Raw genomic sequence first — 423,038 nt, forward strand, 5'->3', positions numbered from 1 at the left:
CTTGAGCAGATTAGGCTGGCCTTGGCAACACATAGATACTAAAATCTGATTGGACGAAACACCAATAATCCATACAGATATATACGGGAAGCAGCAAAGAGAAACATTAGAAAAAAAAAAGAGAATAGACTTATTGGAAGTAAATAAATAACATTTAACTGAATATTATTTATCAATTCGGTTGCAGCTAAATGTCAGTGATTCTGCTAGTGTTTAGGACTGGCTGATACTGATACTGATACTGAGCCAATTTGATATTAGCACAAATCATAAATACTTTTGTTACTTATTTCTGGTAGACAGAAATGCTGGAATGGAATGTTTCCATCAGCATGCTAATATTCTAGATTTTAGATATATACTAGATATCTCAGTATATATCTAGAATATATATTCTAAACTTTAGATACAGGAATATATATTCTAGATTTTAGATACAGGAATATATATTCTAGATTTTAGATACAGGAATATATATTCTAGACTTTAGATACAGGAATATATATTCTAGACTTTAGATACAGAAATATATATTCTAGACTTTAGATACAGGAATATATATTCTAGACTTTAGATACAGGAATATATATTCTAGACTTTAGATACAGAAATATATATTCTAGACTTTAGATACAGGAATATATATTCTAGATTTTAGATACAGGAATATATATTCTAGACTTTAGATACAGGAATATATATTCTAGACTTTAGATACAGGAATATATATTCTAGACTTTAGATACAGGAATATATATTCTAGATTTTAGATACAGGAATATATATTCTAGACTTTAGATACAGAAATATATATTCTAGACTTTAGATACAGAAATATATATTCTAGACTTTAGATACAGAAATATATATTCTAGACTTTAGATACAGAAATATATATTCTAGACTTTAGATACAGAAATATATATTCTAGACTTTAGATACAGAAATATATATTCTAGACTTTAGATACAGGAATATATATTCTAGACTTTAGATACAGAAATATATATTCTAGACTTTAGATACAGGAATATATATTCTAGATTTTAGATACAGGAATATATATTCTAGACTTTAGATACAGGAATATATATTCTAGACTTTAGATACAGGAATATATATTCTAGACTTTAGATACAGAAATATATATTCTAGACTTTAGATACAGAAATATATATTCTAGACTTTAGATACAGAAATATATATTCTAGACTTTAGATACAGAAATATATATTCTAGACTTTAGATACAGAAATATATATTCTAGACTTTAGATACAGAAATATATATTCTAGACTTTAGATACAGAAATATATATTCTAGACTTTAGATACAGGAATATATATTCTAGACTTTAGATACAGGAATATATATTCTAGACTTTAGATACAGGAATATATATTCTAGACTTTAGATACAGGAATATATATTCTAGACTTTAGATACAGAAATATATATTCTAGACTTTAGATACAGGAATATATATTCTAGACTTTAGATACAGATGTAACAGATGGATTTTTCATTGAGTAATCAAGTTACTTTTTCAAAGTAACTATGCCATTCCTGGTAATAAATTATCTAAACTATACATTAAACGTATGTATATGTTTTATGATCTCAAGGAGGCAAACTGTCCCAAAAAACATCTTCTTTCAATTCCTCTTGAACAAAATGGCTTCAGTCTTTAATCAAGCATCATTGCAGGACTGAACTTTATCATTTGCCTCACAGCTAGCAAGAGAAATACACACAAGCTTACTACTAGATTTTGACATATTGTATTTATCAAAATATGTTTTATTATTGATCAAAAATACTTTTACATATGTTTGGCACTTGAACTGGTTCTGTGCTTTCAAAAACTGTAAGTAAAATACAGCTAGTCAAATAGTTTTAAAGTGAGTACAGAAGTTTGACCAACAAAAATAAAGTCTAAAAAAATCTTTTTCATTCTTGAACAACTCTTTACATTAGTGCAAGTTTTTCCACAAAAATAAATAAAAACGATACTTTTCACATCTAACAGACATCTTAGCTGATAATAGCTTCATAATAAAATTTAGTTTATTTAAAAAGTAATAACAGGTTAATACATATTTCAATACATTAATAACTGAGCTTCCTCAGTCACTTCACTTTTCTTCAACAGCATCACTATTCTAGCACTGCCATTCTCTTGAGACATTACATAATATTTAATACAGTCTAATGCGTGTTGATAAATAGTCAAGTATGATCAGGTGTTGTGTAGTCATTGCTAAAACTGTCATTAAACTTTAAACAAAAGGCTAATTTTGCTGTTTCAGTCTCTTGTGATGAATTAAAACATTGTGGCTAGAGTAGCTAACCTTTAGACAAAAGTTAGCAGTAAAATATTGGACATGTGATTATTCCAGAATTAAAACGACTTAACCCTGCAGTTCTGGAGAGTTCTGAGATAGCAGTCAGTCTTCCGCTTCAGTCAGCGCTAACCAATAGGAACAGGTCTTTCATCGCTCTCTTCAGGCTCCGCCCAGGAGGTTCATGTGAGATTCGCAAGCAAAACCTCAACCAAAAACAGAGAGCATCAAAAAAAAACTTGAGAGAATGCAACCATTCTTCGCTGTCAACCAAAAAATTCTGACATGCGCAAATAAACGTTTGCTATGCAAATAACTTTTTGCCTTCAAACAAAAATGAGTGATTTTGCTGGAAAAAAATTAAAACTTTAAGCATTTGTTTTTGCTTTTAAAAAAATAATTCTTACAATTCAAATGTTTTGACCACAGTTTCAGTTTTTTGATCAAGACGTTTTTTTTGTTTGAAACAATTTTTTTTTTTTTTTGCAAATCCAAAAGTTTTTACCACAATTCTTTTTTATTGGACATGATTAGTTCTTTTTTTTTGATTGAGTAATTGTGAAACAAATTTTACTCCACACCAGGGAAGCAGGAAAAATAAACCATCTGTCAACATAAAGTCCTTTTATTTGACATTTTTTAAAAGATGAACATATAAAGCACCAAGGTGGCCACTTTGTAATAACAGACACATTAAAGAAAACTGTCATTCATGAAAAACATTACATCAGAAAGGAAAGAATTTCTTCCAAAACAAACAAACAAAAAAAACTAACAAGAAAAACGAGTCCTGTAAAATGTACTTTAAAGAGCAGCCATGGCGCTTCAGCAGGTTAAACTGAGTCGGTCCTTTTGTAAGCCACCATGCTGTTCACCTTGTGGATGGAGGTGGTGAAGGAGCGCAGGCGCACCTCCTCTGATTGGTTGATTATCTGTGGGCCGGACTCCTCCCACTTGTCTGGAACCACCAGGTCTTTATCAGTGTAGACCAGGAGATCAAAGGCACCTGCAGTGGAAGGTCAGAGGTCATTGGAACAAAGGGAGATAATAAAGAGAAAGAAGAGGAACTTACACGGCGTCTCCAGCAGAGGGAGGAAGGTAACCGTGGCTGTTATCTGCCTGATGACAGAGCGGATCTCATCTTGAATGATCTTGATGGATTTCTCCCTGGGAGCACTGGGAACACACAACTAACAGCTAAAACTCATCCTTACTGAAATCTCAGAGCTTATTTTAGGTTTATACTGCCCCCTGCTGGAGGAGATCATTTTGTACCCTATAGTTTCAAACAAATATTCTGTCTAATTTGAATTCCAAAAAAACATCAAATAAAATACTTTTGTGTGAAATCAGATTTTTTCTTTGAGGAAAGCAACACGGCGCTGACCTGCTCTCCTTAGACGATTTGTCACACTCGATGTCAAACTGCCATCTCTCCAGCACCTCGTTGGTTTCCAGACATGTAATGACCAACACCAGCTTCTGCACAGTGCACTCAAACAGCCACTCTGAAACAAGGACAAACACTGCAACTCCACCTTCTGAATGATTTCAGGTTATTTACTATTGCTGAAAAAACAGAAGAACATTTGGAGAGCACTGATTCCAGCTCTCCTGGTCTGATCGATCAAGAGTCATTTTCTTCCTAAAAACATCAGTTATGGTAATTAGTTTCTGCAAACTTTGGTTCACTTCTACAACTAAAAACATAAACTTTTGTGCACTGATTTCAGTTTTCTAGCCAATCAACTTAATTGATCTGAAAGTTGCTAGATATAGCAACAAAGTTCCTTTCACATGCAAGTATCGAAGGATCACCCAAAGTTAAGAAAATTGTGTCTGCTATATTGGTGCACTCTTGCATAAAGAACCAAAAATGAACCAAGAACCAAAAACCAAAAAAACTCTTGCAACCAAAAATGAAAGAATTGAAAATGATTCTCATATATTAACTGATTTTTACTAAACTTCAAACAAAATGATTTAAGAAATGCAAAACTATTTAACCAGGATAACTTTATTGTCATCTGCATATCTTATTGAAGGCAGTATTTTTAGATCGTCTATCAATTGCTGCCACCTACTGGCCAATGGTATTACATACTCTTACTTTACTGTGTCTGAATTACTGATTTTAACAGGGATATTTCACTCTGAACCGGCTATCGAGATCAACTTTCAATCTTTTAGTTTCCATGGTGACCTGTAGCTGAAGCCAAGCAGAAAAATCAAGTTGTCATTAGAACGTCAGGAATCTATGGAATAAAATCTGAAAACTATTTCAGTTCAGGTGACTCGTCTCTCAAGCCGTTCCCCTGAGCACCGGTACCTTTGAGTTGAGACACCACATTGGTCAGGTAGTTCTTCAGCTTGGGGTCAGTGGTAAGCTGCAGGGTCATGTCATAGTGTGTGACTCTGGTGAAGGTCTCAGGAGGGTAGATGCCCCGCTGGTATAGGATACTGTTGATGCCAAATGCTGTGGAGAGACACTGGGTCAGCTAAGGTTCAGCTAAAGATGCTTAGAAACCATGTTGAAGTGGAACTGGAGATGCATGGATCAGACATTACTGGCTCACATTGATTTCTTGCTTTCTTTGAGGGAGACCGGCTCAATATATCCAACTGCAATGATCACTACAATCGCAGAGTTTCAGATATCAACACAAACTGCTTGAATGCAATATTTGGTAGTCTCTAACATATAAAGAATATATTTGGCCTTTTGGATTTCTTTCTATAGACTATAAACACACACACTTATGCACTTAAGCTTTCACAATAACAGAAGCCCCTGTTACAAAAATGTCACTTTCAACTATGGGTGCACAGATGGCAGTTTTCCAGCTGATCACTGATCTTTAAAAAATCTTAACCTGCTGTTTCTGAATATGGCCAATACTGACTTTTATTCTGGGGAAAAGATGAGACAAAAGACTGAGCCGTTTGAACGCAATGACAGATGAGTCGGTCAGCAGCAACTCTAACCCACGTCCCTCCTGACCTGTCCTCTTCTAAGTGAAATCAAAGATGCATTATGTAACTTTTATTAAAAAAATATATATATATATATATTTTTTTTTAACATATTTGTTAAAACTCTCATTATGTTGTGAAAGTATGGCATGAGAGATAATCTGTGAAAAATGTATTTCCTCTGCCTTCTCCCAGTGCTAGAGACAACTAATCAGTAGCAGGAGGCGGGTTTTAGTGCTGTTAATCATAATCTCATGTAGCTGCTCATCCTTTCTCTTGCTGTGCTAACTGCTATCTGTTGTAAATGCTCCATCTAGCTAGCATAGTTACCAATGATGACAGATAAACAGTTTTTCTGTAATGATAAGTTGTTTCTCCACCATTAGCACAGCAGTGAATGAGGTTGATTGACAGCACTAAGACCCTCCTCCTAGTTCTGATTGGTTGTTTTGGTTGAAACGTTGCATTACTTTCGCTAGCAATAGTAGTTCAGGGAGACTGTGAAGGAGGTTGATTGTTTTCACAGATTATCCGTCTCATAACAAACTGTCACGACATGGTGCCAGCTTTAACAAATATAGAGAAACATTTTTTTTTACAGTTATATACTGCAGTTAGAATAAAATGCAACAAGCAATTTTTGAGAAGTCTGGATTGCTTAATTCATAGTTTGCATGTTGCCTATGACTGTTGCTCGTGGGGAGAGACATTTCAGTAATCTAAAACTAATAAAAACAAAATGTAAGCAACCTATTTTCATAATGAAGCCTAGGCGCAAATTCAACCTGGAAGACTCTTTTATCCTGTTAATTGAAGCGACCCGCTTACAGACGTCGACCTATCAACGCCGGACCAAGCCACGTCACGTCCAATCATCGACCAAGTCCCAGCTGATATGTCCTTCGCTCTCCAGCCGAGCTCAACCCACCACCACCCCCCCTCCTCCATTCGCCCGGTCTTGAGGCCCACTCCCTTCTTCAGCCGCCACCACCAGTGCCGGTCCCGGAGGGATGACGTTCCTATCGGCATCGGGATGCTCATCTGAAGCTTATCGCTAACGCTGCGATAACCGTTATCCCCAGCCGGGGCCTGAGCGCCAAAGACTGTAAATCCTGTATGTCAATAAAGTCTTCTAATTGTCGTCTTTTCTCCGTCTGAGTCTCTCCAGATTGAACTGTATTTGGAGTGTTGCATGTAAAATTCACAAGCAGTAAATATTGTGACGCTTTTTATGGGTCAAATAGACTCAAGAAATTGTAACAAAAGCTGTGGATGGGGGTGGGGGAGGAGCAATTAAATTTTTTGTCACGTGGCCCAAAATTCCTGGCGGCGCCCCTGCAGGAGACTAATAAATGATCTTATTCTATCTCAGAGGAGCAGCTTCGTCATCAAAGTTTATGTCTGTTAAGGCTAAGATGGAGCGGCACTGAAAGCAGCTCTTTAAACCATTCAGACTAGAACAACAGAGACACAATCAAAACTGTCAGATGACTTATTACCCGCTATAATAACTCAGAAATAGTCCAAATTATAATCTATTTTTATTTCTTTCCTACTTACGGAAAGTTTCTGTTTATATCGTAGGTTTGTGGTGCCTTTCTATCCTAAAGAAAAATATAAAACTTCAGATATTTCACAAAAAGATACTAACATTCATGGAAAAACCTCAGCCCTGCGACAGACTGGCGACCTGTCCAGGGTGAACCCCGCCTCCCGCCTGGAACGTAGCTGGAGATGGGCACCAGCAACCCTCCCGACCCCATTAGGGACAAGGGTGCACAGAAAATGGATGGATGGATGGATGGAAAAACCTCACATAACCTTATATTAAAGCATAAAGTACGGCGCCCATCGTAAGAAAGGCTTGCAGTGTTCAATTATGCTGCATAACTGACCAGTACAGTATTGCGAGGGAACGCAAAAGAAAAATAATTCCCCATGTCCCCTGGGGGGCTCCGTAACTTCGGTATGTATATTATGAAAAATATCATTAAACTCCATTTGATTTGCTTTTGTAGCGCTCGACTTTAACGTCAGCGATAAAAAATAAATCGTTATCTGCAACGACAATAAGTTGCATTTACAGCTCTGAGAGGAAACACGCTGGCTTCCGGTGTTTATTCCAGTTTCATGTTGAGTTCATGAGTTTTACAAAGACTCAGCTCAGGCCCAACAGTTGCACTTTAGCACAACGTGCTGTGTGGAAGCTAAGGAAAGAAACGAGCTGCTAAGCTATGGATTGAAGCTCAATACTTACAGAAGAACTCAGCCACCAACTCTGCGCTTCCTTTCAGAGTGATTCCCTTAAGAGTACTGGTCATTGTTAAAACGATCACCAACAGGTTCTCCTCTAAAAGATTTTTGTGCCGCTTCTCTGTTGTCTTCTACTACCCGCCGTCCAGTTTGAAAATGTCATATGCGCTTACACGCATGCGTAAAGCCTCCCTTCTCAAGTTGCGTTTACATTTTCTTGACGCGAGGGGGCAGTGCATAACAATCCAACTGTGATCTCAGTCTTTGGGAACCACTGGGGAGGCCCAGAAGAAAATCTTTGAGAATCACTGTCATAGTGGAAGTTATTTATCCTTCTATATAAAAGAAAGTGCTGCTACTTTCAGTAGTTTTAAGAAGAAATTACATTTTATTAGTGTTTTAGAGATTCCCTTGTAGTCAGATTCTCCATCTGTTTAAGTTTTGTTTGTCTAGTCACAGAATTTGCTTAATCCTTTCTTGCATCTTGACAGAAACCAAACTGTTTATAAATTTATATCAAGGGAGAATAGATATTTCAAATATCAAAACATCCGCAATTTCCATAGGTTTAATTTAATCCACATTTATGGAAATCTGTAATGCTCATTCCGCATTGGAACAGTCTGGTTTTGTGGACAGACTCACTGCGTAGTAATGGCGCATGCAGGAGCGTAGCTAGCGTTAGCAGCTAACAGGCGATGTCCAAACTAGTAATGTATATCAATAGAGAAATCCTACAACTGCTAAAATCTAACAACGTTCCGTTTTTGTTTACAATTTGTGAAGGAAGAAATTGCTCTTATTCATCTTCTTCTTCTTGGTTTTATTGGCGGTTGGCAACAAATTTTTAGTAGCATTACGGCCACTTTCTGGTATGGAGTGTGGTTCATGATGGTCTAATTCATACTATTTATTTATACACTGAACAAAAATATAAACGCCCTATGTCAAATATAAGAGTTTTATGAACATTTGGGTTATGCAACATTATAGAAAAACTCAAAATATATTTTCATTAATTACTGATCTTCATATCGGCATTGATAACATCGTGGTATGACCATTTGTAGCGGATTGACAGTCCTTTGAACATGATAGGGGTCAGGCTGAGGAATTTGCCGAGCATGCAAGTTGGCTTCTCGTAGCCAGTTACGGGCAGTCTACTGCAGAGCAATAGTCTCATCAGCTGTGTGTGTCGCTGGTCTTAGCCGATCCCACAGATGGACGAGCCGTGTAGCTGCTGTCAAGGCAACTGCATCATCTGGATTATTGTTTTTTGTTGTTGTTTAAGGTGACAGTAGTTACATTTTATTTAATATTAAACATTAAGTTTAAATGTTTGGTAGTTTTAGTAAATTTGTGTTGATGCTCATTAAGTTCGGTTAAGTGTACATTCAGATGAGGGGGGACCTTTTATTTCGTTCCGCCGACCATGTGTTGCCCGGGGAAACATTAGCTGGCACACTTAGAGCCACATGGGGCATTCAAGCTGAAGAAGCTGATCATTAGTATTTAAGCTTTATTCCTCTGGAGTCAATGTGGCTAATGAGGTACGGTTTTGTTTATTTGTATCTTTTATTTATGTAAATACTCCATTTATTGTGAACTGATTTGGGTTTGTGTTACCTTTTGTTTTTAGTTCTGACAGCATTTTTGGGGACTTTGTAAGACGTGTCCACAATAAATGGCTGTTGAAACCAAGAACTGCGTTAAGCCTTGATTAAACTCAAGAGGAGTAACAAGCCGGATGTGGCGATCTTGTGCTGGAGTGGTCACATGTGGCCGACGAGGATGAGGTCGATTTGAAGTAGTGCCAGTCTGTTGGAAACCAAGTCTTGCCAGAAACGGCCTATGGTCCGATAAACATTGAGCTGTGCAGCTGCTCTGGTGGAAGTCCCTGCATCCAACATGCCAATGGCACGCTCTCTCATAACTAGTGACATCTGAGGCATTATGACTTGTGACAAAACTGACATTTTGGGGCGGCCTTTTATTGTCCAGTCCTAGGATTGTCCAGCTGTTGCTCATTTTCTCTGATCACCCAGTAGACATCCCCCATCCATGCTCTGAGTAAAAAAATAACTCACTGAGTAATGCTCACTCACAGCAGGTTGGATTAAAAATGATACACAAATATTAAAGATAAAGATATAAAGATAAATATTACTTTTATACAATAAAATGTCAGCAAATGCTCATTTACAGTTGTTAACTACACATGGCAACAATATTTGACATTGGGCGTTTATATTTTTGTTCAGTATATAAACTGCTGTTCACAAGCGTTCTCCATCCAACCTCACTGAGCTCCAGCTGGTTTGCAAGGAAGAATGGACAAGAATTTCAGTCTCTTGATGTGCAAAACTGATAGAGACAAAACCAAGCGACTTGCAGCTGTAATCGCAGCAAAAGGTGGCGCTACAAAGTATTAACACAAGGGGGCCGAATAATATTACACGCTTTACTTTGCAGTTTTGTATTTGTGGAAAAAGTTTAAAATATCCAGTAAATTTAGTTGGCACTGTATATATACACACATTGAAATATACATATTTGTATATAAATTTGCACACCTTTGCCATTTAGGACAAAAACTATGTTTTGTCTCACACACTGCTAAAGACTCATACACACACAAAATATTAAAATTCCACATATATACTATTAAAATATCACACACGCATACAATTTTTCTCTCACACTCATACACAAATTGCTCATATTCTTACTATAGGTGCTTCTGTCCTTGCTGGTCCTCAGGTGTTGTTCCTAAAGCTCTGAAACATGAAGTTCTGCAGCCTCTACTGAAGAAACCAATTTTGGATCCTACTGTTCTGGCGAATTATAGACCTATCTCTAAACTGCCTTTTATTTCAAAAATTCTTGAGAAGGTAGTCTATAATCAGCTAATGGCTTATCTTAATGAACATAACATTTTAGAGGTTTCTCAGTCTGGTTTTAAACCATTTCATAGCACAGAGTCAGCTCTTTTAAAAGTTTTTAATGATATATTTTTGGCAACTGATTCTGGTGACTGTGTTGTTTTGGTGCTGTTGGATTTATCAGCTGCTTTTGATACGCTTGATCATGGCATCTTACTTTCACGTTTGGAACAGTGGGTGGGCATCGGTCACATTGCGCTGGATTGGTTCAAATCTTATTTGGCCAAGTGTACTTTCTGTGTCTGTCTTGATGCCCATAGGTGCCCCTCTGCTCCACTGTCATGTCCCACAGGGCTCAGTTCTAGGCCCTCTTCTTTTCTTTTTGTACCTCCTTCCTCTTGGCTCTATTTTTAGAAAATATGGAATTGATTTTCATCGTATTGCAGATGACACACAGATATACAGTATTTACCACTTAAGAATGCAGACTCCACCTCTCTTCGCTCTCTGTTTTTATGTCTGGAAGATTTGAAGGCCTGGTTGGGCCTAAATTTCTTGAAATTTAATGAGGATAAGAAAAAGGTAGTGATTTTTGGCAGATCCACTTTAGATTCCCTGACCAATCTTGGCTCTTTGGCCCAGTATGTCAAGCCGGTTATTACAAATTTAGGGGTCAAGATGGATGCTGGTCTTAAGCTGGAAGCACAAATTAAAGCCGTTGTAAAATCCAGCTTTTTCCACTTAAGGCAGCTAGCCAAAGTAAAACCTATTATTTCCAAACAGCACTTTGAAACAGTGATCCATGCATTTGTGACCACACGGCTGGATTACTGTAATGCACTTTACATAGGAGTCAGTGATTTATATATTTCCCAGCTTTAGAGGATACAAAATGCTGCTGCACGTCTTTTAACAGGTACACGAAACTTTGACCATATTTCCCCTATTTTAGCTTCCTTACACTTGGTTACTAGTACATTTTAGGATTCATTTTAAATCCTGTTATTTGTTTTTGAAGCTCTTAATGGCCTCACCCCTCCCTATCTCTATGAGCTGTTACATTCTTACACACCCTCCCGTTCCCTCAGGTCAGCTGATCAGCTGCTTCTGAAGGTACCAAAGACAAAGTCCAAGCTCAGAGGGAACCGGGTTTTTTCTGTGGCAGCTCCCACGCTATGGAATGATCTTCCTTTGATAAGATAAGATAAGATAAGATAAGATAAATCTTTATTGTCATTGTCACAAGAACAACGAAATTCAAAAGGTGCCATCAGTGGGTGCACATGCCCAAAAACAAAAAATAACTGTCTCACAATTCACACACAATGTAAGAATCAACAAAGAACTGGCAAAAAAAATAATAAATAAGAACAGCCACATTCTCACATACATCATTTATGATGATTAATGGTTGTTTTTGATTGCATTTAGTTTTGTTATTGCTATCGGGTAGAAACTGTCTCTGAGACGGTTGGTTCTGGTTCTGGTTGCTCTGTATCTTCTGCCTGAAGGCAGCAGTGTGAACAGAGAAGGTCCGGGGTGAGAAGTGTCCTTTGTGATGTGTTGTGCTTTTCTTAGACAGCGGTCGCTGTGCAGGTTCTCCAGTGAGGGGAGAGGGCAGCCAATGATTTTTTGGGTTGTATTCACAACCCTTTGGAGAGCTTTCCTTTGAGCCGTAGTGCTGCTGTTATACCATACGCAGATACAGTAGGTCAGTATGCTCTCTATGGAGCACTTGTAGAAGGACACCAGCAGCTTCTCCTTGATGTTGTTCCTCCTGAGAACCCTCAGGAAGTACAGTCTTTGCTGGGCCTTTTTTATCAGCTCGAAGGTGTTCATGTTCCATGTGAGGCCCTGCTCAATGTGGACCCCAGGAAACGGAAATCAGCTACCCTCTCCACACATTTTCCCCCAATGGTTAGTGGTGTAATGTCCATTTTATTCCTCCTGTAATCTATTATGAGTTCTTTTGTCTTTGAGTTGTTGAGGAGCAGATTGTTCTCCCTGGACCACTGCAACAGCCGCTCCACCTCACCCCTGTAGGCGGACTCGTCGCCTCCTGAGATGAGCCTCACCACTGTGGTGTCATCAGCAAACTTGATGATGGTGTTGCTGTGGTGGGCAGAGGTGCAGTCGTATGTGTACAGACAATAGAGCAGGGGGCTCAGCACACAGCCCTGTGGAGAGCCAGTACTAAGGCTGAGGGCAGTGGATGTATGTTTTCCCACCCTAACTCTCTGCTGTCGGTTGGTCAGTAAGCTCAGAATCCACATGCAGGTGGAGTGAGGGAGGCCCAGGTCCCCCAATTTGTCCACCAGTCTGTGAGGGAGGATGGTATTAAAAGCAGAGCTGTAGTCTACAAAGAGCATCTGCACATAGCTCCCCTGCTGCTCCAGATGTGACAGAGCAGCATGGAGGGCCGTGATCACAGCGTCCTCTGTGGATCTGTTGGCTTTGTAGGCGAACTGGTGGTGGTCAAAGCCAGGAGGGAGAAGTGCTGTGATGTGACCCCGGACCAGTTTTTCAAAACACTTCGTCACCACAGGGGTTAGTGCCACAGGCCGGTAGTCGTTGAGGCAGGAGATGTGAGGTTTCTTGGGTATGGGGACTATGGTGGAAGATTTCAGGCAGGATGGGACTGTAGACAGGGCTAGGGACTGGTTGAAGATCCTGGTGAAGACTCCAGCCAGCTGATCGGCGCAGTCTTTCAGGTCCAGGGACGCCATCAGGTCCAGCAGCCTTCCTTGGGTTGACAGCCCGCAGTGTGCGCCTCACCTCGTGCTCCTCTACAACGAGGAGTGTGGTGTTGTGGGTCGCTTGGTGTAGTGTGGCTGCCTCTGTTGGCTTCACCTCAAAGCGGGCAAAGAAGAGGTTCAGCTCCTCTGCCAGCGTGGCGTCGCCTTCCGCAGCTGCGAGGTTGGTCCTGTAGTTGGTGAGATGCTGGATTCCCTGCCACACCTGCCTGCTGTTGTTGCTGTCAAGGTAGCCCTCTATCCTCCTCCTGTAGTCAGACTTAGCCATACTGATGCCGCTCTTCAAGTTAACTCGGGCTGTACTGTAGACGGTCCTGTCCCCAGACCTGAAGGCGGCATTCCTGGTCTTTAGCAGTCGCTGGACCTCCTGAGTCGTCCAGGGCTTCTGGTTTGGGAAGACCCGGATGTGTTTATCCACAGCTACAGTGTCAATACAGTACTTGATGTAGCACACTACACTGTCTGTAAAAAACTCCAGGTCCTGATGTTCAAAAACATCTCAGTTTGTCCTGTCGAAACAGTCCTGCAGCTGCTGTGTCGCATCCTGGGGCCAGGATTTGATGGTTTTGGTGATGGTTGGAGCAGTTTTCCTGAGGGGGGCATAACCAGGAATTAAATGCAGGGACAGGTGATCGGACTGACCCAGGTGAGGAAGTGGTCTAGCCCTGTAGCCTAGCTTGATGTTGGAGTAGACTTTGTCCAGAGTGTTAGCCTCTCTTGTAGCACACTTTACATGCTGGTGGAATTTGGGGAGCGCTGTCTTCAAGTCTGCATGGTTGAAGTCCCCCGCTATGATGTGCACAGCATCTGGATAGATGCGCTGCAGATGGCTAATGCTGCCATGCAAAAGTCCAATAGCTGTTTTAGCATTAGCATCAGGTGGGATGTAAACAGCGGTTACCATGACTACGGTGAACTCTCTGGGGAGGTATATTGGTCTGCATCTAACAGTCACATACTCCAGGTCTGGGGAGCAATGGCTGATGACAGTTGCTGTGTTAGTAACCAGGTGTTGTTCACATACACACAGAGCCTCCTCCTCTGCTCTTACCGGAGTCTTTCGTTCTGTCGTGGCGCTGTACTGTGTAGCCTGCTAGCTCGATGGCAGAGTCCGCTACGTCTGGATGCAGCCAGGTCTCCGTGATCAGAAGAATACAGCTGTCCTTCACTGCGCTGTGAGATGCAGCCTATAGTCTCAGTTCATCCATCTTGTTTGCAAGGAATCTGGCGTTGGAGAGAAACAGGCTGGGGAGTGGTGGTTTGTGTGGTTGCCTCCGTAGCCTAGCTAGCACGCCGGCCCTGCAGCCCCGCTTCTGCCGTCTCTCTCTACGCCGCCGTCGCTTCCTCCCTGTTGCGATGGTAATCCACGGCGCCCCGGGGCTCCTCGCTATGTCCCCCGGAATATTGAACAAGCATTGAAAATCAGCTGTAACATCTAGTTCGTAGCAGGCACCGATCGTCAGGAGATCGTCCCGACTGTATATTTTGTTTGTCCGACATGACGGAACACAAATCAACACGTACACAAGCAGCCAAACATAGCACCGACCGAGAGAGCAATGAGCCGCTGTAACTACGTGCGCCACCATCTTGAAAAAAAAAACCCCTCTGCACTCGCTGCTTTTAAGTCCTTCTTAAGACCCATCTTTTTTCTTTGGCTTTTGGAACAATCTGAGAGGTTTCACTTTATTTTATTGGGTTTGTATATTAATATGTATTTTATATTCGATCTTTTCTATTTTATAATTGCATTGTATTTTATGATTGTGGATAGCACGTTGGTCCTGTCGGTGTATAAAGTGCTTCATAAATAAAGTTGGTATGTATGGTATATTCACTATTAAAATATCACGCACGCATACATTTTTTTTCTCACACACAACATAAAAGATTAAGATTGCAAATATGAACTAATAAAATATTGCACGAGCATGCTTTTTTTTCTCTTTTGCACACACACAAGACTACATTTGCACATATACACTACTAAAATATCACACACACACACAAAGCATACAGACATACTATTCTGAATGCCATCCATCCATCCATCTTCTTCCGCTTATCCGGGGTCGGGTCGCGGGGGTAGCAGCTTCAGAAGGGAGGCCCAGAATTCCCTCTCCCCGGCCACTTCTAGCTCTTCCGGGGGAATCCCGAGGCGTTCCCAGGCCAGCCGAGAAACATAGTCCCTCCAGCGTGTCCTAGGTCTTCCCCGGGGCCTCTTTCCGGTGGGACATGCCCGGAACACCTCACCAGGGAGGCGTCCAGGAGGCATCCTGACCAGATGCCCGAGCCACCTCAACTGGCTCCTCTCGATGTGAAGGAGCAGCTGCTCTACTCTGAGTCCCTCCCGGATGACTGAGCTTCTCACCCTACCTCTAAGGGAGAGCCCAGCCACCCTACGGAGAAAACCCATTTCGGCTGCTTGTATCCGCGATCTTGTCATTTCGGTCATGACCCAAAGCTCATGACCAGCGATGAGGGTGGGAACGTAGATCGACCGGTAAATCGAGAGCTTCGCTTTTTGGCTCAGCTCTCTCTTCACCACGACGGACCGGTACAGCGCCCGCTTGACAGTAGACGCTGCGCCAATCCGCTTGTCGATCTCCCGCTCCCTTCTTCCCCCATTCGTGAACAAGATCCCAAGATACTTGAACTCCTCCACTTGGGGCAGGACCCCCCCCCCTCCCCGACCCGGAGAAGGCACTCTACCCTTTTCCGGCTCAAGACCATGGCCTCGGATTTGGAGGCACTGATTCCTATCCTGGCCGCTTCACACTCGGCTGCAAACTGCTCCAGCGAGAGCTGCAGATCACGACCCAATGAAGCCAAAAGGACCCATCGTCTGCAGAAAGCAGAGATGAGATCCTAAGGCCACAAAATCGGATCCCCTCAACACCTTGGCTGAGCCTAGAAATTCTGTCCATGAAAGTGATGAACAGAATCGGTGACAAAGGGCAGCCCTGGCGGAGTCCAACTCTCACCGGAAACGAGCCCGACTTACTGCCGGCAATGCGGACCAGACTCTGACACGCAGGACTGACCCTTATCAAAGGGCCCGGTACCCCATACTCCCGGAGAACCCCCCACAGGGCTCCCCGAGGGACACGGTCAAACGCCTTCTCCAAGTCCACAAAACACATGTAGATTGGTTGAGCGAACTCCCATGCAACCTGCCGACGGTGTAGAGCTGGTCCAGTGTTCCACGACCAGGACGAAAACCACACTGCTCTTCCTGAATCCGAGGTTCGACTATCCGGCGGACCCTCCTCTCCAGGACCCCTGAATAGACCTTGCCAGGTCTCTTCACACTCTTAAGCCTGTGTGAGGCTTAAGAGTGTGACCCCTCTATAATTGGAGCACACCCTCGGGTCCCCTTTTTGAGCAGGGGGACCACCACCCCAGTCTGCCAGTCCAGGGGAACTGCCCCCGATGTCCATGCAATATTGCAGAGTCGCGTCAGCCAACACAACCCTACAACATCCAGAGCCTTAAGGAACTCCGGGCGGATCTCATCCACCCCCGGAGCCTTGCCACCGAGGAGCTTCTTAACCACCTCGGCGACCTCGTCCCCAGAGATTGGAGAGCCCAACCCAGAGTCCCCAGGCTCAGCTTCCCCAATGGAAGGCATGTTGGTGGAATTGAGGAGGTCTTCGAAGTACTCTGCCCACCGGCCCACAACGTCCCGAGTACAGGTCAGCAGCACATCATCCCCACTATAAACAGTGTTGATGCTGTACTGCTCCCCCCCCCCGAGACGCCGGATGGCGGACCAGAATTGCCTCGAAGCCGTACGGAAGTCTTTCTCCATGGCCTCTCCAAACTCCTCCCACGCCCGAGTTTTTGCCTCAGCAACCACCCGAGCCGCATGCCGCTTTGCCTGCCGGTACCCATCAGCTGCTTCCAGAGTCCCACAGGCCAAAAAGGCCCGGTAGGACTCCTTCTTCAGCCTGACGGCATCCCTCACCGAGGGTGTCCACCAACGGGTTCGAGGGTTGCTGCCGCGACAGGCACCGACAACCTTGCAGCCACAGCTCCGATCGGCCGCCTCGACAATGGAGGCACGGAACACGGTCCACTCAGACTCCATGTCCCCCACATCCCCCTCGACGTGTTCGAAGTTTTGCCGGAGATGGGAGTTAAAGCTCCGTCTCACAGGGGATTCCGCCAGACGTTCCCAGCAGACCCTCACAACACGTTTGGGCCTGCCAGGCCTGACCGGATACCTCCCCCACCACCGGACCCAACTCACCACCAGGTAGTGGTCAGTGGACAGCTCTGCACCTCTCTTCACCCGAGTGTCCAAGACATACGGCCGCAGATCCGATGAAACGATGACAAAGTCAATCATCGAACTCCGGCCTAGGGTGTCCTGGTGCCAAGTGCACATATGGACACCCTTATGCTTGAACATGGTGTTCGTTATGGACAATCCATGACGAGCACAGAAGTCCAACAACAGAACACCGCTCGAGTTCAGATCGGGGGGGCCGTTCCTCCCAACCATGCCCCTCCAGGTCTCACTGTCATTGCCCACGTGAGCATTGAAGTCCCCCAGCAGAACAAGGGAGTACCCCCTCTAAGGACTCCAAAAAGGGTGGGTAATCTGAACTGTCATTCTGCACAAACTGTCGTAAGCACAAACTACAGTCAGGACCCGTCCCCCCACCCGTAGGCGGAGGGAGGCTACCCTCTCGTTCACTGGAGTAAACCCCAACGTACAGGTGCCGAGATGGGGAGCAACAAGTATGCCCACTCCTGCCCGACGCCTCTCATCTTGGGTAACTCCAGAGTGGAAGTATGTCCAGCCCCTCTCAAGGAGACTGGTTCCAGAACCAGAGCCATGCGTCGAGGTGAGACCGACTATTTCTAGCCGGAACCTCTCGACCTCACACACTAGCTCTGGCTCCTTCCCCACCAGAGAGATGACATTCCACGTCCCAAGAGCCAGCTTCTGCAACCGAGGATCGGACCGCCAGGGTCCCCTCCCTCGGCCGCCACCCATCACACAATGCACCCGACCCCTTTGGCCCCTCTCACGGGTGGTGGGCCCATGGGAGGGGGGGACCCATGTTTCCTCTTCGGGCTGAGCCCGGCCGGGCTCCATGGGTAAAAGCCCGGCCACCAGGCGCTCGCCATTATGCCCCCCCTCCAGGCCTGGCTCCAGAGTGGGGCCCCGGTGACCCGCGTCCGGGCGAGGGAATGCCAAGTCCAATGTTTTTGCTCATCATTGGGGTCTTCGGGCTGCGCTTTGTCTGGTCCCTCACCTAGGACCTGTCTGCCTTGGGTGACCCTACCAGGGGCATGAAGCCCCAGACAGCATAGCTCCTAGGATCATTGGGACACTCAAACCCCTCCACCACGATAAGGTGGCAGCCCAAGGAGAATGATATTTCGAAAATGTATGTGTGTGTGTGTGTGTGAACTAACACTAGGCTGAATGAATGAATGAACGAATGAGACTTGTATTTTTCTGTGTGAGAGATTGGTGTTTGTGTGAGAGTTGTCACGGACGAGGCGGGGCATAATTTGGAGCTCAGATCGCGCATGCGTTGATACCACAGTGAAGTTAGCTTCAAGTTGGCTATAGGTGCTTCACAGTGTAAGCGGCGTTTAGCTCAAGGTTGATCCGATTTATGAACGCTAATTTTGGCCAGCCGTTCTCTACCCTTTCCTCCTTAGTGAACCTCAGAGCGCTTGAGGGGGAGCGGAGCTAACGCTGGCTCTACAGCTGGAGTAAGGCTATAGAGCCGGCTGCTCAGGGAGCGGAGCAAAGCTGGAGTAGCGTGTTGGCTACACATCGGTGGCTTTAGATTTAGTCTCCGAGTTGACAGATCAGAAATATTCCAGAAAGAATACAGGCATTTCAAAACGAGCTCAAGTCGGTCTCTGGATATTATTGGCTCAGAAAAAGCCATTTTATAACATTGGTGGAATGCGGGGTCAATCAAAGGGGGGGTTCTAGGCTGCCCCATAAAAGTATCATAATGGACACCGGCAGTTTAAACCCTTAAATCTCAACCCCAGAAAATAGAATGGAAAAACGGCACGCGGGCATTCCGGTGAGGGTTAAGGAATCTTGAATCTTTAATAAACATTGTTCTTTTAGAACCAGTAAGGAAGCACATAGTGAAAATAGAGTATTCAGTAGTCACGTGGGTACAGCAAACAAGACGGCAGCTGGCTAGGTATGTAATTGTAGGGTTAGACCGGGTCAGGGTTAAAGTAAGGCAAAAAAAAAAAAAGAAAGAAAAAAGGTTAGAGTAAGGCTGTAGAAACGAATGGAAGTCAAGGGAAAGTCATACACTTTGTTACACATAGCGTAACAAACGTGTTTGTGCATGTGCATGTGTGTTTGTTAAATTATCCTAATTAGGACAATGTTTAGCATATTTACTAACCCTCTGAAAATCGATGGGCCTTATGGGGACCAAAGTCCAGTCCTATTACTGTTAAGTTTAGAGGTAAAGGGGCGTGCTGTGGTGGCGCAGGGGGTTAGCACGCCCCACGTTTGGAGGCCCTAGTCCTCGTTGCGGACGTCGCGGGTTCGACTCCCGGTCCCGACGACCTTTACCGCATGTCTTCCCCCTCTCCTCACCCTCCTTCCTGTCTGCCTACTGTCAAAAAAATACGAGCCACTAGCGCCACAAAAACTCTTCGGAGAAAAAAAAAAAGTTTAGAGGTAAGGTGTAAATTAGGTTTTGGTTAAGATTAGTGTTTGGAAAAAATGTCTGAGTTAAGCATAAATACAGTCTCTAAAATGAGTGGAAGTCATTACAAAGTTTGTATAGAAGTACATAGTGTGTGTGTTTGATGTAATCCAGCACTCTGTAAGTTTTTGAGTAATATGTCAGAATAATATGCGAGTAGCATCTTGACCACATCCCCTCAGTCACCATAATGTAACACAGAGCCATGTCATGGATGCCTCTGTGTGTACCAGGAGAGAACTAGCAGCAGTTCTTTTCAGCACAGGTTATGTATGGAGAAAGAAGCTCAGTGTGCTTCACAGAAACACTGCTCATTTATTTGTGTGAGAGCAGCCAGGCTGACACACATACTCACTCTTGTCGGTTTGCCTTCTTCAACATCTCCAGTCTAGAGAGGCATGCACTGCAGAGGCTTAAAATAGCCCAGCGGGTCTTCTGTGGACCTCCTTTGTGTGGTGTCAGTTGGACGTTATTAAACATGGAGGGAAGGCTGAACTACTTTCACTGTTATGCGGATGACACCCAGCTTTATGTTTCCAGTAAGCCCGCCTCCAACCTTTCACCATCCTCGCTTACTGACTGTTTGACTGAAATTAAATCCTGGTTCTCCTCTAATCTACTCAAGCTTAATAGTGATAAAACGGAGGTCCTTCTCATTGGTACTAAATCTAATCTGGCCAAAATCAAAAACTTTAGTCTTGAAATTGATAACTGTTCTGTTTTCCCCTCCCCTCAGGTAAAGAGTCTGGGTGTTATTCTTGACAGCACCCTCTCTTTCCAGTCTCATATTAACAATATTACCCGCTCAGCTTATTTTCAACATCAACCGTCTTCGCCCCTCCCTTACTTCCCATTCCGCTGCCATTCTTGTTCACTGTCTTGTGATATCACGCCTGGACTATTGCAACTCCCTTCTGTTTGGTCTCACCCAGAAATCTCTTCATAAGCTTCAACTGGTCCAGAACTCAGCTGCCCGTATCATTACTAAAACCCCATCCATGCACCACATCACTCCTATCTTGCAAAGACTTCATTGGCTGCCTACCAAGTTCCGCATAGAATACAAAATTCTTCTGTATACTTTTAAGGCTCTTCACAATTTTTCCCCACTATATCTTTCCAATCTTATTCATATTGCCACTCCCTCTCGTTCCCTCAGATCATCCTCCTCCATCCATTTGTCTGTCCCCTCTGTCCGTCTTACTACCATGGGGAGCAGAGCTTTCAGTCGCTCTGCTCCCCAACTCTGGAACTCATTACCACCTCACCTTAGAAACATAAAGTCATTCCCTAAATTTAAAACCAAACTTAAAACACACCTTTTTAGATCTGCCTTTTCAATATGACACAATTGGTTTGCTTGATTTTTTATATAGATTTTTTACATAGATTTATATATAGATTTCATATAGATACATTGTTGTGTATTTATTCTATCTATTTTTAATTGCTACATTTTATTGTTTCTGTTACTTTTTGCTCTTTGTACGGTGTCATTGAGTGCCAGAAAGGCGCCTTTGAAATAAAATGTATTATTATTATTATTATTATTATTATTACCATAGCGCCCCAAACTTGACCCCTCACCAGCAGATTATCAGTCATATTTCAGTCAGGCACCAAGCAGTGAGCTTTCTCGAACCCAGATCCATTATACGCAGAACCAACCTGAAAATAACACTAATGTGTTCACAAATCTTTTTTTCCCCCAGTTTATTCAGTTTATTTACTCAATTTAACAAATTCCATGATAAATTTACAACACACACAGATTATTACTGTAAAATAATAGAGAGCAAATCGGGCAGAAACAGGTCCTACAAGTGATCAGGTATATAAATAAAGCAATTTAATCTTTAATTGTTTTTTAAAAGTGGAGATGAGTTTCAACCTTTTTAATCTCTCATTGAGCTTGTTCCAAACCTTTGGGCCCCTCCAAGCAAAAGTTTGTCTGGCAATATTAAGTCCTCTAGTTTGCCAGAGATGAGATGTTTGTTTCTGGCTTTGTAAGTATGCTGAGGACCACTGGTTGGAATGAGCTCAGTCAATCTATGATTAGTTTTATTTACAACTTGGAACATTATGCAGGAGTTTTGATACATATTTATCTCTGTTAGCCAAAGGAGACCAAAATCAAGGAATAGATGGGAGGTGGGAATATTATAAGAGTTTTATACATAGTTAAAAGTGTGGATAAAGGTAGATAAAACCTTCATTGTAAAAACAGGCCAACATACTTGGACAACTTTGTTAGTAGATATTCTATGTGTAGTTTAAAATTTAAGGACTCATCTATGAAGACCCTCAGGAACTTTATAGAACTTTCTCACATTATTTCCTCATTTTCAATTTTAAGATTTATATGATCAGTTAATGATAATTTATTTGGTCTAAACAAAATATAAAATTTGTGTTGCTGATATTAAGAAATTATTTGTTACACTTAAACTGGGTATTTATTTTCTGTAATTCTACATTTACTATTTTCTGTAGTTCATTTAGATTTCCATGTGAAAAAAACAAGTTTGTATCATCAGCAAAAATAACCATCCATCCATCCATCCATCCATCTTCTTCCGCTTATCCGAGGTCGGGTCGCGGGGGTAGCAGCTTCAGAAGGGAGGCCCAGACTTCCCTCTCCCCAGCCACTTCTTCCAGCTCCTCCGGGGGAATCCCGAGGCGTTCCCAGGCCAGCCGAGAGACATAGTCCCTCCAGCGTGTCCTGGGTCTTCCCCGGGGCCTCCTCCCGGTGGGACGTGCCCGGAACACCTCACCAGGGAGGCGTCCAGGAGGCATCCTGACCAGATGCGCAAGCCACCTCAACTGGCTCCTCTCGATGTGAAGGAGCAGCGGCTCTACTCTGAGTCCCTCCCGGATGACTGAGCTTCTCACCCTATCTCTAAGGGAGAGCCCAGCCACCCTACGGAGAAAACCCATTTCGGCCGCTTGTATCCGCAATCTCGTTTTTTCGGTCATGACCCAAAGCTCATGACCATAGATGAGGGTGGGAACGTAGATCGACCGGTAAATCGAGAGCTTCGCTTTTTGGCTCAGCTCTCTCTTCACCACGACGGACCGGTACAGCGCCCGCTTGACAGCAGACGCTGCGCCAATCCGCCTGTCGATCTCCCGCTCCCTTCTTCCCCCATTCGTGAACAAGATCCCGAGATACTTAAACTCCTCCACTTGGGGCAGGACACCCCCCCTGACCCGGAGAAGGCACTCTACCCTTTTCCGGCTCAAGACCATGGCCTCGGATTTGGAGGCACTGATCCCCATCCCGGCCGCTTCACACTCGGCTGCGAACCGATCCAGCGAGAGCTGCAGATCACGATCTGATGAAGCCAAAAGGACCACATCGTCTGCGAAAAGCAGAGATGAGATCCTGAGGCCACCAAATCGGATCCCCTCAACACCTTGGCTGCGCCTAGAAATTCTGTCCATGAAAGTGATGAACAGAATCGGTGACAAAGGGCAGCCCTGGCGGAGTCCAACTCTCACCGGAAACGAGCCCGACTTACTGCCGGCAATGCGGACCAGACTCTGACACCGGTCATACAGGGACCTGACAGCCCGTATCAAAGGGCCCGGTACCCCATACTCCCGGAGAACCCCCCACAGGGCTCCCCGAGGGACACGGTCGAACGCCTTCTCCAAGTCCACAAAACACATGTAGACTGGTTGGGCGAACTCCCATGCACCCTCCAGGACCCTGCTGAGGGTGTAGAGCTGGTCCAGTGTTCCACGACCAGGACGAAAACCACACTGCTCTTCCTGAATCCGAGGTTCGACTATCCGACGGACCCTCCTCTCCAGGACCCCTGAATAGACCTTGCCAGGGAGGCTTAAGAGTGTGACCCCTCTATAATTGGAGCACACCCTCCGGTCCCCCTTTTTGAACAGGGGGACCACCACCCCAGTCTGCCAATCCAGGGGAACTGCCCCCGATGTCCATGCGATATTGCAGAGTCGCGTCAACCAACACAACCCTACAACATCCAGAGCCTTAAGGAACTCCGGGCGGATCTCATCCACCCCCGGGTCTTTGCCACCGAGGAGCTTTTTAACCACCTCGGCGACCTCGCCCCCAGAGATTGGAGAGCCCAACCCAGAGTCCCCAGGCTCCGCTTCCTCAGTGGAAGGCATGTTGGTGGGATTGAGGAGGTCTTCGAAGTACTCTGCCCACCGGCCCACAACGTCCCGAGTAGAGGTCAGCAGCACACCATCCCCACTATAAACAGTGTTGGTGCTGCACCGCTTCCCCCCCCTGAGACGCCGGATGGTGGACCAGAATCGCCTCGAAGCCGTGCGGAAGTCTTTCTCCATGGCCTCTCCAAACTCCTCCCACACCCGAGTTTTTGCCTCAGCAACCGCCCGAGCCGCATGCCGCTTCGCCCGCCGGTACCCATCAGCTGCTTCCGGAGTCCCACAGGCCAAAAAGGCCCGATAGGACTCCTTCTTCAGCCTGACGGCATCCCTCACCGAAGGTGTCCACCAACGGGTTCGAGGGTTGCCGCCGCGACAGGCACCGACAACCTTGCGGCCACAGCTCCGATCGGCCGCCTCGACAATGGAGGCACGGAACACGGTCCACTCAGACTCCATGTCCCCCACCTCCCCCGGGACGTGTTCGAAGTTTTGCCGGAGATGGGAGTTAAAGCTCCGTCTCACAGGGGATTCCGCCAGACGTTCCCAGCAGACCCTCACAACACGTTTGGGCCTGCCAGGTCTGACCGGCTTTCGCCCCCGCCACCGGAGCCAACTCACCACCAGGTAGTGGTCAGTGGACAGCTCCGCACCTCTCTTCACCCGAGTGTCCAAGACATATGGCCGCAGATCCGATGAAACGATGACAAAGTCGATCATCGAACTGCGGCCTAGGGTGTCCTGGTGCCAAGTGCACATATGGACACCCTTATGCTTGAACATGGTGTTCGTTATGGACAATCCATGGCGAGCACAGAAGTCCAGCAACAGAACACCGCTCGAGTTCAGGTCGGGTGGGCCGTTCCTCCCAACCACGCCCCTCCAGGTCTCACTGTCGTTGCCCACGTGAGCGTTGAAGTCCCCCAGCAGAACAAGGGAGTCCCCAGGAGGAGCACTCTCCAGTACCCCCTCTAAGGACTCCAAAAAGGGTGGGTAATCTGAACTGTCGTTCGGCCCGTAAGCACAAACGACAGTCAGAACCCGTCCCCCCACCCGTAGGCGGAGGGATCCTACCCTCTCGTTCACCGGGGTAAACCCCAACGTACAGGCGCCGAGATGGGGAGCAACAAGTATGCCCACTCCTGCCCGACGTCTCTCTCCCTGGGCAACTCCAGAGTGGAAGTATGTCCAGCCCCTCTCAAGGAGACTGGTTCCAGAACCAGAACCAGAGACCGACTATTTCTAGCCGGAACCTCTCGACCTCACGCACTAGCTCCGGCTCCTTCCCCACCAGAGAGGTGACATTCCACGTCCCAAGAGCCAGTTTCTGCAACCGAGGATCGGACCGCCAGGGTCCCCTCCCTTGGCCGCCACCCATCACACAGTGCACCCGACCCCTTTGGCCCCTCCCACGGGTGGTGGGCCCATGGGAGGGGGGGCCCATGTTTCCTCTTCGGGCTGAGTCCGGCCGGGCTCCATGGGTAAAAGCCCGGCCACCAGACGCTCGCCATCGTGCCCCCCCTCCAGGCCTGGCTCCAGAGTGGGGCCCCGGTGACCCGCGTCCGGGCGAGGGAACACCAAGTCCAAGGTTTTCCTTCATCATTGGGGTCTTCGGGCTGCACTTTGTCTGGTCCCTCACCTAGGACCTGTCTGCCTTGGGTGACCCTACCAGGGGCATGAAGCCCCAGACAGCATAGCTCCTAGGATCATTGGGGCACTCAAACCCCTCCACCACGATAAGGTGGCAGCCCATGGAGGAGGCAAAAATAACCTTGTGAAATATTTTAGAAGAGTTTACAAAGTTATTAATATAAATCATGAAGAGTAATTGTCCCAAGATTGAACCCTGGAGGACTCCATGTTTGATGTCTCCAAATTGAGATTTCTGATGATTAAAGGTTACACAATGTTGTCTATGAAAAGATAACTTTTAAACCAAATATTCCGTTTGCAAGGATTTGGTTTTCTGTGTATCCATTTAGTTCCCGTGTTGTCTGGTCTCCCAGCTGTGTCTCTTGGTCCCTGATAACCTTAACCCTATTACCCATGGATTTCTCTACATCTTCTTCATCATTAAATCGTCTGTTTTCTCACTACAACCTGGGTCCACCACGTCTACCTCACCATCTCAAAACCACACATCATGATACCATTCCTCCAATCCCATAATGATTCAGCTTACCCAGTGATATATTCAAATCTACTGTGTCAAAAGCCTTAGGCAGATCCAAGAAAAATGCCAATGCCATAATTAACTCGTTCTTGTGAATCATTAATTTTTTCAATAAGGTCCAAAATAGCCAAGCAGGTGAAGTGAGTTTGAGGGTTGCCAGCTTGGTTGTTACTCTTAGAGTATTTTGCACAAAAATCCTCAAAATAAGCTTTTTGATTGCGATTAAAGGATTTCTCAAAATGCATGAGAGTCAAGGCAACACATCATAGACTGGTATGTCTATGATGAGAGAATAACATCATAACGTGATGTAAATCTAAAAGAGTCGTTTTTACATAATACTGTCCCTTTAATACTTGGTAAAAGCTTTTTTTCAAGAGCTACATTTGTTGGTTTGTCCAAGTTTTAAACTCAGGAAGCTGATTGCATTTTCATAAATATGGTACTAAGACTTGAGCACACTGCTTCCAACAGGGATTTCTTTTTCTTTTTTTACCCCTCCAGGGGCTCTTTTTGTGGGCTCTAGTGTCCCTTTTACGAAAGTAGGCTGACAGGAATGGGGAAGGAGAGGAGGGAAGACATGCGGCAAATGTCGCCGGGTCCGGGAGTCGAACCCGCGACGGCCGCGTCGAGGACTCAAGGCCTCCAAATATGGGTCGTGCTAACCCCTACGCCACCACGGCACGCCCCATCCAACAGGGATTTCTGATTGGTAAACAGTGGGTTGTGATAGCTTCATGTTTCGTAGGCCTTCATTTAGAATGGTGATTTATCATTTAAATTTACTAACATATTTTTATTTAACTAAACTTCATGGTGTCATGGTTTGAGCCTGATTTCTGTTTTTCTAACTGCTTTGTATGCATTCCTCTCCACACTCCACCAACCATGTTTACTGCTTCCTCACATTACTCACTGCTTTGGTCAGATGACAGTAGGTCTGTTGAAGTAGGTGCATGAGGGCGTCTTCAGCTCCAACTCCTAATTTGTGCTTGTTTGTTAACTCAGGTGGTCCAACAGGATGCGGGATATCAGGACAACAGGTTTACAGTCAGAGTGTGACTGTTCTTGGATCAGAACCAGGCAGGATGTCTTGCACACCACTGCAACTGTCTCCTGGGTCAAACTAGAGTTGAAGAGATGTTGCAGAATCCCAACATACACAAGCCTTAAGGACTGTAAGTGCAGGCTGTAGTTAAACAGAGAGCCAGAGGGAGTGTGGGTGGGGGAGACCTCCTGTTAGGTGGGCTTGTTGTAGTATTCAGGCTAAGTCCACAGTTTTCTCTGAACTTCATGCTAGAGCTTTAGCCTTGCTGTGAGTTTTTGCTTTTTTGCAATAGGTTTCCCTGACATTGTTATCCTATACTGGTCTCCACTGGTTGAAGACAACCTTTGCTATAAACCTGGACAACACTGATAAGTGAGGTGAATGACATAGTTGTGAGCTGAACTGCATATACACTGCCTGGCCGAAAAAAAAGTTGCCACCTGGATTTAACTAAGCAAATAGGTACAAGCCTCCTATTGGATAAGTACTGCATAGGCGATTATCTTTCAGCTGGCAACAAGTTATTTAACCCCAGCTGATGCAATGAGTAACTCCTCATTTCTTAAACAACCATGGCAAAAGACACATCCTGTGGTCGTGGAAAAGACGTTAGTCTGTTTAAGAAGGGTCAAATCATTGGCATGCATCAAGCAGAGAAAACATCTAAGGAGATTGCAGAAACTACTAGAATTGGGTTAAGAACTGTCCAACGCATCATTAAAAACTGGAAGGATGGTGGGGAACCATCGTCTTCCAGGAAGAAATGTGGTCGGAAAAAAATCCTGAATGATCGTGATCGGCGATTACTTAAACGTTTGGTCAAATCAAATCGAAGAAAAACAACAGCAGAACTCAGGAGTATGTTTAATTGTGAACGCAAAAGCATTTCAATGCAAAGGGAACTCAAGGGGTTGGGATTGAACAGCTGTGTAGCCGTAAGAAAACCTCTAATCAGTAAGGCTAACCAGAAAAAAAGGCTTCAGTTTGCTAGGGAGCATAAAGATTGGACTCTGGAGGAATGGAAGAGGGTCATGTGGTCTGATGAGTCCAGATTTACCCTGTTCCAGAGTGATGGGCGCATCAGGGTAAGAAGAGAGGCAGGTGAAGTGATGCACCCATCATGCCTAGTGCCTACTGTACAAGCCTGTGGGGGCAGTGCTATGATCTGGGGTTGCTGCAGTTGGTCAGGTCTGGGTTCAGCAACATTGTGTGCCCAAAGAATGAGGTCAGCTGACTACCTGAATATACTGAATGACCAGGTTATTCCATCAATGGATTTTGTCTTCCCAAATGGAACGGGCATATTCCAAGATGACAATGCCAGGATTCATCGGGCTCACATTGTGACAGAGTGGTTCAGGGAGCATGAGACATCTTTTTCACACATGGATTGGCCACCACAGAGTCCAGACCTTAACCCCATTGAGAATCTTTAGGATGTGCTGGAGAAGGCTTTGCGCAGTGGTCAGACTCTCCCATCATCAATACAAGATCTTGGTGAAAGATTAATTCAACACTGGATGGAAATAAATCTTGTGACACTGCAGAAGCTTATTGGAACAATGCCACAGCGAATGCAGGCTGTAATCAAAGCTAAAGGCGGTCCAACAAAATATTAGAGAGTGTGACCATTTTTTGGTGGCGACTTTTTTTTTGTCCAGGCAGTGTATGATGTGAAATCAGACACCAGTTTCACTACCTCTTAGCATCTTATAGTGAAACTGTTTTCTATCAGGCTTCATGTACCTGGAGGTTGGTCTTTGTGCTTGGCCTCAGTGACCAGACTAAAGCTGTGGTGTGTCTGCAGAAACAAGGGATTGCACTTAACACACATAGCTTCAACACTTCTACTTGAGTGGACAAGCAGTTTGTCTCAACATATTAAGTTAGCAAATGTCAAGGTAACATTTGGTAAGAGAGGAAAAAACAGAGAACCATAGCGACAACAATGTATGCATACAGTTGAGACCAGGGGCCTCATGCATAAAGCCTGCGTGTGCAAAAAAAATGTGCGGCACCATATTTTACGCACAAGACGGGATGTATAAAAATGAACTTTGCATCAAAGTTTGCTTAAATATATGCACACTTTTTCCCTGGCATGAAAATGTGCAGCAGCCACGCAAACTTTTTCTGTGGACAATATCAAACTACAAACCATCAAAACTCACCTAAATACCCCGAAATCTGACTACATTCAGTTATTTAGACCAAGAAGCTTCAAACCGGATGTTTTTTTCATAATTTTAATGTTTTATTGTTTAAACGTAAACGATGAAACTGAACTGCATTTATCCTCAAACAATAATATAACACACACACACAATAAAGAAAACAAAAATAAAAGGATGTGAAAACCTCACTCCAAAGTAAATAATACATATCCTCAGTTTTTGTCTCATAAAGATGTAACTCATTGGTCTGTGCACCGAAGCGCATGAAATGCATCTATGGGGTCATTTCATTCTCACTGAAAAAAAAAGCAGGGTTGGATCAGCAGATTAACTCCAGTCAGGTTTGATTATTTAGAAGGTGATCAAGGTGTGTATACAATCACACGTATTATAAGTAGCTACGCAAAGGTGAGCCGCGTAATTGTGGAGCGTTTTGGCTCTGATGGAAAACATCGCCAATGGAAGGATTCAGAGGGAGAGTGTGTTCAGAGATCATATTGATCTAAGGGTAAATGGTGATGATGGTTTATTAGTGTTTAGATTTATCCAGACTGATCATCCTGGAGCTCTGAGCAAAACTTAAAGAAGAAGCCGTGTGGTGCCGGTACCGGTCCAGCTGCCGTCATCCTTCAGTCGAGCCATGCCCGCTTTGTGAATGCACCTTTATGGACAGAAAGCATCTTTATTCTGTAAATGTATAACTTATACACAGGATTCTACTATTTAGAGTAAACTTCCACTGTCCCCACTCAAAAGACTCTCTGACATGATGTCTGTCTTTAAATCCCGGCTCAACGCTCTGCTGTTCAGGAATTTGCACTTGGATCTCTTTATTTTCTTTTTTTATATTTGGATTTCTTTAAATGTATTATTTTTATTTTTGTGAGGTGACCTTATGTGCCCTGAAAGCACCTTTAAAAAAAAGTTATTCATACTGCTTCCAAATAAGGACGTTGCCATGGTTATTGGTTCACGTGGTGGCAGACTTCCGGGTATTTATACTAATTTACATACTGTATGTATTTATGGGTGGCAACAGGGCTAACCAGTAGCTGCGCTCTATTTTCCGCAAATTGGGATTTATAAAGGAAAGGTGCGCAGCCATTTGCGTGCGCACGGCTTTATACATCTGTTTTTTTTTGTGCGCCACACTTTTCTAAATTTGTCCGTACGCCAAGTTTTAGTGTAAAAACTGCACACTCTTTTATGCACGAGGCCCCTGGTCAGTATCCAGGATAACTGTCTTTTAAACTGTCTGACAAGGGTCAAACTTAACTTTATATAATAACAACTACAACGTCACTGACAAGTACGCAATAACTTGCCAGTGAAATATGTTTTAAAAATATATTTTTAAGAAAATGTGTTTTTTTTTCTGTTTTTACATTTTTACCAAATTCAACAAAAGTAAAATAATTTTTTGCCATTTCTTTTACAATACAAGTGATGCACTTCTTCCATGTGCTAATATAGGTAATATCCTTAAATAATCCAACCCAACCAAGAATCTTACAGTTCATGAGCATCATCAAAGTCTGAGTTTCTGCATGTCTATCTTTTTGGTAAAAATGTTTCAATGATTTAACTTTGAAACAAAAAAGAATAATTTTCTAAAAGATCCAAGACTGGAGTATTCAAGGGCAAATCCAATAAAGTCTTTACTTTAACTACACATACTGCAGCAGTTTAAAGGCTTAGCAGTTTTATGAGTTTACGCATAAACAGGTGGGAATGTTTGTTCCCATTATCCCCTGCTTCAGAATGAAAGCCTGATCAACCACGATTCTATCTGAACAGTACTGCATGTTTAAAGTCAGCCAAGCAAGAACAAACTAGGATTTGACTCGCAGAAGTTATTAGCTGGAGTGATTTCAGGCTCATGTCACAGCCGTCAGTATCAGGCTCCAACTTGCCGATGAGATTGTACCCATGTAACAGGAATAGAATCCTTCCTGAATGTGCTGAAAAGGCAATTTTATCAATGTTCTTTTTCTTGGTCTAGAATATAACATTTTATTGGCGTAGAATAGCCGGTAGGCATGAAATCTTAATAAAACTGCAGATATTTGTCCAGTCAGACCTATAAAACCAAGCAGCCAGAGCTGGAAAATCATTTGCTGCTTTTGGTGTTGCTAATTGCTGTTTGTTAGGACTGCCTGCTGCTGGTTCGACTTTTCAGCACCCTCTAGACAATTCCTTTGGAGGGTAAATCCACTGAAAGGTCAAAAGACTAAAGAGCCATCAGTTATGGGCATCCTGTGACTCACAGACTTGGATTGAAAGTAAAAACAAGTTGTTTCCAGATGCTAGCTAATTATGCTTAGCTAATGGCTAATAATGCTTTAGCCTTCAAACTTTGGTTAAGGCTATATATATATATATATATATATATATATATATATATATACAGTGCATTGCGAAAGTCTTGGGCCCCTTGAACTTTTCAACCTTTTGCTGATTTTCAGGCTTCTAACATAAGGATCTAAAATTTTTATTATTTTGTGAAGAATCAACAACAAGTGGGACACAACCGTGAGGTGGAACCAAATTTATTGGATATTTTAAACTTTCAATTAGTGATACACTGTTCAAATCTGACCTTTATGAAAGAGTGGCAAGAAGAAAGACGTTTCTCAAAGATATCCATAAAAGTCTGGTTTAAAGTTTGCCACAAGCCACCTGGGAGACACAGCAAACATGGAAGAAGGAGCTCTGGTCAGATGAAACCAAAATCAAACATTTTGGCTACAAGGCAAAACGATATGTTTGGCATAAAAGCAACACAGCTCATCACCCTGAACACACCATCCCCACTGTCAAACATGGTGGTGGCAGCATCATGGTTTGGGCCTGCTTTTCTTCAGCAGAGACAGGGAAGATGTTTAAATTGATGGGAAGATGGATGGAGCCAAATACAGAAGCATTCTGGAAGAAAACCTGTTGGAGTCTGCAAAAGACCTGAGACTGGGACGGAGATTTACCTTCCAACAAGACAATAATCGCAAACATAAAGCAAAATCTACAATGGAATGGTTCCCAAATAAACGTATCCAGGTGTTAGAATGGCCAAGTCAAAGTCCAGACCTGAATCCAATTGAGAATCTGTGGGAAGAGCTGAAAACTGCTGTTCACAAGCGTTCTCCATCCAACCTCACTGAGCTCCAGCTGGTTTGCAAGGAAGAATGGACAAGAATTTCAGTCTCTTGATGTGCAAAACTGATAGAGACAAAACCAAGCGACTTGCAGCTGTAATCGCAGCAAAAGGTGGCGCTACAAAGTATTAACACAAGGGGGCCGAATAATATTACACGCTTTACTTTGCAGTTTTGTATTTGTGGAAAAAGTTTAAAATATCCAATAAATTTGGTTCCACCTCACAGTTGTGTCCCACTACTTTAGTAGTGGAAACAAAAGAATTCTTCACAAAAATTATTTTGTGAAGAATTTTGTGATTCTTCACAAAATAATAAAAATTTTAGATCTTTATGTTTGAAACCTGAAAAGCAGCGAAAGGTTGAAAAATTCAAGGGGCCAAATACTTTCGTAAGGTACTGTGTGTCTCCTGAGGTTTTTGGGTTGTTTCCTTCAGCACTTATTGGTGCAGTGCCACTAGAGGCGAAGGGGAGAAACAGATTTTTCAACTAGTTTGGATCATTTGATACAGTACAAACCACACCAGCTAGAAATGTAACAAATGTTGCCATTTTGGTCCGCTCAAACCGAAATCGGCGCTGTCAGACATGTGTTGAGCGGCACCCCTTTCCCTTCCATACAACACAATTACCAGTTCTATGATCTGACCAAAACCACTCAGTCATTACCTTGAGAAATAAGTAAAAAGCAGGCTTTAATGCAGAAAATGATCAAATGTTGCAAGTTATACAAATGAAACAGATACAGAGTGACATTCACCGTCCAGCGTGGGCTCCACTCAGATCAGCTTAACGGTGACACCAAGTGAAGCAAAGATTGTTACCTTGACAAGTTCTGTTATCTTCTCCATATTCTGCACTCTCTAAGGCAGGGGTGGGTAATCCTGGTCCTCCAGGGCCGGTGTCCTGCAACTCTTAGATGTCTCCCTGGTCCAACACACTTGAATTAAGTAGTTGAATCACCTTCTAAGTCCCTGTCCCAATACTCACACTCCCGCCCTCATTCTGCCCTTGTGTCCTTCAAATGTTCATGTTGAAGGGTTTGAGTGAATAGTCTGTCCCACATTCTCCACATCCGCCCTTCGCCCCGCCCATTTTTGGTCCTATTTCCACCCTTACGCAAAGTTCGCATTTTTACGAACTTGGCGTATTACCCACAATTCATTGCTGCATGTGATGTTTTGAGTTAAAAGGAGGATTTATGGCAATATTTGTTTTTTTTCCAGAAAAACAATTTTGAATTTTCTAGAAAATTCAAAGAAAATAGCATGACAAGGCACACAGTAGTAAAAAAAAGTTTGATATGATAAACTGAGCAGAAAAAAGAAGAAATAAAAAAGAATAGTCACAAACTAACTGTGAGGACAGTAAAACAAAATGTGACAAATTCAAGACAAATTTCAAATCTTAAATTAAGATATTAACATATTGATATAAGGATTGGGCTTTTGTGAAGTTGCAACGTTTCATAGAATAGAATAGAATAGACTAGAATTACTTTATTGATCCCAGCAGGGAAATTATTTCGCAGTTACAGCAGCATAGAGACAAGACACACAACATCCACCACTGAGTAGCAATTGTAGACAAAATAAAATAAGAATAAAATATAACATGCTGTCAATATAAAAAGCAGCTTAGAGCAGTCCTTGCAAGGATTCAAAATGCAGATACAGTATGTATATGTAAATATATGTACAGCAAGTGTGCCACAGTGCAGTTGTGCAAAATTGGACTGATTAGTGCAGAACAGTGATTTAGTTTTTATTGTACAGTGAGATGGCATGTGGCAGGAAGGATTTCCTGTATCTGTCCCTACGACAGCGGAGCTGGAGCAGCCTATGTGAGAAGGAGCTCCGCTGTCTGTCCACTATGTGGTGGAGAGGCTGCTGTTTATTGTCCATAATAGACAGAACCTTCTTCAGTGTCCTCCTCTCCACCACAGTTTCCAGGGACTCCAGCCTTAGTCCCAATACAGAGCCAGCTTTCCTGATGATTTTGTCTAGTCTATTAGAGTCGCTGGCTCTGATGCTGCTTCCCCAACACACAGCAGCAAAGAAGATGGCACCGGCAACAACACTGTGATAGAAGGTCTCCAACATCTTGCTGCACACATTGAAGGATCTCAGCTTCCTTAAAAAATAGAGTCTGCTCATCCCCTTCCTGCACACAGCGTCAGTGTTAGATGCCCAGTCCAGTCTGTTGCCGATTACAACTCCCAGGTATTTGTAATCCTCCACCTCCTCCACCACTTCCCCTTTGATCTTTAGTGGCCGTGAAGGTATCTTCTTCCTTCTGAAGTCAGTCACCATCTCTCTGGTCTTACTAATGTTGAGCCTCAGGTGATTCTGCTCAGATCACTCCACAAAGCTGTCCACCAGTGTCCTGTACTCCCCCTTCCCTCCATCCCTTATACACCCGACAACCGCTGAGTCATCAGAAAACTTCTGTAGGTGACATGACTCACCTACTGGAAATCAGTGGTTTACAGGGTGAAGAGAAAGGGAGAAAGCACAGTTCCCTGTGGAGCTCCTACGTCACTGACCACCACATCAGACAGGACACTGCCCAGACAGGACAAACTGTGGCCTGCCTGTCAAGTAGTCAGTAACCCAGGAGATCACTGAGTCGTTGACACCCATCCTCCGCAGCTTCTCACCCAGCAGCAGAGGCTGGATGGTGTTGAAGGCACTGGAGAAATCAAAGAATGTGATTCTCACAGTGTCTCCGCCACCATCCAGGTGCGACAGCGCTCGTTGCAGCAGGAAGATGACGGCATTGTCAACTCTTAAGTGGGGCTGGTAGGCAAATTGCAGGGGGTCTAGAAACGTCCTCACCGGAGGCCTCAGCTGGGCCAGGACCAGTCTCTCCATGACCTTCATCACATGAGATGTGAGAGCGACTGGTCTGTAGTCATCTGGGTCAGATGGCCTTGGCTTCTTGGGAACAGGAACCACATGTGATGTCTTCCACCGCAGCGGGACTCTCTCCAGCCTCAAGCTCAGGTTGTACATGTGTGTCAGTACAGGGGCCAGCTGGATGGAGCAGGTCTTCAAGATCCGTGGTGTAATGCCATCAGGTCCTGCAGCCTTCCCCTGGTGTAATCGCTCCAACTATTTATTTATTTATTATTTATTTATTTAAGCACTCTTAAATAAAATTATTGTACTTTAAAAATGGAGGTGATTTTTAGAAAGCAGTATTTGTGAATAAACCTTAGCCAGAGGATTGATTACATTACTAATATCATAATTGAACTCTTCATCCCCTGTTAGAAGACCAAATTTTATAGTCGCGTAGAGACAATTTGAGGATACTTAGGATCCCCGAAAATCCTGAAAGGGTAATAAATCTTACCTATCTCCTCGATGCCATTCCGGAGTGGTTCCCAGAGCTGGGATCAGTACAAACCATGCATGCTCACCGAGTGGGTCCAGCAAAGAAAGATGCCGACCATAAGCCCATTCCGCATCCCTTCTGCTGAAGCTGCTGAGATTCACAGACAGAGGTAAGATCCTGGGTGATGCTCAAAACACTGTGGTTCAACTGGACGGCTCTCCGGTTCGCTTCGCTCCGGATTACAGCACATGCACCTTCAGACGCAGACTGGCTTTTTCTAAAGTGATCGGCGCCTTGCAGAAGCTGAGTTTCCGCACCTTCTTGCTTTATCCAGCCAGACTGAAAGTGATGTGTGGTGGAACCACTCGCATCTTCGACACCCCAGAGATGGCTGAGAAGTTCTTAATTCCATGAAGGAATGAGTTCCGTCTCATTTGAGGTAATGGACACATTTTACGTTGTTGAACCGCTAGTGTCGTTGGCATGGCAACCCCCGCCCCCATTGCCATGCTAAATGCGGCTCGGACTGATGTCTCCTCACCCGTAATTGCATTATATATTGAATTATTTTACATTAGCTGACAGAGTGTTTTGTTTTGTTGATTATAATATTTGCATGTCCTACTGGACTTATTACTAGATTTCAACTAAAATTAGACCTACATTACTTGATTAATAATTACATAAGTGGTAAACTCTTGATTTAATTGAAGAAGGGAGGTTTGTGGGTTTTGGGGGAAATTACTCTAGGATCACGGGTCCAATGTTTTGGGTTATTCTATGCTCGTTAAGAGCTGTTTGTTATGTTATATGTTATAATATGGATATAACGTTTTTTGGAGGGCTTTGGGGCCATGGCAACAAGCTTAAATGGGTGGGTATGGATCTCTAATATGGTTGTCACTGTCTATATGTTGCTTCTTTGAATTGTTGCATTATTTTCCATTTGTGTATCTTGCAAATTATAAAATGTTTTCTGTAATATGAGGAAGTTCCAGGTTATAAGCTGGAACATTAATGGACTAAATGGGCAAATCAAACATGCAGCCATGCAGACTTTCTTCGTAGGCTCTCAGTGGATATAGCTTTCAACCAGGAATCACACTTAAGATCTGTAGACTCACAGCGCTTTGAAAATAAATTTTACTACACAGCTGCTTCTGCTTCATTGAGCTCTAAAAATGGAGGATCATTAATTGTGCTAAAACGTAATCTCTCTTTGAACATGCTAGGGAAATATGGAAGTGAGGACGGCAGGGTTTCATATGTTAAAACCGTTACGCAGGTCACACATTTGCCTTTATTTCGTTCTATGCCTCATCTTTATATGAACCAGATTTCTTTTCTAAATTGACTTCAGTTCTGACATAAATACATGACTATTAATTTATTATTGGTGCTGACATGAACGCCTGTGTCAATTTAACGCTGGACAAATCTGGGCGTCTTTATACTTCCAAACAAGTATGATCATCTAAAGAACTGCAAGATTTCCTTTCAGCTTTCAGTCTGGTAGACTTATACCGTGTAGTTAATCCCACCTGTAAACAATATGGCTTTTACTCAGCCAGACATCAGTCTTTCTCCAGGTTAGATTACTTATTAGTATCTACTAATTCATTCTCTGAAATTCATAATGTAGTAATTCTACCCTGTTCACTATCGGATCACAGCATTGTATCAGTTGACCTTACGCTTAGAAACACCCCTTCCAAAGCTTCACATTGGCAATTCAATATATCACTTCTTAGAAATGAAAAGTTCTGCAATTTCTTTCATAGCAGTCTAATAACTTTTATAGAAATCAATGCTGGTTCGGTAGAGTATCCAAGATTTATGTGGGATGCAATTAAAGGCTTAATTAGACACACAACAATTTCCTTCTCATCTCATCTTAAGAAAAATCGTCTTCAGAAAATAGGTGAACTAGAGGAAACTCTTAATCAACTTGAATTAGAAAGACAGAAGAAACAGAATGATGAACTATTGGGGAAAATATCTGAGACTAGGACAGAGTTAAACTCATTGTTAAGACAAAGAGATTAATTTCTAATTCATAAAACCAGAAGGAATTATTATTTTAATGTCTCTAGACCGAGTCATCTACTAGCCTTAAGACTGGAGCAGAATGAGAAATACTCCAACATTATGGTCATTCAATCACCTACCAGTATCCTAACTGAACCCTGTGAAATTAACTCAGCATTCAAAACTTATTACTCTTCCCTTTACTCCTCTGAATTAGTGTTGAATGCGGGGAAATGTGAGCAGTTTTTTCGGAATCTTCAGCTCCCTACTCTTGCTGATCAGGATTCAGAAAAACTTAGTGCCTCCATTACGTTACAAGAGTTGAAAAAAGCCCTTGCCTCTATGAAGAAAGGTAAATCTGAGGATTTACCCACTCTGGTGGGACGAGGTCCCACCAGAGTTGTACCTCGCCTTCTGGGATATACTCGGCCCACCTTTGTTGGACATGATTAATGAGGCAGTTGAAAAAAGGTTCATTTAATGCAAGTATCAATACCGCAATAATCACATTGCTTCTGTTGTTGCGCAACACCCCCCCCCCTCCTTTCTGTCTCTACTCTCTCACTCTCGTACTTCCTCTTCTGAGAGGGGAGATGTGCTACCAGCTCTCCGTCTAACGGGTCCGTTGAGTTTCCTAAATCTGCTGGGATTTACCCTGTCCAGAACTGAAGTAAACTCTGTTTAAGCTGGTTTCGAGAAACGATTCGCCTGGTTATCTGACGGCCTACATCCAGGTGTCCCACCCTTCTTCCCCCTGTGAATTAGCCAGACTGAGCAGCCTACAGCCAACTAGTTTCACAGAGCACACCTGTTAACGGTCGCTCCTTCTCTATTTTACAACTTGCATTTGTTATTGAACCAGGTAGGTTTTAGTCACTCAGTGAGTCCCAAGGATGAGGTTTTAAATATGGGCTACCAGCAACCTAAAAACATTTTCCACTTTTTTCTCTCCAGAATCAAACATCACAGCTATTTTACAACCATCAAAGAACTTTAAGGTGACTCATTAACTGAATGTCCACAACATCTTTAGATTTTCTTTATGCTAAATATTTTATTAGTAAGGCATTTTTGCAAGGGTCAGTACAGCTTAATTCAGTAGCAGAAATAATCAAATAAGTAAAATCAATCATCTAGTCTATCTTTCCCTACTGCTGATACTGAGAACTAAAAAAGGGAACCTTTGAGAGAGACGGACGGAGTTTGGCGTTTCGAACCCCAGACCTGGCTTGATGATGAAGAAGGTGTGGCAGCAGGAGGAAGATGTTGATCGGCGAAGGCCAGGATCTCCGCAGGTCCGATGAGCTTCTTCTCCGCATGGATGCTGAGGTCACACAGGACTTGGTGCTGGCAGGAAAAAAGGCACCAGTTCTTCTTCCTTGTCTTTGTCTTCATCTTTGTCTTTGGGGTCAGAACCCAGCCGATGAGAGAAGTGCGATTCGAAGCCACAGATTGTGGGCCAGACGGGTTGGTCTCCATGTGCAGGACAGTCTCCGGCTCCGTGGCCCCGGCTCTTCTTCAGCTGCAGAGTTCTTTGTCCATCTCGATCTTGGCTCGAAGCTGCCCGGAGGATCCAACAAAAGGTTCCTCTTTTGCACCCACCTTATATAGGGTTCATCTGTCTGCTTAGACAGATGATCTCATATCCGTCACTGTCTTAAGAGACATCATGTCATGATGTCTGTGCCAATGTCTCAGGGCTGCTCAACCTCCTGTTTCCATATAAGGTGCTGATCATCTCTGCTCTCCTGTTAGTTCCCCTTTTTCCCTTCCTGTCACCTTTCACCTACCATCTACCTCCAACATATCAGTGATGTTTAATTGCAGTTTTATAACCTTTTACACCATTTCAAGTTCAATGTCAAAATCACATTTATATCACATTTATTTTCTTTAGCTTCTCTGATTTAGCATTCATTTATAATTTTATAACTATAACTTATTAATTATATTTATTATAATCTTAATGTGAGTTATTACAGATGTTTTTCTGAAAAGAAACCAAGAATAATCTATTATTCTAATTATTTGATACCAAAGTTACAGTTACTTGTTTTTCTTGTAAGTGTTCTCACAAATATAAGTGTAAGTATTATTACAAGTAAATCAATATTAATATAAGTATTTTACTTTGAATCTTATCCAATTACTAATAATGTTTAGATTTAATTTTTTAAAACTTTCATGCTTTAAAATAGTCTCAGCTATTTTTATAAATCTGCAGGCTGGAAACTTCCTCTTTTTCCAGGAAACCTGCTTTTCCTGTTTAATGACTCTCTCTGACTGACTATGATTTCTTATGATTAGATAGAAAAAAGTAGAATTAAAGCAAAGTTTGCATGAGACAAAAACAACACACACAACTAGATTTATTTTATTGACACTTAAGTCTAATGTTGGGCCTTGATGTCACTTGAGTGATTCATTTTAAAGATAACTTTATTTATTATTACTGTTAAACTAAAATCTCCAGCATGGGGAAGTGGGATGAGCTCGGATTTTCTTGACACCCCCTCCACGAGGTCAGACCTTTCACATGCTGGGAGTCCATCACCCTCCTGCAGTTCGCCGTCCTCATCCACTAGAAAGAGAAGATGTTCGTCTGGGATGTGAAGATGCAGATTCTTCATCCTCAGTTGTCACAGAGGGCTCAGTGTAGTCATCAAAACTCCACTTCTCTTGACACTTCTCAAACCTAATAAAGACCCAGCACAATGCATTAACTACAGACTCTTGTCCCTCTTAAATAGGGATGTCAAACTCTAAGCGAAAGTACTTGCAATGCGACTTGAAAGCTATTTATCTAGATAGATACATAATGATCAGACCGGATTTATAAAAGGCAGATTGGCATCTGACAATCTACAGAGCTTGCTACAGATTATTCACGCAGCAAAGATAACTGATTCCCCATGCTCTGTCTTGTCTCTTCATGCTGAAAAAGCATTTGATAGACTGGAGTGGCCTTATCTCTGGGCCACAATTTTAAACTAGGTCCGCAATTTATCCAAATGGTAAAGGTTCTTTATGCTAACCCTTCTGCAATGGTATATTCTGGTAATACGTGTTCCTCTCCATTCCCCATACTAAGGGGCACACGCCAGGGCTGCCCCCTTCTCCCATTACTTTTTGCCCTCTCCCTTGAACCACTGGCTCAGAAAATTAGACAACACCCCTCACTTCTGCATATCTCAGTCAAGGGCACTGAGCATGGCATATCTTTATATGCGGACGATATTTTACTCTATATTGGTGACACAGAGTCCTCTTTAACACATTTACTAACTCCCAAATTCTCTTCAAGCCTGCGTGTCGGTAATTAAAATGGATGTTCTTCTGCGTGTTAACTTTTACTCTTCAATAATTCCTCTTGCACCGCCAAGGGGTTACTGGGACAAGCTGCACTCTCTCATATCTGAATTCATTTGGAATGGGAAGAAACCTCGTTTGAAATTAAGAACACTTCAACAAGATAAAACACTTGGGGGCTTAGGTCTACCAAATTTCAAGATGTATTTTTGGTCCTTTGTGCTCCGACCTTTGCTTGTATGGTTGAATCCTTAGGCCTCTGTTTCTTGGAAACCAATTGAAGAAAATCTATCCAAACCATATAGGCTGGAGGACTTAGAGCAGGCGTGTCCAAAGTCGGTCCTCAAGGGCCGGCATCCTGCATGTTTTTGTTCTCTCCCTGGTTGTAGTAACAACCTTCTCAGCTTGTCAATGTTCTCCTAAGGCCTCTAATGAGCCATCATTGGATCCAGGTGCGTTAAACCAGGGAGAGAACTAAAACACACAGGATGGCGGCCCTCCAGGACCGACTTTGGACACCCCTGACTTAGAGTATTCTAATATACCTCCTAATGAGTCTAAAGGTCCTCAAAGACCGTATGAATGATGATGGCCTGCGTTCTTTAAGTGACCTACAAACTGTGTACAATTTACCAAGTTCCACATTCTTCTTTTATTTACAACTCAGATCGGCCATGAATGCGTACGGTGTGCCATGGGGTGTGCCTCTCCCAACCCATCCCTTACAAAAACTTCTTGCCTCGCAGGGTCAGGCACGTGGCATTGTTTCTAAATTATATACATTTATTTTGGATCCTCGTGCCAGAAAATATATGGGGGAGAGACCTTTCCTTTATGGGAGATGTAGAAATCTGCTGGGATACAGTTTGGGAGAATCTCCACAACACATCCAAAATCATGGTAAAGTTCACAGAGCAAGCTGTCACAAAAAAGAGAATAAAATCAGTTTTCAAAAGCAAAGTATTGAAATAAACTTTGTTTCACTGAACATGTGTGATTACATAGAATTTTCTGTATTCAACAAGTCACAACAAAACACTTATCTCCAACAAATATCTTCAACAATGACTTAGGAAAGCAAAAATACTGTAACTGTACATCTAAAATAATTTGTTTTGTTGTACTTTTTAGTAGCACAAATGCCTAAACAGTACCGCCATTTTGAATGTCAAAGTTACGACACAGAGGCGTACTGTCCCAATTCTCACATTTCTGCTGCTTATAAACCTGCGTACTTATGAGCACTTGACTGAATCCATACTTCACAGAGGGGTGTAGGGCGCACACTGAGCTTTGGGACTGGGCCTAAGTGATAATGACCTCATTATTTGACTCAGGTGTGTTGAAGTGGAGACACACCTAAAGTTGCAGGAAAACGGCCCTTGAGGCATGGAGTTGCCCACCCTTGCTCTAAGGGGTGTTAGCCTGCCTTCACAAGTTTTGTTTGTGAAACTGTCACCAGTTATAATTATGCAAGAGTGTAGCAGTGTGTGTAAGTAGATAAAAGGGACAGAGGAAATCTATATTTTTATAACATATGTGACCATTGTTATTGTTTGGCACCTCTCTGATTACTGCTATCAGAGAGGTGCTGATTTTTACATTTGTTCAGACATCTTTTACGTGTTTTTTTATAAGCTCAACTGCTTTAATGTGTTGATTTGCAAAGGAGAGAGCGCTTGGAGTTCAGCCGTTTCGCACCAGCTATCCCTCCCAATACGGAGCCTACACTGCCCCCTATGGGTTTGACATATTTAGAACAACACACAATAGTGTAATTCAGCGGGTTTATATGGACGACCACTATTTTTAAAACTGATCAGCTGTGGACGAGATTATTTTATAAAAACTAATATCTCTGCTACGTCGTTTTAAAAAGACCCAAGGTCTAAAATTCAAACTACCTTGTAAGCGTCAAAAACACGGATAAATTACAGAATAAATATACAACCCGCTTGCCATACAATTAGTTCTCTCAGCAGTTGTGCAGTTTGTGCTCTGTGGTGCTTTTAGCAGTGGATCCGCAGCAAGAAGACAAATGGGAGGATTGTGGAAAGTTTCTGAACGCGTCATGACAGTGAGGGGATTGGACTGATTCGGACCTGCGTCCTTCTGCGGATCAGGCCCCGCTGTGTGAGTCGGGGGACAGGACTGCTTCTCTGAGCGGAACTCCGCCGGAGTTCTGCTTAAGTTCCCGGGCGGAGCAGCTGCCGCCTGCCTGCAAGCCACATGGACCCTTCCCGCTGCAGAGCATGCTGCTAGCGCCTGGCGGTCGGAAGGAGAACCGTGAGGCTGTGCAGACCACCGAACCCGAGCTCCACACGCCGCTGTCTGCCTCCTAGTCATGCGCACAGACCACCTCCGTTGAGGATCCTAGTCGGGCTGAAGCATGTTCCTGACCTTCCTCTTCAGCTTCATCGTTCCTCCGGTATGGAGCGTTCACATGTCGTGGGAAAATTGGAGGTCAGCGCTGCGCAACGGAGGGGATGAGTTCGAGCCGCCGACCTCCCAGCCGCACATCGTCTTCATCCTGGTGGATGATCAGGGCTTCCGGGATGTTGGATACCACGGCTCCGAGATCAAAACTCCGAACTTGGACCGGCTGGCCGCACAGGGGGTGAAGCTGGAGAATTACTACGTGCAGCCGCTCTGCAGCCCGTCCAGGAGTCAGCTGATGACCGGCAGGTAAAGAACCTACCGGTACCTTGCAGATGAAAACTGATCCAATCTTAAGGAAAAGTGTAAAACCTTCATTTTTAATTCATTGCTGAAGTAAAACTATGAAGGTATAACATGAAATTGATCCAAGGGACCAATTAGTTACTGTTTCTGTCGATGCATATCACATAAACCAATTATCTAGTATTTGGTTTTTTTATCAAATCAAGCCTCAAACATACAGAAAATCTAACAGATTCTAATCTTCATTTATTTACTTTATTATACCAAGGAAACTTTTTAAATGCCAAATAGAAAAAGTAAGAAGAAAAATCCCTCCAACTTTGATACTTCAATGTGATTTAAGAGAGAAAATAGCAGCCACGTGCTGCTGAACCAAAGCAACTGATTATCATCAGTTATCTGCTCAGTTTTGGTGATTTGCTTGACTGGTGTTTACAGGTGTCTATTCACTCCATGCCAAACCAGAAAGACATCAGCAATGAGTGGAAAGAAGTAACCGTATAAGGCTGTTTTCAAACCATGAGGTCCATCACAATGTCTGCAGTCATCCCAGAACTGAATGTCTCAGGAAATGATTCACCCCATGCAGTGAACAAGAAATTGCTAGAAAAAAAGAAAAGTTGCTTGATCTACAAGCCTCAGTTGGAATGTTATAAATGTTAGAGTTGTCAACGTCTTCAAATAAAATGACTTGTTTAAAATATTTAGCAGCAAAAAGCTTATTATTCCTGATCATTTGTTGTTGACATATGTAGCAGGTCTCTTGTGAATGAGACAATAGCTGCATTTCCATCACTAAGCTGAGCAAAGCTTTATCAATACTACACTAACGCAGTGTTTTCAAGTATTTCATTTTTTAAGGTTTTGTTGGCTCTAGTGGCCTTTATTTGAAAGTAGTTCGACAGGAAACAGGGTAACGAGAGAGGGGGAAGACATGCGGCAAATGTCGCTGGGCCGGGAATCGAACCTGCGACCACAGCCACGGGAACTGAGGCCTCAATACGTGGGTCGTGCTTTGCCCCTGCACCCCCACAGCACCCCTTCTCAAGTATTTTCTGTCAGGCCCCCCTGGGAATCATAAATCTTTGAGAAGGTATTAAATGTTCTAAGAGACGTAAAGATGTTGAAACATCAGTCATCTAATTAATCTCTATTATGTCTTTCACTTGGTGATGGAATTGCTAAAATATTGAACTTTATTGTCATATTCTAATTTATGCTTTCCTATAGTTGAAAACAATTACAAAATTCAACTCATGTGCCCCTCCCCCCACAAAATGCCACTCTGGGCAGTTGCCCATATCAGAAACCGCCACTGCAAGACACATCTGTTTCTCTGCTCATCATTTTCAGTGGGACTTTTTTGGGCCTGTTTGGGGCAGTTGGGTTATAGAGGGACCATTGATATATTCAATTCAAATTTAAATTCAAAAATACTTTGTTAATCCCAATGGGAAATTATATTATATTTTCTATATATTACTGGATTGAACATCGACTATTAGCCCCTAAAGCCAGTGATTTGTTAACGGCAGATGCCATTAGTCATGTCCACAAAACCACTTACTGTTCCAATGCAGGATGAGCAGGAATCTGTTACAAAAAGGTCATAGCCCCCATATTGCTGAACCAATTTTCTTAAAATGTTGCTTAAATTAAAGAAGCAAAAAAAGTGTCGATGTTTGGACATGTAAATTATGTATTCTCTCTGGATGTAGATATATAAACAACTTTGTTTCTGTCAGTTCTGTCAAGATGCAATAGAGGATTAAATAAATGTCTCTTTTATAATGGCCAATAATTTAATTTGATCTAATTGCTGCTGTAGGAGCCATGGTTTAAAATGTAATAAATTTTGACGTCTATGCTTTACATCAGGGTTTCTCCCAGAAAATTTGCTCATCCCGGTGGTCGGGGCACCGAGGTGTTTCACCAGTGGTCCACTGTGTTTTTCTATTAAAAGATTTTAAGTAGACAGGAAATGTAAAAATATTACTGAGTAGTTATTTGCTACCGAAAAACATCACCAGTGAAATGCTATTTAAATCCAAAACTAGTCTTAAAAACAATACAAAAATACAATTAAAATTAATATCAATTATTTGCTCTTCTGTTTAATCCAAATTAAGTCAGCGGCTCCATCAGGCCCCCCAGGCCTTCAGGGGCCCCATAAATGCTAATATTTTAACACAGACCACAGATACATAAAAGTAACATTTATTTATTGAGATTATCAATGCTGCTAAATTTGATTTAATGGTGTCAGAATACATTAATTAAAAGATTTTAAATTGTTTAACATTTAAATGTAAGATTTTAAGGAGCTGGCAAGTTTACTTTGTACAACTTCAAGGAACAATATTCATAGTTAGACTGTTTTGTTACCATAGCAACAATCTGATGCTGTGAGTTTAATCTTTGAATTTGTTTGAGCTCTGTTTGTTCACAAATACAAATTAGTAAACTGCAATTATAACTTATTGCTTTTTAGGTTGGCTAATTAAACTACTCCCCCTGCCCCAGATTTCACTAAGTCTAACACAGAAGCTGTTAGAGGTGCTGATGTTTTTAGCAGGAAGAGGGACCAAAATCCAAAGTTAAGTAGAACTTTAAATCCCTTCAAGACATGAACTGATAAGCATTCAGATACAAAGACTGAGGCAGTTATGTAGAGCAGCTGCTGCATGCTGCCACGTAACATGAGCCTGGGAACAGATTTCATGCTAGCTGCTTGAAGCCCCTTGAATTTCCTTACATTTAGTCACATTCCAACCAGATTTGTAATAGTTTTTGGTTTTTCATTATAGTTTACTTTTATTTTGTTGTGAATTTTATTGTCTAATTCAGTTACTTTTAATTAGTTGCTAGTTTTTTAGTAATTATTCATTAAATATTGTTTTATTTTAGTTTAGTTTTTATTAGTTGTAATTTTAGTTTTTTTGTACTTTGATATTTGGGTGCAAAATTTAAAAAGGTCAACTGTATTGTGTTTATGTGTACATGTGTTACAGCCCCTCCCCAAGACCACTAAGGGTAAATTCTGGCACTGGGTGTAACAAAAAAATCAGTAATTAAACAGTTGACGTCAGTAGCGGTATGGATGAAAAACAAAACAAAACCCAAACAGTTACACAAAAGTGTTTCACTGTAAAGATGGTTTGTAGTGTGTTTTGTTGCAACCTGAAGTGTGAAATAAACTTCAGTGGAGTTTGAAAACAAAATATGTGTATAGGTTTATGTCTGGTTGAACGATGTGTGTGCCAAGTTGATTTTTTTTTTTTCTTTTTTGGGGGGGATTTTATTGTAATCCATAGGGGGGGCCCAGAAAATCTTTGGGAACCACTGGTATAGACGTTCCCGACATTGTGTGACAAATTCAAGGACATTAGATTGTGGCTGCGTGTCAGGTCAGTTGACAGGAGTTGTTCCTTCAGAACCTTCAGTGGTCTTCTTACACCATGCCCAAAAACCAGTTCAGCAGGGCTAAAACCAACAGACTCCTGTTTAGCTTCTCGGGCTGCAAACAGCAGAAAATGAAGTCCTTCATCCCAGTTTTTGTCTGTCTCATGGCAATATTTGTGCATCATGGCCTTGATAGTCTGATGCCATCTTTCTAGAGCGCCTTGTGACTGGGGATGGTAAGGACCGGAGGGAATGTGTTCAATTGTGCTATGAGCGAATGTGCTATGATTGTCCTTAGTGGAATGGCTTCAGGGAAACGAGTGGCAGCACACATGACAGTCAAGAGAAACTGATTACCAGCTTTTGTTCTGGGCAGAGGACCCACACAGTCCACCAGGTCACACTCAAAAGGCTCACCACCTGCAGGAATGGGCTTAAAGGGGACAGGTGGTACCCTCTGATTAGGTTTACCCACTAATTGGCAAACTCTACATGTTCTACAGAACCTGACAACATCCTTTTTCAGGCCTGGCCAAAAACAATGCTGTAGAATACAGTTGTGGGTTTTAGTGATTCCCAAATGACCTGACCATGAGTGGTCATGTGCCAGCTGCAGTATTTGTTCACGATAACCTTGAGGAATGACAATTTGATGTACTACTCCCCAATCCTCCTCAATGCCTTTCTCTTGCAAAGCAAGCCTTGAGATCGATTTTCTCATGAGTAATCCATTCTCAACATAAAACTTATGGGTCTTGTCACCATTTATTGAATCACTCACACCTTCAAAGCATTTAGTGAGTGTCTCATCACTTTTCTGAGCTTGGCTCAAACTCTCACTTGATATTGATAGCGGGGGAAAAACCTGGACTTCACTCCAACCTCAGACTTTGGAGTGAAGTCCTCCTTGAGGGGTGCTGATTCTGAAAGGTCCTCTGCTGTCAGCTTGTCCTCTATCAAAGCAGAGCCAAGTTCACCTCCTTCAGCTTACGAGCTTGAGAGCTGGTAAGAGCACTGACAGCAAACACATCAGGATGGGATTCCAACATCTCATCTTCACCCATCATGCAACTGGGATTATCCACCATCTCAGGAATAAGAAGTACCTTGTCTCCAGCAAGATCATTCCCCATTATAAATTCAAACCCCTGAACAGGGAATGAGTTTCTCTCCACAACTTTGAAGAATCCAGAGGCCAACTTGGACTTTATGTGAACATGATGTAAAGGTGCCAGTACATAGGCCTTTGCAATTCCTTGTACTATTGTACTTGCATTACAGGAGGTATCAGCATTGAATGGCAGAAAGCTGGACAGGATGAATGATTGGGAACCACCAGTGTCCCTCAGTATCCTCACTGGTTTCTCATCCTCAGGACTTCCTGTTAGGGAGACAAGACCATCAAAAATGAAGGGCTTAAAACTGTTCTGGCAATCTCTATTCAGGGGTCCTGGAGAGCAGGGTCCGTCAGATAGTCGAACCTCGGATTCAGGAAGAGCAGTGTGGTTTTTGTCCTGGTCGTGGAACACTGGACCAGCTCTACACCCTCGGCAGGTTGCATGGGAGTTCGCTCAACCAGTCTACATGTGTTTTGTGGACTTGGAGAAGGTGTTCGACCGTGTCCCTTGGGGAGCCCGGTGGGGGGTTCTCCGGGGGTATGGGGTACTGGGCCCTTTGATACGGACTATACAGTCCTGCTCACCATTATTGGCACCCATGAAGTTTAAGTACATATAATGGAATATTTCCTGAAGGAAATTCATCAAGTGAAACAACATTTTACTGCTGATAGCTTGTGCTCGATGCAAAACAGCAAATAATAAAAAACATTTTAAAAGATAAACATTATGAGGAAAACAAAGAAAAACATAATATTTACCATGTCAATGGTATTGGCACCCTTTCCAGCAAATCAGTATGAAAACCCAATTTGGCTCACCTGTTGCAAATCACAAATAAAGATCACTTGTGATGAACTGCCTCCACACATGTGACATGAATTAACCAATGAATGATCATGTTGGTACTTTAAAAGCCACCTGTTATTCCATCTTCACATGTGACAATGGTAAAGACAAAGGAGCTGTCTGAGGACACCAGAAATGCTATTATTTGTAAGCACAAGACCTCCAAAGGGTATAAGGCCATCTCCAAAGACCTCGGTATCCCTGTTTCAACGGTGCGTAATGTTATTAAGAAGTTTTCCAGGCATGGAACGGTCAAGAACCTCCCTGGGCGTGAGGGGAAGAGAAAAATTGATGACAGAAGTCTTCGATGGTTGGTGCGAATGGTGGAAAAAACATCTAAAGACCAACCTGGAGCAGTCTGGTGTGATTGTTTCAACAAGTACCATACGGCGCACACTAAACAAAGTGGGGCTTTATGGGCGGAGGCCAAGGAAGACCCCATTGCTGAAGAAAAGACATAAAAAAGAACGCTTGATCTTCGCAAAAGAGAACCTGGACAAACCTCAAGCCTTCTGGGACAACGTTTTGTGGACAGATGAAACAAAAGTGGAGCTTTTCGGTAATTCACACAAACAATATGTTTACAGACGGCGCAATGAAGCCTTTAAAGAAAAGAACACCATACCAACAGTCAAGCATGGTGGAGGATCCATAATGCTGTGGGGCTGCTTTGCGGCATCTGGTACTGGAGGCCTTGACCGTATCACAGGCATCATGAAATCAGAAGACTATCAAGCAATTCTAGAGCGAAATGTCTTACCCAGCGTAAGAAAACTTGGTTTGAGGCGAAGATCCTGGGTCCTCCAGCAAGATAATGACCCAAAGCACACCTCCAAAAGCACGCAGGCATGGTTGAAAGGGAACAAATGGACTGTTTTAAAATGGCCAGCAATGAGTCCTGATCTCAATCCAATTGAAAATCTTTGGAGGGTGCTGAAATCTGCCATTGGAGAAAGGAACCCTGCAAATATACAAGAGCTTGAGCATATTGCAAAAGAAGTCTGGGAGAAAATGCCACCCGAGAAGTGCAAGAAGCTTATAGATGAATATAAGAAACGTTTGGAGGCCGTCATTGCTGCCAAAGGCTGTGCAACCAAATATTAAGGAGGGGTGTCAATATTAGTGCACATGCTGGTTTTCTGTTTTGTCCTTTGCAATTAAAATATTTATGTTGAAATGGTAATTGTCTTTGTTAAATTACTTTGGACCTCAAATTGAAAGATACTGCTGATTTAAGTTTTGAATATTTCCATTTATTTCTGAAGATATTCACTCAGCTATGCAAAACATGAAGGGGTGCCAATAATGATGAGCAGGACTGTAAGGTCCCTGTATGTCAGAGTCTGGTCCACATTGCTGACAGTAAGTCGGGCTCGTTTCCGGTGAGAGTTGGACTCTGCCAGGGCTGCCCTTTGTCACCGATTCTGTTCATTACTTTCGTGGACAGAATTCCTAGGCGCAGCCAAGGTGTTAAGAGGATCTGTTTTGGTGGCCTTAGGATCTCATCTCTGCTTTTTGCGGATGATGTGGTCCTATTGGCTTTATCAGGTCATGATCTGCAGCTCTCGCTGGAGCGGTTCGCAGCCAAGTGTGAAGCGGCCGGGATGAGGATCAGTGCCTCCAAATCCGAGGCCATGGTCTTGAGCCGGAAAAGGGTAGAGTGTCTTCTCTGGGTCGGGGTGTTGTAACGCTTGGGTTGTATTTAAGGGAGGAGAGGAGGCGGCAGACTCGTCAGGGCGATCAAAAACGCACAACCACACTGGTACTGGGAATTCCACAGAGTTGTCTTTTAATAAACACACTCTTCACCAACCTTATAAGCCCGGTTGAACGGCTCCTATATTATCAGGCATGAAAGTGAGCAGAGTCCAAACAACCCGTAACATTACTAAAGAAAGCTAACATGTCCGTCTAGCACGTTTCTCCCACGCTCTCTACAGAGAAGCCGTGGCGCATACTTGTGACGTCGTTAGCAATACTAAAGTATCTTAAAGAGACACTACACAATTACGGCTGTTACAGTGTCCTGCCCCAAGTGGAGGAGTTCAAGTATCTCGGGATCTTGTTCACGAATGAGGGGCAGAAGGGAGCGGGGGATTGACAGGCGGATTGGCGCAGCGTCTGCCGTCAAGCGGGCGCTGTACCGGTCTGTTGTGGTGAAGAGAGAGCTGAGTCAAAAAGTGAAGTTCTCGATTTACCGGTCGATCTACGTTCCCACCCTCATCTATGGTCATGAGGTTTGAGTCATGACCGAAAGAACGAGATCATGGATACAAGCGGCCAAAATGGGTTTTCTCCATAGGGTGTCTGGGCTCTCCCTTAGAGATAGGGTGAGAAGCTCAGTCATCCGGGAGGAACTCAGAGTAGAGCCGCTGCTCCTTCACATCGAGAGGAGCCAGTTGAGGTGGCTCGGGCAACTGGTCAGGATGCCGCCTGGACGCCTCCCTGGTGAGGTGTTCCGGGCACGTCCCACCGGAAAGAGGCCCCGGGGAAGACCCAGGACACGCTGGAGGGATGATGTTTCCCTTTCCCTGTCGATTGTCATAATAAAAATGACATCAAAAATCTGATTTTTTTTATTGCATTTCTTTAATTTTATCAATGCAACAAAACATAATACATTAATACTGTAACGGAAGGTAAACTTAAAGCACCATCGTACAACAGAGTCACGTTATGCGCTGATCCGTCCAGGACGCACTGCAGGGAAAATAAACATTTAATCATGAATACTAATAATCTATACACTTAGTCGTTTTGATAATAGGCTAATATAAACACTTATAACCTGTTTTGCCTTCATTATAAACCTTATATAAGGCTTTTAATTTTTTGCGGCTCCAGACAGATTTGTTTTTTGTTTTTTTTCTCCAGAATGGCTCTTTTAGGGGCGTGCTGTGGTGGCGCAGGGGGTTAGCACGCCCCACGTTTGGAGGCCTTAGTCCTCGACGCGGACGTCGCGGGTTCGACTCCCGGTCCCGACGACCTTTACCGCATGTCTTCCCCCCTCTCCTCACCCTCTTTCCTGTCTGCCTACTGTCACAAAAAATACGAGCCACTAGCGCCGCAAAAACTCTTCGGAGAAAAAAAAAAAAAGAATGGCTCTTTTAACATGTTGGGTTGCCGACCCCTAATTTAGACACTTGATTCTTCACAATATGCTCACAGCAAAATCATTTACGCCCCCACAAACAGTCACCAGACAGACAAGATCACTTCAGATCAAGGACCAGGGGAAAAAAACGGATCTGACATCTCTGGCATGAAGCTCTTTATGAAGGAGGCTGACGAGCTCCAACACGTTGCACTGTGGCAGCCAGGTAGAACTGAAAGACACTCTTCATGAGAGAGCCCCTAGAGGTCAGTGATCGTAACAACATGAACTGGTAGTGAATACACAACAGAAGACACCATTTTCAAAGAGTGTATTCAATTATTATCAACAACCGACTTACTGGCATTTTCTCCCAGCTTTTACTGTCACCATTTTGTGGTCTAATGTTAGAGCCACCAGGAGGATTAAAAGACATAAACTACTTTTTTTGGCCGAAAAAATCTTTCACATCAGTTTGAAAGGCTAATAATTATGTTCATAAACACAAAAACAAAGGATATTATATATAATTTCAGTATGTTTTAATTTTATAAGCACACTATATATTTCCAGTTAATTGTAGATTTTTCCCATTAATTACCGTTTTTATTTATTTCAGTTAATGCAATTTCAGTGTTTTTTGGGTTGGTTAGTTTTAGTTAACTATAATAACCTTGATTTCAACCACAACCTTCTGTTGTTTAACCTTCTTATGTTCTAGAAAGGCACAGAGAGTACCTTGTATTGTTCTGTCATATAAATAAAAAATGCATGGCATTGTGAGGTAGCTTAAATGCTTTTGTGAGACTGTATTTTTATCTGCTCTCAGGAAGTTCATGGTGCAAATCTTTAACCTACCTGTTTTTCTTTTGGCTGTGCTGATGAGATTAGAGACTTAAAAGCAAAGCTTTTTTTCAATCTAGAGCTGTGCTGTACAACTCTTTGTCTCAAAAACAAAAAAGCAAAGTAAGCTTAAGATTAGTAAGAAAACCTTGTTCATTTTAAGTAAGCAGTACTAAATCATGCAGTGAAACTAACAAAATAAAATATGTTCATGTAACTTATTTTCCATGCACTGTTGTTGACGTATTTTTTAATTTGTGTGGACTGCTTGATAAAAATTTAATCCCACCTAGAATTACTAAATACTTGCAACTTACTACTTATTTATTTTTCAAGTTCACTTGGACAAACCAATTTTCTTGAATGAGTAATTTTCCCCTCCCCATCCCACTTATTTTTCCTTTTTTTATTAAGGTTTTATTGGCTCCTGGGTAATGAGTAACGAGAGAGGGGGAAGACATGCAGCAAAGGTAATTAAGTCAGGACCAGAACCTGTGACAGCTGCATCAAGGACTGAGGCCTCCAGGCATCAGTTGTTCTTTACCCCTGAAGTTCAGAAACAAAAGGTTCAAAATTTTATTGAACATAAATGAAAATGCAACAAGGACAAGGCACACTGGATTCCACATGTTTGGAATGAGAGCAATGAAATTCCTAAAGCACAAAACTCGGAGTGTGATTTAATGAACAGAGAGGAGAGTTGAAGAGTTTATTTTCTTAAACTTGTTTATGTCTGCTCACAATGAGTCTAGATTTTAAAACGGAGACCTTGGTAAGTAATGTATTATCTGGCAGGCATGCTTTCTTATAGGGGATGTATTATGTAAAATTCACATTTAGCACATTTTTGTACTTCCATTTGGTTTTTACTGCGTCTAAAAAGAAGTGCTTGAAAAACCCAGCCAGCCATTTATTTGACAATAAGTTGTTTTTTTTTGGTGTCTAGAAAATGAACCATTTCAAAAATCTCCCAACAATCAATTGTCACTTGTTACCTAGCAACCCCAACTGAGCCCAGCCCGTCACCTATCGACCCACCCTAAGCTTCAGTACATTTACTCATCTGGTTTTACTCCTGTGTGTACAACTTAGACTTAGACTTAGACTGACTTTATTGTCATTTTGCATGCACAGGGTGAATACAGAACGAAATTTCGTTGCATACGGCTCAGGACAATGTTTTGAGGTTCCAATGTTGTGAGGTTACTCCAGAATAAAATAAAATACAGTATAAAATATGAATATAAATATGAATATAAAATATAAAGTGCAGGACTGACAGTAAAATGGAAGTTACTTAGCTCTGTACATGTGCAAGGTATGAAGTGGAGACCAGTTTTTGAGTGCAGTCCAGTTAAGAGTTCAGCAGTCTGATGGCAAGTGGGAAAAAACTGTTTCGGAACCTGGTGGACCTGCACCGGATGCTGCAGAACCTCTTTCCAGAGGGCAGCTGGGAGAACAGTCCATGGTGGGGGTGTGAGGGGTCACTGATGATGTTTCGGCCTCGGGACACGCAGCGCTGGGATGAAATGTTCTGAATGGAGGGAAGGGGGGCCCCGATGATCCTTTCTGCTGTCCGCACCACTCTCCTCACGTTCTTCTAGTCGGAGGCGCTGCAGCCTCCACACCACACAGAGAGGCAGCTGGTCAGAATGCTCTCTATGGTGCTTCTGTAGAACGTCTTGAGGATGGGCGGGGGCAGGTGTGCTCTTCTCATCCTCCGCAGGAAATACAAGCATTTCTGTACCCTCTTGACCAGAGACGTAGTGTTCACAGTCCAGGTGAGGTCGTTAGTGATGTGCACCCCCAGGAATTTGGTGCTGCTGACCACCTCCACAGCCGAGCTGTTGATGAGCAGTGGAGCGTGGCTGGGCCGGTTCTTCCTGAAGTTGACGATCATCTCCTTCGTCTTGTCAACGTTCAGGATCAGGCTGTTGTCTCTGCACCAGTCCACCAACTGCTCCACCTCCTCTCTGTAGTCCAGGTCGTTGTCGTCTCTGATGAGGCCCACCACCGTTGTGTCGTCCACGAACTTCACGATGTGATTGGTGGCGAACCTGGGGACGCAGTTGTGTGTCATCAGAGTGAACAGCAGAGGGCTCAGGACGCAGCCCTGAGGGGAGCCTGTGCTGAGGGTGATGACATCGGAGGTGTGTTGTCCGATCCGGACTGACTGAGGTCTGTCGGTGAGGAAGTCTAGCAGCCAGTTGCGCAGGGGGTTGCTGAAGCCCAGGTGTCCCAGTTTTCCTGCCAGATGCTGTGGGATGATTGTGTTGAACGCTGAGCTGAAGTCCAGGAACAACATCCGCACATGAGTGTTCTTCTCCTCCAGGTGAGCCAGGCTCAGGTGTAGGGCGGAGGAGATAGCGTCCTCAGTGGAGCGGTTTCGGCGGTAGGCAAACTGGAACGGGTCGAATGTGGGGGGGAGTCTGGAGACGATGTGTTCTTTTACCAGCCTTTCAAAGCACTTCATCATGATGGGAGTCAGTGCCACAGGCCGGTAATCGTTGAAAGAGGTGACTTGAGGTTTCTTTGGCACCGGAATGATGGAGGCAGTTTTGAGACAGGCTGGCACTGTGGCTTGGTCCAGTGAGGTGTTAAAAATGTCTGTTAGGACACCAGCCAGCTGACCTGCGCATTCCCTGAACACCCGCCCAGGTATGTTGTCGGGGCCTGGGGCCTTCCGTGGGTTGACTCTTTTCAGAGTCTTCAACACATCGGCTGTGTCCAGGCAGAGTTCTTCCTGGTGGGGAACAGTTTTCTTTGCCGGAGTACTGTTCAGTGCCTCGAACCTGTTTTTGACAATATTGAGTCCATTTAGAAAGTCAGCATCAACTTCACCCACTGGGGGGGAGGATGGATTGTAATCTGTGATCGCCTTTATGCCTTGCCACATACTCCTGGTGTTGCTGGTGTCGTGGAAGAACTCCTGTATTTTCCGACTGTGGGTTCGCTTTGCTAACCTGATAGCACGGTTCAAGTTGGCTCTCGCTGTCCTCAGTGCCTCCTTGTCGCCAGACTTGAAGGCTGAGTTCCGTGCTTTTAGCATTTCCCGTACCTCCTTAGTCATCCAGGGTTTTTGGTTGGCCCAGTGATAATGCTCTTGTGATGCTGATGCTGACGTCCTCTGTGCACTTGTTGATGTAGGCTGACACAGTCATGGCGTACTCATCGATGTTGATCTGGTCGTTGTAAGTGGCTGCTGCCTTGAACATCTCCCAGTCAGAGCACTCAAAACAGTCCTGAAGTGCCTCCATGGCCCCCTCCGTCCACGCTCTCACCTGCCTCACTGTAGGTTTTGTTCTGATCAGCAGGGGCTTGTATGCAGGAATTAGCATAACAGATAGGTGGTCTGAAGAGCCAAGGTGGGGGCGGGGGGCTGCTCTGAATGCTTCTTTGATGTTGGTGTAGGCCAAGTCTAGAGTATTTTCTCCCCTGGTTGGAAAATCCACATACTGGTTGAAGTGAGGGAGAACAGTCTTCATGTTGGCCTGGTTAAAATCCCCAGCAATGATGAAAATGCCTTCTGTGTGTGAGGATTGCAACTCACTGATGGTCCGGTAGAGAACACTCATAGCCTCTGTAGTGTTAGCACTGGGGGGCACATACACGGCAGTGATGCTAACCACAGTAAACCCCCTGGGCAGGTAGAATGGTCTGCAGTTAACAGTCAGAAGCTCAATGTCCGGGGAGCAGTAACTGGCGACACTCATGGCATTTTTACACCAGTTGTTGTTGATGTAAATACACAGCCCCCCCTCCTCGGGTTTTACCGCTGAGAGCGCTGCTCCCGTCTGCACGGAATGTAGCGAGCCCCTCCAGGCTAACAACATTGTCCGGTATGGACGAGTTGAGCCATGTCTCCATCAGAATGAGAGCGCAGCAGTTCCTCAACTCTCTCTTTGAAGACAGTTCTAGTTGCAGATGGTCTATTTTGTTGTCCAGAGAGCGGACGTTGGAGAGGAAGATGGATGGAAGCGGCGATCTGTGGGGGTTAGCGTTTAGCTTAGCTGTTAGTCCACTTCGACAGCCGCGCTTCCGCTGCCGGTCACACCGCCTTAGCTTTCTCCTCCTCCGGCTAGTGCTGCTAGGCGAGTCTGCTGCGCTGCGGGCTGCTGAGTCTTGCTTCCGTAGCACTCCGAGATCACGTAAACACTCCAGAGTAGTCGTATTTATGAGTCTGAAATCACTTGATGATCGTAATTCCAGCAGACGCTGGCGATCATATGCTAACTTACTGAATGGATGCAAAGTTTGTAGCGTTTTAGGTGGCGTATTTTGCTCAAATACTCGCAAGTTGTCGAGAGCCCATGCAGCCGCAGCCATTTCGGGCGCTGCCATCTTGATTTACAAGGGCTGCTGAAAGAGAAATGTTTTGTTGTTGACTTAGCATCCAGAAACCACTTGCTGCATTTTTGTTGGTTAAGCATGAGGCTCCACTTTAGCTTTTCAAAGATTTAAGGTGTATAATTGTGCATCTGTTTGCAGTAATTTTCACATGGAAATATAAATGTTGAGTTGGGGGTGTGGCCAGCAGTCACTCATTTGGATTTAAAGTGACACAAGGTCCTAAAACAGCTCATTTTGAAAGAAGCTCAAAATAGGCACAACTGATCAGACACAAAATGTGATGGACAGGTTTTGTAGAGCCCATAGAACACCCTAAGCTGTTCGAGGAAGCATAATAGTTCACCTTTAACAGAAGGTAATGTTCATTTCACTGAAGGAGCTGCTGAATGGAGTGCAGAACAATAAGTATGTCAAAGAAAGAGTCAGACCTTAGAGATAGCAAGGAAATAAACAGCTTTGCCCAAAAGAGGATACAATCTGCTCTGGGGCTGACTGATGAAATCTGAACCACATGTAAAGAGGCTGTGGAGCAGAGGGCCAGGCTGGAGGTTTGTTTAGGAGCTTTTATAAACAAAGAGGTTGGAGGAGTAGAAAGTGAACTTGACTTGTGGGATTTGAGCATACAACTAACGTGAGTGATTTGAAGATAATGATGCGATTTATTGGCAATGTAGAATAGTGCTTGTGTAAAGAAACTGGTGAGATGAGCGTGATTCCAGCTGCATGGAGAGCGGAATCTCTCTGACATGTGATAAGGCACAGAAGTGAGCCGCCAGCTGTTTCTCTGCCTCATAGTCTCCATGGGTTGACTACAAGATAAAGAAATGATGTAACAATGCTCAGCACTGGGCTGCAGCTACCCTCCCCTGCCATGGATACTTTTAAAAGAGCCATCCAAAATAGTCAAGTGAACATGTGGGGCTACTGCAGTAAAGGAAAAACGATGTCTGAGGGCAGTTACTCAGACTGCATACACTAGTTTACAATCCTGGAAGTAAACAGTTGGACCAGTTACCAGTATCAAGATGGACACAATTCAAACAGCACAAAAAATGTCCTTCATACTATCCTATGACTCAGGCTGGACATAGACTAACACAGTGACCCTTTGCTGGCTGAAATAAGCATCATCCAACTTACTTTTGCTAAAGGAAAGATCATTTCCATTGTTTGGCAACGTTTTCCATTAGAAACAACTTGGGGTATTTTCACACCTGATAGTCTGATGGACTTGGCTTGATTGGTGACCAATGACTTCAATGAAACCCCATGACTGATCCTCTTCCTCATTCTCCCATCCACTTTATTGTTCTCTACATTCATATTTCAATGCCTAATTATGAACTCATAAAACATTCTCTTTCCTCCACTGGCCCTGATTGGCTGAGGACCACCAACTTTCAAAACATTATTCCCATGATCATATAAAACTTCTCCCTTTCCCCTGCTCTCCATCCAGCAAGGTCTCCTGATGAGCCATGAAAGGGGGAATCACGTTCTGATCTGTTTTGTGAATTAACTTGTCAATAGTTGGTGGTAATAAGGAGATGTAGAGGTTGGAACTATCACATCTCAGAATGGAGAAATTCCTTACCACAGATGGAAGGTTCCTCTTGCTGATCACAACAGACTGACAGTCTTCCCCTCTGTGCTATTTGGACTTTGATATTTTTCAGTTTTTTGCTTCTGATAAGGCCAAGAGGATAGAGGCATTTACTACGTTAGCACTTAGGCAAATGTGTCCATCTTCTTTTTAGCCCATTAACTTTTTGGGGGGCGGCGGAGGGGGGGAATCCAGGAAATCCAAAAACCATCTCAGTCGTAAAAACCTTTGTAGCAAAACTGAGGACATTTTTGTTTAATTTTGCCATTTCTATCAACCTTTCAAATACAATAAAAATGCAGATAAAATAGCGTTGATGGAAGTTTATGTGACTGTCAAGACTCTGGCCCTAGGTTGGGATTTTGTTTTTGTGCTTTTCTGTTTAATAAGTTGTGGTCCAGTTCACTTTAGTTTAGCCCTTCATGTTCATTGTAGTTTCATTATCTGATGCTACTTATTTTGGTTCAATTAGTCTTGTTGTTTTCCTTCTTTCAGTCCCTTATGGCGTGACATATCCCTTGGGGCGTGCTGTGGTGGTGCAGGGGGTTAGCACGCCCCACATTCGGAGGCCTTAGACCCGCAGACGTCGCGGGTTCGACTCCCGGTCCCGACGACCTTTGCCGCATGTCCTCCTTCAAAAATGGCGCCGGCTCAGCTGGCTGCCTGCAGACGCAGCTCCTGTCGTGTGTGTGTTAATCTGTGTATAAAAAATTCTTGCTGTAACTGCGAAATAATTTCCCTGCTGGGATGAATAAAGTAATTCTTCTTCTTCTTATAGTGTTTCTAGTTATGTTTTATGTCGTTACTCTAGGTCTAGTTGTTATTGACTGTTGGAGTTTACTTCTGTTCTTCCTTAGTGATTCTAGTTAAGTTTATCTCTCTGTCTAGTCCTTTTGGTAATTCTAGTTTGTGCGTTTCTCAGTTCTTATTAGATTAGTCTTGTTCCTGTTCTCTGTTTTCTCCTTATGTCTTTGTTCATCATGTTTCTTCTTACTTATTCTTAGTGTTAGAATTATTTCATTGCCCCCCTGTGTAATCTTTCCAGCTTCCCAGTGTTTCTCTCTTTTTCTCGCTCCTCAGCCTGACTCCTGCTTCAACTACTCACACCTGCAATCCGTTAGCTCATCAGGCCAGGTCTGTTGTTTCCACTCTCAACCGCACAGTATTTAAGCTTCTCATTCCCTGTTGCTAATCACCAGTCTGTCTTGCCACATCACTCTGGATTACCTGTATCCCCTCATGTCTCCAGTTTTGCTTGGTTCTTCTCATTCTATGGACTTTTGTAAGTTTATTTGTTCATCTTTTCTTCATTAAACACTGCACTTCGTCTCCAGCCTGTCCACTTAGACCAGGGGTGGGCAATCCTGGTCCTCGAGGGCCGGTGTCCTGCAGCTCTTAGATGACTCCCTGATTCAACACGCTTGAATCCAATAGCTGAATCACCTCCTAAGTGCAGTCAAGTTCTCCAGAGTCCTGCTAATGACCTCATTATTTGACTCAGGTGTGTTGAAGTAGAGATACATCTAAAATTTGCAGGAGACCGGCCCTCGAGGCCTGGAGTTGCCCACCCCTGACTTAGACACATACATCATGGCAGTGATGTATGTGTCTTTGCATGAAACAAATGCAGAAAGTTGTGATGTATCTTTAATTCTCTTCCAAATTTAATTTAGTGCTCTGCTCAATCCTGGTACCATTGTGAAGGATGTAAATTTCTCCATTTAAGACACTCTGAAATAAATCTGTAAAATATTCAAAGAAGCTGATAAGATGTGTCACTTTACACAACACGGACTGATTTTTAATAGAATCCATCTGGTGGTTAGTCTCCCAGTCAGGCCCAAATTCTAGGAATGAGTTGTAAATCATTGTCTCCTTATTGATGTGTTTGGAACATTTACACAATGCTTATTTGCTGTAAATACTTGCAAGCTTTTGTCTCGTCTGTGGGGAATAGGAGCCTGTTTGATTTTCTTCTAAATTTAACTTTCTGACAACTAAACTAGATCTTTGTTTTACCTTTTTCACACACCACAAACCTCAAGAGAAGGCAAAAGATATTTATAATAAGGTCAAAGGGTGAGGAGGCAAGCAGTACTTTGTCTCCAGGGTGTCTTGTTTTTATTTAAAGCAGATGTAGGGAGTCAGACAGAATTTAATGTTTGCTTCTAAAAGCTGCCTCAAGAGTTCCTGTTTGTATCAATGAACTCTCATGCTAAATGCTTTTGATTAATTGCAAAGGGAATTAAAGTAAGAACAGAGAACTGGCACTCATCTGAACCAGAGTCTATGCCAGACCTCCTCTTTGCTTTTCACTATGAAAGGAAAGTTTATCTGTGTTATCCATAATTAGGGTTCTGAGCCAGAGCCTGCAAAAGTGAGCAGATGGCTAATACAAAGCATGGTCATTCACCTGCTCCCAGCGGGACAGGAAGTCTTATTGTTTTTACTCAATTTATCCCGTTATTATTCTTGTTTCTTCGCTGAAACTCATACTGCAGCCCAGCCCCTAAACTTATTACAACTTTTATTTGGTATCTAAGTTCAGTAGCCACACCACTACTCAAATTAGGGCTGTTGTAAACAAATATTTTAGTAAATAATCGAGTATTAATCGAGTAATTGGATAAAAAAAAGGAAAATGTTTGTCAATCTACCCTAACAGCAGTATTACTATCGCATATCAACATCGGTCCAATTTTTCACAGTTGAGCTTCCCTAACAATAACTTTTCTGTAGTTTAGAAAATTAACTTGTAACAATAATAGCTCACTTTCCAAGTTAACCTGAAGATACGTTATACAAAAATCTGAAATTGTATTCAATAATAAAGAGGCAGGCTCACAAATATGCTTATAAAAAACGTTTTTTTATAAGCATATCGTTTATGTATTCATCTTCAGTCAATGTAATAGATGAATGCTCACCTTGCTCAGACATTCATAGTTTTTGTGTCCATGTTAGTGATGGGATTTAACACTCATCACTCACAGAAACTCATCTACCAGCTACGTGCCGCCACGATGAGCTCCACCACACATTTGTTGAGACCAGGATGATATGAAATACATTTTTGTCCGTAAAGCTACACTTACATTAATTATCTAATGCGCAGCCGGCCGCAGTGTTCAGTCTATCCGCTCACCTGTATAAAAACACCTTCAGCGCTCTTCCCGCTGTTCTCTCTGAACCGGTGTTCTGACTATTGGTGCTACCTCATCAGATTTTCCTACCGAAGCTCAGATAGATAGCAAGTCTATCTGTCAGGGCAACACTTCCAAAACTCCTACCGTCATGTTTACAAACAGAAGACTATAGCGGGTTAATATTAAATATATTGGATATCATTATTTGAGTGACGGGACTGAAGTGGAAGCTTAGGACTTATGGTTAGCTTAGCATTGGAACAATTTATATCCATGACAAAACCACAAGATCACTTTTATCTGAATATTCTACCCATTTAAAATGAAAAGCTGTAGATGTATGCAGTAATCCTTTTACTAGAATATCCTACCTGTTAAAAAATATTTTAAATACAAATCTGCCATACGCCAGGCATCATGCCAGTCATTTTAAGGTTGCTTATTGGTCCCCCAAAAAACGACAAAGACCCGGACATCATCATCAATCAATAAAATCCTCCCAGGCCGAACTTGAAAACTGGACGTTATGCTGCTAACACTTAGCTGTCATCAACAACTCGGGCGGAAGTGAGAGCTCCGCAATGCAAGTAATAACCCGGCCGGAACACGGTGCATTAAATAATAAAATATAACTTAACAAAGCTTCGAGGCAGATGAATTTTAATAATCGAGGTACTCGAATCACTCGAGGAATCGTTTCAGCCTTAACTCGTATTCAAATATTCAGGCATGTTCACCTGTAGGTAGCACTATGGTAGAAAATATGCCTTCCAGGTTATAACTTGAAAACTGCAAACAAAATTGAGGTGGGCAATGTTTTCTAGAAAGATTGTCCAACAAATGAACCACTGTGCAAAAGTTGTTGATCAGGAATTTTTCCCAGCATTAAAATTGCATTGGAAAAACCAGTCTCTCCCCCAGGATACAGTCTGAGTCAACTAAAACCTAGTAAAATACACACTACCTTTTCCAATTACAACATAATAGCTACACATGAAGTTACAAATTAAATTGCCCATATTTGACATTATGAAACCATAAAAAATTCTACAATTTCTGTCATTCAACTACAAACACAAAACTGATCATCTCTAGCTTGTTGTTTTTTTTCAATGTACACCACGAGTCGACTTATTATATTAATAATTAAATTTTCTGGCTAATGTTTTTTTTTATTATTCATAAATGCTGCTTACTAAAAATCACCCCATTTAAATTTTACAATCTTACTTTTGTATATTAATCAAACCTTATATTTTTGACAAAAACAAATGAACTAAAGTAAGGTAACTTTTGTACATGCCACTTTTTGAAATGCAACATTTAAACAATCTTTGTTCAATTATATGTTGTTTTTTTGACAGTGAAAAGTTCTAGGTATAAGGATAGTTTTACAAGGTTCTGTAAAACTGATCAAACTGACAGAATCACTGCTTGAGGTCAATATGAGCCAACAGATGGGTCCTTTTCTTCCTGCTGTGTTAGGAAATACTTCAACGTATTTATGTCTTCATCTTCTAATGCCTTTTATCCTTTTTCTTTTTTCAAAGGTATCAGATCCACACAGGCCTACAACATTCTATCATTCGTGCCACCCAGCCCAACTGCCTGCCTTTGGAGAATATCACTCTCCCCCAGAAGCTCAAAGAAGCAGGCTACTCCACCCACATGGTGGGGAAGTGGCACCTCGGCTTTTACAAACGTGGCTGCCTTCCCACCCAACGAGGTTTCGACACTTTCTTCGGATCTCTGCTTGGAAGTGGCGATTACTACAGTCACTACAAATGCGAAGGCCCCGGCATGTGCGGCTATGATCTGTACGAAGGGGAAGAGGCCGCTTGGGAACAGGACCGCGGTTTGTACTCTACCGTGATGTTCACTCGAAAGGCTGTCAGCATCTTGGCCAATCATGATCCCCACAAGCAACCCTTATTTCTTTACTTGGCCTACCAGGCAGTTCATTCCCCGTTGCAAGTTCCTGCTCGCTATCTCGAGCGCTACAAGGGAATTCCAAACCCACATCGCCGAAAATATGCTGCCATGGTTTCCTGTCTTGATGAAGCCATTCACAACCTGACCTTGGCCCTGAAACACTTTGGTTACTATGACAACACAGTTATAGTGTACTCCACAGACAATGGGGGCCAGCCATTAGCCGGTGGAAGTAACTGGCCCTTGAGGGGGAGTAAAGCCACCTACTGGGAGGGGGGCATCAGGGCAGTAGGTTTTGTTCACAGTCCCCTGTTAGTCAAAAAAGGGTCAAAATGTCAAACTTTGGTCCACATAACTGACTGGTTTCCTACTCTAGTGACTCTGGGGGGAGGCACCTTAGATGAAGATCAAAACCTAGATGGATATGACGTTTGGGAGGCTATTAGTGAAGGTCGTCCATCACCTCGCCTAGACATTTTACATAACATCGACCCAATTTACATTAAAGCCAAGAATGGCTCTTGGAAGGCGGGATATGGATTGTGGAACACCGCTGTCCAAGCTGCGCTCCGAGTTGGCCACTGGAAGCTACTGACAGGTGTGCCAGGCTACAGTGACTGGGTGCCACCACAGACGTTCTCCAACCAACGACTAACCACTCGCCACCATAATGAACGTGTGCGTTGGGGCGGGGGTAAATCCATCTGGCTGTTCAACATCACAGCTGATCCTTATGAGCGAGTAGACTTGTCTCAGCAATACCCACACATAGTAAAGAAGATGCTGATGCGGCTGGTACAGTACAACAAGACCGCTGTGCCAGTGCGCTACCCTGCAAAGGACCTGCGCTCCAACCCGCAGTACAACGGAGGAGTATGGGGACCTTGGTACAAGGATGAGAAGCAGGAGCAGGATGAGGAGGAGAGATATAATAACTTGTTTACAAACCATTTTGGTAAAAGAAGGTGGAAAAATAAATCAAGGAATATAAAGTTAAAACGCAAAGCAGAATATTAGCTTAAAGGATTCATGAAGAAACCTCAGACTGCCTTTACTCAGGTATTAACACTTCTTGTTTTAGGACATTTTAACTCCAGGAAGTCTAAATTGGACTCGACTAAACACTACAGTGAGAAAGTGTTTACAGATTTCTTCTGTTTTTGCTTTTTTTCTGACTTAAAAATTTCAGATTTTAATTTTAATACCACACAGAAGTAACTTGATTAAATAGAATAGGCAATTTTCAAGTGATTATTTAATTTAAGAGAAAAAGCTAGCCAAACCTGGCTAAAACTATATTCTCATAAAGGTTTTTTTATGCAATTTGAAGTATTGCATTAGAAAAGATTGATGGAAATGGCAAAATTTTTAATAATTTCCTCACTTTCAGAAAAAAGTTTTTTTTTTTTTTTATGTTTGCCTGAGATGGTTTTTGGCTTTTCCAAAAATAGAGTTGATGTGTAAAAGACAGAAACACTTTTGCTTGATGAGTTCTGAAGTAGTAAACATCACCATCCACTGAAGGGTCTGTGCCTTACCAGAGGCATGAAACAAGTCAAAATCCAAACCTCTGGCTCAGAGGGATGGACTCTCCATTTTTCTGAGATGTGTGATTCATGCTAGTTAGCAACTTCTACATCTAGTTTATTACAGCCATGTGTAGCGTCAACATCATGCTTTGCGGTTGAGTCACTCCAAACCACTAGATGGAAACACACAGAATAGTTTTTTGACTTTTTTGCAGCATTTTAAAAGTTTGCATGACATCTTTATGGATGTGACAAAAACTAATTACCCTCTAAACTTAATGGCTGGTTGTGATGGTAACAACTGCCACTTTATGCTTTTTCTCCATAGGATCATGTTACTTTGGACAGTTTTTCCTTTTATAAAAAAAATTATAATTTATTCACATAGGTTATATTTGCCTCATGTGTTCAATGACACAAAATATACAATTGCAACAAAAGAAATAAAAAACAGAAGACCTCTGTAAGGGAGTAGATTCTTTTTCACAACACTACATAGTGTGTAAGATGTGCTGCTGGATGCCTGACGGTGATTTGTTCAGGCACTGATGCCATGTTTAGACGGTGAAGACCTCAGTTCAGTGTTTGGACTATTTTTTCTTTACTTTTTTTTTATAAGAATCTATTGTATGACTGAACTGTTGTCACTTTTACATTCATGTTTCACTTATAGTTGAAAATGCAACTTTTTTTTTTGACTCTTGCCATAATTTTGATGGTAATGAAGTAAGACCCATTCTTATCATGTTTTCTTTGTGGTGCTATACTGTCGTGCTAGCAGATTTAGGATTTATGTCATGTTTGTGTTCAAATATGCTGCTTGTTATAAGCATACTTTGTACTTTAGAACAATAACTGGTAGTTTGTTCTACCAGTTAGAAGTCTGCTCAGGCACCGGGCCAACCTGAATCTAACTCGAGCAACAAAATAAAGTCTTGGACATTTAGCTTTTTGTCTCTACTATCTTTCAACCTATGTTTGATTAGTTTATTGCAGAAAATTTTCTTCATTCCATTTAAAAATAAATACTTTTGTGGAAAATATGTAACAAAAGTTACCACAAAGCTATTGAGAACATAGATGTCAAATTCAGTATCCTTGGGGCTTAACCGTGATAAAGCGTTTGTTTTCTTCCACAAAGTCCTTAATACTGCCTTTTATTTTCCATTATGACTTGCTTAGATCTTGCAGTTCATGTAAAAGGAGGAATGGAGCTAATTATATGGAACTGACAGCTGTCCCTACTATCACACAGAGACAGAATTGGTAATGGTTTTCTGTTCTTTAATATTACTTTAAACATTAATTAGTGATTAGTTTAGATTTTTATCTTTAAAATTGTTTCTCATTAGTCTGAGTCTTTAGTTAACTATTTGCTGTGCACACATTTAGTTAACTTTATGTGTCAATTCTTTGTATTTTTTGTTAAATGTAACAAATTAATTTCTTCTTTTTGAGTTACCAGTTTTCTCTGGACCTGCTGCTGAAAATCACATAGATGATCTCCAGCTGATGTCCATACATGGCTGTCAAACCTCCTCAGCAGGCCGTTCCATTTGTTCGCCAGGGGAAGTTGAAATTTGGTTTATAGTTTAATTTGACCATTTCTTTAATGTTTCTTCTTTTTGAAAGTTAGTTCAATTCTGATATTTAATTTACAGATTTAGTAATATTCTGACCAGTGTTTAAGTTCTTGTATGTTTAATTACCCCCTTGTGTGTGTTAATGGTCTGATCAGCCACTATTTAAGTTTCCCTCATGTCTTGTTTGTTAGGTCAGTTTGTGCTTGAGTTTGTTGTGTTACCACCTGAGTTATACTTTATGTTGACCTCAGTTTGGGCCCAATTTATCATTTTTGAATTATTTTTGGACTTTTTTTGTAATAAATTAAGATTATATTTTGGAATTCTTCAACGTCTCTCTGGCTGGTCTATGCAAAACCTTCACAGGAACGATGACAAGTTTCAAACTGAAAAGCGTTTTACTTGGCATCCATGTCAACAAAGGCCAATCCTTTGCACCTAAGATATGCTTTTTGCTAGAGAATAATTAACAGGTCAACTATCTGGTCTAATGACCAACCCATGGTGGCTTCGGCATACTTGACTTAGAACATTTGTGTGTCACCTGCTGTAGGGTTCTGGTTATGTCTGAAGGATTACAGTACTTGGGAACATGCTGAACAGCTGTGGGGCTTCCCCTTGGTCTGAGAGCCAAACTGCATACCACATCTTTTCCATCAACTCAAACTGGGATCCCCCAGATGCTGATTTTTCCTTTGTGCCAAGTAATGACTTCAGACAACTCAGACTCTGGCTAAGCATTTAGTCAGAACATGTTTAATAATGTTACTGTACATTAATACAGTAATGGTTCAGTTTTAGTTGAAAAGTTAAAGGAAAACTTAGGCTCTAACTTAGTTCTAACTTAGGCTCTCTGGAGAGGTTTGCAGCACTTTGTGTCTTTCATTCAGTAGCTACACCTATTCTCAAGCAAGACATCACTTAAACAGGACCTGCATGACAAAGTGAAGGGAACCGAAAGATCAAAAGCGAGACATTGTCTTGAGACGTAGAGAAATTCAGGAACAAATGAGAAAGAAAGTAACTGAGCTTTATCAGTTAGGAAAGGGTTACCAAGCGATTTTGAAGTCTTTGGCTCACTGAGAGCCACACATGGTTAAAACATAGAAGAGTGGTGGAGGTTCCCAGGAGCCACCAGCCAGCTAAAATGATCCCAAGAGGTCAGTAAAGACCCCACAACAGCAGCCAAAAACGTGCAGGCCTCTCTTGCTTTGATTAAGGCCAAAGGTCATGTCTCCACCATTAGTGGAAGCATGATTTCTGCTGTCGAATACATCCTGTTGGTGACCTAAAGCTGAAACCAACTTGTTTTCTGCAACATGATAATGATCCAAAACACACCAGCAAGTCAGTTTAATTCACTCAATTTAACAAATTCCATAATCAACTTACAAACACATTGTCTTACCACACAGATCGTAACTGTGTGGATCCGTTAGTGAATCAGGTCTCCAAAGAAGCTATGAAGAGCTTATGGAGAGCCTGAGAACATGTAATTTCATACATTTTTAGTATACAGTACTACTAATAAAAACACAGCAAAAGCACGTCATGCATTCATCATCCTATCCAAATACAGCAGAAATTATATTACCTCTGAAAATCTGTTGCAGGTCCTACAAGTGATCTCGAGTGTAAAAACAAAACAATTTAATCTTTAACTGTTTTTTAAAAATGGAGATGAGTTTCAACCCTTTTAATCTCTCATCAGTTCCAAACTGTGGGCCCTCCAACCAAACGTTTGTCTTGTGTTAATAAGTCTTCTATTTTTGCCAGAGATAAGATATTTATTTCTGGCTTTGTAAGTATGCTGAGGACCACTGGTTGGAATGAGCTCAGTCAATCTATGATTAGTTTTATTTACAACTTGGAACTTGGAGGAGGACAACTTGGAGGACCCTCGTCAAGATGGCGCCGGTGTTATGCCCAGAAATGCATGCCTGCCGAGAATTGCATCCCCTGTCGCGGGAGCGCGCATCTTTCTAAACTCTCGCATTTTAATGAGGAAACGGACTGAAATATGACCGAAGACGAAACTTTTAAAGATATTCGTAACAATATCACGTTTCTTAAACATGCATTTTTTGGCAATATGGATGTCGAGCCTGCCAAAATATGCATGCCCTACCTATTTTCCTCAAATTTTATCCTATTGCTATGAAATTCATACCAGCAGTTCATACAACTACTCTGATTATGTAGAAAAAGTTATTTCACTCTAAACTCTTTATTTATCCAAGTTAGCAGGGGATGCATTTTTTGGCAAAGCCTATTATTAGCCTGCCAATATCTGCATGCCCCTTCTATTTTCCTCAAATGTCATCCTATTGATATGAAACTTATACCAGCAGTTCATAGAACATGTGTGATTATGTAGAAAAAGTTATTCCACTCTTAACTCTTTATTTCTCCATTTTAGCAGGGGATGCATTTTACGGCAAGGCCTATCATTAGCCTGCCAAAATATGCATGCCCCCTCTATTTTTCTCAAATATTGTCCTATTAATATAAAACTTATACCAGCAGTTCATAGACCAAGTGTGATTATGTAGAAAAAGTTATTCCACTCTTAACTCTTTATTTCTCTATTTTAGCAGGGGATGCATTTTACGGCAAGGCCTATCATTAGCATGCCAAAATATGCATGCCCCCTCTATTTTCCTCAAATGTCATCCTATTGATATGACATTCATACCAGTAGCTAAGAGGATAAGTGTAATTATGTAGAAAAGGTAAAATCCCTCTTGACTCTTTATTTTTTCAAGCTAGGAGGGGGATGCATTTTTTGGCAATATCGAATTTGAGCCTGCCGATATTTGCATGCCATACCTATTTTTCCCAAATATCATCCTATTGATATAAAACTCATACCAGCAGTTAAGGGAACAAATGTGATTATGTAGAAAATGTTATTTCTTTATTATTGCTATTGCAAGGATACTGAAGGAAATAAATCTGACAATGCATCTTTGCTAAATGTAAAGCATACACAAACCATTTTTATTTTGGTTTAACATAAAAATTAAATCACTTTTTTTCATTAATTTCAACAAAAGAATATTCATAACAAAAATTTTTGGAAAACCAATTAAGTCAACAAAAATTATGTCACATGTTTAAACTGAAAATCCACTGAACTGCAGTCATTAAAGAATTAGATTGGTACAAACATAAAATCTATAAACACATTGCACAGCAGCAGTCTGTGTCGGTTTGTGGGACCTTAATGCAGCCTTGGTGGTTCCACCAGTTACATCTGTCACATGTGATCTGTAAATAAATAATACAAAATGGTCAAATAACAACATAAAGAATGTTTTTTTTAGTTCCTTATCTGTTTACTGAAGGTGATTTTGGGTTTTGCCAACATAAAGCTTCTTCTTAATTATCAATATATGATTGGTAGAACTTTATTTGAGGAGATGACAGCATGTTCCTGACATGTATGGAGGTAAAAAAAATTCTAGGACCACAAGCAACTGTGTTTAATGTTTTACGACTGTACTTAAAAAAAAAAAAAACTTAAGCTACTTCCCACTTACCTGCCTTGGGTGTTTATTTATTTTATTATGATTTATTTTTGTATATCTACATACTTTGCAACTATTTTAAGGATGGTATATGGTTTGCTTGAATTGATTTTTCACTGCATTACATTGTTGTCTTACCCACATGTGATCTTCTGTGTCCTCACTGCCACAGTGTCTGCAGAGTCTCCACTGACTCTACAGAAAAACAAACCGCATCTTTAAATCAATGTTATAAAATAAACTTAATGGTATTTTTTTGCGTTTTTTTTTCTTTTAAATAATTCCATTTGTTAGTGTTCTTTTGAAAGTGGAACAATAATCCTCTGTGTAGATCTCAGTCGTCTAATCATCCCTTTTTGATAATGTCTGGTCTCATAAACAAATACAAGTAATAGAAACTGTACATCATATTGGCATATTAGGCAGGCGCACATGGTGTCTGTCTATTCATGAATTGAAACACACATGTATTTAAGGTATTTCTGGGATTTATGGTAAAAGAAAGCATCACTTAGTGTTTACATTTTTATAATTTTCTCCAACTTAAGCCACTGAAAGTATAAAAATGGCATTCAGAAAATTTTAATATGTCTACATATATATGTGTATACATCTTGTGAAATTTGTCATTTTGTAAATGTTAATTTTATGAAAATACAGTAATGAATATAATGGTTCACATAATACATCTCATTCCAGTTTTGTACTTTCACAAACTGCAAGTCCTTTTTGCTTATTAAGTTACATTAAAGCTACTCAAGAAAAGTGTAATTGTATCCTAGAACAATTTTAAGTTTGTTGATTATGTTTTTTGCCTCAACAGTTATTGGGCTGTGTTATGTGTAATTTATTTATTAGAGATCAAGGCCAGGTGTATTGAAATGTTCTTCACTAATTGAATTTGACATAAACACTGACATGATTGTACTTCACACATCTGCAAAGTTCAATATTTTAATATTTCTAATTAGATAAAATAGCTGACCTAACACAATTTTTTTGTGCGTGCATGATTTTACACACAACATAGTATCCCACCCACATAGGAACTGAATAAAAAATATGTCAAAAGACACCTGATTCTGAGAGAAGTGTGGAAGACATGTTGAGTCTCATGGTATTAACAGCTTCTGCTGCTGATGGAAAGTTCAGGTCCTTGTTTTCCAGTATGCACTCTGCAAACTGTAAAGGCAAATATATTTTTTTCAAAAAAGAAAGAAGAGTAACAGCGGACTCATTACAAATACAAAATATTTGTCAAAGTATTAGATTGTCATATAGAGGTCATGACATTTATGAATAATTAGACATTTTTGCTATACTTATTTCAGACTCTTTCCATTGTCATTAAAATAAATCAACCATGTAATAAAGCAATAGAATTCATAAACTACATTATATTTCAGGTAGAAATGCACAGTTTAAGTTGTTAAGCCAAAGCTGTTCATCATCTTAAAAGTTCTACTCCTACAAAATAGCATTAGATTAATGGCAATGTGATTATTAGACCACCACTTTCATATTAATCTTTTTTTCACAACATCAAAAACGTAAACAAGCATGTATACCAATATATTGATATATAATTCTATCTATCTTCAGACATAGATAGATATACATGTATATGGAAAGAGACAGAACAGTACACATAAAGGTTATATAAATTGATTTGTAAACAGACAATGTTCTACATTACTTAAGAAATATAAGTAATCATAGTCAAGTATATACAGTACAAACCAAAGGTTTGGACACACAGTTGTGTCCAAACTTTTGGTCTGTACTGTATATATATATATATATATATATATATATATACTGTATATAAAAACATAAAACCACGGCTGCCCAAATCACAGCAGAATTAAATGTGCACCTCAACTCTCCTGTTTCCACCAAAACTGTCCGTCGGGAGCACCACAGGGTCAATATACACGGCCGGGCTGCTATAGCCAAACCTTTGGTCACTCGTGCCAATGCCAAACGTCGGTTTCAATGGTGCAAGAAGCGCAAATCTTGGGCTGTGGACAATATGAAACATGTATTGTTCTCTGATGAGTCCACCTTTACTGTTTTCCCCACATCCGGGAGAGTTACAGTGTGGAGAAGCCCCAAAGAAGCGTACCACCCAGACTGTTGCATGCCCAGAGTGAAGCATGGGGGTGGATCAGTGATGGTTTGGGCTGCCATATCATGGCATTCCCTTGGCCCCATACTTGTGCTAGATGGGCGCGTCACTGCCAAGGACTACCGAACCATTCTGGAGGACCATGTGCATCCATGTATATATATACACTGCTCAAAGAAATAAAGGGAACACTCAAATAACACATCCTAGATCTGAATGAAAGAAATATTCTCATTGAATACTTTGTTCTGTACAAAGTTCCATTTGCACAACAGCAGGTGAAATTGATTGTCAATCAGTGTTGCTTCCTAAGTGGACAGTTTGATTTCACAGAAGTTTGATTTACTTGGAGTTATATTGTGTTGTTTAAGTGTTCCCTTTATTTTTGAGCAGTATATATATACTGGTATATATATATATATATATATATATATATATATATATATATATATATATATATATATATATATATATATATTTAAACAGCACTTACTTTAAGCGCAAACACACCACATGAAACCACATCTTGCTGGATGGCATGTTATACTGTTTCACATTTCCACATTGACACTTTCATCCCTTTGCTTCTCATAAATGTCCTTGTTGAGAGGATAAAATGTTAAATTAACATTCTAGTTATCCAATTATGACATTTTTTATTATAATAAACAATAATTGTTCTTGTTTTTCTCACCTTGTTGCTTCCAAGCACCTCTTCACATCTTTTTGGGACTCTCCAAGTGAGTTAAGGAAACCTATTGTTATGAATATTCTTTTGTTGAAATTAATGAAAAAAAGTGATTTAATTTTTATGTTAAACCAAAATAAAAATGGTTTGTGTATGCTTTACATTTAGCAAAGATGCATTGTCAGATTTATTTCCTTCAGTATCCTTGCAATAGCGATAATAAAGAAATAACATTTTCTACATAATCACATTTGTTCCCTTAACTGCTGGTATGAGTTTTATATCAATAGGATGATATTTGGGGAAAATAGGTATGGCATGCAAATATCGGCAGGCTCAAATTCGATATTGCCAAAAAATGCATCCCCCTTCTAGCTTGAAAAAATAAAGAGTCAAGAGGGATTTTACCTTTTCTACATAATTACACTTATCCTCTTAGCTACTGGTATGAATGTCATATCAATAGGATGACATTTGAGGAAAATAGAGGGGGCATGCATATTTTGGCAGGCTAATAATAGGCCTTGCCGTAAAATGCATCCCCTGCTAAAATAGAGAAATAAAGAGTTAAGAGTGGAATAACTTTTTCTACATAATCACACTTGGTCTATGAACTGCTGGTATAAGTTTTATATCAATAGGACAATATTTGAGAAAAATAGAGGGGGCATGCATATTTTGGCAGGCTAATGATAGGCCTTGCCGTAAAATGCATCCCCTGCTAAAATGGAGAAATACAGAGTTATGAGTGGAATAACTTTTTCTACATAATCACACGTGTTCTATGAACTGCTGGTATAAGTTTCATATCAATAGGATGACATTTGAGGAAAATAGAGGGGGCATGCATATTTTGGCAGGCTAATAATAGGCCTTGCCGTAAAATGCATCCCCTGCTAAAATGGAGAAATACAGAGTTATGAGTGGAATAACTTTTTCTACATAATCACACGTGTTCTATGAACTGCTGGTATAAGTTTTATATCAGTAGGACAATATTTGAGGAAAATAGAGGGGGCATGCATATTTTGGCAGGCTAATGATAGGCCTTGCCGTAAAATGCATCCCCTGCTAAAATGGAGAAATAAAGAGTTAAGAGGGATTTTACCTTTTCTACGTAATGACACTTGTTCTCTGAGCTACTTCTGTAAAGTTTCATATCAACAGGACAATAGACAGGGGATACAAATATTGGCAGGCTCAGAAATTAAAATCATCCCCCCTACATTAATAGACTAGACAGTAAAGGATGATATAAAATATTCTACACAACGGGCTTCTGTTTTGTAATGCTTTAAGCCATTGTGTCAAAAGAAAATTCGGGGAATTTCAAGCTATCTGCGGAGAACATTTTCATCAGACACTGACTGAAAAACGTTCGACTCAGATGTTTCAATAAAGCTATAAAAACCGTATTTACTTCAATTAATCTGCGAAATAAAACCCACCGTTTTATGTCTTACATGATTAAGAAACGTGATAATGTTACGAATATCTTCAAAAATGTCGTCTTCGGTCATATTTCAGTCCGTTTTCTCATCAATATACGAGAGTTTAGAGCGATGCGCGCTCCCGCGACAGGGGATGCAATTCTCGGCAGGCATGCATTTCTGGGCATAACACCGGCCCAGCTGGCTGCCTGCAGACGCAGCTCCCGTCGTGTGTGTTTGTCTGTGTATATTTGCTGTAACCGATTAATGATCCGTGCTTGAAGAACCCATGGATCATCAGTTGGGCTTTCCACAATAGCTGGATGTGGTTCTGTCGATGTTCTCCGTGTTCATCTCCTACTTTTTATACTCTTGGTTGCGGAGAACCTCGGGCATTGTTTGCTCGCATGAACGGCTGATTGCGCTGTGTGGGCCTCTGCTGCTGCCCGGAGACGGGCCTGTGGTCCCGGAGGAGTTACGGAGGAGACGACGGGGCTGTGGGTCTGGAGTTAAACGGAGGTAGAAGAGGAGACGGCGCAGGCCAGCGATACCGGCGATTATTGTGGGGAACGTGAGGTCTTTGGGAAATAGGACAGACGAACTCACGGCGCTGGTTAGGACCCAGAAGAAGTACTGGGAGTGCAGTATCTTCTGCTTCATGGAAACCTGGCTACACTCACTTATTCCGGAATACAGCGTGGAGGTTCCTGGATTTTCCTTGGTTCAGGGGACAGGGACTTTTCCAAGAGTCGGAAGAAGAAGGGCGGCAGGATTGCACTTATGTGAGTGAGAGGTGGTGTAATCCCGGCCATGTTAACGTGAAGGAACAGATTTGTAGCCCGGACATTGAACTTCTGGCTGTGGGAATGCGGCCGTGTTATTTACTGAGGGAGTTTACGTCCGCCATTTTGATCGCTGTTTACATTCCTCCATCAGCTGATGCAGCGGTGGCCTGTGACGTCATCAGCGCTACTACAGCCAAACTCCAGACTAAACACCCGGACATTGTTATTGTGTCTTGTCTCTTGTCTTGTCTTGTCTCTATGCTGTAACTGCGAAGTAATTTCCCTGCTGGGATGAATAAAGTACTGCTATTCTATTCTATTCTATTCTATTCTATTCTATTATGCAGGAGTTGATGCATATTTATCTCTGTTAGCCAAAGGAGACCAAAATCAAGGAATAGATGGGAGGTGAGAGCATTATCCTCACACTAAGACACAACTCTTCTTATCTTCTTTTGAACCCTTTCAAGTTTCCTGAAATAACATAAGTGTTGCACCATATAATATTACAGTATTTAATGTGTGGCTAAATTAGAGTTTTCTACATATTTAAGAATGTGGGTAAAGGCAGATAAAACTTTAATTAAAAAAAGTATTCTTCCTAAAGTTTAACATTTAAGGACTCGTCTTTCTAAAACAGGGGTGGGCAATCCTGGTCCTCGAGGGCCGGTGTCCTGCAACTCTTAGATGTCTCCCTGGTCCAACACACTTGAATCCAATAGCTGAATCACCTCCTAAGTGCAGTCAAGTTCTCCAGAGTCCTGCTAATGACCTCATTATTTGACTCAGGTGTGTTGAAGTAGAGATACATCTAAAAGTTGCAGGAGACCGGCCTTCCAGGCCTGGAGTTGCCCACCCGTTCTAGAACTTGCACTCATTATTTCCTCAATTTCAATTTTAAGATTTATATGATCAGTTAATGACTTAATAGGTCTGAACAGAATAAAATTAGTTTTGCTGGTCATAAGAGTTAACTTGTTACACTGAAGAAATTCCGAATACAAAATAAAAGAACACACACACAATTACAATTTCTACAAACGTTAAATTTCTTCACACAAATTTTTTAATTTATAGTCACAGATTTGTGACTTCAATGTCACAAATCTAATAATTATGAATTCAAATTTTCTCCTACGCCTACAAAAGTGAAAAAACTTGCAAATTTGCCCATTGGGAATAGTGATGTGTAATATTGCAGAATAGAAGCCCAAACTTGATTCCAGGGCAAGAGTGGAGTTCCTTCTTCACTTTCGTAAATGATGCACATTTTTTAGCAACTGAGGTTGAATAATCGGGGAAAATGAACACACGTTTTCCTTTATAGAGTAAGGGAGATGACTCACGAGCCCTCTGTAGAATCTCATTCCGTTCTTGAAACAGGTTGACATGGACAACGAATGGGCGCGGTGGGTCCCCCTCTGCTGGCTTGGTCCGCAATGTGCGGTGAGCCCGGTCAAGGGCAGGCTTAGCGTCAAGGCCGAGCAGATCCTGAAGCAACGTTGATACAAACTTCATTGGCTGTTGACCTTCGGATCCCTCCGGTACACCCACAAGGGGGATGTTATTTAGTCTGGAGCGACCCCCCAAGTCTTCACATTTCTTGGACAGCGTGTTCATTCAGAGCAGCCCCCCGCCCCCACCTAGGCTCTTCAGACCACCTATCTGTTATGCTAATTCCTGCATACAAGCCCCTGCTGATCAAAACAAAACCTACAGTGAAGCAGGTGAGAGTGTGGACTGAGGGGGCCATGGAGGCACTTCAGGACTGTTTTGAGTGCTCTGACTGGGAGATGTTCAAGGCAGCAGCCACTTACAACGACCAGATCAACATCGATGAGTACGCCATGACTGTGTCAGCCTACATCAACAAGTGCACAGAGGACGTCAGCATCAGCATCACAAGAGCATTATCACTGGGCCAACCAAAAACCCTGGATGACTAAGGAGGTACGGGAAATGCTAAAAGCACGGAACTCAACCTTCAAGTCTGGCGACAAGGAGGCACTGAGGACAGCGAGAGCCAACTTGAACCGTGCTATCAGGTTAGCAAAGCGAACCCACAGTCGGAAAATACAGGAGTTCTTCCACGACACCAGCAACACCAGAAGTATGTGGCAAGGCATAAAGGCGATCACAGATTACAATCCATCCTCCCCCCCAGTGGGTGAAGTTGATGCCGACTTTCTAAATGGACTCAATAACTTCTTTGGGAGGTTCGAGGCACTGAACAGTACTCCGGCAAAGAAAACTGTTCCCCACCAGGAAGAGGAGGCACTCTGCCTGGACACAGCCGATGTGTTGAAGACCCTGAAAAGAGTCAACCCACGGAAGGCCCCAGGCCCCGACAACATACCTGGGCGGGGGTTCAGGGAATGAGCAGGTCAGCTGGCTGGTGTTCTAACAGACATTTTTAACACCTCACTGGACCAAGCCACAGTGCCAGCCTGTCTCAAAACAGCCTCCATCATTCCGGTGCCAAAGAAACCTCAAGTCACCTCTTTCAACGATTACCGGCCTGTGGCACTGACTCCCATCATGATGAAGTGCTTTGAAAGGCTGGTAAAAGAACACATCGTCTCCAGACTCCCCTCCACATTCGACCCGTTCCAGTTTGCCTACCGCCGAAACCGCTCCACTAAGGACGCTATCTCCTCCGCCCTACACCTGAGCCTGGCTCACCTGGAGGAGAAGAACACTCATGTGCGGATGTTGTTCCTGGACTTCAGCTCAGCGTTCAACACAATCATCCCACAGCATCTGGCAGGAAAACTGGGACACCTGGGCTTCAGCACCCCCCTGCGCAACTGGCTGCTAGACTTCCTCACCGACAGACCTCAGTCAGTCCGGATCGGACAACACACCTCCGATGTCATCACCCTCAGCACAGGCTCCCCTCAGGGCTGCGTCCTGAGCCCTCTGCTGTTCACTCTGATGACACACGACTGCGTCCCCAGGTTCGCCACCAACCACATCGTGAAGTTCGCGGGCGACACAACGGTGGTGGGCCTCATCAGAGATGACAACGACCTGGACTACAGAGAGGAGGAGGTGGAGCAGCTGGTGGACTGGTGCAGAGACAACAGCCTGATCCTGAACGTTGACAAGACGAAGGAGATGATCGTCGACTTCAGGAAGAACCGGCCCAGCCACGCTCCACTGCTCATCAACAGCTCGGCTGTGGAGGTGGTCAGCAGCACCAAATTCCTGGGGGTGCACATCACTAACGACCTCACCTGGACTGTGAACACCACGTCTCTGGCCAAGAGGGCACAGAAACGTTTGTATTTCCTGCGGAGGATGAGAAGAGCACACCTGCCCCCGCCCATCCTCAAGACGTTCTACAGAAGCACCATAGAGAGCATTCTGACCAGCTGCCTCTCTGTGTGGTGTGGAGGCTGCAGCGCCTCCGACTGGAAGAACGTGAGGAGAGTGGTGCGGACAGCAGAAAGGATCATCGGGGCCCCCCTTCCCTCCATTCAGGACATTTCATCCCAGCGCTGCGTGTCCCGAGGCCGAAACATCGTCAGTGACCCCTCACACCCCCACCATGGACTGTTCTCCCTGCTGCCCTCTGGAAAGAGGTTCCGCAGCATCCGGTGCAGGTCCACCAGGTTCCGAAACAGCTTTTTCCCACTTGCCATCAGACTGCTGAACTCTTAACTGGACTGCACTTAAAATCTGGTCTCCACTTTATACCTTGCACATGTACAGAGCTAAATAACTTATATTTTACTGTCATTACTGCACTTTATATTCTATATTTATATTTATATTCATATTTTATACTGTATTTTATTTTATTCTGGAGTAACCTCACAACATTGAAAGCTCAAAACATTGTCCTGAGCCATATGCAACGAAATTTCGTTCTGTATTCACCCTGTGCATGCAAAATGACAATAACGTCAGTCTAAGTCTAAGTCTAAGTCACTAATACATTTAACGAGTTAACCGAGGCCTCCAGGGTCGCTGCCTCCCATCCTGATCGTTAGCAGCCCGCTCCAAATCGTTAATAGCGGTCCCAAACGTGGCAATTTTAACTTCTAGCGGTGTCGCAGTCGCTGAGATCTCCCTCTTAACGACATTCGAAACAATGTTCTCAAACCTGTTGATGAGATCAGTGCCTGAGTCGTTCAGCATCTCCTGTATCTTGCAGCCAGTGTTGTCCTGTGATGGACTGGCGGTCTGTCCAGGGTATACCCCACCTCTCACCCAGTGACTGCCTTCATTTACCACTTAAGTTTGTGGTTGTAATATGATGGAATGGGAAAAGACTAAAGGGTGTAAGTACTTAGCTCCTTGACATTGATCATTCCTTGACTGTACACATGGAAACAGAATTTCTGTCTGCTATAATTCCTAACCACAATGTACACATGCCTCACTGCCAGAGCTGACAGTTAAAGAATATAACACTTTCATTTGGTTAGTGTTGAAATTTGAAAAACTCAGAATTCTCTGTCAATGCACATTTGCTTTCACTTATGGGTATTACAGTCCTATGTATGAAAGAAACCTGAGATATTCCTCCTATTCACATATGATGTGAATTCGTCACATCATGTGATGAATTCTCAGCAGTTCTCAATAAAAACAAGATAAACTGAAACCTCATGGACGCCAGATCAAGAGGCATTTGTGAGTCTTGCATTACTGCTGCCCTGACTGAGCCCCTCCTTCTGCAGCCCATCCTTACCAAGTAACCAAACACACACCCTCTCCTGCAATGAAACAATCTTTCAATTTGGTACCATCTGTGGATTAGACACCAACGTCAGAGTCTTTCTTACAGTGCAAAACACTGAAGGGTGCTGCTTTCCATTAGCTGGACATACAGTTCAGCAGTAAGGAAGAAACATTTGTTTGGGTTCAACCAACATAAATAATGACATATTGTTACACTTTGCATGGCCCTGGGTGGACATTCATTTTTTTATCTATTAAAAAATATCAATGGCAAGACGATTTTGGTTAGACTATGCATAAAACTACAAGTTGGGTTAATTGTTATTCTTCTTTTAGCTAAGGCATTATGCTAGCTCTCTAATATACAAGTGCCTCTAAAGAAAAATGACTATTGAAAATGAAATTTATATATTGTATACATTCAATTAATAAAGAATGAAATATTTAACATTTTATTTCTTGTAATTTTGATGATTAAGGATTACAGACAATGAAAACTAAATTCAGTGTCTCAGAAAATTTGCTTTTATTGTTGTTCCTGGTGTCTCATCTTCCTCCTGACAATACCCCATAGATTCTTTATGGGGTTCAGGTCAGGTTTGTTTGGTGGCTATTCAAGCATAGCAACACCACAGTCATTCAAGCAGTTCTGGGTACCTTAGGCCAGTGTTTCTAAACCCTGGTGCTCAAGACACACTGCATGCTGTAGATGTTTCCCTGCTTTAATAAGCTTTGGCTGATTGTAGTTCAGAAAACACCTGTCAATTGAAATCACCTGAGCTAAAGCAAGGAAACACCCAAAACATGCTGGACAATGTTCCTTGAGGACCAGGGCTGGGGAAACTAGGTACCAAGTACTACTGGGAATTGAAACCAGCCCAGGTAAGACACTTCTGGTGTAGTCATTGACTGTCTCACACCAACGGAGCAACAGGTGGCCGCCTTCTTGGAATCCAAAGGCATCACATTGGAAGCTTAGCAATTTGCTTAGCAAGGAAAAGGAAGAATCCTGGAGATAAACAAGCCATCATTCTGAGGTTTGTGAACCGTAAACATAAGAATGCAAGGCTAACAAGGATGGAAGCTGAAAGGCTCAAATGTCTTCCAGAATGATCATCTCACCAGAAAAGCTAGAAAAGATATTGCCAGAAAAGCTAGACAGTAGAGGAAGCAAAAGAAAATTCAGAGCACTTGGACAGCAAACTGCAAAGTATTTATAAAATTATCAGGAACACCCGAAGTATCAAAAGTGTTGATGATCAGATCCCTGGAGGAATTGGACAAACATGTTTGAACGGCGTGACGTAGCAAAGGAGGTAACGCATCACACGGGAACACAACATCATGAATATAGCTGACAGAACTGAATTACGTTGCAACAACAATTTTATACAAAGAACTTATGAACACAGTCAATTAGAGTGATCACCCTTTGAGTATAAAGAATACAGTTCTATGGATTTTGGCAGTGATTTGTTCTGGCCATTAACTTCTTTTCCACCATGGATACCACCTGCTGTTGCCATACCGTAACAGTCATTAAAAAGCTTTGTTCCTAGACTTGAGTAGATAACACCACAAGGGGGCGCCTATTCCCTTTTCTTTTGTTGTAATCCTGTACCAGGTAAGAACTCTAAGAACTTTCCATGTTGTAGCAGAGAGGAGAAACCTTGGTGATGATGAGGTGCAGAGTGCAACTTTTGTTACTTTTCTCATGTATGAGAAGTTTAGTACCGTGGAGATCTGGCTTTACATGGATGAAGTGAAATAAAGTGAAAGTGTGGAATACTTCAACTGTGCATTCTGCTGATTTGGGTCAGCATAGCTGACCACTGCTGCTAACTCCTTCTCCAGCCTCTCACTGCACCGTCACAATACATCGAACAATTCAACTGCAGATTTATGACAAAGGAAAGTTTTTAATTATACACTTTAACTCTGCAGTTATCCCTGTTACTGCTTCACCTTTTTCTACCACACTTTGTCCTTCCACTCAACTTTCAGTGAATATGCTTCTGTACATTAGTCTGTGAACAACCATCCTCTTTAGCAAAGATCTTTTGTGGCTTCTCCTCCTCATGAAAGGCGTCATTAGCTGCGTTTTCTTTACAAATGTGTGTAAACCTTGTCAAAAGAACACAATTTCATAATTGCTACATTAAATATGAAATGTAATTAAAATTGCATGTGAATAAGTTTGTTCATGCGATAAGTCATTAAAAGACATGCGCCTTGATTCTCCAATCACTTCCCGTCATCTTCTTGTGGACAATGGACACTCAGCGAGTGACTGTCTTGTGGACGTCTGTTCAGTCAGTGGTGTCCTAATGACCCAGACTAAGAGGTTCAGGAAACAGAAAACAGAAAAGTTATTTTGAGTTGTTTAGCTGATTACAGTGTAACAACATGAGTTTTTGACATTTTACTTTTTACAATAGTCTAATTTTTGTCAGGTCCTGTGTTTGGGGGTTTGACTATTTAATTCTAGCCTCGACTACTTTTCTTTGTTTGCCGTCTTTTATTAGATCAGCCTTGTTTCTGTTTTACTTTACTTCAGTTCTTTTTAATTATGTTTATTTATTCCCTTTGTCTGGTTATTCTTTGTTACTCTGATTCATTTTCCTAGTTCCCATGTTCACTCTAGCTGACTCGCCCCCTGTGCCATTCTCTCTCTCTCTCCCTCTCTCTCAGCCTGCCTTCTGCTCTCTTCCCTCACACCTGCAACCTGTAAGGTAATCAGCCCTGGTCTTTTGTTCCAGCATTCACCCTCTTAGTCAGTGGTGTCCAAAGTCAGTTCTCGAGGGCCGGCATCCTGCATGTTTTACTTCTGTCGGCTCGTTAGAAGGCCTGAGAAGAACATTAACATGCTGAAAAGATTACTAACACCAGGGAGAGAATAAAACATGTAGGATGCCGGCCCTCAAGGAGGAACTTTAGACACCACTGTTCTTAATACACATACCCATCATCTGCTTTCTCTCCTTGCTGGTTCCTGCCGTTAATACTCAGATACTTTTCTGTTTTAGCCCACTGTTTCCTCACACCTGGTTCATGAGGCTTTGCTCTGCTCTGGCTCTGTCTCTCCTGTTGGTTTTTGTATGTTTCTGTTTATCATTTTTAATTAAACACTCATCATCTACTTGCCATTTCTGCCTCTCTGCACTTGGGTCTTACTTAACCACAAGTCACCATGACAATTTTCTCTGACATGGAATCTTGGGTTTTCATTCTTTGTAAGCCATAATCATCAAATTAACAAGAAAAAAGGCATGAAATGTTCCAGTCTGTTATGCTTCTTTAGGAGTTTCACTTTCTAAAATGAATGACTTGAAATATTGAACTTTTTCACAGTATTCTAATGTTTTGAATACTGAGGTGGCTGCCTTCTTGGAATCCAAAGGCATCACATTGGAAGCTAAGCATTGTGAAACCTTATGTTCACAATGAAAACCTAAACAGAGCAAAGTGTTTGTAGCTAGCTAGCATGTCCCAGCCAAGGGTCAAATGCAGAACACTGTAATTGGAGCTCAAATCCGAGAGCTGAAAACCAGGCATTGTTGTTAAAAAGGTCAGAATTACTTGAGGAGCAGTGAAATATATTGTGAACACCACCCATAATGTTTGTAATTCAGCCACTAAAAGCATTACTCAACCCAGAACTACACGCTCCAGCTACTTGGCAAAAGAAGGACATTCTTTCATGGAGAAGTAGTTCATGCTTTTTTCCAAGCTGTTATACAAGTACACGAATTGACTGATGTCATGTTTGCTGGTGACGTCACAGGAATTCCTCACTGTGAAGTGGCATGCAAGTCAGCATGAACAGTGCCAAAAAGACAGATAAAACTGTCAATTTTCCTTTTCTGTGACACCCACAGAGACCAATGAGGAGTGTCAAAGTGTGAGAAAAGACTGAACAGAGAGCACAGCTGATCCTAGATGTTTCTTGGCTAGTAGTCTCTTCAGCCATGGGGATTTCCATGCACAACTGGAATGATTCTTGATCTTCAAGAGGTCCAGATTTCACACTTTGTCCAGTTCATGACACATGGTCCCGCTTGGTGTTCCCCACCAGGCCACTCCCTGCAATATAACAGTATTCCTGCTTTTTTCTTTCATCAATCTTTTCATGGCTCCTCTCACACGCACTCTATCATGCTTCTTTTCCTTTTGCTCAATGCCTCATTCAGTGGAACTCCCTTAACGGTTTTGCTCACATCAAGAACTCTCTGGTTCTGATGGAGAACTTGCTGTTTTGTGGTGTAGAATCTTACACACAATGTAAAACAACTCAGCTTTTGAAAATACTTAGCCAATGATACAATGTCCTAAACATTTCTTCACATCCTTGAACTTGTCCACATTTTGTCTCACACACAAGGCCAGACTTCAGACAGCACTTACAGGGGCAGTAGCCTAAGGCCCCTAGATTTGGGTGGGGGCCCCAAAACATTGTTTTTTGTTGTATACTGTGCATGTTTTTATAAAGACTGTTTCAGTCTTGTCAATGAGTCAAGAGCTCATTTGGCATGTGGTGATTTATCAAAATATTGTTGGATATTTACCAATTTAAACTATACTCAAATGTTTGAAAATTATTTTTTGGGATCAGCATGAAGTCATCTGCCAGAGGTTTTAAACCAACCATCCATCAATTTGGAAACTGATGTTTGCCTTTTTCTGATTTCTTTGTATGTCTTCAGACCTGCAGACCACTCATTCTTTGCCTATGCATGGTCTGCAGCACAACTTTTACGTTTTTCCAGCTGCTAATATTAGCATCTGTTGTTTTTTTTTGTTTTTTTACCTCAACACACTCTTAGATATCACTCCATTAGCTATGCTTTTTCCCTCCCTTAGTGTCTGAACAACTTGCAGTGCTTACATATCGTTGTGTCTTGTTTGTCACTCTGTTCCCTTTCATAGTTGCTACTGGAAACCCAAAATGCTGCTGTGATTTAAGAGTAGTTGGGGTAAATTCTATTATAACTTCTTCAGGTAATGCATGACCTTACTGCCTAAGACAAACAACCCAAAAAACTGATTGGAAAACCAAAACCAAAGCACCCATTAGTCAGGGCAGGCACCCCACCCTCCCATCCCTTCAGGGTAGATTGCTGGCACCCTCGAGTAAAAAAAATAAAAATCTAAACACTGTCTGATTCACTCTTCAATCTGTGTGCAGAAGAGTGAATTAGACCCACAAGCCTTTATTCCCCTCATTTGTACCTAATAAAATTGGTAGGTTAGATGGGAAAAAAGCCAATGTCCCTCCAGCTGTGCACTGATGCAATCCTTTGTCTTCTCCTGATATTTACGACTCATACAGTCACATCCTTGTTTGGGCATCTTTTCTCCAATAAGCTTGGGAGCAGAAACATGAGCACATGCAGCATATGTTGAGCAGTCCAGGCTCCGCTCCCTGGTTGAACAAGCTGAGCTGCTGCATTACTGTGATTTAGTTCTGCTTTAAAGGGCTTTCCAGCACACCTGGTACTGATTTTCCTACCCACAAGATAGAGATTTCTTAAATCATCTCATTTTATAAACATGTAATGTTTAAGGTATGGAGTTCAGAGGTCTTTCTCAAACATAGTGGACTTTTCTTCTGCATTATTGCATAAGCAGTCATATTTAAAAGAATGACTTCATATGGAAGCATAAAACTCTGGCTTTCTAACTTTATTACAGTACACGATGAGGATTCTATGACTCAAGCAGAAACACAGACACAAATAGACTCTTATTTTTGCAAACAGAACATTTGGCAGCAGTAATTGTTCATCTTCCAACCCCTTCACACTGCATGAAAACACCTGTTGTAAGTGCGCTATAGAAATAACTTTGACTTTTAGATGTAAAATTACCTTAAAACCTGGGTTCCTGGGATGTTCTGAGTATGCAGTTGGTTCCTGGTGGTGACGGTGGTAGGACTTTGCCCTGCAATCGGTGGGTTGCTGGTTTGATCCTGGCTCCACCCTCTCCTTGGGCAAGATACTTCACCTGCCTTGCTTCTGTCAGACTGTGGCTAGTATCCAGTAATTTGCCAACCTAACCAGATATGCTGAGAATTTTAATGCATAATAAATCAATAATAATATGGGGTAAACGCAATACAACACTGATTTGAAACCACTGAATTGAACTTGTAACTAATGCCTTACCTTTTCACACCATTGTCTTTAGAAACATCATGATAATAGGGGGAACCCTAAAGGGGTCCATTATTAGTTGTAATGATATACTTTATTTCAGACATATTTATTTTAGATGTAAAAACAATATAGTGAAAATACTGCAAGCTGTTGGATTTTTATAAATTTAAATAAAATTATAGCACAATTATTCTCACCCTAACCCACCATGCTGTTTGCACTGCAATGCATTCTGGGTAAATGATCTACGCTAGGTCCAATTTTGCTAGCGCCATCCAGCCAAAACAGCAACAAGTAACATTGTTAAGTCTTTTCAATTTGAACCAGAGCGCATTGAAATTGATGGGAATGTAGAAATCACAATGAAGATGAAGAGGAAAGAGTTATCCAGAAAACTGGTGTTAGTGATGCTGCTGCCACCTTCAGCTTCATAAATGAAACAATGAATGGCATGCAGGTTTGGTGGGACTGTGTGATCCAGTAAGTGGTCTGTGTTGGATCCAGTCCTCAGTCCAGTAACACCTATTTAGGCTCTGGTCTTTGGTTCGGTGTTGGGTCTGTGATTTCATATTCGGTACTGGTGGCAGTGGCAATAGCTTCTTTATTGTTTAAAGTAGGGTGACCAAACGTCCGTATTAAGACCAGCGGCACTGAAAGCAGCTCTTTAAACCATTCAGACTACGAACACAACAGAGACACAATCAAAACTGTCAGATGACTTATTACCCGCTATAATAACTCAGAAATAGTCCAAATTATAATCTATTTTTATTTCCTTCCTACTTACGGAAAGTTTCTGTTTATATCGTAGGTTTGTGGTGCCTTTCTATCCTAAAGAAAAATATAAAACTTCAGATATTTCACAAAAAGATATTAACATTCATGGAAAAACGTCACATAACCTTATATTAAAGCATAAATACGGCGCCCATCGTAAGAAAGGCTTGCAGTATTCAATTATGCTGCATAACTGACCAGTACAGTATTGCGAGGTAACGCAAAAGAAAAATAATTCCCCATGTCCCCTAGGGGGCTCCGTACAAGACGACTGGTTATTATCGAACGCAAATAACAACCTTTAATATTTACAGGCAGTTTTTCCCCAAACCTAGATTTGATCATTTTAGATTGTTTTGTTAGTTGTTGTAGTTCATGCTGGTGCAGCAATTAAGTCTGCTACCAAAGATAATTCTGTTTGTAGCTACATTGATCAATCAAATTGGTAAGTTTGATTAATTTGATTTATTTGTTGTTGTTTGCAATGACTGCCAATTCCTTTCTTGAACAAATTTGAGCTGGAATTATGAAGTGCACATTTGGAAAGAAATTTTTGTTTTCTTTTCCATCTTTATATAATGAAGTTAGAATTATCTACTAGTCATAGAAAGTATGTATTTAACTGCATTTTTTTCTATTTAGCATATCCTTTTAGGTCAGGTTTTTTTTCCCCCTCTTGTTTCACCTGATGACTGAAGATGGCGAGCTACCCACACACCGGCTGGTGGTAGGAAACTGAAACACACTCTGAATCAAACTCTGAGCTCAGGAAATCAAGCCAAACTCTCAGGAACACTAATGGAAAAAAACAATTATTTCCCCCCTTGTTCTTGGACTTTCTTTGGACTCTATGAAACGTAATTGACTTGTATTGGGTTTTGAAGTGTCACTGACATATATATTTTTGTCTTTCTCTATCTCTTGAGCCAAATTATTTATTATTATTATTATTATTATTACTGCCATTAATAATAAATAGCAGTATTAGTCTAAATCATTCATCCCAATCATGATTACATGCCATTCCTATTTCTTATCAAATTAAAGTACAATCTGATTACTAAAACAAAACATTGCAGTCAGACCTGCGCACCCAAGAACAGCGTTACACCTGTTTTTGATGTTTCTCCCGATGTCTTTTGCTTGCTAGCTGGCACCAGGCTTTAGGCACTTTGTGGTTAAAAGCTGTCTGTACAGTATTTGGTTTTAGCTTGCCAGGGTAACGACCACCTGTTAGATCCAGTTTGCTCGTACAAATGACTCAAAGTCTTCTGGAGAGAAATGTTGAGAGAACAAATTTGAGTCCTTCAGAAAGTGTGCTTGGCTTATTCCCACTGTGTTCTTCTTTTTTTCATGTAGAATCAATGCAGACTCACCTCACTATGTTTTTAGTGAAAGCCAACAGTGATGTAGTGTGGCATTGTCTAATTTTACACCAGTGAAATGCTATATGATAAACAACAACTTGGGTAAAGTTAGCCTTCCTATGTTTACTCTGTAGATTCCAGTACATAATTCATTTCAATTCAATTAAAAAATGATTTAATAATTCCAAGACAGTCTTGGGAAGAGGATGGTCAAGGTTAATTTTCTTGATTCTGTGGTGGTTCTGATGCTGCTGCCCCAACAGATGACAGCAGAAGAGATGACGCTCTCAACAATTGACTTGTACAAGATCTGTAGCATTTTGCTGCAAACCTTGAAGGACCTCGAGAAGTCTACTCTGCTCTGTGTCTTCATATAGAAGCCTCACTGTTGTGTTTCCACTCCAGTCTGTTGTCCAGATGAACACTGGGGTATTTATATTCCTCAAACGATTCCGCTTTTTCTGTCATGATGGAAATAGAGTTTGATCTAATCCTTTTTTCCTGAAATCAACAATCATCTCCTTTGTTTTGTTTACATTCAAGATGAGATGATTATTCCCACACCATGACACAAAGCACTCCACCAGCTCTCTGTACTCAGCTTGTCCATCTCTGATACACCCGACAGCTGCAGAGTCATCTGAGGATTTCTGGAGATGACAGAAGTCAGACTTGTGGTGGAAGTCTGAAGTGGACAGTGAAAATGAATTCTAAGAGGCCTCCCTCTGTGTCTTCTGGAGTTTCTGAAAGAGCAGATCAGACTGAATTGTGTTAAATGCTTTAGAGAAATCAAAGAACACAATCCTCACAGTGCTGCCTGCTTTGTCCTGATGACAGTGGGTTTGTTGAAGGAGGTGTATGATGGCATCATCAACTCCAAATCCATGGCAATGAGTAAACTGCAGGAGGCCTTTATATGTACGTGTCTGCTTATTCAGATGGGCCAACACAAGTCTCTCCTGGACCTTCATAATGTGGGTTGTCAGGACAACAGTCTATAGTTGATGAGAGCTTCAGGACTCTGGGGTTGACACCGTCCAGACCTGCAGCCTTGTTCCGGTTCAGTCTCTCCAGCTGCTTCTTCATCTGACTTCTAGATACAGAAAAGTGGGATGGGGAGGTAAAGGGAGCAGCAGCATGTTCTGATTTGGTTGAAGTCAAACTTGTGGAAGCAGAAGAGTCCATGACTGAGGTGGCAGATGAAACATCTGAGGTTTGACAGGAAGCTGTGGTTCATAGGAGGGTGGGATGTCTGTATGGATGGGGACAGGAGAGGATGATGATGAGCTACCATTGATTCAACAGACCTTATAGGTTTATTCTGCCTCTATAGCTGGAAGGTCTGTTTCTACCTAGAGCTAGAAAAAACTATATAAATAGAAATACATATTTAATCATTCTTAAACTTTTAGCATAATATTTACCCCAATTATTTTATTTCCTTTAGCTACAAATTCAGTCTATCTGGTTTCACAACCCGTCTGCCAAACCTGGTTCTAGGAGTAGCTGAAAGTTCAGGAAGGCTCTGCTGTGGAGGTTCTTCAGAACTCGGTTGAACTTGTTCTGTAGCAACATCACCTTCTAGTGGTTCTGGCTCTGTCAAAGGCTCCATGACAACCAAATGACAACAATTTTGTCTAATTGATTCATGGGGTCCTTCCACAATGTATGAGAGTGGAGTAGAATGACTGGTAATCACTGCTCCACTTGTGCCTTGGTCTTTAATCCACACAGCTTGTCCTGGAGTAAGTTTGCTGAGAACTCTTGCTCTGTGGCGTGAATCATATCTCTCTGCATCTTTGACCCCTCTCTCCTTTTCTTTTTATTTATTTATTTATTTTTATTTTTTTATTTTTTATCGCCCCACAAGGGGTCTTTTTGTGGGCTCTAGTGTCCCTTTTTTCAAAGTAGGCTGACAGGAAAGGGGGAAGGAGAGGAGGGAAGACATGCGGTAAACGTCGTCTGGTCCGGGAGTCGAACCCGCAACAGCCGCGTCGAGGCTACGTTTGCCTGAATGTGGGTCGCGCTAACCCCTCCGCCACCACGGCACGCCCCTCTCCTTTTATTTTTGAGCAACAATCTTACTGTTTGGAAGAATTGGCCTTAACAAAGATGGAAGTATTGGCACCGTTGTGCAAAGTCTTCTTCCCATAAGGAGCTCTGCTGGACTGTATCCTTTCCAAAGTGGTGTTGCTCTGTAGGCGAGTAAGGCAAGATATGGATCAGCTGTTGGGTTCTGCAGGGGAGTGGTTTCTCTACATTTACAGGGTGGCAGGCTGACGGGATCCAGCTGGTGCTCATCAAGACCAATCAGCGAAGGCCTTTAATAGGAGCGGCTTCCCTGAGGCAGACGCCAGATGATTTTGCTTCTATAGTGGTACACTCTGGCTCTCTGTGCTGCCGTTACTGTGTTTAGCTTGTTCTGATTCCTCTCTCATCTATTCCCTCCTCAGAGAACCAGCCCTGATCACCCCCTGGTGCTCAGACTACCTAATTACCTGGTCCTCGCTGCTCTGCTAAAACTAGCTCCTGGATACCTCCACGACCACCAGCCAGCTGCTGCCTTTCCACCCTCAGTCTCATGCTGGAACTCCTTCCCCCTGGAAATCCCACACTGCACCGACTGCTGGAAAACCCATGTACCCACCTCTGCTCATCCTAACCCTCAGACAGTAAGCCATCACCAGGTTACACCATCATTCCCTTCAATTGCTTCCCTGTTTAACCACTCACCTTTCCTCAGTTCCTCCTCTGGCCCGGTTCCTCCCTGCTGCTGCAGATCAATGCCTCTCTATTCTCTCCCCATTTGCACTCATTATTCAATAAATCTGTTAAACTGCGCTTGGTGTCCGTAGTTGTTGCTTGCCTTCGAGTCCTGGTAACCTCTCATCATGACATCAGCTGCTTTCTTCAACAAGTTCTTTATTGTTTTAACAGCACGTTCAGCTTCCCCGTTACTTTGTGGTAGTGATGGTGAGATGAAGCCTCATGAGGCATTGAACCACTTGAGCCAACTGGTTCGAGAAAGGGTTCATTTCTTGAAGCTTCATGTGCACACGAAACCACCTACTGGCCAGGTGTATAATCACAGCCAGCTGTATCTTAACACGTGTGATGCATTGAATTTTTGTCTATTATGGCTCTTGGGAATGACTTCACAAAAGGTGTAGGACGAAATCATTTGTCTACATAAATTATGTATACACATATGTGTATAATAAAATATTGTTTGAATGTATTCTCTGTGTGTAATTATTCCCAAAATAGTAGTGTCATGTGATATGGCATGTTGTGTAATAATGTTTTTCTATAACTCTAGAAAAATGGCCTGGGCTTAATCAGGCAGAGGACAGTGAAAGTGTCTCTCTCTCTCTCTCTCTCTCTCTCTCTCAACACCAAACTAACTGTCTCAAACTAAATAACCACTATCCAAACTCTGCTATCCAAACTATCAAAACTCTTTCCACTCTCTCAACTGACCGCAACTCGCCTACAACAACCCACATTTTGAATGGAGCCTGTGGGGTTTCTAAAGCTGTCAAACCCCGCACCAACATCTGAGCCACTTCCCGAAGCAGTCACGTGGTGCAGCGAGGCTTCGGACGTCATCGTTTTCGGCTCCTCCCCTAAATGAAGCAAGCCTCGATACGCGCTTTACGGAAACGCCCCCTCCATTACTCGACACACGCCTCGAAGCCTCGGCACATCACGTAACATCACTACTTTGTGGATATCTTTGGCTACTTGTAATATGGCGAAATCAATATAACTTTGCAAATGTAACAAAAGCAGCACAGGAAAACTGAAGACCATTATCTGTGATCATTACTTCTGGAATGCCGTGACGTGCAAACACAGATTTCAGGTGAGGAATCATATCTGCTGATCTTGTGGGACTTAGTTGAGCAATTTCCACAAATCTTGATGTATAATCCACAACCAGAATATAATTTTTCCCTTGCAAAGTAAATAGATCGGCCCCAAGTTTTTGCCATGGTCTGTCTGGATGCTGTGATGGCTTCAGTGGCTCAGTGGGATTTTCTTTCTCTCTGTTGCAGGTGTGGCATTTTAGAACCAGTTCTTTTAGCTGCTGGCTCAGTCCAGGCCACCACACTGACTGTTCTCAACATTTCACCACTCCCTGATGTCCTTCATGTAAACTCATGAGCACACCATTTCTCATAGTTGAAGGAATAACAAGTCTTTCTCCTTTTAACAAAAGACCATCATTCACTGTAAGAAATGCCTTTTCAGCCCAATACAGTCTGAGTGCTGGTTCACTGTTGTAGTGTGTGCTTACACACTACTCTGTACAACATCCTTCCTCACACAGCTGCATCACACGTTCAACTCCTCTCTCAGCTCTTCAAGGTAGCCAGTGCTTGCAGGTAAGTTTTGTATCACACTATCCACATAAATATTTGAGTCTTCAACCAACTTTGTTTCAGTTTCTGTTACGTTTTCTGTCATGAGGGTACGTGACAGTGTGTCAGCTGTCCACAGATGTTTTCCTGGCACAAATGAGATGGAATAGGAATATCTCATGAGATGCATTCTAAAGTGCTGAATACATGGTGGAAGACCATCTAACATCTGGGAACTTAACAGACTCAGAAGAGGTTTATGATCAGTCTCCATTTGGAAATGTTTGACAATGAGATAATTACTGAACCTTTCACTCACCCAGGTAAGACTCAAAGCTCCTTTTTCCACTTGTGCGTATCTCTGCTCAGTCTGTGTTAGAGATCGTGGCACATATGCAACAGGTCTCCATTCCTGACCCCATTTTTGAAGCAGCACACTCCACAGACCATAAGCTGACACATCTGCTGAAACTTTACATTCCCGGTTAGTATCATACACGGCTAACACTGCCGGGGATGAAAGCATCTCTTTCAGTTCTTTAAATGCTCTAGCTTGATCAACTCCCCATATCCAACAGTTTTTCTTTGACAATAGATCACTCAAAGGCTTGTCTCACTCTGCTAACTGTGGAATAAACTTTCCCAGCTGGTTAACTATTCCAAGGAAGCTTCTTAGTTCACTCACATTTCTTGGTTCCTTCATCTTTCTCACAGCTTCTGTCTTATTTGGATCAGGACTAACTCCATTAACGGAGATAATGTGGCCCAAAAATGTTACACTCTGCTTTGAAAGATCACCTTTATCAATGTTCAGTGTAATACCGCCTCCTTGAATCTTTCCAAGAACGGTATACAGACGAGCATCATGCTCCTCATGTGTTCTCCCCCACACTAACACATCATCCATGTGCCAAACTACACCATCTAGTCCCTCTGTAACCTCTGTTACCATTCTGTTCTGGAAATGGTCAGGGGCAGAAGCTATACCAAAGGGTAGCTGTCTAAAATAATAATGACCAAAAGGTGTAATGAAAGTTGTTTATTTTGCAGTATCTTCAATTAAAGGGATCTGCCAGAACCTCATATTAGCATCTAATTGCAGCTGCCTGGTGGCTTTTTTCAGAAGGGGGGGACTGTTGTCTCTGTAGATGTCTTTGTACATGGCGTATGGCAGAACCGTAACATCAGCACCAATGTCAATCTTGAATGAGATATTTCTGTTGTTTATTTCAACATCCACCCTCCAAGGTTCATCTCCATTTGTAATGCTGCCTAAGAACAAAGAATCATATTTTTCAACAGCATGTACAGTCTTGAGCATCCTACATACCCTCTTATAATGTCCCTTTTTCCCACATAAATGACATTTTTCCCATTGGCTGGACAGTCACGTTTGGGATGGGATGGAGAGCTGCCACATTATAACACTGAGAAATCTCCCTTTTATTATTTGTAACAGTGTGCACCTTAGATTGATATTTAGTCTTGGTATGCTTAACACTGCTTTTGTACACCCTGTTGACAGATTTTCCATTTTCTGTCTCTGATCTGGTATCACTACAGACAGGATTGCTGCCGTTTCACCTCTTCGCTTTGTCTTGCCGAATTAATGGCCTTTTCCAGTGTCAAATCTGGGTTGAGCTGCATACGTTCAGATAATCTTTTATCCTGCAGTTCCAGCACCAGTCTGTCATGAATCAGTTCATCATGTAGCGCTCCATAACTGCAATGTTAGCGCATACAGTGAAGTTACAACGAAGTTACTCCTCTTGTTTGAGCATGTTGAACCTGGCTCGCTCATAAATTACATTTTTCTTGACAACAAAGAAAGCTCGGAAACCATCACAAAGTCCTTGATACGAGTTTCTTTGCTTATCTGGTAATGCTAGTCCTCTTAGAACATCATCTGCCTTGTCTCGCATGCAGTTAATGAGCGCCCTGGTGAAAAATGTATATATTAAATATGTTAAATTTTAACATACTTGAGCATACTTTAAGTCAGACTAATCATGAGTATACTCCAAGTTCACTTAGGATTAGTTAACTTAAAGTGTGACATTTTGGAACAACTAATTTGTGCCCAAGTGCTCCACAGTGACAGACCTAAATGACTACCAGCCTATAGCCTTAACATCGGTAGTCATGAAGAGCTTCAAGAGGCTAGTCATGACAAACATCAAGGACTCCATCACATCATTGTGGACCCCCATCAGTACGCCTACAAGAAGAAGCTCCACTGCTGATGCCATCTCATCGGTGAGCCACACAGCCCTCATCCACCTGGAGAGCAGGAACTCCTACATCCGTCTGCTCTTCCTGGATATCTCCTCGAACTTCAACACCATCATCCCACAGACCCTGGTGCAGAAGCTCTCCTCTCTTGGACTGAGTTCCACACTGGGGAACTGGATTCTGGACTTCCTGACCAACAGACCTCAGACTGTCAGGATCCACAACACCATCTCCTCCTCCATCACCCTCAGCACTGGCTCACCGCAGGGCTGCGTGCTGAGCCTTCTCCTCTTCACCCTGTGGACATATGACTGCTTGGCAAGACACTCCAGCTGTCATATAGTGAAGTTTGCCAATGACACATCGGTGGTGGGATGCATCACAAACAGTGATGAGACCGTTTACAGCGAGGAGGTGGAACACTTGGTGCAGTAGTGCAGAGAAAATAATCTCTGCATCAACGTGAAGAAGACCAAGAAGATGGTGGGGGATTTCAGAAGGGACAAGGCTCCTCTTCAGCGCCTGTACATTGGAGTTGGTCTCCAGCTACAGGTACCTGGGTGTGCATATATCCAGTGACCTCACCTGGAGTACCAACACCTCGCATTTGGTCAGGAAGGCCCACCAGCATCTCTACTTCCTCAGGAAGATGCGGAGAGCTGGACTTGGGAACTCAGTCCTGTGGAGCTTCTGTCGCTGTGTGGTGGAGAGCATTCTCTGTACCTGCATCACTTGTAGCACAGCAGCTGCACTGCTGCTGAGAGGACGGCTCTGCAGAGAGTGGATAAGGCTGCACAGAGGACTATGGGGAGCAGGCTTTCCTCCACGATAGACCTCTACACATCATGATGCAGGAGGAATCTGCTCTGCATCATGAAGGACTCCACCCATCCTCCACACACACTGATCCAGCCCTTTTCCTCAGGCAGGAGGCTGAGGAGCATCCAGAGCAAGACCAGCAGGCTGAGGAACAGTTTCTTCTCTTCAGCCATCAGACTGCTGAACTCAAGCTGCACCAAATGCAGCTTCACCTCATAGTTTATTTATACACAGACACATAACTACACATATCTCTTAAATTTCTTTATTGTTCATCTGTTTATTTTATTCATTTATCTACCTATTTTTTTAGTGTAGTAGATTTCTTGATCTGAGACCTGAGTACAAATTTTGTACCACTAACTATCAAGGTGGTATGACAGTAAAAAGTCCTTGAATCCTAATTTATTGATATGGATCTGTATATATATATATATATATATATACACTGCTCAAAAAAATAAAGGGAACACTTAAACAACACAATATAACTCCAAGTAAATCAAACTTCTGTGAAATCAAACTGTCCACTTAGGAAGCAACACTGATTGACAATCAATTTCACCTGCTGTTGTGCAAATGGACTAGACAACAGGTGGAAATTATTGGCTATTAGCAAGACACACTCAATAAAGGAGTGGTTCTGCAGTTGGGACCACAGACCACTTCTCAGTACCTATGCTGTCTGGCTGATGTTTTGGTCAGTTTTGAATGTTGGTGGTGCTTTCACACTCGTGGTAGCATGAGACGGACTCCACAACCCACACAAGTGGCTCAGGTAGTGCAGCTCATCCAGGATGGCACATCAATGCGAGCTGTGGCTAGAAGGTTTGATGTGTCTGTCAGCGTAGTGTCCAGAGGCTGGAGGCGCTACCAGGAGACAGGCCAGTACACCAGGAGACGTGGAGGAGGCCGTAGGAGGGCAACAACCCAGCAGCAGGACCGCTACCTCCGCCTTTGTGCAAGAAGGAACAGGAGGAGCACTGCCAGAGCCCTGCAAAATGACCTCCAGCAGGCCACAAATGTGCACGTGTCTGCACAAATGGTTAGAAACCGACTCCATGAGGATGGTATGAGGGCCCGATGTCCACAGATGGGGGTTGTGCTCACAGCCCAACACCGTGCAGGACGCTTGGCATTTGCCAGAGAACACCAAGATTGGCAAATTCGCCACTGGCGCCTTGTGCTCTTCACAGATGAAAGCAGGTTCACACTGAGCACATGTGACAGACGTGACAGAGTCTGGAGACGCTGTGGAGAGCGGTCTGCTGCCTGCAACATCCTTCAGCATGACCGGTTTGGCAGTGGGTCAGTAATGGTGTGGGGTGGCATTTCTTTGGAGGGCCGCACAGCCCTCCATGTGCTCACCAGAGGTAGCCTGACTGCCATTAGGTACCGAGATGAGATCCTCAGACCCCTTGTGAGGCCATATGCTGGTGCGGTTGGCCCTGGGTTCCTCCTAATGCAGGACAATGCTAGACCTCATGTGGCTGGAGTGTGTCAGCAGTTCCTGCAAGATGAAGGCATTGAAGCTATGGACTGGCCAGCCCGTTCCCCAGACCTGAATCCGATTGAGCACATCTGGGACATCATGTCTCGCTCCATCCACCAACGTCACATTGCACCACAGACTGTCCAGGAGTTGGCGGATGCTTTAGTCCAGGTCTGGGAGGAGATCCCTCAGGAGACCATCCGCCACCTCATCAGGAGCATGCCCAGGCGTTGTAGGGAGGTCATGGAGGCACGTGGAGGCCACACACAATACTGAGCCTCATTTTGACTTGTTTTAAGGACATTACATTAAAGTTGGATCAGCGTGTAGTGTTATTTCACTTTAATTTGGTGTGTGGCTCCAAATCCAGGCCTCCATTGGTTAATAAATTTGATTTCCATTGATGATTTTTGTGTGATTTTGTTGTCAGCACATGCAACTTTGTACAGAACAAAGTATTCAATGAGAATATTTCTTTCATTCAGATCTAGGATGTGTTATTTGAGTGTTCCCTTTATTTTTTTGAGCAGTGTATATATATATATATATATGTCTGAACAAGTGAACACAGCCACTCTGTCTAATGACTGTTTTCAAACCAAAGCACCGTTCTCTTTAGTTGAAACCATTTTCCACATCCAAGGAAATCTACTGGCTTGCGTTGATGCTCATCAAATGCTGTCTAACTAAAAGTGGTTGGAGAGCGCCATCTTTCTGTTTTTAGTGTAAAAAAAAAAAAGTCAGCAAGTTTCATGCAGCCTTTACCTATCCAAACACAGGCTGTTTTGTAGAGATTAGCTTTGCTATTAGTCCCAGGTTACCCTTTTGTCTACCAAGCCAGTCACACCAACAGGGAACTTGCAAAGACAATGGAGACATTTTTTAATGGGGAACCTGAAAAAGAGAAAGGATGGGATTATTCCTTTGAACTTTAGGGCTGGAGCTGTGACAATAGAGGCTGAGATCTTAAAAGAACAATAATGAAACAGAAACTACCAGCCTGGAACTGATCATATTCTACAAATTCACTAACTGCACTCATTTAAATTATTGGTATGTTGACTCCATGGTTACAAGGTAGAGGTACCGTTGAACTTGAACGGGGCGTCCCCCGACTGACTGTTGTTTACTTTTCTACCAGATGTGAGTGGTCCTTAGTGATAAACAATACTTTAGTATATTTCAAACATACAGTACTTGGATTTGCGTAAGTACATTAAGTATACTAAGTATTAAGTGTACTTCCTATAAATATATGTGAAGTACACTAAAAGCATGCTTGTAGCAATTTTGACATAACTTTAAACACTTAAATATAATTGTACTAAAATACACTTTAAAGAAATATATTAAATAAAAGTATACTTTAAGTGAACAGAATATGTTGTATTTGCTCATGAAACAATATGCATTTACAGATATTTTGTGTATATTTTAAAATACAGTACCTTACGAAAGTCTTGTTCCCCTTGAACTTTTCAACCTTTTGCTGCTTTTCAGGTTTCAAACAAAAAGATCTAAAATTTTTATTATTTTGTGAAGAATCAACAACAAGTGGGACACAACCGTGAGGTGGAACCAAATTTATTGGATATTTTAAACTTTTTCCACAAATACAAAACTGCAAAGTAAAGCGTGTAATATTATTCGGCCCCCTTGTGTTAATACTTTGTAGCGCCACCTTTTGCTGCGATTACAGCTGCAAGTCTGTAATTGATATACTAATCAAGCACATTTATTTTACATAAAAAGCAATATACTTAAAGTATACTAAGAATAACTTTAGTTGTTCCAAAAAAGTATGATAGTACACTTAGTACACTTTAAATTGTGATTTTCTACAATTTAATTACTATTAAAATACACCAAATACAAAATTAGTTGTTCCAAAACAAAACACTTCAAGTACTGTGATGATTAGTCTGGCTTTAAGTAGGCTCAAATTTAACATGCTTAGTATATTTATTTTTCACTTGGGAAGCTAAGTTATACCTATTTAGATTATTGATGTCTTCATGAGCAATTTGATTCTTTTGAACCACTTTATGCCGCAAAAGGTAGGACTGAAATCTCAGTTAGTGAGAACTGTTCTTTATTCTTTACGACTTTCTCGCTTATGATTCTCTGCTCACACCTCAACAGCTATTGTTATTTTTCTATTAAATGAGATTCATTTAAATTAATTGAATACATGTTTCTAATATACACCCAATTAGAAACATAAATGGGTGTATATTTTTTATATTTAAAGGTGCTTTTTGTGTTTCTACCAAAGCAGCTCAAGTGTATTTTCTTTAATTGTGCTTCTAAATGACAAATATCAGGCCTAGATGCTATTAATGCTCACAGCACTTGGTAGAAAAGAACAATTTTGTTTTTGTTGTTCATGTGTCTGACACAATTGGAATGCTTAATCCACATTTTCACAATATGCAAATAACTCAAAATGCCCCGAGTAGAATTGATGGATCATGATCATAAGTGGGTTAAGAGACTTTTATTTTCATTTTAGGTTGCATATATTAAGATGTTGCGCCATCGTGGGGCAATTTCAAGTTAAGTGAATGTTAAAGGAGTTAAATGGTCCTCAGCCTGAAAAAGTTTGAGAAACACTGATCTAGAGTCAACGCACAACCACATACAGCTGGAAACGACTGACCAGACATGAAATCTGTGTGTGGTGATGGACTGAACCTTCAGAGCCACATAAAAACAGTTACAAAGTCAGCTTCTTTCATCTGAAGAACATTTCCAGGTTTGAAGGACTAATGCAATGCGAGATCTAAAGAAACTCATCCATCCATTTATCTTTGGTGGATAAGACTGGTTGAAAAGACTGGTTTCTTGTGTAAATATTGGCCGATTGCTGACCATCCAAAATTAGGGAAACTGGGGCCAATTTATCTACCACCCAATTTATCGATGCACTCCAAGTCGCAATGAGTGAGGAGTTTGTTCAATATTTGCATTAGATGAGTGTAATTACATTTGTGTTCTCGATACGTGGGTGGAGACTTCTGGATGACAGGCTTGTGACAAAAATCATTCCAAAGCATGTCGATGCAATCTGTTTGTGGGAAAGCTTCCCACCTGAAGAGGTTGGCTCATTTACAATATTGTCTTCGGAAGACTGAAGGTATCTATTCAGAACTTTTAAAAATGAAATGCAGCCTCTTGTCAAAGAGACACACCCCACATGAATAACTGTTAGGCAATGGAATGAAAACTGCATAGGGATACAGGCAGTAAAAAATAGGTTCAAACATATTTTTGCCTTCCATGTGGAGGCCAGTAGAAGTTTTAAGCAAATGTTACCAAAGTCAAATGAATGCACTGAAAAAAACAGTACTGTACACCAAATACAATATGAGTATCTGCCCAGGTGTAGCTCGGGTTGGGTCAGTTATTTAACAAGAACTTGGTCATTTAGTTTTAAAACATGGTGTACAGAACACTTTTACATAAAAAAGAGTTCTGTACACTCTAAATGTGGAAAAATCATATTTAGTGCCTTGGATGTTGAGTCTTCAATAAGAAGAGACCTTAGTAATATTAGTTGATAGCTATGTTAAAGCCTTGCCACTAGATGGCGGCAAAGAAAAAGACTATATCTACTATGGAGCAAATTTATCTATTAAAAATAGTACCTCATGTCATGGTGATGGTGCTAATTTAGACAGAAAAAAAGTGTCTCTAACTCACAGACAGGCAATACTTTCTGAAAAATATAACTTAATGAGAGAAGATTACTGGCCTGATAGCTCCCATGTGAACTAAAGACATATTATTTCAGAGGAGTCCACGAAGCTGCCTGTGCTTTGTTTTACAACACTACTTCCTCACTAGTAGATTAGCACAGATTAGACTAAATGGGGATTAACAGAGATCCATTTAATAGGAGGCCTGCAAAGTGAACCTGATGAGGCCTCTGAAGCATTTCTGAGCTGGGAGGGTTGAGGAGGCAGGGGGTTTGAAATCAGTTCATTGTAAGAGGTGCATTTGATTAATTAGTGTTTGCCCAAAGACATTTTAATTATTAGCACTTTTAGCACTATAGTGACCTACTTACTTTGATTAGCCAGTAATCTACTGGCCTACTACTGATGACCCAGTATGCTGAAAGTAGTAATGATCCATCATTCTCAACTGTGTTATGGTTCTATGTTCTGTTTTTGAGGCAGTTTTCCACAAAGTTGTTAGATCAAGCTTTATGTACTCTTGGCATCAAACTGAACTATTGGTTTACTCATGGCGATACTGGTTGCTGTAAAAGAGGAGAAAATGTGCTGAAACCACTGTATTCAAATTGGTATTGGCCAAAATGAAATCAGCAGGTCAGGTTTTTAAAGATCGATAACCAGTGATCGGCCAGAAAACTGCAGTCGGTGCAGCCAAACTTAAGATGGAATACATACAAACATATTCATGACAATCTTTGATTAAATAAATTTCTCTTAAGCGTTACTCCAATAGCTAAAAATGTACTTTATACCACGTGAGTCTTTCTTCCCTGAGAATGTGGACTGGTACCGGTTCCGGACTGATTCTGAGCCTAAATGATTTCTGTTAAATAATTTTAACAGAAGTTTCTCATAACTTAGAAGTTGATGTAAAAATATTGTTTGTTTTAGATGCATAAATTATCAGCAGCAAACAACATATCACCAACCACAGCAGAGAGCAGCTCATCGATGAAGCAGCTATGTAGTCTGACGTAAAAACATTATCCATCCATCCATCCATTGTCTGTTCACCCTTGTCCCCAATGGGGTCGGGAGGGTTGCTGGTGCCCATCTCCAGCTACGTTCCAGGCGGGAGGCGGGGTACGCCCTGGACAGGTCGCCAGTCTGTCGCAGGGCAGTAAAAACATTATGAAATACATATTATTGTAAAACAAATCACTTCATATTGTTATAATGACATAGATATCGTTACAAGAAAACCCCCCACCTCCACTGAGGGTGCCCCTTATTGGCCCTGCGGCCCTAAGTGGCTGCTTAGTTTGCTTATGCCTGCCTTGGACTGGCCCTGGCAGGGATGCATCTGAAAGTTGCAGGATGATAGTTCTGGAGGACTGGACTTGAACACCCCTGATATACAGTCAACGCACAGCTTCAGTTATTACATCTAGAAACTAGAGATCAGGCCTGAAGTCTGGGTGGAGTGATGAACTCTGACCTGAACCTACAGAGCCACATGAAGACGGTTACAAAGTCGGCCTTCTATCACCTGAAGAACATTTCCAGGATTAGAGGACTAATGTCTCAGCCAGATCTAGAGAAACTCATCCATGCATTTACCTTTAGTCATATTAATTACTGAAACAGCGTATTTACAGGTCTGTCCCACAGTACGCTGCTGCTGGCGTTCTCACTAAAACCAGGAAGATCACATCACCCAGGTCTAAAGTCCTTCCATTGACTCCTTGTGGCTCAGAGAATAAACTTTAAAATACTGTTACTAATTTATAAATCACTGAACTGCTTAGCACCACAATACATTAAAGATCTGCTGTTGTTGTATCAACCTTCCAGACCTCTCAGGTTCTGCTTTTGGTTCTGCTCTGCATCCCCAGAACCAGAACCAAACATGGAGAAGCAGCATTCAGCTTCTATGAACCACAAATCTGGAGCAAATGTCCAGAAAACTGCAAAACAGCTGAAACACTGAACACCTTTAAATCTAGACTAAAACCCTCCTGTTTAGAGTTGCTTTTGAAACATAATCAATTAAACATTGATCAACATTCTCATGTGTAACGGTGGAACTTGATAAAATATAATGTTTAAATTGCTGACTATGCGTTCTATGACTTTCTACTTTTGTATTTTTATGATGTAAAGCACTTTGAACTGCCTTGTTGCTGAAATATGCTACAAAAATAAACTTGATTGATTGATAAGATCAAAGTGACGTTAGGACCATAACATGTTAAAACTGAGGTCAGGACACTTTCTGACCTGGTCACCCCTTTCTGGGGGGCCAATGCTTAGTGAAGATATGATTTTTGATAAACTCCCTTAAGACCAGAATTATATAAAGGTCACATGGAATAGTTTTGATATTTATTTCAAAACAATGTGTAATCAGTAACTGTTTTTCTGAAATATACCTCAATAGTTATATTGAGGTATAACTATTGAGTAGTTATACCTTTTTCTCTGTTTAAAAAAACCATATCTTGGCCTGTTGTTCCTCTGTGAAACACTTTACAGTCAACTGAATCTACAGTCAAATTCACTCAAAATGATTCCAATGCTGGTCCTACTGCAGCTCTGATTATCAATGTGCTTTCTTGGGTGCTTTTATTTTGCTGGGTCAGTACCGGATATGGGGAAGTGTGTGTGTGAGTCTTGACTGTGTTGAACGGATCCAAAGTATCAGCGCAGAAACAGCAGGTCGCTTCGTCCCTGTGAGAGCCGGCGGGATCCACGAACCTGGAACTGAGAGTAGAAATTACCCCGCAATTCATTCAGTCTAATTGTATTTCTTGTCTTTTCTTTTTCTTTTTTTTGCCGGCGGCGGTTCCGACATAGGACCAGGTGACATATAGGACGCGGAGGGGAAAGACTCCCAGAGTATTAGGACAGCTTTCAGTTTCCCCGCTCACTTGAACATGGCTTCAACCACCTGCACCAGGTTCACTGATGAGTACCAACTGTACGAGGAGCTGGGAAAGTAAGTTCTGTTCATTATCTTGGGTGGTACGGAACCGTGTTCTACCGGACTCCACCTATGGTAGCAGGACGCCCCGCTAAATCTCGGTTTAGAGTCTCTTCAGGTGTTGGGGACACTCCTAACTCGGCTTTATTCTAGTTCACGTAATCAGAGAAGGACTTTTGAATCTGACGTTTCTGTTCCGATTCTGGAACGTGAACGGGTTGAGCTGAGAACACGAGCCTCCTGACCTGTGTTCGGCCACTCAGGTGTTTGAATCAGGACAGAACTGGAGCTGCAGTTTGCTCCAGGAGGGCGTGGTTCTCCAATCTTTGCCCTTTGCATCAGAAGCTCCTTTTGTCTGGGGTCAGAGGTCACTTTCTAAGGAACTGTTTATTGTTTCGCTTTGTCTTCAGGATTGCGGTTCAGTAGGTTTGGAATTCACGATGAAAATTAATATATGAACAGCATGCATGGATGGAAGTTTGGAAGTTTAACTCACAAAGTGCACCTAAAAAACATTTTAGTATGTTATTTTATCCCGCTGTCGCACTAAGCTTCCCAGAACTGCCTCCCAAACTACTGCAGGCTCGCGAAGCTAGAGACTTAATTCAGTTTAGAGAGATCCAGAAATTCTTATATGAAATTCTTATATTATTATTCTGGGCTGCACAGTGGAGCAGTTGGTAGCACTGTTGTCTTGCAGCAAGAATGTCCTGGTTCGATTCCCGGCTCAGGAATCGAACCAGGACAGGGAAAACATGCCTGTCCATGCTGGGCTCTCTCCGGGTACTCCAGCTTCCTCCCACAGTCCAAAAACATGACTGTCAGGTCAATTGGTCTCTCCAAGTTATCCCTAGGTGTGAGGGCGTGTGTGTGTGTGTAGGGGTGTGTATGTGTATGGTTGTTTGTTCTGTCTGTCTCTGTGTTGCCCTGCGATGGACTGGCGTCCTGCCCAGGATGACTCCGCCTCTCGCCTGAAACATTCAGTGGAGATAGGCACCCTGCTAGGGACAAGGGTGTACAGAAGATGGATGGATATTATTATACTGTAAAATTTATGGGAAAATAGTAATAATGGAACTGAACAAGACACTGAACACAACTTCCATCTTCACGAAATGTAAACAAAAATGGAGGGCATCAGATTTTAGTGGTTGTAGCACGACGCAGTGGTGGTCCTGGTTTGTGTGGCGCCTTTCGAACCACCCTTCCGGCCCCTTAACACCTAAGGCACTCCCCAACAAAGTTGTTGATGGGGGTTGGAGGGCGGGGGGCCCTGGGCGCTTACCCATGTCACCCAATCTCCACTGCCACAGAGCATTTCTCCTGCTAGTGCTAGAACCACATGTTTGTTTTTGGTTATATTTGCCCAAAATGCCCTGAGCTACAGAACACTTGGTCTCTCTGATAGGAGAACTAGAGTGGCCTGTGGTGGGCTTGGAATTCACAGCTCCAAAGTGGACCAGAGTTCACTTTAGGTTTGTAAGCGGACCAGAATTCGCTTTTTTGGTCAGAGTTGCAGATTTCTGCTCAGGTTCCTCTTGAAAATGAGATCTGAATCTCATTGGTTAAATAAAAGGAAAAAGGAGAGTTTGACTGTGTATTCACACCTCCTCAAACAAAGATGGTGTTTGTCTCATTTTAGGCAAACAAGCTAGAGTTGGATTAAAGCAGATTAAACACAGCTGGTGTGAATGCACCCCAATATTCTGGTGATTATATGTTGTGCAGCCCTAAACAGATATGCTGCTTGCAACTTTCTGAAAGCTTATTTTCTGATACATTGAACCCTGGTATTCACGGTGGTTAGAGACCATAGTTGCCCTCAAATAGCTAAAATCTATGGATACTTGAGACGCCCTTTGAAAACAATTATTTCTACCTATTTTAATAAAATCCCAAATATACTGTAATATAGTATATGTGTAGTATAGTATATAACAGTGTTTTGGCTCTACTACAGAATCCAATTTCCATGTTTTTTTTAATGAACTCTTTGGGGTTCAGTCAATTGGCCAAACATGTATTGGCTGCTATACAAATACCAGCCAATAGTGTTTCAGGTAACATTGCAACTTTGTGTTTTATTTATCTGACATAAGCTACATGAAAAAAATTGTCGAAAAATCCACAAATACTAAACCACAAACAGACACAAGTCCACTGTATAACAGTAACTGCCCAAAGTCTACTTCACATTATTATTCAGTTATTTGTTTAATTTCTTTGGGAATAATAAAGTATTATTCTTAATAAATATATTTTGAAATTGATTGGAATAAAACTTGGCATCTCTGAATGCTGTATAAGTAGATCTGATTGTTTCTGTTTTAACCTGTTTTCTAGCTTTTGGTTATTCCCTTTTTTGCTCAAAGTTCTTGAATTTGTCATGTGGTTGCTACTTTATTGTACTGATGTAATCAGTGATGGGTTAATATGATACAGTATTAACCCATCAGCCATTCACCAGCGCTAAATGCGATCTTTCAGGAACGTGTTTCCATAGAATTCCTGAAAAACAAGGAAGCACCTGTCCATGTGAGTTTAGTCATGCAGGAAATGTTTGATCACACAACCTCTGACCAGCAACTCTTTTTGTCCTGTAGGGGAGCTTTCTCTGTTGTGAAGAGGTGCATGAAGATTTCCACGGGACATGAGTATGCTGCCAAAATCATCAACACCAAGAAGCTGTCTGCCCGGGGTAAGAAACTAGCATCTGAGGAGAAGTCCTCAGATGCTGCGTCTCAGCGGGAAGATGTTTTAGCAGCGTCACCCCTCAGAACTACTTCCTCTTTCAGCCACAGGCTTTCTCACGCCTCTGCAGCCTCATTGTGTCTGTAGCAGCAGAAAGTCAATGCCGCTGCAGTCTAACCACAGCTCACTGAGCTGTAAATTCACTTTTCTTTTCCTTTTTTAAACTTCCCCGGCCTTCATCCACAGCAACAGGTCGAGCTTTGTGTGACTCATTCTTCAAATAGTGTCTGACTCACGCAGATGCCAGCGGTAGCGGCTGGTAGAACAGTGGAGTGGTTTATTTCTCTTGCAGTGAGCGTCTCTTCACACCGTTTCCCTTTTTTTATTTTGATAATTAGGTGTGCAGTGTGGGCCAGCGCTCCCTGCTGTCTGAGCGTTGCACTGCTGACTGATCCCTGCTGCAGACCCTCACACAGAGAGGAACAGACTCCGTAGGCACATGTTGGCCTTGGTGTGCAGAGAGTCACTAAGGAGCAGGGGATTTCCTCCCACCATTAGCAGCTGCATGACGAAGAGCAAAATATGTGATTCATGCGGTTGGGCTGAGAAGGCCTGAACCATCTTGTAGTAAACTTGGAGGGGAAATCTGATCTGTGCTGGTTGCCATGGCCGTTTCCATCCGTCTTGTGCTCTAATGGTTGGCTCGCTGAGCTGATGGTAGCTTATGGGGACAAGTTAGAGCAACTAAGCAAGACCACCAGATCTGCTTTTGCACAGATGAGCAATGTTGGATGTCAGAGCAAAAAGTGTGCAGGAACTTGTGGCTTTTTAGGGTGCATTCACACCAACCATGTTCGGTCCGTTTTAATCCAACTCCAGTTTGTTGGCCTGGTGTGAGGTGTGAATGCATAATCGAAGTATCAAGTGGACCACAGGGTTTCCCCCAGAAAACTTGTTCAGTCCGGTGGTCGGCGCCGAGGCGGTCCAATGGCAGTCCACCGTGTTTTTGTATTAAAAGATGTTAAGTAGACAGGAAAAGTAACAGGAAAACATTGCCAGTGAGATACTATTTAAACCCACAACTAGTCTTAAAAACAACAAATAAAAAAAATGAATATCAATTATTTGCTCTTCTGTTTAATCCAAATTAAGTCAGCAGCTCCATCAGGTCCCCCAGGCCTTCAGGGGCCCCATAAATGCTAATATTTTAACACAAACCACAGATACATAAAAGTAACATTTATTTATTGAGATTATCAATGCTGCTAAATTTGATTTAATGGTGTCAGAATACATTAATTAAAAGATTTTAAATTGTTTAACATTTAAATGTAAGATTTTAAGGAGCTGGCAAGTTTACTTTGTACAACTTCAAGGAACAATATTCATAGTTAGACTGTTTTGTTACCATAGCAACAATCTGATGCTGTGAGTTTAATCTTTGAGTTTGAGCTCTGTTTGTTCACCAATACAAATTAGTAAACTGCAATTAAAATTTATTGGTTTTTAGGTTTTCTAATTAAACTACTCCCCCTCTCCCAGATTTCACTAAATCTAACACAGAAGCTGTTAGAGGTGCTGATGTTTTTAGCAGCAAGAGGGGCCCCTAAGTCAAATTCTGCTCCAGGCCTGATTCAGCCTTGGACTTGCCCTGCATGATGAGTTAAATCTCTCCCGGCTTTAAATGCCTAAACTTATCTTTTAGGAATAAATTTGCTCCGTCAGTGAAACACTCAGAGCAACAGAGACCCTTGCAATCTGGTTGAAATTAATAAAAAAAAATAATAATTTTTTGGGGGATTATTAATTTTTCTAATAACAAAAACAAGCAACACTTGGCCTGGTGGGGGGCCAGCAAAGCATGGCGGGCCGCCAGGCTTATAACACACTGGGCTTGTAGTGTGTTAAGCCCAGTGTGATGGAAGATACAGCCCTGGTTGTATCTTCCATCACGTCTGTGTTGCAGCGAGTTTGAAACGTTCCAGTTGTCCCATCTCTTAAGAGGATGAACAAAAGCTAAAAACTGGAGATGTTGCACTGCTTACTCAAATGGTGGACTAAAGCAGAACCATCGTAATTAAAGTAATATGTTGGATTTAATTCAGCCTCGGGGTTCTGATGTACTAGTTCTGATTCCTGCTCCAGATGCGAACCAGGAGGACGTTGTGAGGCGCTATGCCTTCAGACCCCAGCAGGTGAAGTGCCCATAACTTATGTGGAGTTGTTTAATTTATTATAAGTTATTGGGGCCACAGTTAGTGGTGTTTGTCACCACGGAGAAAAAGTTGTATGTGTTCATCTGCTTTATGTGTGATGGGATCTGGATTTGTGTGCAACTAATGTTAATTAATGTTAATTAAACCGCATAAAAATTAAATGCAACTGAAGAGCCTATGTCAATATCAATTTTAATTTGATGGGTAAAAATGGAATGTGACGGGTTTTTTTGTCCTTTCAGTCAAAATGATGGACAACTAAAAGTCAAGCACCATCTCTGAATATGATATGTAATTTTTTTTTCTTCCATATTGCCCAGCACTACATGGTGAAGTCAATAACCCATGTGGATCATTTGTCCTGTAAAAAAAATCCCTGAAGTCATTGGCAGTTTAAGTGAAACGCCATCCAGATGTTGTGACCATGGATCTTGTGTTCAGCGGCAAGACAGGCCGGCAGGAAGGAAAAACTAGGCCAGTGGTTAACAGACAGTGAGTCTTGGACTCAGTGGAGTGGAAATGATCACTTCACAAACCCACACGGATGTGGAAAAGCTTGCTCAGGTTTTAGGGGCAGCCATTCTGTCGTTTCAACTTCTGGAAAATACCCGGGGCTCCAGCTGTACACGGTGCAATGCTCATTACCATGGAAACAAACAAAAAATGGAGAGCCAAATATAGTCTATGGTGAAAGAATGAAGCTGAACTGTATTTTATTACTGCAGTTTTTTGTATATGTGGGGAGATCATTCATCTAAAGGATGACCAGATTACATTTGCAGTGTTGAATGGGCCTTTTTGGTCAAAGTTTCTCCTGGGTAATGTCCAGTATGGTCACTGTACTACACTGTCCACTCACAGAAAGCAGCCACCCTCGCAATCAAAGGCTTGAAATAAGTTGTGTGTTGGAAGTCAGCCTGGCTGCTGTTGTCAGCAGCTCAATAAGCCACTTACACATTACACTGCTAGGACCAGACATGAAGCAGGAGTCAAGATGGGAGATCTGGTATCATACGAGCTTGGATGTAAAACATAGCAGGGTCATGAGCATGAGCAGACAACAGAATTTGTCTTTAGACTGTATCTAAATCTCCTCCCTGCTCCTGCTGACACATATGGCCTATCATTTGATTCCTACTGAGCTAGACCTTGTATGTTGCCTCCATGATAAAGCAGAAGCCTTGGCTTTCTTTCCATCCAACTGTCATGGAAATGTTGAGGAAACTTTTGAAATATTGCTGAAAAAAGAACTCGAATTAGGCACGTTTCCATCAACTGGCTTGGACTGGCGAGTCAACCAGGTTACGCAACTAAAATGTTGCATCTGGATGTTTTAGGAGACTATTTCAATATTCAAAAGAATATTCACTGAACTCCAATCCAGAATCGCACAGCATTCTGGGAGATGTAGGCATAGGAAAGGCTTTTGCTGCTCACTTAAGCAAGGTTGGTGGTATCAACTAATTCACTCACTCTTTGGTTGCCTGGCAACAACCACAGTTGGAGTGCAGCAGCAGTTTGAGTTTTCACCACTGTGCCTCATAGCTGCTTAAAAATGACAAATGTGGAGTGAAAACTGTGGATAAAACGGGAAAAGTCACACCACAACTTTGACACCATTTCAAATATTCAAAAGAAAAAACAAATCAATAATAATCAATATAACAATTATCAATATAAGCAATTATCGATATTGACTGATATGAAATGCTTATATTGTGATAAGTTCTTCAGCCAAAACTAGCATTCCAACAGGCTCACAATGAACTGACGATGGGTTTTAGTCAACTGAATTGCTCTGGTTCTTGGTGTTCTACTTGAATTTGACATGGAGTTTAAGTATTAAAAGACATACCAAGTGAAGATGAAGTGCATGTATTTGTGCAAAAAATTCATGCTGAACTTCCCTTTTTAGAATTGATGCACACCTGCTTAGAGCTTGCTGAAAATATGTCGTTGGACCAATGCAAAGCAGCATGAAAACTAGAAATTAGGCAGCTGTGTAAAAGAACAAGTGTCTGCCTAATTCATCTGCCTGCCTAATTTCCCATCAGTCAGATGGTGAGAGTTATTATTCTTTCCCTTTAAAGAGTGCTTTGTGCTATTTGTATCTGATACAAAACTGTTGAGCCAGCAGAACAGTGGAGAACACAATGGGAGAGGTGGGTAATCCAAAACCTGTTCAAATCAGGAGTGCTGACATTCTGGAGAACTTGAAACAAAACTCAAGACTGCTTTTTTTCTATCTATGGAGCTTGGACAGAGTACAGATTACATGGTGTTCAATTTGGGAGGGAACAATTGCTGCAAACTGGGACTTGTAAAACAAACTTTGCAGCTTTATATTACAAACAAATACCCACAATTTTCCATTAGGGCAGGAGAGCGGGATTTGGGTTTGTGCATGTGTGCATTCATATTTGCATTTGGTCGTTGCATGTAAGGATCTATTGTTGATAGTGTTTATGACTTCTTCCTTATCTAAACTGATGGCTCACAGCCTTTAGATTATGTTGAGGTCTCTGCCTTCCATTTATGGAATGTGAATGTTTGCCTGGAAAGCAGAGAGGCAGTTTAAGTTTAGACACTGGTGAACTTAAACCCATTTACTTGTTTATATTTTGTGAAGAAGGAAGTTACGCTCAGTGTCTTCAGAGGTTTTTGTCGTTTCCATCAGTAGTTCTTGGTGCAAAGGGGGAGCAGGCTGGGTTGGATCATTGGACTGGGTTCAGTGTGAAAGAGAACCATCTTGTTCCTCAATCAAACACAGTCTACTGGACTATCAGTTCTGAAAACTCTATAAAGAAGTAGCTCTTGTTTTTTTCCTTCTTTTGTAACTTCTTTGATCATTCATGATCTGACATGGGTGAGAATTAGAATTTAGATCTTGATGCTAAAATGTAAGAACTTTGTTTCCACCATATCTATATCTGATGATTAAAAGAGAAGCATTTGCTCCTCAGGGTTGAATTTGCTCTGCTGGCATCATTACAGTGGACACTCCTAGAACCAGATATCTGTGAAACAGCAGATTTAGCACTTGACTTTCTTTGTACTTTTCGGTCACTTGGTACTTGTTTAATGTCGTCCACCTTACGGTAATAAGCTGTTTCTTGCTTTTTGCATTGCAGCCGTTTTAGAGCTCAGAAATAGAGAACTTGAGATGTCGCCTTCTCCCAGTGTCTGAATTCGATGTAAAGTGGAGTATTCTCTTTGGGCTTTCATCAAGTAAAATAGGCCAGCCACTTGAGGGACAGACTTCTTGCTTTAATTAGGGCCTCTCTGTCTAGCTACTGTAGTCTACTGACAGCATCTATCAGACATGTTTTCTTCTGCTTTTAATAAAAGCTCTTTTGGAACGAAGATACAGGGTTGGTTCTATCCCTCAGAGACTTTGGGATTCTTCACAAATGTCATTTTCCTCTCATTAATTTTGTTTTTCATGAAGTTGATTTTCACAGAAAAGTAGACTGTAAATGCATTGACATGTACAATAAAAAACAAGTGTATTGTTGTATGTTTTAGACACCTTTCTTAATTTGAATAATGTACTCTTGCTTTGCTGTTCCAGGGTGAAAAGTGGGGAGATTTTTGTTATCTCAATGTTTGCCCTTGAAGAGGGGGAATGACAATGAAAAGTGGGTATTGATTCATTATCTTCTCACCTTGTTGAAACCACACAGATTGCTTTGCCTTTTCCTCGTTTTGTGTTGCTTTTTTATGTTGTTTTTAAGGTTCGGTATGGAGCACAGGGACATTTTATTCACTATTTCAAATCATTTACCACATTTTATTAAGGTTTTAGAACTCCAGTGCTGCACATTCCATCCCATATTTCTCACCTTTGAACCTCTAATATGAAGCAGCTTTATAGATTGTATATTGCTTCCTTTAAGAAAAATGGTGAGCAAATTCTAGTCACAGTTCTGTTCAGAAATTCCTCCTGGTTAACTTCAAGTGTAGATGGAGCTGACAGAGCATGTGTGACTAATAGAGGAAGTGAATTTCTACTGCACACAAGTGTACAGTTGAAAAATATTTGAATAGTGGGGGAGAAGGGTAGGAGGGATCGGATGTTTTAATACATAAACGGATAGTGGTAGGCGTCTTCTTAAACAGACATCTCACTCAAAACCTTGACATTTCTTCTCTACTGCAGTCCCCCTACTTCTGATATTATCAGGACGAATCAGGCTATGTTTACACAAGGTTGCTGTCTTGAAGCTGACGGTATTTTTGGATGTTGATTGGAGAAAAGGTTCTACACTTAGACAGCACTGGCAAGATATCTTAAATCCGCTGTATTTGTCTGGTCAGGCCACTAGGCCACTAAATTAAACTCAAATTCTATGTTTAGAAACTGATAAAAAAAAATTCTCTACTTATGTCAGTTTGACATAGTTTAAAAAGGTTTATTTTTCAATCTGATTTAACAAATGTATGGTTTTTATCTTTAAAAAAATACACTTTTTGAAATCTTTTTAAAAATTTTGTCTGTAGTTGAGTCTTATTTGTTTTAACTGGGAGTGTATCTACTCCCAGTTATCTAATACTTTGAAAATGCACAACAGCAAAACTAATTCAACACTATAATATGCCCCTCAGCCACAGTCTAGTGTGAGTCAGCATGAATTAGGTTTCAACACCATCAATTTGTCGCAAAACATTTCTGCAAAGAAAAACAATAGTGAATATGAAGCCATAAAAGGAGGTAAATGATTTCATTACTGTGTCTGAACGCCTGTACACTTTCACTGTACTGCAGATACCACAGTTCTAACTTGTATTAAAAAAAAAAATAATACAATAATAAGTCAAACAGAAAATTTGTATTGGCCAGTGATAAACAAAATGGATTATCCTATTTATAACTAATCCAAAAATAAGAGACTTTAACAGTTCCTCCTAACTGCTTAAAAACTGTAAAAACTAACGCCACCATGCTGTTGAAAATTATATAAAAAATTGATCAGATGGAATATTTATCCCATTTACTATAGAAATAGGCATTAGTGCTGCAAGAAAATAGAAAAGTCTGTTGATGAATTTCAGCTTCAACATTAACAGCCTCACATATTACTGTCTTCGTCTCATGAGATAGAATTTGTTACAGAGACTCGAGACTTTGATGTTTGACTCGAGTCAGAGTCTCACACTCAAGTCACAGTTTCCTGTTAGTAGTGATAGTCTTATAGGTTGTAACCACATTTTGGCTTCATTTTGGTGACTACTTGGGCTATTAAGGGCACCTGGTACTGGCCTCAATCACATTCATTTCAACATTTGGATTGCTGTCATTTGGAGGTCCAAACATGTCCCTAACAATTCCAAATGAGTTGTTTTTGCTGCATGTCCCAAGCTGTGAATTTGTTGTTATAAAACCGCTTGGGGGGCTGGGTCAGGGTTACAGAGTTGGAAAGATGCGACCTGAAGCCTCTGTTTACTTTTGGTGTTTCATTCTGCCCTGCGTGTTTTAGATCAGTGGTCCTCAATCTTTTTATCACAGCGGACCGGTCAAGGCTCGGTAATTTTACTGCGGCCCGGAGGGGGAGGGGTCACATGGCATAATTTTCAATTTTTGGCGACAATTTTCCCCTTATGACTCTCGTAGAGCATTCCAAATTCTAAGATTGTCGCTTGCGATAATCGTAACCGATCGTCTTAGCGTGATGTGTGTCACGACTGATCTGGTCCAGTCGGTAGAACGTCGGAACGGCTCGGGCATTTTCAAGCTGTTGGATTGTGTTGGCCCAACTATCACAACCTGTTCAAGTAGCCAATCAGAAAGCACGGTGACGTAAGCACCGAGGGGAGTTCCAAACAGCTGACATGGCGCAACATAGATCCCAGTTTAGTGCATAGTGCAGTAAATGGAGCGGCTGCTCCCGCCGTCATTTATCCAACGCCTTTTCTTTTTGTTACGTCTTTAATCGCTTAAAATGAGTCCACAGACTATCACTGTTTCTACATCTTCATTCATCCGTGTTTATTCTAAATCCATGTATGGAAGGTGGGGGTTTACGAGATTTTCTTCTGGAACTGGGAGGTTCGTAAGCGGAATCGGTTCGTGTGGTGTGTTGCTCCTGCCGTGTGGCTGGACACACGAACCGATGGAACCTGTTGTACTTTTAAGACTCATAAGCTCTACTCCTCTCCTCTCATCTGGACCATTGCCCTAACGCTCTCTGACTTTGGTCGCTATGGTAACGTTTATGCATCCCTTCAACATAAGATACAGATGCGCAACAAAAACAAACCTTTTATTTTCATGAACATTTTAACTCTCGATAACAACACATCAGTGGGAGCCCTGAGCTTGTTTCTCTGCATCGGTTCCATCTGGGAGTGATGAGAGACAATAACACCAGGGTGCTTGGTCTCTATGTGGCGAAGCAGTTTGAAGCTTCATTGCCTCATTAACGAGCCGGTCACCATATCATGCAGAGCTTGGAATGTGGGAATCACCTACCGGGATAAATCCATTCTCCTGTCTCTTCTCTGGGCCTTTTCACCTTTGCAAATAAACTTTCCAAAGAATCTGATCTTTCTTACTCATTTTGCTGCTTGTGGCTCAATGTTGGCGCGCAAGATGTAACTTAGAGAATCTGGTTAAAGGATTTTCAAAATAAAAGATCCTCTAGACTCATAATACATAAAACGAAAATATTTCATTATTTCTTGTGCGGACCGGGGTTTGGAGATGACTGTTTTAAATGTTCCCCTGCTTCAACACACCCCATTCAGATGATTGTATTTCAGCAAAACCCTTTTAATCAGCCATCAATTGAAATCATGTCTGCTGAATTAGGGGAATGCCCAAAACTTCCAGGGCAGTGTGACTTGAGGGCCAGGATTGAAAACGCTGGATTAGACATTGGCATTTCAATCATTAGAATTGCATAATATGTTTGCAGTCCAACCTGTTTGCCAACAGGTTGGACTGCTCAACTCCTTGTAGTTTTTTTTTGTCAACATATTGCACACAAGCAGTCAGCAATAATATTTACAGACAAGAAAATGTACAAAAAGGAACCACAACCCACTATCCTCAGCATACAGTACCTTACAAAAGTATTTGGCCCCTTGAACTTTTCAACTTTTTGCTGCTTTTCAGGCTTCAAACATAAAGATCTAAAATTTTTATTATTTTGTGAAGAATCAACAACAAGTGGGACACAACCGTGAGGTGGAACCAAATTTATTGGATATTTTAAACTTTTTTAACAAATACAAAACTGCAAAGTAAAGTGTGTAATATTATTCTTTACCTTCAGTGCAGCAAACTCACTAAAGAAGATCAGGTTGGATCTCTGAATGATCCAATGTTGTCCTAAATGACTGAAGATGATAAATAGAATCCACCTGTGTGTAATCAAGTCCCCGTATAAATGCAGCTGCTCTGTGATCGTCTCAGGTTGTGTTTAAAGCGCAGAGAGCATCATGAAGACCAAGGAACACCAGGCAGGTCCCAGTTACTGTTGTGGAGAAATTTAAAGCAGGATTTGGATGCAAAAAAGGTTTCCGAAGCTTTAAACATTTCAAGGAGCACTGAGCAAGCGATCATATTGAAATGGAAGGAGTATCAGACCGCTGCAAATCCACCAAGACCTGGCCGTCCCTCTAAACTTTCATCTGGAACAGGAAGAAGAAAGATCAGAGATGCAGCCAAGAGGCTCCTGGTCACTTTGGATGAACTGCAGAGATCTACAGCTGAGGGGGGAGAGTTTGTCCATAGGACAACAATTAGTGGTACACTGCTCAAATCTGACCTTTATGAAAGAGTGGCAAGAAGAAAGACGTTTCTCAAAGATATCCATAAAAGTCTGGTTTAAAGTTTGCCACAAGCCACCTGGGAGACGCAGCAAACATGGAAGAAGGAGCTCTGGTCAGATGAAACCAAAATCAAACTTTATGACAAACGGCATACATTGATTCAACATTGATCAGACGTTGGCATTTCAATTATTAGAATTCAACCATAAAACACTGATTCAGTTATGTCTTTTTTACATTAATTGGCTAAAATTGGATGATATTTTGATGGTTGATTCACCGTAAATCGTCGACCTTAACCAAAATTCAGCCTTGTTGACAATAATTCAACACTAAATTACCATCGCTTGCTTGAAAGTCAACTTCAGAGTCATTACCCAAATGGGTAATGACTCTGAAGTTGACTTTCTAATTATAGTTCATAGTTCATATTTTGTTAAATTGTGGTGTCATGAATTGCCAAACAGATCAAATCTTTTCTGATTTTATTGTTAGAAAAGATGTAAAAACTAACAAGTCTATATTTTTTCATATTAAAAAATGAATGGGCTCATGCCATGTTGTTGGTCAGTAGCTCATATCTCCAAAGATGACAATGAATTTGTATATGCCATTTAAAGCTGCATTGATCTCTACAGGAATATTAACCCTCTCTTGGTTATTTCTTAATGTACAATACAGTTTGCTCACAAAACAAACAGCTTCAAAACTTAGCAAAATATCTGTTTAGTCTTGGAATATAACAGCAGTAATGCAGTATGGAGCTTTGACCTCACGTTTGTCTCTGCATAATACTTTTGGGTCCTAAACTCCTAGGAAATTTCTTAAATACCACAAATAAAAGATGGAAAGCTGAATTAAGTGCAATGCAATGGTAAGAAAGAGTAACCAGTAATAAATTCAGAACAAGCGCTTGTAAAATAGCATTGCCTGGAAAAAAAAAAGAAAAATGAAATCAAGTGCATACTCAACAGATTTCACATTGACAAGTCGTTTCATATCCAGTTTCCATGTGTTTTATCAAAGAACATAATCTGTTAGAATAGTTTCAGGTCAGATTTGGTTTCCAGATAAGATGAGCAGAGTTACGTCTGGTTCTACTGAATATGGTTTTGTTTCCCAGGCTGGAACTTATCCAGATTTTTAGAAGCACCTGCATTGTTCTTAATGTTTCTCCTGTGATCCCTATCAATCCAGACCCTTACTTTATCCTTAGTGTTATAATTCAGAAAGCATTTATAGAACATGTTTTGTAGTTTTACTATTGGTCATGGCCCTTGTCCAAAGTTAATTCGCCCCTGAGATGTAAAGATGTGTGTTCATAATAAGCAAGAAAGACATCAGCATTGAGCATCAACCTGTAAGGTGATTTCCACATAGTTTCAACTTCCAGCATTCTCCAGGCAGAACAAATGCTCATTATTCTACCATGGACCTGTATTCATAAGGGTAAAGGACCATAACTAGCTCAAATTCATGAATACTTTAGACACCCTTTAAAAATGGTTATACTTGTTTATTTTATTAGTGCATCAATGTGCACAGTGGAAACAATTTTGGCATTACCATATAAGCTATGGTCTTCCTTATCTCTGTTCTTGGGAGGTTCAGCCAATCGGCACCAAGGAAAATGAACATCAGTCCATGTTTGGCTGCTTGACAGAAACCGGCCAGTCTGTCAAGTAGCAGCTTCCTGGTATTTCAGGCTCCCAAGATGCATCTTCTTTCAAATATTTTAGATATGCTCTTTTCCGTGAATAATTTGTAGTTGTGTTTGCTGTTCCACAGAAAAATCTAGGCATTTCTGTCGACCTCCATTATCTGTATTATAACAAGGCTGTTTAAAATGACAGCTCTCACATATTTAAATACCTTATAACCTGCTTGACAGAAAATCATTTGTGTACAGTGTTCCCTCTTTCTAACCTAATGTAGTTTAGATGTATCTTTTTTTTTTTTACAGATAAAATGTAAACTTAATTAGATATTATGATGTTATTCCCTTGTTAAAAACTAGAGTGTTGCTTTAATTCTTTCATGCATGTTTGAGAAATCTGTTCAACTTCATGGCAACCATTCAACTGTTGAAAACACCGGTTGGATCTAGTGCTGCCTTAGAGATGCAGCTCCTCCTCAGGTCTGCCAAGCTTCCACCCCTCTGATTCTTCCCCCACTCATTTCCTTCAGACTAGCCAGCAGCAATTAGCAAACACCTGGTAAAACTGCACATCTGCTGGGCTTATTATATAAGCAACTTCTCATTAGGTCTGTCACAATAACAAATGTTGTCCCAGAAGTTATTGTGATAAATGATAATGTTGTTTTAAGACCATTTTCAAGTAACATAATGGTAATGGTATGATACAAGAACTCATTCTCAAAGATCAATAAACTTTAAATTCTAATGAATATTTAGAGGCATTTTGATTTTGGTTAATGAACATTTAACACTCAAAAGGGAAGAAATATCCAAAATAAATTAAACAAACAACAAATAAAATGAATTATGAAGTATCTGTAAACAGAAGTGTTCTTTTCAAAAAGGCCTATTTGAGACCAAGGCAGTCTGAAGATTTTTGTCATCCAGTTTTTGGTAGAAAGAGAGAGAAGAGAAAAACACTAAATCATGCAAATGTAAATTATTGAGCTGGTTTTAATTTGTCATGTGATTCATTGATTTATTGGTTGCAACAGGCTTACTTCTCAGTGCAATGCTGGTAAAAACTCTTTTAAAGGGTTAGAGGAGCTAAAACTCTGCGTCTTCCTGAAGGCAGAGTGTGAAAAGGGGCAGAAGTTTTTAAAGAGACAGGGGCTCAATTTAGGTGTTAAAATTCTTTTAAGTCATATTTGATACAGCATTTTTATAACAACTGAAGATAATAGTTACTTCATCATGCTGTAAAATGGCACTCTGCACCTGGAAAACACAGAATACTGCTGCTCCTTTTAATGTAAGAAGCATTTAAACAACTAGAATCCCATCAGAAAAAAATGTTTATTTCTCATATGTAGGAAACACTTACAGTACATTATTGTAAAAGAAGAAAGGTAATATCACCTATCTTTTTTTTCTTTGATTTCTTATTTTTTAGAATCATCCAACCCCATTGATTAGTTCTATGTTCATAATAGTCAATACCAAAGCTTCAAAGTCCCCATTTAGAAATCTATGCAAGACTTCCTCAGTGCTTTCATTGGAAAAACAGAGCTTCTATTCTGTCTTGAATTTATCTGAGCTAGTGTTCATGGCACCTTCAGCACTGGATAATTAAGGTTGTGTCACATCACTGAGATTTAACGCCTCCACTTGAGGGTGACTGACTCTGAGATACAGACTCAATGAGCTTCAGGAGAGGGAAAAATTTTGATGTTAGTCTTTGTTCTCTTGTCTTTGGTTGTTCAGGGTTACACTTCATCAAAAGCAAATTACTTAGACTTACACTGACTTTATTGTCATTTTGCATGCACAGGGTGTATACAGAACGAAATTTCGTTGCATATGGCTCAGGACAATGTTTTGAGCTTCCAATGTTGTGAGGTTACTCCAGAATAAAATAAAATACAGTATAAAATATGAATATAAATCTAAATATAAAATATAAAGTGCAGGACTGACAGTAAAATAGAAGTTACTTAGTTATGTATATGTGCAAGGTATAAAGTGGAGACCAGTTTTTGAGTGCAGTCCAGTTAAGAGTTCAGCAGTCTGATGGCAAGTGGGAAAAAGCTGTTTCGGAACCTGGTGGACCTGCACCGGATGCTGCGGAACCTCTTTCCAGAGGGCAGCAGGGAGAACAGTCCATGGTGGGGGTGTGAGGGGTCACTGACGATGTTTCGGCCTCGGGACACGCAGCGCTGGGATGAAATGTTCTGAATGGAGGGAAGGGGGGCCCCGATGATCCTCTCTGCTGTCCGCACCACTCTCCTCACGTTCTTCCAGTCGGAGGCGCTGCAGCCTCCACACCACACAGAGAGGCAGCTGGTCAGAATGCTCTCTATGGTGCTTCTGTAGAACGTCTTGAGGATGGGCGGGGGCAGGTGTGCTCTTCTCATCCTCCTCAGGAAATACAAGCATTTCTGTGCCCTCTGGACCAGAGACGTGGTGTTCACAGTCCAGGTCAGGTCGTTAGTGATGTGCACCCCCAGGAATTTGGTGCTGCTGACCACCTCCACAGCCGAGCTGTTGATGAGCAGTGGAGCGTGGCTGGGCCGGTTCTTCCTGAAGTCGACGATCATCTCCTTCGTCTTGTCAACGTTCAGGATCAGGCTGTTGTCTCTGCACCAGTCCACCAGCTGCTCCACCTCCTCCTCTCTGTAGTCCAGGTCGTTGTCATCTCTGATGAGGCCCACCACCGTTGTGTCGTCCGCGAACTTCACGATGTGATTGGTGGCGAACCTGGGGGCGCAGTCGTGTGTCATCAGAGTGAACAGCAGAGGGCTCAGGACGCAGCCCTGAGGGTAGCCTGTGCTGAGGGTGATGACATCGGAGGTGTGTTGTCCGATCCGGACTGACTGAGGTCTGTCGGTGAGGAAGTCTAGCAGCCAGTTGCGCAGGGGTTGCTGAAGCCCAGGTGTCCCAGTTTTCCTGCCAGATGCTGTGGGATGATTGTGTTGAACGCTGAGCTGAAGTCCAGGAACAACATCCGCACATGAGTGTTCTTCTCCTCCAGGTGAGCCAGGCTCAGGTGTAGGGTGGAGGAGATAGCGTCCTCAGTGGAGCGGTTTCGGCGGTAGGCAAACAGGAACGGGTCGAATGTGGAGGGGAGTCTGGAGACGATGTGTTCTTTTACCAGCCTTTCAAAGCACTTCATCATGATGGGAGTCAGTGCCACAGGCCGGTAATCGTTGAAAGAGGTGACTTGAGGTTTCTTTGGCACCGGAATGATGGAGGCAGTTTTGAGACAGGCTGGCACTGTGGCTTGGTCCAGTGAGGTGTTAAAAATGTCTGTTAGAACACCAGCCAGCTGACCTGCTCATTCCCTGAACACCCGCCCAGGTATGTTGTCGGGGCCTGGGGCCTTCCGTGGGTTGACTCTTTTCAGAGTCTTCAACACATCGGCTGTGTCCAGGCAGAGTGCCTCCTCTTCCTGGTGGGGAACAGTTTTCTTTGCCGGAGTACTGTTCAGTGCCTCGAACCTCCCAAAGAAGTTATTGAGTCCATTGAGAAAGTCAGCATCAACTTCACCCACTGGGGGGGAGGATGGATTGTAATCTGTGATCGCCTTTATGCCTTGCCACATACTCCTGGTGTTGCTGGTGTCGTGGAAGAACTCCTGTATTTTCTGACTGTGGGTTCGCTTTGCTAACCTGATAGCACGGTTCAAGTTGGCTCTTGCTGTCCTCAGTGCCTCCTTGTCGCCAGACTTGAAGGCTGAGTTCCGTGCTTTTAGCATTTCCCGTACCTCTATACTCTTGTTTTAGGATCTGTCCTTCAAAGTAATTGAACAATATCAATAGCCAATACTTGCACTTTTTGATAGTGTCTCAGAAAGTGGTGAATGTGGCAGGTTCATAAAAGACCACAGATATGTGTGAATGCAGCATTATTCAGGGTAAAGTGAGTGCAAGTGAAATGTGGAGCATGTCCAGAGGTGGATTTGTGTTTTTCTGTGCTTGCATGTGTAATCCAGGGTTTATAATCCCAGTCTCGTGCCACTGTCACTGCACCATATCAAGGAAACCTCCTCCACCCACCTAACCACTGTGGATTATGGCTGCTTTGAGCTGTGGCGAGAGGAGCTGAGGGAAATATTGTCATATTTGAAACCCTGCTCTGTCAGGAAAAGGTGGATTGTGGTTTTACTAGATGAGCGTTAGGACTTTATCAGCAAGTGATGAGCATTAAGTCTGATGATCAAGAACAGACAAAAAAAGATTCTGGTATGAGGTTACCCACGAAAAAGGCCCCAAGTCCCTTTTGGCTTGGGAACACCTTCGAGTTCTCAAAATAAACTGTGAGTGTCACTGCGATTCCCTCCCAGACTTGTTACCAGCATGACACAATCACAAGTGGAGAACAATAGTTGTAGTAGTCTGTTGGGAATGTCTGATACATTCTTGCTGCCTCGTTAATCCCTACGAATGGATCAGTTTAGAGTGCTGCTCCAGTGTTAGTTCAACAGAAACTATGTGAATGTCTGTATGTTTTCTAGCCTTTCACCAAGTACATGCTTGGAGAGCGGCAGAAGGTGAAATGTTCAATCAAATCAGAGATCATGTGTCTGCTTTAATCCCATCATGGTCTTTGATAATTAGGACACATTGGACAGATGTGAGGCTTCATAACATTTCTAAATTACGTTTGAAACAAAATGACTTATTTTAAACTGTCCTGAATATAAAAACCTGGAAACAGAGTGTAACCCAGAAGAGAAAACGACCCTTTTCTCTCCTTTCAGTTACTTTAATACACTTGTGCTCTTTTATCTTGGGAAAAAAACCTGTTATCAAAGAACTTCCATCTTCTCTCTAGTGTGAACATTGTAGTGGTAACAAACCAGGACGACAAAAGGAGCTGAACTCAAATACACAATTTGACTTGACCAACAACTAAAAGGCAAAATGAAACATTACGCTCAATAGGACTGGGCTTTAATTTTTGATATGTTGGTCTATTATTTTTGTATAGTTTTTTTATTATTGTTATTGCTAAATGTGATTTTATTTTATCTTCATCTAAACAAAAATAACAAATATTAACTAATTTCCTGCTTCCAGCCAATTCATTTCACACTCACCTTAATTCCTGTTGTAATCCTGCCTAACCTAGCAACTGGTCCATTACATCTAAATGATTTCAAATTATTTCCTGAGACCAGTGTTACAAGAGGGATTAAAATAATGATTTTGTTTCAAACATAATTAAGAAATGATGACTATAAACTGGTTGTGCTTTGGTAGAAAGATGATTCATCATTGTCAACGCTGTGTTATTAAAGTCAAATTGCTGTTGAGCAATTTGACCTGTCTGACTCTCTTTGCTCATCTTTTCATTCACGTTTGCGACTCTGCATTGCCGATGGCAGTACAAGACTGTGCTGCTGGTAACTAGGTGACCCTCTCTGGACATTTTTGAACCTGACTTTTTTTTTTTTTTTTTTTGCGAATACAGTCCCCTTTATTGGAACAAAACAGGAAATTCCTGGAATACATTGGTTTTTCTTTCTTTTCTTTTTTTTATTAGAGCCAAAAAAGGAATATATATATATACTGTATGTTTACCAGAAAAACCTTTTTCTGTATTAATATTCCAGCAACTATCACATATCGGCCATATTTATCAGCTATAACGTCAGTGGGCGAGAATTGTACTGTTCTACTAATCAAAATGGCTACTCCTCTGGATTTGGAATTAAAATCTGAATGAAAAATTTGATTCATCCAAGAGCAACGTAACCTGTTGTGATCCTTAATGCGAAGATGAGTCTCTTGTAAAAACACTACAGAAGGTTTTAACCGCTTCAGGTGGGAAAAAACTTTTGATCTTTTAACAGGGTGACCCATGCCCTTGATATTCCAGCTAATGAAACGAAGAGATGTGCCTGGTCCTGCCATACCGGGGTCTACAGTGGTATTAACCATTTAAGAAAACAAAAATAAAAACAACCATCAAGAGCTGAAATGGTCCTCCCCACAACCCATACCCAAAAATAAACCCATAACAAAGCAACACCCAAAGTCTCCATAAAAACAGAACAATGGAGACAGCAGTGTTATACACGGCAGTAGTTCACAATAAAATGTGAACTCGGAGATGAAGCAGAGCGAACAAATACAGAAGTGTGTTTAACAAGAACTGGCTAATAACACCCACCAACCTCCAAATTAGAATACTAGTATGTGCATTATTATGCTACTTTAAGATTATTTCTATTATCTTGCAACAAGATTGAGAACCTTAAAATCCCTATATAATGGAGAAAAATACTACATAACAATAAACATCAGTGTAGATGCTCACAAGCGTTATTAATTTCTAAACTGAACGGGATGTAACCATATCTTTAATATCCAAGTGATGTAAATAAGCCTGAATTCTGACTAAAAGTTAAGAACTATATATTCACCCTAACAGTCTATGACCAGGGCTCATTAAGAGCAAATAGGAATCACTCAGAAATCAAAGTTTGAACGTATTGCTTTGCGTCCTCGGATGCAGTAAACTCCTTTACTACTCCACTGTAAGTAATGCGCAGCTGCGCTGGGTAGAAAAGTCCGTACCTGATCCCTTCCATGCCACGAAGTAGCCGCTTTACCTCATTGCAGGCTGCTGCAGCCCGGGCAACCTTAGCAGTGTGATCCGGAAAAATCGATATAGTTCCAGCTCCGACTTTAATCCGCTGGCGCTCCCTCGCTCCAGACAATCACTGTAGTAATGAAGCCTGCACATAATTATTCGAGGTCGTTCGCCTGGTTTGGGTTTGGGTTGGAGAGAGCGATCAGACCGGTCCACCAGCGGTTCCTTTTCCAGCCCGAGCACTTCCTTCAGTAGCGCAGCCACGGCGGTAGGTGAGCAGGAGTCAGCGCCCTCCTCCACGCCGATGATCCTGATATTGTTGCGGCTTGATCTTGACTCCAAGTTCTCACACTTGTCTTCCAACATGGTGACCTTAGCCGTAAGCTGCTCTAGAGTAGTTTTCATACCGGTAATGTCATCAGTGCAACCCGTGAGCGCCTCCTCCACGTCCCCCACCGTGGCCGTTAGCTTAACCAGCTTAGCATCAGTAGCAGCATAGTCACTTGCTAGATGCGTCTTCACGGCTTGTACCTCAGCTTTAATGGATGACAACGCATCTCCAAGTACCTCTTGAAGTTCCTTCTTAATAATGCCGGCGATGTCTTCTTTCAAAGAGAACAGTAGTTCGAGCTTTAGGGTATCGGCGTCTGGGTTCATCTGAGTCGGAGAGGTTACAACACATGGCTCTAGCGGCAAAGAAGCCGAGGCCTGTGAGCATGACTTTAGCTGCGTCTGAATAGTACGAGATTTTCTCCTTCCTGACATTGCCACCTGGTGCAAAAATATATACACAGGACCAGAGTGCAAAAAAGTAGATAACAAAGATTTGGTTTACAATGAAAAGCACAGTTACATCATCAACAAGCATTACTGCTCGTAGACTACAGATCTCTATCATTGACCAAATTTCCATTTGTGTAACTTATACATCGTGCTAGTACAGAGTTGGCTGCTGCAGTCTCTCATCGTCTCCTACTGTGTTCCATCTTTACTCCACCCTAATGACTTCTTTGCACACTAGAAACATATAGGACCGAAAGAAACCATGAACCATGATTATGTATGTATCTCTGTGTGTGTGTGTATATATATAGTATATGCTGTATATATACAGTATATATATACTTTTACGATGTTTTTTTTTTTTTTTTTTGCGTGGTTTCGCTTCCCCGAAATGGACAGGTGTTACGTCTGCCGCGTTCCTCCTGAGCGCCGCTCTCCTTCTGGGCATGGGAGGGTAACGTCTTCCAGCTCCATTTGTTGAAACTGATGAGTTCAGTTTAATTCTTCGCAGTGGCGGAGTCGCGTCCGCATTAGCTGTGCAGCTCAGTGTGCATGTTATGGTCTAAATAACTTCTGCACCTTTCTTTATTTCCCCAAGATAAACTGTCGGCTCCTCTGTTTAGACTATAAATAGATTAGCACAATATTGTATTCTCTTTAGTTTTCTCAGGTCTGTAATGCGCTCCTGAACCAGACGCTCCAAAGCGTCCTGTCCATAACTCTTCAACACCCTGTCAGCTCCCAGTCCGAAAGACTCATGAGATGAGTCCATTAACCAGTAGAGTTATTGAGACAATATTCAGAAAGGATTTTTTTATTAATTGATTTTAGTTGCCTCTGCAATGAAATCTTTGAGTCTACAATGTCTGCCAATGCGCACCAGACAGGGGTGTTAATTATAACCTGTCAAATGACAGAAGACCTTTAAATTTTCTGGTCTTTTAAAAAAATAATCTGTCAAATACAGAAAATATTCCGTTAACGCGACCTCATGTGTGGCACACACACCACCTTACGAAAGTCTTGTTCCCCTTGAACTTTTCAACCTTTTGCTGCTTTTCAGGCTTCAAACATAAAGATCTAAAATTTTTATTATTTTGTGAAGAATCAACAACAAGTGGGACACAACCGTGAGGTGGAACCAAATTTATTGGATATTTTAAACTTTTTCCACAAATACAAAACTGCAAAGTAAAGCGTGTAATATTATTCGGCCCCCTTGTGTTAATACTTTGTAGCGCCACCTTTTGCTGCGATTACAGCTGCAAGTCGCTTGGTTTTGTCTCTATCAGTTTTGCACATCAAGAGACTGAAATTCTTGTCCATTCTTCCTTGCAAACCAGCTGGAGCTCAGTGAGGTTGGATGGAGAACGCTTGTGAACAGCAGTTTTCAGCTCTTCCCACTGATTCTCAATTGGATTCAGGTCTGGACTTTGACTTGGCCATTCTAACACCTGGATACGTTTATTTGGGAACCATTCCATTGTAGATTTTGCTTTATGTTTGCGATTATTGTCTTGTTGGAAGGTAAATCTCCGTCCCAGTCTCAGGTCTTTTGCAGACTCCAACAGGTTTTACAGGTTTGCAGTATGTAACTTTATAAATAATATTTTTTTTTACATATTTGTTAAAACTGTCATTATGTTGTGACAGTATGGTATATAAATAATCTGTGAAAAATGTATTTCCTCAGCCTTCTCCCAGTGCTATCTAGAAACAACCAATCAGTGACAGGAGAGTTTTAGTGCTGTCAATCACTATCTCATGTGGCTGCTCCCTCCCTCCCCTTGCTCTGTACTGTGCTGTAGCTAGCAATAACGATAAGTTGTTTCTCAACCATTAGCACCATTAGTGAGTGAATGAGGTTGATTGACAGCACTAAGATCCTCCTCCAGGTTCTGATTTTTTTGTTTTGGTCAGAACGTTGCATTACTTTAACCAGCAATAGTAGTTCAGGGAGCAGGTGGAGGAGATTGATCTTTTCACAGATTATCTGTCTCATAACAAACTGTCACGACGTAGTGACAGCTTTAACAAATATGGAGAAAACGTATTTTTTAATTAAAGTTGTATACTGCAGCTTGAATTAACTTATATGTAGATCCCCTTTTCAATTAGAGTGCAGACTCCAGTTTTATCTCAGCTTTAATCTCTTAAACCCTGGATGATTGCAGTAGTTTTCCTCAGCTCTTATTACATTGTGTGCATGTGTGCATCTCCAAACACCCATGTATTTTCCAGTGAATTTGTGTTCCTGGAGTTGAACTGGAATGTTGTCACACTGGGTTGTTGGTAATTTTGCAAGTGCAGGCTTGCATAGACTAAAAGACAACAGAGGAAGAGGTTATTGCTGCCTCTAGGGAGGTTCAGTCTGCTTTCAACCTGGACTTGCTTTGTATTTGTATAGCACATTTCAGCAGCAAGGCATTTCAAAGTGCTTTACATCATATCAAACACAGAAACACAATGCAACATAGAATCAACAATCAAAACACAGCATTAAGTAAAGTTCCATCAATAAATTTGTAATTGATTACATTTCAAATACAATCCTAAACAGGTGGGTTTTCAGTCGAGATTTAAAGGAAGTCAGTGTTTCAGCTGTTTTACAGTTTTCTGGAAGTTTGTTCAACATTTGTGGTTCATAGATGCTGAAAGCTGCTTCACCTCGTTTGGTTCTGGTTCTGGGGATGCAGAGCAGACCAGAACCAGAACCTGAGAGGTCTGGAAGGTTGATACAACAACAGCAGATCTTTAATGTATTGTGGTGCTAAGCAGTTCGGTGATTTGTAAACTAACAACAGTATTTTAAAGTCTATTCTTTGAGCTAGAGGGAGCCAGTGGAGGGACTTTAAAACTGGTGTTATGTGCTCTATCTTCCTGGTTTTAGTGAGAACGCCAGCAGCAGCATTCTGGATCAGCTGCAGCTGTTTAATTGATTTGTTGGACAGACCTGTGAAGACGCTGTTGCAATAATCAATGAGACTGAAGATAAACGCATGGATGAGTTTCTCTAGATCTGGCTGAGACATTAGTCCTTTAATCCTGGAAATGTTCTTCAGATGATAGAAGGCCGACTTTGTAACTGTCTTTATGTGGCTCTGGAGGTTCAGGTCAGAGTCCATCACTACTCCCAGGTTTCGGGCCTGATCGCTGGTTTTCAGTTGTAATACTACTCCACAGTTTGTAAGTAATAATAAAAAAATAAATGTTCCTGTTCTGGACAAATTTTTTCTGGATTCTAAGTTCGTTCTAAATCCTTTTCTGGGTTGCAATAATAGGAGTCTCTCTGCATCCAGGGTTTCCCCCAGTGTATTATAAGCCTGGTGGCCCGCCATGCCTTTTTTTTTTTTTTTCTTTTTAAACTGGATTGCAAGCATCTTTGTTGCTCTAACGCAGGGGTGGGCAACTCCGGGGATCGAGGGCCGGTCTCCTGCAACTTTTAGATGTATCTCTACTTCAACACACCTGAGTCAGATAATGAGGTCATTAGCAGGACTCTGGAGAACTTGACTGCACTTAGGAGGTGATTCAGCTATTGGATTCAAGTGTGTTGGACCAGGGAGACAGTCAAGAGTTACAGGACACCGGCCCTCGAGGACCAGGATTGCCCACCCCTGCTCTAACGTTTCAATGGTGGAGCAGATTTATTTCTAGAAAGTTAAATTTATAGAAGATAGGTTTATAGTTCATGCATTTAATGCCGGCAGCGCTCGGACCAATCACACAGCTGGCGCCTCTGCACGTTCCCTCGTGCTGCCACTGCTTGAGATCTTAGTTTATTTCAGCGCGGATCCTTTCACTCAATCTGGACACATGCTGACCTGTATGGATATTTACATCAATCCCCTGTGATGAATTATGTTTCTTTGGAGAACTCTATATTATCAAGGTAACAGTTTAAACCCACTGCGTTAGCTCTGGTTGAGCAGCTATATGTGAACCACTTCATAGGCGCCGGAACAGGGGGGCCCAAGGGCCATTGCCCCCCCCCCCCCACTTTGCGGCTCTGCCCATTTGTTGGTCCCGCCAGAAATTTACACAGGCTGCACACAACTCTGACAATCTATGACTGACATCTCTGTGTTTCTATGCAGGCAGAGGTACAGATAAAACCTCCAGCACTGAGATCTGGACCAAATCGAAGGCTCTAGATCATAACAGTCAACCAAAGGTTTTCAGCAGCTTCGGTCTGGTTGGGGTCATGAACTGGTCTGACATCTGAAACTGACGTCTGGACTCTGATCCGGTCCAGGTCCTAACCAATTCTGCCTAAAAATGAAATGAGATTTCTGTATTTGTCACCATTTATAGAACTGTGACGATGTTTTCTTTCTAATGGCATTGGGATGAAATTTAAAAAAAGGAACATCGGGCCCATTTCCGTTAACGGTCCGGACCAAATGCTCACCCACACTTTGCCCAGAGCAGATCATTTTGGCTCAGGTCGAAAAATAATTGCGTGATTATTATTATTTTTTCCTCTTTCCTCTTCCAAAAGCCAATCAGCCATCAGTAGCCACAAATATCAATGGCTGCTGATGGTTTTCAGGTCTCTGTTGCTGTTGAAATTCATTTCTGTTTGCTAAATAACACGCACATTAAAGTTCATCCATGGTATTTTTCATTTAGTTTTTAATGCAAAAATATTGACATCTTTTTCCTGCACAATTTGTGGAACATGCTGTTTAACCCGATACTGGTGCGTTCACACCAATAATGTAATGATGATAAAACCTTCATACAGACACCTTGTTTTAATACCGTCGATCTGTATTCAGCTGTTCTTAGTGCTGCAGGCATTTATCCTCTTTTACATTTTTCCAGACTCCATTTTGGAAAATGGAATAAAGTCCATTCTGCCATCTAAATGCTCTTGTGTAAAGCTGCCTTCTGCTTGTTCCCTACTGACAACTTTAACATATTTTCTCTATGATCGCAGCACATTTAATAACGAACAGTCATCAAATCTAGCCAGACCGCAGTGCATGGTAGACCCAAAAACATCGTCCTCCAGGTAAGGGATGTTTACTGTTTACTTCGGGACAAATTGCGACAAACCCACTGAACTGATTGACAGGTGCCATCATATCAAATGAACAAGTCTGGCATTCAAAGTGCGTAACAGAGGTGACCAAACATCTCATGGCCCCCCACCTCAAAAATGAATCCGGCGCTGCTGAACCACAGGAATAACTTGTAGTCGCGCTTTCAGACGTGTGCGTTGACAGAGCGGTGAGAATGGTTTATATTTGTGAACAAAGAATTATGAGGGGCGTTTACATTTCAACACGCTGCCCAGGTGTGGCTCTATCTTCCTGGTAAAGTTCATGTCTGTGTTCCTGGTTGGTCGGTTAACCAGCCAGTGCTAACCTCATTATGCAGGTTCAGCCCGGTGAGGAGATTTTGCGCTCGATTCGTAGTCATTCATCACACTGGTTTTGTATTTTTTTATTATTATTATTCCGGTTACAGGAAGCATCAAACCATATGAAATGCTTCCTCCACTTAGTCAGCCAGAGTTAATTCGCGCCGCCTCGCGGAAATCTGAAAAACTCGTCCCACAAACTTGAGGAACCACAACAGTTTCTGTGACTCTTATTAAAATCTCAGCAGACACAAAATGGAAGAGCTACTAAAGCCTCCTTAGCAGCATTAAATTAAATGTCCCGTTTGTTCCACATCTCTGCGCAGTGCAACGGATTTAACTCATCATGCAGGGCTGGTCGAAGGCTGTATGAGGCCTTGAGCAGAATTTGACTCAAGGGCCCCTCTTGCTGCTAAAATCATCAGCACAGCACCTCTAACAACTTCTCTATTAGGGTTAGTTAGTGAAATCTGGGAGAGGGGGAGTAGTTTAATTAGCCAACCTAAAAAGCAATAAATTATAATTGTAATTTATTAATTTGTATTTGTGAGCAAACAGAGCCCAAACTCAAAGATTAAACTCACAGCATCAGATCAACAGGGCTCTCCTGTGCCCAGTCTTCTCGTTGAGAAAATTTAATCAATTGCATTGAGAGACCAGTAGACCAGATCCATAATTTGTAGATTTGGAGGATGTACAAAGAAAGGTTTCAGAAATATAGAAAAGACGGCACAAAAACAGAGCAAGCAGGGCAGGGAGGGAGCAGAGGAAAAAAGCGTCTGTCTTCACTGAGAGCCAGAAAGAGACAGCTGAAGTGTGTTTACAGTGTGTTCCAGTGTGTCTGAGTTCCCAAAGGAACCTTTCATGGTGACAACATTCAGCCAGCACATACACAGCATAATTTTAGGACTGAAAATGCCTAAAACCCTTAACCACCAGGAGTTGAAACTGGTAAAACCTGGCTTACCCTGTGCCACTGGTCACATCCCAAATAGGGTCTAACTAAAAGTGAGCAGCTCTCATGGTGCTGCAGCTCTTTTATTAGTGTGCAGTGGTGTCCCAGTCAGCTGCAGAGCACATCTTGTTTGGGTGAATATGATGTTGCTGCCTGGTTTCATGCTTCCTTCCTCAGAGTATGAGGTTCATTTGTGTTGCAGCATTGTGTAAATCAGTGATGCATGAGGTTTGAATATGTGAAGCAGGTGCAGACCTCTTTATGCACTGGGGAGAAAAATGCTCTTTGTGCACAAATTAGCAGTTTGACCTACCCAGAATCAGATGTAACCCAGTTATCTGCCAAGCTTCTGCTAAACAGGCCAGTATTATCACCACAGCACAGTCTTCAGTTATTAGTTCCTTGCTAATGTGTTTCTCTTACTTCTTTTTCCTCTGTCCTGTTGGTGAGAAAGAGAAAAGATTTTCCCTCTTATCTTTTATCTCAGAGAAGTTGTCATTCTGATCTTTAGCAGATTAGAGGGAGGAGATCGGATTTAAGGATTGGCCCTCTTCTGTAGGCAATAGCCTGGCAGGAAAGACTGGGATTTTCTGGCTTCCTTCACTTTTATTTGCTGCCGTCACATCTTAAGTTGCCAAAAGCTTACAGCTGTCAGTGGATTCACTTTCTAGTGCGGATATGCTGCACTTTCAAAAATGTTTCAGTAGGTGATGCAGTACAAAGTTTTGTGTTTAAAAGATGAAAATATAGAGATGATCCTTAAAGGCTTCACAGTGCATTCAGAAAAAAGTGCATCCATTTTGGTTTTTGAGGTATGTTTCAGGACATAACGTCATCTAGTTGTTATGGAAGATTAAAAGGAGGTATATAGCTCACAGAATAGACTTTAAAATACTACTGATGGTTTATAAATCAATTAATGCGCTACAAGACATTAAAGAACAGCTATTGTTGTATCCAAAGGTGTAACTTCGTGTTGCAAGTTGGTGGGGATGAGGAGGAGCCGGGGGCGCTGACGCACCCACAGTCACTGGAAGGCCTTTTCTTTTCTAGAATAATGCCAAAACTTACATGTGAATGCCAGACAGTCTTATTCAATAAATTAGGATATACATTCTGATCAGACTTGTCAGATTAATAGTATCTTTCGAAAATAACTTTTTAGCAGGTATTAAACATACTACGAAATATAAATATGTTAAAATGGTAGTAATCTAATCTATATCATGTCTTTCACTTGCTGATGGAACTGCTGACAAAGGAACTTTTCAGTTGTATTCTAATTTATGGAATCAGCCTGTATTTGCTGAATGTTTACCTACAGTTTCACAATTCAGCAATATTTTTTGTGTAGAATTATCACATATTTGCCTTTTATTGTCTGATTTTATCAAGTGCTTATAACAAACAACATGAGATTCTGTAGCAATCAAAATGTTATTAAACATTTCCAAAACAGAATAAGTAACTTCTGTATAAACCAAATGAATCCTTGTCAGTGCAAACTTTGTATTTTTCAATTATGTGATTCTGACTCCACAGCTGTCCCTGAGTTGGTTGGCAAAACCTTTTTGTCCTGCTAACTTACACATAGCAGATGAGATATGATGTGTCTTTAATATAGCAAATATTAAAGACGCAAAAACTTTTTGGCTCTGGTTGGAGCTGAATGGTGAGTAGAGTGACCATTAATATTACTGATTCTATAAAATGTGGCTTAAAGCTGAGATGCTGATGTTTGGATATGTAAAATATAATGTATATTCTCTCTGCATATAAATCTATAAATAGTTTGGTTTCTGTCAGTTCTGTAAAGATACAAGAGAGAACTAAGCGAATTTCTCTTTTATATTGACCAATAATTTAATTTTGTTTATCTGTCTCTGTCGGAGTCATGGTTTAAAATTGAACAAACTTTGACTCCTATATGCTTTATGAAATATTTCCTCCTATTTGATGATTGCTCTAAATATTGCCACTTTCTACGAACAAATGAAGCAATTAGTCCAGGGGAAAAATTTAGAAAAATGGGTGACTGTATTATTTTTTTCTCAATCTATCAGCTTAACGTCACACGCAGACTCGTTGCTATGGCAACCAATAAACAACAGCCCCGGGAGCTCATAGCAAAGATTATTTTCAAGTGCATCAGGTATTAACATTAAAAAACCCACACAAACTATTCCCACACAAAAGTACGCAAAAACACCAAACAGAACGTTCTGTCCGTTGTAGATTTATGTTTTTGTTTGAATTTTCATTTTGCGATCATTAGTGATCGCCAGAACACTAGCGGAGGTTGATTAGTTAGTTTAAACACCTCTCTCCTGATTATCTGTCAGAAAATCTATGTGAGTCGCCTTATTTTTGGGTTAATTGAACTGAAATACTCCGAACTGTGCAGCTAGACATTCAGGTGATGAAAGTTAAGCTAGCATATCTAGCCAACTGTCCACTTTCTTTATTTTTAATTCAAGTTTTTTACTGACCTGTGAAATGTGATCCCCTTGGACCGTAACTTGTTGTTGTAGTGTTGGCAATATCAAAACATTGCGTCCCTTTTTCAGATTCTTTGTTTGATTGTGTCATTTTCCCAACCACTGATATTCCTGACTCAATGTAAAGCAATAGCAAAAGCCGAAAAAGGTGGAGAAAGTACTCACGAAATATACTTAAGTAAAAGTACAAATACAGACAAAAATGTATTCTAGTAAAAGTACCACATTAACATTTTTACTTGAGTAAAGGCAAAAAAATACTGGCTTTTAAAAATACTTAAGTATTAAAAGTACTTGCTGAATGCAAGAATATGTTATATCTAGACTAAGGTTTAGATATACAGGATTAAATAGTACTCTTAAAATAATTAATAAACATAATACAGGTTGTTGTAATGTGGAAATTTAGAAGCAGTACAACATATTTTTTTTAGAATGTAATAAGTATGTTCAGGAAAGAGAGGTGTTAGAGATTTAAGTAGGAATAAAAATAAATTATATATTAGGTAATTGTTTCAGAGATCATCTGAGGATGTAGTTTTTAGCAGTATTTTTAGTTTTCTAAGAAGAACAGGTATCATGGGGAGATTATAATGGTTAAACGTCTGTTCCATACTCCAATGTGGAAGGTGGTGGTAATGCACCTAGAAGTTGTTTGCCAACTGCCATAAACCAAGGAAAGAAGAAGAAGAAAGAAGGCCTGCTGAATGCATTACCTAATCACTAATACAATATCATTAAGAGTACCTATCGTATTTAATTTTAATATATCAGAAATGTGCCATTTTAATGAACAATGCCATAGATAAAGCATGTAGTTATTGTGTTTACTCTCTGTAACATAGCTTAAACTTAGATATGTGATTCTATGCATCATAATTTCAGGGATGGACACATCTTTCCTCCTGTCCTAACATAGCATGAACTTCACTTTTTTGCCACTAGTGGCATTTATTTTGAAAGAAATTCAATAGAAAGGGGATGGAAAGAAGGTGGGTGGGGGAGGACATGCAACCAAGGAGCCATGTAGCAGAGTTGTAGTCAAGACCACCAAACCCGAAACCAAGTCAAGATCAAGACCAGCGCTATATGACACAATAAAATTAAGTGCACCTATCAAAATTGCTTCTCAAATTGATCTGAAAGATCTACATTCCCATAAAACACCTAGATATTAAACACTTAGAGCTGAAATACATTTTATCATTATCAATTCAAACTCTTCTTCATTCTGCTTTGCATCCATCTCTGTGCCACAAGTCTCCTGCCATCCCTGAAACATAACGCCCTGGGCGGTTGCCCATATTGCCCGTGTCAGAAACCACAACTGTCTACTATTAAACTATTAAACAGAGCAATCAAGGCAATGCATTAACGGTAAACAACGCTCAACTATGAACACTGTCCAAGGCGCAACAAGCAAGAAGTAACCAAGCAGAAGGAGCACCATGACTGTTCTCACCGTCTGCCACCATGACAGGAGACGAAAACAATTCAAGAGCAAAGAGCATGCTCTGCATTCTTGTTTTATTTATTTGCCAATTAAATAAATCAATATTTTTTCAATTAAATAAAAATAATAATAGCTACTGCAGTGTACGCAGTAGCTATTATTAGGAATAATAAAAGGAATTAGTAAAAATCAGTTCAGAAGTATCGGATTGTTTGTGATCGTCACATCTCTATACAGCAGACCAGTGACGTGCGGTGAGGTTCGTAGCTGGTGAGGCATTGACTTAATCATAATCAGATTTAGAATAAATCTGATTTATTCAAACAATTTATTCAACTCAATCAAAGTTGGACATGTAGATATTATTAATTTTGTGTTGTGCTCCACAGCAAAGGGAAAAACCGTTAAAGTACAACTCAAAACCACGTCTTTCTCACTCTCTGTATCAGCACAGCTATGCGTAGACTCGTTGCCATAGCAACTGGCAACAACGCCACAAAAAACCCCAAAAACGTTCAAACATTTCCCACACAAAGAGCAGAACATTCAGTCTGTTGCAGTAGTATGGTTTTAGGCTTAATGTTTATTTTGCGATTATTAATAAGTGATTGCTGTGGTAACAGAAGATGACTATAAATATATTGCTGCACTTTACTGTATGGCTAGTTCGCTGTTACCATCTCTTACTCTGTGGAGTCACAATGTGTGGGATCATGAGCGCCCCCTGCCATGAGGCCAGAGAACTGCCTGCCTCGCCTCGAATCTGTTCTCTGCCGTTTCTGATCGCTCCTCAGCACACGAAACATGTTACACACACAGTTGGTGACAAAAAACACTTTACATTATATACATAAACTAATTTATGAAAAATCATTTCATACATTAAATGTTTTTTAGCCATTTTATTGGCGACGTTTAGACAAGAGGATCATGGTCCCATAGAATGGCAGCCAGTGCAGTTAGTGAGAGGTTGATCAATCTCAGGTGAGGCTCAACTCGCTGCTGAATCACCTGCTTTGCTTCCGAGCATTTGAATGGGAAAATGCGAAAATTCAGCGATTTTGAAGAAAAAATAATCAGAATTGGTTAAGCTAAATGAAAAATAGGTACTTTATAGTACAAAGCACAGGGTGAAAATAGCAATATAAATTTGTCATTATACATTATTTTTCAAAGGTAACCCTCACCTGCCTCCCCTGACTGTACGTCACTCCAGCAGACTTTGGTCACAGCGTTATTCCCATATATACGACACCTAGGTCAACACTTCTGACAATAATTCAGCGCATGAGTGACAACTTTTTTTCATCGCAAATGAAACATATGAGTCTCTGTACAGCTAGCTTTGCTAACATCACATCCACATAGCTTACCTTTCTTTAAGCTTCCTTTCCAAGTGGCACTCAAAGTTTCACAAAGCGCTGCTGATTTCACATGTTGCCAGATCTTACGAATTATGTAGCGGAATTCTATTACTGACGATTTTATTGCTTGGATTTTACAGCGCCACGTTAAGTCCCTGAACTTCACATTCTAAAGGGCGGGGGGGGGGGAGCGCAATGCCACTTGGATGTAACGAGTAACGCGACGGTTTTGTAGAAATGTAGTGAAGTAGAAAGTACAGATACTTACTGTAAAATGTAGTGGAGTAAAAGTCCATTATTAAATCTACTTAAGTAAAGTACAGATACACAAAAATTGTACCTAACCCTAACCCACCACTGAGCAAAAGCAAATGTGGCGCTCTAGTAGATTGGTCACGTGATGTCCAATCCACTAGGTCACTGAGCAGACTTGCCATTTACGTTTTACTGTCTGCAAATAGATGCAGGCAACTAAAGAAAAAAAGGTCCAGGAAATATTGGTGGGGACTGTCCCCTTCAGACCAAAGTTGATGGGGACATGTCCACACCAATCCTTCAGGAAGTTACGCCTGTGGTTGTATCAACCGTCCAGATCTCTCAGATCTTCTGGTTCTGGTTCTGCTCTGCATCCCCAGAACCAGAACCAAAGATGGAGAAGCAGCATTCAGCTTCTATGCACCACAAATCTGGAAAAAAAATTCCAGAAAACTGCAAAACAGCTGAAACACTGAATGCCTTTAAATACACAATGTGCCTGTTTAGAGTTGCTTTTGAAATATCATCAATGAAACATTAATCAACAACCTGATGTTTAACATCAATGTAATGTTTCAATTGTTGACTGTGTGTTCTATGATTTTGTATTTTTGTGTTTTTATGATATAAAGCACTTTGAACTGCTTTGTTGCTGAATATGCTATATAAATAACATTTGATTTGATATGTCACAGAGGAACCACACCAAGCCTGATGCACTCTGACTTTTACTTCATACCAGTGGTAGGCACTGCCTACTAAAAGGTTAGGAATGTTAACTTTTATTAAGCTGCTAAAGCACTAATTGTAAACATTAGTTCTGCTAATGCTAAAGTGCTACATTACAGTATTTAGTTGAAGTTGATACTACAGCACCAAAGTGTTAAGTTCAGCTATGTTAATACCATGTGCACCATGGCATGTTACCATGCCATGGTGCACATGAAGGTCCAGGCAAATTCTAAAGTTTGTCTGGATATTTGTGTTTTAGGAGAAGCTAAGTGCGTTAGCTTTTAAAGTAAGAAAAAAATTATAAATTAATCAACAAAAAATTTGCCATGCTGTTAGCCCATTAGTAGATTAGCGGATGTGTGGTGACCACAGGGTTAGCCCTACCCCTTCACATTAATTAAACACAATTTAAGCAGAGTGTGTCCACAGAGGCAAACAGTTCAAGAGGGAAAGGAGGAGTAAATTCTCCTACCCACCAGCGGACTGGACCCTGTAAGGTTCTGCCTAGAGGGGTATTCTTCCAGTGGGACATATCAGAAACCTTCAAAAGAAGTGTTCTGAGAGTTGGAGTCTACATTGAGCAATAAAATGAAAACTTTGCCTTTTGACTGAACTTGTTCAGCTGGACAGACTGCAGCAAATGCCTTAATAACTGCAGACGATTGTCTCCTTTCTCCCATTATTGTTGTTGAAGATGCATGGGAGACACATGGAGTCCATTTCGCTCCCTCTCCATTCATATCCTATGGAACTTGCGTGATGAGGCAACAATTGGTTGCCCTCCTCTTGCCTACTGACCAGAGAAATTTGTACATGTGAAATTTCAAGCATTTAGGAATGTATACCTTGACTTGTGACGCTCACATGAACACTGGAATATGTTTAGATTTTGTCACTGCTATTGTGCCTGTATGTTAGGTGTCATCCAGAGTGGCAATGACTTTGTCCTGTTGCTGTCTTTTACTGCTCCCAGTATGTTGAGCCATTACAACTGCTGCTCTTGAGCTGCATAGTGCATTCCACTGTTGTTTAGAATCCACACTTTCTTGTTGACCACTCTGGTGTGTACTGTGGAACAAGGTTTGAAGATGCCCTTGATGCCTGAGAAACCTTCTCCTGGTTGACAAAACACATGGAGAATACGTTAAGGGGTATTGGGAAAAACACTGAGTAGACCAAAAAGTTTTCATTCCAACTAAACCCTGACAATAAGGCTTTAGATGCTGATGCATAAAGTGAAATTCATTGAAAGTGGCTGGGAGGTCACAAATCTGATCCGTGCGGTCCCCTCTCTGTCCTCCTAGATCTCTCTTCACATGTGTTTCTACAGCGTTGGAGAATATTTCATGAACTGTTGTACTATTTAGTGCCTCTCTTTGTTTTTAACGCTGCATGCTGACTCCCATTTGCATGAGCCTGGCATTGGCTTAACTAATTTGAATAACCAGGTGAGGGGAGTGAGAGGGCTAAAATTAGATTTCCCAGAAACCAAAGCCATGTGGTCGGCAGGACATGTCCGAAGTGTGATTAAAGAAAGAAAAAAAAAAAGAACATCATGCAGAATGACATTTAGTGTTTTTAAAGCTGTTGGTTTCTGTTTCTTAATAATGAACATCAGCAGAATTTTTGTACATTCTGTGAGGTCCTGTGTTCTGATGATTTCAGCCCATTCCAAGTGAATTTGTATCTGAAGAACTGCGGACAGCACAGATGAGCAGCTGAGATATAATAAAGACATTGATTTATTGATTGTGGTTGTGATTCTGGCATTTCCATGCATTATCAGTCTGATGGCCTACTGCAAGTCAGTAACTTGAAGCAATCTGCTGGGTTTCATTGGAAGCAGTTTCAATAATAAACTAAACTTGAGTGTAGAGGTTCACCGATTACAGTTTTCTGACTAATCACCAATTACCGCTCTTTAAAGGACTTTTGCTGTGGCAGCTGAAGGAGGAACAGCTTATCCTGCTCTCTCTCGTCCTTACTGATAACTTTGCCTGTGAGCTATTTTTAAAATGACAGTTTTTATAGTTATATTTACATTTTCGACATCATAACTGGATTACTTCAAACCTAAGGACTGGGGAATTTTGTTATTTTTATTTTTACCTTATATTTCTTCATCTCCAAGTTGAACCAGGAGAAAATGCCTCCGGCCGACCCCAAGGAGATTAGCAGTATTATACAACGACTTCAGTCTATAGAGATGAAGATCAAACAGCTGGAGGTGAACTTTGAGATCAACGCTACCTGTGGAAATCAGACAACTCTTCCTCTAATCAACAGAGAAGTCGTACGCCTCGCATCAAGCAGCTCACCCTGGAACACTCTGGGTGCCAAGCCGAAGCAAAAGTCTCACACCGCAGATCCGATGAGGCGACTGACAGGGAGAACCCCTCACCTGGATCAATCAGCGTGGCCGGCTCTGAGCCAAAACCCACCTTCAACCTCAACACCTGCTCCACCACCAAAGAGAAATAAACAAGCAGCTGCAACCAAAACGGTTCCACTGACCCCACTCCCAAGGACAAAGCGACCAGCTCGGGCCTCAAAACATTCGGACTCAATGGGAATCCCACTGAAAAACAGATTTTCTGTACTCCAGCCTGAGCCTCTGAGTGAAACCTCACCTTCAAACATCAACAATGAGGCAAGACCAACACATCCACCCCCCAAAGCTCCAAAGGACAAAGCGACCACCAGGAAAATGAAAGGTATCCCAAAAGTGCTTATTGTTGGAGACGAGGCAGTAAATGGAATCAGTCAAGTTTGCAATCCCATGAAAACGAGAGTGATTTCTTTTCCTGGTGACACTGTATCTGATTTAACTTGCAAAGTTCTCTCTCTAACCACTGATCAGCCAGATATTGAGTCTTTAGTTGTGCATGTTGGAGCCAACGATCTGGCAAAGCAGAAATCTGAGATTCTGAAAAAGGACTTTAATATTCTTCTGAACACTATGGGAAAATTAAAAATGAAATTATTTCTCAGCGGTCCAATTCCATCACCTCCATGGGGAGACGAAAAACACTCCAGGCTGGACATGATAAACAAATGGCTGATTAAAACCTGCTCTGCCACCTCAGTGACATTCATCGATAACCTCTGGATTTATTGGCAGAGCTTTCACCTTTTTGGAAGAGGCGGACGCAATCTTAATAAACATTGGATAAAGCTGCTCACTGCAAATCTTTTTCATTTTATCAACAAGGACAGCAACGTGATCATCGCTTCAGAAGAACAGGCTCAAGGATGTCTGACTAGGATGGAACCCTCTGCATATCAGGAGCAAATCGTTCCAAAACAAGCTGATACATCGGCTGGAGACGGAGCGACTGGTTCCCTTCCTCCTTCCCCCCTCCCTCTCTGCTCACCCACTCATTTACAGGAGTCACAAGATATACATGAATAAAAGTCTTCTGGACCGGAGTTTCTTAAATTTACAGATGGAATGAATCAACAGGTTCGCTTCGGCACGTCTCTCCTTAGCGCTCACATAGCAGACCTCACTTCATTTAAGCCACCTGACTCTAACTTCCCAGAGGATCCATCACTCTGCGTTTCTGAGGACTGAGGCCGGGGTCCAGATTTTATCTTTACACCCGTCTTACTCCAGAATGTGTCTGGCCCCCCGGCACTGCAAAACAGGACATTACTTGTCCGGATCACTACAAGAAAATTTACAAAAAACAGAAATATAAAATACAGCGGAAGTACTTCAAACGTTAAACTGTTTCCCTGCCTAAAGGAACCTCAGACTGAAGAACTTTTGGCCTCCAAGTCACTTAAACTAGCTCTTTTAAATACCAGATCTCTCTGTGCTAAAGCTCTATTAATTAATGATTTTATCACTGAGCATAATATCGATGTTATGTTTCTGACAGAAACATGGTTGAATGACAATAATGAATCGATCGTACTAATTGAATCTGCGCCTCCTAACTACAATTTCTTCAGTGAGAATAGAAAACATAAAAAAGGAGGCGGCGTGGCTTCAATATTTAAGAATACCATAAATTGTAATAAAATTTCTTTGGGTCACTTCACCTCTTTTGAGTATCTTGGAATTGAGGTTAAAGGCCACAAACGAACTTTGACGCTAACTTTATACAAAACTCCAACATATGTGGAAAATTTCTTTACTGACTTGAATGAGCTTCTATCTCTCATATGTATTGATTATGGTTGTTTAATAATTGTCGGTGATTTCAACATTCATGTTGACGACCCCCAAGACAGAGGGGCAAAAAAGCTCGCTAATATTTTAGAGACTTTTGGTCTAACACAACATGTCAAACAAGCAACACACACTCAAGGACACACACTGGACCTGGTTATCAGTAAGGGTGTGAATATTTCCAATCTCTCTGTAACTGATGTCGCCCTGTCAGATCACTTCGCTGTTATCTTTGAAAGTTTTTTATCTTTTAACCCACTTGGACAAACAGCAACCATCACAAAACGTTCTCTCACAGAAAACACAGCAGAAACATTTAATCAAATCTACTCTTCTTCCTCACCCTTAAGCTGTAATGACATAGATAAGTTGGTAAATGATTTTCAGTCTAAAGTTTCAGATATCATTGATTCCATTGCCCCAATTGAAATGAAGGTTGTGTCTGGTAGGAAGAAATCTCCATGGAGAAATGCACAAACAGTTAGATCTGCAAGACAACTCTAACTATCATTTAACACTAAAACATGCAAGAGAGGCTTTCTTTGCAGACGTCATAAACAAAAACATTAGCAATGCTTGAGCTTTATTTGCAACAGTTGACAGAATCACAAACCCTCCTATTATGCTACCACCTGAATTTCAAACAAATGCCGCTTGCAACCAGTTTTCCAGCTTCTTTTCAGAGAAGATAAAAAAAAATCAGAGGATTAATCTGCACATCCACTATAAAGCCAGTACCAATGCTGTGCCCAAACAAAACAAATACAGGAAAAATGACCCAATTTCAACTACTTAATTATAAAACCCTACAGGAAATTATAAGTCAATAAGCTCCAGTTCCTGCTGTCTGGATGTTTTACCCACACATTTCTTTAAGAAAGTCCTGCCTGTTATTGCTACTGACCTGATCCAAATAGTAACTCATTGCTCTCATCAGGTGTTTTCCCCCAGGCTCTGAAAACCGCAGTAATCAAACCACTGATAAAAAAGAACAATCTGGACAAATCACTTCTGTAGAATTACAGGCTGATCTCCAACCTCCCATTCATCAGCAAAGTTATTGAAAAAGCTGTGTGTAAACAATTAACTAGCTTCCTAACTATAACCAACCGCTTTGACTCCTTCCAGTCTGGTTTTCGTGCTCACGACAGCACAGAGACCGCCCTCGTAAAAGTGTTCAATGACATCCATATAAATACGGACTGTGGGAGAACCACAGTGCTGGTTCTGTTGGACCTCAGTGCAGCTTTTGACACTGTTGACCATGACATATTACTGAATCGACTGGAGAGTTGGGTCAGACTCTCCGGTCCAGTGCTTAACTGGTTTGAATCCTACATAAAGAACAGGGATTTCTTTGTTTCAATTGGAAACTTCTCATCAAAGAGGTCAAAGGTCACATGTGGGGTACCCCAAGGTTCAATCCTAGGACGCCTCTTATTCAATATTTATATGCTCCCATTAGCTCAGGTTATAACAGAAAATAATATTAGCTACCATAACTATGCAGATGACACACAGCTCTACATTATGATGTCACCAGGTGACTCAGAGCCTATCCAATCACTGAACAGATGCTTAGAACAGATAAATGTGTGGATGTGCCAAAACTTTCTCCAGCTGAGCAGAAACAAAACTGAAGTTATTATTTTTGGACCTAAAGAGGAACAATCTAGAGTTATAGATCTAGAGTCAATGCACAGCTTCAGTTATTACAACTAAAAACCAGCGATCAGGCCCAAAACCTGGGAGTAGTGATGGACTCTGACCTGAACCTCCAGGAACATCTGCTTATATCTGCAGCATGTAACTTAAACAAACATCTGCTTACAGCTGCAGCATGTAAGTTAAACAAACAATAAAATATTTTAGATTTGTATTAAAATATGTCTATTATGTCTAAATTAGGTGATTTTATTGCCTGATCATTTTTCCATTTTGCCAGATCACAGTAGCATTTATACCTAAAGCGAAAAATTACCTGCCAATCCAGGTGATGGGCAGAGATCAGCCTGATGGATGATCGGTATCGGAATCAGCAGCAAAAAACCTGATAGGAGTCTCCCTACTATAAACCCTTCTTTTGACATATATTTTTCTTTTACCTAGAAAGAGCTGGCAACTTTTGCTTGTCTGACCTTCAACAATTTAGATTACTTGTGAATTTGTGTGAATTTGCCATCTGGAGGTCTAGAGTAGTCAGAATGGTATGACAAGGGAAGGAATATATGAAAGAGCGAGAACTCACTGACCCAGCAAGACTGCCACGTCCCCAGTGTAGACACAACACTTTTAGACATCTGTGGCTATAGATATTAGCTTAAACAGTCTATGGGAGGTGCTGTTTGCTCCTCCCATAGAATTGATCTTTCTTTTTCTCTCTTTCTATTCATAGCTTAATTTTCCTTTTTTTGGGAAACATCCAATTTTATCCCTGCTGCCCACTCTTCTCCCCAAGAGTGATGTCATATGCTGAAGAGTGTAATCATCTAGATAAATGTTTACTTACTCATTTTTAGCTGCTAGGCTAAGGAACTTTAGGACCAAAATGAAGACTATTGCACACCCAGCAGTGGCTACTTCCATTCTATGTCCATCCTGAAGCTGGCTACTGATTTGTTATGTTGGTACCTGAAACTGAGCAGCTGGTGCTGGTAAATGAAAACAAGGCAATTCACTTACCTTGGCTTTGGAGAAGATGGTGACTATGATGCCGAAGCTAGTCTTCTGCTGGATTGCCTTTTTCCTATCCTGTCCATTAGCATGGATAGGCTGGTATTAGCATTGGGGATTCTAATGATTCCATTTATGCTACATTAGTTTCCAACAACTAAAGTAGCACAAAACAAATGCTTTATAGGTGATTATATACAGACCAAACCCACAAAACTGTGAACTAGCTCTCGACTTTAGCTGTGAATTGTTTGGACAGCTCCAGCTTTCAGATCTTGTTTTGTCCACCATTCTCAGTGTTTGTTTCCATCAAACAGGGTTAGGGTTATGCCATTCCTACTTCATGTGGGCTATTAGAATCATTTGTGCTGACAGCAGTTGGGTTGCTCAAGGCTAATTGTTAATGCCAGAATAAAATTGGTTGCTGTAAGATCTCATTAAACCCCTACCAAGAAGAGAACATTGTGAAATATTTTTGGTAGATAATGGCAAAAAGTAGAATACTTTTTGCCATTTAGGCATCATACCTCCTTCTGATCTGCCATGAATACTTAAGAGTTATTAATTAAATAGTTGACTGTCTTTTAGAAACGTTGGTCTCCAATAACTCAGCATTGTCTATTTTTTGACTTGGAAAGCAAATGTCCTCAGTGACTCCTCATAAACATCTGAGCCAGCAGTTATGTCCTCCACAGTGGGGGTGGAAGATGATCCTGTGGTTTACTGTTATCTGGACAATTTTCTATCATAACTATAATTAACTGTAATAATACAATAGGGTTTGTTATTTTTACCATCTTCTTCCACTGATGGTGACATGAGAGCATGAATACATATCGATCTGTTCAAAAATCAGCTTAAATGCAGGTATTTTTTCCATTTAACTGTACAGCTGCACTACTTGATGTAACTGGTTAAATTTAACACTCTTAAAAGTCTAATGTATATTACTGTCATGTAAACATCTGGAGTCAATGCTAAAACTAACAGAAATGATCATTGGTAACTAGGCCTGTCGCGATAAACGGTAAATCAATTAATCGTAAGATAAATTAAAACTATCGACGTCATTTTAATTATCGGCTTTATCGTCTCTTCCGGCCTTTTTCTCTTTCTGTTGATGACACCGAATGAAAAAAGGCTCAACTCCGGTGCTCTCCACTGACCTCTGACCTCATTTCCTTAGTGTAAAGCCCAGCGCACACGAGATGTCGGCCGATTGTCGGCCCATTTTCAAAACCTGACAGACCACACATTAGCCGACAGAAATCCTAGGTATAACGGTTCGATCCTGCCGTGTGGTGTCCAACAATGGGCACAAAATAATGGCTACAAGTTCAGTTAACTAATTTTAAAACCAGGCATTAATCAATGCTTTAGTACAATCTACCTGCAATGCATGTGGCTAGTGTCAGCGTAAAGTCCTGACTGAATGAAAATCATTAGAACCTATTTACGTCACGTAACGAAGAACAGCTGAAAAGTTACCGGGTTTATCAACTGCGGTAGCAATTTGGCTCCAACTCCTCCTCTTGTCATTTCTATATTCTTTGCATGTTGAATAAACATTAATGTTGTTTCCACGTCGGCTGGACTTCGGGTTGCTCCGTGTCAGCTGTTTGGGATTCCCCGACGTAATTTCCCCTCAGAAAACACTGAGGAGAATCCATGCTTTCTGATTGGCTACCTGTCACATTCAACAGGCTGCGTTAAGCTCCCAGTCGGTGAAAAACCCTGATTTGGATCGGAGCAGCAACGACGATCTACCGTAACACACCACACAATCTTAGAAAGACCAACGATCTAAGATTGTTGTACGGGGAAAAATAGGAGCAAAAAATCATGTAGTGTGAACTATTGCATCAGGTAGTCGATGTGCCCATCTTCTCTATTTAAATCTAATTATTACTGAAGGGCAACATAATATACAGACTTCATAATCTGCACTCTTTTGGTTGAATGCAGTATTTATTTCCACTTTGGCTTTATGTTGTTTAGTTTTTTTTTCAAGTGAGTTTATTGTTAATGGAGACTGAGAATCCATTTTATTTTTGTTTTTGGTTGTTTTGTTTATTTTGTTTATCAGCTCCAGTGTTAAATATTCTTTTGAAAATAAAGTGTATCTATCTTTGGCAGGAAATCGCAGGCATTATTACGTCATTTCCATTAAATCAGTGTAAAAAGGTCTTCAAACAATATTATTGTTTATTGCAATAATTTTTGAGACAGTTAATCGTTGAGCAAAATTTGCTATCGTGACAGGCCTAATGGTAACACGTTATTTGAGGGGATGGTCATAAGACTGACATGACACTGACTGACACCAAATTTCAGGGGGACTTGGGTAACGCTTTTTTTCTGTCCCCACAGATCACCAGAAGCTGGAGCGTGAAGCCAGGATCTGTCGCCTACTCAAACACGCCAACATTGGTAACTGATTTATTTTCCAGCTTTCTGCATCTCTCTGTCTTCCCTTACTGTGTGTTGTACAGTAAGGGTAAATGTAACATTTACATTTTACCAATGTAAATGTAAATGTTGATATGGACAGCCTTGTAGTCATTAGTTTCTGATCTGTATAGCTGAATGTTTGATTTGATGCTTGTAGAATGAAAAAGTTTGTCTTTTTTAACTCTGCTTAATTGACAGCTGATAAACTTAACATACTGGAGCTACAACGGTATGCATCTTAGCATCAACAGAACAATCTAACACAGTGGTTTTCAACAATTGCAAGAATGCCCTCAGTGTATCATAAGCCTGGCGGCCCGTCATGCGTTATTAGACTCCCGTCAGGCTAAGCGTAGCTTATTTATGTTTTTAGGAAAATATTAATAGAAAAAAAAAAGCTCGATTGCAAGCGTCTCTGTTGCTCTAACGTTTCAATGGTGGAGCAGATTTATTTCTAAAAAGTTAAATTTATAGAAGATAGGTTTATAGTTCATGCTTTTAATGCCGGCAGCGCTCGGACCAATCACACAGCTGGCGCCTCTGCACGTTCCCTCGTGCTGCCACTGCTTGAGATCTTAGTTTATTTCAGCGCGGATCCTTTCACTCAATCATGCTAACCTGTATGGATATTTATATCAACCCCCTGTGATGAATTATGTTTCTTTGGAGAACTCTATATTATCAAGGTAACAGTTTAAACCCACCGCGTTAGCTCTGGTTGAGCAGCTCTATGTGAACCACAGGAATAACTTGTGGTTTCAGACGTGTGCGTTGACAGAGCGGTGAGAATGGTTTATATTTGTGAACAAAGAATTATGAGGGGCGTTTACATTTCAACACGCTGCCCAGGTGTGGCTCTATCTTCCTGGTAAAGTTCATGTCTGTGTTCCTGGTTGGTCGGTTAACCAACCAGCGCTAACCTCATCATGCAGGTTCAGCCCGGTGAGGAGATTTCGCGCTCTCCTTGTTAGTCACGCATCACTCTGGTTTTATATTATTTTATCATTATATTATTATTATTATTCAAACCATATCAAATGTTTTGTCCACTTAGTCAGCCAGAGTTAAGCTTACAAGTTTCACCACCACAGAGAGTGACTATGTCATTCTGAAATTCATCAAACCAACATGAAGTACAGCAAACCAAGAGAACAACAGAAACATCAGGCCACTGGTCACTAATGATGAAACGACACAAATTCAAAGCAGTTCAGAACCACGGAGAGCGATCGGATCATATTGACACTTTATCAATTTTAACTTAGAGCCTGGAGCAGCTAGCAACTGCTGAAGCTAGGTTTATTGTTGACTCGTTGAACCGAGCACGCAGCAGCGCACGTTGAAGCGGACATGCAGTGGCATGCGCCGCATGCACAGCGTGTCGCAGCACCTCGTGCACCTCTGGATGTGTGTTACTCGGCGCAGATTGCGCGGGCCGAGTTACGTTCACACAGACTGGAAGATGCTCTCCTTCGCTGGGCTGCAAGTTTTGGCGTGTCTGAATTGCTGCCAACAAAAAACTCCTGTTCATCTCCAAGACAAAATATGCGTCCAGTCTTTGGCTTTTCCTTGCTCTCTTTTTTCCATCATTTTCACTTTGCCTCTCCTTGGAGCTCCACTCATGTTAACTTAGTCCGTAAAAATGCTCTAGCTAGTTCCTAAGTGACTGATGATGACGTTGGCAGACGGCTGGTGGCAAGCTTTATCCAGAATACACTTGGAGACAATGTTGGCGATCCTCTTGTAATTTTGCGTGTCCTAAAGTTAAATGTAAGAGTGAAAATAAAGCTAGTCAGGTAGCACAACATTTTATTCAATATTTTACACCTACTATGATGTCACTAAAATCAGTAGGTCTTGTAAAGTTTTTAGCAACCATGAGTCAACAATTACTGGGGCAACCTACCATATAATCTACTGGGGAACTATTCCACATATTCTTATATACACTGTACTCAGCAGTCGTGGTTGGTTTTTTCCAGCTCCCGTGAAAAAAAGACTTGGATAACTGGAGTCATATTCTGCCTCCCATCCAGCCCCTCCTGAAGGCCTGGCCCTGTCTGTGACTCTTATTAAAAACTCAGCAGACACAAAATGAAAGAGCTACTAAAGCCTCATTAGCAGCATTAAATTAAATCTGCCGTTTGTTCCACATCTCTGCGCAGTGCAGCAGATTTAACTCATCATGCAGGGCTGGTCCAAGGCTGTATGAGGCCTTGAGCAGAATTTGACTTAAGGGCCCCTCTTGGTTGCCCCTCTTGCTCATCAGCACCTCTAACAGCTTCTGTGTTAGACTTAGTGAAATCTGGGACAGGGGGAGTAGTTTAATTAGCCAACCTAAAAAGCAATACATTTTAATTGCAGTTTACTAATTTGTATTGGTGAACAAACAGAGCTCAAACTCAAAGATTAAACTCACAGCATCAGATTGTTGCTATGGTAACAAAACAGTCTAACTATGAATATTGTTCCTTGAAGTTGTACAAAGTAAACTTGCCAGCTCCTTAAAATCTTACATTTAAATGTTAAACAATTTAAAATCTTTTAATTAATGTATTCTGACACCATTAAATCAAATTTAGCAGCATTGATAATCTCAATAAATAAATGTTACTTTTATGTATCTGTTGTCTGTGTTAAAATATTAGCATTTATGGGGCCCCTGAAGCCCTGGGGGACCTGATGGAGCCGCTGACTTAATTTGGATTAAACAGAAGAGCAAATAATTGATATTCATTTTAATTGTATTTTTTTATTTGTTGTTTTTAAGACTAGTTGTGGGTTTAAATAGTATCTCACTGGCAATGTTTTCCCGTGACATATAATTACTCAGTAATATTTTTACATTTCCTGTCTACTTAACATCTTTTAATACAAAAACATGGTGGACTGCCATTGGACCGCCTCGGTGCTCCGACCAAAGAACTTGGCAAGTTTTCTGGGGCAAACCCTGTAACTTGATTAAACATTTTAATCAAGCCCCACCTCTATTTATTACAGATATGATAAGGCTGTCTATGACATGCATTTATGTTTTTTATTGAGAACATGTCTAGGAATGTTGATACTTTAGATCATTATAATAGATTTCGTGAACACGTCACATGTTTTTTTTTTCCCAAGATGGTGGCGCACGCAGTTACAGCGGCTCATTGCTCTCTCGGTCAGTGCTATGTTTGGCTGCTTGTGTACGTGTTGATTTGTGTTCCGTACTCGTCATGTCGGACAAACAAAATATACAGTCGGGACGATCTCCTGACGATCGGTGCCCGCTACGAACTAGATGTTACAGCTGATTTTCAATGCTTGTTCAATATTCCGGGGGACATAGCGAGGAGCCCCGGGGCGCCGTGGATTACCATCGCAACAGGGAGGAAGCGACGGCGGCGTAGAGAGAGACGGCAGAAGTGGGGCTGCAGGGCCGGCGTGCTAGCTAGGCTACGGAGGCAACCACACAAACCACCACTCCCCAGCCTGTTTCTCTCCAACGCCAGATCCCTTGCAAACAAGATGGATGAACTGAGACTATAGGCTGCATCTCACAGCGCAGTGAAGGACAGCTGTATTCTTCTGATCACGGAGACCTGGCTGCATCCAGACGTAGCGGACTCTGCCATCGAGCTAGCAGGCTACACAGTACAGCGCCACGACAGAACGAAAGACTCCGGTAAGAGCAGAGGAGGAGGCTCTGTGTGTATGTGAACAACACCTGGTTACTAACACAGCGACTGTCATCAGCCATTGCTCCCCAGACCTGGAGTATGTGACTGTTAGATGCAGACCAATATACCTCCCCAGAGAGTTCACCGTAGTCATGGTAACCGCTGTTTACATCCCACCTGATGCCAATGCTAAAACAGCTATTGGACTTTTGCATGGCAGCATTAGCCATCTGCAGAGCATCTATCCAGATGCTGTGCACATCATAGCGGGGGACTTCAGCCATGCAGACTTGAAGACAGCGCTCCCCAAATTCCACCAGCATGTAAAGTGTGCTACAAGAGAGGCTAACACTCTGGACAAAGTCTACTCCAACATCAAGCTAGGCTACAGGGCTAGACCACTTCCTCACCTGGGTCAGTCCGATCACCTGTCCCTGCATTTAATTCCTGCTTATGCCCCCCTCAGGAAAACTGCTCCAACCATCACCAAAACCATCAAATCCTGACCCAAGGATGCGACACAGCAGCTGCAGGACTGTTTCAACAGGACAAACTGGGATGTTTTTGAACATCAGGACCTGGAGGTTTTTACAGACAGTGTAGTGTGCTACATCAAGTACTGTATTGACACTGTAGCTGTGGATAAACGCATCCGGGTCTTCCCAAACCAGAAGCCCTGGATGACTCAGGAGGTCCAGCGACTGCTAAAGACCAGGAATACCGCCTTCAGGTCTGGGGACAGGACCGACTACAGTACAGCCCGAGTTAACTTGAAGAGCGGCATCAGAATGGCTAAGTCTGACTACAGGAGGAGGATAGAGGGCTACCTTGACAGCAACAACAGCAGGCAGGTGTGGCAGGGAATCCAGCATCTCACCAACTACAGGACCAACCTCGCAGCTGCGGAAGGCGACGCCACGCTGGCAGAGGAGCTGAACCTCTTATTTGCCCGCTTTGAGGTGAAGCCAACAGAGGCAGCCACACTACACCAAGCGACCCACAACACCACACTCCTCGTTGTAGAGGAGCACGAGGTGAGGCGCACACTGCGGGCTGTCAACCCAAGGAAGGCTGCTGGACCTGATGGCGTCCCTGGACGTGTCCTGAAAGACTGCGCCGATCAGCTGGCTGGAGTCTTCACCAGGATCTTCAACCAGTCCCTAGCCCTGTCTACAGTCCCATCCTGCCTGAAATCTTCCACCATAGTCCCCATACCCAAGAAACCTCACATGTCCTGCCTCAACGACTACCGGCCTGTGGCACTAACCCCTGTGGTGACGAAGTGTTTTGAAAAACTGGTCCGGGGTCACATCACAGCACTTCTCCCTCCTGGCTTTGACCACCACCAGTTCGCCTACAGAGCCAACAGATCCACAGAGGACGCTGTGATCACGGCCCTCCATGCTGCTCTGTCACATCTGGAGCAGCAGGGGAGCTATGTGCAGATGCTCTTTGTAGACTACAGCTCTGCTTTTAATACCATCCTCCCTCACAGACTGGTGGACAAATTGGGGGACCTGGGCCTCCCTCACTCTACCTGCATGTGGATTCTGAGCTTACTGACCAACCGACAACAGAGAGTTAGGGTGGGAAAACATACATCCACTGCCCTCAGCCTTAGTACTGGCTCTCCACAGGGCTGTGTGCTGAGCCCCCTGCTCTATTGTCTGTACACATACGACTGCACCTCTGCCCACCACAGCAACACCATCATCAAGTTTGCTGATGACACCACAGTGGTGAGGCTCATCTCAGGAGGCGACGAGTCCGCCTACAGGGGTGAGGTGGAGCGGCTGTTGCAGTGGTGCAGGGAGAACAATCTGCTCCTCAACAACTCAAAGACAAAAAAACTCATAATAGATTACAGGAGGAATAAAACGGACATTACACCACTAACCATTGGGGGAAAATGTGTGGAGAGGGTAGCTGATTTCCGTTTCCTGGGGTCCACATTGAGCAGGGCCTCACATGGAACATGAACACCTTCGAGCTGATAAAAAAGGCCCAGCAAAGACTGTACTTCCTGAGGGTTCTCAGGAGGAACAACATCAAGGAGAAGCTGCTGGTGTCCTTCTACAAGTGCTCCATAGAGAGCATACTGACCTACTGTATCTGCGTATGGTATAACAGCAGCACTACGACTCAAAGGAAAGCTCTCCAAAGGGTTGTGAAAAGAGACAGTTTCTACCCGATAGCAATAACAAAACTAAATGCAATCAAAAACAACCATTAATCATCATGAATGATGTATGTGAGAATGTGGCTGTTCTTATTTATTTGTTTTTTTTTGTTTTTTTGACCAGTTATTTGTTAATTCTTACATTGTGTGTGAATTGTGAGACAGTTAATTTTTGTTTTTAAGCATATGCACTGACTGATGGCACCTTTTAAATTTCATTGTCCTTGTTTATTTGATTTATCTTATCTTATCCAGTGTGGTGTCAGACTGAAGCAAATCATACAATAAACATCTGCTGTATTTAGTTGAGGTTTGCAGTGGTAGGATGACAAAGTATGAAAGACTATGGAGGTTGAATACTTCAACAAGGCATTGTGAATCCTCCTCACCTGTTTCTGTGTAAATCTGTCAAAGTGAACCTGTTCTGAGGGCAGACCGTAGAGAACGTCAGTAGTCCTGAGCCGATGCTACAGGATCTCATTGGCCGCCATTGATGTGACAAACTTCACACCTCATTGCTTCATGTCAGCTGTTCAGCTAATTGGCTTTGCACCACTAGCACAGTTTCTTCCTTCATTATCTTATTCAATGAAGTGCAAGAGACAGCCTGACATCCAGGCCTCCCAGCCCCAGAACAGTCAGCACATCATTCCCATTGTTCTATTTTTAGCAGTGTGACATCTGGCAGCTTACTCCAAGGCAGAGTACTACTCTCTGCATGTTTTCTGTCATAATCAAATTATACTTTCAACATGTGGAGGTTCAATTGGCAGATGCTTCATGTTCAGGGGATCACCAATTAAAAAACATAGTCTGTGTCTATTCAGTAAAGGTTTATAGCTATTTGTGACTAAAGTTTGACATATACATTTTAAAATGTACATTCTCTGATCTCTTTAAAACGATTTAAAGAGATCAGAGAGATGGAATGACATGAAAAGTTTTATATAAAGGACCTTGTGAAAATCCAAATTATTTGTTCAAAATTACTCTATTCAGAGACTTTTTTCATAGAGCATACCTAAAATAGTCTAAAGAAAATGCAGCTTGCAATGATAAAATCCCTAGACACATTGCTACTGGTGTTTACAAAGCAGCCAATCCAGAAGCGGCATTCATTTCCTTGCTGTTGATTGGCTGTTCCCAAATTGCGTACCCAGATAGCAAAATATGAGTGAAACAATGTTGAAACAACGTTGAAGCCTGATATTGAAATTATATTGAAAGTGGTCAGTGACTTACACGTTGAATCAGTAACTGCCGCTATATCAGTGTTGATCAACCACCATCTACATTTGAATCTACATGCACATTTGTGTTGATTTTATATTGAATCAAAGTTAAATAATCAATATTGATTAATGTACGTTTTTTGGTCTGATAGGTCTACACATCATAACATTAAAAGTTTCTTCACTGATGTTAAACACATAATTTTGTTAGCAGACAATAGTTGCTGTTCACAATGATCTTACAAAATGATCCATATTTCCTAAAATGTGTGCACACGAAGTTAAAAATGACAACATTGTATTAATATTACATTTTATTTTAGAAAAACAGGCATAGATCTGAAAACATATCTGACTCCTTATTGGCTGTCAGAACAACAGTCTCTTGTTCATGGAAGAACAGCATCCATGAGGTTAAGCCTGGTTCTGTATGAACCAAGGAAACAGTATGTGTTGGGGTAACCCAAGTTTGACTCTGGTTGGCGTCACTCTGGTTCCTCCCACTGTGATGCATAACGAAGAAACTTCTTGACAGTTTCACTGTAGTCCTCATCAGTCAGCTTTGGATCAAACTGCCGAGCAGCAGCTGAAAAACACAAAAATAAGAGTGAGCAAGGAACTGGTTAGAAAGACAATAAAAACATTTGAAAAGTTTTGAAACACTTTGAAATTTTAAATAATGTAATAATTATAGCCCTGAAAACAAACACACAAGCCCCTGGGAGTGATGTGCTGACGGTTCCTCTTGTACACCGTTAATTTGATAAGGACACTATAATGAATATTCATGAATATGTATCTTAATATTAGTTGACGTATATAATCATATTTACTCATCACCTCATGTTAAAATGATGAATATTTAAAATACAGGCCTTCTTATTGTAAGACCTAAAGGTATAAGTCAGGGAGGGTCAGGGTTGTATTTAACACACCGGAGACAAATAGTGCAAAAGGTGATTTGTATTGTAGTTGGAAAAAATTCCAATATATACAGGATAAACTTCCATCAAATAACCGGTTCAATCTTCCATTGACCTCAAACATTTCCAGATAAGTTGATGATTACATTTATTCACAAATGTTCATATTCTGATAAAGATTCCACACAACTAGTAATAGTCCGGTTCTGTTTAACCAATCTGTTACCAATCCAAAAATCAAAAGACTGAATCAGCCTTTAGCAGGTTTAGATCAGTGTTTGTTGGTACAAAAATCTGAGAACAGCCAGGCAGAGCCGCTGGATCTGCAGATGTAAAATGAATCTGGATGAGGTGGACTGTGACCAAACCGGTTAGAGGCACTTGTGGAAAAGTGCCTAAAGTGTAGCTAGTGTCACTTCTAGGTAGTTAAGTGTATCACGAAGAAGTCTGTGTTAGTTAGCTTCTTGCTCTGACATGTCTGTATTTGTCTTTCTTCACAGTCCGACTCCACGACAGCATATCAGAAGAAGGATTCCACTATCTGGTCTTTGATCTGTAAGTGCTGCTTCTTTTTTTCAAGTCATATTAATGTCCTAGTCAGACAGTTAACCCTTAGCTGTCACACCCAAAACTCTGACATGTTTTGGGTGTGACAAAAACATGTTGCATCCATATCCTCATGAGAGTTGAGGGGGTTTACATTAGTCCATCCTTGTTGTTCCTACAGGATTTTAGTGAATTATTGACTTTTGCTTGGAAATAGAATGGTAGAAAGCAGCCTCTTGTTTTACGCCATCTGCTTTGTCCAGAGGCTCTAGGCTCTCAGCTGTTGAGAAATGATTGCTTCCTGGAAGTTTGGACTGTGCTGAGATCTTAAATTTTAACCTTAACTGCTAACCTTTATCCGTGATGGTATGTAATGCGCCACTTTGATGCTAAGAAGCTTACTGGAAGTTGCCTGTGCTGTGAACAACCGTCCTCCACCCTGAAGAGAGAAGAGCCGATCCGAGCGAGCTTTAATGTCAATTTGGTATTTGGAAGCGCAGCCAACACAGACTGAACGGCTTCGTTCACTTCCTCTGCTGCCATTGCTAAAACTACAGACAGACTACAATTCTAAAACAGAACAGAAAATCATCATTGTTCACTACTTCTTCTGTTCGCCTGATAAAAAATCTACCACAGACAATCTGAGTCAAAGGAAGAAAAAACAGTCTGAGCTGGAAGCAAGAATTTTTTTCAAGTGGAATTGCACAGGAAGGCAATGACCAGGCTAGTTTGGAGATGAACTCCCATAATAAATAGCCAGGGGATTTAGGTGGATATTCAGTTGTCTGGTTACAATTCAACATATAAAAAAACCCATACAGATCAAACTTTGTGGAGATTTTGTCTCTTCTTTTGACAGCAATACAAGTATGAACACTTTTTATTCAGGTTATTTTAATGGTAATAAGTTTGTGTGGCTTCATTACGGGGTGCTAATAACGCTGACCTTAACTGTACACATTCCTACCTGTATTTCCAGGAATATCTTGTTAGAAGGCAAATATGGAATTTCTGCTAGTGGTGTACCAACTGCAGATTCCTCACCAATCACAACCAATACCTGTTTTTCAAACCTCTTTTATATTAGGAGAGTGGCTCATTTTCAGACCTTTAGCAGCCCGGCTCCAGAGGAGTTTAGCTGAGGGGGGCATTGGTTTATGTGGAGGGGGGCGCAGCTTTTACTTCAATATAAATACATAAACACCCCTTGTGTAACCTTTCAAATAAAATAATCATGTTTATTAATACAAAATAAGCAAATAAGGATGTAAACAGTGACATGTATAAAATGTTGAGTTATTATGCTCAAATTTACATAGACATTAGCTTATATGTTACACAAATCTAAGAATCTAATGTTTCTAATTTCTGAAGTCATTTTTAAAATCAATCTACTCAAGTAAGAGCAGCAATAATAATATTATTCAATTAAAAGAAAAAAGTACAGTACTGTAAAACTACTCATATAAGTACAGTTTTTCCCAAAAAGTTACTCATGTGAATGTAACCAGCCCTACTCACTTTTGAACATAGATAGCAACTATGCTAGTAGCCTATTCTTATTAAGAAACTTAACGTGATATATTGGCATCAGCTAGTCATCATTTAAATAACATTACCTGCATCCAACAGCATTACTCAACTCACTCTGTTAGCTTAGGGGGGAAAACTGTACAAATTTATTTGCCTTTTGTTGTTTTTGTTGGTTTGCTGCCATGATTCTAACACACACCTGAACAGCTCTGCACAGCAGCAGCATGTTTTGTCGCTGCTGCACAGGTGCAAAACCAGACCGAGCGTCTTGGCGCTCATGTTACATTTAAAAGCGGCTTGAAAAAACATGACATGACATGTTAAAAATGGATTAAACTGTAACGGCTGAATGTATATATACTATATATATATATATATATATATATATATATATATAAAGGTGGTGTGGGAACCCCTATTGTATGAAATTGAGATAGGAATAACAGAAAGTTGGACAGCTAGACACTCTGAGGAAAAAAAAAAGAAAAAACAACTTCCAGTGCATGGCTGACTCTATGGGTGGGCGATGCCCCCCAGTGCTCGCCCATGCTGCCGGGCCTGCCTTTGAGAGAGATGAGATTGGTAGGCCATTTGTCAATCTTTCAAAATGAAGGAAATCTGGGCCAATGTATTTGTGCACTCCTAATTTCAGCACAGAATCAGTTTGGATGTAGAATTTGATAAAATGTGTTTTTTTTCTTCTGCAGATATTGGAAAAACCATCTAATTTTACTCTTTATCAAACTATGTCACATGTTTTCTTGCCACCAGAGTCACTGGTGGAGAGCTGTTTGAGGACATTGTTGCCAGGGAGTACTACAGCGAAGCTGATGCCAGGTCAGTGTTGAGTTTGATCATATGATATTTGGATAACTTGTTGGTGAGACATGTTATGCTTTGGACCTTGAAAGCATATGGAAGCACAAACTTTAGAGATGGAACAATCCGATGTATCAGTATGAATTATTAAAAACTGTACACATCACAAGAATTTTTGTTCCTATGTGTTTCATATACTTTTAATGCCAAAAGTAATCTCTTCTTTCGTTACGGTCAGTCCTCTTTTATTCTCCTTCTCGGTGTGATTTTTGGATTATGGTCTGATGATCTAACACAGCGGTCCCCAACCTTTTTAGTCGCGCGGACCGGTCAGCCCTTCGCAATTTTGCTGCGGGCCTGGGGGTGCGCGCGTCGTAAGTATCGAGTCGGGGGGTTACGTTCCAAAAAGAACCTGCGATAGGCGAAATCCGCGAAGTAGGAACCTTTATTTTTTTTTTTACAATTATTATACAATAAAATACTCCACAATACATTGAAACCAAAGAACAAAACCTTTTTACAGGCCCAAACATTTGTTTAACAAATAAAAAGTACTGTATAAACTATTTTTTTTTTTTTTACAAATAACTACTGTACTGTAAAATAATAATTTTAATATGAACTGAAGGCGGATTCCCGTGCCCGAATTGCGGAGATCAGCGCCGCCCCACCGCGACCTGAGTTATTGGATTAGAACGGGAGAAAATAAAAAATGATTATGAAAAAAAATAAAGTACAGTAGGAAAAAATAGTGACTCACATGTATTTCACTGCTCTTCTGACTGAGCCGCTGCATCCTGACTCCGCTCTGTAGCGTTTTTTTTTTTTTCTTCTAAAGCCTGCGGTGCAGGTGTGTTTTTTCGAGAGAAGAACATAGTTATTGGTAGTTGTTGTCGCTCTTTTTTCTTCTGGGAAAAAGATTCTTATAAACCGACATGCCACCATCGATTATGTTAAATATGACAAGCTGTTTTACGTATGTCTACATATTAAACCGCAACGTTGTTGACACACAGGTAGAAAAGAAGCGGAGAGACTGTTTAGCCAATCAGCATGCAGAACACAATGCACGATGCAAATCCGCGAAGCAGCGAGACCGTGAAAGATGAACCGCGATATAGCGAGGGTTCACAGTACTCCGATGTTGTTTTGTTACTCATTCTGCTGCAAGTTGGCTCAATTTTGACGCGCAAGACGTAACCGGTAAAATCCGGTTTAGGATTTTCATAATAAAAGATCCAGAAGTAGTTCATTATTTCTCGCGCAGCCCGGTACCGGTCCGCGGCCCGGTGGTTGGGGACCACTAATCTAACAGATTCAGCTTAGTAGATTAGTCATTTCAGTCATTTCAGATGCTTTCTGGAGTTTATCACTATCAATAGATGATGGCCCTTTACTGACCTTAGTAACTGTGATCTGATAAGATTCTGTTTTGGTGTGGATTCAGTTGATTTAAAAGGTTTTAAAAATGACAGCTGCCAGTTTGTTTTGTGTCATGACATGCATGTCATGACAACATGCATGTCATGTTGTAAGTTCATGTATTACCTGTAAAGCAGGCAGCTAGTGGCCTGGCTCCAGAAAACCGCTACATCTACAAATTCACCTAAATATTCAAATTTTTTGGCCTTATTTTCTTGCAGTTATTTTGCAGTTTTTTCTGAGCGCTGTCTTGATGTAATACTTTTTACATGGAGAGAGAGAAAGAGAGAGATCACATTTTCTTTTCATAAAATCTTTACACTCACAAATAATCATCCCACCGATCTTGCTGCTAACTCCTTGTGTTCTCACTTCTTAACCTGGTTGTTGCTTACCTCAAAGCCACCTGTATTGAGTAACCCTGGGAAAAAGTGTTTCTTAAAGTGTTTTTAAAAAACAATTCTCTTCACAAAGCTCACTCATCTCATCTCTTGTGCAAATGATGAATTCCCACCCAAATCTTTTAATGTGGAGCAAATAAATGGCCACACAGCCATTTTTATAATATTCATATTACAAAGTTCTTTTCTACCAGGAAAATCTTTTTTTTGTTTATAATTATAGTTTTTTGTTCTGTACAGTTCAAGATGGCATGTTGTCCTCAATAGACAATAGTGACTTTCTGCCTGAGAGAAAATGCTTAAAATATTTATCTGCTTTGAAAATCAATGGAAAGGCCAGTTTTGATTATTTATTTATATAAAATATATTTGCACTTGTAAGTGAACTATATTTAACATAAACGTCACACATTTTTCTTATTTAAGCCCCACAATAAGCATGTTGGGGCCACAGTCCCAACAGTTCCACTGAAAGCTGCACTGTTCACTGTCTGTGCTGGTTTCTGTGCTTCTTTATTCTGTCAGCCTGATGTCACCTAAACTCTCCCTTTTATTCTCCTTTTTGCTTCTGGGCTGGTGTCTTTGTCTCCTCTGCAGTCACTGCATACAGCAGATTCTAGAAAGTATAAATCATTGCCACATAAATGGCATCGTACACAGGGACCTGAAGGTCAGTGAGTGACCACTCTGCCCACCTGTGGCACCTTGCCTTGCTTCTAAAGTGCCTGATCAGTTGACCAATTACTGTTCCTCTGAGGGTCGCCTGTGGCACACCCTGAACCTGGCCGCTTGCTCATCTGCCCTGCCAGATTGCCTCACTGTCCACCTGTGGCAGGAAGATGGAGACAGGTGATGGATGGAGTAGTGCTTTAAGCCCGCTAGACATCATCATTGCTTGCTTCAATTTTATACAGAGCACATAATGCATGTATCCCAATGTTAAAGCCACGCTCTGACACAGGCAGGGACCAACCAGGTGATGAGGCAGAGGAGGAGGGACAGCTTGCTGTTTTAACATCCTAATAGTATCAAACAGTAATGAGGGGTTATTGTGACATAGCTGTATAAATTAAAAATATAATGTTTCTGTAATAAAAAGCTTTTTTTCACATTTTAAGTTGTATTGAAGCACACTGAAAAAAATTCCATACATTTTAAAGACCTTTACACACATGTATGCATCACATTTATGCCATCAATTACGATTTTGAATTTTTTTTCAATGTCTGGACTGATACAGATATTAATACGGGATCAGTGCATCTCAAGTGTATAGAGGGATGGTTATTGTGGTTGCACGGCATGCTGCTGTTGATGTTAAATGTGATAAGGAGAGAATGATGATAATGAGCAGAAAACCTGAGGAACAAAAGCATCACTTTATATAAATAGCACCAATCCACAACAAATGCCATTAAAAGGGACATTGCAAACAAAAAAAGTCAAATCATATATATTTTCCAAATTTATACTAGTTATCAGTCAAGCTCTGTTTAGGATTAAAATTAGTTTAAAAAGTTTTCCTTCTTGGGAAACCCTGCTGGTTGCATCGAGTCATTAACTTGCAGGATTCACTCCTCCTGGACCAGCATGTAGCAACATGACCAAACCCCAGCAGAACCAGAAATTGGCTAGCATTAGCTTCCACTAAACACCATTTCGTAGCACTTAAGCATTAGTGAAACTAATGTTGATAATGAGTTCTGTAGGTTTAGCACAGCTAGCTTTTTAGTTAGCAGCACCCACCACTGGTTAACGTAATACTTTTTAAGTGTTTTCATTAGCACCAGAGGAAATAATTTTCAGTGTTAATAAAATTGTGGCTCAAACTAACATCTTTGTAAGGAGAGAGAGATTTATGGGGGAACAGAAGGGAAGCAGGAATAGGTGTACCACTGTCTCCCTCCTCTCTTCCATGGTCCTTCCTCCAGGTGGTCAGGGTTGAAACTCACTTTTGTTTTGACACCTGAGCAGAAAATCAGCTGTGTTAGTTCAGCTATTACAGCCACAGAGAAACGTCTCCAGAATCCTGCTTAGTATGTAGATCACTTTTATGAATGGCTCTTGTTTGTGGTCAGTCAGACTTAACCTTCCTGCACAGGCTCACCACTAACACGGCCAGCAGCTGCCCATGTGTCAAAGCAAGCACAGGCATGTATAGTATGTAAGGGCTTGTCACTAACCCGAGGCCCCCTGGTGTTTGCATGCAGTCATTGCATCCAGCAGATCCTAGAGGCTGTGCTCCACTGCCACCAGATGGGTGTGGTTCACCGTGACCTCAAGGTAAGTGGACATATGTTTACATCCCTATTCTGTGACCTTACTCTGCCTTTTGTTCTACTTTTGGCTGATTCTTCCCTTCTACATCCAAACCATCTTTTTCTAACTTAATCGCCAAACTATTTGGTTTTGAAATTAAGCTGATGTATATTTAGAATACATTTCTTGTGAACAATCTGAATTAAAATTATGTTACATTCAACTTTTTTTCTTCTAAATTTCTAAAGTGGATGTTTCTGAATGTGGTTTGGTCAGAAAGATCTAATTTGGCAACCAAATGCAGCAGGTGTGTGTACAAGGTTTTGTTTACTTTCAGCAATAATAAGCTTGCATTTTGCATTGCATGACTGCTGCCTCTTAGTGACCTGATTGGCTGTTGCCAGGCAGCTGCAATGGCTTGTTGGCAAAACTCTAAGACAGACAACTACAGCGAAACAAATCAGCCCATCAACAAATAAGGGGGAAAACACACACGCGCGCACCCCCACACATGTTTGTATTTCTACCCATATTAACACCTTACACCTTAAATGTAACACCTTACATTTACCCAAGAAATAGGGCCCAAGACATTAGGACCGACCTTTGACCCCCATAATTCCCTTTGGCATTTAAAGAATAAATGGATATACCAGAGAAGTTCCTAAATAGAATATGAACCATGATGGGAGTGACTTAGAACGGAACCTTTCAATCTGTTTTTCAGCATCTATCACCTGGACACATTGAGACACTTAGTTTCCATTTTATCACATTAAATTCTTGTCAGTAATGGATATTAGAGATCCAAAGATATACCTAAAGGAATGAAGAAAGAGCTTCAACTCAGACAGTTAAAATCTTAACTGCTGTCTGTATTGTTAAGGGCAGAAAATGTTTCAATAGGTTTCATTAATATGTATTTGTCTGTCCTTGTGTTATTAGGAACCAAGTACAGAGCTCCAAATACTGTGAATGTGCTGAATATGACAAAAACCAAAAGTAGCCTATCAGCACAAGCACTTAATAGCTGAGAAGTACTATGGTGTAGGGCTGATGATGGTTTGTTTTAAAGCCTCAAAGGATTAGTGATATTATATTATTCATGGATGTGAATAATATAGTCACATCCATGAGCTCCTCTGCATAGCAAAATGTGCTAAAGCCAAATTGGTTGCCTTATTTTGATGTCGATTGTGAGGCAGCTGTGGCTACCATCTAGTAGCGTGAATTGCTTTGGGATCCTCTGGACTTGCTAAAGCGTGTCAAGAAAATCCGAGCTCATCCCACTTCCCCATGCTGGAGATTTTAGTTTAACAGTAATAATAAATAAAGTTATCTTTAAAATGAATCACTCAAGTGACATCAAGGCCCAACAGTAGACTTAAGTGTCAATAAAATAAATCTGGTTGTGTGTGTTGTTTTTGTCTCATGCAAACTTTGCTTTAATTCTACTTTTCTCTATCTAATCATAAGAAATCATAGTCAGTCAGAGAGAGTCATTAAACAGGAAAAGCAGGTTTCCTGGAAAAAGAGGAAGTAAGTTTCCAGCCTGCAGATTTATAAAAATAGCTGAGACTATTCCTTGTTTTAAAGAATGAAATCTAAACATTTTGAGTAATTTGATAAGATTCATAGTAAAATACTTATATTAATATTGGTTTACTTGTAATAATACTTACACATACATTTGTGAGAACACTTACAAGAAAAACAAGTAACTGTAACTTTGGTATTAAATAATTAGAATCATGGATTATTCTTGGTTTCTTTTCAGAAAAACATCTGTAATAACTCACATTAAGATTATAATAAATATAATTAATAAGTTATAGTTATAAAATTATAAATGAATGCTAAATCAGAGAAGCTAAAGAAAATAAATGTGATATAAATGTGATTTTGACATTGAACTTGAAATGGTGTAAAAAGGTGTAACTGCAATTAAACATCACTGATATGTTGGAGGTAGATGGTAGGTGAAAGGTGAAAGGATAAGGGAAAAAGGGGAACTAACAGGAGAGCAGAGATGATCAACGCCTTATTTAGAAACAGATTGAACAACGTAAACGTTTCAGGCAAGGGACACAGGAGGTTGAGCAACCCTGAGACATTAGCACAGACATCAGGACATAATGTCTGTAAGACAGTGATGGATATGAGATCATCTGTCTAAGCAGACAGCCAATGAAAACGCACCAAAAGGGTGGATAAACCCTATAAAAGGTGGGTGCAAAAGAGGAACCGTTCGTTGGATCCTCCGGGCAGCTTCGAGCCAAGATCGAGATGGACAAAGAACTCTGCAGCTGAAGAAGAGCCGGGGCCACAGAGCTGAAGACTGTCCTGCTCATGGGGACCAACCCGTCTGGCCCACAACCTGTGGCTTCGAATCACACTTCTCTCATCGGCTGGGTTCAGACCCCAAAGACAAAGAAGAAGAACTGGTGCCTTTTTTCCTGCCAGCACCAAGTCCTGTGTGACCTCAGCATCCATGCGGAGAAGAAGCTCATCAGACCTACAGAGATCCCGGCCTTCGCTGATCAACTTCCTCCTCCTGCTGCAGCACCTTCTTCATCATCAGGCCAGGTCTGGGGTTCGAAACGCCAAACTCCGTCCGTCTCTCTCAAAGGTTCCCTTTTTTAGTTCTCAGTGTCAGCAGTAGGGAAAGATAGACTAGATGACTGATTTTACTTATTTTATTATTTCTGCTACTGAATTAAGCTGTACTGACCCTTGCAAAAATGCCTTACTATTTAGCAATATTTAGCATAAAGAAAATCTAAAAGATGTTGTGGACATTCAGTTAATGAGTCACCTTAAAGTTCTTTGATGGTTGTAAAATAGCTGTGATGTTTGATTCTGGAGAGGAAAAAGTGGAAAATGTTTTTAGGTTGCTGGTAGCCCATATTTAAAACAACATCCTTGGGACTCGTCCGAGTCACTAAAACCTACCTGGTTCAATAACAAATGCAAGTTGTAAAATAGAGAAGGAGCGACCGTTAACAGGTGTGCTCTGTGAAACTAGTTGGCTGTAGGCTGCTCAGTCTGGCTAATTCACAGGGGGAAGAAGGGTGGGACACCTGGATGTAGGCCGTCAAAAATCAGGTGAATCGTTTCTCGAAACCAGCTTAAACAGAGTTTACTTCAGTTCTGGACAGGGTAAATCCCAGCAGATTTAGGAAACTCAACGGACCCGTTAGACGGAGAGCTGGTAGCACATCTCCCCTCTCAGAAGAGGAAGTACGAGAGTGAGAGAGTAGAGACAGAAAGGAGGGGGGGGGGTGTTGCGCAACAACAAGCGCTATACAAGTACAAAGCCCTTTACCACCATTTACCATATTTCATCGACGGTGGTAGGAGTTCGCCCTGCTATCGACAGGTTTCTGGTTCGACACCTGCCTCTGTCGTTGTGTCCTTGGGCAAGACACTTCACCCACCTCGCTTGCTTGTGGAAGCCAGAGGACCCAGTGGCGACTGTGCTTGGCAGTCTCACGTCTGTCAGACTGCAGGCTTGTAGCTTATCATCATCAGTGTGTGCATGAATGAGTGAATGACTAAAATGTAGTGTGAAGCACTTTGAGGGGTGGGGTGACTATTGTTAACCACATATACAGACGTAATTTGGTGGGTCAACCCACTCTTACAAGGGGACATTAACTGATTTTCAGTCCCTTATGGAAGTAGAGTAGATTGGTGGATAAGATAAAATTTTCATGCAAGTTTAGGCCGATAACCCAAAACTAAGGAAATTGGGACCAATTTATTGGCCGGCTGCTTCATCAGTGCACCCCTACTATGGAGCAGGTCATTCCAGAGAGCATCATCTTATGTTTTCACCTTAATCCAACTCCAACCTTCAAAGAACGCAGTGTGTGCTGGGCATTCAGCTCTTCATTCAGTATGCCTGGTATGGTTTTTCGTATTTTAGTATAGGGTGAGAAGCTCAGCCATTCGGGAGGGACTCAGAGTAGAGCCGCTGCTCCTTCACATCGAGAGGAGCCAGTTGAGGTGGCTCGGGCATCTGGTCAGAATGCCTCCTGGACGCCTCCCTGGTGAGGTGTTCCGGGCACGTCCCACCGGGAGGAGGCCCCGGGGAAGACCCAGGACACGCTGGAGGGACTATGTCTCTCGGCTGGCCTGGGAACGCCTCGGGATTCCCCCGGAAGAGCTGGAAGAAGTGGCCGGGGAGAGGGAAGTCTGGGCCTCCCTTCTGAAGCTGCTACCCCCGCGACCCGACCCCGGTTAAGCGGAAGTGGATGGATGGATGGGTTTTTCGTATTGGACCCAACTCCATTTCAGCAGCTAGCAGGAAGAGTGATATGAGCTGAAACCATATCCTGCATATCATTGAAATGTTTTCTTAGTTTTGGGACCAGCGTCCTGCTGGTTTAACAGTGATTGCTGCTGTAGATGAAAAACAAGTCATGTTATCAACTTTCTCTCAGATTCACCATCCATACCTACTCGTCCTCCATATAACTCATTTATGTGAAGAACTTAATGTCAAACCTTCATTTCTGAACATTTATTGAATAAATGAATGGGAGTAGATGATCACTTTCTTCCTTTGTTGTTACTGTCTGTAAACATACCAGAAATTGCACTTTTTTTTTTGTAAATGTCAAAGTGTGTGATTCACCTTCTCTGAAGCATTTTCCATCTCAGCATTAGTCACATTCTTCCAAGTATCTGCTTCTGTTTGTTTAAGCAGGATCCATCAGCATCTCCCCACCCAGCTGTTTGGGTCCAACACTCACGTCCCCTTACTGAAGTCAACTTATGACTCTGAGGCATGAGTTGGTTGTTTAGCAGTTTGGATTCTAGTTCAGTTGAGCTCTAACTTTAGTGTTTCATGAAACGATAGCAGGGTTTCCCCCAGAAAACTTACTAAACCTAGTGGTCGTGGCACCAACGCCTGGCTTATAATACACTGGGGGAAACCCTTCACAACTTTTCCACCTTTACCTTTGGTTTCAACTTTTGAACTTATTGTTACATGACTGTGCTGCTGTGAAATACTAAAGGTATATTATTTTTTCTCCAATCCAAGCCAGAGAACCTGCTGCTAGCCAGCAAGCTGAAGGGAGCAGCGGTTAAGCTGGCTGATTTTGGCCTGGCTATAGAAGTGCAGGGAGACCAGCAGGCATGGTTTGGTAAGTACAAGCTTTTTTTTTTTATTTGAGTGAGATCGGTAGTACTTATTTTTTTCCTGCTTCTTCCACATATCTATGCAGTTAAATTAATCATACCTCTCAGTCCAAGAAAACCATCAGGAAATTTAGATGAAATCCACTTTGAATTAAATAGTTGCTAACCACATTTACAAACTTAGTTCCTGAGGGACAGTAAGCACCAAAAGTAGAGAAGACTGTACATCTCTCAGTGAAAACCGTTTGTTAGAAAGATCCATCTTATTCATATTATTAACTTTGCTGAAGTTATGTGTATGACTTCTTGCACGTACAAACAAGGTCTCTTGCAGAAAATGTACAGATGGAACCTTTTATATCTTAAACAGAATAATATAGTCACATCCAAGCTTTCTTCTTCTATACATTGGGAGGACGGCCTGAAAAATTACCTAGGTTTCTCATTGAAAGCCTGAGTAGCAGCACGACAAAGACATTGGTTGAGGATTTTTCAGTATTATATAAAATCAACTCTTTTGAGCTTTACATCATGCTATAATGTTATCCCTTCATCATAAACATAACTGAAGTGTTGCCTTAATTCTTTCATGCATGTTTGAGAAATCCTTTAATCTTCATGACAATCATTCAACTCCCAAAATATTCCCACATGTTTTTGCATGTGGGAATGCAAAACACCAATTGGACCTAGCTCCACCTTCAAGGAGCAGCTCCTCCTCAAAGCTACAGTTTCCGAGCTTCCGCCTCTCAGAGCAGCCCTCCGCTGCAACTCCTTCAGTTCCACCAGGTGTTTGCCAAATGCTGCTGGCAAACACCTGCTGAGCTCCATATACGAGCTACTTTTCAATGCAACGCTGGTAAAAAGACATTAAAAGGTTAATAGAGGAGCCATGTTGTGATGATTTCCTGAAGGCAGGGTTTCAAAAAGAGCAGGAGTTTTTAAAGAGACAGAAGCCCAATTTCAAGGTGTTCAAGTTTGAAGTCAATTTTTTTTAAGTCATATTTGTTATATATAGCAGTTTTATAACAACTGAAGGTAACAGTTACTTGATGTAATGCTATAAAACGACATTATGTGCCTGGGAAATGCATAATGTTGACTATTTAAAGGACGTTGGTAGATTATTGAAACCAGGTAAAAATGAAGAAACTTGATGTAACAGAAATCAGTTATTGAAAAAAGAGAACTTGCTACATAAGAGTAGTTATAAAAATAACCTCAGATTGATCACAGGAAGTTGCAAAAAAAATAAAAAATCAATCCAACAGCATCACCACCAGGAATTAGGTGGATTTGAATATGTGGGAATGATCAGCATCGTCATGGGCACATGGACATGGCATTGTACATCAACACTGCACATATGAGAAAGTATCTGGTTTTCCTCCATCAGATGCTTTTGATAGCAATCTATGCCAGTTCTTGGCTTATTCCTATACCACTGTATTAGTTTATTAAGCTTTCTGAAGGGCTTAGGTGTGCCACAGCTCCTGACTCTCATCTCAGATTCCTCTTGGCTTCATTTCAGACTGATTTCTCTCTCCCCATTCCCTGTAGACCAGAGAAATAATTAGTCCAATCCCTGAGCACCAGTTTCTAACTGGAACCATTTCGTGTTGTGTTCTGACTTTACTGTAAGTTGTGTTTTTTCTCTTTGAGTGACGGTACGCTGAGTCCAGTTTAAAATTAGACTGCATGGTACTGATGCTGAGCCAAGGGCTCTACATTGTGCTAAGTGTTTTCCTTTCTTCCAGCTTGTTGACTTCCACTTACAAACCTGGCTTTACAAGTTTGTAAAGCCAGGTTAACCCTAACCCTAATCCCTGGGTACTGTGAACTACTTGTTACTGAGAAGTTTTTAATGTACTTTCTCACATAGCAGATGGCCCAGTTTAATGTTAATGTGTGTGTGTGTTTGTCTATTTCAGGTTTTGCTGGTACACCAGGGTATTTGTCTCCAGAGGTCCTGAGGAAAGATCCATATAGCAAGCCTGTGGATATGTGGGCCTGTGGTAAGGTTTTCTGCACATTTCACTACTGTATTTAGGAAAACACACCCACACACACGCATGCACATCCCGACATATATACAACTTTATAGTAAAATTGTGTGTAATAGAATCATATCATTACTAAAAAAAAGTAATAATAAAAAAATCAATTCCACTTGGCTCCCTAGTGGCCCCTGGAGCCCTAAGCTACTGCTTAGTTTACTTATGCTTTGGGCCGGTCCTGCTTCTGTATGTCTGTTATGTCTGTTCTTCTGACCACGTGAATCGCTTTGGGGGTGTAAGCTGTTCTCACAAAAGTTTAATTGCAGTCCCATCATTCAAGTATAAACAACCAAACAGAAAATAATATTTCAGCAAATATGTGGAATTGAACATCAAGAGCAGCTGGTGTGTGAAAGTAGCCATTGACAGTAAATGGCTTTTACCACCAGCACATTAAATACAACTGAGATTTTCTGCACTGTAATGATAAAATGCAGCTGTATCCGGATTAGAAGGTGGTCGTGCATTATCACTGCAATAATTTCCATGATTTACAGTTTCAAAGATACAACACAGTTAATGTATTGCAGTGGAACAGCAGATGACTGGGTTGGCCATTGAATGTGTTGGACAGCTGAATGCAAATATCACAATAAATATGTTCATAAATTAGGTTGAATGAGCATTACATTTAGAGTAGTTGCTCATATCCACAGTTTCTTTCTGCTCTGTAGGTTTGCGTGTGTGCATGCGCGGGTGGGAGTGTGTATGTGTGTGTATGCCCAATAAGCTCTTGAATTAATGGGTGTTGACAGCTGCTTCACACAAGTCTGATGGGTCAGCCTTCCTGGGCCTGAGATCTACCTCTCACTCACTCACTCACTCACTCACTCACTCACTCACTCACTCACTCACTCACACCCTTGGACACACTTGTGCTGACCAACTGAATCCACAGCATCAATAGCCTTTCATCTTTTCCCGACAATCAGCTGACCAATCAGAAACATCACTCCAGGTAGCACCAGCAAACACAATCATTGAGCGCCTTTGCCCTTTGATTATACACCGTTCAGCTGTTTCCTGCTTGGTTCCTTTCACTATGGCTACTCAATAATTAGCACTTTGTGTGCAAACATCAAGGGATCAAATAATAAGCAAAAATATGAACAATTCTGCAATAAAATACACTTTTGAACATGAATTATGTATGATTTGTTTTTTTCTTGTTACCTTCTAATTTTGCATGCAGTGAAGTCTCCTTTACTGCATCCTGACATACTTTTAATTTATGCTTTCATGTGCAGATTATCATGGTTCTAAAGCTCTGTTTCCACTATCTTGTTTATTTTTGTGTTTTTAGGAGTGATCCTCTATATTCTGCTGGTAGGATACCCTCCATTCTGGGATGAGGACCAGCATAGACTGTACCAGCAGATTAAAGCTGGAGCTTATGATGTGAGTTTTACTCTGAGGAGTGTGTGTGCTTGTGTGTATTGTAATAGCCAAGTCGAGGTCCAGAGCCCAGACTGCATCATGTTCTTCCTCTCAGCCTAAATATTTCAGGGCCAGCTGCCAGTCAGTGATGTTGAGTCACGGCCTGAAAGGAAGTTGATCTAAAGGAGGATTTTTTTTCCAACATTAGTTATTTCTTTATTTTAATACAGACAAACAAGCAACCATACAGTAACATCAACATTAACATTACCCCGGCTAGGACAAAAAAAAAGGAAAGAAATGAAGACACATTATTGCAATATACACTGCTCAAAAAAATAAAGGAAACACTCAAATAACACATCCTAGATCTGAATGAAAGAAATATTCTCATTGAATACTTTGTTCTGTACAAAGTTGCATGTGCTGACAACAAAATCACACAAAAATCATCAATGGAAATCAAATTTAATAACCAATGGAGGCCTGAATTTGGAGCCACACACAAAATTAAAGTGAAATAACACTACACGCTGATCCAACTTTAATGTAATGTCCTTAAAACAAGTCAAAATGAGGCTCAGTATTGTGTGTGGCCTCCACGTGCCTGTATGACCTCCCTACAACGCCTGGGCATGCTCCTGATGAGGTGGCGGATGGTCTCCTGAGGGATCTCCTCCCAGACCTGGACTAAAGCATCCGCCAACTCCTGGACAGTCTGTGGTGCAACGTGACGTTGGTGGATGGAGCGAGACATGATGTCCCAGATGTGCTCAATCTGATTCAGGTCTGGGGAACGGGCTGGCCAGTCCATAGCTTCAATGCCTTCATCTTGCAGGAACTGCTGACACACTCCAGCCACATGAGGTCCAGCATTGTCCTGCATTAGGAGGAACCCAGGGCCAACCGCACCAGCATATGGCCTCACAAGGGGTCTGAGGATCTCATCTCGGTACCTAATGGCAGTCAGGCTACCTCTGGTGAGCACATGGAGGGCTGTGCGGCCCTCCAAAGAAATGCCACCCCACACCATTACTGACCCACTGCCAAACCGGTCATGCTGAAGGATGTTGCAGGCAGCAGACCGCTCTCCACAGCGTCTCCAGACTCTGTCACGTCTGTCACATGTGCTCAGTGTGAACCTGCTTTCATCTGTGAAGAGCACAAGGCGCCAGTGGCGAATTTGCCAATCCTGGTGTTCTCTGGCAAATGCCAAGCGTCCTGCACGGTGTTGGGCTGTGAGCACAACCCCCATCTGTGGACATCGGGCCCTCATACCAACCTCATGGAGTCGGTTTCTAACCATTTGTGCAGACACATGCACATTTGTGGCCTGCTGGAGGTCATTTTGCAGGGCTCTGGCAGTGCTCCTCCTGTTCCTTCTTGCACAAAGGCGGAGGTAGCGGTCCTGCTGCTGGGTTGTTGCCCTCCTACGGCCTCCTCCACGTCTCCTGGTGTACTGGCCTGTCTCCTGGTAGCGCCTCCAGCCTCTGGACACTACGCTGACAGACACAGCAAACCTTGCCACAGCTCGCATTGATGTGCCATCCTGGATGAGCTGCACTACCTGAGCCACTTGTGTGGGTTGTGGAGTCCGTCTCATGCTACCACGAGTGTGAAAGCACCACCAACATTCAAAACTGACCAAAACATCAGCCAGACAGCATAGGTACTGAGAAGTGGTCTGTGGTCCCAACTGCAGAACCACTCCTTTATTGAGTGTGTCTTGCTAATAGCCAATAATTTCCACCTGTTGTCTAGTCCATTTGCACAACAGCAGGTGAAATTGATTGTCAATCAGTGTTGCTTCCTAAGTGGACAGTTTGATTTCACAGAAGTTTGATTTACTTGGAGTTATATTGTGTTGTTTAAGTGTTCCCTTTATTTTTTTGAGCAGTGTATTATGTAAGGCTACATGAAAAAATAGCAGAAATATCTAGACCAGTGTAGTATAAAGGGGTCCCAAATATTATGAAACATATTTTCTCTATTGTGCAATTTACTAGTTAGAAAGTCCAATGACACATATTCAAGGGCAGTCCTTTGCCATTGTGTTTTGGGTGGAACCTTATTTCTTATCCAGTTCAAGAGGAAACATTTCCTAGCACAGAATGTAAGTCAATGTCAAACTTATTTATATAGCACTTTAAAAGCAGGTATAAAACTGCACCAAAGGGCTGTACAAGAACGACAATAACACAAATTGATAAAAACAGAGTATCAAAACACTACTTCAAATAAATGCCAAAGAATAAAAATGAGTTTTAAGAAGCGATTTAAAATGATCCAGGCTGTGGGCAGATCTAATTTGGAAAGGTAAATTGTTCCATAGAAGAGGAGCAACAACAGAAAAAGCCCGATTTCCTTTCCTCTTAAGTCGGGTCCGAGGAACTGTCAGTAATAGCTGATTATTTGAACGTAGGATTCTGGACACAGACGGAAATTTTAAAAGGTCCCGAAGATAATGGGGAGCTAATCCATTTAAAACTTTATAAGTTTATAAAAGAATCTTAAAATCTATTCGATAAAAGACGGGTAGCCAGTGTAAAGAGGCCAGTATGGGCCTTATATGGTCATGCTTCCTGGTTCCTGTAAGAAGTTGTGCTGCTCCGTTCTGGATGATTTGAAGTCGCTGTATCTGTAATTTATCCAGGCCTCTATATAATGAATTGCAATAATCCAAACGAGATGTAATGAAGGCATGGATAAGTCCTTCAAAGTCCTTAAAATAAAAATAAGATTTAACTTTTGCTAAAATCCACAGGTGATAAAAAATGGGCCTAAAATTTGCTAGTACGCTTGAGTCTAGATTAGGTTTTTTAAGAAGGGGTTTAACCACAGCATGTTTAAGTATTGATGGGACACAACCTGACTGCAATGAGGCATTTATCACCATTAAGATACATAGGCCAGAAGTGAGAAAAATGTATTTTATCAGATGAGTAGGAAGACAATTCAAAGGATAATTTGATGGCCGCAGATGCTTAATTATTGAGGTCAGTTCATCTAAAGAAACTATCTGAAAATACTCCAGAACAGCTGTGCATTGTGGCATTTCTTGGGAATCTAAATCTAATAGGGTATTTGAGCCTCTAAGAGCTACAATTTGTTTCTTTGAAAAACTTAGAAAAAGCCTCACAAAGTTCAGTAGAGGCTAAAGGGCCAGATGTCATCGAGGGATTAACAATCCTATCCAGGACATTACAAAGGACTTGAGGCCTGTGCCTATTTGAAGCTACAAGATTAATAAAATATTTAGATTTAGCTAATTTGACATTATTCTGATAATTAAATAAACTGTCTTTCAAAATGTCAAACGAAACCTGCAATTTATCTCTTTTCCCCCTCCTCTCAGCTCGCCTACATTCCTGCCTGAGTCCACCAGTGGTTTCATTAAGCCACGGCTCTAAAAGTTTCTTTTTTGTAGTTTTTATAGTTTTCAAGGGAGCTATACTATTTAGAGCATTTGAACATGTGTTAAAATTTAGAATAAGAGCTTCTATGTAGTATTAGCAAGGACTGCATTTAGTTGAAGAGCAGCATAAGACTTTATAGTACGAGAAAGTATGGGTTTAGTGTCATTTGTATCCACAGAAGATGAAATATTAATAGAAAATAAAATGGGCAAATGATCAGAAATGCATATCTGAAGGATTTCAATGATATCCAAACAAAGACCATGTGATAGCACCAGATCCAAAGTATGTCCGTTTAAATGCGTTGGCCCAACCACAGATTGTGTGAAATGGAATGAATCAATCAAGTCCAAAAAGTCCTTCACCAGATGTTTATCTGGGCAGCATACATGTATATTAAAATCACCTGTAATTAAAATATGATCATACTCTAATGTAATCCATGCCATAAGTTCTGAGAATTCATGAATAAAATCCTTGTTGAACTTTGGAGGACGGTAGACCACCACACACAGAACTGGTTCAGTTAATTTCACTTCAAAGACTTTGAGCTCAAAACTGGAAAATGAGTTTATAGATGATTGTTGACAGTGGAAACTGGATTTAAAAATTGCAGCCAGACCTCCACCTTTGCCAGTCAACCGGGGAGCATTTATAAAAGCACAGTTCAGAGGTAGAAGTTCAGAAAACGGGAACAACTGACCTTCTTGTAGCCAAGTTTCTGTGATGAATAAAAAATCCAAATCCCGAGAAGTAAACAGGTCATGTAGCACGAAGGTCTTATTAGCTAAAGACCTACCATTAAGCAAAGCCAGGCAGATGGTTGATGGTGCAGCAGCACAAGTTGAAGGCATAACATAGTTCAACCGCTTTAGGTTTCCATAATCCACATTCCTCTTTTGATCCCGAAACCGTCAATGACAGAAAAACTCCACCACGTCCATCCGATAGCAGCACAGCCCGGGAACAACAAGGCGAATACAGCGGCGTCCTACATTCAGGAAACGAGGACACCATCCCAGTCGAGGAGAGCCGCCTCGACGGCGAAGAAATGCCAAATAGGCTTTAATCCTCACCGCCAGTCCTCCACGTTTACCACGTCTTCGACGGAAATGCCTTTCCGGAATCAGATGTGGAAAACTCAGCAGCTCATTAGGGATGTCAGTGAGGAACTGGAAACCTCGGTTTCTTGGACCCAGACCATATCCAAGTTGTAGATCTACCGAAGTTTTAATGTCCAGAAGTGCTTGACGGTCATAAACAATTAAGCCACTAGAACCTTAACAGCATACATGTACAAATAGAGCAAAAAGAGTAAAAATAAAGTAGAGAGAGCGAGTCGGACGGCGTGCCGAATACATTGGCGCCATCTTGGCCATTCCTGTAATGCATCCTGTAATGTAAAGTGTTTTTCACAGTTCTTCTTAAGGCTGTTCGTCACTCCCACTAATATATACTGTATAGCACGAATGCACTTTGGAGAAAAATGTGAATTCTTTCTCTACCAAATGTTGTGTAGAGAACATCTAATACATCCACATAGTTCAGCTCCTCACATAAAGTGATGAGAGTTTTAGCCTGGGGAATAAGACCTAACTTGCCTTGAGGAGATTTATCCATAATCGGGTTTAGGTGGCACTTGCAGGAGGTGAAACAACGATGTTTGCGCGATTTCTACTCTTTTGGCTAAGTTTAAGTGTTTAAACTGGAGTCTTAGCGCAACGTTCAGGAAAAGTGTGGAAGATGTCATGGTCGGCCAAACGGGTGACCCATCAGCTCTTCAGTTTGCAAAACCACGTAAAAAAAGCTGCTAAACCCGCGACCCCGCCAGAACCACGCACACGTGACCCCACTTAGAACTACAGGAGTGTTAAAACTCAGCTTGTTTGTTTTTAGCTAGCTTCACTACATAGTCATATTTAGCTTACTGGAAGAGCACCACACCACCAAATTAACAAAAGTAAACTGACCAATAACATTTAGGTTTAGGACGGACATGTACTAACCCCCACAGACTCACACAGATGTGGGCTACATAAGATGTTTTGACACAAAATGCCTTATTTTAGTAGTAGTAAAGACGGTAAAAAAATGAATCCATCAACTTTTTTTTTTTTCTAATTTAAAGACAAATCTTAAGGTACTCCACAGTGCGTAGATCTGCAGGCGCTACTGGATTTATAAAAGTTATTGAATAGTGAAAGTGCAGTTGATTTATTGCACAATTTCATTGGATCTCTGTGAACTACTCATCAATTTGTTTGGTCTATTGTTATGTATATAAAGTTTTTGGCAGCATTAAAAAAACACACATTAGCCGCACCTTAGTATAGACCAGAGTGTCCAAAATGTGGGGAAAAAAGTAGGAGTAGTTCAGTATTGTATTTTAAAGGATACATAGGGGCCGTCGAGATGGCTGAGAAATGTATCATGTCATGCATTTCATATCAGTTGATTGATAATTATTGATTAGTATTTTTGTTGTAAATATCCAAAATACTGCCAAAGTAGTGATGTGACCTTCCCTCTTTTATCCACAATTTCCTCTTTTTCTTTTTGAATACCTTACCTCCACCCCAATCTGTTTTATTTTTAGGCAGTCCCACATACTCAGGCATACTGTGTGTGTTCTGTGAACTGGGCTCTGTCTGCTGTCTGTGGACAGTTGAGATTTTATTGTCAAGCCTACCAACTGCCAAAATTTCTCATGACTAATTTCTTCATTTCCCACAATCACAATGGATACCAGCAATTTTGATGAGCCAGTTGGGTGCCTATCGCCATTTTTTTCTCAATCAGGGCAGCTACTGCACAACTGCCAGAGCTGCAGTGAGATTGGCAGTCACGCCAAGTATTCCTGCAACTGTGCACTGACTCAACCTTACCAGCTTGGTGTGAACACTGCTTCCTGCCAATCAGTTCCCTGTAAAAGTCAGCCTGTGATTTTTGGAAAAAGGCACAAACCTACGTGCAAACGTATCCAGCAGATATCCACTTTGATTCCACATTGAAAACACGTGGGCCTTTGAGGAGTGAAGGACACCTGAGTATGTTGAGGCAACAGGAATCTACTGCTGTGCATGTTACATAACAAGTTGTTGCTAACAAACCGAAAAGTGAACTGGGACTTGCCCTTGCTTGACCTGTACAACCTGCCTTGAATGTTCATGATAAAAGTCCAGAGAGGAATCAGCCGACTTGTGTGTTCTCATTCGACACAGGCGCATAAAACTTTGAAGCTAACACCCGTTGGGCAATGGTCTCAAGCTGCAGTCCTTGAGGGCCAGAGTTGTGAAACTTTTAGATGTGTCTCTTGCCCTACACACTTGAATTAAATGGCTACAGTGCCTCACTAGCTTGCAGTCCAGTTCTACATAGCTCTGCTAATGAGCTAATATTGGAGCAGAGACATTTAGTTGTTTGTATTTCCTTTTAATTCATGTAATGCACTTTGTACTGCCTTGCTGCTGAAAATGTGCTATATAAATAAAATTACCTTACCTCACCTTACCACCTCACCTCTGGCTTAGGGGCTCCATAATGTTAATTTGTTCTGATTAGTTTTTTAAGTGTGCAACCTAAGGAATTAACTGAAGACAGGGATTAAGTGTGCATAGCTGACCTTTATGTCTTCTTCCTAACAGTTCCCCTCTCCAGAGTGGGACACAGTGACCGCTGAGGCCAAAGACCTGATCAATAAGATGCTAACCATCAATCCAGCTAAGAGAGTAACTGCTGCAGACGCTCTCAAACACCCCTGGATCTGTGTAAGTATAGACATATAGCACTTCCTTGGTCCTCAACCTCCATGATTCAAGTGGAGCGTGTTGATTTTCCAAGAGCCATTTTTGATGGCGTGCTGTCTCTGTATTCACAGCAACGCTCCACTGTGGCCTCCATGGTGCACAGACAGGAAACAGTGGAGTGCCTCAAGAAATTCAATGCCAGAAGGAAACTGAAGGTAAAAGTCTGCTCTGAACTTCTGAACAGGCACTGTTCACTTTGCTGCTTCAAATCAAAAGTGTTTTTTTTCCTGAAATAGATGTTTAGATATTTTCCAGATCTTGTCCAACTAAGTTTTTTCTCACCCATTGTTTTCTGAAGGGTGCCATCCTGACAACTATGATTGCCACTCGCAACTTCTCAGGTAGGACTGAAAGACTTCAGAGTAAATTCTGGGTAAAACCACAATTCTTCTCTGCCCTACCTGTAATATTGATTCCCCTGAAATGCTAAAAGAGCTGGTTTTCCCATCTGTCCTCCATTCAATTGCTACAAACTCTGAGCAAATCATTACAATCTAATTTATAGATCCCTTTCAAAGGGCAACCCAGCAAGACCCATTGGGTGTAGAGGTGTGCCGATCGATCGGCCACCGATCATAATCAGCCGATTTCCGTGAAAAAGTCTATGATGGGTGATAGGTATTTTCCTTTCGAACCTAAATAAAAGAAAGAACCACAGACAACGTATATGAACTTTACGTGGAGCTTTTGTAAAAGGAGAACGCTCTGCCAACTCTTCCTCCGAACAATTTGCAGAGCATTCTGATCGGCTCTCACATGAGCTCCTGTTTTTATTGTCAAAGAAGAACAGGCAAGGGGGCAGTCAGGAAAAACAACAGAGGTCGTAAAGCTTCTAACCCAAACATCTAACAACCCAGTTCCAGATGTGATATCTGGTCAAAGGTCTGAGCCCGGTTCAAATCTCGGTCAGTACTGTCAATAAAACAAAATACGACTGTTCACAGGTGGTTACTAAATTAGGAGGTGTTCTTGCAAAAGGATTTAAGGTCTGAGAAACTTAGTTTTATCTATTTCTCGTAAAGTTAAACAGACAGTAGTGACCTCCATACACACATACGAAAGAGAACACTTTAAACAGAAAATCACAATGATCTATAGGCTGAATGTGAACTAAAGTAAGAACAAAATGATAATACCAAAAAATCTCTAACAATGGGAGATCACCGATCACCAAAACCGATCACGTTTATCTCACTTCACAGCCTGCGTGTGCAGCTCATCTCCTCTTTCTTTCACACTGCACAAGCACACAGCAACAATTCCTAAGCGATGTCGTGTGGAACTTCAACGGTCTGAGAGAGAATGGGGACGTTTGCATGTTGTGGTAGAAATCTACCTCGGGAGTGAAGCACGTCACAATTCGTCAACACAACGAATCTAATATGGCATTTCAAAAACAAATACTTGACGGAGTTTGGCTACATCGAGGCTCACTGCAGGGAAAAAAGACCTCCTGATCAGCCAGGCAGCAGGTAAAGCAGAGCACAACTACCAACAGTGACCTGGATTAGCATCACAGTCAGAAAGCTAAACAAATAACCCGAAAAATAATTCAAGTCAACGAGCTGGCGGTGGAAGACGCTGGTTCTGCTCCCGCTGTTGAACCGCAGCTACTGGTGGTAATATTTCACAGACGTAGCGCCGCTCAACCTCCACCCAGCAGTGAACTCTCACTCAGAACGTCTGCTCAAAGCTGCAGCATGTAACTTCAAAAAACAACAAAAAGATTTTAGATGTGTATTAAAATATGTCTCTTATGTCTAAATTAGGTGAATTTGAATTAAATATTTGTGATCTGTAGCCAAAATAACTGTGTTCAATGTTCTCAGCAGTGACTTTTGCTTCCCCCCCCTTCTCTTGTCTGGTAACATTTCTCTGGAAGGTAAGAGTCTTTATTGCAACTAGCACTGCTGTGGTTCTGAGGCATGTCTGTTAGAGGAACTCCATAGGGCTTTCATGTGGCACAGTCATTCTGTTGTTGGTCATATCAAGAGGGGGAAAAAAAGTAAAAATATACCACTAAAATCTACATTTCTGTGTTTTAATTAATTGGATAGAAATGTTTGTAGTAATATTTGATTCATACATATAAATTCCAATATATTTATATGTATATCAGTATGTACGTATAAATATTGCATAATATTCATACATATAAATATAAGTTAGACAAAAGTCTTTTTTCTAACAAAACCTCCAGTTAACATCAAAAATATTGTTGATTTAAATCATTTACTGAAGTGATGTAGCTGACCTTTGAGGACCTCTGCAAACTCATTAGAAATGAAATAGATGGAGGGCCCATTTCCTCTTAGATCTGCAACATTCCCAAAGTTTTGCAACCATGCTCACTGACAGCAACAGTAAAACTTCCATCTAGAAAAAAGTTAGATTATTAGCAGAAGAAGGAAATTGACTCTTAATGCCTCCTTATTTTGACCTTTTTCTGGGGTAAATTTCTAGTCTGGTAAATACAGGGGAAATGAAGTGGGTATAATATTTGTCCTAAAAATTTTAATGCTTCCAGGGAAAAGTTCCTACTGTGGAAATATTCCACTTATTCAGGGAAAAAGAATTTTAAAAAGATAGTGATTTCTCACAGCAGCAGTTTTAATCTCTCTATTGTGTAGATTAAAAACTCTTTTCTCTCTGTTTCTGTTCTTATATTTTACTCATGAATTTGGTGCCATCTTTTTCATGATGGTTTTTGTTGCTGTGGGTGTTCACAGTCTGCTCCATTCCAACCACAGTTCACCAAAAACAGTCAATTGTCCTGCTGTAATGTTCTGTTTTAAACTAATCCTGATGTTTTACAGTTGTTTTCCTCTTTCATTGTTCTATGTCACCAGTGGTATACTAATGCGCTAATAAGAGTTAACCTATTGTTTAGTGCTTTAGCGTTTTTGCTAACTTGAAAGCGCATAGTGCACTTAGCTCCCCCTAAATACATTTCTCTGGATAAATTCTAAAGCGGTAATTTACTTGGCTGTTTTGTAAACTTTCAGTTGAATGAAGATTGAAATGAAAGCTGTGTTGAAGTTTTGTTTTGCTTATCGACTCTTTAGGACATTTATGTTCATGCTCTTATTTTCAAGTGGATGAAGTCTCTTATTTTCCCTAATAAATTTATTTCAAACAAGAAATAATAAATGGGCAAAATAAAAATACAGACATTAGAGAGCAAGACACAAACATGAACGCAGTATCTCTAAGGGCATTATAGAACATGTAAATTGTAATGTCAAAATTAAATTGTACCTGGAGGGTTATAGTCCTTCAAGACCAGATATAATTTAAATTAAAGTTGGTACTTTAGCCTTAACTTCTGCTAAAGACACTGTTGGTGTAACACTTTTTTTTAGTACAACTAATACTTCTGATTGGGGTTGAACCAACTATGTTATCTAACACATTTTTACACTGTGATCGAAAAGAATTGTCCATATTCAATTCTTAAAATGGACAAGTCTATGGTCACCTCCTGTCTTTTGTAAAGGATGCACAGATGACCTTTGCCCCTACTCTGCCCTCACTGCGACTTCTAATCACCTGCTCCATGTCTCCGTCTGTCCATGCATGTTAACTAAAGAATAGGTGGTAATTGATTGTCAACATAAACTAGAAATTGGCTTTCATGATTCCAGTCCTTAATAAATGCACGTACTTTTCCTTGTATGATTGGGACGAGATATCAGTAGATTACTGAAAGCTGGGATAAAAATAGAAGAGCTGAATACAGCAGATTCTAACAGTCTCATCGGATGAATCCTTGCATGTTCCAGACTGATGATTCTGTAAGTTTGCTTTGAATTTCAGGGTTTCCCCCAGAAAACCTGTTTGGGGAACCAGGGCTCCACCAGTGGGCCACCATGTTTTTGTATTAAAAAATGTTACATTGACAGGAAAGATAAAAATATTACTGGGTAATTATATATTACTGGAAGACGTTGTTGACAATGTGTAAGCACACAACTAGAGTCTTAAGAACGACAAACAAAAAACATACTTAATATACTTAAACATACTTAAAAAACACACATCTGCCTAACAGGAAGCAGAAAAAACATTTGACATGGTGCTGTTAGAGGAATTGTGATGCCATAAAAAAAGATCAACATTAAAAACAGCATGCTGCGTGACTACGACACACTGACACACATTCCACCGAGGAACACACACAAACTTTGAGTGCAGACACAGAGCCAGACGACGGGCCGGGGTGTTGAGATGTAAACACACACCCATACATAATGTTGTTCACAAATATTTATCATTCTCACAGCATGCTCAATGCACACCTCTAAAATGCGACTATAGGATATACCTGCAGCTCATATTGTGCTGCGCAAGAAGAGCAAACTTTGTAACGTTTAAACTTGACTCATAGCTGGAAAAATGATTCTTCACAGGGGGTTAAATATGAATAGTGACACAGGTGAAGATTTTCTCCAAGAACACCTTTTCAGTTTGAGTGAGAAGTCAGGTGTAAACTGCACTGAGGTAAAGTTTGAGAGATTCAGCCGTGGCCAATGCGCAGAGGCTCCAGCGTTGTGATATCTGTGCGCTGCCAGCCTCATGCCTTGTTCAATGCATCAGCTATATAAACCCTTCTTCAGGAATGATTCTGTTCTGATTCTGCTGGTGAAATGCTCAATGCAGCAAAGAGCCTACAGTTCAGGGTTACTGGTGTATAAAAAAATAAAAAATTTTAAACAGATTTTTTTTTTACAAAACAAGCAAAACTTAGCAGCTCGCCAGACTTATAGTACACTGGGGGAAATCTTGAACTCAATCTGCCTTTTTTCCCCCTCTTTTTCCAAATGTAGCAGGGTGCACACCCTGATGCAGACCGTAAGGGACCTTACCAAGCTCCACCCACAACCGACCCACATGACCGCAAGTCTCACAAACAAAGCCTCGCGGCGCATTGTTTCTATGTAAACATGACTCGATTAGTGCATCATTTCTACCGGATTTTCACAATATATCAGCTACTACAATGGACAGAGGAATTAACAAGTTCATGTCATCATCTGGGAGGAGGTTACTGGTTTCTCAGTCACAAGCTGGTTGCAAACCTGAGGCCAGCAGGTGTCAGTCAGTTATGGTAGATCTGAAATTTGGTTTGATGACCGAAATATGAGAAGCTACAGACTAATAGGAGGAACCAAAGAGCTTTGTAAAGGTAAAGGCAAATCTTCTGAAGTTGGGATATAATTCATTTAATTTCACATAATTACTGCAGTAGAAGCCATTTGTTTGTTAAAATTTAATGAAATATACTTGTTCTATTTGATGTTTGTTGTGAATGACGTAAACTCACAAACGAACAAGGTAATTAGTCCAACGTTTAGAAACTACAGCGGCTGTAATGAGCCACAGCAAAGTTAAACAAAGGTAAAATAACCTGAACAGGTGATCAACTCAAAACCACTCCTACCTTTTTACTCTCTCTCTCTCTCCCTTTGTAGTTTAAGCACACCTGTTACCGTGGCAACCTCCTGCGCCCCGCAAGACGAGCAAAGATTACGTTAAAAACATAACATTCAGTTCGTTACGATATCAAGTCTCCAGGCTTGATATTTATTTCTCGATTATTAATCAGCTGATTATTCAGGGATTATTAATTATTAATTCAGGGATTATTAATCCCTGAACACAGCAATGATTGATTGACTAGCTGTACTTGGTGCTAGAGTGGCTAACATGAGTAACAGTTTAGTCCAAAGACTTTTCTGCTCAAATAAAATCTTTAGTGAATGTCAGATACAGACACATTGCATATTGATCTGTTTAGCTAACGTAAGACTGTGTAGCAGACAGGCTTCAGGGTGTACAAGTTGTATCAGTTCTGCCATTATGCTGTACTTGGCTAACGGGAAGCTAAGTGTGTTTGTGAGACGGCCACGCACGTGACCACGTAGAATGGGCATCAGCCAATGACAAGCGGCCCCTGTGGTAAGGTCCATTGGCCAATGTTGAACAGACTTTGCATGAATGTGTGTGTGTGTATGTTGATGTGTGATTATTCATTCCAGCTGGTCGCTGATTTTATCATATTGTTATTTTTGTCTTCACAGCAGCCAAGAGCCTGCCGAACAAAAAAACAGATGGCGTCAAAGTAAGTGCCCTCCCTCTCAATCTTCATCACTTCTTGTATATTCTCACACTTAACTCTTAGCACTCATTCACTATTGTTTGGCTCTGATATTTTTATGATGTGTTAATGAAATTGACATTCTGGTTTCCTTGGTTAAATGTGTCTGAATGGCTGTGAAACCTTTTCCCACTAAAGATTTGCCTCCACATGGTCACTGTGTGTCAGCAAAGGAAAAGCATCTACAGTGAACACTGAGGAAGACAGCTGGGAATGAAGAACTGATCATTGACGTCTTCTTTTCTGTCACTGTTCTCTCTGCTGTCCTGACAGCAAAGGAAAATCCTTCACTCATGCTGAGATAGTGTGTTTTACTCACATGGCTGCTTCTAAACCAGACTTGATTTCACCCATTTAGGATTGTGATGAGTCAGCGGAGCTTCTCTTTGTCCAATCAGAATTGCAACCTTATTATTTTTCATTGTGCAATGAGCTCAATTTAAAAAAATCCTGGTGTAGATGGTCTGCTTTAAATTGATCCCAATAGTGGAGCTCATTTCTTGTTTACTGCTTTTGATCACTTTTAGACATTGAGCACACCAGGCTTCTCCTAAATAAATCTTCCCAGATAAATTCTAAAGCACTCATTTTCTTTGCTGTTTTGAAACTTTTCAGTTGAATAAAGTTCCACATCTGTGTTGAAGTTTTTTTTGTTATTGGCTGCTAAGAATTCTTCAAGTAGTTAGACACCCATGCTCTTATTTTGAAGAAAGTGAAGACAGTTCACGAGGGTTGCCTGATCTGTCAGTTTCCAGTCCAAACACAATATCCCACTCTTTCCTTCCTTCTTTCCTTCCTTCTACAGCAGTGAATGTTTGGACACTAAGCCTTGTCACCTTTGCCCTGTCCTGCCTGTCTTTCTGTCCACTGTCCTCCAGATCAACAACAAGGCTAATGTGATCACCAGCACCAAAGAGCCTGTCCCCTCTCCTGCTCTGGTACACTGTCTGCTTGCCTTTCTGCCTTGGTTGCTGCATGGCTGTTGACTGTTGCAGTCCACCATAACACCAGTCCTCTGTGTTCTGATTACTTTTCATTCATGTTCGTCTCTTCATTTTAGCAGCTTCATTATGTGCGACATGGGCCACAAATATACTCTGCTGTACTTTGTTACATTGCTGTACATTGGCTCCATTGTTGTTGATGCTGAGTTAAGGTTTTTAGGGTTTGGGGAATCTGATATGACTTGCGATAAATAAATGACTTGCGATAATTTACAAAACTTAATGTTTTTGTGTTCACACTAAACTCATAACCAAGGTTGTAAATCCACCTGCTGGAAATAATAACATTCAATGTCAATTTATTTATAAGGCACTTTAAAAACAGATATTAACTACACTAAAGTGCTGGACAGTATTGATTAAACTACAGATAAAAACACATAAGAGTAAAAGCACAAATTAAAATGCAGGACAAGTAAATTACAAAGTCAGGCCTTGTGGAAATGCCAAAGATCATGACGAAGGTCTTGGAGATGAGCTGGAGCTAAACTATTTAGAGCTTTAAAAATCAATCCAACGAGAAACTGGCAACCAATGCAGAGAAACCAGTACAGTAAACCCTCGTTTTTCGCGGGGGTTACGTTCCAAAAAGAACCCGCGATAGGCGAAATCCGCGAAGTAGAAACCTTTATTTTTTTACAATTATTATACAATAAATACTCCATAATATATTGAAACCAAATAACAAAACCTTTTTACAGGCCCAAACATTTGTTCAACAGCTAAAAAGTACTGTATAAACATTTATTTATTTATTTTTTTTACAAATAACTACTGTACTGTAAAATAATAATTTTAATATGAACTGAAGGCGGATTCCCGTGCTCGAATTGCAGAGATCAGCAATCCCCCCGCGATCCGAGTCATTGGATTAGAACGGGAGAAAATAAAAAATCATTATGAAAAACAAAACAAAGTACAGTAGGACAAATAGTGACTCGCATGTATTTCGCTGCTCTTCTGACTGAGCCGCTGCATCCTGACTCCGCTCTGTGGTGTTTTTTTTCTTCTAAAGCCTGCGGTGCAGGTGTGTTTTTTCGAGAGAAGAACATAGTTATTGGTAGTTGTTGTCGCTCTTTTTTTCTACTGGGCAAAAAGATTCTTATAAACCGACATGCCACCATCGATTATGTTAAATATGACAAGCTGTTTTACGTATGTCTACATATTAAACCGCAACGTTATTGACACACAGGTAGAGAAGAAGCGGAGAGATTGTTTAGCCAATCAGAATGCAGAACACAATGCACGATGCAAATCCGCGAAGCAGCGAGACCGTGAAAGATGAACCGCGATATAGCGAGGGTTCACAGTAATGCGGTTACAAGCTCTCGTTTCCGGGTTCCAGTTAGGAATCTAGCTGCGGCATTTTGAATCATTTAGAGATGCTGTAAAAAAGATTTAATGAGTTGTTGTAGTCTAAACATGTAGTAATGACGGCATGCATACATTTCTCAAAGTCTTTGATACAGAAGATTAATTTAATTTTTGATAGAAGGCACAGATAAAAAAAAAAAAGGTTTGATTTCACGACAAAGCTCACCTGTTTCTCCAAATTACAAATGTCAAAAATGACACCAAGATTCCTAACAGAAGACTGATAAAAAGGAGCAAGGGAACGAAGAATTTTATCAGGTTTACTAATAAGGCTCTTTTGTAAAATCATTATAACTTGAGTTTTATATGGATTTAAGTGAAGAAAATTTTGGTCCATCCATTGGCTAACTCATAGACTTACAGTCTTTCCACTTCTTTGTCTTCTAAAGCTTTTTTATTTGTCACCAAATAAAAAGCCATCTTGAATGCATGCTACTTCAATAACTAGCTAACACTTAAATCAGTCTAGGCTCTTCTTAATAACAGGCATATTCCATTCAGTGATGTCACAGTAATAGTACATTTGTAATATATTCTGCAGCCCTAGTGGTCATTTGATTTTTGTCTAAGTCAGGGGTCTCTAACCCTTGTCTTCAACATATTTTGTCCCGCAAGTTTTAGATGCAGCCCTGCTTCAGCATAGCCAAATCAGATGAATGAGTCGTTAAGAGGCCTTTGCCAAACTTGATTGCATGTTCAAGAGGTAATTCAATAATTTGATTGAGGTGTTGAAGCAGGGATACAGCTAAAACTTGGAGGTCAGTAGATCTAGCATTGGAGACCACTTATCTAAATATAGTATATGCACATTATTCTGCTTTGCAAAGAATGAGTGATTCTAACCCTTACCGAGTTCCCATGTACCATTCTTACCACAGCCAGTCAGATTACTCTGACCACCAATATCTGAAGTGTAAAATCTTGAGTATCTTTAGGTGTTGTCACTTAACAATTTATGGGATACTTAACATTCTGTACTGGAAAAACAAGAAAAAAGTAAAGATCAAGCCATGAATTTGGGCATTTTTGACCAACATGTCAACCTTAAAGCTGCAAAGGTGAACCCTTGTCTAAGCTCCCTTTGCTTGTTCATAAATGGGTGGCTAAAGAACAGTCCTCAAGTGTCCTTTAGCAAATATCCAGCTGGTCTACTGCTATAAAGGTCGAAACACATTGGTTTCAACCAATGGTAAAGTGTATGACACAAAAATGTCGGACACAGAGTCTGACATTTGTAGAGGTGAAGGTCCTGTTGGATGGTCCCAGTCCACAGTGGTCAGGAACTACTACTAAAAGCATCCCACGGAAAGATGCTTTCTTTCAGATTGATCTGGCAACAGGCTCATGGTTGGTCATTGTTGTGCTTGAGGATAGGAGACTTGTAATTTGTTGGAATCTTGGAAAAGGTCTTCTGTCAGTCAGAGACAGTACATACATTCAGAACACCTGCAGTCCAGGTTGCTGTTGATGATTGATGCATTCATCTACAATTATTTGTTTAGCCTTAGAACTATAGCATAGAACAGTATGGTGGCTTAGTCTGAATCTGTTACTTTTCTACCCCTAAGAACACTCAGAGTTGGCTCGTGGCACTTTACCTGGAGAAATAATGAGGTCCAATTGAGACATCTGAGAATACTCTCTGCAGTAATCTGCTGAAAAAATCTGCATGTTTCAAGTCGCATACAGTATATATGATCATGGGTCTGAACATCTTTTGGAACAGAAAGTTTAGATGCTGATCTGGCTGACAAACTGTCCAGGCATAGTGAAACTGAATTCATGGTACTCCGATGCATCTAAAAGTGGTCAGCTGGTGATGTCTTAAACTAGGCCAACAACGTTCAACAAAGCACATAATGAAGACCCTCCAGCTTTGCAAGAGATTATTTTGTCTCAGGTGTGGTATGAAAATGCAGCCACAGTGAACAGGAAGTAGTTCAGCAGTACCACAGACTGGACTGCCATCAGGTTCTCCTTTTGTTATCTGTATGACCTTTCTAAGTTTCTAGCGACATGTTTGTAAAGTTGTGTGTGGTGGACTGTTAGTTTGCTGTTGAATGCCTCATGTGATGTGTGTTAACAGATTTTCTACTGTGATTTCCTTGTTTCAAATCATGTTTAGTAGTACAAGCTAATTAAACGTGAGGTGAAAATGATGGATGTTCTCCAGTTTCTGCTCTCACATGGTTCCATCTATCAGTTCTGCTGCTGTTGTAAATCTCCATTTTCTTTGCATTATTTTCTGTTTCATATCTATCTCTTTGCCTGCCATCACATCTGTATATTAATATTGCCTCCTAATACTGTCACTTTGCACCAACCTGCTGTTTTTGTCCTGCTGTGGGTCCTTTCAAAATAGGAGCCTCAAACCACTGTTATCCACAATCCAGCTGATGGAAACAAGGTATCCAGCTGATCTGAAGCTGTAGTTTACTACTGCCCTGCTGCTTAGAGCCAAGCTTTACTGTTGCTTCTGAACATTTTTGTGTTCTGTTGGTTGTGAAAAGTTCATGTTATGTGAGAAAATAATGTCTGCACGCAAAATTGTTGCATGTTTTTTTTTTTCAATTATAAAATGGATTGTATTTCCAAAATAATTCATTCATTCATTTTATTATCTAAATCACAGAATGATTCTCGCCTCCCATTTCAGTGTGTTTAAACTATACAAAGCTCTATCATCATGACATCAGTCTTACAGTTTTGAGACAAAAGGATTTTGCATGCTTGGAACAACATGGGAACCATGCAACAGCATGAATACCAAACTGTTCCTGTTCAAATCCCTTTCAGGTCAGCACAAGCACATCTACCATGTGTTGATCGTGAGCTTGTGCAGACATTTGGATCAATGTTATCACGTATAATTCATAAACTCATAAACTGACATTGTGGGAACACATGCATGCTTGTTTTCAAGCTTTGTGCTACGCTGTTACCTGATGGTGTGCTAGGTCATAGTGTAGTATACATTAAATGTTGCTGTGCATAGTATGAGTGTTATTTGTCTATACCAAATAAAAACTCGACACATATCACATCTCTCACTAGATTAATAAAATCATCTTTAATTTTTACTTTATTAAAACCACCTAATGTATATGCTTGAACAGGTGGTACAATTTTCTTTTCATGTTTTTGAAGTAACTTTATTATATTTATTCAAACATTCAACTAATATGAACTCTTCAGTAGACCTTGTTTTAAGAAAACTGGTTGAAAACACCCATTACTTACTGTTTGATTCACATTTCTCTATTTACACGTTAATGTCTTGCATGAAAAAATGTTATGAAACTAATCTATAGATGTCAATGTCAATCTATTCACAAAGCACTTTAAAAATGACTATTAACTACCAAAGTGATGTATAGTATTATTATGATGTCCTGATCAGGATTTGTTTTCTGATATAGGTCAGACATTGAGGAAAAGGCAGTTCCAGTCCGATGCTTCACATACTCATGAACATCAGTCCCATGTCTGTAAGGGACAGGAATAGGCTAGGCTAACATTAGCAGATATGACTCATTAATAAATAGGAATTTTTGCATTCCCTCGCAATATGCTTACTCTAATATTTGCTCATCTACTTTGTATACAGTCACAAATGTTAATTTAAATTTTCAAATATATACATTTTAAGAGCCTCAGTGAAAACGTGTTTATTCTTAACTCTTTGGTGCAAAAAACAATTGAAAATCGATTTCTTCACTAACTTTTTGTGTAAGGTTGAGATGGAACTGTACATGAAAACGGCCCTTTAAACCATTCAGACCAATAAGAGACACAATCAAAACTGTCTGATGACTCATTACCCCATTATAATAACTCAGAAATAGTCCAAATGGTTTGGGTGTATTTTTATTTCTTTCCTACTGGCAGAAAGTTTCTGTTTATATCATAGGTTTGTGGCGCCTTTCTATCCTAAAGAAAGATATATAAAGCTTCAGATATTTCACAAAGAGATATTAACAAACATGGAAAAACCTTACAAAAGCCCTATATAGCAGAAAATACGATGGGCACCGTAAGAAAGGCTTACAGTATTCAATTATCCCGCATGAACTGATCAGTACATTATTGCGAGGGAACGCAATACTTTTGCGTTACCTCAAAAGTATTGCGTTCCCTCACAAAAAAAAAAAATCCTCCATGTCCCCTAGGGGGCTCCGTAGATCGCAGTTCTTTAATAGTGATAACATTTAAAAAGTAAAGTTTAGCTTCTTTCTGGGCAGCTTTTTCTGCTACTTCATCAACTGTTTGTACGGTGCAGAGCAGATCACATGAAACAGATAGAAAGCTGAAACAGTCAATACGATTTCACTGTGAACGTTGCTGTGAAGGGTAAAAAATCATAAACATTATCCTAAAATATTGTTATGAAAGTCACACACATACATAGACAATAATTTATTCTGAGGTTGGGGTTGTCTGTGCAGCACGGTACGTTGGTAGCAGACCATAAAGGGGTATCGGAAGTTCAGTTTCGTCATTGATTCCAATGCTGATTCTTTGGATTCACCATGTTTCTGTTCTGGAAACGTCACACAAACTCAACCCAAAGCAGACTTTTTTGGAAGAGAAAACTGAACTTGATGATAAAAATGAGAAATGTCAAGTGTAGGTTAAATTTAAACTGTCCTATCATTTATTGTGTCTCAAATTTAAACAATATTTCTCAATGCTGGTGAAATTAGTAAGATTTGGATACCACAGAACTCTGACCGTCAGACTTATTCTTTCATCACTTAAAGCTAAGCCATCATCATACAATACCATTTCTTTGCATCCTCTTTGTTTAGTACTCCACTAGATAACTTTAAGATGACCAATCTCATATCTATCTAAGCCTGGTGCCTGTTCTTACCTTTTCTTTGTGATGGCTACAGTTTACTGTATATATGAAGAACATATGTTCATATTTGTGCTTTGTACAGGAGTCCAGCGAGAGTGCTAACACTACCATAGAGGATGAGGATGTAAGAGGTAAGAGGCTATGGACATTTCTCCTGCTTAAACCTTGGTTTGGTTTTTCTCTAACTCTTACTTGTGTGTTCAATCATTGTGTATTCTCAAATGTTATCTTTTTGTAAATAAGTTTTAGTCAGTTTATATGTATTAGCTGACACATACAGGAACATGGAGTAACTGATCTAGATCAGGGGTGTCAAACTCCAGTCCTCAAGGGCTACTGTCCTGCAACTTTTTGATGTGCCTCTGTTGCACCACCTGAATAGAATAATTAGGTCATTGCAAGGGTCTGGAGAACTGATCTACACAAGGAGGAGGTAATTAAGCCATTTCATTCCAGTGTTTTGTACCTGTAACACATCTAAAAACTGCAGGACACTGACCTAAGAAACAGACCTACCTAAATGAGACAAAGGAGAAACTTAAATACTGGCTGATCAGGCCACATAGAAGACACAAAGGGGAGAACACACAAAACCTAACTGAAGCTAACGTAGGAATATGTCATTCCCTCCTCTTGATGATGAGTAGTGTTATGAACCAATTTGCAGTCTCAGGCTTGCTGCACCCCTTCTCCACCTCTTTGTTCTCCTGAAGGACTGGAGCAGCCGACACTGAGGTTACTCAAACAACAAACAAAGGTTAAATCAAGCAAAACATAACAGTGAAAACTAAAATTTGCGCACTTATTCCAGAATACAGTGTTATGATGTTTCCTTCTAAACAAAACTAGTTATTCTGTAAATTAAATCCTAGACTTAAAGAAACCCAAATATAAATGTTGTGAGACTGACTGAACTATTAATTGAGAAGGGTGGAGAAAGAACTATCAGTGTGATGGCTGTAACAGCAGCCATCACACTGACCTTATTATTTGGATGTTCCAGAAAGAGAAAGTGTTTCACTAAATGTTTGGTCCCTCTGGGGCAAGCAAAACAGAAATAGAAGAAAGAGAATTTAGCTTATTAAAAGGACAGTTTTGAATGAGTTTGGCCATTGTAGATAATCATACAGCAGTTCACCTGCCAAGTATAAGTATTGAACGCATCATACATAGCTCTTCTCTCGCCCATCCCTGGTTCCCCCATGTTGGGTGGGTAGCTGTTCATCTTCAGCTTGGGTCTTCTACCAGAGTCCTGGAAGCTTCTGGGCTCTTTGTAGTATGTTTTGTGTTTCTAGGACTACACTCTTCTGGACTGAGATCTCTGTTTCTTCAGGCATATTTTAGAAAAAAAAATCTATATTGTGAGGGTCACTGCCCCTAGTTCTCCAATGATCATGGGCACTACAGTTGCTTTCAGGTGCCAGACTTTCTTTAGGGGTGAGCCCTTGGTATTTCTCTGCTCTCATTTTCCTAATATGTGTTTTGCTTGTGATGGCCACATGAATCACATCGGCTGTTCTCTTCTGCTTTTCAGTAATCCCAATGCCTGATTAATTTGCCATTACCATTTTGTTATTTTGTATCTGGAAGGTTTTTTTGGGGGGTCCTCTTTCCACAACAGTGATTCTCGTAACTTTCCATCAGGTTGTTTATTGTGGGCATTTGAAAGTACTTAAATCTTTTTGTTTGCATAGAAAATGGCAATTCTGATAATGAGGTGTTGTATTGGTTTTGCTCTGTTTAACCATGAGTTATTTTGACTGTCAAATTAAATCAATTTTACTATATATTGCAATTGATTTGCTAGAAAGTAAAATTGAAAGTTGACTGCCTCTAATCCTCCAAGAATTTTTTTTTTTTTGCAAAGTTGTTAGTGATATTTTAGGTTTTTCATTTTTCCAATAGAACTTAGAGATACATGTGTCAGTTGATTTAAACCAGTTTTGTGTGGGGGTAATTGAGAGGACTGAGAATAGATAACTAAGTTGTGGAAGTATCTTTGTTTTAATTGTGGATATATGGCCGATGGTGACAATGGAAGGTTTGTCCAGCATTTAAGGTCATCTTCAATCTGTTTAGCTAGCGAGGTTGCCACCAGGCTTTACTTGTGCCCCCACCAGGCTAAGCATTGCTTATTTTTTTTAAGTCTTTACAAATATTTGCATTTTTAAGATTTTATAGCTGGTGTTCAGGTATTAATCTTCCAATCTTTTAATAACATACAGTCATGGCCAAATGTTTTGAGAATGATTCAAATGTTAATATTTACAAAGTCTACTGCTTCAGTTTTTATAACGGCAATTTGCATATACTCCAGAATGTTATAAAGAGTGATCAGCGTAACAGCAAAAAATTGCAAAGTCAATATTTGAACTTTATCCCCCAAAACACATTTCAACTTCATTGCAGCCCTGCCTTAAAAGGACCAGCTAACATTGTTTCAGTGATTGCTCCATTAACACAGGTGTGGGTGGTGATGAGGACAGGGCTGGAGATCAATCTGTCATGATTAAGTAAGAATGACACCACTGGACACTTTAAAAAGAGGCTGGTGCTTGGCATCATTGTTTCTCTTCTGTGAACCATGGTTACCTCTAAAGAAACACGTGCAGTCATCATTGCACTGCACAAAAATGGCCTAACAGGAAAGAAAATCCCAGCTAGAAAGATTGCACCTCAGTCAACAATCTATCGCATCATCAAGAACTTCAAGGAGAGAGGTTCCATTGTTGCCAAAAAGGCTCCAGGGCGCCCAAGAAAGACCAGCAAGCGCCAGGACCGTCTCTTAAAAGTGTTTCAGCTGCGGGATCGGGCTACCAGCAGTGCAGAGCTTGCTCAGGAATGGCAGCAGGCAGGTGTGAGTGCATCTGCACGCACTGTGAGGCGGAGACTCTTGGAGCAAGGCCTGGTCTCAAGGAGGGCAGCAAAGAAGCCACTTCTCTCCAGGAAAAACATCAGGGACAGACCGATATTCTGCAAAAGGTACAGGGAGTGGACTGCTGAGGACTGGGGTAAAGTCATTTTCTCTGATGAATCCCCTTTCCGATTGTTTGGGACATCTGGAAAACAGCTTGTTCGGAGAAGACGAGTTGAGCGCTACCACCAGTCTTGTCTCATGCCAACTGTAAAGCATCCTGAAACCATTCATGTGTGGGGTTGCTTCTCAGCCAAGGGAGTCGGCTCTCTCACAGTCTTACCTAAAAACACAGCCATGAATAAAGAATGGTACCAGAATGTCCTCCGAGAGCAACTTCTTCCAACCGTCCAAGAGCAGTTTGGTGATGAACAATGCCTTTTCCAGCATGATGGAACACCTTGCCATAAAGCAAAGGTGATATCTAACTGGCTCAGGGAACAAAACGTAGAGATTTTGGGTCCATGGCCTGGAAACTCCCCTGATCTTAATCCTATTGAAAACTTGTGGTCAATCATCAAGAGATGGGTGGACAAACGAAAACCTAGGAATTCTGACAAAATGCAAACATTGATTGTGCAAGAATGGACTGCTATCAGTCAGGATTTGGTCCAGAAATTGATTGAGAGCATGCCAGGGAGAATTGCAGAGGTCCTGAAGAAGAGGGGTCAACACTGCAAATATTGACTTGCTGCATTAACTCATTCTAACTGTCATTAAAAGCGTTTGTTACTCATAATATGATTGCAATTGTATTTCTGTATGTGATGACAACATCTGACATACACACATGAAAACCAGAGGGCAGAAGATCATGTGAAAATATAATATTTGTGTCATTCTCAATACTTTTGGCCATGACTGTATAATTATCAAGTAAAATATCAAGTGATATTTTCAAATTTCTTGTCAACTTTAAAAAAATTTTAACTCAAAAACACGACAGACCACTGGAGGAATGACTGCCCTAGTGCCCAGCCACCAGGCTTAGCAAGTTTTCTGAGGGACACTTTGGGGTACGAACAAATAATTCTGACAGCCTGAGGAAAGTATTTATTCCTAGATATTTGACATTCAGTCTGTTACAATATCAAGTTTCCAGGCTTGATATTTATTTCTCGATTATTAATCAGCCTATTCTTGTTTTTGTTAATGGAACTGAAAGGCACTGAATTGTGCAACACCTTGTTGAAACAATAATTACTGAGAATATTAATTTTAATACGTTTTGTTGATTTAAAAAAAATATATTATTCTTTAACGAAGCTATAAACGTTTAGGATCTTGTGAATATCTAGTGAATATTTTGCTAAGCCGTCAGAAGAGGAAGTTCTGGTCTCATCGTCCTGGCGGCGTTCAGTTTGTCACCTTACTGTCGAGATCTACTCAAAACCTTCCCGCGATCGACCAGTTGAGCACCCTGATCTACATGTACTATCAGTTGGGTTTTTGTTTTCGGTAAAGTTGGCCACTGGCTAGGAGGGAGTTTGTGGATCTGGCCTGCAATTAAGTGGAAATCTATTGAATATCTGATATACAACTCAGCATCCAAGCAAATGTTGAAGTTTTGCACTTTGATATTCAACTAATGTTTGGACTTGTAGGACCATTTCTGCCATTTTTTTCAATGTTAAGCACTTTTACTAAATGTGCTTGAACAGCCAGCAAAGGCCTCGTTAACTATCAGGATTCTCAGCAGCTGACAAGTAGCAAAATATCTTTAAGTTTAACAAAAGATATGGAAGAACTCAAGCTGTCATTGAATGTTATGTCAGAAGAACTGAGTCAGGTGGTGAAGCAACAAACATGTCTGATGCGTTTGATTGGAGAAATTCAACAACTGAAAGCAATTATCAAATAAAAGGATGAGAAGACAGAAGAGTTGGAAAAAGAGTGGAGGACCTGGAACAGTTTGCAAGGAAGGAGGACGTGGTGAAATCTGGACTCAAGACGACGCACCGCACATACGTAGGACAACAGCAGAAGACAAGAAAGGGGAAGATGCACCACAAGATGAACTAGTTTCTCTTGAGCAGGAAGTTATCAAGTTCTTCGGCAGCAAAGGGATTCTGCTGGACAGTAAAAAAAAAGACTAAATATCATCCTTTGATTTGTGAGTACAAAACACAAAACTGAACTACTAAAAGTTGTAGAAAAACTAAAGGGAACAGATGTGTTTGTGAATGAAAACCTCACAAAGAAGAATGCAGAGATTGCTTACCAAGCCAGGATATTGAAAAAAGAGAAAAAAATACAGGCAACATGGACCAGGAATTGTAAGACACTGATAAAACTTAATGGTTTTCCTGACCTAGCTGAGGTTCTAACCATGAGAAATGTTGTTGAGCTGGAGAAATATAGATGAACATTGACTAGATTCTTCTGGAGTTACAATTTCTATGCTTTGATTTTTTGCATTTCTGTTTTGTTTAGTTCTGAACATACTGATGGAAGTGAAGAATATGTCATTTAGTCATGAGTCAAAGAATGAAATTTAAGTGTTTTGATCTTACAGATCATAAATTATATGATCCAACTGATATAGACCCAGAGACCAATTCCAGTTATAATACTAAACAGCACTGTGAATATTATTCTGAAGACATTATTGATGTCAGGTCATTAATTCACTTTAATAGTAGGAGTATGCACAGCAACTTTTCTCAGATAAAAAGCTACCTTGAAAAATTTGATGATAAATTTAGTGTGGTAACAATCTGAGGGAAACAATCTGCTGGACGGTCTGGATATCAAATGTTCAGTCTTTATAGGTTCAACCAAAGAAGAGGTCAATCAATCAATCAAATTTTATCTGTATATTTCAGCAGCAAGGCATTTCAAAGTGCTTTACATCATTACAAACACAGAAACACAATGCAACATAGAATCAACAATCAAAACACGACATTAAGTCAAGTTCCATCAATAAATTCGTAATTGATTACGTTTCAAACGTTCCCTAACAGTGTGTCAGCATAGAAAAGAGGTCCTGCGTCGCTAGATATAAACCCCCCCCTAATCCAAGGTTTAGCGCGTTAAAAGTTACTCTCTCTCAAGAAGAATGAGTGGGGATAAAAACAAGAAGGGACGAGTCCAGTCTCGGAACTCGGAAATGCGACACGAAAGCAAAGCCTGCGGAGCACACGCGGTCGAGGAAGGAGATAAGATGGCGGATGAGGCCTTGCCTGCTACAATTAGCTCACTAAGAAAGGTGGTGAGTGAAGTAATGGCGGAGGGCATGCGGGACCTCAAATCAGAAATGAAGAAGGAGTTAGCGCAAGTGAGAATGAGCTTAAAGGAGGAAATTAAAGTCCTATTGACTTTGGACCTGTTTGACTGCAAACAGGTCCAAAGTCATCACAGCGGAGGCGATCAACAATCTTCTGTCAACGGATATAGTGGGACCACGACGCGTTGGGAGCGCGCCTGGCCTGCGACAGAGCACACGGGAAAAGCTGAAGGTGTTTCAGCGGCCAGGTGGAGAGGACGTTGCTATGGTGGAATAATCTTCCTTATCCCCACCGAAGAAACAATTGATCATCTTGCAGCGAGAGAAGCAGACCATCTGATTAGTACCAGTGTGTCACGGGGTGGCTGTCTCTGCACAGGAGTATGGTGAGGACTGTGACCCCCCCTTCTTAATTGGAGTAATGAAGAACCGATGCAGGTGACTCTTAAATTAGTTTTTTCAGTTTCCTTCCTTTAAGTAGGCAACTAGGCAGGGGCCCCACTTAGTGGCACTTCCCCCTACATTAAGAGGAATACGGGATCCTCCTATTTGGAAGACCTGTTCATTGTTATGACAAGTTCTGTTTTTATGTATTTCTGTTCTTTGTGTGTTCTGAGGGCTAGGAGTGTTGTTATGCAGGTGGAAAAAACATATTGGTGTCTAGAGGATATGCAGTGTTATAATATACAGACGCTGAATGTGAATGGTATAAAAAATCCCATTAAAAGAAGCAAGATCATTTCAAAGTTTAAACGAGAGCAGGTTGACATTGGTTTCTTACAGGAAACACATTTGTCAAATGAAGAACATGAGAAAATAAAGAAAATGGGTTATAGAAAAACATATTTTACTTCTCACAGATCGGGTAAAAAAAGAGGGGTAGCCATTCTTATATCAAACAACATCAGATTTGATTTTATTTCAGAACATAAAGATAAAGAAGGCAGATTTGTGTTGTTAAAGGGGAAGTTGGAACAGGAAAAGATCACCCTATGTAATATATATGCTCCCCCCGGTAGTAGTATAGATTTCTTTAAGGAGGTATTTAGTCTTGTGGCCGCAGAAGCAGACGGCACATGTATATGTGCAGGCGATTTTAATTTACTCCTAAACCCAAAAATGGATACAACTAGCAGAGAGAGAAGAAAGACTCACTTAGAAAAGCAATTCAATAAAATCCTTCAGGAATTGGGACTCACAGATATATGGAGATACTTCCATAAACATGATCGTAGATTTACTTTTTACTCTACTAGGCATAACATACAGTACATACTAGAATTGATTATTTTTTTATGTTCAATAGGGACTTCACAGAGTGAAAGATTGTATAATAGGCCAAAGAGACATTTCTGATCATTCTGGGTTAAATATGAAAATTAATTTAACTAGAAATCCTAAAAACACTTTATGGAGGCTCAACACAAGTTTATTAAATAGTACTGCATTCAAAACAGAAATGAAAGAGGAGCTTAAACGTTACTTAGAATTTAATGATAATGGGAAAGTTAGCCCTACAATTCTGTGGGATGCGGCTAAAGCATATATTAGGGGTAAAATAATTGCAAAATGTGCTAATTTGAAGAAGATTAGAGAGAAAAAACTAACAGGCTTGCAGGAAAATTTAAAAAGACTGGAGCAACTGCATTCAATTAACAAATGCCCCTCCTTATTAGAACAAATGAGGCATACTAAGCAGGAGATTCACAAAATTTTAAGTGAGGAAATTGAATAAAAACTTAAATGTATGAGGCAGAGGTACTATGAGGCAGGGCCTAAAGCTGCGAAGGTGCTCTCGTGGAGGCTTAGGAAACAACAGGCGGAAAACACAATTTATAAAGTTCGGAACCCAAAAACTAACAAAATAACTAATAAACTTGACAAAATTCAGAGATCATTCGAAGGGTATTATGCAGCTCTGTACAGACAGCCGGACAAAATGGATAATCAAACAATTCAAAAATTTCTTAACTCCTTGGATCTTCCATCTCTGGGAAAAAACCAGAATGACAAGTTAATGGCAGAAATATCAGCTGAGGAAGTTGACCGTGGGATATCAAATCTTAAGACCAGCAAATCACCGGGCTGTGATTGGTTCCCTCCTGAGTGGTATAAGGCCATGAAGGAATCTGTTCTCCCACTATTAAAGGCTTCCTTCAATTACACCCTGGCAGGGGGCGCTCTCCCGCCATCATGGCGAGAAGCGTTTATATTGGTCATACCAAAGGTGGGGAAAGACAAAACGGATCCTAAAGGGTATAGACCAATTAGTGTTTTAAATATAGACTACAAACTATATGCTGCAATATTAGCTAAGAGATTAAGTACCCTGATGCCTTTCCTGATAGATGAGGATCAGACGGGCTTCATTGGTAATAGACAAACGCATGACAGTATAAGAAGGGCCGTTCATGTTATTGATCATATAGTTAAAGAAAAATCAAGTGAATTCCTTCTCAGCTTAGATGCCGAGAAGGCATATGATACTGTAGGGTGGGAGTTTTTGTTTGTAGTTGTTGTTGCGCAACACCCCCCCCCCCCTCCTTTCTGTCTCTACTCTCTCACTCTCGTACTTCCTCTTCTGAGAGGGGAGATGTGCTACCAGCTCTCCGTCTAACGGGTACGTTGAGTTTCCTAAATCTGCTGGGATTTACCCTGTCCAGAACTGAAGTAAACTCTGTTTAAGCTGGTTTCGAGAAACGATTCGCCTGGTTATCTGACGGCCTACATCCAGGTGTCCCACCCTTCTTCCCCCTGTGAATTAGCCAGACTGAGCAGCCTACAGCCAACTAGTTTCACAGAGCACACCTGTTAACGGTCGCTCCTTCTCTATTTTACAACTTGCATTTGTTATTGAACCAGGTAGGTTTTAGTGACTCGGGCGAGTCCCAAGGATGAGGTTTTAAATATGGGCTACCAGCAACCTAAAAACATTTTCCACCTCTTCCTCTCCAGAATCAAACATCACAGCTATTTTACAACCATCAAAGAACTTTAAGGTGACTCATTAACTGAATGTCCACAACATCTTTAGATTTTCTTTATGCTAAATATTTTATTAGTAAGGCATTTTTGCAAGGGTCAGTACAGCTTAATTCAGTAGCAGAAATAATCAAATAAGTAAAATCAATCATCTAGTCTATCTTTCCCTACTGCTGATACTGAGTACTAAAGAAGGAACCTTAGAGCGAGACGGACGGAGTTTGGTGTTTCGAACCCCAGACCTGGCTTGATGATGAAGAAGGTGTGGCAGCAGGAGGAAGATGTTGATCGGCGAAGGCCAGGATCTCCGCAGGTCCGATGAGCTTCTTCTCCGCATGGATGCTGAGGTCACACAGGACTTGGTGCTGGCAGGAAAAAAGGCACCAGTTCTTCTTCCTTGTCTTTGTCTTCATCTTTGTCTTTGGGGTCTGAACCCAGCCGATGAGAGAAGTGCGATTCGAAGCCACAGATTGTGGGCCAGACGGGTTGGTCTCCATGTGCAGGACAGTCTCCGGCTCCGTGGCCCCGGCTCTTCTTCAGCTGCAGAGTTCTTTGTCCATCTCGATCTTGGCTCGAAGCTGCCCGGAGGATCCAACGAACGGTTCCTCTTTTGCACTCACCTTATATAGGGTTCATCCACCCCCCTGGTGCGCCTGCTGTCTGCTTAGACAGATGATCTCATATCCATCACTGTCTTACAGACATTTCCTGATGTCTGTGCCAATGTCTCAGGGTTGCTCAACCTCCTGTGTCCCTTGCCTGCACAACCTTTTACCTACCATCTACCTCCAACATATCAGTGATGTTTAATTGCAGTTTTATAACCTTTTACACCATTTCAAGTTCAATGTCAAAATCACATTTATATCACATTTATTTTCTTTAGCTTCTCTGATTTAGCATTCATTTATAATTTTATAACCATAACTTATATCACATTTATTTTCTTCAGCTTCTCTGATCTATCATTCATTTATGATTTTATAACCATAACTTATTAATTATTCTTATTATAATCTTAATGTGAGTTATTACAGATGTTTTTCTGAAAAGAAACCAAGAATAATACATGATTCTAATTATTTACTACTAAAGTTACAGTTACTTGTTTTTCTTGTAGTTCCCACAAATATAAGTGTATTATTACAAGTAAACCAATATTCATATAAGTATTTTACTTTGAATCTTATCCAATTACTAATAATGTTTAGATTTCATTCTTTAAAACTTTCATGCTTTAAAATAGTCTCAGCTATTTTTATAAATCTGCAGGCTGGAAACTTCCTCTTTTTCCAGGAAACCTGCTTTTCCTGTTTAATGACTCTCTCTGACTGACTATGATTTCTTATGATTAGATAGAAAAAAGTAGAATTAAAGCAAAGTTTGCATGAGACAAAAACAACACACACAACCAGATTTATTTTATTGACACTTAAGTCTAATGTTGGGCCTTGATGTCACTTGAGTGATTCATTTTAAAGATAACTTTATTTATTATTACTGTTAAACTAACTTTATTGACACTTAAGTCTACTGCTGGGCCTTGATGTCACTTGAGTGATTCATTTTAAAGATAACTTTATTTATTATTACTGTTAAACTAACTTTATTGACACTTAAGTCTACTGTTGGGCCCTGATGTCACTTGAGTGATTAATTTTAAAGATAACTTTATTTATTATTACTGTTAAACTAAAATCTCCAGCATGGGGAAGTGGGATGAGCTCGGATTTTCTTGACACCCCCTCCACGAGGTCAGACCTTTCACATGCTGGGAGTCCATCACCCTCCTGCAGTTCGCCGTCCTCATCCCCTAGAAAGAGAAGAAGTTCGTCTGGGATGTGAAGATGCAGATTCTTCATCCTCAGTTTTCACAGAGGGCTCAGTGTAGTCATCAAAACTCCACTTCTCTTGACACCCCCTCTTTGGAGTTTTGATTTCCCCCATGAGGTGATGAATGTCGAAGAAAACTTGGATCGCTCTGATTCTTCTACAGGAACCTTCGCTGGATGAACTGTCGGTTCTTCAGGATGTGGAATGGTTCTTTAGGGAAGATGGGCTGAGACAGAAGGCCTCAAAAAAAAAACTTTTCTGGCTGTTCAGCAGAGCAAAGCAAAAAGCATAAGCATCATGACGCTTTATCCGTAATCATGATCCTATTCCATAGCTGGGGTCGTTAAGGGGTACTGGAGTTGTCAGAGGCATCAGGAATTGTCCAATTAAAAAACTGCAGTCTTTGGACCCGTTCATCAAAACTTACAGCCAGGTTGAAGTGTGATGAAGGTGGAAAAAACACAAAAACAAAACAGTTCCTTCTGTGGATGCAATCCATCGTGTGGGACACAATTAAGTCCTCCGGTTGCTTGTAGGCTTGTAAAATAAGCTTCTGATGCCATGCATTGAGGGGTGAATTCAGCTTGCGTTTGGTTTGATAACACACATAGACTGTAAAACATTTGAGCCGTCTTCAATTGTTTCTACTATCTTCTATTTGTTAAGTCAAATAGATTCAGCAAGTTTTAGATTTTAAATCTAAATGTGTGAGTCCATTAAAGATAAATTTAATCGTAAGTTGTTTTAAGCATTTATTCATTCTGCAATCCTCTAAGAGTCGAATAAACTAGAGTTCCTAGGTCATCAAAAAAAAAAAAAAACCCTGTTCATACTAGATGTTTCTGAGCAGAATTCATTGTGATGTACAAAAAATTTTATCAGATCAGAAATTTTATTAATGCAATTTGAAACAAAAATCTAAATAATTCTAAAGTAAAATAGGCATTTACTTTAACTCAATATTGTGAATGAAACTAACAGAGAAATGTCTGCTCCTTTACTAGGTGACAATAGTTTTCTCCCTCCTATTGTGAAATAACTATTTTGTTTAAATTTAAGGCATTAAGTAAAACGCAGAATTCAAGACAAAAAAATTCTAGATAACTTGTCTCTTGTTGTTAAATCAACTTCATAAACTAACTTCTGAGATAAAACCAAAACAATTTTGTGGACTTGAACTACATTTTCAAGGCAGCAGGTGGACTCTCATTTTCAAATTAAACCACCTTCAAATGTTTCACAGTGTACAAGTGGCATCTTCTTTTCTTTAAAAAACAGATTTCCATCCATACCTTCCAGGTGTTGGGTCTGACTTCAATGCCTTGTTACAGAATTGATCTTGGTGATTTTCTATGACGCCGCTTCTTCCTCACGACTTCAGCCCCTTTTCCAGTTTAATCCATCAGGTTGTGACAGGAGTTCTTCTTTAGCATAGTCCAATTTCTTCACGGCCCTCCCAGTCCAAAGCCTTGAAGTTGTTCTTTGAACGGCAACCTTCCTGTAATAGTGGCCAGTCTAATATAGGATGGCATGGTGCTTGATTCTCTGGCCATCTTCTTGTAATGTTCTGGTTCGCTGTAGCTAAGAACTGGCTTGAGCACTGCTTCCTCATGGACCCCTTTCTTCATCAGTAGTACTGTGTTGAAGTTCAGTACTTACTTTACAAAATCTTGGGCGTTGAATCTCAGCTTGATCCCCGTAGCTGCAGGCCGATCTTGAGCTTTAATCCAAACTCTCTGCCCTGTTTTCAGTGACACTTCAAGCTGCAACTTCCCTTTTCCTTCTCTAAGCAAAAAGGAGAAGTGTCTTCGCCTCCCTGCTTTCTGTGACGTGAACGGAGTTCCTCTGCAGGGGAAGACCTGCTCTTCTAGCAGTTGTCACTGTGTCCATCAGCACCAAGAGGTACTTCTCACCTCTCTTTCCTGTTGTCCCCATTGGCTCTGCTACATCCATGCAGACTGAACCCCATGGGACTGTGCTCTTGATGAACAAACCTTCCATCCGCTGCCCTCGGCGACCTGCGTTGTATTGACCACACACTTCACAGTCCCTCAGCACGCGTTGGACTTGTTTCACTGGGATCCAAAGATCTTGCTCCTCCAGCTCCTTACGGGTAGGTCGCACGCCTGCATGTCCAAGGGCCTCATGCACGCTCCGCACGACCTCGACCACGTACTCTTCTGGGACCTCCCGTCCTCTGGGAGTACTGTCCCACTTCTCGGTACCGACAAAGACGATCTTCCTTTGTTGGACATAACAGTCCACTTCATCATTCCCACGCCAATGAGCTCCCTCATGCGTGTGTGCTCTTTGATGCTCAACTTCTATCTCCAACTGCATTTTTAGCTCAGCAATCTTTTTCCACAAATCTTTGTGTGCCACGGGCTTGCCCTTTGCAGTCTCGAAACCATTTTCTTCCCAAATGGCCAAGTCCTCTCTAAGGGCCTGAGCACAGTAGTAACTGTCAGTTACTAACCTGGCACTCTTGATTTTCCTTTTCACCAGCTCCAGCAATCCTTCCAGTACTGCCGTTACTTCTCCGGCTTGAGCACTACCGGGAGCTTTTCCTTTCTGACGGCATCTCTCTTTGCCGTCTTGCTTCAGAATAAATCCCCAGTATGCCGACTGGTCGGACCCCTTTCTGGATCCATCGGTGTAGATTGTCCATTCCGGTTGTTCTGGCTTCTCAGATGTCTCTTACGGTCGTTTCTTACTGGTGGGTTGTGCTGGCCCAATTTCAAGCTCCAGGTCCAGCAGGATGTCTTTAACCATGTCTGCGTCTGTGTGATGATGTCAGCTGCTGGTGTTTGTTCCTCTGTTGCCGGATGTCTTCTCGATGGCTGCAGTGGAGGACGCGGTGTGCTTCCTCATCCATCGTCGGCTGATGATACTTTTCTCTCCAGCAAGACTGAGCCAACTTTCCTTTGTCTCGGGTTGATGTTTCAGTTCCTCATTCTTGGAACCAACTTCCCCACTTGCTTCAGGTCTGAGTCACAGTAGCTGTGCAGAAAGCTGATGCAGTTCTGTTGAGGTCTCCTCATTTTCCAAACGATCTGGACGGCCGGCTTCCTCCGGTTTCTTCCCCAGATTTTCCTCCTCGAAGTGATCATCCATCACTCCGTCTCTCTGTCGGTTCGAGTTGTCTATCCCCCAAAGCCTCTCTTTAGCCTTCGAGCAGGGATGGGTCTAGACTATGTTGGCTACTAGCTTCACTGTCTGGATCCGGTCATTTATCCTCAGTAGAAGCTTTCCCTCACCTGTATGCTATACAGTTACTGCAAGGGTTGTGACTGACGGCCTTATCAGTCACCATTAACTCTATTCCTTAAGAGTTAACAAGCCAAGTGAGCTATTCAGATCCTCACATCTGTTTTTACTAACTTGGCCATAGGGCCCTCCTACTCCGTTGGACTGGGCCCCACGTTGGGCGCCACTTGTTGTTGCGCAACACCCCCCCCCCCCTCCTTTCTGTCTCTACTCTCTCACTCTCGTACTTCCTCTTCTGAGAGGGGAGATGTGCTACCAGCTCTCCGTCTAACGGGTACGTTGAGTTTCCTAAATCTGCTGGGATTTACCCTGTCCAGAACTGAAGTAAACTCTGTTTAAGCTGGTTTCGAGAAACGATTCGCCTGGTTATCTGACGGCCTACATCCAGGTGTCCCACCCTTCTTCCCCCTGTGAATTAGCCAGACTGAGCAGCCTACAGCCAACTAGTTTCACAGAGCACACCTGTTAACGGTCGCTCGTTCTCTATTTTGCAACTTGCATTTGTTATTGAACCAGGTAGGTTTTAGTGACTCGGGCGAGTCCCAAGGATGAGGTTTTAAATATGGGCTACCAGCAACCTAAAAACATTTTCCACCTCTTCCTCTCCAGAATCAAACATCACAGCTATTTTACAACCATCAAAGAACTTTAAGGTGACTCATTAACTGAATGTCCACAACATCTTTAGATTTTCTTTATGCTAAATATTTTATTAGTAAGGCATTTTTGCAAGGGTCAGTACAGCTTAATTCAGTAGCAGAAATAATCAAATAAGTAAAATCAATCATCTAGTCTATCTTTCCCTACTGCTGATACTGAGTACTAAAGAAGGAACCTTAGAGCGAGACGGACGGAGTTTGGTGTTTCGAACCCCAGACCTGGCTTGATGATGAAGAAGGTGTGGCAGCAGGAGGAAGATGTTGATCGGCGAAGGCCAGGATCTCCGCAGGTCCGATGAGCTTCTTCTCCGCATGGATGCTGAGGTCACACAGGACTTGGTGCTGGCAGGAAAAAAGGCACCAGTTCTTCTTCCTTGTCTTTGTCTTCATCTTTGTCTTTGGGGTCTGAACCCAGCCGATGAGAGAAGTGCGATTCGAAGCCACAGATTGTGGGCCAGACGGGTTGGTCTCCATGTGCAGGACAGTCTCCGGCTCCGTGGCCCCGGCTCTTCTTCAGCTGCAGAGTTCTTTGTCCATCTCGATCTTGGCTCGAAGCTGCCCGGAGGATCCAACGAACGGTTCCTCTTTTGCACTCACCTTATATAGGGTTCATCCACCCCCCTGGTGCGCCTGCTGTCTGCTTAGACAGATGATCTCATATCCATCACTGTCTTACAGACATTTCCTGATGTCTGTGCCAATGTCTCAGGGTTGCTCAACCTCCTGTGTCCCTTGCCTGCACAACCTTTTACCTACCATCTACCTCCAACATATCAGTGATGTTTAATTGCAGTTTTATAACCTTTTACACCATTTCAAGTTCAATGTCAAAATCACATTTATATCACATTTATTTTCTTTAGCTTCTCTGATTTAGCATTCATTTATAATTTTATAACCATAACTTATATCACATTTATTTTCTTCAGCTTCTCTGATCTATCATTCATTTATGATTTTATAACCATAACTTATTAATTATTCTTATTATAATCTTAATGTGAGTTATTACAGATGTTTTTCTGAAAAGAAACCAAGAATAATACATGATTCTAATTATTTACTACTAAAGTTACAGTTACTTGTTTTTCTTGTAGTTCCCACAAATATAAGTGTATTATTACAAGTAAACCAATATTCATATAAGTATTTTACTTTGAATCTTATCCAATTACTAATAATGTTTAGATTTCATTCTTTAAAACTTTCATGCTTTAAAATAGTCTCAGCTATTTTTATAAATCTGCAGGCTGGAAACTTCCTCTTTTTCCAGGAAACCTGCTTTTCCTGTTTAATGACTCTCTCTGACTGACTATGATTTCTTATGATTAGATAGAAAAAAGTAGAATTAAAGCAAAGTTTGCATGAGACAAAAACAACACACACAACCAGATTTATTTTATTGACACTTAAGTCTAATGTTGGGCCTTGATGTCACTTGAGTGATTCATTTTAAAGATAACTTTATTTATTATTACTGTTAAACTAACTTTATTGACACTTAAGTCTACTGCTGGGCCTTGATGTCACTTGAGTGATTCATTTTAAAGATAACTTTATTTATTATTACTGTTAAACTAACTTTATTGACACTTAAGTCTACTGTTGGGCCCTGATGTCACTTGAGTGATTAATTTTAAAGATAACTTTATTTATTATTACTGTTAAACTAAAATCTCCAGCATGGGGAAGTGGGATGAGCTCGGATTTTCTTGACATAGTAATGAAAAGATTTGGGTTTTGTGATCAATTTATTAAATGTATAAAAAATATGTATACTTCGCCAAAAGCAAGAATTAAAATTAATGGAAGCCTTTCGAATCAAATAACATTACAATGAGGATGTAGGCAGGGCTGCCCATTAAGCCCACTACTCTTTAATGTTTTTATTGAACCATTGGCTCAGGTTATTAGAGAGGAATCTGGGTTGGAGGGGGTGACAATAGGGAATGTGGAAAACAAAATATGCTTGTATGCGGATGATGTTCTAGTAGTAATTAAAAACCCTGAATCTGGTATTCCATCACTTATGAACATTGTGGAAACATATGGCAGACTCTCAGGTTATAAACTCAACATACAAAAGACTCAAATTTTGACCTTCCATTTTGTCCCATCAAAACAGTAATACATAGTTATCAATTCAATTGGCATCAACTACAAATAGAGTATTTGGGTGTTATACTAACAAAAAATTTGGCTCAGTTATATGAAATTAAATATAAACGAATAAATAAGAAAATATACGAGGACCTGGACAGGTGGAGCCTGCTTCCCCTTGACTTCGGCAGCAGAATCCGAACAATAAAGATAAATGTTCTTCCAAGACTATTGTACATATTTGCAGCACTTCCAGTAGAGGTTCCAGCAAAACAATTTAGGGAGTGGGATAAGCATTTTTCAAGCAATAAAAGGCCAAGAGTAAGATGCTGCGCTCTCATTCTGACGGAGACATGGCTTAACTCGACCATACCGGACAACGTTGTTAGCCTGGAGGGGCTCGCTACATTCCGTGCAGACGGGAGCAGCGCTCTCAGCGGTAAAACCCGAGGAGGGGGGCTGTGTATTTACATCAACAACTGGTGTAAAAATGCCATTACTGTCGCCAGTTACTGCTCCCCGGACTTTGAGCTTCTGACTGTTAACTGCAGACCATTCTACCTGCCCAGGGAGTTTACTGTTGTTAGCATCACTGCCGTATATGTGCCCCCCAGTGCTAACACTAAAGAGGCTATGAGTGTTCTCTACCGGACCATCAGTGAGTTGTAATCCTCACACACAGAAGGCGTTTTAATCATTGCTGGGGATTTTAACCAGGCCAACATGAAGACTGTTCTCCCTCACTTCAACCAATATGTGGATTTTCCAACCAGGGGAGGAAATACTCTAGACTTGGCCTACACCAAAATCAAAGAAGCATTCAGAGCAGCCCCCCGCCCCCACCTTGGCTCTTCAGACCACCTATCTGTTATGCTAATTCCTGCATACAAGCCCCTGCTGATCAAAACAAAACCTACAGTGAAGCAGGTGAGAGTGTGGACGGAGGGGGCCATGGAGGCACTTCAGGACTGTTTTGAGTGCTCTGACTGGGAGATGTTCAAGGCAGCAGCCACTTACAACGACCAGATCAACATCGATGAGTACGCCATGACTGTGTCAGCCTACATCAACAAGTGCACAGAGGACGTCAGCATCACTAAGAACATTATCACCCGGGCCAACCAACAACCCTGGATGACTAAGGAGGTACGTGGAATGCTAAAAGCATGGAACTCAGCCTTCAAGTCTGGCGACAAGGAGGCACTGAGGACAGCGAGAGCCAACTTGAACCGTGCTATCAGGTTAGCAAAGCGAACCCACAGTCGAAAAATACAGGAGTTCTTCCACGACACCAGCAACACCAGGAGTATGTGGCAAGGCATAAAGGCGATCACAGATTACAATCCATCCTCCCCCCCAGTGGGTGAAGTTGATGCCGACTTTCTAAATGGACTCAATAACTTCTTTGGGAGGTTCGAGGCACTGAACAGTACTCCGGCAAAGAAAACTGTTCCCCACCAGGAAGAGGAGGCACTCTGCCTGGACACAGCCGATGTGTTGAAGACCCTGAAAAGAGTCAACCCACGGAAGGCCCCAGGCCCCGACAACATACCTGGGCGGGTGTTCAGGGAATGCGCAGGTCAGCTGGCTGGTGTCCTAACAGACATTTTTAACACCTCACTGGACCAAGCCACAGTGCCAGCCTGTCTCAAAACTGCCTCCATCATTCCGGTGCCAAAGAAACCTCAAGTCACCTCTTTCAACGATTACCGGCCTGTGGCACTGACTCCCATCATGATGAAGTGCTTTGAAAGGCTGGTAAAAGAACACATCGTCTCCAGACTCCCCTCCACATTCGACCCGTTCCAGTTTGCCTACCGCCGAAACCGCTCCACTGAGGACGCTATCTCCTCCACCCTACACCTGAGCCTGGCTCACCTGGAGGAGAAGAACTCTCATGTGCGGATGTTGTTCCTGGACTTCAGCTCAGCGTTCAACACAATCATCCCACAGCATCTGGCAGGAAAACTGGGACACCTGGGCTTCAGCACCCCCCTGTGCAACTGGCTGCTAGACTTCCTCACCGACAGACCTCAGTCAGTCCGGATCGGACAACACACCTCCGATGTCATCACCCTCAGCACAGGCTCCCCTCAGGGCTGCGTCCTGAGCCCTCTGCTGTTCACTCTGATGACACACGGCTGCGTCCCCAGGTTCGCCACCAACCACATCGTGAAGTTCGCGGACGACACAACGGTGGTGGGCCTCATCAGAGACGACAACGACCTGGACTACAGAGAGGAGGTGGAGCAGCTGGTGGACTGGTGCAGAGACAACAGCCTGATCCTGAACGTTGACAAGACGAAGGAGATGATCGTCGACTTCAGGAAGAACCGGCCCAGCTACGCTCCACTGCTCATCAACAGCTCGGCTGTGGAGGTGGTCAGCAGCACCAAATTCCTGGGGGTGCACATCACTAACGACCTCACCTGGACTGTGAACACCACGTCTCTGGCCAAGAGGGCACAGAAACGCTTGTATTTCCTGCGGAGGATGAGAAGAGCACACCTGTCCCCGCCCATCCTCAAGACGTTCTACAGAAGCACCATAGAGAGCATTCTGACCAGCTGCCTCTCTGTGTGGTGTGGAGGCTGCAGCGCCTCCGACTGGAAGAACGTGAGGAGAGTGGTGCGGACAGCAGAAAGGATCATCGGGGCCCCCCTTCCCTCCATTCAGAACATTTCATCCCAGCGCTGCGTGTCCCGAGGCCGAAACATCGTCAGTGACCCCTCACACCCCCACCATGGACTGTTCTCCCTGCTGCCCTCTGGAAAGAGGTTCCGCAGCATCCGGTGCAGGTCCACCAGGTTCCGAAACAGCTTTTTCCCACTTGCCATCAGACTGCTGAACTCTTAACTGGACTGCACTTAAAATCTGGTCTCCACTTTATACCTTGCACATGTACAGAGCTAAATAACTTATATTTTACTGTCATTACTGCACTTTATATTCTATATTTATATTTATATTCATATTTTATACTGTATTTTATTTTATTCTGGAGTAACCTCACAACATTGGAAGCTCAAAACATTGTCCTGAGCCATATGCAACGAAATTTCGTTCTGTATACACCCTGTGCATGCAAAATGACAATAAAGTCAGTCTAAGTCTAAGTCTACTCGACCCTGCAGCTGCCTGGGGATCAGGGCGGGATGGGCCTGCCTTGCCTGGTGGATTATTACTTGTCTGCCCAGATTAAACCTCTGGTGTACTGGTGTAATCCAGCCTATGAGGCTAAATGGAAAGACATTGAGCTTTCTTTGTTGGACTTTCCCATACAGTCTGTTCTGGGATGCCTGGATGGGCTGCCCCAGGTATACCAACTACAAAATTTATGTTTGAATGTCTCTTTGAAAAAGTGGGCAGAGGTGGTTAAAAAGTTTAATCTCCACAAACAGATAGCAGTATTGAGTTGGCCTGCGTACCACCCGTACCACCGCGTTTCCTCCCAGCATTGATAGACCACAAATATAGAAGATGGGCGAAACAGGGAATCACTGCATATAATATACAGAATATTATATTCTGTAATATAATTAAAAATGGGGAGTTTGCAAAATTTGAGGATTTGTGCCGGACTTATGAGATGGGCAGAGAAGATTTCTACCGTTATTTGCAGGTCCGAAGTTTCTTTAGGAAGGAAATCAAAACCCCTGACCTGGATACAGAGCCAGGAATATTACAAAGATTTATGGATTCATATGCTGACAAAAATACAAAAGGCACCATCGGCAAATGTTACAGAAACTTAACATCTATGAATAAGAACTCGACTAATTATATTAGACAACGATGGGAAAAGGAAGCAGAAGTAATAATTTTACCTGAGGCTTGGATGCATATTTGGAGGAACACTCTGTCTACCACAAATTCCTTAACATGGTGCAATTTCGGCTGGAAGAACCTAGTCAGATTTTTTATTACACCGAAGCAGAGATCGAAGCTGGGTGGTTCACAGCTCTGTTGCTGGAGGGAGTGCGGTGTGGTTTCTGCGGGCTGCTTTCATATTTTTTTGGATTGTCCTGTGTTGAAGACTTTCTGGAAGGATGTTAATCAAGTAATCTATGAAATCCTGGGTATAACTTTAGCCTTTTCATTTTCCGTTATGTACCTCTGAATACTCCCTGAGGGACTCAGTAATGGGGAAGCATACTCGCTGAAGATACTTTTGATTGCAAGCAAGAAAGCGATTACTAAATGTTGGCTCCAACCTAGACCTCCAACTCTGAAGCTTCTTGTGAATATTATAAACCTGATCCACGATATGGAAATATTGACTTTTACAATACGGCTCAAGAAGGAGAAAGGAGAGAAACTCTGGGAAAAATGGGATCATTTTATTGCCAAAGGTGTGTAACAGATGATGTTGTGACTCCACATCACTCGGACAGACACCTGGGAGTTTTCCTTGTTGCTTACCATTAGTGATTTTAAACAGTGATTTCACTGTTTAAAACATTGTAACATTGTAATGTCCATCAGTGTGAATACATACCACCTGCCCTAGCCCTCATGTTCGAATGTATGTAATTGTATGTTTAAAAATTTAATAAAAATAAAGTTTAAAAAAAAACAATGTAGACAGCATTTTAATGGGCTGCTGGCACAAGGCTCCGTACACCTCTCACAGAATTTCAAGCAGGGACTCCGCCGTCCCTCATGGATTTTTGTGCAATTCTATGGTACCTGTTAGTGTCTAGAATTTACAGGGTTTGTGTTACGCACAGTGACCCTCAGTCACTCGCCGTTTTTCTTCCGGCACCAGGCTCCATACACCTCTCACGGAATTTCTCTCTGGGACTCCGCCGTCCCTCATGGATTTTTGTGCAATTTCAACATAGAATCAACAATCAAAACATGACATTAAGTCAGGTTCCATCATAAAATTTTTGTTTGATTACGTTTCAAATACAATCCTAAACAGGTGGGATTTTGGTTGAGATTTAAACAAAGTCAGTGTTTCAGCTGTTTTACAGTTTTCTGGAAGTTTGTTCCAAATTTATAGTGCATAGATGCTGAAAGCTGCTTCTCCTCAGGTGATGATGAAACTGTTTGTTAGGTCTGGATTGAGATGTACGGTTATTGCTAAAATGACACTTTCAGTTGATAACTTGATGGAATGTTTATCTGTTAAAACTGAGGGAGCAAATGTTCACTAGTTGTGTTTATCGAACTCCTGGCTCTTCCATAGATGAGATAGTAAGAAAATATTAGAGATGTATGAAAGGCACAATGAAGAGTTTACTTTTACTTGTGGAGATTTTAATATTGATTTGTTGAAATATAAAGAGAATACTAAAACAACAGAATGTATAAATACAATGTTTCTATCCGTTAATCCTAAGACCTACTGTACATGAATAACTAAAGACAGTGATTGATAATGTTTTTATAAATAAGTTCAATGTGAAAACAAAAAGTGGATTGTTGGTCACTGATATAACTGATCATTTGCCATGTTTAGTATGTTGGATATTAGTAATCAATTTAACTTAAATATGACAAAGTAAATGACTAATTTAGTTAGAATAAAATCACCTGAAGCTCTGGAAGAAATGAAAGTAGAATTATTGAAATATAATTAGCTAAATGTTTATGTTGATGATGTTAATAAGTCATATAATATGTTTTGGAAATATTTGTCAGAATTTACAATTATTATTGTCCCCTTAAAGAATATAAACAAACATTTAAAAATAGATCAACTCCCTGGATGACAGAGAGTTTGGAGAAGGCATTTCAAAAGAAAAACAAGTTATGTAAGGATTTTATTAAGAATTTCAGGAAAACTATAAAATGTATAAAAATAACATCAGTACTGAGAAAGGAAAGCAGGATTATTATGATAGGTTGCTGCAAAAATACTGCAATGATATTAAGGGTACATGGAATATACAGTAAATAATAGTATTATTAAAAGTAACAAAGATAGGAATTTCCCAATATGTATTAAACACAACAACACTATACTGGAAAAAAGAGGATATTGTTGAAGTTTTTAATAAGTACTTTGTTAATATCGGTCCTAATATAGTAAACGGATTGGAAAAGTTAGAGATGGAAAACATAATTAGTGTTGTGTTTTTTTCCTGCGAATAGAGAGTGAAAGTGAGGTATAGTTAAAAAATTTAAAAATAAGAAATCCAAAGATTGTAATGATATTGATATGGCTTTTGTGAAATAGGTAATTTATAGTATTATTAAATCTCTCACCTGTATTTGTAACAGATTATTAACTGGAACCTTTCCTGACAAAATGAAGATTGCAAAGGTTTTTCCAGTCCATAAAAGTGGAGACAATCTAATATGAACAAATTAAAGGCCGATATCATTTCTATCACAATTTAAAAAAAATGTTGGAAAAATTATTCATAAAAAGGTTGGACTCCTTTCTTAATAAACATAATATACTGAATGAGCAGCAGGAACAACTGCTCCACAACTTTATGGAGTTTGTGGAGCTCATTGCTGCAGCAGTTGACCAGAAGCTTAGTACCGTAGGTGTGTTTATTAACCTATGTAAGACATTTGATACTATTGACCATTCATGACTATTAGGTAAATGTGAACTGTATGGCCTATGGGGGGTTACTTATTAGTGGTTAAAGAGTTACTTGAGTAATAGATTACAATATGTACAAATTAACAACACAAAGTCACAAACAGACATAGTGAAATCTGGTCTTCCTCAAGGCTCAGTCCTAGGACCTAAATTATTTATACACTCTTTAAACGATAATTTTGCAGTATCCAGTATATTAAAGTTTATAATGTTTGCTGATGATACAAATGTCTTTTTTTATGGAAAAAATATGGATGAAATAATAAAAACAGTAGAAAAGAGTTAGCTGAGTAGAAAACATGGTTTAATTACAATAAGTTGTCGTTTAATGAAGGAAAAACTAAATTCATGGTATTCTCTGGTAATCAGATCTATAATAATGTAAAGTTATTCATAAATGGAGTTAAAATCGAAAGAGTTTATGAGACAAAATTTTTAGGGATTATTATAGACAATAAACTCAGTTGGAAGCCTCACATAGAATATATTAGGAATAAAGTTGCAAAAACTATTGGAATATTGGTTAAAATAAAAGATTTAATAGATGCTAAAGGCTTGCGTATTATATATTCCTCTTTGGTTATACCTTATTTGTCTTATTGCTCAGAAATGTGGGGAAATGCAAGTAAAACAACCATTGATATATTAGTTAAGTTGCAAAAACAGCTATAAGGCTTATTAATAAGGTGGAATACCGTGAACCAACTCATAAACTCTTTATTCAAAGTAATACATTAAAATTTAAAGATATTGTTTATATAAAAATACTGGAAATAATGTATAAAGCATTGAATAAAAGTCTTCCTTCTGGTATTCAGAAATGATTTAAGCTAAGAGAAAATAAATATAATTTGCGAGGTTTGGATAAAGTCTAGATATGTTTCAGTTATTGGTGTGAAATTGTAGAATGAATTGAATGATGATTTTAAGTTCTGTCCTTTCTTGGTGAGCTTTAAAAGAGATTTATAAAATGTAAAATGATCAAATCTTATGCTGTTATATATGTATTGTGAAGATGTCCTGGTGGGTTTAATAGGGTATAATAAAGGGTAGGCAAGAATAAGCTTGGCTTCAGCCTACTCCTTTTTTTGGTAAATTATGGGTTTGTTTATTGTTGTTTTTTTTTCTTTTATTTTCTTTGTTAATGTGAACAATTTACCAAAATAAAGTGATTGATGATGATGAAAGCCAATTTGCTCTGAGTGAATTAATGTAGGAATGTTTGTTTATTCTTGCTGTGAGTGCTTTAGTAATAATTTGTAGATTTATGTTCATTAAGTTCAGTGGATGGTAGCATTGGGTCCTTATTGGGTTTCAAGAGTAATGTTATGAAAGCTGTGTTCATCTGTGGTGGTACCATAAAATTAGATTTGATTTCATTTATTACCTTACAGAAAAGTGGTGATAAAATGAGCCAGAATAGTTTGCTGAACTCGGTAGTTAATCCATCAGGCCCAGGCAATTTGTTGTTTTTAAGAAGTGAGTTATGAAGTTCAACTGTTGTGAGTGGAACATCTAACATATTAACTTTTTCAGTGGATAAGCAAGACATTTTTTTGAGAGGAATTGTATTTCATTTTGTTTTGGATAATGATCTGGTGTATATAACCGACATAGAAAGATTTAAAAACATTGCTAGTTTCTTGGGGGTTTTCAACTGTTTCTCTCTTTTTTTTATTGCCTTTATTTAACCAGGTAAACCCCATTGAGATCTGGATCTCAATTTCAAGAGGGACCTGGACAAATTGAATTTAAAATAGCTTGAATGAATAGAATGTTCTTTTATATGTTTAAGCTGATTTGCCAAATAATGACCAACCATATTATTTTATTGGAAGTTGTTATATTTTAGTTTTTTTATGGATAATTTTTCCCCATTGATGTTTTGAGTTAGTTAGTTCTTTCTTAATTTGTTAATCTGGATTAGTATTGTAAGAATGAGTTAAATAACTTATTTGTTTTTCTACAGTTTATTCTATTTGTTGTTTTTTCTCGTGTGATGAATATGCTATTATTTTACCTATCAATATTGATTTTCCTGTTTCCCATAATAACAATGGCGCTGTATTTGGAGAGTCGTTCATCTCCAGAATAAATGCTCAGTCTTTTTTGAATGAAGGTGTTGAATATGGAGTAAAATTTGTTTCACAAATATTCAATCAAAAAAAAAATCATGTCAAACAAAAAAAATATTTGTTGTGATCAAAAAATTTGGATTTTCAAAAAAAAAGTTTTAAACAAAAGAAATTTATCTCAATCTAATTGTAAGAATTATTTTTTTAAACAAACCAAATTCCTTTAAAAGCTTTTTTTAATTGAAATCACACATTTTTGTTTGAATTTTTTATTTTTGCATATCAGAATTTTTTTGGTTGACAGCCTAAATTTTTGCTTGAGTCTAAGTTTTTTTTTATGCTCCCTTTTTTTGGTTGAACTCAACGTTTTTTTCTTGCGCTTCTCAATCTTTTGCTTGCGATTCTGACATGAACATCCTGGGTCCTGGGTTCTGTTACATTATCTAATGAGTAAAGTAAGAAATATTCAAGCATGGTTGCTAAGTATACTTGCTTAGTGACCATGCTTGAAGTACTGAAGTTTCAATTATGCACTGAGTAATTTTGTTGTTGACAAGAAAAACATAAATTCTTGAAAACAACTTATGGGTGACAGAGTAAAATGTGTCTGGCCAGGGTTTTAAAGCTTCACACATTCCAAGACGCCAGTTTAAGTTCCTACGTATTATTTGGATGTTTGTGTTTGAATGTATGAAGTGACATTCTACTGATATACATGTGCATTTTGTAGTGACTGAAAGAGAAATCAAAGATAAAAAACACACTTGAAACAAACGAAAAATAATAAGCAAAAAGACAAAATAAATTAATTATGTGGTAAGTGACTGTGATTAAATTGATTAAAAATTACTGCGGGGGAAATACAAATCAAAGTTGGAGAATATGATGCATAGTAAATGACATGTAGAAAAGGTTTTAACAGTTTAGAAAAGCCAGGGTGTCATTTCAGAGATGTGGTATAGTTGCCATGTACAGTATATATTAGGGTGAATATTCAGTATTGTTGAGTTTTCTTTGTGAAAACTATTTTACTAAATTAAGATATATTTTTTTGCTGGACAGGCTTGCTGTCCAGGATGTTCATGGACAGTTGCATGTACTTTACTGGGAAGATGTTGACATTGATTTGGATCAGGGTATGTGTTGAGTGTGTAGAGACTAAAGGTTCCTCTTTATGGTTCAAATCAAATTTTTATTTTATCTTTTACATTGTAGAACAGGTGATCATTTGCACTTTACAAAATAAAAAAGTGTTGGATAAGAATTCACATACATGTGAATGCTAATATAATAACACAAAAATCAACAGATGAAAAAAGAAAAGGCGAGAAAAAGGGAAAAAACAGATTGTAATGTATTTGTTGATGATCAGGATTTCTAGAAGCTAAGCTCACATTAGCCCACACTTTATCCCATTCAAATGATGGTTCCACATCTGGGACGTGTTTCTTCCAAATCAAATCTGATACGAGAGGTCTGTATGTCTGCTTCAACCATAACTGATAAGAGTCTTGAAATAAACTTTGTTGTACCTTTAACAGAATTTATTTTTCATTTTTTAAATGAAAAATTAGCTAACTGGCGTGTTAAACGTGGTACATATGTCCTGAAAAGTAAGTAGCCCTCTCTCCCCATAAATTAGCCCTATATAAGGGTATCACCAATCAACAGCTTATCATTATTAAATATTGGAAAATGCGGGCTAAATCCAGGAGAACAACCAGCTACTTTCTCCACCCTTCTCAATATAAATGGCAGATATCAAATTCTAACACCAAATTTCAAATGGGATTGATGTATTGAAATGGTACAATGCAAAATATTAACAAGAGTATGGCGCTAACATCTGCTCCTCCGGAACCCGTATGAGACCAGTCCCTCTGGATGAAACCAGGATAAAACAGGCCTCAGAGTGAAGACCAGAGAGGATCAGGATCTAAACAAAAGGGGGAGGTCAGGTCCAGACTCTGACCTACCCACCACTTTGAGACAAAGAGTTGTAAAACTCTGCATTTTGAGGGCTAACATTTAGGCTAGATAAAGAAAATGTGGTCTCATGACCACAAAGTGCATCTGAATTTGAAATCAAGGAAAGAAGAGAAACAGGAGGGAGAAAAGATTGGCCAAGAGAGCCAATTAATTCTAGCAGCGCTGAATTATGGACTGAGACAATATCTAAGTCTGGCTTTTGTAGATGTGTAAAAAAAAAACATACTACTATTCTTGTTTAATTTTCTATTTTAATTGGACTTGAAAAAGATTTGGGCTCCAAAGCGGAGCTGTTCTTAGAAGGTCAGGGCTTTGAATCCAGGATGTTTCTGCATGGAGTGTACCTCATCTCTCCTCTAACTGCTGGAGAAAGGAACCAGCCTTTTTGAGATGCTGCACTAAGAATGGATGGATGGAAAACTTTTTTCTATTGTCAAAAAAACTGGAAGTACCACTATTTATTAGAGAAAAACTCTGTATGAAATGATGAAGGAATGAAAGGTTGTACCCAACTTGGCTTTTCTCTGAATTCATCACATTTGTCCTCCTGGTCCTTTTCTCTGACCATTCCACTGCCTTGCCCAGTTCTGCCTACTGTGCATTTATATTGAATACTTTGTGATTTATTTATTTTTATTTTTTTAAGGGGGTTTAGATGAAGTTGCAATTGTCAGGGAAAATGTTGCCCTAAAACTTGACAGTGTCATCTGCATCAGCCAGTATAGTGCATCAATACAGTGGGTTGCCAGATCTGTACCTTTTCTGAACTGCCGTTCCTAGATTGTTCTGTTGAGGCACCTCCCATAACATGATGGAGCTGCAGGCTTCTCAGAGCCACCATTTTGGAGAGAAAGGGTTCCATTACTGTCTTCTGTTTCCTGTTGTCAGTGTGATTTGTTCCTTGCTGGTTAAAGAGTGAAGAACAAATTGTCATTTGCTGCTCATACTGCATGTATTTCTTCATGTTTACCATATTTCCATCTCATTTTCTTTGTCATCCCTGCTGCATTTCCATCTCATTTCCCATCATCCTCAGCACACTCTCCTTACTCTAGTCACCAAATCTTCCACCTGAAGCACCTAAAGTACTCAGCCTTTCCCCCTTTGCTCTCACATTCTTCGTCCTCCTCCTCCTCTTCCTTTTCCTCCTGCTGGTATTCTCCAAGCGTTTGGCCTAGTGGTGAAGAGTGCAGCCAGTTCATCCTATGGTCACTGATGGCTGCCTACCTGCTCCTTTTCATCACGTCTGTCCTCCTGGTCCTTTTCTCTGACCATTCCACTGCATCCCACTGCGGTCCCCAGTATGCCCCCACACAGGGCACTGATACCCAGCACAGAGCGCCACTGGCTGACCAAGATCCCACCGACTCCCACTGTAAGTGTCATGGTAACATAGCCAGAAGGAAGCTACAATCTTGAGCTGAGCTAAAGTCCATTTCCTAACTTTGATTCATGCTGCTTAGAAATATTGGTGATAACTAGGATGATATTTTTACTTATCAAGATTTTTTTTAATTCAATGTTTTAGATCCAAACAGACAACAGGCTGTTCTTTCCAGGTCAGTTTTCATTGAAAAAGTTAACCCAAGTTCTACAGACACAGAGTTCAGGTTCAGGTAAACTGTCTGCAGTTTCTGTGATTTTAAGATTAATCAAGAAACCTACATGATGTCCGGGGTCCTTTTAAGGTCCTATACATTTTGTACCACAAACAAGCAAAGTTGGTATGACAATTAAAAAAAACCTTGAATCCTTGAATAAACCCTGGACACTGCTCCAGATATTTTTTTTCCAAGTGTAAGTAAGTAGAGAAAAGTACAGAAATAATACTGTTCCTTATCCATTGGCTTTAAAGAAGAAAATCAGCAATTATTCAGATAAACTGCTAATTTCAACAATTGGATGTCTATACAAGTTTAACCATTTCACGGTACGAAATTATTCTCAACTGTTGAACCTTTTTATGTCGTCTTTCATTTCAACCACACACTTCGGTGCATTGTTTTGGAATTTTCTGTGACAGTGTGCCAAGTACTGCATCATTAGCTATTTTTTCTTCTAACTGTTGTGCAAATTGTATGCAAAAAAGTCGCAAAAAAGAAAAAAAAGTGAACTAGGCTGGACTCGCAGGGTTAGGCTTAGACATTTTTATGCGTTTGGTGCCCCTGGTAAGGCACAGTGCCTACAGTCAATGGGACAGTTTGCTGTGTCAGAATTTACTCAGTGAATGGGTTTCCATCCCCCCTTAGGACATTAACTCTCTTTCAGAAAATCCAAAGCCTCAAGTAAGCGAAAAACCTTTTTTGCGAAATTGAAGAAGTTATTTTGAACTTTTGCCATTTTCATCAACCTTCTCTAACATTATACTTCACGATGCACTGTTGTGGAAAAAATTCATTTTACCAAGCACTGTCAGGTGAAATCACTCAATCAGGTTTATTCATATATTGTGCACAATACAGAGCTTGTAGGACAATCAATAATGAAGCAGGTCTGGATGAAAAGCTCAGCCAGGCTGACATGAGTTTTATACCAAGGATAAGGAATTGAAAACAGAAAAGAAGAGACGAGACAGTCTGGTTCCGATGCAGCTGTAGAAAACAACTTCAAACCTTCTACATGTAACCCAAATAGTTCTTTTGGTGAGAGTTCACAAGCATTTAGTAGAACATGATTAGCAGATGTTAACTTGTAGTAATTTTCCACCACAGTACTTAAAAAAATGTCGATATAAACACGGCCAATGTGGAAGGAAAAGGACACCTGCTTTTTTTAGGTTGACCACATAGCTTAAGGTCTTGCTGAAAGGTTACTAAGATGTTAAACAACTCTTGTGTCTTTTGGGTTTATTAGCTGAGCTGCTGATTTCAAATGTCACATGGCATCCATCTGTCTGAGACCAGGTAATTAATTAGCAAATAATTAAATGTCTTATTTTCATTTGTGCTTTGTATTGTGATCTGGTTGTTTGAACACACACCAGTTGCTCTACAATACCACACCTCCTCTAACAATAACTGATACAGACCAAGAGCTGTTTAGCTAGTAATTTCTGATAATCAGGTGGTGCCCCAACTTGGTAAATTTGATTAAAATTACCAGCTTCACAAATAATTGTCCTTGACACTTATTAAAAGATAGCGAAACTACACCTTCTTGGACAGCAGTTGTCTAAAAGAACTCATTATAGTTCATGTCCTTTATAAACAGATTGTAGATAAATATGTATTCAAAGAATAGATCTTTAACAGCATTGGCACATTTTTTGAGCTAAGAATGCTTATTTGATCCAAACACTGTGAATGTGTTTCTGATCTTAGCTCTGTTTATTTGCAGGGTATTAAATCATATCCGAGGTGTTAAAGTTAAAGGTGGATAACTGCTGTGGATCTGCTTTCAATTAAAAAATGGATGTTTTAATTGTTTCATACTGATGTAACAATTCAATGGGATTTTGGAGTTAAAAACCCTTTCAGTGTGTCAGATCTCAATAGTTACACTTTGCTGATCTAAATTAGTGCATAAATTCGGGGACAGTGCCATCTACTGGTCAGAGTTGGTAACGACACATTTACCAGGAATACTGAAGAAAACACATTAAACACTCATGTTCATGTTTTGAAAACCACCTTTGGCAACCTTTAGAACAATTGCTAAACAGAGCCGAGCTCTATTGAAAAATTCAATATAAAATATATTAATTCAGAAACTATTCAAAAACAGATTTGAACATCTAATGACAGATTTCATATAGTTTCAGCTGCAAAAGGTAACACATTGAAAACCACATGGATATAACAGCTGATTACAAAATGAATCTTGCTTTGTCTCAAAATCCTTTAACTGATCTATAAATATAAATAGACCACAGTCTATTGTGGTATATAGATTGTGGTCTATTTATAGACCACAATCTATAAATAGACCACAGTGTGCCTGCCCATGTGTTGTCATGGTCTCATGCAGTATGATATATGTGGCAACGTTTGTCTCAAAGGAAAAGATGATTTCCAGCTGATGGCTCACAATTTTATGTTTCCACTCTACAAATACCAATAATTATCTGTGGAATTACCTCCAAATTTTTTAGCATTGGTAGAAATATTTATAGTGCTTACATGTCTCTATGATGCACTGAAGAATATTTTAAACGTTTTCATTAGCAAATGGATGAAATTTATACGGTTACATCTAAAAGGCGAGGTGGAAGAGTAGATGTGATTAAAAGTTTCTGCTCTGTTGTTTGTGAAAGAACATTTTCTGACAGTAGCTGTTTTGCTGAGTGAGTCAATGGACTCTATCAAAGAGAACAGAAATGATCAGGTGGGGCAACATATGGACGCTATTGTTGGTGTCCATATTTTTGAGTTTAATGTTTTCCAGCTACTCTGTAAATGAGCCGATTTATCCCAACACTAGATGCAAAGCGAAGCTGGTCCCTTTAACAGAGTGCAGTGGAACGTCTGCAGTGTTGGACTTTTATTTATTTATTTTTTTAAAAAAGGCTTCCACTAAAACTCACAGGACCCCTTCTAAAAATGCATCTTACAAATATAAGCAAAACATCTCGTAAATACTATCTTAACAACAAAGAAAACAATGAAAGACCAAGATTTCCCGGGAAAAAAAAAACAAAACGGGAACCTACAATAGAAACTTGACAGAGCTACAGAGGAATGCATATTTGTTTTTAAAAGCTACAGATTGGAAATTTGTCCGCTCAAGCTCATGAATCAACACTCAAAAAAAGTAAAAAACAAAATAAGGCTTTTTAGCTATTTTTAAAAAAAAATATGTGACAGCTTTTCACACCCTGGGTGGAAATATTCACACCCTTACTGATAATCAGATCCAGTGTGTGTCCTTGATTGTGTGTTGTTTATTAAACATGCTGAATTAGACCAAAATTATCAAGAATATCACAGAGCTTTATTGCCCATCTGTCTTCGGACTCGTCAACATGCATGTTGAAATTATTTAACAGTCATAATCAATGCATATAAGAGATAAAAGCTCATTAAAGCCAATGAAGAAATGTTTCACATATGTATTGGATTTGTATAGTGTCAGGGGTTGTTTATGTGTTTTTTATCTCAATTCCCTGTTGCTCAAGAGTCAAAAAGACCTTAAAGCACCTTTAGACCTTTTAGGACATTTTTCACAGTTTAGCGAATCCTGAAGTATTGCATTAACCATTCCTCCTAGTTTATGTTTTCTATTGTCACTTAAAAATTGTAACTAGGAGGCGCTGATTCAATTAGTACAGGTGATTTATTATTGTCACCCAACTATGTTTCTGTGTAACACCAATATTAGTGAATAGTTACACAAAACAAATACTAAATGGTTCTTATCACCACAAGATATTTTGATAAAATGTTAAAGATGCAGTATGTAACTTTCACAAAAAAAGTTACATACAGTTGTTTTTTGCTTTACATATTTCCTGAAACTGTCACTAGGCGGTGACAGTATATAAGACTGATAGAAAGTGGAGAGAGGCAGCGGCCAGCAAACAGGCCAGATTCATATAACTAAGACCCGCCTCCTGACTCTGATTGGTTGTTTCAAGAAAGTACTGGGAGCACTGGTAGAAGGGAGAAGAGCCCAACTTTTTAAACAGATTGTCTGCTATGATACAGCAGAACCTGTAGTAAAAGCTAATCACAGCAGGTAAACAGTTTTCCTGTAAAGGTAAGTTGCTTCTCTGCCATTAGCATATTAAGCAGCGATCATATCAGTTTCTGTGGCAGGGCTAAGAGCCTCCTCCTGGCTCTGATTGGTGGATTTTGGTCAGGAGCGATGCATTTCTTCAGACAGATCGGTCAGTGACAAATATGTAAAAAATAGATTTTTTTATAAAAGTTGCATACTTTCACTGGGAAACGGCTCTTCTTCACACAACTCTGTCTTCATCTGTCTAAAAGTTCAGGGCTTTGAGTTTTGTAATGAGCTGTTTTTTTTAGCTGGATGTGCATCAGCAACCTTATCTGTAGTGTCTTTATTTGCAAAGTAAAGTCCATGAGGACAGTATTTCAGCAGCGTCACAAACAGTCAATCAGAACCAGGTGGTGGTGTTGGATGCAGGACGCTTCTCCTGCCTTAGTGTGACAGCGGAGCGGCTTGTTTTCAGACCTTTTCAGCAGAAGCATGTGTCAGTCATCAGTAGGTGGTATCCTGGTCTTGGTGACCATTCTTGGACATGTGGCCGGCCAGCAGAGTGTCAGTGTTCAGTTAGCTGGAAACAACACTGAAGCTGTCCAAGGTACAAAAGGTTTCTGTGTGAAGGATGCTGTATCCGAGCACTACTTACTATTTGCATTCATTGTCTCCTAGCTTACCTCTTTAGCATGAAAGGTAATGTTGATGTTGTATTGAGTTCTATCACCTTCACCTCCAACCAGCCTCTAATTCATTCTTCTCTGTGTGTGAGCCATGCCTCAAACTGATGTGAGCTTCCCTTCCTGAATATGATCATCCTGTAATGTTGGATCAGTGCTCTCATAAAGCTCAAAATTCCAACTTGTGTTTCAGTTTACAACAAACAGTAACTTTCTTGAGTGTGTCTTTTGCAGCCCGTAAGCAGGAGATCATCAAAGTGACAGAACAGCTGATTGAGGCCATCAACAACGGAGACTTTGAGGCCTACACGTGAGTTCATCTAGCTTCACATGTCTCTACATGTGTTGCTGTAACTTTCTCTCTTCAGGCAACTCAAATGTGATTGTCTGGTGTTCTGTTTCAGGAAGATTTGTGACCCTGGTCTCACATCATTTGAACCTGAGGCTTTGGGAAACCTGGTCGAAGGCACAGAGTTTCACCGCTTCTATTTTGAAAACGGTAAAGTTGTTTTTGAAAATTCTGGGTTCAAGGTTCAAGGTTTCTTGTTGGAAAGCCAATTCAAAAATTGGTTGGTAATATACTCTTTTTTTTCTCTTGTTACTCCTATAACAAGTAGTTCAGAGATTTTCTGGTATTGGAAGATTTAAATGTTTGTATGTCAATTGGCATGATTATTTTTTATACTTTTCTGTTTTTACTTTTTATTGTCTGTTCAAAATAAATAAAGCTAGATTTTTCTATAAGCTAGAAAAATGTAGCTTGTATTTTTCTATATTTATTTTATTGTTTAGGTCCAGATGTACAGTAGACCCCTGGTATTTACGGCCAGTTATTGGGGACAATAACTATCTGCAAATAGCTAAAATCTTAAAATATTTGAGACCGCCTCTATAAACTCCTATGACTGCCTATTTTAATAGTTCAAACAACAAATATACCTTATCATACATTAATATGCATAAGACTACCATAGCCACTAATGTCTATATCTACATTAGCGGCTCTTTGGAGTTACAATCAATAAATGAATTGAATGCTTTGCGAACGACAGCCAATCGCATGCCAAGTAGCATTTTGTCATTGTATTTCAGCTTCCCAAGCTCCATGCTCTATAAAAATAGGTGAATCCATGACTACTGAGCAGCAAATAGACAAGTTGCTATAGGTAGTGTTAAGGAAATATGGATATTGTTGAATGTTTAATATGGCTAATCTCATGCCATGTGCGTATAAGAGATAAACATTCCTATTTGGACAAATGTTAAGCAGAGATAAACATTCTCCTGGCAGGGCTGTAACTTAGAGCAGCCACAAAACACTATTCTCTTGAAAGGCGTTAAATTAGCAGGCCATAAATAATATCTTCCCTTGCTTAGAGGTCGGAGGTCGGGGGTTTCCCAGGGGCTCTGAGCTGCATCTGGAGTTGATCACAGACTTCGAATCTTGGAAACATTTAGGTTTAATTTCTGATACACCTTTTAAATATTGATAGCAACAGTGTGTTAGATGAAAGTATATTACCCAAGTTAGAAGTATTAATTTAGTAAATGGAATGTATTTGAAAATGTACTAACTATGACAATATCGGAATCAAAAGAGAATGATTTGAATGTTATGTTTTACAGGTTGAAAAAGACTTCTATCTCATCATTGTTCGTGATAAGGCAAAGATTCAAATCTTGGGAGATGCTGAGTCCAAAGGAGTAAAATAGGTTTTGTGAAATTAACTTATAACTTTAACAACTAAAATGACTCTTGAGTTTTGTCATTAAAACTTAGGGGAAGGTTTACGTTTTTCCAAGGTGGCTCTCGGTTGGTCAACAGGAGGAATGCCTTCGTTGCATAAATTAAAATACGGAAACACCTTTTTGGTATAAGATGACGTGTAAGGAGGAAAATAGAGAGAGTTTTTTCCATCTTTTCTCCACGTGGGCGCCTTTGTCTGTCTTTGTGTTTCGTGTTTGTCTTTGTCTGTTGTTATTTTGTGATAAAATGCATATCTCTGTACCTCTGCAGCTTTGTTAACTGATTCATGCGTTGCTTTGTATGAATTAAACTCTGTGATCTGTGACGTCAACACGCCTTGTTTAGTTTCGTTTTACAGCTGCCCGCTGCTTGCCGAGAGGATCCGGCTTTTAAAGGAAGATACGAGCCAAACGTTTTGTTCAAAGTTTTAATAAATAATTCTTCCTTTACAGTAGTAACTATAGCTCTAGTATATTGAGCATTTCTGAAAGTAAGTGTGCAGAAGAGGAGATAAATTCATGTAGCTGTGAAATGAAAAGCTGCTCAGACATGAACATCCAGTAGAAAACATCTCAAAGGTGTTTTTCAGGTATTCTTTGAATACCTGAAAAATCTTTCAGTAACCTTTTCACAAGTCAAGTTTTTGCGCAGTCTGTCCACTTTATTAAGTACACCTTGCTAGTACCCTGTTGGACCCCCTTCAGAACTGCCTTAAGTTATGGCATAGATTCAAAAAGGTACTGGAAACATTCCTCTGGTCCATATTGACATGATAGCATTGAGCAGTTGCTGCATATTTGTCGGCTGCACATCCATGATGAAAATCTCCCGTTCCACCACATCCCAAAGGTGTTCTATTGGATTGAGATCTGGTGACTGTGAAGGTCATTCGAGTTCAGTGAACTCATTGTCGTGTTCAAGAAACCAGTCTGAGATGATTCACACTTCATGTCAGTGCGTTATCCTGCTGGAAGTAGCCATCAGAAAATGAGTACACTGTGGTCATAAAGGGATGGACATGGTCAGCAACAATACTTAGGTAGGCTGTGGCATTGACACAATGCTCAATTGATACTAATGGGCCCAAAGTGTGCCAGGAAAATATCCGCCACCTCATTGCACCACCACCAGCCTGAACTGTTGATACAATGCAGGATGGATCCATGCTTTCATGATGTTGACGCCATATTCTGACCCTACTATCCAAATGTTGGATAGTAGGGCAGAAATTGAGACTCATCAGACTATGTAAAGTTTTCCCAATCTTCTATTGTCCAATTTTGGTGAGTCTGTGCGAATTGTAGTCTCAGTTTCCTGTTCTTAGCTGATAGGAGTGGCACCCGGTGTGGTCTTCTGCTGCTGTAGCCCATCCACCTCAAGGTTCAATGTATTGTGCATTCACAGATGCTCTTCTGCATATCTCGGTTGTAACGAGTGGCTATTTGAGTTATTGTTGCCATTCTATCAGCTCGAACCAGTCTGGCCATTCTCCTCTGACCTCTGGCATCAACAAGGCATTTGGCCTATTGAACTGCCACTTACTGGATATTTTCTCTTTTTGGACCATTCTCTGTAAACCCTAGAGATGGTTGTGCGTGAAAATTCCAGTAGATCAGCAATTTCTGAAATACTCAGACCAGCCCGTCTCGCACCAACAACCATGCCATGTTCAAAGTCACTTAAATCACCTTTCTTCCCCATTCTGATGCTTCGTTTAAACTGCAGCAGGTCGTCTTGGCCATGTCTACTTGCCTAAATGCATTGAGGTGCTGCCATGCGATTGGCTAATTCAACATTTGTGTTAATGAACAGTTGGACAGGTGTATAAAGTGGCTGGTGAGGTTATATACTGCTAATGTGTGATTGCATACATAAAAAGTATTCATACACTTAAAATTATTCAATAGCTATATTGTTTTCCTTTCTCAGAGTGTTACATTTTTTACCATGCATGCTGATGACACAAGACAAATATTTCTGTATAACTGTATGGTCACAGCACTGTGGCACATATCACATCATTCATGGTAATATAGGTATAAAAATCCTGCTCTGGAAAATGAACTTTATATGATATGCTAATTTCATGGCCTGACCAACTTATTCAAGTTGTAAGGCAAACATGACTGAACTGCCATAAAAAGAAAGAAGATCAGCTGGTTTACAGTCTGGACTGGACTGAATTTCACAGAATTAGCTGCTGTCTGTGATGCAGTAGCTTCTGTAAGTGTTTTGGCTACTGCAGCTTCTGTACCCTTGGTTACCTGGTTACTTGGAGCTCAGCATTGGGTTGAAGACTTGATGTTCATGTTTGCATTGTGAAATTTTCTGGTAAAAAGTCTACCTGTATTTTGTCCAAACTCAGATCTCCATTTTATCACATCACTGCTCAAAGATTAAGAAGATCGCCTGTATGTTCATGGGTTTTCTCAGGTTTTCCGGTTGGTTTACTTTTGTTCTCCATAGCTCTGTCTAAGGGGAAACTGCCCATCCACACCATCCTGTTGAACCCCCACGTCCACCTGATAGGGGACGAGGCGGCCTGCATCGCCTACATCCGCCTCACACAGTACATCGATAGCAACGGCATGCCGCGTACCATGCAGTCCGAGGAGACCCGCATCTGGCACCGCCGTGATAGCAAGTGGCAGAACATCCACTTCCACCGCTCCGGCTCACTCACCGTTCCCACCAAGTACGAAAATATGGTGCACAACCACATGGTGACAAATCAAGTGAAACCATGTTTTATCTAACGGTCATGTGAAATGTGTTGCAGTTGAGGTGACACTCTTGGACCACAAACAGCCTCCAGCCAGACAGCTGACCAAACCCCACCCACCATGTGGACCCAACATCCCAAAGCCAATCCCTTTGCTATAGCTCCACCCTCAGTGTGTTGTTTACATATTGTAGCTGCTGCTGCACTCATGTTGAAAAGTCAACAGAAGTCAATCGAGGGATTAATGATTTTGTAGTGAGAATGTGTGCTGTGTGTTTATTACCTGAGCTTTGGTTTCACCTCTTTTAGATCTGTATGTTTTAACAGGGGTGCTTTCAGGTGCTGCCTGGTCATTTTATAGGCTGTTAAGATGTGAAACTTTATAAAAATTTTTTAGCATTCCATGTATTCATATATTATGTAACGCTGAGGCACAATGACCAAAATGTCACACACTGTACCTCCTTCTTGCTCATGTATCTTTTCAGTTCTGCCATCTGTTATGCTCAGACTCAAGCTTGCTTTGATAAATAAGTTTCAGTGATCAATGCACTTTTTCTTGAATCCATCCTTAAAGTGAAAATCCATTCAGCTCTCTGGTTTGCTAGTGCCACCAAGTGTATTAGGTGTTTGTCTAAAAGGAAAGTCAAGTAAAACCTGATATTTTGTCAGCTTCAACTGCCACCACCTCTGCAGGTGTAGGGGGAGCCTGTTCTGTGACAATGTAAGCTGACATGGAGTTTCTAGAGTCTTACATATTCTCATACAGTGAGTAGCTCTTGATGAAAATTTTCTCTGTTCGAATTTGTTACATTTTATAATGTGATATTGATGTTTGTTCCTCTTGATAACTTCCTCTTTTAGGCTCCGGTTTTTGTGATTCCCTCCTTTGTCGTAACTGTTTGCCAACGTTTCTCAGCACCTGGTCCAAAGTACAAGTTCACGACAACTTTTGGTTAAGGTTTCAGTTATTATTATTTAGTTATTCATTTAATAGAAAATGAGTATCATAATGATCATAGTAACCCTCTTATGCTTAATTCTTGTCATTGTGGTGGCGCCATGGGATTAAAGGGAAATGGGCTCAAAATGTGAGATGTTCAGGGCCTTTGATCATTTTCTTCATTGTTGGATTTTTTCCCCTTTTTTTTCTTTTGTCTATACAACTTCACGGAGTTATTTGGTATAATCACATCATGCTTTCTACAATATACTGATGGGCCAAGCCTAATGTGCATTAAGGAAATGTCAAATAAAATGTCATTTAGAACAAATGTGCATTTTTAAAATCAATTTCAGTGTTTGTATTTACTATTCAAACCCACCTGCAGCTATTGCTGGGTTTCAGACACTTGACTTGGATGACTTGTGAAATTCAGATGGAGGTCTGGAAGTGGATTTCTTTAGTTCAAAACAGAGCAAAATGGATCACAGCGAGTACGATAATATTTTCCGCACTATAAGGCGCACCTAAAAACCTTCAATTTTCTCAAAAGCCGACAGTGCGCCTTATAATCTGGTGCGCCTTATATATGGACCAATATTGAGCCACAACTACGGTAAGCAGCCGCCGACTTCATTTTCCCCCGTGGATGAAGAAACGGGAAAGCAGACACAGACTTTATTTTCCCCGTAGAAGAAGAGGGGGAAAGCAGCCGCCGATGCAGCCAGTGGTGCACGCTGGGTTTTGTGTAAAGACCCCAAAATGGCTCCTATTAAGAGACACGCTTACAACGAGTTTAAGCTCAAGGCCATCAGTCACACAGTAGAACACGGGAATGGGCTCTTTGCACCTGTCGCACTGACGTCACAACTGCATGTGCAAATGTGGCTCTCTTTTTTTGCTTTGAGTTACCATGACAGTTAGAAAAGACAAAGCAGTGACGTGCGGTGAGGTTCATAGCTGGTGAGGCACTGACGTCATCAGAATCAGATTTGCAAATAGATGCATAGATTGACAGCAGTTTACAGGTTATGTTTCACTTCTGCATCCTTACACATACAAACTGTAGCTCACAAAACACACATTTCCTTAAAAAACAAAACAAAATAAATGTTATTACTGTCTTACCTTTACTTATAAAGGTTATTATCTCCTGCTTCGATTGAAAGTCCACTTGAGAAAACTTTTTTAGTGTTGTAATGTAGTCATCCATGTCGAAAGTCGGGATAAGCGAGAGGAAAAAAATCACTATCTCTATTATAATCTATCGCTGCACTTGACTTGCTTCCAGAATCGTTTAGCCTAGCTCGCTGTCACTTACTCGGCAGTTGAGGAGTGAACAAGACGAACGTCTGGGATCTTGAGCGCCCCCTGCCATGAGGCAAGAGAACTGCCTGCCTCACCTCGAACCTGTTCTCTGCCGTTTATAATCGCTCATTACACGAAACACGTTACACAAACACAGTTGGTGACAAAAAGCACTGTACATTATATACATAAGCTAAATTATTGGAAATAAGTTCACATATTAAATTTGTTTAAACCATTTTATTGACGCCGTACAGCAACATGCTCTCTCCGCTTAGCAGCCAGCGCAGAGCCAGGGGTTGCGCAATCCAAGGTGAGGCAGAGCTCGCTGCTGCCTCACCGGCATCGCTTCCAAGCATTTGAATGGGAAAATAAGAAAATTCAGCGATTTTGAACAAATAAAAATCGAAATTGGTGAAGCTACATGAAAAATAAATATTTTTTAGTACAAACCACCGGATGAATATAACAATTTAAATTACTTTATGATTATATATTTTCTTTCTTTCCATGATGGCTGGTGAGGCACTGCCTCACCTGCCTCCCCTGACCGCACGTCACTGAGACAAAGTCGTATTTCAGACGCAAATAAAACAATACTATGAACATTGCTGTCTTCCTAATATAATGGACTTTTAAGTTTTCATGGATTTCCAAACGATCCTGAATTAAGAAGACAGTGGCTTGTAAATATTCGTCGCTACCAGTTAAAGCTAACGCCGCACAGCAAAGTTTGCAGCCTTCACTTCACTCCGGATCAACTTCCTCAGCCTAAAGAAGAAGGTAAAGGAACCTCCTGTGTTATTTCCATGGAATCACTTCCGTATTCAGCCTGAAAGAGAGTTTATGGGAAGGAGAGAGCAGACCAGAGCCAGACAGCCGAGCTACTGACCCGCCTGTAAACACCATCCTACTTCACAAGAAACATGCAAAACTAATAAAGCAAAATAACACGGAGACCTTAAGGAACACGGCTATATTTTTCTAAAAGCAACAACTTTGAACCTGAACCGTCAGCTGAACTAGAACTCTGACACCAGAGCTGCTCTACTGTTAAGCTATGGGCTTGTTGTTCCTCAAGCTTCAGAAGCAAAAAGCCTGAACCGTAAAATCCCCGTTACTTGGTCTCTGACACTAACGACAATAAACACACGTAATATACTTGAAAACAAGGTAAAAACATTGTCCGTTAATGAATGATGAAAAATGTTTAGATACTTAAATAGCACATTTTTACAAGAAAAATGTCTAGCATAAGCTAAAGCTAATGTTAGCCACAAAGTTTAAAGAAAGTAAAACTCACCTTCGTATCTGTGTATAAGGAGGCGAACATCTTAAAACCTCTCCAGCTTATTGTCGGGGCTTCGGCTCCATGTACATCATTAAGCTGAGGTGCAAAGAGCCCATAGAGCAGCAGAGAGAATTTAACATTAACTATCAATGGTGCGGAAGAGGAGGAAGCAACAGCTGTTCATTTTGGGAATGAACGGAGTGGAGTTTTCAGAAAGCTGGTTTGTAATCTATTAATAAAGTTTGACTGACCTATTTGACTATTTTGTCGACATTCCCTTTATCGCAGTTCCATCTAATGGATGCATAACGTAACCCCAGCCTCTACTGTAGCATCTATTCTATGCGCCTTATAATGCGGTGTGCCTTATATATGAAAAAAGTTTTAAAATAGGCCATTCATTGAAGGTGCGCCTTATAATGTGGTGCGCCTTATAGTGCGGAAAATACGGTACTCTAAATGGGCTGGAGCAGTCGAGGTGAAAAAATATGCGTATATTTAGGATATGATCCATATTATCTCGGTAAAAAAAAAAGACTTCTCTTATCATCTTGAGGATTTACCCGGTATTGCAACGATCCACATAACTAACTATCTGGAGTTGCAGACCTCATATTATATGATGAGCCAGGTGAAAGTTTTCAAAAGCCTGGAGAATAAAATTATAGTTTCAGGTTGGGTCAATCATTTAGGATCGACTGGTTTCTGCCTGGTGAGTAGTGAGTTGTAGTGAGCGGTAGCATAGTAATTAGTCTATGCTACCGCTAACAATGAACTAACCCATGTTACTTGTATGAGCTTGGATTTCCTGGTAAATAATTTATTTAGCTTCTGTAAACCCAAATTCATGCTGGAGTTGTACGTAGTTGTTGAGTCGTAGGACGCTGGATTCAAGTTCAACATTTCACAGCGACCTACAGAAATCCCATGTTTGTGTCCAGACATGTGGGGGAATAGTCACAGCTCACTGTGACTGTATGCTGTGTAGGTTATATTTAATTTATTTAGCTTTTTTTTTTTTTTGCATGAAAGTCCCACTGAATAAATATATTTTCTGTCTGGGACTCGGCATTGAATTAGCTGCTAACAACATTAGCACTCTGCAGACTACCAAGCTGGGGAGTAAAAATAATATATTTTACCTTGCATATAAATGTAAGGTAACTAAGTAACTATCCGAAAATATCCAAAATAAATATAAAATATTCGAAAATACAATTTAAACGATGTGATCGCTACCTGGTGGAAAGTGGTTGCTGCAAACTGTGGCATTGTTAGTTTCTGCACCTCCTGCTTTTAGAATAGAATAGAATTCAACTTTATTGTCATTGCACTGTCACAGGTACAAGCAACGAGATGTAGTTTGCATCTATCCAGAAGTGCTCTATGAGATATAAATATTTATTTACAGATGTACAAGACTATGTATGTATGGACTATAAGGGGTTATAGCAAGAGATATAGATATTGTGTATAAATATAAATATAAATATGGGAGCTTTATGCACAGATTATACAGAATATACAAGAATGTTAGGGAATGGATTATATATGTATATAATATAATACAAGATAAATAATGGCAGATAAAATTTACAGGTTGTATGTGTGTGTGAAGAAAACAGTCCATGATGTGTGTGTGTGTGTGTGAATAGTCCATGTGTTATTGTTGTATGAGAGGATAGGGGAGTACAGTCCTTATAGTTTATGTTTTATGTCAGGAGGCGTTCAAAAGCGTGACAGCTGTGGGAAAGAAGCTGTTCCGGTGCCTGGTGGTTCTGGTCCGTAGGCTTCTGTAACGCCTCCCAGAGGGTAGGAGGGAAAAGAGTGTGTGTGCTGGGTGAGTGAAGTCCTTTGTGAATTTCCCGGCCCTTTTCAAACACAGCTTCCTGTAGATGTCCTTGATGGCAGGGAGCGGTGCCCCGGCGATATACTGGGCAGCCGGAGATTGTTGATCCACTTTTTTCTTTGTCTTTTGTAGGTTTTTTAAAATTAACTCCCTTTGTTCAAAACGAAAATAACGTTTATCTATAATATCATTATCTATAAGAACAGTTGGAGCAACTGTACATGACTCAGACTTTGGGCATTCTTGCCCTCAATTTGCATTGGGTGACGTCGATTCTACATCATCTGAAACCCAGCAGTAGTGTAAAGTCACACAATCAAAAGTTAACTACAATAATTTAGGTTATTAACCCATCATAAGAGTGGAAACTTGTTTATTTTTCAAAGTCATATTTTCATCATGTTAATATATATTCAGTTAGTTATTTATTTAGATATTTAGCTCTGAGCTATACCAATCTAATTATAATGAAGCTAAACACTTAGCTTCAAAGTGAATATTTAACTAATAAGCAAATACACTTGTCAAAGTGGGCTCAACCTTTGAGGTTTTATTTGGCTTAGAGTTAAATATTTAGCCGCTGACTAAATATTTAGTCAGACTGTTTTTGTTTTTGTTGGGGTTTTTTTATCTGTATTGACTTTCGGGATAAAAAACACCCTCGTATTCGCCGAAATTGGAATTGGCAGGTCAGGCTTCCAGTCTTAGAAAATGGAAATATGTCAATTTAAGTTGAATGCTCCTCAATTAGAAAATAATGACATCACTTCCTGTTGGGCACATGTACAGTTTATTGTTTTGCCATGTACACACTGCAGCTGCTATGCCTTTTGACGTTTCAGGTGCATTTATTTTAAGAATAATTCAGTCATACATGCCCGCATAGATACTTGCATTGTTAATATGGATATATTGAGATCACCATGGAAACAAGATGCTTCTATCATTGACTGCTGTGGACACCACAGGTTTTGTTCTGCCATTCCATCACACTCAGTGGCAAAGTAAAACATGAAGTGATCACTGCACCTAATCAGTCTGGTCAACAAAACCAAAATAGCCAGAGCACAAAAAACACACCATGTCAATTTTCAGTATTTACATTCAGCTTTTGAACCCTTTCAAACACACAACCAAACACACACTGTCAGCTCGAGGTGCTGCAGGTCTAAAAATGATGGGAATAAATAAGAAAGGAAACATTTGTGATGACATGCAAGAAAGAGCCTGGACTTCAGCTGGTTTCTGAGTGAACAGTGGTAACAACAGTACCTCGTAACCTCAGGTCCTTCACAAAGGCTGTTTCAGGACAATCAGATTTGATTTGGACTGAAGAACAGTTTTGATTTTAGTTGGTCGTCAGCTTTAGAATTAACAATAATCAGTCTGTTTAGCTAATTATCTAGCTAAATCAGACAGATTTAGTCAAACTAACCATATAGCCCCATATGTCCCTCTGCTTCTACCTGTGATTATACAGAGATTGAAAAACGAGTCTCAGCCGATCACGTGGACTGATACCAGCCACTTGTAACTATTTTATATAGAAATGCAGATGTCCAGCTTTGCAAGCAGCAACAAAACACATGAAATAAGATCACATTTTATAATTACTACAGTGTTGCCTAGGGACGTCTGAGCTCGACTTGCTTCAGAGAACCTGATTCAAAGCTCTGCTGTCCACTTCAACACAAAGCCCATGTATAAGATACATTTTGTCGCAGGGTCCCTGTAAGGCTCCCAGACAGAGGGTGGCGCCAAACACACAGCAGCTAAAGAAGCAGATGTTGACAAAAACAACAAAGCTAGTTTTAAAGAATTCCACTGCCCACTGTTGTGGTGATAAATCTCTTCTCTTTTACCTTATGTCTAAGAATTCCTTCCCAAAGAAGCTGAAGAGGAAAAATTCTTTAAAATAGTGTGAAATGGGGCATTTGCTTGTCAGGTTTAAGCAGCTTGAGTTTGTAGAAACTGAGAGGAACACCAGGACCTTGAAGTGGAAATCTGCTTTGCTGTCAACTATTTGCTTTCATTAATTTGTCTTTCTAAGTAAACTCATGTCGATAAATTGTTATCCTGGTAAAAAACCAGCCACTTCACTTCGTTCAGAGAACAAAACGATAGCTTCCTGGAGGCATGGACTGTGTTGAAGTTTTAAATTTTACCCAACTGCTAATGTTTGCCCTTTACATATGTGCCACTTCTATGCTAAGAAGCTTTCCTGTGCTGTGCTGTGAACAACGATCAGATTTGATCCACTGTGAAGAGAGGAGAGCTGATCTAAATGATGCTGCTGTTAATGTTACTTTGATATTTGAAAGCTTCCTTCTCTTCCGCTGCCATTGCTAAAACTACAGATAGACTACAATTCTAAAACAGTGCAGAAAAATCAACGTCACCGTTCACTATATCTGCTGTTTGCTGATTGGCCTGGTAGAAAATCTATGAGAGAAATGAAACTCAATGAGACTGAGCACTGAAGGGAAATAAGAATCAAGTGGAACTGCATACAAAAGTGATGGCCAGGCTAATAAAACATTGCTCTACTGCACAAGTAGGAATGACTACTGATTACTACCTCACATAACCCCCAGCCTTTAACAAGTCTTTTTCAAAGCCAATTCCATTCAGCAGTTTCTTCATAAACTTGTCTTCAGAGAAATATGAGTTTGTATTGACCAGCAAATCTTACTTAGACTTTTCGCTGTTAAAAGTTTGGAATTCCAGTTTGCAGAACAAAGTAGAACCTATGGGTGGGGAGAGGTGCTCCAGGTGACACATTCCTCATCACTACTTTCTTTTTCAATAAACACACTATTTACAGTCACATGCCAGAGGAGGCTCTACAACGCTACAATGTGACACACTGGACTTAAACTGAAATAAGGGTTGATGCATGATGCTATGATGATATAGGTTTGGCTCTGAAACACACACACACATCACCATTTTATTATCTCCATGGAACAGTAATGTTATGAGTAATTTCTCCAGCTATATCAGTACATGTACAGCAGGTTTTCATGCTGTATTAAATGCTGTAACAATTTGTAGATTTTCTGTCCAGCCACATCTAGATTCCTTTCATCTTCTTTATGTATAAATCTTTACAAAAGTTCTTGAAGAAGAGGCCCATGAATGAGGTGCAAGAAGCTCCCTTGAACAACAATGCACTGAACACTATGAAATAAAAGATCTAAAACTTTGAGAGGTGCTTTCTTTGGTCAAAAATGTAAATGGGAAAAAAATTGTTAAAGCACAAATCCTGTTCTGAAATCTACAAACCAACAACTGGAGAGGAGAACATCTGGTTCTGAGAAATGTCACCAAACATTTCGGAAAATGTAGTAAGAGTTCAGTGGAAGTAGCTGCTCAGTCATGGCTCTCCTGCTCCTCTTCCTCATCTTCCTCCTCCTCCTGGCCATCCTCACAGTACCTTTGGAGCAGGTGGCGCAAGTGCTGCTGCAGGGCATCAGGCTGCAGAGCGTCCGGGGTGTCGTCCAGACGTTCCAGGTGTACATGCTTCCCCTGGGCATCCGTCACCACGGTCCTCTTCTGGCTGCGTGACTTAAACATCTGGCTTCTGCAGGAGGAAGCAGACATGAAGAGGAGTGAGACTGACAGTCAGGTCAGGTCAGAACATATGAACACACTTAATTACTGACAGACCTGGAGGGAAAAAGAGCAACATGGAACGGCATGTTATTTCCCTGATTTAGTATTGTATTAATAAATCCTCAGACTCTTAAGAAATGATCATTCCTTGTTGTGTGAAGAGTTTCTTCTGCTGATCTGAATTCATTCCTTCGTGAGAGTTCATAAGTTAAAAACTAAAGAATATTTAATTTTATTAATAATTTAATTGACAAGAACTTATTGATTACAATTATTAATAATTACATAAACCAAACATAGACGTGAGTTCAAATTCCCAACAATCTGGATTCTACCATTTGAGGTTGGTAAAACATTTTTGGTTTCCAGAATTCCGATTTCCAACAAAACTAAAAAGTTCACTTGATTAATCTGCTGCCACATCCTGTGATCAGTGGCGACACCACAAACTAAAACGTTAGTTGTGTTAACCCTAAAGTATGAAGTCGTATAAAGCTTTATTAAGTCCTGAAGTGTTTCACACTGCATGTCCTTAGACCAGAGGCAGGATGGCGTCAACCACTCTTGCCATCAATCCATCCAGTACTAATCTTGACTGCTGCCGCTAATCCTAAACATTAGCTCCACTAACCAACACTACACCAACATTGCATTTAGTGGAAGTTAATTTCTAAGGCGCTAATTTCAATTCAAATTAAACTGCAATAAAACTCAGAAACACTTGAAAGATAACCCTGGAGTTATAATCTTCAGGGTTATAATCTTTCTGGCTCATGACCATTTGGATGATCCAGAGGAGAAAGTTATGTGGTCAGATGAGACCAAAATAGAACTTTTTGGTGTTAATCCCACTCGCCGTATTTGGAGGACAAAGAATGATGAGTGCCATCCCAAAAACACTGAAGCACCCTACTTTGGGGTGTTTTTCTGCACATGGTGTTCTACACTTATTAAGGAGAGGATGACTGGGGCCATGTCTCGATTGTGGGAAACAACCTCCTTCCCTCAGTTAGAGCACTGAAGATGGGTCGTGGCTGGATCTTCCAACATGGCAATAACCCAAAGAACACAGCCAGGATAACCAAAGAGTGGCTTCTGGAATGGCCAGAACCTGATCTAGAGAAGATCTGTGTGGAGGACGGGGCCAAAATCTGCTCCAGTGAAACTTGGTGAAAAACTAAGGAAACCAAAGCTGTTGGTTTGTTTGTTTGCAATCACCTCTGTAATTGCAAACAAAAGCTACTGCACCAAATATTAATATTACTTTTCACAGGTGTTCAAATACTTATTTTCCTCATTCTATTTTATGTTTCTAATATAGATAAAAAGACAATAAATCATTACTATATTATTCTTAATGGAACTAAAGTCCCATCTTATGCAGAGCATTGCTGATTTTCATGCTGAAATGAAGAAGATGCTGGCTGCAGAAATTTTCTGGTTCATTTCCCTTTGGGATCAATACTGATGGATTGATTGACTGAATTCATCCAATGATGTGCTCTTATGATCCCAACTTTTGCCCCAACAGCAAACCATAAAACCCAACTTCAACCACAAACATTATGTATTGATGACACAGCCGTGAACGACTGGAGAAGGTTCAGGAGATACATTTCCTAAATTCCTCTCCACAATTGGCATCTTAAAATCCCCTCCATGAACACCATGAACAGAACTGTTGAGTCAGCTTTGATGGAGTCCAACATTGTGTTGGGGATGAGCTCAGGGACAGAAAGGGACAGAGCAGATTGGACTTCTCGAGGAAACTTAGATCCTTCAATGATTGCAGAAAAATTGCCTCCTGTGGAGAGTGCGCTCTCTTCTGCCATCATCTGTTGGGTTGGTGTAGCAGCATCAGAGGCTTAAAAAAGCCCAATAAGCAGATAAAGAAGGCTGGTTTTGTGCTGGAACCTCTGAAGATTCTTTGGGTACACCTTAACACAGAAGATCCTTGCAATAGTCATCAACATCTATAACAACTTCTTGATGACACTTTAATAGTTTGAATTACATGTATTTTCCTTTGGGATTATTACAAATTGTGACCATCAATCTTGTCTTCCTGCTTGTAACACTGAGATACGTGTCAACCACAACAACCCCATAACATCAAGTGTCTTCTGGATCTCAAAGAAAATGTCATCCACTCCTAAAGGTACCTTGTTGACCATGGCTTCTAAGAATCTTAAGGCTCTGACAACTAAGTGACCCTTTGGAAAGTTCTCCACTCAGATCAAACCAAGCTTTGAACAAACCCTGCTTTCCTTCTTTGAGGAGCAGAATTATTTGCCAGTCTTGAACAAGTAGACCAAATATAAATACTCACCACACTTGCCACATTTAAATATTATGATTTTCCGCTCTCTTCAAAATCGGGTACATTTCATTTCATTGTAATACTGCTCCAGTATACAGTAATGCATCCTGGGTAGAAGCTCTGACAGAACAGATTTACAGCAAAATCTTTAAAGTGTACCTATAAGTGAGTTCAGTTTTTCATAGAATTTGTGTCTTGCCCCAACAGCAATCAGTTAGTTCAAAACTGGAACAAATCAAGAGCCAAAACTTTACTCTTTGCAAAGTTTAGGCACTGAAGATAAGAAGGGGAAGTCACACCATGCCTAACAGCTTGTCTTCACATAGCCCAACCTTTTAACCACAGAACCGTCCTCCTGTACCATCTCCTTCTCTACCACATGAGGCAGCAGCACTTTGCCAAAACCTCCAGCATAACTCAAAGCCTGGAGGGGAAAAGTGAGGGAGAGGAGACACATCAGGTAGAGAAACTTCTGCTCAGCAAACAGGTAACTGAAAAACATCACACTTTGCACAGATAAGAAAACAAGCAGATCAGAATCTCAACTTTTCTATTCGGACACACTGACCTTCTCAAAGTCCTCCTGGGCTGAGGGGAGGTCTGCAGACAACAAGGGGTCTCCTTTCTGCTTCTCCATCCTTTCACCCCTCACCACGGTCGTCTTGACAACTTTGCTGACTTTTCGACCCTGAACAGGTTCCATCTCAAACTCTGATACTGTGGTGGCACCCAGAGCCAGGGGTTCAGAAAACGTCAGCTGGAGACAGAACAAAAACACACCAAGGAACTGTTGGGGAACTTCCACAGTATTAAACACAGCAATTAGGCCTGTCACGATAGCAAATTTTGCTCAACGATTAACTGTCTCAAAAATTATTGCAATAAACGATAATATTGTTTGAAGACCTTTTTACACTGATTTAATGGAAATGACGTAATAATGCCTGCGATTTCCTGCCAAAGATAGATACACTTTATTTTCAAAAGAATATTTAACACTGGAGCTGATAAACAAAATAAACAAAACAACCAAAAACAAAATGGATTCTCAGTCTCCATTAACAAAAAATGTACTTGATAAAAACTAAACAACATAAAGCCAAAGTGGAAATAAATACTGCATTCAACCAAAAGAGTGCAGATTATGAAGTCTGTATATTATGTTGCCCTTCAGTAATAATTAGATTTAAATAGAGAAGATGGGCACATCGACTACCTGATGCAATAGTTCACACTACATGATTTTTGCTCCTATTTTTCCCCGTACAACAATCTTAGATCGTTGGTCTTTCTAAGATTGTGTGGTGTGTTACAGTAGATCGTCGTTGCTGCTCCGATCTAAATCAGGGTTTTTCACCGACTGGGAGCTTAACGCAGCCTGTTGAATGTGACAGGTAGCCAATCAGAAAGCATGGATTCTCCTCAGTGTTTTCTGAGGGGAAATTACGTCGGGGAATCCCAAACAGCTGACACGGAGCAACCCGAATTCCAGCCGACGTGGAAACAACATTAATGTTTATTCAACATGCAAAGAATATAGAAATGACAAGAGGAGGAGTTGGAGCGAAATTGCTACTGCAGTTGATAAACCCGGTAACTTTTCAGCTGTTCTTCGTTACGTGACGTAAATAGGTTCTAATGATTTTCATTCAGTCAGGACTTTACGCTGACACTAGCAACATGCATTGCAGGTAGATTGTAGTAAAGCATTGATTAATGCCTGGTTTTAAAATTAGTTAACTGAACTTGTAGCCATTATTTTGTGCCCATTGTTGGACACCACACGGCAGGAACGAACCGATCGAACCGTTATACCTAGGATTTCTGTTGGCTAATGTGTGGTCTGTCAGGTTTTGAAAATGGGCCGACAATCGGCCGACATCTCGTGTGCGCTGGGCTTTACACTAAGTAAAATGAGGTCAGAGGTCAGTGGAGAGCACCGGAGTTGAGCCTTTTTTCATTCGGTGTCATCAACAGAAAGAGAAAAAGGCCGGAAGAGACGATAAAGCCGATAATTAAAATGACGTCGATAGTTTTAATTTATCTTACGATTAATTGATTTACCGTTTATCGCGACAGGCCTAACAGCAATAGATCAATTTCTGTGGGACACACAGCTGTGCATGTAGAACTTAACCTTAAAACAGTGCAATCCTGTTCATACCCCAAAAAGAGTTTTGCATTTTGTCAAGCCACACCCACAAACTTTAATGCCTTCTGTACCTAAAGATATTTGTTGTGAATTGGTGCTATATGTTCATTATTTCATGGAATTTTAAATGATAAACCAACACAGCACATTATAGTTATATTATTATCATATTATTATATTATAGTTAAATTTTGTTGTTCTTGTGACAATCACAATAAAGAGTTATCTTATCTTATCTTATACTTATAGTGGTTGGCCACCATTATGACTGTTAAACGAAAATGAAACCTTACTGTCAGTGCATTTCCTATGTAAAAATCTAAGAAATATTTTGTGTTTTTCTTTTTGAGTCAACAGTTTGTAGATGTTAAAAAGTTGGTAGAAACAAACCCTAAAAGAGTCAATCTACAAACTGACATTATTGGACATCCTTCAGTTTAAAGTCAGTCAAATTGGATGGAGACTGTCTGTGAAGAGAAATTTTGAAGTCTTGCTACAGATTCTCATTTCTCATTGCCTTGATTCCTCAAACTAAAAGTCCAGAGAGGAACCAGGTGACACGTCTGCTTAACAAAAACCAATTCACACAGTTTTTCAAGAGGGTGGCAGCATCGTGGTGTGGGCCTGTTTTGCCAATCAGGCCCACACCATGGGAGGAGGAACTGTTGTACATCATGAAATAGATACCATCATGATGTATTCAATATGTAAAAATATTGAATCTACATCTAAAAACATCAGAAAAGAAGTTAAGGGTCCAAATGGCTCTCCCAATGATTCAAAGCCCACAACCAAACTGGTTAATAAAGTGGATTAAAACAAAGTCCATGTTTTGGCACTTCTCAATCCTAACCATCTTTTTTCATAGCACCCATGGTTTATGGGCGCGTCTTCCACCGCTAACCGGAACCGCCATTTGTTTACATATTAGCAACTCGCTAACCGGCTTTCCACAGAGGTTTTAGGCTATAAAATATGTGGGAACTCCAGCTATTACAGCTTACATATGGCAATATTGTTTTACCGCTACCTACAGCTAATAGAATAGAATAGAATAGAATTACTTTATTCATCCCAGCAGGGAAATTATTTCGCAGTTACAGCAGCATAGAGACAAGACACACAACAACCACCACTGAGTAGCAATTGTAGACAAAATAAAATAAGAATAAAATATAACATGCTGTCAATATAAAAAGCAGCTTAGAGCAGTCCTTGCAAAGATTCAAAAATGCAGATACAGTATGTATATGTAAATATATGTACAGCAGTGTGCCACAGTGCAGTTGTGCAAAATTGGACTGATTAGTGCAGAACAGTGATTTAGCTTTTATTGTACAGTGAGATGGCATGTGGCAGGAAGGATTTCCTGTATCTGTCCCTACGACAGCGGGGAGGGATGGCGACTTGAAGAAATGGCCACAAATAACCCTGCTTCAGATGCAGACGCGAGTTTTCTTCCCTTGACTTCTCACAATGAAATGATCACATAAAGCATTTTGGGTTCTCTGTTCAAGTTTAGAATTTTTAGCCAAATTCTTTTTGTTTCCTAATCTGTCGGTGGACGATGAAAACTACCACTTTTGTTTTGGGAGCCGTTCAAGACACACCTGTTGCTGCCACTAATTAAACTTGATCTGATTATTAAAGTACAGCCACAAACAGCACAACAGTTACTGAGCTCCGAAAGGGCAGACACTTTCCAGTGGCAAGTTGTTCTCTATAACAGGTTAATGTGTGATTCGGTTCTAGCCCAGTGGGGAGATTCTCCCTATTACGGTCTGGAGTGCAGCAGCTGCGGTTGTTTCTCCGCTGATTTGCAGCGACAGTCAGCACCGGAGAACCTCGAGGTTCTGGTTGTGATGGACTAAACAAACCCATATATATATATATTTTTTTGTCTTATAAAAAATGGTCCTGGCCCAAACATAATGATAAAGACTCAGATCATGAACTTTATTGTTTTTTAAATTAACACAAAAAATAAAATTCATATCACACCACTCCTCCATGGGCTGCCACCTTATCGTGGTGGAGGGGTTTGAGTGTCCCAATGATCCTAGGAGCTATGCTGTCTGGGGCTTCATGCCCCTGGTAGGGTCACCCAAGGCAGACAGGTCCTAGGTGAGGGACCAGACAAAGTGCAGCCCGAAGACCCCAATGATGAAGGAAAACCTTGGACTTGGTGTTCCCTCGCCTGGACGCGGGTCACCGGGGCCCCACTCTGGAGCCAGGCCTGGAGGGGGGGCACGATGGCGAGCGTCTGGTGGCCGGGCTTTTACCCATGGAGCCCGGCCGGGCTCAGCCCGAAGAGGAAACATGGGCCCCCCTCCCATGGGCCCACCACCCGTGGGAGGGGCCAAAGGGGTCGGGTGCACTGTGTGATGGGTGGTGGCCAAGGGAGGGGACCCTGGCGGTCCGATCCTCGGTTGCAGAAACTGGCTCTTGGGACGTGGAATGTCACCTCTCTGGTGGGGAAGGAGCCGGAGCTAGTGCGTGAGGTCGAGAGGTTCCGGCTAGAAATAGTCGGTCTCACCTCGGCGCATGGCTCTGGTTCTGGAACCAGTCTCCTTGAGAGGGGCTGGACATACTTCCACTCTGGAGTTGCCCAGGGAGAGAGACGTCGGGCAGGAGTGGGCATACTTGTTGCTCCCCATCTCGGCGCCTGTACGTTGGGGTTTACCCCGGTGAACGAGAGGGTAGCATCCCTCCGCCTACGGGTGGGGGGACGGGTTCTGACTGTCGTTTGTGCTTACGGGCCGAACGACAGTTCAGATTACCCACCCTTTTTGGAGTCCTTAGAGGGGGTACTGGAGAGTGTTCCTCCTGGGGACTCCCTTGTTCTGCTGGGGGACTTCAACGCTCACGTGGGCAACGACAGTGAGACCTGGAGGGGCGTGGTTGGGAGGAACGGCCCGCCCGACCTGAACTCGAGCGGTGTTCTGTTGCTGGACTTCTGTGCTCGCCATGGATTGTCCATAACGAACACCATGTTCAAGCATAAGGGTGTCCATATGTGCACTTGGCACCAGGACACCCTAGACCGCAGTTCGATGATCGACTTTGTCATCGTTTCATCGGATCTGCGGCCGTATGTCTTGGACACTCGGGTGAAAAGAGGTGCGGAGCTGTCCACTGACCACTACCTGGTGGTGAGTTGGCTCCGGTGGTGGGGGCGAAAGCCGGTCAGACCTGGCAGGCCAAAACGTGTTGTGAGGGTCTGCTGGGAACGTCTGGCGGAATCCCCTGTGAGACGGAGCTTTAACTCCCATCTCCGGCAAAACTTCGAACACGTCCCGGGGGAGGTGGGGGACATGGAGTCTGAGTGGACCATGTTCCGTGCCTCCATTGTCGAGGCGGCCGATCGGAGCTGTGGCCGCAAGGTTGTCGGTGCCTGTCGCGGCGGCAACCCTCGAACCCGTTGGTGGACACCTTCGGTGAGGGATGCCGTCAGGCTGAAGAAGGAGTCATATCGGGCCTTTTTGGCCTGTGGGACTCCGGAAGCAGCTGATGGGTACCGGTGGGCGAAGCGGCATGCGGCTCGGGCGGTTGCTGAGGCAAAAACTCGGGCGTGGGAGGAGTTTGGAGAGGCCATGGAGAAAGACTTCCGTACGGCTTCGAGGCGATTCTGGTCCACCATCCGGCGTCTCAGGGGGGGGAAGCGGTGCAGCATCAACACTGTTTATAGTGGGGATGGTGTGCTGCTGACCTCTACTCGGGACGTTGTGGGCCGGTGGGCAGAATACTTCGAAGACCTCCTCAATCCCACCAACATGCCTTCCACTGAGGAAGCAGAGCCTGGGGACTCTGGGTTGGGCTCTCCAATCTCTGGGGGCGAGGTCGCCGAGGTGGTTAAAAAGCTCCTCGGTGGCAAGGCCCCGGGGGTGGATGAGATCCGCCCGGAGTTCCTTAAGGCTCTGGATGTTGTAGGGTTGTGTTGGTTGACGCGACTCTGCAATATCGCATGGACATCGGGGGCAGTTCCCCTGGATTGGCAGACTGGGGTGGTGGTCCCCCTGTTCAAAAAGGGGGACCGGAGGGTGTGCTCCAATTATAGAGGGGTCACACTCTTAAGCCTCCCTGGCAAGGTCTATTCAGGGGTCCTGGAGAGGAGGGTCCGTCGGATAGTCGAACCTCGGATTCAGGAAGAGCAGTGTGGTTTTCGTCCTGGTCGTGGAACACTGGACCAGCTCTACACCCTCAGCAGGGTCCTGGAGGATGCATGGGAGTTCGCCCAACCAGTCTACATGTGTTTTGTGGACTTGGAGAAGGCGTTCGACCGTGTCCCTCGGGGAGCCCTGTGGGGGGTTCTCCGGGAGTATGGGGCACCGGGCCCTTTGATACGGGCCGTCAGGTCCCTGTATGACCGGTGTCAGAGTCTGGTCCGCATTGCCGGCAGTAAGTCGGGCTCGTTTCAGGTGAGAGTTGGACTCCGCCAGGGCTGCCCTTTGTCACCGATTCTGTTCATCACTTTCATGGACAGAATTTCTAGGCGCAGCCAAGGTGTTGAGGGGATCCGATTTGGTGGCCTTAGGATCTCATCTCTGCTTTTCGCAGACGATGTGGTCCTTTTGGCTTCATCAGATCGTGATCTGCAGCTCTCGCTAGAGCGGTTCGCAGCCGAGTGTGAAGCGGCCGGGATGGGGATCAGTGCCTCCAAATCCGAGGCCATGGTCTTGAGCCGGAAAAGGGTAGAGTGCCTTCTCTGGCTCAGGGGGGGTGTCCTGCCCCAAGTGGAGGAGTTTAAGTATCTCGGGATCTTGTTCACGAATGGGGGAAGAAGGGAGCGGGAGATCGACAGGCGGATTGGCACAGTGTCTGCTGTCAAGCGGGCGCTGTACCAGTCCGTCGTGGTGAAGAGAGAGCTGAGCCAAAAAGCGAAGCTCTCGATTTACCGGTCGATCTACGTTCCCACCCTCATCTATGGTCATGAGCTTTGGGTCATGACCGAAAGAACGAGATCGCGGATACAAGCGGCCGAAATGGGTTTTCTCTGCAAGGTGGCTGGGCTCTCCCTTAGAGATAGGGTGAGAAGCTCAGTCATCCGGGAGGGACTCAGAGTAGAGCCCTGCTCCTTCACATCGAGAGGAGCCAGTTGAGGTGGCTTGGGCATCTGGTCAGGATGCCTCCTGGACGCCTCCCTGGTGAGGTGTTCCGGGCACGTCCCACCGGGAGGAGGCAATGAAATCCTGCTACTTCCGCTAAGCGCCGGAAGTAAGACCCATAATCGTTTCCCCAGTAAGCCTCCCAGGAATAAGGTGGATAGATAATTTGTGGGTGGATCTGTATTTAGCAAATAAAAAAAAAATGTGTTCATTCGAACAAACCCAAAACGCAAAGTTTAATCTGATTTAATTTTAGAAAAAAATTTGTTTTATTTGGTCTGGGTCTGGTTTTATTTGGTAAGGGTTTGATTCCGACTGTAGAGATAGCCCGGGAAATGGGACCCACCTCTTTCTGCTCTCCCTTGCTGTGAAGCACAGTTCTCTTTGCCACTCTGGACACAGCATCTCCTTCCTCTATCTTCACCATCTCCTGGTGGGAGCCCTCAATGCTCACTTCCTGTGTTTCTGACCCATCCGGAGACATACATTTACGAATCACCTTCCGCGTGATCTGGTGATGATGAATGCAAATGGACAATTACGGTGAGAGGGTCGGCACCCTACTGTTTGGATTCTCTGTTATTGTCTTGCATTTCTTACCTTCTTCACTACCATGTTGCCATGCTCATCTGTGTACTTCTCTTCAGTCACAGTCTGTGGTGGAATGTCTGGCAGGATATCTGCCTGCAGAAACAAATCAGTTGCAGAATACCATTGGTGGCAATCTGTCTAAGATGATCTTGTCCCGCCTGGGTTCAGGCAGGGCTGTCAGACTCATGCAGTTTCTATGAAAGTTAAAACAGCAAATGGATCTCACGTTTGGTGGTTAATTTCCTGGTCATTAATCTTTCTTTAAATTATAATTCATGGTCATTTTTTTTTGGTAGCAAAAAATTGTTAATCTGCTTTTTACTCAGTAGTTATTTGATATTGGTTTATGGATAATAAAACAAACCCTTCGTTTTATTGGTAATCAGCTCCCATCAGTTGTTACATTTTAATTACATCTTTAGTGAGTGGAAAACTGTTCATTCTTTAAACTGAGAAGTTCTGAGAGTATGGTTATGAACACTAACATGGTTTTCAGTGAGATTACACTCACTGAAAACATTTTTATATTTTAAAAGACAGAAGCTTTTTAAGAGGGATGTTGTCCTAGTTATTGTTACAATAAATGTTTTATCTTGAAAGTTCAGTTTCACTACATAAAACCTTTAAGAACCTGTGAAACCCTACAACCCACTCCACCTCTTTATGGTGTTGCATCATCTTTTATGTTACCTGAATGATTATTCTGCGTCGGACCACTCTGGTGGTCAGCACCTCCTCCTCTGAGCTATCAGAGGACAGTGCTCCTAGCTCCTCTGCTATCTCCTGGAGACAGCACACAACCAGCATGGGTGAATGTCATGTTTTCTGCAGTAGTACTACAACAAACTGCTGCAGGCAACCCATGCTTAGGCTTTTCTCTTAACCACACACGTCTTCTGTCCTTGCTAAACAAGGGAAATAAATTCAAAATGCTGTACATAAAAGTAACATGAGATGAAGAGAAGGCACAATAAAGCAACAATGTTCAACTAAAACAAACATGCAGCAATAAGAGCCAGCTTATCTACTGCTCAGGACAATGAATTGAAATGTCACATGGGAGAAAGAAATGTAGAAATGTTCAGTGTTTTCATTTTTGACACTAAGGGGGGAAACAACATGCACACACCAATTGATGCAAACAGTGGTGTATGTATTAGAACTCTTCAGAGCAGCTTGTTAATCTCAACTGTGCATCAAAGTGAACAACTGCAAAGAGCGGAATCATCTTTGCCTTTTAAATTTATGCTCTCGTGCACATCAGTTTCATAAAATCGATCTAGGTTTTTTTTTTCTACATCTTGTATGCAACGGCAATCTGTCTGAAATTAGGTAAGTCAGAAACCAGTGCAGCATTGTGCTCATGCTCATCCTCTTACCATTCCCAGGAAGTCATCATCATCGTAAAACCCAGCTTGATCTCTAGATGGCAGCTGCTCACAAATGGGAAAGCTGCCCTCTGCAGCACACTCCCGTGAATCATAAGCAAATTCATCAAGACTTTCACTGCCAGAAGACTGTTGCCTTTTAGGTTCTACTTGAAGGAAACGTTGAGTGGTGTGGTCAGGGCGGACTTTCAGTAGGCCCATATCTGAACTACTTGTTGGGCTTATTGAAGAGTGCTCAGAAAAATAAGTTATCTCATCTTCTGGCATCACATCTTCCGATTCAAAAAAGTCTTGTTGGCAGTCAAAGAATTCTGGATCTGAATCTGATGGACGTGAAGACTCAACAACCTTACTTGATTTCTTCTGTCGGTTGGTTGTAGTGTTTGATTCAAATTCCGATGCTGTTCTCTCCAATTCAGAGAGAAAGCCTAGAGAAAATGTAAAGTCTTCGGTGACTTCTGACTCTTCGCTGACAGTATCTTGAGAGGCAAATTGTGCTGAGCTGGGACCACTAAACACCGGAGACACTGGACTCAAATCATCGGAAAATGCTTCAGGAATTCCCAGGGCTTGTTGACTAGAAAATATTGTCTTATAATCAGTTGGTACCAAAAACTCATCTGACTCGGCTGAAAAAGGTTCACTGGACTGAACTTGAATAAAGTCCCATGTGCCTGGATTCTCTCTGGACACATGGGACTTTACATTTGAAGCTTTCTCATACACAGAGAGTTCAGGAGGAACAGTTCGGTGTGTTTTGTATGAAGTCTGGTCAAGTGGGAGTATGGGTTCTGATGTGATTGGCTTATCATCAAAGAACAGCTCTGTAGTTTTACTGCCACCATTAGTTGCTGCTGTGACAGGAAACTGGTTGCTCTGGGTATCAAATGTTCGAAAGTCTGGGGGAACCTGGAATGAAATTATTTATGTAAGTTTATTACATCTGCACAGAGGTTATGTGAACCTCTGAAAGACATGAGCATTTTAACTCATTAGTGCACAATTTAAATTAAACTTGTATTGTTTAAATCACCCAACAGTCAGACCAACATAATGTATATCTAAGCCGGGGGTGCCCAAGTCCAGTCCTTGAGGATTTGCAACTTTTAGATGCATCCCTTCTCTAACATATCTGAAGCACAGGAAAGACTCATTGCTGAACCAAATAGCAATTCAGTCATTTGGTTCAGGTTTTATGGAGAGGGGATTTATTTAAGTTAAAGAATATTAGTTCTCCAGACCTGGACTTGGTTATCCTGGTGTAAGAAAATGTTGCGATATTTCATCATCACACAAAAATGAACCAGAGGAAAATAGAAAGTGGTTAGTAATATTAACAACCCAAAAAAAATCCAAAACTCCTTCAAAGTATCAAAGGCCTCTGTTCCTATAGCGTTAGCCCGGCACATCCTGAGTTAAAAGCAGTGTGTTATCAAAAGAGTTATCAAAAGGTTATTGGTGCATTCTCATGCTCTATGTCTTACCCTATGATGGGCTGGTTTGCTCTGTAGTTCTTCACCACTTTTTTGTTGTGTCTTTGTTTCCTTTTGTTTTGCATCTTTAGCTGTTGATGGCTTTGGAGACAAGTATTCTCTGGCATTTTCATCTGCTTTTGAACTGTGGAAAATGTCTTCTTTGCATATCCAGAATTTTGACTTGGATTCTGTCATTTGTTGCAGATGGGGGCAATTTTCTTTAGCAGATTTAATGAGCGACACAGTCGCTAACTTTTTCTGAGGACATGATAAAGACTGTTCTGGTTGTAAGGAAGATGTTTCACCCCATGTGTGGGGTGAAACATCTGAACTGAGCTCATCATCAAAACAAAATTTCTTCTCAGATACAAGGCTTGCAGGGCTCAGAGGTCTGGGGTTATTGTCAGTCCAACAGTCAACGGGTACGGCTACAAACTCAGAGTCTGATGACAAAGACACAGGGGAGGGGGATCTATCATAGTAAGTGGGATCCATAAAACAAGAAGTTAAAATTCTCATAAATTCAGGAACTGGTGAATCAGGAAATAACCAACTGAACTCATTGATGGATGAAATGGATTCAGGTGAGGAGGGTCGGCTAGTGTTTCCATCTGACATATCAGCAGAATCACTGGATTCAGAATCTGAAGATGGGCCTAAGATAAGATGTTTCATGGGGTAGACCTGTGATACCGGAGCAAACTGAGGGATGGGGGAGTCTGGAGAAAGTGACCTATTCTGAACCCATTCTGAAACGGTTTCTGGAGATAATGGTCTTTGGTCAGACATGGCTAATTGGAAAGACACAAGTGACTGTGACTGAGATGACAAAGGCCTGTGACTCTCATCCTGATTCTCAAACAGAGCAGATTCTGGAGGTGAAGGCCTGCATTCTAAAATGTCTGAATTCAGTTGCAATAAATCAAGATCTGAAGCTTTAGATTTAGGAGATGATGTTGTTCTGAGATTCCTGACACATTCTGACAATGCCAACCTCAGTTCTGGTAAGGTGGCATCTGGTGAGATGGGCCCAAATTTACTGACAGATTTAGCAGATTCGGGTGATACTCTAGCGTCTTCCACCTCTGGTAAATTTGGACTGAGACATTCTGGAGATCTGTAGAGATGATCGCTCTTTTTGTCAGATACTGAGGTAGATAGCATAGGATTACACCACAACTGCGTCTCTGTAGATTCAATGTCTAGTTGCTTGTAAAGAGCTGTTCCTGATAAAATGTGTTCAATCACTGGAAGTGGTGATTCTGTCAGCTGTGTGTTCATTGCTCTTTTTGTTTCTGTAGAAGAGAACTGATGAGTAACTTCTGAATGTGTTAATAAGGATGATCGATCTTTGTCATTTTTGTTTTTTATTCTATTGTCCTGTTGATTATTTGTAACATTCCTTTCATATGTATCTTTGTTACAAATAAACTGCACGAAAGCTGTTTTATTAATAAAGGTTTCTCCTGCATACTGAGGATCACGTACCTGAGAAATCAGCTTCCATAGCTCAGCGCCATAAAAAAGACTGTACTGAGGTACAGTGGCAGGTGGGAGAGGCTCAACTGATGTTTCTGAAACACTGTGATCACTGGTTTCAACCAGTGATGATTTGGGTGCTAAATGCTCCTCTTTCTCTGACTCCAATGATTCTAGTGTATACATTCTCGCTTCTGCATAAAATGGTATTGATAGCTGTGACATTTCATCAGAATATGAAAATTCTATTGATGGATAGCTTGTTACAATCACAGCAGATTCTGCAAATGTCTGAGTAAAATCAGGTACTGGAGATTCAGGAGGATATTCAACATCTGATCTTTCTGACTGAGGTGACACTGTTCTTTTGTCTTCAAGTCCTTTGTCAAATGAATAATTTACCAAGTAATATTCAGTTTCTGACAGCAGAGACTCAGGGGATGAAGCCCTAGTGTATGCTTCCTGTATTACAGTCTCAAGTACATTCTGAGTAAAAGAAGGAAGTGCTGAGTCTGGTGATAATCTTGTGTTTTCCTCAATTGACTCTGGAGATTCACTTCTATTGCTTCTAAGTGACATCAATTCATCAGGTGACATGGATTTGAAATCTGGTATGGACTCAGTTGAAAATGACCTGTCTTGAATCTGTGACTCTATTGACAGAAGAGAATCTTTCCTATGTTCAACACCAAATCCCATTGCTATCAAAAGTTCACCTAAAGCGTTTTCAACATCTGACTCAATAGACTCAGGGGACGGTGATCTATAGCCAACATTTACTATAACATGTTCTCGCATTGGTTCTTTGTAATCAGATCTTAACAAGTCAGGAGACCGTACCTGGTTTTCATCTCCAGATGCTCCTGAACTTGGAGAAGATTGTCTGTTGTCATACAATAATGACCCCAGGCTTAACACAATATATTCAACCTCTGAACAAGTTGACTCAGGGGATATCGACCTACTTCTAAAAATTGCCTTAGGTAGTTCAAACACTGGCTGCACAAGGTCAGGTAGAGGAGAATCAGGTGAAAGCCTGATTGATGTTGAAGATTTTGGGGAAGAAGGTCTACTTTCAGTTAAGCTGGGAAACTCTGAAGGCATTTCTAAATCTGACACTGATTCAGGTGACGGGGACCTTAGTTCCAAGTTAGGTATTATGGAGTCCTGTTGTCTAAATATGGGAATAGGTGAATCTGGCGAAAGTGGTCTCAACTCTTCTTTGGATATTCTTGAACAAGGAGATTCTGCTCGGACTCCAAAAAGCCAAGTCATACACAAATCAGTCTCCACATCTTCCTCTAAGAACTCAAACTCGGGAGAAGTGGACCTGTATCTGACCCTTACATTAGAAGATAAGGCTATGGGGTGCAGGGGTAAAGGAGAGTTGGGAGACAAACATCCAAGCTCATCATCTGACTGTCCTGATGGGCAGAATTCTACACTGTCCTCAAAATCAAAAGTCTGTGAAATTAAAGGGGCATATTCACTTTCTGAAGCCTCTGATTCAATTGATGATGACCTGTTGTAACGTATCTTATGATGACTATCAGTAAAGTCCAGTGTAAAGTCAGGAACAGGTGAATCTGGAGAAAGCAATCCATATTGACTTTGAGGCGATAGGGGGCAATCATCTGTCATCAGAGAGGAAGATAATTCCATTTCCAAATCTGAATACACTGATTCTGGTGAAGTAGACCTTGAAACAAAGAGAGAAACTGTGGATTTTTCTGGTATTTGAGTAAGTGTGAGAATGGGAGAGTCTGATGAAAGAGCGTCAAACTCTTCTTTGGATGTTGTTGAACCAGGAGATGCCGCTCTGTCTTCAAAAAGCCAAGTTGTACACAAATCAATCTCCAAATTTTTGTCTGAAGCCAATGACTCAGAAGATGAAAACATTACATTCATGTGACATATTTCAGCATGATTAAATGTAAATTCAGGAATCCTCGAGTCTGGTCTCAATTCATCTTGTGATATTGAAGAACCAGGAGTTACTGCTCGGTCTTCAAAAAGACAAGGCATAGATATGTCAAATTCTAAATTGGTTTCTTCATCTGAAGATAGTGAGGTTAGGGATGAGAACCTTAAAGCTAAGTGTGAATTGAAGGACTCTTGTAGCGCCTGAGTAAAATCAGGAATGGGGGAGTCTGGTCTGAATTCAGATTCAGCTGATGAACCAGAAGATGTTCCTCTGTCCTCAACAAGCTGGGACTCACAAAACTCTATCTCTAACTCCTCATCTGAATACACAGGAGATGCAGAACCACATATTAATGTGTTTTCCTCCCTGTGTGTGTATTGAGGTATTGGTGAGTCTGGGGATAAATGTTGGTATTCATACAAAGACAGATTTGACTCTGGGGAATTTGGTCTTTCTTTAACTTCATCTTCAAACAGCTGAGAAATGAAGGGAGCAAAATCCAAATCTGAATGATTGGATTCAGGTGATGATGCCCTGTAACAACTGTAATCAACATGAGCAACTGAGAAAAGTTGTCTAAAGTCAGGTACTGGAGAATCAGCTGGAAGACTTTTGTATTCACTACCTAGGGCTATAGAGTCAGGAGATAGACACTGTTCCTCAAACCACGTCACCCCCCAATTCATTTTCACGTCCAAATCTGATGACACTGACTCTGGGGAAGAAGATCTAAGCTCACAGTATCTGTTTATGGATTCCTGTAGTACTTTCCTAAACTCTGGAATTGGAGAATCCGGGGAGAGCGCTCTGAATTCATTTGGAGAACCAACAGATTCAGGGGATGTTGATTTGAAAATGAAAGTCAGAGACACAGGTGATATAGACCTACACTCTGACTCAGAATCAGATGACAAAGGTCTCTTTTGAAGCTTGGCTTTTGACTCGAATGCATTTGATATGTCTTCAGTTTGCCTCAATATACTTATTAGATGAGCACACTCCAAGTGTGAAGGAACTGATGGAGGAGATTCTGACCTGAATCCAACAAATGAGGGAAAACGTTCAGTTTCTTCTGCTTTGAACTGACTTACAGTTGAATCAAGTAACAGGGTCTGACATTCACTTTCTTGTATTGGTATTGAATAAGCTGTAACTGACTCTGGCCTGAAATCTGGGAAGGGTGAATCATGTGATATTGCACTCCTGTCATCAACAGATGTTGCTGAAATCATTGATTGATGTGTGCGTCCACTGAAAATTGTGAGCATGCAATGTTCTGAATCTTCATCTGACACAGTTGATGCTGGTGAATCTAGCAGAGACTGAGAAATGTTGAGGTGTTGAAAGGAAAATCTGGGACCTTGAGAATCTAGACACAAGTTGGAATCTGATGTTTTAACATTTGTAGTCATTTCCAAAAGAGACAAAGATCTGGATTCTAATTCCACATTGCCTGACCTTATATTATCCTCCAACTCGCTTGTTCTTACTACAGGGGATTCTGGAAAATACTCAGTTCGGGTTCCAACATATTCAAAAACTCCTGTTTTACTAAAGAATGTCTCCCCACTGTACTGAGGATCTCGTATTTGAGAGATAAGCTTCCAAAGTTCTGCATCAAAAACAAGTCTGTAGACTGGTACCCTGTTTTCTTTTAAATAAGTAGAAGTATTGGTCTGTACTATCACCATGGTCTCAGATGCCTGTGATTCTGGTGAGTCGGGTCTCTGTTCTGAAATAGATAAGTCTACATCTGATTGTGCATATTCAATATCTGACATCACACAGTCTAGATCTGAAAGAACTGAACTGGGTGACAAGGATCTCTGTTGTGTGTTCATATTAACTTTTACCAAAGTGTGTTCAAACTCTGGAATGCATGAATCTAGTGAAACAGGACAGCTTTTCTTAGCAGATGACTGCCTGCTCTCATTAAATGCTGATGTTATAGACACAAACCCAAATTCAATTTCTGACATAGCAGAAACAGGCGATGAATGCCCTTCAAGTGAAGTCAGATCAGATTCTACAAGAATTTCTCCCAACTCTGCAATGGGTGACTCATGTGAAAGTGGTCCACTTTCATCCATGGAATCAACAGATGGAGGTCGGCTCTCACCAAATAATGATTCCAAAGAGACAGATCGAGACTGCATGTCTGAAGCCACTGAAACAGGAGACAGGCATCCATCCAGAATGGTTGAGACATGGGGGTCCAGTAAAACCTGGCTAGACTCTGGGATAGGGGATTCTGGTAACAAGAGGTATGTTTCATTAACAAAATCTACTGAAGAAGATCTGCTGGCATTGAATAGCAATTCTAAAGAGATACAGCCATACTCTATATCTGATTTAACAGAAACAGGTGAAGAATATCTACCTTGTGCAGACAGATCATAGTCTTGCACAACTTGTTCAAACTCTGGTATTGGTGACTCATTTGAAAATGACATATCTTCCTCAAAGGAACACATGGATGGACTCTCACCAAATAATGATTCCAGAGAAGCAGACCCATAATGCATGTCTGAGGAACTTGAAACAGTGAACACAGATCCCTGCAGGGTGGTTTGAGGATGGAAGTCTGTTAAAAATAGGCCAAACTCAGGAATGGGGGATTCTGTTGAGAGAGGATAGTTTCTGTCAACAGAATCTACAGATGAAGGCCAGCTTTCACCATATAATGATTCCATTGACGCAGAGCTGAACTCTGCATCTGAACACATTGAAACAGGTGAAAAGGATCTCTCCCATAGTGTTAAATGAGTTTCTGATGAACTTTGTCCAAACTCCGGTACAGGAGATTCATGTGAATGGGGTTCGTTTTCATCAACAGAATTCAAAAACGGGGGTCTGTTCTCTATTGTTGCCAAAGAGACACATCCGTACTCATCAGCTGGGTAGACAGAATCGTTTAATGAAGATCGGTCAGATGTCTCTCTTATAAAAGATTCTGATGAAAACATTTCAAAACTGAGAACAGGAGAGTCGATTGATCGTGTCTTATTTGCACTGACAGATGATACTGAATCAGGAGATGATGGTCTATCCTCAAAAAATAAAATGTTTAAACCTAACTCTATTTCCAGATCTGACAAACTTGATTCTGGTGACACTGATCTGACACAAAGTATTGAAGCATCTGTGAAGGAGGTCTGGAACTGAGGAATAGGGGAGTCTAGTGTTAAGGCTTGGTGACTACCTGCAGATCTGCCTGACAGAGAAGAGTCTGGCCTTACCATTTCTAGCCGCATTAGCGATTCAGGTGACAATGGCTGGAATTGTGCTTCGGAGTCAGGTGATAATGACCGTTTGTACATTTCTACTGACAAATAATTGGTTTGATCATCAATAGCTCCTCCTGAATTTTCCTGATTATAGTCTAATAATGTGCCATAAAATTGATGGTTTCCTTCTTTGCTTCTAAATGTTTCTCTTGAATACTGTGGATCATGGATTTGAGAAATTATCCTGGAAGGTTCTGCATCATAAGCTAAACTGTAGCCTAATGGAGGCTGTTCTGTTTTGACTGCAGGCCAGAAAGCTGAAAACTCTTCAGGTGTGTCTGAAGTTGATAGTAATGAGCATTTCAGATCCTCAGATGTAGGTTGTTGAAACAAAGACAGTAAGGATGTCTCACCAAACATTTTCATTCTAACTGATGTAGCACATTTAACATTCACATTTGAATTTTTTGCCTCTGAATAAACTGGAGATAGTTGTGTTTTACTGCCATCAGTTGACAGAAGCTTTGTTTTTTCCAGGGGTGGAGCAATGTTTTTGTCTGACTCTGTACCGTCAGCTTGTAGCGACTCTGTTTGGGATGAATTCTGTTGTACTAGTCTGGCTGACCTTTCTTCTGTCTCTGTACTTTGTGTTGTTTCAAATTGACCAAGACTTGATTCTTTTGGAATAACGACAGTTTGTGCAAATTCAAGTGCAAACTCTTTGTGAACAAGTTGGTCTGTTTCAGGATAAGTCAATAATCTATAATCAGTCTCAGAGCCACAAGAATCAGGAGATAGTGGCCTATCATCAAAACATGACAACAGAGGCATGGCTTCGTACTTAACATCTGACAGTACAGATTCAGTTGAGGATGCGTAATAATTTCCTAGAACTGCATGATGTGTAAAGGACATATACTGTGGTATCGGAGAATCTGGGTACAGACACTCATCAACTCTGTCTGATTCAGGAGAATGTCTTCTAATATCTAACAGTGTGGACTGTGGTGACATTGGTCTGTATTCAGACACTGAATCTGAAGAAACAGATCTCTCCTCAACATTATGCAGAGAAATAAACCAGTCATCAGTTTTGGAAGCCAAAGTTGCATTTGTTGATTTAGTGGAGGAAGCTGTATGCATCTCTGATAATTCTGCTGACACAGATTCATCTCCAGATGTAACAAGAGAAGGTGATAAAGCTTGTTCTTCATGATGAAATAGCACTGAAGACATTGAGCTGGTTTCTGTACCAGGGCCGAATAATCTGGAACAGTGGGCTCTACTTAAAAAAACTGGATCAGGCCAGTTTTCTGACTCTGGTGAAGATGGCATACCTTCATACTGAAAAGGCTCACAAGGAGATTGTGTAAAGTGTTGGACAGGAGATAATGATGGTGGAGATAATGAGCTGAACTTATGGAAACCATAATGATCGGGTTCAAAAAGCGAATATACCGTTTCAGCAATAATGGACTCAGGAGACGATGCTCTGTCCTCCATGTTAAAAGTTAATGAATGAGGTGACATGGACTGCTCACCACTATAGACACTGACTGGTGATACTGCACTTCCAATTGGTCTTTTGTTTGAAACCATTGGTCTTAATGGTCTTTCTTCTGTATCCAATGTTAAGAGCAAAAGAGCATGGTTTGACCTTGGGGCTGCAGTCCCATCCTCTCCAAGTTCCCATGATAAGAGAGGTGGTGGAAGTGGGGATAAGGGCCTAAACTGTGGCACTGGAGAATCTGGGGAAAGTAAATTCAGCTCATTTACCGATGAGACAGACTCGGGTGAGGAGGCCCTGGACTCACTTAGGAGTATTACAGTATCTGGAAAACACTCATGGGAGCTTTGAAGGCCAGAAATTATTCCAGGCATTGATTCATACTTAGGCAGAGATGGTGCTCTGAGTGACTTTGCTTTTTCAAAGCCATACTCAACCCTGGGTATGCTTGAAACAAAATCTACTGAATGAAAATGTCCTTTCTCTAATTCTATGCTACCCTTTGTGAGGCTATGAGTTGCCTGAACTTCATCTTTTCTGACTGCTTGAAGGGGTGAACTCTCAGCTATTACAGAGAGATCCTGAGCCTCTGAATCCATGGATTCAACACCATTCAAATACAGGCCTTTATAAAGTCGGTGTGACACTTCATTCACACTTAGTGTGGCCGTTTGCTTGGAATGTGTGCATTCTGTCCTGACTGGGAACCCTGATGTGGGCAAAGCAAGCTGTTCACTCGTAGATTGTTGTGTTGCTGATCCTTTTTCAGAAGCCTCATCAGGTTTGGTGAGTTCCATAGAAAGTTCTTTGAAGTCCTGTTCAGCTTGTTCATACTCAAACAAGCTGTCACCAAAATCAGTCATGGACAGCGGTCGATCTTCACAAAGACCTGTTCGAGAGCTGTTGAAAGTCTCTCGCAGAGCTGATGGGGATAGGTAATCTATGCTGTCTCCTGTAAGAGTAGTTCGTAGACACTCCAAACTCCACTCCTCGCCACCCTCTGCCCCTTTGCTTTGAACAGCTCCTTCATCTTCACATGATTCAAAAGTGGATTTTGGAGGTGGGGTGACCTGGGCACACAACTTGGCCCCCCCTTTGTACACAGGGTCTATCACGTGAGAACGGAGGTTGTAGGGAGAGGTGCGGTACAAAGTGAATAAAGGACTTACTTGCTTGTAACTCCCAACATGTACCAGGTCTGTCACTTCTTCATATATATTTTGTGATGAGCTGCAAGAAAACAACAATGTCATATTTGTTCATGCAGTGAGATTAGAAAAATCCAAAAGTAATCTGTAGAAATACATCATGCATATTAAAGTTAAACATAAATTTCTTCTGGATGTCAAAACTGGTCACGTGCCTTTCATATACCTCAGTGCTGAGCCTTGGTCAAAAAACAGAAAAGATAATAATGTTATGATCCTGCTGGGTCATAGTTTCAGAAATGAGAACTTCAGTTTGTAACTTAGTGTTTTCACACCTAATAGTCCAGTAGACTCAGTAGACATGTTACATTTCAGCTGGTGCATTTTTCTACACTGCTCTGTGTCAAACAAACAAAAAGCTTTGAAAAACATGTTTATCCACTTGCCTGCACCAAAAACCATTAGGGGAAATGACACAAAAGCCCTGAACAAGACATGTAGCACAACTTCCTCACAAAATAGCTTCCTGTAAGGGAGTTGTGTCAGATTTTAGCAGTTGTATGATTTCTCTTTTGTTTTTGGCTAAAGTGCACAAGCCGTTGCTCCTTTTAGTCCAAGATGCACGTGTTTGCTTTAGTTGTATTTACACCTCCCTTTCAGTCATCAGTCCACTTGGCATTCAATAATGCATTTGAACCCCACCAGAGTTCACTTCAACCAAACACAGACCTACGTTTGTAGATGAACCAGAGTTCCCTTTTTTGGGCCACATAAAAGTTAAATTACACATTCACAACTTCCCATGCAAACTGGACTTTCTAGACCCAGAAAGTCCAGTGCTTAGTCTACTTTGACTAGAGTTCAATTAAAGTAGACTAAACAATTCATCCTAATGGTGATTAGACTTGAGTGGGAAAAACTCAATGTAGTTTCACAAACTAAGGATGAATTGACTGGGACTCACACCTAACATACAGTGACTGCAGGGTTTCCCCAGTGTATTATAAGCATAGCAGCCAGTCAAGCTATACTTTCCTCCCCACCAGGCTAAGAATTGCTTGTTTTTGTTTTTTGAAAAAAAAGAAGAAAAAATATTATTTTATTACTTTTAAAAAAAAAATAAGTTGGCCTGCAAGAGTCTCTGTTGCACTGAACATTTCACTGGCATAGCAGAATTATTCCTAAAAGATGAGTTTTAGGAATAAACTCATCTTTTTGTGGCCTGTTGATGCATTTAACAGGCCACAAAGCCAGGCATGCAGACCAATCACAGCACTGGTGCATCTGCGCGTTCCCTCACGCTGTTGCTGCGTGATTTCTTAAGTTTACCTCAGCGCGGAAATCTGAAAAACCTATAAAGCTCAGGCAACCAAAACAGTTTCTGTGGTGCTTTTGAAAAACTCAACAGACATGAAATGAAAGAGCCACATATATAAAATCTCCAATTTGTCCCTCTGTATCCAGGAGAGATACACAGTGCAGAGGATTTAGCTCATCATGCAGGGCCGGTCCAAGGTTGAATGAGGCTTTGTGCAGAATTTGATTTAGGGGCCCCATCACCACTAACAGCATTTCACCATGGATTTAGATAAATATGCGACATTGTTTAATTGGCCAACCTTAAAAGCAATTAGTGATGATTGTATTTTACGGAGATGTATTTGTGAACAAACAGAGCTCAAACTCAAAGATTAAACTCACAGCATCAGATTGTAGCTATCATAACAAAATAATCTTAACTTTGAAGATTGTTCTTTGAACTTTTACAAAGTAAACTTGCCCGGTAGTTGAAATACAAAATGTAAATGTTAAACAATTTAATGTTAAATAACTTTTAATTAATGTATGCTGAAACCATTATATCTAATTTAGCAGGATTCATATTTTCAATTAACAAATGTTACACTTATATAAATGTGGTCTGTGTTAAAATATTAGCATTTATGAAGGCCTTGCACTTCTGTTAATTCACAAAATTTCAACTTACTTTGTTGTTTCCAACTCTCTTTGTAGTTTTTCTTTCTGGGCTTTTTTCATGAATTCTGTAGCCATTTGACCTGCCTCAAATCGTCCTGATGTTTCTTGAAGCGATGATAAACTAGTAGATAGCTCCTCTGCTGATACCACAGGTACTTCTTGAACTAAAACTGGGATTCTGCCAGCAGCTTCTTTACATCTGCTTGACCTTGGACTGTCAATGTCTTCATGAATGGTGCCAAAACCTGTCGGAGCATTCGGGTGAGGACGAAACACAAAAGCTTGTTTGTTTAAATATTAAAAAGTTCCACAACCAGTTTGATAACATCCAAATCACTAGTCTGTGTAAAATAAAGAAAAAAAATATTGTAACTTTTCACACCTTCACTATGGTCCAGCATGAGGGTTTGTTCAATCTCTGCATAGGTATGTGAAGATGTCTCCTCTTCTGCAGATTTGTTTATCTTGGTTTCAATAAGATGAACAATGTCCATCCGGTTGATCTTTGTCAGCCTCTTTATAAGTGTTGATTCTGCTGAAACACCAAAAAAAGACAATTAAAATATAAAATATTAACTCTGAAAAAGAAGAAATTTGGGTCATTCCTGTTCAGTTGAAACCAGATATTTACACATACTGTGTTAAACTACACAGAACTATTTTCCTCAGTTTGACATTCAATCAGAAAAAGATTTTCCTGTTTCAGATTAGTTAGATTCACCAAAATAATTTGTACTTGCCACATGCCAAAACAGTGAGAGATAATTATTGGAATTAAAATATAAGTCAAAAATGTACATACACTATGCACAGTGTATGCACAGTAGATGTGTTGAACGTACAATTGTTTACAAAAGCATGAAGAAAACTACAACTAATAAGATGGTTTCAAACATTACTGCTATGATTCTGGCCTGTCAGCCTTCTCTGTTTTCCTCCTCAGCTCTTCCTCTCCACAATCAAGCTATTCTTCTTCTCCTTCTTGGTTTTAATGGCAGGTGACATCCAACATTAAGATGCATTATCGCCATCTACTGTGCTTGAGTGTGGGCCAGAGTATTTTCCTTTTTTAACCTAACCTAAATTCTTTTACACAATCTTGTTTCCTTTAGAAGAAGAAGAAGAAGAAGAAGAATTACTTTATTCATCCCAGCAGGAAAATTATTTCGCAGTTACAGCAAGAATTTTTTTTTTTTATACACAGATTAACACACACACGATGGGAGCTGCGTCTGCAGGCAACCAGCTGAGCCGGTGCCATTTTTTTCATTTAAAAATGTCCTTTTGCAATCAAACTCATCTGGTCCACCTGCATGCTGCTGTGCTGCAGTAGAATCAGGCTCATGTTATGTACTGTCAAGAAAACCTGAGCTCATCCCACTTCCCCTGTTATTATTTAACAGTAATAATAAAAAAAGTTATCTTTAAAATGAATCACACAAGTGACATCTAGACCCAACAGTAGACTTAAACTTCAATAAAGTCAATCTGGTTGTGTGTGTGTGTGTTGTTTTTGTCTCCTGCAAACTTTGCTTTAATTCTACTTCTTTTTTCTATCTAATCATAAGAAATCATAGTCAGTCAGAGAGAGTCATTAAACAGGAAGAGCAGGTTTCCTGGAAAAAGAGGAAGTAAGTTTCCAGCCTGCAGATTTATAAAAATAGCTGAGACTATTCCTTGTTTTAAAGAATGAAATCTAAACATTTTGAGTAATTGAATTAGACCCAAAGTAAAATACTTATATTAATATTGGTTTACTTATAATAATACTTACACTTACACTTACACTTGTGGGAACACTTAGAAGTAAAACAAGTAACTGTAACTTTGGTATCAAATAATTACAATAATAGATTATTCTTGGTTACTTTTCTGAAGGTCATTTGTAATAACTCACATTAAGATTATAATAAGAGTAACTAATAAGTTATGGTTATATAAATTATAAATGAATCAGAGAAGCTAAAGAACTTATAAATGTTATTTTGACATTGAACTTAAAATGATGTAAAACGTGTAACTGCAATTAAACATCACTGATATGTTGGAGGTAGATGGTAGGTGAAAGGTTAAGGGAAAAGGGGGAACTAACAGGAGAGCAGAGATGATCAACGCCTTATTTGGAAACAGATTGTTGAACAACTTAAACTTTTTAAAGAAAAGGTTGTGCAGGCAACGAACGTAGGAGGACCGTTGAGCAACCCTGAGACATTAGCACAGACATCAAGACATAATGTCTGTAAGACAGTGATGGATATGAGATCATCTGTCCAAGCAGTCAACCAATGAAACAAGCACAGCAACAGTGCTAGCCACTGTTTGGTTGCACCAAAAGGGTGGATAAACCCTATAAAAGGTGAGTGCAAAAGAGGAACCTTTGGTTGGATCCTCCGGGCAGCTTCGAGCCAAGATTGAAATGGACAAAGAACTCTGCAGCTGAAGAAGAGCCGGGGCCACAGAGCCAAAGACTGTCCGGCGCATGGGGACCAACCGGTCAGACGGACGTCTTTGATGGCCACTCTGTGTCAGAATTCGTCTTTGACCAATGCTGACACTGTCACGATTCCTGTTCTGTCCTGTCCATGCTGTGCGTAAACACTCATTCAGTTCACATGCCACGCCTGCTGATTGCTTACCTGTTCCACCTGGTCCCTGCCCTACTTAAACTCCTCTCAGCCTCTGCCTCCTTGCCAGATTATCAACAGCCACGAGCTAGTAGAGATCCAGCGTTTCCTTGAAAGCCTTCAGTGTTTCTTCGACCCTTTTCTGTCCACGGATTGACCCCCCCTCTGCCAAGCCCTTCACGGATCCCAACTGTTCTGGATTTCTGGACCTTGACCCAAGCTTTGCCTCACGACCATCGACTATTGCCTGACCCTCAAGCTAAGTTTGCTCTCTCTGCTCTCCTGTGTATGACCTCTGCCGAATTATCGTCTTAGTCTCTTCCTGGGTTCTCTGCTCCACCCGTCCATTGCACTACAGATCAGTTAAGCTGAACATTTCTAAGTTAAAACTCTATCAGTGCATCACCAGCCTTCTCTCCTCTCTTCTCAGTGCTGTGTTGGATGACCACATCCTGAGCCGCAACCAGTATCTGAACATTTTATTAAACATTTTTTTCTTTGCAACTCCTGTGTGTGGTTGAATTTCTGGGTCCCCATCCAGTGTCCTTACAGACACTGGTTTTTAGTTGCCAGTGTCAGCATTAGGGAAAGATAGGCTGATTGATTTTACTTATTTGATTTTTTTCTGCTACTGAATTAATCTGTACTGAGCCGTGCAAAATTGCCTTACTATTAAAATATTTAGTATAAAGAAAATCTAAAAGATGTTGTGGACATTCAATTAATGAGTCACCTCAAAGTTCTGGATGGTTGTAAAATAGCTGTGATGTTTGATTCTGGAGAGGAAGAGGTGGAAAATATTTTATAGTTTGCTTTTAGCCCAAACCTATATGTAAAACAACATCCTTGGGACTCACCTGAGTCACTAAAACCAACCTAGTAACAAGTGCAAGTTGTAATAAAGAGAGAGAGCAACCGTTAACAGGTGTGCCCTGTGAAACTAGTTGGCTGCAGTTTGCTCAGTCTGGCTAATTCACAGGGGGAAGAAGGGTGGAGTATCTGAATGGAGGTTGTCAGAAACCAGGCAAATCTTTTCTCGACACCAGCTTTAAACAAAGTTTACTTCAGTTCTGGACAGGGTAAATCCCAGCAGATTTAGGAAACTCATTTCATCCGTTAGACGGAGAGCTGGTAGCACATCTCCCCTCTCAGAAGAGGAAGTAGAGAGTGAGAGAGTAGAGCAAGACTAAGTAACTATATGTAAATTTTAGGGTTAGGGCTAGAATTTTTGCAAACAAAACAATGACAAAGTGCCTTTTTATACAGTTCATCTGATTTCAGCTCAATGTTAGAAATACTGACCTGAGGCACTGTGTCCTTCTGTCACAGTCCAAAGGTTCAGAAGGGCATGGCTTTGATCTTGCAGAGAGTTTGGGTTTTCAGTTCTTATCATGTTGATCTTCTCCTCACTGAATTCCAATTCTCGTGCTAACTCTGTTGGCAGGGAAGAAGATAAGTTAAATTCAATCTGTGGTTCCAAGAACAAAACATCCAGATTTTGTTTTAATAAGAAAGAATACACATTTTGAAAGTTTTAGCTTGACGTGTGCTACATAGTGTGACTCACCCGTCCAACTGAAGCCCAGGTGATCAGCTATAATGGCCAACCGTTGTTCATTTTTTTCTGCTTCATCCTGTGGATCTACTGCAAACACCACCAGACATTCATGAACGGTCAAGGTCACAAGATAAATTACATTAACAAACATGATCTAAAAAGGATTCACTGGCTTTCTTTTTTTAATTCCAGTTACCAGTTTGGATTTCTAAGCGCTTTATAGAAATCCTTTTTTTTTCTTTGAACCTAATTTTTGTTTTCAATTTTCTAATGAGTAAGTAAAATAATTTTCAGTGGTTTTATAAAGCCTTTAGATCAGTCTTGAGATGTTCAAAATACATAAAAGGAAAGAGAGATGGCAATACATAGACAATAGATCTCCAGTAACACATCAACAAGGGGTCTTCAGCTACAAAGGGACAAAACTACAAGAGACAGAGAGGCAGCACCTTTACAGCTAGAGCACTAATGAGGTAGAAGAGATAGAGAATAGCCCCTGTAACTGGGGGATACCTTGACTTTGGACTTTATCATCTGGAATTCGCTGCATCTGTGTCTCAACAGGGTCGTCCCACAGTGGTCTAATGGGAAAGACGTCTCCTGAGGGTGGGAACCGCAGATCTGGGAAGGGTTCTCTTTCAATAATGGATGGATCAATAAGACTGCTCTCATCATCTGAGAGAGCAGTCACAGCGTCTTCATCTTTATCTGTCTCAGCCTGTGCCAACCTTGCCACGATTTTTGCTGCTTCATCACTGATCTCTTCAAAGAACTCAATAGACTGTTTCTGTGGTTTACTTTTTGGTTTAGTGGTTGTTGTTGAATGAGATGAGTGAGTAGTTTTGCCACGGACTGGCAACCTAGACTGAAAACCTTTAGATCTTGTAGACTCAACACTCACGGGACAATCCTGCACCTTTTTAATAGGTGATCTGGTAGACTCCCCCTCACAGAAGCTTTTGGCTTTAGAAGATTGTGTCTTAGTTTTAAAATCCACAGAAGGACCTGCATCTGTCTCAGATTTTCTCCTAGTGCCCTTTTTTACAGGAACTTTAAGCTTTTTCTCTTGAGCGGATTCCACACGTTTGGCATGAGAATCAGGTTTGGCAGAGCTAGCCTTGATAGGTATCCTGGATTTAGAGTCTAAAGTAAAGTAGGTCTCTTTTTTAACAGCTGTTAAGGGGGGTGATACATGAGAGGGTGAGGGAATTATAGATTTTGCTCGACTTTGAGGAACAGACCTAGCTTGTGCTTTGGCTGTGCTTTGTATCTTCTTACCATTTTGGGAAGCACCTTTAAGTGGCTGCTTGCCTGTTGTTTTGTGGGCTTCTACCACTGACTTTGTCTCTTCTGGGGAGGAATCAGAGGACTCTTGGCCTTGCTCAGAGTAAACCGATCTAGTTACAGTAGTTTCTGCAGTCTGTACATTTGTTATTGGTTGTTCAGTTGTTTCTAAATCTAATAATCCTTCACTTATGATGTTTTCTGTTTTAGTCTCAAAAGGTTCAGGGCATACCAGATCTTTCTTTGAAGTTTTAGTAGATGCTGAAATGCCCATTTTAGGAATTTTAGACTTGGACGTATCAGCTTTACAGCCTAACTGATCTCCCTCAGATAGGGACTGAAGCTGTGAATCAGTAACATCTTTTAATATTTCATCTTCCCCAATTTTAAGCTCCAGTGTTAAATTGAGACCTATTGCTGATTCTCCAGCTGATCTACTTTCTTGCCTGGGCTCATTTACGGTAGGCTCCTCTAAAAACTGGTCACCTATCTGAAAAAAAGCAAAGCCACCCCCCTCCTCCTCATAGCTTCTCTTAGTCATATCAATCGCACCACTCCGTGTCATTTCAAAGAGCTTCCCTTCCTGGAAAAGAAAAGGGTTGGGCTCACTGGTAGGAGTGCTCTCTTCTGTTGGTGTTCTACCAGGTGTGGTGTCTGGAGTTGCTTGCACAGACTGACGGTCCATCACCAGATTCAGGATCTTCTGTTCTTCGTCTTTTACACGGGCTGCAAAAGTGACATCATCTTCTCGCATGGCAGACCATGACTCAGTCTCCACTCTTGCAGTTACTCCTTTTGATTCAGTTCTAGGAAGATTTGATGTCTCATTCTCTTCTTCACTATCATTGTAGATAAAGACTTCATATTTTGTTTGACTTGTAGCAACTCCAGGACAAAGGCCAGCTTTTGGTGCTCCTGCATGACCCCAACTATCCTCTTTCACCTCATCTGTTACATTGCAATTTGGTTTTTGCATACCTGTCTGTACCTTGCTAACATCTAACATATGACCTCTATTATCTACATTATCACTTGACCTTTTCAAACTCTCCTGTTTTTGTTCATCTGTCCTGTTTTCAATGCTTGAAGTTGCTGATGTTGTGTTACAAACACGGTTAACAGCTTCAGTAGATGATGGGACTTCTTCCCATGAAGTTTTCAGATTGGATTTTGAATGATGCTGGTCTGAGACAGAATGAGATCCCTCGGAAGTGACAGTGGCTGATGTATTCTTGACCTCTTTGCTCTGGGTTCCATCATGCACACCTGCTGAAAAAGGAGAGGGAGGTTGTACTTTAATATCTGGACCAATAAAATGAGCTAATTTTGAATCTTCTGTGTGTCTATTGAGTCGACATTCACTTTGCGAAAGCTTTTCACTGCTGGGCTTTAATGTTTCACAACTGTTATCCCCTGTCTTGCCATCTCCTGAGAAAAACAGATCTTTGCTAAACCTCCTGTTGCTCTTTGGTTCTTGTTCCATTTGATTAAATGTTTTTATTTTGGTAGCCATCTTAAACATTTCCTCCTCTGGAGTGATTTTTTTCTTAGCTTCATAGTATGTTGCATCATCCTCTGCTGGGTCTTCAGGGATAGCAGCCGGTTTGAATGAAATGCACAGGAATGCGTTATCAAGGAGCCTGGGGTTTACCTCATAACTTACCTCTTCAGAACTAGGTGTATCAGGGGAGAGGAGACTCTTACCCGAACTTGTCATCTGAGATGTCTGCTCACAACTGTCATCATCAGCACTAGTTTCAGGGTCTCCAAGCAGCCTACCATGAAAAGCATCTTGGGGGAGGTCTTTGGCCTTAGAGGGTGATGTGTGGTTAGATGACTTATTAGCATTGCGTACTGGTGGGAACGATGGGTGGCTTTTTTGCTGTACAGGACTGCTCTCCAGGGAATCACGAGGGGATGATTCTGTGGTTGGACTGGGCTCAATAGAGTCTGGGGATTTATGGGAAGAATTTTCTTCAATCAGAGGGCTACCTTCTAGAGAGTCTCTGTGGCTTATTGTCAAAGAGTCATCAGCTAATGGACTGAGGGCATCCGATTCTTGCTTTAAAGGTAGGTCAAAGCTTTCATCATACTTACATAGGGATCTAGAGACTGGAGAACCAACTAATAGCAATGCTATCTGATCATCAGGGCTATCGTCATCACTAAGAAATGTTTCTACAGTTTCTGAAACTCTCTTAATAAGGTTTTGAGGTCTAGTTGGCTTAAATTCAGCCCTCCTAACAGACATTGACTCACTTGTTGTGTGGTCATCTGCAGCCTCGCTGGAAGAGACACAGAGTGTCAATTCTGCAGATACCTGGTCACCAGAAGTCCCTACACCAGAGTCTCCAGACTTGTCCTTGTCTGTAAGGTCTTTAATTTTTGTGGAAGTTGATGACAATGTTTTAGTTGACTGTAGTCCAGACAGTCTCTCAGGGGTTGTGCCTGAACTGGTCAGTCCCTCATGTTTGCAACTGTCCTCTGAGTTAAGGTGATCTCCAGAACTGCCACTTAGTGATTTGGCCACACCCTCATGTTTACAGTTGTCAGAGCTATCATCAATGCCACCATTTCCAAAGTCTAGTGTTTCAGATGGTTCTGAGTGAGTGCTAGATTTGATTTCTTTATATATTTCCTGCAAAGTGGTCTGTTTTTTGGCATTTTTGGGATCCAACAATACTTCTTGACCTTGTGAGGCATGTGAGGTCATTGCTTTCGTCATAGATTTTGACTGAACAGATTGAGATGGTGTGGCTTTCTCTGATCTTGATGTAGCTGTTTTAACCTCAAATAACCCCGACTTTCTTTTTGAGGGATCCTGTCCTGTTTGGAATGCTTGCATCAGTTCTTTAACTGACATTGTTTCCTCAAGCTTTTCTGATTCAGCTTTTGGGGATTTAGGAAGTTTGGATTTAGATGATTCTTTGGCTTTTGATGACGATTTACTCATAACAGGCAAATGTGAGGGTTTGCTTCCAGTGGGTTTTTTGCTCTTTTGTTCAGCCTCAACTTTTTGTTGTAAGGCTTTGACTTTGTCCTTTATTGACCCTATAGGGGTTTCTTCAATCACTGGGGACACAGGTGATGCAGGAGTGGGAGCTGTTGGTACACTAAGAAGAGCTCCTGCCTCTGTTGATCCCTCTGCCTGCTCCTGATCTTTTCCCTTCCTTCTAACTGTTTTTTTAACATCACCAGTTATGCTTCTTTCATGGGATTTGACTTGAGTTGACGGTTTTGCACTTTTCTGTAGAATATCAGTGAATTTCTCTTGAACACCTGTCTCTTTTTTAGTCTTTACTTTGGCACTCACTGGTGCATCCAGGAGGTATTCTTTAAGGTCACCACTGCTCTTGATAGCTTTTGGTCTAGGAGCCCCTCTCTTAGCCTTACTGTCACGCAAAATGGGCTCCTGAACTCCTAGGGCAGCCATTTTTTTTGCCTCTTCTATTTCAGAGTCTGAGAGGAGTACCCACTCTTCAGCTATTGTTGTTGCATTAGCTGCCTCCTCTCCCACCTCACCCTCATATGTTCCACTTCTCAGTATCTCACTGACTTTCTCAAGGTCCTCCTTGACTTTCTCCAGGTCCTTTTCCATTATTTCTAAAGGTTCTCCAGAAACTTCGTCTGTCCCCTTCTCCAGACCACACCTTCCTAAGGAAGGGGATTTCTCTGTCGAGTCTGCGGTCAAGATGGCAGTCATTTTGATCAAATCCTGTTTCATCTCTGACACGTCGGACAGAAGATCTGGTTCTCGAATCAGCTCAGATTTCAGGACTGAAGTCTCCGTCTCTTCATCTTCCATTTGGAAGAAGAACAAGTAAGGAGTAAAGAAAAGCAAAAATTCAAATGAAAGGAGACAAACATTGGAGAAGGTGGTCAGGATAAGATTGGAACAGGCAGCAGGGATCATAGGACATAATATTCACAATGGGTTCTACAGTAGGCATCAGAGGAATTAGGCTTATACTTTCTCATGGAAATTATGATTGAGCTAATTCCAACAAAAACAAAACAAACAAACAAAAAAACAATGAGAAATAATATGAGCAGGAAATAACTTGCTTAAGTTCTCACACCCACACTCGCAAGACCAGACCATTAAGCAAAACAAAATATGCCAAGTATAAGGAAGAGCCTAGAAGTCAATATGTACAAGATAAAAATGGACAACGCAAGACATGATGATGCTGAAGGATCTCAAGATTGCTCAGAAGTAGGACATATGTCATGTAATGATGGACAAAATGGCTTTAAAAAAAAGAAAACAATTGACAGCTGAAGAAAGCCAGTGAAATGCTACTGATAATGATTGTCAATGTTAATTTATTTGTAAAGCACTTTAAAACAGCTATGAACTGCACCAATGTGTTCTTAAAACATGCTTGATCCTTTAGGAATTTAAAAGTCTGCAACAATGTTTAAAAAATCATGAGAAAATACATTAATGAGCGACTTCTAAATAAAAAGACAAAAACCTAACTGAAGAAATGAGTTCTCAGTAATGATATAGAAATAAACATTCATACACACACACAGAAACACACAAAGTAATGTTAGGCAAGTTATTTCCATGCAAAGCTAAGGGAAGTGCTAAGGGTGAGGACATGGAAGAGTGTAAATGGAGTGAGCAAAAAATTTTGCTTGTGGTTCGTTTAGAAAAACCCTCCATCTGTCAATATGTGCACATGCATGCAGCACTATGTAATTCCTGTGCATTAAGTATGCTTCATGTGTAACATGAGTTATGGTTTGAGCTTTATTCTAAATACTTAACGGTTTTAGTGTTGGATGGCAAGGCTTGGGAGGTGGGTTAGGTGGAGAACTGCTGCTTGATTTACCACAATACTAGAAGCTACAGCAAGCACTACATTAACCCTCCTATTATGTTCGTTTCTGAGGTACAGCAAAATTGTTCATGGGTCAATTTGACCCAGGGAGTGTTTAATCATACAATAGTGTCAGAAACCAAAAAATTCCTCCAAAACATTTTTGTATCTGATTAGTAACTCCAATACTAACCATTTCAATTAATATTTGTGCAATGATGTTTTATTATTTCTCAAAAATTAAGGATCAATGACGACAACCTGCTCATTTACTCATTTGGACATAAAAAATGGAATTTACATTTTTAATGACCACTGAAAAAAACCTAAAAATAAAAAACTATAATTTCCTTGAAATTGATCTTTGGTAAATTTTTTTATATTACACTTTTTTTTTTTTCAATGGGTGATCTTTAACTTGAGACACACATACTGTTCTGGGTCAAATAGACCCAGAACAGATTAAAATCATTTAGTCATGCAGAGAGTATTTATGTTTTCCTCCACTTCTGCTGAGTGTCACTCAGTGTGGGTGGAGTTTGTCCACAGGAACAGAAAAGATTCCTGTCAAAAGTTGTGTGAACACCTGCTTTCTCGCAGTTTCCTAGTGAAGTAAAGAGAATAGTGAGAAAGTCGGCTTGTGGGCGTGCACATGCGCATGTAGGGGTGTGGTGGGGTGTGTTTGTGTGTGTGCATGTGTTGTGTTTGTGTGTGTGTGGTGAAATATGGTTCATAGCTGCAAGGAAACATATAGAATTGGACATTTTTTAATCTTCTTTTGCACTTTAACCTGACTACCGGGTCAAATTGACCCAAACAGTATCTATGTAAAAAGTAGACCTAGGGGTTGGTACAAATGTGTAAAATGAATAAATTTTTTATTTATTTGTAGCGTGCACCTATTAAGACAAATAGAAAAAGTTTCATGCAAAAAAAATACTTCCAACTATTTAAAAAAATATTTTAAACTTTAAAACGGGTCAATTTGACCCGCAACATAACAGGAGGGTTAAAAGCATAAATTGTTTTCGGGAGAATTTTAGCTATCCATATTGAACTTATTAAAACAATTATACAAAACAAGATGCGCATGGACCCTTTTTCTAATTTACAAATGTTGCAGAGGGAATATTTTGTTAGACCTGCATAAGAACAAATACCATCACAAATACGTTTTTATCTTCTCTTTTATTTCCCCCAATTTTGAACTCTGAAGGTTAAATTGTTAAATGAATAACAATCGTAAAGGTGAAACTAAAAGAAAAGGCAAGAGAAGCAGCTAAGCCTCAGGAGAAACAGAACAACAACATGGAGATGATGTAGAGCTCATAAGGCTTGAATTATGAGAGCAGACTGGATGTGTTAATGTATGTTTTTAGTTATTTTTATGTACATTGGATATATTCCTCACATCATTGCTTTTGTTAGAATAATGACATTAAATTAGACATTACACATCAAAATGTGTTTTGTGTCCAGAATTTCTTTAAGAGTAGAAGAAATGAAAAGAGTAGCTTACATTTCTCAAAGGTTCTGCCGGTCTGAAAGAGAACACATAGAATGGCTTACAGTTAGTTTGCTTAGATGACCATGGCTGTGTAAAAATCACCAACACAACTACTTAGTAAAAATTACACTCAACAGATACTGTACATCACATTCATTAATGTATCTTAAAGAAATTCTAATCTTATCAACTATGTCATAAACAAGCTAGGACATTGCAAAAACCCATTTAGTGCTAATGGTTAGGCAGTGAACCGGATGATCAGCTGGGAGGAAAGGGGAAGAGGAAGCAGTGGCTGCTTTTACCTGTTCCTCATGCTCTTGGTCTGAATCTGAGTCCTTATGAGAGCAAAAAGTAGCAGGAAGCAGAAGGGAGTGCAGATATAAACACAGGAAGAGTAAAGACAGGTGGAAATAAATTCTCAATGTAGTAACAAACACAGCCTATCACATCTGTCAAACTTCAACTGACAGACATGGAGATAAACACTGTCTAGTTAAAGTCTGGACTATGGATTACACCTGAAAAGCTGCACTACAAACACACCATTGCTTTCACAACCCTCCGTCTTCATACCTAGAGATGGCGTTGCCTGGTGCAACAGTAATATAATAATGCTGGCAATGATTGTTGTGGCAATGACTGTTTGCCACTTGATATGTTCAAATTTACATATAGTGCCATACAAACCTTTTACCCCTTACAGATTTCTTCTGCTTTGGCATTTTTAAAAAGTCATACTTAAATGTTTTTTATATCAAACACAAAAAACAGGTTTTAAATTATGATTTCATTTTTTAAGGAGAAAAAGTCCAATCCAAAACTTTCCTTTTGTTTATTGATGCCATTCAGAAGGAGTCCTGCTGGTTTGGTTTGGATCATTGTTCTGCTGCATAATTCAAGTTTGATTAAGCTAAAGGTCTTGAGCAGTTTGTTGGACTTTCTCTTTTGCTGAATCAACAAAGCATCTCCACCACCACCATGTTTGATTGTCAGCTTGATGATCTGCTTTTGAAATTCTGTGTTAGTTTTAGGTCAGGAAATAGTCTGCTGTGCCCCCCTGGCCTGGAAGCAGTTTTTTTATTTTTCCCTCAGAGTGGCCAACTTTCTGTTATTCCTATCTCGTTTTGATACAGCAGGGGTTCTCACACTTCTCGGGGAAATGTGGGAACGTTCCCCAGACATTTTTCAGCTGTTACATCTGTTTAATCCATTGTTAACATGTCATAAGTTTTTCTGAGCCGCCTTTAAATGTAACATGACCCCTAAGATGCTCGCTCCGGTTTTACAGCTGTGCAGCAGCGATGGAGAACTGCTGCTGCTGTGCAGAAATGGATGTGTGAGAATCATGGCAGCAAAGGCAAAGGACTTTGCACAGTTTTTCACAAACTAATTGAGTGAGTTGCGTAATGCTTTTGAATGCAGATAATGTTAGTTAAATGATGACTAATCCATGACAATATATCATGCTAAGCTGGTTAAAAATAGGCTACTAATTTTGCTGTTATGTATGTTCAAAGGTGGGTAGAACTGGTTACATTAACGTGAGTAACTTTGTGGTACTTACTGTATATGAGTAGTTTTACGGCATTGTACTTTTTTTCTTTTACTTGAGTAATATTATTATTGCTGCTCTTAAGTAGATTGATTTTGTATATAGAGAAATAAACTTCAGAGATTGGAAACATTAGATTTCTGCAACATATAAACTAATGTTTATGAAAATTTGAACATAGTTACTCAACATTTTATACAAGTCACTGTTTACATCTTTACCCTTTATTTTATATTAATAAACATGACAATTTTATTTGAAAAGTTACATAAAGGTTTGTTCATGTATTTATATTAAAGAAAAGGCTGGTTTATCCCCCCCCCCCAACAAACCGGTTCCCCCCCAGCTATTTTCCTCTGGAGTCTCAGTCAGTCTATCCAGCCTCCCTGTCTTGTTGTGACAAGACATGTTGACATTGTCAATGCTTCTCTGTCACCTCTTAGATGAGTCAATATTATTTTGGAGTAACTGTGCCACTCTGTTGCATGCATTTTGTATATGTGGATAATGATTCCCATCTTTACTCCCTTTTGGGCTGATAGATGTCACTGGTTTCTGGGTTTCCTGCAATGGAGCATTTGTTGACATTTCAAATGTTTTAGCTCATGTCATGCTGTCATGCAGGTTCTGCTGATTCTACAGGGCAGATATGACTCAGAGGGGGGGTGTGGCAAGTGAAACTGAACCAAAAGGAAATCTGCTCATTTACAGATAACTGATTATTTATTCATCTGTAATTTATTGATTATCTAACCAAAGATTTATGTTTTTACAAAGAACCAGGTTGATATGGATAACATTTTTCTGTTCTACATTTATTCAGGTCATCGTTGTCATTTGTGTTTTCATACCACTATTGAATATCAAATAATAATTTCACCTTGGCCATATCATTAGCAAAAATTGCCACCAAGTCCAACATTATTAAAAGCTAAACATTTGATAAGACTGGCTCACTGGATGCCAGTTTTAACACAGGAATGCATAGATGGAGAAAAGATTTTTGTAGAGTTCTTACTTTGCTATAAGATGGAAGTGTGATATTGAGGTTGCATATGGCATTTTGGTGAAGTGACCTGTAGTTCCTAGGTTCCTTCATGAATGACAGTCGACCACATGGCTCCTGGGTGTTGTCTCGGATCTACATAAGCAGGCAGATCACAGAACTGGCTTATGCTTTAATATGTACTAGAACATGTAAATGACAGAATAAAAAACAGCTTTATGTTCTGGTGTAATGTAGCAAGGAACCATTCTTACTTTGATGAAGAGTGCTAGCCTGTTCTCCTTAAAGGCATAGAAGCTGAACAGATGATGTTGGCCACTTTTGGTGAGCGGAACCAGGTTTCCAAAACAGTCTGCATATATAGGTTTCCCTTCCAGTACCTGACAAAATTAGTCAGTAGAGTGTGTAAATAGCCCACCAAATCATCACCTTCCTAAAATAAATGGCCTGTCATTTTTTGCCATAAGTCGTTTTGTTTTGCACTTGTTATCCTTTGACAGTGAAAAAGGGGCTGGTAGTTTTTATATCCAAAATCACTTTTGACAAAAAAGCTATTATTATAGAAAGATGACAGGATACAGCTCTTTATTGCATTCTACTTATCTACTGCCTATGTGAAGGTGCCAAGGATGACTTGTGGTGGACCATGGACCATGGATTCATTCCAGCCCTTCTTTCTTATAAACCCTCTCACAAGTCAATTTAAATAAAAAGAAAAAAAATGTATTTGTTACTGGTGGTGTCGAGGCTATAAAAAAGCATAGCAAATATGTAACAAAAACTAAATAAATAAACTATATTAATTTTCTCAGTAGTCTGTAATGGCTTCCCACAGTATGAGGCTTTGATCAATTCTGGGTCCAACCTTCGATCTCACCTCTACATCCCGGCTCCGAGCCACCTCAGTGAAGTTCTCCTGCTGCTCCAGTGTTTTATCAATCTTGTCATCAGTCATGCAAAAACAGCGTAACCGGGCCTCAATTGGGTCATGGGTCTTGGCAAAGATCACAAACTTGGCCATGTAGGGAACGCAGATGATCTCTCGATACACTTGAGTGGAGAAGTTGACAGATTCCTGGACTTGTTGACAGTCTATCAGCCAGAACCTTGAAATAAGAAGCAGCAGAAATCTACATGGTGGGAGCTCAGTCACCCAGAATTCAACAAATAATTTGTCATAGGCAGGACTCAACATTCTTACCTTGCAGAAACGTTGGTGGTGAAGGAGACACAGTCATTAATAAATGTTAATGGTGTTGTCCCTGTTATGTCCTCCCACTGTGCAGGCGTTGTTCCTCCTGAACATTGACACAAAATTATTTGCTTAGAGTAAGAAAGGGTCTTAACAAGCACCGCTTAGTTTTACAAAAGTATGCATGAGCATTTTCTGACCAGTTATGCTACAGAGAAGTCGTAATGTGGGCATGTCCCCTCCAAAACCATTAAGAATTGGGTCAGAGTTGCTCTTGGGGACAGGGATGGTCATGGTAATGGGTTTATGGAACTTTCTCCTGCGAGGCTCCAGGGTGACAATGGGACTGAAGGAGGCCTTGTTTCCAAGGATCTTTCTCACTACACTTGCATTCACCGGCTGAGCCTGTAAAAGAAGATGACAAAAAATGAACAAAACCAGGTGGTTTGGTATCAAAGTGTGACTGCAGGTTCAATGAGTTACCTGAAGTCCAACTCTAATCCTCTTGGTGAGCGCCCCCTCTGGAAAAACTGCCTGGACTTGAGGCACAACAGTACTGCTTAGGATGCCTCCTTCAGGACCAATCAAATTATTGTCCTGCTTGATGCGTGACACCACTGCAAAATATTGGGGGAAGTCTCTTGTAATAATTCTGCAAAGGCGTTTCCTTTCCAGTTCCTCTGGTGGGTCCAGTTCTACAGGCAGGACGTGAAACAGGACAAATGTCAGGACTTCCATGTACGAGGTGCTGCTTGCAAAGTTAAACCCTTAAAAATGAGCAGCAATAATTTAGATTATTTAGCCTATTATAACAGAAAACAATGGGAGTTCATTTTTCAAAGTCATACTATATTATTCATTCATTCATAAATGCCACAATTTTAAACAAAATATTGAATTAAATATTTAGTCAGCAAGCTAAATGTTTAGTTTCAAACTAGTATTTATTTTGGAATTAAATGCGTTTAAATATTCTTGACTATAAATTTTGTTTTTAATTCAATATTTTGTATATTTTGTTTTAAACTCTAGTGTATTTAACCTCAAGCTAAATATTTAGTTTAAAGCTTCCTTAGTTTCAACCAAAATATTTAGCACACATTTAAATATTTGGCTATTATGCAAAGTCACTTGGCGATAAGCAGAAGTACCAAAATAAAAGCTGGGTCTTTTATTTTATTTAACCCTAACCCTCTGCATAAACTTCTGCTGGTGACTGATTCACTTCCGTTGTTGCTCATGTCGCGTCTCCATTGTTTCTCCTCTCAACATATCCAACATTTCAGCTTAAAACAGAGGATGAGCCCTTTTGTTGGCCACCCAGACGTTCACTAATGGCAGCTATCACTTGACTAGCTTTACAGGTCAACAGTTAGCTAACAGCTAAATATTTATCTTCAAACTAAATACTTAGCATGTTAACTAAATATTTAGTTTTAGCTAACCAATATTTAGTTTGTAAATTAAATATATACAAACCTAAGATCTATTTAGTTTGTAAACTAATTAATTTAATTAAATATTTTGTTTGAAATTGATAAATTAACGAATAGCATGGTGTAATTACGATTTAATAAAATGAACCCCCATTTCATTTTCTTACGACAGGCTAAAAAACCCAGATTATTCTACCTTCACAAACAACTCTCCATATGTATGATTAAGTTGTATTTTTGTTCAGGCTTGTTTCGGGCCACTAGCACCCAGACACTGACCCTCATCCATGCCATTCAGAATCCGATTGAGTTCCTCTGGTGTGTATTCACACTGATGCTCCTTCCAGCTTTCTCCTGCCTCACTTCTGAGGATCACCAACTCCCGCTCCTTCCCTCGGAGTGAGGCAAAGTGGGGAATTTCAACAATCACAGGACTAGAGGAGATGAGGGAAGATAAAGTATATCACTCAGATTATGGTCTGATGGAAGATAACATTGTGCCAGCAATTGTTTGGTGCCTTCGCCTCAGTGAGGCTGAGGTAACTGAAGTTTAATCAGTGCAGACAGAGTGACTGACTAGTGGTTTGAGTTCATTGCTGAAACATTTGAGAGTAAACTGCATAAATTCCATTGCAGTGGTAAATATGTGCAACATACATGAAATCTCAGAGCATGGGTGAAATTTGTTAAAGAATTCTTTGACATGTCCAAATTAGTGTGGCTAAACTACTGAGCAAAGTGCAAAAGTTACACTGAGATTTGTTGATAGGCCTGAAGTCACTGTTTATGATTTCTATTGGAATACAAAGCAGATATTTAATAGCTGAATATTATTATGATATTAGCTGAAGTACGTCTTACATATAAGCATTTATATAACTGAAATAAGATCAGTTAAGATACTTCACTGTTCGTCAAATATCTACAAAAGTGAAATATTCCTTCAGCATGTAGAAAGAAAAGGCCACAAATATAAAACTAAAAATGCAAGAGCTCATTTTCATGTGAAATGGTTCTTTGGCCTGGCAATCCTACTTTTTAAATTGACACTGTTGCTGATGAATACATCAAGGAATCCGTCATTAAATACAATGCTTTCCTACTGTAAACTGTATGGATCATGATGACTCAGTAAAAGATGCAGCAAAACATTTAATGATGTAAATTTCAACAGTGTTGTTCACTGACCAACTACTAAGAATTATTTGCCAGAATTTCTAGTTTGTAGCTTAGTGCTAAAGAGCAGCAAAACAACTCTACAGTCAGCTTACTATGGCCAAACAACCATTTCAATTTCACAAACTGATAAAGAGAGCTGTACACTTAGTGACAAAAATCTAAGTACCCAGACAGAATGGCAAAAATGCAGTGAAACTGACTGAGGGTCATGTGACTGCAGTGGTTACAATACTTAAAAAAAAGTTTATAAATACAACCTATTTTATTGTACTGCCAATATAAAGGGTGGTAGAACAAGCATATCAGAGTAAAAAGAGTTTTCTCCAATGGCATGTTGGCAAACATCTGCTGGAACTGAGAAAAGACAGGGTGACCTCGTTGGTTAGATGTTTTTCAGACAGAATATTTTGCTCTTTGGTCATTGTTATGCTCTCTAATGTCGTTCTGGTTGCTCTGATCTGTTCTATACATATGCAAGGTGTGCATGTCCATCAAACTGTGGTTGGCCCATCACAGCCTTCTATATGCCACTCATACCAAATCATGTTAACATCAACCAATCATTCTGGGTACCTGACTTTTTTGTCCAATGTGGTGGGGATTACAAGTGACAAGAACAGTTTCTATGAAAAAACTAAAGAATAAAGCATAAAGAGGGTGAGGCAAAGCAACAGACAGAAGTGCAACACATACAGTGAGGTCCCAGACATTAAGGGAAGGGGTTACAAAATATGAAAAAACATGCAGAAATAATATATGAAGTGAAAGGCAGAAACTGAGGCTGGCATCCATAGATTGTTTCCCTTGCAATATTCTATGCTTTATAAAGCCTTATCACCCTACCCAAGAAATTTAGTCCCCGGTGGACCAAGCTGGAGGATTCTGCTAACCAAACTCTCTCCCTCATTTAAAGGTGGAGGGGCTGTGGGGAGGTGGAGTTTACTGTGTGATACGCCAAGCATCCATCCGCAGCAGAGTGGAGGAGAAAGCACACAATGTTTTGGTTGAATGGAAAATCTAATTGTTTTGTAAGCATGTGATTGTTCTCTCAAAAAAAAGAAAGAAAGAAATACAAAGACACATCATTTAAAAAGACTATTGAAGGTTACAGCATCCGGCACAAAAAACATTCAAATCTGGACTTCTTACTGCAAAAGCATAATCAACCAGATTTCAGTATGGAAAAATACTATATTATGGGTGTTTTTTATGGTATGCTGTTTGTAAAGTTGCGCAGACAAAACTTAATAGCAATCATTTGAGTTTTTTAGCCAATCATAAGGGGAAGAAAAGGGGTTGAATTTTCAAAGTCAAAATATTTTGCTCCAAGTCAACTATTTACATTATAACAAAATTTGTAGTTAGCAAAATAATATTTAACTTGCCACTAAATGTTTAACTTTAAACTGAATACTTAGCAGCTTAGCTTACTAATTACATATTTAGTTTAAACTCTCATAAATAAATGTATAACATGGTGAAAATATGACTTTGACAAATGAACCGCTATTTTTCTCCCTCATGACGGACAAAATAACCAAAGATTTGGGGGCTAAATGTTTAGCTGGCTAACTAATCTAAATATTTAGCAAGGCAATTTTTCTTTGTGAGGTAAACATGTAGTTAGCCTTATGCTGAATATTTAGCCTGCTAACCAAATATTCAGCTAGCAAGCCAAAATTTAGTTTGAGTCTATAAAAACATTGCTTGCAAACTAAATATTCACCTTGGAATTAAACATTTAACTGCAAACTAAATATTTTGTTTCAAACTAAATATTACCTTGCTAACTACAATTTTTTATAAGGTAAATAGTTAGCTTGAAGTAAATTATTTTGTTTACTTAGGAAATATTTAGTTAGAAAATTTGATATCTATAAATGAATGAATGACATTGTGAAAATATAACTCTGAAAAATCAATTCAACTCAATTCAGATTCAAAAATACTTTACGATCCTGAAAGAAATTTAAATGTTGTTCTTCAAAGAGTTTTGTTGCCAGGAAAAATCTACTGTAGATGTCTGTGTTGCAGGAAATCTGAAGAAGCCTCTGACTAAAGACTCTGTTCTCTCAAGACAGTCATGTGAAGAGCATTTTCAGGATTGTCCATAATTTTCTTGCTTTTATGAAGAATCCTTCTTTGCATCATCATCTGCAGAGGTTCCACAATCGTCCCCAGAACAGAACCAGAACAGAACCAGCCTTCTTCATCAGGCTATTGAGCCCTTTGAGGTCCCTGGTTCTGATGCTGCTGATGATGGCAGAAGAGATGAAGCTCTCAACAACAGACTTAGAGAAGATCTGCAGCATCTTGCTGCAAACCTTGAAGGATCTTAGCTTCCTCAAGAAGTCCAGTCTGCTTTGTTCCTTCTTATAGATTCTTCACTGTTGTGTCTCCAGTCCAGTCTGTTGTCCAGATGAACACTGTGGTATTTATATTCCCCAACCCCCATTTTTTCCCCTTATGATAGGCTAAGTAACTCAAATAATTGCTGTTAAGTTTTGATGTGAAACTTTACAAACAGCACAGTATAGTTGTTGATATGTTGCAGCAGTGATTTAATAACTAAAGCGTGATTGCATTGATTTGTGTTCCAAGGAACCTAAATAGTATCCACGTTACCCTGGGGTGTGACACAGAGGTCTGCTTATCTTAGACACTTGAAAATTGGAAAGATTTTCCATTTATTTCTAATGAAATAAATTCTCAGACCTTTAACATATTATTACCAGGATGGTGCTGTATAACCATAAATATAATAAAGCGTTAATTAGAATATCATAACTGTGCTAGAGAACTTCCAGCTTGTCTGCACATAAAGGCTAATTGTCCATTGGATAGCCTAATATTGTAACTTACAGTATATTTTGATATATTCCCACATTTTACCACTAGAGGACATAACCAGCCACATATAAAACCAATCGTGGTGCATTTCTGTAGGTGGAATTCATAAGAAAAGCCATAGTTAAGATTAAGGATTAACAGTTAAAAGTAGTTAGACAGGAGCTGTTATGAAATCAAACTGGGCATGCTGGAGAGCAAAGACTGGCAGACCCTGGCACTGGCAGGAAGCAAGAACAGATACACAAACAGCTGAAGTTAGGCAGAAGCTGGGGAAAATCAGTCTGAAAGAAAGAGGGCAGCAAATTGTAAGTCAAGCAATCAAGAATACAGAAGGTCCCCCCACCTTTCTCACACTGTTAATGCATCTTAATGTGCATATTTAAGGTTCTTTTAAATGGTAGAAAAGTATTTTCTAAGGTCAAATTATAAATATGGTTGCTGTACTTGGCCTGTAACTAGCTAGCGAAAGTTTTAAAGTATTGAATCACCAAAAAAGCTCTGCTTCTAGAAAAATTGTGTGGTTTGCATGATGTAACTGGAGGAGAACGGAGCCCTGCTGTCTGATTGCTGAGCTCAAGGAGGTTTTGTTTGCTCAGGTGTGATTAAAACGTATGTGTGGTTGATCAGGCTGCAACTGGTCTGGGTGTGGTGGTGGAAAAAAACAACAGAAAAAAAATTATTTTAGCTCTGCGGGAGATTTGTCCAGCTGGGAAGTCAAGATTTCACTACCAATAGTATGTCAACTAACATGGCAATCTGCAGTGCATACTTCTGTGAGCAGGCTTACAACAAAAGCAACCCAAATGAGTATTAGATGGGATCCAGAAGAAATTACAAAATCAGGCTGAAATCCACTGCAGTACCACCATAACACAGCAGAAGCAGAAAGAGGAAGAAAAACAATGATGGGGAGAAGAGACAAACCAGAGTCGGAGCTTTGACCTGGAAGAAGGTGGTTGGAGAGGGTTATTCAATTTTCCTGGAATATGAATATTTTTGACTCTAATTGTATGTACAAAGGACCCTACAGAACACTGCAGTCCAACACTGTTGGTAGGGTTGCTTAGAGACGAACACTACACAGCCAAAGTGAGCTGCTATCAACCCGCGTCTTTTTAAACTGTACTCCACCATGACCTTAACAGCAAAAACTCTTGCAAAAGTACAGATGTGAGTGGGAAGACACCCATCCCAGGCTCAGCAAGTTCAGTGAGGATGAATACAGGCTTTAAAAAAATAATTTACAATGTATCAGCAATATTCAGTGGCGAAGTGTGTTACTGTACGACAAAAGACAGAATGGATCAGGAGAGGAACACTGCAGACCCACCAGAACCTAAAGAACTAGACATCAGAGTCTCTTCATCCCTCAATCATCTCCTGAGGCTGATATGGCACAGAACATTTTGATATGATTGATTAAGTTTTTATTGTGCTTTTAGTAGACTATTATGGTTTGATTATTTACTTGGATGTTCATTTTGGATGATAGATTTTCTCATATAATAGTATGATAGCCAAAATAATGTAAATGGCAATTTAAGGAACAAATTATACTAATAGATTAACAGTAAATAAATAAATATTGTGAAGAGAAAATGTTTATTTGTCCTACATTAAAACGTTTCTTGGGGTTTTTTGATAGTGTGAAACAATGATAGTGTTGGTGGTCAATATTATTTCACTTTTATTTACTGTATGTGGGTTGCCAGTTTGGATAACCTGACTTCCTATCAAGCTACAAGAATGAAGAAAAAACATACTAACAAAACTGCACCAGACACAGACCTGCAGCTCAGAGGCTCTTTGGTTCATTTATACAATATTGCCCTGTTTTTTATTTAATTCTTTTTTAATTGCCCCTAGGAAAAAACACTGACTACCCCAACCCCCGTAGTAAATTTGGTCTAGAACCAGCCTCTGAGCCCAACTCCTTCGAAATATTTTGGTATTATTATTTATAATACCACAATTTGCACAGAACTTACATTAGGCTGTTTGACATGAATTTCAAATATTAAATCGGGTGTTATGATCAGTTATTCAGTACTTGACTATTTCACTTTTTACCAAGTACTTTTTATATTTGCTGATTTGAAGCTTAAGCTACTTCCACTTAACAGGTTGAAATTATACTAATCTGATTGGAGAGCAAATTTTTGGGCACTCTAATCCATATTTGAAATGGTTGCACTACTGAGTTTTTGTTTTTACAAAAAAAAAACAGCCATAAAATTAAGTGTACCACTTCTGTGGGCAGCCCACTGTGGTGAGTGTCACTTATTTTCATATCTGAAAGGTGGCAACCCTGGTTTGTGTGCATGTTGTTTTCCATTCCAATATCTGCTCTTCTACAATTTATATGATCTCTGTTTACAGTTCTAACAGTTCTAACTTCTGGCTGTGAGCCTTCAATCTTAAACATGTAGCTGATTTAATGCTCAGGATTATTCACCTCCTCCAGGTCTTATTCAATGTGTTTAGCTGCACAGTCCGGAACGTTCTCCTCCATCTATGTCATTAACCGTGGTCACTAGGTAGAGTAGGTACTAATACCTTATATTTTGAAATATGGGCCATTTTTGCAAAAAAAAAAAAAAAAAATTTCAGACCTGTTATGACACAAAGGCTTCAACATGCATTTAAAGTGAAATATGCACTTTAAATGATGAGCACTTCTTGTCATTCTAAGTGTGCTTCCAAGACTGATAAACATGTTATTACATATTTCTGTAGAATTACTATATTTGTCTGCTGGCATAACTCTTCCAATAGTCTGTGTCTACTTTAAGTCTCCACCTGTAGCCTTACCCAAGAAACTGGGCTCCAGATGGCCCCACTTCAATGAGCCTGCTGGCCAGACCCTCGCCTTCCACCATAGGGGGCATGGTGGCCAGACGGTGCCGTTTCACCAGTCGACAGGTGACCCTTGTTGGGGCGCTGCATTTCTTGGGTGGAATGATGATCCGGAGGCCATTATGTCGGCAACCACGCATGGCTCCACCTCTGGCGTCCACCATGAAGCTGACCAGGAAGCTAAAGCGGAACAGGAAATTTTTCACAACTGAAAACATATGTCACTGTTAACATTTGGTGATGAGGCCACAGACACCAAAACTAATAGAGCAGGGGTCTCAAACTCCAGTCCTCGAGGGCCACAACCTTTAGATGTGCCTCTGCTGCACCACACCTGAATAGAATAATTAGGTCATTAGCAAGGCTCTGGAGAACTGATCTACACAAGGAGGAGGTAATTAAGCCATTTCATTCCAGTGTTTTGTACCTGTGGCACAAAACGCAGGCCAAAAACTGTAGGCCTGCGGCCCTCGAGGACTGGAGTTTGAGACCCCTGTAATAGAGTAAGTTATTTTCTTTAATATCCTTTAAGAACCTTCTCCATTGTCAAGTCTCACTCTATCCAGTTTATATCTGGTTCACTTTTAGTCAAGTTGGGTGCATTTCCACTGGCAATGTGTTAGAGGGCATGAATAAGTGGGAATGTGGGAACATGAGCAAGCTGTGAGCTGTGAGGGCGTAGGGTTGCTCTGTCCAGTTGATGCTGTGTGGGCTCTTTTGCCACATTTGATAGAAAGGTTTGGACCTCAAGGACCCTGGAATTATCTATTTGCAGTCATCTTGCCAAATACTACGGATTGAAAATAATGGTTGAGATATTGATGTTTGAGGAGTTTGGAAATATCGCTTTCACTCATACTGTGATGTAAATCCAATGACCAATCAACAAATGCAGTCTACTGCCAATCAAATCGTTTGCACGTAATACCCATGTTGGCCCAACTTGTTCCAAAAAGCAAGGAGGATCCCGCAGGATCTACAAATGGAGACAAATCTCCATTTGTCTCCAAATGAAGAGTTGAATGAGGAGGAACTGACAAAAGCCACACCCAAGCAGAAGGCACTTAAATTTTACAAGCTGATAAGAGCATATTTCCCAGGGTGTCACCATTTGATTCCAGTTTTGGAGTCAGATGAGGACTCCAAATATCTGTGGAGGAAACTAAAGATTAGGGTGATGGTGAGGAGGTGTTCTAACCCCAGGTTTGAAGTTCATCACCAAAGACAAATCATCAAAATACCAAAGGACACATACAAGAAGATGCTCCCTCAGTGGAACTGTTTTTTTTAGTAATGATTTCTATGTCATTATAATATCAAAAACACACAATTTCATTATGAAGTGATTTGTTTTTACAATAATATATATATATATATATATATATATATATATATATGATAATGTATGAAGAAATCATTATTTTATGGACAAAAAGAAAAGAAAAAATGCTCTTGGGGGCCCCCTGCTGGCCCGTAGGTCACGCACACTTCATCAGTAATATGAACTGCCTTGCAATGTGCAGAAATCATCCAAACGTCCAAAGATCCAGTAGAAGATAAGCAAGCAAAACATTGTCTCAAAAAAGGGCTTATCCTTCAGCGAGAGAGGAAAGTCTGAGTTTACAGATGAACGAGCTAAACTGCTAAAATACTTCTCTGTTAGAGGTCTTTCTAACCGAAAGATGTTAAAACACTTTCATCGATTTCTGTGAAATCTCCTCTCTCCAATCAGATAAAAGCCCAGGGGCTGATGGATTCTGTGCATAGTTTTAGAAAAAGATAAAAAGTTAAATTAACCTATGACAAGATGTGTTTGACAAGTTTTTTGAAGAAGGGGAACTCCCAAAATGTGTGTACTTAGCTCATATTATAGATATTCCAAAATAAGGAAAACATCCAGAATTATGTGCTTCTAATCGTCCAATTAACGTCCCTAGGGTGGATGTTCAGATACTTTCAAAGAGTTCAAGAGTTGCCATTATTTGTTGTTTTCCTTAGGAATCCAGCCATTACCAATTGCTGTCTGGCAATCATCAAATATCCAGGGAACAGTTTTCAGGGGAACACACTACAACCTTTTGTTGTATAAGGATTACATTTTCTTGACATTAACAGACCCATCAAACTCGATACCTGTGCTAATCAATTGTGTGGAAGAATTCAGTCAAATTTCTGGATACAAGATAAGTTTTACAAAATCTGAAATTATGCCTCTTGATTTTTCATCTGAGCACAAACCGCACCTCCTGCCCCAAAGATGCTGCTCTGTGCAGTTGCCCATGTCACTCATATTAGAAACTGCCACTGATTTTAGGGACAAGATTTCACTGCCTCTGGGAATGCGAAAAGGTTAAATGGTTTTAGCAAATTGTATGTGCTGAGGTTGAAAATGTTCAGTAAATAGAATGTTCAAAAACAATATTCACATATAAATCTAGAGCAGAAACTGGTGTCTGTTTTCTCACCATTCACACATCAAACATTTAAATGTGGGAGAAACTGACTGGAATGATGTTCCATATCACAACAACAGATGTTCTATTAACAACTTAATCCATGGTTTGATTCTGCAACACGCCCACAGAGTTACAAGGCTCAGAATAATGTATCCCCAAAATATGGTGTGAGACACGACAACATGGAGGCCGTGTTGTGGAAATGCAAACTTCATGAGACGGTCTGTGTAATCAACAGACGTGTCCTCAACCTTCATCGCCTCAGTTTTTTCAGACTTTTGCTGTTTTAACTTGTAGCTTCCTAGCTTATGTGGAGGGAAAATGAAGAGACATGAGGTCTGCAGAACAATACAGGTTTAAAACTTGGAGGTTTTAGTTCGATTCACAAAGCTTTCAATACTGTGAGCCTGAGAACATGTGAGGCAATGTTTACTGAGGACAGACACACAAACATGCACCTCTCCAAGAGGAGTGCACGTGCAAGTGGAGGAAGAGTGGTGATGATGATGAAGGAAAATGTGATTAAACCAAGATGCAGAGGGTCACCTGCTGTGGTCTCCATGATCATGGCACGGAGAGGAACGGCTAAAAACAAGAGTCACATCGGGAGGCATTAAAAGTTGAGCAGAATCAGTTTGAAAAAAAATGAAAAAAACAAACCATGAGAGGAAAATCAGAGCAAGGAAGGAAAAGATTGTTGTTATAGAATTAAAAAACATGTTTTTGGTCTTTATGTGAAAAGTAATCTGAAGTGACCCAATATCCCATTTGTTGTCAAATCGGATATTTTTGAAGTGGCCATTCACACTTCCAAATATATGCGACCTGTATGTGTTCTCCAGTGCTAATGGCAAATGACCTGGAATCGTCCCACATATCCAGTAGAGGGCGCAATAATGTCACACATAGAGAATGTGCTCAGTATTTTGCCAACTGCCATAAAAGAGAAGAATTGCTCAGTGTTTGTGGAAGTAAACATGAAAGTAAATGATGACAGTCTGAACAACTGTCACCATTAGTGGAAGTATATATATATAAATATATATATATTCTTTTCTTGCAAAGTTTAGTGTCAATTTAGTCTACTGCTGTGTATATGTTCAGCTGAAACTGCAAGCTCAACCTCAGATTTTTGTTTGAAATAAGAGAGTATGTTGAGACTGAAGAACAGGTGTGGTTTGCATGATAAAATACAGAACAAAAGCAGAGCTGACTGGATATTGTGGAGAACGAGAAGACTCCATAAACTTCTCGTTCATGGAGATGTCAGACTTCTAATAACTGTTTAGCCTGCACTATAAATACAACTTCAGATCAGACTTTCATTTGAAATATTGCATCCTTTTGTCCTTTTCCCAGATCTGATAAGGTCAGTATGCCTTCATAGAAAATTCTGCATATTTAAGCCAAAGCCTACACAATTGTATTTAACATGGAATGTTTGTGTCATCGTTAACAATTTTGTCCAACACTGGAACTTAGCCTACCCTGAATGAATGGGGCTGGAGGACAAAGCAATATTATCCAGGTTCTCTGTTCCCCAACTCAGTCTGTAGGAATCTCTCTCATTCTCCCTCGCAAGTGATGAAACCTAGAATCAAACAAATATAATTAAAAATTACTCAGAACATTTGGAAAATTTCTCATAAGCCACTCATGACACATTCCTTCACTAAGAATTATGTTTTGTCAAAGTTGCACCTGAACCACAAGACTAGAACAATGTTCTTTGGGCAACACCAAATTCAAGACATTAAGTCAGAATGTGCTGCACCATAATTGGCTCTTTGTAGCTGTTAATTTTGAGAGGGTTATGTTAGAGTTGGATTTGACAGACACAGGACATGGACTCCTGGCTGTCACAGTCAAAGTCTAGCCTTTAGCAATCTTTTCTTTGTCCTGATTAGTTTGTTTTATGAAAAGCAGCAAGGTTTTGTCTGAAATACGTTTAACAAATGGGAGTACCTGGTGAGAGGTGAGCATCTCGTCCATCATACCATCATGTCTTGGAGAATAGTAGCTATGATGGGTGGGTGTGAAGGACCTGTCTGAACTGGAGCACAAAATATCAGAATAAACCGTCAAACCAGTGAAGGTCAAGAGCTGGGAAATTAATTTCTCTAGACAGAATTGGTAATTAGCTCAACATTTAACACTAATCATTTCTAACACAAACAGGCATCAGTGTCCAATAACTGACTAGATCATTTTGTGCAGCTGAGAGTTAGTTATTTCTGACCTGAGCTCCTAAATTCAATGAATGTCACATTTAGAATCAAATGTCATTCAATGAAAGGTCTCACTAAGACCAGACAGAGTGTAAGACTGGATGTTCCTCTGGTTGAAATACTGATGTTAGAGAGACCCTATGCTAGTGCATCAGGCCTGAGTCAGAACATACCTTTGGACTCCACTATGGATGAGTGAGAAGGGATACATGAAGAGGAGGGAGACACACAAGAGTGTTAGTTCTCTCAAGCTCAGGAAGAACGGAGTTTTTCATAAAGCTCTGTACAAAAGTCTTCAGCGATCACTCATATGTTTATATTTTAGTGAAGTTTGATCAGCTGATCTAACTTCTGGATGTTGTCTGGTTTTGTTCTCCTTTTCAGCACATTTTAGCCAAAATGGGCAAAAATGAAGTACAACTTTGTGGCGAAGTAGCTGAGAATGAAAAACCCAACTTGTATTTTTCTATATTGGCTTATGGTTAAATAGTAACCCTAACCCTACCATGTGAATGATTTAAAGGATTTTTTTTTCCGCCTTGAGACTTACAATATCTCATTGAGATATTGAGACTCACATTCAACACTGTTGTGTCTAAATAGCAGGCAGTTAGGCATCAGATCAGATGCATGAAGACTTTCACTGACTCCTTTCAATATTATTGTCTACATGTGGAAATTTCACGCATGCAAACAACGCTGGAGGGGAAAAAGGCTATTCTTTAATATGCCATCTGTTATTGGCCTCACTAGATACTCGCACTAGCTATCCAAACAGCTAAACAATCTTGAAAGATGAAGAAAATCCTGATGGCGATGACTGGTTAATAAAGTTTACTTCAGTGATAGTTCAATAATTTTCTTCTCCTTCTTTTTTTGTGAAAAGACAATGCTTTAACAAACACCAAGAAAGAACTAGGAGGAGTGTGGAGAGGCCATTTGATTCTGGGCAAAGCACTTCCTGTCCATATTCTTCTTCTACTATTAACTTAAACAATAACTTAAAGTGACCACAAGGTGGTGTATTTCAACTAATAATAACACTAGCAATATTAAACACAGTAAACATAACACCATCCATAGCTGCATTGACATGGTAGAAAAATTCTGTTAACTTAATGAAACCTGGAGATGCAGGTCTTATTCATTATTCATTCATCATACCCTGCACCACAACAAAGGACAAATAATGCACAAAAAACATTAAAGAATAACTCAAAATCGAGCTAGCAGGCTACACAGTATAGCGCCACGACAGAACGAAAGACTCCAGAAAGAGCAGAGGAGGAGGCTCTGTGTGTACGTGAACAACACCTGGTGTACTAACACAGGGACTGTCATCAGCCATTGCTCCCCAGACCTGGAGTATGTGACTGTTAGATGCAGACCAATATGAAGAAGAAGAAGAAGAAGAATTACTTTATTCATCCCAGCAGGGAAATTATTTCGCAGATACAGCAAGAATTTTTTATACACAGATTAACACACACACGATGGGAGCTGCATCTGCAGGCAGCCAGTTGAGCCGGCACCATTTTTGAAGGAGGACATGCGGCAAAGGTCGTCGGGACCGGGAGTCGAACCCGCGACGTCCGCAGGTCTAAGGCCTCCAAATGTGGGGCGTGCTAACCCCCTGCACCACCACTGCGCCACCACAGCACACCCCCATATATACCTCCCCAGAGAGTTCACCGTAGGTGGTAACTGCTGTTTACATCCCACCGGATGCTAATGCTAAAACAGCTATTGGATTTTTGCATGGCAGCATTAGCCATCTGCAGAGCATCTATCCAGATGCTGTGCACATCATAGCGGGGGACTTCAACCATGCAGACTTGAAGACAGCGCTCCCCAAATTCCACCAGCATGTAAAGTGTGCTACAAGAGAGGCTAACACTCTGGACAAAGTCTACTCCAACATCAAGCTAGGCTACAGGGCTAGACCACTTCCTCACCTGGGTCAGTCCGATCACCTGTCCCTGCATTTAATTCCTGCTTATGCCCCCCTCAGGAAAACTGCTCCAACCATCACCAAAACCATCAAATCCTGACCCAAGGATGTGACACAGCAGCTGCAGGACTGTTTCAATAGGACAAACTGGGATGTTTTTGAACATCAGGACCTGGAGGTTTTGACGGACAGTGTAGTGTGCTACATCAAGTACTGTATTGACACTGTAGCTGTGGATAAACGCATCCGGGTCTTCCCAAACCAGAAGCCCTGGATGACTCAGGAGGTCCAGCGACTGCTAAAGACCAGGAATGCCGCCTTCAGGTCTGGGGACAGGACCATCTACAGTACAGCCCGAGCTAACTTGAAGAGCGGCATCAGAATGGCTAAGTCTGACTACAGGAGGAGGATAGAGGGCTACCTTGACAGCAACAACAGCAGGCAGGTGTGCCAGGGAATCCAGCATCTCACCAACTACAGGACCAACCTCGCAGCTGTGTAAGGCGATGCCACGCTGGCAGAGGAGCTGAACCTCTTCTTTGCCCGCTTTGAGGTGAAGCCAACAGAGGCAGCCACACTACACCAAGCAACCCACAACACCACACTCCTCGTTGTAGAGGAGCAGGAGGTGAGGCGCACACTGCGGGCTGTCAATCCAAGGAAGGCTGCTGGACCTGACGGCGTCCCTGGACATGTCCTGAAAGACTGCGCCGATCAGCTGGCTGGAGTCTTCACCAGGATCTTCAACCAGTCCCTAGCCCTGTCTACAGTCCCATCCTGCCTGAAATCTTCCACCATAGTCCCCATACCCAAGAAACCTCACATCTCCTGCCTCAACGACTACCGGCCAGTGGCACTAACCACTGTGGTGACGAAGTGTTTTGAAAAACTGGTCCGGGGTCACATCACAGCACTTCTCCCTCCTGGCTTTGACCACCACCAGTTCGCCTACAGAGCCAACAGATCCACAGAGGACGCTGCGATCACGGCCCTCCATGCTGCTCTGTCACATCTGGAGCAGCAGGGGAGCTATGTGCGGATGCTCTTTGTAGACTACAGCTCTGCTTTTAATACCATCCTCCCTCACAGACTGGTGGACAAATTGGGGGACCTGGGCCTCCCTCACTCTACCTGCATGTGGATTCTGAGCTTACTGACCAACCGACAACAGAGAGTTAGGGTGGGAAAACATACATCCACTGCCCTCAGCCTTAGTACTGGCTCTCCACAGGGCTGTGTGCTGAGCCCCCTGCTCTATTGTCTGTACACATACGACTGCACCTCTGCCCACCACAGCAACACCATCATCAAGTTTGCTGATGACACCACAGTGGTGAGGCTCATCTCAGGAGGCGACGAGTCCGCCTACAGGGGTGAGGTGGAGCGGCTGTTGCAGTGGTGCAGGGAGAACAATCTGCTCCTCAACAACTCAAAGACAAAAAAACTCATAATAGATTACAGGAGGAATAAAACGGACATTACACCACTAACCATTGGGGGAAAATGTGTGGAGAGGGTAGCTGATTTCCGTTTCCTGGGGGTCCACATTGAGCAGGGCCTCACATGGAACATGAACACCTTCGAGCTGATAAAAAAGGCCCAGCAAAGACTGTACTTCCTGAGGGTTCTCAGGAGGAACAACATCAAGGAGAAGCTGCTGGTGTCCTTCTACAAGTGCTCCATAGAGAGCATACTGACCTACTGACTTTCGACAGATGGCGGCGCGTGTAGACGCTGCGGCTCGGAGCTCCCGTGTTTTCGTTTTTTTTAGCTTGTTTTTATTGATGTCTTCGCTCAACACACTACTGGAAGCCGTTACAACTTACAGCAGATTAGAACTGTGGGACATAGGAACACAGTTTGGACTTCACACACCCACCAAGCTGGACTTTATTCGTCCAGAGTTGCTACGAACACCTGGGACTATGATCATTCCTCCCATGCTGCCAAGGCGACGGAGGAGGCAGCGCAAACAAAAGAGGGGTAAGAGAGCCGGCGTGCGGGCTAGGCTACAAGCTAGCCCTCATAAACCGGCCCTCCCCAGCCTCTTCCTCGCCAATGCCAGGTCCCTCGTCAACAAAATCGACGAGATGCGACTCCGGATTACTTCTCGCCGGATGGACAGCTGTGTGACTGTTGTCACAGAGACCTGGCTGGAGGATAACATCCCGGACGCAGCGGTGGAGATAACGGGGCGCGCTCTGTTCCGGGCGGATCGGACTGCAGCTTCGGGTAAGGGCAGAGGCGGAGGTTTGGCATTGTATGTACACAATGCCTGGTGTACAGCCACACACTCTGTCGGAACATTCTGCTCTCCTGACTTGGAATATCTGGCGGTGAAATGCAGACCCTTCAAGTTGGTGAGAGAACTCTCGTCCATTGTGATCGTGGCCGTTTACATACCACCGAGGGCTAATGCTAAGCTAGCATTAGAGGAGCTGTACTGCCTGATCAGCGTGCAGATGAACTCCAACCCGGAGGCAGCCGTGATTGTGGCGGGGGACTTCAATCACGTGGAACTGAAGGCTGTGTTTCCCAAATTCCACAAATCCATAAACTTTCCCACCAGAGACAATAACATTTTGGACCAGGTCTACTGCAATATCCCCGGAGCCTACAAGGCTGTAGCAGCTCCACATCTGGGCATGTCTGACCACATCTCAGTGGAGCTGATTCCTGTCTACAAGCCTCTGGCCTGCAGAACTAAGCCGACCACCAGAATAGTTCAGGTCTGGACTGAGGAGGCCTCCTCTGCACTTCAGGACTGCTTTGAGCATACAGACTGGAGTGTGTTCAGGGACGGCGCAGACTTGGAGGAATACTCATCGTCCGTTCTGTCCTATGTTCAGTTCTGCACCGACGCTGTCCTCCCTGTTAAGACCATAAAAGTGTTTCCAAACCAGAAACCATGGCTGGACAGCACAGTACGGGCCCTGCTGAAAGCCCGGGATGCTGCCTACAGGTCTGGAGACAGGTTGGCTTATAGCAGGGCCCGGTCGGAACTGAAAAAAGGTATTAAGTAGGCCAAGCTCCAGTACAAACAGCAGATTGAGGAACATTTCATCAACAACAACCCCCGAAGCATGTGGAGAGGCATCAGAACCATGACGGACTACAAACACAGCACTCAGCTGACCAGCCGCGACCCCACCCTGCCTGACACCTTAAACAGTTTCTTTGCCCGCTTTGACACGGCGGGCAGCAGAGAAGCCGTACATCTACCCCAACTGGAAGAGCAGCACCAGCCCCTCGTCTTACAGAAGCATCAGGTGACGTCCACCCTGAGGAGGATCAACACCCACAAAGCTCCAGGACCGGACAAGGTGTCAGGCCAGAGGCTGAAAACCTGCGCCGACCAGCTGGCAGGAGTGTTTCTGGACATTTTCAATCTGTCCCTGCAGCTTGCCACGGTTCCTGAGTGTCTCAAGTCTTCCACCATCATCCCTGTACCGAAGAAGAGGTCCATCACCAGCCTGAACGATTACCGGCCCGTCGCTCTGACCCCGGTGATCATGAAGTGCTTTGAGAGGATTCTTCTGAGGCACATCAGAGACTTCATCCCCGCAAACCTGGACAGCCTTCAGTTCGCCTACAGAGCAAACCGGTCAACAGAGGATGCTGTCTCCATCACTCTGCACACAGCCCTGACCCATCTGCAGCATCCCAACACCTACGTCAGGATGCTATTTGTAGACTTCAGCTCAGCATTTAATACCGTCATCCCAGACAAGCTGGTGCTGAAGCTACTCGAGGTGGGGCTGCCCGCTTCACTGTGCCACTGGATCAGAGACTTCCTCACCAACAGGCCTCAGGTGGTGAGAATAAGTGGCTCAACATCGTCCCCACTGGTCCTCAACACAGGCACGCCGCAGGGCTGTGTGCTCAGCCCAGCTCTCTACACCCTGTTTACACACGACTGCGTGGCCATCCACCCCACCAACACAGTCGTGAAGTTCGCGGACGACACAACAGTAGTGGGTCTCATTTCAGACAACAACGAGACCCACTACAGAGAGGAGATTCTGCAGCTCACTCAGTGGTGTTCAGCCAACAACTTGGTGCTGAACACAGGGAAGACCAAGGAGGTCATTGTGGATTACAGAAGGTCCAGGAAGACGGATCACACTCCCCTTCTCATAGATGGAGAAGTGGTGGAACGTGTGGACAACATCAAGTTCCTGGGCCTCCACATCACTTCTGACTTCTCCTGGAACACAAACACCTCTCACCTGGTGAAGAAAGCACAACAAAGGCTCTTCTTCCTCAGGAAACTGAGACGGGCTGGACTTTCCTCACGGCTGCTCGTGAACTTTTACAGGGCGATGATCGAGAGCATCCTCTGCCTCAACATGACTGTGTGGTATGGTAGCTGCACAGCATTGGAGAGGAAACAACTGACACGGGTGGTGAGAACAGCACAAGGCATTGTGGGATGCCCCCTCCCAGACCTGGACTCCATTTACACAGACCGGGTCAAGAAGAGAGCTGGATCCATAGCCATGGATTCCAGCCACCAGGGCCACAGACTGTTTGTGCCGCTGCCATCAGGCAAGCGGTACAGGAATATACGGACTACAACAAATAGACTGAGAAACAGTTTCTTCCCCACAGCCGTCAGAGCCATTACTCCCTGCCGTCCCTCCCTCCCACACATATCATAACCTCGCAGTCACACACACATATCCCCCACCCCCACACAGCCATATTGTTCTGCACTTTGCACTGTCACATTATCTGTACTTTGCCATAATTGGACCTGCTGCTACTTCTTTGGTGTGGTTGAGTGCCTTTAGTTAATTTAGTTGTATATATTGTTATTATTATTATTGTGTGTTTGCTTATTTATACTGTATATATTTGACCTTTTGCACGGGAGCTGCAATGGAAATTTCGTTGAATTCTGTTCAATGACAGTAAATGCTATCTATCTATCTATCTATCTATCTATCTATCTATCTATCTATCTATCTGTATCTGCGTCTGGTATAACAGCAGCACTACGACTCAAAGGAAAGCTCTCCAAAGGGTTGTGAATACAGCTCAAAAAATCATTGGCTGCCCTCTCCCCTCACTGGAGGACCTGCACAGCGACCGCTGTCTAAGAAAAGCACAACACATCACAAAGGACACTTCTCACCCCGGACATTCTCTGTTCACACTGCTGCATTCAGGCAGAAGATACAGAGCAACCAGAACCAGAACCAACCGTCTCAAAGACAGTTTCTACCCGATAGCAATAACAAAACTAAATGCAATCAAAAACAACCATTAATCATCATAAATGATGTATGTGAGAATGTGGCTGTTCTTATTTTTATTTTTATTTTCTGCCATTTGTTTGTTGATTCTTGCGTTGTGTGTGAATTGTGAGACAGTTATTTTTTGTTTTTGGGCATGTGCACCCACTGATGGCACCCTTTGAACTTTGTTGTCCTCAATGACAATGACAATGTCAATAAAGATTGTCATTGTCAATCTTTATTGACAATGACAATAAAGATTTATCTTATCTTATCTTATCTTATCTTAAAACCACTTTTTTCTCAAAGAGAAAATGTTTAGGAAGGATTAACTTAAAGATGGTGAATCTGTCAGGATTTGTTTCCTATTTCTTTATCAACTTGTTCAGTTTCCTCACTTGTGTGAAGACACACAATGTACTTTACATAATAGGATCTGCATGAAGAAAGTTAAAAAACAGACAATATTCAGAGTAGAATGTTGTACCTCCCAAAAATCAGATGATCAACTGCTTCAAGACATTCTGGATGATTATAACAAAGTCTGGCTCTTTGGTGGTAACAAACATTCTGAGGTGCTTTGGCACCTTTGCACAGCACTGCATGCATATACCGTACACTGACACAGGGCAATATTCTGATGATATATGTAATATAAAAACATATTTAAAGAAGGTGCAGCTCCACAGACTTAATGGGATTAAATAGTGTTAGAAAGGCAAAGCAATGTTTGAAGAAAACATGTTCTCTAGCAGAGTGGACAATGGTAAAGGGTGTTTGAACCTTTGAGCACTGATTTCTATATTTCACCAATGGATTTTCACTTCACTGTATAATAGTTTTTGTCTGAGATATGTTGTTCTTGGCTGTAGATCAGTGAAGTTGTGTGGTGAAGCATCTGGTACCTCTCAGTGCGCGTCCCCTCTAGGCTGAAACGGAGGTAGTTCATCCCATCCAGGTATTGTCCTGGCAGGGAATCATCTCCCAGTTCCTTGAGGTCTTCAGGCCTCAGATACTCTCCACCATCACCGGTCATTGTGTCATCACCTTCAGAAAAAAAGAGTCATTTTAAATCAAAACTGCTATTAAGAGGAGTAAACATCTACTGGTCAAAAATTATATGATGTTGCATGATGTTTACATTTTTTCTCAATAGGTCATTGTTGAAAATGAGAATTTGTTTGTAGTGAACTTACCTGGTTAACTAAAAGTTATATACATTGATAACTAAAAGATGAAATGAGGACTTTTGTAATGAGTATATCATTTAAACTCAGTAAACTCAATATTTAACTTCATCTTATGAAAATGCTGTAGGACTGTTAGAATTTACTGAATTCCTTCCCTAATCAACTATATTGATTGTCTAACACCAAACAAATGCAATGATTGCAGCAGCTCATGCACCTTGTGTCATCTGTAACACTGACGCAATCTGTGTTTGGCTTTAGTTATTTCTTATTCTCTCTTTTCATGTTTTGATTTAGATCAGCCTTTGCTTATTTCATACTCTACATCAATATTTTCTTTGCTATTTATTTAGATCACCTTTATTAATATTCTTCATATTCATTAATTTTAGAATTATGTTCTGCCTGCTCCTCAGCTTGTTTTCCTTGCCCTTTTGTGCGATCTCTCTCCCTCTCCCTCAGCCTGCCTTCTGCTGTCTCCACACAGCTGCACCCTGTTTCTACATAGAACTCCTCCATTGTTCTAGTAATCAAGCTCCCAGTATTTAAAATATTCTCTTTCACACACTCCTCACTAGTTTCTTCCATTAACCTTATGCCACCAGGTCTGTTTGTTTCCTGGCTCCCTGTGTGTTTCCTTCAAGTTTTGTAAGATGTAAGATAAACACTGTTTGTGACACAGTGAAAAGTAGAAACCATGAAAACACTGGCAAAGAAAATTATTTCAGTATTTCTGTTCAATACTTCTGTCCCTCACATCAGATGTCTGTCACGATGCCTCATTAAATGACATAGTAACATGTCATTAAGTGACATAGTAACCTGAAATTAAGTGACATAGCAAAATGTCATTAAGTGACATGGTAACATGTCATTAAGTGACATAGTAACATGACATTAAGTGACATGGTAACATGTCATTAAGTGACATAGTAACATGTCATTAAGTGACATAGTAACCTGAAATTAAGTGACATAGCAAAATGTCATTAAGTGACATAGTAACATGTCATTAAGTGACATAGTAACATGTCATTAAGTGACATAGTTACATGTCATTAAGTGACATAGTAACATGTAATTAAATGACAGTAACATGAAATTAAGTGGTATAGTAACATGTCATTAAGTGATATAGTAAAATGACATTAAGTGACATAGTAACATGTCATTAAGTGACATAGTAACAAGACATTAAGTGACATAGTAACATGAAATTAAGTGACAGTAACATGTCATTAAGTGACATAGTAACATGTCATTAAGTGACAATAAAATGTCATTAAGTGACATAGTAACATGACATTAAGTGACATAGCAAAATGTCATTAAGTGACATGGTAACATGTCATTAAGTGACATAGTAACATGTCATTAAGTGACATGGTAACATGTCATTAAGTGACATAGTAACATGTCATTAAGTGACATAGTAACCTGAAATTAAGTGACATGGTAACATGTCATTAAGTGACATAGTAACATGTCATTAAGTGACATGGTAACATGTCATTAAGTGACATGGTAACATGTCATTAAGTGACATAGTAACATGTCATTAAGTGACATAGTAACATGTCATTAAGTGACATATTAACATTTCATTAAGTGACATAGTAATATGACATTAAGTGACATAGTAGCATGTCATTAAGTGACATAGTAACCTGAAATTAAGTGACATAGTAAAATGTCTTTAAGTGACATTGTGACGTGTCATTAAGTGACACAGTCACATGTCATAAAGTGACATAGTAACATGACATTAAGTGACGTAGTAACATGACATTAAGTGACATAGTAACATGACATTAAGTGACATAATAACATGTCATTAAGTGACATAGTAACATGTCATTAAGTGACATAGTAACATGTCATTAAGTGACATGGTAACATGTCATTAAGTGACATAATAACATGTCATTAAGTGACATAGTAACATGTCATTAAGTGACATGGTAACATGTCATTAAGTGACATAGTAACATGTCATTAAGTGACATAGTAACCTGAAATTAAGTGACATGGTAACATGTCATTAAGTGACATAGTAACATGTCATTAAGTGACATGGTAACATGTCATTAAGTGACATGGTAACATGTCATTAAGTGACATAGTAACATGACATTAAGTGACATGGTAACATGTCATTAAGTGACATAGTAACATGTCATTAAGTGACATATTAACCTGAAATTAAGTGACATAGCAAAATGTCATTAAGTGACATAGTAACATGTCATTAAGTGACATAGTAACATGTCATTAAGTGACATGGTAACATGTCATTAAGTGACATAGTAACATGTCATTAAGTGACATATTAACATTTCATTAAGTGACATAGTAATATGACATTAAGTGACATAGTAATATGACATTAAGTGACATAGTAGCATGTCATTAAGTGACATAGTAACCTGAAATTAAGTGACATAGTAAAATGTCTTTAAGTGACATTGTAACGTGTCATTAAGTGACACAGTCACATGTCATAAAGTGACATAGTAACATGACATTAAGTGACGTAGTAACATGACATTAAGTGACATAGTAACATGACATTAAGTGACATAATAACATGTCATTAAGTGACATAGTAACATGTCATTAAGTGACATAGTAACAAGAAATTAAGTGACATAGTAACATGACATTAAGTGACATAGTAACATGACATTATGTGACATAGTAACATGTCATTAAGTGACATAGTAACATGTCATTAAGTGACATTGTAACGTGTCATTAAGTGACACAGCAACATGTCATTAAGTGACATAGTAACATGTCATTAAGTGACATAGTAACCTGAAATTAAGTGACATAGTAAAATGTCATTAAGTGACATTGTAACGTGTCATTAAGTGACATTGTAACGTGTCATTAAGTGACACAGTAACATGTCATTAAGTGACATAGTAACATGTCGTTAAGTGACATAGTAACATGAAATTAAGTGACAGTAACATGTTATTAAGAGACATAGTAACATGAAATTAAGTGACATAGTAACATGTCATTAAGTGACATAGTAATATGACATTAAGTGACATAGTAACATGTCATTAAGTGACATAGTAACCTGAAATTAAGTGACATGGTAAAATGTCATTAAGTGACATAGTAACATGTCATTAAGTGACATAGTAACATGACATTAAGTGACATAGTAACATGTCGTTAAGTGACATAGTAACATGAAATTAAGTGACAGTAACATGTTATTAAGAGACATAGTAACATGAAATTAAGTGACATAGTAACATGACATTAAGTGACATAGTAACATGACATTAAGTGACATAATAACATGTCATTAAGTGACATAGTAACATGTCATTAGGTGACATGGTAAAATGTCATTAAGTGACATAGTAACATGTCATTAAGTGACATAGTAACATGTCATTAAGTGACATAGTAACATGACATTAAGTGACATAGTAAAATGACATTAAGTGACATAGTAACATGACATTAAGTGACATAGTAAAATGTCATTAAGTGACATTGTAACGTGTCATTAAGTGACACAGTAACATGTCATTAAGTGACATAGTAACATGACATTAAGTGACATAGTAACATGACATTAAGTGACACAGTCACATGTCATAAAGTGACATAGTAACATGTCATTAAGTGACATAGTAACAAGAAATTAAGTGACATGGTAACATGACATTATGTGACATGGTAACATGACATTAAGTGACATAGTAACATGTCATTAAGTGACATAGTAACAAGAAATTAAGTGACATAGTAACATGACATTATGTGACATAGTAACATGTCATTAAGTGACATAGTAACATGTCATTAAGTGACATTGTAACGTGTCATTAAGTGACACAGCAACATGTCATTAAGTGACATAGTAACATGTCATTAAGTGACATAGTAACCTGAAATTAAGTGACATAGTAAAATGTCATTAAGTGACATTGTAACGTGTCATTAAGTGACACAGTAACATGTCATTAAGTGACATAGTAACATGTCGTTAAGTGACATAGTAACATGAAATTAAGTGACAGTAACATGTTATTAAGAGACATAGTAACATGAAATTAAGTGACATAGTAACATGACATTAAGTGACATAGTAACATGACATTAAGTGACATAGTAACATGACATTAAGTGACATAATAACATGTCATTAAGTGACATAGTAACATGTCATTAGGTGACATGGTAAAATGTCATTAAGTGACATAGTAACATGTCATTAAGTGACATAGTAACATGTCATTAAGTGACATAGTAACATGACATTAAGTGACATAGTAAAATGACATTAAGTGACATAGTAACATGACATTACGTGACATAGTAAAATGTCATTAAGTGACATTGTAACGTGTCATTAAGTGACACAGTAACATGTCATTAAGTGACATAGTAACATGACATTAAGTGACATAGTAACATGACATTAAGTGACACAGTCACATGTCATAAAGTGACATAGTAACATGTCATTAAGTGACATAGTAACAAGAAATTAAGTGACATGGTAACATGACATTATGTGACATGGTAACATGACATTAAGTGACATAGTAACATGTCATTAAGTGACATAGTAACAAGAAATTAAGTGACATAGTAACATGACATTATGTGACATAGTAACATGTCAATAAGTGACATAGTAACATGTCATTAGATGACATCGTAACAAGAAATTAAGTGACATAGTAACATGTCATTAAGTGACAGTAACATGACATTAAGTGACATAGTAACATGACATTATGTGACATCGTAAGAAGAAATTAAGTGACATAGTAAAATGTCATTAAGTGACATAGTAACCTGAAATTAAGTGACATAGTAAAATGTCATTAGGTGACATAGTAAAATGTCATAATGTGACATTGTAACGTGTCATTAAGTGACACAGTAACATGTCATTAAGTGACATAGTAACATGTCATTAAGTGACATAGTAACATGTCATTAAGTGACATAGTAACCTGAAATTAATTGACATAGCAAAATGTCATTAAGTGACATGGTAACATGTCATTAAGTGACATAGTAACAAGAAATTAAGTGACATAGTAACATGACATTAAGTGACATAGTAACATGTCATTAAGTGACATGGTAACATGTCATTAAGTGACATAGTAACCTGAAATTAATTGACATAGCAAAATGTCATTAAGTGACATGGCAACATGTCATTAATTGACATAGTAACAAGAAATTAAGTGACATAGTAACATGACATTAAGTGACATAGTAACATGTCATTAAATGACATGGTAACATGAAATTAAGTGACATAGTAACATGACATTAAGTGACATAGTAACATGACATTAAGTGTCATAGTAACATGTCATTAAGTGACATAGTAACAAGAAATTAAGTGACATAGTAACCTGAAATTAAGTGACATAGTAAAATGTCATTAAGTGACATTGTAACGTGTCATTAAGTGACATAGTAAAATGTCATTAAGTGACATTGTAACGTGTCATTAAGTGACATAGTAACATGACATTAAGTGACATAGTAACATGTCATTAAGTGACATAGTAACAAGAAATTAAGTGACATAGTAACAAGAAATTAAGTGACATAGTAACATGACATTATGTCACATAGTAACATGTCATCAAGTGACATAGTAACCTGAAATGAAGTGACATAGTAAAATGTCATTAAGTGACATTGTAATGTGTCATTAAGTGACATAGTAAAATGTCATTAAGTGACATTGTAACGTGTCATTAAGTGACACAGTAACATGTCATTAAGTGACATATTAACATTTCATTAAGTGACATAGTAATATGACATTAAGTGACATAGTAATATGACATTAAGTGACATAGTAGCATGTCATTAAGTGACATAGTAACCTGAAATTAAGTGACATAGTAAAATGTCATTAAGTGACACAGTCACATGTCATAAAGTGACATAGTAACATGACATTAAGTGACGTAGTAACATGACATTAAGTGACATAGTAACATGACATTAAGTGACATAATAACATGTCATTAAGTGACATAGTAACATGTCATTAAGTGACATAGTAACATGTCATTAAGTGACATAGTAACAAGAAATTAAGTGACATAGTAACATGACATTAAGTGACATAGTAACATGACATTATGTGACATAGTAACATGTCATTAAGTGACATAGTAACAAGAAATTAAGTGACATAGTAACATGTCATTAAGTGACATAGTAACATGTCATTAAGTGACATTGTAGCGTGTCATTAAGTGACACAGCAACATGTCATTAAGTGACATAGTAACATGACATTAAGTGACATAGTAACATGACATTAAGTGACACAGTCACATGTCATAAAGTGACATAGTAACATGACATTAAGTGACGTAGTAACATGACATTAAGTGACATAGTTACATGTCATTAAGTGACATAGTAACCTGAAATTAAGTGACATAGTAAAATGTCATTAAGTGACATTGTAACGTGTCATTAAGTGACATAGCAAAATGTCATTAAGTGACATTGTAACGTGTCATTAAGTGACACAGTAACATGTCATTAAGTGACATATTAACATGTCATTAAGTGACATAGTAATATGACATTAAGTGACATAGTAACATGTCATTAAGTGAAATAGTAAATGAAATTAAGTGACATAGTAAAATGTCATTAAGTGACATTGTAACGTGTCATTAAGTGACACAGTAACATGTCATTAAGTGACATAGTAACATGACATTAAGTGACATAGTAACATGACATTAAGTGACATAGTAACATGTCATTAAGTGACATAGTAACAAGAAATGAAGTGACATAGTAACATGACATTAAGTGACATAGTAACATGACATTATGTGACATCGTAACATGTCAATAAGTGACATAGTAACATGTCATTAAGTGACAGTAACATGACATTAAGTGACATAGTAACATGTCATTAGGTGACATCGTAACAAGAAATTAAGTGACATAGTAAAATGTCATTAAGTGACAAAGTAACATGACATAAAGTGACATAGTAAAATGTCATTAAGTGACATAGTAACATGTCACTAAGTGACATAGTAACATGTCATTAAGTGACAGTAACATGACATTAAGTGACATAGTAACATGACATTATGTGACATCGTAAGAAGAAATTAAGTGACATAGTAAATTGTCATTAAGTGACATAGTAACCTGAAATTAAGTGACATAGTAAAATGTCATTAAGTGACATAGTAACGTGTCATTAAGTGACATAGTAACAAGAAATTAAGTGACATAGTAAATTGTCATTAAGTGACATAGTAACCTGAAATTAAGTGACATAGTAAATTGTCATTAAGTGACATAGTAACCTGAAATTAAGTGACATAGTAAAATGTCATTAAGTGACATAGTAACCTGAAATTAAGTGACATAGTAAAATGTCATTAAGTGACATAGTAAAATGTCATTAAGTGACATAGTAACCTGAAATTAAGTGACATAGTAAATTGTCATTAAGTGACATAGTAACCTGAAATTAAGTGACATAGTAAAATGTCATTAAGTGACATAGTAACCTGAAATTAAGTGACATAGTAAAATGTCATTAAGTGACATAGTAAAATGTCATTAAGTGACATAGTAAATTGTCATTAAGTGACATAGTAACCTGAAATTAAGTGACATAGTAAAATGTCATTAAGTGACATAGTAACGTGTCATTAAGTGACATAGTAACCTGAAATTAAGTGACATAGTAACATGACATTAAGTGACATAGTAACATGACATTATGTGACATCGTAACATGTCAATAAGTGACATAGTAACATGTCATTAAGTGACAGTAACATGACATTAAGTGACATAGTAACATGACATTATGTGACATCGTAACATGTCATTAAGTGACATAGTAACATGTCATTAAGTGACAGTAACATGACATTAGGTGACATTGTAACAAGAAATTAAGTGACATAGTAAAATGTCATTAAGTGACAAAGTAACATGACATAAAGTGACATAGTAAAATGTCATTAAGTGACATAGTAACATGTCACTAAGTGACATAGTAACATGTCATTAAGTGACAGTAACATGACATTAAGTGACATAGTAACATGACATTATGTGACATAGTAACCTGAAATTAAGTGACATAGTAAAATGTCATTAAGTGACATAGTAACATGAAATTAGGTGACATAGTAAAATGTCATAATGTGACATTGTAACGTGTCATTAAGTGACACAGTAACATGTCATTAAGTGACATAGTAACATTTCATTAAGTGACATAGTAACATGACATTAAGTGACATAGTAACTTGTCATTAAGTGACATAGTAACAAGAAATTAAGTGACATAGTAACATGACATTATGTGACATAGTAACATGTCATTAAGTGACAGTAACATGTCATTAAGTGACATAGTAACATGTCATTAAGTGACAGTAACATGTCATTAAGTAACATAGTAACATGTCATTAAGTGACATGGTAACATGTCATTAAGTGACATAGTAACATGTCATTAAGTGACATAGTAACCTGAAATTAATTGACATAGCAAAATGTCATTAAGTGACATGGTAACATGTCATTAAGTGACATAGTAACAAGAAATTAAGTGACATAGTAACATGACATTAAGTGACATAGTAACATGTCATTAAGTGACATAGTAACATGTCATTAAGTGACATAGTAACATGTCATTAAATGACAGTAACATGAAATTAAGTGACATAGTAACATGTCATTAAGTGATATAGTAAAATGACATTAAGTGACATAGTAACATGTCATTAAGTGGCATAGTAACATTAAATTAAGTGACAGTAACATGACATTTAGTGACAGTAACATGACATTAAGTGACATAGTAACATGACATTAAGTGACATAGTAACATGAAATTAAGTGACAGTAACATGTCATTAAGTGACATAGTAACATGTCATTAAGTGACATAGTAAAATGTCATTAAGTGACACAGTCACATGTCATAAAGTGACATAGTAACATGACATTAAGTGACGTAGTAACATGACATTAAGTGACATAGTAACATGACATTAAGTGACATAATAACATGTCATTAAGTGACATAGTAACATGTCATTAAGTGACATAGTAACATGTCATTAAGTGACATAGTAACAAGAAATTAAGTGACATAGTAACATGACATTAAGTGACATAGTAACATGACATTATGTGACATAGTAACATGTCATTAAGTGACATAGTAACATGTCATTAAGTGACATTGTAGCGTGTCATTAAGTGACACAGCAACATGTCATTAAGTGACATAGTAACATGACATTAAGTGACATATTAACATGACATTAAGTGACACAGTCACATGTCATAAAGTGACATAGTAACATAACATTAAGTGACGTAGTAACATGACATTAAGTGACATAGTAACAAGAAATTAAGTGGCATAGTAACATGACATTATGTGACATAGTAACATGTCATTAAGTGACATAGTAACCTGAAATTAAGTGACATAGTAAAATGTCATTAAGTGACATTGTAACGTGTCATTAAGTGACATAGCAAAATGTCATTAAGTGACATTGTAACGTGTCATTAAGTGACACAGTAACATGTCATTAAGTGACATATTAACATGTCATTAAGTGACATAGTAATATGACATTAAGTGACATAGTAACATGTCATTAAGTGACATAGTAAATGAAATTAAGTGACATAGTAAAATGTCATTAAGTGACATTGTAACGTGTCATTAAGTGACACAGTAACATGTCATTAAGTGACATAGTAACATGACATTAAGTGACATAGTAACATGACATTAAGTGACATAGTAACATGTCATTAAGTGACATAGTAACAAGAAATGAAGTGACATAGTAACATGACATTATGTGACATCGTAACATGTCAATAAGTGACATAGTAACATGTCATTAAGTGACAGTAACATGACATTAAGTGACATAGTAACATGTCATTAGGTGACATCGTAACAAGAAATTAAGTGACATAGTAAAATGTCATTAAGTGACAAAGTAACATGACATAAAGTGACATAGTAAAATGTCATTAAGTGACATAGTAACATGTCACTAAGTGACATAGTAACATGTCATTAAGTGACAGTAACATGACATTAAGTGACATAGTAACATGTCATTAAGTGACATAGTAACCTGAAATTAAGTGACATAGTAAAATGTCATTAAGTGACATAGTAACGTGTCATTAAGTGACATAGTAACAAGTAATTAAGTGACATAGTAACATGACATTAAGTGACATAGTAACATGACATTATGTGACATCGTAACATGTCAATAAGTGACATAGTAACATGTCATTAAGTGACAAAGTAACATGACATAAAGTGACATAGTAAAATGTCATTAAGTGACATAGTAACATGTCACTAAGTGACATAGTAACATGTCATTAAGTGACAGTAACATGACATTAAGTGACATAGTAACATGACATTATGTGACATAGTAACCTGAAATTAAGTGACATAGTAAAATGTCATTAAGTGACATAGTAACATGAAATTAGGTGACATAGTAAAATGTCATAATGTGACATTGTAACGTGTCATTAAGTGACACAGTAACATGTCATTAAGTGACATAGTAACATTTCATTAAGTGACATAGTAACATGTCATTAAGTGACATAGTAACCTGAAATTAAGTGACATAGTAAAATGTCATTAAGTGACATAGTAACGTGTCATTAAGTGACATAGTAACAAGTAATTAAGTGACATAGTAACATGACATTAAGTGACATAGTAACATGTCATTAGGTGACATTGTAACAAGAAATTAAGTGACATAGTAAAATGTCATTAAGTGACAAAGTAACATGACATAAAGTGACATAGTAAAATGTCATTAAGTGACATAGTAACATGTCACTAAGTGACATAGTAACATGTCATTAAGTGACAGTAACATGACATTAAGTGACATAGTAACATGACATTATGTGACATAGTAACCTGAAATTAAGTGACATAGTAAAATGTCATTAAGTGACATAGTAACATGAAATTAGGTGACATAGTAAAATGTCATAATGTGACATTGTAACGTGTCATTAAGTGACACAGTAACATGTCATTAAGTGACATAGTAACATTTCATTAAGTGACATAGTAACATGACATTAAGTGACATTGTAACAAGAAATTAAGTGACATAGTAACATGACATTATGTGACATAGTAACATGTCATTAAGTGACAGTAACATGTCATTAAGTGACATAGTAACATGTCATTAAGTGACAGTAACATGTCATTAAGTAACATAGTAACATGTCATTAAGTGACATGGTAACATGTCATTAAGTGACATAGTAACATGTCATTAAGTGACATAGTAACCTGAAATTAATTGACATAGCAAAATGTCATTAAGTGACATGGTAACATGTCATTAAGTGACATAGTAACAAGAAATTAAGTGACATAGTAACATGACATTAAGTGACATAGTAACATGTCATTAAGTGACATAGTAACATGTCATTAAGTGACATAGTAACATGTCATTAAATGACAGTAACATGAAATTAAGTGACATAGTAACATGTCATTAAGTGATATAGTAAAATGACATTAAGTGACATAGTAACATGTCATTAAGTGGCATAGTAACATTAAATTAAGTGACAGTAACATGACATTTAGTGACAGTAACATGACATTAAGTGACATAGTAACATGACATTAAGTGACATAGTAACATGAAATTAAGTGACAGTAACATGTCATTAAGTGACATAGTAACATGTCATTAAGTGACATAGTAACATGAAATTAAGTGACATAGTAACATGACATTATGTGACATAGTAACATGTCATTAAGTGACAGTAACATGTCATTAAGTGACATAGTAACATGTCATTAAGTGACAGTAACATGTCATTAAGTAACATAGTAACATGTCATTAAGTGACATGGTAACATGTCATTAAGTGACATAGTAACATGTCATTAAGTGACATAGTAACCTGAAATTAATTGACATAGCAAAATGTCATTAAGTGACATGGTAACATGTCATTAAGTGACATAGTAACAAGAAATTAAGTGACATAGTAACATGACATTAAGTGACATAGTAACATGTCATTAAGTGACATAGTAACATGTCATTAAGTGACATAGTAACATGTCATTAAATGACAGTAACATGAAATTAAGTGACATAGTAACATGTCATTAAGTGATATAGTAAAATGACATTAAGTGACATAGTAACATGTCATTAAGTGGCATAGTAACATTAAATTAAGTGACAGTAACATGACATTAAGTGACATAGTAACATGACATTAAGTGACATAGTAACATGAAATTAAGTGACAGTAACATGTCATTAAGTGACATAGTAACATGTCATTAAGTGACATAGTAACATGAAATTAAGTGTCATAGTAACATGTCATTAAGTAACATAGTAATATGTGTCATACATAAACAGAGAAATACTGTACGAAATAGACGGGATATTGTTGTGCATACCTTGCAGTACTTTCATTCCTATGATTAAACTTTTACTCATACTTTTTGAAAAATAATGTAAAATATTCAAAGTAGAACCATAAAATCAGTAATCTTGATTTTAGTGTAATTATTCTACTGGATTTTAAACTGAATTTGTTTTAAAAATCAATATTGTCACCCTGGTTTCTACAGCAACAGACAGTAAAGTGCCTTGTGACTTACCTTCTTCATCTGATACATCCAGTACTTCAGTCATGGTTTCAGGCACATTCAGCTTGTGTTTCTCTGTCACCGTCTATCCACAGAGGGGAAACATTTATGATTAAAAGTTGTTGACACAACACCCATAAGCCTCATGGTTTATTAGATAAAACAGCTTAAATTTTAACAAAATCAATCCCATCTCAGTATACTGCTATAGCATAAATGAACTTATATTAATTACACTGATACAACTCCTGTCATGTTCCGTGTTTTTCTGTGTGTTTATTTCGAGTATCTGTGCTTCTGAGTTTCTATGTTGTCCTGTCTTCCCCTTGATTGTCCCCAGGTGTTTCTTGTTCCCTAATTACCCTCCCGTGTATTTAGTGTCACCTATGTGTCTGTGTCTTTGTCGGGTCCTTGTCTAATGTGCGCTCAGTCCTTCATGTGTCCATTTGTAAAACCTGTTGCTACCGGCGTTGAGCCCTGGCTTCCGCTCAGTCGTGCTGCCTGTGTTTTTGGACTAGTTTTGGACTGTGTTGACTTTATTCTTCATTAAAACCATCTTTTCTCACGGCATCCTGGGTCTGCTGCATCTGCCTCACCACCTCTCACACCGTTACATGACAACTCCATACCATAATAGAGTCTGGTGTAGACCCTAAACTGCTCTCAATCCAACTTTTGGTAATTGGAATAAAAACTGATGATGAAATAAAGATGCTGAAGCAGAATCTAAAATATTTTGACCTTACAGAATAAAATCTTCACACCCAAGAAGTTCTCCATTTTTGGTCATATTACAACCACAGACTTCAGTGGATGTCTGGGGATGAAGGTGACAGATCGGCACAAAGTAGAGAATAACTGTGAAGTTGACGGAAAATGACACATGGTTTTCATCTTGTTTTTTTTCTTTTTAACAAATGAAAATTTGAAAAAAATTTTCATGCAATAGTATTTCACAGCGAATGAAGCTGCAGGTCTTTTTTATGGGTTGTTTGGGCGTACCAGTATTGCCATTTTTACACATTTCTTCTTTGCAAACTGGTTGGAGAGCATCTGAACAGCAAGTTGTAGATCAGAACTTTGACTAGGCCAATTAAATAATTGTGAATCTCTAAAGAAAAACATCCCACAGCATGATGCCTGCATACATTTTTCATTGTGAGGATGGTGTGTTCGGGGTGATGTGCAGTATTCCATCACACGAGGAATGTTGGTTTTGGGACAAAAAATTCCTTGTTGGTCTCTGAACAGAGCGCCTTCTTCAATTTTTATTTTTTATTTTCTATTGGCTTTTGTGGCCTTTATTTGAGAGCAGTCAGACAGGAAAGTGGGAGGGTCATGGGGCCATGACTCGAACCTGTGACAGCTGCGTCGAGGACTAAGACCTCCATATGTGCGTTGTCTCCCATTCTTCAACAGCTTTAAAGATTTTGAAAACCCTGTGTCATTTTCCTCCTTTTAACATCACGTTTGTTTGTTAAGTGTAAATTCACTCAGAGATTTCTGTAGTGTTTGTGCCATACAGTAGTCGTGGTGATGATCTCCTCAGTGACGACTCGCAATGTGTCCACCACAGAGATATAGCCCAGCCTCCGAGCTATACCCAGCGCAGTATTTCCATTCTGGGGACAGGAAGTAGATTCCAGATGCCTGTATTTGCATTCGAGTTTGCATCTGCTTTCACTGAGTATATACAAACCACAGTAATGGCGTTGGGCTTGGCCCCATACTGAAGCAAAACACTGATGATGTGTGTGTTTCCTTGCTGGGCAGCTTGATGAAGCGGAGTGTATCCACTCTGGGAGGGAAAATGGAATGATGATTGAGAAACGACTAAAGCTGAATAATCTGCAATAACTTCAGTTACATCAGTACCTTTGTCTTGGCGTTGACACTGGCCCCGTTTTGAAGAAGGAAGTTCACCATCTTGACATTACCATAGTGACACGCTACAATTAGTGGGGTGTAGCCCAGCTATGAAAAAGTAAAAACATCTTATTTCTCCAATCAGGTATCATGGAAACATATATAGCATATTTTTGAATATAAAAACTTGCTAAGTGTAAGGATTAAAACACATTTTGGATGCTGATATGGATGATTCAAAAGTCCAAACCTCACTATCTTAATTTTAATAGATTACCAAATTTTGAAGAACACTTAATGTTCAAGGGAACACCAGAAATCAATGGGGCCACAAAAAGTGCATGTAAAGGCTTAAACTCAGTGACATTCAAATAATGTAAAAGCTAGTCTGACTGTTGTTATTATTAAATAATATAACGAGTTGTTGTCAGAATCTACAAATCCTTAGAACACCTTTGACTTTCCCTGCACTGATAAATTGGCCCTGATTTCCTTCATTTTAGGAGAGAGATACTAACATGAAGAACTAATCATATGCACAGATCTCTAAAGATCAGCCACTGTCCCTTTTTTTCTGCAGTGAGAGAGAGCAGACTGACCACCCGTCCACCAGGTCATGTCTGCATGAGTTCGGCTAACTTCACCCACACCACTGCCAACTAAGCAACTTTGTTAGCAACTTTTCAGACAAAAAAGTTGATGAACCAAAATTGTAATTCTCGGGTGAGGCTTTCTAAAGATGGTGATAGGCCAGAAAAGTCCTATTTGTGGCAAACCACAATTGCCAAATTCTGTATTCTACGGTTCTAACCTTCATTTAACCAAATGAAAAACTTCATTGAGATCAAATCTCTATTTCAAGAGTTGGCAAGATAGCAGCACTGTTTACAAATATCAACTTTTATATTAAATCAGAAAAATCAATATGTTTTACTCTTAAAAGTATCAAAGCATAAAATAATAAAAACAGCTAATAAAAAACTAAATTATCAAAAAAATGCCAGCTAAAGTCTCTTCTTCACGGTCTTTAATCTTTAGTTCACTGAGAGTCACTTTCTCTGTCAATTTAAAATCTTGCTGAAAATTATTCCAACCATTTGAGCAGCACATTTAACTGCTCTCTTTCCCAGGTCTTCCCTAACTTTTGGGACAAACATATGGGAAAAAGCCTGGTAACAAAGTCCTGGATGTCGGACTTAACCGTCAGCACAGTCAGATACAACAGAAGGAAAACCAGTACATTTCTAAACAAAAAGCAGCAAATATGTCTGACGACCAGCAGCTGCATATAAATGACAACAGTGAACACGATGTCCACAGTCATTAAAAAAAAAGTGCAATGATATACCATTTTTTTTAGATATTGTCCTGGTGAATTCATGAATAATAGTGCAAAAGAGACAGGAATGTTGTGAAGTTAAATAATCTCAGACTTGTTGAGTGTAGAAAAAACCTGTTTTGGCTGTTTTGGTCATTCCAGTTCTCAAACCATAGAAAGCATTGGTGATTTAAAAAAACACCAGGAGAGGCAGCAGAAGGGAAACCCTAGAGATCAGACTTTCCAGCTATGATTTGGTTAATCTTATGCGGGCAAAATTAACAGAAGGAAGATCAGTAACCAAAAGGTAGTGGATTATGATCAGTAACAGTCAATACTTCTCTTAAATGACTTGGTTCTGTATCAGAGACATTAAATCTGAAGTGGAACATTAGTGCCTAATTGACAAAAGAGCAGAAATAAAACAGGAACTCCTTTCTCATACTTTAGTCTGGTGGTCCAAGTTGGCACCGTTCTTGGAGAGAATCTCAGCAACCGATACTCTGTCTTCTTGGGCTGCCAGATGGAGTGCGGTTAGGCCACTCTGCTTGAGCAAACAGAGAAGTAACATACGGAAGTGACACAATACAAATGGATAACATTGCCTTATACCAGGTTTGGTGGTCAACATTACCTTGGTGGAAACATTAATCTGGGCTCCTTTGCTGATTAACAGAGCTGTCATGTGTGTGTGACCCTCCTGGGAGGCCAGATGGAGTGGTGTGACCCCCTGCTTGGTCAGGATGTTGGTCTCTGCGCCGTATTGCAGCAGCACTGTGGCAATGTCCATCTGGTTCTTCTTAGCCGCAATATGCAGAGGAGTGTAGCCGTTCTGGTTCATGAGAGGCAGACGTTAGGTTGAATGTTCTCAATTGTTCTGACCCAAACAAAAGCATTGGCCATTTGTCAAGTATACAAAACTTTAAATAAATTGTAGTTTTAAAGCTACAAACCTTTAAGACATCAGGTCTATTAGGATACAAGGTGTGGAAATGTAGTTCAGTAAAGACTCATGTCAGTTCTTTGGAAATAACCTTTTGGAAAATGTTCATTAAATACTAATTTTATTGCAATTTCTGCACAGAATAATCAGCTCATTTTCTGTAAATACAGGCATCTCATCAAGACGTGATGAATCATTTTAATTAGCTGATTTGTCTTGTGTTAAAGGAAAGCATAACAGTATAGGAGGCTTCAGATGATCCACATGTTCTTGTTTAGCAACTTCTGGCTGTGAGGGCAAAGGCACATGCCAAAGGTATGGTGCCAACTCCAAAGCATTTTCAGACAATCTTTGTGGGGTTGGATCTCATCCAGGACAGGATCTGTGTGTGGATGAACTTGGAAAGATAGGCTCTTAGCACTTAAACAATTTATTTTCTGAAAAAAATTGCAATGTCTTGTATCTTGAACAAATATTTTTGAACTCATTGCTATTTGTGTAAAGGTACAAACTTGAATCTTTATTACTGATTTCACAGGTTCAGCTGTGTTAAATTTACTTCACCACAGAATCCTTTTCTCAGTGTGGCCTAAACTAAAACAACAAGCACTAAAAGGTTGTTGACATTCACATTAACTGTTAGAGCCTGAGAGATGTTTACTCTTTACATAAATCTAGTAGGGCTGCAACTAGTAGCGCTTGATGCTTTGCAGTAAGAAGATTCTTTTCCATGTAGCTACTATGGCTACCTTAAACTCAAACATAGAAACTTAGATTTATTTTATTGTCGTTACAGAAAGAAGTGACAGTGAAATTGATAACAAAATGTTGTCGATTGGCCACCATAGCACACAGAAAAAGCACAAGTGTGCCTGAAAATACATGAATAAATATACAAATGATAATATATTGGTAACTTACCCCTTACAGTTCAAAAGTACACATTTTTGGTGTTATGTCAATTTCCTTTAGGACTGGTTGTGCATGTGTGTGTATGGTTGTTTGCCCTGTGTCTGTGTGTTGCCCTGTGAACAATACTAAATTGTACTAAATATGTCGGTAATGTCTGACAGGCCAACACATTTTTGCAAACACTGCTAAATGGATAAATGGGTACAGAAATTGACTGACTTGATCAACTGAATTGATTAACTTTAATGCTTTATAATAAAAGGCATTTAAACTTTTATTGAATGGCTTAGTTTCAATAAAAGTTTTTTGTAGTACGCTACAAAAAACATGCTAAAAAAACCAAACAAAAATGTGTAAACACTGCCTAAAATCTTTGACAAAATCTTAAAATTTGACCTCTTATGATATTTATTAAACCAGTCTGGTTGGAAAACAGAATCAAAGTAGATGATTTTAGTCCCAGTGAAAGAAGAGAAAGACTTTTGGTGTGAACCAAGTGATTCCCCTCATCATGAACTATGTGCTACAGAGCCTCACCTTAGCCATTGCGTGGGGAGACGCTCCTTTGTCCAAAAGCAGGAGCGCCACCTGTTGGTTATCATAATGTGCTGCAACATGGAGGGGAGTGAGGCCATTCTGTTGGGGAGGAATGGTGAGTACATGAGGATTAAGGAGCAGCTAGTGAAACAGGGAAACCAAGCACTCACTCACTGTTAGGTTGACTAGAGGACAACACAATGAGTCAATATGAAGAAGAAAAAATAGCTCCTGTTGACCTTTCTGATTAATGTCTGACTTGGTGAGGCAGATTAAGAAATACCTGGCTTTAAGTACAACAGAAGCTTACCAGTTCTCTGGCAGTAAACAGGTCCTTAATACAGAAAACCACCAGTTTTATATTCACATGCAAGACACATGAACATATTGTACATATTCATCTAGCTGATAATCCAGTGTTTGCTAGGGGAATCTAAGCAGAACGGGTCTACGTTGGATGTTTACCTTTCCAGCAGAATCAGGAGGCGCACAGCGCTGCATCAGCAGTTTGACCACATCTAGGTTTCCATACTTGGCAGCCACATGCAGAGGAGTAAACCCTTTCTGTATAGAGAAGAGACGGTAAGACCAGGAGATGTTGAAAGATCTATACATAAAATCAGAAAAATACTGTAGAAATATATACTTTAAAGAATTGGTGAATTTTTTTAAAACTGTGTTCTGTCTGGCAGCATGCCACTCAGACATGTTGTCAGAGTGCCAAGGTCATCCCAACAGATTTAAATTCACAAGTGGAGCATTACATCTTTCACTATGATACTTCACTTGATTTATTTAGAGGCAATGGTGGTGACGGTGGTAGGAGTTCACCCACAATCAGCAGGTTGCTTGTTCAATCCCTGCTCCACCTGCCCTCGGTGGTTTGGGACTCAGCCAGGGGGCCTGGTGGGAGGACACTTGATAAGGTGCTATACAAATGAAGCCTAGGCATAAATTCAAGCTGTAAGACTCTCTCCAGACTACCAGCATCATCAATTAGCACACCTCCGCCTCAGCCAATCGGCACCAGATTGTCACTCTTCCTCAGCCAATCACCACTCAAGAGCTCCTTCAAAAGGCCAAACAACCACGCATCCACCTGCTTCAACCCTGCTTCAACCCACCTCCTCCCCATCTCCACCCTCATCCTCCCGGGCACCTTCCAGGCTCTGCTCCACCACCAGTGTCCGGACCCGGGGGAAGACTGCACTGAGCTTTGCCCCAAGCTGATCGTCTAAACTTGCTGTGATTCTCAACACACGTCTTCTGCCGGTGTCCGAGCGCCAAAGAATATTCGGGTCAATAAAACTTTCTAACTGCTGCTTTTTCTCTGTGTGAGTTTCTACAGATTGAAATACAGTCATTTATGGTACCCTTATGTACCATAATGTACTTATATATACAGTATATATATCATTTTAATTCCCTTCTCACCCACCGCGGGTGGTTCTTATCCTCTGAGCTCGGGTCCTCTACCAGAGGCCTGGGAGCTTGAGGGTTCTGCGCAGTATCTTGGCTGTGCCAAGGACTGCACATTTCTGGACTGAGATGTCTGATGTTGTTCCTGGGATCTGTTGTAGCCATTGGTCCAGTTTGGGGGTGACTGCCCCGAGGGCCCCGATGACCACAGGCACCACTGTGGTCTTCACCTTCCAGGCCCTCTCCAGTTCCTCCCTGAGGCCCTGGTATTTCTCTAGTTTCTCGTGCTCCTTTTTCCTGATGTTGCAGTCACTTGGTATTGCTACATCTACCACAACGGCTTTCCTCTGTTGTTTATCCACTACGACAATGTCTGGTTGGTTCGCCATTACCATTTTGTCTGTCTGGATCTGGAAGTCCCACAGGATCTTAGCTCTGGCGTTCTCCGCCACCTTTGGGGGTGTTTCCCACTTTGATTTCGGGGTTTCCAGTCCATATTCTGCACAGATGTTTCTGTACACTATGCCTGCAACTTGGTTATGTCGTTCCATGTACGCTTTCCCTGCCAGTATCTTGCACCCTGCTGTTATGTGCTGGACTGTCTCAGGGGCCTCCTTGCACAACCTGCACCTTGGGTCTTGTCTGGTGTGGTAGATCTGGGCCTCTATTGCTCTGGTGTTTAGGGCCTGTTCCTGGGCGGCCAGGATGAGGGCCTCTGTGCTGTCCTTGAGTCCAGCTTTTTCCAGCCATTGGTAGGATTTACTGATATCAGCCACTTGGGTTATTTGCTGGTGGTACATCCCATGTAGGGGCTTGTCCTCCCATGATGGTATCTCTGGCACCTCAACCTCCGTTCCCTGTTGTCTGAGACATTCACTGAGCATATATATATATATATATATATATATATATATATATATATATATATATGTATATATAGGTTTAGGGCGGGGTTGGCTATTGCATAACAACAGGGTGTACTCACTTTTGTTGCCAGGTTAGGGTAGACATTAATGGCTGTATATAGAGTTATTTTGAGGGAAGAATAACTGTACACTGCTGTCTTGTACAGCAGTTATATTATTATAGTTATATATTACTTTTCATTGTGTCAAAGTGTAATTTTGTCAGTGTTGTCCCATGAAAAGGTATACTTAAATATCTGCAGGAATGTGAGGGGTGTACTCACTTTTGTGATACACTGTATATGTTAATAGAATCAACTGAAAGATGAGATTCAGATAATGAATGGGACAGTAAGCTACATAAAACTGCTATCGTATAGCATGACTATTCTGTTACATTACATTAGCTTTCAGCTGGTAAACTTACACCTTGACTCGATTCTTAGGAATAATAAAAAAATAAATAAAAATATGTAACAAACATCTGACTTCAGTTTGATTATACACCCTGCAGGGGGAGCCTTGATGTATTTAGTATGAAGAAGCAAACAAGGTCAGTGTTGGAAGACACCACATGATCAGTGCATTTATTATTATTGTAATAATAAACCGTAATTATTATTATTTATTGTGATTGTGTTTATGAAAAAGCCCTGCCCCTGTTGGGAGCAGACCTTTGTTAGGCCATGGATTCTGTCACATGTACTGGTGTTAAGCATGTTAAAACTAATGTAGTACAAAATTATGTGTCTTTTACATTCCTTGTTCTTGTGCATGATTTTATCCTATCATGTTCGAAATAAATCAAACTTACTCCAGTTAGATCTTAATCACAGGCCCAGTGTTCTGTGGGCCAACACACCTTTAGCTCTCTTAGCATCTGCACCACAGCATTTTATTCAGGTTGAGGTCTTGACTTTGACTGGACCCGTTTAGTCTGCATGCAGACTGAACCGCCACAAGAACAAATTTGTTCCACTTTATCAAAACCTTTAATAGCAACAAACACTAAAATGTGACTGTAGGTTTTGATCTTAAAGATTTTATGTTATTTACTATTATTTTTTGTTTTAGAATGTATCCAGTGCAAAGTGTTAAGTTAAGCATATTAGGTTAAATGTGAACCTAATATGCGTATGGATTTTAGACTAGGGGTTAGGGTTGGGGTAGTGTCTGTACCCAGTACAAATTTCCTTTGGACAATAAAGCTTATCTTATCTCAGTTTAGTGTAACTTAGTTTAGCTTAGCTTTTCCTATCTTATATTAGTGTGGCTTAGTTTATCGTATCTTAGTTTAGTGTAACCGGGTTCTGCTTCACGACACTGAACCAGGTTAGTCCAAGTAACCCCTTGACTCTGTGTTGTGTAGTTTTTAATGAAGACAAGGAATTTAGCACATAGAGTGTTTTACAGTATTAAAAACACTAAAAGTACAAAAGCTGGTGCCATGTATCTAGTAAGTATTCATTACTCTCCATGTGTCTAAGTTAATAAAGGTAATGTCTTATGTATTGTTAACGCTTTTCTATGCTATGTGCTGAAAAATGAAACTCACCTCTCATGAAGCTTTCACAGACTGGCACTTACTACAGGGGCCAGCAGCATATAACCAGCTACACAGAGAGGAGGCGCAAGGACTATGAACTACAGCACAAGTGTCAAACTCCAGTCCTTAAGGGTCGGTGTCCTGCAGGTTTTAGATGTGCCACAAGTACAAAACACTGGAATGAAATGGCTTCATTACCTCCTTCTTGTGTAGATCAGTTCTCCAGAGTCTTATGACCTAATTATTCTATTCAGGTGGTGCAACAGAGGCACATCTAAAAGTTGCAGGACAGTGGCCCTTGAGAACTGGAGTTTGACACCTGTGAACTACAGGATAAGCGATAAAGCTTGGCTTGACTTGGCTTGATCAAGGCCAAAGCCATCAGTTCGCCTTGGCTTTATCCATTTCACAAAGACCAAACCAGACACAGGAGGTGCGACTATGTCAAGTCAGGCCTAAGTAATTCAGGTGAATGTGCGTCAATAGGCTTCTTCAACAGACCATGAGATCGATCACAGATTCACTGATGCTAGGCTAAATAAATTGCATACGCCATATCTCAGGAGCAAGAAGAAGTAATAAACCTATGAACTCCTACCCCATAAACCCATACAATATTTTCAGATGTACCCTCATTAATAAATCAAATCAAACCTAAAAATAAACAGATTAATTAATTTTCCATTTTATCTGGATTTACATATGTCCAAGTATATACATCCATACCCACACAGTCATATGTGTTAGCCTCAGTTTACATATACACATTAGTGCCATCTCTCATCCATATTTCTATATCTTGTGAAAATGACCACCTTATATTTTCTTTTAAATTGTATTCAATTTTGACTTTGTTTTAACTCCTCATTTAACTTGTTCCATGACTTTGCCCCATGAATTGAAATACAAAAGCTCTTTCTTGTTGTTCATAAACTACAAATCCTTAAGTTGGAGTAACCCCTTACGTTATATCCCCCTTTCTCTGTCATAAAACATGTTCTGTATGAGTTCAGGTAGCAGTTTATTAGATGTCTTAAACATAATTTGAATTTATTTCATAATTTGAAATAAATTGAATTTTAAATTCCACCAGCTCTTCCAATTTAAGAATTCTAGATTGAAAGAGTAACGGGTTTGTGTGCTCATAATAACCAACATTATGGATGATTCTAACGGCTGGTTTCGGTAGGATACTTAGTGGATGTAAAGAGCTTTGGTAATTGTTGGAAGTATTTTATATTTTATTATCATTTATTTGCTTTACCTTTATTTTATATTACCATCCATTTAATTTACCTTTGCATTTACATTTTAATGATGTGTTTTGAGTGTTTTGAAGTGCTTTGAGTGTTTTGAAGTGTTTGCAGAAACTCTGGAAGTGGCCTGCTGAGGAGTGAAAAAGGAGGATACCATGAACAAGACAGTCCGGCGCCAATTGCCCAGAGGAACTGCAATTCTATAGTCGTATCTTATGAAATATGCCTTTGAGGAATGTAGGAATGAGTTGTGTTCATGTGAATGTGCAGCTGTTCTCTGTTCCCCCTCCCCTCAGGGCTGCACTCTGTCATGTAACTAGGAAGTTCCTAATTCTAATAAAAGCAGGGCAAGACTCAGTTGAAGCTTCAGAGCATAGGCAGAAATCTGTAACTGGGTTTCAACTGTGCTCTCCCTGCAGGTAAAACCAAACTCTGACTCTTGTCTCTTCATTGTGTCTGTGTTTAGGTAATTTAGACCTAACAGTAATTAATTCCCCACACTTCTAAACAATATGTTAAATATGGCAAAATCAGAGAGTTACATAGAATATGAAGTGGTTTATTATTCAGAATATGTCTAGCTTTGGCCAGGATTAATATGCTTTTACTTAGTTTATTCTGTAAATGTTTAATATGAGGTTTCCAACTGATTTTGTCATCTCTTATTACCAAGAAACTTAACATAAACCCCTTCTAGAGTTACAACTTGTCTGAACTTGAATTGGAGTATTTTTGTAGCAGTTTCCAAAAACTATGATTTTAGTCTTGTCCAAATTTAGTAATAATTTATTATTGTCAAACCATTTCTTTAATTTACTGATTTCCGAGGCGACTATGTAAAGAAGTTGTTGTAAGTTTTCACCAGAGACTAGAATATTTATGTCGTCAGCAAATAACACACCTTTTAATACATTAGACACTTTGCTTATGTCGTTTATATACAAATGAACTCAAACTGGTCCCAGTTCTGACCCTTGAGGGTCAGAACTCAAGGGTCAGAGTTCTGACATACAATCTTCAGACAATCAGATTCAATCTCTCCCATATTCACAAATAGTTTTCTGCTCTTTAAATAACTCCTCGTCCAATTCAAAACTACTCCCCGAATTCCATAACATTCTATTTTTTTAATTAAAATATCATGATTTATTGTGTCAAAAGCTTTCTTTAGATCTATGAAAACCCCATACAGCTAATTTCTTACTATCCATTGCGTTGGTAATTTCTTCTATTAAGGAAGTTCACACACTTAAGCTGCATTTAAAATACAAATTAAGATAATGCCACGTGTTGTGTATCTAAAGTTGTTTTGTAAGACCTTTTCATGAACTTAATTTAAAGTTAGCTTGTTGCATTTAAAATAGATTGTTGTTTTTTGCCATAATAACAGCTAATATGTTTTGGCTCAAATCTGTTAGCAGCATGCATGTCCTAAGTGACAGAGTAGATTCATTTGGTAAGACTGAACATCCACCTCATCGAGTTAGACAAAGATTAAATGGCTCCCCCACCACGCACCTTCGTAGCCAATGAATGGGAAGCCCCAGCCTCCAGTAGCACTGAGGCGGTCTCCACCTGCCCCTCCCTGGCAGAGATGTGGAGCGGGGTATAGCCATTGGTTGTGGCAGCATCAGGATGGGCCATGTGCTGTAGCAACAGCTGCACGATCTCTGTTTTCCCGAGACGGGACGCGATGTGAAGAGGAGTCTGATCCTCCTGGACAGGATGGGGAGGGAGGGGATGACAGTTTTTAATCAAACAGCAGACCTAATATTGATGACACAGGTATAGATAAGTGCAAGACATGTGAAGAAATTCATCTCACCCGTGCCTGAGCGTCCACCATTGCTCCATTTCTCAGCAGACATCTGACCACCTCCACCTGGCCAGCCCTGGCTGCCATGTGTAACGCTGTTTCTCCACGCTGTGTACAGCAGGTAACACACCATGTCAGATGTAACCGAAATGCTGTGTCAGCTCCCTCCTGCTCCTGCCCTTCCCCATTACTCACTATATTGCTGACATCCGCTGAGGCTCCATTCTGCAGCAGGAGCAGGACGATATTCAGGTGACCCATAAAAGCTGCTACGTGGATGGGAGTCAGGCCAGACTAAACAGGCAGCAGAATGCAGACACATGGTGTGAATAAAAGATCAGTGCTCTACAGTGTTGCAAAAGACTAGTTAAGAGGCAAAAAAATGATAAACTCTGATCACTTTTTGTGTTTATATCATGCCTGGTCTTAGACTTTTTTTGTTTTATTAAACTGAAAGTTTAAAAACAGTCAAGTAAGTTACAGCTTTACAGTTATCCAAAGTTTGCAAAATGCTAAAGTACTAAACAAAAAATTTGCTCCACTATTAGAAGTATGCTCACCACTGCATATGCATATAAAAAAAATAATATTTCAGATATTAATATAATTACAAAGCAGAGAAGCTCTGATTATCAAAGTTGGCCTATTTTACGATTTGCCATTGATCAGTGAGTGTACGATAATTGCTGCCAGGTCACATTGACAACAGTAGCTACTCTTTGTTTTAAAAGTTGTCACTGAGCAACGTTAGCTGTCAGAAGAAGCATATAAAAAAGCTTCTAAAGTGAACATATTTATTTATGCTGATCAGACAACTGAAACCTTTGTGTAAAAGTAATTGTTAAATGTTTAATTACAGAGCTGTGTAACACTGGATGCATTTCCATTACAAATGTACCCAAAACTTTGTCAATATTCCACTAATGTCAAAGAAAGACAACTATGGAATTGTGGTATTTCCATTAAATAAGAAATGCAAATAAAATCACACGTGAATAAGTTTGTTCACATAATAAGTCATAATAAGTCAATAAGTCATGTGCCATAATATTCCAATTTCTTCCTGTCGTCTTTTTCATGGCAGCTGGATGGCAACATTTTTAATCAACATCCAGCTGCTGACTGTGTGACTCGTGATGCAAAAAGAGTGTTTCCATTACAGGTTTGTGAAATAAACCAATTTTGATATTGCCAAAAAAAAAAAAAACACTCCATCCTAGCCACAAAATCTTTTCATTGAAAAACTAGTTTTTTCAAAATTGGCATGTTTCCATTAAGCACATTTATTTTTGAACTGTCGAATTGCGCAATTATATGGTTCATGAAAATCCAGCTGCCTCACACAGTGTGACGTCTCCTCTGCTCCTAATATAAACAAATAATCATCATCCCTCTGTGTCATAAGCAGTCATGGCTAAGTCATTTAACCAAGCAGGACAGATTAAAAACATTCTGCATACTTATTTACAACTGCAAGCTGGCAGTGAAACCTGAAAAGTAATATCACTAGAAATGAGCTAATATATAAAATGGATGTTGTTTAAATCACCTCTGTAATTGCCTGGATTGACGCTCCATATTTAACCAGCAGCTCCATCACTTTTACCCGGTTCTTTTTACAGGCTATGTGCAGTGGAGTGAAGCCATTCTGTGGAGGACGTGTGACAAGCAACAGCACATACAGCCATCAGGTACATTTCACCCATACACTGTAAATCTGCTACCTGCTGAATCTTTCCTCTCTGTCTTCCTAACCTACCAGAGCTCTGGCGTTAGGGTTGGCTCTTTTATCCAGCAGCAGTTTGGTGACTCTGTAGTGACCACAGTGAGCTGCCACATGCAGCGCTGTCAGGTAGTCCAGTGTGACATCATCAACAGGAGCTTTGTGCTGCAGAAGATGTTTGACGCATTCGACATGGTCGCCTTGTGCCGCCATGTGCAGTGGGGACAGCCCATTCTGAGAGATCAACAAGTGATTAAATAGAAAAGAAATGTCATAAGATGAATCGTTTCTCAGCAGCCAAGAGTTCAAAGCAAAGAGTAGAACCAGGGCCTGCTTCTACTATCAGGCTTCATCAACATACAGCATGAGCAATAACTCTTTTCTTGACTTAGCACTGCTTTGATGTCTTTAAGATCTTCTTCTATTGAATTTTACTCTTGTATTGAGGACATTATTGCCACCTGGTACTGTGACTTGGGTAACACAGCAATGTTGATCCTTTTTAGATAGAAGATTGAAATTATTGTTCCCCAGTGGGTTAATTCAACACTTGTTTCCATTTCCCTTTAGGATATTAACTATTTTTCAAAAAAGCCAAAAAGAGGTAAAGATGTGAGTTACATGCTCTTTAATCGTGCATATATACTTTTTTGTGAAATTGAGGCAGTTATTTTGAATTTTGCTGTTAGTGCATACAAAAACATTGACAGAAACAATGGTTGGAGTGAAGAAGCTCTCCTGTTCCACAACAGCTCCATGGCTTTTTATCATTTTTGATTCAATCCCAAAGACTTTATTTGGAGAGTTTTGGGTTGATATTTGATCCTGTGTGATCAGAACAGACCCGACAGATAAGCGTAAATACAGTGTGACCCACCTTTGTCCTGGCCAGTAAAGGGGCTCCTCTCTCCAGCAGTAGCTCCACTGCTGTCTCATGTCCACTTCGAGCGGCACAGTGGAGGGGGGTCAGGCCATCCTGCATCACACATTGGACAGAAATGTCTCAGTGACACACTAATGTGTAATCACATAAAATGTTTTTGTTTGTTTAAAAGAGACAAAAGTACAGCAAAAAGTCACTTTGGGAATGACTATTTAAATTGTAGTTCCACCGCTGTGCTAGACTGTGCTCTGTAAGACAGTCTAGTGAGGTCAAAGGTTGTCCCTCTCCAATATGGTAGAAGCCAGGCATTGATAAACTTTAACAATTGTCTGTCTCATCATTTCCCTGTGTTTTACAGAAACATTTAATCTGTTTGACAGGCTCAGATACTGGCTCTGTTACATCAGCATGCAAAATGCTGCAGAGATGTTAGCTTAGGTTAATCAACTCAGTTTAGCCTGTTTTAGGTTAAGTCATGGATAATGACTTAACCTAAAACAGCTGCTATAAAATTGTCAGGTGGTTCAGTTCAGATGCTGCCAGAGACTACATGACGTTTCTACATGTTACAAACCAAAAAGAGCTAATAACACAAAAAGAGCTAATAACATGGTTGGATGCCAACTATCTGGCATCCAACCAAACATCAGCTGGGTTAAGACTCTAAATTTAATCCACTTCTGTCCAGCTTAACTGGAAAAAAAAACATTTTTCACATCTGCTCTAAATACCAAACATTAATATCACACTTTGTTTACCATTGAAAATGTTAAAATAAAATGTTACTGGTGTTCCCTGGAAATCTGAGAGAAGGAATGAACCCGAGAAGCTGGACAGCAGTCAGGAAAGGATGTTCATCTAAACCAGGGGTGTCCAAAGTGGGTCCTTGAGGGCCGGCATCCTGCATGTTTTAATTCTCTCCGAGGTTTAACATACCTGCATCAAATGATGGCTAATTAGAAGGGCTACGATGACTTGCTAAAAGAGAGAACTAAAACATGCAGGATGCCGGCCCTCAAGGACCCACTTTGGGCACCCCTGATCTAAACAGTCAGGAAGGAAACAACTTTGTCTTTGGTTCTGTGTCTGTGGTACCAACCCGTGTTTTAGCATCGATCTGAGAGCCCCGATCCAGCAATAGGCGAACCATGTTGGTGTTGCCACGTTTAGACGCCACATGTAAAGGAGTTATTCCATTCTGCAGAAAAGAGGACAGATTGAAGAAGGAGAATCTGACAGAATGGTTAAGAGCTTAAGGGTGCAGAAAATTTTCAAATTTTATTATCAAACTGTGTTGAAATAAAACTAAATAACATCTAAGCTTTTTTAGATTTTTATTAACACAGAAATGTAGCTTTAATAGCCGCTTAAATGTTATCAATTTTTAAAAGCTACTTTGAATCTGATTAATGAACCTCAACAGAAAGCATTTTTATTAAATATAACTGTATTTATTGTACATAAAGTAAACTTAATCTGAGTCTATGACCATGCTGTCTTGGTATGGCTTTTATTATATTTCTTTTTTGTCTTTTGTGGGCTCTAGTGTCCCTTATATGAAAGTAGGCTGACAGGAAAGGAAAGGGGGGAAGACATGCGGCAAATATTGTCGGGTCCGGGAGTCAAACCGGCGATGGCCGCGTGGAGGACTCAAGGCCTCCAAACATGGGTCGTTCTGTCCCCTACGCCACCACAGCACGCCCAGGATTTTATTATATTTCAATGTGATTTTATATTAAGTGGACCTGCTTGTCTCCATTGAAATGAAATTCGATTTTTTGCAATGTACAGTATGTGAATTGATACCAAACTAAAATGACTTTTAAAGTTCCAAACTGTTTGTGTAAAATTACAGTGCTCATTTGTTTGGGTAAAAGCTCGGTGGTGTAAGATCTCACCCTGGCTGTGAAATCCACGGCTGCTCCACGGTTGAGTAGGAGAGTGGCCACATTGACATTTCCATAGTGGGCAGCAATGTGCAGCGGGGTAAATCCACTCTGGGACACAGACATGAGGAATAGAAAAACGACAAAATGGAAAACAAAAGTAAGCATCAGTTCTACCTCCAGGTCCTGCAATATTGACCCTGAGTAGCTTCAGGCTTCAAAGCATGCAGTGGTCACTTCAAGCATTAGTTATCAACAAAGAGTGAACTGGAAAAGAGGTCACTCCCCCCAAAAAATATACAAGTCACACATGTAACACCCACAAATAATTTGGAAAGACAAACTCATTTTTCATGCAAGGTGAACATTATAGAAATTAAGAACTCTTCCTCCAAAAAACTAAACAGATCGTCATCCAGACTGAGATGAAGATGGACAAAAACATTATCTAGTCAAAATTAAAAGCAGCTAATAATAAAACTCAATAGATGGCACAAGGCAAAATTTATGGTTCCCATTAAAACCAGTGCACTATGTTGACAGTACATCATAGAGTCATTAGAGCTAGCAATGAGAAATATATGGGGAAAGTTAGAGATTGCAGAGCAGGTTGGAGGAGTTGTGAAATTCTTGCCTTACCTTGCCATTCTGTAAGTGTTGGTCCGATTTAATGTGAAAAAGTTGTTTACAAGAGTGTGGAGAAAACAGTGACTAACGAGATGGTTTCAAACATTACACAGTTAAAAGCTCAGAATGGTGCAAATTAAAGAAACTGTGGATGCATCATGCTCCTCAGTGCAATGCTGTTAGGCAAAATAAATGAAGACAGGTATTTACATACACTGGATACATTTAAATGTTCTTGTCAGTTAGGGTTACCAACATCATTTCTATTTGATAAATTCCAGAACGAGAGATTGTTATTACATTCTTCAAGGTCGAAATTTACATAGACTAAGATTACCGTGCCTCTAAATTGTTAATGCAAACCTGGATGATGATGTTATTTATGGACTCACAAGTTCAATTAACTTGTGAGTCTCCAAAAAGCTCCAATTAGAAAGTTTTATTTGCCATGAATAAATTAAAGTTTTGGCTCTCTGATCCCAGCAGTTGACTTCATGTACATGTGACCCGCAATAAGCCTGGATGAGCAGCTCAGGATGAGGACCAGAGACGTCTTCCCCCCCGAGGCCGGGACACTGGTGGTGGAGGCCGAAGAGAGGATGAAAGCCTGAATGAGGCGGGAGAACAAGAGTGGAGAAGGGGCGGAGTTGGGTTGAAGCTCAGGTGGCGAGCAGAGAGAACCACCAATGGAGGCCTTATAAATGGAGACTTGCTCGATGATTGGTTACAATGAGGCATGGTCCGTTGCTGATAGGCTGTGGTAGAAGCGCATGATGCAGTGACTGGATGATGCCGGGGAGGCTGAAGAGAGACTTCCAGTTTGAATTTCTGCCTAGGCTTCATTTCACAAAATTAAATTTCAGTGGAAAATCAGTTTTAAACAAATATATGCAAGAATAAACAGCATGGCGAAGTTCAACCATAAGGCCTTTCAGAAAGGAGTTGAGTTCTGTTCCACAGATGAACGGATTCTGGTGGGAAATGTACAAATCAACTCCAGAACAAAAGCTAATAAAAATGCTAATGAGGCTGTTAAGAGAGACCTGTAGCAACCTTGGCTGAAATGTCATTCAGACAGGAAGAAGCCATTGCTCAAAAAGCAGCATAAAAAGCCAGATTTGCAAATTCACTCAGAGACAAACCTTTAGTTTCATCAGACCACAAGACATGTCTTGAAAACAAAAGTTGAAGTGTTTTTTTCATTATAGCAAAAGTTAAATTTGGAAGAAAAAATAGGAGGGGTTGGAAATTGAACAAGATAGATACCCTGATGAAGAAGATTATATGGAAATACTTAAGCAACATCTAAAGATATCAGCCAGGCAGTTAAAGGTTGGATGTGTCTTCCAATTGGACAGTGACTCTAACCATTTAGCCAAATGTAAAGAAATTTTAAATTGCTGTTATTTTTCTGGCATTTAGCAAACAGATATGATTTCAGGAAAAATTTATTGTGAAAAAATGGTGGTGTTGTTGTACACAGTGTATGTAATATGTTTTAAAGGGATCCACGATTAGTTGACTTTATTTGAAAAACATTTATTTTAGATGTTAAATCAATACAGTAATAATACTGTAGTCTGTTTGTTATAAATTTTAATAAAATATTGTCACATGGATGTTGCCATGTTGTTTAGGCTGCAATGCATTCTGGGTAAATGATCTACGCTAGGTCCAATTTTGCTAGCGCCATCCAGCCAAAACAGCAACAAGTAACATTGTTAAGTCTTTTCAATTTGAACCAGAGCGCATTGAAATTGATGGGAATGTAGAAATCACAATGAAGATGAAGAGGAAAGAGTTATCCAGAAAACTGGTGTTAGTGATGCTGCTGCCACCTTCAGCTTCATAAATGAAACAATGAATGGCATGCAGGTTTGGTGGGACTGTGTGATCCAGTAAGTGGTCTGTGTTGGATCCAGTCCTCAGTCCAGTAACACCTATTTAGGCTCTGGTCTTTGGTTCGGTGTTGGGTCTGTGATTTCATATTCGGTACTGGTGGCAGTGGCAATAGCTTCTTTATTGTTTAAAGGAGCTTCCAGCACTGCTTGTCTCTGATGTTTCTCCCAGTATGTTTGTCTTGCTAGCCGGTGACAGGGTTTAGGCATTTTGTGGATAAAAACTGTCAGCACAACATATGATTTTAGCTTGCAAAGGCAACAACCACCTGTTAAATCCTTTATCAATTTTGCTTGTACAAATGATTCAAACTCTTCTGGAGAGAAATGTTGAAAGCACAAATGCGAGTCCTTCGGAAGTTGTGCTCAGCTCTTTCCCATTATGCTCTTCTTTTTTTTCATGTGGGAAGTGGTCCAGATTCACCTCTATATTTTTTGTTTATTTTAATTATAGCCAACAGCGATGCTGTGACTTTGAATTTACACCAATCATAAATATAGTGAAGAAAATAGTGATAAAATTAACTACAGTAAAGATTTCCTGTGTTCACTCTGTACATTCCAGTGCAGAACAAACCAAACCAGGTCACCAACCCACCATGCATGGCACAAGTGAAAAAATGGTGACCTCCATGAATGAAAATGTAATGAAAAACAAATATTTTCAGGTAATTGTGAGTTTTGACACATCATAAATAGCATTTTTTAGCTAACAGCAAAATTGCAACATATTTAGGCCAACATGTTCAACTAATTGTGGATCCATTTAAGTGTAAATGCTTTATTCACACTAAGTGTCACATGCCTCCTATTCAGAAAACAATAACAGACAATGTTATTTTCTAATTTTCTTTTAAAAGCATGTATTTTAAAAGAGGTTATATCAGTAATCTTTTAAATGTGAATGGCCAGGGCTGCCGTTATAACAACAGGGTTGAGTTTTGAATGTTGCTGTGCATTAATCTGTGAAAAAGAAGAGTCTTTTCTAGTTTTCAGACTGCAGAACAAAGAGCAGTTTTACATCCTGTTTAATGGACTACATTTTTACGCTTTCAATGATACTGTACTATAATATTGTATCTTTAAAACCAATCTCTTGTTATTATGCTTTAACCTTGATGATGGTAGCTGGGGTTAGGCCTGTATGAGTATAAAATGTACTCAGCTGAACACAAAAAAAAATAACAAAAGAGCAAACAGTGAAATTAAAGAAACCTCCAGATGAAAAAATAAGCAGACACAATCCACTGGCAATCCAAGGCTACATATTCAGGCAGAGTGGAGTGGTCATAAATTTAATTTAAATTTAATTCAATTATATCATAAAAGTCCAAATATTATAGCACAAATCCATATTTTGTACCACAAAGAAGCAAGGAGGTATGCCAATTAAAAAAAATATCCTTGAATAAAAATGAGCATACATGGTGATGTTTCATGCAAATAAAAATGCTATAAACTAGCCAACAAGTGCTCTACTGCACTGAAAGCAGCCTCATACTGATGTTTTCACCTTAAACATCTTAAAAATAATTTTGGTGACCAATAAAAAAATGGTTTAATAAATTACTGTTGGCAACACAATGCATTGTGGGATACTTTGCTGGCCAATCCCTACTGTCACAATGTCCTAAAAAATCAATTATTGCAAACCATAAAAACAAATGAATTCATGTTGTGCAATTTAAGTATTACAAATAACATTAATGACTTCTGCTAGCTGAAAATTGCCTTTACTTCAAATGACAGTTGGTCTGTTGGTGCCTGGGAACTCTGATGGCTTATGGGTAATATTTGGTGTTTTGAAATACTGAATGAAACACAGTAAAGACAACAAGATTTTCTTTTGTTGTGTAGATGAAGTTAAGTGTAATAGAAAATTTGATTTTAACTATTTCCTCTTAATTTGATCTCAACAAGGATAAATAGTGTTTTGTGTTTTTCTTTAATCTTTGTTACTGTGTAAGTGTGAGAGAGCCTGCAACTATGAGTGACTGATAAAGAACTAGAAGTTGTGGTTGGAATCCTTGTCAGCTCTCATTTCCTGCTATACATGTAGGATGTGGGTTTTCAAAAAGTCTTAACTAAAAATCGTTCTTTCCAATGAGGTGAAGGGCTGTTGCATGACACTGGATAAAGATGTGGCGTTGTTATCCACCTAGTAATGGAGATAAGTTCTGACTTTGGCAGTGTTCTTCTTTGCTGTGACTATATACTGTAATCATGTGATCTGTGTTGTTCGGGGCTCTTTTACTGTGTTCAGTGAGGTGGGTCTTCAAACGCTTTTGCCTTTGAATAAAAATAAAGAGAAGGATTAATCTTTCTCTAGTTATTGGAACAGACTCTCATTCTTTGATAACTGACATTTCCACAACAAACGATAGGCTCTTGGTACTTAAACAATTTATTTTCAGAAAAAAAGTAACAATGTCTTGTATCTTTAATAAATATTTGTGACCTCAATACTGTGTGTAAAGATACTAACTTGAATTTTAATTGTTGATTTCACAGATTCAGTTATGTTAAATTTACTTTACCACAGAATCATTTTTCTTAGTATGCTCTATGGAATTCCTAATGCTTGATCTCTGATAATTATGGATAAACTGTTGCTGGAATGTTTCACAGCATGGAAATTAAAGAATGTAGCTGTAATTCTGAACTAGCTGCATCCCTCAGCAGACTGGGGAAACTGACCCTTCACTCAGTTTTAACTTGAGGTTAAAATGATCTTTCACCAAACCCTACTGGGAAATAAAGTTTGATTTTAAAATATTTCGGTTTCATTTTGGCAGCCTTGGTCATTCATTAAAGCACTTGTGTAATATTATATCAGTCATGCGTCAGTACATTGCTTCTACTTTAACTCTTCAGCAACTAGTAAAGAGTGCGACAAGAGCGACCATGCAACACCAACAGAAACAGACATTATCGCTTTATATAACAGAATAACAGACAGCTTTCTCATGAAGGCATCAGCACAATATGCATCAAATTAGGACGTCACAGAAGGAAAGTGCATTCATTTCAATTCATTATGTTACTCAGAGATGCTTATGATATTTAAAAATGCACTGAGGATTCCAGATGGAAAAATGAATTTCTTAGGGGAATAAACATAATAAAGGAAAATAAAGATTCAGTGATATTAATGCAACATAATGAAATTTGTGGACTGTGCAGGGGACAGCAACTTTAGCCATTCCTGTCAGCCATACGTGGTGGAATCTGAATAAACCGTACCAAATCAACTGAAACAGAGAAAGTATAAAATGACAGAGAAAGTATAAAATGACCCAAATGATGGTTACTTTGCAAGACAAGGTATGGTGGTGGACAGAAAGAAAAAGGGATGATAAAGAAAGGAATCTGTGTGAATTAAAGGGGGATGTGTATACCTCAGTAGTCCTATTGACCATCATCTGTTGCAGAGGGAATGAGGGAGGGAAAGACCAGTTCAGTTAGCTTTGTTTTACACATTACTCCACTGTAGTCCATGCACAGCAGAGGATGCTGTGCAGCCAAATTCTAATCTGGGAAGTGACGTGGCTAGAGTGGCTTATTTTTTTCCCTGTTTCAGATACATAATGTGATTTGTCTTTGAAATTGATTGACATTATTTAAGTCAAAATTTATCTCACCAACATATATTATAGTGAAAAGACTTAAGTACTGCATTGGAATGCTACAAATAGTTATAATATAGCATATTAACTATTTTAAATTACAGGTTGCTTTCCCACATCTCAAAGATGATTTTCCTCAAACTTGCAGTGTACCTTCAAGGACCAAGGCAGTCCAGTTTTAGGCACTCTTAGCTAATGTGCTATTAGCAAAGCAAATGTTTTGTTTAGCATTTTTGCTAACTTTGAAAACAATTAACTTCCCCTAAATAATTTTTTCTGGATAAATTTGAAAGAACTAATTTACTTATCTGTTTTGTAAACTTTCAGCTGAATAAAGTCTGGTATCTGTGTTGCTTATCGACTGTTAAGAATTTTTAAATTCTTTATATTCATGCTCTTATATTAAAGCGGGTGAAGACTGTCTATGCAGCAGTTCCTACCAGGTTAGAGGTCAACTCATTATACCCTGGTTCCTGGAATATTTAACCTATTAACCTTTTGCATGTGATGTTACGCTCTTCAGAACTCACCGTGCCATGACGGACGTCAAAACAACCAAATATTGCTTTATGGAGAAGGTACGCGTCTAACCATTAATAATATGGAGACAAAGCTGCACCGTCAAAAAAAAAAAAAGTAGCATCTAGTCTTTTGCACGTTTTTAAGGCTGCTCTGGTGTAAGGGAAAAGGCCAATTATGACATACAGTGGGTATGGAAAGTATTCAGACCCCTTTCAATTTTTCACTCTGTTTCATTGAAACCATTTGCTAAAATCAAAAAAGTTCATACCTTGACAGAAAAAAACAAAAATGTAGACATTTTTGCAAATTTATTAAAAAAGAAAAACTGAAATGTCACATGGTCATAAGTATGCTCTGGGGGGCTGGCAGGAGTGCTGACGGACATCTTCAACCTGTCCCTGGCCCGCGCTGTGGTACCGACCTGCTTCAAGTCTACCTCCATCGTCCCAATCCCCAAGAATCCCAACCCAACCAGACTCAATGACTACCGTCCGGTAGCCCTTACCCCCATCATTACCAAGTGCTTGGAGCGGCTGGTCCTAGCACACCTCAGATCCTGTCTCCCCCCCACACTAGACCCCCACCAATTTGCATACAGGCAGAACAGGAGCACAGAAGATGCAGTCTCTATAGCGCTGCACTCTGTCCTTTCTCACCTGGACAGTAAGAACACTTACGCCAGACTGCTGTTCTTAGATTTTAGTTCAGCATTCAACACTGTCATCCCATCACAACTCATTACCAAACTCACAGACCTCGGCATCAGTCCACTCATGTGTAACTGGTTGCTCGACTTCCTGACCAGTCGACCTCAACATGTCCGGCTGGACAACCACTTCTCATCCACCATCATCATAAACACCGGAGTGCCACAAGGCTGTGTGATGAGTCCCTTCCTCTACTCCCTCTTCACCTACGACTGCAGACCTGTCCATGGCTCTAACGCCATCATCAAGTTCGCAGACGACACCACGGTGATCGGCCTCATCAGAGATAATGACGAGGCCGCTTACAGGGAGGAGGTAGACCGTCTGGCTGAGTGGTGCGACAAAAACGACCTGCAGCTGAACACCGAGAAGACCAAGGAGCTTATCGTGGACTTCAGGAGGAACGCTGACCCACATCCACCCATCCACATTAAGGGGACAGTGGTGGAGCGTGTGGACACCTTTAAGTTCCTGGGAGTCCACATCTCCGAGGACCTGACTTGGACGACCAGCTGCTCCAAACTCATTAAGAAGGCGCATCAGCGCCTCTTCTTCATGAGGACCCTGAGGAAGAACCACCTGTCCTCAGAGATCCTCACGAACGTCTACCGCTGCACCATTGAGAGCATCCTCACCAACGGTATTACAGCTTGGTACGTGAACTGCTCTGTCTCCGACCCGCAGGCGCTGCAGAGGGTGGTGAAAACTGCCCAGTATATCGCCGGGGCACCGCTCCCTGCCATCAAGGACATCTACAGGAAGCTGTGTTTGAAAAGGGCCGGGAAAATCACAAAGGACTCCACTCACTCAGCACACACACTCTTTTCCCTCCTACCCTCTGGGAGGCGTTACAGAAGCCTACGGACCAGAACCACCAGGCACCGGAACAGCTTCTTTCCCACAGCTGTCACGCTTTTGAACGCCTCCTGACATAAACTATAAGGACTGTACTCCCCTATCCTCTCATACAACAATAACACATGGACTATCCTCACACACACACACATCACGGACTGTTTTCTTCACACACACATACAACCTGTAAATTTTATCTGCCATTATTTATCCATTCCCTAACATTCTTATATATTCTGTATAATCTGTGCATAAAGCTCCCATATTTATATTTATACACAATATCTATATCTCTTGCTATAACCCCTTATAGTCCATACATACATAGTCTTGTACATCTGTAAATAAATATTTATATCTCGTAGAGCACTTCTGGATAGATGCAAACTACATCTCGTTGCTTGTACTTGTGACAGTGCAATGACAATAAAGTTGAATTCTATTCTATTCTATTCTATTCAGACCCTTTGCTCAGTAGTGATTAGAAGCACGCTTTTTCACACCTGGATTTGGGGAACTTCTGCCATTCTTTCTTCAGATCTTCTCCAGTTCCGTCAGGTTGGATGGTGAATGTTGGTGGAGCCATTTTCAGGTCTCTCCAGAGATGCTTAATTGGGTTTAGGTCAGGGCTCAGTCTGGCTCAGAGTTGTTCCGAAGCCACTCCTTTGTTATTATAGCTGTGTGTTTCAGGTCATTGTTTTGTTGGAAAGTGAACCTTCGACCCATTTGAGGTCCTGAGCTCTCTGGAAGAGGTTTTCTTCCAGGATATCTCTGTTTTTGGCCACATTCATCTTTGCTTCAACTGTAAGCGGTCGTCCTGTCCCTGCAGCTAAAAAACACCCCATCGTTTCGCTGTTGGGATTGTACTGGGCAGGTGATAAGCAGTGCCTGGTTTCCTCCACACATATTGCTTAAAATTAATGCCAAAAAGTTCAATCTCTGTCTCATCAGACCAGAAAATTTTATTTCTCATAGTCTGGGAGTGTTTCATGTGTTTTTTTGGTCAACTTTATGCAGGCTTTCCTATGTCTTATACTGAGGAGAGGTTTCCGTCGAGCCACTCTGCCATAAAGCCCCGACTGGAGAGCTGCAGTGATTGTTGACCATCTCCCTACTGCATCTCTGGAGCTCAGTAGTGATCTTTGGGTTCTTCTTTTTCTCTCTCACCAAAGCTCTTTTCCTACGATTGCTCCGTTTAGCTGGACAGCCAAGTTGAGGAAGAGTTCTGCTCATCCCAAACTTTTTCCATTAAGGATTACGAAGGCCAATGTGCTCTTAGGAACCATGAGTGCTGCAAAAATTCTTTTGTAACCTTGGCCTGGTCTGTGCCTTTCTACAATTCTGTCTCTGAGCTCCTTGGGTAGTTTCTTCCACCTCATGATTCTCATTTGCTCTGACCTGCACTGTGAGCTGTGAGGTCTTTTATAGACAGGTGTGTGTTGTTCCTAATCAAGTCCAGTCAGATTAATTAAACACAGCTGGACTCCAATGAAGGAGTAGAACCACCTCAAAGAGGATCAGAAAAAATGGACAGCATGAGTTAAATATGAGTGTCACAGCAAAGGGTATGAATACTTATGACCATGTGATGTTTCAGTTTTTCTTTTTTAATAAACTTGCAGAAATGTCTACATTTTTGTGTTTTTCTGTCAAGATGGGATGCTGAGTGTACATTTATGAGAAATAATATGAACTTTTTTTATTTTAGCAAACAACTGCGATTAAACAAAAAGTGAAAAATATAGATGGGGTTGAATACTTTCTGTAAATCCTGTGGTATGAATTCAGGCAAAGTCAGGCATGGGTCAAGTTCTAAGCTAGCTATTTTCAACTTTTGTAAATATTGCCTCTACAAGCCCCTACCAGGTGTGGTAAATTTACAGACAAATTAGATTGACTTGAACTAGTAGAAGCCATGAATAAACTGGCAAACAATTTCAGTTGCTCTGTTCAATACTCACTTCCAAGGTGTACGTCATGGCACCTCGAATGATTAAGTGACGTAGATGCAAAGGGTCAATATGTTCCAGGAAAAACACCTGTAAGTTCTTCTGAATACTGTACAAACTCCTGAAAGGATCTTGTCAGGAAAAAGCTGTATAAGGAGGGGAAGTATTGTGTAAGCTCCTAAAATACATTGCCTTTTAATAGCTGTATTATTTTTTATGTTTTAAACTTGCTCTTACTTTGCAATGTATTGTACTTACTAACTATTTATATTTTTTTTATGTTTTTGTGAACCTACTTGATTTGACTTGCCCACATATTTGCTGCTGTTATACCTGAATTTACCTTCTAAGATACAATAAAGACTATTTCTATTCTATACTGTGAATTTTCTGCGTTATAGGAGAGAACGTTCACTAAAGTAACTGAAATTCTGGGAAATCACTGTGGCTTTATGAAGTATTATTACTAAAACGCAACACTGACAGGTTGTGATTTAGAAAAGCATATACAATTAGTGCTGAATTGCTAAATAAGCAAACTGGCTGGCTGGTATCACTCTGGTTACAACACTGGCTTTGGATAAAACGGTTCTACAACTTCAAAATGAGAAGTAACACAAACATCTTTCTACACATAAAAACGTATGATAAAAATGTAACTGAAAATATATTTATTCTATAAATGTTTCTGCTGGTTATCCATAACAATATCTTTGTAAATTAAAACTATAAATGTAGGATCGATTTCAAACTGTGAGATAAAACTATGTTTTTTGTGAACGTTTTTCAGAACAAGTTTTTTAATACATGCATATTGTTTGTTTTATATGTTCTCATTTCATTGAATTTGGGCTAAAATAAATACAGAATCAAAGTAGAAAAAAGTAGCTTTTTCAGCCCACTTAAAGGAAACATCACATTGATTTCCTTTCCAAGAAATACGTATTTACAAATTAGACAGTTTTTGAATTTAATTTGTTTCTTTTGTTTGAATTTGTCTTTAGTTTGTTTTGTATTTTTAACTTTATTAACTCTTTAATTGTTGAATTTGTTTTTTCAAACAAAATAAATGAATAAATATCTTAGGATATTTTGGGTAACTGAAGTAAATAGATCAATTGAAGTTTTTTATAATTTTTTGTATGTCAATTTTTTATATGTCAATAACTGTAACTGTAAATAACTTGTTTTTCAGCAGGAATTCATGAGGTGCTTCAATGTAGAAAGACTGAATGGACTTGTGGGTACTGATATAAACCTTCTAGCCACGTGACTTAAAACCACAAAACTAGGTCAGAAAAAAGTCCCAACTAAAAAATATTACATTTTTGTTCCATCAACTGGTACGTAAAGTCCCATCAACTGCAGGTTGTCTTCATAACCCCTCCCACCACTAGCTGATGGTCCAAAACATTTGTTAGGATCATCTGATCATCTGTCCCCTAAGCATGCAGCCTTAGATACAACCTGCAGACAGTGGCACACTCCATGCACTGGACATTGCTACACTTAGACATCGGTACAGCGAGGAAAGGGAGGAAGGAGTGATGAGGGGAAGTGTGTGAAAGGGAGCATTTAAAGAGAGAAAAAGGAAAAGAAAGAGAGACCCGGTTAGTGGCAGGACCAGGAGTGACGTGGCAGGCACAGCGACACTGAATGACAGAAACGGAGAGAGAGATGCATAGAGACTGATAGGAAACCAGACACTACACACATTTAAGCAGATTTGTATCAAAAACTACATCACAACAAATTAGAGGTGCTGGCATTAACTAAGTATAGAAACCTTGGTTATACTATTTAAACATGCTGTGATTAGTATCTGGATAATATGCTAATTTCAAATACATTCTGTTTATGATTCAACACTTTGTCATAAGAGAAAGAATGAATCAGTTCACGTTTGGCCTGGATTGAACTAATCTGAAAGGAAAAAGAAATGTGCTTGCAATGACAAGACACAATGATTGCTAAATATCTTGGGTCTGATTACGTCCTGTAGTTTCATTTAAGCTCTAATGACTGAATCAATGCTGCCCAAACCCATTGCAGTTGGAAGAAACAAGAACCTTTTAGATCAAAGCTGTTTTCCCTCTTAGATGGTTTGCAGTCATGTGGGTATCAGCTCATGTAGAAAATATCTTATTTGCAACTCATAAGTGCAAACAGAGCTGATTGTGAGTTTTGAGTGACACTTTAAAGGTTCCCTTGTATGAGCCCATTAGAGGTGAGTTTACTTTTTAAAAGACACCTTTAAGTCAGGATCTGTGTGAGTTGTACAAGCCTCATTATGTAAAATGCAAGGCAAAAAATATGCTGTGGAAAGTTGATGTATCGCTGAAAGGTCCCAAGAGTTTGCCACTGAGTTGAGTTGTGAGTAGGTGTGAAGTAGGGGATGATGGTAGCATTATAACCAGCCCTGTTGCTGTTGCTCTCGGTAAAGCTAATTCTCAACTCCTCGACTCAGGAACTCTAAAACCTACTTTTTGTTTGTTTCACTTGGTTTTGATGTTATTGGTAATTACACCTTTTTAATAATAGTTTTAGAATCGCAGAGTGCTAGATCTACAAATGAAACTTAATTTGTTCATGTTTTTAGCATGCTGAATGATCCATCCATGGATGAAGAACAAATCAAATATGAATCTAAGTCTGCAATATCAGCTTCTCTGATAGAAGCACACACTGACACAAGACGTAACCAGCTCAGTTGGTAGAGTTGAGGAAGGCCAAGATGGATTAAAGACAGGCTTGTTTTTGCAGTCATATTTACATTCTTATGAAAATATTTTTTAAGATCAGAGATTACATTCATACAAAAGCATCAAACAAACTATAGCATAATACCCATTTCCCTCTGGCTACAACTATACATGTATATGATCAAGACTGTAGATAATGATCACTGTAGGTAGAAGTAATCTCATTACTACTTATCCAGATACCAACCACAGTTTGATCGATGAAGGAAAATAGTTATCACTTATGTGGTGAACTGCTACTGTTAGTGAGCTAAAGCTGCTAGCACTACCAGGAGACTCACAATGGTCCAATGATGACTGACTACCAGATGTAAAACCAGGAATGTCATAAACAGCTCATTTCAACATAATAGCTCTGCATATTTCACGTAGCTCGGTCTACCCTCCATATAAAACACTGACAAAAGCACCAAGCACCACATGAGCTACTATACTTTCATACATGCCAAGCCTAACTCATCACAATGAACAACGGCCATACCTTCGACTGGACATCGGCATTGTGATCATTCTGAAGTAGCAGGGCGGCTGATTTGGTATCATCCTTGCGTGCGGCAATGTGCAAGGCAGGCAGGCGAACCTTGCCTTTGGTATCGTTTTCCAGTAAGATGGAGACCACCTGGTTGTGTCCCTGCTGGAGGGCAATTGCCAGGGGTGTAAAACCATCCTAGATGAGAGAAGACAATGAAAAAATTTGATGGTTATTTACCATGTATCCATGCACAATACTTACAAGGAATATGATTAATAACATATCCACAAAAAGTGATAATGGTTTTAACATTTGGCAAAAAGAGAAACCTCAGATTACTCACTTCTGTTGCAATGCTCTGGTTGCCTCCATTGTCAAGCAAGTAGCGCACCACATCCATGTGATTCTCCTGGGCTGCCATGTAGAGAGGAGTGAATCCATTCTGGAAATCCCAAACCTAATGGTTACTCTTAAGGTCTTACACAATTATTTAGTAATTCTCAAAAAAGTTACAGCAGTAAAGTCCTGGCTTGAGAGAGAAATGTTGGAACCAACAGCTGTGGAAGATGAGAACAGTGGTAGACCTGAGACTGTGAATTGATGTCAGCTCCTCGTTTGGTCAGGATCTTCACAACTTCTGCCTGACCAGCCAGAGAAGATATGTGCAGGGCTGTGTTTCCTTTCTGAAAAAACAGGAAATATGTTCAGGTGAGAAGGATTTTTTTCCTGACTTCAAATTAACATTACGGTAACTGTTGTTAATAAGAAGCACATCAATGAGTACTGGTCAAGACAAAAATAGTAGGATACCGATAGGGCTTTCTCTTCCACACAGTTTGATGCCTCTTCTCAAGCTCTATTCTTCTATTATTTTTTGATTATTTTAACAGCCAAAAGGCAAAACTGTATGCTCTGTAAGTACACTGTGTGCACAATTGTTAGGCAAGTTTCAGTCTGGATCATATCATCATTTGGGTGCATATTTTCCAACTCCAAGCTGTTTAAACCTGAACCTTGTTGAATATGAACACATCAGCTGATGTGTATTTGGTTAATAAGGGGGGTGGGGCTAAGAAGATCAACACCCTATATCAAGATGGGTATAATTATTAGGCAGCTTCTTTTCCTCAGGCAAAATGAGCCAAAAAAGAGATTTAAGAAACTCTAAAAAGTCTTTCAGAGGGAAGCAGCACTTTTGAAATTACTAAGATACGGGGCGTGATCACACAGCCATCAAACGTTTTATTGCCAGTAGCTAACAGGGTTGCAAGAAACGTGTTGAGAAAAAAAGACGTTAATTAACTGCCAGAGATTTGAAAAGAATCAAATGTGAAGCTACATTATCTTCCAGTGCGGTCATTTTCCAGAACTGCAACCTACCTGCAGTACCCAGAAGTACAAGATGTTCAGAGACTTGGCCAAGATAAGGAACGCTTAAACCCGACCGCCATCGAACAAGACACATAAGTTGGAACATGAAGACTGGGCCAAGACAGATCTGAAGACAGATTTTTCAAAGGTTTTATGGACTCATGAGATGAGAGTGACTCCTGACGGACCAGATGGATGGACCTGTGGCTGAATCAGTAATAGGCACAGAGCTCCACTTCACATCAGACACTAGCAAGGTGGAGGCAGGGCGCTGGTATTATTAAAGATGAGCTAGTTGGACCTTTTCTGGTTGAAGTTGGACTCAAAATCAAGTCCTAAACATACAGCCAGTTTTTAGAAGACACTTTCTTCAAGTTGTGGTACAGAAAAAAGTCTGCATCTTTCAAGAAGACCATGATTTTTATGCAGGACAATGCTCCATCGCATGCATCAAAGTACTATGAAAGGCCTTAAAGATGAAAGAATAATGAAGTGGTCCCCTTCCTCACCAGAACTAAACCCCATTGACAACCTGTGGGCCTTTCTTAAACAGGAGATTTATGGTGAAAGAAAACAGTTCACATCTCTGATCAGTGTCTGGGAGGCTGTGGCTGCTGCTGCACAAAAAGTTGATCGTCAACAGATCAAGAAACTGACAGACTCCATGAATGGAAGGCTTCTAAGTGTTATGGAAAAGAAGGCTGACTATAAAGGTCACTGATTTATTTTTTAAATGTCAGAAATGTTTATTTGTCAATTTTGAGTTGTATGTTTATAATTCTCACTTTAAGAGATGACATTAAATTAGTGAGACAGGAAAATTTTCTGTTTTAATTAAGATATAATAATTATAACTATAATAATATAATAATTCTGCACACTACTAGTTGCCCAATAATTGTGTACACAAAGATATTGTCCTAGAAACGGTAAAAAAAAAAATACTTTTGTAAATATTCAGGTTTGAGAGGTTAATAATATTTTGGATTGATCAAGAGTGCTGTAGTTGTTCCACAATAAAATTAATACAGTACCTTGTTGAATCTATGTAATGATGGATTAAGGCAGTTCTGAAGGCGAAAGGGTTCCAACACAGTACTAGCAAGATGTACCTATTAAAGTGGCCGGTGAGTGCATAATTTTTGTCCATGTCAACTTAAAAATAAGCTGTTGTTACAGGTTAATTTTCTAAACTTCAGAAAAATAATTGTTAGGGATGCATAAGTATTAGAATTTGTGCCGATACTGACAACCAATATTAATACTGCTGTTATGCGAATATTTATCAATATTTCATTTTATTAAATATTCTTGTCGATTACTTGATTGATCTTCAGAGTAATCAATAGATTACTTGAGTACTAAAATAACTGTTTACAACAGCCAGGCTGGCACTACAGGCTTTGTTAAAACAGAGACTGGACAACTCTTAAACTGATTGGGCCACACAATCAGTTTAAGGCTAAGAGTTTTGCCAAATCGCCACAACAACTGAATAGGGAAATGAAACTCCCATGACACCTTCACCAAATCCACAAAGGAAAGAATCCACTTCCAGTATGTCTCACAAACACAGTCCATGTCATAAGATACAGTGAGAAAAAGTTTACAGTTGCATATTAAAGACTACATGCTCACAGTAATCATTTGTGTAACTTTAAAATTCTTCCTCCATTTAGAAATACTTTCCTGCATAATGTTTGCTAACACTTGCACTTTGGAGCATCATCAAGGTTCGTTGCAACATGACAAACCGGAAGTTACTCCTTCTTATATTGCAGCTTATGGCAAGATGGGTATTCTCTTTGGAGGGGCGAGGCCCCCAGGCACTGGCCCCACTTTACGTATCGTTTTCCTTTAACCCTCCACCTTTACTCTGGAGCTCTGTTTCAGGAGCAAAAACATGCAGACCTTGTTTTTCTCAATGAACAACATCTGTCATAACTGCAGAGGAAATCTCTTTGAAATGAAAGATAAGTTGGTTTAAACAGGACTAGAAGTTTTTTTAAAAAGGAAGCTCGATAAAGACTGACTTGTCTGTCTGGTGTCAGATTTCAGACTCACAGAGGAAAGATCAGCGGTCATGGAGCAATAGGTCAAGCTCAGCCAAAGAACTGAGCTTAACTCTGCAACAAGCCGACAACAACGTGTTTACTGCTAAGTTGAAACAGTGAATGAAAACAGGTGGCTTATCTATAGAACAATATTACATGTTAGGACTGGATATGTAAACATGTACAACGACTACAGCTGATGTTAGATGCATGGATATATCATATCTTACCTTTGTGGATGAATCCACAGAAGCACCCCGATCTAACAGCTCCTGGACCAGATCCACATGACCTTCCTTGGCAGCCAGATGCAGAGCATTCAGACCATTCTGGGAATAAAAGAAGGAAATATCAGAGCTTGTAAGACACGGCAACGAGAATGTAGACAAACTGTCACATTTGGACAAAATACTTACAACCTTGTCGTCTAAGTCTATCACTAAAGAAGTGTGATTGTCATCTTCTGTGTCCATCTTTCTAGGACACAGTGTGAACAGCTGCTTATCAACGTTAGATTACATGTGGAACCTTTTAATGCTGCAGTGGACCAGAGCGCTTCCTGGGTATGAAACTATAAATAGTTGAGTGTGTTTGTGATTCTGTGTGTGCAGATACACACACAGTTACGCACTAACTATATCTGAACTATAATGTTATTGCTCTGGCACTGATCTGTGATAGGTAGAGCTTTAAACAAAGCATAAAATGGGCACATCCTATTGATTTCAACCTTGTAGTAGTTTTTAAGACTTCTATTAATATCTTCAGTGTGCACAGCAGTGTCATGTGATGTTGGAGCAGCTCAAATGACAAACACAAGAATGATACTAAGGATAAGAAAAAGGGAATGTGATTAAACAAAGTCTGATTGTGATGTGTGATGCAACAATAATGTCACTTCTTCTGAGTCCACTTAATTCAGATCTGTGTGTCAGTTCTGCTTAGTGCTTTAGAGTATCTGCTAATTTTGAAAACATTTAGAACACCTAGCTTCCCCTGAATTTTATTTTCAGATAAATTCTAAGGTGTAAAGTTTCAGTTGAATAAAGTCTGTAAGATTTTGATATTGACTGTTAAGAATTATTCAGGTAGTTAGAAACCCACAAGAACAAAATAAAACATAGACAGTAGAGACCAAGATATAATCATAAAGAGAATATCTAAGGCCTTTACAGAACATGTAAATTATGTCAAAATTATATTATACTCAAGTATAATAGTTTTTCAAGGACACCTCTAAGACAAATATAATTTGAACTGAAGTTAGCACTTTAGTTCATTAGTATTAATTTCTGCTAAATACTATGTTGATTTCACACTTTTGCAGAACTAACATTTATGAGTACTGCTTAGAGTTAGAGAATCTACCTTCTTTGTTAGTTGTGACCAAAACTACTAACTAGGAATATTTACTTCAGTAACTTTTTTGAGAAACTATAGAAATAGTCTTACTGGAGTTGTCATAACGAAGACACTTTGAATAATGTCAACTTTGTATTAAGTGTCATGATTTACCAAATGACACTTTATGATAACAGTCATAAATATTCATGAAGACTTACTCATGTTCATGACAGGTGTTATGTCATGTTTATGACAGTGTCATAAAGGGATTATTCACACCCCATCAAATAAAGTGTTAAAAAAAAAACTTACCAAGTCAGCGATTTGTAACATTGGTAACACTGAGAAACAGCTTTTGAAGGAGGAAACTAAGTTGGCTAAATTCAGCCTTATGCCTTAGCTTCACTAAGGGGCCCCCTCAGTGAAGCTGATTTTTAAAATATATATGTATATGTGTAATAATTTCTGTCATTATAATATCAAAAACACACAATTTCATCATAAAGTGATTTGTTTTTAAAATAAAATATTTGATAATGTATGTAGAATTTATTATTTTATGGATAAAAACAACAACAAAAAATGTTCTTGGGGCCCCCTGGTGGCTGTGGTAGATAATGCAAGCTTCACCAGTAACATGAGCTGCTGTGCAGAGCATCCAAACGTCCAAAGCTCCGGTCAGAAGTTAAGTTAGCAAAACAATGTCTCAAAAAAGGACTTATCCTTCAGGGAGGGAGAGAAGAAAGAGGAAGAATAGACAAAAACCCAAGATAAAGATTTGTTTTAATGTGCTTTGGTAATGTAATGTAATGTAAAAGATTCGTAAAGCTGCTAATAGAAAATTAGCTTCATAGCGACCTGGAACGGTCCAGTCCAGCAGCCAAACATTTATGCTAGCGTCTTTGTGTGAAACTAAGTTTTAACTTTACATGAGTTGATTCTCATGATTGGCTCTGGATATTTCAGAGTTTTTTTGGCTTCAAAATGGAGTGTTTGTTAACATTTGATAACAATTAAAACTTCTCAATGTTTGACCTTGTCTAGCAAAATGTTTTTACGTCAGACTACATAGCTGCTTCATCGATGAGCTGCTCTATGCTGTAGTTGGGGATATGTTGTTTGCTGCTGAGCAAAATCATTTATGTGGCTAAAACAAACATTATTTTTACATCAACTTCTAAGTTATGTGAAACTTTTGTTAAAATCATTTGAAGGCTCAGAATTAGTCCGGAAGCGGTACCGGTCCACATTCTCAGGGGAGAAAGACTCACCTGGTATAAAGTACATTTTTAGCTATTGGAGTAACGCTTAAGAGAAATTTATTTAATCAAAGATTGTCATGAATATGTTTGTATGTATTCCATCTTAAGTTTGGCTGCACTGACTGCAGTTTTCTGGCCGATCACTGGTTATCGATCTTTAAAAACCTGACCTGCTGATTTTAATTTTAGTTGATATGAATTTTTTTGTCTGAAATGTCGCTAAATACAGCAAAAAAGTCACTGAGTTGGCAACAGTGGATGAATATTGTTAACTGTAAATGTGCAGACCTGACCTGGTGGGCCAGTCTGTCAGTCAAACCTCTCACTGCAGAGCAGAAGAGGACAGAGACTGATTTTTAAACCTTTGCTGACAAAAATAAGATCAGCGGATAAGATGGGCTTCACATGGAAGAATCGGCCGATAACGATCCTCCAAAATTAACCCAGAAATCGACAGGCTGATAAATGTATCCTATATTATACATGCATAAGGTATAATACAAACAGCACCATTGGAGATACAATAAGTTTATAGCAGGTGTGCGAATGATCTAATCGTCTAACTGTTGATTCCAGAAATCCACATTGTCAGCAGAAATAGTGGGGCCCAAAACCAAATTTTGCATAGGGCCCCATAGAGGCTTGGGCCGGCTCTGGAGGGATTGTACAGAAACTCACAGTCACACTGGGTCGTCACTGAAATAATGACATACTAACACATAAACCAATTATAAACTAGGATCTACACTTGTGTTTATCACACAAATGTTTGTAGCCTAGCATGTACCCACCACAAAACTGACTCTTATGCCTGTATTATTGGTATTGTGGAGAAGCAGCTTTCAGCATCTATGCACCACAAATTTGGAACAAACTTCCAGAAAACTGTAAAACAGCTGAAACACTGACTTCTTTTAAATCTCAACTGAAAACCCACCTGTTTAGAATTGTATTTGAAATGTAATCAATTACAATTGTAACTTGACTTAATGATTGATTCTATATTGCATTGTGATTCTGTGTTTGTAATGATATAAAGCACTTTGAAATGTCTTGCTGCTGAAATGTGCTATACAAATAAAATTTGATTGATTGATTGATATTGTTGTCCTGGACTTAAATAGTTCTTATCTCAGTGCAGTTAGAGGTACCAAAGAAGTTTGTCAGGTATGATGTTTTTCAGCATACATATATGTAGGGTTTTTTGTGGGTTTTTTTTTTTAAAGAAAACAGTAATGATGGATTAGTAGGAAATCATAACACTGACTTGTATTTTGAACTTTATTGAACACGGCAAGTTACAAATAAAATTACAGCAATGTAAGACACAATAAACGTTCAAATGGGAAGAAGTATATACTTATTAAAACCCACTCCTCCAGAAACATCACAAAATGATTTAATCCTATTTATATGTATTGCATCAGTATGCCTTCATTCTACTTTCAGATTCTTGTTTAATATAATACAATGATATGCTAATAACAGCTCTAATAGAATTAACGATAATGATAATATTGACACTAACAATGCTGTGTAACAACAACGTAATACATCAAGACAGTTCTTGATGTTAAAACTATGTTTGGACATAGTTTTAATTCCACAATCAATCATTAAGTTATAAAACAGCAACATAGGAGTGTATACTATAATTCTTTGTAGTGTTTCAGCAGGCATTTTCAAAAACACTGCAAGTCCTTGCTGCATCTCCTGCTGCTGCAAACTGACCTGTTGTGTATTTACTTCTGTGTACATCAGTTGTACTTTGCAATTTTCCATCAGTTCAACCTTGCGTAAAACATGTTCTAAGCCCTTTGTATTGCCTTGTTGCTGAAAATGTGCTACATAAATAAAATTACCTTACCTTACTACAGTTTAAAATAGCTTCAAGAGTAAGAACGATCAGTGCCAACATCATTCCTGTTACATTAGCTGATAATAAAAACATCCTCCACACACCACATAGCCAGTGGCAAATTTTACACTTCCATTTCATGTGACCCTTGTTTATTTGCTGTTGCTAGGCCAGGCCTGTTTACACACCATCAAGTTTCACCTCTCTCCTTCACTGGTGCTGGGAATTTAATGGGCTTAGAGGAGACTAGATAATGACCGGACCTAAATAAAGAATCTCTCTGAATCAACCAAACTTTTCATAATTAGATCTATGATGGCGGCACCCGAAATGGCTGCGGCTGCATGGGCTCTTGACAACTTGCGAGTATTTGAGCAAAATACGCCGCCTAAAACGCTACAAACTTTGCATCCACTCAGTAAGTTAGCATATGATCGCCAGCGTCTGCTGGAATTACGATCATCAAGTGATTTTGGACTCATAAATATGACTACTCTGGAGTGTTTACGTGATCTCGGAGTGCTACGGAAAGCAAGACCCAGCAGCCCACGGCGCAGCGGACTCGCCTAGCAGCACTAGCCGGAGGAGGAGAAAGCGAAGGCGGTGTGACCGGCAGCGGAAGCACGGCTGTCGAAGTGGACTAACAGCTAAGCTAAACGCTAACCCCCACAGATCGCCGCTTCCATCCATCTTCCTCTCCAACGTCCGCTCTCTGGACAACAAAATAGACCATCTGCAACTGGAACTGTCTTCACAGAGAGAGTTGAGGAACTGCTGCGCTCTTATTCTGACAGAGAAATGGCTCAACTCGTCCATACCGGACAATGTTGTTAGCCTGGAGGGGCTCGCTACATTCCACGCAGACAGGAGCAGCGCTCTCAGCGGTAAAACCCGAGGAGGGGGGCTGTGTATTTACATCAACAACTGGTGTAAAAATGCCATGAGTGTCGCCAGTTACTGCTCCCCGGACTTTGAGCTTCTGACTGTTAACTGCAGACCATTCTACCTGCCCAGGGAGTTTACTGTTGTTAGCATCACTGCTGTGTATGTACCCCCCAGTGCTAACACTAAAGAGGCTATGAGTGTTCTCTACCGGACCATCAGTGAGTTGCAATCCTCACACACAGAAGGCGTTTTAATCATTGCTGGGGATTTTAACCAGGCCAACATGAAGACTGTTCTCCCTCACTTCAACCAGTATGTGGATTTTCCAACCAGGGGAGGAAATACTCTAGACTTGGCCTACACCAAAATCAAAGAAGCATTCAGAGCAGCCCCCCACCCCCACCTTGGCTATTCAGACCACCTACAGTATCTGTTATGCTAATTCCTGCATACAAGCCCCTGCTGATCAGAACAAAACCTACAGTGAGGCAGGTGAGAGTGTGGACGGAGGGGGCCATGGAGGCACTTCAGGACTGTTTTGAGTGCTCTGACTGGGAGATGTTCAAGGCAGCAGCCACTTACAACAACCAGATCAACATCGAAGGGTACGCCATGACTGTGTCAGCCTACATCAACAAGTGCACAGAGGACGTCAGCATCAGCATCACAAGAGCATTATCACTGGGCCAACCAAAAACCCTGGATGACTAAGGAGGTACGGGAAATGCTAAAAGCACGGAACTCAACCTTCAAGTCTGGCGACAAGGAGGCACTGAGGACAGCGAGAGCCAACTTGAACCGTGCTATCAGGTTAGCAAAGCGAACCCACAGTCGGAAAATACAGGAGTTCTTCCACGACACCAGCAACACCAGGAGTATGTGGCAAGGCATAAAGGCGATCACAGATTACAATCCATCCTCCCCCCCAGTGGGTGAAGTTGATGCTGTCTTTCTAAATGGACTCAATAATTTATTTGGGAGGTTCGAGGCACTGAACAGTACTCCGGCAAAGAAAACTGTTCCCCACCAGGAAGAGGAGGCACTCTGCCTCGACACAGTCGATGTGTTGAAGACTCTGAAAAGAGTCAACCCACGGAAGGCCCCAGGCCCCGACAACATACCTGGGCGGGGGTTCAGGGAATGAGCAGGTCAGCTGGCTGGTGTCCTAACAGACATTTTTAACACCTCACTGGACCAAGCCACGGTGCCAGCCTGTCTCAAAACTGCCTCCATCATTCCAGTGCCAAAGAAACCTCAAGTCACCTCTTTCAACGATTACCGGCCTGTGGCACTGACTCCCATCATGATGAAGTGCTTTGAAAGGCTGGTAAAAGAACACATCGTCTCCAGACTCCCCCCCACATTCGACCCGTTCCAGTTTGCCTACCGCCGAAACCGCTCCACTGAGGACGCTATCTCCTCCACCCTACACCTGAGCCTGGCTCACCTGGAGAAGAACACTCATGTGCGGATGTTGTTCCTGTACTTCAGCTCAGCGTTCAACACAATCATCCCACAGCATCTGGCAGGAAAACTGGGACACCTGGGCTTCAGCACCCCCCTGCGGAACTGGCTGCTAGACTTCCTCACCGACAGACCTCAGTCAGTCCGGATCGGACAACACACCTCCGATGTCATCACCCTCAGCACAGGCTCCCCTCAGGGCTGCGTCCTGAGCCCTCTGCTGTTCACTCTGATGACACACGACTGCGTCCCCAGGTTAGCCACCAATCACATCGTGAAGTTCGCGGGCGACACAACGGTGGTGGGCCTCATCAGAGACGACAACGACCTGGACTACAGAGAGGAGGTGGAGCAGCTGGTGGACTGGTGCAGAGACAACAGCCTGATCCTGAACGTTGACAAGATGAAGGAGATGATTGTCGACTTCAGGAAGAACCGGCCCAGCCACGCTCCACTGCTCATCAACAGCTCGGCTGTGGAGGTGGTCAGCAGCACCAAATTCCTGGGGGTGCACATCACTAACGACCTCACCTGGACTGTGAACACCACGTCTCTGGTCAAGAGGGCACAGAAATGCTTGTATTTCCCGCGGAGGATGAGAAGAGCACACCTGCCCCCGCCCATCCTCTAGACGTTCTACAGAAGCACCATAGAGAGCATTCTGACCAGCTGCCTCTCTGCGTGGTGTGGAGGCTGCAGTGCCTCCGACTGGAAGAACGTGAGGAGAGTGGTGCTGACAGCAGAGAGGATCATCGGGGCCCCCCCTTCTCTCCATTCAGGACATTTCATCCCAGCGCTGCGTGTCCCGAGGCCGAAACATCGTCAGTGACCCCTCACACCCCCACCATGGACTGTTCTCCCTGCTGCCCTCTGGAAAGAGGTTCCGCAGCATCCGGTGCAGGTCCACCAGGTTCCGAAACAGCTTTTTCCCACTTGCCATCAGACTGCTGAACTCTTAACTGGACTGCACTCAAAAACTGGTCTCCACTTTATACCTTGCACATGTACAGAGCTAAGTAACTTCCATTTTACTGTCAGTCCTGCACTTTATATTTTATATTCATATTTATATTCATATTTTATACTGTATTTTATTTTATTCTGGAGTAACCTCACAACATTGGAACCTCAAAACATTGTCCTGAGCTGTATGCAACGAAATTTCGTTCTGTATACACCCTGTGCATGCAAAATGACAATAAAGTCAGTCTAAGTCTAAGTCTACGTACAGAAGTAGAAACAAGTCTGTAAACAGAAGTAATGTATGTAGTCGGTACTGGGTAGGTGTGAAGGAATTTAGGCTCAGATGACAGTGCCCTTAAAGTTGCCATAAATACATTGTTGGGTGGATGGATGGAGTACTATTTCCTACCTGGTTACAGGTGCTGATGTCCACACCTCCTTTAAGATATTCCAAAACTTTGTCGATGTTCCCTGCTCTCGCTGCTCGCAGAAAACTGGTGTTGCTATCCGACTGAAAGAGACAGCAAAAAAACATACAGAATATATTTTGGTCACAGAAGAGTTAATTTAGCTGCTGTACAAATTATAGTCACTTTTTAGCAAAGCTTTGCAACAGACATGAATAATTTATAATGGTGAACACGGCCAGTTACAAATAAAATTAAAGCTGCAACCAGCTTCGAATGGCCCTCGCAGCTCTGCACCGCTCAAGCCTATTGGTGACCACGTGGGCCCCAGCACCGCCGTCCGCTCGCCACCACGAAAGCTCTTACGTGGTTCCCCCACCCGTCTGCAAGGCGATATGCATCGATGCATTCAGCAGCGCTCCCTGACGACGCACCCACATCTGGTGCAGATCAGCTGATGTAGAGAGGAGATATAGCTGATGGATTAACCTAGGGTGGACTAAAATTACAATGTAATGTTATCGGGCTTTTAAGAGATTCACAAGAGTCAATCACAACAAGTTGGGTATAAATTGTATGATGCATGTGTGATTTAGAGACTATCGTATGCAAACGGCGAGGGAGTGAAATTCGCTGTTCTGCCACACCCATACGGTTCAGCCAGCATTGACATATTTCATTGTCATATCATTTAATGTCACTTGGTACAGGATTAACCCATATGAATCACAGAGTAAAAGTAAGACAACCAGCAGAAAAGAACAGGTGACTTCCTGTTGCAAAGGGGCGGGGCTTAGGTGATGTCAATAATTGACCGTGTGAATGGGATCAGGGCTGATCTATAATGAGACATGGAAAGTCTGATGCAGCTCTGACCTTGCCTGTGGAAATTATTGCACCTTGACGTTTTATGGCAAATAGTCAAAGTTTGACACTTAGCCACGCCCACATGCTTTGATGTAAAAAACATTGTACGATATCTTTTGACCTACTATCCCTCAAGAGTGTGCTTAGTAATTTTGAAGTCTGTAGGTCAAACGCCGTAGGACCAGTTCATTCAGATACGACATCAATAAAAAGGACATGATGGCAACTTTGATCCAAAATGGCTGACTTCCTGTTGGGTTTGGACCATGGCTCCAAGAGACTTTTTTGTAGGTTTTGGTACAAGAATGAATAAATCACTGTGATGATTCTGTGGAATACATATATGAGTTCCAGTTTCTGAGATGACTGGTAAGAAACATTTCACTTATACAACATTCCAAGTTGTTGATGTACTAGTATTTCAACAGCTGCTGTTACCTAAAAAACAAACACAAACAAAACAAAAAAACTACATTCTGATCTGAAAGGAAATGTTTTGCAGTCATGTTTGACTGCAAAACATTCATAATTCTGGGTAGAGCATGGCTTGGAGCTGATTTCTTAAAAATATTCTAGGGGGCACTCTATGGAAATTAGGCCATGCCCATCAACAACCTTTATGGATTCCTGTTGGGGGGTGGATAAGGATCCGTCCCAGTGAGTTTGGAACATCTCAGCTCGAAACTGTGGAATTCAGAGCCAAACGTATGGCAATGGAGTTACCAGTCACTTCGCCACGCCCAACTGCTTTATCAAAACCAGTCAAGGTTGGAATCCACATCACACCAACATGTCTTCTGTCTATGGATACAGTTTCATGTTGATTAAGTCAAAGGGGTCAGATAGCGACAGGTCACAGCAAAACATGACACTTCCTGTTCTCAGGGGGCGTGGCTGAAGTGATTTCATCATTTGACCATTGGGTATTGTAGGGTTCTATATGATGATCAATCACTGAAAGTTTGGTGGCTCTGTGAACTTCTGTGTAGGAGATACAACAGTTTCATGTTTCATGGCGAGTAGGTGAACTTTGACCCCTGGCAACACCCCCTCAGCATGCACAAAAACTCACCATTTTGACAACTTTGAATCAGACATGCCTTATGAACGCAAGTTTGAAGGCGATCGATTAAAATCCCTAGGAGGAGTTTGATCAAATGCGGGGGCTGTAAACGGCCAAAATGGGGTCCAAATGGTACCTCCCGGGCGTGCCGTGGTGGTGTAGCGGTTAGCGCGACCCGTATTTGGAGGCCTTCAGTCCTCGACGTGGCCATCGCGGGTTCGACTCCCGGACCCGACGATATTCGCTGCATGTTTTCCCCCATCTCCTTCCCCGTTTCCTGTCAGCCTACTGTCGTATAGGGGACACTAGAGCCCACAAAAGACCCCCTGGAGGGGTAAAAAAAATAAATAAAAAAAAAATTAAAATGGGACCTTCCATCCAAAATGGCCAACTTCCTGTTTGATGTAGACCTTGGATCCAAGAGACTTTTCTGTGCGTCTTGGGGAGTTGTACAAGTGTGCCAAATGTCATGTTTGTACAATAAACTAAGGTCAATAAACAATGTCTATTTTGAAAGTTGCTAGGTGGCGCTGTTGAGCCGTTTCTGTTGTAATTTTTGCGTCGCCCTTAAAATACGTACTTTTTTTGCAGTCTTGACCTGTCCGCCAACTTTGGGGACTTTTTGAATATGATAAAGCCCCCAAAACGCCACTTCATTTGACGGAAGAATACGAATAAGAAACAATAGGCCTTCGCAGCGCTTTGCTGCTCGGGTCTAATTACAGCAAGACAATACATTTCACAGGGCATTAACATGTATCACAATATTGAGTGATGGTTTGACTAAGTACAAGTTTTTTTAAAAGGTTTTGACAGCTTTAGAGGCTTTATTTGATGTATTGTACATTAAATGTATTTCTGTACAGTTCATGTATAGCAATTTGTATGCTTGTTTCAACATGCACTATGAGTAAATCGTCCTATCAATGTATGTGCATCCCCAACTGGGAAGGACATGTCTCCTGTCTGTTTTTGGATGCTGGGTGAACTACAGTTGGAAGCTGTCCAGAATGATTCAGCAGTTTTGTCCTTTCTGTGTCTTCATCCAAGCTAAATCCTGGCTTACGCACAGCTTGTTCAAAGCTCCCAGAACTCTGCTCCTCCTGTGGAAAAGCACTGTGTGATGCTTATTTTTACCGCATTCATGCTGCTTTGAGCAGAGAGCCCAGAGTCAGCTACAGAAGTCCTGAAACAGCTCACTTAGGTTGAGCGGATAGGTTTTGCATTGCCAATGGTTTCTGAACACAAACATTGTCTCTGATAAAGGTTAAGGATTGTATGAAACGTGTAGCCATCTTCTTTATCCTAGCCTGTCCGCAATACTGCAGTCTGATATCAGAGAAGAGGATGCAGTACCGACACTGCAGCGCTGATGTCTACATCACACACACATACTAACAGCTGTGATCTGACTTTTCAAGTTGACCCACAGTCAGCTATTGTTTGCTTGCTGCAGAAAACTGCACTGGATCACAAAAGATCAGCAACTCTGGACTAATATTATTTGTGCTTCTGTATACTTCACAAACTTTTGTCTTTCCTTTCTCATGGAAATATGATCCTTAATGTTTTCTATACTATTAGAACTTTTAGATATGGTTAAATGTGGAGATAAATGTGTATAGTTTAAAATCCCTCTACCCTCACCCTCAGCATTCTACTGCTGAGGTTAGGAGATTTTAATGTAAATGTGGTTTTACTGCCACAGCCATAAATTGAATGGGAATGTATCAGAAACTGTAAATTTGATTAACATAAAGACACTAAGTGTAATACCTTTTTTATATTAGTCTGGTAATGAGAGACTGAGTGATTTTAGATGGACTTTTTCACAGCTATGCTTGTGCTGGTGACATGGCAGCTAACTGCTGACCAGTTCAGGCAACATACAATTTTAATAGTTTTTTTTGTTATAAAGTAAACTTTTGAAGTTACGAAATCCCTATGCAGAAAATGAATATGCATCAGCTCCCTCTGGCAATAACCATCAGTTGTGCTTAGTCATTTTATCTGTAGTGTAGGTTTATAAACCTACACTGTTCAACTATCTTGCTTTTTCTGCACTGTAAAACATTTGAGCCACATTTTGTTGCGTCTACTATCTTCTACTCTTTAAGGCAAATACATTTCGTGAGTTTTAGTTTGTGAACCTAAGTCTGTGAGTTTGTGAAAGATAATAAGTTGTGTTAACTTTATGAATTTTGTCAAACCTCCAAGAGTTGAATAAACCAGTTTTTAGGTTAGCTCTAAAAAAACTGAAAAAGGAAAAAGGACGGGACAGGAACTATTTCCCAGAGTGCTTAGCAGCATGGTTTTGTATCTTGTGTTGTGCCATGAGTGAGATGGAAGTATGTTACATTGATTTGACTCTTCTGTGTTTTTAAGGCAAATGTTTATTTTAACGCAGCTGACAGTTAGCAAAGCTTGAGGATAATGTTCTGTTCATACTACCGTACATGTTTTTGAGCAGAATTCATTGATGTTCAATAAAATTCATTATCGGATCAGAAATCACGTTCATGTAACTTGAATCAAGAATTTAAATTATTCTAAAGCAGTGGTGCCTAAAGTCGGTCCTGCATGTTTCATCCTCTCCCTTGTGGTAACAACCTCCTCAGCAAGTCAATGTTCTCTTTAGGCCTCTAATGAGCCACCATTTGATCCAGGTGTGTTAAACCAGGGAGAGAAGTAAAACATGCAGGATGCCGGCCCTCGAGAACTGACTTTGGGCACTCCTGTTGTAAAGTAAAATAAGTAGTCATTTTAATTTCATAACATGACTGAAAATAACACAGAAGAGAGTGCTCTTATTTGTGAGGGAAGACTTTGTGGAATAATTATTTGGTCAAAATTGCAGGATTAAGTTAAAACTCACAATTCAAGATTAATTAACTTAAAAAAACAGTGTTTAGACAATTTATCTCTTATTGTTAAATCAACTTCATGAATGTTAGTTTGTAAATCAAAACCAATACAATTTTCTTGTTGACTTAAATTGCATTTTCAAGGCAGCAGGTGGACTTTCATTCAAATGTGTTACAGTTGTGTTAGTGTTTTTAAGTGTATGTTAGGTGGGTCTAACTGTGATAAAATAATTATCATGTTCTGCAAAGTCAAGTCCTTTTGTGTCTTTGAAGGATCTGTGTCACATCCAATGTGAGCCTGGTTTAAATGAACTCACACTGATGGTGAGACTTCTACCCAGTATTATGGCCCCAGTTTTGTGGAACAGCCTGGCAGAGAACCTGAGGGCTGCAGAAAATGTTGCTATCTTTAGGAGCAGCTCAAGACCCATCTTTTTAACTGTATTTCCTGAATTCAAACATTTCTGCTTAGTCTGTGCATTTTTCATGCAGTTGTGTGTTTTTCCATGTTGGGGTGGGTAATTGATCTGTACAGCACTTTGAGCTGCTTGTAGTATGAAGGGTGCTTTATAAATAAAATTGATTGATTGATTGTTGGAACTCAATATAGACCTGGGTGTGCTATTGTGTCTGGATACAAATTTTTTACTTATGCTGCTGCCTCTTTTCTTTATGTATTCAAGGATCACCTGACTTATATTAAGTAATGTTGTTACTGCAATATTTGAGTGCCACTTTCATCTTTTGTTGCATTGCCTTCTATCTGAGGTAAAATTAGAAGTGTGACATTCATCCCACATGCTTTGCAAATGGAAAGAATCTATAGTAAAAATCTAGTTTTATTGGAGATCTAATGATTGCTGCGGTATTAAATCCATAGAACATAATTTCTGTAGGATAGGTTATCTGTCTTAATCATTAGCTATGTATTTTTGAGCACATTGTAAAGTGCTCAATAAGTTTATTTTTTTTATTCACCAGCTAGTGTATGTACAACATCATAGAGTGACAAAAAGCAAAAAGGGGTACTGATCTACAAAATAATTAACCAAAAAAATACAACAAGTTACAGCAATAGAAATCAAATAGCCAAAAAGAGGAAAAAATAAAGCAAACACAAAAACACAAACAAGAACTTATTCATTAAAATGGATACATTTAAAACAAAAACAAAACACAGAACATAGTCAATTGGTGTCTGTTTGAAGTTGATGTTCAGTTCATCTAGATCAGTGGTCCCCAACCCTAACCCCCAATTATTTGAGTCTGGATGATCTTTCATTTTGAAAATCCTTTAACCGGATTCTCTCGGTTACGTCTTGCGGGCCAACATTGAGCCACAAGCAGCAAAATGAGTAAGAAACAGATCAGATGTCTTTGGAAAGTTTAATTGCGAAGGGAAAAAGGTTCAGAGAAGAGACAGGAGAATGGATTTATCCCGGTAGGTGATTCCCACATTCCAAGCTCCGCATGTTATGGTGACCAGCTCGTTAATGAGGCAATGAAGCCTTCAAACTGCTTGTAGAGACCAGGCACCCTGTGCATAAGCAACGCCTCGGGTGTTGTTGTCTCTCATCACTCCCAGATGGAACCGTCTCTTTGCAGAGAAACAAGCTCAGGGCTCCCATTAGTCATTATCGTCAGTTAAAATTTTTACAAAAGTAAAATATTCGTTTTTGTGGAGTATCTGTATCTTATTTTGAAGGGATATGTAAACAATACCATAGCGACCAGAGTCAGAGAGCGTTAGGGCAGTGGTCAAGAAGAGAGGAGAGCTTGTGAGTTTTAGGTCTGGTTCACACGGCACAATTTAAGGATTGTTGGCCAATTTTCCAAACTTCTGTGACCACAGAGCTGATAAATGTCCAACAGGTTCCATCGGTTCCGATTTTGCTCACAAACATCCAGATTCCAGAAGAAGATCCAGTAAAACCCCCCAACATACCGTACATGAATTTAGAGTAACAAACATATCCGATGATTTAGAAGCAGTAGTGATAGTTTGTGGACTCATTTTAAGCGATAAAAGATGTAATAAAAAGAAAAAACGTTGGATAAAAAACAGCTGCACTATGCACTAAACCAGACTCTCAGTTGCCATTCCCATTAAAAAAACGGATTCCCCTCCGTTTTTACATCACTGCGCTTTCTGATTTGCTACCTGTCACATTCAACAGGATGCATTCTGGCTCCCAGTCAGGAAAAACCCCACATGCTGCGATAGTCGGGCAAAGACATTGTTGAATATGTCGGATTTTAGATCGGAGCGGTCCCGACGTTCTAGGTAACACACTACACAGACAGGATAATCGTACGATTATCACAAGTGACAATCTTAGAACTCGGAACGTTGTAAGATTTTCATTTGTGGAAAATCAGGGCAAAACAATTTAAAATTGTGTCATGTGACCTCCTCCCTACCCGTCCCCCCGGGTCGCAGTAAAATTGCCAAACCTTGACCGGTCCGCGGTGATAAAAAGGTTGGGGACCACTGATCTAGATCACCAAGTAAGCAGACGGAAGGGGATAGCGGGATGTTGTGGCCAGAGATTTGAGACAGTTTGGTGATTGTTTCTTTCCAGACATTTTGGATTAGTGGACAGAGCCAGAATGTGTGGAGGTGGTCATCAGTTGTATTAAGTGTACAGTGTGTGCAAATGTCTGATTCTCTAAGTCCCATGATGTGCACCAGGTGCTGTGTGAAATGTGCTCTATGGATTATTTTATATTGTTTCAACAGTATGTTGGTGTTGTTGGACATGCTGAAAATTATTCCAAAATTGATTATCTGTATGGATGGTAAGATCTTTTTTCCCATTTAGTGATCAAAATTTGAAGTGCATTGTTTGTTGACAATATTAGTTTTTATAGTTTTGAGAGTGTTTTTGGAGACTTTGTGATTTTGTTGATGATATCGAGTAGGAATGATTGTCCTAGGTGAAAGTTATTGATGTTATTTTTGATTTTTTTTATTGTCTCAATGGAATATATTGAAGAAGCTGTTTCTTGTCAATGTTGTATTTAGCAATAAGCTGTTGAAATTAGGGGTGCACCCATTTCCTTAATTTTGGGAGATCGGCCGATTTTTACATGCGAAGCTGATCTTATCTACCAATGTTACCAACCTCAGCAAAGGTCTAAAAATCAACCACTGTGCTTTTCTTTTCTCCTGTGAGAGAAGTTTTACTGACAAACCAGCCAACCAGGTCATGTCTGCACATTTACAGTTAACAATAGGTACCCCATTGTTGCCAATTCAGCAACATTCTTGATATATTGAGCAACATCTCAGACAAAAAACGGGTATCGGCCAAAATAGGAATCGGTAAGTTAGGTTTTTTGAAAGATTGGTAATCAGCGATTGGCCAGAAAACTGCAATCGGTGCACCCCTAGTTGAAATGTAAAGAAGTTATGCTTATCAGGAATGTGGTGGAGGTATGTAATGCCTTTTTTCTTCCATGTAGTTCTAGACAGGGTGATTTATTTGCAGTGAAATCTGGATTACTCTAGTTGTGGGTGAGAATATAGAGTTTGTTATTTTATTGCTTTTCTACCAAGCTGTCAGAGTTTCTGCAATTGCTGGATTTTTGAAACAGTTGTGATGTCTAATTGTGTTGCTAATGAATGGTAGGTCTTTTATTAATATGTCTATGCAGTTCGATCCAGAAAAGGGATGGAAGTGATGGGTTGAGTGCATCTATTTGATGAAGTATTGTAATTGGTTAGCTAAGTAGTAATGGTGAAAATTTAGTGCTTCTAGGCCACCTTGGAGTTTTAATTGATGCAACATTGTTAGTTTTATTCTACGTTTTTTATTTGTCCAGAGTGGTGAAAAATGCTACTGATTGGGTCTGGGATTGGGATTGGGTCTGGATCATGGTGACTAAGTAGTTGAGCTTAGGTAGTATCATCATCTTAATGGTGTTACTGGGTTCTATAATTGAGAGAGGTATTGTCATCCACTGTTTTAAGTAATCTTTTATTGTTTCCAATAGTGGGGTAAAAATAAAGTGAAACATCTCTGGCAGCTTGGGGGAAAATTGTATGCCTAAGTATGTGGTCTGGCCAGTAGATGGTCCTTTAAATCTCGACTAAAAACTTTCCTGTTTAGAGTTGCTTTTGAAACGTAAACAATTCCGAATTTAATGACGACACTTGACTAAATGTCATGTTGATTCTATGTTGAATGACTTTGTGTTTTTGTGTTTGTTATGATGTAAAGCACTTTGAAATGCCTTGCTGCTGAAACGTGCTATGCAAATAAAATTTGATTGATTGATTGATAGATAACTTCTTGATAGAAACATAGCTACTAAAACACAACAGTATAATAGAATACTGATCTTCAAATTCAAGTGACTCATTGCTTAGTGTCATCCTTTGAACAGAAACTCAAAAATGTCCATATAAACTTTACAGGTTTTGTTTGAGATGCATGTTCAACTGTATGGTAAACATGCATCTCCATCAAACTTTTTAAATTATGCAGTTAACTGCAGTATTCAGTAAATGCATTAAAATATAATTTCAACTAGCATTTCTAAAATACAGGTACAAAAATATATTTTATTTTCTAAAATGCTCATCTTCTTCTTCACCAGAAAAAAACATATTAAATAAAAATCATTTTAGTATCGAGAAAAAATAGTCACATAGTTACATTATTTCCATAGAATGACTGTAAAACAGCTTAGCCTGGCTGAATACATACTTCCTCTTCATAGCAGCAGAGTCATGGTTTATGAAACCTTGTTTTAATCATCCTTGTGTAACCGACTGGTTGCTATAGTGACACTTAGACCAAGAGAACCCTCAAGCGATGTCTTTAAATAAAAACTATATGGTAATGCAGATAAATGGAGATAAACTGAATCCTACAGAAAATGTTTCATAAGTCATAGATGAAATGGGGCTTAATTTGCCTCTCTAGATGAAATGTCGATTTGTTTGGTCAGGTTGTCCTGAAGATCAAGTCTGGGCTGAATGACAATACAAACACTGTAAAGGCATTTACAATGAGGTACATGGAAAACAATCGCACCCCAGCATCCTTCACAATTTCTCCAACATGTCCTTTCTTTGTTCCTGCTTAGGTTTGGTCTTGTGTCTGGACGTTTTACCTTCTGGCTTAATTAAATCTGGCAAGTATAACAAATCTCTGTTCTTAAGCTTGAGCATGAACATTTTCCATCAAACATTCATTTACAAAGTCACTGTCTGTTTCTCTGGAATGCATCAATAATGCAAAGCCGCCGCCTTAGTCGTCACCAGCACTTCCACTCTCAGAGATCACTATTCAGCCTGGGAGCATCTTACCCCCACCCACTTAACACAGAGACAAGCATTGCCTTCTAAAGCGGTAACCATGACAACTGGCTTTTCTGTCTGTCAGAGAAGCCTGCAGAGTAAGCACAGAAAACATGGAAGGTCAGAGCTCTCTTCCAGCCTGTATGGAAAGATGTGACATCAAACCGATTATTACATATTTTTACATCTAAATATGTACATAATAAATTGAGGTGGGACTCCATAGAATGATTTGATTGCATTAATAGCAGGGGCTGTAATTAGTTGAACTTTAATCAAAAACAACGTATAAACAAAAGAAGCAACATTATCAATGCAACAAACTTGTTACATCTAAATTATTAAATAAATCGACATATGAGTTAGCAGTAAAGTTAAAGCTTGAATATCCAAGTTTATCTTTAATTGGCCTGATCATTTAAACCAGGGGTGCCCAAAGTTGGTCCTGGAGGGCCAGCATCCTGCATGTTCTAGTTCTGTCCCTGGTGGTACCAACAACCTTTTCAGCATGTCAGTGATCTTCTTAGGCCTCTAATGAGCCATCATTTGATCCAGGTGCATTAAACCAGGGAGAGAAGTAAAACATGCAGGATGCCGGCCCTCCAGGACCGAGTTTGGACAGCCCTGATTTAAACCAAAACTATTTCAGGCTTTAGCTCACAAAGACAGTTGCATAAAAACAAGATCAGAGGGATCTGGACAGAATAACAGTGTCTCTTGTTAGCACTTGTCTTCATTTATGATATTAAAAGCTCCTTTGTGTAGTGCACATTAGTCAGTGATTGTAGTTCCATAAATTGAGATTAAGACAGCAATTCAATTAACACAACAGTTTGTCTGCAGGTATCACATGACTCCAAAAGAACAGTTGGGCCTGAACATGATGAACTTTGAATTTCAAATTGTGATCTTCATGGCGACTTTAAAATCTACATTACTAGTAAACAACAATCACTCGATTTTCACATTTCCATGTTACAGAAGATTCAGTTCTAAGTTATTTAGGTGTGTCACAAACTATCCCACTAATATGAAAAGACAATAGAATCACCAAGATTCAAAACAAATGCTTAGGGTATTCAAAGTCAATCTGTCAAACCTAAGAACAATGAAGCATCTGTCGAAGATGGTGGTGGCAGTATCATACCATGCGGCTGTATCACTGCCACAAGTGCTGGTGAACTCCACAAAGTGAACAGAAAAAATAAATAAGGTTGACTTCTTCCCAATCTTTCAGCTGTTCAAATCAAGAAACAGCAAACTGGCACTGGAGTCAAGCTGGAGAATACACTGACTAAAAGCTCCAACTGCTTAAGCTATTGACATTTTGTAAAGTCTATTTCATAACAAGTTCCTTCCTATAAACAGCCAATTTAAATGAACTCTACCGACTGTTCTTAATAACAATCTTACGGTGTAAATTACTAGGGATGCATGATATATTGCCACTATCATTGTTGTGGGCTGATAGCCATTTTTAACATGTCAGTATTGGTTTGATATATAAACTGAATCGATATTTACAACCAATACTTATTTGCGTCTTGTTGCCGTTTCTGGAGGGAGAAGGGAGAAGATTGGTTATGTGGCATTTATTTGATCATGTGACAGTAATAGTGACGCAGCAAAGGATTGTGGGGAGTTGCACTGAGCAGTGGAGAAGTCAGCAGTGTGGTTGTCTTTTTTCAAGCTTTTGAATGGATCTATATATACATACACACACATATATACATATAATTCATATGTCATATATATATGGCTATGATGAGTATAGCTAGATGAAGTTACTCAGATGAAGTTAGCGGGTGAGTGAAGTTTTTTCCTGCATATGAAATAATTCTTTGATTTAAATTGCAGCACCAACTTAAAACTCATAATTCAAGCTTAATATACTTTAAAAAATTTTTTAGACAACTTCTCTCTTGTTAAGTCAACTTTATAAGCTTTAATTTCTGAGTTAAAACCAAAAGAGTTTTCTTGTTGAGTTAAGTTACATTTTCAAGGCAACCACCTTCAAATCTTTGACAGGATACTTCTCCGACTGCATTAAGTCTAGTGTTAAGTTGACAGCTAAATGACAGCTGGAGTGTCTTGCCAAGCAGTCATATGTCCACAGGGTGAAGAGGAGAAGGCTCAGCATGCAGCCCTGCGGTGAGCCAGTGCTGAGGGTGATGGAGGAGGAGATGGTGTTGTGGATCCTGACAGTCTGAGGTCTGTTGGTCAGGAAGTCCAGAATCCAGTTCCCCAGTGTGGAACTCAGTCCAAGAGAGGAGAGCTTCTGCACCAGGGTCTGTGGGATGATGGTGTTGAAGTTTGAGGAGATATCCAGGAAGAGCAGACGGATGTAGGAGTTCCTGCTCTCCAGGTGGATGAGGGCTGTGTGGCTCACCGATGAGATGGCATCAGCAGTGGAGCTTCTTCCTGTAAAACACCTGGTGAAGTAGTGCAGAGAAAATAATCTCTGCATCAAAGTGAAGAAGACCAGGGAGATGGTGGTGGATTTCAAAAGGGACAAGGCTCCTCTTCAGCCCCTGTACATTGGAGGTGGTCTCCAGCTACAGGTACCTGGGTGTGCATATATCCAGTGACCTCACCTGGAGTACCAACACCTCACATTTGGTCAGGAAGGCCCACCAGCATCTCTACTTCCTCAGGAAGCTGCGGAGAGCTGGACTTGGGAACTCAGTCCTGTGGAGCTTCTGTCGCTGTGTGGTGGAGAGCATTCTCTGTACCTGCATCACTTGTAGCATATCAGCTGCACTGCTGCTGAGAGGCCGGCTCTGCAGAGGGTGGATAAGGCTGCACAGAGGACTGTGGGGAGCAGGCTTTCCTCCACAGCAGACCTCTACACATCATGATGCATCACATGGCACAAATGCATCACACAAATGCAGTGAAGCCCACAGGCCAGAAGCAGCTTGTAAATCAAATTTTTTTGTGTTTGCATCAAAAATACAAGTAGAAATGTTGTTCTGTCCATTTATGAATCGTGTTTGGTGCATTTGTAAATATTGAGAGAGTTGAAGCTCCATAGCATCAACAGTCAACAAACAGCAGCAGTTGGAGTCCGCATGCTGCTGTAGAATTTCACTTTGGCTTTCAAAGAGAGATGGAACTACCTATCCCAACCCATACACACTTTTACACACCAATGCTGGAACAAACACTTCCTCCACTTCCTGGCAATGGCTTTAATAACTGCTTCTCTGTCTGTGAGGTTTGATGAGCATAAGACAATAGATGAGCGTACTGTAGATATTCTAGATGTTATTATTAGCGTTTTCACCAAAGGGCTTAAGACCACAGGGCTTTTATGAGAAATGACAGATTGCAAGCAGGCAAAGTAAAAATAGCATTAACATTTACAAAGAAGAGCCGACAGTAACTTCTAAGGGTTCAAAGCAGAAAAAAAAATAGCTGAAATGTTGTCTGCACAAATCTCCTAAAATACCCCAAACATGCATTTCTCTGTGCTGCACCTGTTACTGCAAGTTCTTACCAGCATTAGTGAAGGCTGCACAGGAAAATGTTCAGGGCAGTAGCATTCTGGCAAAGTGTTCTTGTCCAGGTTGAACTGGTTCCCAGCAGTTCTTAGGCCCTTGTCTGTACCACACACCTTACACATGGCTGCGTTGCCCATGGTGTACGACATTCAGATCTTTCCCAACCAAAAGTAGAAGAATCTATGAGAGTGCATTTGATAATTTGGATTATCACTTTTTCCCTGCCTCTCCCTTAAAAGTTGCCATCCAGGGGGTAAACCCCTCAGTCTGAGCAGAACTCAACTTGCCTCTCAATGATGTGCCACTTTACTGGAATCAAGTCAAATGACACTGTACAGCCAGCAGTGCAAGCTTTTCCTCGATGCTGATTCCTACTCTGACCATTGACTAACAACCTCTACTTTCCCCTCCCCCATTCCCCACCAACTGTGTGACTGGCTATTTTTACACCCACAGGCCAAACTGTGTATGCAGAGAGAAGAGAGAGAATGTGGTCCACATAGTAGCCAGCCAACCCAGGGGGAGGTGGCACCACAGATAGTGTATACCTGCAACAGTATGAGACCCAAATGCTACAATACTGTATAATATATAGGGTATGAAATTTGGCATTCTGGTCTCTTTAATTTCAGATGGCACCATATTTTTAGCTGTCACCTATATCGCCTTTACTAAGACTTTGAAACAAACTATGCAACATGAAGTTGTGTGTATGTTTGCTGGTATATCGCATAAAAAAAGCAAATTAAAGAGCAACTTTGAATTCCATCTAGGATTCCTCAATTCAATTTAAAGAAGTATTTCCAAAAGTAAAATTGAATATTTATGTAACTCCTTTCAGTAACACTTTATTTGACAGGTTGTGAATAAGACTGCCTTGACACTGTCATAAACATGACATAACACCTGTCATGAACATGAAGGATTCTTTATGAATATTTATGATTGTTGTCATAAAGTGTCATTTGGTAAATCATGACACTTTTAATTCAAAATGTCTTTGTTATGACAACTTGACATTAACCAAGAAATCATGATCTGACATAAATTTGTTATAAATAATCGTTATTACTGATTAAACTTTAAAAATTATGTAGTTTAATGTTATTAAAGCTAAAGTTAGTCACTGCCATTGTCGTCGATACGAATTACGGTTTGTCCACAACTTGTCTCCAAGCACACCAAAGTTTAGATTTTTCATAAAATTAGAGTGTAACTGCCGCTCCGTTACAATGAGAGACAGAGTACATTTTTGACCCCAAAATATTTTTTCACTCACCCTCAAGCCCACAAATATAGCCCTATTGGTATCAAAGTCGGTCATGACATGGGAACGCATGCCTGCTCCCATAAAATGTTTTCAAAATTTATCTTGGGCTTACAGTTTTCTGTCAAGGTGCTTCAGAGCAAGGTCATGCGACAGGATATGCTCACGCTATCAGCCATTCATTTCCATACATTTCTGAAAAATTTCAGAACTCAGAGCACACCATCTTTCCTCAGACGACAAGTAGCCCTCTCATACGCTTCAAACGGTATGAGAGGTCTAACCTCTCATACCAACTGGTCCGACATTGCAGCAAACACAGAGGGACATAAAGGAATCATCTGTCATCATAACTCAAAATGTTCACCTATTTATTTCTGCAGGAGGACTTTGCAACAAGATTTGACTTATTTAACATATTTCCAAAGTAAAACATTTTTAAGATATTAATCCATGGCTCAGTGAGATTCCTTGACATTGTATGACTGATATAGACCAGAGATTTTCATCAAGTTACTGTTTATTATTCCAACAGGATCTTCAGTAATGTGTGTGGTAAAACTGTCCTTTTGTTCTCAAAAATTAGCAATTGGGAAAAAATAATTTTTTAAACCCTTTGTTGATAAGTATTTACAACAGATGTATTGGAAATGTTTGGAACAAGCAAAATATTTATATTCAGAAAGAAAGAATTACAATTTTTAAAAGCACACAACACTGCAGCTATATTCTCCTTGGAATAAATCCCCATAAAGGTCTGGAAATCTGACCTGGATTGTCCAAATAGACTGGTTTGGGATGACCGCTCTGTGACCAGAACCCAGAGTTCCCCACTGCCAAGACATAAACTGTCTGTATGCTGCCTGTCGTCTTCACCTTCATCTGGAAATTCAACTACCGGCATGCAGGTCATTCCAGATGCTCCTGGCCAGACGCAGGAGTGTAAGACTCCATGCGTGATAGGGTTAAAATACAACAAGGTGGATGTTGCATGCAGCACTTCCTCTCCACCACAGATGGCATCTCTGCACCTCTGGGAGACGCACCAGGATGGCTGGCTGGGGACAGGAGGTGATGATGGAGAAGAGGCGCAATGGCTGAGTAGCTCAAGGCCTGGATCCCATTCCAAACATTGCTCCAACACTCACTGTGTCCACTCTAAATTCAACTGTTGAATGTGCTCCTAGTGACAGATAAAAATAATTGCTGAATATTATAAACATTATTATATTTATCATTAAATATCTGGCCTGTGTTCAAATATTAGCATTTATGGGCCCCTGAATTTGTCTTTCCATATCCTTGCATTTTTCTTTCAATTCCACCAAATCCTTCTTCAAGCTGTTCACAGCGCTCTGCAGCAAGTCATCTCGCCAGACCAAGTAAATGGGCCACTGCCATTACCAGACTACAACCCTATTTAGCCAGAATGGAATTCTAAAATAATGCAGAAAACCAACGTAATCTTTCACAACTCCTTCTGTTCGCTGATTGATCCGGTTGAAAATGAAACAAAGAAATCTAGCTCAATGGGAAAAATCCCAGATAGAGCACTGAAGGGAGATGAGAATCAAGTGGAATCCTCACAAAATCCTTAATCCTCTGTCAGATTTAATATATAGCCAGATTAACCAGTTCTGACAAGTCACACCCTTTTCAATTTCATTCACTTCCAATCCATGTAATTTCATTAATGTCCAAGCCAATCTCGCAAGAACCCTCTTTGCCAAAATCTTCATTCAGATAAAGCAGCCAATATAATATGTGCTGATTAAAGGCCAAACTTCACATTTAACTCAGAGGTCATGCAGTCCTTCAACAAGCAGTCTGAACAAGAATGTTTCTGTCCTTTTTTTACTCATTAGTTTGCCAACACAGCCTTCATCTTTCCTTACATCCAACACACAAACATACCCAACCCAGTGGTAGGTAATCCACCAGGCGGGGCAGGCGCAGACAACAAATGCCTTTTAATCTGTACGGGCCATATGGCTTGCTGGCTAAGAGATGAGGGAGAGATGTTAGATACAACCCAATCTCCTTCTTCTATTAAGGTAAAATGCTGTGCTTTTCTGACATGAAAAAACATCATGTTTTTGTTGTTAAAATTCTGCCTCAATAAGTAAAGGTGGGATTACCCTAACAGAAAACACAATGAATTATGTCCCAAAAGAGGCCTTCTGGTACGTTCTGCATTTATCTCAACACAAAACATCAGGCAATACCTGGTTCTCATATTAGCTGAACTGAGACACGGAAGGAGTTGCAACCAACAGAGGTATAAAGTAATATGATGCAGCAGTTCAACATCCAATCAAACTTAACATCTGGGATCTAAAGTCTTCCCGCTGACAAAAACATTCAGATGTTTGCTACAATCAGTATTAAACTCAGTAAATCTCACTTAGAGGTTTTGGCAGCACCACGAACATGAACTAAAATGAAAAATTATAACATGAATTATAGAAACTTGAAAACTGTTGCTATGGAAACAGAGATTTTTCATGCCTGGATGAATTTCCAGATGTCTCACCATTCCCAGCGAAAGGGCTGGGACCTCTTAAGACCTCTAAAACTGACAGCATCAGCAGAAAACACTAGTTATTGTGCTTGTCAATAAGAGACTGTGTAATCCAAGTAAAGTGTCATCTATGTAGCCTGGATATTGAACTATAGTAGCAGTTGCTGACAATGCATGTGATGCCATCGGCTGCATTGTTGATTACGCAACACATCAGTGTGTTTGTGGTGGTTCTGGTGATCTTGATCATGCCATACTCTCTGCTTCTCTTCCAACTTTTCAACAGTTTGTCAGTTGTTCTGCCAGGGAAAAGAAAACACTATTTGTTTAATTTAAATTTCAGCAATCCAAACTTCTCCAAGGCATGAGCTCCTTTTGGCATATAAGATCACAGCCTTGTTTTTTTCTGCTCAGGTTATAAACCTGTTGTTCAGAGGTAAACTGTGACTAAAGAACTCTGAAAAGATGTTTAAAGGAAATTGAAGAAGGCCTGCAGGGTTATCTTGAGGGTACAAACTGAGCCAGCAAAATGGACTAAAAGTGTGACCGGTAATATAAACCCCCACCAGAACAGTCAGATGTTTCCCTACCGACAAACTTTTTACCAGGGTTTACCCCAGAACTCTCTAAGCCCAGTGATGGGGGCACTATGTCAGTCATCCAGTGGCCTACCATGTTTTCCAGTGAAAAAAAAAAGTTGACAGGAAATAATAACTAGGTCATTATGTGTTATTGGAAGACTTTCCAATACCTATAAGCACCAACTATAAAATCTTAAAAAAGACAACCACCCATTCATCAGCAAAGTTATTGAAAAAGCTGTGTGTAAACAATTAACTAGCTTCCTAACTATAACCAACCGCTTTGACTCCTTCCAGTCTGGTTTTCGTGCTCACCACAGCACAGAGACCGCCCTCGTAAAAGTGTTCAATGACATCCATATAAATACGGACTGTGGCAGAACCACAGTGCTGGTTCTGTTGGACCTCAGTGCAGCTTTTGACACTGTTGACCTTGATATATTACTGAATCGACTGGAGAGTTGGGTCGGACTCTCCGGTCCAGTGCTTAACTGGTTTAAATCCTACATAAAGAACAGGGATTTCTTTGTTTCAATTGAAAACTTTTCATCAAAGAGGTCAAAGGTCACATGTGGGGTACCCCAAGGTTCAATCCTAGGACCCCTTTTATTCAATATTTATATGCTCCCACTAGCTCAGGTTATAACAGAAAATAATATTAGCTACCATAACTATGCAGATGACACACAGCTCTACATTACGATGTCACCAGGTGACTCAGAGCCCATCCAATCACTGAACAGATGCTTAGAACAGATAAATGTGTGGATGTGCCAAAACTTTCTCCAGTTGAACAGAAACAAAACAGAAGTTATTATTTTTGGACCTAAAGAGGAACAATCTAGAGTTATAGATCTAGAGTCAACGCACAGCTTCAGTTATTACAACTGAAAACCAGCGATCAGGCCCAAAACCTGGGAGTAGTGATGGACTCTGACCTGAACCTCCAGAGCCACATAAAGACAGTCACGAAGTCGGCCTTCTATCATCTGAAGAACATTTCCAGGATTAAAGGACTAATGTCTCAGCCAGATCTAGAGAAACTCATCCATGCGTTTATCTTCAGTCTCATTGATTATTGCAACAGCGTCTTCACAGGTCTGTCCAACAAATCAATTAAACAGCTGCAGCTGATCCCGAATGCTGCTGCTGGCGTTCTCACTAAAACCAGGAAGATAGAGCACATAACACCAGTTTTAAAGTCCCTCCACTGGCTCCCTGTAGCTCAAAGAATAGACTTTAAAATACTGTTGTCAGTTTATAAATCACTGAACAGCTTAGCACCACAATACATTAAAGATCTGCTGTTGTTGTATCAACCTTCCAGACCTCTCAGGTCTTCCGGTTCTGGTCTGCTCTGCATCCCCAGAACCAGAACCAAACGAGGTGAAGCAGCTTTCAGCATCTATGAACCACAAATGTTGAACAAACTTCCAGAAAACTGTAAAACAGCTGAAACACTGACTTCTTTTAAATCTCAACTGAAAACCCACCTGTTTAGAATTGTATTTGAAATGTAATCAATTACAAATTTATTGATGGAACTTTACTTAATGCTTTGTTTTGATTATTGATTCTATATTGCATTGTGTTTCTGTGTTTGATATGATGTAAAGCACTTTGAAATGCTTTGCTGCTGAAATGTGCTATACAAATAAAATTTGATTTTGATTTGAACCATAAAAAATACTATGAAAATAATTATTAAAATTTTGCACCTCAGTTGTGTCATATATCTGAAAATGTTTTACTCTTACTTGTTACTTTATTCACTGAAGTTGTTAGTGTGTAAACAACTAACAACTCCGTGGATATGGAGTTCCAGTGAATAAAAAACACCTGACCTCAGGCACCTTGTGTGTTCACATACTGACTATATTGTTGCCATTGTGCTTCCAACCGTTTCACCAAAAAGATTCTTTAACCTGCCTTTGCTATCACTGTTACAGCATTGTATAAGAAAAAAATCTTATAATAAATAAATAAACAATGCTTGGCCTGCTGGGGATGTAAGTAAAGCCTGGTGGTCCATCAGGCTTATGAAACTCTGGAGGAAACCCTGATTTACCACTGGTGACCTGAAGGAGCTGCTAAGAAAAAAAATTGCCTTCCAGAAGGGAGACAGGGAATTATTAAGGAGTATGCAGAAGCAGCTAAAAGTTTAACAAATTCCCCTCTGAATGCTAAACCTCACCCCGGGGCAAATTTTGAAAGATTCCAGCAAAGTGGGTGTTAAGGAGATTTATTAAATAATCTTACTTTGATATGAGACACTGTTCCAATTAAAAACAAATCAAGAATATCACAGAATGCATTCTATCGTTATTTTTATTCAAGGGTCAAGATGAATCAGGACGAAAGAAGCACTGTTGTCAACTTATCCACTTTTTTCTTTTTCTATTGGTTATTGATTTTTGAGGCTCCTCCAGCAACATTTTTACAGAACTGTGAGAATTCTAGTGACTCTTTTTCTGTGTTGTTGACTTTTATGGAACGGGTAAAAAATACCCACAATGAAATAGTAACTCAATAGACAAAACTAAAGCATGAGTGGAATAAACAAGAAAAAACAAAAAATTATGAAAGGCAAGACAGACAAGAAAATGGAAGAACACAATAGCACGGAGACGCTGCAGAACGGGTTTGCTACTATGAGAGGACATATTAGAGCCCTTAAAAAAGAGTTATGCCTGGAAATAACCTTACTTAAGGGCGAGCTGAAGAAAGAAATAACAAATCTTGGACAAGAAATAGACTTAACTGTCCAAGAACAACCAAGAACTACAGGCACAGCAAATGAACATCAGCAAGGCCCAGACATGCATAGTTGAGGTGGAGATGTGAAAGATGGATAATAATGAGGTACTAACAAAGACATTGGAGCAAACACAGCGAATGCTAGACAAACTAACCAACCTCGATGGGAGATCAAGGAAGAACAATATCCAAGTCTTCAGTCTTAGACTTGAAAACTTGGAGGGGAGCTCAACAGCTAGATATCTGGAGTAACTTTTAAAAAAAGACACTCGAGCTTTCAGATGGGGCCAATCTCCAGATTTAACGAGCCACCGAGACCTCACCCAGAAGCCAAACCTAAGAGCGGCAGCCAAATCAATTGTGGTCAACTTCCTACAAATAGAGATGAAAGAAATAACCTCGAAGAACGCCTGGCAGAAAAAGATTCAGGTAAAGAGCAATCAAATCTATTTTGATCACGATTAACCAACAGAACTTGTTCCAAAACAAAAGGCATATGTGAGTATTAAAAAAAATAGGGTTGAAGTAGAAAGGAATACGTTTCCAGACACCTCTTGCTAAAATCTGGATACACTGGGATAAAACAAAGACATACAAAAGTGCCAGGACGGCAGTGCAGAACAGGAAGGAAAGGGACTACACTGCTGATCCAGGAGGAGATGCCGCGGCACATTCTGCAACATTCTTACAAGACAGTCATTCATCCAAATCAGAACCTGAAAAATTAAAGAAGTATGTCCTCAGGAATCTATACCACAGCTCATAGAAAGAAGGGTGCAACAGGATTTGTGACATTAAGCAAATCAAGTACAACAGAAAATACAAATTACCACACTGGTAAGTATGCAGGAAGAACATTTTATTGGGAATTTCTATATAAAACATTAGAACAATTTGGATTCAGTAGTAAATCAATACAGTGGATTGTTACAGCTGCAATGTAAAAAGTGCCCTTTCTTCTTGCAGGGTTCTGGAGACAGGCCTTCTGCAGGGGTTGTGTTTTGCCCTGATTGCTGTCTATCACCTACACTGTTTGCTCTCTTCATGGAGAAAATACAAAATGAATTAAATCAAAACACACTTTTTAACACTCAATAATACTCCTTCAAAAGAAATTCATTAATTGTTTCCACTCAAATGGAATATGATAACCTGGGAGTTAACATCACTGAAGGATTATCTACACTTTACAAAGCAAATTATGATAAAATAAGCCACGAGATACAAAAAAAAAACAAAAACAAAAAAAACATCTACTCTAATTGTAGATCTGACCTCAAGAATTTAAACTATAAAAATGAATGTGCAGGGGCGTGCAGGGGCGTGCCGTGGTGGCGTAGCGGTTAGCGCGACCCATATTTGGAGGCCTTGAGTCCTCAATGCGGCCGTCGCGGGTTCGACTCCCGGACCCGACGACATTTGCCGCATGTCTTCCCCTCTCTCCTTCCCCGTTTCAAGATAAGACAAGATAATACAAGATATTCATTTGGGTGTCAAAAAGCCTAGAGTTAGATATGAAACTCTCCAGCTATTGAAAGACAAAGGGGGTATGGATCTCCCAAAATTAAAGGAGTACTTCTATGCAACTCAGCTCAGCAAGTTATATGTTGGGGCAAAGAAGATTACACAGCAAAGTGGAAGGATATGGAGAAAGTATGGAGAATACCAAATTCAGTGTGTTATTCGAGACTAAGGTAGATATGAGAAGATTAATAAATACATGGATCCAATTAGAGTATTTACACTGGGACTATGGTTCAAAATACTTAAAAAACAGGATAAAGAAGGGCATGACAGTGTTCAGATAGGTAGCATATGATAGTGATTTTAAGCCAGCAATATAAGATAAAGGATTCAAACAATGAGTAAACAAGGGGTCACAGCATGGTATACTCTACGGAACAACAAGGGGCTGGCGAGTTTTCAAAAAACTCTCCAGCTCAAGTATAATATAGATGAACACAAATTTGACAGACACCTACAACTGAGAGACTATGACATAGAAATCAGATTGGATCCCTCTGTTGAAATGAATGATGTGATTCATACTGTGATGAATTCATTCAATGGAATAAAAATTTAAATTGTACCTACTTTATATCAAAATCGATAATGAGTAAGCGATCAACTAAGTTTATAAAAGAAAAATGGGAATAAGAGCTTGATGTTACAATTACAGATGAGGATTGATTAGAAATGTGGAAAACACATCAGATACCAACCAAATCACTGATATGTGGGGAGTTCCTTTTTGTTTTTAAGTCTTACAGCTGTACTACCTCTGACTTCATTTTTACAGAACTCACCTTTACTGAAAATTGGTATCTTCAAGTTTTCTTGAAACAACTTCCATACTGATGATTTCACTGTTTGGAAAGAGATAGAATTTTTGTGTTTCAAGCCAGCTGATTATTATTCATCCACAAAGCCCAGCCCTTCCATACAGTCATTGTTAAACTTACCAAACAGAAAGACTATGTATGTATTGTATTGGAATTTAGACAGCATTAGACAGCATTTAATGAAAAACCAAAAATGGACAAATGTCCCCAAAATGCAAAACTAAGTAAAGAAGACTCTAAATAACAAGGTTTTGACTAAAAGACTGTAAGGCAGACATATTTCCTAATAGTTTACTCTTCAACTAAGCACTTTTGGGTTATGTTTTCCACTTTCATTATGCATCATATCATCATCATCAACAACTGTTCTGCCGCTCTTAGATCCCAACATCAGACCAGTTTTATGCAAATTCTCACTGAACCTTGTTTGTTCAGATCTTCCAGATACCTAGATGGCCTATAATAATGAGCAAAATTACTAAGCCATTTCACAAAGAAGCACAGATTGCATTAATGTAGGGTAGGCAGCAGACATCACATAGGAAACATGAGAAAATATTGAGACCCCTAAGAATAGAACCAAAGTATCACCTCTACTCCTTCTTCTGAAGCTGCTACTTGTAGTTCTGTTAACTAGTTTGTGTCTCAACTTCTGTCCACAGCAGAACTCTTTCCCCCACACGTTTCTAATGGTGACAGGATTGGTATTTCTGTTGAGCTGCAGGGTCCCACAGTGCCACAGCAGCCAGATTATAAATGCTCTAATCCGGGATTTTACCAATCCCAGTTCAGCATCACACTGTGGTACATGACCAGCATCCATGTACCACTCAGTGAGGTGGTTTGCATGCATGGGTAGCTAGGGTGAAAAATGTACTCTTTTATTGCAGAACAAGTTCAAGTTGTTCATTAATGTAAATTAACTTCTGGAAGATTCAAACAGTTTTAGGTTTTTGAATAATGTCTTATGAAGACCAAAAGGTAAATTGAAAGATGGACCATGTAGCAAAACAGAGGTGCTGTAAAAGAGTGCAGGGAAGTGTGGGGGTGGGTAAACAGCAGAGATTATGAAGACTATCAGCTGTGCACTCAGCTGTGGCCACAGATTAGACCAGAGGCTTTGCCACTGGGATAGCACAATATTGGAATGGAATGGAAGTGGGTGGAAGGTTTAATGTGTCATACAAACCAGTACAGAGACAACATACTAGGGGCCTGATAAAAAAACCTCAATTTTATTGATACATTGTTTGATCCAATCACTGCAAAGCCATCCGCTTTGTAATGCCTTTCCACATAGATTAGAACTGACAATAAAGCCACAATAGTTGCAATATTCCATCTAAATGTAGCCTCTTCTGGGGACATTACACTCCCTGGCCAAAAATAAAGTTGCCACCTGGATTTAACTAAGCAAATAGGTACAAGCCTCCTATTGGATAATTACTGCATGGGTGATGATGTTTCAGCTGGCAATGGATCATCCTGAAGTCATCCTGAAGGAGATGATGGAGAGATCATCTCCAATGAAGCAGACACTTTTAAAAATGAATGCAAACAAGGATGATTCTAACAACAGAGTGACAGACATATTCATGAAGAAATATAGGCACATGGATTTCATGTACAATTCAAAGTAAGCTAAACTATTTTCAATTTTAACTACAATAAGAGAGCCCAAAACTCCACTTAAAAACATTAGTGGTGGGGCTCCTTTAAAATGTTTAAAGTTAAATGTTTAATTGCAGGGTCTTTAATTAATTAGTTGCCATGCATTGTCAGCCATATTGACAATAAAAAGGACCAATTCACAAACAAACGTCTCCAGGTGCTTTACAAAAAATTATTTCAATTTAATTATGCACATATTCCCATTTATCCTAGTTATCAAACAGTACAGTATGCTCAAATTAATTATTCCAATTAGTTTTTTATCTAAAGATACCCAGCAGAATGCTTCAAATTATATAGTGGAGCAACATGCAATTTATAAAAGCACAATTAAAACCTTTTAAAACATCTGCATGTCAAAATAGAAACATAAGCATCTATTTTAGGTTAAATGTAAAGTTGTGTACCAGTCATGTCACTGGACCAAAACATTGTCTTCAACCTCACTCTGAATCAGGATTCTTTAGCTGATTTGAATATCTACACATTCATCTCTTAAAGATCTCATAAATCCTGCTGTCTCGTCACTGTAACAGAAAAGCTTCCACTCTGGCGTAACAGAGGAATGAGGGGGAAACACTTTAACCATAAGTTCTATAACAAGTACTCCTTGCAGCATAATGTTGAACCAAGTGGCCATTTCATTAGAATGATCTGTCAGTCTCTGCCCTTCAAAACTCTTTTCATTCAGCCTTCAAAGCTCTCTGGGCAGGTGTTATGTAAAACATCCTTTATGAATAGCTTATGTCAATCTGTTTCTCAAGCTCCCTAAAAATGCAACTCCAATGTTTTAGTTGAAGTGTATTTACTAAATGAGTAATGCGCTGAGGAGGTTAAAACTGAAAAGCACAAATGACTCAGAAACTGCGCTGAAGAAAAAGCAAATGGATTACTACCGCAAACAGGCCCTGTAGTAGATTTATACCACACATTCAATCTGCTGCTATCATTTAGACATAGTAACAGGAAAAAGAAGTAGGAGAGGGAAAGATTAAACGGGGGTATTATGTAATCGTTCGATCCATTTCAATTAGTAGAAGGAGCTTCATAACAGTTCCTTTGGGGGGATGATGAACCAAGTAGGCACAACATGAGAGTCAGACAAGTTTGTAACGTAACAGCTGGCTCTGTTGTCAAGGTGACTTACTCTGGATAAGATGTTTTCTGCAGACAAGCAGCAGAATTTGAATCTGCCTGTGAGGGACCAGACTCAAACGAGGACAAAAAAAGTGTTCAAAGTAGAAAAAGTTCAATTTAATTATTCCCAAAATAGTGAACAAAACATAAAGATTTAATGCAAGAATAAGTCAAAGAATAAATAACAAATTTGGGCCCAATTTAATTGAGGACATGACTGTCAGGTCAATTGGTTTCTCTAAATTCTCCCTAGGTGTGAATGTGTGTGTGTGTGTGCATGGTTGTTTGTCCTGTATGTCTCTGTGTGCCCTGCGACAGACTGGCGACCTGTCCAGGGTGTAGCCCGCCTCTCGCCCGGAACGTAGCTGGAGGTAGACACCAGCAACCCTCCCGACCCCATTAGGGACAAGGGTGAACAGAAAATGGATGGATGGATGGATTAACTGAGGTCAACTGAACTCTGAACACAAACAAAACTGACCTGCAAACAGAACAAAAGGCTTAAATAGGGGTGGAGTAACCTAAAGCTACCACAAGAGGGAGACACAACATAACAAAGAGCCAACAAATACAAAATTAACTAAAGCGTCCTATGAAACAAATAAACAGTGTTGTAAAGTAACGAAGTAAAAATACTTCACTACTTTACTTAAATATATTTTGGAGTACTTCATACTTTCCTCGAGTATGAAAATTTTTGATGACTTTCACTTTTACTTCACTATATTTCCGAACTTAATTGCGTACTTTTACTCCGATACATTTTCAATGTGTGGTTTAGTTACTCGTTACAAAAAAGCGAGAGAGAGAAACGCAAGTGTTTTGACCCCACCTACTGATTAGCAAATAGCAAGTAGGCTACCGAACAAAGTCCGTAGCCTACTTGCCTGGGCTTGTTCATCACCTCCAATAGGATACACCTGTTTCACTTCTCCCATTAAACACAAAGCAAGTCTCGCAATCAGCAGCAGCCACATAGAGGAGAAGAAGAAGAAGAAGACCACAACGACTGCAACTACGTTGGACACGGCTCCAGGGGAACCACCAGCTGGTGATGAGAGCCCATGGCCTTATTTAAACACAATATACTCTTTCGTGGGTGTTAAAGATTCTTCGTAACGCATGCAGTTTATGTTATTCCTGCCCGAAGATGTGGAAATTCTATCTTACAAAAACTCCCCGTCCAACTTGAAGAAACACATCGAGGTAACGTCTTATGAAATGGTTATAATCCTCCTGTTTCAGTAACTATAGCTTGGCCACTAGGCACTATTGTATTGTGAAACGTTGACCATAAATGAACTTTGTTTGGCATTGTTTCAGTTCCACACCTGGTGTATTTAGCTTAGGCCTAATGTTGACTGTAGCAGGCTATCTAGACTCCTCTGTTCAAGGGGGACAGAAGCCATAGCGATAGCAATTTAGACTGAATTTAACAAATATAGGAAAGGCATGCAAGTTCAAAACCAGGTTTACAAAAAAGGTCTCCCTCTTCAGATGCCAATAAGCTGCATTTCCCTCCCAGTTCTTTTTTTCTTTTGCATAATGACCAGTTGTGTGCACCACCTACTGACTGTAGCATTGACTGATTCACTGATTTGTGAAGTAGAGTAATCGTAACAGCTCTTTTTCTTCATGTTGGCCGCATTTTCTGTACTATTTATTTTTCTCATTTTCAGCACTGACCTTACTTGAAGGGAAAACTTGAGGCTTACAAAAACTTTGTATTTTCTGTCCTGGAGGGTATACTAAGCAGCTGGTTCAGTTGTAAAGCAGGTTAAGTTAACCTTGTGCTATAGGTAAAGCACCTAATTTTCTTAACTAAATGATGCCTGCAGGTATATCTATTAGCAGGTTTAATTTTGCCTGCACTTGGTTGTGTACATTATTTTAAGTGTATTTGACAAGTTTACCAAAATATAAAAAAAGTCATTCAAACTGCATTTGCTTTGTTTTACTTTTTACTTGTACTTTTCATTACATTACTTGAGTACATCCATTTTTACAGTAATTTCCATACTTAAGTACAAGAAGTTTCAGATACTTTAAGACTTTAACTCAAGTAACATTTCAGTCAGTGACTTGGACTTTTACCAAAGTCATATTTTGGAGAGGTACTTATACTTTTACTTGACTCTGAGATTTCAGTACTTTATACAACACTGCAAATAAAGCTAAACTAACTTTAACTTGGCACAACAATAATAAGTGAATATTTGAGTGACAAAATTAACTAATTAAAATCAACTTGAAACAACAAAGTCTCCCCCTTCAGTCTTTTAAAAAACAAATGGTTGTTCCAGGTTTCCTCCTGCAGCTGGTTTGTATCAGCAGCACTTCACACAAAGAACAAGTGTAAGTTAACCATTCAGACAGACATTAACTAAAGTGTGCATCCATTAGAAAATATATGTCTAAATGACTAACTAACTTAAACAGACTATAAGCTGTAACTAATATAAAGATAAAAATACTAACACGATGTGGTGGTGGTGGGAGGAGCCTCCACCACTTCCATATGAACTGATGCCTTCAGGATTCATGGCTGTGCTTTACTTGTTAAAGTAGTTTTTCCTGATAATTCACTTATGCACTACTCCATAGTCCAAACTATATGTGTTGTAAAGTTCATTTTGACAGGTTAACAGTGAAAGAACATGTCACAGCTAAGCAGCATGCTGTTCTTCTGCAGATGGTGACAAAATGTGAACCCAAGGCAGCCAGAGGAAGACTTAACTATAATGCTGACTGTACACTAGACGCTTTAGGCGTGCCAAAAAAGCCTCCGACGTTTTAAGTTCGATGGGTGTGCATGCTTGTTTACATTCAACGTCAGATGTGTCAAAATCGCTCTAGCCAATGTTTTCCGTTGCCGGCCTATTTTTTTATTTAAGACAAGGAATACAATTTCAGAACCTGATAATCCAGTGGCATCAAATAAGGTGCATGTTCTGGCTTTCTTATGCCACAGCATGCTGCATGTGATATCGCCTCTTTGAATGCTCTTCTGCCAGAGTTATTCAACTGTTCACACTGACATCTAATGGAGGCTATGTTAAACTTAAATGTAAACTACAATATAAACTTGAAGTTGAACATACAAAAAAAGAACTTTAGCATTAAGTGCAGTTTATACAGTCATCATTGAATCTATCCTCACCTCCTCCATCACTGCATTGTACACTGGGTCCATAACCTGCAAGGATGTAGGTTTTTGTTTATTAGTTAAATTAGTCCCTATGCTGTCGTGTTCTCAGCTGTCCCTTGTTCCCTCATTTTCCCCCGTGTGTATTTAAGTTCACCTGTGCCTCCTGTTCCTTGTTGGATCCTCTGTTGTTCTTCCCCGTTGTCCTCTGTATTGCCTGTTCATTAAACCAACCATTTTCTACTCATGTCTGGGTCTCACCGCTTTATCCTACAAATTGTGTCAATTTGTAGTGATGTCAATTCATGACACAATGAGGGACAAACATGGATTATTGCACGTCATGCGCACTTCTGAGAAGGTGACCGGCTATAACCTCTGACCTGTACAGGACCTGTACTCCCCCAGGACCTTAAGTCGAGCAGGTTGAATTGTGGCCGATCCTTCTCACCTTGAACACAGCCTGTGTGATCTCATCCCCTCAGGTGGAAGATTACTTCCCACCACAAGAGCAGTTTCTTTCTCTCAGCCATTAGATTGATAAATAATAGTAAATTAACAGTCATATTATTCACCTGATACTCTGCACATGCATACATATTTTTCTTTTTCGTATTCATGTTTTATTTCACTATTTATTTTTGCATCAATACATCAAAACAATTATATTGCAGTGGCAATATAAGCGATTCTGATTTTGATCCATAATGTTAAAGTTTAAAATATGTAGATTTCAAAGACCACCACAATGTCCACCAGTAAACTGATAAAATCATTTGCAGCACTCAAATGCGTTGTCCTACATGTTTCTAAAATTTCCAGAGACACTCCTGATTACTCAGAAGATTAGTAATGGCTTTTATATGCGAGAAGTAAAATCTTAAATTTTATTCTGGATTTAACAGAGAAACAATGAAGCTAAAAGAGGGAAAATATGATTCCTCTTTTCAATTTTCATCAGAAATCTGCAGGATTTTGGATCAGCTGTTTTCTGTAGACTTCCTGATAGTAAAGAATTACAGATTTGAAATAACAAATGCATGAAGTAGTTTTTCAGCATCACTCCTACACAGGATATTCCTTACAGGATCATTTTAAAAATATTCCAGAGATGAAGGACACATGGTTATAACAAAATTTAAAGAGCTGGTTTATGGATATATAGAGAGCTGAATATCATCAGCATACCAGTGGAATTTTATCTCATGCTTTCTGATGGGAAGTATATATATCAGGGATCATCAGATCAAGGCCTCAAGAGCCAATGTCCTGCAGAATTTAGATGACAGACTAGTGCTGTTTCCTTGATACTGTCATGTTAAAGCCGTTCTAAGAGAATATTGTGGTGAAGTGTGTCAAAAGCAGATGTAGCAAAACTAAAACAGAGAAGTCCATGATTTGAAGCCAAGAGAATATTGGTGACTTCCACCAAGACCTATGAGGAGCTCTGAAACGTGACTGAAACTCATTCAGCCCTGCATATCCATGGTTCCCCCAGTGTATTATAAGTCTGGCGGCCTGCCATGCTTTACTAGCCTCCTGTAGGAGGAGTAGCTTGTTTTTGTTTTTAGGAAAATAATGATTAAAAAAATAATAATCGCTTTTTTTAAGCCTGCTTGCAAGCTTCTGTGTTGCTCTGAGAGTTTGGAGCAGATTTATTCCTAAAAGATACGTTTATAGAAGATAGGTTTATAGTTTATGCATTCAAAGCCAGAGAGCGGACCAATAACAGACCTGGAGCCTCTGCTTGTTGCCTCACACGCTGCCGCTGCTTTAAGTTTATCTCAGCGCGGCTCGCGCATGGATCCTTTCACTCAAACTTTACACAAACTATACCTGTATGGATATTTACATCAACCTCCTGTGACGAAATATGTTTCTTTGGAGAACTCCAAGTCAAGGTAACAGTAACAGTTTAAACGCACTGCGTTAGCTCTGGTTGTGCAGCTCTATGTGAACCACAGGAATAACTTGTAGTGGCGCTTTCAGAGGTGAGGGTTGAGGGAGTGGTGAGAATGATGTATATTTGTGAACGAAGAATTATGTGGGACATTTACATCTCAACACGCTGCCCAGCGTGTGACTCTGTCTACGCTATAAACTTTATGTTCCCAGGTCTGACCCTTGCTTTTCGCCTTAGCCCTAGAACCCCTTGCACAATCAATTCGTGCAAACCCCCTTACACAGGGATACATTACTAAAGGGCAACAAATAAAATGTCCTTATATGCGGATGATATTATACTGTTCATAACCAATCTTCAGTGTACTATACCAACACTCCTAGATACAACCTCTCATTTTGGCTGGTTTTCTGGTTATATGATCAAATGGTCTGAGTGAACTGATGCCAATTAAGCTCAAAGATTCTTCAATCTTGGAAAGTATGCCATTTAAAATTGCTAATAACAAGTTCACCTACTTTGGAATAGAGATTACTAGGGACTTTAATTCATTTTATGAAGCTCATTTCTCCCCCTTGTGGTGAAGCAGCAAAATAACATTCAGTTTTAGAGATCTCTCCCCATTTCCCTGGTAGGAAGAATCAATGCAATAAAAATGTTTTTTCTCGCTCAGATCCTTTATCTGTTTCAAAATATTCTCATCTTTGTACCTAAGAATTTTTTTAAGAAACTTGATTCTACAATCGTTCCTTTTCTGTGGGACTATAAAATGCACCGAATTAGCAATGCTCACCTTTGCAAGGCTAAATTGGAGGGTGAACTGACCCTCCCAAACTTTTCATTCTGCTATTAGTCTTGTACGCTTCGCATTATTACAATTTGGCTAGATTGCAATTTTACACAATCCAAGTGGATCACAATGGAAAGAGAAGACTGCAGCCCTCATGAAATTGGTGCTCTTATTCTGTCACCAACAAGTATAGATACCTTGGCATACAACAATAACCATCATCCACAGTACTATATGGAAACAGATAAAATCCCAGTTTGGTATTGAATCTATATCTACATTATTACCAATAGCAAAGAATCCCTCATTTGTCCCTTCCACTTTAGATTCAGGTTATACACAATGGAAAGATTTAGGCATCAGGACTATTGGTGACCTGTTGGTGGGTGGTAATTTTGCCTCTTTCTCTCAACTTCAAGCCAAATTTGGTCTCCATAAACACAATCATTTTAGATATCTACAGGTCAGGGCATATGTCAAAAAACACATGCGCACTTTAGAGAATATAATACCTAATGAATTTGACAAACTCTTTAAGATGGGTGGTGGGGAAGGACATCTAATCTCCCAGATTTACAATGTGTTATTATCCAGATCCTCGCCGTCCACGCAGGGCCCTAGAACAGGCTGGGAGCAGGAATTAGGAACGGAGATAAGTGACGAACTCTGGAAGGCTGAGCTAGAGAATATTTACAACTGTTCTGCCAATTCTAGACACTGTCTTATTCAATTTAAAATCATTCACAGGCTTCATTACTGTAAGGTGAAGTTACATAAAATTTTCCCTAACACATCCCCACTGTGTGACAAATGCCATATAGAAGAAACCACACTTCTCCATTCTTACTTTTTGTCTACAAATTTACCCCATTTTGGTGGCATATTCAAAACTTTATCAGATATGTTCCGTACAGAGTTGAGGCTGGACCCACTTCTGATTGTACTCGGAGTTTCTGTTCAGTTTTCTCAATTTAATAAATACCAACAACAATTATTACCTTATGCCTTTATCCTATGAAAAAAGCTAGTGTTGATGTTCTGGAAAAAATCAGAGGTTAAATTGTGGCTGGAGGGACTGGTAAGGCTCACTCATCTGGAAAGAATACGGTTCTCATTAGCAAATAACTTAAAGTGATTCAATAGAACTTGGCAACCCCTTCAGCAATATATTGACAACTCTATTTGAAGAGAATTTGATTTGATTCTCGGTGTGAGAATCCTTTCTAAGGAAAGGGGAGGTGGGTGGGTCTTGAGAATGTTTCTGTTTATTTATGTAATTTTTGTTTTGTTTTGATTTTGTATTGTCTTTATGTTTTATGTTCACATCAAAAAGAGGACAAATTTGTATTGTTGATGTTTCAATTTTCATGTCTGATTCTTCACTAAAACAGTTTGACAACAAAACTTAGTCTTCCTGGTAAAGTTCATGTCTGTGTTCCTGGTTGGTCGGTTAACCAGCCAGTGCTAACCTCATTATGCAGGTTCAGCCCGGTGAGGAGATTTTGCGCTCGATTCGTAGTCATTCATCACACTGGTTTTGTATTTTTTTATTATTATTATTCCGGTTACAGGAAGCATCAAACCATATGAAATGCTTCCTCCACTTAGTCAGCCAGAGTTAATTCGCGCCGCCTCGCGGAAATCTGAAAAACTCGTCCCACAAACTTGAGGAACCACAACAGTTTCTGTGACTCTTATTAAAATCTCAGCAGACACAAAATGGAAGAGCTACTAAAGCCTCCTTAGCAGCATTAAATTAAATGTCCCGTTTGTTCCACATCTCTGCGCAGTGCAACGGATTTAACTCATCATGCAGGGCTGGTCGAAGGCTGTATGAGGCCTTGAGCAGAATTTGACTCAAGGGCCCCTCTTGCTGCTAAAATCATCAGCACAGCACCTCTAACAACTTCTCTATTAGGGTTAGTTAGTGAAATCTGGGAGAGGGGGAGTAGTTTAATTAGCCAACCTAAAAAGCAATAAATTATAATTGTAATTTATTAATTTGTATTTGTGAACAAACAGAGCTCAAACTCAAAGATTAAACTCACAGCATCAGATTGTTGCTAATCTCAATAAATAAATGTTACTTTTATGTATCTGTGGTCTGTGTTAAAATATTAGCATTTATGGGGCCCCTGAAGCCCTGAGGGGCCTCACGGAGCCGCTGACTTAATTTGGATTAAACAGAAGAGCAAATAATTGATATTCATTTAATTGTTTTTTTATTTTTTTTAAAATTGTTTTTAAGACCAGTTGTGGGTTTAAACAGCATTTCACTGGCAATGGTTTCCCATACCATATAATTACTCAGTAATATTTTTACATTTCCTGTCTACATAACATCTTTTAATACAAAAACATGGTGGACCGCCGGTGGACCGCCTCGGCACCCTGAGCACTGGACTGAGCAAGTTTTCTGGGGGAAACCCTGGCATCTCAGTCCATTCAAACAGAGATGAAAGAAGGTGATTCAGTTCTGACAAAAAGAAAGACTACCTTACTCCAATTTAACTGGTTCCTATTCAACAGTGTAGTTCATTCAGATTGTTCTGTTCAATTAGATGTTAGGCTTAGAAAATGAAGCAAACTTTACTGTTCCTCCTTTTATTAAACAAGCTCAGCAAGCAGTGATCCAGTCTGATTATAGTTTACATTTAATGACAACATGCCTTGTGCTGTCAAAACATAGAAAAAGACCATATTGTCTGAATTGGCATAATGGAGGAAACGCTGCATTAAAATGATGTCAGAGGTGAACCTTTACCAATGAAAGCACAGCAGGGAGCCTATTCTGTTCGCCTGCAAAAATGCAGACATCACACATTGAACCTGCACTCAAAGCACATGATGGACCACAAACCTCCTTGAGTAAATATGCCTACAGATGAACAGAGCTTTATCAAAACAGACTATAGCTCACACCAGAGAAAGAGCCACAATATTGGCCTCAAGGTTCACGCAGCCTGCATTCAGTTGTTTTACTTGCGCTGGAATCGAAGCTGACAGTGATGTGTGTTGGATGAGGTTTAATGGTTGGCAAATGGTTTACATCACTGAACAAAGTTTGCTGCATCTGGATATTGCTTTTTTTCCTGATCAGTAGACTCTTGACTATGTTCAGGTTTACATCCGCATGAATTCCCCAACAATTACCTGGATGATGACAGAATCATGAGGATGGAAATGAACATTTTCAGCCAGAATACAGAAAATGATGACAACTCATGTCAAGTCTTTTATATACGACTTTGTCAAAGATTCCTTTGGTTTCAAAGGGTGAGGTGACATTTGATGATGATGATGAGGAGACTTGAACTAATGACCACTGACACTGAAGCACCGACTGTCCATAAGAGTGGGAAGGGGTGGATGGTTCTAAGTGCGCTACCTTCCGCTTGCGTTCAGCCCGTTCCCTGGAACGGCGCCTCTTCTCTCTAGCTTTCTCCAGAGCCTTTAGGTCCGGAGGCTGGTCCATCTCGGACCTGGCCTTCTTAAGTTGAGCTGCGGCGTGAGCCATGGCCTCTCACTGTTCCCACAGAGACAAGACCTTTAGATCACTTTCAGAAGTCTTCTCAGAAACCTCGTCTGAATAGCTCCAAGGACCTGTCAGTCCACGGATATCAGCCTTACCTCACCGGGGCAGTTTCCAAGGACAAACTGTCCGGCTTAGTCCTCTAACCCAGCAGATCTCCTCACCCAGACACAAAGTGTGAGTGTGTGCTGAAAGCCTCCGTCCCTGGTGCCTGGGCAACTGCATCTGAGACAAGGTCGGAAAAAGAAGAATGCTGCTATGGCACACATCACAGAGAGGTAAGCCCAACAGCCAATCCAGAAGCTCGGAAGAGACAGAAAGGCAGGGGGAACTCCACCCCTCCCTCCCAGCTCAGCCCGCAGAGAAAGGAGAGGGTGCCATGGAAACGTAGGAAACCTTTGATTTACTCCCTTCTGATCAGGCACGAGTCGGCACGGTATGAAAAATGATAAGGAGACAGTAAAGGGAGGTGCCAGAAGAAACAGAGAGTGGGAGGAGCCAGAGGACAAAGAGAGTATCAGCGTCTGTCCGTTGGAAAACTAGGTAGGGAGGTGCCACTCTGACAGAAGACAGAGGGGATAAGATGTGCTCTGTTGTTTCTGAGATCTCCCCTGTTACTACAACCAATCATGGTATCGTCTGATTGCTGGCTGCTCTGGAGATCTCACAGCTCCGGAGCAAACACAAAGAAAAATACATCAATCTCTTTACTCTAAAGGCGTATTCACACATGTCTGCGGATGTGGAGAAAGGTCACACATTGTTTAAATCTAAAAGGAAAACAGGATGAAGTGCTGCTGCAAAAAGCATCCAACAGATATGAATGTTTTTCACATCACAGACTTATCAGTCCCTGTCCATGCTGCTGAAACCACCATCAGCAGAAGAAATGTGTGATTTGGGTTAACCTGGCTCACCCTAAGACAGCAGTGTAATGCAGTGACAAAATTATTGCGAGCAATATTAAACAGCTAGACTGTTTGCAAATGGCATCTATGAAGCCTAAACCTGCATTGTTATTATATACTGTATGTAGTTATAACTACCATTACAATGTTAGTATTATACTAATTTTGCAAACATGGCCTTTATGTGCTGCTCTAGCAAGTCATTAATGTTTTTGTGAAGTCATTTACTGCACTTTCCTTTATAACACTAACCTTCTTAGTTTTTATTCAATGCTGCCATCTACTGGTCAGTACAAACATTACAAGAGGTGTGCAGCCTCGTTCGTGGAGGGGTACAGATCTCTTTGTAATGCACATTGCAAATAGATGAATGCAAATTCATTTAACTTCTAAGTATGTTTGGGTTTGAAAGAGCCTTTCTTTTCTGGTCTGTATATTACTTCATTTTATTATTTCTCTTTTCAGTGATCCCTCAGAAAAATAATCTATCATTCCTGCTGTTCTTTCATTTATCTGTTCAATCATTTTATTTGCTTTTGAAAGAGTGTCTCTTGGAATAGGTGTGTCTGGGTATCCTTCCTAGATTTGTATGGGGACATTTTACTGCCATAAGTCGAGAGAACACATTTTCAGTTGCAAGCAGCATTTCATCTCTTTGTTCTCAAAACTTTTAATGTTTGGACTCAAAACTTCTGCTCTCTTTCAAATATTCTCTGTGCTCTCTCAAATTTTTGTGTTCACTCTCAGATTTTCTCCTCGCTCTTCACAGATTAACTCTCTACTTGTAAACCTCTCTGCTCGCTTGCAAATTCTTTTCTCCTCTCTGGCGGAACAAAATGTACTGTTGCCTGGCAACCATCCCCTGAGGGTGGGCGCTTTCTCTAGGGTGCATTTGTTTTTTTCTAGTGGGTGTGACTACTATTGATTTTAGCACATGCTCTTTCTGCACTGAAAGAGCATGTGCTACAATGATCTATCAATCTATCTGGATTATTAGATCCAGAGCTATTAATAGAAAACCATTAAACTGATAAAAATCAACAGTACCCTTTTGAAAGCATGTCATGATTCTTTAAAATCTAAATAATCCCCTGTCTGAAAGCTGAAAATTCCAGCAAAGTGGGCGGAGTCAATGGACACAGCCGAGTGTGGGGATGAGCGGAGGGGGTGAAGAGTGAAGAGTAGTGATGTTGAGATGAAGCTCTATGAAGGTATTCTATCCAACTGTTCAACTCATGAGCTGATGCACATCAAATGGACAATATATGTAAAATAGGTAACGTGAAAACAACATGAAGCCTGACGATGAACAAACAAGTAAATGATGTTTGTGATTCTAATACATAAATTCTGATTATAATCTTAATCTCTATATGAAACAATGGCTGGATCAAAAAAAGTACTGGAAACAGATGGGGGAGAGAGTCGTGATTGGTGCATCACAGAGACAGTATTATGAAACGATCTTTATTGAATGCTACATTGATGTATAATCATGAATTTACTGTGTTAGTTACAAGTGGGGTCAGGAACCAAAAGGATCAAAGACGAGACAAACCAAATGGTAGTTAACTTTTATCCCAGGACAGGATCTGTGGTTACATGTCATGGAGTGTGGTGGTGTGAATGGTGAGGCAGACGCAGCAGACCCAGGATGAGATGATTATGGTGATTTAATAATGAGAACAAGGTGCAAACAAATCCAAAAACAGTCCAAAATCCTGGCAGCACAGCAGAGCAAAAGGCAGAGGCTCAGCACTGGTAGCAACAGGACATACGAAGGACAAATGACAACACGCGACTGCTTAGACACACGACAAGGACCCGACAAAGACACAGAGACACAGGTGAGACTAAATACACAGGAGGTAATCAGAGAACGAGAAACACCTGGGAGTAATCGAGGGAAGACAGGACAACGAAGGGACTCAAGGACACAAGAAACTCAAAAATAAATACACAGAAAAACACAGATCATGACATTACATATCAAAGATGTTTTCCCCAAAGCTAGCATCTTTGCTCTACAACCCCAATAAGCACTTTTTATTACTATAACCCTTGGGCAAAGGGGGCGGGAGAAGCCAGGTCTGCGTTAATGTTGGACAGCGCAGAGCAAGACAGATAGAGGGATTGTTATGTTATAGAAGACACTCAGAAAGGACTTCAGATCTCACTGGGATTGCCTTTAGGTAACTCTGTATGCATGCTTGATGTGTAAGTGGATCTCCAAAATACATCTTGTACTTTTAATAAACTTTGGTTGATTTTAACTCACTGGCTCTTAAGGAATCCCCTGCATCAACGAACCCTAAACCTAACCCAGTCTCCAACACTGGCTTGTTACTCTGTCACTAGCGACAAAGTTAACAGAAGGCTGACCGTCACCACGTCTTTCCTTATTAAAAGTTATACAATAAAATGACAAGATTGGTTTTCATCCTTGTCTGTTTGTGCAGCAAACTGCACAGCATCCTTTGACCATTTTTAAAGTGAAATCAACAAAAGTAATATTAGACTACAGATGTGTGTTTTTTCTCAGGCTTTAAAGAAACAAGTAGGTTGTTTTGACATCTGTCATGGCGGAACAGGCAGTGATCTGAAGAGCATGACTTCTATTGGCCGGGATGGCTGAAAGGCAATGGTAAATTTTGTTCTGTTACACAGAAAAGAATTTGCAAGCAAGCAGAGAGAGAGTTCTGTGAGCGAGGAGAACGTCTGAGAGTGAACACAAAGATTTGAGAGAGCACAGAGAATAATTGAATGAGAGCAGAGGTTTTGAGTCCAAACATTACAAGTTTAAAGAACAAAGAGATGAAATGCTGCTTGCAACTGAAAATGTGTGCTCTCGACTTCTGGCAGTAAAATTCCGCCATAAAAATCTAGGAAGGATACACAGGCACGCCTATTCCAACAGACAATAATCTGCAGCTCTGTATTGGAAATCTCAAGAAGTAGAAGGGAGTGCTTTACCTTTTTCAGTACAACAAACATGAGAAAAGTTCTCATTGCTTCGTATCATCTCCTATCCCATTCCTGCTTTCACTTGTAAACAAAACACACAAGTATTTCAATATAGACCCCAGAGAGGAAGAGAACCCCCTCACCCTGCAGCTGCCTCCAGTAAACGGGTCAGAAGACACGGTCAGAGACCTTCTCCAGATCCACAAAACAATTGTGGACTGAAGAATTAAATTCCCATGAAGCCCTGAGCCATTCAATAACCTCAATTAATATAGATCTGAATTGGACTTAATATAGATATGAACCTCTTTCACAAGAAGGCAAACCATGAGGTCCCACACAGTCAAAAAATGACAGAGAAAGAAATCAGGTTTCATGTTTCAATGTCAACTTTTCACCATGTTATTTATTAATTTATAAATGTCACAAATTAAAACAAGATATGTAATTAGCAAGCAAAATATGTAGACTAGAAAGTAAAATATTTAGTTAGCAAGTTAAAATTTAGCTATTTAGTTTGAAAATAAATATTTTGATATTTAACCTCAAGCTAAGTATGTAGCTTTCTAAGAAAAAATTACCTTGCTAACAAAATATTTTGCTTGCTAATCAAAAATTTTTATTGAAACTGTGACATATAATTGAAAAAATAACATGGTGAAAAAATTGATTGAAAAGTGATCCTCCATTTTTTTTCTGACACGCTGTTACTGTTGACAGAGTAACTTTACAAATGGCACCACATAGTTAACTAACAGATATGTTTCTGCAGTAAAGGAGGAAGCTGGAGTATCTGGAGGCAAAATAATCATATACAGAGAGAACATGCAAACTCCATGCAGAAAAACGCTAACACAGATTGACACCCAGGACCTTCAGCACTGTTGCATAATCAGTGCTTGCACCAGCTGTGTTAATTTGAGAATAAATATATTTGCAAATAAAGTTTTTGAAAACACTCCTCTGGTTGTCTACAGTTTGAGCTGTAAAACAAAGCCTGTATTTATGGATTGACATGTAGAATGCAGGATGCATGGAGCACTGATGTAAATCCATAGTTTCTCAAACAGAGAGGGAGGGATGAATGGACTTTGTTTCATACCGATAATCTACTGAGGCTCTCAGGGTAATTAAAGAACTGCCTGCTGATTCTAGCTCACAATCTGACAGATCCTAACAGAGCTGGAAGCCCTGGGCATTTTCACATGACTGAAGGGAAGCATGGCAGAGGTGACCATTTTCTGATCAACTCACTTCAAACACTGTAAACAATAGCTGCTGCTATTTGGTTACCCTATATCATAACCACAACTCCTGAACCAAACTGATTCTGTGCTGGGTTGGTGATTGTTTGAATAAAGTCCATTTGTCCAATATGCAAGGCAAAGATAACATTTCTAAATGTCTCTGCTCACCATGTGTAGGAGGATAAACAGAAGCAACACAAGTCGTTTCAATGACTGACCTTGAGGATGTTTACTCAACAAGTACTGAGGTGTAGTCTCACACACGCATGCACACACCTGCATTGCTACTTAGCTGTATGCTTATCCTAGTGTTTCAGTCACAAGTGCAGGTGCATCCTGCAGCAGGACCTGATCAGCTGTGCCAACAAACATGAGAGTGAACTCCTCCTGCATCCATGTGAACTTACCTGCAAGAAAACATAGAAAAAAGATTTGAGATGAGCTCTGTTAAATTGATAAAGTGGCTCAGTCAGAATCAGAGTTATTGGTAGCCCAATTGTGCATTAACTGTCTTTGTTAGATCCTGGTAGAGCATCAAAACTGAAATGCAACATGTATTACACCGAACTTATCACATAGAAAACAAAGCTCTGCTAGACTGTTCACAGGTTCCGGTCAACAGGTGTAATCAGACAAAACAGAAAAAAGAAGCTAAAGCACAAAATATATAAAACAAATCAAAATGTCCATATTGAAATTCCTTATTTATAGAATTTAAAATATGATGGACAAGTTTAGATAAACAAATGAAAAAAGAAGAAACATGAACTCATTTTCCCAAATACTAAATACCAGAAGTCTCTGGACGGATGTTGAAGCGTCCTTTGCCAGAAAAAATATCTCTCATTTGGTGCCAGACATCATTCAACATGCTTGCTTCCCAGTTGACTAATAGTCTTGATCTATTGTATGTAAGTGTCTGTTGTAAATGAATATTTTAGCAATCGAGTAATCTATCGATTATTTTTAAGATTAATCAAAATAATCATATTTTGATTAAAATAAAATCAGATTAAAAAAACCAAAATAAAACATTGATAAATCTAACATAATGGCAGCGTTACTATCAGATATCGACATCAATCCAAGTTTTCATATTTGAGCTTCTCTAAAACTAACTTTTCTGTAGTTTAGAAATTTAACTTGCAACAAGAATAGCTCACTTTCTAAGTTAACCTGAAGAAAAATTACACAAAAATCTGAAATTATATTCAATTTAACAGTAGAGGCAGGCTGACAAATACACTAATAAAAATGTCTACGTATATTCCAGGTTTTCCTTTCTGTATTCATCTTCAATTTAATAGATGAACTCTCACTTTGCCCAGCTATTTCTAGTTTTTGTGTTCATGTTAGCGATGGGATTTGACTCCTTCGTTCATCACACACAGAAATACATTTACCAGCTATGTGTTGGTAGATGTGGCCACCCATTTGTTGAGATGGGATGATATGAAATTTATTTTCCAGTTTGTCCTCAAAGCTACACTCACGTTAAGCATAAACTACAAAACAGCCACCCGCAGTGTTCAGTCTATCTGCTCACCTGTATAAATACACCTTCAGCGCTCTTCCCCGCCATTTGCTATGAATCAGCCACCAGGCAACAGCGCTGGGAGAAGAAAAACTGCCATACTCCAGGCACGGGGCCAGTCATTTTAAGGTGGTTTATTGGTCCCCCAAAGAACGACAAAAGTCTGGACATTATCATCAATCAATAAAATCCTCGCAGGCCGAACTTGAAAGGCCATAGAGATAAAGAATTATGAATCCCTTTACGACAGTTGTCCCCTACCCCCGGGGCGTGGACCAATTGGTACCGGGCCGCACAAGAAATAATTAAATATTTCCGTTTAATGTATTATCTGAGTCTGAAGGATCTTTTATTTTGAACATCCTTTAACTAGATTTTCTAGGTTATGTCACCAACATTGAGCCCACAAGCAGCAAAATGAGTAAGAAACAGATCAGATGTCTTTGAAAAGTTTCTTTGCAAAGGGGAAAAGGGCAAGAAGAGACAGGAGAATGGATTTATCCCGGGCTTCCCACATTACAAGCTCTGCATGATATGCAGCGTCCGGCTAGCTAATGAGGGAATGAAGCTTCAAACTGCTTCACCAGTTAGAGACCAGACACCCTGTGCATAAGCAACACCTCGGATGTCATTGTCTCCCAGATGGGACCGTCTCGTTGCAGAGAAACAAGCTCGGGGCTCCCATTAATTTAGCTTTATCATGAGTTAAAATTTTCATGAAAGTAAAATTTTCCTTTTTGTATTTTATTTTGAGAGATGCGTAAACGTTGCCATAGCGACCAGAGTCAGAGAGCAGTAGGGCAGTGGTCGAGACGAGAGGAGTAGAGCTTGTGAGCCTGTTTCACACGGCACGATTTAAGAATCGTCGACCAATTTTCCAAACCTCTGTGACCACACACGACACGAGCGGATAAAAGTCCAACAGGTTCGATCTGTTCGTGTGTCCAGCCACACGGCAGGAGCAACACACCACACACGAACCGATTCCGCTCACGAACATCGCAGTTCCAGAAGAAAATCACGTAAAAACCCCAACATACCATATATGAATTTAGAATAAACAAATATGGATAACGATGTAGAAACGAGAGTGATATTTTGCAGACTCATTTTAAAAGAGCTAGTGTCAGCATCAAGCCCTGACTGAATGAATAACCTTATCTTTATAACCTATTTATGTCACATTAATGACGGATAGCTGAAACGTTACCGGGTTTATCAACTGCGGTACCAGTTTCTCTCCAGTTCCTCTCATTATCATTTCTGTTGATATTCCTTGTACGAAATGCTGAATAAACATTCATGTTGTTTTCACATATTGTCTGATGTCCATCAGACTCACTGTTGGGATCAGGGATTTTGGTTCTTTGTGGGGATTTTTGTTGCCTGCTGCTTCCCTTTTAATCCACTAGATGGTGACTAGAGCAACACCTCTGACTGAGGTCAGCACACCTGTGATCAATCACCCATCAACCAGGAGTATATGAGGAGCAGACTTCCAGCACTTCGACGCCTGAGTGTTTGCCAGTAATGGTACTGTGCACCCCTCTGAGTTTACTCTCTGTGTTTTCTCTGAAGTTGCTTTTAGTGATATATTCCTGTTGCCTCTCCCTCAGGTCTTTCCTTGTGACCTACCCATATATTCTCAATGTTTGTAGTACTATGAATAAGTTTCTAAAAACTCAAATGAAGGGATGGAGAAAAATACAGCTGCCCTGGGTATCGGATGACATTTGGCAGTTAATGAAAAAGAGAGACTATGCTCTAAAATATTTTCTTAAAAACAAAAGGACCACAGATTGGCTGTTTTTTAAAAGTTTGAGGAACAGAGCAGTTAAAGAAATGTACAAATCTAAAGCTAAATATTACATAAATGTTTTGTCACAAGCAGGAGGGAATGGTAAGACGATCTGGAAACAGTTAACCCTCGAGTTGACCTCATTTTCTGTATACACCCTGTGTCCTCTGGGTCAAAATGACCCGTCTTCACTAAACCCCCAATATAAGCAGCTTAATTGAATTTTAAACACCAAATTTCATCTTGTATATTGTAATTCACCACAAAATGTGTGAATACTTGAGTTTTCCCTCTCCATTTGAATTTCTATAGCTTAAGAAAAGAAAAAAATGTGCAAAAAGGAGTTTCGAATGCATTTTTATTCATCTCAATGACTCATTTTCTTTTACTTTTCTCCAGTGAACAATTTAAGAGAATGTACAATACAAAAATTTGAAAAATAACCCATTCAACTAATTAGCACATGTAGGGCAGTATGCAAGCTCACAGCCTTTGCAGATATATTTCTTACACCTGCAGCACACAGTATGTGTTTTACAGTCCTTCTTTTGAGGGCAGAACTGACATCTCTTCCTCTTACTTGCCCTAGCTGGGGAAGTGGCTGTGGTAGATGGATCCTCAAGTTGATCAGGAGCTGCTGCACTCTGAATAGCTTTCACAACTGCTGCTGAGGCTTCTGTGCGGGGAATGTGCTTCCTTCTTTCAATGAGTGGAGTTATGAATGCCTTTCCTAAGTGCTCCAGGAACACTCTCCTTTTGTTATGCTTATGAGGCATCCAGGTTGGGTTGATCTCTCTCCAAATCACAAAGGCATTGTAGGAGGACACATCAATGATGTTGTGGAAGATGACCAGGGGCCAGCGGGCAGTCATTCTTCTGCAGCTATATGTTCCAATCACCTTATCTAGGTTGTCCACATCTCCTTTGTTGTGGTTGTATTCCAGGATGATGATTGGCTTCCTGTCCTCACGATCACTAATGTCGTTGTCTTTGTGCAGTGTGCTCAGAAGAACTACATTCTTGTTTTTCTTTGGGAGGTAGGAAACTAGAGTGGTGGTGGTGAAGGCAAACTTTGAGGAGAAGACCTTTATAATGTCATCTTTATAATGTTGTGTTCTGCATGCCTGCCGTGTTGGTCATATGCCGCTGAGGACCATGTTATTTTGCCATTTTTTGAAAGGAAAGTCTCACTTTCAGCTTCAGGGTTTTCTTCTTCTTCTGAAGATGATTCATCATGCTCTGGGTTGTATTCCTCTCCATCTTCTTCTTCGGATACATACTCTACTTCCTCTTCTGAATCAGAGTTGTCTTGCTGGACATGTGAGAAAATCACCTCTACAGCCTCTTCAGTGTTGTAACGCACACTCATGGCTTCAGCACAGACACAATTCAGGGTCCTGTTATGCAGGACCTTTATAACCTCTGGAAATAGGTGGTCTTCTGAAGTCTGCAAGAACACCACCTGATTTGCCTTGTTTACTTCTGCTACTGATTGATCTGAGATACATCTAAAACTTTGTAACATTCTGTGGTTTGTAAATAACTCTGTGACCTTGATTTCAACTCTATTTGCCTCACGGGTCATTTTGACCCAAAGACCATCTTTGTACCTTCTTTTTGTACAGCTTACATGGAAATGTGAATAAAAGCAACATTTAACTTTTTCTATTGTTTTGGCCAATCTAGGAAAAGTCTTAAAATCTCAAGTTAAAAAATTACATTTAGTGGATTTTTGGGGGGATTTTAACACAGTGGCGGGTCATTTTGGCCTGAGGACAACAGGAGGGTTAAACAGTTTACTGGATCCCAATGCATACACTAATTACAAATATGAACTTGTGGTAGCAGGAAAAATCATAACTGATCCTGCTCAGCTAGCAACAATGTTTAATGATTTTTTCCTCTCTTCAGTTGAAGACTTGGCATCGAAGTTTCTACCAGCTCCAATGGATATACATGGTATAAAACCAACCAAAAAGTGTTCTGATTTGTTTGAGATAAAGGAAATTCATTACTCTGACGTTCAAAACGCTATCAATAGTTTAAGAAATTCTTACGAAAAGGATATGTATAATTTATACGCTATGTTTTTAAAAAAATACAGCGATATTTTAGTAGAACCATTAACTCACGTAGTTAATATTTCCATCAGAACAGGGCAATTTCCCGATGCGTGGATAAAAGCTTTGGTGAAACCGATTTTTAAAACAGGAAGTCCCCATGAAATCAGTTACTACAGGCCAATAAGTCTCGTTCATGTCAAAAGTGCTAGAGAAAATTATTCTAGAACAACTACTATTGTATTTAGAAAGTAACAATCTTCTGCATCCTCTTCAGTTTGGCTTCAGACATGATCATTCCACAGAGACTGCTATAAGGTTGCTGCTTGAAAAGGTTAAATAATCATTTGACAGGACAAATCACTGGTGCAGTTTTCTTTGACCTGAAAAAGGCTTTTGAAACGGTGAATCACAATTTACTGATCTCAGGGCTTTCATCATTTAATTTCTCAGAACTGTCATTGTCTTGGTTTCAATCATTTTTGAAAGATTATGAACAATGTTTTGTCATTAATAATAGTAAATCTGTCTTCTGCAAAACAGTAACAGGGATTCCACAAGGAACCATCTTAGGTCCGGTCCTTTTTAGTTTAACAGTCTTCCTGAAATTTGTCCTGAAGTTAACCTGCAAGTGTATACTGATGACACCGTTGTTTACACATTGGACAAAAGCAGTATTGTAGTCAGTGAAAAACTTCAGAACAGCCTGCAGAGATTATCATCATGGCTAGGAATACATAAAGATGGCGGCGCCCAAAATGGCTGCGGCTGCATGGGCTCTGGACAACTTGAGAGTATTTGAGCAAAATACGCTGCCTAAAACGCTACAAACTTTGCATCCACTCAGCAAGTTAGCATATGATCGCCAGCGTCTGCTGGAATTACGATCATCAAGTGATTTCGGACTCATAAATACGACTACTCTGGAGTGTTTACGTGATCTCAGAGTGCTACGGAGGCAAGACCCAGCGGCCCACGACGCAGCGGACTCGCCTAGCAGCCCTAGCCGGAGGAGGAGAAAGCGAAGGCGGTGCGACCGGCAGCGGAAGCGTGGCTGTCGAAGTGGACCAACAGCTAAGCTAAACGCTAACCCCCACAGATCGCCGCTTCCGTCCATCTTCCTCTCCAACGTCCGCTCTCTGGACAACAAAATAGACCATCTGCAACTAGAACTGTCTTCAAAGAGAGAGCTGAGGAACTGCTGCGCTCTCATTCTGATGGAGACATGGCTCAACTCGTCCATACCGGACAACGTTGTTAGCCTGGAGGGGCTCGCTACATTCCGTGCAGACGGGAGCAGCGCTCTCAGCGGTAAAACCCGAGGAGGGGGGCTGTGTATCTACATCAACAACAACTGGTGTAAAAATGCCATGAGTGTCGCCAGTTACTGCTCCCCGGACATCGAGCTTCTGACTGTTAACTGCAGACCATTCTACCTGCCCAGGGAGTTTACTGTGGTTAGCATCACTGCCGTGTATGTGCCCCCCAGTGCTAACACTAAAGAGGCTATGAGTGTTCTCTACCGGACCATCAGTGAGTTGCAATCCTCACACACAGAGGGCGTTTTCATCATTGCTGGTGATTTTAACCAGGCCAACATGAAGACTGTTCTCCCTCACTTCAACCAATATGTGGATTTTCCAACCAGGGGAGTGAATACTCTAGACTTGGCCTACACCAACATCAAAGAAGCATTCAGAGCAGCCCCCCGCCCCCACCTCGGCTCTTCAGACCACCTATCTGTTATGCTAATTCCTGCATACAAGCCCCTGCTGATCAGAACAAAACCTACAGTGAGGCAGGTGAGAGTGTGGACGGAGGGGGCCATGGAGGCACTTCAGGACTGTTTTGAGTGCTCTGACTGGGAGATGTTCAAGGCAGCAGCCACTTACAACGACCAGATCAACATCGAAGGGTACGCCATGACTGTGTCAGCCTACATCAACAAGTGCACAGAGGACGTCAGCATCAGCATCACAAGAGCATTATCACTGGGCCAACCAAAAACCCTGGATGACTAAGGAGGTACGGGAAATGCTAAAAGCACGGAACTCAACCTTCAAGTCTGGCGACAAGGAGGCACTGAGGACAGCGAGAGCCAACTTGAACCGTGCTATCAGGTTAGCAAAGCGAACCCACAGTCGGAAAGTACAGGAGTTCTTCCACGACACCAGCAACACCAGGAGTATGTGGCAAGGCATAAAGGCGATCACAGATTACAATCCATCCTCCCCCCCAGTGGGTGAAGTTGATGCCGACTTTCTAAATGGACTCAATATTGTCAAAAACAGGTTCGAGGCACTGAACAGTACTCCGGCAAAGAAAACTGTTCCCCACCAGGAAGAGGAGGCACTCTGCCTGGACACAGCCGATGTGTTGAAGACTCTGAAAAGAGTCAACCCACGGAAGGCCCCAGGCCCCGACAACATACCTGGGCGGTGTTCAGGGAATGCGCAGGTCAGCTGGCTGGTGTTCTAACAGACATTTTTAACACCTCACTGGACCAAGCCACAGTGCCAGCCTGTCTCAAAACAGCCTCCATCATTCCGGTGCCAAAGAAACCTCAAGTCACCTCTTTCAACGATTACCGGCCTGTGGCACTGACTCCCATCATGAAGAAGTGGTTTGAAAGGCTGGTAAAAGAACATATCATCTCCAGACTCCCCTCCACATTCGACCCGTTCAAGTTTGCCTACCGCCGAAACCGCTCCACTGAGGACGCTATCTCCTCCGCCCTACACCTGAGCCTGGCTCACCTGGAGGAGAAGAACTCTCATGTGCGGATGTTGTTCCTGGACTTCAGCTCAGCGTTCAACACAATCATCCCACAGCATCTGGCAGGAAAACTGGGACACCTGGGCTTCAGCACCCCCCTGCGCAACTGGCTGCTAGACTTCCTCACCGACAGACCTCAGTCAGTCCGGATCGGACAACACACCTCCGATGTCATCACCCTCAGCACAGGCTCCCCTCAGGGCTGCGTCCTGAGCCCTCTGCTGTTCACTCTGATGACACACGACTGCGTCCCCAGGTTCGCCACCAACCACATCGTGAAGTTCGCGGGCGACACAACGGTGGTGGGCCTCATCAGAGACGACAACGACCTGGACTACAGAGAGGAGGTGGAGCAGCTGGTGGACTGGTGCAGAGACAACAGCCTGATCCTGAACGTTGACAAGACGAAGGAGATGATCGTCGACTTCAGGAAGAACCGGCCCAGCCACGCTCCACTGCTCATCAACAGCTCGGCTGTGGAGGTGGTCAGCAGCACCAAATTCCCGGGGGTGCACATCACTAACGACCTGACCTGGACTGTGAACACCACGCCTCTGGTCAAGAGGGCACAGAAACGCTTGTATTTCCTGCGGAGAATGAGAAGAGCACACCTGCCCCCGCCCATCCTCAAGATGTTCTACAGAAGCACCATAGAGATATGGTGACAATAAAGTCAGTCTAAGTCTAAGTCTAAAGGATTCTTGCTTAACTCTCAATACAAAGAAATCAAAGTGCATTTGCTTTTCAATCAAGACAACATCATTACAGTCCTTGAATATCCAGATCAATGGGGCCCCTATTGAGCAAGTATCACAAGAAAAATCTAAGAATAATTCTGGATGCTCAGTTACATTTTAGGAGCCATGTTGATAAAATCAGCAAAACTGTTAGATCAAATATAACATTATTAGGAATTGTCTAACACTTTACTGTGCAGAGATGTTTTTGAACTCAATGATCCTCACATTTTTCCTATTGAGCTACTGTCTGGTCTCAGACTACTCAAACCCCAAGTCTCTATAATCGGGCTTTAAAAGTTTTATATCAAAGGCCAATCACATTCCATCATTGTCACATTTTGGCTACATTTGGCATTTTGGACTTTCCTGAATTTATAAATTATAATTTTTAAAATTAATTTTTTTAGTGTTTAAATGGATATGCACCTACACCATTAAGCAACTGCATAAAGAGGCTGCTGTCATAAAGCGGTGCGGTGAGATGGTGAGGCAGACGCAGCAGACCCAGGTTGAAAATGAAAAGAAGATGTTTAATAATAAACAGTCCAAAAGGCCAGGCAGCACTGCTGAGCGGAAGACCAGGGCTCAACACAGGCAGCAACTGGCTACACGAATGGACAAGAATGCATTGACGCATGCAAACGACTAGGACCCGACGAGGAACAAAGAACACAGGTGGGGCTAAATACACAAAGGGTAATGGAAACGAGACACATCTGGGAACAATCAAGAGGAAGGCAGGACAACACGGAGACTCTGAGACACAGAAACTCAAAATAAATACACAGAAAACTCAAATCCTGACAGCTGAAGGGCAACAGCAGATCTACTAGAGCAACTTTAGATAGAAATTGTAAGGACCACTTTTTCTCAAAGTGCTCTGTCCATGAGAGGATCTGTAGTTTAGAACTCACTTCCTGTTGAACTCACTTTAGGAAATTGTTCCTCACTTCCTAAAGTCTGTAATCAGTTTTAATACGTTCAAAAAACAAACAAAACTCTAGTTATGTCAAAAACAGAACTGAATCCATTTTTGATATTTTATGTTTCACTGTTTGTTTGTAGATATCGTCAAAAATATGTTGTGCTATTTTAAATGATTATCACTTAAATTCTTTAGAGGTACTTTTTAAAGCCCATTTAGAGACAAGTGCTGAACAATAGCTGTTGCTGTTGCACTATGACGCAAACATGGGACCGCTGTTCTGCTCACATTGTCTATGTCTGTTTGTCCCTATCAAATAAACTTAAAATAAATAATTCATAAAACATTAACCCTAAAACCATACTACTGCAACAGACTGAATGTTCTGTTATTTGTGTGAAATATTTGAGTGTTTTTTGGTGTTGAATCCTGAAACATAAAGTGCCATTGTTGACAGTTGCTATGGCAACGAGTCTGTGTGTAGCTTGGCTGACGCAAAGGGCAAGAAAGAAGTGGTTTCGAGATGTACTTTGGTTTTTCCCTTAGCTGTGAAGTATAGCACTAAATTAATAATACCTACATTCCCATGTTTCATTGAGTTAACAGAATTATTCTACCGTGGCAGCGCGGCTATGGATGACATGTAAAAGTATAATCTTTTATACGCATGACACGCATGACAACGCCCTATAGTGTTGTCATGTGTGGAATTCCCATATGTAAATAACATGCAAGGTGTCTATGTTTATAAATCTGATTAAGTCAGTGCTTCACCAGCTATGAACTGATGTCAACTAACATTAAGATAAATATTCATGAATATTAATTTTGGTGACCTTATTAATTTAAGTGAGTGTACAAGGGGAACCATATGTGTGTTTGTTCTCAGACCTATAACTATTACATTATTTAAAATTTCAATGTGTTTCAAAACTTTTCGAATATTTTTATTGTCTTTCTAACCAGTTCCTTGCTCACTCTTATTTTTGTGTTTTTCAGCTGCTGCTCGGCAGTTTGATCCAAAGCTGAGTGATGAGGACTACAGTGAAACTGTCAAGAAGTTTCTTCGTTATGCATCACAGTGGGAGGAACCAGAGTGACGCCAACCAGAGTCAAACTTGGGTTACCCCAACACATACTGTTTCCTTGGTTCATACAGAACCAGGCTTAACCTCATGGATGCTGTTCTTCCATGAACAAGAGACTGTTGTTCTGACAGCCAATAAGGAGTCAGATATGTTTTCAGATCTATGCCTGTTTTTCTAAAATAAAATGTAATATTAATACAATGTTGTCATTTTTAACTTTGTGTGCACACATTTTAGGAAGTATAGTAATGTAAGATCATTGTGAATGACATAATACTCTGTCTGCTAACAAAATTATGTGTTTAACATAACATTTAGAAATAATAATCAAGGCAACACTCCAAGTTTGTTTATGATGAAGAGATAACATTATAACATGATGTAAAGCTAAAAAAAATATTTTAAATATTACCCCTTTAAAGATAAATGCACAAAAACAATTTGATCTTGATATATTAGATGTATAACAAGTAGGTAAAAGACAAGAAAGGGAGTTGGATGATATATTTCTACTGTATTTAAAAGTACAAACAAAATTACCAAGTATTTTTGTATGCAACTATATAAATGGAATGTAGTTGTTTTGATTCTGCCTGTTTGCAACTTTCACAGCTCCTCCAACCACAGATGTCTCAGGAAAAAGAAAAATCCTTCCAGCCTCTGAATGGGGACCTGCTTAGAGGAAATATCTGTCCTTGTGGGGGTTGGTGGGCTTTCTCTAGGATGTAGAACAGACAAGTAGAAGCTATTAATTTGCAGGCTGACCATCAGCAAAACACCATCATTAACCCATTTATTAAGATCTTCGTCTGTGAGAATCTGTCACATGTTCTCATGTGTGATGCTCTTTTCCTCTGAACCGTTAAAACACAATGCATCACACAATGACATGCACGAGGGAAGCTGGTCTGTTGGGGATTGGGCAATGTATAAATGCAGATTTTACACGCAGCTTTTGGTGTTTTGCCCCTCGCTCTGGGGGGGATGATTGGTTATTCATTAACATTTAAATCCACTGCTGTGGAGACTTAGCCATTTCATCTTTCATCTTACTAATACAGAAAGCAGCAGCAATAGTTGCTGTCTCAGTTGGCTGATGGGCCCCAAGGGGCCAATACAGATTAATCTGACCAGAAAACATCCATCCATTTTCTAACACCCTTGTCCGTAGAGGGGTCGGGAGGTGCTGGTGCCTATCTCCAGTGAACGTTCCGGGGGAGAGGCCGGGTCACCTGGATAGGTCGCCAGTCTGTCGCAGGGCAACACAGAGACAGATAGGACAAACAATGGGGGGGTTGGAGAGACCAATTGACCTAACAGTCATGTTTTTGGACTGTGGGAGGAAGCCGGAGTACTCGGAGAGAACCCATGCATGCACATGGAGAACATGCAGACTCCATGCAGAAAGACCCCAGGCTAGGGTGACCATATTCTACTTTGGGAAAACCCGGACAACCTGCAGCGGGAGGGGGGGGTTGTTGGGGAAACCAGAACACCTTAGAGCGAGGGGGGGGGGGGGGGGGGGGGGTGCTGGCCGCGCTGACGGGGCTCAGTGATTACGTGACACGCAGCGCCGTGCGCAGTGCCCTACAATGCACTGTAAGCTATGTAACGTGTTTTGAGGCAGTTGACCAAAATCCCGGACGATTTTGAAATTCCCCCCGGACATCTTTTTAGGTCTGAAAAGTAGGACATGTCCAGGAAAAAGAGGACGTCTGGTCACCCTACCCCAGGCCAGGAATTGAACTCAGGACCTTCTTGCTGCAAGGCACTACTGTGTAGCTCACTAGGGAACATGCTAAAGCAATATTCCTAAGGTGTTTGCAATTTCCTGGCATAACAATCCATCCATCCATTTTCTGTACACCCTTGTCCCTTAGAGGGGTTGGGACATAACAATCCCCTCTTGTGTAATTTTAATAATTGACCATGAAGGGGTTATGTCATTGTGGTTTCTTAGACTGGTCAAACATGGAGATACAGATTAGACAACACAGCAACACTCTCAGGAAGCAAAATACTCCACTTCTCTTTAACACAGATTGTGCTCCACCCGTTGCCTAGCAACAAAAGTGTGTTGCCAGCGGCAAGAGGTTCTCTGCTGGATAATCTGGTCTCATGGCTTTCCTTAGCCCTGTACTATAACCTCTCCTCACTTAATGAGCTCCGTGTGTGTGTGCGTGTGTGGGGATAGAAAGGGGTGCGTGGGCATGCGGAGGTGCATGTGTGTGCGTGTGTCGGTGTTCTTGTATTTGATATAATGATAAAGTTTAAGGTACTGGTAGTACTGGTAATGGTTTAGTTTAGGTACTGGTAGTAAATGGCTTCGGTAAGTCTGTCAGAAGCAAGGCTGCCATGGACCAAATCCAATGTGCCCTGTCATACAGTCATACAGACATCAACACTAAGTTTAACAATAATGACCAAAATAAAACACAGGAAATATTAAGGTCAGCTAAATTCTCGTGGTGAGAGCTAAAGGACCCCTGAATGCTATGGACCGACGCTGCCATCACGGTTGCCTAGAGACGGAAACCCGCATCTTTTTAAAACATCCTCGACCCGACTCCATGTCCTTAGAAGCAAAAACGCTTTTAAAAATACAGACGAGGGACTTCCGGGTGAGCAAGCAAGATGGCGACAGCATAATCAGGTGGCTCCCCGACATATTATTAAAAATCACAGGTTTGACGCAAGTGCGGGATATAAAGCAACTTAGAAGTGGGCCGAAATGCCCAAGTTTAAATCAAAGAGCACTTTGCAGTCTCGACATCTAATGTTAAGAGAGGAAGAATCGAACGAAGACGACATGGCTAACCACTCGGGCCTGGATGCTTCACTAGCGGCTAACGATTTAGCTATCGAGACAGCTAGCCTACAAACTATTCTCGAAGAACTAAGAGAATCACGTCGAGGGAATAGTGAGGGCTTCCGAGAGGTTAAAGAGGAAATAAAAAACGTAAACAAAAGACTGGACGAGGCAGAAACGCGCATCTCGGAGGCGGAGAACAGGGTTCAGCAGCTCAAAGAGGTAGCATTGAAGCTAAGTAAAGTGCAGGACGAGCTCGAGGCTAAGCTGGTGGAGCTCGAGGTGAGATCGAGACGGGAAAACTTGAGGCTCCACGGCATTGCGGAGGGCTCTGAGGAAAGCTCACCATCTTTATCAGCTTTCATAGAGAATCTACTCAGAGAGAAACTGGATATCCCGACATCGCTAGACTTGAATATTGAGAGAGCCCACCGATCTCTGGGACCCAGAGCTCCACCTGAAGCCCCCCCACGTTCAATAATAGTTAGGTTTGCCACATCCAAGGTCAAAGACGAAATATTAAAACGAGCCTGGCAAAAGAAAGGCTTCATGCTAGGAGGGAAAAAAAGTCATAGCGGATCACGACTATGCTCCAGACGTGTTAAAACGGCGACGTGAGTACCTCGAAGTGAAGGGGGTCCTCAGAGAAAAGAAGATTAAATTCCAAACCCAGTTCCCGGCCAGGTTGAGAGTTTTCTACGAGAACAACACATGTGTCTACAACTCTGCGGCAGAAGCTACAAAAGACATGGTGAATCGAGGTTACCAAATCACTGTCATTCAGCCATCTGCCACGTGGGTCGACGAAATCAAGAGCACGATGTGGACCAAGTCGGGAAAGAATGACAAGGATCATCCACGAAATGGAGCTTGGGAGGAATATAAGAAGAAACTGGACGGGTTTAGAAGAGGACAAGCACAACCATAGGAGCGGATGGATCAAGCATATCCCGGTCTGTTTTGTTTTGATTAATAATGCTTCATCTCCTTTGACGTTATTTGGAGTCGGGGACCACACCACCTAGAAAATGGGACGCCATAAACAGGTAACGCCACCAGGGGGCCCTTCGCAACTACGGAGTTGCGCTGGTTTTCCCTCAAAATCGCTCACAAACTATAACATCACTAAGGTCATTAACAAGACCAGAAGAAAGGAAGTCTTTAAATGGACACGTGTGAACTTAATTTACAATGCTAAAATGTTCTGTTTGTTCTCAGTTCTTTGTTTGAGTAGTCTAGGGTTGTCACCTATTTCACTTGCTTGGAATTTCCAACGATATATAATCCAATGACCTCATTATCTCCACTGCGAATTGTAACCTACAATGTAAAAGGAGTTCTTAATCCTATAAAAAGGGCGAAAATATTGGGAAAGATGAAAAAGGAAAAAGCAGAGGTGTTATTCCTCCAGGAAACCCATCTCTCAGAGGTAGAGCATAATAAACTTAAAAGAATGGGCTTCAATCAAGTTTTTAGTTCATCACACAAAACAGGTCGTAGAAGGGGAGTGGCAACCTTAATATCTCAGAGGATCACATTTGAGATGATCCATGAATATAAAGACAAGGAAGGCAGATACAACATAGTAGTGGGCAGACTCGAGGGACAAGAAATTACTTTTATCAATGTATATGCTCCGCCAGGTTCGGAGTGGTTATTTTATAAACATATTTTCGACATGATGATAACTAAATCACAAGGCTTAGTAGTCTGCGGTTGGGATTTTAACATAAGACTAAACCCCTCTGAAGATACCTCTAAACAACCCAGAATTAACAGCAGCTTAGACAGGAAGATCAGGAAGATGATCAAAGAGCTGGGGATAAGTGATGTTTGGCGTGAATTCAATCCCGGAAAGAGGGACTATACATTCTACTCTGCTGCTCACCATACGTATTCAAGAATTGATTACTTCTTCATGTATATTAAGGACGTAGGACGAGTAGAAAAATGTCATATTGGGCTGATGGACCTCTCTGATCATTGCCCACTTCATATAGAAGTAAATGTGAACAAAACAAAAACCCCGTTCTTATGGAGACTTAATTCTAGCATACTCAAGGGCAGAATTAAAGAGGAGTTAAGGCAAGAAATTCAGACATATATGCAGGACAACGACAATGGAGAAGTCTCTCCTGCAATATTATGGAATGCATGTAAAGCTGTCCTGAGAGGAAAAATAATTGCAAAATCATCTCTTATAAAAAAAACTAGACAAGAAAAATTAAACAATTTAAAACATGTCTTGACCAAACTAGAGGGGAAAAATAAAAACAAAGTAGATCTACAAATTACACAAAAAATAAAACAAATCAGAGATGAAATTGATCATGAATTGCAGACCAACATACAGAAGAAACTTTTATTCCTAAGGCAAAGTTACTATGAGTCTGGCCCCAAGTCATCAAAATTTTTAGCATACAGACTAAGAAAACAACAAGAGAAAAGAACCATATATAAAATTAGAGAACCAATGACTAATAAAGTTTCATATGACGGTACAGAAATAAGAAAATGCTTTGAAAAATACTACCAAAAATTGTATGCCCTAAGAGAACAAGAAGGAATGGATGAAGCTAACACACTACTGAACAAATTGTTCTGTCCTCATAAACACAAGTGAAAGCAGAATCAGCTGAATCTTCAAATAAAAAATGATGTACAATTAAGTAACAAATCCTGGCATAAACTAACATTCATTTAAGTAAAATATCTACAGCTTTTTCATGAAGAAATAACTTCTTTTGCACTTGTTGCATATTAACAGAACTTCAAGCTATTTTGCAATTGACTAGAATAAAACAACTTTGTAAAACGTATCCACATTTCTTTCCTAAATATTTTTTAGATGGAGCATTACATAGGAAAGTCCTAAAATCATAAAGGATGAAAAACAAACACAAAAAAGTCACATATTAATTGAGAAATAATGCTTAAATGGCAAGGAATGATTCAGTCTTAGCTTTATTTACTACACTTAAGGAGACAGTTGTAGTGCAGTCTGCCACACAACAAGTCAACTACATCCTAACGGTGAAAATGTGCTGCTAACCTGTCGGTCAGAGCCTGCCTGGCCTGTTGCTCCCACCACCATGGCTGTGCTCATAAATGCTCCCAACCAGTCTCCAACTCCCCCAGGTCAAATATATCCAATGTTTCCAAGCCAACATGGAAGTGTGGCTGCCGCTACTGACATGTGAGTGAGATGGAGAGATGTGTGTGTTGGTGTTTGGCAGGGGGTGGGGTAGGAAGAACAGTATTGCCGGTGGTGTGTGGATTAGTGCGTAACATGCTGGAGGTATTAACACACTGCAGTGGACTTCACACACAAACACACATGTCTATGCAAGACCTCTGAGGGGTGTGTGCATTCTTAAAGGGGATTAGGTGGATAAAAATAGAGAAGACTTTTCAACTGACCCAGAATTCAAATATTGAGACAGAGAAACAATAAAGGGAAGAGTGACCATGTAAACATGTTCACAGTTAGTTAGTAAAGGAGCAAATTCAATAGAATTAAATAAATATTTGAGCTCCAGGTTGGAGATATCTGAGTTTCCTGTCTTAAAAGAGTGAAAAGATCAGAATAAATGTTCAGACTTGGTGTAAACGTTTTGTGTATGTAACTGATTTGACTTTAAATCATTCTCTTAACTAAACCCAGCTAACTGAATTTAATTAAGTTCCCTACAGCAATTTCTTTATCTGAAGCTCTTTTTGCTCCATTCAGAGATTACTTCCATCGAGCAAAGATGTCCGCTGCATGTTTCAAAACACAGCAAACACAAAGTGGAGACTAATTCCCATCCATATCTCAGGACCAGATTAGTGTTCAGGGAACATGTTAATCAAAACCGCCTATCCTGCATCATGGGATTTATATTGCGTCACACCATCATTTGGAGTTTACACTGAGGAGCAGGCTAAAATGAAAACATTTAGTTTTTTTTCCCCATGTTTGCTGGATGAAACAGACACATCAACTTTTAGAGGCCACAGTGATCATTACAACCAACTATAAAAATAGATCTGGCTATTCTTGGAGGTTCACATATGAGCCATGTCCGAATTCAAGGGCTGCATCCTTCAAAGGTCCCATAAACTCTCTTTCAGGCTGAATACAGAAGTGATTCCATGGAAATAACACAGGAGGCTCCTTTACCTTCTGCTTTAGGCTGAAGAAGTTGATCCGGAGTGAAGTGAAGGCTGTAAACTTTGCTGTGCGGCGTTAGCTTTAACTGGTAGCGACGAATATTTACAAGCCATCGTCTTCTTAATTCAGGATCGTTTAGAAAATTTAAAAGCCCATTATATTAGGAAGACAACAAAGTGCATATGTGGCCTATGTGGATCTGGTGGCTTCTCTTGGTGCAGAAATGAACGACAAAGTGCTCAATCTGGCATCAGTTGTTTTCTTTAATTCTCCATCTGCATTTCACACATGGGCACCGAGGTAAAGTCAGTCTCTGGCATGAAAGAAACTCCTCGACAGTGATCCTCATGGCTCTGAGGATTACCCATAATACAGTAACCAAAATAAAATAATTGAAAATTACAGTGATTGTATAGTGGATTTGGTTTACATCAAAAGAACAACCAGTGAGTGTCCTTTTTAAAGAAAGTAAAACAATTAATTAAAATGCTCTGAAAAATAAAATAAAATGCTGAAATTTCATTTACTAGATGCCATTTTTATATTTTAGCTTGTACAAACTTGCATCTTGAAACAATGTAAAAACATTAATTAACCATATCTTTATATAAAACTATTAATATAAAACTGCCTTCCAAGATAGACTGTGTCTTTCAACAGCTGCAGACCCTGAATTTGGACACGGCTATGGATTTGAAATATATTACTTTTTGTGACAGATAAAAAAGTGGTTTATTTAATTAGTTGCCGCTGGTGGTGGCCCAATGCATTGTGGGATACCTTGCTGGCCAATCCCTACTGTCATATACACTCACCGGCCACTTTATTATGTACACCAGTGGTCCCCAACCTTTTTATTACCGCGGACCAGTCAAGACTTGGCAATTTTGCAGCGGCTCGGGGAGGGGGAGATGGGAGAGGAACAGATAATGCTTCTGGATGTTGGTGTTCCCGCAGAGCTGCAAAGCCTTTTTTTCTTTTTTTTGCCCCAATTTTTCCTTTAAGGCAATCTTGCAACGTCCTGCAGTGTGTGGTGTGTTACGTGGTGGTGTGTTGAATATGCCCGATTTTATTCAACATTGTCTTTGCCCGATTATCGCAGCCTGGAGGGTTTTTCCTGACTGGGAGAGACTGTTGAATGTGACAGGTAGCCAATCAGAAAGCGCGATGACAGAACGGAGGGGAATCCCAAACAGCTCACATCGCAACTAAGAGTCTGGCGGACATGTTTATTACTACATGTAAAGGTCATATTTATATATGTTTATTATATGTGGTTATGTTTATTCAGTTAAAAATTTTAACTGCTAAAAAACATAACTCACCTCCAAATCACGGTGCAGCAAATAGAGCGGCTGCTCCCTCCATCTTTTATCAAACGCCTTTTCTTTTTGTTACGTCTTTTATCGCTTAAAATGAGTCCACAGATTATCACTGTTTCTACATCGTCATTCATCCGTGTTTGATTATTCTAAATTCACCTATGGTATGTTAGGGGTTTTACTGGATTTTCTTCTGGAATCGGGATGTTCGTGAGCGGAATCGGTTCGTGTGTGGTGTGTTGCTCCTGCCATGTGGCTGGACACACGAACAGATCAAACCTGTTGGACTTTTATCGGCTCTGTGGTCACAGAAGTTTGGAAAATCGGCCGACAATCCTTAAATCGTGCCGTGTGAACCAGACTTAAAACTCACAAGCTCTACTCCTCTCATCTCGACCACTGCCCTAACGCTCTCTTGACTCTGGTTGTTATGGTAACGTTTACATATCCCTTCAAAATAAGATACAGATGCGCCACAAACACGAACATTTTGCTTTCGTGAAAGTTTTAACTCACAAAAACGACTAATAGCTTGTTTCTCTGCAACGAGACGGTCCATCTGGGTGTTGCTTATGCACAGGGTGCTTGGTCTCTACATGGAGAAGCAGTTTGAAGCTTCATTGCCTCATTAACGAGCCGGTCACCATATTATGCGGAGCTTGGAATGTGGGAATCACCTACAGGGATAAATCCATTCTCCTGTCTCTTCTCTGGGCCTTTTGCCTTCATAAAAAAACTTTCCAAAGAATCTGATCTGTTTCTTACTCATTTTGCTGCTTGTGGCTCAATGTTGGCGCGCAAGACGTAACCGAGAGAATCCGGTTAAAGGATTTTCAAAATAAAAGATCCTCCAGACTCAAATAATACATAAAATGGAAATATTTAATTAATTCTTACGCGGCCCAGTACCAATTGGTCCACGGACCGGTACCTGTCCGCGACCCCGGGGTTGGGGACGTACACCTGTCCAACTGCTCATTAATGTAAATGTTGAATTAGCCAATCGCATGGCAGCACCTCAATGCATTTAGGCAAGTAGACATGGCCAAGACGATCTGCTGCAGTTTAAACTGAGCATCAGAACGGGGAAGAAAGGTGGTTAAGTGACTTTGAACATGGTATGGTTGTTGGTGCCAGACAGGCTGGTCTGAATATTTCAGAAACTGCTGATCTACTGGAATTTTCATGCACAACCATCTCTAGGGTTTACAGAGAATGGTCCAAAAAAGAGAAAATATCCAGTAAGTGGCAGTTCTGTGGGCGCAAATGCCTTGCTGATGTCAGAGGAGAATGGCCAGATTGGTTCAAGCTGATAGAACGGCAACAGTAGCTCAAATAGCCACTTGTTACAACCGAGATATGCAGAAGAGCATCTCTGACTCCTGTCAGCTAAGAAATGGTAAATGGACTGAATTTATATAGCACTTTTCCAGTCATTTTTGACCACTCAAAGCGCTTTACACTGGAGTCACATTCACCCAGTCGCACTCACAAATACACACATTTATACAAGATACGCAGATCAATAGGCAATTGTAGGCAAACCTAATGTCAAACCTCAAAAACACTATAGTATATGCACGTCAACTTCTGTGTTCGGGGATAAGCTGCTCGGTCGTTTCCGGTTTATTGAAAATGGCGTTTTCAACTAGGTGCTTGCAGGGCTTCCCCAAGGTAACAATTGATGATGTACATCGATCCGTAGCTCCAACAAGTAAGCTGGAGAATGGTTTTAAGATGTACGCCTCATTATACATCCATGGATACGAAGTGAGTTTTACTTTCTTTAAACTTTGTGGCCAACATTAACTTTAGCTAGTTGGCAATTTCATTATAAAAATGTGCTATTTAAATATATCTAAACATTTTCATTCATTCAAACTAACAATGTTTTTACCTTATTTTGTGTTTATTTTCAAGTATATTGCTGTAATGTGTGTTTGTTGTCATTAGTGTCTGAGTATGTTATAGATTCTATATTTTCCTCTGTCTTTTAACCTCCTTTTTAATCTCCTGACACGCACATGCTACAGATTACACAAACATGGTTTTGTATGACTGACGCCAGGCATGCATAAACAGACTGAAACTTATTAGACAAGCTTTGGAGGGAACAGACTGCAAAGAATAATAAAAAGCTAAACTCACGCTACAATCTTTGCCTCACTTTATGTTCTGTGTTTTTCTGTGTGTTTATTTTGAGGTTCCTGTGTCTCCGTGTTGTCCTGTCTCCCTTTGATTAGTTCCCAGGTGTGTCTCGTTCCCTGATTACCTCCTGTGTATTTAGTGTCACCTGTGTGTCTGTGTCTTTGTGGGGTCCTCGTCTCATTTTGGCATCTGTCTGTTGCATGTGTTCTTCAGTTCATTCGTGTTCTCAGTTGCTATCTGTGTTGAGCCCTGGTTCTCCGCTCAGAAGCTGCCTGGGATTTGAACTTGTTGACTCTTCCTGGCTGTGTTATTTGGATTATTTATCATTAAACACCAACATTTTCAAATCTACCTGGCTTTGCTGTGCCTACCTCACCGCCTCCTACCACACCTAGTTCCATCCATAAGATCAGCTAAGTGTGGCCCAGCGCTGAATGGTGAATGTAACTCTGTATCTGTTCCATTTGTGTGACATGCATGTGTAACAGAGAGAAAAGTGTGTATGTATGTGTATGTGAATTTTAACCAAAATAATAATAGTATGTATTTATAATGAGATTTTTAATCTATGCATATATTTAGAGCCACCTAGTGGTGTGATGAGTAACTGCATGCAACGGGTCCTTCAGGCGCTCTCACGGCTTCCCCCACCAGAATTCTGAGGAGCGCTGGTGGAGGAAGGTGCCAGTGAAGCAGCTCTTCACTATTTTTTTTTTTTTTTACTTAGGGTCATATTTTTCTAGTTCAACAATTAACAAAATACTGTAAGAACATTTAACATCTATGAATATAATTTGTAATGTTTTCTCGTGGTTGGGCTGGAAAAATATGACCCTATGAGTGGGAGCTGCGCCAGTTGGTGTTGGTAGCTGACCACTCAGTCACGACACTAACTGAGTCTTTTATTTTTCAGCTGTGGCGCCACTTGCATGCAGTCAGAAGTCACATTGTAAAGACAGTTTCATTCTGTGTCATACTAGTGAAGAAGGTGACTAACAACCAAGCGAGGAAGGTTACACATTGCATTAAAGCCTATTTTTATATATAACCAAATCTCATTATTTCTCGAGGTAATTTACACTCAGGGGTTCTGGTCGGGTCCTGACACTGGTTAACGGACCTGGTGGAACACAGAGAACCCACAGTATTTATTCAAAGCAGTTCAGAACCACGGAGAGCGATCGGATCATTTTGACACTTTATCAATTTTAACTCAGAGCCTGGAGCAACTAGCAACTGCTGAAGCTGGGTTTATTGTTGACTCGTTGAACCGAGCACGCAGCAGCGCGCGACATGCAGTGGCATGCACAGCGTGTCGCAGCACCTCGTGCACCTCTGGATGTGTGTTACTCGGCGCAGATCGCGCGCGCCGAGTTACGTTCACACAGACTGGAAGATGCTCTTCCAAGCGGCTCCAACGTAAACCTTAACTATAAATGCCATACCGCTGTCTTGGCTCTAACCAAACTGTCAAAAGCGAGACTATAACTCAGCCTTCAGTCCCTGACATTACCACTGTATCACCAACAGAGAGAAAAGGGGATGTAAGCTAGGCGGATGGGCTGATACAGTTTACAATCAGTCTACAGTTAACTCACACATTGTGTACACGTTGCTACCTGTAACTAGTCCTGCTCCTTCGCGGCTGGAATTTTGGCGGGTCTGAATTGCTGCCAACAAAAAACTCCGGTTCATCTCCAAGACAAAATATGCGTCCAGTTTTTGGCTTTTTCTTGCTCTCTTTTTTCCATCATTTTTTTTTTTAGATAAGATAGATAAGATAAGATTTATTTGTCATTGTCATCAACAGATTACGAGATTGAGATTTGCTTGACTCGAGTTAAGATGCAGGTTATGTGTATATACATAATATACAAAGATAAAGAAATAAATAATACAAAATGAGAAATAAATAGACATCAGAAGATGGTAGCAGCGCCTGGAGGTGTCACAACAGAATTTACATTTCTAACAAAGTGGTGTCAAGAGCAGAAGTTTTTATGCCTTTGAATTTAGTGCCATCGGGTAAAAACTGTTTTTTAGGCGATTTGTCCTGGTTTTTATTGCCCTGTGTCTCTTGTCTGATGGCAGCAGCTGGAAGAGACCATGGCCAGGGTGTGAAGAATCATTTAAAATGTCCAAAACTTTCTTGTGGAGCCTGGAAGTGTAAATCTGTTCCATAGTGGGGAGGGGGCAGCCTGTGGTTCTCTCTGCTGCCCTAAAAACCCTCTGGAGCGCCTTCTTGTCCGCAGATGTGCTACTGCCATAGCAGACACACAGACTGTACGTGAGCACACTCTCTATGGAGCAGTGATAGAAGGCCTGCAGCAGGTCTGAGGGGAGACGGTTCTTCTTGAGTATTCTCAGAAAGTACAGTCTCTGCTGTGCCTTCTTCAACAGCTCCTTGGTGTTGGTGCTCCAGGTTATCTTGTCCTCCAACTCCTTGCCCAGAAACCTGAACACTGGGACCCTCTCTACACAGGTCCCACTAATGGTGAGGCTGGATGTCCGTTTTGTTCTTCCTGAAGTCGATCACCAGCTCCTTTGTTTTGGAGGTGTTGAGGAGCAGGTTATTGACTTTGCACCACTCTGACAGCTGCTTCACCTCATCCCTGTACTCCAGCTCCCCCTTCCCGCCTGAGATGAGACCGACAACAGTCATGTCATCTGCAAACTTTATGATCTTGTTGCTGAGGTGGTTGGAGACACAGTCATGAGTGTAGAGGGTGTAGAAAAGTGGGCTAAGCATGCAACCCTGTGGCGATCCGGTGTTCAGGCTCAGAGCAGTGGAGGTGTGGGGGCCCAGTCTGACCCTCTGGGAGCAACCTGTTAGGAAGTCCAGGATCCAACTGCAGGTGACTGATGGGAGCCCAAGGTTTGCTAGCTTGGACACCAGACGTTGGGGAAGTATAGTATTAAATGCTGAGCTGAAGTCCACGAAGGACATTCTGACGTAGCTACCCTGCTTCTCCAAGTGGGTAAGGGCAGCATGAAGTGCTGTGGATACAGCGTCCTCTGTGGACCTCTTTGCTTTGTAGGCAAATTGGAGAGGGTCCAGCTCATCAGGCAGGCCAGCGAGGATGTGACTCCGCACCAGTCTCTCGAAGCACTTCATGATGATCGGTGTGAGTGCCACTGGACGGTAGTCGTTCAGGGTGTTGATGTTGGTTCTTTTCGGCAGGGGGACAATGGTAGAGGACTTTAGGCAGGGAGGGACAGTGGCTTGAGACAGGGACTGGTTAAAAATCTTTGTGAAGATTCCAGCCAGTTGGTCTGCACAGTCCCGTCCCGACACACCGTCAGGTCCTGCAGCCTTCCTTGGGTTCACCTTCCTCATCACCTGCCTCACCTCACACTCTTCTACTGTGAGAGCAGATCTGCTGTGGACAGGCAGCTGTGATGGAGCCTGAGGTGTCGCCTCAAAGCGGGCAAAGAAGATATTCATCTCCTCTGCCAGAGAAGTGGTTCCCTCCGTGCATGGCTGGTTGCTGGATCTGTAGCTTGTAATGTGCTGGACACCCTGCCACACCTGCCTGGTGTTGTTGCTCCTGAGCTGCTTCTCTATTCCCCCTCTGTATGATGCCTTAGCTTGGCAGATGCCTCTTCTCAGGTTGGCTCTGGCAGAACTGTAGAGTGCTTTGTCCCCAGACCTGAAAGCAGCATTCCTGGCTTTCAAGAGGCCCCGGACCTCCTTAGTCATCCAGGGTTTCCTATTCGAATAGATCCTCACGAGTCTGTTCCTGGTGACATTGTCCGTACAGAACCTGATGTAGTCCAAGACTGCTGAGGTGTAGCTCTCCAGGTCCTGATGTGCAAAAACCTCCCAGTCAGTTCTCTGGAAGCAGTCCTGTAGTTGGTGAGAGGCATCCTCAGGCCAGATGGTGACAGTCCGGGTTGTACTGGGGACACGTTTCCGCAGGGGTTGTAAGCAGGGATCCAGTAGCAGGGACACGTGATCAGACTGACCAAGGTGTGCTAAGGGTTTAGCCCTGTATGCCTGTCTGATGTTTGTGTACATCTTATCCAGAGTTTTATCACCCCTGGTTGTGCACTTTATGTGTTGATGGAATTTGGGGAAGACTGATTTCAGATCAGCATGATTAAAGTCCCCAGAGACGATGTGAACAGCCTCGGGGTACTTGTTCTGGTTGTTGCTGATAGTATCATGCAGGAGTCCCACGGCCGAGCTAGCGTTAGCATCCGGTGCTATGTAAACCGCAGTGAGTAGAATGGCGTTAAACTCACGTGGGAGGTATCGGGGTCTGCATTTAATTGTGAAGAACTCCACACCTGGAGAACAGTGGCTAACAACTACTGTGGAGTTCATACACCAGCTGTTACTTACATAAACGCATAGTCCACCTCTTCTTTTCTTACCCGAGCAACTTTGATTGTCCGGTATGGTTGGATTTAACCACGTCTCCGTGATCAACAGAATGCAGCATTCCCAGATGAGGTTGTCAGTTGCAATCCACAGCTTCCATTCGTCCAGTTTGTTTGCGAGAGACCTCACGTTAGAGAGAAAAATGCTTGGTAGCGGTGGTTTGTGTGGCTGTTTCTTGAGCCTCGCTAACACGCCGCTGCGACACCCCCTCTTTTGTTTACGATCTCTGCGCCGTCGCTCTGTCATAGATACTGGGATTGTAATCCAGGGAGAGCCCGGTGTCCGTGCAATATCAACCGGAATGTTGTTGTGGACACGGAAGAGCTCCTGTGACAGACTTCCCTCGATTGCTTGACCAATGGCCAGTAAATTTTGTCGGTTGTAGGTGTTTTTAACCAAGCAGAGTGGAAAAGACAAATTTCGAGTCGGTGAGCACAAAGCCGCTGCGTCTACGCGCGCGCCATCACTTTGCCTCTCCTTGGAGCTCCACTCATGTTAACTTAGTCCGTAAAAATGCTCTAGCTAGTTTGCCATCTGTTCCTAAGAGACTGATGATGACGTTGGCAGACGGCTGGTGACAAGCTTTACCCAGAATACACTTGGAGACAATGTTGGCGATCCTCTTGTAATTTTGCGTGTCATAAAGTTAAATGTAAGAGTGAAAATAAAGCTAGTCAGGTAGCACAACATTTTGTTCAATATTTTACACCTACTATGATGTTACTAAAATCAGTAGGTCTTGTAAAGGTTTTAGCAACCATGAGTCAACAATGCCTGGGGCAACCTACTACAATTTTTTGTGCAATCTTATATACATCATATTCAACAGTCGTGAGCCCATCTTTTCCAGCTCTCTTCAAAGGTGATAAAGTCTTGGATCCCTGAAGTCATATTCTGCCTCCCATCCAGCCCCCCCCCCCATCTCCCTCCCAGCTCCTCCTGAAGCCCTGCCCCTGGATCCGAGTCTCCTGAACTTCTCTTTACTAAGAAGATATGACCGGAGCCTCACTGAGAGCCATTTTTTGTTCTTGTAAAGCTCTGTGTACACTGCAGTAACTATCATTTTATTTAATTATATACATTGATATTTATTAGCAAATAAATAAAACAGTAGAACGAAAGAGTACGCAGAGCATGCACATTGTTCATTGATTGTTT

At 40.5% G+C, this 423,038-nt stretch overlaps 4 protein-coding genes and 1 long non-coding RNA gene across 42 annotated transcripts; 2 read left to right on the forward strand and 3 right to left on the reverse strand.

Annotated features, from left to right (window-relative positions):
- Positions 1-2,949: 2,949 nt before the first annotated feature.
- mad2l1 (MAD2 mitotic arrest deficient-like 1 (yeast)) lies at positions 2,950-7,744 on the reverse strand. Its single transcript, XM_028037282.1, has 5 exons — positions 7,573-7,744; positions 4,672-4,818; positions 3,730-3,850; positions 3,415-3,518; positions 2,950-3,348 (listed from the first exon to the last, which is right to left on the reverse strand). Exons 1-5 carry the CDS (start codon positions 7,634-7,636, stop codon positions 3,176-3,178), a joined length of 609 nt encoding a protein of 202 aa, XP_027893083.1. The 5' UTR covers positions 7,637-7,744; the 3' UTR covers positions 2,950-3,175.
- Positions 7,745-41,840: 34,096 nt separating this feature from the next.
- Positions 41,841-66,776, forward strand: arsj (arylsulfatase family, member J). Its single transcript, XM_028039337.1, is given in 4 exon segments — positions 41,841-43,612; positions 43,614-43,670; positions 43,672-43,967; positions 63,920-66,776. Coding segments are annotated over 4 exon segments (1,830 nt in total). The 5' UTR covers positions 41,841-43,534; the 3' UTR covers positions 65,319-66,776.
- A 3,914-nt stretch (positions 66,777-70,690) lies between these two features.
- Positions 70,691-73,602, reverse strand: LOC114156862 (uncharacterized). The gene is made up of 3 exons (XR_003598031.1): positions 73,565-73,602; positions 72,020-72,125; positions 70,691-71,138 (listed from the first exon to the last, which is right to left on the reverse strand). It is a non-coding gene; the product is annotated as an uncharacterized LOC114156862 (long non-coding RNA).
- Positions 73,603-104,220: 30,618 nt separating this feature from the next.
- camk2d1 (calcium/calmodulin-dependent protein kinase (CaM kinase) II delta 1) lies at positions 104,221-232,036 on the forward strand. 7 transcript variants are annotated; one of them, XM_028037816.1, is made up of 21 exons: positions 104,225-104,281; positions 104,406-104,547; positions 107,136-107,230; positions 148,077-148,136; positions 156,654-156,708; positions 159,007-159,072; positions 163,088-163,160; positions 168,187-168,289; positions 170,216-170,299; positions 171,645-171,739; positions 178,779-178,901; positions 179,012-179,095; positions 179,239-179,281; positions 185,021-185,061; positions 185,976-186,035; positions 189,841-189,885; positions 192,422-192,470; positions 226,528-226,603; positions 226,698-226,792; positions 230,507-230,735; positions 230,820-232,036. In XM_028037816.1, exons 2-21 carry the CDS (start codon positions 104,486-104,488, stop codon positions 230,821-230,823), a joined length of 1,542 nt encoding a protein of 513 aa, XP_027893617.1. In that variant the 5' UTR covers positions 104,225-104,281; positions 104,406-104,485; the 3' UTR covers positions 230,824-232,036. The 7 variants fall into 7 exon arrangements, with proteins under 7 accessions (XP_027893616.1, XP_027893619.1, XP_027893621.1 ...); XM_028037815.1 differs by having other exon boundaries at positions 104,221-104,547; XM_028037818.1 differs by having other exon boundaries at positions 104,221-104,547; positions 185,024-185,061.
- Positions 232,037-236,924: 4,888 nt separating this feature from the next.
- On the reverse strand, positions 236,925-413,034 carry ank2b (ankyrin 2b, neuronal). Of its 32 annotated transcripts, none has more exons than XM_028037785.1 (53): positions 391,124-391,680; positions 390,882-391,019; positions 355,777-355,878; positions 347,822-347,920; positions 344,751-344,849; positions 344,510-344,608; positions 344,176-344,361; positions 336,672-336,695; positions 331,388-331,396; positions 330,761-330,859; positions 329,962-330,060; positions 328,857-328,955; positions 328,016-328,213; positions 327,806-327,904; positions 326,452-326,550; positions 326,266-326,364; positions 325,959-326,156; positions 319,780-319,878; positions 319,315-319,413; positions 317,557-317,754; positions 317,368-317,466; positions 315,614-315,712; positions 315,438-315,536; positions 315,262-315,360; positions 313,751-313,823; positions 300,718-300,859; positions 292,795-292,806; positions 292,359-292,446; positions 291,881-291,984; positions 290,940-290,978; positions 287,893-288,117; positions 283,075-283,173; positions 281,332-281,486; positions 280,100-280,311; positions 279,817-280,021; positions 279,626-279,722; positions 279,302-279,530; positions 278,679-278,804; positions 278,437-278,559; positions 276,169-276,201; positions 275,876-275,897; positions 268,757-273,325; positions 268,253-268,330; positions 267,988-268,119; positions 264,444-264,596; positions 264,072-264,306; positions 262,106-262,166; positions 250,627-250,719; positions 249,946-250,029; positions 249,692-249,856; positions 242,657-242,845; positions 242,421-242,512; positions 236,925-239,736 (listed from the first exon to the last, which is right to left on the reverse strand). In XM_028037785.1, exons 2-53 carry the CDS (start codon positions 391,008-391,010, stop codon positions 239,526-239,528), a joined length of 10,575 nt encoding a protein of 3,524 aa, XP_027893586.1. In that variant the 5' UTR covers positions 391,011-391,019; positions 391,124-391,680; the 3' UTR covers positions 236,925-239,525. The 32 variants fall into 32 exon arrangements, with proteins under 32 accessions (XP_027893586.1, XP_027893599.1, XP_027893598.1 ...); XM_028037798.1 differs by lacking the exons at positions 390,882-391,019; positions 391,124-391,680 and adding an exon at positions 369,376-369,686 and having other exon boundaries at positions 268,757-270,793; positions 271,787-273,325; XM_028037797.1 differs by lacking the exons at positions 390,882-391,019; positions 391,124-391,680 and adding an exon at positions 369,376-369,685 and having other exon boundaries at positions 268,757-270,796; positions 271,787-273,325.
- Positions 413,035-423,038: the final 10,004 nt, after the last annotated feature.

The sequence above is a fragment of the Xiphophorus couchianus genome, chromosome 14, assembly GCF_001444195.1.
Source record: "Xiphophorus couchianus chromosome 14, X_couchianus-1.0, whole genome shotgun sequence".
Lineage (NCBI taxonomy): Eukaryota > Metazoa > Chordata > Actinopteri > Cyprinodontiformes > Poeciliidae > Xiphophorus > Xiphophorus couchianus.

What these genes read in the sequence shown, in the direction of transcription:
- mad2l1 (XM_028037282.1), bottom strand. Translation starts at nt 7,636, where the DNA reads ATGACCAGTACTCTTAAGGGAATCACTCTGAAAGGAAGCGCAGAGTTG. An exon ending in GTTGGTGGCTGAGTTCTTCT is followed by an intron (nt 4,819 to 7,572) that starts GTAAGTATTGAG and finishes GTCTCTCCACAG; the next exon opens with CATTTGGCATCAACAGTATC. An exon ending in CCCTCTGCTGGAGACGCCGT is followed by an intron (nt 3,349 to 3,414) that starts GTAAGTTCCTCT and finishes CTTCCACTGCAG; the next exon opens with GTGCCTTTGATCTCCTGGTC.
- camk2d1 (XM_028037815.1), top strand. Translation starts at nt 104,486, where the DNA reads ATGGCTTCAACCACCTGCACCAGGTTCACTGATGAGTACCAACTGTAC. An exon ending in AAAAAACAGATGGCGTCAAA is followed by an intron (nt 185,062 to 185,975) that starts GTAAGTGCCCTC and finishes ACTGTCCTCCAG; the next exon opens with ATCAACAACAAGGCTAATGT. An exon ending in CCGCTTCTATTTTGAAAACG is followed by an intron (nt 226,793 to 230,506) that starts GTAAAGTTGTTT and finishes TGTTCTCCATAG; the next exon opens with CTCTGTCTAAGGGGAAACTG.
- ank2b (XM_028037780.1), bottom strand. Translation starts at nt 369,528, where the DNA reads ATGTCGTACACCATGGGCAACGCAGCCATGTGTAAGGTGTGTGGTACA. An exon ending in ACCACCAACGTTTCTGCAAG is followed by an intron (nt 279,531 to 279,625) that starts GTAAGAATGTTG and finishes TCTTATTTCAAG; the next exon opens with GTTCTGGCTGATAGACTGTC. An exon ending in TGATAAAGTCCAAAGTCAAG is followed by an intron (nt 268,331 to 268,756) that starts GTATCCCCCAGT and finishes TGGTGTTTGCAG; the next exon opens with TAGATCCACAGGATGAAGCA.